General features: G+C 41.5%; 25 protein-coding genes, 2 long non-coding RNA genes and 1 other non-coding gene across 63 annotated transcripts; 16 read left to right on the forward strand and 12 right to left on the reverse strand.

Annotated features, from left to right (window-relative positions):
• The first annotated feature begins 5704 nt into the window (after positions 1-5704).
• Positions 5705-28048, forward strand: LOC124179596 (ecdysone 20-monooxygenase). 6 transcript variants are annotated; one of them, XM_046564155.1, is made up of 11 exons: positions 5705-5837; positions 17636-17773; positions 17884-18024; positions 18146-18344; positions 18472-18665; positions 19828-20023; positions 22999-23161; positions 23281-23447; positions 24619-24697; positions 25538-25735; positions 25940-28048. In XM_046564155.1, the coding sequence occupies exons 2-11, from the start codon at positions 17656-17658 to the stop codon at positions 26054-26056; spliced, it is 1572 nt and encodes a 523-aa protein (XP_046420111.1). In that variant the 5' UTR covers positions 5705-5837; positions 17636-17655; the 3' UTR covers positions 26057-28048. The 6 variants fall into 6 exon arrangements, with proteins under 6 accessions (XP_046420111.1, XP_046420109.1, XP_046420112.1 ...); XM_046564153.1 differs by lacking the exon at positions 5705-5837 and adding an exon at positions 6758-6985; XM_046564156.1 differs by lacking the exon at positions 5705-5837 and adding an exon at positions 6758-6939.
• On the reverse strand, positions 27274-31056 carry LOC124179598 (PRKC apoptosis WT1 regulator protein-like). 6 transcript variants are annotated; one of them, XM_046564164.1, is made up of 8 exons: positions 31038-31056; positions 30394-30542; positions 29798-29939; positions 29346-29442; positions 29127-29234; positions 28890-28930; positions 28644-28794; positions 27274-28572 (listed from the first exon to the last, which is right to left on the reverse strand). In XM_046564164.1, exons 2-8 carry the CDS (start codon positions 30527-30529, stop codon positions 28375-28377), a joined length of 873 nt encoding a protein of 290 aa, XP_046420120.1. In that variant the 5' UTR covers positions 30530-30542; positions 31038-31056; the 3' UTR covers positions 27274-28374. The 6 variants fall into 6 exon arrangements, with proteins under 6 accessions (XP_046420120.1, XP_046420119.1, XP_046420118.1 ...); XM_046564163.1 differs by lacking the exon at positions 31038-31056 and adding an exon at positions 30938-31031; XM_046564162.1 differs by lacking the exon at positions 31038-31056 and adding an exon at positions 30830-31031.
• Positions 31057-31839: 783 nt separating this feature from the next.
• Positions 31840-63214, forward strand: LOC124179327. The gene is made up of 4 exons (XR_006870012.1): positions 31840-32078; positions 46534-46641; positions 62200-62372; positions 62488-63214. It is a non-coding gene; the product is annotated as an uncharacterized LOC124179327 (long non-coding RNA).
• Positions 32633-32706, reverse strand: Trnan-guu. The gene has a single exon. It is a non-coding gene; the product is annotated as a tRNA-Asn (tRNA).
• An 8108-nt stretch (positions 63215-71322) lies between the features above and the next one.
• On the forward strand, positions 71323-87140 carry LOC124179326 (uncharacterized transmembrane protein DDB_G0289901-like). Its single transcript, XM_046563537.1, has 10 exons — positions 71323-71461; positions 72799-74510; positions 82483-83206; positions 83327-83638; positions 83739-83935; positions 84104-84748; positions 85046-85200; positions 85662-85942; positions 86037-86290; positions 86409-87140. Exons 2-10 carry the CDS (start codon positions 72810-72812, stop codon positions 86568-86570), a joined length of 4431 nt encoding a protein of 1476 aa, XP_046419493.1. The 5' UTR covers positions 71323-71461; positions 72799-72809; the 3' UTR covers positions 86571-87140.
• Positions 87141-87593: 453 nt separating this feature from the next.
• On the forward strand, positions 87594-90458 carry LOC124180022 (probable GDP-L-fucose synthase). 2 transcript variants are annotated; one of them, XM_046564999.1, is made up of 7 exons: positions 87594-87734; positions 88017-88153; positions 88476-88590; positions 88671-88799; positions 89057-89270; positions 89367-89504; positions 89672-90458. In XM_046564999.1, the coding sequence occupies exons 2-7, from the start codon at positions 88017-88019 to the stop codon at positions 89905-89907; spliced, it is 969 nt and encodes a 322-aa protein (XP_046420955.1). In that variant the 5' UTR covers positions 87594-87734; the 3' UTR covers positions 89908-90458. The 2 variants fall into 2 exon arrangements, with proteins under 2 accessions (XP_046420955.1, XP_046420956.1); XM_046565000.1 differs by lacking the exon at positions 87594-87734 and adding an exon at positions 87741-87902.
• A 2750-nt stretch (positions 90459-93208) lies between these two features.
• On the forward strand, positions 93209-144838 carry LOC124180940 (diacylglycerol lipase-alpha). Of its 13 annotated transcripts, none has more exons than XM_046566902.1 (17): positions 93209-94001; positions 95211-95953; positions 126587-126798; positions 130577-130678; positions 130892-131081; positions 131255-131339; positions 131457-131785; positions 132180-132375; positions 132493-132681; positions 132895-133185; positions 133354-133583; positions 133946-133969; positions 135238-135370; positions 138379-138608; positions 142247-142588; positions 143249-143411; positions 143954-144838. In XM_046566902.1, exons 2-17 carry the CDS (start codon positions 95859-95861, stop codon positions 144230-144232), a joined length of 3090 nt encoding a protein of 1029 aa, XP_046422858.1. In that variant the 5' UTR covers positions 93209-94001; positions 95211-95858; the 3' UTR covers positions 144233-144838. The 13 variants fall into 13 exon arrangements, with proteins under 13 accessions (XP_046422858.1, XP_046422859.1, XP_046422851.1 ...); XM_046566903.1 differs by having other exon boundaries at positions 138415-138608; XM_046566895.1 differs by lacking the exon at positions 138379-138608 and adding an exon at positions 141599-141933.
• A 154-nt stretch (positions 144839-144992) lies between these two features.
• Positions 144993-149759, forward strand: LOC124180942. Of its 2 annotated transcripts, none has more exons than XM_046566909.1 (6): positions 144993-145672; positions 146281-146515; positions 146602-146753; positions 146814-147128; positions 147292-147483; positions 147559-149759. In XM_046566909.1, exons 1-6 carry the CDS (start codon positions 145615-145617, stop codon positions 149139-149141), a joined length of 2535 nt encoding a protein of 844 aa, XP_046422865.1. In that variant the 5' UTR covers positions 144993-145614; the 3' UTR covers positions 149142-149759. The 2 variants fall into 2 exon arrangements, with proteins under 2 accessions (XP_046422865.1, XP_046422866.1); XM_046566910.1 differs by having other exon boundaries at positions 146817-147128.
• An 8313-nt stretch (positions 149760-158072) lies between these two features.
• LOC124180945 (biotinidase-like) lies at positions 158073-172763 on the reverse strand. The gene is made up of 9 exons (XM_046566921.1): positions 172554-172763; positions 169272-169398; positions 169036-169158; positions 161423-161560; positions 161211-161344; positions 160590-160801; positions 158840-158941; positions 158589-158742; positions 158073-158260 (listed from the first exon to the last, which is right to left on the reverse strand). Exons 2-9 carry the CDS (start codon positions 169335-169337, stop codon positions 158218-158220), a joined length of 972 nt encoding a protein of 323 aa, XP_046422877.1. The 5' UTR covers positions 169338-169398; positions 172554-172763; the 3' UTR covers positions 158073-158217.
• LOC124180943 (synaptotagmin-7) lies at positions 163628-369698 on the forward strand. 10 transcript variants are annotated; one of them, XM_046566914.1, is made up of 11 exons: positions 163628-163737; positions 206045-206178; positions 258371-258615; positions 340671-340682; positions 350030-350183; positions 350956-351096; positions 358574-358721; positions 359260-359369; positions 360477-360645; positions 361008-361220; positions 361682-369698. In XM_046566914.1, exons 3-11 carry the CDS (start codon positions 258377-258379, stop codon positions 361780-361782), a joined length of 1287 nt encoding a protein of 428 aa, XP_046422870.1. In that variant the 5' UTR covers positions 163628-163737; positions 206045-206178; positions 258371-258376; the 3' UTR covers positions 361783-369698. The 10 variants fall into 10 exon arrangements, with proteins under 10 accessions (XP_046422870.1, XP_046422869.1, XP_046422868.1 ...); XM_046566913.1 differs by lacking the exon at positions 163628-163737 and adding an exon at positions 191437-191633; XM_046566912.1 differs by lacking the exon at positions 163628-163737 and adding an exon at positions 191799-192269.
• A 754-nt stretch (positions 369699-370452) lies between these two features.
• LOC124179902 lies at positions 370453-372771 on the forward strand. Its single transcript, XM_046564770.1, has 3 exons — positions 370453-370603; positions 370672-370746; positions 370833-372771. Exons 2-3 carry the CDS (start codon positions 370681-370683, stop codon positions 372117-372119), a joined length of 1353 nt encoding a protein of 450 aa, XP_046420726.1. The 5' UTR covers positions 370453-370603; positions 370672-370680; the 3' UTR covers positions 372120-372771.
• A 239-nt stretch (positions 372772-373010) lies between these two features.
• Positions 373011-373322, reverse strand: LOC124179907 (histone H4). The gene has a single exon (XM_046564776.1). It carries the CDS (start codon positions 373320-373322, stop codon positions 373011-373013), a length of 312 nt encoding a protein of 103 aa, XP_046420732.1.
• Positions 373323-374758: 1436 nt separating this feature from the next.
• LOC124179903 (late histone H1-like) lies at positions 374759-376275 on the reverse strand. Its single transcript, XM_046564771.1, has one exon. The coding sequence runs from the start codon at positions 375967-375969 to the stop codon at positions 375250-375252; it is 720 nt and encodes a 239-aa protein (XP_046420727.1). The 5' UTR covers positions 375970-376275; the 3' UTR covers positions 374759-375249.
• Positions 376057-377500, forward strand: LOC124179904. Its single transcript, XM_046564772.1, has 2 exons — positions 376057-376584; positions 377157-377500. Exons 1-2 carry the CDS (start codon positions 376057-376059, stop codon positions 377172-377174), a joined length of 546 nt encoding a protein of 181 aa, XP_046420728.1. The 3' UTR covers positions 377175-377500.
• A 118-nt stretch (positions 377501-377618) lies between these two features.
• On the reverse strand, positions 377619-379126 carry LOC124179906 (histone H2B.3). Its single transcript, XM_046564774.1, has one exon. The coding sequence runs from the start codon at positions 379012-379014 to the stop codon at positions 378643-378645; it is 372 nt and encodes a 123-aa protein (XP_046420730.1). The 5' UTR covers positions 379015-379126; the 3' UTR covers positions 377619-378642.
• A 100-nt stretch (positions 379127-379226) lies between these two features.
• LOC124179905 (histone H2A) lies at positions 379227-379715 on the forward strand. Its single transcript, XM_046564773.1, has one exon. The coding sequence runs from the start codon at positions 379301-379303 to the stop codon at positions 379673-379675; it is 375 nt and encodes a 124-aa protein (XP_046420729.1). The 5' UTR covers positions 379227-379300; the 3' UTR covers positions 379676-379715.
• Positions 379716-380907: 1192 nt separating this feature from the next.
• LOC124179908 (histone H4) lies at positions 380908-381530 on the reverse strand. Its single transcript, XM_046564777.1, has one exon. It carries the CDS (start codon positions 381463-381465, stop codon positions 381154-381156), a length of 312 nt encoding a protein of 103 aa, XP_046420733.1. The 5' UTR covers positions 381466-381530; the 3' UTR covers positions 380908-381153.
• Positions 381531-382870: 1340 nt separating this feature from the next.
• On the forward strand, positions 382871-387299 carry LOC124181414. Of its 2 annotated transcripts, none has more exons than XM_046567980.1 (5): positions 382871-383117; positions 383952-384090; positions 385619-386560; positions 386733-386924; positions 387057-387299. In XM_046567980.1, the coding sequence occupies exons 1-5, from the start codon at positions 382998-383000 to the stop codon at positions 387164-387166; spliced, it is 1503 nt and encodes a 500-aa protein (XP_046423936.1). In that variant the 5' UTR covers positions 382871-382997; the 3' UTR covers positions 387167-387299. The 2 variants fall into 2 exon arrangements, with proteins under 2 accessions (XP_046423936.1, XP_046423937.1); XM_046567981.1 differs by having other exon boundaries at positions 382982-383117; positions 383936-384090.
• A 241-nt stretch (positions 387300-387540) lies between these two features.
• Positions 387541-392212, reverse strand: LOC124181411 (SCY1-like protein 2). Of its 2 annotated transcripts, XR_006870455.1 has the most exons (7): positions 390975-392210; positions 390430-390768; positions 390048-390350; positions 389576-389957; positions 389114-389480; positions 388337-388956; positions 387541-388242 (listed from the first exon to the last, which is right to left on the reverse strand). XR_006870455.1 is itself a non-coding variant. In XM_046567977.1 (6 exons), exons 1-6 carry the CDS (start codon positions 391647-391649, stop codon positions 388410-388412), a joined length of 2613 nt encoding a protein of 870 aa, XP_046423933.1. In that variant the 5' UTR covers positions 391650-392212; the 3' UTR covers positions 387541-388409. The 2 variants fall into 2 exon arrangements, 1 of the variants encoding a protein (XP_046423933.1); XM_046567977.1 differs by having other exon boundaries at positions 387541-388956; positions 390975-392212.
• A 14083-nt stretch (positions 392213-406295) lies between these two features.
• On the reverse strand, positions 406296-407791 carry LOC124181416. The gene is made up of 2 exons (XM_046567982.1): positions 407277-407791; positions 406296-406327 (listed from the first exon to the last, which is right to left on the reverse strand). The coding sequence occupies exons 1-2, from the start codon at positions 407659-407661 to the stop codon at positions 406302-406304; spliced, it is 411 nt and encodes a 136-aa protein (XP_046423938.1). The 5' UTR covers positions 407662-407791; the 3' UTR covers positions 406296-406301.
• A 3336-nt stretch (positions 407792-411127) lies between these two features.
• On the forward strand, positions 411128-412375 carry LOC124181417. The gene is made up of 3 exons (XM_046567983.1): positions 411128-411483; positions 411853-412013; positions 412185-412375. Exons 1-3 carry the CDS (start codon positions 411435-411437, stop codon positions 412236-412238), a joined length of 264 nt encoding a protein of 87 aa, XP_046423939.1. The 5' UTR covers positions 411128-411434; the 3' UTR covers positions 412239-412375.
• Positions 411855-416499, reverse strand: LOC124181412 (exocyst complex component 1). Its single transcript, XM_046567978.1, has 11 exons — positions 416052-416499; positions 415820-415974; positions 415507-415734; positions 415184-415420; positions 414860-415100; positions 414556-414773; positions 414245-414435; positions 413719-414086; positions 413413-413558; positions 413125-413319; positions 411855-413040 (listed from the first exon to the last, which is right to left on the reverse strand). The coding sequence occupies exons 1-11, from the start codon at positions 416497-416499 to the stop codon at positions 412888-412890; spliced, it is 2580 nt and encodes an 859-aa protein (XP_046423934.1). The 3' UTR covers positions 411855-412887.
• Positions 416500-417617: 1118 nt separating this feature from the next.
• Positions 417618-426287, forward strand: LOC124181413 (solute carrier family 22 member 5-like). The gene is made up of 11 exons (XM_046567979.1): positions 417618-417932; positions 418023-418277; positions 418429-418645; positions 418776-418882; positions 418947-419101; positions 419221-419410; positions 419527-419659; positions 419751-420060; positions 420344-420525; positions 420748-421454; positions 426187-426287. Exons 2-10 carry the CDS (start codon positions 418090-418092, stop codon positions 420922-420924), a joined length of 1659 nt encoding a protein of 552 aa, XP_046423935.1. The 5' UTR covers positions 417618-417932; positions 418023-418089; the 3' UTR covers positions 420925-421454; positions 426187-426287.
• On the reverse strand, positions 420398-422000 carry LOC124181418. Its single transcript, XR_006870456.1, has 3 exons — positions 421522-422000; positions 420701-420920; positions 420398-420600 (listed from the first exon to the last, which is right to left on the reverse strand). It is a non-coding gene; the product is annotated as an uncharacterized LOC124181418 (long non-coding RNA).
• On the forward strand, positions 422811-435978 carry LOC124180713. The gene is made up of 19 exons (XM_046566458.1): positions 422811-423146; positions 423520-423638; positions 424405-424561; positions 424782-424998; positions 425170-425276; positions 425347-425501; positions 425798-425987; positions 426155-426287; positions 426356-426686; positions 426778-426959; positions 427239-427397; positions 430837-431075; positions 431972-432236; positions 432761-432867; positions 433474-433628; positions 433833-434128; positions 434211-434530; positions 434650-434778; positions 435004-435978. The coding sequence occupies exons 2-19, from the start codon at positions 423548-423550 to the stop codon at positions 435212-435214; spliced, it is 3444 nt and encodes a 1147-aa protein (XP_046422414.1). The 5' UTR covers positions 422811-423146; positions 423520-423547; the 3' UTR covers positions 435215-435978.
• A 5555-nt stretch (positions 435979-441533) lies between these two features.
• Positions 441534-449844, reverse strand: LOC124179544 (venom peptide isomerase heavy chain-like). Its single transcript, XM_046564062.1, has 5 exons — positions 449800-449844; positions 449413-449692; positions 442265-442592; positions 441849-442164; positions 441534-441701 (listed from the first exon to the last, which is right to left on the reverse strand). The coding sequence occupies exons 2-5, from the start codon at positions 449435-449437 to the stop codon at positions 441534-441536; spliced, it is 837 nt and encodes a 278-aa protein (XP_046420018.1). The 5' UTR covers positions 449438-449692; positions 449800-449844.
• A 52903-nt stretch (positions 449845-502747) lies between these two features.
• Positions 502748-503700, forward strand: LOC124180107. Its single transcript, XM_046565190.1, has 2 exons — positions 502748-502962; positions 503311-503700. Exons 1-2 carry the CDS (start codon positions 502837-502839, stop codon positions 503557-503559), a joined length of 375 nt encoding a protein of 124 aa, XP_046421146.1. The 5' UTR covers positions 502748-502836; the 3' UTR covers positions 503560-503700.
• Positions 503701-544915: 41215 nt separating this feature from the next.
• Positions 544916-555902, forward strand: LOC124179814 (toll-like receptor 6). Its single transcript, XM_046564577.1, has 3 exons — positions 544916-549447; positions 555063-555130; positions 555257-555902. Exon 1 carries the CDS (start codon positions 545791-545793, stop codon positions 549427-549429), a length of 3639 nt encoding a protein of 1212 aa, XP_046420533.1. The 5' UTR covers positions 544916-545790; the 3' UTR covers positions 549430-549447; positions 555063-555130; positions 555257-555902.
• The last annotated feature ends 20814 nt before the right edge of the window (positions 555903-576716 follow it).

Consider the following 576716-nt stretch of genomic DNA (forward strand, 5'->3'; position numbering starts at 1 on the left):
ATTTCTAGCACTCGCCAATTATCAAACTCTATTTCACGCCAAATAAAATTACAGCAAAACATAGGCGCCGACTTATGTCAAACCCAGGGCGTTGCTTCATAGTACTTGGTTGCGACAGGGTTGGGGGGAGGGAAACTATGATCCATCTTGAAAATAGAAATCTTAATTCGAGAAGCTCATGACTGATGACAAAAATGTATGACGTTGGCTCACCTATCAACGTTTATTTGCATCAGTTTCTTATAATTATTCGTTACTAAACGTAAACGAAAAAACAACATTCTTATAATAGGATAGTTTTGAAAGGGGCTGAGCAGCCTCTGAAGATGGTCAGGGGTTGTTCGAGCACGTGAGCAACTTTGGAGTAAGCACGTATGCAACAAGAATAACTTAATTACCATTTCACCTTTGACCATGTACTAAGATTCGAGAATTCAGTCTACGAAAATTACTTGTACATAACCGTATATTGATGCATTTATCTTAGTTGGGTTCCATTGTACCGTGACTATATGTCCCCTTATTTACGATTACAGTTTATTTGAATGCACTCTGTAAGCATGTTGGGATGTTTCAAATTATTCGCTGTGTCGCGTTAAAAGTTGGCTAATCGCAATCTTGGCTTCGTTCGGTCATAGATTATTTGAAAAGACCGGAGTAGTAGAGATGCTTATTACAATTGTCAGGAGTAAACGTATTGGTGAATGGTATTGGTACTCTTGAGAAAGCCTAGAGCGTATCGGCATATTTACAGATTGTCGTTGGTCCGGTATGACCGGTTATATATATTCTACAGCGATGCCTGAAACTCTGACTCCATTCGCAAAGGGCATTGACCTTTGAAATCTCTATGTTACTGAGATGAAAAAAGTCTAATGATAAAACAATCTATTATAACACCGTTTGCTTCACATGTTCATGAAAAAATTCAGTCTGGTGAACGACGTTCTATCTAAATTTCTTACGGTCCATGATCCCCGTCATAAAATTTGGACGACGTTTGTTCTATTATCGAGACGTGTAAGTCAGTTTCGTAGATAAATTTTGTGATATACGGAAATATTCTATGGAATTGGGACCCGAATTAAGATATACACATATATATATATATATATATATATATGATATCTCATGTTTTGTAGGTTCACAGAATTCACATCAGTCGTTCAACAAAGGTAGATAATTGGTCGTTTAGACAAATATCGAAAAACGATGAATCTAAATTTCTTTACCCACTACACGATCGATTCGCTTCACTGGTTTGATATTGAATGATCTTCGAAGTTGCACACTTGTAGATTAGTACCGACTACGAAAGTTTATACGCACTTATAATTAGACGTATCAGTACACGTGTGTTTGGTTGCGTAGGAGAACGATCCAGACAAGCAATATGTTGTTTTTGTTTGCGAACTACAAGATAGATAGCTTGGTTACATAAGAGATAGGATAAAAAAATACAATGTACGCCCTCGCAACCAGACAATGAAAAAAGTACAACGTTTCACCGTGAGTTTCCGATAAAAATAAATCGACGACCGGTTGGCTCGCAATGTTTTACATCTCATATCGTGAGCTGATTGTAGATCGAGTTTTTAGAACGGAGGACTTGTCCGCGGGCCAATTTTCAGTTTCATCACACAATCTTCGATCGTATTATTATTTTCGTTTTCTCCAGAGGATGGTTTATTATTGATATGTTTGAGAAATGATGAAAAACTGCGAAACAGAAATCCTTATCAGTAATTCACACATGCGTATGCCTTCGTCGCGACGAATTGCACATCTTCGAAATAACAAAATAGGCAGATATCGAGGGTATGTAATTCGACGCGATTGCATGGTACGATGATCCAAATTTTTTTAGATAGTGGCACTAATGACCACTAAAACCTCGCAGTTGCAGAATTTTTCGAACATTTTTACTCTTACAATAAAATGCAAAGTGAAAATGTGTCCGAAACACGTGTATTTTAAATGGGGAAATTCACCCTGTTGTCGGCACGGGTTAGAGTTGAGATAAGAATCTGAAACAATTAGGCAACTGTTTTTGAATTATTTGAAAAAAATTTGGGGGGGTATGCATTAAAAAATACGTCAACGCCTTAAATATGGGACACCTTAATCTACGTGCATTATGAGATACCTGAAGGAGTTTGGACTCGCAAGGAGTTTTTTAAAATATAACGAACGTCTGATTGCGTATGATCCATAATTGATACAGCCTGAAAAAAATACAGAAATAGTTTCGACATTTTTGGTTTCGGATGCGAAAATTATTCTCGTCCCTGCCATGCTACCGCAAACTCTTGGATTTTCGATATCGGGTATGACAAGTCTCTTCACGTACCACTGGACAGAGTTACGGCGAACTGCGGTCGTCACGTTACTTCCTGAGTCGCGGCAACTTCCACCAAATATGTCCGCGAATTCTGACCGAGGGCAGGGCGGTTGCCCCTGCAGCCGATATACTCAATGCATAAAAGTTACACACGTACATGCACTCAAACGTACCGCGTACTGTAAAGCGTTCTGACAAGCAACATTCCGGTTACGTCGAAGCCTCTGGGGAACTGGACAGGACGATATGCAACGCTCAAACGTTACCGACGCCCACAGTAATATTTCTGGTCTCCAGTTTCCGCGTACATAATATTTCCTGCTATATACGTAATCGATTGTACAGTTAACAGATACGATGATAAAAATAAAAGGCAATGGTTCAGTTTTAATTACCGGAAGCGAGAGATAAAATTTGACAAAGATTGAGGATTTGTAGATGATGCTCGTTTCATGTATTTCAGTATCGTCTGATAGTTGAAATGTTTTCAGGAATAGAAGAATAAAAATACTGAAACGCAGTTCAACCTAATCTGCGTCCGGTTGAAAATTATAACAACGTTAATGCATTGAATGCTTATTATTTTATAATCTGTAGAGCTGCAGACGATTCGGCGTAAATTTCGTTATACGAAGAATCAGTATCATCCGACAGCAAGTAATCATCACTAATATGACCGTCAGCGATAACGATTATCTGGAATGCACGCTTCACTCTAACTACCCAATTTTTCTCTCTCTCTCTCTCTTTCTCTCTTTCTTCACACAAGATCGCTACACGCGGGGGATAGCTCCGAGCATTGCAGAACGTATCTTAAAACCTCTCTTTGCATGCAAGAACCGCGAGCTGTCTTTGAAATCTATACAGCATCGCAGGCGTGCGTCCGACAGAAATACGTGAGAATGTACGATCGTACGTGTTACACGTATAGGCTTGCACGTACGACGTACATACATCGCGAAGAAGGTTGTGGGGCATGGAAATATGACTATGCCGCAAGTCCGATTGCACGTACTCGCCTCAACGGCGCTGATATCTATAAAGGAGAGAAGAGAGGAGGATCGGAGATGAAAGAAAACCTATCGAAGGAAGAAGGGATGCCGTATTGCGCCGGCGAACCAGCCGTGGTTACGCAAGAAGTCCGAGGAGTAGTCCGTAGTTTATTAACGAGAGGGACTAATTATAGGCACAACTTATCAGGGAAGAGTCAGGAGGAGTTCAGGTTAGACCAGCTCGCACGTAACCGGGATGTGAATCACGGATTCGCGAGCAGGCGTTCGGAAGAATCTACCTAATTACCCACCTACCTACTATAGTATAGCTAGACCTTGCAGACCAGTCGAGACGAGACTCTGGGAAGCTTCTATAAACCATCGTTATACAGGTACTTCGGAAGTCTTGAACTTTCACTGGCGAACCTCGCAATGCGTGGACCCTAGCGTCATCCACCCATCGATATGATATACATACGTACGTCATCTGCTTGTCGACGTCCGTTTGGTACTTCGTTTGAGATCGCCCACCGCTAATTAGCGTCGTTCGTTTAGTTAATTAGTCATTCGGAGCGGGGATTCTGGTATGGGTGTGACTCGTGAGGTTATATCGCGGTATGAGGCTTATCGAATATCAATTTCAAATTAGGTAATAATCATATATATACGCTGATCTAGGATGATCTTTTCGTTTGTTCCTTTCGCAACGCGATTATTTCGGCGGCGTGTTTTTTCAGTCTCGCGATCAGTCCGTCCGTCGAGCGGTATCCAGACTCCGGCCCTTTCGAGACCCTGCGTTACGTCATCTACGGACGAATTCTTGGCCCGGTGTATAACGGTTTTGTTACAGCACGAATCGATCGGTTATACCTACCACACGTGTATCTTTTTTCGTGGAAATTTTTTTCTGCCCATGAAATCAATTTTCATATACCGATGTATGATAATTGTCGCTTAACCCTGAGAAATTCTGATGATCTACGAGATTCCGTTACTGACGTCATCTGTTTTGGTGTGATATTGAAAGACTCATCGATATATATGTACCTGTAAAATATATATGAAGTAATTCTCGAACAACAAAATACAATTGAACCATTCTGGAAACATAGAGACAGTAATAAAAACAGTTACGATAGCTCAGAAAAAATCGTTGACAACGTTTAATATACGGGTCGAACAGATTCTCCTGGTCAAACCAGTCGTCGTAGCAGTAGTCGAAGGTGGAGTCAAACTACAGGCAGGCAGGTAGGCAAGTATTTACGTACATATGACTTGTGAATGGGGATCATTGAAAAAGTTGATCAAGCTTCTTATGTCGAGCCGATTAAAAATTTCAGATTAAAATATGCGTTCAACAATAACGCATCTTCCCTTCAACCGTTTCAGTTCGTCCGCGACGCGTGTCGAATCGTTTCCTGTGTGGATTTTCGCTTTCGATCTGAATAAATAAATAAATAAACAAATCGAAAGAAACTGTACGTTGACTTTGCAACCAATCCGTTAAACGATACTTGTTTTCAAATGCGTACCGAAGTGTGACGGGGTGAGACCCCTTGCCCTCTCGAATGACCTTCGTCGGACCAACATTGTCTTGTTGTGTGATTAAACTCCGTCGTCGTTACCCGGTCTGATCTACAGTCTGGCACAAAGGTGCCGGGGATGAGGCCTTAGGTCTACTCTAATCCAGATCCTTCGCTATTGAAGAGGGTTGCTAGTGGCCGAAGCACGAGAGGACAATACTCTAGATTTAGGACAACGGGGCGAGGAGGGAATGAGAAACGGGAAATGGGAACGAGAACGAGAACGAGAACGAGAGAGGAACGAAAACAAACGACCGTCTAGACTTGGCGCTTATACCGCTCACATAATGCAGACTTAATCGCTCTACGACCTTCGGAGTGGTCAGCTTCCTCTTACAATTGGTAAGACCATTGAGACGTCTACGGAGGTAGAATCGCGCCGGTTCTTGCACACCCGATTCTCAGGCAGCTCTTCCTTCTCGTTGATATAACAGAGTAGAGAATCCCTGCACCGTGTGCAGATACTTGCTGCCGATGTCCGCATATAACGGTTCACCGTTCGTTCGGTACCTGTACTCTCTGCATGGATGAAATTTCAACAACTTTTAGCAGCGAAAATTCCACGTTTTATTATCCGACACCCGTTCACCGTTGATTATACATCGCGAACTTGAGACGCGACCGGCTCGTTTTATCCCGCCTTCTCTGTATCGTAGGCAGTCGCAGTACGTTCAATCCAAGTGCGACAGTTGAAACCAGAGTGCGTGGCGGCAAAGCTCCGCGGAACTGCTGCAGATCTGTATTCCTTCTTTTCGGTTCATTCTCAAGCCCCGGGGGGCGATCTCCCCGTGGTGTGATCGTTTCTCCTTTCGAGTATTTTCTTGTGTCTGGATCGCACCTGGAGTAAAAAATTTTCGAGACCAATTAGTAAGCTTCGAGACGCGATGCCAGGGGCGTCATAGGCTGCCGATGTGATAAAAGGTAAGACCTCCGTGATTACCTATACCCACTTGTTCCGCGCAAAGTTGAAGGTCAAGGAGGTTGAACGTTAATCGTTTTGCCGATTCAAGAATCTTTAAGCGACGTGATGATTATGGGGTAGTTTACCGTAGCCGTTACCAGATTTATTACTTTAAATTGTACAGTTTAGACCACCTCGGTATAATCATTATCGAAAATGATATTGAATAAAAAATCTAAACACGCATTGACAGACCGTACTTGACTATCGCACGAATGGATAAAAAAAAAATATATAAAAAGTAAATAAAACACACACACTTTTATGGCAAAGGTGGATCGATTCTCCGGTTTCGCAACGTCGTCGGGTACTGCTAAAAAGTTCGACACGATGCAATGCAATCGTCAAGCTTGAGGAGATGTATATGAATATTCAACAAAGTACGGCACCGTGCACGTGGTCGCAGATAAATCGGGAATGATCCGTTTCGTAAGTGATGTTTTTGTGGATTATAAAAAATCGTTTATCACGTACGCGTGACATTGAAACCGCGCATGGTGTGGCGTTGTGTCACCTTATAGGTATAACACTTCATCGCTTAATGTAATCATATTAATCACGTCTATTTTTAAATTCGCTAAAAAAAAAAGGCTATCGAATGATAATACGCGGTCCGAGCGAACGCGTTTATCCTAATTCTCATACGTGTAAAGTCAAGCGAACTCCGAGTTTTCGGCACGTTTGTTGCAGATTGGTATAGTGGGAGGGAGAGATAAAGAATCTCCGGGATTTCAGGATATGTTTAATGGCGCACAAGGGCAACACGCGCGGTGTAATAACGTCGTAATTCCACCTAACAACAAGTTCCACCCCCTCTCGTTACATCCTACTTGTCTCATGTCCCCGTTTCTCTTCCCTTCCGTCGCTGGCACTTTCCGCGTATTCTTACCCCCGCATATAGTCGTCCCTGGGTCGCGACCCGATCACCACCTTCGCCTTCACGCCGACGTAACCGTCACTCCGTCATTCCATCGCGACGCTCGCACCTTCGGTTATATGGAGATCGTGGACCGTTAAATACGAGGATAGATCCGCACTTCGGTGTAAGAGATAGCGGCCAAAGTGAGAGATTTTTTCAAACATCGTACGTGCTCGTGTAACCGTCAAGGTATGTGAAGACATTTGATGCCAGTACTGTTACAGTCTTGTAGTTATTTGTTTCGTTCTTCGTATTAATCAATTATCAAATGTTCGAAAAAAATAATACATGATTGTGAATTTGTCATCGCGATTGAATTGTTTAAACATCGTAACAACTTCTTGCGAAATTGTAGATATCTTGTGATAGAGTTTGACATTTTTTTTTATCGTAATTATAAGTTCAAAGTTTTTCGGAGTGCGGTTGATTGCGATATCGGTTCAAAAGTTAGAAGTCCTGTCGAAGAACTTACAACTGCGTTAAGCGTGCTGCCAACATTTTCTACTGTCTTGAACCCCACATTTCTTACATATCCGAGAAATTAAACGGTACGTACCTACGTGCAAGTTTTACTTCTATCGGGCAAATTTCGTTTGTTGGCTGTAAGCTGTTTCGGAGTCGAGTACATTCTATGTCTGATTCATCGCGTAGATGATCTTTCATTCAAAAAACGTGAAAACTAATGAATCGTTGATTACGGAAATGTCAGTTTGTCTGACGGTTCATCTTGTACAATTAACAATCATGGGCGCGAAAAGCAGGTGTCCATATCGCACGACTTGACAACCTTGCGCAACATATAAATAATCCTGTTTACGTCGAAGACGCGAAACATAAATTACTTCTATAGAATATCGTTAGGTCTTCGAAAAAGAAAAAAAGTAAACAAGAGGACTTCTCGAAACCTTGGAATACAAATATTATTCTCGTGAACGGTTATTCGATGTTAAAAGTTGAAATATTTTTCGCTTTATCGTTTATGAAAACACACATCTACTCCGATATTTTCATTCACCTGATTAGAATGATATGAAAATAGAAAATTCAATCTTGGTATTCTAAAAGTTGGTTGAAATTTACTAGAGGTCTCCGTAATCGACTTGGGTTTATAATAATATAAAAATATGACTTCAGTTTTTGTTGCCTATTTTTTGTACTCGGTAAAAATCAACATGTTTTAAATGCCTTCACATTCCTGACGTGACGGCGTGTCATGTATATATATATATGTATAATATTATATACACACACACGTGTATGTATACATATATATATATTATATATTATATACAGATATGATTACATAACTTGAATATTTTTCATAGGAGAAAGGCTGCAGTCAGTTAACTGTTTTTTCGTATACCTATAACGAAGCGTTTCTTTTATCGACCTGCACGCCGAACGGATCTCGGGTCTTGAGTTTATTTGGTACATATACGCTTATCGCGTGTATCGAGAGATGAAAGTGTACAAAATTTGTCTTTGCACGATCCTCTTTCTCAATCATCAGATATTTTTAAGCCCGATCGCCTGCGACTCTAACGCTACAATCGTTTTTAAGGTTATACTTTGAGTTTTTGTCTATCTAGTTGTAAGCCACTTGCGACTAACATTGAATAGACTTTCCAATAAGACTATACGATGACGACAACGGAGCACGTAGTTTTGATATCACGTTTTCGACTTAAATATTTGTGAACCGCCGATAAAATAACAGTGAATGAAAAAAGGAGAAGCCCAGTGTTATCATCGATGTTTCCGGTACGTAAAAACGAGTTATCTCGAGTACACATAAGCATATGTCTATGCGTCGAATCTACGGTAATCAAAGAAGCTGCGAGATGGTAACAAGTTGCAGCTTAATGTCGGCACCGAGAGAGTAAGTAGCGGAAATTGGCTCTCCCGGTTATCACGATCACGCTCATCGTCGTCATCATCATCTTCATCATCATCATCATCATCATCATCACGATCATCGTCGTCGTCGTCGTCGTCGTGGAGAAAGAGAGCCCCTCCCAAGTTCATCGCTGTGTATCGATCACTGCTGCCCGCCACATCGTGCGTCGAGGAAGCGGTATTTCACTCTATCATAGAAGTCTTGTCACTGTTTTGCTTGGTCCGATTGTCGGTGGTCCCTCGGGAGGCCGAGTAGTCGGGTAGAGCCTATGCTGCTTCGCGTCTTGAGTACGTAGTGAGACGCCCAGGAGACGAGTAGACGCAGCCAGGAAAGCGGGGAAACAGTTAGCCAGCCGTCGCAGATCCTCGTTCCTCTTCTGCACACCGGTACACCTTCTTCTTCTTTTTCTTCTTCTTCTTCTTCCTCATTTTCTTTTTCTTCTCGTTCTTCTTTTTTTTTTTCTTCATCCTCATCTTCCTCCACTTCACCTTCTCCTTCTTCTTCTTCTGCTTATTCATTCGCATGTACATACGTCGCGATCCCGGATGCGTCCGCGGTTATCACCGCGTCCCGGTAGCACGGGGACAACAACCGGTACACGTGGGCAATACGCCTCTCCCTTCATATATCTATACATACCATACACGCTATTCTGCAGTATGCCATGACGTAACGTTTAATTGCCTTGAACCCTGTAATACGCGAGACCGGCGGGTGGTGCACACACTGCTTTTTTACTCTGTACAACATACATGTATAATATAAGTTGTAACACCGTCGCGTTCGCATTCGAGTCTTGGATTTCGTTATCAAAGTCGTGCCCCGCGTCTATAATTCCTCAACCAATTGTATAATGCGATAATTAACGGAGTCAATCGGTTCGTTTCCTGAAAGACTAAAACCTCCCAGCTTATTCGGCGAATTTAACATATTGCAGCAATTTTTTTCGTCCCCTGCTCAGTGTTGGCTCGAGGTCTCCCGTCAGATCGTTTTTTTGTTTTTTTTTTTCTTCACACACGTAGCTACGTGAAAACTACAAACACACACGCAAACGCAAACAAACCGCGCGCGCGAGGAGGAACGGAAAAAAAAAAAAAAAAAAACAACAGGGGGGAGAGAAAAGAAACTGCAGGGATTTGCGAGGACGCCGGTTGTTATCAGCGCGCACGCCGTACGTCTGCCGATAGGTTCTGTAACAATAACGTGTGCCCCGTTCTACGTTATACGGCGTCGAGGAGAGGACGAGGAGAACGTCGATTAGGTTGTGACGACGCGTCAAGTCCCGCCTGAGTCGAGCCACGCGAGCCAACCGAGTTACTTCTTGATGGTCCGGTGAAATTTTTCAAAAGTTAGCATTGTGTTTGCGTACACATTTAGGTATACGTATGTGCCTACATACGTATATATGTGTATGTATCCATGCGTACGGTACGCACATATATACCCGTGGGTCCGCTCATCTAAGTTAATACACCACGCGACGCTCAGGACGCCGATGCCTGGGACACCCGCGACGCCTTCCCCAACTCTACCGGATATCGCAAATGTCACGAAACAACTAACTCCCGCTGGAAGACTCGCGGTTTCGGGACGTTCAGGATTTATACACCCCCCGGAAGATACGGGGCATGGAATCCTTCGCCTAGTGGTTCCCTCGCTACCCGGTTTCATGCTTATCCTTAATCTTTTCGCCTGGATTGCGGCTTGGTTTTTACCCAAGAACTTTTGCATCCTTTGCCGCGGTGAGTATGATCATACGCACGGATATATGGTAGAAATTGAGACAAAAACAAACAAAAAAAAAAAACAAAAAAAAAAAAACGAAAAACTATATCGTTTATTTACACCGTCTTCCGCAAGTGAGATCCTTACTGTTGAAAAATGTGTTTTTATCTCTTCCTACGTTGTTGGATCGAGTTCCTTTGATCAGTTTCTTTTTCATTCGTCAACGGGTAGCGTCGCTTTCTCGCGTATCTCCGGTTTAAGGACCTTGAGGGAAGTCCAGGGCTGATCTTGCCGGATGGTCAAGGACGTCCGGAGCGTTTCGCGTCAAGGGTGCGCCGCTCTCGAGGCGTTTAAAAGCGTCCTAGCGTCGGGCCGATCGTACGGGTTGACAAATGGGTCGGGGGTCGAGATATAAACCAATTATATATAATACATTCCTTTTTATTGACGGACGACGCCGGGCTTCGTCTACGTGTGTACACATTTTATGCACAACACACGCACGTTCACAATGTGTATAATTTATGTGAATGAGAAAAATCGGTGTTTGTTGGACTCGGATGACAGATACGAAACGATCGTCGAGGCCTTATCGAACTTCTCTATTATACAAACAATTTATAATATCCCACATTGCAGACTCGGCTCGTTACTTGGTTACACATTGGTGCACTATTTACATTAACAAACATGAGAAACCTGCGGTGTCACATGCGTCGTGGTGCATGGTTCAAAATCCATGATGTCATTTATGCTGTACGTACATATATGTATATGTACGCACACTCACACGTGTATAATGTAATGACCGGCGCCTCTTTAACGACCCGGGCAAATGATCGTTGCACACGGTGCGTATATTCGTATTATATATTTACGCATGACCGAAATTAACGCGTTGCTGTGATTCAATCCCGTTTATTATTCAAACACTTTCTTTCTTGGGATTAGTGTAATACCGTTCTCCGCTATCTCCACTCGTCCGGATTTGTTCCTTAAAGGACGTTTCATGCTTGGCGAGTTGACGTACCACGTAAGCTCGGTGTACAAACACGCACCTTATAACCACACAGGGTTACCTGAGTTACGCCTTTCCATACTGCGTGACCCATATTTACTTGGTATGGAATTCATTTCTATACTTGTGTATATTTTTTCTTTCGCTCGGCGTATTTATGGTACAATTCGCTTTGTACCTGACAATTACAATACCGCTTGGTGGTTACATGCGCAAAATTGCTCAACAGAGCTTCACCATGACAATGAACCGCCTTCGCTGATGCGCTTTGTAACTTACACCTTATTGCAGCTAGTTTCAGGTTTTATGAAATATCGATAACAGACACACCTTACTTATATGCATAAAACGATTCATCTTCATCCGTAGTTGGAAATCGGGAGAGCTTATCAATCCCGCTCATTCTGGATGGTCGCGTTTCTCTATACGTGGAGGATGGTTAATCATGTTTTACTCCGCAGACGCACTGCGTACTTTTGCCCCGTGTAATCCATATTTCCAACGACTTCTCATATTGTGGTGATTGATGAGCCTCGTGTTATTTTATAGACACCGTTTGAAAAATCATTCTAGTTACTAGCTGTTGTACATTGGGATAAAACTGACAAAAAAAGAAAAAACTTGAAATCACGAAGGCTGATAATCAGGCAGAGTACAACGAATGCCCAAATTGAAACCAGAAGTCACTTGTAGTAAAGAAAATAATACAATTAGCGCAACATCGAATCTATTATTCTAACCTACATCATACCTGTATGGATTTTAAATGATTTGAATGATCTGATCAGTCTGTTCGAAGAATGGTTTTTGCCCGTTTTTGTCTGTAGAAACTTGTACTATCGTCGAACATGAACGTGTAGTTTTACCTGAAAGCTTTGCGAAACATTATATTACATTTTCAGACACGGAAAAATGTTTTCTTTTTATTCCAAGGTTACCATTCTTTCGGGGATAAAATTAAAGACCACTTCTTTAGGTACTTAAGGTCGGGTTTGACTTGGATATTTGGAAGAGTAACTTTTGACATCACTTCAAAGTATTTATGTGTAAATTATATAAAACCGTTCCGCACGTGTAAGACCTCGGTTTTTTTTTTTTTAAAGCGGTCGATGTTCGGTCGAATCGGTTTTTGCATCGGTGTGTGTGGCAATTAAGTGTGTTTCAATATGCTGTAATCATTCGTACAGATAACATAAACTCAGGAGAACCATTTATCCTTGACTAATAATGATTAATATGGATGGAATATACAATAGTAGTAGAAGAAAAAAAGAAATTTACAAGCTGCGTATGTTTATTGATTTACAATCACGTACTGATATATGTACGTACTTATTGTGTACATTTTAATCACAATTGATACAGCATCCTCATTGTATGATAGCAAGTATTGAACTGTTATACTACAATGTAGTATTTCACATTCTTATTTGTACATGCACAATTGTATATTATTGTAGCTTATAATCAAAAGGCAACTTGATTCAGTAATTTACGTTGATTAAAGTTTTTATATTCATCCACCATAATTCTCATAAACATTTATATCGAGGAGACGTGTACTCTGAATTAAATTCTGTAGAAATTGAAAGGTTAGACATACTTGTCTAAAGCCCGTCCATTAATCATCGTATTGAGTTTCTCTAGTGCTCGAATTGCCTGGAAGGCATGTTCAAGCGTAGCTGCCCTTAAATGAATTTAACGAATCAAACTTATTGTTAAGGATAAATACAGGTGGGCCTAGAGATGTACCGAATGTACGACAATTCACGTATCCTAGTTAAAATCTTACGTTAATTGAAAAAGAAAAATGATAATCGATGATATAAACGGTGAAAATATTGTGAAAAATTTGTCCACGTCTTCGCGGATAACTTGTATGAGATATTTGCAGAAAATGAATTGTGAGAATTGATCTGGCGTGGAACTCGAACCGAGTAGTTTCTCATAAAATTTCATCATGTGGCGTAATTTATGCATGGGAAAGATTCAGAGAGCCGGACGCATTGTCTTGATGCGGAGCCGAGGAGCGAGAAGTCGTCGAAGTGTCAATTATTCTTGACCACAAACTCAATGCCCAATCAAGTAGGTACAGAAGCAAACGACGCGTTGATACATTAAAACGTCGACGTTCATCGTCAGCCCCGCGCTCCGACGATTTGATTCACTGTAACGCACATGGCAGTCCCAGTCTTTATACTGGACGCTCGCTTTAATGCTCTCTATTTTCTCTTCTCACTCATCTCTCCGCTCTCTTTACTCTGATCTTCTCGTGTCACTCTTAGCTCGACGTATTTTACGCTTATATAATCTTGAGTGCATCATGCGCATGGTGCGGTGTAAGGACGAGATTCACGCACCCTTCGTACAGCGCTAACAGCCCTCTTTCGTTTATGTTATTAGTTCGTACGGTATGAGTGAAAATTCGTTACGTTATAGTCGGTAAGGAAAATTTGGTACGCCTCCAGAATAAATGTCAGTCATATCTTATCTTCGGCTGTGACGTTGTAGAAATATTACAAAATTTCGCAAGATTTTCACGAAAGAATTAAAGCTGCGGAGAGGGATTATTTTCACTCGAGATAACATTGTGTGTTAAACCATATATTTCTCACCTTTTATTACGTATAAACAGGTATACCTACACTGTTACACCTGTCGCGTATATATTAATTTAACGTTGAATTATACATCCGCAATTTTTATTCATCGAATCTGTGTTCTCGGTTTTTACGCATATCTTGACTTGTACTTTTTTTTTTCTTCTGGAAGATCCACTGATTTATTTATTTCCCGGAAGAAAGTGTACACAATAAGCAATCGCGTCACTTAAACCTAACTTGCGTGTTAGTACGTATGCTGTCACATGTTGATCTACATGAATTGTAACTTGTAATTTTTTTTAAACGCTTCTTAGAATCATATTTTTTTTACCTGAGTATAGTCTGCTCTCGGCGGTCTGATCACATATGACGTATCACTTCCGCATATAATATAGCCGTTTGTAGGTTACACGTGCGTCTGCTTCGACATGTTACACACCTAATTTGCATATGTAATATGTGGAAAGTATTAAAGAACTGATTGAAAAAGTTGATATCATGCAATCGCAGCGTGGGAAAATCTCAATTTCACCTTATTCTATAGGCAGGGACAACGTACAATCATTAATATATCTCAATATTCATGTTTCCTGTAATTATGGAAAATTTTTTCCAGTCGAATAATGGCAATTTTTTCAAAACGATTATCAAAGGTATTGAAAATTACAGCCCCTGAGGTAATTTTATGGCCGTTAGATATTTATAAATATACAGTGTCACACGTTCGATACGTAACAACCGTGCTACGCTATGCTAATAAAGGGACGTCGATATCATCATGATCATTAATAGTGGGTCATAACTATGTGTGATCGAGACCTAAATACGAGTTCTTGCAGCTGTTTCGAAGTCGGAAGTCAGGTCGTGTAGCGAATGTATTCAATTATGAGTCTAAGATATGCAGCTGCGGAGTAGAACTAAATTAATAAGGCCATGAATAGGTATGTTTCCTTTTCACCTAACGTCAGTTCAATATAAGATAAAAGGATCAAGCGTTAATGAAGTATGTGATCGAGTACATGGACAATAGTTATACTCTCCATTTCTGACTTCGAGCTGGAGTTATCGATGAGATCATTAAATTGAATAGTGTTCTATAAGAACGGTTAATCGGGGCGAAAGTGATCTGTGCGATTCAAATTCTATGCAATCAACCACTTTACGATGTACGATCTTTCGACTTTGGTTATTAAGAAGTTAAGCACAGTGACCCGGAAAAGTTCTGTACAGTCAGATAAGTCGAGGCTTTCGTTCGCGTTGCTATTCGGATACCGAAGCTTCGATGGAAATAGAAAGCTCCACATTCTGCAAGAACTTTTTCGTGTAACTGTACATTCGCCTAGCCTGCGATATCGGGATGTAAAAAGCTGTGCATATAGCCCGCTGTTGCACGATCTAACGAGCGAACCTTTTTCCGACTATCATTACATACTTTCACTATGTTATTTCTGTAGTACCAGATAGTACAACAAGCATCGGGTTTAACGCATGCGATGTTAACATACGTCTGGAATTGCAAGGGTCAGCACAATAGTAGGGTAATCACCATGTTTTGCAGTGGCTTTCAAAGCTTACAGTCCGCGGATTTCGTGAATTTTGCCGCAGTATGTTTATTCATACAGCAGCACGCTGAATCCCCAAATTCCGAATTTACCCCACTTTTCACTAACAAGTTCTGTGCTCCGCTCACTTTAATCAAAGACGAAAATTATCCGATCCGTGAAAGAGATTCGGACACGTTAATTGAATTTGTCGGTGTTCGGTCCGTACAGATTAAAAGCTGATGAAACATTTGTTCGCGATGCGAAAATCTTGAGCTTTTCCGTAACAATCGAGCCTCTGCGCGCGCCACGCGGTTTGAAATCCACTGCGACGTTGGTAGCAGACATAAATCTTATCGCCCGCCAAGCTTACACCACATTATATACATATGTGCACATAACGAAATTAAAATGAAACGCTACGAACTGTTTCATGCACGTCTCATTTATGCATCAGTTGAGGCGTCTTGAGGCTCTTAATAATGGCTATAACTTCGTTCGGAAAGCTGGCAGATGTTACGATTCACACTGTGCCTGCATAACCGCGAAAACAGCAACAATGTGCGTTTTACTTGAATACTTTGTTACGTTTAGATTCGTAATTTCGCGATAAAAGTTCGGCACGGATTCATAAAATACACCGCGGTATAAATTGCAGGAAAATATCGCCAACAAAAATTGGAGATCCGGGCGCAGGTTGAGTCGTGTAGTTTAATATTTTATACCGTATTGTCGAAAACAGATATCCGAATACCATAAATTTAAGTTTTTCACAACCGCACATCTTGGCCTGGTGCTGCGAAATGCAGTCTGTGGAGTTTATCTCCTCTAAAGCATGTCCAAAGTAGCAAGATCTTGGCCGTAATTCTCGCATACAGTGTGTAGCGCCGATTCTACGCATGTTTCAACGTTTATTTTTTTAAACGATCAGAACAATGCGGAGAATCGCGCGAATATTGTTTCATCGATTGTGTAATGGAATTGATGTAATTGAAATGCCGCCGCTCTGTAGTGACGATAACTGATTGTGAGGGAGAAGTTTGAACAAAGTAATATGAAATTCGTCGAAGAGGTTATGTTTTGCAAAGTGTTTCAGTATACTTCGTGATTATTTTGTTATCCATTGTGTGCATGTTTTCATATTGGATATCGAGTGAAGTTTATGAAAAAATATTTCTGTATTTCGATTTTACTTGTAGAATATTAATTACTACATCTTCTTTTAATTTGAAAATCGATTACTCAAAATCATCTATCGTTTGACTGTAGTAGAAAATAATTATAGACTACAACTTTCCACTATTTGCTTTACAGTACTTTATTCATAGTGTGAAGCAAGGTTCGTGCAATAGATTGTTTGAGACGTTTCGGTCGACCTATTGAAATACGGTTTTAACAATATGAACAAAAATGTAAGAAATTGTGCAAGCACGATTTGATTCTCAAAGTTTTCAACAAAATTTAACGGAACTTGTACCAGTCTGCCGTCTGGTTTCCGTCGAATCCACGAAACACGTAACTCACCGGTTTCAAATTTAAATTCCCAACTAGCTGACGTCCATCTTGAACCGGATAGAGTTGTTTTTTGATCTAGAATATGTGGGCAAACACATTTATTATTATTAATTACCATGTATAACTTGCAGTTGTATATAATTGAGGGGAATAACAAAAATTACCGATGGGAAGAAAATGTTGAGAGCTATTACAATAATATTGCGAGTGTTTGCCTCATAACTGCGTATATTTCTGGGGTCCGTGTCGCTATACGTTTATACGCACATGTATTATATACTATACGTACACACCTACATGGTAGAGAATTCGATTTATATGTGCAGTCAGAGACCAAACATATCTGTTAGTATTTACAAGGCTCTATCGCTTAACAAAAAAGAAAAACGTGCACTGGTACGCGTCTCACAGTATGTTATATACTGCCTGAAGCTGCAGTCTCCGTCTCATACGCGCTATGTTGATAGATTCGTTTCTATATAATGTGGTAAAAGACGGAACGCTGGGCATTATCGCGGTATAATAACCCGAGTGTTTTAGGTCTCGTGTCCCAATTCGGCATGGTACTGTCTGGAGCTTGGTTCGAGGTTGTCGCATTTTTTGCCGTTCTATTACTCGCCACGAGATGCAGACCCACGTGGTGGTTTTCCACAGGAAGTTCAATGCCAACGAGTCCCGGTAAGAATACCAGAGATTACGATCGGCGTCATAGAGAGGCTTGCCCGTATAACTCGTTAATTATTAACAACCATGTGTTTCAATCGCAACGCCAACATTTCTTGTTGCAGTTTCGTCGCCGGAAGGGCTGAAACGACGCAAGACTCTGCGAGATGTACCAGGACCAATCGGCCTCCCTGTTCTCGGCACGAGATGGATATACACGTTTCTCGGTAGTTATCGCATGAGCAAAATACACGACGCGTACAAAGGTAAGGTTTTCGATCGCTGCTTCATTCGCGAAAATGCCCGTTTCATTTTGTAAATCAACTTGCTAACGAACGCTCGACCAACGACGGAAAGTCAAATGAAGAATGTTTCATTCAAGAACAGACCTGCATCGCCGTTACGGAAGCGTATGCAAGGAGGAGGCGCTATGGAATTGGCCTGTGGTTTCGGTATTCGCGAAAAAGGACATCGAGGCGATTCTAAGACGAAGTTCTCGTTATCCCCTCCGACCTCCGTCCGAAGTTATTTCGTACTATCGCCAATCTAGACCGGATCGGTACACGAATCTTGGACTCGTAAACGAGTGAGTACATATCGAAATGAAACTCGCGAATCTCGCAAGTATTATTGGCGACGGATTTGATGGCGAAAATCTCAACGATGACTCTGAATATTTATTATACGTTGAATTTTTCCAACGCTACGAACAGGCAGGGGGAAGTTTGGCACAAATTACGGAGCGCTCTCACTCCGGAGTTAATGAGTGCAACAACGGTCCTTGGCTTCCTTCCGGCGTTGAATCAAGTCACCGATGAATTCGTTAATCTTATACGTCAGCAGAGGGATACGAAGCACAACTGTGTCACGGGATTTGAAGAACTCGCCTACAGGTTGGGTCTCGAAAGTGAGTTTTTTAATTTTTTTTTTTTTTTGCAGCTTGAAATATTTATAATTTTTTTACACCCCGTAACATAGCTTTACCCGCACCGAAAACAAGAAGCCAGCAGCATCTCTGGTCACGGTTGACAATGACATTGCGCTTGCAGTGTTCCGTTTTACTATGGAGCTTGACTTTTCTTATTTTCTATTTTGTTTTTCTTTTTCCTTTCCTTTTCACCCAACGTACATGGTTTCATGTTATATTTTCTTTTGGTAAATATTGTTGCGAATCGTACGATTTGATCCGGAGCCTTTGAAAGTATTTTACCCTAAACACGTATCTCGTAAATTACAAGTAAATATACACTCTTTTGTCGCTTGGTAATGATAATATTTGCAATATTGCGGGAAGAAAAAAAATTCACTACGAAATATTTTCGAGTGTAATCGAAAATATTACTTATTTATTTTTGGAGGTATAATTCAATCTACCGGAATTCGGTAAACATGCATGTGGAAATTCTCTGAAATTTAACAGGTTCGGGAAACGATTGTTTTATCATGACACTCTCGTGTTTTACACGTTGTAAACAACAATGAAATCGGTGGTTCATTTTACCCGGGAATAATAATGGCACTGTGCGCGGATAATTTTCACTTGACGCGAGCCAATTTTATCCGCTGTCGCCAAGAAGGATATCAGTATGCGTTAATACAGAGATATAATCACTGGGAACAGGTTGATTCCTGTATGATAATATCATCGATGGCATCGTCATCGTGGGACGAATGTTCGTAAACATCGCGGTAGTCCTTTATTTTGCTTGAAAATTTTTACCTGATGTTATACTTATTATTATTAGTATTTTTAAACCCATACTCTATCTCGTATGTATAAAAATACCTCCTGCCAACCTGTCGCGAATATCAGACTTGACGGGCACAATAGAGACCGCCGCGGTGAAAATAAGCAAAAAAATATAAAAGACCCAAAAAAAGAAACGAAATACACGAGAGAAAATGGCGAGCGAAGGAAAGGGAAATATGTGAGAAACAAGGATCGGTTATAGTCGGGTTTGTTCGATGGTACGAAACTCCGGCTAAAGCCTGATATTTTATATTATTTGCATAGTCTTGGTTCGAAAAGAGAAAAACATCGGGACGACGTATCCCCTCGTTTTTTGCAGGTACGTGTACCCTGATTCTGGGACGACGTCTGGGATTTCTTGAGCCAGATACCGGAGCCTTGACAGCTAGGCTGGCTGACGCAGTTCGCATTCACTTCCGGGCATCGCGGGATGCTTTTTACGGCCTCCCTTTGTGGAAGCTAGTCGCTACCAAAGCATATGACGAGTTGGTTAGCAGCGAGGATGCCATTTACGAGTAAGTAGAATCATTCTTCAGGCATTTTTCCTCCTTGTTTGCAGGAAAACTTTTATTTTATACACCTACCGCATCGAAGCTTTATCGAAGGAAGAATTTCTATCCGGCTGTTGCTGTCTGCGACTGTTCTAGCTAATTGTGCACACTTGGCAACAAATACATATATATGTATATATATGTATATATGTATGCATATTCGGTGACAATGCCGAAAGAATATAGCTTTTGATCTACAAATATTATTATTGTACGTGTGTCATAAGATTAACAAGCGTGTTTAGCGCAAATGGCTTATCGTGCATATTTTTATCTTCCTATGAACCGTGACGAGCAAGTATATAATTTGTTTCCACAGCATTTTATTACAATATGTGATATTTCGTTCTTTACGGCGATAGGAGAGCGGTGAGGGTCTTGCGGAAACTAAGCGTTAGTCAATTAGTCAATTAAATAATGCCTGAGATTTGTTGTTATACACATGCATGTACGTACGTATACGCATGTGCATTGTGTATATATTTATACACCACTCGCGCTGTAGTGGCTCTTCAGTTTATTGCAACGCAAACATACTTACATATATAGGATATAAGGTACATACTAGGATATGAATAACCGCGGTGTACGGGCAGCGTTTTACGTAACAGTGACTTACTTGATAACAGATCTTATGCACGTTTACGATGTAGCAAAATTTGCTTATGGTTTAATTATATGCGTGTGAGGATCGCGTTCGCATATGCATACCTATGGATATATATATACGCACACATATACATCCATATGTCCGTATATGACATCGAGCATAATCGACGTGTCGAAGCTCATATGTAGAAACATATATACACACTACATAAGCGGACCGAGAGCTCCTCGAGAGTTACGTGAATTAGCGTTTTTCGAGGTACAACAACCTCTCACCGGGCAACAACCTCCCATCTCCTCACAATTGCAATCTGCATGCGTATGTATGGGTGGGTGTTCAAGTAGGTGGTGTGCCCATACCTTTATATTCACGTACAACTCGGATTGTATTCAAGCACAATCAATACCCAGGCAATTCTTCCGCAAATTTTTCCTCCTCTCACCGTCGTTATTCTTTTCTTTTTTTTTTTTTCGCCAATCCTTCGGAGCATGTTCTTGTTTTATGAGTCCGTTATACCTCCTACGTATTAAATTGTCTGTGAGCCTGTCATGCTTACAAACTTACTCGTCATGGCACAAATAACATATATTATACCCTAGGTACGCTTCGAAAAGTAGCGAAAAATGCAGAAAAATATTGAAAAACGTTCGTTTGAATATCGAGGAAAATGTTTTCACACGTTGGACAGAATCGGTAAAGTTTAAGTATATATACATGAAATATGCATTCATGTACCTCGTAGACTTGAAGAACATTTGCGTAAAAGAAAGAAATATTGAATAAAATTAAAATTCTCGTAGTTCAGATTTTGGCTCGTAAGGCTAAAGCAGTTTATATATAATACAGTGAAATACATTTGAGCATGCGTTTTGTTGGTGGGCAAGGAAAGTTTTATCTCATCCGACCGGAAGATCTACCTAACCGAAAAGTAAACATCTTATAGCGAAGAAAGAAATATACACATGTTTCAATTAACAGTTCGACAGTGAACAATTAATTATTAAGAAATGGTGGTGGAATTCCTCCAAGAAATTACGTTAAGCGTGATGTCATTTTTTTTTCCTTTTAATCCATGAAGGTTATTTTGAAACTTTGACTCTTGGAAAATATTATTTATTGTACCGATCCTAATATATTTTTTTGGTGCGCTAATACTTATTTATATCATCCGCATGTAGCACCTATAACACAGGGCAACGGAAAAAAAATTTTCACTAAGATGCCATGTACTTTATCGTTATTAACTTCCAGCTGGTGTAAAATTGCTGGCACCTCGGGGTCGTTGAAGACCCCATTCACAAATTGCTTGCTGCAACGAAGCAATTTAATAGTTTGACTTGAATTTTTTTTGGGAACTCACCTTGATATTCAATAAAGTGTCTTACAAGACAAAAAAGGCGGCAAAAATAATTTTTAATTATCGACATTAAGAGCTAAAAAACCAGCTGGATACAGTCGAGATGTAGTACTCGTAACAAAAATTTAGGTTCATTCTGTCAGCCGAAAAAAACGTATTTATTTTGAAAAATGAAACCAAAACTTGGAGATGAAAGAAAAATTTGAAACACTCGATGCTGACTTTGTCTGCTAATAAATCTGGAAAAACAGTTAAAATAATTCTGATCAAAACACACTTCTCTTGGGGTCGCTGATGACCCCCGTCTGCTTTGCAACACTGCTACAGCAAGACTGACGTACTTAGACTTACCTGAATGACGCTCGAGGGAAGCGGTGCATGTCATCTCTCAACAAATGGCGCTATAAGTCACGTTTTCAAACTTTCAAGTTAGGAAAATCTCAATTAAAACCCATCCCCAGGTCACGAAAGACCCCAAGACGCCAACTAAAGGTTAACGTTATCAGGGGCAGTAAAATGAGGGTAGATCAATTTTGGGGTTTGACACGAGAAAGTTCATACAAAAATAGAATAGTACGACAAATATTCATCTTTAAACTTTTTTTTATCACTTCTTTCACATTCGTAGTTTAAAGTTGAAACTGAAGTTTGTTTAGTTGTTGTTTACAATAAATGTTTGAAAAAACAGGTTATTCTTCATAAAATCCGAAACATCGTTCTGGTTTGTACAAAAACCAACTTTATCTGATAAAATTATTATTTCATTTATTAGTAACGTGGACTAAATTAAAATTTGACATCTAGAACCCAGATTCAAAATCCGTGTTGACCGGTGTAATATTCCTTGCATACTCTGCCTATTATGGTCTTTAATATGTAACTGCATTATTTTGATACCTTAATGCTTATGCCGATTTGCTAATTACAAGGTACCTTGCAAAACGTGATATTTATTCTGTGATTAACGCGTAGCACGATATCGGAACTACTGGATAACACATCGTCGGATCAGCTAGATGACGCGAACGACGATTCGGTCGAAGCTGTTTTCAAATCCATACTGCGTGACAAGAATTTGGACATGCGGGATAAGAAAGCTGCGATTGTAGATTTTATTGCCGCTGGTATTCACACCGTAAGTTGACCACCGTTTACTATATCTACGTAATATACGTATAAGCATGTACACATAAGGAATAATAATTCCGGCCGCCGGTTAATATGCGTAATTCGATTTTCTTCTGTGTCATTCAGCTTGGTAACACCCTCGTCTTTCTTATCGATCTAATCGGACGCCACAAAGAAGTACAGAGGTGTCTTCACGAGGAAGTATCCGCCCTTGCACCACCCGGATGTAGTCTTGCCGCGGAAGATTTGCGCGACGCCAAGTATCTGCGTGCTTGCATTTTCGAGGCGTACAGGTAATTCTAAAATCTACATTATGCAAACATTTATTGTATTGTATCATCTACCGAGATTACATTATTATGCCCGGATGTTATCTGATTGCGAGGAATTACGACGAGAAAGCAGAAACGACAGTTTTTGAAGTATTTAAAAATAGCTGACTGACGCACGCATATATGTATATCTTATAATCCTCGATTTCTCAGGAATTTTTATGATATTCTTATCGCCTCGAATCTTTTATATAAGAGGGGAAAAAAGTGAGAAAAAAAAAAAAAAATAAACAAAGTAAATAAATAACCCGTTTAATGTCATGAGTGAACAAGATCTTTTGCTCGGGGGTATAGGTACAATATATAAGTCGAAAAAATGTTAGAATTGTGTGGTTGGAAAAATTTTCAAAATTTTTTTCAGAACGCTCGGACTTATTGACACATTTTATACTTGTATCATTTTTTGAAAAGAATGAAAGCTCTTGAAGATAGAGCCAGTTGAAAAAAGTCTGTTTCGAAAAAGTTGAAAAATCGGAAAATTCATAAAATCGACACAGGTGGCCTAATCGAAAAATGGCCGAACACGTGTTATTTTTTTTCGATAGACGAATTGGGAAAAAAATTTTACACCAGGATCGGCGTCGGTGACCTTCACCGATTAGGTGAAATGGTGTGGAATACCTCATATATTCTAATACCAATCGGCAATAAATTGCCAGAACTATCAAGAATGAACTTGAACGCTTAAAATTCGTGCGAAGGCCGTATACGTATATACATCATAACAATGTATATTCGCGTATCTCGTTATGCACGATTCTAATTGTATACATATATTATTAGTACATATATGTATGTATACTGCACGTTCATCACTTTTGATAATTAACTCCATCGCATGTGTGCGAGGATTGGTAATTCTGCAATGAGATTTCCCTCGACGTCTGCAGACATCATACGTGTGCTGCTGTCGCGGTTTACATTGATTACGCTGATTTATTTATATTACATTATCTAACTTGAATCGATTTTTTTCTCTTCGTCAATGTCATCCGAATTCAGGAGGAAAAATAAAACAACTTGAAAATAATTTGCTGTTCCGAAACGTAACCGTATATTTTTAAGACATGTAACAGGTATAATAACATTATTTGTATCCGGTGACACCACAGCTGGTTTTTTATTGTCATAGAGTTCTACCAACAACACCGTGCATAGCCCGCATACTTGAAGAGCCTATGGAATTGGGAGGATATGATATCAAATCTGGCGTAAGACTATACGTGATATAATTATAATTACATGTTACTTAAAATGATTTCAATTTTTAATCTAAATATATGTACCTCGTAAATATAACGAGTGTATGTCGACTTTTAAATTCTTTTTTTTTTGTTTGATAACTGACGGATATGCATTATATAACAAGCTGCTTATAAAATCATTGTCATATAGTTGATTCACAGGGTGTTCTATGAAAATCTGCCAAGATAGTCGCGTCATTGTTTGCTGCAGAGACTCTGGTCTTACGATAGAAGCGTTGAAACGGTTCGAAATATTCAACGTTAGAATATACCCAGAAAATTTTCAGTTGCAATACTGTATTTGTTTTCTTTTATTTGTACTAATTAATACTAAATTGGAAAAAAGTCCACTTATCTCTTGTCTGTAAAGATATTTTCATATTCTGCTCACTCAAAATTCGACGACATGACTATCGAGAAGATTGTTGGAATCGTTACGGTTTTTTAACAAAAGTGGTAATGAAAATTTAATAAAGTCGGTAAGCCATGTATTTTTGCGAAAAAATACATGGCTTACCGACAATCACACAGACGTGAATGTTATAGTAAATTCTTGCGACAGTTGCTTTTCTTTTTTATCAAGTATTAGTTATTCGTACAGGAAGAACAACAGTAACTAACCGCGAAACCTGATAAAAGACCCGATCAGAAAAAATTTCACTTCAGTCACAAAAGTGATAGGAACAATCGGAGTGTAGAAAAACTTATTTTTATGTGAACCCTGACGAATAACGTTCGTAGAACACCGTGCATATTGTTTTTATCGAGATTCCTTCATCGAAAGGTTTAATCCTTTTCTCCCGTTAGACCGTAGTTCTGTGTCAGACGTGGATCGCGGGTCTGGAAGAAGAGAATTTCCGAGATGCCGACAAATTTATGCCAGAACGATGGCTCAAAACTGTTGTTCCTCATTCGCCCCTTCTCGTTGCCCCGTTTGGATCCGGTCGACGAATATGTCCTGGAAAGCGTTTCGTGGATCAGGCTCTTCAATTGATACTAGCTCAGGTATAGATATTAATTCATACTCATTCTCGGTACGATCGATTATTTGTGTACGAAAGTGCCCATGGCTTGGAATTATTGAACTCGGAATAGGAAGAATAAGAATTTGATCGTGACATAATTACAGGGAATTTTTGCAACAACAAATATAGATGTAAAAATGTTTTGTGATTTTTAATTCCGTAATTTTGATGATTCATGTTTCAGATGGTTCGAGAATTTAACATTAGCGTTACCGAAGATCTAGAATTGCAGTTTGAATTTATAATTGCACCGAAACCACCGGTGAAAATTTGTTTTGAGGATCGTTTGATTGCGAATTGAATTATTACTGATGTAATAATTGAATAAAGTTATTTATCTGTATTACTCGTGGTTACAGAAGGCAGGAGGATCATGCAGAGGATAACTAATTGTACATATGCGATATGTGTATTTTAGATTAATATTTTTTCAATTTTTATCGAACATTCGGTTTTCTGTTCGTGCTGTAGATTCGTGTTACATACGTATTCATAAATATTTTGTGCGTTCAAATTACTGATAGCGATATAGGTATGATACAGGTATAATTTAAATTCAACTCGATTGAATTATATAGATCGATATGATAATGTATTTTTTAAGGAATCGCGATACCGAGATTTGTATTTCTGTATAATTTATACACAAAGGTGAGACCCGGCATGTTTTGTTGCAAACGAATACAAGATCATATGTTTAATTATTGCAGCATATTACATACTCACACAATCTGCGATTGATAATATTCAAAGTATGCTATATATGACTGTAGTTTCCGACTCATCGAGTGTATTTTTGAACAAACTATTTCACGATATATGTATACATTAAAATAATGTTTTGTGGTATTAGCGTACTATCGGTTGTAAATTTTGTTATTTATTTAACGTTGTTTGTGTAATTCACTGACGATAATGTGTAGCAACTATAGTTATTGTTCTCAATCGTTCGCGAATAACCGTATGATTTAGCATGTGAAGAAATTAGCTAGTCGTACCTTGTTAAGTATACATGATGGTCAGGAGTATTTTATGTCTGTTTTATTTTCGTTCATCAATAAATGAAAACGAATTAAGTTTGATCCTCATACTTACGATCTGTTTCTATCAATATTACCAATTTACAAGCTTCAAAAATTCGATTTATAAATACACCTCAACTAGAGTTGCGCTTGTAATTAAAGCGTTATTATTTTCATTGAGCCCTTTAATCCACCAAACCAAACTACCAAAACCCCCAAACATCTTTATAAATTATCATCGATACGTTTTGAAAAAAGTTCATCCCGTTAGTGTCGTTTAATGCATAAGCAATAAATAGAAAAAATTATTATATATAAGTTAGGTAGTCAGTTTGATACACAGAAGACCCTGTCCACTAAAAAAATTTTACATAGGCATCAGGTATTGTGGTTAAGACCATGTAAAAATAACTTAGGACATCACAGCATATCGAAAATATTTTTCGATCGTCGGACCAATGTTTCTGGTATAAATATTGGTTTCTAAATAAGGATGTTAAGGTTGTGCCATATTTTATTGGAAAAATAATAAGAATGTATGGTATATTTATATTTATACGTCGTTAGTTGATCTAACATTGCAGTCGATTGTATAAAAAACATAGGTATAATGTGTCTGCGATAACTCTGTTTATACATGATTTGGTAAAGACAAAAAAACCAGAAAAGAACGAAGAAGAATAAAACACTTCCGTTTAGAAATTCGAGCTTCGTATTATGAAATGACATCAGTACCTAATAATAAAACCTGAGGGTATAATAAGAATGGGCTCATGTAACAGCACTTGCTGTTAATCAAGAAATAAGTATTTCTTTCGGTTCTAACGCAGTGCAGTTTATTTTATTATGCAATATTGTTACTCAAAACTATATCTAATATTATGCATATTAATGATATTTGAAAGTTGCCTCATGTATAATGTGAAAATCACTTGAACGTATAATCAATTATAATATTGCACTTTTCAATGTATCGTCAGACGTTTTTTGGCACGATTTTAAACGAATATATTTTAATATTTTTGTGTCAATTTATAAGCTGCCTATACAAGCTGCAGAGAATAACAATTTTATCGAAAAATCCACCCGCATGGGCAACATTTTACACGGTTAAAAATAACAGTTTCAGGAAAGTACACCAACATAAATTTCTTAGTAAATATTGGGTACCCTATGTGACTTGCAGGAGACACAATTTATCAAGTTACAGTTTTTTTCTTTTCACACGATAACTAATGAATAAAGCATGCGTATCGAAGCAAGCTGACAGTTCGAATCCGAAAAAAGTGATAACATTAACGGATATAAATTTCGACTATGCTAAAATAGCAAAAATAGGCGAATCTTTGATAAAATTTAGTGTGAAAATGCATGTCTAACAGATTATTGTAAGCTTTGCTATTGCGTCCGCGCCTAATACTCTTATATGTATAATAGAATATGTTTACAAGTGTGCTGTACATCACTTTTTCTATAGGAATCATTTATCAGAGAATACATTTTTAGGAATTAAGTGGGTAGTCCAGAATCGATATTTTAACTCTTGTTATCGTTGTTTCTGGCATGGATGTAAGAAAGTTTGATTAACGAAGAGTAACTAGTTACTAGCGAGAGTAGCCATTGCTCTTATCAATGCAGTATTCTCTTCTCTGAGACGTTGCCTTTCTAGTGCCATTTCGTTTTGTTGATGTGTCAAGCGAGCTTCAAGAGCCGTGATTTTACGGTCTCTCTCCTCCAGGAGAGACAAGAGTCGTCTGTTCTCTTTCTGAGCAAGCTCAACCAGCTGTAAGAAACCCTATTTGTTACTAGTTTTATTAAAAATCCGATTTACATCGACATTATGTACGATCTTCAATTATTTTTTACCAATTTGTCCCCGGTTGAAGTAGGCGTTTTGGGTTTGCTCGTTGTCGGTGAGGTTTGCACCTCGTTCTGATTACCTTGATCTGATTGGTTTACGCTGTCTGATTGGTTTAGGGAATCGAATTCTTCGTCATCAGCTTCGAGATCAGAGTGGCTAAACAAATGAATTTAACGAAAAGCAAGGATATCAGTAAGCATCAAAGTGAATCTAGATGCAACCTTTTTTGAATTACATTCGTTATTCCTCACCTTTTATCTCGTCTCTGCGTGTAAGTCTTAACTGCCTTTTCCTGAAAATGGTAAAAATAAAAAAAAATTAGAGTACAGTTTCCAAGTTTTGACTTTACTGAACTCGGACTGTGACAATCTTTGTAGTTTTATTATGAGAATTAAATCACACATAATTTCAGTTACATCTTCTATACTAAAAACATTCTAGTTCATTTTTACGCTGGTAAACAAAAGTCGATCACCCCTGATACTTACCTCTACAAGTTCTTGATCGAGAAATTCATTGTGATGGGTATTTTGCTTGGTTTCGGGACAAGTTCCACCGATCTCTTCCTCATCTTCACCAGTGCTTCCACCTGTACTCTGAAAAATACAGATTTCACTTTCTAAAACCATATATTAAGTCAGGAAAATGTCGACATCACACGATGTGATTATTGAAATACTTGATCACCAATTACTGTAACATCCTACCTCGGTCGATGGCAAATGTACAACTCCAGTACTGCGTCGTTTTTCTCTTAACTTTCTTCTGTCTCGTTGTTGTTTACCTTTGTTTATGTGTGTTGGTCTAGATAGTAAACGAAATATGACAATATGATAATTATAAGTAAGACGCTCGTGTGAAATTTAAGGTTTTTACACACTTTCATTTTCAGCAGTTTTTATTCACACTTTTAAGTCTGTAAGATGACAATTTGTGTAATTGTGCGCTCGGCTACCTACTATGCTCATTTATCTTTCATGTAAAGGGGTAATCCGTAAATAAATAAAATAAAATAATACCGTGCATTATCTATTATTTAACAGTAACTTGAAAACTAAAATGTGAAGTAAAAAGAACCTTCGCTTAATATCAATGCTTTTGGCTATCTTTCTTTTTTCAAATTCTTAACAATTATGAAACTGTAGTGATATTAACCTACCGATTGGTCAGGCGTTTATCTTGTTTTCTCATAATTGGTTTATTTTGTTGATTGTCATGTTCCGGTAAAATAACACAATTGGAGCCTAAGTCGCATATCTCCTCGACGTCTCCTGCAGCCTCTGAAACCGGTAATGTTGTAACTGTAAAATAAGCGCTGCTGGGAACAATTTCGTTTGGAGATTGTAGTTAGTGATTGATGAGAAATTAACGTCTCTAATTACATGTGATAAGAGAGTCTGTACTCTTGATAGTGATATTCACTAGGTTGTACTTTGGTGACCGGCGTTGATAATATTTTTTTTATGTATGAAAGTTCTGAGTAACGGAATGTTTCAATTTTGGTTGCATAAAAAAATTTAGGACATTCAAGGCCTCGCTGGGAACTATTTTAAATTGATAGAAGTTTCTGAAGGTTTGCAAAACTTCAGGCAAACAGTTTGACAGATTTGATCACGATGACGTTTTTACTAGCTGATTTGGTACTCGAATGTTGGTATAGCTGTGGGTGACGCATGACTCATTCACGATTACAGATCGATAAGTGAAATCGTATTAGACTAATAGGAAATGATATGGAAAAAAGTGAATACTGACTTTGATAATTGCTCAAGGCAGCGTCGCCAGTTCTGGGTGGAACGACACGGGCTCGAGCCGTTCTGATTCTGGATCGCCGGGATGTAAGTTCAAAGTCGTTCTCGAAGTCTTCCTGGCTAACAGAACTGGATGCCATACCAGCGATGTCGCTGCAAAGAAAACAACACAGGTTTTGTGGTTGACTGAAATAATGGTATAGACATGTACGAATAGCTCGTTATCGTTACCAGGTTATGAAAATAAAATTTCTTACAAAAAATGCCTGGACATCTCTCTGATACCCTAGTCCGGTTAGTAATTAAACAACGGTGCGAGAAGCTGTGTGAATGATTTATTATATCAACAGTAAAAAATGGTGCAGTTAAAATAGCCGACAACTTAGCAAATTCATTAACTATTAGTTTAGACGTGTAAAACTTTCGGAGAACGAACACACCCCGTTTTATTCCCGTTTCTTTTCTTCCTATTTAGACCGGTGTTACCCTACCAAGTCGGCATACCGCATACCGATTCAAACCAACCAAATGCCAAATAATGGCTTTACCTCACAACAAATAACTTTCGAGTGTGCAATACTTATGAGTCATGTATGTCACTGTTAAGTTATTCGAATGACAGCTGTCACCAGCCAACCATTCGCTCACCTTTACTACAGCCATAGACCTACAAACGAGTATGATATCCAACAACAAGGTTAAAATGACGTGTATTGATTTGCTTTCCATGGTTCATCCCTGAACCACAGAGGGAGCACGTGCTGCCGATATCCATTTATTTACAGTGTCGTGCCAAGCAAGTAGAGGGGCAACGAAGAGAGCACTCCAAGATTATCTATCAGAATGCAATCATAGAGAAGGGTGAAAAAATTACGTGACTTTGCTCGCCCGACGACTCACTTTATAGGACACTTATGATAATATATCACTTAGCGGTCTAATTTCAAGCCTTTTAAGAACTTTGAAAAATGCGGCTGTCACGAGCATTACGAGGCGAGTATGTATATTCATTGTCAGTATATATTTCAGTAATAGAATACATGGATGAGACGGCTGGATCACGTTTAAGTTGGCGGTAGAATCCATTCTAGATATTCCGTTCGCGTTAAACATTCCACGGAGAGTTTATCGAAAACAATTAAGTCTATATTCTCATCCGTTGAATTTATTTGTGCAGCCACTTTATCCAGATTCACAAACTAATCACTCAGAGATAAAAGAAATTGAAAAATGGTCCTGTGAAATTCAAGTTTTTGTTTAACGTGGCGAGGGATGGAAATTCTAAATAAGTGCTTAGGAATTTAGATCTCGAGGGCTGCGCAGTCTTGATACAACCGTTTACATTGACTCTGACCTCTTCGATGTCCCTAGTAATTTTTGCGATTCACGGCGCTCGTTCGATACCGTGGGTGGCAAGCTTACTAGGGATATGTAAGGGATCAGAATCAATTTAACAAGTGACTGTGCATTGCAGTTGTTTTTGTCGGAATCTTAAAGTAGGATAATATTTTCTCTGTTTGATGTGAATTTTCCGTAATTTTGAAAACGTATTAAGGTGCGACGTGCATTTGAAAGGAACCGAAATAAATTTAATATACTGTGTTGAGTAAAAATTGTTGATCATATCTATTTCCAGAGCGTGGAGCAGATACAATACTGGAAATGAACCCCTATTCACACGACGCATTGGTGAGTCGCATGTGCATATTTACTGGTTTTCGTTTTTTGAATTCATCATAACGATGACTGTACAATTACAATTGAAAAAATCTGTGTGCTTTTGAAGTAAGTAATTAGAACTCCGCGAAAGAACTCTTCTCTAAACAACCGTGATGAATATTACTGAACAAACTTGTATGCGAAAAATGATTTAATAGATGCATAAATGAACCGAACTTGACCAAATCAATACAAAATTGCGGAGAATGATAAAATTAATTCGTATTTTCCGCTATAGTCAATTTAATAATTTATGGGAGTACAATATATCTTCAGATCGATAAACGAGAGACGAGAAGCTCTTATGGTATTCTTTTACACCGTTACCGAACGTAGAGTAAGGCATTCAGCGGCTTTCCTTAAATGTTCTAACCATACTCATGTACGGTTCAACCGTGGCGCAAGTGAAGGGTTCAAGAGGGTCGACAATACTTAATTGGAAATGAATTCCAAGAAAGAAATATTAATTGATCAGTACCGTTCACTTTTCGGCAAATATCATATCCAAATTAGTAAAAAAGTAACGCCCCCGGGTGGGCTCGAACCACCAACCTTTCGGTTAACAGCCGAACGCGCTAGCCAATTGCGCCACGGAGGCCGTTGTGATACAGGGCATAAAATAGGCTATATAAATCTGTCTTGTTGAAACGCAGACCGCTCTTCATCCAGTTATTAGCAACGCAACAGTATTCGATCTTTGGATAAGAAATTGTGGTACTGCTACCATTTTTACTGTTTATAGCCATATATACCGTGGCATGAAATCTCTAACTGAATGTACCCGACGGTTTAAAGATTTAACTGTAAAACTTATTTCATTATTGCTGATTACAATATATTACGAACTATGCGGCTTGAATTCAGCCACCGTTGATTATGAGAAATGATGGAGCTGTCGAACTTGAAATTTACGCCTAACGATGTTAGGAGTGGCAATCCAACTTACATTAGCTTATTCCGTGCCGTTGACGGAAGAATATAACGTCCGTGCTCAAGAGGAATCGTTTCAGAGAATCTAATCCCCGGATAATATTGTGTTGTATGACCTTTTCGTAACTTCAAATTCCATCATACGTTTTGCATATTTCAATAATGAAAATTTTACACTTCAATCAATGCTTGCGTTCGCGAAGTTTCGGTGTTTTAAACTCGTGTGATAATCCTTTTTATCGGTACGCTGGAAATACGTGCGGATAAATAATTTTTCTCTCATAGATGTCTCCACATGATACTATTCAGACGCGGAAGATTTTTTTGGTCCGGTGATATTTGAATTTTCAATAAATAATACAAGTTTTTTTTTTTTGTATTGAGTTTTGATCATTTCTACCAGAATTAATTGCACAGATAGAGAAGTATAATTTTGTGAACGTCCGGTTATTAAAAATTGCTTTAAGATTAAACATGTTCCTGTTGTGACTTAAAATGTTTAAATTTGCTGTGCTACAAGTGTCAACAGAAGATCGCTTTATTCATGCCCCGTGTCTACATTACCTTCTGTGGGAGTCTTTGACTGAGCACGGCTACATTAATATTTATACAGCGAAGGTTTACCATGAAATTGATTACTGCTATTACGACTACAGGTTTTATTGTTTGTGCAGTCTGATGCGAACTTATAATTTATACATGGTAACGGCAAACAATGGAGTTGATCTTGACTCACTCGTGTGTAGCTTGAATTAAAAGCATTCTATTCTAGTAGGCGGCGTGATAATTAGTTTTCGATTTTGTTTGTAGACTAATTTTAAAATTCCATACACCATAGCAAGGAAGTGATTCAATGAATCATCGCATTTCAAGGTGATAAAAGACTTGAACACAGTTCCAGTAGAGCTACATGCCTGTGCACGATTAGCATGGAAACGTGGTCAGTAACCACTGCTAAATTAGCGCAGAAGTCTGGAAATTTTCGTTTCGAAATTCACGTAAAATTGCCAATACTTCGAGGTCGTTTAGAGTGAGCCTGCTCTCATATGAAACATGCATTTTATGAGTTGTGTATCATCGAAAAAATTGTTTACTTTATTTTTCGACGAATTAAGGTCTCATGAATTTTCATTAGCCATCATTTGAGGTCAGTCAGGCTCGTATAGGTTTCAAATTCATATGGGATACCGATGTAATCGTATTAATCGCACCTCATGCTTCGACAGGTGCAGCCAATATCAGAAAAGCAGCTGCTCCGCATTCACAGACAGTCCATACGAGGTAATGAAAACCTCATACGTTTGTTAACGGTGAGACACGTACTTTTGCAAACATCTTGACACTCCAAAGACGTTTTCGAACATCACATTTCGATCCTAAAGCCCCCGATAGCCGTAAACTTTTTTCGTGCAATTAGACTGTATTGACTCCTAGTTCTGAAGTTATTTGTAGTACATCTTTAACGATTACTCCTATTACCAATAATCTTCCCGGCGTATGATAGTGCCTGAGAATGTACTTACGGACAAATTTAGCTCTTTGCTTAACGGTTTCCACCTATCATTTTTATTCCAGCGACGATGCGGTCCGGTAAGTTTCACCGTCCATACGGTATCTACTACTACGAGTATTTGTAGTACAAGTGAGTTTTATGATTTTTGGTAAAAACCCGAGCCCGACGTACCCAGGTATCCGCGTTTGAACATAAAACGTGAAGACGTACAACATTTTCATACTTATCTATACGTGTTATTGGAGCCGTGCCTAACGATGATACATGTAAGTTCTGTGATGCTGATGTAAGGTGCGTGACCAGCGATATGTTTTTAATTATCCGAAAACTGCGATAATGAGGAGATGGTGAAAAAATGTACGATATAAACTAATATGGGCATCGATCTTACTAACGGCGATGATGAAATCTCGATGTTCCGTAACTGCAGCTTACTTCCTCATCTCCGAATCGTAACATGATGCACAATATAGGTATATGATGTGATATAAGAAGAAAAAGAGGAATAACAACAATGTAATTATAACGGTCAATCGTACAGACAGTCTATTAGAGATGACTTTTGCTACTTTATTTCTGATGTATGACGGACACCCGATGAGAGCCTCCTAGCGAGTGCAGACAAGGCTCTTTTAATCACAGTAATTAATAACTTGGCACTTTCTTCCTGGGATACATTACACATATACCTACACAGGTTACGTAAAAGATATTACAACCGAGGGGTGTCATATAAAAAAAATGACGACCGGTTTATGCCCTCTCTTCAAGCCGATTCGAGGTATACCGACATCCGTGCAGCCCGTGCCGTCGTGTAAAGTCGTATAATACCTGCACTCATGCGGTACGGTGGGGAAAACGACGAGGGTTAAGACATACGACGATGTTTTTTCGTCGTGAAATTCCACGCGCCACGCTCTGGTCCCACCACTTACTCGAGTACATATTAATATGTGCGTACAACTATGAGAAGGACGTGTATCGGACTTAGAAATCGAAAATAGCGATTTACGGTGCAGTAGCTGTTTTTACTGTCTTTATACACGCCTAAGTCAAGAGTAGATCAAACAGTTTCGGACGAGGTGTTTATGCCACTGAAAATTCAATCAATGTCTCGTCAAACGGAATAAATATTAATAATAAATTTGCAGACCCGTATTTCGGCACCTGAAACGCATTTCCCTGTGTCGTTTTACGCGCTGTCGGAATTCGAATTTAGCGTATCGCGCGCTGTATATTCGAGGGAATTATAAGACGCGTACGTTCATACTTACCGCAGTTGATGCGACGCGATGCGCTTCGCGAGAATGGATTATGATTTCACGCGGCTTATATCGCCGATGTGTATACGGTAATTATATCTGCGCGTTGAATGATGATTATACTCGATAGAAATATATGTGGCGACCGGGGTCCGCCTGAGCGGAATAATTCATGAAATATTGCGGCGTTTCAAGTAGAATTCCAGAATCTTGGCGTGAGCGAAGGTTGCACGATCGTTGTGCGTTGGATTTCGTTGAAATTCCTGAAATGATCCGATGACGTCAACTACGTCGATTATCGTCTTTGAATAAGAAGACGTGCGCCGTGTGCCCGGTGATTTTGTGGGTTTCGCATTTACGAGGAGCCCGCACTCAATTCTATACAACTCCGCAGGGAACCTTGGCCCGGAATTCATCGATATTTTAATTGATCGCGTATGTGAAATAATTAAAAATTAAATCCGGAGGGTAGGTGGTGAGTGAATACAAAAAATTACGATTTTTCTACCGCGTAAACAAGTCTTTATATATAAATATACGCCTATAAATGCGCGCGTGCGTATAATGTATAGCGGACGATCAATGTTCTCGCAGATATCATCGATGCTCGCGGTGGCCTTAAACGATTATTCAAAATTTCAGAATATATGTCTCGTAAACAAAGTTACTCCCCCGATCGATGACCTATATTTACAGGTAAGGAGATGAAAAAGAATTAAAAAGTTTAAAAAAAAAAGAAAAAAAAAGAAACAAATCAGCAAAATAAATAAGTTTCCCCACTCTCGTGATCTTTAACATAAACAGAAACCGGCGGTATAATAATTTTGCAAAATTTGGCCAGGATTGCGAATATTCATGGCAATTAGTTACGCATGGATTCCCCCGTTTTACAGGCGATGCTTCGGTTAGGTTGGGTTAATAATATGCGCGGAATGCGCTTTCGTAATTCGAATCATAGATCCGATCACTTCGGAAGAAAGTGTCGTCTGCCGCACACTCAAGGGGGCGAGCGGTGGTCTTCGGGGGGACCAAAGCTCTCTGCGAGACTCTCGAAGACCTCCTCTTCTCGTCCCGAAGGCGGCAGCCGGACGCCGTCGTAGAAGCTCGTTGCGCAATTTCGCGTGGGCGATGCTGTAACTCCGGTGGCTGCATGTAACCACCGACGAGACGCGACGCGACGAGACGAGACGAGACGAGACGAGACGAGACGAGACGCATCCGCCACCTTCGCAGCTCTCCAATACCATCCCAGTATTATAAGCAATAGCTGATAATATCCAATCCCCAGGCTCTTGCTGCTCGCTTCATGGAGGGAAAGGAATTCATGAACCAACAAAATAGATTTTCGTGGCGTCTGTTTAGTATCCGGCGATCTAGTATCCCTTATTTGTTCCAAACACGGTGACTTCAATTCAACGATTTCGATTTCGTTAGTTTGTCAAAATAATTCGGTTAAGCGAATTACTTGATTCCACAAAAGCCTTTCTTAGCTTTCGCGATCGAGCGAAGTGTTGATTCGAGCGAACCTTTTGATGCGTTTCCGAATTTGAGTCAACTAAATATCACGTCATTTTAAGCTTATTTACTATTCCTTCAAGTCGCGTGTTTCTTGACAGAAACAATTAGGTACTTCAAATATATGAATAAGTATATCAATCGAGCCAACAAAAAATTGACATGAATTGAATGCCATACTTTGTTGATCTAATCGGAGCTTGTTTGGTGTAACTGGTTGAATCAGTTGCACTGATTTGTTTACGAGGTAAAAGAAACATCACATGCTTTGAAACAAATAGAAAAAGTTTTCATCGTTAAACATCGGTATACTAGTACTATAAACGGCCACTAGGGATAACGTGAAATAAGATAGTCATCGGATCTATTATTAACGAAGAAAGCATAATACCAAGTTTCGAGTGATCGAAATTGATATTGACTATAAATAAACAAAAACTGTTGACACATGTTCAGTTCATAGTTCTAGGTGTACAACAATAAGTTTTCGGGCTTTTTCCATCCAATATCGAGTAAAACCCATAAAATTTTGAGTTAACAGAATTATAAATGATATCATTCGAAAAACACGTTATGTGTAGTATAACAATAACTCTAATGTTCTGTGTTCAACCAATGCAAAAGGTTATTGTAACACTAAATTTCTTTGCCTGCTTTAGTCATGGAACTCTTGTCTCAACAAAACATGAAACAGAACTAGTTTTATTTTGTTTTATTACAACAATTTCATACTAAAAAAAAAAAAAAAAATCCATTGAGGTGCGTTCAATCAAAAATGTAGTCATTTCAATCACCCGTTTTCTTGATACAAAACTCACATTATCGCCAGGAACTCGCGCCGTGTGATCTTGAATAAATTGATAGTGAGCATCATCGTTAAAAGGCTTCATTTAATTCTGTATGTTGTTGTCACGAGTACATCGTCCAAAAAAAGTATTTTGTTGAATTGAGTAAGTGTTGTGTTCGCCACGTCTGATTATAGCATTTAGTTGAATCAAACGAATATCGCATGACTCAAATAATTCTTTCCCTCCGTGCAGCTGTTCAGAAACATTACTTTGGACCTTTTTGCACGCATTTTCATGACTGCGTCGCGAACGGTGCGATTCAAGCTTCCTGATCTTACAACGTGACATCACGTCGCGTCTCATGTCAGTTCGAACGTTCCAACTCCCCAAAATTTTTCGGGTGAATCGTATTTGTCCATCGGGACCATTTTTTGGAACCGATTAACGAAAGACATTCGGAATTTTTACTCCTAGGATCGATAAAATTTAACGATATTATCCCTTTATAGCAGCTATATTCTATTCGAGAATGTGACAAGATTATCACTATATTTTAATCACGATTCGCGTATGGTAATCCACAGCTCCGAACCACCTTCGGATTTATCTGTAGACATGCGCTTTTACAATCGTCACGTATATCGGTAGGATGAGGAGTTTTAAAAGAATTCAAGTATTACACCGATGAACTTTTTTTATTCCATTAATGTATAGGATATTCATATTTTTAAGGGATCTAGATCGACAATGACCGCTGATCAATTATACACGCAAAACACAGATTCTGTAGTGATTGGTTGTAAACCATTTTTTTTTTTTTTTTTGCTTCGGAAAGTTAAATCTATTGGTCAATATAGTACAATGACAAGAAATGAGTGATATCGGTGCAAAGTCCCGAGTATTCTGAGAATTAATCTATGATCTTATTTTTTGTCGGTATAAAAAATATAGAGAAAAATAAAACCGGTACTGACAATTCGTCTATATTTGACAATTTTTCAAAAATTAATCCATATAATCTCTAGTATATATATCGAATCCTCCCAGTTCCTTAAAGCGTATAGTATATACATAGTTTTTCAAATTTACATATTCGTGCAAATTACCTGTATCCGCAAACAAATGGGCTACTGTGATTATATCTTGTCCAAAATAATTAGCTCTTATTCCTTGCTGCATTCTATCAAGTGTAAACCTACTACGAAATTTACTGGCCGACACCTGTAACCTGAAGTGTGTAACACTAACTTCATTAGACATCTGCGCAGCAGTACCGTGTCTGCAATTGTACGAAATTATGTGCACGTGTGCCTTGGGGTTTCATATTGACCTCCCAAAAAGTGCGGTGAGTTTAACGAATGGTCATCGCTGTAAGGAGCTTGTACGTGTAAGAAAAAGGAGCAATAATTGCGCGGATTAAATTGAGGATAGTATTAATCTTCACTACCCAAAGGTGATGAAGAATCGCCGTAGACGATGACCCCAACCTTATAACGTCGTGGTGCGGAGTCCTTGCGAGTATCCGGTAGCCAATTATTTACATTATAAATTGTCCAATTAGTGAAATAATCATTAGCGATAGAAAAATTGAAATGAAACCTCGCGGTGCAGGTCAATGAATTTTTACGAAATATGGAAATTTGTGTCGGACTCTCAGCTGCTCGCTGCAGCACCGTTCATCTTTCGAGATAACTTGTTTACGAGAATATCTGTCGATCCGACGCGCGACAGCCACGTGTCATAATTATTGAGCAACTCGTAATCAACTAGTTATCACTTTATTGTGTCAATTAGTCTCGAATATTGCCCCGTCTGCAAACAGGTATGATTTAATTAACGATTGCGCAGAGTCCGTCCGAATGATGGAGGATTTAGCACTCACTCACACACGCAACGCACGCATACAATATATACACACACATATATGTATATATAAAAACGGCGTTGGGCGAGCCTAGCTTTTACATTTTTTCAAATTAACTGATTAATTAATTGATTACTTTTCTCCTGTTTGATTCTTTTTCTGAAACTACGATACGACTATATATACGCGTATTTCGAACTCACATTCGATCGTCGTTAATTAACATACAGCAGATTCTCAATATTTGAACGGTCGATGTTTATATATTATGCAAGTTGTAATTTTTACGAAAATTAGTATTATGCGTGGGTAATATTTCATCTTAATTAAAAAAAAGTTCCATTGATTTCGACGTTAGTAATATCAGACAAATTTAAAGTAGAGGAAAACATCCTTGTGACTTATGTCATTCTGCATTATAGCTGCAATCATGTTTATCGGTGTACAAATAAAGGCTAAATATTTGTGGAATCGTCAGATGAACACGCAATTGTGTTTAAGAGACGCATGAAATTCTACTCTCTCCCTCCTGCCAATTGCTCATGCCAGTAAATGGATCAAAATTACAAGTTGCTTGTATACTCTTTTACTGTTTTATTTCTCTCTAATTTCAATCATTTTTTATTTCTATTCATTTCTATTATTTCTCTTTCGACTGCCTGTACGGATGAAATCTATTTTTGCCTAGCCTTGTTATTTAAAAATGATTCCTTCAATTAAGTCTCACACATCTGAACGAGGCAGGTATATATCATCTTGCCAACTACTTCCTTGCATCCTCAGTTGTACAAAAAAAAAGAATGTGTTATACGCCTGGAGATTTTATTCAAAGGTCGGATCGTTTTTTTTCCACTCACTCTTCATTGAACGTTCTTTTGATCTATTTACAGAAAGTCCACTTGTGTTATATTTACCCATATGGTCGCTGCAGGCAAGTCAAGTCAGAGTAAAGTAACAACTTATAACTTCGCGTCAGTATACTCAAGGATTTACGGATAAAATGACGATTAAAAAGATTGCATAAATTTGTATAAAATTCAACATTTTATTCGTGGTAGTTTGATTTTTTTTAAATAATGGTGGTTCGTGAAGATAAAACTTTTTTTCATTTACTCACCTTGAAATATTCTGCTCAAAATCATCTCGACCTGTAATGATCTGCTTATTCGAAAAGACGGTAATAAATAAGTGTAAATTTATTGACGTATGAGAAATATCAGATGAGTGCAGTAATGCCTACTGCTTAACAACATGTTATTCCAGATCATTATTATAATTACGAATTTGCGGAAAGACCATCTTCACAATGTAAATACCAACGACGAATGGATGACCTTAAGAGACGCGGCATTTATGGAGAATAATTAATCAAGCTGTTAATTAAGAAAACTAGATGCATAATCTGTGGGCAACCGAAAAATTATGAATGCAGATACAAGAAATTAAAACGTAAAAAATAAAAGAACCTTAAATGGGTTACCATGAATGCAAAATCGATTCACGTGGTCGTCAAATGCTGCGAACGTCTTTTGCCCATTGTCTAAACCGTGTCTTATCGATGTCAAGTATGTTTAATTAGTAAATAAATATTTCTCGGCTTGAAGTCGCAACAAAATTGAGAGAGATTCCGTCTTGCGCAATTGGCATTGGCACTCCGGGATAAACGTCAATTTTAATGTAAAAATCGAGTACTATATAATATGCATGCAATGTAAGTATATATAATGAGATGAAAAAAGGTCTGCACAGTAGCGCAATCGCGTTTTGCCGGTGTTAAAAAGCCCCGGCATTATAAAATAGGCGGTTAAGGCGATACTTTACATCGCCTTCTGCATAAATCAGACATCTGAACTTTAAAATTGTTGGTCTATGAAAATTCCGTTGTGTCAGAAATTCACACAAATCCGAGTGGCTGTGTTATGTCGTCCGGTTCGGCCGTCGTATATTACCTGGATTCTCAGCCATATACGTATGTACATTGTATAACATAGTTTGTTAGTGTCGCCTGTATACGGTACATATATATCTATTTTTACGTAAGTGCGAGTGAGCCCCGTGTAGGTTTCTTAAAAATTTATCGCGGAATTTTATGCGTTCGATATTCAAATCTGACAAGAGTTCATCTCTCTCCTCACCATATACTGGGACCGAAGGTCTTTTTTTTCTTCGTAAATATACCTTGCCGTTGCATAATACGAGTCACATGTTTAGGACTTTGTGACTCGGTTAAGTGGACTGCCTTGCTCGGTTGTGTTACTACCAATAATAATGATAATAGTAATAAAATAAAAAAATAAAAAAATGTTGCTACATTCGTCTTTGATGTGTATCCGTTGTGGAGGGAGAGAATCAAGACTGAATAAGAGGATGAAAAATGAGATAACATTAGTGCCGCAAGCTTCGCTAATACGTAATAAATGTTATAAAATGCAGAACAGATGAATTTACGACCACGACGAAATGTCATTCCGTACTATTTCCATCGCAAATGGATGACAGAGAACTGCAATAATTACTAACTCCTGTACGTGTTCAAGTTAGTTGTAGTTTCACTGTATCGTATAATTATTGATTTAAATCACCGAATTCCTGGCGTATAATATAACTGGTTGGTAAATAAGTTCGTTTGGTTTTTCCTCGTATACGGCCGACTGAAGCAAAAATCAAACGAACTTATTTGCCAACCCAATATTTCAACATACGCGATCCGTTTCAGAAATTGTGCCAAATATTTCATACACGTGTATAAATGTGTGCTGATAATTCGGTAGATCGACGAAACGCGGGGGCTTCTCGAAAATCATTTATAAAATCAACGACGTGCGATACTTTCGACTAATTACACTCTCACGCAGTTCTCGCAAGATCAATCGGTCAAGTGGTTATCTGCAAATCTAATCGTAGATTAAAATAGCAAAGTAAAGAACAGAGTGTCGGGTCACGCGATGTAGAAGCAAATTGCAAGAACTGAGACGACTAACCTCACATGACAATATCATTGAACTTATTTTTATTCCCTGAGATGCGCTTGATCGTCGTTTCATTTTCATCCTGCTCCGTGTACAGCTTGCACGAGTCTACCTGCATGATACGTATAGTATAAAAGTCCTGAGGAACCTCGACGCGCATTCCGGTTTGGCCCAACTACTGCATGCCGCACGATTCGGTTTATATTTAGACGCGGATGAAACAATACCGATTCCGCAAGATGGGGGCGAGGCTCGCAGAGCCGATCGCGCGCCTCCGCTTCTTATTATTATTTTCGCCTCCCGTTTCACTTTAACATTCTTATTTTCCACCTTCGGATCCCCGCCCTCGCGTGTCTCCTTGGAGTCTCCCGTACGTCCGGGTTTATGCCTTCGGGAATTTAATCGACGCGCCTTTTTTCTCTCGCCTTTAACACATACTTTATAGTTATTCAGGATTTCTGAAACGAACAAGCTGAATTTTTTCCGTCTCGTGCAGGTTGAAGTCAAGCACACGTTGCGCCGTGCATCGTGGTTGCTTGTTTCGATGACCTTGTCCCATTGCATCGAGGTATTTACGACTTGTACAGGACGTATAACAATAATATGGCGAAGAAAATAAATTGTCCGTGTAAAAGAGGTGAGAAAGAAGAAAAAGTAAGTGATTTACGAATCAAATTTCATTTTATAAATGTCTGTATAGTATTCCTTATAAATATTATCGACTGCTTAAAACGCATCGAACGTTTTTGTCGATCTCCGGGAAGTTTATTTGATTTTCTCGATTCTGATAAAACATACGATGGCATATATCCATTGGTACGGCGGTCAGCCGTTGAAGTCACCCTTGACTACGGATATAATTCCATCTAAAGCGAGCTTTTTACGCCCGCGTTCAAATCTCCGCGATGCCTGTACGCAGCCTCGAACATCAGACCGATTCCCAAGGTGGAGAGACTCGCTGACAGCTTCCCACATTCAAAATACTTTTATGCCTCGTCGCGACGTCTTCTCGGACGATTTTTACCTACCTGCGCTTTATCCTGCATCCACCTCCTCGATCCTTGCAAATTGCTGCGAGACGAGGTGCGAATGGAATCCTAAAGTACACATCGGCGAACCTCGTGGGCACACGAGTATGGTCTGTATAACTGTAAATTACACGGTGAAAGACGACCCACACGTGTTTGCGTTTCGACCCTTCGTTAGCGTACACCTGCGGCGAGATGCTTCTTTTATGGAAGGACGCACGTTTCGATTGCAGACTGACGCGTTGCGGGAATTGAGGCTGTCGAGTAGAGGTGGACCGTAAGTGTCGGACGGAAAAGCCGCGAAGAGATGCAAACATATCGCAGAGCCGTTGGACACGGCAAATGTCCGTGAAATCGATACGTTATATTAACTGGAATTCAGGTGTTATAAAAGTATTGATTTTTTTTAAATCAATAGATTTCAGCATGTTGCACTGATTCAATTCCGGGGAATTTTCGAGTTGCTTATTGCAAATCTGCAGTGCCAATGTCTCAAATTGTAAATATTCGATCCAATAGTGGTGGGACGAGGAGTAAAAGGAAATGGTATAAGATTCTATTGGGTTCGAATCTGGAAAATAGTTGTATAATCACCTGAAATTTTTATACGTCGTCACAGGTGTCTTCCATTCTAAGTACAATACGAACGTGAATAAAAATTGTACGGAAAAATTTAACTTCCGGTCAGAAAAAAAATTTAAAAATTCGTAACTACTACTCGGGCGAATTACACCTGATGCTAATATAGTACAAAATGTCTTTTGTAAGCCTCCTAGAAACGGTTTTCATAAAAACTTGATCGAACTTAAATAAACTGCGAGCAATTTCTGATAAATTAAGATACCTACGAAGGTTTCGTATGGCTAAAATATTTCAAGAATGCTGCTGGAAGACGTAAGCCGTTAGCAAACTACTAATTTGGTAAAAACTAGAAAAACGCGCTTACGTCATTGCTGTTTATTATATATCTGTAAAAAGTATTAGTTTTACTCGAATTGCCAAAAAAAATTATGAATAAAAATTGTCCAGTTTTAAAGATGTGCGTAGTTCTTAGATTCTAAAACACATTTCATTCCACCTGTTTCCTTTTTCATATTTCTTTTTTTTTTGTTAACATCTGGTGTTTAATCGTTTCCGCGTGTATATCGCGGCTATTAAGTACATGCATACCTATCAGGCGTAGCGACGGCGAGATACAGCCACCGCCTCGAATCATGGTTGAATAAATCTTCTCTAGGCTCAATTTATAATTCCTCTTATCTCTCGAGTGATCCGCCGGTGATTTAGTGCCACCAGATCTGACAGAATCCCACCTCTTGTCACCGGCAAATCTGCAAGGTATATTGCTGAGATGAGGAACTCGTGTCTATGAGCTATTTAGAAATACACGATAGAGCGAGTGTCACGTAGCGTGCGTGTCCGAACCACGCGAAGTCGACACAGGTAGGCGGATATATCCACTAAAGGTGTCACGATCCTCTATCATCCGCTTGCAAGTAGTTTGCGATGCGCGTGTTATACCTGTAATCGTGTAACGTACTGTACTCGTTGCATGCGGAATATCTCGCAGTTACGTACGTTGTGTACAATAAATTTGCGTAGGAACGAGCGTGTGCGCGCAATAATATGCAACGAAAATACGTACGATCATGCAAAGTGAAAAAAGTTATTTTCAGTCGATTGAAACGTGAGACATGCATCCTGCTGCTTGTAAGGCGGGATTCACGATGATATATCTGAACGTCTTTTGAGTAAACAATCGCTCGATTTGCACATGTTGATCATACACCTAACATCACGCAGCGATCGTTAAGCTGGAGGCGATCGGTCTGTCGGACTGAATTTTATAGAGGCGGGATTTCCCGACCCAGAGGACTCTGCCGTGATGACATCACCGAAAGCTGGGACCCGAGGATGGCGAAGAAACTGGACCCAAACCGGATGCTGAGATTCTCTCCGAGTCTACTTGATCGTCAGTGATTCTCAACCGAGTCGCGTTTCGATGCGCACGCTTAGCCGCTTGATAACAGAATCGCATTATAATAACGTCCAAGCATTGATAATTGATGAATAAGATTTCCAATGACTTGAAATTCGATATTCGTGCAGCAAAGTTTATTTAGCCTTTTACGCCTTTTGTTCAGACACGCTGATGTACGGAAATGCGATCATTGACGGTAGCTGCGCTAAAAGTACTCGGATAGTGCCTTTCACTTCAAGATGAACGTCGACGGTAGCGGTTGTTATTTAAATTTGAAAATACACAACTATGCGCCAACACATTTGGTAGGTATACCTGCGTGGGACACGTCAGGACAACGCGATTTCCTTTTCCTTTTCCTACCGGAATTTCGTAAAATCTTTTCATTGTGCCAGTTCCGACAGGTATCTGCGACTGCTATAATGATTGGGAGATAACGTGGGAAAGTTCGACGAATAGACCTACTTATAAGAAGCGAATGAATATTGGTATTCAGTTACGTAGAGAAGAAAAAAAACCTTTTCAAGTTAACAACAGCGGTATAAACGCAATAATAATGTTATTTTTTCTTTCAGGAGGAGTTCAACTGCCCGCGGCTAGAAAATATTTGGAGACTCAATAGACGTGATTAACGACGTACAAACAACAAACATATTCACGTATTTTCGACCTCGCAGTCTGTAGTGAGTATGGACATTTATTTCACAACCATCACGTTTCATAGATCTGCCCTTGATTGTCGATATAATATCTACAATATATCTGCTCGTATTTTACCGCGTTCCAAAAAATCGAAGATATCTTCTCTCTCGTGAGTCTGATAAGTTTGGCCAAACTCAGGCTGACAGAATAGCCAGTATTTCTGCTCGTAGAACATGAAAATTCGTGCGAATTGGCTAGTCGGACAAAATTGAGCAAATAGTGCAACGTCGAATCGAACGCCCACGAAATGAATCTGACAGGCCTGCATACGAGGTGAAGCGACGTCTTTGGTGGGCGCGTCGCGTCGCGACGGCAGCTCTAACGCGGGATTAAGGTTAGAAGACGACCTTGGCCCAGTGACCAGAAGCATACCGGGCGTACAGACGTATTCGTATACGCATTATACACTGGTCAATATAATGTATCTGGCTGGCGCGGCGACGTGATGAAGAATTAAGTTTCGATCATTTTCACGAAATTCTAATCGAACATCGCCGGGTAATTCACTCTGAGCCTTTTAGCTGCAGTGCTGCAGTGCAGGAGTTGCACCAGCCTAGTGTGCCCTAGCTATATTCTTCTACCAATGATCTGTGTTTTAGATGTCATGCAAATTAGAAAAATGTGACGCGTCTATATATCGTCACGCTCCTAGTTTTCCATTCGTCGATGGTGAAATGTCAGACTGTACAAGCGATGGCTGAATAATAAAATCATGTTATTATAACACGAATCTAATCGCGATGAGGTTGAATAATTATGGTAGAGTAGTTTTAAAATTCCGAATTTAAAAGGTGTTCGATAGCTTTGCGGTCTGGCGAGTCATGGGAATAGAGAAAAATTAATTGTCGAGGTCAAGTCGAGTTCAGTATATCCGGAATAGAAACCGGGGTTGATTTTGACACAACCGCATGCTCGTGACTTAGTAAAAGACGCGACATATATTATCGAAATTCAACACCGTTCCACATGTTCTAAATTGTAACAGTTTGAATAAGCCGCCAAAGCAGTGACTACGGGACTCAGTAATGGGTAGGTCCGTAGGGGGGGGGGGGGGGGCTTCACCTAAGCGGTTATATGATATATGTATGATCAATCGATCGAGAAGTGTAAGCTGTAGACGACGAATGAGCGGTCGATCGTTATCAGAGTGCGCTCTGAAAAAAGAAATCATAACGAACGAATTGATCAAATTGACAAAATGAAATAAAACGCGTACGGATAACATTTGAGATAACGAAGGAAAATTAGCAGCGACCGATCTTTTTACGGATTCCCGATAAAGGAAAACCACCTGGATATGACGGACGAGGGGAGTCCAATTTGCCGGGCAGGGAATTAGCGAGTGTAACTGAGAAAATGGAAACTGGAATTTGAAGCAAGTCCCAAAAAGAAACACTTATGATAAGTTTTTATATTCTGACCTGTTCTATTTTTTTTTTTGTAATTTTACGAGTATACCGTTTATGGAATTGTTATTGTCATAGATGTCCGCCGTGCCCATTTTATTTATACAATTTATTTATCATTTTCTTTCACATGTATACGCTTCTTTTATTCGGTTTTAGTTTATAGATGCATGTCATTAGGTCATACCGAACATCCGAAATTCCGTTTTAGATTAAAAAAAAAAAAAAAACAATAAAAAAATAAATTGATAGCGGATGATTTTTGTTAATTGCGAGAGGCTCCTCAGTTGGAGTTGAATCCTGGTCGGAGCAAACCGCGATAACGAAAAAGACCGTTACAAAACGAAAGGTCGAATCTGCGTGACAATATCGCGTAGATATTGCTTTACCTACCGCAATAATGTGACATTTGAAAACTACCTTCAGTTTCGCTTACTGTTCGAAAATGCATGCATACAGCGTAAAATTATGATTCAAACGAATAGCTTCTATTGCGTAATACGCGTCAGATGTTTTCTTCTTATAATTATGCATGTAAAAATACCTCTGGTCTCACTTGGCGCCAGTTAAACGAATTCGGTGGCCATGCATCGATCACCAATCTGAAAAGTATGCAATACGTGATCTTTTCGACAGTCGAATACGATAATCGGTAATCAATTATATCGTAAAAATAACCTATCGCAATTCATCGAAAGGTTTCTCGGCGAGCTATATGATACACGGTATAAGCCTCTACCAATGGTTACCAGTAATGATCGCCATGTGCACCAAGGTTCGCCGAGGAATGCTTGACGAGCCGTGACATTCGACGTTCTCAAATTGCACAGTCCTAATTACTATGATCTACAAGTTCGAAGTCGCGCCGATACCAGTGTCCTGCAAATGCTCCCGTTCAACCTTCAAGTCACGCGGTCACTTCGGTGGTAATAAAATCAAACAGTGTCAGCCGATGACCCCGAGAATCTTTCCTCCGCGACGTTAATTGTTATTTACTGGACAAATTGCATTTGGAACGGAATTAGGAATCAGGCCAAATTAAAACGTGCCGATGGAAGTCGTAATAAAGCAGCCGCAGGAAGAAAAGCAACTCGGGCTTGTCTCTTTTTGTGCCAAACAAACACTCGGGAGTGCGGGGATCGCATTCGGTAGCAGAACTACCGTACAAAGAACAACGTTTCAACATCTCGCGAGGCTCCGTTACGTATACGTGGCGATGCGCTTGTGTGAATAATTGGTGCAATATACATACACGTTTATTATACAGTCGCGATGAATTATTGCCGGAGAATACTCGGGCAGCTCATCGAGATCCTGGAGTGTGGGCGGAGAAGAGGACGTCGATTATACGCCTCTTCGCTCTCCTCTTCATGTAGGCTGTAAATCCTAACTCAAGCACCTCGTGCACCACGAAGAGTCGGTAGGTAGGTACCTATATGCCCGTATATTCGAACCTCGCGTGTTATCCGGGTAAGTTCGATTCGCCTGCAGGTAGTTAGTTACAGGTTATATACACTCGCGGTATCAGATTTACGATTTTCTCGTCGCCTCCACAAGCCTAGCATTCTATAATTGCCTATTTCAAAGCGTAAAGTACGACGCCGATTAGAGCTAATGATTTACAATTAGTCGAACAATCGATCGCGGATTAATTTCACTAGCAACGAGGCAGATAATTAGCATGTGTGTGTATAATGTACGATCATTCAATTTAACGCACTGTACCTCAGATATTCATCAAAAAAGGTGCGAAATATTTACCGTCTATACTTTATACATTATAGTAGAAAGTGTTCATCTTTTAATTTTGTTTTGTTTCAAAAATCAGTTGCGTTAACGAATATTTATGTACTGCTGTCTGACATTAAGCTTGTCTTTTTTTCTTTTTCTTTTTTTTTTTTAAATTTGTTCTCATTTATTTTCAACGAAAGTGGTATTAGTGCCGATCAAAATTCCTGTACAACGTACGTTAAAGCGGCTTGCCAGAAAAAAAAACTGAGCGTTCGTGGTCTGGAAATAATCAACTTCAAGACATAATTTTCGATTGTCAAGTCGAAATTATACTGCTGCACGGTATAAGTTTGTACCGAACTGTCATAACGATCCAGCATTAATAATATCTTCGTAGTCTTTTCGTTTGCGAGATCTCGAAGCCTTTTGATTCAGGCGTATACACATAGGTGTATACACATGTGCATAATATATAAATGAGAAAAAAGACAAGCAAGTTCCGTTTGACTTTCTTGCTCTCGAAAGAGAAGGCGAACCCCATTAAATGGATCCGCCGTAACGAAACCCGTATAGAATGCGTATAAATGTATATGACAGAGCTGCTGAGTAACCGACATCCCAGGCATCGGAATTTATCGGCACAGTGTGTTGCAGATAAGCGATACATGGCCAGACAATTACAACCATGCAGTTAGAAAATCGGACCAGGTTGGTCCATGGTGGCCAGCTACAATAAGCCATAACAGGGGTTTCGAACTACGCAAAGTACCTCGTGGTTGTCGTCGCTAGAAATTCTTTCTCCGTATGATCGCTGTTGTTCGATCGTTGGCTTTCTAGCCCGGCGGTGAGAGGTGTGAGGTAGAAGGTGGTTGATTCGTTGGTTGGTTGGTTATATCCCAAGTGTATTGAACATAGAGACGTATAGCCTGAGAGGCGCGTACTAGATGCTGGATCACGATCACCACCGCACGCCATTTTCATTCTGTACTATTTTTCTTTCTTATTTTCTTTTTTTTTTTTTCTTCTTCTTCTATATTCATATATAACACAGTTGCCAGGCATATATACTCGCAATAGCAAGGCTGTCAAGTTCACTGAGCCCGGGGGGCAAGCGTGCGGAGAAATTCTGCTCGCCTTGAGATGAAGCGATGCCGAGAAAGAAAGAAAGAAAGAAATAAAATAACGAAAAAGAAAACACAAAAAAACAAAATGGTGCGGAAAGAGAAAAAAGATACGCGAGTGGTGCTACGGATTTCATGAAAACCAGTTACGCTTCAAATTGAACCTATCAACTCTCGTCGGTCTATGAATGGCCATTGTATAATTTAAATCACTATATCATTCGGACTTGGCAGATCGGCCCGTGATCTTTTCTATTCCAGCTTGAAGATCGCGTTGCCACGTATGTGTTAATAGTCGAAGTAGACCGAAGTAGACGAAGAAAAGAAGACGAAGAATATGAAGAGGGACTCAATAAATAAAAAAAAAGAAGAAAATACATTCAATTATACATCCTTGTGGGACAAACATCACCAGCGACAAAAACAACCAGTCTTGCTAATCCTGTTCTCGCAATTATATTATCCTGCATGTTTGCCATCGTTTTCGAACCGGAGGTACGCGCCGCGAGCTGCAGCAGCTCTCGTATAGTAAGCGATCGTAAGAATGATAGTAAATCATTGTTGAAGAGCCATACGCAGGTACGCGCGATGTTTCATTACGGTGAATTTACGCTTACGGACATATACACGTAAATATATGGATACGTGTGGATATGCATATGCGGGGTTATCCCACTGTTAAAAGGTGTCCGGTTATTTGCCGGTTAATGTAACGTTTTTTTCCAATCAATTGAACGGGTCATCGTAGCTTTTTATCCTTTTTTTGTTACCGCTAGTCAAATTGACGATCCGGAATCAAGACCAAGCCCTCATGATCGTTTACCGTTTGGAGGAGCGATCACTAGCCGATTCAAATTCAATCGCGGTTTAGTGATAAAAAAAAAAAAAAAAATAGAAACAAAAATCTTGTGAGCATCCATTTTCCCCATTAGCCGTATCATTAACATCCTATTAAAAGAATTCAGGTGGGCCAAAACGGGCTTAATTTAAACTAATGAGCGAATTCCGATATAGCCGTAATCTACTCTGGCTATAATTTTTCGACGACGCGGCGACGTCACGGCCAAGTTTGCCTGATAAGGCTGCAGAAACAGATGAAACCAATGGATTAACGGACTGTGCGAAATGTCAGAGCTGCGCGACGAAAAAAGGTTGGCAATAAAATTTGTAAATCGCAAATTGAGCGACGAGGCTGTTACAGGTGTTTAATTCTACATACAGTCAGGAAGATATACGAAAAATGACCAGCTCATTGATATTCGTCGAATCTCGAATGCAACAAAAGACTAGGAAGTGCGAGGAGGAAGGTTTGATTGACTGGAAATCTTGGAGGGGAACGGACACACTTCAGTCAAGGAATCGTGCGAGAGGAAACGTAATGAGAAGAATATAGCAATTATGTATATTATGTGAAGCGAATGGCGACGGGACGTAGGTGTCACTGACGTCATGAGAAATTAGCGAAACAAATGAATGAAGTGAGATCCCATATCGGCAAAATCTTTCGTTTTTCCCCCCATTATTATTACCATTCTTTTTTTCTCATCCATTGAAATCAATACTCGGTGAATAGCGATACGAATCATCGGGACGGCTATTATTTGCATATTACGATTCCACTTTACTCGTCAAAGCGTAACCAACCGCTGGCTCGTTATATCAGTCGAGAGCTAGTCGACATTAATTGGGATTGGCCGGTGTGAACGAGGCGTGAGGAAAATAAAAGAAACATTGTTGAAAGAGAGTCTTTGAATTTTTTTTTTTCTATTCACAAATCGCTAAACTATCGAATCGAGCAAACAAAAAAGAAAACAACAACCTTTTCAGGCCATAAAAACGTTCCTCGCGTGTTCAATGCGATTATTAAACCACCTTTTACAAATTTCCTAAAAATTCGCTTGTAGCGTGAGGATGTAACACGGTGGTTAACATTTTGTTAAACACACGAAAGACATCCACGATCCTTACAGCAAAATGTTTCGCAGGCGCGCCGGCTGAATAAAAATTGAATTTCGTTGAAACTGTTTGTGAAAATAACGAAGAATCGTACGGACTTTTGCGTTCATGTGTGAACATACCAAAGTTACATAAATAGACGCTCATACGTCGCTGCGTACGGACACTGGGTGTGGGAAGCGTAACTTCCTGCAACAACAATCGTTAATTACTGTCGTACACTGGATGGTGTTCGTCATGTTTGCCCGAGGTGGTATTCGCGTTACCGAGAGATTTCAGTGTCAAGATTGGGCAAGATGGCATTTGGTCTTGCACACGCGTCATTAAGTTTCACGAGCTGCTCGGCTGGCGGGTCTCTCGCTCGATTCCTTCCCGAAGGTTCCGCCCGAAGATCGTAGCCTTCTTTGCATCGGATAGGTGGCGAAACCTTTCCGATTAAACACAGCTTACGCATCCCGACAAGGACCAAGTCATACATACCAAGCTGCGTCCTGGGAATTGATTGAACCGCCTGATTACCCCATTAAAGAATCCCGTTCCGCCAACTCGGCTGCCAGCTTCTTCGGCCTTTCGTGATCGTCTCGAAATTTTTCGGCATCCGCGATCCGTCCAAGGTCGGAACCATTTATCTACGTGGGAATGCGTTAGCATTTTGGCATATAATACCGCGGAATTGGATAAAATTAAATCATTCGAAGCCCGGAGGGTAAATTTATATCCGAGCACAACGACCCGCGGATATACGATTACTATACCACGGTTTTTTTCGTTAATAAAAATTTCTTATTAACGATCACGATCACGACGAATGACAGTTAGTGCGATTAGTCAACTCGCCTCGCTAATTAATGTGACATCGAATCTTGTTCAATCGGTGAATATTCCACACACAAATCTTGTCTGTATGCCAAGGAAATGGAAAAAAAGTCGATCTCCACACAGGATGCTCAGTCTTTTGATTCCAGTACAAGGTTGAGGCGAGTCTTCCTCGTTATCTCGGACCGCTTTAAATCCGTGCACACCAGGTTTACCTTGCGCGTCAAACTATTTCACGTCACATTTCATTCTAAATACCCCCAGGTGATTCATCAGCTTCCGTGTCTTCTCTTGGACCGCCCAGAACGTGTATACGTGTAGGCTGTTGGTCAGAGAGTGGACAAATTATAAGGTACCTAAAAAGTAAAACTGCGCGCATCGTACAAGGTCATCCCGATTATTCTACGCGATCAACATTTATTGGCGGGGTCTACGGGGTTGCCGCAAGATTTACTCTGCGTTCTGGTCTCGTTAATTCGACAATTTCGGATCACCTAATGTTTGAAATCATGCATTTCTTCCTCTTCAAACTGTATTTGGAAAAGAGACAGTTGATCTTCAATTACACAATGATCTGCAACCGAATGCTGAGGAGGAACCTCGGTATCCGTACAGCCTCGCTACCGAAGAATGCGTGTCTTGATCGCGCCCACGATCGCTCGAGAAATAGTGTCTCTTTCGCATTGTTTGCAGATTTCGTAATCGATGTTACGGGAGAGGAGGTGATGATAAATTTTAAAGTCAGGCGCCGTAGTTTTTTTCTTCTCTTCGGTCTTTTTGCACCTATTTGTTATTTACTTTCATCTCTTACAGTTTGGTATAATACGCATGCTTTTTTTAAAAATTATCTCAGCCGCCCCCGCGTATCTTCGCATCGTCCGACATCCATATATCGCTGAATGCTGTTCGTCTTCACCTCGGACGTAGCTACGTGCTTGATATACATATATTTTGCCGACACGCGAGATATCATCGCACACCGCATACCGCCAGAATGCGGATGAGATTTTTGTGCGGCACGAATTAATTATAGAGGGGATACCTTATTGCGACCGTTTACGGAGAAGAACGCACGTTTTAATCGATTGGAATCTTCTATTGCCTTGAGCTAAGGATTTCAGCAACATCTTTATCTCATTTTTTTTCTCCTTCTTATTATTATCACATTTTTTTCCCTCGACTCATTATACGTGTCCCAGAGCCAAGTGCTATCTCAGGCGGCACAGCTAGAGGTGTGCCTTTTGAACAATGACTAGGTTATTTCGTCGAGCTGTTTACCATAACAGGAGCGGGTATTTTTTTCAATATTTCCGCATTAGTTTTGTATACGCTCAAACCTAACGCGCACACGCGCATATTCTGGTCATTCGCGCTAACGAATCTAGCTATAAACGAGGATCAGGGTGCGTATACGATTGAGAAATTTTCAGATTGATAATAATTGTGCTCTCGTCGAAGAATAACAGATGAAAGATGAGCCAGTTTTGTATCATAGTTAGAAAATTCAAGGAATAAATATCTGCGTGGCTCAAATTCCCATCGTGAACAAGAGGATATGACCAAGCCCATTACATACTCGACGTTCCCGCGATACTCTGTGGATTTTTCTTCTCGTTTTGCCGTTCGTAAATAGATGTACGGTCAGAGTGTGAAAAATTACAGGAAATACGATAGTAATTTAATGCTCAGTTTTCAGGAATCGTATCGTTATATGCACGCAGTTTGAACACTTTTGTCTAAAACTGTCGGTTCCAACTCTCCGAAAACCACTGGCATTTAATTTATTTGCTACTTTTTGGTTTGGTTCGTAACTTCGCGAAACCGAATCGCGATGTCGATGAGCCAGCTGTAACGGGGATATTGTTCATTACATAGTTGCCGATAGCTGCAGCTATGGGTTTCCCATGATTCATTATGAGCGTACGTTTTATTTTTAAATTCGATTAACCCATCAATGTGAATAACCTTCGAAAACTATTTTTTCCTACTTTTAATGCAATTCAGAAGATTAAGGCCGTCAAACCACTCGTTCTTCCTTATACCGGAAATCCGTAATGCGGGTAGAGCGATTGTTTTCCTATTCGAAGCGCAACGCGGGAAAGATCCACCATTAGTTTATAATTTTGACATTCCCGGTATAAGCTGGATTTCACTTTTCATCTACCTAATACTTTTTACAACCACATGACGAATGACGATTGAATTTGGGTTAATTCGTCGTTTCATTCTTCATATCTTCGAACGTCTAAAATTGATCTTATATAGCAGGTATACTACACAAGTAGCGAGCGAAAGTTTATAACTTACGTATGGGTCCACATAATAATGTAGAAGGTAAATGAGCGACGAAGAGTCGATTCGCTTTGATAGACGCGATTGGATTTAGAGGCGTGAAATAAAATGAGGAATGTGGTATGTTTAAAAAATTTATTCTCTGTTTTCGAGATCTGACGCGAGTAATAAAGACCTACAAGTTTTGCAATTTTACAGCCTTTAATTTACGGAAGATCACTTCTTACAGCTAGAGACTTTCATATACGCGGCGTATAACGTATAGTATTATGTAGTTTATGACGTAGGAAAAAATGAAACGAAGAAAACATAAAGAGCTAAAAAATAGCATACGAAGATTTAACACTTCGTCGAACCGGAAGCTTTTATACTCGTGCCTTTTTTGCATCAAAACATGGAGTAATTTTCTCTCTTTCTTTCTCCTCTTTCTCTTTCCTTCGCCTATAGTTAATCGATATATGATTATAATTATCCGGAGATTTATACGACAAGAAATTTGTACACCGTGAAACTGCGCTGCGAACGGAGTTGGTTCGAGTTGTGAGCAGGCGGCTCCGTAAGGGATCCGAGTGAAAGAGCTGATTGTGAGCGGATTGGTAGGGACTCGGCGGACACGAGTAAAAGTTTGGTTCAAAGGTGGCTGCCAGCTCAGCGAAGAATTTGGTGGCTGTTATATGTTATGTTGCAACTAAACGAACCCGAGACTCATATTTCATTCTATATAACCGCGGAGCGCTCGATCCTTGCCGAACTTGCTCGATCCTCGTCCAACTTCGCTGCATGATCTTTCCCGGACTTTCCTAAAGGCGGACAAGAATTTCGCGGCCTTTATAATACGCTGTGTGGCAACTGACAGCCAAAGCCGGGGATCAAGTCTCATATTTCATTCCGCAGGAGGAGAGACGACCCTGGCTGGCATCAGGGGCTCAGTCCCCAAATTGTTCCTCGTGAACTTTTGTCAACTCGAAAAATTTCGATGTAGCTGTAAATGCCGGCGTTTTCTGCAATTTCTCTCGCATATCTTCAACCGCGCTCAGTTTAGCCGGATGTTTCGTACGTCGGACGTGAGTAAGTTGGTTGAACTTGACCAGTACCTTGGCACATATATTAGCGATTGGATTTTGATTTATTGTCCGAGTTACCTAGCGGAGAAAATTTTTTAATTGGTTACTTACAGTTGCGTACGTACGCAAGTATAATATTTCGTTTCCTATGTCAGGTCACGGATTGACACTGGCCAAACTATTTCCAGTCACTCAAAATTACCCAGTTTATACCTACAAGTCTGTATTTTCCTCACTTATTCTCCTTCGTCATTCGGACCTGATGCATCTGCGTAAAATAGAATAAGAAAAAAAAAAGAAAAATCAGTGGAACCATAACCATGAATTCCATCAGCTTGAATCGTCGGAACCCTTTGAAAAATCGTCTCCCGCGAAGGAAAGATCATTAATTCTCGGCTCGAAATATCTTTCTGTCGAAATTAAGCAAGAGTCGTCGGTTGGTCAGTTGATCACTGGATTCGTTGATTGTGATACCAATAAGAGGTCCTCTGCAAATGCAAATGGAAATTTACAAATTCGCCGACATCAGTGGAGTTTTCGGACTTTGAAATTCAAGGTGCCTGATGGACGGGTATCGACTCAATGTTTTAAAACAACTATTTTGAGTGATGCCGTTCTCCGCCCACTTCTCGATTTACACCCGGCTGATTTTTACAAAGATACTTTGGCTTTCATCTAAGCTAATGGTGAGCGTTCGGCACCGCCTGATACCATTTCGAACTGAAAGTAAAATCTCAAGTGACATGACCAATTTGAAAAGGCGATATGTTACGAACAGCTATAATTTAGCGTGGCGTGATTTATCGATTGACCCACATCCCGAGGTACGAAACTTGCCGAAGCATCCCATATGAAGTATACATCGTATTGTTTGGGAGTGAGTCAGTATTCGGTGAATTTCCGAAGAATTCTGAGTTCTTCGCTTTTTGCTATGCTACTTTTTATTCACGACGCGGCACACAAATGGCATCGACGCCATGTCGTACATGTAGCTCAAATTGAGGCAGGTACGACCGTAGGTGTAAGAATCCCATCCCACCTATTCAATCGGGTGAGGGTCAAAATCCCGAAAGACTAAAAAGTCGACTGGTCGAAAACCCGAAACGTTCGAGACACGAATTTTAAAATAACGAACGATCAGAGTACCGAAATTGGGATTTTCCACAAATCACCCAGTAGAATAATTCTTTTCTCGAAAGGTCATTCAACTGAACGGTCTTTTATCCCCAAATTTTCAGAACAGTCTGCATTCTGAATGAACAAAGCACAGAATATGAAGATATAGAAAGATGAGAGTTACGAAATTAAAAATTGCGAGCGGCTAATACTTCGAACAGCTAAAAAAACAAAAAAATTATTTGTCGACAATGAAAGTTCTGAAGGAGCAAAATTTCGATTCGCTGAATGCAAAAGGACCAGAATCCCTGAAGGTCGAAATACCGAATCTCGTTAATATTCTGTCTTGGTGGGTTTTGGGATTTGCACCTTTCGAGTCTTTGGTTAGTCGTTATCGATAAATTCGGATACGTAAATTTCTCGAAAAAGGCACGAGTCTGACATTCGAAAAGTCAACTTTTTGACTGTTTTGAATTTTCGCAACTCAATATTTTTCCCATCGTAATCTTGCCCATTCTCGAAACAAGTGTCGGTTTAAATTTATTTATACATTCTGGCGTTCTCATTTTTTATTTTTCTCCGCGACGACTTTTCGTATTTATGGTTTTCCTAGTTTTTTACGTGTCGGTAATTTGACTTTCGGTATTTCGTCAAGTTTTTGGCCTTGCGCATTTTTGTACCCCGCCCATTCACTCCTACCTCTCGCGATGCTTCAGATGCCGAAGATGCGCCCGGAGGCAAGGCTGTTCGAGGTTGCGCACCGCACCGTTCCGTTCCGTTCCGTTCCATCCCGTTCCGTTATCGCATCGCCTGTATATTATCATGTGAAACACGAATCTACGTGCATAATTTAACAGGCGTACAGGTATATTGCGATCACACATGTGCATGCGTCTCGTGCAAAATAAGATAATATATAGGCAGATGAAATTTATTTATTCCCCGGAGCTGCGTCGGGTAATGTAAATACTAATGAAATGCTTTTATTTTTTGTTCCACCACAGGGAGAAAGAGAGAGAGATAAAGAGAAAAAACGTAGCAATTAATTCCCCGCTAAGAAGTCCAGTACTCGGGCAAGCAGCTACCAGCACACCGCGCTGAAACGGAATGCAAAAAGATGGGTAGAAATGGGCGCTCGGTAGTTGCTATGAGGAATTTTTAATTCGGCTTTGCAAGGGACGAACGAATAATTTTATAGCGCAGGGTAATGAATTTTTTTATACTATCCAGTTAATGAGAAACCTGGGGGCTTGTAGCTTTTAATATTATGATCTCATATCCGCCTAAACCTGTTCTTCGCGTGCAAATATAATCGGAACACGTCCTGCGACATTTTCCATCCATTGGAGGCTCGGTGAAAATGAAATCGCTCAGTTTTAGTCGTCAGAAATTTTCGATCGGCTGCAAAAACTAATTAATCAAGTATTTCTAATTAATTCATGTCTTCTCAAGTAGTCGAACAAATTAGGTAACATAATCAATTATTCGGACGATTTCCTTTTCAGAATTGTCTTTTGGGATTTCATTAATTCACTCCAAGGCACAACTTCATGCAGAGTGAAAATATTTCATAAAAAAATAAAAATATAAGATTGCCGACCTTGAATGTCACCGACTACCTACTCAAGTTTTAGAAATTCGGTGCAAGATTTGCGTTGATTTGTATTCATATCGATTAAAGCTTACCGCTACGTGTCGACCTTACGTAGAGATTTGTACCGACTCAAATGAATTATTCAAACTCTGTTAGCCTATCATGTTGTTAAATGGTCAACACCGTTTTATTTCCAAGTGCAGCTACTTGTTTCCAGCTACCCGATCATTCAATCGAGTATCATTGAAATTGCAAGCTCGTATCATCGTACCGCAATGTTTCCGACCTTGAATCACTCCAAACGGTGAGCTTTGCCGAGAGTAACGACATTAGCAAGTTTCTCGTCTGGGTTCATACTGAAGTAACGACTAATATAACTAACGGCGGAGATAAAGAGATTAGAGTGGCGTAGAGAAATGAGAACGGAGTGACGTGGATAGTTTGGCTTTAAGGTTTTCCCAAGATGAATCGCCCTGTAAGTGCACATTAACTGTAGGTGCTCTCACCTGTTACGTATTGTGTAGGAGGCGTAAGTTAATCCGGGTATTACTATAGCACCCGTTACGATCATGCCTATAATAATGTGACAACGAAGAAGAGATAGCCGCCCGCGGAGAAAGCGGTCACGAGATGGTCAACTTGCTGTGTTCTCCGAACAAAACGCGTCCATAGTAGATTTTGACTCGAACGCGATTTCGCGATATCATTTCAGTCGGGCTGGGAAGAGCCGAGCGATCGTGATACCTAATACCACAAAATTTGTCCGAGGATTATAATGGGCAAAAGTGTCGGGTGGAATTGATTATCTGACATTTGAACTGCATATCGCCGCGTTTCGTTGCCTCGCCATTCCTCGTCTAATACGTTTAAGAACGCCTCTCGTACCTTATTACACGTATATACGGCAGATATACCTAGGTACGTTATACACCTCTTCTCGTGGGAGTGACGCATTCGTAAAAGCGAATATATTTCAACCATCATTTTCTCGGGTCAAAGTTTAATATCATAATTTCTCCTTAGCCAGTCATCATTCTCTGTCAATCGTTGGCTAATGATTCCATTATCAGTCGTTGATTCGACACGAAGAAAGCCGATGACTGACACGCCGGCCAAACCGAGGGGGTCCTTAAGCCTGTTTCACACTCTCCAATTCCGATCTCTGACTGTCTATATGGTGTTGGCGTTTTTTTTCATCCTTTTCCGATTCCTGTATTCGGTCTTAATTGATTCCGACGTATTTTAAGTACAATTAGTCAACTGACAAAGCGCGCAGCGGCGCATTACGTTAGCCTCATGCCAATTGTGCAGGACTTTGAAAAACACAAGTAACACTTGGCGGTATCAGGTTTCGATTGAGCAAAGACGTTTCGATGGTGCAAGAAACAATGAATTGCTGCCTACCTCTATATATCTCTGTGTAACGAGCTTCAGAGGAGCTTGAAATTTGAATGCCGGCGTAGGTATGCATAGATGGGTGTGTGGGTATAATGCACACGGGGGGATATTATAATAGGCGCAGACCGTAATAAGTGAACAATTTTATCTCCGAATGTATCTCCGAATGTAATTTCACGCTTGAGTTTCATGTACAATAAATCTGGCTGCCATCTGATGGCTAATGATCGTGTCATTCTATCGCCTGTCGATCTGAGAATACCTAATTCGTCTTTGGTGAAATTGCGCTGTGAGTGAGCTCACTTGCTGGTTTAGATCGGAGATTTTATCGAAATTAGAGAAATTAGAGCTCGTTGAATAATTTGCAATCGCGCCACCGGGTATATCTGACACGTTGAGTGCTTTGTGAGGAATTTTTCAATGACGCGGTAGCCGCGCAATTTCAAGCTATTACATTTCAATTCGGACATTATGCTATTGAGTATTGTGTCGTAAATGAAACTGCATCGTATTACTTCGATGTAACCTATTACCCATTCACTGCTGTATCATCCCGTCACCGTAAAGAGCATAAATGTGGATTGCCCAACGCTGCTGTTTTTCTATACACTGAATCACTTTATGTTTGTTTACCAAAATCGCCCTCAAGAATGCGATGAAATTAAAAGTTGAATACCCTGGAGCGATTTCATCAAGCGTATAGTTAAAAAAAAAAATATGATATATGATATACTAATTTGAAATTAGTCGATGCGATTAATGAGGAATCGAACGAAGCCAGGGATATACGAAGGTGTGCCCGCGCCGTCAAACCGCCTTGCGCAATCGTACAATTTTCGGTTGTTCCAATCAATTTACACTCCTTCGGCATACGCACTACGCTACTATGCTCCATCCACGTGAAATAACAGTCATCACAGTCACGCGTGCGCTTCGTCACGACGTATATTCACGTATTTGCTTAGGTACACCGGTGTAAATGGTTCCTTGACGTTCATGGATTGCACAACTCTAGCCGAAATCATAAAGATACGAAATGTTGCAGAGGTCAAGAATCACCAACCCTCTACCCTCTAACGGCAGGTTCCAATCCTCTGTTTCCAGTTGTTCTGCAGGAAGGCATGATGCAACCAGCATTCAAGCTGACATGGAATTGATTCTTCCGTTAATCCGTGGAGACCCAACGTTCGTGAATGCTGACAACAATCTGGATTCAAGGTATGAAACTATTGCAGATATTGCGTCTGCGATGAGTCGTCCGACTGCCACAGACACCGCGATTGCAGTCGCAATGAAATCCAGATTATTATGAATGAGTCGGATGTTTATTAAGAATTGAAGAAATATCCCGCCGGAGGTTGTGAGCGAGCGCGAGCGAGGGACAAAGGCAATTTATAATGTGGTTAAGGTGAATGCTCGTAACTGGTTCAGGAGTACCGTCGTATCCTGATGCTGCGTCATGGAGTAAAAGTGTACGGACGCCAACCTACGAGTAAACTCATCGAGGGTATTGGTTCTCACTGGTATAATGCCACGCGGGTTGCGACATCTATAAAACTGATGAATTCGACCCCAGTAACCGTTACCTGAAGGTCGTATCCGAATCTTGCCAGGTCTAAATCCCTGTCGCACGTATACCTGTAGTGTCGTCGTACAAGTCGTTAGCGCTTGCACTTTCTACACTGAAAGCAAAAGTGTATTTTGGTGTCCAATTAACCGGTCTACCATCGAGAAAATGATTCTTCTCTTTTGACGAAACGAGCTATTCGCATCTTAATTCGTGGAATTCCAGAAGGTTTTGAAAATAAATTCGTTGACTAAAACTTTCTTGAACATATCCAATTCGTGCAAGCGGTGTCGGAAGATTCGTTCTTTGTCTCAAACTACTGCAGCAGTCGAGGAATGGCGGTCAACCTGTAACTGAGTCAAGCGTGCTTAAAATTACTCATCAAAAGTCCTTGCAGCAAATTTCTTGCCAGAGGCATCATTGAATTCGTGTCACCAAGGACTTTTGTCACACATTTCGATGGAACGATCATTAGCGATAGATTTCTGTAAAGTCTTGGAGATGCATGACTAAGGCTAGTGCTTAGAAAATCGTTGTTATACGTATACGTAATGAAAATTGCAGCTTGGCGTAGAGTGGGTTATAATCTGGCTATTAAAGCCGATTGCCAAACTCCGCATCAGAAATGTCGGCTCACGCATACCGCATACCGCATACCGCATACCGCATTTGTGTAGAGAAAATCATTTCTCTTTCAGGTTTGAGAAATTTTAGCTTCGCTAGAGTTACTCGAATTTCAGTGCGTGGTGCAAGATATTATTTCCTATAAAGACCTGGACCATTGGTTTACCGGAATCATGTTGGGAAAGGTCAAAGTCCCGAATGCCGCGGGCAGCCGGAGCTGGGTGCAGCAGAAGAAAGAAAGAAGACGTCTTCCTTTTATGCGCAGACGTGATATCGTCGCATCGGTGAACATCATTTCATTTCCCCAGGTATACGTTTTGATCGCCGTAAATTGTTAAATCCCCCATAAAACCCAGAGATTAAACCAAAATTTACACGAATCTCAACCGTTCCAACGGCATTATATGGCGACCATTCATTATCACTTGCCGACAACGAGTTGAAAAAAACCTGCACTCTTTTGCGTCGGGAAGCGGAATCCGGTATCAGCAGGAATCGTATAAATCTGGATGAGTTCTCCGTGGGGACAAAGAGAAATTGAAAGAACCAAATGAATAAGTAAAAAATGTAAAATAACGAAAGAAAAAATTCGCTAACGAATCGCTGCACTTATTATTTGCATACAGTATTCGAGATTGCGATTCGTGCAGTCGGTGTCTGGAATACGGTAAGACGAGCGTTGTTTGAACGTACGAGTAAAGAGAATTGGGACGAAACGAAGAGGAGAAAAAAGGAAACAAGCCTCCTGCAAGAGCAACGACAAGCTGAGTCTGCATAGGTATGCGGCACGTCCTCCGCTGTTGTTACCGGATCCTCTTCGGCGACGGAATATGTTGTTGTGACATTGTCATTAGGCATTCAACGGTCAACTCCGATCGCTCATCGAGACGAGGTTCGTTTCAATATGCATGCATGTATATTCACATTCTAAATACTCCCCGCACCCTCCGGCTCTTGGCTATGACATCACGTGACGTCATCAATCGTGATTCAGAGAACGAAGCAGGGACTCCGGATGGCGAGTTACGCCTGTACGTGGGTCTCCCCGAAGGTTCCTGCGATCGACGCTACCATTCCGTTCATGGTCCAGGTACCATTATTCCGTCCCACGCAAAACGACAGCGAGTCGCCAGCATCGTCGGCGGAGCTGCGTTTGATCCCACATCGGCTAATATAAAGGGAACAAAAACTCGTACCTGAGCTATGACGGTAATAAGAAGCAAACACGGAGCGTCGTTAATTGAGTTCACTTTGACAAACACTCACGCAGAGAAAATATATATTTGGTTCTTTTTTTCAGTCGAACGTTGTATTGGAATTACGATACACCATAATTGGTTAAATTGTTTCTCGACACATGCCAATACTTCAACAGTAATCAAGTCATAAAATATTTCGTTTCTGTTTGGGCGATACCTATCGATTTGTTTTCGGAAGCTGTACGGGGACTCTAATCTGTAGAACCAGAGCAATGATCAACTTGGCCATAAATGCAACCAAATCATTTTTCTGAAATATTGTCATATTTTGTCCATTCATTCGTGAGTAAAACCAGTTTTGGAAGTCTTGAATTACCTCATCAGTATCACAGTGGTTTTTAGTTCCTTTAAAAGAAGCAACATTTTGCATAAAATAATTACAACGTGACTGAATGATTCTATCCGTCAAAGTCAGCTAATAACGGTTCTTTTAAATTAGATAATTATACAGGAAAGCAGAATCGGCTCGGACCGATGATCCTTTTTCGTTTCCTGCTTCTTCATATTCTTTTTCTGCTTATTGTTTGCGGTACTCTGCGAGTGTGCTTAAAAATATGATCGGTGACTCGGCTACGGTGACAGAACCGCGTTGGTTTTTCCACGATGGGCTCGAAATATGTTTAAAACGCATCGCTTATTCATAAACCAAATAACTACTCTGAAGACAAACGTTGCGTGTCGAAGGCGGGATCTTATTTCGTCCCGGACGGAGGTGTATTCGGAGTGTCAAGGTAGTGACGTGGGCTCCTATTGTTTCTGACGATGACCCTGACCTCCCGGCGCCTTCCAACGCTACAAAATTCACTCGATATGCGTGTTCTACAATTGTTTCGTTCCAGGTCGTTTCAATTGCGTAAAATATTAAGGTTCGCCGGCACCTCCGTCCAGCTTTTATTCCACCGAAGGACGACGTACGCACTTCGGTAATTTGTAGTTCGCGGGTGAAAATTTCAGTCAATTATTGGATCTAAGGATCATGTATATGTACAGATGGTTCAGAAAAACCGATTGTTTTTCTTCTTCAAAGTCACACCTTCGATAGTTGTAGGAAGGGGAAATAAAATGTCTGTTAAAATTTAAGCCCTTATTGTTAATATTTAGATTTTTTTGAACTACCCTAATATATATATATATGTATATGCATGATCCTTAGATCCAATAATTGACTGATATTATTCATACCTATGTACTTTAGCGAGTAGCAATTGACCCAGACGCTTTTGGAGGCAAAAATCTTGCAGTGCGAAATCTGGTCCTGATATTGAACAACAGGTTTTATGAAGATTTAAAAAAACATGTCACAGAAGTTTATTCTTCTTCTTGTATTTTTTACAATTTGACATAAAACCGGGAGGGTTTGGAGGAACCGTAGAGATCTCTCCAACGTACAAAAGCGAATATTTTTTTTTACACGTGACAACCGTATAATATCAAAGCCGCCAAATTTAATGCCGAAAAATATTCATACATTTATTAAAAATACTTTGGACGGGATTAACAATGATTTACACAAAAGTGAGCAGAAAGAATGTTTTATTTCTTTCTTATTTGTAATCTTCACACGGATCGTAAGAAAAATGCCTTCTCTTTTTTCTCTTTCGTTTCATATCTTGATTGTAACAAAGAAAGCAGGGACGATTTCGGCTTACGATGTGAAGCGTCTATGTAGTGTCCGGTATTTATAGAAGATCATTAAACAGGTATCACTGTTTCAAAACTGTCAAATATCATTTTACCGCATCCTGCATTTTCTTGTAACGGTTCATTAACGTTGGCCAAACAAAATAGTACTTTTCCTGATGCAGGTGATGACTAAGCCCACGAAATGAATGTTATGCCGCACAAACCGTGTTCATTGTTCAAGAAAAGGCATCTGATCAGAATTTCAAATATTATCACGATGAAATAAATCGATCTAGAATGAAAATTGTCAATTTTCGATAAACCGTCTGAGCGATAAAATAGTTCATGCAGAACGTTTAATGTGAGTGGTAATACTCAGGGTGAGTATACAGTATACAGTATACAGTATACAGTATATACATACTGTATGAATTTTATTTGGTGCATGGCCATATTGAAGGAAAGAAAGTTATGGGCATCGCGAGAAGAGGATGCGGGAGTGCAATAAAAAAATAAATAAACAAAAAAAATAAAAATAAAAATAATAAAAACTGCACAGCGCATGGGTGAATTGCTCGACCTTCGGGCAGCTTCACCGAGCTAATTAAAAGGACGATTGGAACCGTCATTTGACATTTAAGACCGATCAAAAGTCAGTCGGTAGTGCCTTTGGATTTTAATGCAGTCATGCTTATATGGCATACGTCAGGCGCGACTCGACTAGGAGGTGGTCCCTCGGTCGTAACGAATCTCTATCTTACAGGTTTACGAACACGCAATTGTGCAACTTATGCTTTGAGGGTTGGGCAGGGCAATTTAATTGCGAGCAACTTCTTCCTTAACGTTTTATTATCGTAGGGCTATCCGCAATCTTATTCGACACGCAGGGAGTTTTTCGTTGCGTGAGATATGTTGTTATTTTTACAACAAGATTATCAATCACTCTGTCAAAATTATTATTCTGTTTGTAAGCGTGTGCTACTGACTTTTTCGCACTCAAGAATTATTTCATTTACACTATTTTTGGTGGTACGATGAGTGTGCCATTTCGGTCTCTCGTGTCATCGCAAGTAATTACGTAGTTCACTCTGCGAGCATGTCCTAAGATCTATGCCGTATGAGAGACGCTAATCGTTAGTAGGCGGACTTTGGTATTATCGGCTTTTTTACGATACAAAATACGATCAATTCCTTGGACAAAATAATGCTATAATGGTGATTCACTATGTTGATAAAAAATCAGCAGAGTCAAGTACGGTGGGCGGTAACTGACATTTCAATATTTAGTGAACAAAATAAAACATAATTGTGAATTCTCACCTTATGGAGGAGGAGTCAGACTGTGATTGAGAATATCCTCGTAATGAGATATATCGAATACTCTTTCACTGCACAACTTTACCTCACACATATACATGGTCTTCGAGTTGAGCAATTAATTCCATTGGTGTACGGAATATTGGTGTTTAAAATTGACTGCATGTAGAGTGCATGCAATTTAGGCTCCGTTGCCCGCAGCGTTGATCTGCAGCATATAATTTCGAGCACCTCATGTGTAACGCAGGCGGTTGTACCCATAGTTCATTATACGTCAGAAGATTGGGTTTCCCATGGATCTGTCAGTAGCTTTTGGATTTATGGGAAGTGACCGTGACGCTGTCGTGAGAAAGTCATTTCACGACGACGTCGACATCAGCGGAGGACTTGTGGCATTCCGACCGTATGGTTTTCGACGAATGTCGTTCGACACAAAATAAAGATGGCTGTCATCGCTGCGTCGTTTAACCTCTTGACACCCGACACGTCGGATCAGCTTATAATTTAATTTGTCATCCAGGGTGTTGAAACTATTTCGTAACGACTTTGCGCAGATGACAATTTCGAATTCACATGCAGTATTCAACACATGCAGAGGTGTATAAACGCGTACCCGAAACGTCGCGGAGGTAGGGATTACGTGCACACGAATGTACGTATAATCTACATCTTCCATTATACGAGGGTACGTCGTGACTCTCATTTTGACAGATGTAATTTATTGGTAGATTCGGAGATACTGCAGCAGGAGTGCGCCGAAGCTCTTCGCCACGAAACTTGCGCCCATCGGACGAGTCGCGATTGATGTATACCTCTAAGAAGAGTTTGGACCGTCGATGAAAATAACGATTGACAGCTGCTCGACGCGGCCTGTCTCATTGTCAGATTTACGTAGTAGATGCGCTTAAAAATCTGATTGGTAAAATGTAAAAGTACCTTTATGCAACGCTGGGAAATACGGGTTTTTATTTCTTTGCCTATGGTTTTTGTCTTGTTATACGTTCAATTCGTTTTAATTCACCTTTGCAGGATATTATATCAGGAAATATCTGGTGCCGCGTGCAGGTTAATGCCAGGGTATACAAGCGAGATTCGTCGAACGCCTCTGAAGTTACCTTGCAGTCCTGTCGTGTTTTGAAATATTACGAATGCAATCAGCCGTCTATCTAGATACGCCGAAGCCGCTTATCCGACGATCATCTTTGTTTCTTTCGAAATTGACCAGTGATCAGCTCACGCTAAACTAATAGAGATGCCAATTACAGGTTTAGCATTGAAATTGGGATGGCTCGGTTTCGGTATACGGTAATTTATTTGAATGCTGAATTTGCCATTATAAGTATATTATACCTACGGTAGGCAGCGCGCGAGAGCTAATCTGACATTTTATGATTCGACGAGAGTGACTTGTTACCCCGTGTGAAAATTAACACGACGTTTTATTGGCTATCCCTCGTTCAGATAGGTCAGTGGGAAGGAGATTATTTCACAACCCGGTATACCGCGATGGTTTGCGAAATTGGCACGGTTTGTATTTGTTTCGGCACTTCATGTTCTTAAGGCCGAAAAAGCTTCTTGGTACTCGGCTGCAGATTACCGCTGCAGAGAATATCTCTCAATTATAAACGAGCAAAGACTCGATCGGGCCCGGTGGCGCACCCTCCGGTATTATAAAACCACTTAACCTCGGTTAGAGAAGTAGCCAATAACTCAATATCTATTTAATTCCATCAGAGAGAAATTTGTTTGTTCGAAATAACCACGTGGGCGTTGTCCCTGCACGTTATTGGCCGAGATCCGTGATCCGGTAACCTCCCATCTTCGAAGAACAGAAAATAGTAATATGGATCTAATTTGCATGAAAACTTGGCCGAAGACTGCAATGCCTTAGCCTAGCTTCGGAGCGTCGTGATCGCACTGCGAATTGTCACCGTTCATCATCGCAATACCATTGTAATGCATCGCTGCAGCGACAAAGACTTCGTCACTCGGACAATTCTCGGAGAGAGATAAACGCTTATTAACACACCAAAGAATAATTCCAGGGTGACGATCTCGCAGCAGCACCGTTATTAGACCAGACCTCGGATTAATTGAACTGTTCGATCGCGGAAAGACGCTGATTGGTGTCAGGTGTTCTTGCGTCACGGTTAGATCATTTCTCGATAGTAGAAAATGTAATTCATTCGAAGATCGGCAAGTTATAGCAGAACCTGCGAGTCTGCTGGACGGAATTCTATAAAAGTATAACCACATTTTTTACCTTTCAACGCATCTCGATAGACGTCACGGGAGTCCTAGCTATTACAAGGCTTCACGGGGTTCCGGCTCGATAATGGCAGCCATCGTTAGATACAGGTTTAACCAGAATTTAAAATCGATCCATAGATTTATGGACCATATTCAGAAGCGCTTAAACTATAAAATAAAGATCATATACATGGGCAGCAGGTATATTCGGAGTTACCGTCCACTAGTATAGTGGGTCCACAGGTATCGAGAGTATGACAAATTCGTCAAGTATTAGCTATGATAAACATGCGAGCTATATATTTAGAAGAGCACTTTGGCCGGTGATCGCATTTCAAGGACTTGAGGAGCTTCCAATTAACGAAGTTTCCTTTTCAAATAAACGCTTTGTCCGCGTGCGAAATGATTACTAACTATTACATCGAATCAGTGACCAATTTAACGAGCTGGCTTTAACAAGACGTTCACATCCGCTTTCTGCGATGAGATTTTCGAACGGCGAATCCGTAATCTGTTGATAATACACTTACTCATGACTCGCCGGCAAATTTGTAGCCTCTGTATATTTGACCCTTACCATCGTATGGCAGCTATTAAATTTGCTAATTTATTTCCCTGATGGGGAATTTTTGTTGGACTTTACCGCGGTAACGGTATTGATACAGCCTCATTAGATCTCGCTGATCCGCGAACAACTGCCGAGTAAAGTAAAACGCCAGCCTTTTTCTTTGCGGAAAAAAAATTCTAGAACGAATATTCCGTCGGCGAATAATTGAATCTTCGATTAAACCTACGGCCGATTGCGTGCTCTGCGGCGTTGCATCCGCTAAATTATTCTTCTGAATTCCGTTTACGCAATAATTGATGTACCAAGGACGTTCGACGGTGTGAGCTGTTCGGTAACCGCACGATCCGACTCATACATCGTGTTCTCGATAAACTAAATGCTCTATGAATACCCGTAAAAAACGGACTTTCTTACGATTATCCATCAATACTAGATACGAATGCAACGCGTAGCATGTTTGTAATTGTGGTTTTCTCGCACCGCAACACTCAGGCACATAATGGATTATTTCGAATTCTTCGTCATTCAAGTTCCATAGGAGCACATCTGCTTATTCCACGACTCCCCATCGCCTTAGAAATTGTTCGAATTATACAGCCCTTTGTTACTTTTTTCCCCACTAATAAAAACTGTCGGTGCTACCACGTTTTATTTTAGGTCGATGCCGATCAAGTTCCCGAGTAAGATCCGTGAGATGCGAAGGAAAATTTTCGTTGAAAATACGGCTGGTTAATTCGTAAAACTTTCAGAGATGAGGCTATACGATGAATATCGTTTCGGTATAAAGGACATAGTGGCCCAAGCATCAAGGTTCATCAAAGCCCAGAAATTTGAGTCGCGCGAGTAGCCCCCCCGATCTAAAGTTTCGGCGGTGGAAATCGTGGCGGATTCGATGAACGATGTCTGACCGGTCGGTCCGGGAATAGCTTGGACCGCTGCAAACCTGTGATAGCGACTATGACAGGATATCGCATGCGACGATGGTGGGGAAAGAGGTTCGTGGATGGTATAAGAGTGGGCCAGCATGTGGAGGCGTCGGCAGTCACACTGACTTACCTTTGAGTGAAACCCGCGACTATATTCAAGGGACGTGTGTTAGGTGAGTAGAATAACAGGTCATCCCGATTTCTGTGCCGTATTTTGCCCTTCGGAAGTCCTTGCGAAGGGCTAGCGTATGACATTGCTAATCGGGGGCGCGATCCAGTGATCCCTTCAAGTTTCTTCGAGTCACAAATATTCGGCGACGATTTGGTAGGGATTTTTAAAAATTGCAAGCAACCGCGCAGTGAATGAGAGAAAAACGCGGTAACGAAAGGAATGGAACGGGGTAACGAATTAAAGACTCAAAAATAGAGTTGCATGATGTTAGATTATCGGTAAATGTAAAATCGACGTGATTTCAGCTGTTACATCACTATTCAAACCGAATGAAAACGACGTGACAGTGAAACTACGAATTGGGTGATTAAACTAACGATAAGCGAGACCGAAGGAGGCAACAGTGCGATCTGTCAGTGGATGTGTTTCGGGTTCTTTGCCACGACCAAACAATCTGAGGATTTTCCAAATAGATATTCACTGTTATATCGATCGAAGCCTGATGTATCCGATTGCAGCACTTTGCTTCAAGTGTAACGACAAAATTTTGTGTAGCGTGTAACGAAAGAAAAATCGTATACATGCAAAAAGTAGTAATAATTTTTTTCAATACGAACTATTTAATGCTATCACAAATTCTATTCGATTTGGCCATCCGAATATTCGAACCATGTGGGTTTCTAATCGCGCGTTACGGCTTAAGTGGTTCAATGTTTTCTTTTTAATCATGGAATAAGACATGTAAGTTCTCAAACGTCGCGGCATTGGATCGGTTTTTTTCACAAAGGAATCTTGCCGCTTCACTTCCTGTAGCTTGGTAGCGCGATCATCAGGTTGGATTTAATCGTAGCAAAGTAACTCCTTAGCATCCTACATGCGACCACGTATCAAATCGATAAAGATCCGGTTCTGGAGGTGTTATTTCAAGTTTTTCCTCCTCCTTAGCGGGTTATTTCACATCTGCATGCCCGTCTTACGTGTTTACTCGCGCATTGGTGCTAGAATATTTGTATTGATATCTGCCACTCATGTTATTACGCATATACGCATTCACACATCTTTGAGGAAAGCAGCTGGGGTCTCTGCACTTGAAGCAACTGCCTAGTTACTGAACGACGAACGTTAAACAGGGTCATGACTTAAACGGAAGAAACTTTCGAGTCTTTAATTAAAGCAAGTAGACAGAGAGATTAATCATTAATTAGACCACGCCTCACGTAACACCGGGCGCGTTACGTCAAAGGATCCAATAAAGTGAAAACGATTTAACCGCACTCGAATTTCGAGACTGCGATTGTCAATTAATCAACATTCTTATTCTCGTTCTCGAATTTTCAGAGTCCCTCAAGATGAAAGGGGCCACGATATTGCTGCTGGGTGCAGTGGCGTTGGTCGCATACGCGTCTGCTCACCCCTACTCAAAAATACCAGACGTGGCTCACCACCCCGATGGATACCACTTCAAGAAATCGTCTTCGAACTCGAATTCGAACAGCTACAGCCAGTCGAACCACGATGAAGCTGATATCGGTGGCGTTTTCGGGGGTCAAGTTTTTTCCGGAAGTAGAGCGTCGGGCTACAACACCAACGGTGGAAGCAGCAGCCACGGTTCCAGCTACTCTTCCGCCTCATTCGACGGGAATATCCCCTTCGGCATTATCGCCGGCAGTGGCATTCCTGATGCATCCCAGAACCCGATCAGCTACAACCAGCTCAATTTGGCCGGTATTAACCCTGGCACCGCGGGCTTAGGACTTGGCGACAACGGGGCTGGTTCCTTGTCCAGCTTCGGAAGCTCTGGTAACCAGGTGACCGAAGGGACATTAGCTGGTTTCGGTTCATCCGGTGCTTACGGTGGTGCTGGCGGGATCGGGTCAAGTTCTGGCTTTGCTGCTGGCAGCTCTAGCTTCAACTCCGGAAGTCAAAACTCTGCTGGCGGAGTGACTTTCGGCCAGGCGGTTACGCCGACACCCGATTCGCTCGCATCGTCCGGCGTCATTCCCTACGATCAAGTCAGTTCCAGACCCGGCGAGGTTCAGTATTGGTGGAACGGAGTTGGCAACCCCTTCGGTTTGTCCGGAAAGCCATCGGGCGGATGCTCTTCAAACGGCTGCACATTGTCCGGAACCTTTGATCTCAGTCAGGGCGCCGGTGGCGCTGAGGCCTCGAACCAGGGCGGCCAGACAAGCCTGAACATCAATGGAGGAAATCGAAATCCGTTCTTTAGTGGAGGCGCACCCAATCCCGGATCTGGATTTATCACGGCCGGTGCCTCCTTCGGTCAGACAAACATCGATTCCGGCTCATTCGGTTCTGGTTCGGACAGTATTTCCATCGACAGGTCAAAGAATCCGTTCTTCAGCGGCAGCTACACTCCGAGTCCCGCCGGATTTGTTGGATCCGCTGGATCTTTCGCCTCTTCCAATACTAACGCCGGATCTTCTGGGTTTGAATCAGCTGCTGCAGGTGGCACCTTCAGCGGAAATCCCTTCCTAAAGCCCGGCTCTGTTATCGTTCAGAAGCCCCAGGTTATCAAAGAGTCATCTACCGCTTCACCCGAGTACGTGAACGTCGGCTCTGGCAATCCTTTCTTCAGGCCGGGATCTGGCTCCGTTGTTGTAACACCGCCGGTCGCAGTGTTCGCCGATCAGTTCAACAAAGAGGTATCACAGACCCCGACACCGCTGCCAGACTTCAGCCCAACGCCAACACCCCAACTATCCTCGGGTGGAAATTTCTTCTTCTCCACGACCCCGACACCCGGATTTTCTACTCTCGGCCCTGCCGGGTTCGACGGAGCTGGAAACTTCGAAGGTCAGAACAACCAAGTCCCGATCTCATTCGGAAGCCAGTCTACAATCGGTTTCGTAAGTTCAACCCCCGCACACCCAACTCCGTCGATATTCAGCCCTGAAGAAGAACCTTCGGACAATCAGGATGGTTTGACAGTCGATTGCAGCGGCGAGGGGAGAATTTGCGTCCTCACGAGCCAATGCGTGAACGGCAGAGTTTTCACCAGCCAACAAGGATTGACGCAAATCAGGAGTGGGGTGAGTTTGAATTTTATTACTACCGATGCAGATTCTTTCAGCTATTCGCCAGGGCGGCGCAAATACAACCACTTTACCCACTTTTTCTATTCACTGATCACTACAGTCAGCCTGTAAGGCGGTACGCATCGGGTCGGGTCTTGTTTGCATAGTAAATAGAAATAACGACCGTGGACGGTACGTGCCAATATTATGTCATCGACTAACATAAACAATCGAATGGATTAGGTATGACTCCAGAGTACTAAGGAGTACCTAGTCATGCTCGTTATCCCGTATGGGTGTAAGGTGAAGCTCGTAAGCTGCACGGCGTGTTGCGTATGATCGACGGACCGTCATTGTAGCGTTTTGGAATTTTACAGCGTTACTTGCTGTAGTCGTTGCATCTCAAGAATCAATAGCCATAGGCGCATGTGCATACGTGTACACAGGCATGCACTCACCGTCAGCGCATATACATGAGGTAGAAAGTGTGTTTGGTATTTACTCGCGTCTAAATGGTATCCAAATTCATTTCGTTTACCTGGGCTTATTGAAATCAAGGCCGTACTTTCTCGTACCGATTGGCGTAAGGTTTCATTCGGCCAATGACAAATTTGTTTCTTTTAGTTGTGGGCACTTGAAATCCGATAACCACCGATTGGACAGTCGTCGAAAAGAAAATAAATAATTTTCAAGACAGAAAATGATATTATCAGCATGGCTCGGGGACGGTGTTCATTTCTATTTCTGATACGTGAAATCATGTCGAAACTTTAAAAATATCCCCTCATACCCACTGTCAAGTAATGATATGCTAAGTAGTTGTTTTCGAATACGCATCTGCGCGTTATTAGTTACTAATAAAAAGATGTTTAAAAAAAAACGCTATATTTTAATTAGCAATTTGTGGCCCTTCCGGCCTCTCCGGTCACGTTGCCAAAAACGCCCTCTACTTTTCTCGAGTAAATATTGATCCCGCTCAAAGTCACGAAAAATTCTGACACATCATTAATGTAAAAACGGTTGGCATTGATTTAATCAAAAAGTATATGCGAATTTCCTGCAACCATAACTGTAAATTATATTTTTTATAAGATCGAGAAAAAAAGGAAAAATTCCGCGGGCATCCTTGTACAGCACTCCGCTGATATTTCAACGTCGTGATTCACTTGGTTAAATTGGTTAACCTTCGAGGCTTTTTTTCTTCCAACGCATTAAAACGCACGCGACATTACCAGGAGACAAGTCCGGTCTCCGGGTCAGATGATGAGGAATTTATAAAGCAAACACGGTGGCGGTGTTTGTGGGTTTTACCTGGCATTCCTTGCCCATCGGTCGCGTAACGCTGTAACTTACGAGACGTACCTCGATCGGTTATTCGTTGGATCAGATCGTCCACCACGTCATTAGTTACCTACATGCAAAAATGCCGTTCCACAGCTGCCGTACTTTCGGGCAATAATTGCCCGGGCAGAGCCTTGTTAAATTCATAGTTTCCCAATTTTGAAAGTGACTTTTTTCTACTCCATAATCACTACGCCATGATTGGGAATCTCAGATCCGCGATCTAACGCGAGAGATTTGCATATATTAAATACTCGGCCTCCGAATCGCTCGATGAACTTAGCCGTGTCTAATACCGAATCCAAGTGGGCCGCGGTCGGGCGAATCTCGTGGAATTTTAAAATTCGCGAAATGTCATTTTCATTATACGGTGATTAAAGATACATGGTTCAGCGTCATCAAGCCACCGGTTATAATCCTTCGCATACTCGCGTAGGCATGCGTGATTTTTTACAACGTTTTTTTTCTATCTCTCGCTCCTTCCTAACTTTAATTTCTTCTTTTTTCTTTCGCACCGATTCGCTCGAGGCACCTTGGAAACTTAATAACACCGCTGCTGGATGTCTTCCGTTTATAATTGTTGCGACCACAACGCGCCCGTTTTATGTATCGTCTGCTGGTTGCGTGGCGGGAACGGGTTTCTGATAATCTAATCCCGCCTCGTTTCAAGTCTTAACGGATCTCATTGCTGCTCGTTCGATGCGTGGCAACAGTCATCGAGCATCGAATTGTCAAGGCATAATAATCGTTAATTGCGAAGTAACGACGCGCATTTCTGACGGGCATGGGCGATTGCTATTTATTGTTAGATCCCGGCCGACGAATGCATTACCGATAAGAATTTCGTTTAGTTGGAATTTACGTATTGTGAAACGGCGGGAGAATTAAACGTCAATGCGTGCAATGGAACGTCGTTTCATTTCACATCGTATTCCGTTCGGCTCTGCACACTCGCTTGGTTGAGTGAAATAGAAGTGGGCGATGTCGGAGGCCAAGGGATTCAAATCACAAGATCATTACATTACATGTCGTCCGGTGCTCCAGGGTCATAGGTCCGTTGACTGTACGTTTCATCTTTATTTATGCGAGGTCTGTGATAGATCGGCGAAAGCGGTCTTACGTCACGGTTTATCAATCCGCGAATGATCGGGAAGGATTTCTCCCCACCCGTTCAACCTCGTCCCATCCCCTGCTTTTCATCTCCCTCTTCCACACACCCCGGCGAAACGGTCATTTCGGCGGACATACATATGTAACGTATTCGTAATACGCGTGATTTGTAATACGACATTACGACGCCGGGTCGGGACGCTAATCGTTTGACTTACCAATGCGGTAGCGTGGAGAACGCTCGTCTTTGGCATCTTCGGACGGTATTATGAAACAATCTTGAATTCCTGACTGGCGCCTCTTACGCTGGCTCCCTATCTCTTATACATAGGCAGGTAGGTAGTTAGGTATCTGTGCACACTTTTACCTCGCATTCCGAAATTCTTTTTCTTAACAACTTTTCGTGGCGTAATTTCGGCGGCGATACGCTCTTACGGACCTTGAACGGTACCGCAGGTCCGCTCTGTTTCGACTCGGAGCTTTCGGAAACGGCGCGTCGCGAACCTGACGCCTCCGGCTTTATCCCGCGGCATTGAGAGGCCCGCGCCCACGTCTCGCACATCCGATCATTCCGTATAAGCATCGCTGCGAGAGGATGCAGGATCGCCGCGCAGGATACGTGTGGGAACCGTATCTTTCTTCGATCTCGCGTGCAATTCGCAGGTGTCGCTACGCGCGTCGATGTCTGCACGCAGCGAATATCGAAAACGCGTATTTATGTAATACGCGCGCGCGTTTCTGCACGTCACGAATGACCCGCTGCAAGCAGCTGGTTCTGCCTTCTCAAGACTCGCCTAACGCCCGTCGGTCCGACATCTGCCGCACTGCGGGTGACGCGTGACGCGTCGATGATGCGGTAATAGCTCAACGTGAAGCACGCCGTTGTTACAGCTCGCCGACTCTTCCTCCAGGACGTGAGAGTGACACGACCTGAATCGAGTCGGGAGTTAATTTGCCGTAATTACCCGGGGTATCGATGGCCGATTGGCGATCGTCGATAAGATCGACGCGATGCGTCATGTATCGGGAATGAGAAATGCGCCCGGTGCTTGTACGTATAGATTGGGGATATGCAGGGTATACGAGTATAAGGTTATACCTACTATACGTGTGTAGTCGATTGGCAAGAGCCGTTGTATTACGCGTGTCTCAATCCGTTTGTGTCAAATGACACAAAGGAAACCCATCAGCGGCATGTTGTTTTAGCAACGCCTATATAGAAGAAACGACTGAATAATTCATAGAACGAAGATGGCTTTGCTGGATAGCCGGTGGTCAATTGGAGGTTGGCATATAGTTGGTAAGGTATAATGCGCGTGGCGGGCGTTGCATAATATGGGGGAATCTTGCACGCGGTAAAAGAGACTGATTGACGGAGAAATAGCCGCGATGCGCGATGCCAGCCTCAAATTTCAACGCGACGGTATTAACGCCGCTCTCGGAGCTGGGAATTGCACAACTATTGATAGCTCCTTGGCATAATTCGTATAAACTCTTGAGCGTCGCACGGGCAACTATCAATTCCTATCGCATATCGCGAAACCGCATCGGAGATTTACGAGAGGAAATTTTACCTTGGAAAGGCCAAGGAAGTATTACGAGATGTGTTATCGACTCCTGGTCTGCACGCGTTGATATATCGGACCCTCTCCTATCGTTGTCGGAGCGTCTAACGAACATTAACCTGAATAGCGTTGAGAGCGATGAAATTTCCGCGCTGCTAGACAGGTTGGAAGAAATGCTTGGTAACTTTTTATTTTATTTTTATTTGATTTTTTATCTAATTTTTCCGATTAAGCGAATCTTCACAGGCGAGCGATGAATGATTCTTGCTGAATTATCTGGTTTTGGGGTAACGAAACGCCTTTCAAATCCGTGACAATGGAGACTGCTATGCGTGCTTCTCGCAATTAGAGATCTAATTGATCGTCAAACAGATGTACACACGTTAATATATATATATATATATATATGTATATATATATACATATATTGAACATGTGTATTGACACTGATGAAAGAGAAATATGAAAGGAGTTTTCGCGGTTAGGTGCGAATTGATATATTCCGGAGAAAATCTCGCTCAATTCGTAGCCCGGCGTAAAGAGAAATGCCGATAAATTTCTCTTGCACGCAGTTGCTGCATAGATAGGCGTCTCTCTGTTTTATTATGTACGTATCATCCAATTATTACGCGATATTCGTATCTCGCTGCAGCGGTTGTGAACGTATTACGCAACCGCAGAGACGATTTGTGTATTATGTACATGTGTTTGACGCTTTCGCGCATTTATTAACTCGCAAGTTTATCAGAATACGTCGCTGTTATACGTATGTATATTCAATATTCATCGAACGCCTTGTGTGTAGGTTCATCGCACTTAAGGTCGCTCAACAGCCTTCGATAATTTATTTATTTATTTCTGCCCGCGTGATGTGTGTGCAGCTTTACTTACGAAACCAGCCATCTTCTTGCTCAAGGTATCAGACTCCCAGAATTTCTCGTCTCGACTTGAGACATTTATTCGGTCAGCTGGATACTTACATACATGAATATTCAAGTAATACGTATTCGGTATGATTTTTTTTCTCAATCCTCTTTTCTGAAGGAACGTAATTCTTGTCACTTATGATTCAACGAAATGCTCGGCCTGCAATAATTGTCGAAATAAAAATTTTTGCGTAAACTTTCACCCACAGCTCACTCTCCCTCCGAACTGTTTATGTTATTATATGTAATTCGTTGCTAATTGCGCGTGATGTACGTCGCCGCCAATTACAGGCGTGGATCGATATGTATCCCATATCTCAATGTTCGATCGACAATTGTGATTGGGCCGGTATCCAAAGTCAGACAACTGCCAATGTTAGAAACAAGTTACCACTGGCATAGCTACCTGATTTCCGACTGACAATGAACCCATGCGTCGTGTACACAACAATTACTAGATTCGAGATACTAATCACTGTGAAACCGGTGCCACTCAATTCATCCTGCGAAGCGTGGTATTATATCAACGTTGAATTTCAGTCACGCGTTTCGCTCGATTACATTTGATCTGTCCATTTATTTGCTTATTACCGCCACGGCGCTAATTGTTTCTTCACCGAGAAAGGCCTGCTGCGTCTCAACCGCAACTAAGTACACAATATCGTACGTTTGGCTTGGGCAAAAGGCGGCTCGCGACGATTTATCCTCAAAGTCATTTTTCTGCTCACTACATCTCCCTTTCACGTATAATGGTACACACGTTTCAATATCGGCATGCGAGTCAGAAAAAAAATCATGGTATTTTCATTACGCGCATATTTTCTGACATTATACCGAGGCAACCGCACCTTGTGCTAATATTATTTACGCGAATTTGCGGAATGCCGCCGCAATTACTTACAAGAAAGGATACAAAGAAGCGACAGACCGAAGGCCAAAGGGGTGTGTATCTGCAGTATGTGGAACGAATTGTATGCTTTTTAAAGAGATGTATGAATTTTTTCAGTGTTATTGGCGGTATAGGCTGGGGATTTTTTTCGAATAATTTGTCTAAATATATAATAAATTCGTATGATAAAAGGATAATGGTCGATGGGCTATAAACCTGGATCTGTGAATCGAAATGCCAATGTCGCACGCGTGACCAAACGAGTAGACCAGACTACTTAGCGCGATATCGGAGTGGGCTAAAGTGATTTAATCTGTTATTTATAACTCGAGTCTCCCGTATCCCTCGCGTCGCGTATATGAGTTCAACTTGAAAGATATATTATAAGTATATTATACGCAGCTTTGACTTTTTTTTCGCCGCTGCTGACTTGTGAATACGTAGGTGTAGCTTTTATGATTGAATAAAAATTTCGCCAATCACGCGACCGATGACACTTTAAATCTGTGAATACATCATAATGTGCTCTATTGAACTAGGAGCGTACGTAACGTGCATGAGTGGTTGACAAAAGTCTCTTACGGATGTAAGTATGATGTCCGACGTCGAACGTACCGTACGAGTGATTTGTGTGGAGACAAAGAAACGATGGTATCAAGAAGAGAATGACAAACAAATAAATAAGACCGTCGAAAGAGAGCGTGTATTAATTACGCATGTCGATCGATAATGTCGACTACCGGTCGTTGTTCTTTGCCAGCTATCACATAATAACGAAGAAAAAAAGGAAAGAGCAGCGCGGCGGTATTAGTTCCGATTTCTTATTAGCTACATGTATACTCGCACACTGTTTCCATCGACATTCTTGAGTCTCTTATTAATTAAACGATAATTTTTTACATCGAATTATTAGTACTCGTGCATCTCTCTCCTCCTAGCTTCCGAAAGCGTGATTTGCATATCCACTTTCCAATATCACTTCATATGAAGTTTTTAAAAATGATTTGTTCATTGGTTTGATATACGAGACTGTAACAAATTTCTTTCTTCATTTTTCATTTGCCAAGAACACTAAGAATAGAAAGATATGAAGAGAAAGAGGAACAGATGGTTCTTAACGATCTGTGCTCTAAATCTCAGTAGATTCTTTTCACCGCACCTTAATCACCGCCCAATAGTGAAATCAACGCGATATTCTCTATATAACTCGTACAGGTCTTAATTTAGAATGGTAAGACATTTTTCAGCCGACAAGTGAATCTAGACGCTAATCTTCGTGTTTCTTAGCACGTTCGTCACTGTTGAAGATACATATTTATTTAGATTGGTAGAAAATAGCGTACAGCGTTTTAGTTGATAATCCAGTTCAAATCGTTCACTAGCCGTTAGATACATTTCAAAGCCAAGGATTATTCGCATACAGATTGTACCTGCCGTACGCGAATTACTCGTCGCACGGATTTACGCAATCTGTGATCTGTTGGTAATTGAGCTTTTAATAGCTGTAAAATCGTGACCAAGAGGCAGTCGGCATATTTAATGCTCTCAACTTTGTATTATTAAATGCAATTAGCATCTTGGTAACGATCATCAGCGCGATACATACGCGTATAATTGCCTACCGAATTCGGGGAAAAAATAGGTACGCGTAACGAGCTCAGTTATGATTTGTATTCTTCGCTTTTTAGAAACTCTCATGATGACGTTTTAGAAACTCTATTATCACAGCGCAGATTCGTTATTACACGTACCGACACTCGTAAATACGGCCGCTTTAGGTGGAAGTCGCGGACGTATAGATCATGGTGCAAATCGTCGGATGACTCATTTCAAGTCCGCCGGTTTACGTGGGTTGAAAAGATGCTCGGATAACAAATACGAATTCAGACTTGAGTGTTTTTCGTTGATCAATTCATACGGTTCACTTCACCAGCCAGCCCCACACAAATCGACTTCTCCGACCTTATTGGGATGCTTAATACCGCGGGCGTCCCCGTGGGCGCCACTATAAACTACTCTTACCGTGAAAAATAATAACAATCTCATGAATATGGGATACATTAATGGTGCTAATTGTTGCTGTTTGCATGTATACGATAAAACTGACGCATCGGCTCTATCGACAACACTTAATTATTGAAAATTTGACCTTTCAGCCTCAGCAGTGCAAGGTGAACCGCGAAGTCTGCTGCACTCTAACCGGATATTCTGGAGTATCGACACCGGGAATCGGTCAAGGTAGCTCTTTCACTTCCGCCGGCTCATCTTCGACTGCAAACTTTGGATCTAGTACAGGAAACTACGGTGGCTCTTCCAGTAGCTCCTTTAAACCAGTCAACTCTGGTTCTACAGTAAGCTTTGGACAGTCTGGACAACCTACTGAATCTCCATTAGGTTCCAGTTTGTTTGGGAAACCCAGTTCCTCGAGTTCTTATGATAAATTAGGACAGTCTGGATCTTCATCAAGTTTCGGCCAGCTTGGACAAACAGTTTCTTCTGCCTCTATTGCTCAAGTCGGGCAATCCGGATCCTCGGGTATTTCCAACCAATTCGAACAGACGTCAAGTTCCTTTGGTGCAGGTAACAAGTTGGGACAAAGTGGATCCTCTGGCGTACGTGACCAAGTCTTCACTCAATCCCGACCTTTCGGAATCTCTGGTCAAAGTGGACAATATGATTCAAGCAACTCGTACGGCCAAAACCAGCAGAAGGAATCCACCAATTTTGGCTTCGTATCCAGTGAACAAACCTCAGCAAGTAACAGCGCAAACTCAGGAAGCCAAGGAGGAAGTGGATTCACGCAAGGGATCCCCTTAGGGTCTACTTCGGGAGCCCTAGGAACTGGCTTCTATAAACCAACCGGCATCAACTACAACGGAGGTAAGAAATAGGGCTATTTAGGAACTAGTTTATTTAACCCACGGGAGAGTGAAACACAATTGCGTCAACTTCGCTGCATAATATTCATACTATGACCAAATCCAACGTTTTCCTTATTAGCCAATTCCGGTTCGGGATCGGCTAGCGCCAATGCTAATGCTGGCACCTTCACCTACACGACACCATCTTTGCCCAACAAGGGAAGCTTCTCAGGCCTTAACAAGCCAAGCACAGTGGACACCGGTCTCTTCGGATCATCCGATAATTCTGGAGAAGATTTGAGCGCTGGTGAGCCTAGTTTCACGGGGTCTTCAGTCGGTAACCAAGAGGCTTTTGCATCGAACGGATATTTACCTCCATTTGGAAGTGAACCCAGCAGCAACGTGCCAGCATTCGCCAAGCCACCACTGTCACCAAAGGAAGGAGAGCAAGGTGGGTGTTCTTTATTCTGGTCCAAGATTGTTGATTATTATCGTAATATCCGAAGTCTGACTTTAGTTGTACGATGAAATCTGGTATGTTCGAATTTCAGTTGGACCCACTAATGTAGTCCCCAGCGTCAAAGTTCCCATTCCAAGGCCCTCGGCATTCGCGCCAATCACGGTACAAGTCGGATGTGCTGCCGCACTTATTTGCGTGGAAGAACAATATTGTACCCTAGAGGGAGTGATTAGCCCACAACCGGTAGCGTTGACCAGACAGCAAATCGAAAGACGAGCTCCTCTTAGCGTGAGTTTTGTACAGTGTTTTTGTATAGCTATATTATACTTGAGAAAACGTATTCACTGTCTTAGCTTCAAACTTCTTGTCTTGGTTCATGATTCACGGCTCTCTGTATGAAACGGTTTAAGTACTGATTATGCGTTAATAATATTCCACGCATATTGCGTTTTGCAGTCGTGCAGAAATCCGGACAATGGCGTTATCGGGAAATGTTGTCGTGATCCGAATTACGTTGATCCTTGGCCAACGGGTAACCTTCCCGCAAATTACTCTGGAGGTTTTGACGAACAAGGTTTCCCAACGTATTTGAACATCGCTAAGACTCGTCCTCCTAAGAAGCAGCCGACTCCAACCAAGGGTGGTGCCTTTCAGCCCACCAAAACTGTTGGTGTAACTCCAACGAAGGGTAGCTTCTTGCAACCTACCAAAACAGTTGGACTGACTCCGACTAAGGGTAGTTTTGTTCAGCCCACCCAAACTATCGCTGTAACTCCTTCTCCCTACCAAAAAGACGTCAGTGGATCGCCACCACTCAAACAGTTTGGAAATTTCTCATTTGGACAATTTTTTGAAAGGCCAGTGGAAAGTTTTCAAAACGTCGTCAGCCAATTTATCACCCCGCTGACTTCCACCGCAGCTCCTGATACACCTCAATCCGACAATGAGATTACCGAAAAACCTGTCAGTAGTTCACCCGCTCCTATATTTGGCATCTTTCCAAACCCGTTTGGAAAAAATTATGTTGCATCTGATACCATCAATAGCCCTGCAATAATTGCTCCACACACCCCGGGAACTCAGTGCGGCTTAAGAAATAGAGTAAGTGTTTTCAAATGCAATTAGAAGATTATAATTGTATAAGTTGACTTTATTCTGAGTTATTTTCACTGGATTAAGGTCTCTGCAAAAAACTTTCCACATCGCGGAATACCATTTACTTAATTCAGTCGATATCTGTTCAGATTTTAACAGATTTTGGATGTTTTTGGAATAAATTTCTATCAAGTAAAGTGAATCGTCAAACTGATTTCATATCAAAGTCTCTTCCACTTTCAATAATAATTGGGAGCTCTCTTTCGTCAACCTTAACCAATGCTATTTTCAAATTTAAAAAAGGTTCAGCGCCCAAGCTATTTGGACAGAGATGACGTCGCCTTTGGTGAGATACCATGGCAAGCAATGATTCTGTCGACCACGGATCGTAAGCTTCTGTGTTCTGGCGTGATCGTATCTCCCAACGCAGTCTTGACAGCCGCTCACTGCGTCGATGGGTGAGCATAATTTTCATCTAACAGTCTTCGTAACAACGAATATTTTCACCACCTTGTTTCTTAATAGTGAAATTGACAATTTTTATTAAATTTATGAGGCTGCTGTCAGCTGAATCGTTTTGTTGGCACTGAATAACGATTTTTAAAAATTACCATATGAATTTTTGAATGTGTGAATTGATCCCGATGAATTCGCAATATCAATAAATTGACGAAGCATCGTTAGTAACGTAATTGACATGGGAATCTAACATGGCCGATAATTCATGCGTGTGCCATGTTGAAATAACTTTGATATCGTAGCAAATGTAGAAGGATTATCCTGATTTCAAAGTTTCTCAAAAGTTGTTTTGTGGCACATGTGAAACTTTAAACATATACCGCTGAATGAACAAACCAAATATCAAATTAGACCACGGTTTGAAACGGTTTCTGATGGTACTGACATTTTATTGCGACAGATTGAGGCCTGAAGAAGTCTCGATCAAGGCTGGCGAATGGAAATTAGGGTCCGAAATCCAACAGGAGGAGCCTATCCCCTTCGAGATCGTTAAAGTTCTCAATATCCTACCGCATCCAGGTTATAACTCAGGTTCTTCAAGTTACGACCTTGCCATCCTCTTACTTGAGCACCCCGTGCGTCTAGATCAGCACGTTGATACTATTTGCCTGGGTAACATTCCCCAGCCTACAATTGGAAGAAAATGCATCTCTACGGGATGGGGAAAGGTCGTTCTTCAAGGTATATCAAAAATTGCCTATAATCACCTTCACCGTTTATTCGTCGCACTTTTGTTATGGACGTTATGGGTACAATCGATCGGTTCATTTTTTAGTACATGCGGCTGGTTCCTTGATGCACGGCATTGACGTTGACATAGTACCTCAGGATGAGTGCAAGCGACGTGTTCAGGGCGCTGAATCCCCGGTAGCAATCGACAACACCTTGACATGCGTGAAGGCTCAGAAGGAGAGGAACAACATGTGCCAAGTTGACGTTGGCGGCCCATTGGCTTGCGATCGTGGAGACGGTATCTACGAGCTTTCCGGAATTTACAGCTACGACACCGGATGTTTGCCCACCAATCAGGTGAGATTTTCAATTCTGAATAACCTTTCGAGTTCCATTAGCTTCTACTTTTTATGGTTCGGTTAGGACTTTGACTGGAATTTCTGATTGGTTCTTATTGTTTCGATATTGTTTACAGGTCGCAACTTATGCTCTAATTGACACGAACTGGGTGAAGCAGACGTTGTCTTCCCCACCGTTACCAAACTTTGAACGCCAAGTCCAGAAGCCAGCACCAGTCTGCGATTGCCAGAAGAGCTATCTCCCACCATCACTCAACCAGTACCTTCCGCCAGTATAAACAGTGACCAAGTGATAAGTTCTTGTTGCAATGATGATAATACCTTTCTACCAACGTATGTCGTCAGAGCGGTATGAAAATTATACTGCTGCCGAACGAGTAACATGTAAGAATGCCATATATTTCCAAAAAGATATGGAAAAACGTTTTTTACGTACCCAAATTTTTGGAAAACGAAAATGTAATTCAACGAAATTTATAACAAAAAAACGTGGTAGAACACCCTTGTTTATTTAACCATTCCAATTGAGCTATATTGTATCGCAAGAGAACATCTCTAACACATTTTTGAAACCCTAAGGTCTGATTTTAATTTATATCGTAACTAAGGATTAAATCTAAACATAGACTTAAATAAAATAGAGGTACTTAAGATATACCATGGGGCTCCAAATCTTTTGATAATCAAATTCATGTGTACTGTTCCAAAAGATTTGGATGCCAAAACGATCCTTGGCATATCAAAATCTTGAGACAATATTGAAATTTTGATGAAGCCGATGCACCTATTTTTCTAAGGAACTTAATTAAGCTAAGAATAAAATAAAGTTTGATATTTTATTAAAAATACAAATACTTGCATAATTTGTTTTATCATTGTGTGCGGAAAGGGAAAGAAAAGCAAAAAAAGAATATACATTTCGTAACTGTGATACAAAAAAAGGTGTTATTTCCAATATACGTTAAAAAAAAATTGCGCAAATCCTTTTCAGATAATATTGGAGTAAGTTTTTTTACATGTCTAATGTTGCTTAATCTCTCGCTCTAATCTGCGAATAACTATTATTTGCCCAGCTGGTCCAAGCTGAATTCGTTGCCATATGGATACCAGACACGTAAATACGTATTCACGTTACGGAGAGATTGGAATTCGCGTTTTGCAAATGATTGTGATTCCAACTCTACGTTCGGATACTAAAAGCGTTTCAGCATGTTTGCCAGGTAAGCAATTATACATTAAATTCGTAGGAGATTTACTAACTATATTAATAATCGTTGGGTAGAAACGCCTGCTAGTGTGCGAATATGCAACACGTTGTACATGGTGCTCAGCTGTGTTGACAGCTGGCAGGCGACGAGAGCACGCGCCGTGGCGATGTCACGTGGCAAGAAGATACAAATCTTTCGGTCGGCACCTGTCAAAGCGAACTACGTACGTGGAAGGTAAATAAAATATGTGCTGACGTGAATAATTGTTCAGATAAGACTCTTCAATCTGTTTCGGTATCGTAACAAGTACCGTATTACTGAAGAGGCAGCCGAACCACTTCACCTACTAGTACAGGATTAAACCCGACATCGCAACCTTGTAGTCTGTCTTTAGAAATAGAGGTTATGTTTAAAATATTGTTAAGAGTAAATTCAGTGTTCAGTGGACACGATTGTGCTCTCTTTTAATGTTACAATCAATTGATCAAGAGTAAACGTAACAAAATTTCTTGCCAGATGTCTGGAGGTCAGAAAATTATTCTAGTCACAGGGGGAACTGGACTTGTCGGTAATGCCATTCGAGATGTTGTGGATGAAGATTTGAGACCTGATGAGAAGTGGATTTTTATCGGTTCTAAGGACGCAGATCTATGGTGAGTTTATGTCGCGTTCCAGATTGTGAATTAAAGGAAATCTGGAGACGATGAGAGTAATTTATTAGTTTGTGTACATCTTGGCGCTTCCAGAATTTGTCCATATTCCATTATTTTGATGAAATTGGTCTAACTGGTTGCAATAATGTTTTCCCATATTTTTAGGAACATTAGAACATTAGAACATGCTTAACCTTTCATTTATTTTCTTGGATATTGAAATACTCGTTGAAAGACTTATGAGCAAAATATCAAAAGAAAACGAAAGCAATGTAATGAACTGAGTCGGTACCTGTCATCTAAATTTTTAAATATTTTCCAGTAACAAGCAAAGTACAGAGGCTTTATTTGAAAAGTATAAACCAACTCATGTAATACATCTAGCAGCTATGGTTGGAGGCTTATTCCACAATATGTCTCACAATTTGGATTTTTTGGTAAATATTATAAAACCGACAAAGTTTTTTGCGGAATTTCTTTCGAGATATCAAGACGAAAGCTATTTTTATTGTTCCAGAGAAAAAATCTACACATGAACGACAATGTGTTACAAACTGCACATGAGAATAACGTTAGCAAAGTTGTATCTTGTCTTTCGACATGTATATTTCCAGATAAGACAACTTATCCCATTGACGAAACTATGGTGAGTAAAAATTGTAACGTTTTTACTCAAACGTTATTCATTGAATTGTGGAAAATAAAGGTGATGTAAAATTGAGTTCAATCAGTAGTAACAGATTGAAATCATCATCAGTTACTTGATATCGCTTAGAGATTGGTAATTGCTGGTTGACCAGTGTCCATGAGTAAATAATATCTTGGATATTCAAGCCTCGACCACAGATATCAAATCAATTTAATCCGAAAGAAGTGTCAATTGAATGTAATGATAATTTTCAGATTCATAACGGTCCTCCCCATCCGTCTAACTATGGTTATAGCTATGCAAAGCGACTAATTGATGTAGCAAATAGGGGTTACGCTCAACAACATGGTAGACTTTACACCAGTGTGATTCCCTGCAATGTTTTCGGACCTCACGATAATTTTCATCCAAGTGCTAGTCATGTGGTTCCTGGATTGATGAGGAAACTTCATGATATAATTGCGGATGGTGACGATAATAATATTGACGAAAAATACTAGGATTTCCTGTATTTCTAGTCTTGTTTTAAAGTGGTTCGAACTAATTATTGCTTCTTTGTTTCAGGTAACACTGAGGATAAGGTCTTCACAGTCTTGGGGTCTGGTAAGCCATTGCGACAATTCATTTACAGCAGAGATTTGGCGAAGCTTTTCATTTGGGTCCTTAGGGAGTACGACTCAGTGGAGCCAATCATATTGTCAGGTAAGTGCCAAATATTGACGTTGTAATTTACACTTTTAACTTATTTGATTTGAAAAATTGTGCTGCACAAATTGGTGTTTATCAAAACTGGGTTCATCTTGCGGTGCAACGTATAGTAGCAGTTCGAGATAAATGAACTCTGTAAGCTAACTTTTTCGAAATTTCAGTGGACGAATCGCAAGAAGTAACAATTTCCGAAGTAGCAGAAGCTTTGGTAAAGGCATTTGACTTTAAAGGAAAAATCGTGTACGATACTTCAGCTGCAGACGGACAATATAAAAAGACAGCGAGTAACGCGAAGTTGAGAACTTATTTACCTGATTTTAAATTCACTCCCTTTGATCAGGCTATTAAAAAGACCGTTGAATGGTATCAAGATAATTATGACCAGGCCAGAAATTAGGAAATTTGTGTCTGATCTACTGTCATCACGATAATTGCGTAAAAAATGGTGCCGCGAACCAGCAGTTCCGAAAATCGATTTCATTTCGTAAAGCTTTGAAACCCTACTAATGTCTTCTATATGACAATAATCTTTCTAGTAAAAGTAAAACATAAAAATATGAATAGCTAGATGATTTTAGCAACTACATCGTGTTATGTTGATACATTATAATTTGTTGCAATCATAGAATCTATTTATTACAGCAGTCGTTATCATGTTAGATTTTATTTTCAACCCACTACTTGAAACCTAATTAACGGTGACATGAAAGGGCTTCAACGAATTTGCGCTGCACCTGATTCGCGTTACTGGAGACTGTAAAAACGTGATTAACCGTAACCATACAAGATTTCGTTTGATTATTCGGGACTCTAAGACCAGGGATAGACTGACATTTCTAATATTTTTTGACTTACTGAAACTGAAAAAAATGTATAAATAATTGTATTATAATATGGTATCTGTATTTTTGGGATGAAAATAAAGTTCAAATAATGCTCAGCGTGAAATTACTTGAATATAACGTAAAACATACTGTTAACGTTATAGTTTGTTATCTGTAATGCAGTTTGTATTGAGAAAATTTTACGGGACATGTATTTCAAATCGTCGACCAGCCAGTAATGTTTTGGATTTTTTCTTACGGTACACGAAACCGCATTAATAGCTGCCAATAAGTAAATCATGAGTCTGTCAGCTTTCGAATACTTGTTGCGAACTCCGAAGTGCGCTATCAACTTGAAGTCTATTTTATAGTGCTTTCGGCTACGCTAAAAGTAGAAAACTTCATCAGGTTAAAATGTAAAACTTGTATTATTAGCAATCCTACCCAGGTTTCCATACGCGTTTCCCAAATGTATAAAAAGAGGGCTCACTCCTATTCCCGCAGCGAAATACGAAGGACGTTTAATTAAATTTCGCATGCGACAGTGAAACGTTTTTTCTTAGGGATTGGGAGGTGGCTGAAAATTATAGTTCACTTTCTATATCCTTGCGCGTAAGTGTCGCTATTCTTACGACTCGTGGAATCGAATCAATTGATGCATTTGAACGACGTTTATGATCAACCGCAGAGCTTCGCCAGTTGATAAAATTTTTCGTTCCATCGTCCTCCCTTTTTCTCTATACTCACAATTATATTTTTTCAGCACTGCGCTAAAAGAATTTTCTATTGGGTAAAGAAAACAAAACCTTTGCCAAGTTACCAGCAAAAATGCGTACTACCTAATGAAACGATATAATTCCAAAAAATGTATGCTGTTTTTTGCTAAAGACGATGAGAAACATCAACGTGATTTACGATATATTGCAGCCTCGTTAGTGTGGAACGTTTGTTAGTACCGTGTGTAATATAATTAGTCGCACTACACTCTCTTGATGCTCGAGAACTCACAGAATGGTCCAACCTTTAACCGGCACTTTAAATTAATCAAGCCGTTCTCAGCTAATTTAATTTATTAGCCCAATTAATTTCTCATTATCAATTGTTCAGTCGTTGGTTTTGAATGCATTTCGTGTAGGATTAACGGTTGTAATCAAGCATTCGAGCATTTATATCGTTATCGACAAATTACTGAGAAAATTTGCGTTACTGAAGAAGTACAGGAATAGATGCTTATATCGTATACATAACAATTTATCTTGTTGAAAAAAGTATAGAATTCTTTTACAACGTAGTCGGCTATTTTCAAGAACTGAGCACTACCGTTTTAGATGTAATACACATATTCATATTTCTTGTTCCGGAAAATTGTTTTTACCCTTATTTACATATACACTGATAAATTATTGTTTCATTGTTTGACAGATATGTAATAAACAGTCGAGCCGAAATTGCACGAACTTCATAGAATTTTCCGTTTAACATTAAATGTGTACCGGTTGTAAAGAGAATTCCAAGTGTTTTGAAACTTGTTGCAGTTTATCGATCTCCATCAATCGATGACAGTTTTAACAAATATTAAAGATTACCACTTGGCATCCGGTTCAATGCTGGTCTGATTTCAATTGCCAGGATTTCAATTTCTTCGACAAAGAAATTTCAATCATGCGAGCAAAAGAAATACACGTGGAAATCTTTTAGCAGATCATGTTCTGCATTCTGTCGAATCGTCAAGAAATTCTCAAAAACTCGCGTCCTTTGTGGAATTATTCATCAAAGAAAAAAATGAGAGAAGAATGTAACGTCTTTAGAAACCATAACGATTGTAATCGGTATATTAATTAGTTTGAAAACTCGTGATAGCTTATCAATTCGTTTGGTACAATCCATTTTCTTCATCAGTCTATAAAACCAAGGGCTTTGACAGTAAATCACGCGACTTGTGAATCCTAATGCTCCCCGTTTATGCTCCGATAAAGTATACCTATATGATATAGCTGTATCTACATCAGCTCTGATTTGGTGAATGAAAAGTCTCTCGTTTTATAACATTCATGCGTATACGCAGTATAATGTATACTACATTCTGTTGTTATTGAGGTAATCGCTGCCTTTTCTCACCCTCCGGTACTTGAGGTATTCATTTACCTCTAATACCTCATCTCCTAAATATTGACATAAGACGTAGGGTGAGACCGGGCGAATTCCTCGGGGCACGTCGCAGGCATTTTGAATGTTTCTCAATTCGCATTTCACACCGAGCGGTAGCGATGCCGATTAGCCCAGTCGCAATGTACGAATAAAAAAAAAAAAAAAAACACGTGAACATCCAATTACCTATTACATACCAGCATTTTCATTTTTCACTCGTTGGGGAAGGTCATTGGTAGTCTGAATCAAGAATTTCATCCAGATTCTGCGCTAGCTTCGGTCGGCATCTCGAATTTATGGGGGAATTTGTTTTTGTCTCAAACCGAGTTAGGTCATTTTCCACTATTGACTAAAAATTCTAATAACTAAATTCGTAGGAAATTTAATTCTCCACAACTTTGATCTCAGAAATATTTTGTCTGCGATCGATATTTTCCCGACTTAAACGATAAATTCGAAATGGCGGTCGAAGCTACCGCAGAATCTGTTCGAAATTTTGGATTTAGATTGCAAATGACCTCCCTCTCTCCCACCTCAATGATTACAAAAAGAAAATTGTAGCATCTAAAAATTGTAATTCCTAACGTTCGTTTCTACCGGACTATATGGCTCGGCTCCGTGAAGGGCTGCGGGTCGAAGGGCGGGGGAGGCGTTGCGAAGGGGGTTCCGCAGTTTGCGGCGCTCGGCGCCGGGTGATTCGACGCAAGCGCCGGGACGCCGAGGGTTGTGCAGTGTGCGCGAGGAAGCTGCCCTCGACGGACGTCAATCCGTCGGACCCGACGGAGATGGCCGTGGCACGTGGTGCACCGAGAGATTTAAACCTCTGACAAATTTCTTGAGCTTGCGGCGGTTAGGCGGATGACAGTGCGAGGCTGCAGTGACCGTGACGAGACGGGGGGATGATAACTTTCAACTATTACTTGCGTCGTGTAAACTTGATTACATTCAATTTTTACCATTTTTAAAATCTAATCGCCAAATTTTATTACACACTGTAACGTCGGTCGTAATGTTTGGAATAATTATTCAATAACGACGTGGCGATACGCCGCATGCACACTGTTATTTGTACGTACTTGTCTAATAATTACGCCGGCTTAGCCTTGTAATGTATTTCGATATATGACGTGCTATTGCTGATTCCGCAAGTGCATTGCAGGTTGACGCGACGATTTGTTCAAACTGTACCTTAAACCCATCGAGAAATGAACAGCTCGCGCTATAACTCGCAATCAATCCTTTTCCAATTTATTACGGTACACTGAGATCGACATTATATTGTACGTGACAAGTGTGCCTTCGGTATTCCGTTGCAGATTTACAATAATCCAAAATTGAGTGCCGTGTGTGTGCGTGATGTAATAAGTGGTGTCGAAATTTCTCTCCAGTTGTCATTGTAGCGTATAGATTAACAATTACTTGTGTATTTAACCAGTAATAGAAATCATCGAAAATATTTTTAAATGTCGACAAGTAGTTTGACTTTCGGAGCAAGAATTTCCCGGCCAAACCGGATCTCGTTTGTATTTCTGTTTACGATTATACACTCCTCGGAGGATGAGTAAAATTCTACCTGAGGCATGCCTGTCGAAGGCAGCCAGCTCGGTTCGAAGCTTTGCATTGGCAGCATTGCCGAGAAAATCCGGGAAGTGGGTAGCCAAGATAAAAAAGTAAAAAAGTGACCCTCTACCCGACGGTGGGCCGCCACACTTAGCATTGCGTTAAAGTAAAAATAAGCTTACGCCCGGTTTTTACAGCCAAACTAAACTCGGCTATTCTCATAGCTGTGTATATCTACGATCATTATCGAGTCATCCTTCGCGGAATCAAATCGATTCATAATATACCTGCCCGCATCCATGATCGCCAGTATTTCGCTGTGGTTCGTAGAGTAAATAAATTGCTCGGTTGAATCATAGCGTCGAAAAGTTTCTTCAATTGTATATCGAAGAGTTTCGTACACGTGTGGATTCAAAATCGCGATAATACAGTAATTCGTAATTAGCAAAGTCCTCTCGATTGGTTTCCTTTCCCCCTGCAGTACGCATAGTGTCGGGTATATTATACGTGTCTTGAATCTATTAAGTGTAATCTTTCTACAAAATATTTCAACCCAATTTCTGAACATCGCGATGCGTCTAACAAAGTTAAGCTTATATAGCTAGACATTGAGAAACCTTATTCGCGAGACACTTTAATTATCTAATGAACTTTCATGACTGTTTCGAATTGTAAATGTCGCTTCCTGTTGCGTTGAATTAGATACGTAGACTTTCAACCACACTGATAGACCTTCTGTTTCGGGTTCACGTATTTCTTCCACCGTATTCATATACCCTGATGCTCATTCGATTTCTTTTTAACTAAATTATCTGGTGCTGGTAGTAATTTCCAATTTACATATAATTATACTGGCAGTATAATCTGCATAGTTAATTCGGTGTTACATTAGCGGGTGGATAAAGTTTTGTCATTGAAAATTTTTGTCGTCTCCAAGTGAAAGATATAATTTATACTCGTTCTATAGTTACTCACCATTTGCATTACTAAATAATGAAAGTTTCGGCGGGTACAACAGATTATCTTACACCTGTGATAAATAAAGCAACAATTGTTAAAATGCTGCCGATTTGATGCACGTTCCTTACGGTGGCGGAGTCGAAGTAAACGAATTTCAACCGATTAATGAAGATCAACAAACGCTTTATTCGATACGTTTATTCCTCAGCAATTCTTTCCGGATTTCTTGTCAAAGGTTTTGTGGTTTGAAATAACGCTGACCGGTAGGTAGAGGCTTTCGGTCGTCACTGCGCGATGTGTAAAATGATCTCACTCCAACAACCGCGACGATATCGCGTACCGGGTTTTTCGCATAGGTCAGTAGTTTCCTGTTTAAACCATTACACGGACTCAATTTGCGCCGAATGAACGCTCAATAGTACACACAAATAAGTGAGCTGAATTTATTCGTGGTACACGCTGGACTCTTGATTCTCGAGGATCTCGTGAAAAAAAGCTAATACGAATATTTATACTTACACTCATATGTACGAAGTAAAGAGAGAAAAGTGCCGTGCAAACACAGCTGTGTTGTGAATTACGTAAGAGTGAAATTATAAAGTAACAATATAATACGCACAAGCGAAGATAGATGGAAACTGTGAAACGAGTTTAATAAAAGTCGAGTGGATCGAGGAAAGCTGCTGCAAAGACACAGATGAGAGACATGGAAGTAGCGACGCGGCTCAAAGGGCTGCGGAATAGCTCGGCAAGATTAATAATTGGCTCAAGATTTGTGCATATTTTGGCAGACTTTAACGAGCTGTTAATAATGAAGTGCGTCGTTAGAACATAGTATTGGAGATCGGTTGGGATCATGCCAGGTATCGTGGTGTTCCGGCGCCGATGGAGCGTCGGCAGTGACGACCTGGTCGTTCCCGGCGTCTTCCTCTTCGTTCTGCATCTCATATGGTAAGTTCGATTGTGCTCGATACAGGTACGTGTGACACCCTTTACACTCCTCGGCTAGCTCGATTCCCGCGTAAAAACGACTTTCATTTTGACACTCGTTTTAATCGTAGTAACTAGAAAAAACCAGTAAAACAAGTATCGTTAAACAAACTGTTTGAATATTGCTCGAATTACGAGAAACGAGGTACGCGTAACCATTTTGCACTATTGTGGATCCTTTTTTGGTAATTGCAACGCAAAATCAGTTTGTGAGGTTTACTCTACTTGTTTTAGCTAAACAAGGCTTTAATATCAATTTATCGTTGCACAGGCATTAAATTTTCGTAACAGTTACAAGAAAATATAATAACAGTGATCGTAACGATAAAGAATTGTAACGGATACTAGACTTTCCGGTAACAGCTGGAAAACTAATTTTCATTTTGTACCTACAAGTATATTTGTCGATTGTGGTAAAAAATGAAAATAGTTAAGCACTGAGCGGTAACCGGAACTAAAAATTTCTCTCAGCGCATGCATCGGTATGTTGTACTCAAGTTCTTATGACTACGTGATACAAGGGTCACATCCTCTTTTTCCAAGCCTTTCACGTGCTCCTGTCGGAATCTGTAATAATTATTTAATTGTGTACGTGCACGGTTGCACTCGATTATTCAATTGGAATTTCCGTTGAGTTGTTATTCTTATTTGATAATTATTTTTAACGTTCGTCATCTCCATTCTGTCCGACGAAGAGTCAGACAGTACCTCGCAGGATAGAGTTTCAACCCACTTTCGCATCAGTCGCGGTTTTGTGAAGGCGCACACACTCCACTGCACTTTATCCCGACTCAAATGAATGTTTTCCCTTTTTCCTTTACCCGCTTTTCACTCAGCCAAAGCTTTGCGGCCGTCCTGCCGTTATAGTGCTCTTACTTTCTGCCAAATCTAAAAGAAATGCAGCGTTCGTTTAAAGCGGGCGAGATTTCGTAGCGTGCGCCGAATCTTTGCAATATCTGCATTCGAATAACATCGTGCGCATTATCGAATATTATGCACTCGTACAAAATACTGTGAGAAATTATCGTATTTTCACTATTCTTCGCGATCATCCAACTTTCGCACATCCGTCACGCCTTTCGTGTATCGCGTCGACGGAAAATGGGACGAATATATTTTATTTTACAGATATGAAAATTCCGGTAAACACAATAAAGGCATGCTGTTATTTATGACACGAAAATTGGTTACTGGTCAAGTTTAACGATAGCCCGATAGAATTTATTGCGTTGCCGAAGAGCAGCCTTCATAGCGACAACAAAAAACGACATATTGCAATTATCAACACGAAATGAATAATTTGAATTTAAACCTGAGTAAACCCATGGGGAAAAAATTGGAGCTGCTTATACCAATTGGTCTTGAGTAATTGGAATTGACTGACAAAACGAAGGTCATTTCATTATCGAAAGAAGAAAATGTTATTCCGTATTCGGAAAATCTTCCCGACCAAGTCATGTCGCCCTGCAGTTTTGTTAAGGTCTCATTCCGTGCCGCTAGTATTTTTACCCTCCACAGATCGATGCCAGCGGTGTGCGATCAACGCTTATCAATACACGTACACATCTTCATCCGTGACACGATATACCCAACCGAGGCGCACCTGCTTGATAAGCGCCTATGGTACGTAATATTCTGCCGTCTCTTGATGTGTCGAATAGAAGGCTTGATCATGAGGTTTGGCAGATTCGCAGATTGGAGAAAAGTATAAGAAAAATCTCAGATTTGACTGTAACTCAAACGCGTTTGTAACCAGATTTTTGGAGCTCGCCGAGGTGTTTGAAAATAACACACACGGCGGTAGAACAGCTGGCGACACTCCTGAGTAAGCAGAGGATGTTTGTGCAGGTAGCATCGACAAGTAAATACCGTTCGGGCTACGTAAAACTACCGTGTAAACATATAAAATTGGTGCAGTACACGAGAATAGTCGTTAAACGTCCGGCCATTTTACGAATCACTGTGTTTATACATCGCCGGTCGGAGGTTGAGCCAGTCGTTCGATTATCGGATGCACTCTCAGGATCATTTGCCGATCCTTTTCTCACGTCTCGATTCTCCATCTCGCGATAGATTTTTCTGCTCGTTGTCAGTTTCATCACGACGCGTCCGAAGGAACACCATCGTCGAAACTTCCCAAGCTGGAAGCTGTGCAGTTCGACTCCCTCGATATCAGAAGTTCTTCGGCCAAGCCAGAACCCGGGTTTTATTTAAAACAAGACTCGACGTACATACGTACCGACCTCTCAGCACGCTCCAGCACATGCCGTTTTCGGAGTGGAAGGTCAGTGCCACCAGATTAACGGCTCGCCCGACCTCCTCCATGATCTGTAGTTTCATGCACGTCTCGAGCCTTCTTAGAGCCCCTTTCAAGCATCAAATTTTCCAGACGTCCCGGGATCCGGCATTTCTTCAAATTCGTATCTGCAGCGCTTCGTCATCCGCGCGGTGAGTATCCCTCGTTGTTGACAATGAGAGCAGCTGATGCTGCTCATCGGCATGGAAAAATTCAGCTCGAAATCGCTCGTTAGCAGATGTATCTTTTTCCGGTATGCGTAAGCACTTCGCTGCTCCGCTGCAGCATAATTCGTGAGTGTGGGGAGGAGGCGTCTGTATCTCGCTTCGGTCGTTCGTATTGGAGGTCTTTATCGCAGCAGTCGTCACTCGAACGAAAGTTTCACAGTAGACGGGGTCCGACCGCGTGGTACTTCAGTCTTGTTGTCATCGGCGAGTTGATACTCTTTGCTACCGGAGCTCTGACTTTTGGCTAATTAAATCAATTCGTCGAGTAAACTAATCACATTTTCACATATACGAAATGCCCAGTTTAATCGCTTTCGGAAGGAGATGGAGAATCGGTAGCGACGATCTCTGGATTCCTGGATTTAATCTGGCCGGTATTCATCTTCTCATGTGAGTGATAAATTGATACCCTGTAACGATGCATCGTTCTGTCCGAATCGATTCCACTTATACGTTTATCCGTACACTTCATTTGCTCCCGCGCGGATTTCAGCTTGTCATTTAAATTTTGTGTACAGATTTACCTACCGGTATGATTGCTTCCGGAGATGATTTCATTCGAGAATTACTCGAAGATTGAATCGATTTACGGGAAATTTGTAAACGGGAGACTTTTTTCAAATACGCGTTACGTGTGTGGAGTTTCACCGTTGGAATTAGATTGTCTTAAATGCGAGCCTGCAGGCACATTTGTCTTATAATGTTACATAGAATCACAATCAGTTACGTTTATGTTACGTCTTTGTTCGCCGTTATATATCAAAATCATTCAGCATGATGCATAATTCATACATTATACCCGTCTAGTCAAACAGCTCCGATATCGTGTATGAAATAACTTTCCGGCCATTAATATTTATAGGATTGAAGTCGTCTCTGTTTTTGGGCAAAATCTTTCCCAAAGGTTCACTTTCAGAAGTTTCTTTTTTTTGCGGATGTTTAGAAAAACGTCCACGTTTCTCTTATCCTTGCGAATACGTCAGATTTTTAGTTATAACGTTTCGTGAGAATGAAACGCGAGGTTTAACTTTTTCCCAAAAACTGACACTCCCGAAAGATCCGTGTATTCGACGAATTACTCAACCCGAAATCCACCGCATTTGGACATAAAATCGAGCGAAGTGGTCGGACATTGTATCCAACCGAGGCAGAGGAATAAATGTGGGAATTAGAAGAGATATATACGCGCGTATGCGTGTTGCCCGTCCATCTCGTCCAGAATACATCTTGGTACACTAAACAGTGTTATGGATTTTCCGATTAACGAATGTAGGGTCAGAAGATTTAGTAGCAGCCAGTTTCGTTCATCTCTTCAATTTCCCTTGAACGTCCGGTTGATAAAGCATCAAATAGTCCATGCTATCGACTCAATTAACTTCGAACATATACGGTGGCTCAACCGTCCCGCGATGTTTGCTCGCCTTGAATCTTTGTCGACCTTGAAACTAATTTGTAGAATTCCTGTGAGCCGCTAGAAAGTTTCAGCAAACAACGATTACTGTTGCTGTATACATTTTTACCGGCGCAAATTCGTACAATATTCATGCACTCACGACAGATGTTAAAGGTGAAAAATTTTTCGCGGTATATCGAACACACGTAAAATGTCCTTATATACACTAATTCTGTAGTAATTATACAGTGATCTAGGCGTTTGTAGGTACGGTAATCTCGTAATCGTAAAATTGATTCTGTTCGAGTTAACGGGGGAATAGACTTACGACTACGTTTTGTTTTTTTTTTAGCGATCTTCATGAATTTTATTTAACAAGAAAGGAATGTGTATAATTTATTGAAACTTTGAGAAAATTTTGCATACATTATATATTAAAATAAATATCGTAATTTTTTTGAAGTATTTCTTCGGAAAATATGGAAGATATCAGCTGCCACCCATCGAAACTCACATTGTCTGTGCACATTTTCAAGGCCACAGTTTTCCTCTGAAAACAATAGGGTTTCAAATTTACTTTAAGGACATAACTTTCTTCAATATGAATCGACCCTCCGTCAAAAAAATTGTAAATTGCATTTCTGAGAGACATTTAAGCAAAAGAGCATAATTTTATGCAATTTTCTTAAAACCTTTTTCGCGATAAAAAAATTCTTTAAACAACGATATTACTCCGGATTTATGTTCATATGGAAGAAAGTCACGTGTCCTTGAAACCCTATTGATTTCAGATGAAAACTGTGGCCTCCAGAACGTACACAGTCTGATGTTGAGCTCCGATGGGTGGTAGCTGATATCTTCCATATTTTCCGAGGAAACACTTCAAACAAATGACGATATTTATTTTAATACATGTATAAAATCTTCTCAAAGTTTCAATAAATTACATACATTTCTTTCTCGCCAAATAAATTTCATGAAAATCACTAAAAAAAAAAAAAAAAAAACGTATTCCTAACCCTATTTCCCCCTTTAAATACACACGGGCTGTATACGGAATATCCAGTTTTCGCTGGTTCTTTTGAATATTCAATATCGCATTGTTCAGTTGGATTGTTGAAGCATATGGAAGTAGAGCTTGCGGAATGGAGGAGGTTATACCCTCGCTTGGTAAGATAATGCTAGGGCTAAGACTTGGATAGGCCACATTGTATTTTACAGGCTGAGCCATTTCATCGCTACACACTCACTCGCTTGGGTATATTACCATGTGCCCCATGAAAGCACACGCGAGTAAATCGCACGCTCGAATGACCTTTGAAAATACATAGATACGGTGCAGGTAGAAGACGCGGAGTGAATGGAAAAATGACACAACAAAATCGTGCGACACGAATATAACCCGCGACCTTTTTCCCGTCGTTGCGTGTTGCTTTTTTGGATCCCTGATGTATTATATGACTAATTAGAACTATAATTCCTCGTGTGATCGAGCTTCGAGAATTTTTTCATTTTACACAGTCCGTGATAGACTCGAAAGAAACGGCGAACTTGAGGATCGGAAGAAAAATGATTTAATTGTATCGAAGCTGTTTTGCCAAATTATTGTTATTCACTTGCGTTTTAAATGTACCAGCGATTCCATAATCTTAGGCAAGTTCGAGTGATTCTGTAATTTTTCATACAATTTTCCGTTGATACGATGAATTTTTTAATCAGCGCAGAGTGTAAGATGAACGAAGAAGTAGAATCGAAAGTGAGGTTTATCGTGTCGAGCGAAAGTATCTCACCTGACAAATTTTGTGTTAAATTATACAAGAGGGTGTCCGCACCTGCGGCTTTGATACATCCTCTTGAAACATTGCGCAGCCGGTGCAGTATACGTATAATGTGGCATGTCGTCAGGCGTGAAACAGCCAGAGAATTTCCCTCGGAGTGTCTGAAGGTTTTGTTTCGTTACCTACTGGGTTAGGAATCGCAACGCCAGAGGTGTTTGACATGCAGCCCCTGAATTCTGTAGTTTGCGGTACGTTACGCTTACCCACTTGTCCAATTCCCACGTCAACGTTACGACTAGAAGCTTTCCTTATCTAGAAACGGACTCACGTGCGCGTGTCTGCCAAAAGTTCCGAGACAGTTGGTCATGACTCTTGTCTGATTAACCGACACGTAATTGGACGTAGTTGCAGAGTCGCGATGACTCGAGAGAAGTCAGGTTACACACCAGCGTATCGGTCGCGCGGATGGTTTGTAAAACATGTTTCGTTTCGCACCTCGTTTCGAGCCCCTTAACGAAGGTGCATCCGTAATTAGAACTTGAAGATGCATACGCATCTTCTATGACTCACTGGCTCTCTGAATTTAATCAAGGTTTTCAAGTGCCAGAAGGAAATATGTATCTGAAGTAGCTAATCTCCGTAAGCGCCGTTCCGATTAAATCACTGTACGTAATTATCTCGCATAGATGTGAGATCTATAAATATCTGTACCGTGTACAGTGAGCTTACGCTAGTTGACTAACGGTATGCGACCGATCGCTCTGTTCATTATCATTTTTTATATTTGCATACTTGATGCGGATACTTATTGTTTGACTGTTCGCAATTCGTTTCTCATGCAATTATGATAAGATCTCCCTTCCCTTTTCTTTCGGCTGTTATCGCCTTTCACTCAAATCTTTTATCGATCGGCGCGAGTGAGTATAACGTGTACCTGCTGTTATTTTCCAAAATGATTCACCAAGTCTTGCCGTTGGACTTGCAAATTACTGATTAGGCTTTCGTGACATTTGGCTGCCTCACCTTTTCCAACATGATATATTCGTATGAGACAGTATACATATATTGTTTCACTCTTCTGCGAAACGTCACGTATGCGATATTTTAGACTTTTGCTGGCAGAATTGTTTGCACGATTTCAAAGTTCAGCCAGCAGCTGCGACGTAGCAAATAATGAAATTAAAGTTAAACGAAAAGCTCTGACAAACTTTTACTTACCCGCTGATGCGGTTTGAGACTTGAAGAAAAGCTTTCTCTGAGGATTAACTTGCGAAAGACGAGAAGTAGAGTTAGTTACGTAGACTGCGGTCAGAAGCTCGAAGTGTAATCGTCTATGTGGCGGACATCCACCAGCAAGCCGGCGAAAAATCTTTCGCAATATTTCCTTTTCTCCATTTATGTCTATTTGCAACTATTGTCCTTTACAGTTAACTTTCGAGTGTCCAGGCCTCGCCTCGCTAGCCGAGAGCCAAGGGCTTGACCGCGCCGGGAATTTCCCTACTTTTTACTCATCTGTGACCAGTCTTCGCCGTGCTCTTTGCGCATACGCATCTACTAACTAGCTTCGCCTTTTTCCCTGCCTTTGCATTTCTATTATACCATCCAATTCTTATAACTCGATTTCTCTCATAATAAACAGTTTGTCATACCATATCACTATCAACCGCAATCTTTGGCGTCATCCGTTTACTAACCTCCCGACAACACCACAGTCTAAAGAGTCGACAAACCGCGTACTTTCTATCAAGGTTACTAAACCACTACCGTATATAATAAAAATGGGTATTGTTGAGCAAGAACGGTTAAACGAAAACGAAAGGAATTTAATTAGATTGTAAATACGATGTGAAGGATAGTATAAATTTTGGTCGCAGTGGATCGTTTGTAATGGTAGATCGGAAGAATCACAAATGGAAAAAAAAAAAAAATAAATAAAAATCATATTGCACAAGAGGTGAGATAAAAAGAAACGCGTTTCATTCGCAAGGCGGTCTCTATACGTGTTCCGGAGCAATGAGAAAAGGCAGAGTACGAGGAAGAATGAGGAGTCCCAGATTGCTTCCTCCAGATCCCTGCACACCAGTTTACAGGGAGGACTGCCTGCGGTTCCTGCAGCAGTCGCAGATTAGATTACTTACGAAGCTCTCGGATCTGCGGCAGAGAGAAAAATTTAAGTTGAATTAGGTTAATTTGGGAAAATTTAAAGACAAACGTTACTTAAGTACAGCAGGCGATGATTCGTACGGTATAATCCAAAATAATGAACCCGACGTTGCTGAAAAGAAAATAAATCACCTCGTAGCGTTCGGACGACAAGAGAAATACATAAATTCCCCCGGGTATTCAAAGGATAGAAAATTATAGAAATATCAATTTGTTCAACGAGTTTTTCTCACGGAACGCTAATTGTAGGTGGGAAGAAAAGTTGAGATCAAACAACGCGGAAAATTTTAATTATGACACGATTTCCTTACCGCGCGGCTTGAGATAAATGGCACGACAGGTTTTCTGCGTCGGTGAAACTAAGTAAAAAAAAACAAAAGCAAGGAAAAGCTCTGTACGTATATGCGTATGTACAACCGTATGGTCGATCGAGCAAAGGAACAAAATATTATTCGCGCATAAATAAAAGTCAGTCAATCTGTCACGCGCATGGTACGCAGATACGTGCGAAATGAAACCAATTGGCTTTTCGGTCGCAAACGATAATCACAAAGCAGCGTCTGCTCTCCTAGATGTATATTTCACTTTTCGAATGGTATATTTTTTACCTCGACTGTTTATAACAGAAAAAATTCGAGCAATGTAATAATTTGTATACGCTTTACCTCAACCGATGCGGTCGTTATTTCGATACATCTTTCTTAGCCGCTCACTGCTTTATTATTCAAGTCCTCAAGTTTGTCGTAGAAGTTTATTCGACATCCTCAGTACTCCAGATTGTAGTAATCAGTAGATACAAAGTTATCGTCTTCGGAAGAACAGCCCCGATTTCAATAAACGTCAAATCATTGTTGTACGCCACTTCTGAATGCAACAAAGTTGAAGTGCTGTACGCGTCAATTCGAGACGGCTGGATAACGGATTGCAGCAAGATGCGTAAATTAATTTAGACAGACTGAGAATTCCAGTTTCATTTTCCAAATTCCCAGACTTTTCCCTGGGTTTTCTCTGCTGCAAGAAATTCCCTGAGATTTCCCGGTTTCCCAGGTTTTCCTTGTGCGCGAAAAAACCCTGTCCAAGGTAAAGAAAAGAAGATGACAATGCAATATCGATAACGCTAAAAGCGGAACGAAGTAATAATTATTAATTTCCACAAGGAGATAAAATCAGCTCAACGATCGTTCAATTAACCGTCTCGGTGGCAAGTTGATCAGCGCTTTCAGCTCTCAACAGCGTTAGAGATAATGAATTAATGCTGATGAATTTTGCTTCATGTTTGGAGTAATAACATGTTATACTCTGCGCAACTCTGTGCTGTTACATTTGCCTGTATTGTATACAGGTATGTATATGAAAGGGAGACTTGAAGCGCCTCATAAATTATAATAGTGGGCGTCTAGAGTACGTTTGAAAATAAACTATGCAAACGCGCGCGGGCGAATAGACTGGTAGTGGTATCTCATTTTCACCATTATAATATTATGCCAACTCGCTTTAGGTGTAGGTACGTGTATTTTGCCTCGCGTGTAAGAGAAGCCCGGGTCGTAAATACCCGCGGAAACATCTTGGCAGCTTCGCAGATTCCCGCAAACTTTGAACGCATTATAACATCATATACAAATTTCTTCATTCTTTCCTCGTATATTTTTTTGTTTTTCTTTCTAATTTGAACTTTTTCTCTTCACCTCTTCGTAAAAACAACACCACGCAGAGCACGAGCCTTTCTCTCTTGATACGCGCAGCGTGGATACGTAACATAACGTGCCCATCTCGATGTGACTGTGAGCTCATAGCTAAACATAATGCGTAATATACGGCACTTGCGCAATTAACCTTTGCAAAACAGCTTCTCGTAGTTTGTCATTTATTGTTCCGACCGCTGCAGCTCAAGCGAAATGTTGAATTATACGTTTCTGGTACCCGCGTCATTCACCTCGATTGATTACTAGGGGAAAAAAATACACCTACACAGCTTGCGGTGTGGTGGTAACATTGCTATTGCACAGACTTACTCCAATCCGGATTATTGGTGGTCAGTCGATTCGTAGCCTCACTGTACAAAATTACGTTATTATGGCGTATAATTCTTCAAAACACTCCAAGAAGTAAGAGTGTACAATATCAGTGGAGCGTTAAAATATTCAATTGCATGCGATGACCTCGTATCGGCTTATGTCATCGCAATCAAGTTGATTGATAAATCACACTCTTGTACATTCTCTCTTCAGCTTTATCAAATGTAAACAAACTAGATTTCATCAATTTTCATATCTTTCAATTAATTACTTTCAAGTATATAATATACTATTGAATATTCACGAAAATCAAACACTCGACAATTATGTAAAATTGACGCTGAAAGACGTTCAAAAAATCCATCTTACTATACGAATCGCTAAGAGTGCTTATTGCAACTTCTCTTCTCGTGTGTTCAAAATCCAATCCGCAGTGCTTTACGTGTACGATGTACCCAATGCAAGAGAAACAGAATTCTTGTGTGAAAAAGAAAGAACAATCACATGGTGCTTAGAGATCTGAGGGTGCATGTAATTATACGACATATAATTAATCATTTACACAACGCTCGTGTGTGCAAAAGGGAGCAAATAATATGCAAGCTCACGTTTTGCAATGCGCCATTGTTGGAGCTCGGGCAAATACGGGCGTGAGGATAAGCAAATTAAACTCGTAGCAAACCTCGCTTTAATCAACTGTCGTTTAAAGTTTAACGCATAAACGTACGTTTATTCGTGCATTAAAGTTATTCATGCTGTATCGATGAATAATTGTTACCTCGAATTCGCAGTAATTAACAACCGAGCATAACAGGTTCTGGAATATCTGCATCTGAATTCATAATATACGTTGTTGCCGAATGCATGATCACGCAACGTTCGTAAATGAATAATCGAACGATGCTTTATACATATTTCAGTTGAGAATTATACAACTGCATTTCACTTCTTCAATGATTTTTCGGCCCAGCACCTGAAATACAGCGCGTAAAACTTCACCGTCGTTTCTTCGCCATCATCATCGTCATCTTTGTCATCGTCATCGTCGTCATCTCCGGGGTTCGGGTACATTATATTATACTTGGGGTTCCTCGCAGCGAGCTTTTTATCAGCGGGGGAGCGAAACGTGCTTAATCGTGTAAAATATATCAGTCGTTAAATTGTAATTTATTGGTCTCAGTAAATCTTGTCAAAGTTTGAAAGCTCCCTGGCGGTACTACAGAATACCAACATTTAAGGTCGTTAAGAGCTTGAGGTTGTACAGTGCAGTTACGACCCTATAACAACACGCCTTTTCCTATGCGGAATTCCACGCATTAAACCGATACTCGTCGTTTCCTCCCCGTAGGCACATGTGCGTCAATGCCGAGAGCGGGATGATCCGTCAGAAGGAATCACCTTCAACTGGACGGTCGTATATAATTCAAAGAATCGTACGACGGCGATGGCTTACGAACCGATGAAACATCGTCTTTGGTCTCTGAAGCCGGCAGAGGCTTTGCGCGTTAATACAACCGGGTACGCATAACTTTCTTGTCCACGCGTCGTCACGAGGATCATCAGTGTTTCATCGCGTCAATTTCAAAAGCTGTTGACTCACGTTTTGGAGCAGGAAAAATCCCTGCCGTTTCTACTCCGCCTTACTTTTCCTCAGTTCAATTATAGGCACTAGCGGCGACCTTTACACGTACAATCCGTCTCTCGGATGGTCCGTTTTTTACGACGCGATCTTTAACGCGCTCGTTTTACGCTCGGATCGTTCGACGGCTGCCCGGTTACGAGAGCCGATGGAATTTGAGCTTTCACGTGCCCGTATTGACCTGGTGGATAATGCACGCGTCGCAGAGTGTCCGTTGTCTCCGTGGCGTCGAGTCTCCCCCGATTTCGGGTGTTTACAGTGCCGATGAGAAGCTCCGCGCGCGATTAACGGATAACCGCTTTCAGCCTCGGTTATAACGCTCCCCCGTTTACTCGGCGACGACGAGAGCCTCCAAGATATTCTTCTCCTGATCTCCAAAGTGACTTGACGGGGATTTCGTACAGCCGAGGGTGCGGAAAGCGGTCGTGCGGGCTCGTCGTGTAATCAGGCAAATAAATAATCCAACGGCCCAGAATTACTCGCACCCCCGGGGTACTTCGGTGGGGAAGGTGCAGGATATATACGTATAGCTATATATTTATACGTCCGGCGGATACTCCGCCAGGACGACGAAATTCAGGGGCATGTACTCGGGGTGATTACGATCGTCAATCTTGCGGGTCCCCCGCGAAGAATTGAGGCGCACGGAGGAGACAAACTTGGAGCTGGATATAATCAGCCGGGTAGAATCAATTCGGCCCTCGCTAATTTTTTACTCCCAATTCTTCTCTCTCTCTCCGGCTTCGCTCTGCGTGCCTACAGCGGACGATCATTTGGTGCGCGGGGTATTGTTCGGACCGAAAACTCGAGCCGACCCCGCGAGCTTTCGGCGCTTTTGGACCGGGGGCTGCATCGCGACAAAGCCGCCACCCCTGCAGGCACTGGATACGTCATCAACAGTTGAACGTTCAAGTGCCCCTCGCACCCTCGGAGCGGCTCGATGCAAATGGTTACCCAGATTACCCCCGCCTCGTTTTGCCGTTTCACCCACTCGCTAGGCTTCTATTTTCGTGAACTTGGGGGAGGCTGCAGTGCAAAAGCTAGGGTGCCGCCATGCCGCAGCCAGCCCTTCGTTATATGGTAAACGAGCCTTTGTCTAAAAGGGAGATTTTGCGCGATGGTTTCACCCCATGGGTTTTACCGTACGCGTAGTCTTCACTTGGTAATATTCTTCGGGAATACTTTTGCCGTACCTAAGTAGGTATGTACGTAGATGTATAACAGGCCTCGCCCATAGTGCCGGTGATGTTATGAAGAATATGTAGGCTTTTAGCGACAAACTGACATGGAACGTCATTACGCACGAGAGATACGATCAGGTTCCCCAGACAAACGGTAAATTCAATATTTTCTCGCCTAGCGTGCAGCCACGTCGCGTTAGGCTTGCCAATGCTGTCGTTAAGGGCACGCCTGATTGAATATAATTTTTTTTTTTACAACAAACATGAAGCTTCGACTAACGATAATATCTACCAATTCGTTGCGTTCAATACATTCCTATAAATATTACTCCGAGTATGAAACCCGATGAACTCTTTTTTGCAAAATTTATTCCCTCACAATTTTGCCTCATCATTACACTAAACTTAAGTTTCTAACGCGTTAAGGGGAATTCGTTGTAGTAAACTTGAGGATTAGCAATATTCTTGAAAACTTGGCTCGACCCTGCATCCCTTCAGAGTTGAATTTTGGAAGGTTGCAGCCAGCAGCTCCGGCGATCGTGGCGAACGCGGAAAACTTTCATTCATGCCCGAAACGCAGGCGCAATTAAGCGGGCCGCTGTTCAACCTACAAAATGGGTTTTCCGTTGACGAGAACACCGGGCGTCCTGCACCTTCATTCACGAGAGAGAGACCCGGCTGCGTGACATCATTGATACCGCACCCTCCGCTCCGGGCCACACATTCAGCATTCTCTTCATAAACTGCCCTTTTCGCTTCTACCTCTCTTTTTCCCTGCGTTGATGTAGGCACATTCATCCCGCCTCGAGGCTTCCCGAACCCCGAAAGCGTCGATCGAGCGCTCATTCAGGATATCTACTCAGACTTCCAGACGAGGTCTGACGACGGGTTACGTTTCACCCCGATAGGCCTCTCCTCCTGTCACAGCGCCTTATTCACCGCAGGGACGATGTCACTCATTGTCAGCTCATTCGGGGTCAACCCGCCTGCACCACCAGACGCTCACCTTTTAACATTCGAGTGTCATTGACTCTCTCCGTTGTCACGTCGTGAAGTCTTTCTTTCACTTCGGCATTGTGTCTGGGCGCCGTGTTCACCTCACGGTTTGTACCCACACTGGATTTCCCCGAGACTCGTCTATTCACTGCGAAACGTCCCTTATACTTTGTTGCCGCGATGTCGGGACACTCGAATGTCCTTCAAAACTTGTTCACCATAGTTGTTCGAATCTCTCGAGTTTTCTCGAGTTTCTTCCCGGCTATAGGCGAGCTTCTACTTCAGCCCTTACGTCGCAAATTCAGCTATCGTAATCTGTCGCAAATTTTTTACCGCTCTCATTACAAGAGGAAACAAAGGCGTCCGCACAGCTGGCTGTGGCGGACACCCGCCACTGGCGAGAAAAACCGTTGAAATATTTTCATGTCCGACTAGCCTTCGAGTGCCCAGGCCTCGCCTCGCTAGCCGAGGGCTAAGGGTTTGACCGCGCCGGAAATTTCCCTACATGTGGCATTTATGGCGCGCCGCGACCCTTGGCCTCGACTCGGGGGCGAGCCTGCACTTTTTCTTCACCCTAGTCTTCGTTGCGCTCCCGTAACATACACATCAAGTAGCTAGCTTCACTCTTTTGCTTTCCGTACTTTCGTCAATCAATCGTGTAAACCCAGTACCTCGTTTATTCTCTGTTTTAATAAAGCACCTATTAATTTCTTGTTATCGTTAACCATAATTGTCGGCATTAATCATTTCGCTAATCACTCCACAACTCCAAAATCCTACAAATTGGTGACCCCGACGTGATCTGGCGCGATCCGTACTCTTTCTCGTGTCAGGCTGTATTAAATTTTTATTGTGAGTGCTAGTGTTAGTGAACTCATATTTTAGCTGTGAAATTTGAGTGGTATTGGTAACCGTATATAGACCCCAGATCGTGTAAGATGCCGGCAGACGCTGTAACCGACGTACGAGCTGCGCTAGACCGAGTCGCTGTGCGTATTCCGCCGTTTTGGCCCGCAGACCCGGAGATGTGGTTCACACAAGTCGAGAGTCAGTTCACCTTAGCGGGGGTGGTCGCAGACGAAACAAAATTTAGCTACGTCGCAGGCAATTTAGACGCGAAATACGCTGCGGAAGTGCGGGACATTCTTACGCGGCCGCCCGCGAGCGGCAAGTATGAGAAATTAAAAATGGAACTAATCCGTCGTCTCAGCGCGTCGCAGGAACAGAAGACGCGGCGATTACTCGAGCACGAGGAGATGGGTGACCGCAAGCCCTCGCAATTTCTGCGGCATCTTCAGGCGCTAGCAGGCGTCGTTGTACCGGAGAGCCTCGTGCGCTCGCTGTGGCTCGGCAGGCTACCCTCGTCGATGCAGGCTATCCTTGCTACGCAAACGACCGCGAACCTGGATACGGTTGCCGAGTTAGCCGACGCCATCGCCGACGCAACTCCGCGCCACCAGGTCGCCGAGTACGCGGGGAGTGCGAGTAGGCTCGAAGCCTTGGTCGAGCAACTAACGGCAAGCCTGGCTACCGTCGTGGCCATGCAGGAACAGCACCAGCGGGACATCGCGGCAATCCAGCGGAAGGTGGACGACCAGCCGAGCCGATCACGCACACGTTCGCGGCAGCGTTCGCAGACCAGGGATCGTCAGCGGGACCGAAGCCGCAACGGTGAGTGTTGGTACCACGCGCGATTCGGAGCCAACGCTACAAAGTGCACAACACCGTGCACCTACCGGTCGGGAAACGCGACGGGGGGGCGTTAGAAGCGGTAAACGACCCCTGCCCAAAATCGCGCCGCTTATACGTATTGGATCGGGCAACGAAGACGCGATTTCTTGTAGATACCGGGGCCGATTTGTGCGTGTTTCCGCGAACTCAGGTACGCGGCCCGCGCGCCAAAACGTCCTACGAACTTTACGCGGCAAACGATACAACGATCGCAACATACGGATTCGTCACGCTCAATCTGAACTTCGGACTCCGTCGGGAGCTCACTTGGCGTTTTGTCGTCGCTGACGTCACGAAGCCGATTATCGGCGCGGATTTTCTCAGCCATTTCGGGCTACTCGTCGACATCCGCAATCAACGGCTCGTAGACGGGGTCACTTCTTTTAAGACACCCGGCAAGATCGCGGAGGACGGCCCTAGTATTAAAGTCATTTCCGGAGAATCGCAATACCATGCACTCCTCGCTACGTTTCCGGAGATTACGCGGCCAGCGGGGGCACACGTTGAGCCTAAGCACTCAACCTGCCACCACATCCGCACGACGCCCGGACCTCCAGTGACCAGTAGACCACGCCGTTTGGCACCCGAAAAACTACAGCTCGCGAAGAGAGAATTTAGAAATCTCCTGCAACTGGGAGTCGCTCGCCCTTCGGAGAGCAGTTGGGCATCACCGTTGCACATGGTACCCAAGAAAGGAGACGAGTGGCGACCTTGCGGAGATTACCGTGCTCTCAACGATCGGACCGTTCCGGATCGCTACCCGGTCCCGCACATCGAGGATTTCTCCCAGAGCCTCCAGGGGAACAACATATTCTCCACAATAGATCTGGTGAGAGCGTATAACCAAATCCCCGTAGCACAAGAAGATGTCCCGAAAACGGCTATCACGACTCCATTTGGCCTGTACGAATTCCCATTCATGTCTTTCGGCCTACGCAACGCAGCACAGACGTTTCAACGTTTCATGGACGAGGTACTCCGCGGCTTGGAATTTTGCTACGTGTACATCGACGATATCCTCGTAGCCTCGCGGACAGAAGAGGAGCATCTGCAACATCTGGGGGAACTCTTCAGGCGGTTGAAAAGCTACGGAGTGCTGGTAAATCCAGCAAAATGCATTTTCGGGGCAGTAAAAGTAAGATTCCTGGGCTATAGCGTGTCCTGCGAGGGCACTCGGCCGCTGGCAGAAAAGGTTGAAACCATCCGCACCTACCCAAAGCCCGTAACTACAAAACAGCTACGACAATTCTTGGGTATGGTAAACTTCTATCGTCGTTTCATACCCAAGGCCGCATACCTGCAGGCACCCCTGAACGACCTTCTCCAGGGAAACGCTAAGGGACGAACCCCGGTAAAGTGGACCATGGAGGCTGAACAGGCTTTTGAAGCGTCAAAGGAAAGCCTAGCGCGAGCCACGTTGTTAGCTCATCCCGTAAGCGACGCCGAACTTGCAATCGTCTGCGACGCTTCAGATTTCACCGTGGGAGCAGCACTACAGCAACGCGTCGAGGGAGATTGGCAACCATTGGGTTTCTTTTCGAAGAAGCTCAGCACAGCCGAGCAGAAGTACGGAGCGTACGACCGAGAGTTATTAGCCATCTATTTAGCTGTGAAGAACTTCCGGCATATGGTCGAAGGCAGAGAATTTGTGATTTTCACCGACCATAAGCCGATTACATTCGCGTTCCGACAAAAGTCCGACAAGTGCTCACCACGCCAATTCAGACACCTGGATTTCATTGGGCAGTTTACCACGGACATCCGACATATTTCGGGGCAGGACAACGTTGTAGCCGACGCCTTGTCGAGGATCGACGAAGTAACAACACCGATCGACTATAACGCGTTAGCGCGATCGCAGGAAGGAGACGACGAACTGCGGACGTACCTACGGGGAGAGTCTGCCTTGCAGCTCAGGCAGGTGCAGATTCCGGGAACAGACGTAGCCGTCTACTGTGACGTTTCCACTCAAACGGCGCGTCCATTTGTGACAACGCCCTTCCGAAGAGCAGCGTTCAACGCCGTACATCACCTCTCGCACCCTGGAATCAAAGCGACGGTCAAGCTCGTGACGCAACGCTACGTCTGGCCGTCGATTAAGGCGGATTGCCGGCACTGGGCACGCGGCTGCGTAGAATGCCAACGAGCAAAGGTTTCGCGACACACGTCCGCTCCGATCGGGAAATTTTCTCCACCATCTACGAGATTCGAGCATATCCACATCGATCTGGTAGGTCCTCTGCCGGTGTCGCAAGGGTTCAGGTACTGTCTCACCTGCGTGGACCGTTTTACGCGCTGGCCCGAGGTATTTCCGGTCGAAGACATCGATGCTGCCACCGTCGCTCGGACCCTTTTCGCGGGTTGGATCGCGCGGTTTGGCACCCCGCTGAGGGTGACGACTGATCAGGGACGGCAATTCGAGTCGCGGCTGTTCAAACAACTAGCAGTTTTGGCAGGCGCGACCCACCTGAGGACAACCGCGTATCATCCAGCAGCCAATGGACTCGTGGAACGTTTCCACCGCCAGCTGAAAGCAGCAATTCGATGCCACACGACAGAGCGATGGACGGAGATCTTGCCTACGATCTTGTTAGGAATCAGGTCTGCATGGCGCGAGGACCTTGGGGCAACCGCAGCGGAATTAGTGTATGGCGAACCATTGCGTTTACCCGGTGAATTCCTCGTATCACGTCGTTCTTCGAGTTGCGAGGACGCTGCCGAGTACATCAAGGAGCTCAGGCAACACTTCGCGGAGCTGCGCCCCATACCGGGAACACGGCATGGCGAGAGGCGAACCTTCGTTTCGAAGGACCTAGCGACGGCCAGCCATGTGTTCGTACGAGTGGACACGCAAAAAGGTTCCCTGCAGCAACCGTACGAGGGGCCTTTCCGAGTGGTCAGCAGGGGCGCCGGACACAAGACCTGCGTGGTTGAAGTCCGGGGGAAGCACGTCACGGTTTCAATCGACCGGGTAAAACCGGCGTACGTGATCTCCCCGGAGGAGAGGCCAACAGAGGGAACAGCCGAGGACGATGACATCGACCTGGCTCGGGACGAGCCAGCCAGAGACAACCCCAACCCACGGAACACCACGCGATCGGGCAGACGCGTCCGATTTCCCGATCGCCTGCAAGGCGGCTTTGCGTGACTCCATCACTGGCAGGGGGGTGATGTGGCGGACACCCGCCACTGGCGAGAAAAACCGTTGAAATATTTTCATGTCCGACTAGCCTTCGAGTGCCCAGGCCTCGCCTCGCTAGCCGAGGGCTAAGGGTTTGACCGCGCCGGAAATTTCCCTACATGTGGCATTTATGGCGCGCCGCGACCCTTGGCCTCGACTCGGGGGCGAGCCTGCACTTTTTCTTCACCCTAGTCTTCGTTGCGCTCCCGTAACATACACATCAAGTAGCTAGCTTCACTCTTTTGCTTTCCGTACTTTCGTCAATCAATCGTGTAAACCCAGTACCTCGTTTATTCTCTGTTTTAATAAAGCACCTATTAATTTCTTGTTATCGTTAACCATAATTGTCGGCATTAATCATTTCGCTAATCACTCCACAACTCCAAAATCCTACACTGGCTAAGTTCCTCAAGTGTGGCCGTCAGCGTTTACATGTGGTGTTGCGGCTTTTTTTTAATATTGCGTCAACGTGTTCTGGAAGTGAAAATAAATCTGCAATTTTATATGGAATTTCCGTGCTTTTTCTTACGGTTTTTGTTGTCTGAACAGCTGCGTGAAAACATTTGAAGTTAATGATGTCAGTCGCGCAAATGAGATTAATTAAAACATTAACTGTGATATATGTGTAATACCTATAAACGTTTTTATTCATTGTGTATAATCGAAAAAGTCAGAGACGTATAGCTCGGCGTAGATTTATAAAAATTTCAGTATAGCGGGTACCAGAATAAATACGTAAATCCAACTAATTTTCAGGAAAATTGAACTGTATATTATAGCGATACGTATGGCCGTAACTGCATAATTATGCCGGTCCCGAAGCTCGCGTCTTTGGCTCTGTTACAAAGAGTACCAAGTTTTCTCCCTCGAAGATTTTGCCTCGGCAGCGAGGCCGAAGACAACTCGGCAACGACTTTTCACCTTGAAATCCAAACGTTTCTACATGCAATTCACCCTAATATTCACCCTAGCTCAGAGTAAGACTTGTTGTTCGTATTCGTCGGCGTCTCATGAGAGTTTCATGGAGTATTCTTCCTGAATAAGTCAAGCATCTTTTGCTCACGTGATTCTATTCCCATATCCAGGCGAATTCGGGGATAGGGAGGTTGCGTTATATGTATACCTGTGATACAGCTCATGAATACTGGAGTGAATGATTTTGGTTCGGGAGGTTTCGAGAGATCCATACCTACACCCGCACCCTGCGACTTTCGCTCCCCTTTCGGGAATACGAATCCATAAATTTTTGGTCCTCCGGCTCGGAGCAGGAGCCATTTCTCTTGCAGCGGTCTGATTGATGGTCTATGAGGATCGGGGCAATCGGTTGAGAGAGGAATATTTTATAATTTATGCGGCACTGCGAAACCTCAGTAATAACCGCATTGCGTAATCGATAATGAATTTCTGCTGCAACAAGCGAATACGTAAAAATTTCCTCGCAATACAGAATTTGCCTAACGATTAATTACTCTACAATTTGTTACATCGTCACTGTTGGGTAACGGGATTGTTGGTCATTCGTAACCATAATTTGTACGCGTGTTAGTGCACCGCTCGCGTTTTATCCAGAGGATCGAGCGATTGGCGTGAAAAGTGATGTGGAAGTCACTAACTCGAAGTGATCGATAACAGCAACGTTTGTCTCCATTCAGCCGTGTAAAATCTAAGGCCGGATGTGTGTGCAGAATATTGGAAAAATTACGGAGTTGGCAAATTGATGTTAAATTCTGTAAACTCATCGTTTAGCAAGGACGCGCTGTTTCGAAATTTGAATAGGTACACGAATGACAAGCGATCGCAGCTCGAGATCCAGCCGATCGTAATCAGAGGTTGCGGATCTTGCACGTGCGGAATGTTTAATTAAATTACGCCCCGCACGGACGGAAAATAATTACTTACACAACGTCGGAGCTACTGCAGCACATTTCTAGGGCTGCTCGGAATAAGCCAGCCAGATTCAAGCTGATAGTCGATTCAAAAACAGCCCCATTCGAAACTATAACGTGGACTCGGTGACGAAGCTCGATCCTTCCTCAATGAATGAAAAAAATACGTTTTTACGTATGATTTAATCTATTCCGAGCACGCGCTCATCGGCTCATAAATACGCGCTACGTCTCGCCGCTGCAATGGATACAGATTACACGGCATCGTGTCTCTTCCGAAATTCCCCCGTTTACATGATTGTACTGATCACGAGGGACCAGGCCTGACGTTGATGTAGAGGAATGCAGACGCAACGGGTGTGCGGCTGATACCGGTGTAGAAGAAAGGGCCCGTTATCCGAGCCATTTGTTACCCTGTCGATACGAGGCAATTGGGGCTCAAGGGCTGGTCTTTTTCTTGTCATTCTCAACGAGCGCTGTAGCTTGATTAAAATATGGCAACGATAGCCTTGAACCATGTGAACTCGCGTTGGAAGAAACGTTAAAAATGAAAAGTGAAATTTCGACCGTGCGAATATTGGAGAAACAGCAAACTGAATGAAAATTTGCATAATCTCACGATCTACGGATGATACGTGCAGCTGTTGTACGATTTGGAGGTTTCAAATGTTCAGACTCTGATAAACGAGATTAAATTTTCTCCTTGTAATACATTTTTCGCATACACTGTGACGTGAATTTTCAATGAAAAGCTTCTCCCCGGAGAAGGAGGGATATATGTATATTTGAGAGAAGAAAGAGCAGGCGGGGAAGAGGATGACGAAAGAGTATTGAGAATACAGGGAATTACTCACACGGAAAGACGTATCCTCGTCGTTCTTAAAATTTCAATATTCCGTGAAACTTCATCTCCGAAATTCGCCTCTTTCGAACTCAGATCCGCCGCCGACCTTCCGATTGTGACCTTTGGGACTTTCATCTTCCCCGTACGGATGTATTTTTTCATTAGGGTCTCGCGAGGGAAAGGTTCGCTCGAGAAGTGGATAGGGTAGGTATGGACGGAAGACGAATGCTTGCAATTCCCGCCAGCCAGCGTCGTAACAAATAAAACTAAAACTTGATTATCGTTCAGGGATCTTGTGGCTCTCTCAAGTTCTCTTAACTTCTCTTGGGTCACGCTGAAGGAACGATTTCGTAGATAATATGGGGCAATACTGACCGGCAGGTTTTATCCTTGACTTGACTTATTACGTACATAATATATTTTTTTCCTTCTTAGCCAGAGGCCAAAGGGAATCACCACCGGTCGATCTTCAAGCCCACACGACTGTCCTAGAAAGATGTCCTACTTGATTTCACCCGCTCGACTCTTTTATGTTCGCCATTTCGTGGATTGCCTATTAAGTGATAACCGCGTATTCATGTATACGAGTATGTATAATATATCTGCCTTATACTCGTAACTCGGAACGTTTAAGGTTACCTCTCAAAATCAGATCTTTTATGCACAGAAAAACAAGATTCAGACTCTTTCGTTGTTGTGTTTATTAATAGCTCCTTTCGAAGCGAATTAAGTCGATTAAATTGTGCAGCATGAATCCTCGCAGTTCGAACCATGACGAAAAATCTGCGGCAGCTTCAGCGCGAAGGTATTTAGCCGAAATGCCTTGGACCAGTTAAATTTAGGGATGACGGCGAGCGCATTCCTGGAAAACAAGAACGCGAACGGAATCAGGTATCGCATGCCGTTCGCCCTCCCTTCAAAATCGATTCAGATCCGAGTGCCTTCGGAGCTTATGACGAGCTTTTTCGGTATTTAAGGTGTGCGGGCGTATATCGTAAAATCAGATCTTGGCCTCCATAAATTTCTCACAGGGAGTTGAGCAATCTTGCAGCTCCCTCGGTCGCCACCCCAAGTCCGCACCATGTATTTACCGGGCTTCACGATACCCGGTGTGAAAGTAGCCGATAGCCAATAACCAGAAATGGATATGCTCTAACCCTTCGTCAGCTTTCCTCCCCCTCTTCTTTTCTCCATCCGAACCCCGTATTATTCTCAAGCCGAGGATAGAGTGAAGTCATTTACTCGACCCAGAGATTTCGGGACGCGGAGGACAAATCTCTCCGATGATGAAACCGGGTTCTCTTATCCTGCACCCAACTCCGAGACAGAACTTCGATTAACGTTCCGCCAGACTTTACATTATACCTATATATTGCATTCCTTGCCAGTTTGCGGAAATTGTGCTCCTTGGCGGCGTCACTTGCGTGTAAAATCGTCGTGGTAATCTTGCGAAAGTGTAAGTTGCGACGATTGGATTCAGGCTACGATCCTTTGTCTTTCACGAAATGTATACTTCAACCATTCGGTGAAAATTTATAGTTCGCCGTTTTTCTCAAACGCATGCACAAAGCGTTCCCGCCCTTTTCACCTTTGTCCAGTTTCGGCATCTCGCACACACCGCCTGAAGGATAAGAAAGCCTCGTCCTTAAACCTTCGCAAAGGTCAGAGGTTACGAAATTTAATACTTCCCTGTCCTCGCGGTTCTCTGCCTTTCTAATTCTTTGTTCAATGCCATTTGTCACTCGCACGTCGACGGTTTTCATTCTCGTTTCGATACGAAATCTCTGTGAAAATTCATTTATCTTTCACTCTCACTTTTCACTCGTTCTTGCATAATAGATTTATTCTCCTTTCGTTCGTATATCTGTACGACTTATAAATGCGATTCAGCTTCTTTTTTTTTTGTCTAGATTGTAAGCTGTACGATTTTATTTTATAAATTGTTCATTTCTATGATCGATAGAAAGGGTACCTCAGATGATCGGAGGGTGTTAATACAGCGAGACAAATAAATTTGTTTATCAGACGCGTTCGGGTGTCGTTGCATAACGGGAATGAAAGCAAAATACACAAAACATATTCATCTGCATAGATATTACACAACTCATCCTGAATTCTAAATCTAGCCATAGTCGATACTTTTACTCTTTGCGCAGGAGTTTAAATAGTTCGTTTAGGAGATCCCAATGATTTATTATCAGTACCGTCCATCAGTCGATGAGGATTACGGAGACACCAGCTCGCCTTGGGTCGTCCCTCAAATGACGATAATTAGCTTCCGTCGAGAGAGATTTTTTTCGATGACTTACATTCTCCTTTTTTGGGGGCACGCTTGCAGTAGTGTACGAAAATTCAGCCGTTCTGCACAATTTTGCAATTGGGCTTGATCAGGTGACGTTGTTTTTGAATTTCCCAGGTGAAGGATCCCAACCGACTGAGTAAGTCGTCGCTAACTTAACTATATCTAGCTAATCCTTTTGTTGCTTTGTTTACCTCTCTCTCTTTCTCTACAGAGCTCTAGGTGTAATCTGCTCATTGCTTGTACTCGAAACGAGACACGATTTTTTCGCGCGACCTGAATCCACCCTAAAAAAAATCGTCAACTTAATCTACTTCTTCATCCCCTGTAACTTCTTCACGGAAATTCTCTCTCATCCCATGACCTCTTATTTTCAACCGAGTTGCGTAAGATGGCTTCTCCGTCTTCCCCCTCCGAGTCGACCTCTTCCGACGTCCAAAAGTTCTCATAATTATATTTCCTCCACTGCCTATTCTCTCTCTCTCTCTCTCTATCTCTTTCCCATTAGAGAGAGCTTTCTAAGAAAGATTCCTCGATGTAGTAAAATCTTGGCAAGTATCTGCACACTCTCAACTCGTATTATACATATAACAGTCAGAAAAACCGCAGAGTATCGACATTTACCGAATCACGTAAACGAGAAAAGGATCATTACGTGACTTGATTTCAATTTAATTTCCAAATTCCTCGATTACTTGCAATCTTTCTCTCGCAATCGTATTCAACTCAATCGGTTCATCGGCAAACATATTCAATCAAGCGGTTTCCCTTCGCTCCTTCGCAACGGTATTGCGGCGCATTTTCCGCGCAGGGGTCGCTATAGTCACGATTAGCCGGGAAAGGAGGAAAAGGAGGCGAGAGTAGGCACAGTCAGGCAGGCCGCATGGAAGGACGTCAGGCGTCGGGCGTCGCGACGCCTGGGTGGGTTGTCGCACCGTGACTATACCGCCGCCGTTACCCCGGTGTAAGGCAAATCGATAGCCGCTACGCAACCCCAGCCTTCGCATCGCATCCCTTCGCGTTTCCGTCTCTCTCGACGACTCGTCGGCTCCCCGGTTTCCCCGCTTCCCCCCGCTACCCCCGCATCACCGCCTCTGCTTCCTATTCCTCCGATCCGACCCCGTAGTGCAATCCACTCCGCTCCAAGCCACCCCTCGCACGCAATCCCCACCTGGTTTCAGGGCAACATCCGTGAGACCGCGTGAACGGCATGCTTCCGATTTTCCTCGAACACCTGTGGACCTGTTTGCCTCGCACTGTCTCTCTACGGGCTTGTTATACCGCACCGTACTTTGCTGCACGCATTGCGAAGCATCTGATGCACGGCTCGATTCTTTAATAGTCGTATGATTGGAGGAAATTGTTGAACAGTGCATTTTATTGGATTCGATGTATTGTATTCGTTCGTTTAGGTGTTCATTTATATTCATTCGATTAAACCCAATGGCGAGTAACAGCTCATCGGTGATAGGATCGTTTGGCTTAGGTGATACATGGAGAACATAAAATTAGTTAGACGCTAACGTGGCACAAAAAGAGAGACAAACGAAAAAGGGAAACAACAAAATAGCAGCTTGCGAAGTAATGTATACTCGACCATTGCAGACCTTTTTTTATTTCGTCTTTGTCCGAAAGCGTACGGTTTCAGTTGCTGAAATATGATCGTCTGTGGCGTATATAGCGAATGCTTGTGAGATTGCGCTCAGAGAAATAGTCGTAAATTAGGCTGCGTCACTTATTTTTGGTTTCTCGATTTTGCCGAAAAACCACGAGATTTGCGCTACTGACATAATTATTTTATTACGCACAGCAATTTTGTCAATATCATGAATAATGTCACAGGTGTGTGATTATTTTAATAATGCAGGGTATTTGATGTCTTTGAAAACACGGCGTATATCTCAGGTACAATGGTATGGTTATTGTCAAATCGAAGAAATTATTTAATTATTACTTATCGTACTGTAAAAGAAGCTATCCAATTTCCGTTTGTTTTATCTTAAAAATTAATTTTCACATACTACTGGCACAAGTATGTATATTATCAACCGTCTACCTATTTCTCTTAAATGGTAGATACCTGCGAAATGAAGCAATTAAAATTAGAATAAGAAGATAATTAAGTGTAAAAAATTGTGATTGCATCAAACAGCACTTAGCATGAAGCTTCCACGTGCTTTTAATGGCACTTTTATGGGTACAACAGCATTTAGACAAATATACGTACAATTCTTTTATACAGTGATCGATTCGTACGCCTCGTGTGAAGCCCGACGTGTACAAGCTTGTACGTGCATAGCTAGAGCTTTCGCCTTTAGTTTCCATTATCAACCTTTCAGGCTTTTCGCAACTCTAGAGATTTAAACTTTTACCAAGTTATACAACTGTATTCTCCCTTATTCTTAAGTACGACAATGTTTTTGTTTAATTTTTTTCGTGACTTTTCATACTCATGGCTACATCTACTCGCTGCCCGAGTTTTCGATCCACTTACATCTTCTTATTCAAAGTAAGTAATCTTGTAATTGGTTTTGCGACCTCTTTATCGACGTCGATGACGATTGATAAGTCTAACTCTGCAACTCTTGGTATAACGAGAAGCAGAGCTCTCTTCTTATCGCTTTTCTATTTCTCTTTCCTTAATTGTTCTTCCCCGCACACTCTGGTCTATCCCAAGCACTTTGCTGTTCCGCAGATTCTGCAAAGTTTGATATACATAAACGATCCGTCAAATACATCGCACAGTGTCGATTTGTTTTATACTGCACTGCGGGAACAGCGAATTAAATATCCGGAGCCACTCGCGTCGATAGTTTATCTCGCAGTAACAAATTGTCGGAACAAAAATCATACGAATCTGAGAATGGAAACACATATAAATTTACACCTTCAATTCGATAGGTAACACTGCTGTGGAATTATTTTCGGTATATCGCGTGTCGAATGTTTTGACGAGGGTCAGAAATTTTGTGTTTCATTTCTATTCACATTCCTTTATCCTATTTTTCGAACATAAAAATTCTAAGGTAAACGGAAAACGTGCCTCTGCACGTATGAATATCAAGCAGATGTAGACTAGTATCGTTAGAAAAATCACAGGTCCAGGTTATTGGAAAGAAGTCGTATTCTGCATGTACAGAATGGTGAAAAATACGCGGTTTCAAACCTTGTCTTCAAAGCTTTTTGCGAAAAGCACATTACGACGAATTACAACGTATAAAGCGACGTAGAAAAAATTTATTTCATGCTGATCAGACAAACTTTTTCCGAGTGCAGGTAATAAAACGTGCATTTTGGCGATGCTTGCAAAGTTTGAAAAATTTGAATCTGTTTCGTCGTCCTATATTACAGTATAATGCAGAATTGAGTAGAAGTGTTCCTCGGAGCTTACAAGGATTCATCACCAAAGTATCTTCCAAGGCCGAAGCTCCCGGCTCATAAATTTACTTTTGGTCTACCGCACCGCCATTTCGGGTAGTACATGGGTCTTCCCCGAAGGATAGAATTCGGAGTGAGTACCGGGATGAGTGCGGCGGTTCTTCCAGGAAGGGGGGGCAGGCTTCGGCAAATTGATTTTAACGAGTTGGAACTTGGGAGTTGCGAGGCATTTTCCGCAATAATTTCGCTCACCTTTACGGTTAGTTTAGCTCAATTTATCAAACGCGAGCTGTCAAACGAACGAGCCTTTGCTCGTGGTCGCGTTATAGTCACCTTTATATTCCGGGGACAAAACGACTATGACGAACGGACAATGGGCTTGCAGGGATGAAACGGAGGGACAGGGGGCGAATTCTGTCCCATATAAAACCGCACTTTTGCCAGAGACACGTTCTTCGATACACCGCGGGTACGTGACAAGATGGTAGTTTTGTCAACTAGGCGAATGCGGTGCGAAATTATATCGCCTGGAACGTTCCTGCGTTCCATTTTCCTTCGGTTTGCAGGAAGCGCTATAACATGATGTAGGTATAATATTATAGGTATATATAGGTGAATGTTCCAGTCACATACACACGACGGTCGTGGAATCGTGCATCGCGGAACGGTCTCCGCAAATGGCGAAATGTTGCGAGGGTTCTGTGCGCGGCCCCGATTTGTCAAAATACGCAATGTGTTGAGTGGTAATTTGACAAGCTGCGAGCTAGCGGCGCGTGTACGGCATTCAACGGTCCGTTGTCAACGCAGGTATATAATTTAGCGGGAGAGCGGAGAGTTGGGCAAACACGTCGGCTGGGAAATTTTTTTACTCACAATCAGAGTCGGTTGAATCGAAATCTAATTTGGTAAAAGGGAGAGAAAAAAAATCGGCCAAGCGTAGAGTAGAACTCGCGCTCTAAGGGTTCTGCACGAACTTAATTACTTTTTTTTTGCATGATATAACTACGAATTGACTATTTTTGGACTTTTTCTTTTACTAGTGCTGTGAGACCTTGCCTCTCTCCAAATTTCATGATTATGGGTCAATGGGGAGTACCTTATAGGTTTTGATGAGTGATTTTTCGATTATCGAAATATTTGATATTAATGGCCGTATCTTTTGATTGAGTTAACTTAGAAGCTTGAATTTTTTACACCTCCAAGGGATCGTAGACCTTAGCATCTGATATTAATTTCAACTCGATATTTTTACTCGTTCCTGGGAAAAAGGGTCCTGACAGGTAGACAGACAGACAGACAGACGGACGGACGGATCTACAACAAAGTGATCCTATAAGGGATCCGTTTTTTCTTTTTGAGGTACGGAACCTTAAATTAGTAGAAGAATTTCGCGAGGAAGTGGGATTTCAAAAATAAACTGCTCCATTATCTTCAGCCCTTAAGGTTCAAGTGAATCCTTGGCTAACTAAGAATGGTTCAACAAAAATTTAAGAGCCTGCTGGGAAAATGGTCGGGAACTAAATAGCTCTTGAAGTAAAGAGCCCGACTGTACTGCGGGGGAACGAAAGTTCGTGAAGGCAATTTGTGACCACTTGTATATAAGGTATTTTTGGTCTCAGCAGAATTGGTTTACCTACCCACTTGTGATACATATTTGTCATTGTTAAACAGTCGGAACTGTTGAGTAGATGAAAATAAACTGCTTATTCAGTTTTCCGAAGAGGGAACTTTACGAGGGGCCGCACCGTCAATTTTTTATTTTCCCGCTGCGACTTTATAGTTATATAATATTTACGTAAACATAACTCTCAAATAAAATCCAAACATGCCGATTATTCAAAGTTTCTGCTACCTTGTTGACCTTTAATGTTTCAAAACCCGTTCACCACGATTTCTAGTTTCAAACTTTGCATCATGGACTTCTATTTAATCGCCCTCACTCAAACTCGTTATTTGCTCGTTGTATATGATACGAAAATTGCTTGATTTTTCGTTTACCTTCGACCAGGTGCCGACATTTGCAGGGTAAAAATTTGCAGCTGGTTGAAAACTCGACCTTGTGGAACGACGCGAAGTCGATCTTTTTTGCTTCTTTTATTTAAGCAAAGCTGCATCAATTACGAAACGAATAATGCAGGGTTTGGATTGTTTCAAATTCACCTATGACGTACAAGGAACGTATATGCTTGTACAAGTTATCGGGAGAAGATCTACTTTAAGCGAATTCAGTGCTGCTACACGGCTGGCCTCACAACGGGAATGTCGTAAATGTCGCTGTCGGAGGTCTCACGCACGATCGAGCAGAACTCGCGACAAAATTTGTAGAACATGCCCTACTGGATATTCGATAAGCCGTAGACTCCGAGACCTTGTGTGTCGGAAGCTAGTCGACTAGATTGATTCCGCCAGCGTGCCTCGGTACGAGACAACGAAGAAAAGCTCGATAATTCTTGCTGCGACAAAATGTAAATTTCAAATAAGAAATGGAGGCTGATTCTTGTTTGGAAATTTTTTGCTTCAGGAATTAAATGCCGAACCGATCGATATTTTATTTATAGAATTTTGTATAAAATATTGTGTTCTACTTCTGATCATCACCAATTTTGCTTATTTACTCCCCTGTAAACAAAAGTGTTGGGCAACTCCGCCAACGCGATTTGATTTTCTTTTCAAGACACGCCGATCACGCTTGATTGTTCGAATAAAAGTTTATCGTTCGCAGACAATCAACGTAAACAATCTTTGTGGCATACGCGTCCTGTACAATTTTATTAATTTCTTGTTAATAAATTTTTCCCCGGATTAATCCGATTAACCGCCACTGTAGCTGAAGAAAATGTGTCTGTAAGAAACCAATTTCATCCCGGGATTCATTTGATAATCATCCGAGCGATTCTCTTATTCTATTCGGCCAAAGTGTTTTCCGCAATTTCATCATACTTCTGATACGACACTAAATTCTGCAGTCGTTTTTCCTCTTGAGAAGGAAATTCCGTATTTCAAGGGGTGCGGCAGCTGCGCGTTCTATCCGCGCATCAGAGTTACCGATACCATATTACTTTATACCAGGACATTCTGAAAGGTGTGTGTGTGTGTGTGTGTGTGTGTGTGTGTGTGTGTGTGTGTGTGTGTGTGTGTGTGTATATATATATACAGGAGGACGGAGGATATATATATATATATATAGACAATCGGTCGTGACGAACGTTGAAACGTTGGCATCGAATTTGCCAGCATCCGTGAACACGGAGTGTGGTCAGACTCTACATGCTCTGCGGTATAATTTGTGGTCTACACTCTGCATGCAGGCGTATTAACGAGTGTCCGGACCTTGACAACCCTCTAGAACTCACTCTAATGGTTGAGTGACTTGGGTGAATTTGATGTAGCATCGTTCTTTCTTCATACAGGAACACGCGGAATTGGATTATTTTTCCGGTCTTCTTCTTCCTTTTCTTCTTCTGACAAATGGACCGATAAAATTGCAAGTTTTTTTGAGGAAACAAAACTTTTTTTACTCGATTGAACATTGCCGTTGTAAAAAAAAGAAGCAAGATCAACTCTTATCCCCTTTTGCCTTCCTGCAGGGTCATCGTGCTGAGCGTCCTCCTGGGGGTCCTGGAATGGGACCGCAACGTGAGCTGCGTACGGCTCCTGTGGGAATACGTCCTCGGATATATGGTGATCCTCGTCATCTCGATCGTCGTGGAGCTGTCAATCTCCGTCCTCGCGATGAGAGGGAGCATCTTGGACACCGCCCCGAGAGCGCCGATGCAGTACTATCTCTACTTTCGCCTGTGTAAGTCTCGCTCTTCGTGGTTCGTCGTGTAAGGACACGCGACGTAATTTAGTTGAAAGAAATGCCTTCGAGGAGCTTTTCATCCGTTTCTCGTCCTCCGCGAGTCCGTGCCCTTTGTTGCGCACAATCGCTCCGTGAACCTTGGGTAACGCAGTTATTATGCCCACCTGCACCTCCCCCGCAAATCGGATTATCCATTAAACCCTAAATGACAAAGTGACATTAGCTGACATTTCGCGGATCGATCGGCTCCTTATGTGTCGGAGCTGAAGCGAGTAATCCGCCCTTAATTAATCGTACTACACTGCCGTTCCATTTTCAACGAACCACTGCCGTTTTCATTTAGAGTGTTTCAAAAAACGGTAGCGGATGAAAGATCAGTTTCACAGATCAAAGTTACCGAATATAACGAGTTAGTCTTTGAGGTTTTCTCTTTTCACGATGCGGAGCACGGTGAAACACGACAAGACAAATAACCGTTTAATTTGATTTCCCGTTGTCCGGGCTGCTCGAATCGATCAGCGTATAGTGCTTCTAAATATTCGCTTCGTTTGTTCATTCCAGACTATCGGATTTGCTCTTGGCCAAGGGCCAGCACTGTAAAAACCGTCGTGGTAGGTAGATGCGATCTTACAGCACAGCTATGGCATATCGACCATGTAACTTGGAAAATTGATCGATTCGAAATTTCGAAAGCACAGAAGCTTGGAAACGGCGCGAATGCTTCAATCGTCACTGTACACATATAGCTACGCCAGCTGTATCGCCACGTTACAGGTGATTTTCAGATCGATCGTTAATAACGCACACGAGGGTGATTATAACTAAATGAAGAGAGTTTCAAAATTGGAATCCGGCCGCTGTCTTACACCGGTGATCCTTGGGATTTCGTTTGTCTTACACCCCCGAAAAGTTAACGAAGAGCTTAGGGTTAAGTCCGTCCCCTTCCCCCGACAGTTTTCCCGATTTTCCGGAAGCGAGGGACGAATATTAATAAGAGAGTCTGTCCGCGCTGACTTCTTGGGAGATCTCGACCCCTTCGCCCTCCGACCCTTGTCAGCCGTTGCTGCTCCTTGGCAGGCCCGCCGAGTCCTTGCAAATCCTTAGCTCCCTAACCGTCCCATTCCAAACAAGGCTCGTCGCCGGGCACCGAGCGTCCGAAATCATCGCTCCTTCTCGACACGATTCGGTTCAACGCACATCTCCGTTTTTCGCGAACGAAATTTCACCGTGTCGGCAGCGATGTGAAGCAATTAAGAGCTTGGCTGATTTTCGTAATGAAATATTACGCTTTTTACTATACACAGGGATTGTATAAATTGTGTAACATCGTTTTTACGAGGGAGATCGTGTGCGTCGAGGCTGCATGTTGAACGTGAAATCGATATTTTTATAAAAAAGCTTTACTGTGTCACGCGAATAAATTCTCTCGCAAAAATTCATCCCCCTAGTTACTCACTGGATCGCGAAGAAGAAGGTTTTTTTACGACGCGTTTCACGATGGGGTGTAAAAAACGGTAGATATTATTTCGCTACGAAAAAATACGGATCGAGCACCATGCCAGGCTGGATAGATCTGATCAGCAAGTTTTTATTAGTTCTACTTTACTGTTGAACCGATCCTCACTCTGCAAAGACGCAATTCTGATTCTTTCCACATATTTTTTTCACAGTTTTTCTTTTTCATTTTCTCACCGAAATTCCCATGCATTTTACCTCATATCTTCATACACCCAATTTTTTGTCCTTACTTCACCCCAATGCTTGAAATCCAACGTTGAAAGATAATGTATTCTGGAGACCGAAGCAGGCTCGCTCTCTGCGTGATGTAGATTGAAACTCTGATTGTATAATATGAATAACGTGCGGGAAAAAAATGTTTTGCTTCCGGGAAGTTTCTGTGAAACGATTTTGGGAAGCAATATGCGTCCCAAGAATACCCGTAACTTGGATTCGGAAACCACGTTATTGTCATTTGGTCTACACTGAAAGTGCAGCAGTAAAGTTTACCACCTCGCTTAAATTTTCAGGCCTGATACGTTACCCGGTCGTTACGGCCTTTCAGGTCAGGAGGTCGAACCTTCGTGATCCATAAATCTATCATCGATTCAATCATTGCAATATTTTTCGAATTCGAAGGTGCGAATGCAGTTGTCTGAACGACGACGTGCAGAGTGCCAATTTAAATCAGGGCAGAGTAAATGCCGAGCAAAGAATGGACGAGCGAATCGCATCCAGGAAAAAAATTTAGAGAGGGGTATGTATCGTGTATAGGGATGGGAAAGAGCAGCAACAGCAACAGCAGCAGAATACAGAGAGAGAGAGAGAGAGAGAGAGACAAGAACTTAGGGCTTCCACCGGAAAACGGTGTATGAAATTTTCCGAATTTTCATGTGTTTGCTATTCGGGTCTCCATGAAATGTTCCTCTCTCTTTCATTCATTCATATCGCCGATATTTCCCTGGCATCCGCATACCTTGGGGACCTTATCTCGATTTGGCACGGATTTTTTTCTTCTTCTTATTTTTCACCGCGCCATTCGAGTCCGTTTGTGAGCTAATATTCGGTTCGTCGAGCGCAGTAAATGTCTGATGCAATTGCGGAAAATTGTCGCATCGCCGGCTACGTCGCACTACGTCGATCTCTCAATAACGTAATAGCATTATGAATGTTTTACGGATGAAAGTTCGGCCTCGACTGATCCGCGAACGAAAGGTCGTTGGGTCTGGAAACTCGCTCACTAGTCGCAAGGTCGTTCAAAATACTATGGAAGCTTTGAAATTCACCCTGAGGTTCGAGTGAGAGAAAGAGGGAGAAAGAGAGGGAGATAGAGAGAGAGAGAGAGAGAGGGATTGTCACGGGGCCTGCAGTGAACCGTGACAGATCTGTACGGTCGGAAAGGCGTCGAAATCGATTTATCGAGTCGGGTTTTGGCCCCAGCCTGCAGTTCCTCACACACGCGGCGATATTCGCTTTCTTCGTCAACGGCTCTCTTATATAACGACTTTTTTTGCGTTCGGCATTTTCCCCTTGCCGGAGCTTTGCAGTGCTAATTCACGCGATGCTCGAATCGTGTTGTTATCTTTCCGATCACGCGTTTCGATTGCTCTCCCCATTCTCAGCTCCATCCATTCTCCGGTGGTTTACTCCCGTTGCAAAAGTCTGGGGATCCGACCCCTCGAGCCCTCCAACACACCGAAGTTGTGCCAGACTTTTTTGCTATCCATTCGTCCACCGACAGTTAGCCCTTTGCTTTCGCCGCAAAAACGGACCGCTCGAGACGCGGTGAGCTCGTTCCTTCTTGATTAAAAGGTTCCTAGACCCGTTATACGACCGAAACAATGGAACGGCGAAAGATAATCTGCATCTAGATATATATTTATATGTATATATATATATATACACCGGTGCGATTAAATCTGAGCGAGGTCTGTTGTTCCCTAACTGACAACACGCGTTCATTCGCCTTCTCGTGTATACTCTGCAGATCGCGGTAAATACAGAATCAGAGGTTTACGGCACAGGAACAATGCCACCCTGCATACCCGAAGCCTATCGTGATTACAATATCATGGAAAGGGTGGCTCGCCTTTAGGTATCGTTTATCAATTGTCTTCGGTGCGGGGTTTTCCGTTCGTTTTATAAAGCTTCGAAGATCGTGCCGATTAAATTGAACGAGGTAGTTAATATTAAAGCGTAATTCGTGTACAGTTTCTAGAATCGTTCAGCTTCCTCTTACATTACCCACATATACGTATTAATGTTTCATAATTTACAGTGGTGATGATCGTCGAGATGGGATGGCTCTGCGCCGGTATCGCGTGGCTGGTTAAACACTACAGTACCTGCCCGATTGACCAGGCGAAGGGTTTTATTTTGGGTGAGTTAATATAATTGAAACGCCGCGGGCCTTCAAAATCTCGTTAAAGAGAAAAAAAGGAAAGAATCAAAAAAAAAAATCATCAAAAAAAAGAAAAAAACGGAAAATTTTCAGCGGCTTTCAATGTCGGGTCAATTATTGAAAACTTTCTCCGCGGCTAACTACCCTCGATTGAAATCAACTGCTAATCGAATTGTGATTGAATGCGATCAGGACTCGTGATTTCGAACTGGTGCGTGTTGGCCTCTGTGCTGGTCACGGTGTGGTGCACGTTTGACGCTGCCGGCCGATCCTGGGTCAAAATGAAGAAATACCAGCGGAGTATGCGGGAAGCGGAAACGCGGGGTGGTGGCAGGCTACACTACAAGCGCAGCGGAAGTAGAAACAGGAATTGGAGACAGCGGTAATAACGCGGCTATACGGCATATTCGGATTTACAGATCCGCATTACCGTGCAGCTTTTCAAATCTGTCTTGATTAGAAATACCGTGACTTAATTTAATTAATTTCCCGTTCTCTCTGTTCTTTTCTCTTTTTTTTTCGTTCTTTTCTTTTCTTTTCTTTTGATAAGTGCAGAAAGGTGATACGAGCTTATCAGGATAGTTGGGACAACAGATGCAGGCTACTTTTCTGCTGCATGGGAAACTCGGACAGGAACAGGGTGAGTTGCGGGCCGGGTTTACTGTGCTTTTGAGATTGTTTCAGAACGTATTTGGACGTTCGCTTTTGAGGCCTATAAAACGTGATGCATCTATAAACGTATATTTCTCATGCGCAGAATTCGTTCGCGGACATCGCCCGACTGTTGAGTGATTTCTTCAGGGACCTGGACGTTGTACCGTCGGATGTTGTCGCTGGATTAGTACTGCTGAGGAAGTTTCAGAAGATCGAGAGGGAGCTGATAGTCAAGCAGAGGAAAAACGACACGTACGAATTTCTTTCCGGAGTACCAGTCACCCCGAGGACCAAATTCTTATCCTTGACCGAAGACGGTGATCTTGATCACTTTCAGGCCGCCATTCATTACATGCATTTCGCTCTTGCGGCCTACGGCTGGCCAATTTTCCTCATAACTCATTCCACTGGGTTGTGTCAACTCTGCACCAGGTAAGACGAAGCGTAATTTTTATTGCGTGTCAATTCATACAGCACACGAATCTTTCCGAATAACCGTGTGGTTTTGTATGGGTGAAAAATAGAAATTAAACTGGAACGAAACGTGAAAAATAGCGACCTTGATATTTGTTTGATTTTCTGCCGACAGTTAGAATTATCGTGACAACTCGATCGTGAAATTTGTTCGAAGATGTTTCGAGGCTCTGTAACAATTGTAAGAAAAACTCAGCAATTTCAAGTACATGTGAAATAGAAAGAATTGTGAAATTTTACACCTAAAGCATTTTGCACGCTGGCCTCGTGTCTGCAAGGTGTTCAACCCTGAGGCGGAACTTGAGGATTAGAAAAAGAAAGCCTCGTGAGTGTGGTTATTCTCATTTCCCAGATTGAGGTGCGGCTGTTTCCCGTGCAGAAGAAACGATGACGAGGCGACAGTCGTCGACGACAATTGCTGCCAGTGTAATTATGCGGCACTTAGACGAATGGTGGAAGTTGGCGAGGTGGAAGTCGTCTATGCGACTTACCACGTCGACGTTGGAGAAACGCCGTTCTTCGTCGCTCTGGATTACACGAGGAAAAAGGTACGAAGACACCGGAATGCGAAACGTGTTCCGTTTTAGTATCGTTCCGCCATTGGAACAGACATTGTTCGTATTACCTGGAAAAACTCGTTCTGACAATGGCCGATCCATATCCAGGTGGTGGTTAGTATACGTGGTACTCTCAGCATGAAGGACGTGATAACCGACTTGAACGCCGAGGCGGAAGTACTGCCGTTATCACCGCCCAGGGAAGACTGGCTGGGACACAAAGGGATGGTGCAAGCGGCCGAGTATATCCGAAAGAAGCTGCGGGAGCAAGGAATCATCGCCAGAGCGTTGGCCAAAGTCAGTTATTTTCACAAACCGTTCAACGATCTTACTTTCCATCACATGCTTCTCATTCCGACATACCCAGGCTGTAAAAGTGTAGACACGTTGGAAGTAACGCCTGCAGAACCGGTGGAATTAGCGGGCTTTAATTATCGCGACGTAAAAGGACTGATGAAATTTCTCCGCGTCTTCCAGGTGATAAAGTTCATAATTTTCTCACTCCCGCAGGATCCGACAAGAGGTACGCATCAGTTCGGGTTGACGTTAGTCGGGCATTCGTTGGGTGCTGGCACCGCAGCGATTCTCGCAATTTTATTGAGGCAGGAATATCAGGATCTCTTATGTTTCTCTTTCGCTCCGCCCGGCGGTCTTCTGAGCATGCCTGCCCAGCAGTATACCCAGGAATTTATCACGTCCGTCGTTGTCGGTAAGGACGTCGTTCCAAGAATAGGACTCAGACAAATGGAAAGCCTTCGTGCGGACCTCATTAACGCCATCAAAAGGAGCGTTGACCCGAAGGTAGAGACCCGCAATTAAACAGCCCTCCGACCCTTTGTCTTTGCCAAAATTTCTACCGTACGGCAGACGTGAGAGAGAATCTCGCGTCTTCCCAACTTTTCGACGTCGCAGTTCCTGCGGCTTTCATGTACCGTGAATTCGCGTTCACTTCTGTCGTTCTTCTCTCAGTGGAAAACGATCGCATGCTCGGTGATGTGCTGCGGATGCGGTTCGACTCCGACTTCAGCTGCGAACCTTGAGGCTGGCGGCTGCATCAGCGAGTACCAAAGAGACAAGGACCAGGCAAGATCTCAGACGGTAGTTCCGAGCGACTCGAGGATCGCGCTGACGCTTCACAGACCGCTGTATCCTCCAGGAAGGATAATTCACGTGGTGCGACATCATACTAACAAGAACGAGTGAGTCTGCAGCTTCTACTTCGCGCGACGAATTGTATCGTATACAGGAGAAAGAAAAATTTATACTTGCCGGGAAAAATTTTCGTGCTGGAGGCGGCTTGTTCTTTACTTGACTTGGAAAAGTTTTGGATTGAAAGTGTGTTTCCGTTGTTCGCGGAGAAAAGTTGATTGCTTGACAAACTTTAGATGAGAATTGGCTCCCCCTGGAATTCTGCAAATTTCTTTCGAATGCTGAATTCACGCTTTCGATGCAAACTTACTCTTCTCATGTTTGGATAAAAATGCATAGAAATAATAAGAAACAAAGACACGCTAGCATGTTGATACTAACGCCAATTAACCTGACACGTTTTTATTTATAGGCAAAAGTATGAGTCCCGTTGGAGGTATGTTTATCACGATTAAGTATACTACATTATCATACTGTTCCAGGAAATATCATATTCTAGGTATTATGCATCTTGGGGAGACTCGCAGCATGCAACCATGGGTCTTATTACTGTTAGTTATATTTATTCACGCGTGTCGTACCTATGTACTGCAACGTTTTCCTCTATAATATTTTCAACTTACGTCCCCCATCCGTGTTTGCCTTCAACCCCATCTATACGAAGTATTGTCCTAGTCCTCAAAGGCCTTTATACGATGAGTTACGTGGAAGACTAGGAACCCTTGAAACTTTCAAGTTTTCAATTTCAATCACCTCCGTCTTTCAAATACCCTATTGTTAATATCGTTTGGCGTCGGTATCAAAGCGAAGAATTTCAACAGTTGAATAACCGCTAACTTATGCGGTCTTCATATCGCATCGTTGGAGTATTGCTCACACGATCCGTACGTTAAGATCTGAGATGATCCAAATGCCTTTTGAACTGGCTTCTGCAAGTAGCACACGCACATTTTCTGGAACCGTTTGCTCGAAGAGCGTACGGAATTCAACACGAGTCCAATAACTAGATTCGTGTATGGAAATCGTCAGAATAATCTCAGGTGATTCTAATTTTTTTTCCTTTCTTACTACTGTTATTAGCATAATTTATTTGAAGAAAAATTCTTTTTCCTCTGACTTGAAGTTCTTCACCGATTTCCATAAACGGTCGTATATCACAACTGCAGTAACCATGAAAACCTAACAATTTGCATAGAGAATAACCGTAGAACTTTTTTTTTAAAAAGGCTAACGAATCCGAAGTTAAAATGTATGCGAAGCTTGTTAAAAATTCAGCAACGTCGTTAATTTTTCATACACACGTGTACACAAATGTAGATTTACTCACGGTCGGAGTATTAACATTACTGAAATGCAGCGTACATAAAACATCTCCAAGGATTCCTGGTCCCCCGTAAATAGCGATTTATTTATTATTCCCAACACTGCATGATGGAGTAATGAGTCCGTATAGGTTGGTATAATTGACAATGTATCGTGTGTCCGTTTTAAATCTGTAATCTTGATTGAATCTTACCTACACCACCTTTGCATAGCTTCTTACAGTGACATAGCGAGGAAGTCTCTCTATTCTAATTCCGTCGTCCGATTATCACGCCTCCTTCTATCCATCCCAACACCGTGTTGTCCGATAAACCTTTCACCCGAACCCGCGACGATAATTCTTTCGTACCGATGATCATGCTCTCCGTTTTAAAATTACAGGCAAGTCCTGAGGAAGCGTGAGCCCGTCTATCAGGCCCTCTGGGCTGGGCCCTGCGACTTTGACGAGGTCCTGATCAGTCCGGTTATGATCCAGGACCACATGCCGGACACGATGTTGAACGCCTTGAACAAGGTAAGCCTAGAGAGAAACGGTTCTTCCGTCGTCGTTACCGGTCAGCCGAGCAGAAGGTCGGTCAGTAGAAGTCCATCGGTGAAGCCAGGGTTCTACGAGCCCCTCGAGAATAGCATTGACGCTCCGGATCTCGCCGGGAAAGTTATTCATAAAGACGCGGATCCGTCGCCTTCCAATATCTCAGGGGATAGCCCGACATTTGGCGAACCGGAATATCCCCGGAGTTCCGTAGATCTCATTAACGTTTCCGAAGACGTTCCGCGTTCCAATCGCATAGCGATCATTGCCGATGTTGAGATAGTTTGATCATGTCATAGTTTCTGACAAATTCGAGGTTCCCTCGTCTTCGGTATATTCGTTTTTTCTTCTCCCTTACAGTTAGAAACGTTCATTTTTATTTTTAGACAACATTGTTTCAACATTTGCATATGTATCATCGCTACATCAACGGAACAGAATTAATTTAACGCGTAATTTGTAAATTATCACAGAATATTATATCAATATACGATTGTAGCGAATGATCGATAAATTTACCTTTACGATTTACCGATCTGCTGAAGTGCTGCATCGTTTAAGATGCGCGGAAGTAGTTCCTGGCTGTTGTGTGTAGTTAGTTTTTTTTTTTGAGGGGGGGGGGGGGCATTACACGTACAAAGGATATGTATTACACATGTTACACCGAGCTCCGAGTATTAAAGATGATCCACTACAAAAGTATTCGAATTACACGCGAGTGCTTTGAGTACATATACTGGCCGCATAATTACCTATACTCTGCACAGTATAATTACACAATATGATCCAAGGATTTGTTAGGTGAATTTTATTTCCAATTTTGACTCTGACTCGTACTGTGATTGTTCTACTATAATTATTACTATAATTTTGGTTTTCTTAAACTCTTACCGTCTTATGTTTATTGCCTTCTTTGTTATTGCTAAAATAAACTACTATTGCTTCGCCGGTATTAATGTACAATAGATATTAATAATTAGATAGATTTTTGACCACTTTTACGATAGTTCGTTCAGTTCATTTTACTGTTAACATTATTATATAGTACTAGTTTTATTGTCATTATTATTTGAATATTTATACTATTATCGTTATTTTTATTATTATTTCACTTCTGGTTCGAATACAATGTCATGTAACGTACTAAACTCAGATAGTACCGGTTGCCACATACCTATACCAATATGCATGACATCAGCGGAAAGTGAAACACTGCATGACGAGTAAATTTTACTATATTGTATACTATACTTTAAGATTGGATTATAGGCTCAAGTTTTTATTTATTACGAAATGTACCCATCAATGGAGAAAACTGTAGGTTCTTGTGGGTTTTAAAAGTTGTAGTATCCAGTTAATTGCATTTATCATCGAGATATACATGATATACAGATCGCAGACTGATATAACATGTCGTATGCATTTGAATTTACACCTAACCGTGATATTTATGAAATTAATACTTGAAGCAAGAAACAAATAAATTTCATCGGTATGTATTGCTCGTTAATACGTTATATATACTTATGTAACTATAATTTGTGTTATTGTACATGTTGTTTTTGTTTAATTTATCAATTTAAGAAAAAAAGCAAGAAGACCACTTTTAATTTGATCAACTGTACTGTGTGCCTCTAAAATTACATGATACTTTTGGCAGGTTTTTGTAAAAATTTTGTTTCTCCTAACCCATTGTTTTTTTATTTATCACATATCTTATCACCTCGGTGGGGAATATTTTCCTTCAAAATCCGTGAAAATACCGTCGATGAATTTGAATAGTACAATTTTGTCATTTTGTTTTGAGTTGTTTAATTTTATCAAGAGTTTGTCCATCGCGCTGGCACTGTAAAAAATGACCTTATAATTTTTTTTCTTTAACTGTCATAACAAAATTTTCCCGATCAATTTTCAGCATGCCTATCAGAGAAAACGCGCTCAGTAGCTAACAGTAAGCATCGGTTCAGTGTCGTCTAGACCCTACATGACCTTACACGCTTGATCTGTGTACACAACTGGGAAATAAATTGATCGGCAATATAGCTTCAGGTTATAGTTTAGCAAAAAAATGATTGATTTTCAGGTAAGATTTTTACAAAAAAATTTCAGGCTTGTCTCATACCCCAGAAACATGCGTGAGAGTGCGGGTTTTGAAAATAATTTCTAAAATAAGAAACAACGTCTGAAATAAAAGTTTTAGTATTAGAGTTGCGAGTTTGATATTTGTTCTGCTCACCGACGATACAGTTTTCTCTTTCGGTTGTCGTTTATAATACGGTCTATAAAAATGAAGGAGACGATCAATATCGTCCCGTTGAAAAGACTCGTGCGGTCTTTCACGCAAATAGTTTATACCCGGACCAACACCAGCTGTCCGGAACAACTGTGCGAAGTTTATCGCGGTTCTGAGGCTTCAAAACTCCGAACTTCCTTTCTTCTAATTTGGTCGAGCGATGGGGTTCAGACCCCGATGTGTTATAGATCGAAATTATGCTTGGATGTGCGTAGACATATTTTTGCCTAGTGATTTACCGTCTTGTTTATACCATGGTTATACGTAATCGCGACGTTGACAAGGAGAGGTCCCGCGATAAGACGAACCAATTAAACCAGTAATTTTTCAACGAACTCTTGTGTCGAAACCTAGAGACCCGTGTTTCAACGCTTTACTGAACGGGCATCCGTTAGCGAGTAGAGAAAGAAATATGCATACATCGGAAACATGCTGTTGCGTTATTTTCCGAAAGCAATTTGACTACGAAACTGAAATTACCTACAATTTCGTAGCCCTTGGGTCAATTGGCTGTATATGTATTAAGTCTCGAACGGTCGTTCGGTTAAGGGTGTGTAAATTTGTTTTTTTTTAATTCAAATCGATCCGTCCCATCGCGCGACCTCACTTTGCGAGCATGGAAACGCGCCTCTCGATCTTGCTCGCAAAATTACTCAGCCTGTTTATGTCCGTAAATAACGTACACGATGAACAAAAGGGAAATGTGGCTGAGGGTGTGTGGTGTGTGGATCAGGTGTCGGCGTGCAGAGATCGGAGTGCCGAGATGATGGCTGCGAGGTCGTCGCCCCGTTTGCTCTGTACCGACAACACCCTGGGCGGCATCCAGCTCGAAACACGACAGCGTCCCGACGCCCGCAACGGAGACCGCGACGCCGGCAAAGGTGCCTCCGCCACTGCCACCACACCCTCCCTTCGCCACGATACAAGGTATTAATGAAATATTGGGTGGGCATGCTTCGTTAAGGTCAGTAGGGAGAAGGTTGTCACTAATAAATCTCGATCGCCGTATCATCGTCATTACCGATCCACGGATCGATTCACCCTCTCCACCTTTTCTGCATTACGTATAACGTACCTATGTGTGTATGCTGTAACGCGTGCCCAACGAATCAGCCTGACGAGTAATTGGCTGTGAAGAAGCGACGACGGGCCGTTTGATACCACGAGAAAAAGTTCTTCGGCGGACCTGCTTGTCTTCCTAAGATCAGAAGATCGTCGTATATTCGACTGGATCCGCCTTTCCAGTCAGCCTGGAGTCAATCAGTTCGTAATTATTTAAATTTATGAACTTGTATCACCCCTTGTGTGCGGGGCTTTTTATTCACTCGTCCTTTGTATCTGTAATATCAAAGCTTTCGCAGCTCTCATTTGCCACAGCTAAACTTCGCCACTTTTACCCTCATTCCTGTGCAAATTGTTGAGATTTGAGCGCAGAACGTTCGTGGTAATCTATAATCTTAAGTACGGTGATTATAACCGGTTGTGTGTAATCTAAAGCTCAATTATCGCATCACCCACGTCACGTATACAGTTCGCTAATCACTGCAAGTTTAATTTCCACAGATTTATTGTACGAAATCATTTAAATTATCATTTTTCAATTCATCATCAGCGCACCGCAGGCTTGTTACGTAATCATTCGTTACATTGCGTCACATACATATAGTTGCTTGGAGATGTTGGTTTCTTATTGACTAAATTATGCCGCGATCAGACCGGTCTCTTGATTATTCCTTGATTAAAATGATGCCGGAGATTTTTCAGCAGGCCATCGCAAGCGATTTTCTAGTCTTCAATTTTGTTTTTTAAACCATCTGAATTTTCCCAACCTGTAGCTAATAAATCCATTTCGTTTTATCTTGCTGCAGTTTTATATAACAGCAGCGTTTCGTCGGTCTGCAGGTCAGTTCGCCTATTTTTGAGAAAAAATATTTTTTGATCGGCAAGGCCTTTCTGCCAAAATGTGCGACAACCTTGTCTCTACGTTGTTTTACTGGCGACTACGGAATATCGATTTTTATGCAGCTGGTTTTTCCCACTGCATTTTGTCTTGTGATCGTAACCCAAGGTTTCTTAATTAATTGTATACAACATTGTACGCGGAATGAATTACCGTTGACAACAAATATTTTTATTTCTATCACGATTTGTTTATCAGTATTAGTCAATTGTGAGGCATGTAAAATACCGAATTTTATGAATTGCGTCAGGCGTGTTAGGTATCACAGTTTGGAATTGATATTCAGTTACTTGTTGGGCCTTTGCACGTGAAGATACCAATTATTGTACAGTAAACGGACAGAAATATGCACAAGAGTAACATGTTACACTGGAGAAAAAGTAACGAGTAGATACGTAAAGTTGTTCGCTGTCGATCAGGCATGGGAACGAGCATTGCGCCGTAGGAATTGAATGTTTATTATATTTAGTTTCTCTAATTTTTCGTTTCTCTTTTTTTGGTATTATTACCATGTCGCTGGTATCGTAGTAGCGGTAAATTCATATTTGTTATACACGGCTTGTTGGCTTTATCGCTTTACATTACTTGGCACACTTATATTTTCGCTGCATGCAAAAATTCACCTACATATCATTCAGGCAGTCGACACTCACTGCAATTCATCGATCCTAATGTTTAATGACGAATGTTATTCCCTTTGACAAATACACTTTAATGTGTAGTCGTGTATCTGCCGTTATATTTCAAAAGTAGCATTACTCATCTATATCTAATCGTTCGGTATAACGTATCGACACCGGTTGTGAAAAAATAAGTAACGATCGTTGCAGTCAGGATTATAAACGTATACGCATACGTACTGCTGATTGGTTATAATTCAAATTGGCGTTCTTGTTCATGTTTTCAAATTACAAGCAGTGTAAGTTCCTCTTTGAGATAAAAATTTTGGAGGTAAATAATTTTTATCTCATTAGGGTTATCGTAAACCCTTTCTAAATGAAATGCAAACGGCCTTTTGTTATCTGGAGAAGTTTAATACAGAGAACTGCTGAACTTTGTAGGGAAAGTTAGAGTTCGCAAAATGTGGGGAAATTAGTTTGCGATGTTCGAAAAATATTTAGGGAATTCCGGCTTGAGTTTAAAAACTTTTTTTTTATTGTCAACTTATCATAGTCACTTCAATAGCAATCCTTGCATTGCACCATTCCAAAATTTAAGACTTGACAAATTACTTTCTACATTGTCAATACTCTTACCGTTAGTTTCAGAGCGTATAAGAGTGCACGTTTGAGAAATTTTCATTCCTCATACGATCAGCAGTTTTAAAGAACCTCGCAAACAGCCGCAACTGCATCGATTCTGTAAAATTGCTTAAATCCTGCCAATTTCAAACTTTCTACTATACGGATCAATATAAAAGATGCACTCTCTGCTATAACTTCAAAGTCAGCAACAACTTGCAAGGATTTTTCAGATCACACGGGCCTTTTGCGTGGAAGATATCGATTTGCGCTATGTTTGGCGTATGGTATACCATTCCATTCGTTGTCAGTAAGAAAGCGGGTACTAGTTTCAATTGACACATTTCACTTTATACCGAAAGAAATGAATCGATGTAATTAAACGATTACGATAATTGGCATTCAATATAGTCGCGTAACGTACCCTGGGAGACAGCAAACATTCAAATCCAAGAGAATGGTATCTGATAGGAAGACTATTACAGTTTGGAAAAGAATTTTTTAGTTTGTACCAAGTATAACGTGAATTAAGTAATGAAAACATTAAAACCGTAAAAATTTGCACGATCACTTCTGCGCGACGATATTCGACATCACGTCCCCCGTGTGAGGTACAAAAATTGATAAAATTCGTAGAAAAGAACCTCGTCGCTCCGGCGCGTCCCGACCAGGCGAAAAGGGACGTCCCCCAAGAAACTCTAATGAAATTATCCCAGGTTATAACGACGCTGGGTCCAGCAAAGCCACAGAGGACCGGAACGTCGGCGCATACGTCTTCGGCGGAGGCCTCGGAGGTCCGGGAGGCCGTCGAGGTCCAGGAGGTCGAGATCGAGCCGGAGATGAGAGCTTTGCTGTCCCCGCCGAGTCCCGCCAAGCTTAAAACAGCCGCAGGAACGCCCCCGCACAGATTGTGCCTCGAAACGAGCTTCACGTCCCTCCACAGACCCCCAGAGTTTCACCGGGACGCGGGGCGCCTGCAACCCAGCCAAGTCTCGAGAGGGCTGCGCTGGGAATACGTCGGTGCTGTTCCGAGATCGAACGATGGAAAATTGTAAGAACCGGAAGCTCCGTTATACCCGAAATCTCGAGGCGGCAGGCACCGAGGCGGTCCCGCATCCCCGTATAAACTACAAACTGCGCACGTACTTACGATTAGGATCTAGAATCATTCTTCGTACACGCGGTTCAACGCGCCTTTGGCGAATGATCTTTTTCACTTTTCCTTCTTTATTTTTCTGTCGAATCACCATCGGGCGTAATGAGACGAGATTTCTTAGCAACCTTCTTACCGTTCTCGCTGCAACCCTGAGTAACCTACTCGTATCTCGCGTGCTCTTCGACCGAATTAACACCCCTTTCTACAGATCCCGAAACTTGGGAGAGTGGGACAACATTCGAGCTTTGGCACCCTTGGCCACGCCGGAAACTCTGTCCGAAGCCTCGAGCGATCCTCCGTCCCCGGTTCCTCCCCCGCGGCCGATGAGGCGGACGCCGAAGATTCCTGGCAATTTATCTACCGCCGCTGATGACCTCAAGAATAATCTACACTTTGCGATGTTGTCCGCTAAGAATTACTTCCTCAAGGAGGAAACTAACGGCAGTCATAGCAGCGGAAACAGCGAGGCGAGCTATGAGAGCGCCAAAAGTCTCGGCGCCGGAATTCCTCCTCCGGTACCGAGGAGAAGAGATTCGGTCATTGTCAGGAGGTATAGTTAGACATTCCCGTTATTTGTTTCTTTTTGTTGGTACCGCACTGATAGCGTGATTTGCGTGCTGTAAGTGAAATAAAATTGGAATATATAGGATTTTCTGGACAGATCTTATACAGCTGCAGGTATATAGTTTCGTGCGCAAAAGTATACAGAAATCAGCGAGTATAATAACTCGACGCAAGAAATGGTGGTTAGATGTAGCTTACCGCAAAAAGGTTCGATCTGCAAATTATATGGCTTTGTACTAAGTCATTAAATAGTCGTTAACGTTTATTCGGAGAGTACTAGATCAATTGTTTCGTGTTTGAACATGTTAAATTTTAGGCACTAAGAAATACCGGGTTCCAGATGATCTAGAATTATGTAATTGAAACGTCAGGTTCTCTGAGCACGCGCAATATATTAAAACGTACACGTATACGAGCAATTATATAAATAGGTATACTTTCTTCGAGTTGGTCGGGAAGCGTTCGGTTAAAACGCACGTGTTGTATAATATTATCTCGAAAAGCTTGAAACAGACTGATTCAAGTATACAAATGTATGCAACTTTCAATCACGTTACAAAATTCGGTACATACTTATTATACATACGAATGTTGTATCTTAATGTTGCAACGGAGCAGAAAAAAGAAAACATTTCTATTTTGCCAGAGAACATAGAATTTGTACTGCAGCCTGCTGCAGGGATGACATTTCTGAAAACTCGTCCTCGCCATCCTCGAGAATATCTCACACTTCGCATAGGGTCCAAGATGACTTCGCCAAGGAGGAACACGACACAAACGGATCGAGTTTGGACTTTTACGAAGCACAGGTAAGACCCCAAACATCGTGTATCGTATTATTACATCACGGTAGGGTGACAAAAACGTTAAACTTGTCAGTTCTCGGCTGTAACTATAGTTTCTACGTCACTGAGAAAAATTTCATTTGTTCTAGTAACTAGAAAAATTCAGTAAAACAGGTATCGTTAAAAACCCTGTTTAAATATTATTGTCATTACGAAAAACGAGGTAAGCGTAGCCATTTTGCGCTATTGTCGATTCTTTTTTCGTAATTGCAAGGCAAAATCAGTTTGTTCGGTTTACTCTACTTTTTCAGTCAAATAAGGCTTTAACATCAATTTATCGTTGCACAAGCGTTAAGTTTTCGCAACAGTTACAAGAGAATATAGTAACAGTGATCGTAATGAGAAAGAATAGCAACGGATAATAGAATTTCCGGTAACAGCTAGAAAACTAATTTTCATTTTCTACCTAGAACTATATTTTTCGATTGTGGTAAAAAAAGAAAATAGTTAAGGACTGAGCGGTAACTGGAACTAAAAATTTCCCTCAGTGTACGATACAATTGTAGGATTCGTTCGGCCAACGGGAAAGCAGCAACGAAGTCTTTCTGAGCGTCCGGAGTTCCCCGGAGTGCAAGGGTCTGATGACGCCGGCGGTCGACCTGGGGGTCGAATGGAAACGGAAATTTGATCCTCCGAGACTCGGCGGAGACGCCTCCCTGCCCCTTCTTCACGGCCTGTCGCCGACGCCTCCTCACGCGCAGCACAATTCGCCTTTCTTCAACGCGAAACGAAAGAAGTACGTTTACCCGATCACGATGGTCGGCAGGGGTGAAAGTAGTGTATAGTGTATCGCCGTTAGAAAATGGGACCATTTGTAATTTAGTATAATCAGAGCGCAATAGACGATAAAACTGAACATGGCAGTTATGAAATAAAGAAAATGAAGATAAATAAAAAATTAACGATGCCGATAATGATGTATTTAAATGAGAAGCATTAACGATTATATGTATAACAGATTATATATAATAATACAAAGTGTGAAAGAATGAGTGACAAACATTTTATAGAAACTACAACAGTTTTTTTTTAATAACATAAAATTTTTATGGTTACCATTCGTTTGATTCTAATTATCGAACGGAATAGTGCTTCCGGATCTCGTAGATTCTTTACTTTCTCGTAAACATGTGTAATACGTTGATGTAGTGAAATAATAGATTACGGTTGTGATGGCATTTATTCGATTTCAAATTCAATTGTGTGGTAAATTATTCTTTTGTCACTCGGTTAAAGTAGTGTAGAATTTGAAAAAAAACGTTTAATGATTGGTTTTGATTATTAAAGAAAAATTACTAAACGATTAAATCTGTTAAGAACACAAAAAAAAAAAAATATTAAAAGAAACATGTTTACTTCGCATATTGTGATGAAAATGTCATAATTCAAATGATATGCGAGAGACGAATGATATGAGTATGACACTCAAGTAGAGATAAAATGTACCTAATTATATTAAATAATTAATACATAAATTTTAAAGCCATTGTACCTATATAAAGAAAGAGAGGGAGAGAGGTTGAGAAAGAGAGGGAAAAAAAAATAATAAACAAAGCAAACCTATACCACGTAGTAACGCATTTATAAGTTTTAGCTGAAGAAAAAAACGTCTCAAAACCATCATAAGATATTGCAAATAATAAATGAGATTAGTTTAGAGACAAATAGAGTGCTGTTACGTGTTATCATGAGTATTGGGCGAAGAATAAATTTTTATGAAATAAAAACCCGAATCGAATCGGTAGAATTCAGAATTTGAAAACGAAATTCGAATAATACGCTGTTTCCCTCTCTGGCCGAGGAGCATTCTGGGAGTTCATTTGCGATTAACTGCTGCTGCCGTCGCGGGCAGCAAACGAACGTAAAACCTAACCTCAAATCGATGTACTCAAATATAGCGGTTAGAATTACATTTTAGTGTCGTGTCGGAGTTGATTTTTATTCGAAAGAGACTTGTTAGACGAATTTTTGTATCTAAAAGTTGATTCATTTTGTGAAAATCTACAAGTCAGTTCCGCTCTGCATCGTTGAAACGTTCATTCAACACTTCAAAACATTCGACAAGCCTTTCGATAAACATTGTCCCGACAATTGTGCATTGTTTCTTCAACAAAAATGAACTCACTGCCCTTGTAATTGCGCAATGCTGATGTTATGATGCACCAGAATGCAGTATATCACTGCATTCGTACTGATCCTTTTGTGGACGGTGAAAAAGCTACAATGTGAGTAAAATTACATTTCAAATTAACGCGAAATAAGTCCCCGACGTTTTAAAGTTAACAACATAAAGACTTATCCCATGATAATAATATTCTAGCTTTTGACACATGTTTCATTTTACTAAATTCTTTTATCTCCTGACGATGCAGTTCATCTAACATCACTGCAATAACAAAATTCGAAAACACTTCTAGTCGTTTGCTCATGATTTGCAATGATTCATTAGCTTGCATCAACTGGGATTATTTTTCTGTAAACAACACTTTTAGACTTACGATCCCCATGCCCCGATTTGGGTCATGAACAGTGCTAATACGTTTGAGATAATTTTTAATAACGGATCAGATGGCACACGCTGTCTCGCCTTTCTCAAATTTTATTTATTTATTTTTTTTGGGAACATTGGATTTTCACATTTATTTTACTAAAGTATATTTTTTTAAACTATGTTTTATCAATAAATCTCATGGAGTGTGGAAAATGACTGGTGCTTGGAATCTTTATTTTGGAACATTCTCAACCTTGCCAAAGTTTTGATCCGATTTTAAACTTGCAAAATTCGTAAAAAATATATTATGTAAGAAGATATGTATTTTTGTTCTATCATTAGGTTCAGACCGGATGAACAATACAGCGGGACACATAGTGAAGCTGGTTGTATCGCCGAAACCAATCGAAGGTGTGGGAATCAGGCCGATTATTCTTAAGAAAGAATCTCAATCTTTGAATTTGACGTGTCAAATTGTTTATCAAAAAACGGAGAGAAATGACATTCCATTACCGTATGAAGATCCACTGCCAACTTACATCGTTGACTGGAAAGCTTTGAATTCCAATGATAATCGGTTAGGGAATTTTGCTGATAATATTTATTAGTTAACAATTCTCTTTCGCGATTCTCTCATCTTTACACAATTCACACTGCAATTAGGTTCAAACGTGGTCAGAATGAGAACAGCGCTTGGCTCTGGTTTGAGAAGCTCGCGGAAGCAGATGCTGGAGATTACAGCTGCCATGCCATTTCGTTGAACGCGTCTAGACAGCCTAAGGTGTCTGCCGAGATTCATTTGTCTGTCAAAAACCGTAAGTGTGGCTTTGGTTTCGGACAAATGTAGAAAATTTATTACCCTGATATTTTTTCAGAAGTTGGAACATGCGGATCAAACTGGTTCAGATGCTACTCATCCCGCTGCATCAACCGGCGATATCTGTGCGATGGCATGGCCGACTGCGGGGATGGAGAGGACGAAACAGCCGTTGCTGGCTGTGGGCCGGATCCATGTGCCGGAAAGATACCTTGCGGGGAACGTTGTTTACCTCGTGCTTGGTGCTGCGATCTTGGTAACTGTAATGCAAGCTTGCCAATTGTTCGTCCCGATCCACCTGGAATTATTTCTACCGACCAGCAGCGGTTCAATGATATGGGATTTCTGCAAACTACTATCTACACTGTCATTGGTGAGATCAACTTCTTTCTCTACTTTGTGCTGTTCTTAGTGTAATTTTATAGTACCTATTTTGGTATAAAATTTCACGTTAAAAGTGATTTCAGTCTTTATTAACATTTGTCATCTGATGTCAAACGATTGTTACTTGTAATGAATTGATATTTACATTTCAGGTTGCGCAATGGCATTCATGTTCATCGTTACAATACTAGTTATAATGATATGTAGAGTTCATATGAAACGTGCCATGAATTCGAGATGTCCGCAACAAGTGAGAAATCCAGGGTCGCGACCACGCCATAGCGTCCCATTGTATGATCTTGATGTGTACTTAAATAGAACTGCGGATATTAATAACCAAGGAGGTAAGCAAGATTCAACTCCGGAAAGTATCTATTTATTACCTAATACATCCTACCAAATGCTATACGTTTTTCTAGGGGTCACAGTAACTTATAACATCAATAATGGAGTTCAATTTGTTGGAAGGCCTGTAGAGCCACCACCATATTCTGAAATTGCACCCGTTCCCCCGAGGGAAGGCCCTCCACCCCCATATGTGTCCCGCGAAAATCTGCTTGACTCTCCGATCGTGTCAAACTTGAATTCCAATGAAGTCCAGCAAGCGAACAGTCATAGTTTAACTACGGAATTTATTAACAACGAAGGTACGGGATCTCGGATTGCTTGTAATTATCAGAACAATCTTAACTCGGCAAGTGTTAATTGTTTTTCGAGTGGTCAGATACCAGGGCCCCAAACTACACCGGGTTTCAATCGTTTCAACATGAGTTTAATATGTGATAATACGTCGAACACGACATTAAATACTTCTACTAGTACAGCTCTTAATACTAGCAGCAATTCGGACTCTAGTAGTAATGATTCTGTCGGGAATTTTGCCATCTGCAGAAACATAACGTCACATTCGCAAAATTTCGAGCCGGAGTATACAGAAACAGATTCACTCTTGACAGAAAATCGTCGCGATGTTCAGACCCAGTGTGCAGATCGTATTGTCCGAAGTTCTGATTACCCTTGTACAGTTTTGAACGGCCAAATAACTAATGGAATTCAAGATACGGTTGGAGTTTTAAAGAACACCACGAGTGCAGAGGTTCCTGCATTGTTATCCGATAATCACAGTGGTCAAACTCCTAAAGAAACACTGAACGATGTCAGTAATAACTTTGATTCGAAAATGAGTACAAATTTTCCTGTCAACAAACGGTATGAATCACAAATATTGAAAAACTTGGAAGCAGAATCTTCTTTCTTAGACTCGGAATTCAAAATCTCATGTTCTGGTGAAACTAGGATAAATAAGAATGATAATTCGGTTCAGAAGTCAATTCCAGTTGGGATAAATTCGTTGAGCAATCAAGACATGGATTCTACCTTGCAGAGACTTAGCTCCAAAACAGTTTTGGACCTGAGCTTACTAGGTGAGTCGTCGAAAAATAATTTGTCAAGAAATAATAGCGAAACTGCGAGATCCTTGCCATTTCATTTAAATTTCAACAACCCGGTGCGCGGTTATGTAGAATCTGACAGAGATTTAGGCGGATATAACTCGAGTCTAGTAATTGCAAATGGAGATCCAATCAAAACACACCGTATATTAGAAACGAATAATCTTTCGTCTACAAATGACTCTGTGAAGTCCTCCTCCAGAATGAGTACAATTAGGAAAGATTTAAGCGATCGTGTATCAAACGTGTCTTTGAGTCGGGAAAACCTCGCTACATGCACAGAGGACTCACCGACTAATGCTGATGAAAGTATGGAACGTTTTCCTGGATATTTGAATATAAAAGACGACCAAATGCTGAGGGTGCCTTTAGTAGCTACTGAAGATAGCTTGGTGAATTACAATAATTTCACTGCCAGTCTGACCACGAGTGATATACTGGAAGATGGCAAACAGACTATTCAATCTGAAGGCAGTATGCCGATAAGAGAAACTGAACCGTTGGTAATGCCTTTGCGTGAGTCGTTTATTGGCGTTCGAAAAGAAGAATGAAAATATTTTTAATAACAACTATACGAAAACGATTTTACAAGGCCTCGATGAGGTGAAATTTTAGTGCACAGCACATTTGAATTCAAGAAAGTGTTCTTATATCGATGACGCGACAGTGACCCGTGTTTTTTTGGTTTGTCGAATACATTTCTACTGTTGATTGTAAAAATAAGATGGCAGCAGCTAATCAAAGTTGATGTAGAAAATAGACTCATGTACAAGCTTAAACGCAGGCGGTTTTTCATTTACTAGAAGACTAAGGTGATAATCTATTACACTTGGCAGCATAGAATACATATTGCACTTGTAATCAGTAAAGCTCTTATACCTCGGCTCACTGTTGCAAGAGTATTAGTGCAGTAGTGACGGCAGTTAACTCAGCTTTAAGGAGAAACAAAAAATTAACTCAATTAAAAAACGAAGTCAGTCTTCCCAATTCAAGTTTCGCCAATCCTAAACTATTATCAATTATTCGTTTCTTTAATTTTTTTTCCCCGCCCACATTTTATGCGAATATTTTTACGAAGTATGAAGAGTATTTACGAAGTATTATAGGACAGGATCATTTCATACGAAATTGTGCAATCGATTCACGCTCATATCTCCGAAGTGGCTAATGTTTTTTGGACATTGGAATCGGGTTCTTCAAGCAATTTCACATAAGAAATGTTACTTACAATTATTCTTACGCTCACGGAAAGAGTAGACACATTTTTTTACGACTTATACGTCGTAATTGTCGCTGAAACCGTTTAAAATTCGTACAGCATGAAATGGCTGCACCATTTGATGTAGAATGACCGAATATATCCTTGATTATTCAACTTCACTAATAATAGGTAATGAATTTTATTTAATTTCTCATATTTTTTAACAGAACAGTTTTGTTCTCGAATTTTCGAATAAATATAGTAATTATATAATCGTAACTTACAATTAGTTATACGAAATGAAATTCACTCAACTACCAAGGATATAGAAAAAAAAGTTACGATATCTTGCAATAATCATTGTAATGCCTCTATTAAAGCTGATAGATTTTAAATCAAATATTAGATAGTGTCAATCTATATTTAAACTAGACATACGTATTGAGAATCAATTGACTTAATAATAATGGTTAAAGTACAGTAGACAATAAGGGATTAACGCATGCATTATGCAGAATGCCAATTGTAGATATATTCAAAAGCTGTGTGTGAATATTTTATGCATTGTGTTCAAGAAAAGACTAGAAAATATTTTTGATTGCATCGACATCGGCGGTTATTCATATCAATGTTATAAAGGAAGACATGTAATAAAACTAAAAAACAAAGAGAATGTAAGGAAATCGGATATGAAAGGAATCGTCTATAATGCGTTACATATCGAGTGAATGATGTTGGAATATAACATCTTACTGCATTGTGATTATTTACATAGGTATACATGTATGTATGTACAAAGATATAGTTGTACATTTTTTTAGGATCCTGCTTAGAGTTGTTTTTGCGTTCCGTTTTTATTGCGCACACGTTTTCAGAGGCTCAACTACAGTATACTACATGAATACGTGCGTTTCGAATTGATGCACATCGATAATATAATATACGTAAATTTACGGGTCGGAAGGCCCCCTCCCGAATATCCTAAAAAATGTTATACGTCAGTGAAAACTGCAAGAATCAGATCTCCTGTTAAATTATAAAATTGTTGAATCGATTGACCCTCGGGTTACCATGCCTACTGTAAACTTAAGAATTGAATATTCTAATAGTATCTATACACAATTTTTCCCGCCATTTCTCATAATAATATTGTTTACTATTATACCATGATGTTGAAAATATATTGCCATTTTCAATTACTGTTATATTCCTATTTACATATTTACTTCACAGTAGTTATACCTATAACTACTCTTCACCTACTCAGAAACTTCCTCATTTTTCCAGATCCGACACCAGCCTGGACGGCATTGTGTAAAAGTGTACTAATCCCATGTAGACTCCAAATGCCACCGCCTAACTCCATCTCATTCCCACTTGTAAATGAGCGCATTGCAATGTAACGTACGTACATATCACAAACACAATTTGCGCAAATGTACTTATCACGAGTAGATATACTTATCGTTGTCAAAAATGTCTCCCGAGGAGAGATGAAAAAGTTTCGTCTGATTCAATAGTGTATCTGTTTTTAAATCCGTCATGGTTGCGCCGATATAATTTTTTTTTATATATATATATATAATAAGATAATTTTTTTTTATGAACAGAAATAAAAATGTTCATCATTATTTGCACAATGATGTAAAAGGAGAAGTTCCAAAAGAGAAGGTCATTCGCATTCGCTGTCGGTGGATATGAACAAGTAAGTTTCAACAAAAAGAACAAAGATATATCGTTCTCGTTATGTACGTGCTTCCAAAGCATTCATATGACAATTTAATTGGTCGTATTTTGCAGTGAATACTACGCGTGTGATCTGTACAAATCAAAAACGGAGAAATTGAAAATGGCGGTTTGAAAAGTGTCAGGCAGGCATGAATTTTGCACATGCTCATCGATAATATCGATTGAACCGACACCTTCATCTCGCTCAAAGTTTCTTCTCCAGAGTCCAAAAGTCACAACGTTTTCTGTCTCCAGAGATGTGATCGCCTGAACATGTCGCCTTGCCATGTGCTGATCAAATGCCCAACTCTCGAGTGGGAACAAGTCCATTACCACAGTATTTGGTATCATTGTGGTATTGTTGTTGTCAACGCAAGTCGACTTGACCTGAACGAAGTTGAATATCCCTGACGAATTCCGACTGGCCCCACATGATTCGATCGTCTATCATTGGCGCACTGATGGATCGCGCAATTCATGATGCCTACTCTCACTGTTTTCCCCGCGGACGAATGCCGTCGAAAGCCATCAATCGATACATCGTCGGTGGATTCAGGTTCGTAAGATTCACTTTGAATTCACATTCGATTCCTTCGTGGTGCAACGTTTGCTCGATATAACCATTCTCTGCAATTAGTTTCATCGTACAAGTCTCCAATGTTTCGTACAACATGATTAAACGTTGCGATTCCTGTTTACGACGGAACCCGTTGCGGATTTTGTATCTTTTGTCACTCTGTAGAGTCGCATTTGCTACTGTATTTTGCATCTTCTTCGGTACGTCCGCTATCACCATTTCCTCGTGATAATCGAATGCCATTATGGCACCAGCGATGTCTTGACGTCCTGAAATATCGGTGTCAAATCGATTAGTGGAGCGGTTGCACACATAAATGTGTAAATACATTTTATAAATTAATTTCAACAATGTTTTGATTTTTCGCGGCTACGTAGCTTAAAATCTGGACGACATAAGACAAAAGTTCGTTCACAAACATTTTAGGTTTTCTTGTGAACTTCTCGAGAGTATTTTTTTCGGAATTTTCATAACCCGTTTCAGTGTAGTTTTGATACGAAATGCGCGCAAATTATTCGCAACTGAATAGTGCCCTGACCGAATGGGCTACTTCTTCAATGCGAAAGGTTGTCTGAAAACTTAATAGCAGGAGGTGCGGTAGTTCAGAAGATATATCAATAAATATTCACACAGTGGCGAAAATTCGGTTCAAACTTCGCGGCGCGGTAAGGTATTTGCTTACCCTGCGCGTAACACTACTGCGCACTCGAGCGCGATCTTCAATTGTTGCGCGTGTTGTTTATAACCTCAGTTGACGACGTTTTCTCGAGGTGTATACTTTAGTCTATCATTTATTACGATTCCTGCCACGACATGTGAGTTCCGTACTGCCGCGGACAATATTTTTGAAGCGTATTCATCCAAGGTAAGAATTCAACGATGTGTCGCGTATCGTAATACCGACTGTATAACTTTCATCATTCATACCGCCACATTACGAGTATAGTACGTATGGGTGAAAAATTTCACAGTTCCATGTAAATTGATACTTGTAACTTTTGAACTACTTTTCCGCCCACTACGAAACTTGCAGACAGACAATCTTTGGCATTGCAAAAGACATGGTGTGTGAAAAATTCAGCAAATTCTATTAGGGCACTATTTTGTTATAGAAGATTTTCGAAGATTTTTCGTCAAAACTATACTTTAACGGGGCACGAAAAATCGCACAAAATTAGTTTTATTTCGTACAAAGGTCTTTGCATCTATGCGAAAATTCTGTATAGGAACTTTTTCCATATATCATCTGTATTTCGATCTCTGCATGTTGACTTGAAAAAATGAGAAATCGTCAAAAGCTGATTTTTCGACTAGCTGTTATAAGAAATTGATTGGTCAGGAAGATCTGAAAACATTCAGATTTGATGCTTTCAACACGAACTTCAAGTGATTAAAAGGGCGAAAACATCAAAAGTGGTCAGGGAAAAAATCTGTTTTTTTCGTTCGATTTGACGTTCGATCTTCCAAAGATACGATTTGTAAAATCCAGCTTGATTCTCATGGAAAACGACTTGAAAAAGTTCACCGGTTTAATTTTGTTTCAGAAAATAAAAATATTTTTGTTACGCTATCTATATTAATACGCTATCTATAGATAGAGATTTGAGTTTAAAGTAATTAATTATATGGGAGATGTGCAAGAGTCAGTCAAAAGTTTTTTGGATTAGCCACTGGAGTCGGGCGCTACAATCGCGCAGAAACGAAACGCGCTGGGTTACAGATTTTTCAGTCGAGCTCTAGACATAGTGACGATCAGAAGTGCTCGAGACAGATAAGTAGATTTCGGTTTCGAAGCAACAGCGACACGAGGGGGGAGTCCGTCAGTTTTGAAGTTGAATATGAGTATACGCGGATGCATATCAGAGGCGCCTGGATCTTTGCGGCGTGGACACCGGGTGTTCATGTGGCCGCGTAGGGATCCCGGCATCTGATTATAAGTAAGTAAAGGAATATCGGTATTCCCGTCTCAATTTATTTTGAGCTAGAATAAACTGGAAGGAAAATGTAAAATTGTCACGATTCAATATTTTCAGCCCTGAAATAAGAAATTTTACCCACTCAAAGCTTTCATATACAAGGTGGCGAGGCTGAATGTTACGCATATTATTACTTTCAAGTGTAATCTCAAAATTCCGAGGATATTCAGTCAACTTTTCCTTGAGACGTGGTCAAAGTAGTAAAAGAATGGCGAAAATGTGCAAAAATCGCAATTTTCGACGTTGCACCGCCGCTCACAAAAATCTGAAATAATTCACAGGGGTACTATACACCTAAAGCAATGAAATGAAGATAAAAAAGTTTTGTTACATGGACTCGATTTCGAAGTATAACGATGTTTAACTCGAATTAATTTTTTTCGGTACCTTGGGAGTGGTCCTTCGCGACTAATTAATTCACGTAAAGGGTCTTTTGGTAATGGATATTCATAATTTTTTTCATAAGGATCCGTCACTCGAGTCTTGAGATAAAAAATGAAATGCATTTAATGGCATGCTTTTATGTATTTTCTGGTTACTTCCCTAGTTATGGTTCGATTGAAAAAGTGACCTAAGTGGCGCTCCGAACCAGTAACTATTACTTTAACTGGTCGGTTACAGCTAACTGAATTATACAACGACCCCAAAAACTAGAGGGTGGAAAGGAACGCATTTATTAAGCAAGTTTTCCGGATATAATAAAATGACAATAACAAGTGATCATTCCACTTTGCCAACTTCTCTCGCTGTGTTTACGAACATAATTGATGTACATTGTTCCGAACGCGGTCAATATAAAACTTTCATCGTGCTTACCAGGGCAACAACGACCATAGCTGTTTTCAGTAGAAAAGTTTCCAAAGATTGTCCGCCTTTAAGGGTTATTAATTAATATTTTCTAGAATTTTGGGAAATGATTTCGATAATTTGTATTTTTCGGGAAATATTCTTGTGCAATTTGGAGTCGTTTTGACCTGTGAATTAAAATACTCGAAACACATATTCGATATACGCTTAAAAATTCAAACGAAACTCCGCCAATAGATCTATTTTTTCTTTATTCATATAGTATAAAGTTCCCAGCAAAAGTACAAATATAAAATATTCTTCAACTCATTTGAAAATTTATTTACAATGAATGAATCTTAGTAGCTAATCATACACATGAATAAATGAAAATCACTGATTCCAAAAACTGAATAAAAACATAATTACAAATACATGATTTCGGCGTCCTTAAAAGGATGCCAAATATAGTCAGTCTTCGCGTACTTAGTAAAATGTTAATGTTTTTCATTATCATCAAAGCTTACACAGGACTGATGTGAAAATACCGCAGTCACCGCAATTCTACATGCAATTCCGAACAAAAATACGCAAAAGCTTTTGTGGTCTATATGAAAAGAAGACTAGGAAATATATTCCTGTAGTAACTGTTAATTCAACTACAAGAATATATTTTCTTGTCATTATTGTTGCGTAAATCAAAATTTCTTTGCGCCTACTGCAACATTCTCACATCGCGATCGGTAAGGTGTGATGAATTTTAGTTTATTGATTATAAGTTAAATATAAAAGAAAGAGAAATAAATAGACAATTACGAGAAATAGTTGTTCACGATAAAAGAGAAAATTCTGCATTTATTTGGGTCATTTTGGTTTAAAAAGTCAACTATAATTTAATAGTACAGAATACCCAATTTATAGTCTCTGCACGTCGCAACCCAACAAACTTGGTTTGATAGTTTAAAAAACTAGGGGCTTCGCCCCTGGGCGCTTCGCGCGCCAACCCCATCTCGGCGCTACGCGCCCCGGGCACTCGGCGCTGCGCGCCTCACTATTTCCTTACGCATTGTCTAGTTTAAAAAATATAAGTGGAACGCACAGGTGCATAAGTTAAAAGATATAAGAGACAATAGTCGAGTAAGAATAAAACAAAATAGTGACAATAACATAAAACGAACGGTAAAGGTGTATATAGCTAAAATCGAGCGGAACAATTATTCGAAGAATTTGAAGGGAGGGCGTTTGATGTGTCGTATTTATGATTTTTTAGTTTATGATTTCCTGACACTTCCATACACAACTCTCTCCTTCTAAAATCGTAGGCCTACTAATTTGCCGATCTGCTGATCCGCTGATACGTCCGAACTTCGGTTCTTACTTTCGTCTATCAAAATATATACATCGTCACAAAGCGTTGACGGATTCATCCTGTTAACAGGCTCGATTCGTTCATATTTTTATATCAACTTATGCTAGATAATATTAAAGGGCTTTTTCCATGGTTTATCGTGTCTGAAATAGTAATAGTAGCACTCATACTTTCAACCACTCAGACACACCATTGAACAAATACAATTTAATCACGTAAACTCACACTCGAACGGTCCATCGTTGAAGCATTAGGTGTTGAATGTACGTGTGCAGAAGTAAGACTTGTTAAAGGTCGTTTTATCTGCATACTGTACGGTAATTATTTGTGTGCGTGTGTAGGCATGTTTGCTTGTGTGTGGAACGTGTGTGTCAAGTTATACGCATTGTTGATGACCGAACGAGACAAAAGTGGATTAGCGAAAGTAACAGCGAACGACGCAGAAAAGGTATGAGTTCGAAAGGAAAGAGAGTACGTACGTGTGACCGGACGCGAATATTCCGAGCAGTTGTGTAATTATTCTGTTGTAGTATAATGAACTATTTATTCATTACAAACTACGGTCCTTTATAATATAATTGGTTTTAAATATCTCATAATATACTTTTGATGCATGTTACCGGCACTCCAACGTCTATTTTCTGTTTAAATCTACCTCTTCTTCTCCCGTTAATTATTTACAATTTAAGCCTTGTTATCACATTTATCATTTGAATAATTCCAGCTGTGATAATAAGTATAAGATATTTCAAGTAAAAAAAACGACACTTTTCAACGATAAACGATATTAACAAAGATTGTTTATCCATACCATGACGCTGATGGGAATACACGATTTAAGTTTACAATTTTTACTATATACATACACCTATTGTCAATAATTTATGTACAGAATGGGTGAATGAATGACTGCAGGGATGAATGCATATTTGACATGCTGTTAGCTATTAGTATAAACGAGATAATAAAAATAAGATAGAAAAATGATCATAATTTTCAGATCAGATAGATAAAAATAGTAGATAGATAAAAATAGACACACCCATCTGGTCTACCGTGATGGTATTCGAATCCCAACCAACAACTAACTTTTTTAAAAACTCGCAGAATAAGTTCTTAACAAAATTCCCAGGCTATGACTCGAAGCGAACAGTGACATTAGAATTATATCGTAAGACGGCGGGTACAGAATGTCGCCCCGGGGATTATCAACTTGTTACCAAAGCAAGGGCAGTTTTTCAGCTGTTTACCTTTCGTAACACCCACATGTAGCGCGTCTATACATACGGTCTACTTTCGCGCGTGACGTCGAGGGCGAATAATTTAAACTGTCACAAAGACGGGAAAAACAAACAAGGAAACAAGTGATTTATTGAAGTGGCCAAAACGCTCTGATATAGCAATTTTCTCATCGTTACTCGTTTCCAAGTCCAAGCAAAAATGTCACTTTTTTCAATTTTTTCATCCTAAAGACTGCGAGCAAACTGTATCAAAGCTCAGAAAACTCGTATACCGGTCTGTTTTGGTAACCCCATCCTCACCGGACCACGTTTGTTATCACTTAGCGCTAAAAGTAGTGAGATGGAATGAAAGTAATCCACGGATAACGCGGACCCAGTCAAACTCAGAGATTCTAGAGCGAGAAGTTCGGATAGTTAAATTTAATCGGTGATTCTCGACTATATTTGTCTTCGGTGCTTGATCCTACGATAGACCAGTGCAACGACAATGGATAATATAGATATCACAGCCAGACATATGAGTATTACATCACGTGTTAAATTAGATTTACGATCGAGGACAAGCGATGGATCGTTGTAAAGCTTATCACTCGTATTAGCTGGGAGCTTCACGCACTTATCGGCCGTGTCGTTGGACTTTTCACTATATCCAAGAAAGAATTTCCTCACAATTCCAAAAACCACCAATCCCTGCGCTTCCGAGCTCAGAACCATCGTCTGTACCATCTTCCCCGTGGAATTCATTGAAATCATTGTAGACGGGATCTCATAATACCCGTGCTGCAAGGTATTCTGAAAAACCAGTTCGTGCTTTGTTTGGTTGTACGTAGCCTTTATTTTTATGCTACTGAAAGTGACTCCGGACGTTCCGACCAGGCCGCATTTATCGAGCGAATTACTGCCACACCTAACGATTGCACAAACACTGGTGGCGAACGAAGAGCACTTTTCGCCAAGGACGTCATCCATTCCAGTGTAGGCAAAGAATTGGAATGATTCTGTTTTTCTTGCCGATAAATCGGCGGTAACTTCGAACTCGCATTTGATGCCCTCACCCTCCCATGTCCATTGACTAGTATCATTATCGATTTTATTTGGGACCCATCTAATGTTTGCATACTTAAGTTTGATGTCCTTGTTACGAACGACACAATCATTTCCTATCGGTTCGGTGACACTTTGACTTATTTCATCGATCGATGCACTCCCCTTTCTGGGCACAATACCGACAGTGGCAGAGTTGAGCCTAGCAGCTTTAGGGTCGTAGCCTGCACCTGCAATACCGTTTGAAATACCGATTAATTTTCATCCAGCGAAAATCTTTACCGCAGTAACTTACCCGCCGATATCCGCCATTCGAAGTATACTTACTCATAAATATACCACCTACGACATATTCACGGCCTGGGTAATATGGGGCAGATATCACGGTTACATCGTTAGTCTTGGACCACGCCCGCTGCATCTGATAACCTTAAAGTTCAACCAACATGTCAATTATTTGAGGACTCGAGATATCTGATGAAAATCACTTATCCGCTATTTGCCTCAATTTGGAAAGTCGAAAAATGGAGAAATCAATTATAGAAACGATTCCACCTGTCACTTCCAAACAGTTTACTAGTATATTGTGTACCAAGGGCGTAAAACGGGATTTTTTAAAGGGAGAACTGCAACCACACGAGGTTCAAAAACCTGCTTCGCCCTTGGTGCACACCATATTTTTTGTAACGCATGTATGGATCTTTCTCATTTTTTTGGGATATTAAGCGGGGCTGATGTGATCGTTTCCTGACACGGCAACCACGTACTTATTAGATTATGTGAAAAAATTTCGCTTATTAGAAAGAAAATGAGTGGGAAGATATTTGTTAATTAGTTTTGTTAGGAAAATAAACATATTTTGTCACAATTATTGATAATTTTCTTAAAAATATTGAAAAATGTTGAAAAATTTTTTGCCGCATAAGCGGACAAAAAAGAAATTTAAAAAAATGCCAGCTGCTCGGTGTAGCGGTCGTTTTAATTATTTCTTTGCCTGCCAGTTTGAAAACTGTTACTTTAGTCTCGCTTAATGCGTTAAAATAACGCGAAAATCGTGCACGTGTTACGACAAAATATTTCATCCGTAACCATTCAGCTGCTCTAAATATCAGTGTAAGGTGTGACTTTGATCGAGAACGCGCGAAATTTTTCAGTCACTGGCTTGGACCGTATTATTTACTATTTTGTGAAACTTTACGCATATCGTAAAACTCTATTTGGAAAATTCATGAAACGAAGTCAGCGAAGCTTGACGGTCAAACTTTCTTACACAGCCTTGATTCCAGTGGGATAAAACTCCCACAGACTTGTAACCTGGTATTTTCCTATCCATTTGCTTGCGAATTATAAACTCATACATACGTAGATAAGCATATAATACGTAGCAATTGCAACACAAGATACATATGTATAAAGCATCAGGCATCTTTGCCAGGTTAAAGTTTTCAGTTTTCGTGGAATGAAGTTTGACAATTTCAAATCGACGCGTATACGGGCCAGACTGGAGTAACAAAGCTCTTACACTACCCTCGGAACTATAGAACGTCTATTTTTACACCTTTAACAATGAAGTTTTTTCTAGTTGTCTTCATTATTTTTCAATTACCATAAAAATGACGAAATAGAAAATTCATAAAATGAGATAAAAAATTGCAGTTGACTGAATAAATCCAAAAATCGGATACCCCAAGTTATTGTATAATGTATGAATTAATATGAGAGAATTATAAGATGCATGTCAGACAGTCGAACTTCAAATTATTAGATCGAATAAAAATTTTTTGTTTTTATATTTTCGAAATAATAAAAACTGCGGTCATTACGGTCATTCGTAATGCTCAGGGTAACCGTATCGTACAAATACTTCATGACCATTTCAGACGAATTTCATACTATTTCGTTACTATTGCGCAATCATTTGGAACCATCCGATACGTATTCCATAATATTGCATGTCATTTCAAAAGTATTTCATACCATTTTATACCCTTTTATACCATTTCGTAGACGACTGTCTGAACTATGTTATAAGTGGATACCCCCTCTAGTTTCATAACGTAATTAAACGGTAACTCACTTGTCGAAAACGGCAGTACGGTCACCCATGCTAAAGGATAAACGAACTGTCTTACGTTCTTTTCTATTAATGTCCGAGCTGGTTCTTCGTAGAGAATATCGGCGCCAATCAGCACGCCAAACGTTCCGAACGGGGTACTAAAAGCCGTGGCATTTAGTTCATTCGGTCGATTGAATTCGCCGAATTCGTTGTAACGATAATATTTCCGGTACCTACGGAAAAGTAAAATAAAATGTAACAGAGGGCGGCAGTGAAGCCTTGAATTCTGAAAATCCTCGAAATCTCAAGGATTTCATTAAAGCTGGGAATGTCGGATAAGCGCGGAATTTTTGCCACAATTGCCAGAGAATGTCTTTAAAGTAGTAACGTAGAAAATAAAACTAAACTCTGGTATTAAAATCGTTTGTTAATCAAACATTGAAATTATCTAATACACTTGCAGGGCTGTGTTTGCAAACAAAGGCTCATTCGCTAACTTGGCTATCACTTTCGTGCAGCTTATTGGGTACGATTAAAGTCTATGAATGAGTATAGTGTAAAAGTAACCATAACTATTAGGACAATGTTATAGCTATCATCGGGAGGATTTACATATTACTAAACGGGAAGTAATTTTTTCACCTTGCGACTATTCTCCCTTCCGAACTGAATACCACGTTAGAGGAGTATAGACAGTTGTCGTCTGTCTTTTCAACCAGGTTGATCACGACGTAAAGTTTACGCCTTTCTGCCGCACACGAAATTTTACGGAGAACCTGAAACCGTTGGAATCTTTAATATTTTAATATTGAAAAGGCCCGCAGATTGGGGAAAAGTGTTATTTGATGACTCACCTCATGAATACCGGATTCATTACATGGCAGGGATTTTTTCTCAGGATCCGGGACTTCGATAGACCAATTGCTCAAAGCTGATCTATTCGGTAAATGTATCGAAGTCAGCCCCAATTCAGGAAATACTATGATTTTTGCCTGCAAAGAAAACAACTTTAAATAAATTTCCGTTTTAAGATTTGTGATCTCAAAATCATATGATGTATAGGTAGAACGATAAAGTTCGCAAGCGTTCGTCCCGTAATTTGTCTCGTTTATTCAGTAAATTGTGTCTCTTTCGTCTAGAAAGTTTATCTCGTTTGTTCGGAAAGTTATTAAAATTTCTGGATTAGATTTTCATGACTTCGATCGACGTTTTTATTAGTTTCATGATTTCTATTGTTTTTAGTGCACTTATAATTTTGGTTATCAGCATTATCAACATCATCATCATTATTATCGTTATCGTTGTTGTTGTCGTTTATACCTCGCTATATCCAGTTACAGCTTGACTAATCGTAAGTTACATTTTACGAATAACAAAAACTGGTTTGATAACGGTTTAAATTTTATACTATAGCATTGTAAACAGATATATTTCCGGTGTTGAGTAACTATCAAGTGGGGGGGATACTTTCAATTAATTTTATCAACAACTTTTATTAACTCCGTCGTTAAAATTATTGCAACATAAAAAAACGTTGTGTACATCATTTATTGTTTTAACGAGTGCAAAAGCAGTCACGGATTTGGAATTTCGTGTAATAAATACATCCATCAAACTTTCTACATCTAAACTGTCGGCTTCGGTTGAATAAATATTTAACAGAGCCACGTGACTAAGCCGGTTTTGCGACATTTTTACGGATGTCAAGTTCCCTAAATCCTATACACGCATGCACGTAGATAATTTTGGGTACCAAGTGGTAAATTTACCAAGCGGGTGTTCTTTCTCTTTCGACTTAGCCATCTGGATAAATTCATGATGCTCGTGACGAAAAATTTGCTGTAGACCAATGAAGTTATTGATAAAATTACTAACCGCTATGTTTCCTATCCTGTGAGCACTGTAACCGTTAGTTTTTATGTTTAAATTAAATCATTTAATTAAATGATACGATTTAAAATTTTTTTTTTTGATATCTTAATAACACACGGACAATAAAGTTTTTCACTTTCACTTGGAACAGTCGTGTTAAACTACGAGAAGGGACGTCAATTGTACAATTGAGGAGCTGAAGAAGAATTTTAATCTAACTTTTTTCGAAAAAAAAAATATAATATAAAATGTTACATGATGCTAATTGAAGTGCGAATTTATTTACCACTTTCAACTGAACTGCATTTGGTATCAAAATGTGTGCAGATTTGGGAGTCCCGATTCCGAAGTTGCCGTGCCTATTTTTTTCTATAATTGTGATCGCCTATGCTACAGACCAGAGTGTTTTAGACCGTGGCTGTTCACTAGATTCAGAATTGTGGACCAACAGTTTCAGACACGGGCGTATGCCGATGTTGTATCAGTTCGACGATTCTCCAAAACTGTACCCTAATTTAAAATCCGATTGATTGGGTCTCGTTAATCAAATAAGCAATCAAGCAAGCAAAAAAATCTCATTTAACAATATTTAATTTTTGCTGCACGAATGTTTACAATCAAAAATCGTAAGATGCCTAGTGGCCGCAAGGTTTACGATCAAAGGAAGAAAATCTAATGCAAATTATAAAGTAAAATATAAGGAAGAATAATACAAATGAAAAGTATAAAATCAAACTGAATCCACGCTTTATGGCAATACACCTATTTTTCTTAGCCTTCGTGATCGGAATCAAATAAAATTTTCATACGGAACGCAATAGTATTGCAATTTACCCTATTGCCTCGGTTTCGACAGAGTAAATTTTTCCAAGCAACAAAGTTGTTTCAACACAATACCTCGAATTCGTTAAATAAGATACTCTTTTACGAAGTGAATCTATCGACGTGAAAATTTCCAAGTTTTGATATTCTGCTATAATTTATGGTGGTCACCTGCCACTTTGGCCAGGTACCTGAGCTATGAAGTACGCGTTTAGTCAGCTGTGCGCTTTGCATCAGATCTGCTACCGAGCTGCCGAACGTCACCCGATTTCGTTCGGTCAAGTTGTCGGTCGTTGTCGGTAGAAGTAAGGCGTATCTCCCTCTCGAATCGTCGTCAGTCTGTCCAGTGTCGTTAGTGTGGGAAGATCGGAAGATCCGTGAGCGTAAACCTGGCGGCTGTGGGTGTGTGCCCGACACCGGGTGACCGGTCTGTATGTACGGTAGAATCAGCTGTTCGTTACAATACACGTGGAAGGTAATTTTACAAATTCGCTGATATTTTCAATTTATCCCAAAATTTACTTCATAAATACATCCGCTCAAAGAATAGTGAAATTACAAATCCACGGGTAAATATTTTTCTGTGATCTGGGTGGATGTTGCACTATTCATTTCGTAAGTTTACCCTCCAAATTTTATATAGTGTAGTATTTACAAGATAAGATTCTTTTTTTCACAAATAAACTTTACGTCTATTTTATAAGGTACGAAGAAAATAGCACGATTTCTTTTATTCTCGTGTCAAAATATATATACAACACTAGCCGTCCTTAAGTTTAAGATTCATTCGTTCATCCATTCCATCATTCATTCATTCCGTGTGTCAATTCTTTAAAAGGGTGTATATTGTTGAAATTGTAAATAATTGTCTTCTCATCGATGCACTTGACTCTTGGATTTCACTTGAGTGATTTTGATTCTTCCTTTTAAACAGTCTCTCTTTAATTTTGATATTGTTTTTGGAGTTTTTACTTTTTGGGTTTGAAATGTCTGTCTTGATGGTAACTTTGCTTTTTATAACACGTTAGTCGCTCTTTCGTAGCTGATGTTCTATTACCGAGACTAGAACCTCCGTACCTTGTTCCTCCAGGAGAGTCATTGACCAAAAGACCGGCTTCTTATGAACGTAGTTGAAACTCGTGAAGAAACACACCGCCTGTCCCAATTCCATCGGTCAAACTCTCATCAGCTCTAGTTGTGACCATTTAGCGGGCTTACTCGAATCGTTAGAGTAGTTATCGCTAACTAAGAGGAAGTTCCTGTCGATTTTGACAAAAAATGAATATATCTTCGACACGATGCTAATACGTAGCAGATTGTTCCTTTCGGACTCGATGGTTTATAAGTAGGTATTAGGATCTAACGAAGTTACGAAAATCATCGAAATGTAGAAAAAATTACTTTCGTATGTACGTGTCACTTATTTTAACTATTTTCCAAACCGATTCAGGTCATGATAGCCCCGTTCTATATTCAATGCCGACACCCAAAAATAATTGAGTTTCACGCAAAAATCTCAACGCAAAAGAAGAACCTATGATTTGTGGTACTTGACGGACGATGTTATACAATTGAACACACGCATAGGTCTACGAATTTACTTTTGGTATTTATTGGAATTCGGGCCATTTTTTTATTTCCGTTTTAATGGAAAATGTGGCGGAGTGTTGTTGTACAGAATTACGTATAGAACGGGGCTGTTGATCCCTTTTCCGCGTTTGAGATACGCGTACTTCGATATTTGGATATGTATGTATGTAATATACGTCAACGTCGAAATCGACCAGGGCATCCTCTTAACGGAAGACCAAGAAATTGATATCGTTCGGTTGATATTGCTTCAACATGTTGAGTTACATCAAAAAGAACATCACATAAAATCTAGAGCCTTGCGACGGAAATAATCTACTACCTTACAATAAGCTTTTCATAATATTATATGGTAGAGGGGATGGCTTGCCAAAGAATGAAGACATAAAACTATAATAATTCCTCTAATGGGTTTGTTGAACCCGTTTATTAGGACACGTTAAAGTTTGCTTCCAATTTCGACATTGTATTATGTATAATTTTCGTTACAAAGCCCAGTACACTGTTGACTCTCGTGAAATATAAATTAATAATAAGAGAAATACCTTGAATACTGCACTTGCATCAGCGCTCACTGACTTATACTCTAGTTTTCGTACATCCCTTTTCGAGCATCGATGTGGTGTCCAGAAGTAGTAGTTAAATCTCCCTCGTTAATTCGTTGGATTCATATCAACTGGAACTTGAAGGGTAGTCCGCGAAATTGGTCTGCACGACGTCCAACGGCGAGTTGCGCGTCGCAATGCGTTACATTTGTAAAAACAGAATCATCACCATTAGATTACCAACGTCACTGCCACGACTTAAAACTACCGTACTGAAGATTTCTCAGCGTTTCGTAAAGTTTTTTCACCGACGACTTGTACCGCCTTCGCTACACAATTCCACTCCGATTCTGCAGCTTTGCAGAAGCAGGTTGTCAGATTGCGGTCCGAAAAAAATTCGATAAGAGTTACTAATGTGCAGATGATAAATGTAGAATGCGGTTCCGAATTCGAAGTGTCAATTTAACGTTTATACGCCTAAATTATGCGTGGGTAGAAAAGTAGCTGTACCTATGCGATCGAAATACCTGGCGTATATACTACCTGGATGTAATGTATCTACGACTCGTACTGTACATATGTACATACATATAAAGTCGAGAACTTGTAGTGGCGGTTGATCGAATTACCGTTTGCCATGCTACAGTCGAACTCCTCCCTTCCTCTCTCTCTCTCTCTCTCTATCTCTTTCTATCTATCTAAGCCTCTCAGAGCTGAGACAGATAATCGCGTTAGACGTTTCAACACAAACCATCAGAGACTCTTGGAGGTATTTGGGTGTCTTCAACACCGCGAACGCCTTGTCCGTGCAGAAGAATTTCTGTGAGTCGGTATGTAAGAGGAATTGCACAGTGAATGAAGGTGGAGGTGCGGTCTGAGATTTCGTTTGACTTTGGCAAGCCGTTCAAATTTCACCCTCATTTTACAATCTGCAATCGACTTTCTACGCAATCACAAGACCTTCGGGCTGATATATTGAGTAAAAGCTAATTTATCAAGGCTCCAATTAATTATTAGCCGGGCTCAAGGGAGGAATATAGATATGGGGAAGGATCGTTGAGGTATAAATCGATCTCAGAAGTTTCACCAATAGTTGCCGCTAAGGTAAACTGATACTTCGATTTTTCCCACTTCTCAAAGCGGACTGTAGAAGGCAAGGAATTGCCACCGATAACGCGCGTCAAAACCGGCCAATGTATTCGACGTAATCTCAAATGCAGGCCACAACCGTACCGGAATTTTGTATATTAGATACTTCCGCGTCATTTAACCTTGCGGAAAAATTTTCCATCGGTGCAAAGCAACCTCTGTTTATACCTCAAAATCTTTATTGATCACTGACCGAGTGATGGAGGGAATGGTGAAATCTCTATAACCGAGAAATACGCTATGTTGCAAATCTAGTGGAAAGAACAAATGTTGCCTGTCCGTGACTCTTGCGGGTATGTGAAAGATATTAGAGGCCGTTCGATCGAGTGATTCGTCATCGGTGTGAGGAGAACGGAAAATTGAATTTACATTTTTTTCACCTGATTGCAATCAGCAGGGATTTATCCAGGTAGAATGATGAACGAAAAAATGATTAATCGAAAATTTAGTTTTAGAATTCGACGATTTTCAAAATACCCCGTAGAACGGAGCACCTGTATAAACGACCGCATTTTTATAATCAATCATGTATTCTGAGCGGGAATTAAAATATCTGGCGCCATCGGTATATATTTCCAATTTCGTATTGATCGTTTACTTTGTTCAACTTTGTTGTACGATTGTGTATGTTTCATAGCAAAAATTCTCTTAAAATATAACTTCAACGAGTGCGAGAAACTGCCAGTCAAACGATTTCGAAACATTCGTCAATATCGGATAACGACACGCGATGGTAAACGGGCCAATGAATGTACAATATGTACAACACGTCTTGCGAAGTTTGAAGACAAATATCTACACTCTGCATTATTTATACACGTCTGATGCACGGCGTATGTACAGTAAAATATGTTGTACATACATACTTATAATTTGTGCACGAGGTTGATAGCCAGAAAATAGAACGTCTGTCGCGTGTTCTTCAAGCACTAACAATAATTAATTATTAGTGCACTTGTAACTCGTCAAAAGAATCATATCGCAAAGTATTTCGATATGAAAATAAGAATGTCGGCGAGATTTCGCATTAATGATTAAATTAACTGCACACAACAGACTTTGCCTCATTATTCGTCCGGAACTGTACTTCCCGTGTTATCTGCAAAGCTTGTGTAAGTTACAGCCGTTACCTTATATCTACGAAACAGCTTTATGATTATGCTAGTTGATACAGCGTCGGAAGTAGAGATTTGACCTCAGTTCTACAGGAACACTCCAACAGAAGCACAGTGTATTGTGAGTAAATTGAAAATAAAGACAAATTTATTGTCGTTGCTGCATCAAGTCATTTTGATGAACAACATTTGTTGCAGACAACGAGCGATAAAAATGATAATTTTTAAACTTGTCGTTAATTCCGTGTCAATCAGAGTGAAATAAATATTCCTTCACTCTATACTACTCGACAGTTACCAAGCCGAGCGAATTGAGGTGTTTTATACAACGCAAGCATGTTTTACGCGTTTTTCCATGCGTGTTTTCCGTTCGCAAAGTACCCGTTTCTATGACGGCTGAGTGAGTCTACGAATGCGCATGCGCGGAGTACTGAACAGATGACTTTTAAGTTCTGGGAGCTGAGAGTGGTCTTTTCAGTACTGCGCACATGCGCCGTCGCGAACAAATCTGGCAATGTGAGATCCTATCCTCGATTCCGAGCTTCGTGAAAAAACGCCCAACATACTCTTGTCGTGTAAAGAATTGTGCGAAACAAGGAAGCTACGACCTATTTTCAATATTCGTCATTGACTGGCACAAGGATACTCGCCTTTGGCTAGTGTACTCGTAGTGTCGCGTGAACGATTAAAGTGTTTACATACGCGGAAGACCATTTGATTCTTTCCTAAATCGTCGAATCGATTTTAAACTTTTTGTGATACGATCGTTTTGATATTAGGACGTAAACTCTGGCCGGCTAAGGCTGATAAATTATCATATTAATTAATAATCCAATCATTTTCAAAATATGATATCGAAGCCTGTCACGCGGCTTTATATATACATGAAAAATCTGTACGATATTTGTTCAGCTCTAGCTCTCCAAAGGGCACTTTTCAATCAATAGCATGATCATTTTACGAGAAATTCTCAATCTATTCAAAGTTCTACGAAAGAATGAGTAGTCTCGTTAAATCTCTCAAATGGAATCCGTGACACCACGTTCAAGGCACCTTAAGTGATGCATTGACGTCGGCAATATGTAGAGTACAGAACTAACTACGACACAGTTTGTGTATAAACTGTAGGAGGGTAGTTAGGTAAAAACATTCTTGTCGATTTTACATATAGAAATCGTACGTCGTGTCATGCTATTTTTTGGAAATAATCGAGTGTAATGAAGAAATCATTGTTGATCTTATACATCCGTTTACAAGATTAATGAAAACCGTAACTTATGTATAACTTGAATATGTCGGTCAAGAAGAGTCATATCGTCATGATCAATTATCGATCTTTGTCGCCAGTTTTTTGTCTCTAGACACACAACTTACATGTTCTTTGGAGACAGTTTCTATCTGCTTCTCAAATTCTTTAGCATTTAGTCTCATAGTTTCCAAAGGATCGTCCGGGATGTATTCGGGTTTGTATTCGAAAGTAGCGGCTTTGTACGAATCCTGAACAACGAGAAAACTGATTTAGTTACATTATCCGTTTTCGTAAAATAGTAGCCGTGGATATTTGAATGTATTTGAGGAAAATAAGTTAATGTATGGAATGATATTCGTACCTGAGCTGACTGCATCTGGGCGATTAGCAGTATCAAAAGTAGAGGACGTATCAAAAACTCCATCATGACGGCTTTAACCCGTTGTATGGCGACAATCTGATTTCGTCTCAAAAAAGCTGGCCAACTTCTGCAATAATTGGTAACCATCATTAAAGTGAATGAAACGAGTTAATTTAGTTTATGTGTCAGTGTTCGTTGTTATTTTTTCACTTGGTCTTTTGAGCGCTACAGTGCTATAACATTTGATCGGAAGACAATAACCCTCAACGATAAAGTTCATATCAAGTTTGTTTCACTAAAAAAAAACATAAACAATCGAAAATATTCAAAGAGAGATGCATGGATACACCGAGTAGTCTCAACCTGGTAGTACAATCATCACAAGGAATAATATGAAGGGGTAAGGAATTTATTTCATATCGCGCATTACTCCAATAGACAACAATAGATGACATTAACAGTGTTATTATGCATGTACAAGGTCTTAAATGTCCAGAGATTAATATGGGGATCAGTAATTGATCACAAGTGAGTAATTGCATAGCTGTAATTTTACTCTGCCGAAATCATTGTAACATGTTCTAGTTATTGTCAACGATACGTTATGAATAAAAGCAGTATTATTCGTAAAACCGCAAAAACCAATGTACAGTAACAGCAGATAAACGTTCTAATGTTCATTCGAATAAGGCAGTGCAGTCCGAAACTAAAAATATTTTGAAATAGCACGAACCCCCAATTTTTTACAGAATTGTGCGGATAAAACTGAACTGCATTTTTCTGTTTCCAAAAAAATTTAACACGTTTGGTTGCTAACTCTGGCTGCTGACTTCAGCGTCATTTCGTATAGAATCCAAATCGTATTTTGTTTCGGAGCGAAAAAAAGTTAGCCGGAAGGGAAAGGCATTAATGAACATTACTGTACCTCAATAGATTTTAGAGATTTGAAAAATTATTTTGAAACAAATTTGAAATCTCATCTATATATAGCGCGTACGAAAATAAGTTCCAAACAAAGTTCACTGGCTCCCGGACTGCATACTGAGTCACGACATTGTCTCTCCTTCTACGATAATTGACTCGTAGACTTACGCCCATCAAAGTAGTCGAGTTAGCTTTTCTTCTTCAATAATATTAGCAACTCGTATGCGCAGTTAAAACTTCTTATAAATCTTCTGAAATCAAATATTTTTCCGTCTTTTTCTTCTTCTTTTTTTGTAACTTTTTTGCGCTTACCGAGTTTGAAAGCGGATTTCATCGCAAACAAAAGACCCGGGATCTGCTGTGTCGTCAGTAAATCGAATAGCCGATGTTAAAGTAGCATTTCCGTTAATGAGATTCTTACAAGTCTCGAGCAAAAGATATTAGTTACAGTACAACTTTCCAAAATTTATTACTTAAAATTTCACAACAGCTTAGGCGTGGATAAGAACAACTTTTGGTAATTTTAATTTTAATTTTAGCAAACTTTAATAATTTCTCATACTTTATGACCGCAGTATCCGATATGAAACGCTGTAAATAATCGATATGACTCATTGAAAGTAACTACCAGCACCATTCTAGCGAAGTTTGCTTGTCGGGGAATGAGACAAAATAAGTCGATAGTCGCGTACACATATATACCGTTTGTCAATGATTCCGTTTGACTCCCAACCCCGCGTGATAAGCAAGCAATAGCCTCAATTTGTAAATGTTGAGAAATTTAGCAACCCCACGGTCTTATATGCAAGCCTTGCAGCTTCGCCGAATTTTGCCGATGGCGGTGTTTCAACTTTTGAGGCACCGTTGTTGTTAACTTACGTTACAGAGAGTCAACAATTTGTTTCTATCTCTGTTCCATAGTCTACATTTATGACTTATCCAATCGCAGCGATCCTAGTGTTCACAAGACGAAAAAAACAGTGTCCAAAAAGTTGAAGAAACGACGCAAACCATTTACGAGAATTCTTATTCATCAATTTACGTAGCTAGCCAATTTTTCCTCCAGCGTGATAATTCTGGGAATTCCCACATCATGTGGCTTTGTGAGTGCGGTAAGTGTTCCGGGCACGTACACCGGGGAACGTATAAATATACTGTATACGAACATAACAACTCGGGCGTATCCCGAGAATAATTAATTAAACGCATTAAGGACATGCCATGGGATCGATTTCGACATGACGTATTTACTTCCAAGTATCGAATTCCACGTATCTCAAACGTGAAAACGGCTTTAACAGCATCATTCTATACACAATTCTGAACAAAAATACTCCAGAACATTTTCATTTGACGCAGAAATAAAGAAATGGCATGCAGTCTACGAATTTATTATATCGATTTTGTAGAATCTGTCCCATTTCTTAATTTTGCGTCAAATGAAAATCTATCGGAGTGTTTAGTTTATCATTGTGTACAGAATGAGGCTGTCGCGTCTTTTTCCGCGTTTGAGATACGTGGACTTCGATATTCACCGAGATCGAGCAAGGCACGCCCTCAAGGAGGTTCGATACTAAAACGAAAAAAGTTACAGGAACTTTATTCTTTTTTTTTTTTTTTTTTTTTTTTTTTTTTTAATTAATAGTATTCGATGAAAAAATAATTATGTGAACTTTGATGTGATGTGAAAAAAAGTTACACGCACAGGATGAACGTTGATATAGATTGATTCGATTTTCTAAAATTCCTGCATCAAAGAAAAGTAGACATTCACCGATGCGTTCCTTAAATAAACGATTCTAAATAAAGTAAAACATGTATTCTCTTAATGCGACGCAACTCAAGGCAACACTGCAACCATCGACACCACATGTAGATTATTCAAATATAGATATACAAGAGCGCAATGTTGCCGCATCTTGCGTATAATTTTTATACACGTTCAAATCAATTATTTTCACAGAAATTAATAAAGAAATCACTTGCTTCACTGTTTATTCGCAGAATAATCATTTATTCTCGACCTCTCAGAAACTTGTTGACTTTTCATCAAAAATATAAAATACATATAACTCTGTACGTATATTATTTAATACGACTTGTAACCGGTTAGAAAAAATTTCTAGGAGAAATTTGTACATCGTTTTAAAAAATTTAAAATACGCACAAAACAAACCTCAAGTCCAAAGTCATAACAGTTGACTACTCGGTCGTTGAATTCGAAAGGAGCATACGCACAACGCCTTTCTTCGGGTCATTCTTTATTCTACTGCGTCTCACAACACTGAATCGGTTATTGTAACTTTTTTTTCCATAGTTGGTGCACCTGTCTTTATTCACTAATAGTTTAATGCTTACCAAATTGTATTCCAAGGCACCATCATTTCCTTCCCGCCGTATTTCTCGCAGTATCTTTTCTTACCGGCGTAGCTTTTCGCCGATGAAACCTGGCGTTGCCGTTAGTGTCGGCTTACTGGAACTGCCAGATATTCTGCGGCCGGTTGGTCGACGAAGTGAGAGTTTCTCGACGCGATGCGCAACTGCGCACGAAAACGGATGTGGGCGGGAGTTCGAAATACATGCCGTGAATTGAGAAAGAGAACATAAGGCTTGAACGATTTGTCGAAATATGTCGTAGCGAACGGGCGTGATGATTTTAATTCGATATACAATTCCAGATTGCAGCTAGTATGTTGCTCGTCTATCCATTGCTGCCTAATAAACTTCAATTCGTCGCTCCAATCGCCGTTTGAAACACCGAAATAACTGTGGAATTATTTATACGTTAAAAATTAATTTCACTCCACGCGTATGTTTCGATGTTTCGTGAAAAGGCCGAATCAATGCCTGCTCGTTTCAGCAGTATCCCGCAGGGGCCTGTTGGGACCCTCTTATACGGTCCCCGGCGTTTCTATTTATAGACTTCTTGGAGAATTTCACAGAGCACAGGCGTACGATTAGTCAGTGACGATGAGTAAAATGTCGAGCCTTCAGGGAATCAGAGATATTTATAGTATGTTGGAGATTCATAATTTTCCGAATGTAATCGTAAGATTTTTCGGCCCGTTGTAATATCTTGTGCAAAAGATGTTTGCAATTACATGCAAACATTCCACCTATAGTATTACCTCGAATTCTCCTTCTCAAGATCAGTAGACGCGTTAACAGCTGTTCTGGCGTAGCAATGAAGGGATCTTCAATTCTTAAAATACGCACAAGTATCATTATTAAACACAGACGTTGATCGAGACAACAAGTTTTTATTGGGCTAAAAAGAAGTGTATTTTTCAAATTATCGATCAAATTATTATTTTTCAACTAGACAATATCCTTTGAAAGATTAAACAGTTCTCCATGAAAACATACGTGACAGTAAGTGTAGTGTGAATATATTTTTTCATTTGAAATCAGATACTCTCATCCGCTGTAAGCGTGTGGAAATTGATTCGGCGGTAGGTTATTTTTCTCCCTAGTCGATTACGTTGGCAACGGAGTAAAATTAGCTTTCGCAGAATCAATTTCGGCGTGCGAACAACCCGTCAGTCGTACTGATTCATAAGAACTGATAATCTACGTACTGTGGTAGATTGGTTGCCTTGTCGTTAGTTGCGACCAGTCCCCTGACACTCACCACTGCTCGTATATTAAAAAATTGTACGCGTCTTGTCCCCGTTTTTTAGTTTCTCTACGTGGCGCTAGTAGACTTCTGACGAGCTCGCTGCCCTCGCTGACCGCGCGCAAGCTCGTCAGGTAACTACTAGCGCCACTAGTGGTGGAAATTGGCGGCATAATCGAAGGACATTTTGCGAATCACTTTTAGCAGCGTGTGTCAGGGGGCTGGTTGCGACCGCAAGACTCATTGCTTATGGACTTTTCTGATTGGCTAGAGGCCAACGCAGGCGAGGCGCCCGGCCCGGGCTTTTCGAATGTGCTGAACTTTTGAATTATTTTCAAATAATCAGAAGAAATTTTATTCTATAGTTTCGATCATCTCACGATCTCAGTTATATAACGTGGCATCCAAAAACAATTAAAGAGGAGAATTAAAAAAAGGGGGTAAGTGTAAGTTGGAAAAAAAAATCGAGAGAATATTGGCCCTGACACATACATACTTGGTACAAAATCTTTTTTCTTAACCAATAGCATTTAAATCCGTTTCCAACTCTCTCCAATTCTTGTCGCAAATTATATTCATTTTTTATAGTCATTTACCATGTTCAGCTTTCCATACGATCTCAAAAGAGTGCACTAATTCGTTGTCAATTATTAGTTAAACACATGACTATTGGTTAACGGTGGACAAACAAACAACTGTAAATATCCAGATAGAAAAGCCGTTTGATTCTTGTGCACGCTGAAAAATACTTATCACGAATATTTTTATTCGGCATTTCTTTGCTTCAGTAAAACTCTCTTTTGAGTGCGTCACGTGACACTAAATAATAGACGAACATCTTGTAATTAATTAGCCCAAAATTATTTATGGAGGAAATTAAGATCATCTTTCTTTGTTTTTTAACGAATGATCAGAGAATTCATTACTTCAAGCTGTAATTAGTCAGTCCGGAAACCGTGCCGCTGGAAACGATGCAAATTCTTATACGCATTTATAAGTTAAACGAACATTAGTGCCATTTTCCGTACCGATTCCACCGCGAATCCCTGTGGGTGTTTTCAACAGTGAGAAACACTTTGGAAACTTCATTCACAAGCTTCATTTCGATTACTGATGTACGTATATTTCCAAGAAGACTTGGGTGTTGCGAAATTACATTTTGTCATTCAGACCGAGCGAAATTTTCCTCAAGTTTGGAAGAAAGTAACTTCATCATCGAGAATGTTCGAAAATGGATCACAGATCTCAGAGCTTTTGAGATGCGAGTTAGTACAAGCTCAAGACTCCGCAGATACCTTCAGGTTTATGTAAGATACTCTTCACGGCGTACTGCGATCTTGTTTTGACAAATGACATCTGTCTCACGTATATTTGTACGGGTTTTGCATGATTACATAAAGCATTAGGTAGATATTCCAATTACCTACAGTTTTACGAAGACCCATTTACCGAGCCTTTCATTTTGCAAGATTATAAACGATCCATGATAAATTGTACGATATTTCAATAGCTGCGGAGTTCCTAACGATTCGAAGAGTGCATCCAAGAAAAGTCATTACTTGTAATATTAAATTAATCTACCAACCGTTGAGCATTGTGGTATATTTCTGAATTGATTAATTATCCAAATTGGCATTTGAGATCAATTATCTCGAGCTGAGGGAAATTGAAAATTAATGTTTGTCTAATTAATATGTAACATTTTGAAACGACAAGAGTTCTCCGTTACTCTTTGTCTCTTCCTCTCTCAGTCTGTCCTTACACCATTTTTCCATTGTCCCTTTCTTCATTCTCTCCCAGCTGTCTATCGATCGGCTCACTTTAGTCTGCAGCTCTCAACTTTGTATAAAATAAACGGCTGGTTGAGCACCGCTTTTGTATCAATCAATGAGCACAAAAGATGATAATTCGCACATTTTTACCCGTCGAGAGAAGTAATGAGCCTGATAAACCGTATGGTAAATAGTTATCCATTATGTGAAGTAAACTAGGCGACTAAAAATTAACAAATTTAAGTTATGCAGGAGAATTTAATTCGTTATTAACAGTAATAAAAATGGATCTATGATTAATTACGCAAAGATATTTCCTGCACGTACGTAAAAATATGGGCAATAATCTTGATTCTTAATATCAAACCTTGTCTTCTGCATTTTCGACGTAATTATGTAACAGCCGTTTTGGAATTTCAATTCAGCGATGTTGTATCAATGAATACGATCAATTTTTATATCAGTATAAATTGCCCAAAATAGCAACAAAAAAAAAAAAAAACTCGCAACAACGTGCATTTTTCAAACGGATCGATGACGAGGTGTAAAAATTGGGGAGCTCTAGATAGACTGGTTGCAGATAAAGTAGGTACTGCGAAAATATGGACAATGTGAAATATTTACTGACTGATTGGCAGCACCCTTCGAGAGTGTGACGGAGGTTCAAATCAGACCCTATGATTAGTTTAAAAGTTTGCGACACTTTTCAAACTTAAGATTTTGCTTTGTTCGTTTTACAAACGATGCTGACAGCGTTCAGACTTTTGAAAAAATTATTAAACGCGGCACCGAAAAACGTTGTGCTTACTGTTGTCAATGCTCGGGAGGTAAAGATATTGGGTTCGAGGCGGATGAAAGTCTTACGAAGGCAGCAACCTGAGGACATAGAAAAAATGAAACGAATTCATAACTACAGTCTGACATTTATGGAGATATTTTAAACCATATCGAACATGAATTCGGTTGAATCAAATGAAGTCACGGTTATTTTTCCGGTCTCTAATTTTCATCGTAAGAAAAGAAACAAGCTGCCAAATTAAATTTTTCGCGGTAAAATTCATTACCTCATTCCAACTTACCGAAATGCTTTAGAGCTAGGACAGCGGCGTAAAAACTTACGGTTGAAACCAGTGATGGCGTAGGGTCGAGACTGCTGAATTTGGCATGGAACGTCTCATATTGTACACGTGTGTATATACTTTTCTCTATTCATAGACAAACTATCCGTACAGGAAAACCTTACGACGATGTTATTCACGATCAGCGAGAATATTCAGCACACCTAGGAACTGATGACGCTTATCGTTACTAGATATAATGAAATTTGCGTATTATTAAATTTTATTAATGGAGCTTCTTCTTGGATCGTAGATGAATCAGCGTTGAGTTAATTTGCTCGTCTTCATGTCTGTCTTGTGTAGCTCTTACTAACCTCTCCGTTTTTCAAACTTGGCGGCTTACTTGTAATAAAAAGTTCTGAACGCAGGATAAATATATCCGTTAAACTGTACGTTAACAAACGTATATTTGGATATGAAGAAATAAAGTTTTGATATTATTATCAAATTTTAATTAAGCCAAACAATGTTTTGGTATTATTATCAAATTTTGATTAAGCCAAATGATGATCGATAGAATCATGTTAATAGTTAACAAATCATATTTGGCTCAATCAAAATTTGATAATAATATCAAAACATTTATTTCTCCATATCCAAATATACGTTTGTTAACAGTAAGTAAAATCTTTTCTCAGTATGGCATCTAGTTTGCGGACGTAATTAATTTTGGAAAGCTAACTAAGCTAACAACCTTGCAGCAACACAGCAAACTCAGCTGCCCTGTGCAGCTTAAATTAGGCACCCCTAATGTGAAGATTGCTTATAAGACGCAAATGGAAATCATGTCACAACAAACTCAGTTGGGAATGCAACGTCAGCCATGAGCGTTAAATTGGAATCCCTAAGGTTGTTACATAACTATAAAATCGTTCGTGCTACCAAACGAATCGCACATTGATTAAAGCTCAATTACAAGTACGAATTAGCAGTTGGCTAATACGAGAGCAAAGAAGACTAAAAGAGGCTGGAGAATCACCTACGATTGTGGAATTTTTTACGTAAAATTCCACCAATGCAATGTGCTCAAATATTCCGACACGAGATCTCAACCGCACCAATATCGTAAGTTGGACTTTGCTTAGGATGGCTGAGCTTAGGATCCAGGCTCTGGATCTGGGACCAGAATTATTTAAATCGCAGGAATGATGGAGTGATTAATTATACGGAGTGCAAGCAATAGTTTTTTAACATTCTTCGTTGAGCGGTGATTAGTAATCGAGTTATGAGAAGACTACGACCGCTTCGACCCCAGATTATATCAGAGTATAGTTGACTCCGTCTCAACGTGATCGTTAAAACCAGTCACGATGAAATCGCACGTTTGATAAAACTGCAGATTATTTCAGCACTCGAAGAGGAAGTGAAATCAGTGGCGACCGTTACCATTAAAAGTCGTAAAAATGACGTGTCAAGATAAGGAGTGATGACTCTCGAGCAAAAGGTCTGAGCAAGAAAAGGAACTTAACTCAGGGTCGCCCGGAGTCCCATTCAGAGTGAATTGGTTTCGTACCTATACCTCCGGGAACTTGAGGGTTCGCAAAGAAAGGCGTAGATATTTACGTACATTCGGGTTCGCGTCTTCCGTCAAGGGTCCTCCATCTACGTATTCGTCTTGGGAAGAAAGGCGCGGGGACATTATTCATATTTTTCATAACATATAGCAGGAGCTTTAGGGAAGACAGATCAGGGATCGTTTTGGGTCTCAGGCGTGCGTGAGATGCGTTTGCGTTCTTCGACGCAAGATCCCGATTCTGCAGAAAATCTAGACCGAGAGAGCTTAGAGCAATTTGGTTAAGATCTCCTTGAATTTTTCCAAATACACGGCCTAATGGCAAGAGTGGCCGATGATCGTTCAAATCAGGATGAAATATGTGTAACAGGGCTTCGTGAACCTTACTTAAATTCACTCCAACCGCCCTGAGTAAAAGAAAATATGGAAAAGAACACAACGGTGTTGGTCAGGGTACTCGAACGTGTACTTTGTAATCTTTCATTTCTGTGACGAATAAATAATATATATATATAGACCAACCTATAGATACATTCTTAACTCATTTGTAATGCGAACTTTTTGTTCTCGCCAATCACCGTAAACAATGGGTGGAAAGATAATACGGCTATAATTATATTACAATCGCAGTACGCAATACCAGACCGGAATTTAGCGAGATACATGCCTCACATATGTATACAACTTGTGTATATCACTGTTGGTTGGATGAGTCGATCAGCGTCACATCGATCACACAGATGGCATTTCTCTTTGATCCTCGTGACATTATACAGGGATGTCCTACAAAAGTTGTATGGTTCAGAGAGGGACACGTGAAGAATTTTTTTCATGCGGTTCAAGCATCATAATTGGTGCTGCTGTGGAGGATGGACCAGTTTTTTTTTAAATGGAATCATATATTTTTGTTTCAACTCAAATACTCTTTATTCGAAAATGTACAACTTTCTCAGGTAATTTTTTTTATAAAGTGAATAGTTCGTGAGATACAACAAAAAATTAAATTTAGCAAGACGTGGGGAGGTTGAGTCTTCCGCGTCCCAAATGCACGATTCCATCTAAAAAAACTGGTTGATCCTCCACAGCATCACCAGTTACGATGCTGGACCGCGTGAAAAAAATTCTTCATGCGTCCCCCTCTGAACCATAAAACTTTTGTGGGACACATTTTCCAATTGAACGATTAGGTCGGCTGAAAATGTAATGCGTCTTTTAAATTGGGACACCTTGTATGTTTCCGAAGTTTTGGCTGATAGTGGGAGTCGAGGAAATTTCACTTCGAGCAAATACTGCGGTATCCATTTTGCGTTTTGAAACAATGCGTGTTAAATTACATTTTTAATCGTATACCTCCTGCGCATATTCTGACTTGTACTGTACAAAGAGATAAACATACATTCATGAATCAGACTGGACCGAGTTACTCACGATTATGGGACCAAAGAATTTGAGTACTTTTTTTTTCGTAGAGTGGTCTATTCCGATGAATTGAAGCTTACGCTTGTTCAATAAATTAAATAGCTTTCTAAAAATCTAAATCCACGTAAACACAGGTGACCTATCATAGAATGACGAGAAAAATTGATTCTGAGAATCTGTTTGTGAATATTACGCGAAGCACGTAACGTCAAGCGGCCCATACTGTACAGACTCATCGCGAATTTGTACGCTGCATAACAGTTGGCTTTGATGAGACAACTGTATCAACTACACTAACGCTCCGCGCGAATATAGTTGTCTCTTTTCTCATCTGCTTTCCATCACGTTCCGACTGATCGTTCTGTCTCTTCATCCGTATCTACAGATTTCGCGGACAACTGTAACCCGGCGCAGCTGCTCCCCTGGGCCTAGGATAACTCGAAGTTGAGCTTGCAGACCAATCGCTCATCCGCGCATCTACAGCAAGCAAATCAACCCCTTTCTCTCCACCGCGTATCTATACCTGTGTAGTTTCTCACGTCGAACGTGATTGCTCGTGTCGTTACACACTCTCGCAGGGTTACGTATGTACAGAGAACGCAAGCAGCTACGTATTCGTACAGAGAATCAAACACGCGTATTATCGAGTGTGTTCGGCCAGGGTGTTGCCTATGCTTTGATATTTCTACCGTGTGGAATTCGATATAATTCGCGTCGTTTGCACCACGGGAAGAGACATTTTTTTTCTTATTTTTAATGGTAAGTTATATTTTCATCCTCATCTTCTCTGCAGTCGATATGTCCCACATTTCTGGAGCAGTTATGACTAGGCTACTTTAAATCGGTTTGATGAACAGCGGAGCTCTCGATGAGGCTAGACGCAATGTTAGCTGCGTAGTCTAGCGAAGCCTAAATTTATTTGACAATCAGATTTAAATCTTTTTTGACAAAGGATAAGAACACATTTCTAACGTACTTAGCGGAAGGTTTTTGACCCAGAGGTGCTTTTTGGGGGGATTTCTTATTCAAGCTTTTTTATCTTAAAAATGGACTTTGTTCTGAAGTCCACGGCCACGGTTCGTCGGTAGTCGCAGTCCAAGCAATGCCAAACAGTTTTTCGGACAACACATCTACCGTCTAAGAGATGCCGAGAAGATGTCGACAAAATGGTGAATGCAACATTTTCCGTGCTTTTTATAGCGATCGAAGAAAGGACATTTTGAAACATCTTTTGTTGGGTGACCTCGGGACCTCTCTAAGATATCGTCGGATTGATGTTTTGAAGACAATTATTTTCCATCACATCAATTTCCTAAAACCAGATAAAAACAATGTAATATTATGTCTAGAGTTCATTAAACGCAAGTTTACACGTAGAACACAGAATTTGTTCGTGTCGATCTAGGTTAGAAAAGTGTAATATGAAAACAGCTAATTTGCAATTGATATAAGTGAAGTGCGGCAGTGTGCGGAACACCTATTGGTATTCATTGACTGAGGATACTGAACTACTCGACGAAAGAGATACTTCTGAATCACACTTGCTAATTTTCTCATTAAATGGTTCGTCGGTCACAGTGGAACAAGTGGAAAAATGTTGACAGCAAATGGCAGGATAAGACGGCTCTGCCAGGCTCCTGTGTTGGCACCGCTTATTACACCGTCTATTTTATTCGAGATGAGGATCCATTTGACGGTGAAAAGGTGATTAAAATAAGATGGCTTTGACACTTTTTTAAAACATCTTTTCGACGTATAAAATTCAGTGTCTTGAAATTGGCAAGGACGTCAGCTTTACGACGTCTTTTCACTTTGCCTAAAAGACGTCTTTGTGAAGTCGCGTAACAGATGACTTTGAGGAATGTGTGTTACCTGAGTATCACATGGAAACAGCGTGATGTATATAAGATTAATGACGAAAGATTTCAATTACAAACGCCACATTCTTTGAAACTGTTCGTTATTTTCATCGAACGTTCCTTCAGTCTGCAGAATGGACATTGTCTCCTTCATTCCAAGAAATTCCTTTAAGCTAACAAACTTTTAGTGTATAAAATCAATAAGGCTTCATTGATTTTACTGTCGGTTCAGGTTCGAGAAACGTTAATAATTTTTCGTCCACATTAATCCCGATATTCTCTGGATAGCTTGTGTAAAATTTTACATTGTAATATCTGTCCTCTCGCTTTGTTCACAGTGTAGAATGTAGATGTAGATGCAGATATGAGGCAATCTGAACCTGATCCTTGGTAAAAGGATCATAGCTGTATCCAAGGATCCACGATCAGTACACCTTGGAGACCGTGAAGGCTCATAGAATTATTCAAAGAGATCAAAGGATTTCGCGTAGACTAGGTAGACCGAAATTCGTCTCGCCTGATCGCGAACTTGAGAAGCGTACCGCATCGTCGAGACGAACGAGCGATGGTGTACCTGATTTGTCGGAAGTTCTCACTGCTGAAACAGAAAAAGTTGCTAGGGCAGAAAAAAAAAACAAAGTGCATTATGAACTTGGAGCTGAAAAACTTATTAGCAATTGAGGAAGCCATGTTGCCGGACAAAAAAATGCAGACAGCTTATACCCAAGTCTTTGAACTTTTCGCAAATTTGTATAGAGCTTGAATAAGGGGACAGCGAATCTGTCTAAGCCACGTCGTTTATGTCGGAATTCGAAATCGCGGGTCGCAAGAATCTCAGACGCAGAGGCTGTAAAGTTTGTTCTTTGACATCTCGCCAGTGAACGGGCAGCTATTTATTGTGTTTCGATGCTACGTTAGTCAGACTTGGTAATCGTCTAGACTTCAAGTGAAATCTCAGCATTGACCGGCGCGTTATGTTTTCCCATTGGGACTTGGTTATTCGAATTGGCAGCTCCACACATGCGTAACAACGCGACTCCATGAATAATACGAGGCTTTTGTGCTCAGCTACGCAAGCTCCAAATCTTGACTGGCTGGTCTCCGTCCCTCCCTTTTTTTTTTTTTTTTTTTTTTGAAAGGCTTTACATACATGCAACGTATTCAGGGAACTTGAAATGCCGGATTGATGTATCCCCTAAGGTCCGCCGAGCGAAGCAGTCCTCTCAAAATGCAGGTCCATGTAATAAACTGCGAGTGTTCAGTTTCGCCTGAGCTCCGTATACGTACAAGACATCCAAGTCTATTTCTATGTATCGTACTGGAGCTTAAGTCTCGAGGAGGAATCGTTTGTTCTCATGTCGTAAGCTTTGCATATTATATCCACTCGGTATATCTTTGCAGAAATTTTGCAATGCAAATCAAGATTTCGCCATCTACGATTGCCTTCCTTTAGCGCTGCTCGATATTCAACAGTCGCTTTTGTATTTCTTCATTAACTACATTTTTACGGACGAAGCCATATTCTTTATCTCTAAATACCAGTCACTCACGTTTATCATACATACAGTGTACAAATTGTTTATGTCATACCTGTATTAATGTGACCAAGAAGTTTGTGTCTACACGCAGAAATTTTTTGCGGATATAATACTTTGCCACGTGCGGATAAACAGTCACAAATCACCGGTAGGTATTTCTGTATTTATATTTTTAAGAGATTGTTGTCGAACCGCGTGTAAAATGCAATTTAACAAGCTACTTCGAAAGTTAATCTCATTTGGAAATTTCACTCCGTCAAATTTAACGGATGCTCTTAACCCTCCGGATATATATCCTGCCGGAGAAGGTTCACCCCATTCTCGCCGCATTTATCACTTAATCACATGTAGGACGTAAATCGCGTCGCTACGGTGGGAAAGTCGGGATATTTCTAGCGCGTTGTAATGGCGTCCTATTTCCAGTTTTCACAGATGCCCTGCTTTTATGTATGACATCATGCGGTCATATTTTGCAACCATTCACACTGTCACCTCGTAAGGTATGTTAAATATTAAAAATTTATTCAGGGTTGTGAGAATGTTTTTATTTTCTTTATCCATTTTCATTTTCCACATCGAAAGCCGAAACCTTATAATTAATGCCGGACTTTTATATACATTTTACGTAAATCCTTGAAATTCTGCAACTCTTTCGTCGCTGGTTGAATGAACACGAATTGGTATTTGGCTGAAATCATTCCCGGTGACCAGCGAGCCTATCTGAAAATATTATCCTCTGTAGAAATTGATGTGTATAGGTCAATAGTGCGCATTAATCAGCTTTGCTCTACAATTCGCGGGGGTTTATTCAATAAATCAAATAGCTTGATAAACGGGATAAAAAGGTCAAATCTGATATACGCGCGCGATAATTTATCATCTACCAAAAAAAGGTAAAGGGCGCAACGACGGGAGGAACAAGAAGAATAAAAAATTATCCTGTATTATGTGATAAAACTTTTGCGACATATCGTGGTGACTAAAACTTGACAAATAAATGAAGATATCGATGAAGTGTCTAAAGTTTTTTCTTAGGAAGACGTAAAAAGTGGCACAAAAAATACGAATAGATTAGAAGGGGCGTAATCAAAATGAATATCATGCATGAACAATCCAAGATCCTCGTTTTCTCGGTTCTTTGGGATATCGAGATTGCCTCAGGCACTTGGACATCAATTTTTATCGCATATTTGGCAACCGTACATTTCTCACGTCCGCCATCTCGACATAAATTTTATATCACCGAAATATTTCCTTAGACGAAGATTAATACACGAAAGAATACCAGATATTCTGCGGTTTTGCTGCAGTATTTCGGGCGCTGTAGTCGCATTTATATTTATCGGAGCGTTGAATTTCGCCTTCACGAGTTACGACGTAATCGTGACTCGAAGGATACTTGTCTTTCATTGTCTTTTACCACTACCCGTGTCTGAGCTCCGAAACACAGCATTGCCAGCGTCAAGGGTGCCAAACTGTACTTAGACATGTTTATGCGTCGATAAGCCCTTTTTGCGCTTCCTCATTTTCATCTTCAAGTTATGATCAGCCCGCGTTCACGCTCCTCGTAGATAATACGAAACAAACGGCTCTTCATGAAGGCGTGGTGACGAGTAATCGCGACTTTATGTCTTAGCGTCGAGGGTCGCGTGGGTTAGAGCCAAGTGATAGCTCTTCGAAGGTGCTGCTTGGCGCAGGGTACCTATAAAGCTCTAGAAACGGGCGGAATCGGGTTTAAAAGCTTCGTTAGTATAGGCCTGGGGCGGGAACATTGAGTGCCTCACTTTCGGCCTGCCTTTTTTGTTCCCCTGTATCGCCGTTTCTTTTCTTCTTATTCGCCGTATATCTTGGCGTAACTTTACACTTTCCTCTTTACTTAAACGATATCATCAATCCGGAACAACCTTCGGTATCCACCCCTAAACGCGATCACGATTTACTTGATAGAAATTGGCTCTGTCCAGAATTTCGTGCAGGGTTCTCTCGCCTCGATACATCGTTGATGTCTCCCCTTCCTCACGCCATTTGTACCATTCTCAATGAAATCCGAATCTTGGCTTGTTTTGACAGAATTAATCTTCTTATGTAATCTTAATCTTGAATTAGAAGATTCGATTGAAAATTTTACACCTTTCGAACAAATACAAATTTCAATAGCTCGATGATCGCGTATCCCAATTGCTGCATTGGCCTGCAGCTGCCGTTCGTTGGTTGATATTCCTGCCGATGAGACGCCCAGAGGCTAAGATTTAATTTGCTGCTCACCACTCCAGGGTCAGATCGAAGGAATTGAGTCCTCGGGCAGTATTACGTCAAATGATGTTGAGCCAACACCCTAATTTAATGCGACAGTTTCGGCAGCTGATTACCTCGAGGCTATGCTGGCACGAGCTGGTTGCTCCGCGTTTGCGTGATAAGTTTTGTCATTCCGGTTGCTAACTTGACGGTGTTTTAAATCAGGAACAGCTTGAATTGACTCGAGACGGTAAGATCTGAAGTTACTTTGTTCAATCAACATTGCGGTTGGTAATAAAAGGGCAGCCTGGAATGGAGTCTTCGCTTTAAACAACTCGCGAACGGTGTAAAAATACGAACTAAATCCCTGATAAGCCTGCGAAAGGGCTCGGCCGAGTATTTCTACCGTGGAATATATTTTTCTTCTCCTCTCTTCTCTCTTTTATGTGACCTTTACGTAATTTTTCACGGCTGACGAATTCACCGGCTGATGTTCGCTCTTCCGTATAATTTGAATAATTGATCGCGTGAGGACATATTTTCAGAACTGTCATTTCGGATGAGGTCTGTTATTTTTGTACGCGAATAACCCATTAATAATATCGACTTTTTCACCACCGGTGGGCGTCTTCTATACTGAAAAAGTACATGTGGTTCTCTTTGTATCACCACGGAATTTCTAACTTTGCAAACAACTCTCTACTTTCAAGATTTAGTATCTTTTCGTCGTGATATCTTTAAGCGAAATTTCTTACTTAGCGCACTGAACTTGACGAATTCTCGAAAAGACGAAAGCTCGGACTTTTTTCGTTTTCTTTACTTTTAAATCCTTAGATCAGACGACTTAATTCAGAAGTGCTTTCGGGTTCATAAATTGTTACCACATAATTACACAATATGTGTTTATGCTTCGAGGTAGAAATTGAATGGTTCCCAATTCAGTTACTGAGTGAGTTTTCATTTGAAACATTTAGGAATTGAGAAAAAAGTCATTTCATGAAGTATTCCTTGTGCCTAATGGCGGAGAAGAGAAATCGATGTAATAAAGTCTAGAGTTCCGGTACCGGAACACCTTTTTTTACTTTAATTAAATTTCCGTCTGCTCGTGAGTGCGAAGGAAAAAATTAAATGAAGAGAGCTCAATTTCAACTTAAAGACTGGAAACTTATGGTTGATATTTTTCAACAGCGGAAAACAAGATATTTATAATTCGAACTTGAGCCTCACCGAGTTCGACGGATTGTCAGGACCCACGTGTGATCGATTCTTCGGGGTTTGGCCGTGACTGATAATTGGAGGAAAGCCTCCCCTTCATAAAAATGCCGCTCCAAGTATCGCGGAAGTAATGTTATTCCTTCAAAGTGAATTTGATAATTCTAAGAAACAATTTGCGTCCACGAAGTCTGTGTACTACTTTATCGAGGGTGAAATTTGTTTTTGAGAATTGCCTCTATACAGGAAAATATTTTTTCAATCAAGTATTACATTACAGGATATTTTCTCTGCCGGAGACGGGTAAAAATATGCGACGAATGTATACGTTTTTCGAATTCACAGGTGACAAATGAACCGTTCAATTCCCTGGATTAATCGCATAAACTTTGATGCGGGAAATTCTTTATCAGTATACGGCTTGAAACTGGGTAGGATTCGCAATTTCTTTCATTACTGAAAAAGTTCTCTGATATACTCACGTGGTTCTATCGTGTGCCAAATTGAAATTCCAACTTTAAGAAATGGCTCTCTCTGAGGTAACAGCTGGAAGCGGAACACTGCCGGTTGTTTCTAAAACGTACCCACCTTTACTCTAAGAAAGTTTTAATGCAATTTACTGACCCTCTATCACTGGACACCCGCAGCCTCCGGTATAAGAAGTTTGAAAACTTACTCTGTGTAAAAACGTGATCTACTTACCCGAGCCCGCAATTCGCGCCCTTGTTTCTATTGGGGCGAAATGATGAATATTTCCAAAGCGCCAAGAGTATTGAAGTACAATATCTTTGTATAATGTCTCTGTGCAAAAGACGCAAACGTAAGTTACACGTTGCAACTTCATTCAGAACACGATAAACTCACCTTCATTTATGCAACTCGGGATACATCTTACCGAAATCCGCCTGCATTTTGGCAATTAAGTGTGCTCTCTGAATAGCACGAATGCACAGATGTGAAAAACGGCTTGCCTTTAATTAGGCGACCATGTAGTAATATTTCCAGGGAAAATATTGTACAAAGAAAAGATTCAGTTACGTAGGCATGTGGCAGAAATGGCTGGTGGTTTTTTATATCTGATTGCGGTTGTTTCTTTCCTTTTTTTTCAAGATAAGATAAAATAAAGAATAATATGATTAAGGTTATGAAAGATATTATAATTAGCGATGAGATATTCTCGAGGTGTAATAATTGTAAATTTAGCCGAGCCAAGAACAATAAAATAAATTTTTTTTCCGCCTTGGTAACCTCGATTTTTTTTACTTTATCAGTGCATAAAGCAGATTTTACATTGAATAAAGTTTGTGATCGCATGTGATTTAGAAAAGAACAATTTTGAAGTACATCTGGACTGACCGTAGTTGAAAAATCACGAATATCTTACTTTTTCATTTGTTATACAGTTTGCGAGAAAAAAAAATTTATTGCCGTTTCGGAAGTTCAAATTATTTCAATGCTATCCAGAGAATAGTATATTTGTGTTAAAACCGCGGAAAATGGGTGATTTTCGGCCAGTGTAAAGTTTGCAGCATGAGCCAAGGTGAGCGTTGTAAACACACGAGTCAGATATTGCCCATTCGCGCATGTGACACGCAATACGCTATTTTTTCCAAATCTGGGTAGAAGCGTGTGATTTGAGAAGCAAACGAATGTGATATAATAATTTGAAAGAAATAGATCGGAGTAATCAAGAGGTCCTTGAAACCTGACCTAAACGCGCAAACTTCGGATCGAACCTAGCCCAATGACGTCGCTGGCAGTACGTAGGGAAAAAAAGTTCATTCGCAAAGTTGTAATAGTAAAATTTAGTATTGGAAATTTTATAGTGTAAAAAAATCCATTAAATTGAATAATATATATTCATCATGAACCTAACGATATCTTATTTGTCAGAGATAGTTAAATTTATGAATACAGTGTTTCTTTACATTCAATTTTTCTCAATAGACTCAAATAATAAATTCATTTGCGTGAACTAAGAAATTTTTTCCGAATTGTAGAAATACTTGTTCACTTTAGGGGGATAAATATTCGATGAACATTTAAACGTGATATTTTATCACGATATTTTTACCATGTACATTGTACATATAATTAAACTTTCTTTGGCGTGAATAACAATGTTCATGCGGATCTTCTCAAATCCATAATTTATACATACATATATACATAATATTTATACATAATATTCCCACTGCGCGAAAATGACGTCAATCCAATTAGTTAACCAATTAGCGTGTATAAGCTTGCGGGCAATGATCGTCGTGGAAAAACCAGATCTGAGCGACTCTTGAACGGCTAAAACAATGATAAAAATAATAAGATCGAGTGAGGCTGATTTAATCACGTAATTGTGTACAGAGGTAAAAATTGTGACGGGATGGATTTTGGGGCGAAATAAGTAGCCCGCGAATATACTCGTTCCATGTGGAAGCCTGGAAGACTTTGTGGTAGGGGCCTGTTTCAACCATCCTTCCCTAATTTCCCCTTTCCGATGTCCTTGCGCCACCGGATCGCGAAAGAAAAACTTTTTAATTAATCCCGAAGCGCTTCTAGAGGATTGCGTCGGGCTTGGGACGCTTAAGAGAGTACATAAGTACTTTTTCCACACCAATATGGCTATCCAACCGTGCCGCGAGGAAAAAAACGGTGAAAAAGTGCATCTTATATATCCCGCAATTCGTGCTGACGTGCAATTAAGTTGATTGGAACTTTTTGAAACATACGTCATGCGATGTTGGCACAGAGCAGCGGTTTGTCTACTTTCCGAAAGCGTTGAACAGGTCCGAAATAAAGAGATCTTGAGAAGCAGGATAACCGTTCTGAGATGCATTTTACGAGTTTCGCGTAATCATGTGTCACTGCTCTCTCAAATCCAAGATTCTTCAATCAGTAGACTGCTGCATACCTCAGCTTGATCTTACGAGACTTTTTCTTTGCTCGTAGGTACGTGCACGTTTAAATAGCAGGAAATGATATGTGAAAAAAATCGATTCTCCAGCTTTTTGTCTCTGGAAGGAACGAACCTATTCAGAAATCGTCGCACGTAGATCAGATGTATCGACTAGTTCTTTAGTGATTAATCGATGAAGTGAAAGCTTTGCAGGCTTACTCCGGATGAAAACGTACTGGAATTTTTTCACTCGAGTTAATTAAGCAGAGTTCGCTTAACATCATCCCTTGAGAGAATGACAAATCGGACTGTTGAAGAAAAATCGACGGGAATCTCCCAGGCAATAGGAATACTTCGTCTGATCGAACTACTTTCTGGTAACGGTCGGAAAGTATCTATTTGTCCAATAGAATTAAAGTGTAATTAAACTTTTCAAATTTATTATCAAAACAAGGCAGGTTTAAGCGTTATTTGGTAGTGGTGAGAATTGGGCAGCATATGAATATGAGAGGAGTGAGAATTTTCGTCACAAAGTCAACTTTAATGTCTGTATTATTTCAGTAATATGCCATCGCAACCTCGTTTACGGATACGGGTGTAGACTAGACTGTTCCAAAGAAATGAACTGTTTTTTTCTCTCAAAGTCACATGTTTAACAATTGTAGGATGAGGAAACAGGACGCCCGTTTTAATTTGAGCCCTTAGTATTAATGTTCATAGGCTCCTGAACGTCATTTTCCATTTTCCATTTGATTAACATTGGAAAATAATTTGAGTTATTTCGGAATTTTGGCGCTCAGTAACGAGGCAATGTACATAAATGTTAAATACATATATTTATAGGGAATTGAGTGATCTATGGAAAAGGTCTTTTATAATTTTTCGATAACAACACTTCTTCTAGTTATTTAAGGTTAATGTTGAAATCCTGTAAAAAATTCACTTTCCTTCTAGGTTAACAGTGAAAATACTAAACTTATCACCAGATATTGTGGTTTTTTTCTTGTCGATCTAGTCAACCGCTATAAAATAATGTCATTCAATTAATTTTAAACTTGAGCATATAAAGATACTTTTAAAGTAGAATGGCATATAATACATATTATTACTTGTAATAATTACAAAATAAATTTTGTTTGTAAGCTATTGAACATATGATTTTGAAAAAAAAATAGTCGATTTTTTTTTTAGACCATTCTAGCGTTGACATGACGTCTCCTTATTTTATCTTCCAGGCGAAATATTTCGTTTTATTTTCCGCCGATATGGCAGGCTCGTGTTGTCGCCTGGTGTGCTTTCACGCGGTGAGTGATATTGAAAATATTACGAAGCTAAAATTCAGATGCGATAACCGCGCTCGCGTGACGAAGGAGAGAGAAAAGAAAAGAGCCCGGACCGTGGTGAATTATGTAATAACGTCTGAAGAATAACACTCGTGGTTTTCTGTTGAAAAACGTGCGAAAGCGAAGATGGTCCAACTGCGAACCCGCCGTGTAACGATCGTCGGATCAAACGAATTAGAGCGAGGCTCCGCCTTGAGGTCTCCAGAATTCACCGACTCGCGGAAGCAGCCAGTCCCGTTTCAAGGGCCCTCGAAAGGCTTCTGTAACGATTATTGCGAACCACCCACTTTCGCGTTTCATCGTTTCTTCGAATTCCGTGTAAATAATTGAAAAAGAAACGTATTCGAAGATAATACGCTGGTACTTCCGTCAATTCATTGAATTAGAGAACCATCGATACTTTGATATTTAAACAAATTGTACCTCCCGACAGATTTTACGACAAGTTGTGTAATCTTCCCTCGAATTGACACAGAATCTAAAATCTGATTACCCTGCATAGAAATTAATCCATTATACGTCTGTATTGAGGATGCAAAAAGTGTAACGAGGTATTGCCAAATTGCGCTAGGCAACGGTATAATTTCGTTTTAACAAGTTTCGTTCCAGTACCAAACGAGCGCTGACACCGAAATCCGCTTTTCGCAATGACAAAAAATGCCTCTTCATCTTACCTCAGAGATCCGATAATCTCATTGTACAAAACTTGAAAATATTTTTCAGAAATTCGATACACCGAGCGCAATGAAAGTGTCGTTGAGGATACGTGCTGGAAGAGTGAATTTTTGGAGAATTGGGGCAAGAATCGAAGTCCAGTTGCTCCCAGTGTCCGCCCTCGATAACCAACACTCGCTGTAAGAAAGTTGAGCGAGCCGGAGGTATCGATATCTGTACGGGCCGCCGTACACAAACAATGGCAGGTAGGCACTATACGCGGATAAATAGCTTTCGACTTTTCGCTTCGTGCCATGGGGGTGTGTCGACCCGTTTGCGAGAGTGAAGGGAGGGGGAAGAGGGTGGTGGTTACTGGCACTGGTGGGGGTTGGTATCCTCGCAGCAGCAGTGCGACGCGGCGCGAGCTTACACGCGGTTGTCTACAAACCTTTCTCACTACCGAATCTTCCTGTAGTGATAGAAACTCTTGATTATCGGCTTGATCTTGTCTTCGACCTTCAATACCGAGCGAACTTTGTGAGTTTCTTGCTCTTCACTCGCGTGTTTTCACTCTTATTTTTTTGTTGTACCTCTCTGTCACCGCTATCGGATCTTTCGAAGAGTTTCGTCGGCCAGTGGAAAGATATTTTAATAAGTCAACGGTGTTTCAAATTTCTTTGGAATGATTTTCTCATATTATTAACACCTTTTCCCTCTGCTGCTGCAATTTTGCATTCACATTCGGTGACACGTTCAGAGATTACGGTTTGTGAGTCAGTGTCCCTAATTGCAGTGAACCAGTGAATATCAGATACATATTTTGGAAACCGCATCGTTCGCGAAAGATTTGGCGGCTAGCGGTGACCGAAACCAGCTGGTGTCTTCTCTGTTCAAGGATTTACGTAAGTGTTTCAGACCTCGGAAGGAGGAATGTTTGAATTATTCGGTATTCGGTGCTGTCGCCTAAGGATAATTGGGATGGAAACAAAGGCACTAGAGGTTGAAAGGGAATGGCGAAAGCTCTTTGTCCAAATCTGTAATACCATGCTGGGTATTCAACGCGCCGTACAGTGTGTGTGTATGTGTGTGTGTGTGTGTGTGTGTGTGTGTGTGTGTGTGTGTGTGTGTGTGTGTGTGTGTGTGTGTGTGTGTGTGTGTGTGTGTGTGTGTGTGTGTGTGTGTGTGGGGGGGGGGGGGGGGGTGGATGTAAACAAGTTTATGTCATATGTAAACGAGGCGAGGTTCAAAAGAGTCAACGTGATCGTTTAACGAGGCGACCTTTAACCACAGATTGTACCGATCGTTGAACACATCAAGCTTACGCAAGTCAGAACGAAGAAACTCGGTTCGGGTTTTTAATCCCTAGAAAAGTTTTTAACACCCTCGAGGCTTTCATTGATCCAGTAGCCTGGCAGGTTTAGAAAAGGAAGTAATGATTCACCGGGCATTCATTCATTCATTCGTTTCTTCATTCATACATTGTTTGCGTTCGTTATAATTTTGTTAGATTTCGCCCTCCTTCGCTTTCCTTCGACGCTTTCTTCATTCACGGTAAAAAGTCTTGTAGCTTTAAGATCCGCAAGGCAGGAAAAGCTAAACGAGCTTGAGTAAACAGCTTTTGGGGTAAGAAATACAAAAGTGCGTGCCTTCTGAGCAGTCGGCTTTCATGTCGAAGATGTGTTGTATTGCTGGGGAAAAAAAACCGCCTTTCCTTTTGCGTCACGTAGCCATTTGCGATGATCTGATACTCTGCACTCAGCACTAAAACCCACTCGATCCACTGCAATTGGTTTTTTCTTTACGGTACGAGAGAATCTACGCCTCTCTGTACAGAAATTTTACCGAAAACTGACGTGAAATCTGGGTTTGCTTTTCGGATGATTGGATTCAGTGTTATTACACGAATGCAGGTATTGCGCGAGATCAGAATCTGACGATGGATCGATGAAAGGATAGATGGAAGATAGATGCGATAGAAAATCGAGAAGAATTCCTAACTGGGAGGTAATAATTTTCGGAGGAAAACTCAATTGTTCATCCCACATCGCCTTCGGCAATTACTGTTATTACGTTGCTTCGCTGTAATTTCATTACAATCAATCGCGCCAGACGCGATTCAGTCTTCTACAAGCCCTGCGAGACTCGAGTGTTATCGTCGAGAAAAGTGTTTTCTCAAATGGTGAAAATATTTGAATCCCTTTCTGTAATCCGAGTTTCAGGCCGATGAAGCTATTGAGAAAGAACGAGGATTTCATCGCAAAATGCTTGCGACCTGACTCCGCAAAAACCTTGCTTAGAATGCAATCCCATTGAAAGTCTGTAAGAGCGATTCCAGTTCGCGGTTGTTGGACGAAAGTTTCCATTTGTAATGGCCTTTCACGCTCTCCAGGACTTCATCCGCACAATGCGCTGGCCCATCGCTGATACCGTATATAATCGAACGACTTTCCTGATAAGGTCGATGAAATAGTTCAGCCCCGACTGTTCTGTGCTAGCACGGGTTTTTCTGTTGGCTGCTCGTAATTCACGCTAAACCGATACAAATGGAAACAACGTCCGTTATACCTATAAATCCCGCCTGAGGTTTATGCAAAGCTGAGTTTGAGCCGGTTTTCTATTTGAATTTATGCATGAATAAAAAATTTTTGAATTTTCAATCCTAAGAAAAAAAGTTCAAAACAGAAGTGATGTAACGTGGATAGATAAAAAATAGAGGAAACCAACCGTTGTGGATGTGAAAAAGCAGTTCTTCTTTTTTTCCAATATGCTTTGAAACGTTGCGCAATTCTCTGTAGTTGGAATAGGTTTCCGATGTTATTCAAACGCGTAATCCTCTTAACTCTTGCATCCGAATTTCCAGCCTGATCATGTATTTATATATGTATATATGTATATATGTATATACATTAAAGTGGTCCTTATTCAGGGTGTCGACGAATTTTTGCCAGACCATCCCCCAAATCAACTTCAAATAATTCGAAAACAATCGCCAATTTTTTCAGATTTTTATATCGAATCTAAGATCGTCCGCATTGTGATCGAAGTTTCTTATGGAAATTAACATGGGTAAAACTTTTTTTCGCAGTATATATTTTATGGCAAGAGTAACAATGTTCCAAATAATCTGTAACCGCGAGGTTTTGGTGAGAATCAGTGCTACTATCTGGGAAAAAATACACATCATCGTACGAGGCAATCTAGACGAATTGCACAACCTCGAAACCTGACTTTCTTTTTTATTTAGAGGAAGTGCAATTCGTCTAGATTGCCTCGTACGATGATGTTTTTTTTTTTTTCATATAGTATCACTAATGCCGACTAAAACCTCGCAGTTACAGATTTTTTGGAACATTATTACTTTCGCGATAAAATATGTAGTGCGAAAAAAAGTTTTTCTTATGTCACTTCCATAAGAAACTTCGATCACAATGCGGGCTATCGCAGACTTGCTGTAAGAATCTGAAAAAAATTGGCGATTCTTTTTAAATGATTTGAAATTGATTTCAGTGATGGGGCGGTAAAAATTCGTCAAAACCCTAAACAAGGACCACCCTAATATACATGAAACCTGGTCAAATTCTTTAAGCAAATATTAGCTACTACTCTTGAAAACATTTGACATTTATTTCGACTGTAGAATTTCTTAAAGTGGTATGTGGGCATCATTATATGCCTAATTTTATCCTTAAACACAGTTTTTACCCTATATCGCGGTTACCGTTGAAAACTCGGCCACCCGAGAATCTTGAGGATTATTGTTACAAACATTATTAAAAGTTGTACCACAAAAAAAAAAAATAAATAAATAAAATAGAAAAGTTTCGCAAGTCTGAAAGTCGTGAGGAGTTATCCAGTAAGGAAAAAACTTCTCCCCGCCGAATCCGCTTAAAGCAACATGGAAAGTATTTGCTTTCTATTAAATTTTGTTGTAAGTACTTGGCGCGGACAGAATTATACGCGATTATCTTAACCCTGTAGGAAAAAAACTATGGTAAATATTTCGTAGGACTTGCAGCTGTACTGAGTAATCCCCATCGTGAATGTGGTGTGGTATGTTCAATTTTCACGTAACAAAGACGCTGGAATAGAAGGGAAGAAAATCTCCGACGAAATTGTTATACGTGATGAGTCAACACAAGTCTAATTAATTTTCGCCGCTGTAAAAATAACAGACGTCACGTTTAATCGGGATCTTATTATCGTCGAGTGGTTTCATTTTGGGGCGTGTAATCCTCAGAGCAAATTTCGACTTTGCGTATTCAATTTTTGGTTTTGCATATTATTTCGAAAAGAGCTCTCACCGGATCACGGATAAATTGACAGGGCATCGCATCAATTACGGTAACGTGTATTCCTATCGATTGCAGATTATTTTTATTATAGCGATCAGCGGTAGGATCCAATCGAACTCGCAAAACTTATGACAGGGACGCGATTTTTCAAGCTATATGAAATCTACGCGCTATCAGTGGCGCACAGATATAAGCTCGCGTTTATCTCACGCTATTGATTGACGTATCCCACCAAGCTTTTTACCGAAATAGGTACAATCTAAACGCAGATAAACGAGTAAACCAGTATGCGATAAAATTTCGAGCGATAAGGAATGCTTCGAGCGTCTGTATGGGTACGAGCAAAGAAATAATGAAACGCTTCGTGTGCAGTTCCGAGTCTGGGAAGAAAATCCTTCGACAAAATTGTATCTCAAACAGGATATCACAAAATGGAATAACACACAGCTAGGTTTATTTACATTTGCTATTACTTTCTATGCCACTTTTTACTCTGAATGAATATTTTTCCACCGCCATTTCGTGTTCGGTTCAAGTTTTTTCATTCAGATTTTCACACCAATTGTTCTGCAAGTGAAAGTTCAGCACGCTAACAATAGGACATCAACGTCGTGTGATCGAAAAAAGAACGAAAGAAAGACAAGTAAAAGATATAGATGGAAACGATTTTTTTTTCGTTCAATCCGACCATGCACAATATCTAGAAGATCGACAAATTCGGAATGCTTGGTGAAAAAAGTGGTCCGAGTATTAAAGCTTTTGCGATGTGTCTTAAAGGATAGATTAATCGAATTCAAGTCTGCTCGTGGCAGCTTTTCAATCTCTTAACTCCGAAGATTGATAGTGTTCTGAAATTTTGCTAAATTGCGTTACATTGTGATTTCGAAAGCGTATCACTGAAATTCATATTACCAAGATAATTGTTTTAATGAACGTTGAGATGCGGTAATAATAATTAACGGCTTTCTGTTTGGCCGCTGCTGTTTTCTACACCTAATCGTCAAGTCACGAAATAAAGTTTTGTCGTGTTTCATTATACATGACGATACCTGACGAGTCAAAGTCCGTAGAATAACAGGTCGAAACCGGATGTGAGATAAGTGTTTCCGTGGCGTAAAGTAGGGTAAGGTGATACAGGCTGCACATTGAAAAATTGAAACCGTTGCTCTTGGCCGACGAATGCTTGCGCGTATCAGTGCGTGTCGTGGTTATTCAGCACCCTCAGGAGTCTGCCTAGCCCGTCGGGAATATCTCTGGGAAATGATCGCCTGCACTCAAGCAATCGGTCCGAGATTATTTTTCACATTTGACCTGAGTCATTTTATCTCGACTATTTTGAAAATTAGCGGTGAAACCGTTTCATCGGAAGCTCAAATTCCCGTCAACACTTACGGGCAACATTTGCTGTAAACGGTAACGAGTATGAGAAGAAAGAGGGAGGATCGTGTCGAAAAATGTTGACATTCGACGCGGAGAATATTGTCGTCCCCTGCAGCCAAAACAGGATTTCACGTTTATCCCATAAAAATACCATCAAACAACGATCGGACAAGCAAGGCAGCAATCTTAGGTCTGCAGGTAATCGACTTAGTTCGTAGGTAGACTGCATTATCTGAACTGAACGAGCAATCGCGGGAATTTAATCGAGGTGATTTTTATCATGAGATTCTTCGGCGTGGGTTTAACGTGTCCATTGTACAGCGATTCTTCGGAAAGAGCTTGTCTCTAGATCGATGAATTCACGTGTATGTATGTATATCTTGTATGTATATGTACACACACGCGCACAATACGTATGAATCCTGTCTTTTGGTTTTATGTCGTTGAATTTATTCTCTCGATCGCGTATCATTCTCCTGTTAAATCTCTTCTCTGGGTTCTTCATAAGTCCTTCGTTTTTATGGTCTGTGACTATCTGTGTCCCAGAGAGATCGGCGGCTGGATCTGAAGAAAAATGGTAGGGAGAAGAGAGAGGTAAAATGTCGAATTGAAACAATATTTTTCGTTTCACCTGGTCCGAAGGGGAACCAAAGTCAGTCGCAATCTCCCTTGTTCGAACCTTGTAATTTTGCAACGAAAATATACGGTAAATTACTCTTGTGGCAGTCAGGCGGTTGAACCCCCTTGGCACCGATGCGTCCGCCCTGACTTATGAATAATGGACGTATCGCGAGAATCCATATGAGTTTCCGCGGATGCTGGATCAGCTATTTCGTTCGGCAAAACAATGCGATTGTTGTAAAAACATCACACGTTCTCGGTAAAAAATAATTTGCGGTTTGTTCAGCCCTTTCGAAAGACGACCAAAAAAAAAAAAAAAGAAAGAATCAAAAACTTATGCGTTGGACATGGTGGAGGTTGATTGAACGTTGAGCGAAATTTGCACTAATAAAAGTGAAAAAGCCAGACTTGTCTTACTAATGACGGGACTAAAAAGGACTCCCAGCCCTTGGATGGTGATTACAACGAAATATAAATTATCTGTAACGGTTGTAATCGAATTGCAATGTGGACGAGTAATTATCTACGACGAAAGTTAGCGCAATTATTAATTACACTAATGACAGGGCGCGAGTTGATTGGGTTATCAATTTTTCTTTTTCTCTCTCTTCTATACCTAACCATTTGAATGACGGTCTGTTAACGCAATATCGAAACATGTATCGAGTTTTTAAATTATCATAGAAACGCCAGCGATGAACTCGATGCTCCTGTTACCGAATGCGGTGAATTTTTATTTCTAATAGCCGTTCATCAACTGCCGATCATTCCGCCACTGAAAAATCAGGCCCAGTCGATGACATCTGCCGTCAACTCTTTCCTCTATCTGCTCCGCTTCTACTCGGGTTGAGCAGACCTGCAGGTATGCGGTAGGACGAATTTGCGGACTTGAGAGATTGCGAATGGCAAACAAATTGGCAAACTCTGGAGGACGACGCGCAGCGTCGTTGCGTTCCAAGCTGACCGACTCTCCTAGCTTTTAACATCCCGCGGGATGCGGAGATCTCGACGTCTGTCGAGAAAGACCGTTGACGATTTCTCTCCGTCGGGCCGGCTTCTTCAGCCTTCCTTCGCAGTCGCGTTCTCTACCCTTTCATACCAGATCACGTTATTCCTCGATTCCGCCTATTTCGTCTCCTCCAATTTCATTCTGACCCATTGCTTACCTGCTTATGCTAATCCTCGGATGAATGGGGCTTTGCCGTCGAGGAAAATCCGGATTGATTCCGAATAATCACGGATTTATATTCTTCGCGTATAGGACATTAGGACTGTTTCATCAACTCGTCCTGACCGACACGGTATTACTTATATAGTATATAAAAATCGAAAGTTTCTCCTACTAATAAAAATACGGTGCCGATCACGTCAACCTTGTTTCTCTTCTCTTCAATCCCTTGTTTAGACCGAAGCCGCGGAGTGTGATTAGATTTTAACGGATGAGCATGAAAAACGGTAGCACGTAACCACGGCACATAATATTTGCATATTTCAGTCCGTAGTCGACGCTCCCAACCGCAGTCGAGTGGCGAGACAAAATTGAGCAATATCGCAGGTACCGGCAACGTTTCGTGTCGAGAGAGCGTATCCGAGATAGACAGAGAGCCGCGTGTAGTTGGGATGACACAGTGTAACTGCAGAGATGAATCGATAGAGGAACGGGGCCGGCACTTGTCGCGCAGGGCGTAGCGATACGGGACCGGTATCATAGTACGTATGATTAAAGAAAATAATGGCATTTCATTCCTGATTGGTTTCGCAATTTACCCAACCTCCAGCTGAGCCTGAAATTAGTTCGCCATACCGGCGGTGGCGTGCTGGGAGAACATTTTTATAATAGCCGGTACATTGACATTGGCTGCGTCTACCTATATATACACATTACACATACATGTATATGGTATATACTTACGTACATGTACGGAATACGTACACGTGCATCAGACGCTCACTCGATATTCTGTGTACTTTTATGCTTACACAGAATGGGTATATCTACTATTCAGCAGGACTATGTGTACCCGCCAATGTGGTTGGTTTACGTGCCCTAAGACCCCGAGATTTGCCGCCGCGAGGGTGAAGGTACGTCCGTCGTTATTCTCGGCCTCGTTTATTTCTTCTTAAAAATTTTTTGTCGCGAACACTGGAAACGTTTTGAGCCATAACTTCGTTGACGTAGGTTACGTATATACTGATCTTAAGAAGGGTGGCTAGTGATCCTGCTTTCAGGACCTTGAGTTTTTGTACCTCTCGCCCCGACGATCAACTCCGTTCTTACAACGCACGCGGATATTGCTAAAATGACCCTTCTTATCTTGCGGTTTTGCTTCTGATGGCCAGCCCATGACCATTGAATATATAGTATTTAATGTAAATTCGATAGAGCTTTTTCAGTGACGGGTGATTCGCTTTTTGGGGTTCAAAATGAGAGTTCTGGTTCATTGTAACGCTTGAAGATAGGTACAAAGATTAGGTATCAGAGTGGCGAAAACTTGATATGAAAAGTGACAGGTACGTAATTGAGAGAATTTTTGTCATTCGACATTTCGTCGTTCATCGACGTTTTAACCTGTAACTTCTGCGTCGAGAAAAATCAACCAATTTACTCTAATTTTGAAATTCCAATTATTTGCTTATCTGAAAGCCAATTGACGCGAGCGTGCAACGTTGTAGGCAGTAACGTGCCCTGAATGCGGATCACGATCATCGTCAGCTTCATGTGGCACAGTTTCTTTCGACAAACATATGGTAGGCACTAAATCGTAACAACGTATTGAAAATAACTAGAATGTTCCATATTTGAAAAGTAGCGGTACGTGCCCGAAACTTGTTTCACGGAGCAGCACTCGAAAAGTTTTCTACCCCACGAAATTGAGCTTCACGTAGCTATTGAAAATACGAAAAGCTGATTAATTCGCACACGGTTCTCTACAGTGATTTCCGACAATTTTCCTCGTCTAACCTGCACCAGCCAACAAAATCATTATTCCCAGTCCATTGAATATCTTACTCCTAATCTGTACATCGTTAAAGTGTAATTGCGCAGTCTTTTCAAAGTCAAAGTTGTACCTGGTGCAATAATTGAAGTGGTAATTCAACGATGCTGCACGGTTAATTAGCGAGTGCTTCATTGCCCTTCGTCGAAACAAAGAGGCTGCTTCAGAAATTAAAGCTCTGGTGAAGTAGGAAGGATTTCAGTGCAGATAGTCCTTATCCGAGTAACCGGGGAGTGATTATCCGGCAGCATCACTGCTCGGGGTGCACAGAGTGGTGCTTGCGAACGATACCGAGTGATGGGATTAGGTCGGGTTATTCGAATGATGCGTGACGATAAGGAGGACCTGGAATTTCGGGGTCAAGCTGCGGGATCAAATTCGGATTCGGAATTCCTATAAAAAGAGAGAGGTGGCGAGATCGGAAAGAGAAAGCTCGTGACACGAGAGCGTCCCTGATCCTGCGGTTATAGTGCGCAAGGTGCGAGTCGGTGGTTAAACCTTATCGTGGATGGGGGTTATAATTATTGCAGAGCGATATAAACTGATCCGGAACACTCGCTGACTTGAACGAGGTGTATAATGACCAGTGTGAAATCTAAACGAAACGCGGGAAGCAAACAAACGAGATGTTGGAACGCCGTGCGAATGAAGGGAAGGATTGGTGTGAAGAATGATCTCTAATTCCAGAGCAATCCGATGCAGGCGGCTGCTGCTATCGTCGATACAAGCAGGATATAATTATCTCGCGTTACGTGAGACTTCTTAAACAGGAATCGTGCGGTCGGTTAATTATCGCGGGATTCGATTCGTCCCGAGGCTTGATCGACGATGTTATCGACTTGGTATAAAAATCTGCGAAACGATTCGATCAGGGTTGCGCCAATTATAATAGCTCAAGATTGGATTATAACGAAACAAAATGAATATTGCCTCGGCGTATCTCATGAATAATGATTGCGGGCTTCAGCCCGGGTGAATCGTAAAATCCATTCCCTTCAAATTGGGATTTACCAGAGTGACTGGGACGTGCGGCGGGGAAGGGGAACAGATAAACTTTCCCATTATCGCTTGGGAATGAATAAACATCTACGAAGTAAAGGTATACACTGTATAATTATGATAGGCTCGCAGCTTCGCATGGGGCGAAGATAAAAGGAAAGCACCTTAAATAACGTAAAACTTTGTGGAAGTTACGAAACAGATGGACGATATAATTAATGCCGATTCTTCTTCAAACAACCTCGCTTCGCTCTGTTATTATACACGTTTCATCTTGCAGCATGCGGAAAGTATGATAAATACTTTCTTTCACACGACTTATACGGTTCCCAGACACAAATTGCTCCGACTTACCGAATAGCCAAGTTCCGGCCTTGCAGAATATCACGTGAAATGAAAGAGCAAGACGTTATTACCCCGCAGTTCGAGACTAAATAAACATGGCGTAATACTTCCGGCTGAATTCAAACATTGGCATCGTTCCATTCGAGGACTCGTCGAAGGGAAACTATCCAGCTAGGTCGTCTTATTTCAATTCACACCCCTCTCGCATTGACGCGACGGTATAAAAGTGTCCCGAGGGATTCTGTGCTCTGCAGGAGTGTCGATACGGGTGGAGTGGAAGGATGCGCACGTACACAGAGCCATGCAGCCCATGTAGGAGGAGTTCGAGTACGAAAGTAGTACCGGAAAATAGAGCGCTGAATCCCTCCTATTGTCCCACGCCAATCTTATAGCCCTTACGGTGTTGGAGGATAATTACGGCCCAAGCTTCCGGAATGCCTCGAAGGACCCTCGCGCGGAATCCAGTCGCGATTTCATCCCCGATGCAGCGCGGTTGGCTATCGCATTCCAAAGCGTTGTGTTGTGCACGATCTGATCCGCCATAGACACGAGATTGCGCCGACCAACGCCGACGAGTAGAAAGAACGAGGAAAGTCTAAAGTTACCGGAGAACGACCCAGAGGATTCCAGGTCTCTCCTGCATTGTCAACTCCAAAGATCCGAATTTCTCCGCGTGTTTATCCTGCTACCATTCGAGCCTCACTGTTGTGCATCAGCGTGCCTGGTATGCGTCGACCTGGTTACCGTCCTGTTGGAGCTCCATTCGGCTGCTTTAAGTAGTTCGAGTCAAATACACGTTAGCCAGCTTCGGAACAACACTGTGGAGAGTTCAGCGGCGCGTTAGGCGGTGAAGATCTGCGAGAGCATTGAATTTTTCTGTTTATCGATGCGTTTGAGTTTCTAGATGTATTGACCGGTAGCTTGAGTCACGAAGCATTCACCACGCGCCATTGTGTACTACACATAGTAATTGGATCTAGTTCAACTTCTCGGTCAGAAATGGCTGCCGTGAAAATTGCAACCGCGTCCGGAAGTTTCTGCAACAACACGCACGTCCCCCGATAATGGGGTCAGTACATGGAGCGCTTAATATCCATTTGACCACGGTTGCGAAGCAAGATGTTAGTTAAGCACGAGAAACTTTCAAAGGCATGTATGAGTAAGGGATATTCTTTTTTCGACCGTTCGCCGCGGCGTTTGATCGATAGATACCGAAGCGCAATTACGCGTGTTGAAAGATCAAAACGAGCTTCGAACTAACGAGCTCGACGAAACCGTTTCGACTGCAGAAGACCAACCAATCATCCGTCATCCTACGGCTGTCGTCAGAAATGTAACGAGATCAAAGCCGACTGGGTGACACTTGAAGGGGTATTCAGAGTCGACCGCAGGACCACTCGGCGGATAAACTAATTACCGAGTGCCTGCCGTGCTCTCGAAATCAGCGAAATTTGGCGTCAACGTCGTTCCAAAACCGTCTGGAAAAGTATCACTGGGTCTCCAATTGATAGGTGCTATTCAGAACGGGTACCGACTATCGGATACCCGGCCACAAGAGTAATTACTCGTCGCTGGATGCACCTCACGAATCGTCGCCCCAACTTCGTTGGGGAAAGCATTATCCTCGTTTCCACCTGCAGCTGCAAGCTCTTCCGGAATCGGAATAGAAGCAATGATTCGGACTTGATCATTAGTTCACTCGGTGATTACTTTGGACAACGATGACCAACCGACGTCTATTTACGTGAAATGGTCGGTTAATGGGTTCAGCGTTTCAGAGTAAATTTATTACACCTCCGTAAGGCGAGGGTTCCGCGAATCAATCTCCGTTGGCCACGGGTATAAGCTCAGACAGCTAATACAACTTTGATACAGCTCAGGGTGCGGTATGATCATCGGCTTTGGTTTAGCGGTTGAAGTCGAAGTTCGAGAAGCAGTTACGAGAGATACTGTTTCTTATTTCTATGACCTTGTATTATTATTCTTTTTTCTTTTTTTTTTTTCAAGAAAAACATTTGGTCGTTGGCTATGCTTTTGGTGATGTTTTCTAATCCATTTTCCAACCACTCGTAGAGTATCTATTACAATTCTCTACCTCTATACTTGGCCAGGTCAGTGATTATTAATGGTACATCCCACACAGCATCATTCTTAGTGGTTATTCAGCTGCCATGTTTCATTAAACATATTTGCTGTGGGATTTCTGCTACGTCAGCTTCAAGCAGTCACGAGTTGCGAATTCATGAATTTTCCGTTCACACACCTGCCGCAACGTCCGATGAATTACTTGCGGACTCAAAACTCCTGCTCCTTTTCGTATTTGTTTCTCTTCAGTTATTAAGGATTAGCGCACCGCCCCATTATTTTCTAAGTTGTCACTGCCAGCTGCGGCTGGGTGGACAGGGTTGCCCTGGTCTGGGATGAATTGCAGATACTGCAAGCCGTTTCTCGCATTACAAACTTGGGACGACTCTTACAGTCGTATTATTACGGAAAGTGTGACTGGAGTTCGCATTTAACGTTTGTGCAAATATGCATAGTTCAAGTTTAGTAACGTTGCATTTTTAGTTGTGTTTGAAATTTTGTAATTATTATTTCCATTTATTATTATTATTATGTATTCCGATGTACTATATTATTAATATCATTATGTCTTTTATTTCAACGTGAAAGTCCGACTCACGCATACCTACCTATACGTATACTACGTTTAAAACAGTTTTCATAACTGCAAAATTTCTTATTCAACTGGTTTACGCTATGTTACCAAAATGCTATTTCCGTCCTAACAATAAGTCTTAAAGTTTATTTCCTCCGGCACTTAGATCCACTTAAGTTGTCGCAACAGCGAGCCGCTCGCGCGTCATGTCATAGTTAGAAGGTTCAGTAAGTAGTTTGTTGTGTGTCGAGCGATTTACATGTTTGTGATGTTTGCGAGGAAGCCGCAAAGAAAGTTTCTAACTGACGGTATCTTGAAATAACCTCGGGGCAAGAATTGTGGTCCGACACCTAGATATCGCTATATCAGTGTTTTCTAAAAAAATTTGTCTGGACCAAGCATTTGGGACTGAGTTTAATTTAGGGTATTTATTCAGGCCCACAATATTTAGCGATAAGTCTTGCCAACCATCACTTGTTCTTTTTTTTTTTTGCCACAAACTTACTAATAAAATCTCGGCAAGGTGCGAATCTTTCGACCGGTCTGCAAGCTTGTCCGTAGCTTTGACGGAATCCGGAAGGATAGAAAAGTCCGCAGCTCGTCTTTCCGCCCGCCGGACGCGGCGTTCAATTTGCAATTCAAATCGGCGAAGGTACGATTGGACGTTGGTACGCTCTACCGTAGAGCAGTTAATCGCATCCGCACGTGTTAGGCGTAGGCGGACTCGTGTTGGAAACGTTGTTGAGCTTATACTGCCTGATCGGGGATCCCGTGTCCTGATAAGTTGGTATCATTGCTGATTCCTGCAGGATTTGCACCCGTGACAATGATTCTCGTAACTCGATGGATCTCCGGCACGAATTAATTGCAGGAAACCGAAATTCCGCAAGGCCGAATTTTTTGCTACTTCGAGTTTCGAGTCACGAAATTTCGGCTCATGGTCAGTAATGGCGGCGTCTGTCCGACTCGTGATCGCTTGTATGTATGTATGTACCTACGTACCAAATTTCCCCGGGTCCTATCTCTCTGATTTAGTGGTAATTGACCAAACAGAGATACTCTGGCTTGCCTGGAGCGATGAAATCGTTACGTCGCGTCGTCGGCAGCAAAGAGGACGCGATAATCAAATTCGTTTGTCGGATTGTTCGTCCTTTGTTGTACATTCTATACCGTCGTGTAATAAACGTCGGATCGAGTGGATATAAGATCTGAAATAATACCTCACGCTAAGTGATCGTTAATCGTGCTGAAATATCACCTACCTTACACGTTATACCTAAACGATTGCTCGTTTGAACCGAAAATTTATATTCATTTTAACGGATGTATTTTGTGGGCTGGATTATTCATGGTAATGTGGAAATTGTTGTTCGTTTTGTCAACAGGTGATGTTTTCGATAACCCTTCAGCCACTCAGTAGGCAGTTTTCACCAGAGCAGATGACAGCCGTTCTAACTACTTCGCCGCATCACCAGATGCGGGCTTGAATTATTATTTCAACATCGCTTGAAAAATCTAGGTGAGTTGCAATACCAAGTATAACAGTAGGGATTGGAAAGCTACGCACGATCCGAGAGAATCGATTTTCTCGTCAAGTTCGCTCGGGAGGAAGAAAAACAAAGCAAAACAAAGTTTAAAATTAAAATAATATAGGTGAAAAGTTTACGAGAGAAAAACAGGCCGACCTAGATTTTCCAGCCTTTCGAACTATTTGCATTTCCATGTGCTCAGTAACAGCATGTCTTTGAAACATATTTACTACCTAACGTTATACGGCTCTATTACGGACCTACGCTTGGATATCGTTAAATTACACAAGTCCGTTCGCTGATTATTAATTGCAAACGACATTGAGCTCGAAAAGTACGCACTTAAATGGTTTAGTTAAAAGGTATGTATATGAATCGGAGATTTGGTCTGCATATCTAATTATTGCAACGCGGCGAGCACTGAAAGTTAAGGCGAACGAATTGCCTTGAAATTGCGTCGAGAGTTTGTAAAGATAAAACAGCAGCCTATTGCATCAAGTTTATTTTTTCTCATACCTATTGAGTAAAATTAACGGAACGCGAACTTCTCCACGTTTGGTGGAAGTATTCATTGTTACGGGCTGGGTTGGCTGATAACCAAACTACTCCATAAATATAACGCTTAGTTGAGACTAATTTTCCCGGATATGAATTATCGGAATTTTTACACCGTTTTCCTTCTTAATTGAACTGGGTTTGATATAAAAATGATCACCTACCTTTTGTTGTTAACCGTTGATTGGGGCTCTGTTGGGCGGCTCTGCGTGCTCGGCGAGGACTGGATACGGTATTAACTGAGATATAAGTTTTGAAACACTACTATTCGTTTATTCAATTTAGGTTTATGAAGATGGTCAAAATGGTTTTAGTTATATATAATGGTAGAAAAAAGTTTATATGAAAGTAAAAGAACACGGAATTTACTCAGCGCTTGATGTGATTGGATTATCTAATTGTAAGACCGAGAGAATGATTTCTTGTTAAAGACTGAATGACGACTCTTTGACGATTCTAATCTGACTCTAACGATCTGTTGAAAAATGAATTGACGATTCTCCTTAAAGATTTGCGTGCTGTTGTCTAAACTACCTCCTGACTGGTTCCCAGTATCCTTACGGGATGCTGGGCCAATAAGGAGGTCCCGATAAAATTTTGAGTCTTTTGATTTGTCTAGCATGAGAATTTATCATGAACTATCCCGCCTTTTCCACACGTGCGGGTAGGATTTTCCGTGCTGTGTTTGTATATACGAGTCTGTTTGGGTAAGGATTGTCCCGAAAATATTATCTTAGCAGTAAGTTTATTGATAGCTTACGGTTTTAATTTCCCGCAGTAGTAAAAAGGTAAAAAGAGAGCCGTATGCATGGAATGCATGCGGAGACTCGAAATAAAAAATAGAAAATATAAATGTATTTAATGATAAATTGAAAGTTAATCAAAAATAACTAGTGGATAACAAAATAACATCGAGGGTGTGACATCGTACACAAGTTTTCCTGAATCTGCAGCTTCTGTACTCACATATTATATATTAAAAAAAATTTAAATAACTGGAAAATCACTGAGTGCCATCTTCCACGCAACGTAAAGCGCTCGTCTTTCGACAGAATCTTTCTTTCAACCTGAACAAAAATTTTTAGAGGGTGCCGTAATGGAAAATAGCAAATTATTTTTTTCTGAAACTCCCTAATATATAAATTAGCTCTTGTTTTTATCCGTGCAATATTGTCTGCGAAGGTTGTGAAAGAGGTAAAATAAGTATGTCCGGTTCACAGTGGTGATAATAAGTTCTACAACTCCTCTTTCTCGAAAAAAATTTGTTATAGTTGCGTGAAACAAACCATGCGGCCATTCTTTATTCGATTTTGCCAGGCGCCAAATTGTTTCTATGCATTTTACGTGTCAGCCGCCTGCATTGAAGAAAAAATTATAACTTATATTTATATTCGGCGTTGTATATTACTCCAACTTTAAACACTGTCACTCTTCCATTCGAGTTGGCGCTCTGGAAATATTATTTTCAGGAGTATCATAAATCGATCAATCGTTTTCGCCACGTCATCACACATCTACATTTCAACCTCGATTTCAACGACATGTTAAACCTAGGCTCACAATCAGACCTCCGCTTCCGTAATCGGAATAACCGAAGGACGGGAAATCATATAAAACTGAATGCTAGAATTTTTAAATCGATCAGTTAGCTTACGATTCTTTTTCAACATTCGTCCGAATTTAAATTTTCACCGACGAAGTTTCGTTCATTTGAACTAGTTTGACATCTTTTTTTATTCCTCGATAATTCTTATACATTCCGGTTCGGCAATATTGTAAAAGGTTATGTAAAATGAAAAGAAGGAAAAAACCGTAAGCTTTTGTTATCCCTTCCCACGAGTTTTGGAGCATGAGAAAGCCCTTAAACGGCAAACTTTCAGAGATATCCGTGAGAAATTTTTCATGAGGGGAGGTTTCGGCATTGTCTTCTACATCGTTGGAGAAATTCCAGGCTTCCAGACCTAATCACAAACAAAACACCCTCCAGGGTGCGATGGGGCGAGGAGTGTCGAAGTTTTTCGAACCCATAGAGTTGGACGTCGTCGTCGTCGTCCCTCGGTCCCCGAGGTGTCGTCACGCCCTTGCCTAAGTCCAACTGAATCGCAAACTCCGGATACTGCAGATTCATCGGTTTTGCCGCGGCACCTTTTACCCCGAGTATTTTTTCACCGCCGGGAACTTGACTGGAAATAACGAAATTGGCGTAATTTATTTTTTCTTCGTGTCAGAAATATTTTCAACGCCTTCTATCAATTGCTGTGTAGAAAATCTAAATGTAAGCTGCACTTCCATAGCGATACGCGGATACCTCTGAATTTTGGTGCGATCCGCCGGAAGCTCGAGTGCAAGCTGCACGAACGTCCTTGTACCTAGATCCCAGTTTAATTCCTGGCATAGCAATTTCTCAGATGCGCACACGTCGTGAAATAGCTTCAGGGTGAAAAGAAGTTCCCCGTCGGTGGATATCCCTCCTCATAGTTCTCCGCCGAGAATAAACCCCCAACTACCGCCAAAGGAATGAAGGAACTTGAGGTGAACTGTATATAAGCGATTCGCTGTAACTGCTTAGCGAACTAGCACAAGTGCAGTGGTGGCGAAATTGTTATTTCTGCAGTCTCACAATTCCGCATCGCGTTCATTAAACCCGCAATAGAATTATATCACTGTTAACTTTACAGTTTTTCTTGAAAACGTTGTGATTCGCCGTTGCAAGCTGGCAATTTTTTTTTTTTTGTCTTACAAATTTTCGCCTCTAAACAAGTTACCGTTCCAACGGCAGAATTATATGAAATGCTCGAGTAATTCCGCAGCCGTCTTTTGATCGATCTGTTTGGCGTGTATACTGTGATGTACATTCTTGTCTGGAAAATTTCTATGCGAGCGTCGTGTTCGCGTCGCGTAATTCTTTAAAAGATATCACGAATTCTCAGCAGAGTTGAATTAATCACATTTTTTCATTTCAAAGCCGTCCGCGCCGCTTGTGTAAGATTTTGAAAATTGCGAACAGGCGCAAAAACGATTCGCAATCCTCTCACGTTCTCTCGTCGCATGAAGTCTCGAGAAACTTTTAACAGGAACACGTTTTTCATGCGCCGACGTCGCGGAACGGCGTTCAAAATTGGAAAAGGTCAAAGTTCGGATCATGGACCCTTCGCACCGAATCTTGTAAAATAATTGAAAAAAATGTCAACAATCATTTGACCAGATTAGCTAATTATTGACGAACGTTTGAGGAGTTTACTCAATTTTGCGAATTACTTTTACCGTTGCGCATAAATGTAAACCCTAGGTACAAGGTATAACGCTGCAGCCGATTTCGCATAGATTGCAGGCGAAACCATGGGCCCATTATCCCCACGGTATAACACGGGGTTAGACGGTGTTCCCGGGTTATTTTGCAGCGGTCTTATCGTGGATCTACTCGGTCACTTCTCCAGGTAATTATTGGACCAGCAAAGCTTGTTCGTGTGCGTGCGCTGAACCAAAACATCCCCGAGGCCAGCAGGCGACGGAGAAATTATTGAAATATTTTGTTGCGGAACAAGAGGACGAGTGCAAGCGATGCACCGATAAGGAAAATTTTTTACAACTTGAGTATACAAAAATTGTTATACGAGGAGTGAAAGACATGTCAAAGTTCAATGCATGTGAACTCTGTATAAACCATTCTTATTATCGAATTGTTAAATGCTATGCGGACGGAAGAAAAGCTTCGCCATCTAGCAGCTGCAGGCAATTATTATTCACCTGCTGCAAGTGATCCGCACCCAACATTTGCATCGAGTTCCGTTGAAATTGAAGTTAAATTTTAAGGTCTCCCATCACTGGAATACGTAATCGTTATAATGCCGAGCGAGAATTTGCACGTGCACCACGGCTTAATTGCCATACCTACAACGATTCGCCAATCTATGATCCCCCTTTTTTCTTTGGTGCAGTGCATCTGGCGCAGTTCTGTTTATCGATTTCAAAAGCAAAAGCTGCATGTTTACCGAGCGATTTTTGCATCGCTCAAGGTCCGTAGGTAGACGACTGGGCGAGGGAAGGTCTTCGCGTGAGGTTTTTTTCGGTAGAAACACAAATGGCGATTGCATTGTCAGACTCTAGTGTAAAACCTGCACACTATGCGCAAGTTGGAACAAAAATTGCGACCATTTGAAGGACCTTCCTTCGCCGAGTCGTCCATCTACGGACCTTGGTATCACTCTTCCTTAAAGACTTACGATACACGTCGCTCGATAAGAGTTGCATTCGTAACACTCGCCAACTGTTCCCGTAATTTTAACGAATATTCGCAACGGCACCTTCGGATCGCGTGACGCGCCATTCGCCGCGAGTCAAATTTGCGAAACGAGATGCGACTTGCCATCTCCTCTTAAAAATCGGGAGCGCATCCCAGCCTACCCGAACGGCGTATAGGTGCCTACCCAAAATGTAATATATTGCAGACATGAGGTATAAGCGGGTTCCTCGAGGGTTCTTCTACCGAAAAATATACCCGCGGTTAAATTTAACGGGATGTTTAAGTTACAGACGAGGCACCGCCTGCCTGCAGGATTACACGCGAAATCCGGAAGAATTTTCACCTTCTTTAAAATATGGGGTGATTTGTTTGTTTTTTGTCTGTTTTTTTTTTTTTTTTTTTTTATTCTTACCCGCGAGGCTGAACGCAGCTGCGTATATTATTGTAATAACAACAATCCCGCCTGTTGAAGGAATGAAAAATTCTTTGCACGAGACCCGCGATGTGTCGAGCTTTCGACACGCGATCGCCTGGTATATGCTCGAGTTAAACGAAATATCGCTTAACTTCGACATAATTTATGGCGAGACTTTTGGTGATAAAGGAATCACTACGAGTCTCGGAATATGTATATTCGTATGGGAACCAAGTTTAGTGGAGATTCATAGTGTGAGTCATCGAAAACTTTTTAAATCAAATATCTGTGGTAATTGAAATCGTTTTATTTCATTGCGAAGACGAACCACACTCTCGTGCCTTTGCCTTGTACTGTCGTTTACGAAATGTTTCGTCTAAGGTAATCGATAAATGTGCATATCGATCCCCGCGCGAAGTGCTACGTCGTTATCAGCGGGTAAATAGATAACGAGCCATACGCAAAAGAAGACTTGTCGCCCGTTTTAGAGGTCTTTTGATGGGTGGCGGCAGATGCATCGGGTCTACAGCTAGGCTAGCGCAAAAGTTAGAATAACTATTGAACCAAATTTTGAAATCAAGATTCAAAAAGATGAATTGAAAACGATGGGATACATAGAATTTTATTTAATGAATTTCCACCTAATGAAAAATAACATTTAAAAACCGCAGAGCGAAATGATGCAACGGTCAGAATGTGTTGAAAAAAAAAGAATAAAATACACAGTATCAGTTTTGTAGATAACAATTTATTGTCGCATAATAAATTGCCCTGTAACACGATCAGCGATATGTTTTTCGTATTATAAAAATAATTTACTAATGTAATTGCTCTAGCATTGCCAATTATAATCGGACTCGTTGAGTTTCGATTCATTATCGGATTTCAAATGTATTTTCCATGCCAGGAAACAATAGTAATTTCACTAGATTTAACATGTTCTCCCACTTTGTTTCCTTACTATTTTATCACAATTATTTTTTTGTTTGACACTCTTCAATTCAAATTGTACACCGAATAGATCCACAAAGTTAAGGGTACATTACCCGCAAGTTTTCCACCTGGTCGCGAAAATATAAGCACGAATAAACGAAACAGAAATCGAGGTATCATTGTCTGGTACAAATGTGGTAGGTAAAAGCCTGATGAGCTTAAAAACCGCTGATGAAGGTTGAGCCTTGAAATATTATACGGGATAAGTACGTTGCTGAGGTATTTTTGTGTGGTGCACGGACTGAAAGGCTCAAGAGCTGAAGGGCTGAGAAGCTGAAATTTTGGGACAGAAATATTATTTCTGACCGCGCACGTTCAGTCTCAACAGCCTTGAAAAATCCCTAGAGACATGACCCCGCTTCAAAATATGGAAAGAGAAAGGCCCAAGCATAATTTAAAAAGTAGAAAAACATAAAAGCACAATTAAATTGTTTGAACTCACAAAAAAAAAAGACGGAAAAAATAAACCATTATCCTGCAGCCGAGTTTTTCACGCTCCGTGGTTTGCGTCGTAATAATATTATAAACCGCATGGAAAATGGGCCAGGCATTCATCGCCTCTCGTTTGTCATCACTCATGCTTGCCTTTACTTGGTGTTACATTAATTATAGTATGCACGTGCATTGGGGTAACCCTTAACACAGTCATTATTAAATTCTGTTGGTTGTATGGATCGAAATACCTCGAAATGAATGAGAAAAAATATAGCCAAATCGCAATTCTAAGTTCTGCGACACATCCTTCGAATTCCTCCCGTTTAAATAATACGTATACGATTTTTAGCACTTCGCTAAAACTTCCATCAAATATTTGTAATTATGGGTATGAAGTATGCCGTGCCTTGGTTGATTCATCCTCCGAACATGTCAATAAGGGCAAAAAAAAAAAATCAACCGCGGTAATTACTGCAAAAAATATTAAAGACTCATTGAGACTTGGAAAATTTAAAGGCCTCGAGATGTAAGATGAAGAATTGAGATCGGTGTCTGAGATTTCGTCTACATTCTTTGTTGTTCTCTTCGAGATACTTCACCCGGTGAGTGGGACAAAATTCGATAATGACCTTTAAGGATGACCCTAATATGCTCGCATAATAACGGCGGGCAACGCCGCAAATCGAGTCAGCCATCCCTCGGAGAAAAGGGCAAACGATCACATGGGCGTGCGGGCTTAATATACACGAATGAACGATCATCGAGGGTGCAGCTAATCATGCAGAAAAACGCGGTCCGCTAAGGAAATATTATTAATAGAAAACCAGCTCGGCCAAGGGCCTTGCGGGTTGTTTATCGGTTTAAATATTCCACGTATTAGCCGGTCTACTTGAGGCCGCTTGACCTTCGCAAGATTAAATTGATGCATGATCACGTGCGCGCTGAAACAAGGATGCGAGTTTCTTGTGCAGTTACCCTTCGGTTATCGGCCAGCGTCACAGTCCGGATTTGTCAAGGTTCGTTCTGCATCCACGGCTCTACTCCAGCTGTCCTTTTCCGCCGAATCCGATCAGCTTAATTCGCCAATTTTGCCTCGCGGGGCTTTCAGGACTTCCGGCAATTCCGCCTTCTATCCGTCCCGCAGTAACCTATTTAACCAGGGTAGCGCGTATACTCACGTTTAGTTTGTCGTGTATTGTGGTTCGCGTAATTAGTGGTCGACAATTTTGCGACCGATTTATTTGATCGTTGCAGTTGAAAAAATATTGCTCACAAATCCGGTTGAGCGTTAAATGGAAGGGGTTGTGACGCGATGAAATTTGCATATCGAATTAGCAATTCGACACCGATTGATGAGTTTAGGAATTAAATCTGTCTGTCAAACATTTTCCAGAGTTTATCTGACGACACGATTGTCATTTCTTACGAATTCTATTACTCTTGAATTTTTTTCACACTCATCCATTGGGTTCAAGAAACTCATTCACTTTGGAATATTTGGCGTTCACGATATTTGATATTCACAATCTCAACATGGGTTTTAGTTTCCAGGAGGAGAAGGGCTAGAAATTTATGAAATATTACTCAGTTTGCGAAACTTTTGCCAAAATGGAGTAATGTGATCTTTGGTCAAAGTGCGCACATACTGTACACATATACACATATGAGGCTTTGCATAACAAACCGACTTACGTCTGACCCTCACTATCGGAGATTTTTTTCACCTTTAAGTAAGGCATAGAGTGTACCAAGAAACATCTTTCACCGAGTTGTAGATTTTTGATCCACGGATTTGATGTTAACTGCTCCCAAAAACACGGAAACTCAATTTTTTGGTTTAGAAGCTGCAGGCGAAACAAATTACTAATCCGGAGGCGAGAAACATCGAATAATGTATAACTTTAAAATATGAAAATTAATATTTTACTTAATTTTTTTTAATTTTCGGGCCTTTGGTCTAGAACCTACAAATACATGAAAAGCGAAAAAAATGATTGGGGCTATTCATTTGAAAATTGAGTTTTCGTGTTTCCGGGAGCAGTGAAAAATCAAACGTGTGGTCCAAAAAAACTGGAACTCGGTAAAAGATCATTTCTTTTTTTTTGTACGCTTTACGCCATGCATAAAAATTGAAAAAACGGCCGATGGTGAGGCTCAGACGTAGGTCGGTTTGAGGTGGAACGCCTCATATGTATACATAGGTATAGATATAGATATATCGAGCCTAACGGTTAGGGGAAAAGTATTTTCGAGTATGGATTTGTCCGCGTATTCGACATGCCTTCAGGGGTTGGCTTTATCTGTCGTTTACTATCCCGACGGCAATTTCATACCCCGGAACTTCGATGGTAAAAGAAAAATAATGAAAAAGAGAAAAAAAACGAGCATTGCGTAAAGGGATGTTATTTATTGATAAAACTTTTACTGAGCATATGAAAATGTGTTTTCGAAATTGATCAAAGGAAAAAAAAATGAATAACTAAAAACGTCACAGTGAAATGTTCCAGCTAAACAGATGAATCTAATTATTTTATCACGTTCATCTTTTAACCCGTAATCATTGTTCGAAACAATACAACAGTCCAGCCAGAGAATGAAATTAATCTCCGAGAAAATATTTATTAGTTTTCGTGAAAATTCTTATCGCGCCATTTTCACCGTAAAAAATGTTCGCACGTGATCTAAAATTATCTGACTTCGAAGTCGCCAATAAATAACGAGAGGGACGTGCCTGATTTCTTATCCATGATATGCACATATAAATATATTATAAAACGAGATTTGAAATTCACGCTGTCGGAGTTGTAAAATGTATTATTCGGTGAAGCTAACAATGAGAAATAATGCCAAGTCATGAAAATGACTCGCTTTTGGTACTTTAATCATACTCTTAATGAGACGTGACTTGGTGTATTCGCTATTTTCTTACCAAGGGTAAAAAATGAAATTCTGATTCGTTCGTGGGTCGGCGAATAATTCAAAGCTGCAACGGCGTCGGTGTTATCGTCGTATATTTGCCCCTTTTCAGCATGACTCACCTTCTTTTCATTGTGTGACTAAAAATTTCTAGACTGTCAGCATTTGCAGCATGACAGGCTCACGTGAGTTTTATTTTATTCATCACTTTAATTGCTTATTATTTATTCCATCCGTCGAATGCCGATCAGTTTCCCCAATTTTTTAACTTTCCGATTCGGTGTATTCATGACATGACAATCACCCCAAAATTAAAAAGTTTCGAGTTCCCGTGATCTTGACGTTATCTCGAAACCGAATAAATCGATTCTTAGAATTTTGATTTCAGTCGATAACGTGCTTTACAACTTATATTCTTAAAATTGTTGGATTTCGAAAACATTCGGTCGAGTCATCCATAAGTCAAAAGCGAAAATGATAATCTATTTATCCAAGAGATACTCTCTAAGATTCTTTAAAACAAAGGGAACAGCGACCAGTCAATTTTCCCTGTTTCGTTCAAATTTTATTCTTCTGTTTATCTGCCTCGTGTGTACTGTGAATAATTTATTAGTCTCATAGGACGTTGCGTGTCGTTAACGATACAACTTTCGTAGAGAACACCAGGAACTTCTATACCCGCAGCATATTTTACAAACCGACGGAGGTATCGACTGCCGAATATACCTAACAGTTGATGAATCAACTTTCCTTGTTCGTGACAGTATTAGTGTACATGGGACAATATTGTGGGTGAGTTTGGCAAAAAAATGGAAGGGGCGCTGGTGAAGGTATAAACGGATTTCTAAGAGCTCGGTTTAAAGCCCTTCGGGCAATTGAATGAGAGGCGCAATTTCCTGGTCTCGTCGTTTCATTCCGAACATATCAATCCTTACGTGAGATATAATCGAATCGCGGGATCGCCATTCCCCGCAGAAATAGATAGGAGGTCAAGGGAGATGAAATGCGGCGATCATCCCAAAGGACGCGAGTGTCGAATGCTCTTTTTTCCAACCACTTTACGGACAATTTTTTACGGACAACAATCCGAACTCAAAGCGCCTTTTGTAATCTTCCAAACTCGCCCTGCCATGCAGATTCCGTTGCGTTAATGACGTTCGATGGGCGGACAAAGCCGCGGGTAAAATCGAAGTAGAAATATCGTCGTAGCTACTGGCTGTGTCGGATTGGAAAAGCGGGGAAAATTTGATCGGAACAGAGAAGATTCACGGGTCACCTCTATATATATATCTGTTCTCTCTCTCTCTCTCTCTTTCTCTATGTATGTGTGTATGTGTGCATATAAGGTATAATATATAAAAGAGAGCGGCTGCACCGAGATTTTCCTGATCGAAATTCAGACGATCTCGAAAGCCAACCCTGACCCACATATTTTTCACGATCACTTGACTTACGTAGGTACCTATATAAATATATGTTATACATATATCGATGCCTCTCACGAAAACTACCATGTTCTGATTTTTCCCGCGAAAACTAGCATGATTCGGATTTCACCGTGAAAACTAATATGTTCGTCGCACTGAAACGAATAATATTTCTGTTTTGCAAAGTTTTACCATTCTTTGACTGTGTACTGTAAAATATACAAATGACGTATTAAAGGCATTTCGATTACACAATACCGCACAAATCTTCAGAAAATCCTTATTGCACTAATCAAAACATGACAGTTTTCGGGGATAGCCGAAACATGCTAGTTTTCGTAAGAAATTTGAAACATGCTACTTTTCGTAAGAGATGCCGATATATGCTCCAAACTTGTTTCCTGCACTAGACGCTTCTCACAGTTTGAATATCGTACCGCATGCTACACGCGTTTCTCACGCACCGTGAAAAAGCATCGCTACTTGGGGAAGTGGCAGCATAGATTAATCTTTGCCAACACTCATCATTGAATAAGGCCGGGACGTTTTGTATCTTTCCTAGTACACGCATCGCTTCTTACAAAGCTACGCGGTATTTTCCCGATCAATGAATGCACTCACACATGTTGAACCTCACGCGCGCCAATGTTTGGGGAAATTTTTTTTCACAGAGTCCGCGATCCACCTACAGTTTTTTTTATTTGTTCCTATATTCCTTGCTTCACATTCATTTATCTTATCATACCATGCTCATGTGTAACCGATGAATAGAACGAGGCAAATTTAATTACACGTGTGTATTTAACGGATCTAAAACGCTTTCGAAGCTCGTTTATTCGAGCGAAATTAATCTCCTTTTCACCCCGAGCTTCTAGAACCGGGTGTAGAATTTTAATCAGTAACACCTCGCTAATTATTGTGTTTAGGAGCGATAGGTCAAGACTTTGGGAATTATAAGGAATCGTAGCAGGCCGAACCTTTCGACTTGGCAATAAAGCAGCTGAAACAATAAAAATTGTTTACACGAATTGTTCAGAGTAGAAGGAATCGAAGCGTTAAAAGATAACGAGTTCTCATTTTTTGACAAACAGAATCTTTGCCACAACGAATGAGAAACGTCAAGCGTCTGTTGGATACAAAGATATTCCTTTGAAGTTGAAGAGTAATCTTGAGGTTGGTTAAGATTGCACATTAACCGAGTATCATCGATATCGGAAAAGTTGTGTGTGCATGGTTCCCGTCATTGTGTTAGTTTATAAAATTGTACTTCAAGATCAGATCAAGCTCAAGTAGGCGTTGAGATTCCAAGCTCGACGTTACACCGTTGACATTCCGGCCCTCGACATTGATCCAACATCATCGATATTTACGGTAGAACGAGTTTCCCCGCGAATCTCCTCGTAGACTCTCTCGCGAAAAGTTGAATGGGGTTCAATGGGTATATTTAAACAGCAGGATCTTGTTTGCATCTGTTACTCGAACAGGGTTTCTTCGCCGCGACGTCGTCGCCCATTTTCACCGTGACTTTTGCAACTCTCGCGCTAACCCGACGAGACAGTTTGAAAGCTTTTCCTGAACGTGACCCAGATCCCGACGTCAGAGCCGAACTAATTTGAGTACGCCTCTGGTATTGAATATTTTAACGAGAGTCAAAGTTTAGCCAGTCAATAATTCGATGGAGCCATAGGAATTATTAAGCCGAGTCACCGGTGCAGGCAAGGGAAAAACTTTGGTAATATTAGTACTTTAAACTGTATCGACAATATAGAATACAATTTACGAAATAGTTATCCTCGGCCTGCAGTTATACATATACTTACATGCAACTAAACGAACGCAAATGTCAATCCGAATTTTCGCATTTCAGCCACGTTTGGCACCCGAACAAAACGAACCTCATGATTATCGGCATGATGCACTGCGGCAGGTGATTCGATCGCAAATTCCCCGTTCGTTTCGTACCTGACAGTTTAACCGTATGCCAGTTTGATAAGGCGTCAATGCTGGGTGATTACCAGTTCGGTGCCCCAGGATACCAAGGTTACATTGAATGACTGTTACTTGCACGTATTTTCTATAAATACGTATCTGGCTGCTGGCCAATTGCCATTGTCAAGTTTTCGTTCGAGACTCACCCGTTGAATTTGAACGGATTGGACTTGTCGAAAATAGCGACGTCGAATCGCGAGCTCATCTCGTCTACGTGGAGTCGGATTGAGATAAAAAAGAGCTTGCGGAGAAGGAGATCTTTGTGCCAGTTTGATAACACAATGCCCGTCTAGCGTAAACACAAACAGTTCGATACTTCGGAGCTAGAGAATGAGCAACGCTTCGCCGAAGATATAAAGTTGATCTGACGTGCAATATGACCATGAAAATCGCGACTTTGAACGAGAACTGGAAGGTTTCTCCCTGAATAATGACTCGACGAACGACAATACACGCCGTACAATTTCGTCTTATATGCTGTGCGGAATGACCGTGATTACCGCACAAAGAGGCGAGGGCAATCGGTTGGAGTGCGGCATAACGGCCAAGCATTTTTTCCGACGCCGTTTTCCTCCCCCATGCTCGCAGGTAATTTACTCCAATTTCTCCGGATAATATTTTTAGCATCGCGAAGCTTTTTCTCTTCGCCATTTGTGAGCTGCCCGTCGAAGCGACGGATCGGTATTTCACCCCTTTTCTTACCCCCTTCCTTGAGTTCGGGACTCGGACGAGGCGGGGCCGGCGCTTCTTTGTATTCAAGAGGGTCACCCGGTCACACGACTGGACGTCGCCTTTTTCGCCACCCTGCAGCCCCTGAAAACCAATTGACGAGACTTCGCTACCCAGCGGAATCCCGATCCCAAAAGTTTCGAGCAAGTTTATCTCCCGGCTCTGAAGAAAGGTTCGCGAATTTCAACTCGCGATAAATTCATTTAGCAGCGATAGCGAATCCGATCGGAGTGCCGATTTCCGCAATTGGGGAATCAGGATGTCCAGGTTGAAAATCTATTACACATATTATGGATTAGAAATTCAGAGCTGAAAAAGTGATATTCGGATTTATTGAATTAAATTTGACTGGTCAAATCAATCGTATTATAATATAGGTATGCACAAGCAATTTTTGAGGATCAGAACGCGTAGATTGATCCAATATAAGTTCGGTGAAATGATTTCTCGGAGACGTAAATATAACTTTTCAACGGGGTAATATGAATTCACCCATTTTAACCTATAATCATTCATCAGTCGATGGTTTTGTCATTGAGTATCTTGAAGTATAAGGAAATCTTTATTTTTACCAATAAAATAAACGATGATCCAAAAAAACTAAACCTGCAGCGGCAAAGTTTTTACATTTAAATATATAACACTAATTTTGTAAAATTGTTGCGTCATGGAAAACGATAACTTTGTGGTTACATTTCGTAGCAAAACATTACGCAATTCGCGTGGCGCGGTATTGACCAGGAAAGTTCTCCCTCCACGGAAGCTCCGTCCTTCGGTCAAGTTCAAGGAACATTCAGCCATTATTCACAGCGGTTTCAAACGTTGCGGTTGAACCGTGGACCAGATGGGACCAAACTAGTATTGCAGTATGTCGAACGATGGAATTAACGGCTTTAATAAAGCACGGTGACTCTGTGCCATCCGCGCTCAAATTCCGCCTGCAATTCTATCCATGCGAGGGAGGAGCTGTGTTTATACGACGGGAAGAAAATACATCCTCTTCGCATTTTTCCTCCTCGAATGGGGATTTATTATACCTGTATTTTGGGCGGGGGTAGAAGAATTTTCGATCGAAGGAAGCAGCGATATCATAGCCGAAACAATACATCACTCTTCGCCGGTAATTCGAGCAGGCCATAGAATTCGCTGCAGGTGTAGTAAAGAGCCGCGGTCGTGGCAATAATCGGCAGTTTCCGGTCGGGAGTTGCAGCCACAACGAATCGATACTCGCAAACTTCTCTTATCGCGAACTCGCACGATTGAATAGATGCAATTGGTAAATTCGCAACTCGCTCCAGGCTCTGCAGAGCCGGGGGCTCGGCTCTAGATAATAGTTGGCATTAACTACCGCAGAACTTGGTAAACTGGTTGAACCAGCTCATTCTACCGGGGCAACCGCAGCGCCGGAAGTGGCCGTCTGCAGGCTAACGGCTGCCTCTGTCTATCAATGCAGCCTTCGGGGGTAGTGTTGAATTATAGGTGGGTAGATGGCCTGGGATATAGGGCACGAATTTCATCAGCTAATTGCCACCCCGCGTCACGTTTCTCGAAATATTCGGTGGTTTGGACACCGGTCACGTTCCGCATCGCTCCTTGTACGAGTCGACGTCCCTTTGTCGTACGGACTGATGTGAAAACTGATGGGAAAGGTGGGAGGGAAGCGAACGGAAGAGATCGGCTTTTGGCGATAAAAAAGGGTCGAGGACTGCGTTATGAATGGGGTTAAGCTAGCCGTTGCGTTTTCCGCGGGTGGGGGCTGCCAGTTTCCCTGTGATATTGTGGCTGTAAAAAATCTGAAATACGTTTCCACCGTCCGACAGAGAATCGGCGGGGCTTCGGACCGTGTACTTTATAATGAGCGTACGTATCGTTGCCGCGCGAAACACCGTTTCAATGCTTTTACGATTCGTCAAAGGTGAACTCGCCGTTTGCCCTGATAAATATGGCAGTTGTTTCGGCGTTCGGGAAATTTGGTTCTGCACCGTGAGCACAAAAGGCGATTGGAGTAATCAAACCGCGGAACTTATCATTCTCGACGCTCAGACGACTTAAAACTCAGGTAATTGGTGCGATGAAACAGTCGTACGTATACAGCGAGTCGATCAATCCCCTTTTCAGCAGATACAAAGCGTTTATCCATTAATCATCGCGAATGAAATCTCGATGAACTGTTTTCTTTCTTCCCCTTTTCCGAATTCTAGTTTCACGCTAGATCGACGTAGGTTCCTGTAACTTGCAATTATACTCACCTCTGTTCTCATTAAGATTGCGAAAATGTTTCTCGACGAAATTACATTGCGACGTAATTGCAGTGAAGGGAAACGTCTTTGTATACCTTTGTCAATGCAATCGGTTTCCGACGTTGTTCTGCCTCGCGCCTCTGGTTCTTTCGGCATTCGTTTCGTTCTTTTCATTTTCCTTACTCTCGCAGCTGTCCTTTACGATCCGAAGTGCTTGCACCCGTAACCGTCGCAATTTTACCCTCGCTCATACGGCATAAGGCACAGCTTTTGCCGACCCTTTGTACGCCTCTGACTCTCCTTTTTACGGCTCTGCCTTGTCGTTGTAAACTCTTCTCATAACTCGACGTGTGGATTTCGCCGGGTGCTAACCTTCCGGCAAACCATGCGGCGCGTAAGCAGCTTAACGGCTCCGTTTAACGGCCTTGTGTTGAGAAAGAGAGGCTTTTTTGAACCAACCAGATCATTATTTGACGCGAAAAGACGACGCCCGTCGTCAAGCACGTTCCAATTTTTTCTCCAAGAAGAATTTTTATTTCCTCTTTCACCGGTTTTCTTCTCACCGCTCCCCCACGGGACCGGGAATCACGGTTTGCAGGCAAATAACACGCGATCCCCCCGTTTCCACTTCTCAGAATTATCAGGACTTCTTGATATCGTGATAAAGAATTATATTCGGAAACTGGAATGGGAAATTTCATGTTGGGTACAACTTGCTCTGCCGACTTTCCGGGCCTTCGACTCCAGTTCAAAGTTTGGAAGGGTATTTTTGCCGCAACTGTATATAGCTGGGCTTGAAGAATGGAAATTAAGGACGTTGACATATCTGTTGTTGTTCGCATTTGTATTTCTTACGTTTTTAACGGTGAGACTGATAAGTTAGCCCAGTAAGGGGAACAAAATTTCTACTTCAATCCTGGCTTCAAAGGAATGTAAAGAAGAAGCTCTGCGATGCTAAAATTCATTCCAAACATACAAATCGCAGGACATTGAATGGATGAAAATTTTATACGAAAAGAAACCTTCAAGCCAGCTGGGCTTTCATTTTTTTCGAAACAACACGAAATCTCAATACCTTGATAAGATGGGAGGGTCGTATTCGGAGTGTCTCATTAGTTGTTACCCAACATTTCGTGGAAGTTGAAAGGGAGAAAAAAATAAGTCTGAACAAATTCAAGCCCAGCTCCTGAACAAACAATGGTGAATTGCTACGGTTTTCCCAGCAGTCGTCACGAAGCAAGGGTCTCAAGTTTATCAACTCGACGAACCCGTGCGAATCGGCGTAGGTATAGTAGCAAATTAAAACTGCCGTTGAGGGCGAATCTTGAATAAATGCCAGCTCAATTCCAAGACTCCGGCAGCTCCACAGAGGGAACGAAAATTACGTCAACTCCTTAATTTGCTCGACTCGCTCGGATAATTTCTTAATGAAATTTTCATATACCTACTGAGGCTCGTAACACTTTGACTATAGATTAGAATCCTCCTGCTATTACTACTAGTCGGCTAGTTTGCGGCTACTGAGATTCAATAATTAGGTATCGATTTCGTTCCAAGAGCTTCACGGTTATCCTGCCTGCAATGAAAATGAGTACAAGACCCTTTACAGTTTCGTCTCGCACGCGTTATGGCATAGAGGTAATTGCTTCCAGAAATTCGAAAATTGTCCAAATTTTTGGCCGCATTTTTCCCTCCCACATCATTCGTTGAAAGTTCAGACAGATCTTCGGCTTGAGTTGATGTCGAAATCTTGCGAGCGGTGATCTTCGCGAAGCAACGTGGCAGGATCGCTATGCGTGACGTGACGAGGGTTTCATATTTTTGAAGCGTTTGTCTGGAGAGTTTTTTTTCTACGTAACCGAGATGTGTGATCTCATCAGACAACGCGTACGTTCTTGAAAAAGATAGACGAAGTTTTGAGTTAACGGTGAAGCAACATGCCAGGAATGGCGAACATAATTAAGGGGCGGAAAAAATTTACTGGTTCTACTAAAAAGTTTGACGACTTTACAGTTACATGTATTTAGACTGACATACGTTTTTACAAGAAAGTTGTTATTAACTCTCTCTCATTCTCGAGAAAAAAGTTTCACTGTTCGTCAAGGCAAGGTTCTCATGCTTACAAATTTTTCTACAGTGTTCGAGTTTGATACATTCATCTCTATTAACTTTCTCCATTATCGTAAAACTTTCTTGTAAGAACGTATGTTAATTTGAATATATGTGACTCGCCAAGACGAACTGTGAAATTGTTCTCCCGAGGCGTATGACTTATGAACAGTTGTCAGGTTTTATTCCCACTTGCGGCATGTGCGTGTTTTATTTTTGCAATTTCTTTTTCCTCGATTCTATTAGAAGAAAACGAGAGGTGAAAAAGACGGTGAAAAAATCGACAAACATTTCTAACGTCAATTGGGGAATCAAGTTTCATTAAAAAGGATCTCCATCACCTTCAGGCTTCTCGATGACAAAAATTAAGATCCTCTATAAGTGGGAAAGCTTCGAGCATTTTCCAAATATGTTCGTTACATGGCTCGTGTTCCGTAAGTGGGTTTCGAGTGTCTCTGCGTCGGCTTCAATCCACGAATATCATCCAGTTTAACGCGTAACACAACTGCACGAGAATTACATGATGAAAATTCGATTTTCAAGTCGTGTCGATAGCGAGAAGAGTAAAGTATAGTCCAGATAATGCACATATATTCACGCAATCATGATTATTTCGAGTATCATCAAGTTCAAACAAATTGCGCAATTTTCCAGTTACGTGATAAACTTTCCGCATAGAAATATGCGATTGCAATTACCCGTGCATTCGAGCGCAGTTAGCATTGTCAGCTGGGCTTTGCAGGGACTCGCAGCTATCGGAGAGAAAAGCTTCGTGGGAATATGTAGAGTTCACTGATTCGGGTTAATTCCATGTTGGATCGGATTAAAAATTAATACGGCCAATGCGAACAGTGAATATCAAACAACTTTTATGCCTTGGTTGACAACCCGGCACAAGGAGCAACGACTCACAACACAATAAACGGTTGAATATTTAGCAAATCAATAAATATTGAACGGTATTCCCTGGAAACTAAACTGCGTTCTGCTTTCACATTTCGGCGGCAGACTTGGGGCTTAAAATATGTAGTCAAAGTTGCTCCAAGGGCGGAGCTACGAGCCAATATTCATTGCACGGTTGTGTTTTACGCGTACTCTTAAATCGCTTTACATGATCGATGTGTTGAAGTTCTACTAAACCAAAAATTCAAATGGCCCCGAAAGCTCTCACGTCATGGTAACCAACAAGGCAACATTTCTGCATACAAATTTTACATAAATTAATGCTAATCTTTCGGTGTGGGTAAAGCGAGTTCAAGACACCAGTTTCACAGTTATTCCGCTCGAGTTACTCCAGAGGTGTAAGAGGTGCAGGAAAAAGAGAGGGAGAAAATGCTACGATAACAAAGTTATAACGGAATTTTTTCCCACCAAGCTGAAACAGTCGTTGTGAAACTTCGTTGTCTTTTTTACCTTCGTTTTTCTCTCGAGAATTCGAGCCAGGGGTAAACAAGTATAATTACCTTGCTCGAAATACTACCTGTCATAATTTTCCATAAATTTTAAATATGCACAGTCGGCACTGCAATTGAAAGAATCCTCGATTGTTTGTAGGCTAAGTACACACACACACACACACACACACACACACAAATTCTGCTGTATTTATTGTCCAAGATACGGGTTTGCATTTTTTACAAAGCAAAGACGTCTGCGGGTGTTTGCAATTTTCCGATCTATGTTGCCGTCTCATTTTATACATTCGGCTTCCGGAACGCCCGCGCCGGAATGAATACGATTCATTTATAAATAAAAATCCATCAGCGGTCGAGCCGATATATTTTCATTATACATTTATAGGATCAATTTATATTTCGATGGGAACAACAATAATACTCCGGAAATTATGAAAGGATATGAAAAGCAGGAAAAGCCAATACGATGCTGTTCGACGTCAGTTTATATGCGAAGAAACTCACACACGCAATGAAAAAAGAGACATTCGAAATGCTTGCCTCGTTTTTCAAGAGTACCTTGAAGGTGAAATGTTCATCAAATGTGAATTCCGATATTTCAGCAGTTTTGAAAGAAATACTCGTAAAAGTAACATCCGTTTGGTTTGAAAAGCCAGAAAGCATTAATCCGGAATTCCGTCTTTACGTATGCGAGAACGACCAAAATCTGAAGAAGAAAAGTCATTTCCTAAACTCACCACCTGAAGCCAAGTAGTGGAAATAAGCGGATGGTCCGGCGCACGACGCTCATCGTCAGTAGTTGAGGTACGGATGGGGTCAGCCCTGCGGGTCCCTTTGAAATATTCAGCAGTAGTGATTATACGTGTGCCATATTAAAGGAGACCGGCCTACTTGCGAGGTGTTTTTGCAGTGAAAATATGCGGGCCTCGAGACCGGGTTAGCTAATTCCGGCCAACAAAGGGAGCCAGAAATTTCCCCCCCACACGCACGTCTACGTACGTGTGCACATGTAATGGCCTGCGTGGAGAGCGCGAAAGAGGATTCTAGGTATTAAATTTATACACACACGCGAACGCCGCTCCGCATATTTGACGATTTTAGGATCGGTAATTGCCCCTACCTTGGGAATTAACCCGGGACGCGGTTATATAAATAATGAACGAGTTATCGAACGGAAATTTGAAGGTCTGTGCAGGGTAAGGAGAGGAAAATTTATTAATAAAACCCTCGTCTTTAATTTGGTAAACGAATGTGTTATGGATTTTTCTCAAGATAGCATCGCTCTTAACGTCTTCTAATGATCATTACTTTTCACAAATACATGCGAGCTGACAGCGTGTTTTGAGCGTTGGAGAAATTAGTTTATATATTGTGGTGGAAGCTTGTGATGGATGGCTCGGGTATGGATGAATAATCTATTACGTGTCGCAACGCGAACAGCGAAACTCCACATGCACCTGTAGGAACAACCACAAGCTGAGAAAAAATTAAGGAAATTTATGAATTTCTGAGGGCACAGTAAACTCCTAGGATCCCCAGGGAACAAACAACTCCACTTGCAATTAAGGCATAAGAGATAAAAAGTACGAGATAGCGTATAACGTGAAAGCACAAGTGGGTAATTACGAAGTGAACTGCAGGAAGAGGAAATGAAATATATAAGGCAGAATTGAGTTACGAGCTATTTTACCCGTTTCCACAATAGTCCGCTAAAGTTAAGGTGGAAGACTTGAAGCGAGACGGATTATAATTATTATTTAGCAATCGTGGCGCCGCTGGCTGCTCAGCTCTACAATATTATTCTCGATTATACTTTTCGGCTTTACAAACCGCGAGTGGCTACCGGTTCCGATATTTGCCTGCGGTTGAATACGCTGCGTGAAGACATAATGTAAATCGTGAAAGCTCTCTAGAAGATTAGACAAAATGGCCGCACGCGGGATTATCACAGGCGATAGTCGCGTGGAAGTTTTACTACAGATTTCATTCTCAACAACCCTGAAATCATCGTGTGCGCTTTCTTGGGAACATTATAAAAGTTGCACTAATCCGTCAAACTTTTACCGTCTGTCATTCGGATGTTTTTTTAAATTAAACCGATCGAAATCTGCATCTGACAGGAATTTGAATGATGGTTATTACAGACTACTCGAGTGTTGCGCAAAGTGAGGGGGGTAACAAAAATTGCAGTTCGCGTACGTGAGATCGGGGCTGCGTCTACAATGAGCGATGAGTCCACGGAGAGAATGGGATCTGTAAGTATTATAGATTCGCGAGGCAAAGTACGAGAGTATCGGGCTTCATTCGTCTATCGGATAACCGTTAGTGGCTATTTTATCGGGATTCGAGTTGTTTGCGGAGCTGGGAATACGGCTGCTAGCACTCCATACGTATAATCCTGGTATGTTGCGTATCAGGTTACGCGAGTATGTTAAGGATAAATGAGGCCCACAGTACAAATCAAGAGTCAGGGAGAGAGAAAAAACGTTGAAAAATACCTACGGTAATGTTATTTGGGCTGACGATGGTGAACACGACTGAAATAACATCCCTTCTATGTTTAAAACGATTAAACCTCGGTTGTTTTTATCCGAGTTTCAGGTTTCCGGTGTATTTTGTTTGACATAGTGACCTCTCGAGATTGACTGGAACAAATTTTACAAACAAATATCGTCGGAGTGGATTGTGCAAGTACGGAACAAAAGATGTTTTTCGATAGTTGCATTAATTGTGCGTTATAAGTTTATACCTGTACTGTGATGTAAGATTTTCACGAAATTCATGACGGTCTGGTCAGTGATTGAAACGAGCCTAAAGTATTAGAATCATATCAAAAACATCAGAATTTATCCGTCTCCTTTGTTGCCTAATTATAAAACTTTTTTCTTAAATTATTCATATCTTAACTTACGTTATTCGAATTTGTTCAGAATTACTTTCATTACACAACATGTACTTTATTTCATTCGCGTTCACCATCATTCACGCATATCATGTTATCGAAAATTTTTCAAATGTTTCTTCATAATTTTTCCTATCTTTTGATTCGGACTGTGGGTCTCATTCATCCTCAAGTGATCTTCTTTCGACACCGCGTTATCGAGGCTCGCGCTTACTGCAGGCGTCTTCGTTGTTTGCGCAATGTTTGTTAAGAGACGGTTTCAGCGGCTATATCGCGAAGCTTTGTCAACGAACAATGGATAGCAACCCGCAGCACGCATATCTCGTGGGAAGAGGACGATTTTTCCCGTTTAATTATATACGTAAAGTCCTTTGTTTCTCAAGGACAATCGGAACACGCCTCGGCTTCTTCCGGCACAATGGAGACAGGCTTTTGTACCTACCTTGTACTCTCTCAGCTTCGAACTCGGTTTATGTTGCTACATTTTCACCTTAATCATTCGGATCAATTATTCATGCTGGAGTCACGCGTCAAAAATCGAGTGCACTGATATCGATCAACGTCGTGGTTGCAAATCGACAATCAATATTCAGAATTCATCTCATATTCTCATCTTACATACACATATGTGTGCCCTGGTATAAAGCCGTGGCGAAATATCGAAAGTGAGCTTGGACCATAATTGAGATTGTGCGGACATCAGAAATGCTTTGTTTAAATTGAAAATCAACCACGATCTTTAATTTTTGGGTACACCATTAAATATTTGCCGTTTAACGCGTAAACTTCACAATAATTATTACGCATTGTGGATTTAATTAACAACGCGGGCGAGCAGTCTCTTCAATCTTCATGAGGGCTGATTAAATTCTGTAAAAATTGTGTCAGCTATATCACATGTATATATCTCTCCTGGAAATAATAACGAAAAACGTAAGGTCGACAATTCTTGTGTCAAACGAGACATTAAGGCATGGTTCGCACGAGCGCGATGTTACATTGTTATCATCGAAAGCTCGGGATGAAAAAAGAAAACCTTATGCGATTCCCGTAGACTTGGCAAGAGCGTTGCCAAAATAACCGAATCCTAAATTTACGAGGATCAACTTCTAACCGCAACCCTCGCATGAAATCGCATGTAATCGTAAGAGGGCCGTCGCAGTCGTGTGCCTCTCGTAGTATTTTGATTAATTTTTTTTACGTCCATTTTTATGCCCCATTATAGTCCTTGGCCGCGGCTGTTGAAACCCGTTAAACTTCGACGAATTCCCCGGAGTCTCGTTACGGCGGCGGGTAAGTTTCCTTGGAATTGGTCTACGTGGATTTTTCACCCTCACCGCTGTCGCCAGCTATTCGTCATTGCGGAATATTTCGCTTTACGATCATTTGAACCTCTCGCCTCTGTTTCGCCAACATTGATTGTCCGTTAATCATTCGCCAGACTCGTCAAATATTGACAGTTGTTATTAGCTTTCCGACTCGACAATCGATTCTCGCTGCACGTCGGTTAATCGAGCCGAAGTTTTCGAGAAGAACCCCAACGCGTTTGTCGCATGGAGCTTTTACGAGGTATACATAGATGTATGCTAAGATTGCTTTACACTCTCTCTCTCTCTCTCTCTACCTCTCTCTTTCACATACACGCGAAGTTGCTGCAGTCGTGGGAACGGATCGATACACTCGAGCACGCCACCACCCATGCCTTATTAAGGCACTAAAGAATGTATTTTGTTACAAGTTGCACAATGTATGGTAATGAATTGTGCGTACCTCGACTTCACCAGTTCGTCCCGTCTGTATTATTCATGTTCTATGCTGTATACTCGCATTTCAATTTACGCAAGACACGTACCTACACCAAGAATATGGGTATATGAGTTTCAGAACTAACTTCGTAACTGACTTACCTTGTTTCCTTATCTTGTACGTGTGTATAATACATTAAAGACACTGTAGTATCGATGCATCCCCCGGCGATGCTGAGCAGGGCTCGAAATCCTCAAGAAAGATGTACCGTGTACATATATTCTCCCTCTTCACGTCAGGTTCAAAGTTGAGACCTAAGGTGGGAAGTGGTTTTTTTATAAGATGCGGGGGCCGTGACGGCTCGACGTTTGAATACTTCAACGCGAGCTTTACGCAGTACTTGGAATATCTTTTAAAAAAATAAATTCTAAATATGTACTTTTAAACAAACGCCAACACCTTAGGTTTACCGGAATTACAAATATAATAATTAAAACTCATCGGCTGTGTTGCGGTGATGTTTACATTTTATCCTCTATTAACTTTTTCTGTCTAAGGAATTCCGGCTAAAGCTTACATAATAGCACAGGTACATAAGTCAACGATAAGAATTGTCCATGAACTGAACGTTGAATTACCAAGCAGGCAAATTAATCGTGAGAAAACCAAACAACGATGTAACGCGATTAAGGAAACGAAGTGTACCTACACGTAGCGTAAGGAACGCGGGGATCCGGGGATTAACAAGCATCCGCATTACACCGCAATTATTTAGCGACAAGGATCCTGCGCTATGATAATTATAGTAGCAATTAACCTGAATAATTATTCGGCTCTCTCACTTAGACACGAGTGTAATCGTACGAGGTTTGCAATATAGACGAAACTTGAGACAGCCCGCAGGACGAATTTAGCCGATGATCGATTAAAATCGCGTTCTGTGGAAAAATCTGACTTTAACTGCAAGCTTGACAAACGACCGTCTGGATACTGCCAACGAGTCGAGTCCCAGCAGCCAAGATATTTCGATGCCTAATCTACTGCAGACACGAATCGGCCATGTTTATAAATGCCAATTTGCTCGAGTGCGATTATTCAAAAGTCGCGAAAATAATGCCAGCGATTGGACGGCTGCCCGGCTGTAAAATCCGCAGCGCAATTATTTTCGAGAGTAATTAATTGGTTCCGCGTTACGGAACGAGAGTCCAGCTGTAGAAAATCGATCGAATGCACGGTCAGTATCATGGACAATGCCGCTATGCCGCAGCGGCAGAGCTGACACACGATCAGTTGATTGTCTTTGATGGGCAAAGTTCATGGGTTAGCCTTTTTTCTGCAGAATAATTTCGCCGTGAGTTACAGATATAATAATATACAAAGACCATAATAACGGGCTGTAATTGTGTGAATGGAAAGAATAAATTAAATTAACGAATTCCCTGTGCCTCTAATTTAGGAGAGTGTAATTATTAGGCACCCTGCAAGAAGTAAAAAGCGATTTGTGTAAAAGGTTGCGAGCACACGCGCGCGACGCGATTAAAATAAATTCGTAATACCGTTGAAAAATTTAACTTGTTTTTATCCGTATCCTTTGCTCCCATTCGACTTGATCGATTTTGTGAAGTTATCACCTCTCTACCGGCTTCATGAATGTTGTATTTACGTGCTTGTAGAAACATGACGCTATGCCCGGCGCAACGGACAGTTTTAGGAATAATTCAAACCGTCATCTAATATGCAATCGATTTGTTTGTATAGCATTGGCAAACAACAACCTAATGAATCGAGTGCTGTTGATAAGCGTGATCGATCTGTTGAATTCCAGAAACAGTTAGAAAGTTAGCTACTATATTTCCAGAAGCACCTACAAGATAAACATGTAATAACTTCTCGCGGAAGTGTAATAAAAGTAGGATAACAGTTCCTTTCGACTTTCGTTACATTATCACGACCATGTACGAAAGTTCGGAGCAGAAGAAGCTACGAAAATAAAAATTTCTCCGAAGCCTGCTACTACACACGGGTATATCCAAAAGTATAAGCTGAAACTTTTTTACGCCCGGACTTTGACTGAACTTTATCAGAACCGACGTCGATTGTTTTTTCAATTCTTCGTGACATTGCAGTTGCGATGTTTCAAAGTCGTTCGTTTTTCTAATTCCGACACATGACGTGGCGAGATAAAAAGAAACAAAGAACACCAAGCCCCGATAAGGATACATCTGTCCAGGATACCGAGCAGGATAATCGAAGCGACAACTACAGCGTGAATCAGGCTTTAATCAATTACGTCATGATAAATTAGTACAAAAGCGGAGTAAATTTCGAATCCTCGACTCGGGGAGGATTCTGTATACCCAGAATTTTCAGAGTCGTTAGCTAGTTGTAATTTTCGAGGCTACCTACGTTTCGCGACAGCTTTCTCCTCGACGCGGATGAGATCGACCCTCTCGACTACCACGGGTTAAACTACCCGGACCCGAACTCACCCTCAAACAGGGTTTTCTACTCGCGCGTTCGTTGAGCTTCATTTAGAGTCACTCTGACAAGGGGAAACATTTTGTCGTCACCAAGTATGCGTAGTCCCATCTCCTCTTATTACAGAGGAGCGAGCAGAGCGCGCGTGTACGAGGCGACATGCACGACCTGGCACTTGAAATTTTTCGCCTCTGGTACTCGCCCTGGAATAACTAGAGGGAGATAATAATGATCAGAATTTCGAATCATCTCTCGCCGAGGGATTTTTTAGCTATTTTAACACGGTTTGTTTGAAAAATCCACCACGGGGCGAAATGACGACGTTTGATGTGATCCTGGAGGGTTTTTGCACGGAAGCTACGCTGCTGCTTCTGAATTATTCACCCTAGTTTTATTATACAGTATTACAGTGCGAAAGAATGTCTTCCCTTTTTCACATAATTCCTACCTCCGTTTTTACGTAAGATATTTCCTTTCTGTTTTTCCCTGCACGACGATTCTCTCACGAGATAAAAAATTCATCGACCGTTCGAGCGTTGTGCCATACTGTAAATATATGTATACTTATTTTTCTCCCTTCTTTATCACCTTTGTTTTGCTACTTTATTTCTATCACTTTTCTCCCCCCCCCCCGAGGCTTTTCACACCTTTCAACCATTTTGAATTTTACAATATATTTCTCGCCCAAGGTTTGCCTCGCTCAAAAATTTGCTCAATTTATGCAGGCAATTCGCGTTCGTCGCGTCTCGTATTAAGTGTGTCAATATGGCAGGAAAGCGGAAGAACAGAGGGGGAAATACTTAGAACAGTCGGAAGCGGGCCGATGTCTGAATCATTTTGGAAGGGTGGCAGGATGTCGAACCGTTGGAATTGTGGGCAATGATTGCCGAAAGGAGACGGAGGCGCAGGGAAACTTGAATTGCAGAAATAGCCCTTTGGCGCTCTGGCGTTTCCGCATATAATCGAATTTTCATTCATTGTGACCGTTGTCAATTTATTTGTAGATATCTACCTACTACATACATGACGTACATTAACGTCAAGAAGCATTTCGAAGCCCATTCTCTAATGCAAGTTTATATCGAGTATCACGCACGGAAAGGTATTCTGGTATTTCAATTATAGATAACGAATTCCTTCCCTTTTTGACGCCTCAGCTATGACGTCTCCCTGACCGTTTATTACATGCAATAAAAGTAAATCACTCGTCTTTCATCCTCATTCTGTCCACTGTTCCGTGTTAACGTCTGCTAGACGAGGATATATCGTTGAAATAAACGACATGTATCAAAGTAACAGCGAAGCTGAGAGAGATAAAGAGAAAGGGAGTACGTGGTAATTCCAAGATCAAAAAAAAAGCTCGTCCGTTCTTAAAAGCATATTCGCTACTCGTTGGCCGCTGCGGTAGCTCGCATCGTACACCACATACTCATTGTTTTCAACCGTGAAGCACCGCTGCATGAATTGCATGAAAGAAACGAAAATAATGATAGTAATAATAATAATAATAATAATAATCGTTCCGAGTACTTTCTTTAAAGCTAAATTTTTTTTCTTTTCGTCGTTGCATACATTTCCTCTCCATCCTTTTAAACTCTCTGCATAACCAATGACATTTTTTACCGACATACACAAAGTACGAAGATCTGCTGCTTCATTTGTGAAAAAACTGCAGATATACCCCGCATGAAAATTTACTTCGTATACATACCGGAGCATAAATTTGCTCGATTTTTAGTGATCGTAATTCTGTTAATTCGAAATACAGTATTTGTGTACCTACCTGCATAATTCTTCACGGACTCGTGCAACAATGTAACGTGTACGAGCTGACGGTTATCCGAACCGTGACAAACCCGCGTGTTTCTTCCATATCTAACCTCACCCTCAACTGTCGCAGGATATATGATATTTGGTAAACTCATTAGCGATCCTGTGATTCTCTTTGCCAAAATTTTGTCGAGCTAGATGTGTAACTGACAGGATAAACTGAGTAAGGCTCCGGACGCCTACCTGCTTGTAATTCTAGCTCTGGAATGTACGGAAATTGTAACGGCTTCTTTAAGCTGGTGGCTTTTGGAAGGGTTGCGGGTTTTGGAAACTTCGGTTACAAACTGCCTTAGTTATGTTAGAAAATGTTGAACAAGATGTAAGATACACCCGTGCAAAAGGATTTCCGCATGAAATAATGGAAGGCTAACATGTGAGAAAGGTGTTCTCGTTTTGTGTCCGTTGGGCTTGGCTGACAGACGACTCGTCATATTAGGAAAATTGACCAGATGTGCCTTTCCTTTTCGTTCGTGTCAGAGTGCGTGCAGAACATGACAAAAACCCTGCTGCCGGGTCAGCTGTAAGGTGGAAGCGTCCCGGTAAATGTGGCACGGTAATGACCGATTAACCACCGTTTTACGATTAAACAAGGGTGCGTCTCGTGGAAATCGGTGTTTCACACGCGTTTTCAAATTTACGATACCCGCAGTGATTGACAAAGCCCAACTTTACGCTTTTCGAATCACGAATCTGCAGTTTGAAAATGACCGCTCGACTCTTCCAGCTAATTTATACATCCCCGTTTCATATGATAAATTGTTAGCTCGAAATGGCCACGTCTACCCGACCAATTATTCACTCGTGTCACTCCCGCGTGTCATGTACTAATTTCAAAGGGTGAAAGCATACGTAAATTACACCCCATAGAGCTATATGCGCAAGGCGTAGGTATACATGCATAGTATTATAGGATACGGGCGAGTTTCCCGGTAAACGCGGGAAACGTGTCAGACTATTCGTCTTGCTTAGGTCTGTTCTTCACGTCATTCTTCGGCGAACCTTTGCCGCGCATCGCTTCATTTCGAACTATAGAAAATATTCCCCTCGCGGTATCGTTTCACGAAACTGGTATAGCGCTATCCGTATCCATCAGACTTAGGCTCATGGCATACCGAGTCCCTAGGCACTGAAGGAACCACAACACAGCAACGCTCAAAAACGTTCATTCAAAGACGTCGAGGGGACAGTTTCGTCACGCGAGGTAGATATCGATTTTCCTATTTTCTTTCCCATACCTCTCTAAATACCAATCATTGAATAGAAGTCGTAAAAAGTAAGGTGTCCGAGTATTTTCCAACTCCTTACAGCCATAAAAACTCTGCCCAACTCGTTTGTATTCAGCCTTGCACTTCTCCCTGTTATTTTCAAGTCGTATATTTTTCCACAATTTTCATGCTTGCGCACGGTTTTGTGGTAGGTTCGCTTCTGCCGCTGTCATTTTGCTTCGCGTGTTTTACTAGCTTCTGATTTGTTTCTTGTTTGCATACATACCTTTGCGTACGTGTACCGGAGCGCCTTGCAGGACGTCACATTTGATATACGGAAAAAGCTCCGAGCGCGTCGTAAATTTATTTGCTCAAGATGGGAAGTAAATTTCGTTACCAACCTATAAATCGTACGGCCGGTTGCGAGGTGTGAACGCCAACTTAATCTAGGTACAGATATACGGACCAAGTTTTAATGCAAACGTCTTTGAAAGCGTAAGACGTACGTCTTTATTCATTGTTATTATTACCGTTTCGTCTTTTTTCAAGGGTCTCATGACTGGGGGCGCCTTTTTTTTCCCACGAAAAACCGGGGTCACGATTCAGTACAGCAATTTCTTGGAGGGTTTTTTGGAGTAGCAAAGTTGAGAAGGGTTGGAATTATGTCGCATGGGCAAACGCCCAGAAGCGTTGAATTATTCGGGAAGCTTTGCCCGGCCCGGAACGGTAGTCAGGTCTGAATTCTTAATCAAGAGATTCTTTCTCATCTTTATGGATCATCGAGGCTTATTACTTCCGATAAACATATATAACGACAGAAGAACGCGCTGACAATCAGTGCCGACAGTCGATACGGATGCGGAACAATTAATTAGAAAGGGAGAGAGAGAGGGAGAGAAATTAATAGACTGGAACGAGGGTGGGAAAGTAAAGCAAGGCAAGATTAGAAAGGATGAAAGCTCACAATGACTTAATATTATCCAATCACTGGTCGGAACGCGAGACATTAATTCTGGCTCTTCGACGCTCGAGCGCAATTTCCCATAACAAACGCCATCAATCCTTCGACAAATTAATTCCAGAGTTGTAGAACTGATGCGTATATAATCGTATTCCTATTGAATACAATCCAGTTGAACGCGAACCAACTTCGTGAAACTATGCTAAGAAACGTGAACGAGAATTTAGATTCTGAATTTCCTACAACTTCGAGTCAATTGAATTTCAAAGATATTGCAATGTATGCTTCCGATTCTTCGTTCCAGTCCTTTTCAAGTATAGATGGGTAAAGCTGGATTGCAAAATCAAGTGATCGGAAAATCTTCGAGATGTTCAAACTGTGATTACATCGATACTTCGAAGCGTGCTGCAATTCTAATTCTTCACTCAAGTGCATGCACGTTTTTTGCGATTATTTTTCGCGACGATTTGCGGTGATAAAAATCGCTATACATACACTCGGATGCGTGCTGCGATTAATCACACCCCGAGTTAGTTAATTAATTCCGGAGTTTCGACCAATTAGCGAAATGCACGATTCTATTCATCGACAAATATTTCGCTACGCTGAAATAAACGGAAAATCTCGTATTCGTATTAATGAAAGTTCGCGTTTTATGTTTCTGCTTGCATTTGGGATTTTCTCCATCGCTGGTCAGATCTGGCGATATCATAAGTTTGGATACGAATCCACCCTTCGTCACAGAATTATTTAACTCCCGTGCACCGACTCTGAAAACCCAAGAACTTCACGCATGAATTTTTCAAACAATATGCTCGAGGGATAATGTTATATTTAGTCGGGGTTCCGTTGTGCGTGACGTGTTTGTACAAGCGAAAATAAAAGTTCCGGCTACTAAATATCGTGTGCAGGGTAGTGGGCTACCAGTTGGCTGAAAGGAAAGTCCGAAATAAGCAGAACAAAGATAAAGATAGAAATTGTTCGAATGCCTAAAATATAGTATTACTTGTAATAAAATTCTCGAATGAATTCCTCTGCTTGTAATGGGTATTGATAGATTTTTATACTTTTATGAAGTTATTGAAAATAATGTCGAACATTTACCGACAACGTTTCACAATCGTTATTGTAGGAAATAAAGAAATCAGAAAGTATTCGCTGCGGGAAGTAAACATCTTCCCTTTATTGGGGAAAACAGATGATCGTATAAAGCGGTAGTTCGTCCAATCCCATTACAATTTTACGGTGTTTTCTTTTTATAGAGATCGACCTGGACAAACTTAAAAGAAAAATAATAACTCAATTCTTCCGTGGGCTCAATGATAATTAATGTTTCACATAAAAACAACGCATTGTTCAGACGAAGAAAGATGAAATAACCCAGATAAATTTCTTTGAACATTATAAATTCTTTCCAGTTACGAGCACATCCGATAACATAGGTATATTCAGACTATTCTACCGATTGTGCCGGGTTGGGACATTTATTATTCTATTTTCGTACTGGTTGTAAGTGGGATCGAAAAAAAATTTGTCGGTATTGGATGAAAACAAGGGTCAAAATGAAGGTAAAAATAGGAATACGATGAAAGCGATCCTTTCCATGACAGGTTCAATTTGATTCGAACCCCCGAGGAAGAACTGTTTTGATCCGAACAATTTATGGGTGGGGGGGATTTATTTTTTAACACAACGTATATATACATGCATAAACTCAGGTGGATTTTATGTGCTGCTATGCACGGGGCGGGGAAATAAATACGGGGGGGCCGGATATTCGCCGTTCGTTCGGTGCCAGCGTCCAATAAAAGTTAACCATGCATCCATCTGTCTATTCCATCGACTATCGCTCACCTGGCCAACGAGATGAACTGCCAATTTAGGTAAAATCCTCATTTTCTGACCCTCATTTTGCGGAGAAGGACACTGGGTGCTTTGTCAGCGTGCAGGCAGACCTGTGTCGTGAAAAATAGCGTAAATAAAACTGCGGACTTCTAAATCACTCCCCTGCGAATCCGCTGTGACACGGTTGAACTACATTTTTTTGCACCTAGATATTTTCCTAGTGCCAGGAATAAAATAATTTCTGTGTACAAAAATTGCATTAGTCACATGTCGTTCACTTCCCACGTGATAACTGTGTCGTTAACGGTCATGTGATATCCTTCTATAAAAAGAACAGCTCTGCCAAACATACAAAATATCACGTACTAGTTGAATCAGAGGGTGTTCATTTACTAAATTTAATTAAATAATATTTTTTTCACGGTATTATCAAAATATTGCAGCTCTGTCTCTGGTAGATTTAACTGAATTTCTTCATACACTTCACTAAATCCGTTCGGTGGTTGAAGATTAGTTAAGTTTATAAAATCACGAGAGCTACTAATTGAATACCGTAATCAAATATATATATTTTTTTATCGTTGTTTGATGTGGCACTTATTTCATGTAGCTTAAATTACAATCAAACGATAATTTTTTCAGTAACAACAATTAAACAATCATTTTGCAAAATGATTTCACTGGGTAGATCTGATTTTACAATCACAAAAGTTTCTATGGGATTGTGGTGTCAAACCTTTTCTTAGACAGGATTAAAATATTTTTATTCCATGTGCAAACAGTTAGTTTAATTTTCTGGATGCTCCAACGCAACGTTTGACTTTAAAATTTATTCAGAGTGAAAAAATTTTAGCTGTCATAAGTAAACATTTTTCTGAGTGTGTGAAATATCTCGGAAGTTGCCGCGATAACGAATTAAATCACCATCTCCTTAACAGCTTTTTTTGCGAATCCGATTACCGCCATTACCTTGATAAAGATGTAAATAACACAATCAGCCTAAGACATTTTGAAGTTCGTTTCGTGTTTACTCGGAAAGTTCGTTGCTGATATATTTCTTTACGTTGTTATGCGTTTTTACTAACTACATAATGCAGATTCACTGGTGTTTGAATATTCTTCATTCTCGTATATTTCTCACTTTCAATGCGTGCGCTGCAGCTTTAGCGCGGATTTTTTACCTGTAAAAAATTTATCGTGGCCTCATCATCAATCTTGAGCCTTGCAAACTAAACTTCGTGCCTAATACAAGCTGGAGTCGACCCACCGTCAGTAGTTTTTTTTTTTCTTTGCTCCCTTCGCGTTGCTAAAACGATCGTGAAACATTTATCACTCTGATTTGTATTCGTAGCTCTCTTGAACTGTACTTATACACGTGCCAACCTATGCACGAATTCTAGACTAAGTTCTTACAGGCACAATTCCGGTGATTTATCAACGAATAACAGAAAAATTTAATCACATTTGGTGATTGAAAAAGACTTCACGTACTCAACGTAAGACTGTGCAATAATTACGTTAACGATTCGTAGATTTGATTCGAGAATTAGAAAATAAAACTGTGATAAACGGACCATCGTTTAAATTACCGTTTAATGCCACTCGTTAAAAACTTAAATTAACTCCGATTTTCCCCACATACTTCACCTGCCATGCTAAATTGAAGTTTTATTACTGGTTGACTTGGGTCAAGGTTTTCGAAGTTAACCCAGGACAGTTTGACCACCATTAACGTCAAGAACCGAACCTCAGGTTAACCAAGAGATGTGATAAACGTTCATCAAATACAGCAGAGGTCGGGACCTTAACCTAGCTCTACACGAGAGACCGTAAAGTTATTGTGTTTATGATCAACATATTATTCGAATACCGCAAATCGATAGTTTTTCTAACGAATTGAATTTTACTTAATTTACTACAGAGAATTATAAACAAAAAATATGACTATTGGAAATTATCGTTTCAAAAGTATTTACTGTATGAAAAACGTAGACATCTTGCATTGTCACAACAGGTAATTTTACAAATTTCTGGTTGTATTTTTTTTTACTTCGGGGCCGTAATCAGACTAAACAGGCAGCCCTAAATTGATTCCGGAACAAAAGGTTTTAGCACCCTAAAAATCTTTTGATTCTTACCAAAATTTTTACCGACTTTGAGAAATCCTAGAATCATTTCATTTAACTTAGGTTCTTTTTTTTCGCAATTTTAGATGAAATATTTTACTCACTTGTTATTTGAAACATTGTCTCCTATCAAAGCATTGTCTATGAAAATGTCTATCTCCTTTTTGAAAGAAAAAAACGTTTGATACATGTCTGGACTCGTGGAGAGACGTAACCACGCGATCACTGAATCATTGTTAACCAATGAAAGCGCCAACGGATAGATTTAATGCATAATTAGAGGTTCAGTCGTAATGTTCAATTAATATACAGCAGCTAGACCACGAACAAGTGAAACAGGGGCGAGGAACGATCCGCTTCGATTACGCTCGATGGCTGACAGCGAATTTTCATACGCGAGCCGATAACGAGATAACGCAACAACAAGCTTTCGGAATAATCCGTCGAATTAAGCAATCGATTAAAGTTGCAACAATTCATCATGCGGTCCGATTACCGTCAATTGAATATTTTTATTCTTACTCGCGTGCGAAAACCGCTTCCGTTACGGCCGTCGGTATTAAGGTGACCGCTTTTACTCGCATGCGGTGAAAAAGCGCCCCCTTTGCGGAAAGCTCTCCAGACTTACCGAGCGAGGCGAGCTTTCAACCCCCGAGTAAAGCAAACTTCGAGGTTTCGTCGCGCGGCATTTACGCGGCGCTACCGCGTTGCAGAATCTGCAGAGTTCTAAAATCGTTAAAATCTTGCGTGGCGAGCTTGCACTGCCGAATAATAAATATAGATAAAACTTTTATCGTCCAAGGGCGCAGCTGACGACATTATATCTATAAGCTCTTATATTTTTCTTCGTTAAAAAAAACAGCGTCTTATACATGCTTAGAAAACACAACTTTTTCTAAAGCTCTAGGAAAAATGATACTTGGTAAGCGATGTACTCGTGAACGGTGTACATATTTCAGTTTCGAACCCGTTTAATTTTATCCCGTTTTCCTCATATTTTTTTAACGTGTATATATGTATAATATGTGTATGTTACGTAGTCACAGCTTCGCAACCCGCTGGGGATTTGGGGAAGTTAGCCAATTTGACGGTGCAGGTATCGTACACTGCCGGGAGATTGTTAATGTAAAGTTTAAACCACCGTCGGGTAACTGAAGACACGAAAATTAAATGTAGGCTGGGTGTGTACACAAACGCGATTGCGTATTTACAACTAGCGAAAAGTTTTCTCGACGTAATTATAACGGGTTAATTTCAGAGCTCCGAAAATCTAACGTTCATAATACGCTACACCGGATCCCATTTATTATTTCTCACCTGTAAATATACATCGACTTTCGTTAGGTATATAATGGTAACAATTCGAGAGAAAACAGCATCCCGGGCAAGTCAGTAGCGAAACTCAACGTCCGGTCAGACGCTACGATTCCCGGGGCTTTCTGCAGTCCGTTTTCTGTCCCTCGTCTTACCTCTCCCTCTATTCTTCCAGCTCTATCCCCCTTAGGATTGCCCGATCCGCAGCTTCTTTACCTTCGGAGAAGGAAGGTCAAGGACGCAATCACATGTGCTGCAAATTCCCTGCAGTATTGTGAGGATAATTTAAACCTATTGCAATCAATAATTAATATGCCGGGCACGAACCGCCGCTGAGTTAGCGAAATTTCTTTTCTCCTTGATGCAGGTGTAATGAATGAGAAATTACTTATTGCCGTAATTTCGTAACTCGATTTTCTGCGTGAAAGCTTGCCGAATACCGACACAATTTCACCCAGGTTAATCAGTATCTGAGACACGATTTCAGCAGCTTCTATGTACACGCGAACGATACTCGCCCAAAGTGGCAAGTCCTATTTCTCGTTAGACGTTGCATATTGTAAACGATCTGTGTTTGTTTATTCTTATGAAATGCATTCTCCTCGCGACACGGCGAGAGTGCGATGACGGCATGTACAGGGTGGACCAAAAAAACCGGACCGATTTAAAACGTGAAGAAAATCCGAATCCGTCGATCGATTTTCATAAACCTTTTTTCGCTCGAAACTAAAAGAATAAACCCTTTGTTTTGTTTTTTGAAAATCTGCAAAAATGTTCATTCCTCGCTGAAATACACACATTTCAAAAGTGGGGTATTAAAAAGTCGCTGGGAGGGCGAAAAAAATTAGTATCAAAGAATGTTTAGCTTAATTTCCATCTTAAATTGTGATTCAAGTTTTTATTCTGGCATATTAGCAATTCTCATAGATTCTTTAAAACCCATTTTTCAAGAGCTTTTTCGGTTTTCGGGCGCAGAACATAAGGTTTTTATTCTAATTCAGATTGAAATTAAAAGTTTTTTAAAATCGGGACACGCGTTTGAATTTTATTCACGTTTTAAGTTGGTCCGGTCTTTTTTGACCCACCCTGTATATGGGTATATCTGTATAGGTTTTTCATTCTCGTATATTTTTGCAAGTGCTCTCAACGTTGCCCTGCATAAATTACTTTGTGAGAAGATGCGCCGGTATAAGAAGAGAAGGCGAAATAGATGCTGCGGGACATAAGTGCAGGGTTATTTAGATGTCAAAGTAAAATTGGGACTGAGTCAAGCTTGATGGCCGTTATCGTGAAGTGGTGTTACCTACGATTTTTAATAAACTCTCGTTGAAGAAATGTTCTCATTGTGCGCTTCGATGAATCGGATCGAAATAGGGAATTCGATGATTCACAGTTTACGAACCAGCATAAATCTTGAACATTGCAGTTCGTTGAATGTTGAAGTGAATTCCCTCTTCACCTCCTCTCCGCCATCGTCGTTACAATTAATAATTTAACGGCACTTGCACCAGCTGGCATTCATCTACATAGCACCGTTGAAACTTGGAATATAAATCAAAATTTACGTTGCTGGCGTGCTCTTCTCCCTCAAGTTTCGGGTAATACTCTGCAAGTCTGCACCTTGACATTTGTATTCTAATATCAATGTGTCGTTGTTTTACTTCTTGTTGGATATCGCGAGCAGCGGGGTGAAAAAAAAAATTGATTAAAATTCCTGTGAAGTTTCACTATTAGGTATAGAATCTTGTGAGAAATTTACTCCCTGTATTCCAATTAGAACCTAAACCTAGGACACTTGACAGTAACGAGGGTGAGACGAATCTTCGCGGTACTTTGAATACGAGATGAAGCTATCTTGTGCTTTCTATACGATGATATGATATTTCACAGCGCTGCACGCGTGGCGAAGAGTATAAATTGACCGACGATTTTTTATTCGTTGGCGGAAAAATAACGAATAGCCCGGCAAGTGCATACAACAACGCCCTATTATCTGCAACGCATGAATAATTCAATACAACAACTTGCCCATCCGCGTACCGATGTCGCAAAGCAAAATGAGCGCGGGCTTGTTGAGAAAATTTAGCTAAATTATTGGCTCGAGTATAATAGATGGCCAAGAGTTTATCGAGAAATCAATAACGCCGATGACAATGCTTTCATTCTTACTTATACGGACATGCAGTGACCAGTGCGTGGGAGTGACGACGTGAAAATTGGAGGCATCAGTTCATCCGCCGGAAGTAAGCGCGGTGAGCTTGAAATTGAACGGAAGATCTGAAAAACAATTTCTGCCACGATATTGTGCGAACCCGTTCACTTTGAAGTGAAAATATTCACTTATTATCTCTTCATTTGAGTAAAGAAACACTTTTCCGACGATTTTGAGATATTTTGCACATGTTTTGAAAATTGATTTTTTTTATCCATATTTGCGTTTTTTTCGCAACGTGAGAATAATTATGCAAAATAAATAGCGGCAATTGATTTATCATAAAATTTTACCCTCATTTCATATACTTGACAATTATTTAATGTGCAGTAGACCTCGAGAAAATTGTAAAAAACGCAAATTAAAATTGTACATTATAGTGTACAAAAAAGCGAACGGGATAACTCACCTTGATTGCAGGTGAATCGAAGTGTGGTGGCCATTTTAAACCATTATTATATGTGTGAAAAAAAAGTGTATACCACACAAGTAAATTTTCGTAATCTGTGTTAAAATGTTTTTCATCGCTCTTTTATAACGCGGCGTATCCAGCATAATGGGATCAAATTGCGAAAAGTTCAGCCATAATTTCGTTAATGCGATCTAACAATCTCTCACATCCGTCCGGTTATCGATCGACCCTGTTTTTTCGCCTTTTCCGTCGCTGTGTACAAGTGATTGCTATTGTCAGTTTTTTGTATTTGTAAAACCGTTGTTCAGATGTGTGACTAATTGGAAAACTGTGATGAGAGGAGCATTTCGTAATACAGATTTTACCTCGGCCGTTTCCTTTGTGAGAATGTTACAGGATCTTGTTAAGTTTTGTTCTCGAAACTTTAAAAGACATGTAGAAATTCGCGAGTATTCCGCCATTTTTATAAAACATTAATTCATCGCGATAGCGAGTCATAAACCTTTCGGCGAAATCTTCGTTTAAATATTACATCGTGAAGCGAATCACACGGGTAAAATATTGTGTAACGCGGTTCCTGCGACAGCCCAGCATGGAATTTTTCGAGGCAAGTGTGAGAAATGTGTGCATGAATTTAACAGTTTGGTCTTGCTCCAGAAAAACAAGGCTGTTAGGTATCTTTCTTGGGTGAGGAGTTTAAATTCATCGTTCGATTGTGAGTTACGTTAGATACACCGGAAAGCTTAACGCGATTCTGGAAAACTTTGGCCTGGCTACTCGCAATATTCGTTTATTTTCTTTTTTATATTTATTCGGATATATTTTTCAACTGAAATTATTCTTCGGGTCACAAGACTCGCGTCTGCATCCTTTGCAAATAAAAAGCGATGGAAGATACTTCTGTAACTTCACAATCCGATACCTACAATCTTTTTCTTTTTAAGAAGTAAAAAAACCACCGTAAGTATTTCGGCCGGCCACCTTTAATCAATCCACGTGAAAGACAAGCTTCTTGTTGTTGTTTTCTCTTTGATAAGCTTTCCTCTTTGACGTCACCGTTCAATCTTCATTTCTGCCCCATCTCTCTCCTTTTTTATCTCCAAGACACCCTCGTCTGGTGAAGAAAATTTCAAAGCAAGCTTCGACTGTAGAATGCGTGTGTAGCGGGTTTCCCTTCCACTCGGAGAAAATAAAAATAGATATTTTGAGAATTTATTACCACCCACGAAGCTATTGAACTAATTTTTTCAACGGTTTCATCTTGTACCGCTGAGTCTAAATAATTGACTTGAAAAGCAAGAAAAATTTCCAGCTCATATCGCTGCGATTATTCCGATCGATTGTTCTTCGGCTTTCGCCAGAAATTTAACAGTATTATTATCAACGTAGCCTCGATAGCAAGCGAAGCTATTGAACATAGTCGAGGGAAAGTTTGCCGATAAACGTAAACAGCTTTCTCCAAATATCGCTGCGAGTTGACAAAAGCTCTTGGAATGTACTTAATTGTACTTAAGTACGTTATATCTAAGATTTTATGTCAACAAAATTTGTTGCAAACGTTGAACGATGTGCTTCGCGGAATAACATTTGCAACTTATTCTCCGTTTGTTTAACACAACTGACGCAGACTTACTCGGCATAAAATTCGTTTCGCTTTATGAATAGACCGTGAGATTTTATAAGGCTGTAAAAAACCACTTCGGCGTACGGTGCTTGCAAACAGTCAAATTCAGCACGCTGATCGATTCCGAATAAATGTGTAATGTGTTTCCGAGAACACTGTACATGTATTGCTTCAATTTCGGTTTTCCAAATATTTGTCATGTAAATTCATCGATCCTAAATTGTTAATTAAAGTGATTTTTTTTCGGCCAAAACCGTCATTCTGGTGTAAATTTTCTTCTGAAAATCTATTTGTGACAGAGTGAAATCGAAATCTTCGAATTTACTTTACACAGTAGTAAAAATTTTCCAATACATATGATGTTCGATGAGGTATTTAGAACTAAATCAACTTCAGATATATTATTTCCACGAATACTCATTTTACATTTTTTCTCCTTAATTCTGCTGGTATGTTGTTTCAACACGATGCTTGCAAGTTATTGTGCGAAACGTTCAGCCTGCAAATATAATAAATTCCAGCGTGGAATTGAGTGGCCGTGTTTTCTGTCGGCCAATAACGGAAGACCCTGACCGCGGGATGTAAACCGATATCGGAAATAACGGAGAGTGTGGACGGACGGATAATCTAAGCGATTGAAACAAATGATGCCTGTGCAGTTAAAGGCTGGAGGGTCACACGATAGTAAATAAACAAAGAAAAGCTCCGCGTTACGCGGGTCATGGCATGGCGGTTTATACATGGTGCATGCAACCAACACACGCCGATAGCCGAACCTTTCCGAGTTCACTCGAAGTTCCCAGAGTCGTGCGGATTTCTGCCAACATTCCCCGAGAGCAAGTTGATCCTGCCGGCAGTGGGGCATCGTGCGGAAAACCCTTATAACTAACTGAGGTTTGAAAGGTGATTTCTTCTTTCATCGCATACGACGAAAGTCGAATGCCTGCTTTACGGTAACCGTGAATTCGACTGCGTCACGTGGTTGCCAAATTTTTGTTCAACGAGAAAAGTCCTTGTCGATCTTTTCCGTAAGACGACTCGTTGTTCTCTCGTGGCGTGAATGTTTTATTTTCGTTTCTTCTTTTTCATCTCGGTCGCACGACTTTATTTCCGGCGAGACAAGTCTCCGTATCCTCGGATAACAAGTGCAATTAACACCGCGGGTCGCTTCGTGATTGGAATTTTTTCTCCTCGGTAAGATCCGCTCCGCAAGCTCATTATTTCCAGTTAATAACACGCGTGAGGGCGTTAAGTGTTGAATTGACTAGCTCAATCTCCGAGAGTGGAAATTCATTTCGACGATCGTTACGTGGCTTAATTTTATTCTCTTCATTCCCTCGCGTTTTTCGTCTGCTAACCTCGGTTTAACAAATTGTAAATATTTGCGAGAACGCATCGAAGTTTCCCTTCATCGGCGTTCGTTAATTGATCAACGATTGCATATTCATACGATCGAAGTGCTTCCTGCCTTGCTGCCGTGGGGAATGGATTAATGCAATTTCGGTAAAATTGTTACGCATTGTTCTTTTGAGGCGATCGTGTTTCTTTGGAATGAAAACGTGCCGTTCAGTGAATTCACGGAATACGAAAGTCGTATCAAAATTCTCGGTGAAACGAAAACTACGTGGTTTTTCGTAAAAATTATCTTACTGTTGTATTTTTTTAGTGATTCTGAAACCCTTGACCAAATTTAAAAATAAATATAAAGTGACAGAAGATCCCGGCCAGTTGTAATATAAGGAATCCGGCAATATGGTTCACATGGGACTTGTGGGCCAGTACTTTTCGGAACTGGACCCAAACTCTGTGGGCCCACCACGAGCAGTGGACCCAGCCGTTCGAGCCCGAAAATTTGTAAGTACTACTCGACAACAATTAGTTCACGGACTTGTCGCATGTTTAATTATTTCTTTCGTACTTCGAGAAGTTGGTACTTCATTTTTCCTGCAAAACCGATCCGAAACATTTTGGCGGAATGTGACGAATCCTTTTCTTTACCGCAGTTTAAAGCAGATGATATTAAAGGATTCAAAAGCCAATATAGCGAGTACATCCCATTTTGCGGTTCGTTCATAACTCGCCTCATTTCGCCGGTACAATTTTTCCACGAGTTACCGACCGCCGTATTTTTGTTAAAATATCTACCAAACTCGTTATTCTATCGCTGGATTAATATTTTTATTTTGTTGTTACGTTACTATATGTTGCGTTACTGAACGCTTCCTCGCAAATATACGTGAGTTGGAGGCAAAGCGTTCTGCTTTTTAAGTAGAAATAATCCTTTACCTCTTATCAAAAATGTGCAGAAGCTGTAATTCTTAATACAGCTTATACATCAAAAACTGTCGATAAAAAATGAATAATTCAAGAAGGGTATGAGGCAGTTTATGTACGACGTATCAATCAGGACGTGGACGCGTTGAAATATTTCTTTCGACTTATCGATTTGGAATTGAAATCTACATCGGGATAAATGGGAATGAATAGATGAAATCCAGTTTCGAAGGTCCAGGTCCGGCTATAACGGCGATTTTCACTACTTATATTCCGGTGCACTTTTGCTGGATTATTACTGCGCGTCTTGTCGCATCTCCGCTAATCTGCAACCACGAAACGTTGTTCTCTCGAATTTTCACCCTCGCATTACTCACGCATGTCTTTAAATTTCGTTTCGTGTAAACCTTTTCTTGAAATTTATAACCTGCGTGAGAGCTGCAGCTTTTTCCATTCGGCGAGCAAACGTTGTCCCGCACGTGCGTAACTTTGAATCATGTACTCGCCATTCAAGTTACCGAGTCAAGGTAGATAAAATCTTAGAAAGTAAAATAGAAAAAAACAGACGGACAAGCACCTTGACATTCTGCAAAAAGTGTGAAAAAATTTTAAGCATTTAATGAAGATTTTCAAATCTCACACGTAATTTCTTCCATTAATGGCGTATCATTTGATACTTTGTTTGCGTATATTGGTTGCGGAACATGAAAAATATCCACGTATACCAGAGAACGTAAAAATTGTGAACGAGTAATTTATATGCTGAAAAACGCTCGAAGGCACCCGGCTCGGTTGATTTCTGTGGTTATATACCGGCGGAAGTAGCGAGCAGCAACGTTAACATGAATAATTAACCTCAAGATTTTCACCCACTCGTTTTTGAATCTCCCTGAACACCCAGGGACCAGGTTCCGAACAAACAGAACCGGCCAAGCGGGATTCCAACTGCCCACTCGTTAATGCATTAATATTCCAATCTACAACGCAAACGGATATATTATTCGGTAGGGCGAGCGGATTTATTAACAAACATCCTACGAGTTTCAACGGCGTGATAATTAGTGACTAATTTTATTCGCTTCGTCGACTTCAGGATACCGTTTAAATTGGCATAGTATACGCAAGGACACGAGGAAGAATCCTACAGATGTCAGCTTTGTGCGAAAAAAAAGCTGCTGTGTATTCAATATAGGTGACTCGGTACCTTTCAGAGTTACGTGAAACATTTCAATATTGATAGATCCTCGAGGCATCTTTTCGCTAGTCAGAATATTCAAACGTTTATACTTCTCGGAGAGAATTGCTCTCTGTATTCTTATTTTATTCCATTCTTTCATCGTTTATTTATGCAGAATAATGAATTAATTTGATATTGGATATTTGTCGCACTCTGAATATTATTTATCGTTTATTTAATTGATCACTCTGCGCATATCTGCAGCCAGACGCTTCGCGCCATGTCATACCGATAGAAATGTGGCAAAATATAATATGTACAAAAAAAAAGTCGGGATGAATTAATCGTTGAGATATATGTATACGAAATCGGTTTATTTTTTTCGCCACAAATTCTAAAGAGCTCCAGTACGTACAATATTTTCCTCGTAGGGAAATAGCTAGATCGCATCATACATACATATATATGGTACGTCAAGTAACAGGTGCCTTGAATTTTGTTCGTTGAACAGCGGTGGCCTGTTTCCTTGTAGGTACCTAAAACTCGGGGGAAAAAATTTCCGTCGAGATTCTTCTGCGGTGAACGAAAAACGAGGGAGGGAAAAACGCGAATTTCAAAGGGATTCCTCGGTCAAGTTACTCCGCGGCTTCGTTACGTCGCTCGCATTCCGGGAACACGTAACGTAAATACTTTTTACGCGTAAAGAGAATGGTCAGAGGAGGGGAAGTAATTTCTTCCCTTGAAATTGCCGGCGCAATAATTGCATGGCGAAAGCATATGACGACCTCTCCGGCTTTGAGCCCTCCAACATGCATCGTAGACAGCTATTTCTGCAGGGTAACCTCGCTATTGCACCGTTTCTACCTCCGGCAATACCTCCAGGCATAATAGGTACAAGGTGTACGTGTTGTACGCAGGTAGATGTGTATGCGGCAAATCTAACACCTATGTACAGCCAAGTTCACCTGCGGTATCGACCGTCCATAGAGTTACTGTCTGCGCTCCGTGTGGGTACTCGAAACTTCATAATTTGGTCTGCCATCGCTTTGCCCTGTTTGTTAGGTGGTTCCCGTTTAGTCGAGGTTGTTGATCGTCATTTTCGAGTTAAATTAAAGGCTTTGAAATTTGAGAAGGAAAAATTCGGTAAACGAAAGAGTTGCCGATAAGGGCGTGGGAAAGTTATTTCCGAAAAACGTTAGCTCAAGCTCTCGGATAAGATTTGAACTTAGAGTCGACCTGCTTCACAACACCGAGTATGAAATTAATAATTAATGATAAGTCGGAACATTGTCACCCGCGTTATTCGTTTTGACCGAAAGTTATAGATTAAAAGGAAAATAAAATATTATATGCAAACGTATCGCGTGGGTTATACTGAAAATGTATTTAACCGATCGTGAAGAATTCGTGACTCTACGTTCTCAGTCTGTGTTTTGTTTTTGTACGTTGCATTGCTGTTATGTCAAGAATACGCAGATATTAATTGCCTCTTGTCCCAGTCCCGAACACCACAAATTCAGGGCTTGTTCAATGCCGTATTCAATTATATGACTTCCAATTATGCTAATCGAGCTATAATTTAACTCGTTCTACCGCCACCTGAAGGCTGATGAAAATCGGAGTGTTCGTCGAGAGTGGAAGAGAGAATATATAGAGTAAAAGTGTCTTTCAGGGCGAGTTTGAGCTTCCAATGGAAACTTTCAACTTTACAGGAAAGTTGTATATAGCTTGACTATTTTGCCAAATTTAAGTGGGAGGAGAAGAATAAGATGAGAGAGAAAATTTGAAGGGAAAAAGATAACGAAGTAAATTTATCGTCGAGTCCTGCATAGAAGTTATACGATAAGGGAATTGACTCGGGTAACGTAATTCGTATAAACACGAAACGATTGAATCATACGATGCTGGGTAGAAATTTTCTTTTGCTGAAAATTTTGTCGCATTCGATGTACGCGCAACGTGAAACGTATAGACGGCTAACAATCAAAGTTTTGTTTCTCGAACAATCTCCATAATTCACTGATCCGAAACTCGAAAGGCTCAGTTGTTTGCTTCCCCTCTGTTTGTATCACGGTCAGGGACCAAATTATGCGGGTCGAAATAACTATCCGTGAGATAGATTAATTTCCAACGGCGAAAGTCCAAGAGCCATATTTTTGCCAAGAAATTTTCCGCGATTCTTTGTTTTATCGCCAAAAGCAGCTGAAAGAATGAAACAAGCGAACTAATCTTGCTTTTGGCTAATCGACAAAGTTTTCATTTCCCATCAGAAATTAGAAATTCCGGAGTACCAGAAAAAAATTGTATTTCGTGTCACGGTCGAGTAATTTTTTCCCACCAAAAGCGTCAACGGTGTCAGAAGAAAAAAAAACCCGTGAGTTGCCGTGATGAACCAAAGGCGAGCAAGCTATATGCTCACACATCCACATGGACGCATCGAGCAAACACGGACGAAAATCAATATCCACTGTTTCCATACCGTATCAGGGTACATACTTTTTACCTGTTCAAAATCGTGACTAGATGATCGTACACGATAATAAAAGTAATATATTGTCGAGACTTGAATTTTTTGCAACAACTTTTTTACCGCCAGCCGTACGGGGTGTAGTAAAAAATTTGTTCACCTGAAACTTTTATTCCCATTTTGTAGGAAATAGTATTTTGAATAAAATGAACCATGATACTGTGAAATTTAACGAATCTACTATGGATTTTTAACCATTTTAAAGTGATTTGAAACAAAGTATCGTTATCTACGCCGTTGCTTACAATTTCAATATTTCTTGTTTTTGTATTTTCAAAGAGATCTTCGCAGCTTAAGAGTATAGAAATTTGATAAATTACATTCTCAGTGTCGATATTTAGCCAACCAAATCTCCTCAACCGGAGATTTATAGTATCAGCTTTTCGTCGACGACCAATCGCTGACGTGATAAACGGCCTTACTTTCACATCTCGTGGAGGGTTAGTTTCCGATTATTTCTTCGGTTTCGTATTACCTACGACTCACACATTTCACCACAAAGTGTGGCCACGCTGATATCCAGGCATTACAGAATACATATACACATCCTGGCGCGGATCAATGGATGATCGGGATATCAGACGGAGAAGACTAACGCGCAACGGGTGGATATGACGGGGTTGAAAACGAACCTCTGTAGTGTGTATAGACGTCACTCTTACTCGTCGAGAAATTGAAACGAGGTGTCAAAACGCTGCGCGTGTTACGCCGAGCCGAGATTCAATAAAATTAGCAGCTGTGCCCCCGAATGTCAAGATCAAACGAATCACTTCACGATACCGGCGCTTCGCGACATTCCGACTCCGGTATTTTCGTAGATTTTCCGATTTCGTCTGTCGTACGGAAAGCTTCGAGTCGCTCTCGGTAATACGATGTGATAGATCCTCTCGAAATATTTTTACCGACAACGTGACGTGAGATTCGCCTAAGATACCTGTGGCTCAGAGTTTATCCTTCGAATAGGAATAACGCTGTTTCATGCCAAAATTTCATCATCTGCAGGATGTCCAATACACCGGATATACCTACACATACTGCTCGGTATAAAAAAAAAAAAAAAAAAAAAATCAGCTCGGGATACTTTTGGATTACGATTAACGATATGATGGAGGTTCGAAAATTGTGTGTTTCGGTTTTTCAAATCCATCAATCAAATGGCACGCTGTAGTAAAAGTCCGTTCAACGAAACAAGGGCGTTGGATTTATTTAGTGGAGACAAAGTGGGGTCAGAGTGGCTGTATAAGATGTAGGACAGCGGTGCCATGGGTTTTTCATACAGATCCGTTGATCCCCGCTGAATTTTAAGGACGCAGTTTGCGTTATCTCACATCTACGGCACATCTCTTCGAACCTCTGGTGACTTTCGAGGTTTGCCCCTTAAATTCAGAAATATTATACATTTTTCCCCTGCCGATCAAAAAGTCTTCCACACAGATTCCATCCAAATAAAATCGCGTTGAAAAGCAGAGCGGACAGATGGAGGATTGTTTATACTTCAAGTGTACTCGTACTCGTATACAACTTTGTTATGCAGAATTTCTAGCGTCATCGGTGAACGGGAGGTAAAGTTTCCAGTTTCACGAGATGACATGTAGGTTGAATCGTTTCAACAATACTGCAGAAGACAATCGTCTACTCGACATGCGCTCTGATTGAGATCGAATTGTTTCGTCGCAAAATTAGGTATAGAATTACAGATTGAATTTCTGCGAAATTAGTTTCTCCGGCGAATGATCCACCAACGGGGATTTTCAGATGCGGTACAAGGGAGAAAAATATTGTTGGATAACCTTGTTTCTTTCTTTTTATACTTTTCTCATTTCCGTTCAAGTCTATCGTATACTATATACCTATGTACCGGGTATCGCCGAGGCAGTTTTTATTCCATTGAAACGACCGACACAGTTCCGATTCATTTCGTTGGGCTCAATCCCGTGTCTTCTACTTCTACTTCACCTGATTATGTTTCGCCGGTCAGTATCCACGGTACTATACCTATACATACGCTGCACTTCAGGCCTGTCTCTCAGGTTGATACTACCGTACAGTAAATATCATTTCCCGCTACGCCTCCGCGTTTAATGACTCAACTTAATGCACGCCTCGTCGAGGGGGGTTAATCAGAATTGCAACACGGTGGAGAATTTTATTTTCCATCTGGGGCGGGCATTTTCACGCCTCACACGCTCGAGTTATTTGAATTTTCTTCTGGCTCGTGGCTGAAGTCCCTCATTTCCAACCCCCAGATTTATAAAATGTTATTTTCTTCTTCCGCCAGTTAATTTTTCCTCCAATTAAACAACCAGCGTCATCCAAAAAAAGAACATCCTGTCAAACACAAAATATTGGTGGTAACTGATCTATGCAACATTCGGTTTGAAATTGGATGACCATGATTTGAACACAGAAGTTGACGTGTCAATAAGAAAAATTGTTAATTTCATGTTGTTTTTTTTTTTTATCTTTTTACTCTTGAACACGAACATCGTCGTCACGTCAACATCGATTCAATTGGCAAGAGTCTTGCGTTATCATTTTGTTTAGTGAACGCGCAAGCGTCACCAATCTACTCTGGAATTTAATGGTTGGATAATCGCGGTGATTACTTGTCGAATACATTGTTTTTACTGCATACCACTGAATAAACGTTGAAAACAGCTGCGTGACGCTTGAAACGTTTGACTAACCGTGGTAATTACGCATGAATATATTCTTGTTCAGTGTTGTAAGCTCCAAATAGACATAAGAAAATACTGCATTATCCATTAGCGTGAAAAGTCTAGACGGGTGGCTTCGAAGTTTGATCTAACTTTGACAAAACCATAAAAAAAGCACGGTATAAAAGTTAGAAAAATATTTCGTCACCTTACAGTGTTTTGCGTCTAGCGATTCACTGGCCATCGTCAAGGAAAAAATATTGCCGTCGATAAATTGAAAAACATGTATTTTTCGCAGTCCTTCGCGGCATGCAATTTTTAAGTTTGACTATACTTGTATTTTTCTGCATCAGACAATCTTAAAATGTCCGTTCCGTCATTTTTCCTTCGTTGGAATATACACTCTCATCCGGCTCTTTCTCGAGCAATGAAAGTGGACAGTGTGACCGACAACGAACGGTGTTCAGCTGCAGATTATCTTCAAAGTCGTCGCAACGAACGCCCGTCAAGGAAATTACGTGTCAAAACCGACCACGTAGGTTTCCTCGAGGTTTTGTGCTCACGATTGATTTCTATAAACGAACAAGCTGCAACGCTGCAGAGTTTTGCTGAAAATACATATACAGCTCTGTGCAGCCGTCTGAAGATGAAAGTGCGGAACGGCTCAAATCGTTCCCAGTTATTTTCTATCAAATCCTAGAAAGCGGGACATCGCAGACACGTTTGGTAAAGTAAACACGTCTGATCGCCCTCGTTTACTACAATATACGACCTGCTAATCGGCGACTGCGCCACTATTACGATTAACTCACGTATCTGGTGCTCATCGCATCCGTTATACGAAAGGCTATTGGAAGATGCTCGAGATACAGGCGGATACTCCATTTCACAAGATGGCTGTATACCTGTTTGAACTATCTCGAATGTCTAATTCGATCATCCGCTTTCCGTTGAGCATCGGTGAATTGAACATCATTACTTTATCTTTGGATATCCTTAGGAGGGTTAAAACACCCTGAAATGCCCGGAGCAAACGTCCGGGTTGTGACACGTGACGGGAAAATGTCGACGCTATTTTCCCAACGGCAAATTTTATCAGAGCAGATCGCGAAAGGAAGATAAAGAGACTTATGTTAAGTAGAAACCGTGAGCGTTTGCTGGTGATTTTGTCAATTTTCGCGAACTTCTCTAATCCCTACGTAGGATACATTTAACCGTAAACCTACGCTGCCCGCGCGTCACTGGTCTCTGCTGTGGTGAAAAGCTTTTAGCAAACGAGATGCTTTGATCAGTCGATACAAGATCTGAGTGAGGATCAACCCTTGAAGAAACGGGGAACGAGCATGTGAAATTTCATTTGTTTTTAGTTACACGCGCGCCTAATTCTGATAAACACTCTGTTACTATTATTCTTATCTATGATATTTGAGGTAAAAGTACGTTTGATAACTCTCGGGAACGTCCAAAAGTTTGCTCGTTGCTGAACTGATGTCCAAGGGCAAGTCTGCCGGTGGCGATGACACGGGTAAATAACTTGACAGCTCGGCCAGCGGAGTTCAGAGCACCGTTAAGCTCACAGAGAAACACTAATCTGAGGTGCTTTTGGTCAGCGAGGGGATTTGATGTCTACCGTCTGGTTCATGCCTGTGACTTTCACATTCGCATAAGCTTTGCAGTTTGTGTTTTCGGGAATTTTCATTATTTCGGGATACCAAATTTCAAAAAATTACCAAGCGTTGAATGTTACAAATCAGCTCTGCCGCAGGGCCAAGTAAAATTAGCTGAGTGAAAAATAACATAATTATATATTAATAAAATCAAGGTGTAAAAGCGAAACCGAAGTTTCTGAGTATTACTTCTTCTTTTTCTTTTATGAGGCAGTTAAATGTTGAAGGGTCGTTTATGATCGAATAGTCCGACTTCACCGGCATCACTCATATTCGCTGGGCTGGAATAAATATTATCAGACCGCATACAGCCGTAAAGTATTATAAGACAGGCTATAATTCGATGACGAACGCAGCCAGCGTCTTCTTGGCGCGTCTTATAGCACATCCATGTATCGAAAGACGCAAAATCTTATAGATAGCCAGAGTAAAGAAGAATGAATCAAGGGATAAAATAAGGTTCTTATAATTAAACATTGTTGCCTTATACATTTTCATTCATTTTCCTAATCGACGCAGTTTATGCCCTGTTTTCATGGCTGTGGCATTGAGCTTTTTCTTTGCCTCATCCTGATGTTAAATATGGATATTCAACTCCTCCACGCAATTTTGCGCATGCTGCACGACACTATATATCATCGTTCCTCGGTTTAAACATCTCAAAACATGTTGAAACATTTTTCATGCGGTCATTTTTATTTGTTCTGGAGATGTAAAAGTTTCGCCGAATTGCCTTGATTTGGAAATAAAATATTGATAGTACGGTAGACTGTGGAATGGTGAAAAAAAAATTTCATCAAATTCTACAGAAACGAGGTGCTCGTGATTTTTGTAACGATGGATTTCGACAAGTCCATGCTTAATTAAACTCACGAGCGATCGCTGCATACTTGAAGACCAATTATCGAAACACTCGTTGGAACATTTCATCGTGTACCTTTGACGAGATTTTAATTATCTCGTTACCGACGTTTTTAAAACACATGAGAAAAAAGTATAAGAGCTTGACACGAACGTAGGTCAAAAGTGTGACCATGTTGAACCCTAGACTATAAAAAAAAAAATAACATTCGCGACGAATTAACCTCCTCCTTTTGTGAAGCCAGTCGAAATAAGTGTGCTAGGAGTTGGTTTGAGTTCGTGAATTTATTTTTAAAAAACCCCCATTAATTCCTTGGTAGCCATTGACAGAAAGCTTTGGGGACGAAACTTAACTCGGCGATGAAAATTCTGGGAACCCTTAATTATCATGCCTAAACACTTGTAAATCCCGTTGTTCCGCGAACTGTGAGGAATTGAATTAAAAATATCGTGATGTAACACAGGGTTTCGTGCACATCAGATATATACCTGCTACTAAAAACAACGCGCCCCAATTGCGAGGGAGTATAAATTTTTATTCAAACTCATTCTTATCGTCATTTGAGGCTCCGGGCGATCGCGATAGGCCAGTTAAGTGCTCAGAGCTTTCTCGGCACGTTTAACGTTGATTAATAAGTTAAAATAAAGATAGAGAGAGAGACAGAGAGAGTGAGAGAGAGAGAGAGAGAAAGGAAAAAAATGGTGGTGCAAAATTACCAAGCTAGCTAAGCGAGAAAAGCCGGCCTCGTTACCGTTAATTACGACAGAGCGTTAATTTCTTTCACAGTTTATCTAGACTTTCGACGGTGAAATTCGCGGGTAAAAATCCGTCAGCGGTGTCTTGATCTAGCAAATGAATCCCTCTTGCTCTTCTTCACATTTCGAATGATACTTTCAGGTGGGAATGGAGCAAAGGGACGTTATCCTCACGGCTGTATTCGGCACCGTCGGTGCCGTCGCTGTCCTCGTTGGATTCGGTCTTGCCGCGTGGCTTTATCTCAGAGCCCGAAGATCCAAGCAACGGGATGGCGACCTCGAAGAGCAGCCCGAAAACGGAGCTGGGGGAAGCCAAACTCAGCCTCCTGCGAAGAAAAACGGCCTCCTGAATCTCAAGACGCCACTGATCAGCACCAAGGCCTTGGGGTGAGTCTCGTCTTTCCATGTACATGTCCCTTACCGTTTTCTTTTCGTTCAACAGGCGCTTTCCAACACCTCGCGCTTTTACGCGCAGCGTTAAAAACCATCGATTACAGGTTTTCCACACGGATGAATAACATCCGGTTTTACCTCTTTAGCCGATTGATATGCCCAACGATAAGCGCGGAATGGTTTTTCCACCTTCCATCCGAATTGCCAAATGGCATCCGAGTCTTCCTCACCGATAAATCAAATTTGAATCCTCTTTAGACTGGGATTTCGTATTCATACCACATTTAGTTGCGACGACGCCAGCCACCCTGGCCTATCTCATATAGGTATCTGCCAGATGACGCTGACCAGTTAGAGACGAATCTGACCCCTGAATGACGGCATTAATGGAAATTGTTCCATGCGGCTTTGTGCCTCGTGCATTTAGTGCGTTGTAATCCCTTTTCGATTACGTCCCTGATGTGCTAAATTTACAGTTGTCATGTCTTTTCAATCCTGCGAAAATATACTCCTACCATTTTTCAACGTTTGACAGATTTGAGACATTTATTTTATACATTGCAGGTCTGCTACGAAATTTGTATTGTAGCAATTTTGTGAAAACGGTAGGAAATGAAATATTGTTACATCGTACGTCTCTGAGATGAAACAATCGAAAGATTTAACCAAGCGTTCCAGAAGCTCTGCTGGAACAGAATATTTCGTGTTTGTCCTTTTTCTCACTAAAATTTGAGATTGGATTCGCAACAACAATTTAACGTCCGAATGAACAGTGGGTATTTTTGGTTCAGTCACGTGATTCCAATCCTAGCTTTTCTAATTATATCGACAATTTTCCGGTTGACGCAATTATGTTCGGAATATGACACTGTGATCCCAAAGTTCAATATCGCGGTACAAACGAATTTACTATTCGATTGATTCAATTATAGAAATATCAATTGTAAGATTTATTGAATCATCATCACATACATATACATCATCAAATTGTGAAATCAATAGTGTGACAGTTTGTTGAAGATACATTTTCAGTTCCAGTGTCTTATTGTCATTAACAATACATCTGTTACAAGCTCAAAGTGAAATTTATATTAGAGATGAAATATTCGAAGTCAGGTAACAGGTAACAATTGGAAATTCAATCTTTTCTCTGGAATATCAATTGTTTCAATGCTTTGCTTGTAAAGCAAAGCGGAAAAATGATAATCAATCCGCAGAAATATTCCATCTGAAAAGCATGTCAGTATGCCGGATCCTTGGATATCGGCCTCAAAAGCCTTAAAGAGCTTGCAAGCAACCCACCAATTCCGATAAAGACATTTTTACCGACAGTCGAGTGCTTTTTAGGACATCGCTGTCGGTAACAACGACGGTGATAGTATTTTTGTTGGAGCTTGCAGGAACAAGAGCTTCCTTTTAGCATACGTAGCTTACTGTTTTCACTCTTTACCGACGGATGAAAAGCTCGAGTGACAAAATATTTTCAATTCAACATCGCCGGTTTATCTGCCATCGAACTGTTACCTTCGTTACTGCAAGCTGCCGAGAAAATCATTTCCACGGTATAATTAATGACGCAAGTGACAAATTTCATAGATTGTGTGAAATCTCAGCAGGGATGACGTCAGATTTGCTGTAGCAACTTTACATTTATCCGCGTTAATAGCTTTTTTGAGCTCGAAAAATTTATCAAAACTTATACTTATGTTAGGCTAAAGTCTTAATCCTTGATTCCAATGTAAATAAAGGCAAGGAATGCGTTGTTTTTGCAAAGTTTCTCTACATATGGTAAAAACAGACGAAATAATACCCTGCACATGGCGTGAAGAAGGAACGTCATTAATTACGTTTGGAAAAAAATTCAAGAACGTCTACATTTCCAGCTTACATATACATGTATATGTGTATACGCGCGTATGCGTAACGTGAAGGAGAATTCATCGTTCTTGTTGAGAAAAAACCTTAAACCCAAAGTTATTTGAGTGCCCTTCGCGAAGCAAACCTAGTCGATCGTCAGCCGTGAAATATTCAAGGGTTGTGGTTTTTTTTTTCCGGCGTCTAATGAATTAGTGATGATCATCGAAGCGATTGACGGGGAAAGGCCGTGGATACCGGAACAAGCTCAGGCTCTTGAAGCTATCAATCTTAGAATTTGGAATTTCGCTGAGGGAAACTGCGTCAGCGAACGAATTAAAAGAAGGCATCAAACAACTATCCATCAGGATCTGGCGATCCGGTGTACGAGATGTCGAAAGTGGTAGCAAAAAATACACGAAAAGTGTGTTATAAATTTTAGCACGAGGATGACGAACTGCTTAAAACGAAAACTATCTTTTTCTTGTCCAAGTAATAGTATCGCGAGCGTGCAGAGAATAGAAGGCATATGTGTACTACTTTTGACTATTGGATTTCCATATAGGGTTTTCAAAATGCATATAAAAATATCATATACGTACTGACTTTTATGATAATACGATGATGAAAATCGCGAGAAGGATCGAACGAAATTCGAAATCGATATGGATGAGGGCACCGTGTTTGAATAATTCAGAACGCCCAAACTCTCTTCACGGATATTTGACGTTCATGATTCGTATGGGGGTTGAATCAGCATATCTAGGCAATCAGGGAAATTGTCTCTTGGTAACTTCGTCTAAGGAACGGAAACGCGCCGTGCAAAAGATCTTCATATTATTGTTAGTTGCGAAACTTTGTACTACACATAAGTACGTCACTTGTTAGGTATATTCAACAACTCGAAGAACTCGCAGTATGTCATACATGGGCAGATGGAACGCTCACACAATCCTACACATAACTTAGTCGCGGAATGTTTCGCGGTTGCGAAACAGGCGTTGTGACAATGGAGGCGGGAATAGGATACGTGATATCGTGCAAATTCGAAACACTGGCAGGAAACTCGTGCACATTCACACACGTCTTCCAACAATGATGATCCCGCTATGCGAGGAAACAGCTAATATTGTCGCTGCCATAAATTTGTGGCAGCTGAATGTTGAATTTTTGCATTCACGGTAGTTTGTCGGATCAAAAAAAAACTCAGCATCTTCCAATATCCTCTTTTTTCTGAACGCTTAGAAATATAAGGTAGTTGAAAAAAAAATAATTCTTTAATTGGATCACACACGTGGATTTTCCCAGTCAACCTAGTGGAGATTTTTGATCAATATAATCAATTCAAGATCAATGTCTATAGAAATATGGCATGACAACTGCGGAGAATGAAAAATACTGTTAGGTCCAACGAGCAGAATAAAAGGTAGCTGTACTAATTGTCAGAAAATTCAGAAATATATTTCTATGCAGTTGAGTAACTTTTGAAAATACTTTAATGTACATTTTTTTTATGAAGGAGAAAGTTCTTTGACTCTGGTACAGAGGATTTCCAGTTCAATCTACACGCGTTACCTCCGAGCCTTCTGCCGTACTGACAATGAGACTCATGAAAATTTGTACGATATGAAATTTTTGGTATTCACATTATTCCCATCAGATGGTGCTGATGATTATTCCATGTGTCTGAGAAAATTGCGTTTCACCCAAGGGATGAAACAGGTACTCTGCGTACCTGATTCAGAAAGAAAAAAGAGGAAAAGCTATTCTATCTCGCCTAAACACTCATCGACTTCAGAATTAAGCCGAAATTGCGGTCAAGGGTAAACTAGACGAGCTTATATTGCTTCGCAGCGTAATTTCAACTCGAATATAAGGCACGTGCAGGCCACACGTCCGGTTATTGGTGATGAAACGGGACTTAAAGACCCTCTGCACTCGCCTGAGCTACGGCATGATTAAACAATTGGGAAGCAAACGGCTCGCTGCCTCAGCAATTGACCCGAGTTTGCGTTATTGAATCTTAACGTTGCGGTTTTAGCCGGATCGACGGTGTTTATCACGTTATCGGGAAAATTAAGTCTCGACCTTTCGACCGTCGGATATCTTTGTCATCATTCCTTCGCCTCTGTGGCGATGATAGTCTGGTCTAGTCTGGCCTTCTATACTCTCTATTCTAGCTTGACATCAATATATAATTATCGGCCCCATTGTCACGTCGCCGCGTGTAAAAAAAAACAGCTTCGTACCTTCATGCATTAACTGCACATTATCGTGGGGTGATGAATTTTTACCGTATATTTTAGGATAGGCAGTGAAATTTTTACAGTGATCGTGCATTAAATCAACCTCAATAAATATCGTTACCGTTACCGTACATTTATAACCCGCTATTGTCGATAACTATTTCAATTCGGCATTGTACGGCGTCCATTGTTGCTATTATTAGAGAACTTTTACTTGTTATTATACACAAACGACGGCCGTAATAATTATCGCACTTATATTACGAAAGAATAATAGACGGCTGCACAGCGAAGTTCAATCGCGAACGTTTATAATTGTTGTACGGGCGCATAATGAATACCCAATTTATGATAATTATGGATATACAAGTATAATATACGAAAGTTGAAAGCCTTCCGCATTTTTTCTTCAAGGATGCAGCACCAGCTGAAAAGTGACATTCCATTTCTGAATGTCAGATGCGTTGGATGTATGGGATTCACTTTTTCTCGTCAAAATAATGAAAATCTCACGCTCATCCCGTGCCTAGTTCCCTCTTTTCGTCAACTTATCAAAAGAAAATGAAATAACAAAATAAAAAAGTGAATCCCATATATCTAACACACCTACGCTGCGGGGAAAACCAAAACGCAAAAGATCCTTCTCCGAAAAAACATACAGGGGCGGAAAACGCGTCTGCAGCAAGCGCAGAACGTGTCGCGCGTATCATTATTGCATTATATACGAGTTCAGTTTATATTTTTATAAAAGCGTGTGGTTCCGCAGCGCAAGCTGTTTGCGAAATCCGTAGTTTACGAGGAAACTGCAAACGGAGCCGCCTCGCCATCGCCACCAGTTGTTATCGGTCCAGGACGCGATAGGTGGGTTCGATATTTACGAGAATCCGCGGATATTCGGTAGCAAACAGATTGTGCATACGCAGGAACTGCCGCCTCCTGGATGGCTGATGCTGATACGTATTGCAGGGTGCGGGAAGAAATTATTAACTTTAGTAGGTTAAACGTGATATTTGGCTTCAAAAATGAGTTCTAAAAATCTAAATATAGCAACTAGGTATTGTTTTAAGATCGCAGAAAAAGATTTCTCAGTTTTCCTAACCGAAATTAATTGTTTGAATATTAGTAAAACATCGGCGGAGTTGAAGAAAGCTTCAAAAATGTCGAAAAAAGGTCTTCATTCCGCATGAAGAAATGCGCCACGAAGCCCATTTCCACGACTAATGGACTCTATGAGAAGTTTGAAAAATGTTTAGGGTGAAGTTCACCACAATTTGCCTATTAGGGTTAATTGTGAGTAGTAAGTAATACAAATTCTTGTGACCACATCTTACCGACACTCTCAAGACACAAACGTTTTTTCAGAACGTTCAAGAAGAAAGGTTTGTCTCTTGGGAGTGTCGGTAAAATATCGATACAGTAATCTGTATCCAGAAGCGGCCTCGTATTGCTCGTTTATTACGTATTAGACACACTTTGGCAGTTAACCGATTCGATTCCCGGTAGTGCACAAATTTATCAACGACAAAAGTATAAGGTATCGGTTTTTATGTAACGCCGAGTTGCTTTGCTATCGGGTAAATTTGTCTCTCTCGGTCACTGCGCCGCCGAATCTGTCGACCTGAGTTTATACACATACGTTATCCTTACTTACGTACATCATATGTATACCGTACGGAAACCCGGGCTTGTAGATATGTACCCATGCACGTGATACCCATAGATTCGTGGAGCGAGTTTCTATCCGATCCCTGGCTGCGCTATACAGTGCCGACTTTAGCCTACTTTGAGCGTGAACTCGACATGTAGACAAGAGTGTAAAGTGCTTAATTTACTATACCTGCAGTGAATTGGACAGATTTTGCACATGCAGATTCATTGCGTGTCTCGGATTTCGGGTATGAGGAATATTCCGCAAGAGTCCGGTATTATAAGAGCGTCTGAACATCGTTATGGTTACGGTTTGGAAATGAGGAGAATTTTGTTAGCCGTGTGACTGTAAAAGCGGAAAGTTTGTCGCCGCGGGGCATGACGGGCCATAGTTAAGCAAGAGGCCGAGGGAGAGAGAAGGATGTGCCTAAAGTGAGATGGATAAACTGAAATAACGCGTTGAATTGCGGGGCGGGACAAAAGCTCGCAAGGGAAGGCGAGCTGTCGCATTGAGAAACAAAAGAACGTTGAAAGATTATTGTCAGGATAGTGAAAAGATGATGATTATTATATTTTTCATGATAATGAAAGAGATGACGGCTGTCGCCTCTCCAGGAATATAATAAAGAGATGAAAAATTGTCCGGGTTTAATGGAGCTTTTTGTTATGAATTATAATTAATTGAGAAAGATGATGAGAAAAAAATGACCCGCACATTTTTAATTCTCATAAACTTTGATCATGAATCACAGATCCCGAACCCCCGTCTACTTTACGGGTAAAATTTATTTGAGTGATATTAGCTGGTTTGCCGCAACGCCAAGTGAATTGAGCTATTTTACAAGTCGATACGTCGTTCATACGTTACTTTCCTCCCTCATACAATCCGAAAGCCTCGTTATTCCGCCGCCGGAATCCTCGCCGACAGTTCACGTTGAACGGGAAAACTTTTTTCATCCAGAAGCTACGAACGCGTTGATGGTTAAAACGAAAAGTTTTCGCATCGCGATACATAAACATCATGCAAAAGAGCCAAAATACAAACTCGCGATACATGCCGGGGTGCGATAATTGTCACGTGACACTTACGTGGATCATATATTTTCGTCTTAGAACATACGCAAGCACATATATCTGGTGTATTTGCACGTCGGCTAAGTGCTTCCGTAAAGCTTTTTACGCGAGCGCCTGTAACGTTGGCCAAAGTTTAGACGGCTATTTTCCGCTCCCGCCGCTTCCGTGGCACAACCTTTCAAACTCCGACTCCGAAAGGTCTTAACACTACCCCAGCGTCACGGCGATCCTTGTTTAGAGTTGAAACTTGGCGGGTTACACGGCCTATGCCTTGTTACTTCTGTACACAGGTTTAGCCTTGGCTCAAAACTACTTCGAAAACTCGCCGAATAAACGGCACACTTGCAATTCAAACACCGCGGTTTGTTATCTTCGGATTCTTTCAGGCCACATTCCGCTCTGCCCTCCATCTTCAGAATTATGCTCACGAGAGTCCTTCGATTCAGAATGGTACAACACGAACGCACGACATTGTCTAAAAATACGTCACCTTCAACAGCACTTGTGCCAACTCCGTCGACGCAATATATTGCAAATTCGTCCGTGTAACATAAATCTTCGAAATCATCCGCACGAAGATCCCGATGCGCAGAATTTCGGCACCCGTTCTTTTTTCCTTACCGCACAGTCATTATCAGGAGTAGGTATTATTTACCGGCGTGTCGTTATTCCTGGGATTGTTTTTTGCGAATACAGAGAGTGACGGGAAGCGAGAAAAATTAGGTGGGTATAAGCCTACAAAGTATTGGTATACAACGCGTGCAACGGTAGGTCAGCGAGCACTGAGCACCTCCATTGTTTCGCCCAAATTTTCACGGTATAGAAACTCGCCGTAAATTCAGTGACTCGACAAAATCCTTGGTTCATCAAATTACCGAAAAGAAACTGCAGGCCCAGCTTCCGTCGCGATCGGGCGTTACTCAACCGAATTGAAGGCGAGGCTGGCGGTTGACAGTTCTTGTCGCTAATGAATTACCTCGTTTGTAGAGCTTCGATGAACTCTCGCTTATTTGTAGGGGGAATTAATCGCAACGGTACACCATTAAACAGTGTTACTGTTCTTTACTCCCACGACAAGTATTTGCCAGGCGTCGACCTTCGCTGCTGATACCTTCGCTCGCACTCATTACGCGTTTCTACTTCTCTATCCGATGCCAAAATTCTGGGACAACCATGCGACGTACGATTAATTGGAAAGGCATGGGGTAATCATGCTTTCTCATCGTTCCCGTTAGCCTCGTTTGATGTATCGCGTGCCGAAGCCCTGCGACGGTGACGCATCATCCCCCCACGTACGTACGTATGTACGCAGTTTGGTAATGATTTCGTCCTTCTTCTCCGTGTCAGCCGACTCTCTCCAACTCGCATATTGATCGTCGTGCATGGTATGTAGAATGTGCGAGCTGCACTGGCGAGTAGACGAGGACACGGATCGGTGGCAGCTTGGATATAATGCCTGCACTGTTCAAGCCAAGCTCGGCGAAGCTACCGAGTTCGATTTCAAGTTTTCCTGCAACTTTCCGCCCGACGAAACTGCCTGTCGTATGTCTTATCGGCCGGTGTTCCCGTGTAGTTTGCACACAATGAAAACAACTCAACGTAGGCTTTTCCGCCGCGCTTCGAGGATCGCAAGTCCGTTACATTTAGCGCTCTGATCAGCCCGAAATCAGCCGATTTTACGGCAGTCGCCCTTTTGGAGAAAATTGAGCTCTGGACGTAATCTGGCCTCGAGGAATATTCGCTCCCTCGTTTTATATCTTTCGGTGTTTTTGTTGGATACCCTCTTCGCAGTCGTATCGTCTGCCGCTACGGCCAAATGGACAGAGCAAGTACATATACGAGATACTCATTTTCTCGGCATAGAGTTCCTCGAGAAAGATTTTCTGCTAAAGTAAAGGGTTCCGCCGTTTCACTGGAAGCTCTGCATCTATGGGCCGTTTGGGGATACATATTCCAAAGCTTCGTTTGTCTTCGGGTACTCTCACCCTACTCTGTTTCTTTACATCGTGAATTTCTTTCTTCCATTTTCTCACTCGCGTTGCAGACCATTCCGCAAATTTCTTTTTCTCGATTGTTTGCACCCGCCTGGAAACTTTGCCCTGCTCCGTGCTTTTTACCTAGAGTATTCCGGGTGGTAGCTGATATTGTAACTTGTATATTTTTCTTCTCGTCATCCGTGAATTCTCCGACTCGTTTCTGTATTTTTCTTCTTGCCGAAATAACGCTGGCTCAAATATTCCAGCTTCACACATATTTACCTCAGATATGTACCACTTCCAATAACCCAAAATCTAGGCGAAACTAATCTGGATCTGGACAGCGAGTGAAAGCTTTGATGTTATTATTACACCAAGGGTGAGGATCAGCTACGCGAATCTAAATCAGGTGCTCGGTATCCGTTTCATTCAATTCGTACGCGTGTACACCGACAATTAAGGGGATTGTTCTAGCCTCGTTGGTAAAATCGCGTACCGTGTGTAGCCTGGAATGAGTATAGTGTTCATTGCCCGGTAAAACAAACCTTCCGAAGTTACCTTTAACCCTGCTGTGTTCGTTTCATCTTGGTTATTTGTTCGGCATCCCAATGTCCCTGTGCTGAAAAGTGATTCTGCCGACGGTATCTAAGAATGGGGCAGAAGAGGGTTGGAATTCGACTCTCTAGCGCAGCGCGTTATTTAATGGGTGACTGAAATTTTTATTCGACAGTCTCCAGTGCGATTGAACCCAATTTGAACAACCTGATTAAAATACTTTGTAATGCGGTCCCAGAAACTCCGATATACGCGGTTACTATTCCTCCTTCTCGAATTTACGGTTCGACGATAATTTGAGAGGAACCTGTAATTAGGCCAACACGGGTCGATCCGCACGTCGCCGAATCCCCTAACTCGTCTACTCGTTCCCCAAAAGTCCCGAGCAATTCAATTGTACGCAATTTCAGGCACTCCGATACCATCCAACGAGGCAAATGTGCTTCTACGACAAATTGATGCAAACGAAATCTGTCTCACGTACTCGTGTTCCGCGTAATTGCCTTTTTTATGATCTGGGTCAAGCGAGGGGTTGATAAGGTCACAACACGTACGTCGGAGTAAAGAGAAATGGAGTTTTCGTAAACTTGCGAACGAGTTGTAGGACCGTTACAATTGCACTCGAGTATCGGTACGTTTGTGTAGGCAGGGAACTTCGTGTTTTCAGGGACGAAAGGGTCTCGAACACCGCGTCGGTTTCACCGTTATACTCAAGGAAGTTTGATGAGCCGTTAAAATCAACGACGCGCGCCACTTTCAATTTCAACCGATTCCCGAACTAATTTAAACCCGACTCCTCAGTCCGCGGTACGACTGTTGATTGTGTTTAATGAAGCAGCTAGTCGTTATTCGTGGTATTCTTACGTGGTTCATTTATTCGACGTACTTTGCATTTCGCACGTTTAATTTTCCAGCGACAACAGCTCTTGCCAGCTGCAATCTGCAGAGGATTCCGTTGCCTGGTGCAGATTATAGCTTCCGATCCGAATCCGATCTTTCACAGATCGTATTAAGCACCAGTGAGAGCGTTTATTGAGGCTAGAGATATAGGCGGAAAGGGTGGAAAAATTGTTTGGCCGAGCAATGCGGTTCGCGATAACCGGCCCGGTTCCAAGTCGTAAATGTCGAATGCGAGGACCGGGAAGAGTCCGAGGTATCGAACCATTCGGTCGCGGCTCGCCCCCCTTCGCACCCTCGCCCCGCCGACACCGATACGCCGGGGGTGGCAGACACTAAATCATAAATGATAGGAAAACGCATTACTGCAGGATCGCGCGGGAAGCGGAAAGCGTAAACCGTGCACCGTCAAACTTACATTGCTGGTATATGCTACCTGCATGCATGTCTTCTCCGCAGGGTGTTTTATCCGTTGCTCCGCCGATCCGGATCGGATTAAACTTCAACCCTGTTCATCCTTGGTTACAACCTTCGTGGACCGGATTGTGCGCAACTCTTGTTCTTCGCTTTGTTGTCGTTGTCGGAAACTGAGATTCGGAATCGAGTTCTTGACCTCTCGGACTTTGGGGATTTTGCAACTCTTGAGAGTAGTTCTGAAAGTTTCGTGAATCAAATACGCGACATTTTAGAGTGCTGAATTTATCAGTATTTTCTTGGTTTTTTTTTTTCTTCTTAAAAAAAGTGCCGCAAAACTACGAAAACAAAAGTAATCCAGTTCTTCAGTAATTTTCGAATGAATTTTAGGTACCCGAATTTCTAATCACTCATAGACCGGCGCAGACAGTTTTCAATTATCCATTACAACTTTCATAGTCAGTTGCATACACGGAAAGATGTTTACAAAAATTTTGCTTCGACTGATCAGATATTGGGACATCTGATATATCATCGATCTTGAAATTCGCATCAAATTTCATCGTCTCGAATTCGTTACAAGAATGATTCTCTCGAAATTTGAAAGGAATTGTATTCGTGTTTTGTTACACCTTCGAGAATACGAGTTTCCTGTGTTTATAACCCATCAGGGCTGTTTCAACATTTCGAACTTTTTGTTCGTTTAATCCTTGACCTTTTTGTGCAAATATTCAACATTTCGAGAAAAGGTAAGATCACCCTGGAGTCTAGTAAGAGGTATGTTATATATATACTCAAGGAAAATATGTACCCACAGCCTGTTTGCCCACCCATTTCGTTTTTCAGTCAAGTTTATTGATCGTTGTTCGAGAAAATGTTTCAGACAAAATACTTGATAGGAATATACTATCGAGCTACACATACAACGTTACGAAAAGACCGAAAAAATTTTTCACATTTTTCACGAGGCATCAAACTCGCCTCTCAAACTCTGCCGCTTAAGCAAAATCCCGAAGCCTCTTCACTCCCACGGATATTCACCTAAGAAGAAAAATAATACGTTCTTACAACAGCTTCTGAATAATTTTAAACATCGGTGTAAGAAAAGTAACTTAACGTTTACATTTTCGGAATTTCTAACGGAACCGTTACGTGTACTGATGCATTCAATGTGGTCCGTCACCGAATGTAAGTTATAATTTGAGTGACACGTGTACTTTCGACGAAATGTTCTCTCTTTATTCTCCAATTTTTTGGACCGATAAAATACCTTACACGCCGTATTTTGAAAACCACGATTCTTCACATAAGTCTGCAGTTGGAATACCGACAACATCTTATGATTTATATCTTTTTTTACACAGATATATTCCCAACCGCGGTCAGAAATCCGCTCTGAATATATACAGCCGCTTAAGTGTACATAAAACCGGCGTTGACCCAGACGGGCATGGATATAATAATTCGGATGCCATTTGAATAAGCTGTAGCCGCGCCGAGTTCCTCACTAATCTGCAAACGTTATGAGCGTATACACCGCGGTTTGCGCCACGGGTATCTCGGTGCTTAAATATCGCGTGTTTCGGTTGGCATCCCTTTGCCAAGGGACGAGAATGACTGTAACTCATAGCTGGCTTGTCAGAGCCAGCAATGTGTGTCGCGTTACGGGTAGTGACCGTTCGTGATTTATCCGTCTACACACACACACACACACACACGCTAAGGTGTGTTACACACGGCTGTGTATCGTCAGCCCTTGAATTTCTATCGACGCGATTCCTGCCCACGGGACAATTAGCTTCAAACAATGGGCGGCAAGTGGATCAGGAATATCACGAAGCGGGGAACGTGCATATTTTCCTCTGCGATACGAGCTGGTTGAAAGAAAAAATATATATATGTTTACTTGAGCGTTTTTTTAACAGGCCGCATGGAACGACGTACGCTGGAAAAAAAATCGTCATAATCCAACACAGGTGAACAATGCTTGCCGGTCATGAATTAGATGTTTTTTTTTTTTTTTTTGACTCTTGCCAATAAAATTGTTTTGATGTTTTGATGACTGATCGTGACGGGAAACAATCGATTGAAGGGTATAAATTTGTTTACTGGTACTTCATTAGAGTATAAATTCTAACTTCGTAACAAAATTGTACGTCGCTAGGCGAAATTTTTTTCACACTGACAGGGGATTGAAGATACGCGCCAAAAAGTCATTCGACAAAATTCAGCTGGTGCTATTATTCCATCTCAAATTTTTCAATTCCAGTTTTTTTTAGTCATTTTAGTACTGTGATTAGTATTTGCCAACTTGGGTTGAGAATGTCGTTGAACGTGTTGTTTCAGAGGGTCGAAATATAAAACGTAAACGTAACTTTCAAAGCGATTTTACTTTAACGTATATGTACGGAAAACTTGACGATTTACTTTGACAAATCATTTTCAAACAACGTAGGTAAATTTATGATAAATCGACATGCATTAAAATAACCAAAACTTTGTGTAAAATTTTTATTGTAAAATAGTAATAATAAGCATAATAATGATGATAGTTTATTAACGCCTGCGGCAGTATGCATACTTGTTAAAAATCATTTACATTTCGATACATGTAGTTTGAAATATAGCTTCCGCGCGTGTGTGTGTTTGTGTTTGCGTAAAAGAGAGAGTGTACGGGTGTGATGTATTTTCCGGGGTTTCATCCCTGCGTTTTCACACCCTGCTGCATCAGCCAACCCTTCTGACTGACCGAAAAATCCAATTTTTAATACCCAACGAAACCACGATGCTGCTGCAGCTGGAGTCGGCTGGAATATAGCCCTTGGAAAATTCTCGTTGCCAAGGTGAAATTCAATTAAAAGTGAGCCGGACTTTTCTACCTGGTCTGCAATGTATAAGGTAAATATAATTTAAATTCATTAAAACAGCCCCGACAACTATGCGCGTATGCAGATTGAGTCGAACGGTTCTTTTAATCCCATTACGCGATTACCCGTTTTGATCCTTATACCTGCTTACGGTGGAAACTCTAATTCCGAGGATCCTATAATACACTGGCAGTGTGAGTTTGGCGTGAACTAGTTTTAGAAATAATTGACCAGAGAGTTTTAAACGAATTTTCTTCGTCAGATCATCCCGCTCGCAGTCTGCAAAGTTACGGGTAGGTACCGGTGCACAAAGTCACCCCTTAGTGGATATTTACGACCTCGCGTAATTATTTGTAAATTAAACTGAAATTCCAATTTCGTGTTAAAAATTCATTACCACGCACCTACCCTGTCTTCACTGTTTACGGGTCGTTCGTCAAAAAGATTCCGTTACAATACAATACAGCGCTGAATCGAATACAACAATTTTATTCATTCGAAATCGTTGCGTACCTGAATCAAGTGAAATTAATGACGGTCAAAAATTGCATTGATTTACCGGCACGCCATTCTTTGTAAGACTCGAGTGTTGGGTAAATTTTTCCGTCGGAAAGTGGCCATTGCCGAGTAAAAATAATCTGGGCTTTAAAACTTGAACCTCTCTGTCATAGACGAGTGGCTAATAAAATATTAGCGGACCCGACCAGCTCTGCTGAGTAAAATCCTGAAAGCCACTCACCGCTCCTCTGTACTCTGTGCTTTTCCGGCCACTATTCATTCACATATTTTCTTTCTCCTTTCGCTTTTCAACTCTACACACACATTCTTATGCGGATCTTATGATGCGACGCGCTAAGAGGTTGGCGAACTGAATTTCGTTTCACCTACGTTTCACTGAGTTTGACCAGGGATTCCTAAAGTAGGTAATAAGATTCCTCTAAACACCTTCCACCCCGTGCTTGGAACGACCGAAATTTCTGTCAATATACGCGACTTGTTATATTAGATATTATATTGCTAACATCAAACCTCGGCCTTTTATTGCTCCCGTTAAAATCAAAAGCTGTGAGAGGCGGCGGTTCGTAAATTGAAAATGGTGCACATGTATCAGCCTTTGAAGAGACACACGCGTCTATGCGTGATATAAACAAGAATAATATATACATATTGCAACGCGGTAATGAAATCGGTGACCCATGCTCGGTGTCTACACCTCTATTTGCACTTCAGCCCCGCCCGGGTCACGCGGATAAATATTTGACGGAGTATTTTCAAACTGAAATTACTGCAATAACTACTGAATGTTTCACAGCGAATATGTAGATTAGGGTGAACCTTAATAGGGTCGTTTTTTAGTTTTTATGCTTCCAGGGACTTAAACGCTTTCAAATTAATACAGAAAATTCACTGACAAAATTCAGCTCTCCACATAAACTCTAACATAGTCCGCTTTGTGATCGAAGTATCTTATGGTAATGACATTTATGTATCAGAGCTCTTTTACAGAGCGTTCAGTTATCTAGAAAAATATGTATTTTCCATTATTTTCGGTACATTCATCAACGACTTATAAAATTTTTAAATGCAAAAAAAGTTTGTCCCATGTTATTTCCATAAGATACTTCGATCACAAAGCGGACTATCTTAGAGTTTATTTAAAGAGATCAAATTTTTCGAGAATTTTTTTAATTAATTTGAAAGCGCTTAATCCTCTGGGAGGGTTAAAAATTCAAAAACAACCCTATCAAGAACCAGCCTAATGTAGATGTACAATCACCGCACAAGCAGCTTACGCAAAATTCCTTGTGGCGTAGTGTACCTTCCATGAGATGCAGTTTCAGTGAACAACCTTCCAATATAACTCTACGTCTGCTACTTCTCGTCCCTGTGATCGTCTTGGTCGTGTCGCAAATAGATGAACGTAAAGCTTGCACGGTTAAGTCACTTTGCCCAGTTGAGATGCGAGCTTGGATTACGCGTATACGGTGTAAAGGATTTATTCTGACGTCCTAAGTACACAGGACTGTAATTAATTGCTATGTACCACCACCCACGAAGATACAACCAACGGCTGAAACGAAAACGAAAGCTGGTTATACGAGCAAATAACTGTCTCCTAGAATTTTTCTTTTCAATATCATGGCTTTTATGAGCTAGATTTGACCCTTCATTAACTTGCTATTCAATAAAACTAAACCATCGCAATCCAAGCACTGCATCCTCAACCTGGATTTCTCTCAAAAAATGAATAAAAAAATACCAAATAAAAACGAGCATGCCAAAACAAAAACACTTGCATCAAATATCAAATATCGAAGAGGCGAAGAGAACCGATACCTTGCTCAACGATATTGAACAATGCAGCGGCTCCGCTTAATATCCAGAAACTTATTCGATCGGAGCTATAACACTGTGACAGAATTATGTTCAACGAAGCTATGAGTTTCTACTAGGTCAATTGTAATGCTCGCTATGTCATTTTCCGATATTATCCAACCCAATTAATCCTCTCTACGCTTCTTCTTCATCTATTTCAATCCGCAAAATTGGAAATTTGAAATGGATGGTCATCCTAAAATCTTTCAAATGGATGTCAAGCAGCAAAAAAAATGTTGAGACACGGTGCTTCCCCCCCTTCTCCCATACCCGATGAATATTAACCGTGAAGCAAGAATTGTAATTGAGTAGCCAGTTATAGATGGCCGGTTGAATCCATCTCATCACTACCTAAATATCAATTGCGGAAGACCTCGGAGATTACAGAACACAAAGCCTTCAATCGAATTTTCCCAATTTGTCTGAAGTTGATTGCTCAATGCACCGCCTGGCTGATTGCTTTTAAAAAAATTCAATTGGTGATTCTGCATAAAAAAGAATAACGGAAACGTATACATACACCCATACGTACCACCTACCTGCGAATGAAGAAAAGTCAAATTCGTAGGCTTCAATGCGTATCGTGATACAGCATTTATATTATTTTTTCGCGCTATCCTTTTCCCATCAGTTGTATGTGAGTATCCTTACTTCTAAAACGGATTTATATACGAGATGGGCATTTATAGAAGAAACGCGATACGTAAGATGAAAATCATTCGCGATCTGATAGAGGTACAGGTGCTCGATAGCACACTTGACGTGATAAATCAGAAGCTTAAGGCCGCTCGGTCAAATAACGCCTCAACGCCACAATATTGCACGATGATTCATAGACGATTTCTTCTCCTCTTACGCGTTTTCCCTTTTTTCATTGTACATCAGTGCACCCTTACGGAAGGCTTCGTGTAAGCCAGTTGATTTTTAATCACCTAAAATCCGAGCGAGAAAGAAAAAAAATCAATCATTTCTGCAGTTACGAGACCGTAGGGAAAAAAAATTGTGAAAACATACACTTTCCGAAATTTTGAGCTTCAAGTTTTAGTCCCTGCGACACATGAATCATTGTACATATTTCAAAGTGAAGCTCATTCCCGGCCAACATCTGTACGCTGATTACACCTTGTTACACAGGTTACGCGAGTTACAGAGTTACACATTGTTACCCATCCGCCCGCGTCAAAATGGATTACGGAATTTAAAAAATTTTATATCAAGTATACGTTACTCGCCATGCCGAAAAGGCAAAGCCCCCGTCGCACCAGCCCGCAGCTTTGATCAGAATAATTTTTTGAACATGCGTCGAAGCCAGAAAGAAAGTTTATGAAACGTTATGAATCGCCAAAATTCAAAACACATTGCCAAATAAAAAAAAAATAAAAAACAAATTAAACGAAAATTGCAGTGACAGGTCACGCCAGACTTTTAACGAGATTCGTATTGTGCAATATCATCATTGATATCAAATCGTTTAAGATCATGCAGTGGCAAGAAAATTATTTTTCTTTCCTCCTGGTGTGAAATTGTATACAACAAAGAAACAAACGCTTCTACCAAATCAAGTCTTCCAAGGGAGCCGGAATTTCCCTTGTGAGCTTAAAAGCTGTGTCCCAGATACGATCTGCTCTCACAATGTACAGCCAGAGACTAGTCGAAAATGATTATATCTCCGCAACGCCCGACCAAAGCGAAAGTTTCAATATGAAGATTTTCAACCGAGTCGGAGCTGATCCATATCAAAAGAAAACAGCCGCGGTTATTCGCTACAGGCGGGAAAAGTAAACTTACATGATTGATAAAAAAACATTCGGGTGGATTGCTGCGTCAGAAATCTCTATTTTTCTTAAATCATCGGTCCACAAGGCGGACGGATATCTTCCTCAAATTGTAGAAAAGCACGACGAACCGAAGTGAGATAGAAAAGCTTGCTCCAATTTCTGATCACAGTACAGACGTGTCAAATACACGATTAACGTCAAGGTATAAATAAGAGCTTTAAAATGTCTTCTGTTTTTATGTCTGTTCCATAAATATGGTACGAAAAGTATCAAAGATGTGATAATTTTAGTCATAAATCAATATACCAACTATGTACACAACTCGAAGCTTCGTACAAACTGTCTGCACAGCTTTAATTTCGTTCACTGTGACGGTAGTACATCCTTTTTAAAATATATACGCGAGCATAAATGTTACGCGGTTGAACCTATAAAACGTTGAACTCTAGCCACATGACCGATGCATTTAGATAGCGAGTGCAATGCACCGCGTGGAGGATGCATCGGTCTCTGCCACGCGAGAAACATGATGCCCTGCTAATGGTTTTCTCGGCATTGTCATCGGTCATTAGTAAAAGAGGCTTGTCATTGTAATTAAATACAATCCTCCGCAGTGCAAGAGCTGCTGAGCGTGGCTGGTAACGCAATAACGTTGTGATCCAGAAGCAAGTGCACAACGCAAATGCGCGATGGCTTATGTCGCGGGTGTTAACCGCGGTCCATAACGCCGAGTGCGCCGATTTAAAGCAAGATCAGTTCGCTGAGAGTCCAAGCTGTGCCCGGTACAGAAGAGCGCAAATCTCTCCTCAATTTCTAGTGAGACAATTTTGCGCAGTCAAACTACCTCGAACATTTTACGATTTGGGCACAGGGTCAAAGTATGAACTACGTTGCAATGCTCGTTGTAAAAACTTCACGATTCATGGTGTGGCGGTAATTTGACATGTATTATATGCACGTGGAGCGGCGAAAATTTAATTTTAAATAAACTCATTTATTGTCTCTAAAACTTATTAACTATGCTCAGTAGTTTTATACCGCTGAAATGTCTATAAAGTTGTATACACATACGGAGATTATTTGGAACTTTATGTTGAAACGCGTGAACCTGAACGCCTTTCTATAGTCTGCAATTTCGTAGTTCCAGTTCTATTTCGTGCTCTATTGAATTCTCTCTCTCTCTCTCTCTGGCTTTTCCTCTACTCTGCAGCTAATTAGTTTAAACTCTCTTTAATCTTTCGTGCATCTCTGCGGGGCAATTAAGCGATCTCGTTTACCCCTCTCCCGTCTCCGAGTTGAATTACACGAGCATGCACTTTTAGTTTGTCGCGAAAAATTCACCCTCGTCCGTCCAACGGCAGTCTAGCAGCGTCACAGATTTGCAACAGCAACGTTTGGCACCTGCAGCTGTAGAACTTTTCCACTGATTCCCCTACAAATGTAATTACCTCGGCTATCGTCGCTTGGAATACTCAAATATCCGGCACTACTCGAATTCGAATCGTGATAGGCGTTTCGCGTGTTGTGAAAAGCCAGTTAGCATGTGTCCAACCGAGGTATGTATTCATGTGTCGCTTTAGCAGACAGGAATCTGCTGTAAGAATGACATTCCTGTGATTTCAACTCGTCAGAGCTTTACCGGAGATTATCGCTAACGATATTAAAATTTTACGCAAAGTCTACCTCGGGTGTACATTTCGCTGATATTAGACTCTGTCAGCGCTTCGAGCCTGCCGAGGTACATAAAGCCGTTGCAAATAATACAATGTACACACTCGAGTGTACAATGAAACCTTCTATTGTCTCAGTCCCAACGTCGAAGAGCAACAGATGTATAGTTGCTGGATCAACAATCAGCAGATCGCGGAGCCGATAGACTTGCTCCACTTGTGTGCCCGTGTGTATCCTGAAGGAAGCAAGCCCGTCGTTTTTTATAGGGATAAGACAATACGTCGAAGAGTTAAACGATCGAAATCCACCCCGATCATCTCTCTTCAATTTTTCCAATCTAATGCAGCGTCCGTATTTAACTCGGCGGACGCCTTCAATATAAATACTGAAATTTCTCTAGGAAATATGTCTTCATCCTAATTACCGCGTTATAGTCGTCGCATGTAGTTAATTTTATATGACATAAAATTACGCACCGAATTTTCACCCTCACGCTCCGACGATGCATACATTAAGATTTCAGCGGAGGAACTGTTGAGTCAACGTGATTCAAGTTGGTCCTTTGTGTTGACACAATTTTCCGATAAGACATAGAGCTTTTTTCTGATAAAATTTTGCTCTTTAAAATTATGCTTTCACTTCGTCTAGCGTGCGTGGAATTTTGCGACTGTGACGACTCAACTATTGTTTAACGTTATTACATACAAATTTTCGAGTCATCATTGAACGCTCGAGCTATTTCAACAAGAAATGCACGTTAAGCATAATATCATTTAAATTAGCTCGGTACTTTTGAAAGTATGTTACCATTTTATCGATTCAACTCGTACAACTTCCTTACACAGCTCTTAGATAGAGTTAAACAGGCGGACGACTTTTATTTTTCCCTGCTGAACTTTCCGCGGACACTTTTTACCGGAATAAATATACATAAGGCAAGTTGGGTAACTAACATTTGGTCGTGAAGTGCCGCGCAAAAAAGAAAAATGAAATATCGCCTAATTTCGTCATCCTGCGACGGTTCTTGCATACGCATTTCCGAGCTTAATAATTCTCCAATATTTATAACGCGACATGCACTGTCGGAAACTCATGCGCTAAAACTCCTGCAATTTTCTCTTGCACATATACGAGTAGCTAATAGCCAACATCTGGCCATTTGAGGGATTTAAGGTCAAAGTATAACAGAGCAGTAAAGTTACACCGGTTCGTAGAGAAATGCTCACGGTTTGTAACGGAGCACGACTGATACGCGTTGGCTAAAGGCGTACGATAATAAGCTCGAGGAAACTCCGGAGCGAAACTTACACACATCAAGTGTCAAGAATGGAAATTCATTTAACGAGACAGCATCCTGCAGGGTTGAAATTGCGCTTAACCAGAATTAGCTTCCGCCAAGAATCTTCTTAGACTTCCTCGTGGAAAAATATATGAAGTGTGAAGATCCGAACACGTCTCGGCATTAAATTTACGCGAGTATAACTAATGGAGTTGTTACAACGGAGTAACCCGGGAACAAAGGCCGACATCGTCTGCGTCGTGCCAACTTCCCAACCCTTGGAAGCTCGAGCTCCTCCCTGAGGTCCTTTTCGCGGCACGAGGGTTGTATGGAAGCAAGACTGCCATCGTCCGACCGCTATGTGCGTTTTTGGCACCAACCATCAAGGGACCGAAAGGTCTTTTGCCCACGACGCTTCGTTATTTGGTTCTTCTTTTCCGCCTGAAACCCCCTCGTTCATTTTGAACTTCGTTATACGCTGGATTTCGCGCAGCTGTTGGAGGAGAGTAATTTTCCTTCTTCGGAGAACTGTATTATACGGGATACAGATACCGAAACATGATTCGCGTCTGCAGTGAATTCCCGCAAGGCTTCTAACGAAACTAGGAAATAGGAGAAGGTTCCGAGTTTCCCGTTTATCCGAAACTACGTTGCCGGTATATATTTCTGCAACCCAAACTTGTATTTCTCGGTCAAGAAGGCCACGGCCAATTCCCCACTCCGTTATTCTGGACGGGAAAATTTGATGTAACACAAAGCGATGAGCATGAAATGAGAATCCAGTGTCCTGTATAACTTCTGGTTCATTCGCCGTTTTCTAACTCTCCACTCTTCATCCGCTTTTTTCGGTCTTACATAGAACTTACGAAAAATTTTTACGCTCCCAAAGTCATGAGTGCAATTGCTTTTGAAGCTTGTTAATTAACGAAAATCGAGGGTGGATCGCAATCGGAAACAAATGGTTTTCGAAGTCATTCTTTTCTCCATTTCGCTGAAGACTCCCCATTCTTACTCGGGACGATTCGTGTTCTATAGAAGGTGGATCAATACCCATTGTGAAACGCTTTAGAGTACTTTTGCTGTGCACTTCACCGGACAATTTTGAGCTTGAAAAAAGCTCAATGCATGACGGTTTTTCTTCATAGGTAAATAATAACAGTAAAAATTCATCGGCACTGTGAAATTACCGTGACAAAGTCAAAACTGTAGGAACGCTGATGATTGCTGAGTTCGAAAATCTCTTTGTGTAGTTATACAATCTGCACCAGGCATAACGCGCTTTATGAAAATTTCAATGTTCCGTCCACAGTGGGTCGGCATTGTCGCGATAAAGAGCGAATTAAATAGAATTCGCACAGTTTGAATAGGAAGGTATTTGCATGCATATGAGAACGGTGAACGTTCTTGAAAGAAAAAAAGAAGGGAGAAGAAGAATATAGAAGAAATAAAAGGCGAGAAGTGGGAACGAGCGGAAGAAAGAAGACTATCAGCCATTCTTCGCCACCGATATCAGGGGTCGACAGCAACAGATGGCAGATCTAATAGCGAGAAGGATCGCTAACTGACTTTCGTGTAGTTGAATTTCGTTGAATTTGTCGCGGTGCCAATTGGCACAGATCCAACGTCCCAAGTGTGCTATGAAAGGTTTAGGGCGATTATCGTGCAACAGATACGGACACTTACCACTTGTTACGTTATCACGTTCGGACAGAATATTTGTCTCGTCTCATCAACATTATTCAAAAGCAGGACAACTTCCCAAACCCGCCGACGATTCTGTGCCTGGCCAGATACCGGGACAGATCGGAGTGAAATATTACACGAACGAACTTGTGGCATATTGGAATACACCAAAGTTGGGATTGGTTTCCCCAGCATACACAATGTGTAACAGTGTATGCAGGGACGTACAATAAGGGCTCATATTAATTTGAGAATCACCGCGGGACGGTAAGCAACCAAAGGCTGTCTATTCTTGCTGATCTATGCACGTGCCTCGGGCATTCATACACTGCGACACAAGGGAAGTTCTCCCCTCTCTCTCTCTCTTGCTCCCTCTGATATCTCCGGAGTTAATCCATCCACATAAATACAATACACGTTCATTCACATACGTGGCTCTGTTTTGCGGCATAATCACACCTAGCAGGTATTCGAGCAGAAATGCGGATTGATGCACAAAAGTTATTCAAGAGCTCGAATTATACGCAGGCAGAGAAGTTTTATTCCGTAATTGAAATTGAAAAAATTTACGGCTTGAAAACATCAGCATGGACTGAAATTGTGAGTTTGCAAGTTGGCTTTAAACTGAAATTGGATGATTGGAGTGGTCATTGAGGTGGGAAAAAAAGCCAATCGGATTTCGAGGTTTGTTACACGAACGTGTAATCTCATTAGAATCTCGTTACTATAAAAAACACGTGGAGAGAAAAAGACTAACTCGGTTCCGCATCGACGTTTCATGTGACATATATTTCCGATAGATAAAGATAGATAAATCAATTTTTGTACACAGCTAGTGTTAAATCGGTAAACAAATTGCCCCGATTCTAGTTAGATAGTACGTGATAGTATCTGGGTAAAACGATACATCCCGACATCGTTATCGATGATTTATCTTTTGGGCAATTCACCGCAGGTATAGGTACAAATACTTCATGGAATTTGTGGATTCGACGGGGGGTCGCCGTCGTCATGGGATAAAATATCCAACGGTCACCGAAATATTTTGGGTAAACCAGCCTCGAATTCCATGGACCTTATCCCACCCTCACCCAGCTCACGTACGCTTTGGCTTTACTCCAGCCTCCTGCCTCTCGCTCCGGTTGCCCGTCTGTCTTCAGATTCCAAGAGAGCTGACTCGCTTCTTGACTGCGTGGTCACCAAGGTGAGAATACACGAAGGTTGGCCAACGATGCACGGCGATGCTGACAGCTCAAGAGATGAGAAATACCTTTGAGGGCAGATCCAACGGAAAGAACAACAACCTTTTGATACATTGCAAAATTTGAAGTAACCGCGCTGAATTATCTACAACTCTATATCCCATTGCAATGTATTCGGGCGTACTGCGAGTGATGATGATTCCTATCAAGGGCTTCCAACTTTGAGCAATGCTCGTGATAACTTCTCATCGCGCTTTAACGGGTCCGAACTGTCTGTAGTCCAGAGTTGGAAACTCATGCACACACCTTCAATTTGGTTGCTTTCATCCGGTAGGACGGTGTAACAAGGGGAGTATTTCGCGAAACTCGGTAGGGACCGCATATTTCCATCTGGATAAGGTCAGAGTTTAGACGGTGCGAGACATCTGGCTGGTGTAATGACTTCTCGTCGCACCCAGTGAGACCAGAGTCCTGGAGGAACGGAGCTGGACTATTCGAGGTACCTACCCTGAAGGCCCGCGTTATTAAGGACGGTCTATAAATTACTTTCCCTACTTAAGCCAGCTCAGGCGTGGCGCCTCGTAAACCGCGGACTCGTACTACTGGAGGAAATCTCGTACCTACCAACGCGTATTGATTAATCTGACAGAAACATTCCTTATGCATCGGCATTCGACATGGTCCGCGATCCACGCCAGACACACGCGCGGCATGCTTTGATTTGACTTGCGCACGGCACAATTATAATATAAGCGCACCCGCACATCTGGCGATGCTTGTGATCGCGAAAATGAATTCGAATGTATGCCAAGCGAATTACAAGAGAGAATTCTTTCGCTCGCCAACGTAAAGTTCAGGTCAGTTTTCAATAGAGTAAGGGGTCCTTGGCGTCTAAAACCGGCCAAATTTTTTACTCCGAGCACCTAAGATGGAACATTCTAATCTCGCGGGCCAGGAAGATAAGTTTTTTTCTAAGAAGCGAAGCAGGGAAACATCGGGTTGCCCTGGGATTTTACTGTAACGAGATCGAATCGCCTTTATAATCCCTGAGCACTGTCAATGCGACGTTTTGTAAATTGTATTACTCTTTCTTCTATGGATACCGTTTGATGGATGTGTAATAAAAAGTCGTTGAGCTACGTTATGGGGAGTTAAAAGGAGGAATTTTGCGTGATAGCGCGCATTAAACGAGCTCGAAGTATAACAGAGACGAGCTATGAAAAATATAATTTATATTCAAGTCTGGTCGTAAATTATTTCACAGTTTTCCAATAACGGGACGTGGTGTCAATTATTACCGATCAAATTTCTTGCCATTTGATTCGCTTTCAATCTGTATGCCGTAAAATTGCAGAACAGCTTTACCGTATTCAGGTCGCCATTTTGTCATCAATAACATCAACGACTTCCTTTTTTATTCGCAGACTAAGAAAATCACTCCCTGTAGAATTACACGTCGTTATTTACTCACTAATCTTCCGACATAAAGAATCGTTAGTTGTTCGCCTGACTTTTCGACGACTTTTTCCGCTCGTAACAGTCAACTACTTACCACGTAATGGCTCGACGTGGGGTGAATTCCCCGAACCCATTAGGGACGCATTTCTTGTCGAGCAATTTTATTGACACTCCAATAAATACTGTGGAACACTGGCATTCGGAGGCTCTCCAGAAATTAATTTGTATCACTGCCAGGGACAAATTTCCGGTAAGCGATTGTAATTTCAGAGATCAAAAGTTAAACCTGATCCTTTGATAAACTGTTCGAGAGGTTTACATTGGAAGCAACAACGTCATGTTCCACAAGTTATATCTTATTGTCAGAATTGGTTGAGTAATAAGTAAAGTTAATAATTCAGGTTTCTCCATTTCCCGCTTGTTGCAGTATATTCGGCCATGCTTGGATCGATTCTTAAATACCTGTATAAAAGTTCTCTGTACGTTAAACTTTCCTTGAAATTATCACTTGGGGTAAAGTTTTATACATGTAATTCGTCTTGTGCCTGCTACCTATTTTCCGCTGTAGTACAGCGCACCGGAAAAATTTGAATTCTTAAATGGCGTTTTCTCTCTCCAAAGTGAAACGGATCAGAATGAGTAAGGTAAAGTTTGGAATAACCACGAATGGCTAAGAAGGCCGGCGTCTCAGAGGAATGTAACGCGCAAAGTATCGCCGTTAAGAAGACTTAAGCTCGTCTTGTTGGAACGCTGATTGGTTCGTTAGACTAATTTCCTCTCCGCAGCCTCCATCTTGAAAAGATTAGCCGAGAAAATGCTCGCTGCGATAGCAACTCGCCAATGCTCTGAATAGTGAAAATCATAAGGAACGTACATAACTCGACAATCGCATTTCTTTTTTCGCCATTTTAATATCATCGAGACGCCTCCGGCAGTGGAGTCCAGAGGGCGAGGCGTATATTTCATCGTCAAACGGAAGCTTCGGCGTCGGCAAAAACGGTCGGAAGCGCATCGAAGAGGTTTGGAAAAGTTGAAAGTTTTCTTATCTCTTTTTTGCCCCGACATCTACGCCGGGTTTACACCAGCAACGAAGCGATACGCCGGAAAGGAGGAAAAAAGCACCTACGTACACAAGGAAAAGCTCTCCGAGGGAGCTTTTCTTTGGACCACTCGATGGAAATGTGTGCCGCTAGGTACGCGTGAAGGCGATTAAGTGGATTAACGCCGCGCCGGTGTCATTCAGAAACGTGATGCTCATCTTGCAGTGCTTCGGTTGAGTGACAACCCTTTCTCGGTAACACGTTCGCGGATATGAGCCTCGAGTAAATTTAACGTTCCTCATCGAAAATCACCGTTTCTGAGTGGGTCGTCATGCCGAGAGGCGACATCAGCGATAATATCATCTCCTAAGTGGAGGGATTCGCGGGAATATCGAACACAGCTTGTATTGTGATCCGGTTTTATACTTTTGAGAAAAGAGGCCCACGAGTCTTCGGGATCGATAAATATGGTAGTATCGACTCGAGCTTATCGATAATCATATCAATTATTTATACTGTCTACGGTAAGGGCAAACAAATAATTATAATTCATTATTATTGCGGCACCGATTTGCAATTCAGTACCGTGGAATTTTGTTTACGACTATTTCATATTTTCAATTTGACGTCAGGGTGACTTAGTGGAATGTTCGGAGGGACTAAACCACATATGTCGAAGTCGTTGTTAGATGAAAACACAGCGTATCGTTATTCCGTGTATAATCAAATGCAATGGCTTATATGATCGCGGAGGATATTAAATTACACAGGGATTTCATGGCAGTCGATAGCCGTTGAATATATATGTATTCAAAATCGATGTACACCTGACAAATTTTACAAGTTATCAAAAATAGTGTCAATAAATCTTCGCTAAGTTCACGTCACGAGGATCGTTCGACGTGACTTTAAAAACGTGTCGGGATATTTACAAGTTACTTTTTTCCCATGAATATTTATACCAACGGTTATTCATCAAGCGCCACGATCAATATTTCAATACGTACACTGTATATTCACCGTGTATAAATACGCGGAATTTTACAATAAATAGCTATGTGATTCAACGCGTGAGTTATGCTTTTTCACGATATAAAAATATCACGCTATATTACAGGTACCGATTTTGACACTGTATCGTAAACCTGTACCAGAGGCTGAAAGTTTTCTCATGTACATGATTTTCCACTCAAGGCAGGCGCCTTTTGTTATTACCATTCGTATTGCTAATTTGCTCCGAAATTTTCAACTTTCATTATGTTTCAAGACTTTCGAAAAGTTTTCCAATTCACCTCGAGTCACAGAGCCTTCCGTACTTAGTGTTCATCGCCACAAGATGCTCGACAAGTTAAAACTTAACCCTGGGTCACCGAGCACAAACGAGTTATCAGAAATCTTGTCAGACAGCAGAAATGATTCGTTGTCAAGCACGTTAAGCATGCGTGCATCGAAAATAACAACGTTGCTTATGCAAATCTTGTCAACAGCGGGGTTCGCGTTAAATCCGTAAGTCACATCCGATTATAACAATTACGATATTCCATACATAATAAACTATCCGATCTACGACAGGCTTTTGATATCTTTCCGAAAATAATTATATCACATATATTTAAACTGACCATTTTCAGGGCAACGAGTGAAAAATTTGTTTAATTAGCACAGTTGAGATTTACTCGAGATAAATGAATCACTTTATTTTGTCCGCATATTATCATTTACATTTATGAATATTTGAAGCCGAATTAATTAACGCAATCCATTGTTTTTCTTTTCATTACCGTTGTGCTGTATGCATAATTCATTCCGGTGAAAAATTATTGTCCACATCAATAACTCATTACGTCATGTACATATTTGTATATGTATCGTTCACGATTTTATTTCGTATCTACTTATAACATATGCAGGTCGTACGTATATGCAATCCGAATTACGTATTATCTCCGGCTGAATGACCTGAATCAAATACGTATTGCATCGATACACGTGGAATTTACAATAGATCTGTACGTATTTTCTCGAAAGGTACTCGCAGTTTTCGATAAAAATAAAAATAAGACGGGCGTAGGTGTTTGGGATATTCGCGTAGATAGCTGCTCACGTCGTAAAGTACATAGCAGCATGGTTATGCTTTTTTTTTCCCCATTGCCATTTTCTCTTTCCTTCAATTTTCACCTATCTTTTTCCTTGCCGAGTCCTCCATCCGCAAATAATCAGGCTGAAAGCAATCTCTCGAACAACAAGCACCCCTTGCACGCTTTATACAGAAAGTGGAAAATAATTATGTTGAAGTGAAATTAAATTTGAATCGTATTTCATGACATTTTCTTCGAACGGAGGCACTGATCGATGGTCGATGTTGCAGCAAATTAGGGCGTCGTTAAGCACAACCTCGTAATGTGACGTCGCAGGATCCCGGTGGGTATTAAATCCCGTGGCGAAGTTCTGGCGGAGAGAAAAATGGTAAAAAAAAAATTCAACCAGAATTAATTTCATAATTTATATCAGAATATTAATGACGCGTTCAATTTTCTCGTGGCTGTAAAAATTTGCATTCTTCCTCCGTTGACCGAACTAGGTATTAATCTTTCCTGTAAATCTTGAGAAGTAAATTTCACGAGCCTTGAAACATTGACAAAAATTTTATCAACAATTAATTATCACTTTGCAATTTATGATGTGAACAGCTCCGATTGAGAATGAAATTTCATTGTTCGTATGTATACGGTTCATTTAAAGGCTTTTCCGTCGCGAAAACAACACGTCTAATATTCGAGCTAGCGAGTCTCTGGCAAAGAAACTTTTTCCTGCATGTTTGCATCACAAAGGATAAAACTTAAACACAAAGGATCACCACGTTCTAAGGGAATGCTCGTCCAATATTCTAACAGATCAAACCCTTCTTCGAAGATTATTTTTTTTCTTAACAAACGAACGAGCTTCCACAAAAATTCGTGCGTGAAGCTCAACGAATTCAAATCACAGGTTTAGCCGAGCTTTTGTAATTTGTTTATTTTCACCGATAGAAAGTATAAATTAGACCGTGCTTTCCAAATACATAAGAAGCGGTAGCAGGGAAAATAAATAAATCGCTGTATGGCTGGGAACTGTGAGCGTAGCTATTTGCATATAATAATAGATTGGTCAGTTGGGTTTTATTCGTGTCAGAACCTACTGAGACGCATTCAACGAGCTTTAGACAAAATTGAAACGCTTTTATATGGACCAAGGAACCAAGGAAATCACGGCGCTCTGATACACAATATACGGATTTGCTTGAACGCGGAATTTAGTTATTACATTATACGCGCCATGTATATCGTACATATAGGTAGCGAATGGCCGCTCCTTCCTTCAGAAATTCTCCGCCAGTAAAATCGACTTCACCTGTCCATGCTCATGCTCTCGAATAAATTGCAAAATTATCAAAGGAAGCTGTAATGTATCGCTTTATTTCTTGATTCTGCACAAAACTTAACTGACCTACAAAATTTCTTAAATATTCCTACATATGTAATCTCTATACATGCACCTAATAAATATTCTCAACAGGCGTCACACGAAAAAACCATCAGCCGTAAACACATAATCCGGCAAACACATATAAGTTGGTAAAACATATCTTGGGTGGGCTTGTAAAATGGATTTTGTCAATCTTCCTCCGTTAATCAAGAATCTGGAATACGGAAGTGAATATTGGAGTGAAAACGACTGTCTCCGTTCCGTGATTAAGGATAACCAACCATATCATACTTGAGTCGCGCTACAAGGAAGCTTTTCGAATGTTTGAAATGCAGGAGACGCCGGCAGCCGGCCTGCAGACACATTCTTGTCGCTAGTGGCATCCGGCCTCTTCACCGTCTGTGGCTATTATCGGATTACGAGAAAAAGTAATTTAGAGCTTGGAGATTGAAAGCGGTTCAGAACACTCAGAACTCCTCGTAAGCTTCGTTCCAGATCCTGAAACGATTTTCCGCTTTCGTACTTTGCAAAGCTATATATTCGCGGTAGTCTCATTATTCTATTTACTTCCAACTGGTAACTTTTTTTTTCCAAGTTCCCCGTTTTTTTCTTTTCTTTTTTGTCCTATTTTTCGCCCCCTTTCTACACTATCCGCGAAAATGCTTTATTTCCATCACCTCTCTGCTGTTCGCAGGCTTGGAGCCCCTGCATTTCGCTGCATGTGGAGACTATAACCGTCGTTCAAATCAGCGTTAACTTAGTTTTTCGAGGTGCTATTAATCGTGTAACGAAAAATTGGCCAAAGTTTTTCATCTCTCGTATTATTGATCGATTTAGACAGCGCTTTAGCCTATACGAGTCAGGTAACCGTAGCCGAAGTTTTGAATTCCAGTGGGGTATCGAAATTCATGTAACATCACCAAATATTGAAACCACATCACTCGCAGATGTGTTTTTCTATCTAGCTTCAATTTTCTTTCCGCTCACGCCGAAATACGGGCTATGAATTGTTCGTCGTAAATTTCCTAATCGAAGCGGGATATACGAGTATACGATGTACGCGTCGCTAGAAATAAGGAGGACTAGATTCTTCCGGAGTTGAGCGATACCACCAGATACCAAAGAAACTGATACCCCTGTCAGATGTGTATAATACATCTAACTGTGAAATACCCACTTCACTTCCGAGGATCTTTCAGAGGAAACGATACGTATTATTATAATAATAACGGAAATTAGTCAAGTACCGTGGTATTTCGGCCGTTAAAAGTCTTTTCATTGTTACATATCACTAGACGGGAAGAGAAGTGGCGACAAATTGTGTGCTCGACGTCGTACTTCATCGTTTGTATCAAGTATGACTCATTTCTGGGCTTCTTCTTGACGCAGTCATTTTCTGAACATTATCTAACGACGGTCACGCGTTAACGAGACTTCACCAAACCACGTGCATTCCAATCGATTCGAATTCTGGATCGAGGATCAGCGGTGGAAAGTCGGTGCAGTTGATCACCACAATTCTTGATATCGAGTAGCATAACGATACTCCGAGACTTAAACGCTGTCTCTCACGCGGTTCCCTTCAAGCCTGACTGATGCGACGGGTGGTATTAAACTTTAGCCATTCCTCTTGGTACTAACTTCGTTTTGCGACAGGACGGTTACGCTTTATGAGCGGAAAATAGGGCGGCTGCTTCGCCTTGTGATAGACGAAAAGATTCTCGGATCACTTAACGACTTAGAGTAGAGTGGAAGTACACCTGGGGAGTGAAACGCGCATTGCCATGACCGTAACAGGCGGGGGTCAAGGGGGAAGGCGGAAATTTGCTCTCACTGATAATATCGTCCGACAGAACTTTTACCACGGTGGAGGAAAAAAGCTCCGGCGCACTTTCGCCGAGACCTTGGACTCTCCTTAACTTCGGCATCATCAAGACATTTCAGCTTGGTCTACGTGATCGGAAAGAGAGCTTTTCATGTAGGCTACGATGCCCTTTTTTCTACTCAGCTACGGTTTCTTGGATTTAACCCTGGTAAACAGATGTTGTTGCTCTATTTTTGTAGAAATACAAAATTCCTTCCCGATATTCAAATGTCTAAATCCAACCTGACAACGAGGATTTCATCGTATTCAGGAATGAGATATTCATCATTCTGAATTTTACGGTGTGAGCTATAGAATTTTCAGTCTTTTAATTATAAGTTGGATATTTATATATTTTTTTTTCTTGCTTCAACTTCAACTTTGCTTGAAGTATTGAGATTTTTTTTCGCGAAACATGCTCCGTAAATCGAAGCAAAAATTCATCATTTTACAAGCGAATTACATGGAAGGCAGAGTAGTCAAAGGTTCTTTGATACTTTTCACATCCATCAAATATCACCCAAAATCGATCTGACGCTTCGGGAAGTACGAAGAAACGAGCTGCTGTTGACGCGGAAATTTTTATACATGAAACTCGGCTTTCGATCATATGCGGGATACCACGTAGATACCTGACATAAAATAAAAGTGAACAGAAACGAATTCGCGGTAAGAAATAAATAAAGGCGTGTGAATAGAAAACCTGCTTTGATCAAGTCGACACGCTTTGAGCTCAAAGCTCCGTCGAATTCGCACGTGCAATGTGTCTCTGCCGGGCATTTATTCGTTGGAAGAGGCGAAATTTCGCGTCCAGAGCTACGTACTACTCGTCAAGATAACGACTACAAAATATGACCGCTAAGCTCAAGGAGGCATAAAGGTTTCTTGCAGGATGCTGCTAGGCGGCATTGAACCCTGCATTATTGTACGGCAGGGGCCAAGAGCTCTGCGGTCAAATGTCGTCATGCATAGAAATTTCTTTATTTAAGAGGGTTGACTGCTGGAACGCGAGGCGTCGCGACGCTGACTCAAATTCCGGGGATTGTGGAAACGATGGCATCCAGAGGCGGAGCTTTTCCGGCGAATTCGATGACTCCCGTTGAAAGAGGACAACGAGTCCCGGGGATGGAGTTTTCATCGCAACCCATTTTGCGATTCGTCGATAGGCGCAGCCCGAATTTATTGCTATTCGTGAAAAAAATACTTGTACGATCCTTATCCACATCAATCAGACCGGTGCAGGGATCGTTTCTGTCTGCAGAATCAAGCTGCAAGCACAGGATTAAAGCTTGAGGAAAAAACCTTGCAATAAAGCGGTGCTTTCGTTCGGACAAATGGGGTGAATATATGCGTTGGAGAAACTTTTACAAGTCTGCGACAGTGCGTGCCTCTTTTTCTGTAAATTTTTTTCGTTGGGACTTGTTTATTGCATTCCTTGAGAGATTTTCTCTCACTGGCTATTAAATTTCTTCAACTGCAGTCATGTCTCCGATGTCAAGACCTCAGTATTTAGAGCACGACAGAGAGACTCTATAGAAGCAATTCTAAAAAGAATGTCGCTTCCAGAGATAGAACAACGCCGGAGAAAAATCTGGACGGACAGAGATGCTTGCGCAAGAAAGGCGGGATAAGACGGGATGATCCTAGATTGATGCAACTCAGGTGACGCGCTCCTCCTCGTGTTCTAATCTCCAAGATTCATCTCTCTTCATTTCCCCCGTCGCGTCTTCACGCCTAAAAGAGTCAAAGAAAGCTTTCGGATTTGTAATTCCGCGATATGCACCTAAGATATTCTACGACCCAGATGTCGAAAATCATATTGCACTGTTCGGTGTGGAAGATTTTCTCTTTTTCCTTCATTCCTCTCCCGTTTTTTTTTTTTGACCAAACGTAACTGTCGCACACTAGAATCATCCGAGCTTTCATAATCACGATTAATTCATTAACGTCTATCTACCGGCTGCATAAGCAGCGACTTATACTACAGTGAACTCGTACTCCGGTAGTTTGAAAGTCGTTTCGAGCTGTCTTCGAAGTTGGCAGAACTATGCGCGACGGCACAGTTTACTCGTCGTCACTTTGAGAATTTGAAATATGACCGTGAATAACGGTCGGATGGTGCCGACGTATCTTGCGAAGGATGCTTCAGTGAATCAGATCGACGTTGACACGATCTCGTGATCGAGTTTACACGCATAGAGACACGCCTTGGCGCGTTACTCATCATCCACTCAAACCAAAATGGAATTTGCTAGTTCACCAGTCATAACGGCGTCCCACCTTCTCATGCATCCTCATCGTCATCATCATCCCTGCACGGCTTGTCGTAAGTGTAGAGAACCGCGTGTCAGCTTTCTTTGAGTCGGTGCGAACCGTATTCCTGGTGACGGTTCCGAACGTCACGGGATATTAGGAGTAGTGCCAATATGGACGGTGCAGATTTCATCTCCTAAAATGTTTGCCTTCTCGTGTAAGCAAACGCTGCAGCCAGTTACCCACAGCCGGATACCGTAGATATACTCAAATATCAGATCCGGTTGCCGAGTTTGCCGATCAATAGCGCCCGGATGATCCTCAACTCATGACACGCGATGGCGTGTGCTAATTTTTTCCATCCCCTCTCAGACCAGCCATGAGTAGCAGCTTGGCCGAAAATGTCTCAGTCTTCTGGCCGAATTGCCGTATCTACGTCCTACACAATGCGAAATGGAACGGAACGGAACGAGAGCCTTGCTTCAGACGCAATTCTACGCGTCACTGGCTACCTAAGTGATCGTCGTCACCTTGAAACGCGGGTGATCCCTGTTCTCTCGTTTATGGGGGGGCGTATTGTAGTAGATAATTGATATTTATAGCTGTGTTGTAAGACGAGCCGTCTAGCGTCTTCACGATGCGGTTTGAAGTTACAGATCGGTAATAGGCGCGCTGTTACGGTACACCACGTGGGGCGAGACCCCAGAGCCGTGTCGCCGTCGGGAAGAATGATTAAGAAGGGTGGTTTCACCCTTTGCCGCTTGATTACTAAGTTAAATTTGGATAGTCGCTGTTGATACCCGGGTAAAATTACGTGAAGTGAAAAAATAGCATGTCCAGGTTCAATACACTTTTAGTTATCGTCGGAATTGAAAAATCTAACATCGTCACGGTACTTTCAGTTTTCAGTGCCTGTTTCGTAATTTCAGCAAATCTTAACGCGTCTTCAATTCATAAGTCACATAGCATAGTTCAGACGCGAATCATTCTAGTTCCTGCGCGAACTAAGGGTCATAATAGAACGTGTATCAAATTTTATCGCAATCGCAGGCACAGTTTTAAAGTCACCGTGTAAAAAGAGCCGAAACACGTCGTTTTGAGTAAAATAAGTACCTACAAAGTTGAACAACTTAAGACAATTTTTCGCTCAAAATAAGGACAAAAGTATAGTACTCTTCTATAGTACTATAGTACTATAGTTAACTTAAAAGTCAAAGTCGAAATGGTGATCAGACCCTTCTTAATTGATAGAAGGGTGCGAGGTGAAAGTTAGCGATTAGATCCTGTAAAGGAGACTACTCGTGGCCAGAATCCAAGATGCCTACATAATCCTCAAACCTCTACTCGGTTCTGGAATAACAACACCGAGTTCTACCCCGCGTCGGTAAATCTGGTAAAATATTTTCCAGAACTAGGCACAGCCGTATACTCTCATCCTGCCTCCTTTTTCCGCTCATTTCTTTCCCCATTTTCTTCGTGATTGTTTCAGTGTTATTCCGGGCCGTCAACCGCCGCTCACGGTTCCCCGACTCGGTACATTTTCCCGCCCTCGACTATCCGAGATTTAAATAAGCCTGTCAACGACACCCAACCGTCTTACACTTACATTCGCGACGAGCCTAAGTCGCCTGATTATTTTATTCTAAATACCATAAGCCTTGCCCCGCATACCGGTATAGTCGAGGAGCTAATCCTGCAAGTTAGGAGATAAAATCTTTCCCGTAATCAACGCCGCTAATTCGTTCCTTCGTCTTCGTTCGATCCACCCCGCCGTTGAGCGCAATCTTAACCAACCTTTGATTTCGGCCTTTCGAAAAGAAATCGTACAGCTATAACAAACGGATTTTGGCAGGATTCTATCGGGGCAGCAGGGATTTGGGTCTCTGGATCAAGAGGCATTCGAGTATAAACCGGTCTCGATGGGTATTAAAAATACACCGGCCCTTTTATCCCTGGTTTTGAGAACTTACAGCTGTATCTCGAAGGTCAGTGGGGTCGTAAATTCCGGCTCTCGTTACTACTCGCCGCAAATATAGGAGAACACTTCAACAAAACTATAAACTTTGTGATAAAAATTTCCAAATTTTGGGTGTTGATAAGAATTGTAAAACTGAGGATCTTCAACTCAGTTTTAATTTACCATATTCGATGTTATATTACCCTAGATTCCGGTCGTATGAAAAGATAAACGTCAAAAACTAAAATGACCATGCAACGGAAGGGTCAAGACATGAAATTTTCAAACAACCGGAAACTCGATCCATAGAATTTCAAAGTATACTTACAAAGATAATTTTCATCGTATAAGATTAATTTTTTCTTTTTCCAGACCATCCAAAAAACCACTTACAGATTACAAATTATACAACGTGTTTTCGAATTCGTCACCTTTACATTTGTAAAACCGTTCTTGCAGTCATTTTTGACAGAGTTTCATGCCTATCCCCCAGTTGAAGGCATGCCAAGAGTTTGGGGTCGTAGTGGCGAACGAAGCGCGTCCGCGGAGTTGAACGAGGGGTGGGGGGTTCGGGAAAACGGCTAGGGGTTGGAGCAGCTGAGAGCGGAGCGACTAGGTCAGACCGTCAACGACAGCGGCAGTCAGTGTTCGGTGGAGGGCGTGTCTGCCCAACGTGCCATTTGCTACTTGTCACACAGCACATATATTTTTGTATATTAACAACTTCCACCCGATCTTCACGCCGCTTTAAAGCTCCTTTCGATCGCTGCAACGATCGCAATTGTATATCGGGAGTCTCGTCAGCGGTGGAAAGAACCGATGCGACGGACTTGTTGTTGCTCTTCGCTTTGACGGTCCGCATTCTTGATGGTAGGATAACGGGCAAGAGGGGGAGGAAGAAACGGAAGAAAGAAAAGGAAAAGAAGGGAAAAGCCCATGTGATCAGGATCGTTGCGTCAGTGCTCTCTATCTGTCTAATCTCTGTCAACCACGCTACGCGTGCTTTTAGAGGATCCCTTTAGTCGTCGGGGTTTCTTGGATGATATGCCACCATGAAGTCGAACCGAGAGTAAATTTCATGCGCTTCTTTACCATGGTAACATTCATTCGAATTTTTCGATCATAAAACGGTATATGGTAATATTGAAGATTCGTTTAAATAAGCTGTATTTGTGATGTTAATAATCCTGTGCCAAGTGTCTTAATACATATTAAGTGAATATTGAAATGTTTAATAATCGGTGTATGATAATCCCACCAAGCTCTATGTCGCCCCGTTAGTATTTTTTCTTCTGCCTTCCCGTTGTCGCGTGTTATTCAACTTAGATCGATCGCTAACAATACCGATAGTTGTATACGCAGGCTGTTGATGTTGTCGTTGTTGTTGCTGTTATTGTTATTGCTATTTTTAACACAGTCTATAATATTGTCGTTGAAAAATAATCGTCATTATATTGTGATCCCGTTAAAAGCAAAGTTTCCAAAGGCCTAATAATACCTATACATATACTCGTATAATATTACAAGATGCATACACGTAGCAGTACCTGTGACAGTATTGCATCGTATTTTTAATCAACCGAGCATAAACCGTATGTCCTTAATTGTCAGATGCTTTAATTGTGAATCTATTGTGCGGACTCTGATGTTTGGTAACTCAGCGAAGCTTTCGCAAGACCAAGTAAATCGTTGTTTGCAATATTTTTGGTGAAAAAGTTTTCGAGAGTGGACTCTAGAGGAAGAAAAAAACTCCCACGAGTGGCACGAGAACATACAAGTGTCATTCGAAGTGCAAATAAAATTGTAGGTGGTTGAAGAATTGACAGCCAATTAATTTGCTGGTTCGAGAGGCTCTCGAGGTGGCTTCGAGTGTAACTCGGTTAAAGTGGTGCTTCGGAAAGGTACGGCGCTAAGAAAATAAGGTACAAGATCTCTTGAAAGAAAACGAGATAGCCGAGTTTGCGGATTGTGAGTAACTCGAGGGAACAGTAATCCAAAATTTAATACGAACAGGGGGTTGCGTTGACTCCGTTCGTCGCCATCAGGCGAAAACTAAAATGTAGTCTCAGTACGGATAATGAAAAGTCTTCTAACGTGCGGCCGACATGGTCATTCTAACCAGTGATTATAAAAAAGAATATTCGGGCCAATCGAACGTCACGGGATAAAATTGGAAACGGGGAAGCTGAGAGTGGACTCTGAATAGACAATAGTTTAAAGCGGTTTCCTTTCAAAATGGAGGTTGCAGCGTCAGCGGTGCTGGATGGGCTGAAAAACAATCGAATCGGCAAATTGGCGCTATCGCGATTTCTCTCCCAAAGTCTGTAAGTAAAACCCAGCAATGATTCATCGTTTTCAAATCACTCAACTCTACCCACAATTATTCGAACAATTTAAGATTCACCTTATCGATCCAAGTTGGACGACACAGAAAGTAAGATGTAATTCGCGGTTCTCCGAATAGATTCGAAGTTCGCGTAAGGTCAAATATTCACTTTACGGAATAAGATAATCAAATCAATGAAATTTCAAGAGCACGTGGTACGACCTTGCATTATACGCGTAGGCGGGAGAAACTTGTAGGATTCGTAAAACGTCCAGAATTGATTGTCTGCAATTTCTGGAAATGGCAGTATATGGTTTGTCGTCGTATTCTCCCTTGAATAAGTATAGAGAGCGTCGAGCAGGGTGGAATCGCGCAATTAGGGAGAAATATCAGGACTCTCAGACGGCGCCGAAATTCCGTTATAGATCCACCGGTTTGCGTACTTGATAAAGAAAATGATACACGACCGACATTCGTCATTTTTCTATCCAGTGTCCGGTCGTCGATTCGCCAAATTTTTTGCGAAAGATCCTGCAGAGGACCCGGCTTTTCGTCAAATCTGAAAAACAAATTCCGGCTGAAAGGAACAAAGGTATCCACAAATCAGAAAAATGTATGGTCAAAGGATTTGAAACGTCGAGTAGAAGTACTGAGTCTTTGGAAAGTTCTCTCTTCAATGCTCTCCACCGTACCCTGCATCAGCCTCTTGCCTCGTGCAAAGGATTGTACCGTTGATAAGTTTCGCCGAACCACCGGTCGTAAATAAGGAAAGCACTGGTGTACATAGGCATGCTCATAGCCACGGCGTATCGCTGCCAACTTCAAGTATAATACTACATGCTAATAAAAGATAATATGGAAATTCGGGCGACTTAATTCGCGCTTGAGTCACAAGACATTTCAGTATGCGAGTTTCAAACCGAGTCTTTTTTTTATATTAAGGCATATAAAGCTTTTATCTTATTGAACTTTACGCTTGCTGATATATTTCTCTCATAATTTTATTTGAGAGCCAATTTGTATCTGTATATTTCTTTCTTAGGTGAAATTACGTTTGGTGTATTCTTCTTTGTTACGGTCTTTTGAAATTTCTTTTTTTCTCCCGTTTCGCTCATTCCATCCATCCGGCGAATCTCTTTCATCATTTTTGGCCGCACGCACCCCCATTTCGTAATGTCATTTCGCAATGTGGTTAACGCACTGTTACAACATTGTCACCATTGGGTCTACTTGTCGTTTCTCCTGATTATTCGACGCTCATTTTACCACACAATCAGCTTCAATTCTCACTACCGTTATTCTTCTTTCGTACGTCTACTGGTTTCTTACTTTCCGGAATTATCTGCTGTCTCCGATTTTGCTATATGTATGTATGTGGTTCAAAAAGCGAAGGTGAAAAATTTCCCCGTCTCCACACGATTTTAACGACTTTTTTGTTTGCACACTTCGCTCATGCCTGTATTCCATGCCTATTTATACGCCTAGATACAGTAATGTTTCAAATTAATGCCGTGGGCTTCCGGCTAACTTGTTTTCGTTTCGAAACAAAAATGCGAGTTTGATTCTGTACAAAGTATGTAACAATGACGCCCAATTTCTCACGTCGGCTGTATCGCCAGTCATTGTCACCTAATCCGTATAGAATAGAACTCGCATTTTGTTTCAAACAAAAAACAAGTTAACCAGATGTCCAAGGCATTACAGAACATTACTGTACATATACAACCATTGTTATATTACATCTTTTACATATTCGATTTGCAGCCGAGGCAAGCCTGTAAAATTTATTTACCTACAGCGAATCAACAGTTTTCTAACACACTTTGCATTTTCTAGAACAATCGGATTGCATAAGCACTGAGTTTTCATAACTAAAATAACTGCGAAGTTAGTATAAATGAGGAGTGTGAATATGCCCAACTCTGACTCTACCGCGATTTTCAAGTGGCAATATCATCGCTGTGTTGTTGCCGAAACTTTTCTATCCTATGATACTCATGTGAGCGCCTAAAGTGTTTCAGACTACCATTTGACCATCAAAACTTTGCAAAATGAAAGTTATCATCATGGAATTTTAGCGTATTAATTATCTCAACTATACGACCAGGAATAGCTCGTCTTGTTGATCCTTTTTTTTTTAAGACACTCATGAAACATGCAATTTTATTTCATCGAGGCAAAGTTGAAGCCGTATCGGTTGGATCTCATACTTCAAAAAACAAAAAACCTCATTTTTCTGATCAGTTGTTTATTTGAAGAGTGCGAAACGCCTGTTTTGTTGAAAATTGAAATAATAAAAAATAAATTTTCCTGGTGAATAAATGAAAACACCTGTAAGACAAGAAAATAATTCATTACGTCATATCAATATACCCACGGGCATAAAAATATTTTTATTTGAAAATATCAGTTTATTTGGTTATGTATATTTATACCTGTGAATACGTTATCTCCCAAAAGACACATTACGACACGTCTCTCTTCGGAGAGAAGAAAAAAGAGAATATGGATTCGGTTGTAAATACATTTTCTGGTCTACCACCTGTGGAAAATGTCTTTCTTCCACCAGAAAATACGAACAATGTATTTATAAATTCTCCAAAGATCATACAATGCCACGATTGCGGTGGTTTTGCCACAGTCTGCATGCTCGGATATATAAAAATAGCCTTGAGAGGGATGGATATTCGAAAAGTGGTTGGATTGAAAATTATGTGTTCAATTGGAAAGTGGCTGGCTGGGATATAATCCACTCACCGTGTACTGCCAACCAATGGCGAAGTGCTCTCCGGGTCTAATATCGAGGGATCAGGACTCTAACGCAGGGAGCCGTGATATCAGTTACGTAAATCTTGACGGCGTGAAACATCGCGATATAATAACCCCGAGGCCTCAATAAGCGGCCGCACCCTACCGAATAACCTTTTCCCGAACCACCGCGGCGTGGTTTCTGTGGGACTTTTTCGAGCCCTAATCTTTGGGGTTGCTCACCCCCGCATGTTTATATAAAGCTGTACACGTGTACGCAGGATACCGCGTGAAACACAATTTTCAAAGATGATCTTAATGTCCCCTGATTTTGTACGAAAAGCTCTTGGGTGAATTGAGTTTTCATATAAAACTTACGGAGCCTCGGTGAACGCATTCTGCTTCCCCCGGGAAAACTTATCTTCATCGACGTGAATACAGAGAAGGATAGATTTTTTTCTAGGGATAAGATCAATCCCAGCGATAAAGCTCTTTCAATAGTCGATCTTTTTTCCGAACTGTGCAAATGTATACTTTTCCGTTATTCTTTCTGCTTTTTTCCCCTCCTTATGATACGGCTATCGGGTTGCAACAAATTCGTCTATATTTTTGTCTCTAACTCAGCCCCCGTTTTGCTCCAATCGGACAATTTGATATAGCTAGTCGGCTATCGCTAACAGCTTTAACGTTCTGCACATTGCATGGGTCATATAAATCTTCTAGAACCTAAAGTTGGCACGTCCTGAGCACCTTACGATCGGAGCTTGTCGGGCTTTGAGGGTACCGAAATTACGTTGATCAGAAGTATGCTCGCGAAGTTTTAAACGCAGCTGCGAGTCCATGTGTGAATTGTAGTCGCTACGAGCAACCAACTAAATTTTCAAGAACTTAAATACGCTGCATGGCCCTAATACATATAATATAATAAAGCTTCACACTAATGCTCACAGATTAAGTTATTAAATGTGTGAAATTTTGTGTACAATAATTTTTTCAATTATATACCACTGTGAAACGTTCCATCCGCATCGAAGATATATAAGAATGAAAAATTTCAAGTACTATATTCACGTTTAAACAACGTGAAAAGCACTTCGAAAATTTGGAGCGAAACGTTGATGTTTCTTCGTTGCCCGCAAACGGCGGTCTTCTCTTCTTTGTCAAAACAATTTTCCTAATTGCTCTTTCCGTCCATTGTATAAAAATACTCGAGAAAATAACAAATTCGAGGGCTGAAGTCAGTCGCGTACTTAGGGTTACGTATACATAGGTACACGTACATACAACGTGGATAAGTGATCGTCATTGTGTTATCGACAGGGAAACACCATTGCACATACGTTAACTGCGAGGATTGAGTGCCACGTGGGTGTCCACAAAGAGTCACAAGTTAACGTTAGTTAATATTTCGTCGCTATCTTCATTGCGACATTTCATTCGCCGGTTTAATATTCGTCAGTGACATTTTCGTAACGTATCTATAAATGACGTTACCTGTGATAACGCGCCGCGACACGAAAAATTACGCAAACTTAAACTGCAGAGAATGTTTAATCTTCAATGAGTGATACTGGCGGTGAGTTCTTCTAGCAACACAAAGTTCGGTTATCCTTGTTGGGTAACAAGCTCGCTGTAATATTCGTACTTCTTGCAAGTCTCAGTTTTATTTATTTTTCAACCCGTTAACAATTTTGTCCTAAACTGATAGCCAAGGCAGCGTTGGGATTAAATAACTTGGAACTTTCGATTGAACTACAAACTCCTGGCGGTTTTAAAACTTGCCCGGGAGCACGAAATCTTCCGAGTTCTGTTCTCGCTTTTTCTTTTTTCCTCCTGCAGCGTGAAGGAAACGGAGCTTGTATCTCTGCGAACATTCTAAAAAAAAAGCAAACAAAAAAAAAAAAAGGAAAGTATCTTCCCAGTTTAAGCGGTGGGCCACCTCTTGAGTACAATATCTATCTTACCAATGGGGTGGGGGACAATATCTGTACCATATTTTTGCCGTATATACGTTAACGACACACGCTACAGTGATACATTCAACATCTATTTTCAAAGGGTGTATAATACCTCGTGCGAAGAAATACTGGGTGAGACGGTGTAAAGCTCAAATATAATATAATAAATAACCTGTCAAGTCACACCTTGCTGACGCTCATCACATTCACTGATAGAACTGGAAAGATGATATTTGATTTCGTGAAGAGAAGACGAGTAACTCGAATCATCATGCATTGTATTGAAGTTCGAAAACAAATTTTGGACGTTCGGATGTTCGGAAAGTGACGTCACCCAAATTTTTTTTCTATTGACGTCATCGATCTATATAGACGAAAATCAGCTAGCCGAATTCCTCAGTCCGGAAACAACCGCGCAGTAGCGCGGACGTATGAGAATCGCGCTTCGCAGATTTCGAGTACCGGGTTCTCTACCTCCTGGATCCTGCGTTCCGGGTCCGCTTCCGGTGCAACCCGAGTTCCAGGACAAGCGCTCCGTAGTTTCTGCGCTCCAGGTCCGCTGCCTGCTGAAACTCGACTTCCAGGACAAGCGCTTCGTAGTCCTGGCTGTCCAGGTCCTTGACCTGGTGACTTTTGACCAAGCTTTATCATTGTTGAATTTCTTTAAATGATTTTCCTCTCTCAATTCAAGGGCATACCGACTGAGGTGTGCTGTGATATATAGAATTCATTGCACGTTTATAGGTTCTTACGTATATTCAGACATTGTATCGTCCGAATATTCAAAAACTTGATCAAAACGCGTACCCAATTGAGTTAACGATTCTAGCAAGAGCCCAGCATAACGCTAATGATGATCTCGTACACATATTGTAACAATGTATTTTCTCACGTTATTAACTGGACGTTAAGATTTACGATGTAAATTATTGTGTATGTATATTACGATACATACGAGCAGAATTATCAGGTAATGTGTTAATTTTTAACATTCTACGAATGTACGCTAAGCTACTGACAGTAAGGCTTTATCCAAACGAGCACAAAAACCAGCGACACTAAGCATCCGACCCCGAGCGAGGATTTTAAAGCTAGTTTTCCATGGAAAATCAAGACACGCGGTCGGATTTAGAGAGAATGAATGTCAATTTTTCAAATTCACTTGTAATGAACGCGTCGTAAAATTCTTCACAACTAAATGCAGAAGCATCGAATTTATTCAACGCAGACAAAGTGGGACATGAGTGGTCGTGTATATCCCAGCAGCTAGAATCATGAATACTGTACAAACGACGAAAATATAATTAGTCAAACACTCGATGGTCTTTTTATCCCAGTGAGATCGGATTTTGAGTGTTGTACCGTTGCAGGGTGAGACAAAAGGCATCAATATTGTATTTTCGCAGAATCGCTGTGACATAATTTCACATATCAATCTTTAAACGGAAACTTGTGCGGAAGGGAAGAAATATAAATTTTCTGCACCGTTCCTCGAAATCCATTCATTCTCTTCCACCGAATAATATCCAGGCTTATTTACTCTGTACCCTGATTAAGAATCACCAGTGCGTTAATAGAGGTTTGCACGTCTTTTGCAGATTTACCTGTCTCGCTCCGTAAACTAATCGCTTTAAGCGGTAATAATACTTTGTGTACACGAAATCAAGGGTTATTTTCTTCAATTTATTTAAGAAAAATTAGTCAACATTTTTTGATATTGTTTTTCATACATGCTAATGTAAGTCGTGAAGTACAATTTTTGTTAAATGAAGGGGGGGTACAACTTGGATGGTCTAAAATTATACCTATGTTGAGGATTTTTTAAAAAAGAAAATGTAAACACTCAGCGCAATTTGAGTTTGAGGCCTTTATCATTTATAGTTTCAAGATCATTTTAGAATTTTTTCATTGAAATTAATGACAAAATGGCGGTATGATGCATATAAGTAGCGGACGACCACTAGATTTTTCAATTTCGATCCCAACATTTTTTTATACACGTTTTTTAAACAATTTTATTGCCGAAAATGAAATTTTTTGTTCATAATCGTATATATTTGAAAAAAAATTTTTCTCAACTTTTGAACTACGAGTTCGGACCCGAAAAAGTGTTTTTACTGAAAACAATTTTTCCAGCTGTTACAAGTTAATTTGAAGGAAAAAGTTTTATTTTTATGAATAAATCGATCACAAATTCGTCGTAAAATCGTTAAATTTCATTCAATCGAAAAAACCCTACGCACTTCACTATAAAATATCATTATAAAGCTACAGTTAAAATTGGGAGTTGATCGGTTGAAAATTGAAGGCGCAAGCTGGTCGCCCACCTTGAGAACCATAGATTTGAGAAAAAACATATTCAGAGTTTCAAGTATTAACATAACCAAAAAAAAGTTATATTAACATATATGAAAAACAGAATTAAATCATATTGATTAATTTTTCGTAAATAAATTAGAGAAAATAATCCTTGATTTCGTGTACGTGGAGAAATATTACCCCTTAATAAACCGCAAGCCATACGAACCTGTAAATACCGTGAAAATATATATACCGTATACATACACACCCCATAAATTTTTCGAGTATGATAGTCGCGGTATTAATTTCGTTCCGCATCGCTTATACAAGTGTACAAGTTTTAATTCCGCTAATTTGTACGCTCTCTGCCTAGTTTTCGCGTGGAATCACGCGTCGTCTTCGATTCTCCGAAGCTACATGTATCTGTATAATATCGCGCGCCAAGCCCTTGACTCGACTAATTAAAGCGCGAGCAATTTATCCGGAGGTTTTCGAAGCACGAGCCTTGACTCGGAAGAAAATAGAATAAAAGGTGAAACGATTCGTTATATATAATAGCTGCTGATCCGATCGACGGTTAAACAAACGTTAAATCCACGAATGGCAAATTCTGTGTGCTCAGCAACCTTCGCAGCTATATGTTAGCATTTTATGTCACGTCAAACCGACGCGTGTTTCATTAATATTGAACAGAGAAAACTTAATCCACGGTTTCGCCGCGTTAATTACATACCGCAAAAGCAGCTCGTTATTCTGAAATTTATTTCCGACACGTGCCTAGACAACCGCCCACGGAATTTTCGGATGTATCATTCATGAGTTCGACTCATCGTCAGTTAGCGCTGGTCTACCGCGTTCGTCCATTTATGCCCGGCGAAATTGTCATGTCATCGGCAAATGCTCGCGGTTTGTCTGAAACAACAAACTGGTCCGGGGGCAAGAAAGTTGGATCATTAGGTCGCGTGCTTTGAACCCTCCCGATATTTCCGTGCATATCGAGAAACGATGGAATTCCCCGATGCATATTTCCCGACCGACAAGAAGCTCGAGCACCCGACGACTTTATACCCATCAATTTCCTCCGTGGGAAAATATATAAAGTCGACCCACCGGAATCGAGCTGGAATCGATGTCAGAAATTCAATCGAGCGCAATGTCGGGTCGTTTATATATTCTGAAATTCTGAAAAGAAATGTTATTGGGCGAGGCGACGCGTCGCACCAATTGACTTCTGACAACTTGCGCTATCGCCATTTGCATATTTGCTGTTATGCTTTCGAGTTGCTCCCGTTGGCGCATCCCCGGGCATGAATCGTTTATGCGACGGGTCACCCTTTGGTACATGAAATGTCAATTTACGGTGTCGCTTCTGATTTGTTACGGTCGGCGTAATTAACGGAGTGCAAATGGTAGACTGGTCGTTACCCAGTTTTCAGTTCGCACTCCATGTGCTTTGCTCTTATCACGGTTATCGCTTCATTCAACGTAAACACTCGAACTGAAACGCCCGACGCACAATTCGCTATTAATGATCCTCAAATCGTACGCGATAGCCATTTAGTGTATATTTTAGGTTATAAAATAGGCCGTGAAATTCGAAAATGTATCGACAAACAGATCGAAGAATTGTCTTCTAAAACTCTTCAACTGTCTGTACAATTCATTTCAGTGGAGCGTGAAAGAAATTCAGAGTATTTTTTTCGATCTTCAAAACTTCTCGGGAATATGAATTCTGTATTTGTATTTGCGACGAGTGAACAGTTCTACTCAATTTTAATGACAAGACACGTTCAGACTTTCGAAACACTCGACTATAAATGTTGGTTTGATCGATGATAAAAAAAAAATTATCAGAAAACATCGCCAACTTGATGAAACTTCGCCTGAAACTAGTTGTTATAAAGATCAGTCAAGAAGCCGATTAACTCGAGAAAATTGGACATTCTTGCAATTGTTATGTACAAATAATTGGAGCAACGCTAGATCAATTTTCTAAAGCATTGATCAACCTTTGTTTCTTGTATAATTTATTTTAAGCCCTGTAAAAATGATGACAAATTATAGGTAATTCAACTTTGATCGAGAGTAAATATTTATCAGGGCACTAGCCTGAGTTTAAAAATAAACCATGAACTTTATGTATAATTAACTAGGATAAATGAGTAAAAATGCGAATGAGGGAAATAGCCAATTATCGAGTCTCATCAAGTGAAATATCCTGAAGTTTTTATTTCTACATGTGCAGTTTTAATTCACAAACCTGATTTTGAAATGCAAGTGACATACATTTAATTTCGTCTCGCCATCTCGAATTGGAACGTGTAGCCGCTATGCACTTTATAAAATTATAATATGTTCCGGCAATTTTATTGCGCATAAATCGTCAACATTCTTCAGGATAACTTCGGAATGAACTCCTGCAGCGCGAGTGATGGTCCTCGTGTGGAAAGTTGGAAGAACCAGAAAGAACGGACATCTTTCTTTCTCTCCCTCTCTCTCTCTTTCTCTTTTTCACCCTTTGTTCTACTTCTCGGGGAATGAGCGAAAAACAACCACGCGCCAAATCGCGAGGGAATACTATGCACTGTTGAAAATGTTTCTGATTGTACTACACTTTTGCTGAAAGTGGAATTTCGGTGTAGCAAAGTGAAATAATCGTACATTATTTTGTAAATTTCGTAACAAAATTAAAATTCTTAAAATCGTTGTTGCAAAAATACACAACTTTTTTTCAACTTTACTAACATTGTAGTGTAAATCAAAATATTCTTTCGGTTAGTGCTCAATTTTCACCCATCATTTGTACTGAAGTCTTTATTTAATTTACAAATTTTCTGGTACAAATCGCTAATCTAAACCCTATTCAAGTTGTGAAATATGGAAGAGACGAGAGAAAACAAAATTCTCAGCAATTAATTTCAAAGTCATAATTCCACTCTCCAAATTGCCTTAGTAATCGTGTCTTCAGTGCTAGATGTTGTACAATTTTAAATTGGATGAAAATGAGAATTTATACCAAACCGACATAATTTATGAAAAATTGGTTCACTTTTCATTCGAGTGTTTAGCGCAACTGATAGATTTCGGCCTTTCTTAATTAAAATGCATTTCAATCAACAGCATCGGCAGTTCATTACAATTGATCTGGACAAAAAAGTGGCTATTAAAAGTCTGTTATGAATAGAAAAACAACCACATAGTACTTTACTGATCCTTAATTTTTTTAAATTTCTAAGCATGTAAGGAAAATTCAGTTTACCATGTTCACTAAAATTAATATGCAAATGTATAGTAATGTTTCTACACGGTACACTGAATTTGAAAATTTTCTACGTAGTATGACTAAGCTTCATAACGCGTCGTGAATTTTCTATACAATATACCATACGAAAAGCTTCCTATACATGTTCGGTAAATTTATCAAGAAACATTTTCAACTGTGATGGGTATCCAGCGAGTCGGCGGCGACCGCAAACAGTTCCAGGCGTTATCATGTTCGGTCAGACGCAAAAGTAGTATAACTCAGCGTTACCTCGAACCTCGGCTGTCGACCACGTGCAGATAAGCTCTGGTAAAGTCTTGGTGAATTACATTCTATTAACGTTTATTGCCGGCCGTTATACGAGCCTGATATGAACCGGGGCAGCGACTCGGTATCCATTTCCACTGTTTCAATAACCCGCTGCGCTGGAAATTAAGAACCGCTCTGGCCCTGCTCCGGAAATTTACAGCCCTGCAAAGCCTGCACATTCGGGGTTTTCGGTCTGTTCATGCATTTGTCAGGGAGACTCGAAACTGCACCGGATTGCATTAGCATCGTACGTCGTTACGTCGGCTCTCACTGTATGTTGCAGAGGTCGTTCGACTGCGTTCGGGTCTAACGGCAACCACGATTCGCATGAAGAGATATGTCCTCCCCAAAATTAAACGCGATCACGCAGCCGACTGAAAGTCGCATGTGTCAACTCTTTCAACCCCGAATGATCTTACGCAGCGTGCATGCCTGTCGTTCACAGCCGCTGTTACACCGTTGTTTTGATGGATGGTCGATGTTTAAACGTTGTCTGAAGAGGTCGTTACGTGTAATTAGTCACCGGCTGAGCGAGGCGTTTCGCATCCCAATAGCCTAATTCTCTCCACTGGCACGTTCACACGCACAAAAAAACCCCAACCGTCTTGTCTGGACCCCGAGCACGATTTTTCCCTCAAAATTTCGTCAGTCGTGACGTGAACGCGTTTAATTTCTTCTCTAATTTGTTCAAATTAGCCGAGCGTGAAATCATGTCGCAGACACGCTCCTTCGTTCGAATCGTTTATACGTCTGCGCGGGGGTTGGAAGGGGTGGTTAAACGCTCCGTCGGCAAGGCAGGATGGTGCTGGTAAGAGTAACTGCTGCCTCCCGGGTAAATCTTGCTGCGAACGATTACCCTTGTTCGGGGTTGGTAGGAATGATCGTATATAACAGTGGCCGGTATGAAGCAACGACGACGCTTCTCTGGTGCAGGTACCAATTTATTATTCCGAGCTATTAACGGTAAACGTTGCAAACGCGTGTACCTTCCGTAAAAACTTTTCAAATAAACCTGGCTTATCATTTGATACAACTGCTTGCAGTTGGGCAGATAAATCGTAGTTATGATGAAAAATTATTCCACTTTCTAGGGAGCAGAATTTATTTATTTATTTTCTTCTACCGAGCAGCTTAGTGGGGAAAATGTTGTGATAACGCACATCCAGAGTTGGAAACATTTTCAATGTTATACCTGTATTTTTCGCCGTCTTTGCCCGCACGAAAATTATAAGAAAACGAATTTTACGTGACCTGTAAAGCCCCGAAAAGATATGCTGTAAAAGTTCGTCGTCGTTGATATTTCAACACCCTTTTGAGCCGAGCCTCCAGGAAAGCCCTTTTCCGCAAGGCATAATGGATTATTAACACCCCGCCAGAGTTTCGCTTGTCATCTCGACACATATACGAGAACCAGGTTTATGCGGTGAAATCGTGAAATCACTCGCGGTTGAATACCAACAAACGTTTAGACGCGGACATTTTACTCAGTAATCGTTCATTCATTCATCATTGCAAATGACGTGCTCGCAATGTATAAATGATACGAGAACAGCAATCCGTGTTTATGAAACGGCTCCGTTGTGTATTCAGATTTCCGTCAAATTACCCAACGATGAGATATTCCGTAACAGCAAGAAAAAAAAAAAAAAAAGAAGTGGAAATAAAAAATGTTAATATCCGCGTCTTGCGCAAGGGCTCAGCTTTAAATTGAACATCAATCTGAACTCTCATTTTCCCTTATTTTCTCGCTTCTTTCTCAACTTCTAATAACCGCTAGATTAGAATTAAACTCGGAAATCAAACGGACAGAATCACGATGGATGAGTTTATCGAATAGATTATGTATAACACGCGTTGCAATGAAATTTCTACGAAAGTGGAGCAAGCCGAGATATCTACGCTTTATAAGCAGATTCAATATCTTTTCGATCGCGAGGACAGGAAATTAAGGGAAATATGAATTATGAAGAAACACACGATTCAATAACTATCGCAGGGTAACCCCATTAAAAACGACTTCACTCGCCTACCGAATACGTCGCGGCCATTACTCTCGATTGAGGAATCTCATTTGATTAAAGATTTTGTTGAACAAGATCAATACGTTGTCACTGTCGACACGCTGTCGGCCCATATCAGTTTGACGACGGGTATCTCGCGTTTGCGCGTCGCCAGGGCATTGGATTGAAAAAAAATTCTATACATTATTTATTTTCTCGGACGATTTACGACTGGTGTTTATAGAACATGGAAGATCAGAAAAAAGTGAGAATTTCTATGGATTTGTAATATATCTTACTTGAAAAATTATAACATTGTAGCGAAGCGAACGAGAGATTGATGAAATATATTGTTATTGGTGAAATATAAAGGGTGAAAAATTTCAAACCTGAAAATTATTCCTACAAAAATATTGTATCAGCGTTTTTGATAGCATCGAAATTACAGTGAAAATGGAAGTCTCGAATGACGTGGTAATATCACGCAGCATGTAAGAGGCAAGACCAAAAATATAAATATCAAAAGATGAAGAAGAACGTAAAAAGAGGAAACAATTCTAGGGTGGTAGACTTTCCATTACTCGTAACCCAGATTTCTTAGCGCACTTAATAATTGAGCCGCCTAGCCGGGCTATAACGTGAATAGGAAAAAAAAAAAATTTCGTGGTAAACGGAGAGAAGAAAATCGACGAATCAATACACTGCATGAATAGTATTTTTCATAATTTCGAACAGCAGCTTCCCTCCTCTCGCACAGCACGTCTAGTCGCCGAGTCCCTTTGTGCCCACGGTTCAGTCGGCGATTAAATTCAATTAGTTGGTTAACTCACGTTTATACAAGCGCGTGTCCGTGACGAAGGAAGCTTCTAACCGTGAGCAACATCTGGAGCGTATATCAGCTGCTGGAAGGAAAGTAAAGCCGCACAATTGTTAAACGGTAATCGGGATTTGGCGGGGAGGGCAAAGAGAAATGTTCAAATTACAGCCCCATCGCATTCTTCACTAACATATATGGAAATGGGACACTTTTCCGCTCAACGCAACCTTGGGGCGCAACAAAATTTATAAATTAAAAAATTTTAAAACCGTTTCGCTGCCTCCGTATTTTCATATTGAGTCAGAAACCTGTAGCGCCGCTCATATCGTGGGATGAAAACCGCCCCAGACCCATCTCGATATTCGCTCCCGCTGGATTCCTGGGCTTCTTCCCCTGGGGTCGAACTTCTGTCACTTTAGAGTCTCGACACTCACGGCGCAAAATACTTGGGACGGTGGTTCTTTTGCATTTATACCTGGTTTGCCAAGTGCGAAAAATAAACGGGTGATCTATTCACCAGCTGCTCTCTTACCCTCCCTAATTTATCGCGCGAATGACGCAGGCGTTCGTTTAATCAATCGACGAACTAATCGAGGAAATTTTTTGCCGCCGTTGATCAATATTTTTTCTGCTAAAATCCAATCCGGTCACTTTGAAGCTGATCGAAACATTGCACCGATGTCACGTATTCGACTGACTACCTGTAGTAACATAGCTGAACCAGCTAAACTAGGTTCACCACTTGCTGTGCCTGAAACGAAATGACGCTCAGTGCCACATGAATATGCAGAAGGCTTTCACGTGGCGTCGGTTCTTGTTAAAAAGTTAAAGGTTTTATCTAGCCGAGTCTCTTCTTTATACCCGCAATAATCCTCGTAGGCTTTGGAGGCGCTTCGTTAAGCCTACCTGTCGTGTTTGAGTGGCACCGACAAGCGCCATTTTCATTCGATTAGAAAAATTCAACAATTTTTTTCAATCAACCGTTATATTGGGCCAAGATTTACACTCCTGAGGCTCACGGCTGGAGTCGAAATTGAGAGAGGTGACAGGTATACAGTCCGGTTCAAAACTTACCTAGGCTCCGGGCTGATCAAATAAACTAAGATTATTATTAAAAGAAGTCAATCTCGTGAAGTAATCAGTTGAAAAAATGTTACGCCAATATTTAAATGTAAGAAAAATTAAAAACAAAATACAAAGTATAAGCTAAGAGAGTTATGTGAACTTGGCGCCCGATTTGCTCCGATCTAAAATTTTGTTCATGATTTCGGAAGATTTGGGTATGTAGTTGATTGTAGTAAACTCGATTTCGATTGTAGTAGCGCCAATAAAAAAAATATATCCACACAAAAAAACGCTCATCCCTCGAGGTTAATGGATCAGGTAATTCTGATAATGTTACCTGCCATATTTTTACTTCTACACTTTTTCGACCGGACGGCACGTCCCGATACGTTGTCAAGCTTTATACATTTCGCGAAGAAAATGTATGCGAAACATTTTTAGATCTGACCTATGAGGTGTTTTGACGAAAATCAATTCAAACCTTGGAGTTTAAGGAGCTGTCGATACCTATAATTCACACAACTGAGTCGAGCATCTAGTAAAACTTGTTTTTCGCGAGTGGCTCTGATACTTCCGGGGTGGTAAATGCGACTTTACAATCCCTTCTGCACGCACTTGTATTGTGTTTTCCTAAAAATGTGTAGGTTCGTATGCGTATACGAGCGTACTTGTCAGGCGTCACGTGGCATGAATTAAAACGCTCCACGTAATCCATTCCACATACGGAAACCCATACAAATATAGAAACTTTACAACCTCTTCTGAAATAATGATGCATGCATTAACAACTTGGCAAAGAAAACCAATCGAAGTAGAAGGAAAATTACCATCGATCTGAAGTTAATTGACTTCTGTGATATAATTTCCAGGCTGTTATCGAATGTACCGAACATTACGTATTACAAAAGAAGAATCGTTCTAACACGTTTTGTATCAGTCTTATACCGGTGAAACATAATTAAACTCGAAGAAATCAACGATTTCCTGAAAGGAGAAAACTTGGCGATTTCTTTCTCCGGTTTTTACTCTCACGTCCTTCTTAATCACCTCCGCCTTTTCCGTAACTATTTTTTATTCTCCTTTTCTTCTTTAATGTATTTTTATTTTTTATTTCACCCATACTTTCACCTTGCGCTCTTCCTCCTGCTTCGTCTTTTGAAGGAGAAAGCACATCTAATTGAAACGTTCCAGTTCACCAACATCAACGTCGGGTTCTCTCGCGCGGCAGTTATAATACGCAAATACTAGACCCACTACAACGATATAGAAAATGAGGACGACGTCTGTAATAAAGCCCTCTTTCTCATTTTGACTTCCCTTTGAATGAATGATACGAAAAGGCGAGTCCCACCCCGACTTTGGCAGTGAAAGCAGAAGCACTTCTGCACTCGACGCGTTTTGGGGAAATGAGAAATGAACGTACAAATGTAAATACTAATGGGTATGAGATGGTTGTTGATGGAAAGAAATTATTAGATTAGATAATATTTATTATTATTCACAATTGAACCAAACATTACATTAACAACGATATAGGACATGTAAATAAAAATAAACAATACGCAGTATACATAATAATTATTTATCATCTTTTAAGAAGATATCAGCGCAATAGGTATACATATATAAATCATTAGATAAACTATAAGAGAGAGAGAGAGATTTGTGATTTGTGTATTTTATGCCATAGTAAAACTTTGGGGCAACAAAAAGCATTTTAGCGAAACACATAATATATATAACAAGAAATAACAGAGAAAGTATAACAATCAAGATCGCAGTAGAAAAACATTGAAGCACAATTGAGTGAAAAATCGACAACTAACAAAGTATGTATGAAACATCGTAATTTCAACAGCTACTCGATTGCGCTTATAGTAATTAAAGTATCAAAATTAAAGTATTAAAATTGATCGATAATATAAATATAAATACATAATCATAAAAATCTACGCTTATACAAGTCTTTTTCTAAGCACTAACCTAGGGCAGAAATTTCAATTTGAAACAAATATGTAAACAGCATAGTTTTTCAAAGTTCAATTGAGGAGGCAGACACCACCGCGACCGGAAGAGAGTGCCAGAAGTAGACAACCGATAGATGGAATGAGTTTCGATAAGTAGAAGTTCTGTGGGATGGGATGTGGAACGTGAGTGGGATTAAACGTAATGATTTATAAAGAAATATATCAGGGCGCACGAAGATTTCCTTTATACACGATGGCGCATTTCCTTGTAGCATTTGGAAAGTATTTATCCGCAGAAAATTATTAATTTACTTATTTATTATATAAATTACGTCTGCTTCTGCCGATAGCCACCTCAGCTGGTGCCTGTATGGGGTGATGTGTTCGTCCCTCGTTAAATGAAATATAAACCTAATGCCACAGTTTATCAGTCTTTGTAACTTGGTATTGAGCTCAAGCGTTAAATCGTAATAAACAAGACAACAATAATCTAGAATGGGAAAAATGAGAGTTGATATTAGTTTAGTTTTGAGCTCAAGTGAAAGTGCATTTCGGTGATACTTGAGCTTATGAAGTGTGAAATGCATACTCCGCGAAATGGCTGAAACATGACTCGCCCAAGATAGATTTGCACACATTACAACCCCCAAATTACGCGCTATGCTCACATAAGGCAGAGCTGTGTCATTCAGTGCTATACGAGCGAGTGTTGTATGGCCGAGTGAATTTACATTTCCACTGCTGCCCAATATGAGGATCTTCGATTTTCCTAGATTTAGTGTCAGTTGGTTGACTTTAGCGTACTCTGCTATGGCGACAACGTCTTGTTCAATCTTTTGTAAGCCTAGATGGATCTTGGACGGTTCACAGCTGAAATAAATTTGAGTATCATCCGCAAATATCATGTGATTGGAATGTTTAAGTGAATTACTGATATCGTTAATGAATAAGGAGAAAAGTAAATGTCCTAGGACTGATCCTTGAGGTACCCCCGATGCAGTCGATCTCCATTCAGACCTAGCACCAACGTCATCTACCACAGCCTGAGTACGTCCTGAGAGATAAGCAAAGATCCAGCTAAGAGCTGAATCACTAAAACCATAACATCTAAGCTTACGCATTAAGAGAAAGTGAGAACCTTGTCGAACTCTTTGCTAAAATCGAAAAGGACAAGTAATGTGACCTGCCCCTTATCAATAGCTCGACTCACATTATCACAAACCCGTAGTAATGGGAGAGAGAGAGAGAGAGAGAGAGAGAGAGAGAGAGAGAGAGAGAGAGAGAGAGAGAGAGAGAGAGAGAGAGAGAGAGAGAGAGAGAGAGAGAGAGAGAGAGAGAGAGAGAGAGAGAGAGAGAGAGAGAGAGAGAGAGTAACGGGGAATGTGCGCTGACATGTGACACGAGCTGTCGACTTTTACCTTGTCACAAAATCGTTGACCTCTTCGCGTGTCACCAAACCCCACGTAGTTATTATACCTTATAACACGACATGGCTAGTGATACCGACTACCATTGTAAAAATACTCACGCAACGTGAAAAGTTTCAAGTACCGCTGACCGGCAGGGAGTCACCAACATAGCAGATATCGCTCTCTTGCACCTTTTCACGCGTCAAGATAAATGGCGAAGGGAAAAAGAATGACAGAGGATACGAGAGACGCGATATGGGATGTATACGGGGATGATACGCATTTGAAGCTGAAAACTTGCTCGTACGCAGCATCGTGAAAAGTATTCGTTCAAAACGATTTACGATCTTATCTTGTCACGCGTATCTACCGACTCCACAATGTATATCTATTTCAATCTTCGTTCGCCGGGAGCTTTCAAATTTCCTGCAAAATGTAAACTTTCACACGTGGTAGGCTTCGTTTTTTCATTTTTTCCTTCATTCTTCTTCTCTATTCTCTCGGTATATGTATCGAAGCCTGTATCACATTACACGCAACCCTCCGTCCTTGGAGCCACCTTCGTGCCTTTACACCTCGCTTTTTCTTCCTCCTCGTCCTAACCGCATGAATTTTCCCTCATTCGGAAACTCTTTTTTGGGGTGAAAACAGGGGATCGCCTTTCTCCGGTAACGCGGATGCTGGGAAAACGGAGGAAAAACTGCTGCCCAGCTTTCACGCCTCAATTTATTCCTTCCCGTACCGTGTATCGCACACATTCACTTCTATCAAATTCGAGCAGACCTAGAGTTTGGCTGTCCAATATGTAACACTTTCAATTCATTTCAAACAGTGGTTGAACGGGACTTCTTGTCAGGTTTGAAATTGTATACCAATTGAAAGGCACAGTGGATGATGCGCGAGTGTATCACGTTTGAATATCTAACGTCAACGGGTGAGACAAAGAAGAAGAAAGGAAGGGAACCAGTTTGGCGAATTCATAGACCGCATTCTTCTGTAAGATGTCAAAACCGACAGTCCTTTATCACTATTATTGTTTTTTACGTAACACACCTTACTACTTTTTACTTTTGCAGTCAGATGCAACCTTCATCCCTGTTAAAGATTCATCACATTCTTAAACGTCACGAACACAATGTCAAGATGCTTTTTGACGTCAGAGAAGTTGAACTCGTAAATAATTTTTTTTTCATACCATTATATCAATGTGCAAGAATAAGCCTGAATGTTGTATGTTCTTAGAATCCGTGCGGCGATATTGATTTGGAAAAAGGAAACAGTTTCTTTTTTCAATGTTCAACGTATTTTGAAGCAACGTGTTATACGACAGCGTATCGTGTAACTTGCGGGTAAGTTTCATAAAATATCGCCCCCACCGAGGCAAGCAGTTTGGGTTAGTTCGCCGCTGCTTGTGGGGGTTCAATTAATTAGCCGACTCACGATGAGTGGTAAATAAGAAGGAAACCGGCAGCTCTACGCAAGGAGGAACGTTGCTCGGGCTTTAATCAAAGATTCATCACTTTGAGATATTTCCGAAAGTGTCCAATTCAGAAATAGAACGAGATTAACGCGCAAGATGATATCAGCTGAGGAGAACGTGTGTTCCTGCTTCTGAGCGTTATGTACCCAGCGACTTTATGGGGTGTGTGAAAAGTTTGCGTAGAAAATGTTGAATTTACGTGCTGAAACATGGAGAGATGACATCGGCTGAAATAACAAACACTATTTATCCAGCTCCTCGGTGCGTGTCACGCTGGTATAATTTACAACTTGGATAAATGTCTCGACAAACAAGCTATATATGAAGCTACACATCGAAGCATGAAATCTTTACTCTCCTGTTTTTCTTCGGTGATACCGCATTTATTCACGCGACGTTGAATCTTGGACTTTTATTTTTGGCAAATACGAAAAACAAAGGCCGCCTGGGTAAGCCAAACCTCGAGAACCGTTTCCATGACGAAATTTATCATTTGATACAAATGCCTATACCACATGACGCTACCGTCTAAAGAATAATAGCAATTTACTTCCACCTACTTGATCTCTCTCGGTCTTATAGGTACTTTCGACAGTTGATATTATATCGTCTAACACATGTACGCTCACTTACATAGATATAAAAGTGTAATTAAGGAGTGCTGCGCGTGTGCAGAACCGTAACAAATCGCCAATGGACTGAGTTTTTCGAGGTGTACAAAAAATGTATACCTCGTACACAAACAAAGCTGCGGGAGTTCGGAAACTTATTTTAGTTTATTGATCATCGTCAATAAGCGAAATTCATCATGCCCTAGAAATTAATATTTCTCACTAATAAGCGATTGCGTATAGTAAGGTTTGAAGTTAGCATTCGGCTGACTTTAACTGCAAAGTTTAACTTTCTTAATCTTAACTTTCTGTGAAAGCTAAATTCACGAGCGAAAGTTAACTGAAAGGATCAAAGTAATTATCAAAATTAAACAATTCTGGGCTGTCAGAAATATCTGAGGATATCCAAAGTGAGTTCGAAGTGTCTGACGGGTCCTTACCGCTAAATTGAAATATTATTGTCGCGTCATTTCAATTCTGCACAATTGGCGCAAAAATGTTTGCGTGGACGCAATTTTTAACTGTAAAAAATACGCTTATTGGCCAATAAAAATCTTTACGACCCTACAAGCACCTTAGCAGCTTCACACCGTGAATGATTCATTCGAAACACCGCATCCCTGCAGATGGTCTTTAACGAGTTCTAGCGACGCGTGCGGTCTTGAAAGATAAAACGCCTGAGCGCATAAGCGCGACATTGCACGGGCACGTAGTCTCAATTTGAATATGGTTCCGTATTACGTATCATAGATGAATGCACCCCTACTCTTTACCACTTCACAACACTTTTCAATTCCGCATCCCTCCGTTCCTCGCTCATCTGTTTCCACCAAGATCCAAGATGGCGCCATAGCGTCCAAGGCTCGAGGGTTGGATCCAAACGCGCGCGGCGCGAACGCGACGCTTCGAAAGCTCAGTCAGTGGTGCGACTCCGTTTGAGTCAGACCGGTGTTCCGTGATCGAGGCGCAGAGTACACTTACCCTACGCATTTTAGCATGGGAGGCAGGACGTAGTGTCTGACTCGACAGTGATACTTTATACTGTGATAAATCTAGCCGGTTGAAGTCAAAGACGCAGGCTGCTTTTTACACTTATCCAATCCGTATAAATAATGAAGTTCAGATAAAAATTGATCTAATCGTCAATAATTCTACTTTCTCTTAAAGGCAGTACATCGCCTGTTTCTCGTCGTGAAATATCGCCGTAAAGTATTTCAAATTATATTTCTTTCCTATATGTCGTTTTTATACCTAACTGAAGTTCCAGAGAAGTTTTGGTAAAAATTGTGTCGGCAACCGCATCACATGTATTTGGTAAGATGAGAGCGAGATTTTAAGATTCCATGGTGTCACAACAATCGAAAGTGAACCGGTAAAAAGTAATGTATATACATATATTTTTCTGAAAAAGTGAAAAGTCAAATGAGCGCCATCTTAGACTTAACGTACAACGCTCATCTTTCGAGAGAATATTCCTTTCAACCCAAACAAACTTCTGACAACCCGGTTGAATGATTAGAAATCATAAGTCGAGCGACCTTCTGTCATTTTTAACCATAGGATAAGCTTGTACCATGTGCCAAATATAGCGATATGAACAACCGTACTTATCGCTGATTCTATATCTATATAACGTTAGGATGTTTCAGAAAAAAATAATTTGCAAATTTCTACCGTGATGTTAGCGTTGTACGTTAAGTTTAAGATGGCGCTTATTCTCGATTCTGCACGTTTTCTAAAAAACTGAAAAGTCAAACGAGCGCCATCTTAGACGTCACTTAGAACACGCGTCTTTGGAGAGAATCTTTCTTTCAATCCGAAACTTTTCAGAGGGTGCCAGGATGGAAATTTGTAAATTATTTTGTCGGGCAACACCCTAATGTATATACATATATATATATATATATATATATATATATATATATATATATATATATATATATATATATATCTGATAATTAGTCGTAATAGTTTTACTTCTATAGTTTTTAGTAACGGAGGGTATTACTAGAAATTATGTAAGTAAAACTACTACGTCTAATTCTCAGACCGTAATCACCGAATGCGTTAGTAAAAGAGTTAGCCAAGTTTCCTCCAAGCTGTGCGCTAGAAGGTAAGAAAAAAATAGTATTTCTCTACTTTAGGCGGTAGCGTGAATGTTGCTCAAACACTGGAAGCCGATATGACAATGGCCCGAATCGGCTGGACCCATAATTCACACCGCGGTAATGTTATTTTGGGGATGGAATCCGAAGCACATAGGGTTCCTGGTAGGAATTATCAAGTGGGCTCGTCGCTTCGCGTCTCGGCTCGCTTCAATTTACCACTTTCAACCCGCCTCGCCGTCGAGCCGTTCATTTCGGATGCGTATACCAAACGCCTCCCACCTCCCGGAAACCCGCGGACCGCTCCAATGTATAATCGTGCACGAATGTGAGGAAGTTCGGGTTGCATCCAAGTAGGGATGATTTCTATCTTGACCCCCCGCCTGGATCAGTTTGAATAGATACGGACTGATTGCGGGGCTAACGAAGCTTAGAGGGTGAAGGAGTAATTATACCCTCTCTCTTGCCGATCTCCGCCGACCGTGCAAATCGAGCCCGAAGCCACTTGTCCCGGGGCGAATTTTTCCGATAAAAAAGGGGAAGCCGCGGAGGGACGGGGAACGGAAAGATAACGTCTTGAATTCAAATATCCTCACTTTCAATCTGAATACAGGGAATACGCCACGGGGTGCCAGACACTACCCTTCCATGCATATTACTTTCTCGTACCAATATACCACGCATTTCTGAAACGGCAGCTAGCCCCGCACGGCAGCCATTTTCTTTTCCGCAAGCCAAGCGTCGCGGACAGAATTGCGCGGTTATCTAGCTCCGTTTACGATGCTGATGGATGAGGTTTTTGTCATCTTTTTCCTCAACGTCGAACGCTGCAGGCTGAGGTTCGGGGATTGGTCAATGATCTTGTTCCTTTTCGTCAAAGCCAAGAAATTGCGGGCAGAGATTTGCGGACAAAGGCTGCCTTGGGTCCTTAATACCTTGAGATCGATTAGCGATACAAAAGCCGATACTAAGGTGTACGGGAAATATACACGTCGAGGTGAGATTTTCGCCGGATTATCAGTCAAGTCCTGCGGGGTATTGGGAGATTAGAGAAGGCTCGAGACCATTTGGTAATTGAAAAAGCTTTCGAGTGAACGGGGCTGAGACCGTTTGATTGTGTACATCTGCAAAGGAGACGCCGCGTCCTTGGTGCATTCAATTTTTTCGCTTCACGTGCTCGACGCCTTGTGCTGCACAGGCGGACGTGAAATGAAGTTGGAGAAGGTGTTGACAGTTCAGTAATGAAAGACGAGTACTGGGTTGGGAGGAGGGGCTGTGCACCGCATGACCCACTGGCGAAATCCTTCCTCTTTCACGTCAACTTACTCAAGCCTCGATTCACCTCCTCGAGCTTTGCCGAGAAATTTTTCATTCTCGTGTGAAATCGAATTCCGCGTAAAATTAGTAAAACGTTGCGATTACATGTAAGCTTGTTATATATCTTTCTATATTCATACTAATATATAAGAGGTTTTATTTCTTTGTCTATTTGTCAACGTTAAACTGAACAACCAATGAACCGATTTACCTGAAACTTGTATCGATATCTTCACTGTGACTGCGGAAGTAATATAGGCAGCTACATACATCACGCGGTTATGAACAATCACTCATTTTACCCGTATGCGAATCGATCGTCGAGGTAACTCTGCCTTTCGCACCATCGTCGTTTATTTTCCCCCACACAATGCGTATGCGTATTACGCATGGTATTTCTACCCCGAGTATACCGGGAATGAATGAATTATTCGGCACCGCGGCAGGTAACTTGTGGTGGATTGCGTACCTGCTCGGATATGCGTCTGCAAATACGCAATACTTTGATGATGGTTGTTGTTCGAAAAGTGAAATGTTCATTTTTCCAAGTCCGCACTTGCCTGATGAACAGTTTTTGCCATTTTTTTCACCCACGCTGTAATGTTTTAATATATGCACCCCGCAATATTAATTCCATCCAAAATAGTGTTTAAGGGTGGGGGTAAGGGTTTCAGCGTAAAAAAAGAAACACTTTTCTTGTGAATTTTTTTTTAAAAGTATGGATTAAGCAAATTTATTCAAATCTTTTGTACATTATTGAGTATACTTTTAACAATATTCTGTAATTTTTTCATGCGGAAATATTGAAAAACAAGCCGATGACAGAGCTTGCCCCAGAACGTCTTAGAAAAAAAACAATTGCGGTGTTCACTATATCACGGTCGGAAATTATCTGAAATCAAAAACCATTAAAATTTAGTCAAAGTATCATCAAATCCTCCCCCAACGTTCTATCACTATTTTTTTTTTTCATTTAAAGATTTTCGGTGGCCATCTAAAGTGTAAACTGCTATTTTCCACGAAAAATTCCGCCATTTTGTGAGTGGAAAACCCCCTTAATGTAAAAAAAAAATTTGAACTAAACGTTGGGGGGAGGTATTTTATATGTAGAAAATGTGTACCAAGTTTGAAATGAATCGGTCAAGTAGTTTTTAAATGGCAGTGAACACGGACTTTGAAAAAATGATTTTGAGAAAAAATCACAAGCGCACGATCGAACGTACAACGACAAACTGACGCTCGTCTCTCGTTTTAAAATATTGTACAGTGTATAGTATACATACAAATATAAAATATGTCTTTATGGCTTTACTTACCGGTCTTTACTAAATAAAATATTCTCGAAACAGGATAATGGACCAGAACGATAGAAGTGAAAAGCTGTATACCTGCTGTCAGAGCTATAGTGTGAAAGGGCAAGAGACTAACTAGACAATAACTTCAAGAGTTTTGCTCAGATCGACTTAAAATTTTGGGAATATATTCTTGAAATGTTTAACAATAAGATAAGACAAAAAAAAGTTCGATTTTTCGAAAGTGCAAACCCTTACCCCCCCCTCCCCAAGCGTCTTGCAACCATGTGCAAGCTTGAGAGTATTAATTTTGATACTATTAGAAAACATAAACCGTTGCTGAATCGTTGAAATTTTATTTACGGGGAAAACTAATATAGTGAATATGAATCATGATTTAAAAAAAAAAAAAAAAATAGGTGTTACTATCTGAACCGGGCAGCAGTATCGCTCTACAACGAAATGAAACGAATAGAGTCGAAAATAATTTTACGTAAAATTGACGCAACTTAAATTTCTGATCGATGAATCCTCCAATTTCGCGTAATATATCGTCTCGTACATGTGCCGAACTATTATCCCGAATTTACGGCTGGGTCAGAAGTGATCCGACTTTACTCTCCGCGTTTCCATTTACGAACTAATATCAAAGCTTGGCTAGTAGAGCGTACATATAGAAAGCCCATCTGATCCACTCCGGCGTTCTGCAAGCTTTACCATTAACCTGGTATAAAACGAAGTTGGGATCCATCGGTGCTCACTTTCAATTTCGGTAGAACCGCGTTCCGCTGTATATGTATATCCCAGTAGAAGCTTGGAAAGTTTAATAATCTGTTGTACAGCGAGTTTTTCCAGCGAAAAAGAAAGATAACTCGGTCTGCAGTTTATGGCACACGGTTGAAAATCATGGTCGTTTTTCCTCTTTTGGCTTTCTGTTTTCTCATACAATGAATAAATCATATGTGAGAGAAATGACAGATGAAATGCCATTGACCATTCGCCAGTTCGACTGTTTGAATAATTGATGACCACCCTACCGGATTCGGTTATGAAAAAAGCTATTGCCGTTTTATTTTTCTGTATTTTTATTTCCAACCGGATTCAGTTCACACGTTTTCTGGGCAGTGTTAATATCGATTATATAGATTTACTGGCTGAACAAACTTCAGGGTCACCTCCGTTGTGTACATAGAGTATATTGAGCAGATACCTATATACCTGTATACCTACATACCTACATACATACGTATATCGATAGAAGAAAGGCATCGGCAATATCAATCCAACTATTATTGTTACCAAATTGTGTCTCCGCAATGCGCCCTGCAGCCCGAGAATCGTTTATATCTGTGCTTTTCAGCCGCAGCAGGTTCAATCAGCCTGCACAGCTCTTCTTCCCCACAACCGCCGTTTCTTGGCTTTCATCCTCTCTCGGGTTCCTTTTTTTATCGTCTTCTTTCCCTCCCTCTCTCCTTTTCTCTCTCTCTTTCCATTCAATCTTCCCTAGGTTCTAGGCTCATTATACTTTCTAATGTCGAGCGAATAAATTCAATATAATCTTCAAATTGAAGTTGAAGTGGCCTATTGTCCACAGAGAGGAAAGGCTCGTCGCCCTGTTTGTTCCGTATTCCCTCGATCGGCCTCCTCTATCTCTCTCACACACATGTTTCTACCCGCATCATAAATGGCCAGTCAAAATTATACGTGCGGAATTTTTTTTACTTCGCTTTTGAAGCGAATTTAGGTCGTCAAATATTATCAAAAGTCACGAGTTATCAACGTTGTATGAATATGTTATGCTTTCATTACTCGTGAGTAATTTTGAACACAGCTCTTCCCTTTTGCCGCGGCTCTAACTTTGTCAATAAGAGATTAAACCTGTCGGAAAATTTAAGGGTGGAAATTGCAAAATTGTAAAATACACAGTGGCGTTGAATAATTATTGATGAGCACGAAGGTATACGTGGAGATGAATGGAAAATCCTCGACTTACCAAGTCAAAAATCATTTCCCGAATTTCGTACTTCGTCGTAATTTAACGTTAAAAATTCATTTCCAACTACACCTCTAAAAAACAAATACTTAAATACGTCAAGAATTTATGCTACCTGCGTCAATATTGGATGCCAGTATAAACGGCCGTCCCCGTATATTAAAAATTAAGAAAAAATATTTTCCTGAAGCTTGGTAATAAATTACAAGCCAACTGTTTTAAATTTCCGGAATTGCAGAACAGCAATAATATTGCTTATGTTGACCGTAACCTCGGATGATTACGCTTTTCTGTCACTTTCTGTCTACTTATTATCTTCACAGTAATCTCGATATTTTTCTCGGTGATCTATGAATGGTCTGTTTTTTTAACGCCGTAAGGCAGAGTATACCATCGTTAAATTGAAACCTCGCGCGGTAGAAAATTTGGCGAAAATTACTCCCTCGGACACAAGATAATAAATATTTCATTTTGTTCAAAGTACTTCACGGTCTCGGCAGAACTATTTCATCAAATTATGTCTACATATAACTGAAAAACAAGAAGTCAATCATGCCCTCATTCATGATCAATTTATCCTATCTATATTGCTCCGAGTTGCAGCTCTGCAACATTAATCCTAGGAAAAATGTTGAGGAATTTCTTCAAAATCATCTATCATATGCCAAACACTGGCAAGTGCGCGAGTAGATACGAATTTTGACGCGTTCGTCATCTTCGGTCCGACAAACTTCGTCCTCAAAAGTCCGTCACATAGAAGACCAAGTTAACGCGATTCTGCTGCTAGAAATAGCTTACACGGACAACCTGTTGAGCCCATTTATCGAGAAGAGGTCGATACGCGACTACGTTCCACTCGTACACGAGTCGAGGATCAATCGATAGACACGACCAACCGCCGAGTGGTAAACATCGCGCGATTTTCGGGCCAGGTTATTCACGCATATTGTTAATCCGCACACGGCATCGTCGAGGGTCGTTGTCATTCACAATTTACCCGGTCCCTCGGTTTGGTCGAGCGCGATAAGACCCATTATTAATCGCTTCATCAAGTCCCACCGACGCCCATGGGTTCTCCATCAGCATTAGGCGATATAGCCGTGCATCCGGCCTCTTCCGAGGATCCCCGGATCCCGAAGTCCTAAAACTCAGCAGGTTCGCCCATCAAATCAGCGTGATAACTCGTACGCGCGATCCTGCACCGCACAGAAGCGCATCCAGCCTCGTTGATTAATGAATCCGTTATCATCTCCCGCAGAGAGCGAGCTGTGTATTAACATTCGCCGCAATTAGCACCGCGGACTCCGATGTTGCACTCTTTGGTCCAACGAGCTGCATCCCGCATATTTCATAATCAAAGTCGGCGCGTATTCTGCTGCGGAGAGCTTTCACCGCGGGTATTTCGCTAGTCTCCTCACACTCTGAGACAATGTACGACCTGAATCTAGCGCTCGTATTGATCAAGAGAAAGGATTTGTAGACACGGTTTTCGGTTCTTCTTTTGTTTTCTATTACTATTTTCCGGAATGTTTTACTACTCTTCGTGTAACGTAACTAGTCGGTACCCATTGCATCCGACGCTGTTCGTCGTTTAACGACGCGTTACGCAGTAAAGTGTCTGTATATATGTATATATAACTGTTTTGTGGTGCATTAAATTGTCTCAGGTTCGTGCTTTTCTGGATCGAAGGGACCGTAAAATTGAAAGCTTTAATGCAACGCCTGCCGCGTGTACCTTTTCGCTATCGCCTGCATACACTCGCCCTTATGTCGCTTCCACCCTCCGGTGGCGGTGAGAAGAACCTTCGGTTTCAACCCTCTAGACTCCGAAGAGCTTGCGCAGGGAATCGTAAAAGGCGGTAGCCTGAGTACATACTTACTATTGAACAGCGGTTCTCAAGAGTTTCTCGTAAAGAAAATAAGAAAATTTTCTTCCTACGGACATTTGATTACTGAGGGAGGGGGGTAGTGACGTGAGTGTGTTTGCCTTTTGTGGGCTCAGGCATTTTCGAAAAAAAAATAACGGGAAGAAAGAAGCGAAAGGACTAAAAAATTTACGCGGCTATTCACTTAGCCTGCAATCTAATATACCGTTAAGTATTTCACGAAATCATCACAAAAACGATTTTCACCAGACACCGGTGCGTCTATTAACCGCGTTATACGGACTCTCGTTATCTCACTCATCGACATTACGACCCTGAAACTCCGTCCGTGATCTCTGCGAATTACAAATTATCCTAAGCCAACAGCTTAGTCAGTGGAAAACGATCCGGATTCAAGCTTTACGCCAAAATTATGCAAATTCAATGCTTAAGTTTAGTTGCGGGTAAAATAAAAAATCTTGCCATCACACCTCAAATCACTGCTGCTGCAGGAATTGGCCTCATCCGTGTGTGAGTAAAAAAATGTAAGCACGGTTGAATTCGTATTGGTGTACGTATTTTTGTTCGTCTTTTTATTTCTGATCGAATTTTTACTACATATTCGTGATATCAAATATATCCGTGTGAAATGGTTCGAGGGATACTGAAAACCCGACTACTTTTCTATCCGTCCAACACGGCAAAAGTTAAATATGAAGGAAACGTAGGATTTTAGTGGCATCTTTGGGTTGGCATGAAAAAAATTTGGTGCCACGACGGGAAGTTATACGTGCCAAAATCCTGATCCAAGGATTCTTAAGGCAGAACGAGGGTAAACTAACGTTGGAGTCTCGAATTACGATGCACGACGTCGTAAAGTATCCAAAATTATCCGTTTTTTTTTACACTGTCTGAAAATATGGGCTATTACTTTTTCCAAGTTTCAAGCCCTGCATCGCCGTCCTTCATGAATAACTTCCTACTTTTCATCCGTAGGTAGATAATTCGTTGGAATTTAAAGCTTTCGTCTTATTAATATTTCAAGCACCTCCACACCCTGCGCAGCTAACCCCCGTGAAATAATTTTCACCGTTAAAGTTGGGAGAGCACCGGAATCTACAGCCGTGAATACATTGTGCCACGTGCCTCAGAGGCACTCAAAGACACGGTGGAGTGACAAAGACGCTGTTGAGATTCTTCGGTATTCCTAAATCGTATGAACGACCGCTCAAATTCATTTACGCCAAGACTCACGTCGAATTGCAATTGCCTCAATCGTCTAAAGGCTCGATTGCGGCCTTACCCGCAACTTGGTTCACAATCGTATCTCGCTAAATTAAAAAACTCCGCAAAAAGTAAAAAAAACAAAAGAAAACACATCCCGTACATAATGCAAAAGATTCATTCAGCGAGTGTGACCTCAACGTCAATTTGACCCACAGATGCCACACTTCGTTTATCAACTGCGTGGAAAAAAGAATCTTCTAAAATCGAAGACGTCCGCGAGACGCAATTTATAACAATTTATCTTAATAATCGTCCCTTACGGTCGGACGATTTCGTTACGCCACGTTGAACAGCCCCTAAAACGTAGGAAACAATTCAGGTGTAAAGTGTTCGAACGGCTTCGATTTATGGAATTTTTTTGGTTTTCTTTTTTTTTTTTTTGACGCGACGCGTGCAGAGCTGAATTCAAGTCCCCTGTATTTAATTCTACTGGGTGTGTCGAGCAACCCGACATGCCTGGTGATTGAATCACGCTTGTTAATCAATTCCTTTCCCTGTACTCGTCGGCGGTAGCCCGAGGCGATTGTGACTGCATAAATTTTCACCTGCAGATGTACGCTCAACTTGTTCACACTAATGTGCCGAGAATTCAATGCACTCGCGTTTCGTACACAAACTGACGTTTTAACGACACATTTCGGTTAATGGGTTTGTTCGGTAGATACCGCTGATGAGTTTTGTTTCAGACGTGGGAGAGGAAGGGCTGAATTTTGCAAGCGGTTGCAGAGCGGGGCCAAAGATATATTTTCGAGGGTAGATAGCTTCCAGTGAAATACTACGGCAGCTCGCCGAGCGGCGTTTACTTCTCTTATAACCGCCAAGTTCAAGTCCCCGAGAATTTTGTCTTCCCTCATTTTGGTACGAGGTTCCCTTAATTGGTAAACTCGCTTTATTCATTTACGTATTTATTTATTTACTTTCGTGCCAACCCTCATTCCTTACTTCAATTAACTGCCGCAGAGCAGCGCACTTTTGGCCAAGTGAGTAATTAGGTTTCATGAAAATCTAAACTCCCTAATTCGAGGTATCGAATGATGGATATTTTTCTTGTAAGGGTGAAAAAACCCGATGGCTTGTTTTACGTATTATAGTCACATTCAAGTAGAACCGTATGACAAGGATTGATGCAATCTCTGCGAGTATTTAATCGTCGCTTATCACTCTTACTTTCATTGGGTCGCTCGTATACACTGACATCCAGACGTGCTTGGCTGCCGGAATTGCTACTCCATGCACGGATGTATGAGCCATAAAACTGGCTGTCCATTGGCTTATTCGACCTTTCGATGTAACTCAGGGATTAGCTTTAGCGCTACATTAACCTTTAACCCTTTGAGGCTCGTTCTCCGTTCGCGTTATAAATTATTCGAGTGATTGAGTTGCGGTTTTGTGCCAACATCGAGCCCAGAGATACGTTTACGCTCTGGTTATTCGTGCGAGCTGAAAGAACAGCCTCCCTTTTCAGTTTACCGTTACCAAAAGCCGCCGCGGATAAAGTGTCGTAACGCGTTGACAGAAAGTGTCTAACGAGCAGTGTGAAATGAAGAATGATAATAGTAAAATCGATACAAAGATTCCGGAGCTCTGACTGGAGTTAATGAAATCGAATTTAATTAAAACAATATTGTCTTCGCCAAGGTGAAAATTTAAGAGATCAAAATTTCAATAAGCGCACTATTATCCAGTTTTGATGTTAGGTTCAATATCTTATTTTTGCGTAATTGAATTTTCTACAAATCGCTTGACATAAAATTCTACCGTAGGCCATTGGGTATTTACAGGAAAGCGTCGAGATAAAACAGCTAAAATTTCTTAGTTTGACTTAGTTTGTTTTTTCCTTACTGCCCTTAAACAAGAGAAGAATTGTGATAAAAATTCTGTCGTGTATAGAATTATTCGATGCAGTATAAGAAATCCATTCGCATGAGAAACGAATGGCCGTCGGCGGCTGGTCGTATTCTGAAAGAGAGTGGAGGCAAGGAAAAAAAAAAGAAGATAATAAAAACAGCTTGATCCTTCTAACAATGTAAGATGCCAAGTTTTGTGTTGCCTTCCGTTGAGTGATACGGGTAGAATTGGTGTGGATCTAAAAGGAAAAGTAAGAACCGGATGAAAGGTTTATGGGATCTTTCAACAAAAGTATCAACGCGAACAAAACCGTCGTACATACCCGGGTCGATTTTCGCGGGGTTCTTCGTGTCTCGATGGCACGCGTCGAACTGTTGACTAACAGTGAGACCGGCATTATACACGCGGGGCAATTTACAGGATTTCAGTGAAAAGATCCACACGGACCGGCGTTGCCGGGATGAGTTGGATAATCTCGGAAGGTCGTACCCAAGGGCACTTTTATTCAGGACGAATCGCGAGCTGGTCTTGCTTTAATACATATTCCATCAGCGTAGGAGTGTGCCAAGCTCGCATCCCCTTCCTCAGGGAGGGTTAAGGTCAACACAGTGGACGCGTGGCGCTCAGCCAAGGGGGTTTGAACTTTCGTAACGGCGAAATCTCGCAGGCTGACACTGCGCGGCTAGGTAGCTGCAAACCTGTTGCTCAACGGAGCCACTGGTGACCCGTTAAAACGTGTAACTGAACTTACCGAGCTCTCTTTCCTCCTTTTTCGCATCCCGGAGACGCGAGCTGCAATAAACGAACCGTAGAATCGAATCGTTAAACTCGAGCCACAACGAGAGAAATGAAAGGCAATATACCGGCAATATCCGCGAGGAGGTGAATTCTTCGAACGATATTCTCTCTCTAACCACCCTTTCCTCCGTTTCTCATCCTTAACGGCGACTCGGGAAATCGGACGGGGAGTTATTGACTTTGGGGTAAAGATTCATTAGTTTTCTTCGAGGGGTCAGCCGGGGGCGTTTAGGAGGTCAACCCTCGGCCCGCGTCTTCGTATCTTCGCGTCGTCTGCTACCCTGACACCGTCTCTTCTTCCGTGTCCTAGCGATCGGCCCAGAGTGTCAACTTTGCCCGTACCGACCCGGACGGGTGGCCTGGTCGTGGTAGTTTGGTCGCATCGATCCGTCGGCACCGTGCCGCCTCGACGTCGACCTGGTGCCCGGACCGCCGACGAACAGGAGCGAAGTCCTTTCGTACCATCTCGAACCTCGGCGGGAAAGTTGGTGCCTTTCCAGAATCTGGAAAGCACACCGTGTGTAGTCAGTATTTTCGGAAGACGTTGATCTTGGATGTCCAGTACACCTGCCCCCGACAGTTTTACCCCTCTGGCACTCACTTTTCTCGCATATTTCATTACTATACTGGTCCGCATCTCGGAGAGCTTTTATTTTCCGTTGCTTCCTTTGTTCTTTACGGCAAAGAGCTCTGGAAATCTTTTACCTCAGCGTAATTTCGTGTTTGAAGTGGAGAATACTTCGTCGAGACCAGTGATGAGATATGACTCATTAGACCACAGAGTATACTTACCGAACGACTCTGTCACTTTTTGATTATTTTTTCAAAAACCTTTTTCTTAAATTCCAACCGGCAATAGGTATGCGTTATTTACTACGAAGACGTTTTAGTCTTCGGTCATTTAGATTATCAACAATTTGTGATCGTTGTGTTGAAACTATCAAGTTACAAATTTTTGAGCAACGGTTCCTCAGTTGTATCGTAAGTTTTCAAACTGATCGTCCGTGTGATTCCAAATTTCAGAAATTGTAACGATCCTTCAGAAAAAAAATTTTAACCTGTGCAAATAGAGAAAACGTTACTATCAATTTATTACTTCATTCGTAAAAAAAAAAATACGGTCTTCTCAATGTTCAAATTTCTGCACAAATTAAAAAAAAATAAAAAATCACGAAATACCGATGATGAATAAACTCGATCGAGTTTCAGAAAACCAGCCGAATGTTCACTAGTAATTGCAAAAGATGTGAGTTCTTTTCAGAAAATCTATAATTCCTACAACCTGCCCGAATCTTTGTTCTCCTTGATAAAACTGTTGTACGCATGAATTGGTATAGGAAACAATTTTGCGGCCTTTATTTTCCATCGTATCTACGACAGATAGGTACTGTGAGATCAACAATCCTGTCGGTAAAATCGATCAGCTTGTACACAATCCTTTATTCCGTCAGATATCAAAGCTTTTATCCTGGATCCTGTATACGGTATTATCGGTGCAAGTATCGCACGGGAAGCTGGCAGACGGATGAAAGGCGGCTCATTGCGTAAGAGAAATTCCCTGTCTTCGATCTCTCATCTCTTATTTTACCACATATTCATAGGCTGCATACGGGTATTAACGCCAGGCGTGTTTTAATAAATATTCAGTAGGTAAATTTCGACAGAGTATTAAATTTTCTAATGGCGTTATATACTTCGGAAAAAAATCATGCAGCACCTCCGTACAACGCAGCCCCATTACCGGTAGACCATGTCGTAACTATATTTCCTTGTTACGGTATCCGGGCATAGGATGAAAAGCAGAACTCGATCAGAGCGCTAAATTCGCGGAGCTTTAAAAGGTGTTGAAGCAAAAAAAGAAAAGAAAAACGAAATTGGAACACTTTGGCTCACCGCGCGCTCGATATTTCCTCGACGGTTGTACAGCATTGTTTGCAGAACCTGTGAATGAACGTGCAAGAGTCGAAAAGGATTCGCGCGTGTAGTATAACTAGAGGGAAAAATTCCCGACTCCTGAAGCGAAATTCTCGCAGTGTGAACTGAAACATGATACTCCTCCCCGGAAAATTATGACATATCCCAACGCCTCCGGAGCAATCGTAGCTCAGGCAGATTCACCGGCAAAAACAGCCCCCTCTCCGTCTTCACTCCCTCGCTTTTTTATCGATTCGAAGCCGTTCCCACATCCTTGAAGATATACCATCTGATCCAATATCAGTCGAGTCCTTTCGTTCCATCTGCTTTATCCTCCATATAATGACGTCATTATTGGTTACGTGCACGGTTCCCGAAGCCTACGGGGCATGCGATTCTTTCCAATTCTGATTAAACGTCTTCCTGATTTCTTCGATCTTGCCAGATCTGAGGAACACCATCGAATAGAAATAACCGAGCCCATAAGCTTCGTGAATCACGAAGAACTCCTGCACGCTCTGCAGGGAAAATTCTTCCCAGATCTTGTAACTGTAACAAATGCGCCTTATCCGAATATTCTGGCACGGTAAAATTGAATCACTGATATATCTTGGAAACGTGATGAAAATGAAAAGCTAACCAAAACTTTGGGGTAATCCCCACCTCAATAAGGGTTGTGATCCTCCGAAGAGAGTGGAAAGATACGCATGCTCTGAAAATTCGTGAAGATTGAATCGTAATCATAGGGGAAGTCTTTGAAAGAGAGTTTACGGGCAGAGCGAGCTGCTCGTTTCGGTGATAATACCAATTATTCAAATTGTCCGACACCGTGAAAACTGGGGAAATTCTTGCTTAGTCGACGCGAAAATCCCTCGCCGCGTCGTCGGTTTGTAACTCGGGTGCGAGATCATTGTCAGTTCATATCACGGAACGATTCAAGCTGAGATAAATTTGTCGCCTTGTAAATGATTAGGGAAATTCGTATCAAGCATCCGGTAATTTGCACGTAGGCAAACGTCGTCCTGCAGCTACGCTGCTGAATTCTTGTTTGTCGAACGGTTATTAGCTCTGTTATATCCGGGAAATCAGTCGCCGCGCCATCTCAGGTCGATACTCATGTAAACGAGTATAGCTCATGGGATGTTGGGTTTGCTCCCCCCGTAACGCTGATCAATATTCACGCCCGAATGCCATGCAATCTGATTCAGCAATAATTGAACATCCTAAATACCCGCTATCGGTTGAATTTGATTTTTATTTTATTTTTTTTCACATCTCAACTTAATCAACTTTTTGTTCATCTATTCTTCCATTCAGCGTTCCCGACTCACAATTCTCTCCTCGGTTTGAATTTCTCATTTTCGAAAACTCATCACGCATCCCCGCCTTACCTTGCAATTAGCGCGCGGAATTAATCATCGCTTTCTAAGACAAGCTCACTGTGTTTTAAAACTGGTGCCGGTACACGTCGTTCGAAACCGGAATGCGGCGGCGCGGAGAAGAAAACTAGGCGTGAAGAACAGCCCGACTTCTGTCTATTTCGTCGAGTCACGCGAACTTTGGCGCGAAATATTCCCCCGAGGTTGGGCGGGAATATAATATTTAATTAAAACCAACCCCGCCTTCCTGCACTTTCACTTGGCCCTCTCCTCCCCCTTCCCTCTTATTCCCGTAGTTACAGACCGCCGAGCGGGCTTACCCAGGCATGTATCGTAAAGGTAAACGACAGCGGCGATTGGTTGGGCGGCATGGGGGTAGACGGCGAAGATCCCTCTCAGCGTTACGATCAAGCTCCATAAGAGTTTCACGAAAGGTCAGATAAATTTGTCTGTGCGCGCGTGATAAAACCGTCGGGTGTTTCATTGGATGTATAATTAGCGACGCTACCACGCGCCGATTCGTTAAATTAGATTAATGAACCTGTGCAATATACATAGATGATACAATGTTCGGAAAATAAATAACGGCGCAATTTGATAATTCCAGTACCGTATTACACTTGGAATTATATCCATTTTAAATCACTTCAAACCTCTAATGCGTTTGAATGTCGTCAGCTCTAGGCGTGACTCGTAAGTGTGAAGAATTCCCTGATAACCATGAACTATATGTAATGAAAAATTTGGCCATTTGTTATCGCTTAAAACTTGCGCTATAGCGTGCCGCGTGCTTCTTAATTCACCCTCCTATCCGAAAAGGAACGGTTGTGTGGGACGAACATTTTTTTTAATCATAATCTTTAACCCTTCACTCTCCGAATTAGAGACTGCAACACGAATGTTTTGGTGATCATTTGTCTGTATCGTTTACTTGAAAATTTAATTGCAACTCTACGTGCGTGGTATTGTGACTTTTCCCCGTACGTGACAAGCTCCCTAGATTTCCAACGTAATCAATGCCTTCGTGGGATATTTGAGCGAGGTACCGACTAAGCCTACGACAGGCTTTGTAATTCGACGCTGCAGAACAGGCGTTGAGTAAATATCTTGTTTTCGTACACCTTGTGTCTCGCGGTACAAAGTTCTTGTTGCACCACATACCGCGTGCGTCTTTCTAACTGCCCATTCCATGCGGTGAGCACCTTGCTACCACACGTACGTCTTACACGTTTAAACCTGGGCACCGTGTGCGGGAAACTTGTCAAAGGACTCAGCGGTGGTGTGGAAAAGTTTCTCCCACATCAGAGGCTTTCGAGGCAATGGGAGACTGCTATGAAAACGGGTAATTAAATTAGAACCCACGCCGAAATTAACTACACACGCGAGTCGGTATTATGCTAAGTAGAATCTCGGATACCACTGAGCTGAATTATCGCTGTCACGACAATAGCGTTTCACCGAGACCAGACCGACGTCCCGAAACCCTAATCCTGCATGACCTCAACTCACCTTGCTCCGTACCCACCCAACGACATCCACCTCCCCCCTCGTCGTATTGGAGCGCAATTTCCAACCCCTGGCAAGGCTCGCCAGTGCTTAACGGAGTTCTCGAGTTCGGGCGAGAAATGAGAACTTGGAATAAACGGCGGATCCAGCGCGAGGTTGACTAAGTAGGGATTAAAAATCGGGGCGGGGGAGATTTTTATTCGAAAACAGGATTATCGGAAGATGAAAATAGATCGTGCTGGCTTGTCACTGTGATCCAGAGGGGTGGTGTAATTTAATCTCCTAAAGTTTCCTATCCGAAGACAAAAAAAATTGATGCAAGAATTACAACGAATCTTTTCTTCAAGTCTTTCGGTAATCTTGATGTATCGGTTGGTAAACTTTTATAAATTAGCCCGGCAGGATTCCGGAATTTTTTCACCGATTTAATCCAAGCATTGGGTACAACTGTCTCTCTGCCATAAAATATACAGACGACTGGATTCATTCGGAAAGGATTTACCGAGCACCTGTATTTTCTCCCTGACAAAGTATTGCAAATTCTTTGATTGATTCGGTATTTTCGCACATAGAACAATCTCCGCACCGCTGTTGGGAAATACCTGTTCAGAATTCGCTTTGGTGAATTCGTCTTTTTCAAAAAATAAGTAAGCTTCTATTGGAATGAAGATAAAATATTCGATTGAGCACTCCTATATATATATATATATATTTATGTATTGCGGTCTGCGAAAAAGAGGACTTGCGCAGTACCGAATATCACTCCCGATACGTATGACACGTGTGACACCATGGAACCAGAAATTTTCGTTCAAACTTCAAAGCTATCATTTTCAGCAGTGTTATCCACTCGCTGGAACGTTACAGTACGAATTACACCGCCATACCTCCACTTAATTCAAGTATTATGCCGTACAATACGCTCAACCTTGCAGTTTGAACAAACAAATCAATTTTATATTTTATATAATTTCACGAGCAGCGTAACTTTGCCTTCGGTTGTAAGACCTCGGTTAACTCCTTCGACGTTTGACTCCTGATCCCAGTCCAAGGCCTCATGTCAATTAGAAACGTTAAATCAACACCATACGCTTGTGATGTGGTCTGATAAACTTATATAAAAGCAAAAGTAAACTTTGTACAATAGAATGAACCATGTGGGCTGCTCTCACGAGGTCACTGGAAATCATGGTCGCATTTTTCGAATACTACACGGCAAGGTAAGCTATACAGTGTAAATTATGTCTAGTAGGAAGAACAGAATTCCAATTTCCCATAACAATGTATGTACGTACTAGCCCTAAGTTCGGAATTCCGGCAGTTCGGGCCGGGCCTCGTTCATTACACAACAGCGCGAGGCCAAAAACCATCAAGCATAGAGAAACGGGTCGGACGACCTAAACTCAAGTCACAAATCATCCAACTAAACGTCCGCAAGCAACGCGCGAAATCTGTTTGGAAAATGTGACGGTTGTATCATCGCCGTGCAGAACGTACAGCGATAAGTTATCTCTCCGCTATTCTGATCAATAGCCACTCGTGTCATGTGACCGATGTTCCAGCTTACAGGGTCACGCGCCGGGCTGAACAAACAGGCATCAGTCCAGCGGACGAGTAGGCATTGGATAAAGACACACCGGACCAAGGACTGCGTGTGGTATAGATGCAGCGGATGCGGTATTCCAGTACAACGCTCAAGCAATTCAGATGCGGTTATTGGATATGGGATTGACACACGTTCCCCTGACGCAGTCGGTCTGTTCCGATCGTGGGGTCTGGAGGGTGTGGAGAGAGATAGGAAACCGGGTGGCGGATGGCGGAACGACGGTACCGGGACTTTTGCGAACTGAATATCCACCCTCGGTCTGCTCGATTTTCCCTCTCACGGAGAAACTTCGCTTCGGTGTCAATTCAAACGCGTTTCATTCAGTCTCCCCGTCTCTCTCTCTCTCTCTCTCTCTCTCTCTCTCAACTTCCGCTCGACTCAAAATGAACCACCTCCACCAAGTCCTCCCTTTTTCGTCAGTATTCGAATCAGATCAAAGCTCATTCTTCTACTTTCTTCGCCGAGTCCTTTGTCTTCAGTTCTAACGCTTACTCTCCGTAAGTTGGTATTCTTCTCTTTCAAAGCGGGTACTCTACTACTTTACGTACTTGCGGGATATACGACTCTCGGTTGTACACATCCTACAACGAAATTTACATCTCTACCGAATACTCTTCACGGCTTGTAGTCATTTACACTTTCTGTACAAGAAAATTCAACTAGAACTAGATACGGCTGCTACTGCGTTTTGCAGATAATTTCGTATCACGTTCAAAAGGAGGACTTGGACTTCTTTCACGATGTCTAGTCAAAACTGAAGAGCTATTTCAAGCTCAAAGGACGGTAGTCGGTGATTTCACTTTCAGTGGCAAATAACCCTTCTTTCTTTGTACTTATCAAAGCTCATCGTGATTTCTAAAAGCATTTCTTCATCAGCCGTAGCGCTGCTGCTTCGTACACTCTCTGTTAATGGTTTCAGATTAATCTAGCTCTTGGATCTTTCCTAGTAAGTAAAGTTGACCTTGCATTTTATTTCCTCTAACATCATATCTTTATACCTTGATGAAACTTGAGTTTTGAAAAGGTTATTCGTTGAATATCGGTATTTGTCTCTTTCAACATTTCTGTAGGTTATTTCTCACCCTCCGTTGAATCTCAAACACCTGTATTGCTCTAATCGGCATCCACGATCTTGGAAATTCCCAGCCAACCGATGCAAGGTTATTGACTACTGGGTTCAGTGGAAGTTTCTTCATCTTGTTATGCAGGAATTCTGCGAATGCAATATAGTTCCAAAATGCTTGTAACTAATTAGCGAAGAATCTCAAAAGAATCAACTATCGGAGAATATGAAACTACAACCCTAATGCACTCGAAGCGGAGATTTTCGCTTCGGAATGCTGGTTCGAAATTGCTTGGAAGATAATCTACAAATTCCACGATGGTTGTGTCAAAGCAAAGAGGATTTACAAGAAAAATCCACGACAAAGAATCCATAATAATGAGTTTAAGCTGGTAGTAGAGACCGTTGAAAATCTCTAAAAGTCAAGTGGAACAGTGGAAGAAAAGGTAACTCGAATAAGATGTAGGAGCTACTACCTCTCTTATTTCAGTAAAACCTACCATTGCAGGATAGAACGTGAGCGAGAAGTTATATCCGCACCGAGCAGCTTGCAGGAATGTTTAATCCGATTTAACCCCGTAAATTAAGATAAGGCTGTACGGGAAAAGTTTAAACTAAAAAATATGTTTCACATCAGGTCTTTTCCTGCCGAAATTGCGTTGGAACAACTCTAGAAAGTTAATTTTTCGTTTCATTTACTCGGTCTTATTTTTCTGTTTACTTTTTGTTGCGAAAAGTTATGTACTTGTATTGTGTATTTCGTTCCTCGCGGTTTTTAGAGACGCCTGTAAAGAGGACATGAAAATCCTTGTAATTAGCCGTAAATCTTGCTTCGTAATTTGCGCGCGTCTTTTATCGTCGTTCAAACCAATCTAAATTTTGTACATTATTATTAACGGGCGTCGATAACTCTTTGCATCTACTGAGGTGTTGTGAAATTACGGAAAATTAGTCCAGGGAACGTTTTTTGTTTCTGTTTGGTTTAAAAATAAACTGGATGTTATAAAGCTTGTTTGATTTCTTTATTCTTTTTTGCTGGAAAGTAAAATTCTGTGACTATACGGGTTACAGATCAGCACATTGTTGCTGAACAATTTCAATTCGTCACGCTTACAATTTCCTTAACTGATTCGTTTTTGCATTGTTTTCAAGTCAATCGAACAATAAGAGTATTGTCCCCATTGGGCTTTGGTATCATTGAGGAATGAAAAGTCTTGGGTAAGAAGTAGAAACAAAGGAGAACCGGGGTGGCAAAGTAAATAAAATCAATCGATGGAAGAAAGTGATAGCCGAATTTCCTGCAGCCTCTGAAGCAACGTTTACCAACCGATCGCAATATTCCCGCGAGACCAAAGGAACGACAGAAAAATCAGATAACTCAGCAGGAATTCGAAAAAGGATATGGGAACGTCATGTCTCGTCAAATTTCTCAATTACTATCTGGGAAGCCTATGTCTGATGTTACAAGAAAGGAAAGCTCCTCGTTCCGAATCGTGAAAATACATTCAATTCAGACTCTCTTCTCCTCCTAAGATGGCGGCAATCGAGAACTGGATTTGAATGTTTGCCGAGGCGGAAAGAAGATCAAAGTAAAGGGCACACGATACTTTCATTCCGAAACTTGTTACACCTGAATTGTCGCCAAAGGTGTTGTGGAACTTTAAAGCCGAAATTGTACAGTGCAGAGAGAAATTCGCAGCAGTAGAAATTCTACTTTCAACACAGTCAACCGACTGTCAAACTCACACTGTAAATCTTTCAAAATCCATAGGTACATGGAAACATTATTCCAGTCAACTCAGCAGCGCTTGTTATCCTGCAGGGACAATGCTGACGTTGGTACAATTGGTTCCTCTCTATCAGTTTATTCCTCTACGTGAAGTGGAATATTTCTCGCTGCCTGCCGTGTCTTGCCTGTCACTCGACGTAAAAGCAGCCAACCGCAGCGTAAGTGCGTCTCGGTAAGCCGTTTGACAAACAAATTGTAACGACGGAGTAGCAAAAAAAAACAACAAAAAATGGAGAACTAATCTCTGCCGAGTCAATCGTGCGCCAAAATCTTTCTTTCTTCATTGAGAGTCGTTCGGCGACTATCGAAAAACAAGGAAGGACTGCTTCCGTTGATTGTCTCGAGGCGAAGACCAGCTTACGTCGGATGCCAATATAAATCATCGTGAACAACGTTTCTATGACATAAATTTTCAAGTCACAATATTAACAGAGAGAAGCATGTATCACGGAAAAGCATCGAGACAGTCTTATTAAAGCTGCAGTCTATGGCTCGCAATGACAGCCTTGTGTAAGACAAGAAGGCACGTCCTTAAAGCGCCCCAGAGCTTGGATGGGAAATTCGATTTCCCTCTGCGTTGAATCAACGGCTTTCAGAACCCGCCGTCCTGCGAATCGATGGACGATACACAGCTGCTTCCCGGAGAATCCCACCCTTTAAACAGTTCAAACAACTTCAGTCTATGTACTCGCGAAGTCGAGCTGCTGCTGTTGTTGCTGCGGTGAGACCACTTGTAACCGAGGAAAATACAACCAATCGATCCTAGTGAAACATTTCGTTCATTGGTCTCCTTGACATGTGAAAAATGATCTCTTTTTCAGCGGTTTGGAACACCGCAGAGTGCATCGGTGTGAAATATCGTACCCCGATTCTTGCCGTTCCCCGGTGGAATGGGAGAGTCTCAATTAATTAATGACAGCCTAATTGGCGGTAAAAATCCATTATTCAACTCCGAAGCCAATTCTGGAACCGATTGTTCGAACGAGTCGCGGTTTCTCTGCGAGGGATAGAGATGAATTGATTCCAGCTATCAGGTTATAAATAATTGCTTGGTTCTATTCACGCAGAAATTCAATCCCATCCATTTTCTTGACTTTGTTCCGAGCAGATGCCGATTGCGGGCTTGCTGAAGAGGTTAAATAACAACAGACTTGCCGCTCGGCTACTCAACTTCTCGTTTCCATTGTATTCTTGACAGTCGCAGAAGACTTCGGCGTTCCTCTCAGGCAGTGTGTGAAATCAGTTCTGCCTTCTCCATACTTCAATACACGTCAATGGTCGTTACGTAGGTGTACCCACTGCTGCGATGATGGGTAGCGAAATATAGCGAAATATAATAGCGAAAGATTAATTGTTCGAAATCTTTATTTTTACATGTAATGAGATTCAAATTGATGCGAACCGTATTAAACGCTTTTACACGGCACGATTACGCTTCGCGCCTGCTAATTGTGTTTTTGATGTAAGCCTATTCATTTATCGCATAACGTACAGCCTGTTATTTTCATTTTTACTCCCACGGAAATTGGTTTGAAATAAAAAGTTGACACCTTGGTCACGGTTTGTTTCCTAATTATCATTCGTGAGATAATTACGCAAATATAACTACCGTAATGGGTTGCGTGTACGATATATTTTATTTATTACTCGTTGCATATTCAACGCCTGCTACGGCATCAACTGTGATTGATAACGGTTAAATAGGCATCGACCGTTTGTTGCATGAGGTGATATTTCGAAAGAGAATAAAAAATGACGACTGAGCAGCGAAGAGAGATTGGGATATAAAAATTGTACAAAGAAATAACGCGAAATGCCACGTCTAACAAAGCTGCTGGTGCAGAGAAACTGCCACGGCCTCGATGCAAAGCGGCGTCGAAATGAACCTGCGAAATTTATGAGGAGAAGCAAACTAATAACGCATATTTATAATCAACCGTTTGACGTTGTTTGCAAATGCGTCTTTTGAAATTCATGAATATACTCGTACCTTTCAGCCATCACGAGTACATGCAGATTATACTTATGTACTCAGGATTGTATATAAAAGTGTATCGCATAATGTGATCATACGTGTACGTCACGCGGTGTGTGCTACGGTATAAAAATGTACGAGAAAAAGGTAGTTCTTAATACAATGCTTTCGAAGCACGCTATACGATTTTATTTTCACATTGCGCGGAGCCGTAACGACTCCACCCTCTTGTAACGTTTCGTATTCCTACCGCTATTAACAAGCGTCTACTTATAGAGTACAATGTGCTTGCACGTGATACACACAGTTGATACGTATACAGATAGAGATGATTAGAGGATATCGAATGGCGCGTTGCGGCCGTAACATGCAATATAGTAATCCCTGTTTAGCTAAGTATCTGTGTGTATATTCGGAATATTAAACTAATTCAATTATGTTTTGCATTTATGTTTCATGTGCCATTTCATCCTGGTCTTATTCGCGGTTGGACACTCGTGCAGAGCTCAGTTGGAGTAAGTATAACACCAATATTTGTACATTCAGTTACGTACGATGTTCTTTAGAGGGAAATATTTAAAGAAGAGACGATTCAGCGAGATGAAAGAAAATTAATCACCTTCCCTGGCTCGGTTTTATCCAAAATTAAACAAATTTTGAATCTAAGCAATTATCGATTAAGTCCACGTTCATTTTTACGATACACGTTGTACCTATCGAAGAAAAATAACAAAATTGGCTCAATCCACTTGTCAAAAATCGTAAAAGTTCTCTAACAGTTCTTCTTTCTGTGTCCAAGGATGCAGAGTTGGCAGAACTATTCTTTCATTTGCAACCTTTTTTTTGGTCATATTTCCTAAAAGCGAATGGTGAAAGTTTCGATCTTGAGATAAAAGTTTTTTTTTCTTCTTCTTCTTTCTGTTTTATTTAAATTTCTTATGATCGTATGAACATCGTTAAGAATTTTACTTCTACTTGAACTCGATATTTGGCTAGTTTTGCTTATCTGCCTTCCGGGGATCATTGCGGTTAGCAGATTTCACGGCGTGAAAAACAGCGTTGAATTCAGCTTTCCGAAAACTGTGGCGAATTGAGACGACGTGGCCGCGGAAAACGGGCATCCTCACGAAATACGAATTATTACGGCATTATAATACGGTGTTGCGGCGTGAATCTGCAACGGAAGCGGGAAACTGGGAAATGTACATATATATATAGAGAGTTTAGGAGTGACGCAGGGACGGGAGTAATTCCAGATTCAGATTACCGGAATGGTTCGGCACAATGTGTACTTCGTACCCCGTAGGAGTTTCAAGACTCCACTTTCTCTAATCGGGAACTCCGGCGTAATAACGAGGCTCCGGAAGTCGCGTTTGTCCTTCATATTCTTCCTCATTCTATAACCCAAGTTATAAAAGCGTTCAAACCCGTTCACGGCAGTTATACTAGCTGAAGAGATTGAAAATATTCGCGTGTTTTCTTTTCTGTCGTAGCATTTGTTATACCTATGAATATTATAGGTATAACAGTCCGCATTCAGAACGCGGTTCGCACATAAAATGCTAAGACGCAAGTTACTCCAGGTGTCTGAAATCATTAATCTCTCGTCCTTGCATTGGCAATAAAATTTCTGATACGGACAATGACAAATAAAAATAATGCTGGTTGCATTTCTTCGGAAAATCAGTTACCGGCTGCAACCTTCTAGAACACATACCTTCGTTGAATTGTGTGTAAATGAGTAAATTTATAATGAACGCTGAATTGAAGTCCAGTGTCGGTCTCACGCAACCGGATATCTAGCTTTGGTGTGCCTACATACTTTCATCAGACGTGAACAAGCGTAACCAATTTCCGTAAGAAGGTACGTGCTTAGAGATGGAAGCGATCCTCGAGTAGCTGCTTTTATCTAAATTACAGCAGCCGAGACGAGCGTGTTATATCTATAATCCGTGTAACTCTAACAATAAGTTAGCAAGACATTGGGGGGAAGATTAAACGTAGAATTCTCCGAGACTTACTGTTCTCAGAAATGATACGCAAGTGAAATGCGACGCGATTTGTTTGATCGTTTTACCTCGCAAAACTATACACCCAACTGTATAGAAGCGAATCCGAAATTTGAATAATTTTAAACTTCCTTAAACCACCCGCGATACTCGACGCCAATATTAGGTTACAAAGTTGATTGAGTTCTGCTGCAACAAAGACAACGGTGGAAATTGAATATGGGTACATCAAACTTTTTTTACAAAGTTCAGGAAGCGTCCGCCTTTTAATCATCCATCGAGGTTTTACTTTGTAAAAAATGCTCCAACAATGCGCAAGCTTCTTTTACAGTGGCGCCTTTTTGTTGTACGCAAGCTCAAACTATTTTTTTTTGCCATATTTTGTGGCTAAATATAGATGAATCGAAAATAAAATTTTACCATACATACTTTTACGCCACGAATGCATCAGGTTTTCGAGTAATTACCGCAAACATGCGCGCCTCGTGTTCCAGATTCCATAACGTGCATGCACAGGTTAATATCGAGTTTCACAACGCTGTTATCAAATTTATCGACGAATTGAAATCCATCATTTCCCGATTCCCAGAGAATAATATTAATAATGAGAAGCATATAACCAAGCAAGTATCTCATACTCGTGCGATGATTACATAGATAGGCGTGCATGTTGTTCGAGGTTTAATTGAGAAGGGTAAAACATAACTATGTATCAATCCAACGCTGTTATAATAGTATGCAGCTTTACCCGTTGGCCATTGCCATCCACCCAATGCACAAAATTATAATTTCACCTCGGGTAACGATGAGAGGATAATATTTGATCTCTTGTTGAGATTGATAAAAAATTTGTGCATGCCATTCAGCGAGTGATCATTCGTGAATTCATCGAATATTTCAGAAGCAAGTGTCGCGAGCCGTTCGTCGATGCTCGCGGGTTGTTGAAAATCTCCCGACACGTAGTTCGGTAGCTTGAAAGTTGAACCATGAATCCGTATGGAGCGCTGTTTTATTCGCTTCGTACTTTTGGCTTATCACTTTATTACGCATTCGCGTTTCTGAACTCGGTATATGTGTATAACCATGAATAATGCAAGGCTGCCTCGTGTGCTCCGTGTTGCTCTTATATACCCGCCGCGCGATTTCTTTCTCACAGGTATATCCAGGATCAAAACTTTTTTGCGAAACCGACACTTTCAACCTCAACACCGTTATTAACCCCAACGAGTGACGATATTTTTTCACACTCTCTTTGCATACTAATTAGAAATAACGCGACTCAAGCGCTAACAAAATTTTAAAACATTCGGATGAAATCATGGGAGGTTTGATCAAAAACACCCAAGCACAACTTTCTTCGATCCATTCGAGGTTTGAAGTTATCTTTTGTCCATTTTTCAACCCTTATCGGGCTAAAAATGCTGGGAAGATTCGATATCGGATCTGCGTTCAGGTACGCGTAGACATTTAGGAAGGGGAATGTACGCTTAGCGTCGGAAATTACCGAGTATATACCCTATCGGGCCGGGTGACGGAGAAAAATCGTTAAAATGCCGCGTACCGAGCCTCGGCTGACTTTCCAACGGTGAATATAAGATGGAAGCTCCTTAATCTATTCCTGCCTAGCTGTATCCTCCAAGTTTTCTTGTTATCCATCGAGAGAAGGGGCGAAGAAGAGCGGCTTTAAGGGTTCCTCGTATAAACTCGACTCGACTGATTGAGACGACACGTCGCGACGGCAGTCTCCCGTTATTCTCAATCCGATGTGATTCGAAAAGTTCCTGACTGATATTAACAAATCTTGACATTCTTGCGATGCCTACAATGACAAAGGAACTCCCGTGTAAGAAAGTTATTAATGCTGCTCCTAAGGAGGCGGAGGGTTTGTTGTTCAGGGGTACGAGGGATGATGGTGGGGAAACTCGAACAATACCGAACTTGCCCACCTAGTCCAATTTGGAAGGGTCGTACAAAGCCAACAGAGCGGTTAACCACAGGTATAATAATATAAAGCCTTATAGGCGATCAGGCAGAGATATACCACCTTTGTTTACACGGTAAAAACGATAAGGAAGAGCCGTCTGACCTCTTAAGGATCGTTGTAATTTTGAATAACCCGACAGGTTTACGTAACGTGTAATATTATACGTATAATACGCTGTACAATCCCCAAATTGAAGCATTAATTCGTTCCGTTCTCTCGACTCCCATTCACTCCCCACTTCTCGCCTCCTCGCTTTGAGAAAGTGAGAATAACGCGACAGTCAGGATGGGGTCCACCAAACCCGTTGTTCCTGGAGGAAAAGGAAAGGGACGTTGGGGTATATATGGCAGAAAATAGGTGCGTGGGATGAAGGGCGAAGGGCGTGAGGGGCGAAAAGAGGGAAGAACGAGGTAGAAGAGGGAATTCTGTAAGGACTCTTGGCAGGGAATTGACGAGGGTGCTCCAGCCAAACCGCTATATGGAATCAACCGCCCTTCTTCGTGCAACTGGTATATCAGCCGTCAACTAGCTCGATTTATTACCCTCGCCAACTTCGAGGACGATATATTATTATCACCATTGAATTTTCAAAACACGGAGGCGGACCGTTGCTAATTTTCTTCAGCCTGGTCCAACGGCGCTAAAATCGTGAAATATTGCGACTTTAATATAATCTCTTTGAAAAAAAGAACCTTGTGAACGGGATTCACCTAAATTTGACTCATAAAATTTCACCGGTGTACAATCGATGCTTGTAGGGTGAAATGAATTTTGATCAATTTATTTATGGAGCTTGCTTATTTGCGCCGGTATCAAATTTGCAATAATTTTACCGGAACGGGCGGGAAACTCTCAAATTATATTTGAAAGTTAAATACCCGAGGGACAAGAAAAATAGGAACTCCGGAAAAAGAAATACACACGCACAAAATCTAAGTCATGTGGAAAAATTCATTGATGGTCTTATCTGCTCGCGGAGCAGAGGATTGTCATATTCGAAACGAGAAGTGTTAGATTCTGGAGATAATAGAATGGAAAAGGTACGCGTTCTTAACGCATTTCCTGCATAAAAAACGTTATGCTCATGAAGCGCTTATCGCGGACGCGTACAGAGCTGAAACTTTAAAGCTGATTCCCAGATAATTTTAAAGCTAGCTTTGTCTTTGAAGTGAAATGCATTCTTCTCTATGTTTGAAAATAATTTTGAAACTAATCAAACATTTGCAATTATGACTAACGTAAACAGTCACTTTTTAACAGTGACCGTGTTAGAAAGAATTATAAACCAATGGTCTTATGCGACATTACAAGAGGATCGTTCCATCAAGATAACAAAATATTTTATAACGACGATAATATCGAAATTGTCATGCCCGATTCGGAAAAAAATATGTTTGCCATTGGTTGATTCTATACGATCATTGTACTTATAATTAAATAACAGTATTCCTGCCAGTAATAAAAATTTCGGTGATCAATATGATGCAAAGTCAATGAGCTTAACCATAAATAAAGACTTAAATCATAACATTTAATCAATTGGAAGAAGTAGGTTGAATAATATAGTATTCGTGGCTCAACCAGAGCCTGAAAAATAAGTTAAAATACTTACAGTAAGGCACATCTAAACTAGGCCAGGATCGCAATCGTTTTAATTCTCCAAGATGTATTATGAAGTAGCAGCTATTTTTTCTATTTCAACGAATGGAGGAATTGTAGAATCATACGTCACTATTCGAAATAAGAATATTATAATGTCAGAAAACATAAATTTGATAGATGAAAACGTAGAGCCGTAGATTTATCCATATTTGCATTCATACGGAACGATAGTTTGGCTTCCTAATTTACTTTATGTTCATAGAAAGGTAACTAATTCTAAACCCTGGAGCAGATCTGCGTGTATAAAATACAGATTGGCTATTCATGAAAATGAATTCAATATACTCGTATATTTATCAGGGCGCTGATTATTTCAACAGTGGCTTGTAGATAATTGTGTAAAAGTGGAACAAGATTGATTAGGATTTTGTATCGACGATTAAAGAACATTTCGTTTACGAACATATCAAGGTTTAAGAGAATATTCAAAAAGTATTGCACACGATAAATAATAAAAAAATTAATATTTACAGAGACGAAGACAATTTTTATGATAAAAAATAATAAACAATCAGGAAAACGCGCAAAGCGCGCTGATGCGCTTGTACTGTAAAAAGCTGACCGTTGATCGATCAAGTCAGACCACGATACGAAATTTCGGGCTTCATTGCAAACCCGTTGAGAAAATCAACTCTGAATTATTCTAGTGCAAGAAAAGCCCCGTCGCGTTGTTTCCGGTATGAAATTCGTAATAATAGACGTAGCTCTCGCAGGGCGGTTGAGAATAATACCCCATCATTTTCGTCTTATTTCATCACTCAGAGTACCTCTAATAAGCTCTTTTCTTTGTGGAACGATGACTTCATTCGAGTTCTTCTGACAGCTCGTGAAAGACGTGTAATTTTTACGCGTCTCGGCTATTTGAGTTCCCTTAATATCCCTAATAAGACGAAACCCCGTTTCAGCTTGGATGAACGTAATAGCTGTCAAATTTACACACGAGAACGACTTTGTCCGGGTGAGACAAGAACGTGTCGTCAGGCCCGAAGCGAAGCTCCTGCTCTCGAATATACGTTCACCTGTTGAATAAAGAAACTACTCGTGTTGTGTGTGACATCCACTTCGCAAAAAGTAGAGGCTTTATACGGAACTATATGTATACTGTCGTCGGGGTAAGGTTGGAACAGTTTTTTTACGGAAAAGTTTTCGGAGATAATCAATAACGTGGAGAAAATTCCAGGCTTTCTCAAAACTTGTTTTACTTTATTGATCACATCGGTAGTGGTAATAAACTGATGAAAAATTTCTTGACGATCCGACTTGACCGTAGTAAAATTTCAAATTTAACTCTTCGAGAAACAAAGTCTCAATCGTATAATCGATCAATTTGTTTACGGATTGATTGGGTCCTTACGATAGAGGATTCGAATTGGATTATTAATCATTATTTTTGCGTTCCCATCGCCGTGGCAGTTGCCAATAATCAATGGACTGAGATGAATATACAAAGTAGCTTAAAGCCCGTGAGGGTCGTAAGCCCGAAAAATGGAATTTCTCATACAGATAAAATTACAAGGTGACTGAATTTCAGAGATAGGTATACGTATATAGATACAATATTTTCTCCATTTGTCAAAGTAAAGCAGCGCTGGTCGCATTGATCAAGAGTCTGATTTATGTCTGTCGGATAAATTACAGAGGAGCCGTGACAAGACGAATGTTTCATTAACCCAGTTAGGAGACAGTTGTCTTGGCGACAGAGTACAGCAAATAGAGATGTACGGATATACGGACATCTGCGAACAACGAACCGCGTGTAATATCGCGACGCGGCGACGTCCGCAGCAAAAGTTTCTTCATCACTGCAAAACTAGCAGGAGAGTCTCTTTTCACCGAATACATGTAAACTCACTCGTGAGCTTTGATATGGTTATAATTATACACGCGGTTCTCACTCGCGTGAAACCATTTTCCCGTAATTGGGTCAACCAAATTATGTCCCGTCGATTATACAACCTCGGTTTTGTTTTCAATTATACTTCGCCACGTGCAAACAAATTGCTTACTTTCGAATAAATCTTCCAAGCAACGCGTTTCGTTGAACACATAATGGTGTGTTCATTAATTTATTATTACTGCGCAAACGGAACAGATTTCACTGGCTTTTTCATCCGTCACTCGATAAATCGTTACAGAAAACTCAGATACTGCCAACGGAGAAAGAAAACGGAGTCGAGTCCGTTCGAAGCACGGACAGTGAATAGCAAAAATACTCCTGGAATAACAATCAACGGAGCACACGAGTGCTCGATGATGCGAAATTGCATGGTTGAGGAAGTATTTTGATTAACCGAGACGAGGTGAATTACTTCGGCTATATCCGTTGCAGAAGCGGATATTAAAAATCGCAATACGTAGCAGCTGTTTCTCATCCTGAGGACAGAGTATAGGTGTTGTATCGCAATCTAATAAAATCAGCTCTTCGTTATCACGCTTCAATCCTGCTCATTGTGGCTGGTTCGAATGAAATTATATAATATAAACGAGTAAAAATATAAGTTTAATTAACAAATTACGTACAGCCATGGTGGACGCTGTACAAGTGTATCAAAATATTTATGCCAGAGTAAGTTGAATCAACAGCCCTTCACGACCGGAAGTGGCAGGTTGAAGTGTATAAATAAAATACCTTCTTACGCTCTTCACCCCACGGTAACGTCGTTCGATCCAGGCAGTAACTCTGCAAACTGTATAAGCTGTACCTAGGCGTACTTTACTCATTTCACCTCTCGTATATAATATACGACATGAAAGAAAACCACGGTCGATACGATCCCGTCCGAATGACTCTCAGCACGCTTCTACGAGTATATAGAAGGGGCGTGTTTAAAGGGGCTTGATGTACAAGTCGACCTGTCTATAACGTACGTGCGGAGAATTTTCGTTACTCGAAAGTTTTCTCGTCGTTTTATCGGGATTCGTATATATACTTGCTTTTAGTGAAATGCGTTCGAGCTTAAGTTATTCTCCTAGATTGTGCCCGCATGTTTATATGGTAAGAGAAATATTGTTTTCCGCGCTTCTCTCGAAATATTGCATCCAAAATAAATTTTTCCAATCTGCGATTTGAGAATAAACTGAAATCAGGAAACGTCAGGGTATCCAGGTGAAGTTGCTTGAAAGGATTCGGACAAGTCCGAGGCGATTGAAACCGTGACGAAAGGTTCGAGTACGAATTTTTAATACCGGCTTTTCCAACTGCCAAATAACAATTCGTAGTGTAGATCAAACTTAATCTACTTTAATTATCATACATCTCAATAAACGATTTTTGCGAAATTACTTCGATGATGCAGAACTGATATTGAATTCCGCGTATAAGATTTGCATGATCGTTAAGAGAAGTGAAGAAGTTGGTTTTTTGTCTTACAAAAAAGTAAGTAAATCGAATTTTGGAGTTTAACAGCTACAACGCGTGAAGTATTCACCAATCGTAGCAGAATTACGAGCCTTTGGGGGGGTTAAACACACGAACACAGTGTACCAAGTTTCATATTTTTAATAAAATTCGCTGACTTCAAGCTCTGCTGCATACGTCGCATATCAATGTTTCACGGTGTCACGTAATGCCCAGGCCGTGATATTAGCGTTGCGGTAAGCCCGTGCAGGCCAGTGATCCCCCGGCTTGGTGTATCAACGTGTAATTGCGTTGCTGGCTGCAGGTAGTTCGTGCAGGCTGTTGGTTTTATCTCTACGAGGAAATCGTCACGTCGATAAGGGGTCCAAGTAGGAAAAAGGAAATGAGAAAAAAACCGCAATGGTCGATATTGCCCCCGCGAAAAAATAACCCTGGATAACGCGAGGTATTATACGGAGTAGACTGTACGGATTTTTGATCGCCTACGCAGCATCGTACCTCTTATACCCACTTTCGAATAATAATCTTCACATTATGGAAATTACGATCGAAGCCGGATCCCCTTGGTCAGAGACTGGCAAAATGGCGCCGCGTGTTATATATATACTATACACCTATAAGTACACCTACACAACGTTGAGTTGTTTTTTATCCACGCGCTTGAATTATAACGGTGTTGTAAGTTAACGGGGGGCGGTATCACCGGCTGATTACGAGGGCGGGGGACGCAATTTCCACAACGCCGCTAGGATAAGAGAAAACTTTGCACCGTAGACGAGGTTGTGATACGAGGTTGATGCGAGGCTCGAGCTACAGGTGATGCTAAATTACACGTTGGTTTATTTACAGAACGACAGGGAATCCCGGGAGCAAATCACCGGCTGGAGGCAGCGGCGGTCCGGGGGCGGGTGGCGCCCCTGGTGCCGGGGGTGCGGAACCTCGAACACCGACTGCGGGGCCCCAGAACAAGCAGCTCCAAAACGTCAAAGGGGACCATCCCTCCGTTAGTATAAATTTCCCCAAAATTTGACCCTTTTTTTTGTCCGTTCGGGTTTTCCGCCGTCTCGCGTTTCTCTTTACAGGTACGTAAGTGAGATCGCATATTTTCGAACTTTGATTTATGGGAAAGGTGTGTTTCCTCGGGTTTTTCGTGATTTTCGAAGCCACGTAGAGGATATGCGGTCTTATCGCTGCAGCGATGGGAGTTGGAAACCCATTCATGACTATATCCGTGCTTTCTGATCACGGAGATTTTCCTAATTACCAATTATATGCCATGTCGAAAATCCGCTTCAAATTGGTTTTATTATACGGCACCGTGTAACGGCGTCTGGGGTATCTGTGGCTACATTAGACATTCTACCCCTCGCATCTGAGGTAACTTTCCCAATTTCTCAAGTCTTTAATTGCCAAGTTAAGGGCGGGAGAAGAACGGTATTCCTTTGTCCCATCTCTTCCGGATCGGCCGACTCTTGTATACCGGGGGGAAACTTTTCTCACTTATATTCTTTTTTCACCCCCGCGCTAGCTTTTGAAAATCGATTCTATTTCAACTCTCGACTCAGCCTCTCTTTGCCGTCCGCGAATTTACACTTTTCGGATTATTTCCCGATAAAACTTCGAGCCCCGAAAGTATTTCCGGATCAACGCTCGCTCGATGGCGAATTCCCGAATTCGCGTTGTGAACATATAAAATATTTCATTCCCAAACTGAACATTTCGTAAGGCTGTTTTCGCTACAAATAATGCCTGTGTAATTTCATTTCCTCTTCCAGATGGCGTTCCTCCAAAGCAGATCGGTATCCTTGGTCGACATGTACATCGACAATACGGAACCGAGCGAAAACGTTGGACAGATACAGTTCAGCCTTGAATATGACTTCCAGAACTCTACGCTCATGCTGCGCATCATACAGGTCAGCCATTTTCGCCACGCGTATCAGTCTATATTGTTATTATCTGGAAGTAATTAACATCACAGCACGTTCTGCTCCGTCCGAGCGGTAAGCCGATGCAGCCTTCGACCTTCGATAATAATTCTGCAAATACCTAACTGAATTTCCCTTGCACTGTACCTAGGTACATACCTACGCCTATCTATACGTATGGCGCGCTGTTATTGCTCGAACCCCGGTTCCGTTAACCTATCGAGGCGAAGGTCCTCGTTTTATATTTAGCCTCGAACCCTGCCGGGGGGTGTTTGTTTCCACCCAGCTATTGACCTTCTCGCTCTTGAATAACAACGATGAAAATACGAAATTAAAAACACCCCTGTTTGCACTTGCGCGCTATACTTAAGCGACCAGGGGTTGGTCGGCATTGGAGATTTGTCATTGTCGGACCTTGGCGTGTATCAAGTTTGGACGCACAGCGCCTCAGTAAGAAAATGAGTGTTATTCTTCTCCTTCTTTTTCGGCATGCGACAAATCGAAAAGCTGAGTCGAATTTAAAGGCGTTACGGTTAAGAGGACCTTGCTGCGTGACCGCAAATTATATACACCAATGGGTATATCTGTGTATATACCCTACACAACACGGAGGTTGGAATTAAAGGAGGTCAACAAATCTCAAGGGGGTAAGGGAACTCGTTCCGAAAGTATAAACTTGAGCGAGCGTAAAAAGACGGCGCGGGTGTTCAAGTTTCAGGGTGGGTGGAAAGAGAAAAGTGAAAGGGGGCGAGTGGACAAAAAAACTTCTCTACATCCTTTCACCGCTGACTTATTCAACTCCCCTGTACAGACCGACATTATCTCAGGCATAAATTAATCTGAATAAATATACCGGGGATCGTATAACAGAAGCGAAATGTCCGTCGCTACGGCTGACGAATACCTTGAAACTCGATTGCCAAGTCGTAAAAACGGAACTACTCGCTAAGAACGATCTCTGCTTATCCTTGAATTTAGCAAAGGATTATACAGAGAATAATTTAAAGTAATGAAAAGAAAAATCGAAACGAGAAAGCGCTGAAGAATTTCCTAGAACGAAATACGACCCGCGATTAAACCTTGATTTCCCAAATCGATTCCGTAAAACTAATTTCCTGATTGCCGTCCGTAGGCGAGAAAACGTGGGCCTAAAAATCATTCGGCAAGTTGAAATTCGCCACGCGGAGAAGTTCGACTAAACTCACAGGTTGAGAACCATTCGTCAACTGTATACGAGGCGGAGTAGTGAGTCGGGGTGGTTTTCATACCCTGTCCGTAAGTTTGACATGATCAAGGTATATGATACCCCTCAGGTCCTCAATTTCAGCACCGAAGGCCGTGTCTATTACTACAACTCACCCTTTATCCGCGGTGTGAAACTCGCGGGTGAGAGATGAACAGTCGTCAAAGATGCGAGAGATCGAAATTTTCCAGCGAAATACGTATATGTATGTATAATGTACCTATATAATCCATATATTACGACAAGTCTGACACACTCCGCATTACGACTGATCGGGGTGCGAAAATTGCCGAATCATCCCTACTGGCGGGGTGAGATTCGAAATTTTGAGGGAAGCCAGTGAGAAATTGTGATTGTCAAGCGGCTTTGATAAATCGTCAATTTCCCCGGTTTTCTAGTCATTTACGGGCTGCAGTTTCCTTAGACCCGTTTTCACCTCACCGTGCAACACGAGCGTCATATCCTCGTTAGCGATTTCATCCGCCCTTACGATCAGACTAACTATTTCCGGCGAGCTTTTTGTTCATTCTCAAGTTCCCCCAGGCGCTGTTTCTTGGCGTTTGACGTAATCGGCGGACGCGATTATTGTCAGCTTGAAATCGGTAATCCCCCAGGTCCTCGAGAGGGTCAAGTTTCGGCAATTAGAATGTGACGCAGTCTTTACAAAGAAAGAGAAGTGCGCGACCGTGGTCTATCCGTGGGTATTAAGCGAGGGGGAAGACGGAAAAAAATTAAGCAGGACAGACCTAGCTCAAAATTGAAAAAAATATCTCATTCTAATGTCCCCCGGGAATCCGTATAACCTACCGCCGATATCTGTTCGTGCCTCCGGCTGATTTCCCGATTTATTTCGCATCCCATTGTGGTACGTACACGTATGTTTGCCCTCGTGCTGAGTCGCTGCCAATCTTCAACTCGCCCAGATCCATTCTCTTGATACTCCCGACCGTTTCGGTGATTGACGATTGCAATTTAAGGGCGGAACTCGCCTATAGATCGGCATGGAGACAATTTCCCGTGTATCGCCAACTCGGCTCGACTAAAATAAGTGGGGAAAAAATCCTATCATTTTTAGCGTTGTTCCAAGGCCATTGTTCACATGTCAATGGTTCCTTCCATTGTAAGGTTGAATAAAGGATCGCATTCCCAGTGATACTTCGCGCCTTTAATCACCGCTATCAACTCGTGCAAATAATTCGTATGGTTTTAAGTCACATTCTGTTTCTTACGTCTTGCTAGACGGTGTCACATTGGACAGAATCCGACGCTTAGTCTTGCCTTGGGTAATGACTGCCAAATGAAAAGTTATAGATTTCTATCGCGTGCCTCGACCTGAGGACAAAATCCAATTTAAGAGTCAGTTTAAAAGAGACCGGGCCAAACATTTACCGTGGTTTGAATCTGAATACAGATGCAAGAATTCTCTGATAGGATGGTAGCTGCTCGTCACTGAAAACTTTCTTAATTTAGCAAAAAAAAAAAAAACGTGAAAGCTCGTTAAACGACCGTTTCGTTTCTCCGAGGTCAGAGTAAGTCACAGAAGTGCCTAATTAACTAAACGAGCCGTACGGAGCTCACGAATTCGGCTGATTGTTTAAAAGCGTAACGATACCATGGCACTCGGATTTATTCTACTCAGCCATCTCCCCCCGCTCAGTCGTCGTGACTCATTTTGGCACGTTATAAATTACGCGAATTATTCACGATCTCTCCCTCGTCGTTCATCATCTCAATCGATTTTTTACTATAAATTATATGACGTTGGAACGAGGCGCAAATCTTAGGATTTTGAAATCCAAATGCTGGAGAGAACCTGGTTCAGTTTTAATACGACCGCATGATTATCTACGTCGAATCATGTACCCCGTTCAAGTATAAAACTTTCGTTCCATTAACTGAGTCTCGTAAGTCTGGCTTATACGAAGCAGCAACTCCCTCGATAAACTGCAGCGATTTCACTTTGTTGGTGGTTTAGGGCGCCAGGGTGCGGTTTTTATTCGTGCCCTTGACAAAACTGTAAAATCGCGACAGCCGTATTATAACGCCGAGATTGATCGACGGCGCTGAGTGAACGGTAAGCCGATAATTCTATCCTTGAGCATTCCGTAACTAAAATCCCACAAATTCCTCACGATTTCACGATTCCTTCGTGAGGTTGCGGAAGATTTCGCGATAGTCAACCGGCAGGGGCGAAGAGGATGGCGGGGGATTTTCGATACAAATTCAAGTACGAGGGAATAAAAGAATTGAGAGGACTCGATACAAAAGGGACGAGAGGTTCGTCGAGTATCCGACGTTACTTTCTACCGCTTGACTGTCAGGACGAACTTAGCTGACGACAGACGAGACGAGAGGAAATATCTTTGACGAGGAGGGTTGATATACCCTACTTAAGATTTGATTTTTCGCAAAGGGGATGAAAAAATGAGAAAAATGCCAGCGCTGTGCGTGAGGACAACAAAGACGCCGCAAGCTCTCTGTAACGTTGTACGAATTTAAACAAGCGAAGGGGCGGGCGTGCAATTAAAGCGATTAGACGAGATCGCCTCTCACTTTCATTTCACCCAACTTGATCCCGCTTTCAAAGGGTTGTGACACTATCATCAACGAGCATATTTTATTACGTGACCAGCATACTTTATATGGCTCGATCCGCCAACTTTTAGCTAGCTTTTTAGGGTAAAACTTTCCATCTAGCTGCAATTTGGATGTATTAAAATGTACGTAACATAAAGATACAAATATCTTGTAATTCTTAGGCCTTTAGGATTTACCGTTTGTGGGAAATTCGTTACTTAATTTCGACACATTTTCGAAGTGAACCTTTGTCTTTGAATTTTCAGAGATCCCCGGAATATTTATACCAATTACGTATGATCCCATTTTAATCCCACTCTCAAAATTCTAGGATACGTTTCAAAATATCTTATCTTTTCGCACGGTAAAATAAAAAAAAAATTATGTTTTAGACCTTTAAGGTACTTTCTGAGGATCCACGTTGAAGTGGAATTCATGTTTGGAAAAGTCGGACTTCTTTTATGCAAAAAATACATTAGTTCATGATTGATTTCTGACGACAGGGAGTGTTAAAAATTTTAAGACTGAAGGTTCAATTCGATATCGTGATGAAATTTATCAACGTGTCACTCGTAAACAGTAACGCCTCGGGGCTTTAAAATTCTGAGACTCTCATATCTCAGCGTACATAAACTTTCTGACGATTTCCAAATTTTCACGCTATAAAGCTGACGGAAGATCGGTGGATCGGCCTATTTTGTTCAGTGATTCGGTCAGCTTTAATCGTCACTCTTCGATTTTATTTAATCTAGAAGCTTTTGTCTTATTTAACAAAATGCACGTGCAGTCGAGGCGGGACTCGTATAAAAAAAAAAAAAAAAGAAATCTCGGTGGGATTTGAAGGTTCCTATTCAAAATGGAAGAACCGTGAAGCTTGCACGCGTTTTGAGAAACACTGGGAAACCCGATCGACCGCTTGGCGCAAAATGGGACCTAGGATTCTAGTACCTTCTGTGTAATAATTATGTAGTGAATAGGTATGTACGTTGCATAACACGATAAACATACAGGATCTATCTAAACTGAGTTACTAAAATTATCACAACAATGGTAATTGCCTTACCGTTGTAAGTACCACGGATTATACGGTGTTATAGGGATTGTAAATGGAGCAGACTGCGAGTGGTTCTCCACTCGCACTTCGCACGTTTTGTTCAAGTCAACAGATCAATAATATGCCTGCAGTGTGAAATACTCTCACAACTTATACGTTTTTCTGCTATCAATCTCTAGCGGGATCGCGTTGATTAGACCAGCGGAATCTTTCGCGACTCTATATTGACTTATTCTCCAACCTTTTTCCCCTGATCCTGACTGTTACACTAGTGACGATAAGTCATGTAGGTATAATATTTATCAAGTTGGCCAGTTCATCTCTAACATTGACGGACTGGGGCGTGGAGATTGGACATGCGGATATACGAGGTGCACAAGGGGACGAATTCGGGGTGAATTTATCATTATTATCTGCCAGAACCCAGAATGTAGGGAGGGAGAGAGAACTCGTTGACATCTTAAGCCGTATATCGCGAGCCACGCAGCTGTGGTCGGTCGTTTGTCATTTTTCAAAACTATGTCACGTGGGCCGAAACTCGTGAGCATCATTCGGGGTATAACGACGGTTTCCGTTATAAGTGTATAATTTTTTTTCGCTACGCGTGTCATCGTGTCTCACAGGACGAAGTTTCGCAAGACTTGGTAATTTTTCTTTCTCTTGTTCTTTTTATGCAAATTTCCAAGAAAGTTTTGCGGGAAGATCGCAATCCTCGAGGACTAAGATCGAGAGGTGTTGTATCCGTATGGCGTGAGAAAATACAGTACGGTACAACGTACCCTTCGTGATGAGTTCTACAGATGATGGCAATCAGACAACGTCAGGAGAACAAGCCGGTGCCTTTTCAGAATGGCAAAGAAACTTTTTCCCACTTCCTGTTTCGAAGAAATCCCGGATTGCAAGCCCGAAGGAAAACAGAATACTGGCGCCGTATCCATCAGGAATAGAAACTCGTTCCTACAGCGTTCCTTAACTTCTCCAAGGAAGTAAGCATGTACATATGTGTACAACTATCCACCGTTACAAAAGTTAGAACTGCTTTATATAGAAGTTACCTATGTACATACCCAGCAGCAGCAGCAGCAGCATCAGCAGCATCAAGATGAACTTGTTTGCTAGGGTATAGAGAGGAATCACAAAGAAGAGCAATTAATCCTGAATGAAATCCTTCGTCGTGAAGGTACGTCAACGGGTTTTCTTTCCGTTCCACACGACCGTAGTACCGCGAGTCTTTGAAACGGACGCGTTAAAAATGCAAAACCAACCTATCCCAATACTGGAGTGCAAGTATATATGTATATACGTTACTGCGGTACAAGGGAAAAGAGCTATGCGATAGGATGAGAAAAATGTTTAAAGAAAATGAAACAAATAACCTGTGACTTACCGTTAGAGCAGGAAGAATAGCGGTATAACCGTTCGAACGAAAGAAGCGTAAATACAAATTTCTGGCAAAATTCAACGACGTTCACAATGGCGTTCGCCTTTTTACGTAACACCTTTCGTCGATTTAACTAAGCAACATCAAACTGTTCGATTTTTCGCCAAAGTTGCCTACACAAATATTGGAAAATTGCTTCCACGCCCGACACGATTACCATGTTGATCAGCATAAAGCTAAAAGATACCTAAAAATTTTTCTTCTCGTAAAATTTTTTTCACCTTGAATTTCGCTTTAATTCAAGAAAAGTTGTTCCGTACCTGAAAGGATGAATTTATGACAGAAAAAAATTTCATCCGTTAAATTATGCTATGTATCATATCAGTGAAACGTTATTTATGAAAGGATATAAACGAATGCTATTTTACTCAGACCTTTTGCTCACGGGAAAGGCTTCCGATTGAATCCAATACCAGCTACTTCAAAGCATTCGTTGATTTTTATTGGTACCCCGTATAAGGCTGGTGCCTATAGACCATAAACTTCAAACGGGAGAAATTTCCGCATCAGAAATTCACGACCACGAATCTAATGTAATGATTGGCTCTGTAACGAGTAACGCAGATCGGTTCGGTAATACATCGGTTCATTTTTCTAAACCAAATATTGAATATCCCGCTTTCTCTTCCGCAGGAGTGGTTTGAGGGCATGATCAATTCAAATGAGATATGTTCAGCATCAAACTTGGGCGAATGTTTCCAGTCCATGAAATTCAAGTGACCAGCATAAGCTATAACTTGTAGTTGTATAAGACTTTGAATTCGAAACTACGTATACCTAAAAATAAACCATATACCTATAGGGAATAATATCAAATTATCTCCGAGTTCGTGACAAGAACGAGCAAGTGAATACGGTACGGTGACGTGCTATTAAATTTCGCGAACTCGGTGATTCTGCTTACCACAGCAAGTTCTTATCCGCCTTGAGTCAACGCGCAGAATGTATCAAGGGTACAATATGCACGTGCACGTGTAACCGTTTCGCGAGAGGAAATTGATTAGTTCAGTACCGGAAAGTTCTTCGGTAGTACTTTTCTTTTTCACCTTCTATATCTCCGACTCAACCACTGCTCCGTGCTTTTCGACAGATATTTCTTGAAATCCACTTGATGCAGAGAGCTTAAATTTGATTCACTCACGGGTTTCAGGGTAAAGATTTACCGGCTAAGGACCTGTCGGGGACGTCGGATCCCTACGTTAGGGTCACGCTATTGCCGGACAAGAAACACCGTCTGGATACAAAGATCAAAAGAAGAACCCTAAACCCAAAGTGGAACGAAACCTTCTACTTTGAAGGCAAGTATTGGTAATCAATTTTGAATTGACTCGACAAGCGATATCTGTGATGCAACACGCCCGTTCGCAGGTGAAAATCATTCGACCATTTTTCGTACAATTTTCTTCCGAACTTAGGATCAGCCGGGCTTGTTTATCCGCGAATTACATTACCGAGGTCGCGTCCCGTGTGAAACCGTATATGACTTCAATTACTGGTCAATACCAGGGGAGAAGCTCCATAGTAACGAGACGACGGGACATTCGAAACTCGTGATTTCGCAAACGCGTTCTGCGGTCTCAGATTCTCCCGATGCGTATATTCGATACGCAGAGCCAGAGAAACGATGAAAAGAACGAAGATTCGACTACCAGTTTTTCAATGTTTATTTTTTGCCTGGTGTTATATTTCAGTGCCGTAAAAGAATCTCGTCACGTGCTAATAAATTTCGTTTGTCAATTTCCCACGTGATTTCCGGGGAGAAAATTGTACAAACTCGCAATTTTGTCACATTATTCGATACACGTTTTGACACGTGCCTCGTTATTTTCTCCGCAGGTTTTCCTATACAAAAGCTCCAGAGCAGAGTTCTTCATCTTCACGTGTTCGACTACGACCGATTTTCGAGGGATGATTCAATCGGGGAAATGTTTCTTCCCCTCTGCCAGGTAATTTAACGTTATTATTGGTCGTTTTTTCTGGACGTTGAAAAAGATGCCGGGAAAATTATGTTACATTTTTTTTTCTACCCTCGTTTAATAAATGCTCCGGGAGGCGGGTTAATATACCACCGCACACTCTCGAACAGCGAACACCTATTTACAAACACTTTTGCCCGCTAATCTAGACAAAACATCTATATACGCGTTTCAACGGGCAAATCGAGAGTAAAAATTAACAAGCCGCAATAACCGCTCGCTAATTTCAGCGGCATATCCACTTGCGCATCGACCTTCGCTGCTGGTCTGCGTATACAAAACTTGCAACCAAGCCCCAGACTGCTTTATTGACTAGATAATGTTAAAGGGACACGTCCGTGAAATTCTGAATTTTTTTGACGGACATGAAGTTTAAAGTACATCGTTATATTTTCACTAAACAAATAGTTCCTTGTCTGTTTTAAGTGATTTTAATCAGTGGGTATATTTCAAAAAGCGCTTTGCGTCGCAATTTTCTCTCGGAACAATTTGAAAAAGTTTCACAGATTTCCTGTATGTAACGTGGGGGATTAAAAGTTGGCATTAAATTTACAAGCTACATGTAACGAACATGTTGAAATTTGGTATCAAAATTATTTCTGGAATTAAAATTTTCTATACCACAAAACTTTTTCTTGTTGAAATTTAACCGAATACTTTCGATCGCAATTGAGTGGCGAAATTTGACGGCCACCAGGAAAGCTGTGAAATCATTTAAAATTTTTATGAGATTTTCGTACCATGCCGGAAAGAGCCTTTTGAAAAGCACCAATGTTCGTCATGGTTTAAACCAATATCTAAAAACCTACCGATTACAATCAGTTTAAACAGACAGACGTGTACTTCGTTTAAGAAAACTTTATTGACAGTTAAAAATGCAGGTCAATCGAAGTAGTTTGGAGTTTCACTAACATGTCCCATAAATTCGTTGCATAAATTTGCAGTAATCTATTACATTATCCTGGAACTATATACCTGTTCAATTTTCCTCGACATTTCACTGACTGTTCCGTAAAATTGAAATCTGACTATTTGCAAACGGTGATGCGGTGAAACTGTGAAATTTTTTCTGGGTAGGTGGATCTCTCCGAAAAACCATCGTTTTGGAAGGCACTTAAACCACCGGCGAAGGACAAGTGCGGAGAGCTTTTGTGCTCGTTGTGCTATCATCCTAGCAATTCGATCCTGACGCTTGGTTTGCTCAAGGCAAGAAACCTGAAAGCGAAAGACATCAATGGAAAATCTGGTGAGCTTATGCGAACATTAATTTTTCTCTAACTTTCATTTTTCACCAGGTAAGCTGTTCTGTATGCAGGTTGAATATCGTAACACATGATTGATGAACCCCAGGGTTATCCTTGACGTTTCGAAATCTTAATCACGCATGTGATATATCGTTACCAGCTTGAGATAAGAAATTTTCTTTGCGATAGTAATTCACCGGAGCTTTCGACGGTACAGAATGGAAGAACACCTGTTCTTACGTGTAGAAGGCTCACACGTACATGATGCATCGGCTGGATGCACGTTTCAAGATGATTGATGACGCGTACTCAGCTGTTGTGCGTAGAATTTATTGAACCGTTGGGTTACTACTTATGTTTTCAGATCCGTACGTGAAAGTGTGGCTTCAGTTCGGCGACAAACGAATGGAAAAGCGCAAGACGCCTATATTCAAGTGCACCTTGAATCCCGTGTTCAACGAGGCTTTCTCCTTCAACGTACCCTGGGAGAAAATACGCGAATGTTCGTTGGTCGTGATGGTCATGGACTTTGACAATATCGGGAGGAACGAACTAATAGGTCGTATTCAGCTAGCGGGTAGGTCTCCATGGGCTTTATCCTAGAATAATCATATCCCCTCGACCGTGCATCGCTACGTGAATTCTTTTGCACAGAATCCGCAGCTTCTCTTCTTGGAATTTTTATCCCCTCATTCGAAACCAATTTTCTATGTACACCGTAGTTCGTGGTCACCACCCATTTATGCATCGGAAATTTGGTACGATAATTTTCTTAAGATAAAAGCTGCTTTTAATTGCGGCTTATAAAATTGAAGCTATGAGCTGATCGAATATTCATATAGATGGAATATTTCAATGGAATCTGGCACTTAACTCAGAGTGTTTGGTATCGCCGATTATGAATTTAATCTCAACCAATCGGGGTTATACAGACAGATTTGTGACGAACAATATCGCGAGTGTTTCAATCAAGCACCTATCCGAGATCGGCGAAGTATCAATTGAGGCACCGTAATTACCGCAGCCATTTTATTTCAGGGAAAACCGGAAGTGGGGCTACAGAGACAAAGCATTGGCAAGACATGATCACTAAGCCAAGGCAAACGATCGTTCAGTGGCACCGTCTGAAACCCGAGTAAGAGAAATTGAAAGTGAAAACAAAGCTTATTTTCCTGTGACCTTCCGCAGCTCGCTGCAAGTCTAGCGACGACCTGCCGCACGCTCCGGGTTCCCCGTCTAGTGACGTAAGTACGCTGCGGACATGCAGAAAAGTTCGAAAACCGGCCGACATCCGGCTTAGGGTTAAGGGTCACGAAAAAGACGAGGATGAGGAGACGGAGGCGGAGGAGGAGAGGTAGAGAAACGGGGATGAAACTCATCGAGGCATCGTCGAGGTCTTCAACGAACTGCGAAGCTACTTTAAGTTTTACTTTCAGCGCGTCCCGCTTTCCGGTTGTCCGCACGTCCTCTTCAAATATCACGTAATATGATTGACATTTATATGTATATCCAATGGGTACCTTATATACCTGGAGAAAAAACGCGCGTTTGACGCTGCATGACGCCTCAAGCGTTTTCTGAGCAAAATTTTACATACAATACAGATTGAAATCTATGATCTACTACTATTATACGTACATACGTATATTACTTGCATTTCCACAACGAGAAGGATTGAAATCTGTCGCACCTGCGAGCGCATACCTGCGGTAAATGGTACACAGGTGTAACTGTTACAAAATTTGGTGAGGAGAATTGGCGTTTCGTGAAAAAGATAAGGTAATTTAAACACATATAAATATACATATATTGTGATATATATATATATATATATATATTATATGCATTTTGGTGTGTATAGGCTTGTATTTCAGGAATGCGCTTGTGTAGCGCAATGTTTCTAGCTGACCCCTGTTTGATTTTCATACAACGTCAGGTGTCAATTGACTGGCTGATTAAAAGTTAGCCTGATTCTGTATTTGTGTGTCCGACGAGTTTTCACCAAATTAATGTAACAATATTTTGGTACAGATCTATATGAAATTGATCGATGAAGTGCATGTACTGTAAAAACATGTTCAATTTTAATAGGGTACACGTAACGCGCGCGTTACTTTTTCGACCTGGACTAGAGACCCGTTTTGAATGTAATAACATTTTTGAAGATTTTTATTTTTACTTCATAGTAATACAGTCTAGTAAAAATCCGAGGAGAAAGAAGGAAATAATAGTAATAATATTAATAATAACAATAATAACAATAATAATAATAATAATGAGAATAATTATTATATTAATAATAATAATAATAATACTAACAACAATAATAATAATAATACTAACAATAATAACAATACATTAATGATACAAAGAAATAAGCTATAGAATATTACATACGATAGAGAGAAACTGTACTTCTCGTATATAATATACGTGAAAATTATAGCTGATTGTTGAATTGTTAAGTGAAAAAACTGATACCTACGTATTTTCGGTGCTTGCGTGATAGGCAAGATTTCGAAGGAAATTATCTATGTGCCAAGCCAGTGTGGTGATTATTTTTTATTATTTTATTCTTATTTCGCTCAGACGATGAATTTGCCCATCTAAGTCTAACATCGTACAGTAACACCCGTATATTTATAATCGATTCCCTTTTTATTCTGTAGGACTGAAAGATTTATCACATCTTAACCGTTTCAATCTTTCAGAACTTACGCGAACTATATTACATGTATGAGCACGACGCTGTAGGAATGCGATACGTATACAATATACAATATACATGTATACCTACATTTCAGTACCTACTTATTAAATTACACGTACAGTATAAGTTTGTAATGATAACTTGATATTCCGTTGGCGTGTTATCTTTTTTGTCACGCTATGACGCCTGTCGGGAAATCTATAACCGGAGAAAGTAAGAAATAGTGAAATTCACTAGGTATATGTTGTGAAATTTAGAGCCGATGTATAATTTTTGTTTTACTGAAGCGTATATTGAATCGTTTAATTCGAAATTGATATATATGTGCACAATACCTATGTGCAGATTTAAAAATAGCAGGAAAATATAATTGTCAGTGATTAAACTTTTTTCTCAATTCAGTATTCTTATCCATAAATTGGAAGATATTCGAGTTATTTAAAAATAATTTCTGATAAATACGTAGCTGTAAATTTGATGTGATGTAGTGTTGAATTATCACAGCGCACGTTTAACCATTTGAGGCGCACATTTTTCTACTGAAGAAATTTAGAAAATCATAGGTGAGCTCTAGGTTTTCATGGTCGCTGATTGCGATTCTAAAGTCAAAATAACGAATTACAAAATGGCAGAATAAAATGTGCAAAAATGTATTACAAATATGAAAATAACCAAGAGTAAACAAAAAAGGTGGGACGTATACATCCCACTGCCCCTCAAAGGGTTAATGCACAACTTTTGTAGTACACGATCGTCTTACGTAACCAGACATTTTGCCATTTTTCATGGAATAATTTCACAAATATCTCCACCCCCCTAGATTTCTCAACTTTACTCTTATTTTTTCATTTTATATCATTCTCTTCAAACTAGACAATCCTATTAGAAAAATTAATTTCAGTTGTTCCAGTGTTCATAACAGCCAGTTCGAGACCATTTTGCGCGCTGTCACCCCTGATTATTTTTATACATATCACTTCAACTAAACTGCATCGCGATTTAATCAATTTTACGTACAATCATAACCTGGAAATTTTTTTCTTTTTTAGTAAATCGAGGTAACATTTTCAAAAATTTAACTCTCTCTTTCAAAATCGTATGTAAATTTTTTCTACGATCAAATAATTGTGTGTAAAGTGCGGAAGTTTTGACGATAAGATGAAACATTTTCCGTGGATTTAGTTTCAAAAACAACGATTCAGTATAAATCATCCGACTGTGTGCAAGTATAATTCCATACTCTGCAGCTATGAAAGAAATTTACGAATAGGTTTTCCAACCAGAGTACTAAGAGTCGGGCTAAAAAATGGGATCCAGAACACGCTGTAACACCGTTTCTTAACTATCGCGTAAGATCCGCGGAAGCTGATTATTGGTAAAAATATAAGTAGACAAAGCTTGCTAATTGTAAGTAATTCCTTACGGGTTCGCAGAATTTCACAATGTGAAATATTTCTATTGGATCGAACAAAAACAATGGGAGATTATCAAACGACAGAGGAGGAGAAAATTCGTTGGCACTTCAACCAAAAATATTTTTTTCTCCGTCGGATACTCGCGGTGCAAAAGGAAGAGGCTGCGGGAAAAAAGTGGAACTGTAATATAGGTGTAAGCACAAACTGCAACTCTTCGTATAAAGGGATTCGAGGATGTAATTCGTTCTATTTGTGAAGGATACTCAAGGGCTTTGTGTGACGCTTATAATGCAAATGCGCGAGCAGAAAGATGCTCGATCCGTATCAATAACAGAAGCCTCTGAACAAGCGATATCTGAACAAAGATTCAGCAGACGATGTCTGTGAGAAGTAAAAGAAATTCTTTGGAGGAAGGGTCGCGTCAAAAATTATGCGATATAAGATACGTATTGTGAAGTGTGTATGAGTGAAATTGCTTAATGATCCGCGTACTCTTGTCGTACAAGGCTTGATTTTTTCATTCAACATCGAACTGGTAATTATAGTCGCAGACCACCGGGACTGAGGATCCTGAAATTAATAATAGCAATCTACAAAGGAAAGATATTTTTGACGGAAATTTTTTATTGAGAAGCAAGATATATTTCGGTGAATTTCAAGTAATAAATTGTGATTGGTGTACCTTATTGAATACACTGACAATATTGTTATAACGGTGTATTTGATGTATAGTCTGCTGTGGTTGACTGTCTATATAATGTTTATGTATATATATATGCATATATACATATATATACATAAAAATGTCTCGATTTATGATGGATAAAATTGTATCGTCAGGCAATTTTGCTTACACGTCACTGACACTTCGAGCAACACCGATCCGTATACTCTACTCATGCAAATCTGATTCAAACATACTTCTTACGAATTATCAATCGACAATACCGACATAAAAATATCTTTTGGAGCGTTAGTAAATGCGAGTAGCGTTCACTATTATGTCCCAACTTTTGAATGGATCGCTTAAACTATGACAGAACAACCGACTGTATGGTTAAAGTATACACGAAAGAATATCTATATATACATAGATACATATGTATATGTACATGTATATGTATATAGTATATGGTAGAGATTAGTATCTACGTATATAAAATGGATGAATAATCTACAATATGATATAATATGAAATTATATGAATATGTATGTACATATACAAATTGCATACATATATGCTCGTATATGCGCATTATATATTTCTATATTATTGAATAAGTAAATATAAATTACGTAGCACAAAGTTAAATAATATTTGTATGTTGTAGCCTGTATATACACACGAGACATATGTATGTCGCCCAGTTTAAAGAAAGAGTAATTAGAAAAAAAAAATGAATAGTTATAACAAATATATTAGAAAAAAACGAGCTATAGATTTTTTTTATATGAGCCAGTTGTCTGCGAATGTTTGTATACATATATAATGTATGTATGTATATGCATTACATTACAGCTCGGAATACATCGACAGTTTCTGCATATTCTCATTTTATAGTGCTGTAAATGTCGGAGAGAATAAAGAAATGTTTATGGTCAAATATCGCGATTGGAGCGTAAGTTTGAAATCGTAATTGATGAGAGATTAATTTTTTTTTTTCAATACATGTGTTCGAAGCTTGTACAGTTTTATTATTAAATGGAAATGCAGAAGCTGTGATAAAGCATATAAGTTACAAATAAAAGGGCGAGCCACCTGCAGCCTGTAGCAATTATTATATAATTACATAATATTATACGTTTAATGATAATCATTGTTTTTTCTTCGTGTACGATTATATGCTCTCGTGTTTTGCCGAAGAAACTGGGCAAAAGTCAAACATTGCTTGAGTACCTATAGAATTTGGAAAAAGAAGTGAAAACAAAAAAAAAAAAGAAGAAGAAGAGGATAAGGTAAAAAGAATACCACGCGATACATAATTACGTTACGAATCATTACTTTATGTAACGTTACGGTAAGAAATGTTCGATGTTAAACTTGTTGCGCTTTTTCCATTGCGCAGTATAAGAATATACATATAGTGTGCATACATATACTTATTATACACGTGAAACAGCTAGTTTTTTAAAGCGACATTTTTAATTGGAAAGAACTTGACGTCACAACGAAATACCTGCTTCTGTCACTTTATTTTTCAAGCGCCAGATCCTTATCCCAGAGTTATATAAAGGAACTTAAAGAAAAGTCACTGCTGTTATAGTAATTATACAGTATCCTGCTGTAAACGCACGATAATTTCAATGGACTGTTTTAAAACGGTTTATATTTCAATAAAAGAAATATACAATAATTCTCGTACACATACATACATAGTGAATATATTTTTGCTGCGCAATGAACAATCTAGTGAGATGTAGCCATTGTCTGTTTCCGACTTGCTGTGAATAAGTTTACAAATCTTATATACAAAACATTTAGGGCATAGGCACAGTAGTATTCTTGCATATACATATACATATATATATACATAGAACTATAAATTTTTACAATTTATATATTGTGCCTGTGTCTTATTATCCTCCATCTCTTGACACAACTTTCATCAAATAACAAATCTTTATGCCCCAAGAGGAAACGTTCAAAATTCTCAGAAAAATATGTATTTTTTTACTTTGAGTAACGATAATTTTTTTATTCTCTCTCCGGTAACACACCCTACACGCTACTTATACGTGATAAAGGAAGAGAGCTTCGTTGTCTTGCATCCCATGAATAATTAAAGGTATTCCAGTCAGAAAGTTGAATAATGAACTGCGAAAAAGCTTGCACGATTCAACCGTTTATTATCTAATAATGAAAAAATACCGAATAAATTAGAACCGTATAACTTTAACATTCATGGTGAACAGTTTTCATATACCAACACAAAACACGTGAATCACATTGAATATCCAAATGGAAGTTATCTGTTAACTTTTAATAAACGACATTCGGACTACTGATTCTACTTAAACGTCACAATCGATCGCTTTATATTATGTTATTCGAGGTTATTATTTATGATACACATAAGTCAACTACACTGGTTTATCCTTGATTATTAAACACAAATATATAGTCGCAATTTCGTAAAAAAATTTTCTCTCGGTGTAAAATATGTAAAATGTTGTACATGTCTTATATTGCAACGGTGAACTTATTGTTAGTTTGGAAGTCGTATTTGTTGGTAAGATTTGGAGTATGAGGTAGCCACTGCACAATAATTACTGTTAAAAGTATAATCAGAAATTCAGTAAACATTGAAATATACTCGCGGTGAATTCCTTTCGGAGCATAAAGCCTAGACATGTTTCGAAACATCTCAACATTGTCATACAATGCAAGTGTAACCTGCAACAGCATAATCTGATCGTTGTCTAGTAAATTAACTAACAGAATAGAGCTGTCGAGTCGAGTTGTCTAGTTTTCGTTAGAACAATTTAGTATTTTGTTAGACAAAAGGCTCAAGTAGCTAAAATGACCTAGATTTACGTACAGAGTTATAATTCAGGCGAGTGTCTCACCTCATAAATGCATATCCCTATTCATCAGTTCATCTGATCGCCTGCATTTTGAAAAGAACAAATTAAAACTACAGAGGTCGGAAGCTTTCATAATTTCATGGATGATGAACAATGTTTGATTGTCATTTGTAGTATGTAGAATAATTAATTCTATTAATTTTCATATCTCTAGTGTACTTACGCTAAATTCAAATAATGTTAGAAGCACAATTCTGCAGAACATAATTGCAAACGAAAGGGTAATGTGTCTTTCACCGTTCAAAAATAATTCTCCTTTCTGCTTTTGAATTGTTCTTTTGAAATGTATGTTGCAATCACATCATTATCAGGCATAGCTATAAGAAATTGTTAATCTTATATCAAGCCAAGTGTCATTGTATAATTGTATATCACGTACTAGTGTGTTACCTTGTAACAGCCTGCGCCTCCAACTTAACTGAAATTGATTGTAATCACTATTTAACCCTATAACAACCCGGTCCAAGTGTTTTCCTGACCACAATTCAAGTATTCAACTATGGTTTTCTACTAGGATTGCAAACGATGAATAAAAACTCGAACACACTTGAGGTAACGAATCAGTGTTTTCACCGTTTACGATCTCTCTACGCGAGGCATAGGCTGAATCTAAAATTACTGTAGTGCCTGAGAAGTATAATATATTATCTGTATCCGTATTTGAAAGTTACGTGTAACATTGTTGAAAAGAAACATGAACAATTATATCATCAACAGCAATTGGACCGCAACAGAAGGGCAGGGAACAGCATTTATTATTGGAAGCGCAAAGATTTATCGATATCACTGGAAATTTGGGGGATCTAAAATCACACAAATCGGTTTCGAAGGTACTGTAGGTTCAAATAGTGAAATAGCACTCAGCTCCGTGTGCGGAACGCAAACATCTGATTATAAAACTTTGTTTCGATGTTAAAGAAAATCAACTACTCCCTGAGGCAGAAAAAACATAACCATTGTCCAATCAGCTGCGTGTGAGAATCAGGTGAATAACAACCTTTTATACGAATAAAATCGTCTTTGAGTAGATATACTCGTCGATACTTGCGTATACTCGTTCATTTAACACAAGAATTGGATTTTTGAAGTTAAAAATTCACGTGAATGTATAAAACAACGGCACTCTCACAATCAGTTATCGAATGAATGGATTACATACTTCGGATCTTATTCCAACAGCTCGAAATGTGATTCAATTGATTCTCGGTCCCTCAATTGTAAATAGAAATTAGATCTGGCCCATTGCATTCCCGTCTCCGTTACACAGACCCATGTACTGTAAATGTAGTTTAACATTAGTACGAATTAAAAATTGAGAAAAAAATAAATTATTGTATGAAATGTTTGCGGAAAGTGTATTCATTGTGCAAGATTTTAAAAAGGTTCAATATAACAGGCTTGCAGATGTTGCCAAAAAAATTTCGCGAGGCGGGCAACGCGTGTACTTGACCGCTTTATGACGGTCACTCGCAATTGGAGGAAATTAATCCTCGACCCTTTGAGAATACTCGGAATACGAGGGACAAGAGATACTTGGAATCCAGGTACTATAAAGCTTACCCCAGATATTATCGTTCTGGAAAAACAAACTCTTCATGTAAACGCGAATTACGTGTTTCAGTAAAATTACCGCTAGGAAATGAGATTTTCAGGTCACATTATGAAAAGATTAATAACCATCGATGAATGCATGGACAGCTGAGATCAATAAAACCTTATCTCAGAATTTGGTTGAACAGTATTGTTCCTGAGAATTCTGTTCAACAATATCGTCGTATGTCTTTGGAGATCACTTTGCATATACGATGTTGTTGAACCATATTCTGACATGAGGTTTCGTTGATATCGGCCGTCAGCATCCGTTTCCTCGTTTTCGGCCTAAAATTTCTTCTCTAAAATCCGAGTTTGTATGTATTTCTCTTCAGTTTTTCTTTTTGGATGTGATCTTAACGCACGCACCGATTTGCGCAACAAGTATCACAGTTTTCGAATCTCGCGGTTGAACCTCGCCGGCGAGTCGCGCCAATCAGAGAGCGGCAGAGATGGCGCGGTAAGCCGATTGGGCCGCACCGTACACGCAGAAGACTATAAACTTTTACGCAGCCGCCAAACACGGCAGAGTTACGAGCGCTACGTTCAGTGAGAGAACGAAACGACTTAGCGATAGAATTCGTCCGGTTTGGTCAAAAGCCACCTATTGCGCTGTCGACTTACCACTTAAACCCAACGGTCTATTTCAAACATTCGAGCGTTAGTGATTATATAATACGGTTTAGCGTCGAGTCTTTTATTCTTTTCTAATTTATATTAATGTTCAGATCGGAGCAATGGCAGAAAACATGGACGTGCAAGGCCGCTCACTATCTCCGCCAAATACAAATAAGAGAGGGCAGGTAACTAAGGAACGATGGCCGGAAGAGGTTAACTTTACTGTTATTGTACCTTCTTTTAACGCGTTTTTTGTTTTAATTTATTACAGGTTGTTCACAAACGAGAACGTATTGTGATTGTTAATCTGTATAAAGATCTCAAGGTAGAGAATCCTAGGATTACGAAAAGAGAGGCACATGCTATATTATCCAGAAGGACTGGGTTTGGTATATTCAGTATAAAGAATACATTGCTACAGTACGAGAACACTGGCAGGGTTACATCGCCAAATCAAAAGAAGCGCCGTATGTCCCGCAACCACTTGGTCGACGAATTAGACCGAAATACAATTCGTAAAAAAGTTCATGAATTTTATTTGAAGAAAGAATTCCCTACACTAAAAGAAGTTCTGCATGCTGTAAACGAAGACGAAGACTTACCAAATTTTAAACGCACGACGTTTTGGAAATTGTTAAGCGAGCTCAACTTCACCTACGTTTCCCGTCGACATAATAGTATTCTGATAGAAAGGGATGACATCATTCTCTGGAGGCGAAACTACCTGAAAGCAATTCGCAAATTTCGTAAAGAAGGACGGCCTATATATTACTTGGACGAAACGTGGGTCAACGTCGGTGACGTTTCTTCGAAAGTCAAAAATACTTCCCTTCGAGGGCTGTCAATATCGTCTGATCCTTCTGGGAAGGGGAAGCGATTAATTGTTCTGAATGTTGGAAGTTCAATTGGATTTGTACCGAATGGATTGTCATGTTTCGAATCCAAGAAATGTACTGCTGTTTATCACGACGAGATGAACGGCGACACATTCCTGGAATGGTTTGAAAGGGTTCTACCATCGCTCGCGGACAATGCAGTTATTGTCATGGATGACGCTCCATGTCATTCAGTGAAGTTAGAGAAATCGCCCGACTCTTCATGGAAAAAAATTGAAATAATTGAATGGTTGAAGAGCAAAGGTCAAGTCGCTGATATGTCAATGTTGAAGCCTGAGCTATTGCAGATTGTCTCTCTTATAAAAGATAATTCCAATAAATACGTAACTGATGAGAAGGCTAAAGAGCACAACAAAACTGTGCTCAGATTGCCTCCATATCATTGTGAGCTGAACCCTATAGGAATGGCATGGTCGATGGTGAAAGATCATGTGAAAAGCCATAAGACAGAATTTGAAATTGACGACGTGAAACGATTACTTAAAGAAGGAGTTGAGCGCGTTACAACGGAACATTGGGGCAATTTCGTCAGGCACGTGATAGAAGCAGAAACAAAATTATGGGAATCCGATCAAATAGCAGATAGAATGATTGACGATATGCAACCATTATTTATCGACGTTAACGCCGATATTGATTCAGATGACGAATCGAGCGATTAAAAATGTATAAGACATACCCGGTCAGTATTGAATACCGCAGAAGATAGAGAAAAAAATGCAAATCGCTCACTCAACGCTCGACTTATACCATGGGCTCTTTTCAGAGCCATCAATTCGTTTCATGCTTAGGCTTGAGAAAGATATCGATTACAAAAATACCGCGAAAATATATGCTCACTCGTGGAAATCTGACTCGCAGTTAATTTATCAGGGTATCATGAATACTTTGACTCGAATATTATCACAGATTTCCACTGTAGGAATTGTTCATTGTTGGGTCACTACCTTGAAACCGGAATTGCCCAGGTTCGTTGCAGGTACTTACATAAATGGTAATTGGGCCCGGCATACAACCATTGGCATGAGAGAATTTCATTTTTATCTGAATTGCATCTGAATGTGCGTGACGAATAAATTATACTTGGCTCAGACCTTTTGTATGAAGTAGACGTCCATCGTCATCCGGTTACGATTAACTATGCAGGAACTTGTTATCCGGCAAACATGAGCGTTATTTGAACAGGAATTCAATTATAGACACTATTTGCAATTTATTTTGAAAGTAAATTCCAACATTCCAAAAATAGTCTCCTTCCAGTCGAATATACTAAATCCCATTATCTAGTTCGCAACTTGCTAACCCATCACTAAAAAACTAGTTTGAATATAATTTCTGCATCATTCTGAAAGGAAATGAGAACCTATAGCTCAATTATTCTGAAATCCTGAACTTGCCGTACATATGAAAGGCAGAAATATTGTTGCCACGAAACCTTTCTACAATTGTCACTATAGTATGTGAAAATTTCGATCCTTTTGCATTGGACTATATTGTTGGCCCTAAAAAGGGCCGATTTGTCATTGTCGTAGACATGTATGTGGCGCTGCGGTTTAACCGCCGAAACCGTAGAGGGTGCGTCCCTGGCGTTTCAAGGCATAGACGACGTCCATAGCGGTGACAGTCTTCCTCTTCGCGTGCTCCGTGTAGGTCACAGCGTCACGAATCACGTTCTCAAGGAAGACCTTGAGGACACCGCGAGTCTCCTCGTAAATGAGACCTGAGATTCGCTTCACGCCTCCACGTCGAGCCAACCGACGAATGGCCGGCTTGGTGATGCCTTGGATGTTGTCGCGAAGCACCTTCCTGTGACGCTTTGCGCCTCCTTTGCCCAATCCCTTACCTCCCTTTCCACGACCAGTCATTTTGTTGCTTGTCCAGGGACTCGGATAATCGCTAGTGTACTTCTTACGACCGTGACACGACCACCTCGAGGATGCAACTGTGCCCTGTCGTACGCCGCGCGCAGGTTTTATCCGCTCAAGCGCCACGATCCCTACCACTGCTCCGTCAACCAATCAGCGCAACGCACGATGCACAGCCCGAGAGTTGATCGTGGGCCCTTGCCCTTTCAAATGTTGTTCCTGCCGGTGAATAACAGTTAAGATTCGGAATATTATCGGATATACCAATTTGACTCATTGTCAGTCTGCGATGGAACGTTGAAGAAATAGGATAAACTTCTTCCACCGTAAGATTACAATCATCTGGAGGATCAAAATCAAAGACGTCTTAAATTATCGTAATATAGAATAGCGTATAATTATATTTGTGAGCAATTGTACAGCCTCGCTATACGAAGTAAATTGTAAATTTCCTCCGGCTATCTAACTGTCAGAGTACCTGGTGTTAAAAATTTTACGAACAAGCATCTTATTTAAATATTATTGCTCTTTCGAACGACTCCCGGCATCCAAGTTATAACTGGATTCAAAAACTCGTATGTCGATGGTCGTTAGGAGGCGAGTGACGCTTAAATTTCGTCGGCATTTTGAAATTTTGGAATCGGCGCTTTTTATGTATACTCTGCCGGGATCGTATCTCCGAGACCGTAAATGACTCTTGAAGGGCCAGCGAATGCAGATTACGTGATAAATTGTCTTCGTCTAACATTTGAACAAATTCATATTTTGGTTAAAATAATTCTTCAACTGTATAATAATGGCGAAATCGCGCAACCTTAACGTACTTGGGTATATCGTATTCCGTGTCGATACATTTTGAAGATTTCACATGTATCATCTGTACCTACCGTGTATAGATCACGGAGAAGGAATCGATTTCCTTTCCGTTTTTAGTAAAAAAATTAATTAAAACGATTACTCTCTGCTGCCTCAAACTTCCACACCACCTAAAATATGCTCCAATACTAATATTCAAGTTGCTATTGGTACTTTTCAACTGGCATCCTATTATTCAATCCGATTCTGCATCCAGAAGGCTGAAAAAAACTGGGTAAATCGATGTACAACGCGCATTTTCTTTTTCACGGAGTACAGGCGATATTAGCGACCTCCGGTATCCTGAGGTTCGTCGCATTGTCAACTGAGTGAAGTAATCAGTGTTACAATTGTGAAATTTGGCTGTAATCAAAGTAATACAAGATTCGTAAAATTGACCCGCTGAGAAATACATACATATAACAGTCGAGGCAAATTCCGAGAGAATCGATAAACCGTGGAATCTGAGTCCTTGCATGTTAGCAATACTGAAAGGTGCCCACGCCCGACAGAGGGAAACGTTTAGAAACGATCATTGTAAGACGAACATGGTAACTTGATTTTATTTATTTCGAGTGTTTTTTTCTAGTAAAACGCATTAAATCAGATTGGGTCTGTACTCGGTAACAAAATTTGTTATAATACCGAATATTAAGTATGAACCGTTTATGCAATTAATATCCTGATTAAAATTCAAATTTTGGTAACATTGTACTTCGCTTTTGTAAGAAATGTGGGATCACAAATTCTGTTGATCATTTCGTCAATCTATAAAAACCAGTCAATATGTCAAACTTGAATCTTCATTTAAAATACAACCAAAAAATTAAAACAATTCTCGGCATGCAAGTACTAGATTAAAAAAATTATACAAACAAGAGTGAGTAAATACATTGTCATTGGGAACAATTTATTACTCCCTTAAAATGACTAAGCCCAAAGTCAGTATAAAATTTTATTCAGCTGCAGTTCGGAACCAGTTCATTTGCAAAAGAATAATTTGTGGCCCTTACAAGGGCCGTTTGCGTTTTTCTGTTTCAGCTGCCAATGCAGGTGATATTGTTGTGCGCGCTCACTTTTTTTTCGAAGCAGCTGGTTTTTTGGCAGCAGGTTTAACGGTTTTTGGTGCAGCTGCTGCAGTAGCGGCTTTCTTTGGTTTTGGTGCCTTTGGCTTGCTCGTCGGCGCTTTAGCAGCCTTTTTCGCCTTGGATGGGCTCTTCGGTTTGGCTGCCTTGATAGCCGGACTCTTTGGTGTCTTTGCGGGTTTTTCCGTTGCAGCTCCACCAGTTTTCTTTGCAGTTGGAACCTTCTTTGGTGCTCGTGGTTTTGTAGCTGGGGCAACAGCCGAGGCGCCTACCGCCGGCTTCTTTTTCGGTGCAGCAGATTTTGGAGCTGCAGTTTTCGGTTTCGCCTTCGCTTTCACCTTCGGGGCTTCGGATTTCGCTGCGGCCATTTTAAACGAACCCGAGGCACCCTTCCCTTTAGTCTGGGTCAGAATTCCCGTAGTCACAGCAGATTTCAAATACCTCTTTATAAAAGGTGCCTGCTTCTCGGCATCTACCATATACGTTGCGACAATATATTTCTTTATCGCTTGGAGCGAGGAGCCGCCTCGTTCCTTCAGATTCGTAATCGCTGCGTTCACCATATCTGAAGTGCGTGGATGTGCCGGCTTAGCACGAGGCTTCGCCTTCGATGCTGCGGCAGCTTTTTTGGCCGGCGCAGCCTGAGCCTCGGAATTATTTCCTCCAGAGCTTGCGGGTGCTGCTGGCGAAGCTACTTTATCTGCCATGGCTGATTGTGGCAATATGTTTGATAATTAGAAATTACTAGGGTTTCCTTGATTCAGTATTCTCGGTCCGCGATCCAAAATTCTACAATGAACGATGCAAAGCACACTGTACAGCACGTGTTGTATAAATGGCGCAGCGGACAGCAACGGCTCGATACGATCGCAGAGCGCGGACCATGGAGAGAGACCCCGCAGCATTTCACTCGAGCTCTTCAATCAACCCTCGAGCTCGTGGCACCAGGTGATCACTCGACCACCAGGTCTCTCACTGATAGCGGTGAAAATCAATCGATGTTACTTAATCACCAGAAATTACATACTTTGAGCAAGCAGCTCATTAAACTTTGCAGTAATCCGGATTCTCTGAGTCTGCGAAATTTACGACTGTCTTCGAGCGTGCGTCTTAGCGGCTACCGCACCAAGACTGACGGTAATGCGATTATCGACCTGGAGGATGACCATGCATCGTCGCCAAATAGACGACTAGTTAGAGGAAGCCCTAGTCTATATTCTCGAGAAAAATCCAGACCTACAGTTATTCGAGGAAAATCAGCGGCTCGTTCTCAAATCGGCATGGTTGCGAGCAGTCAACTAAGGACGACGAAAGCTCGAGATGTGAGTCAGATGGTTAAACGTATAAAATTAAAAAGTTGTTGTAATTTCAATGAATACTTTAACGGTCTCATTCATCGGTACCAATGATAGTGACTTGTGTAAAAGTTAAAAACTTATTTCAAATACCTGAAGTCATGCATAGAACCTTATATTTCTACATATATGCACTTTATACAAATATAAACTCGCGATTGGATGTATCCATCTACGATGTAAATTTTAAGTTCATAAGTTTTGTGTTTCGAAACTTGCGCACGTCTAATGATATAAAAATATATGGATCACATTGAATACATATACATATTCTAGTAAAATTTTTCTGCAAAAGTTTAGTGTTATATCATGGCATTAGTTTTGCACAATGCGCTATAAATGATCCGAATTTAACACTGCGCCCTAAGCACCCCATCGACGATGACGTAATGCATAGAAAGGACAAATCTGTCAAATGTTTCGTTACTCAACATCATTTGGAGCACTTACATTATGAACGGACTACTATGATATTCTTAACCAGCATTTCTGAACGATATATTCATGTGGCGTTCTAACATGAACTCTGTGTCTAGGAGCAAATCCAGGTTTCATAATCGGGTTCTTGATACGGAAAGTAATTCAATCGTGAGAAGAGCCGCATCACTATGGAGCCGAATGTAATCTATAGGATCTTGTACCGTATTGATTCTCGGAGAGGATGATGAACTGAACACACCTTTAATGAAAACCTTTTCATGGCTGCAGTTCAAGGTACTTAAACATCGTTTGGTAAGCGTATTCAATATTCCAAATAAATGTGAAAATATGTAAGTAGTTTGTTTCAACTTGGAAAAGCTATGTTTTTTACTTGGATTGTATAAAAACGATAATGAACAGCGATAACTTCGGAGCTATCTCTGAACGCCCTCTCCCACACTCCGTATCGTTGACGTCTGACATCTCCTGAAAACTTGCATTGAAAAATCAAAATCTGGCATTTGGGTTGTATTATTGAAGATAGTATAATAAAAATTTTCACATAACCTTTTGCCGCCGGACTTACGAAATGTTGAGCGACTTTTGCAAGCAACAGTGCCATAAATTGTATATCAGAAGTAAAGGGGTATAAAAACTGAACAATATTAATTTCCCCGTTCGACGACGTTCCCTGAATATTGTCAATATTCCCGATCTCTTGCCACCATATACATATACATGGACTGATAAATCTGGCGTTACGTGATATTCATTACCTATACGAGATAATTGACCTAGCCTGACAGAGTAGACCATTGTTGTGTGCTTTCACGTATGTGATGAATCTCAGCAGGCAGGAGTTTCCTAAAACTTAATTTTATTTCCTTCATAACTGTTGCGTGTATTCTTCTTTAATACAAGTTGACGTTAATGAAAGTCTTCTCATCCTTATTTGTATTAAACTATATTAATACAGTATATTAAGAAAATATTTAATTGCCACCATCTAAGAAAGTATATTTGGTGTATTGAAATGTTTCTTTTACTGTATTATTTATGAGTTTTTCTAATCTTGTTATGAAGATAGTAAATTTTAAACTCTCAGTAACAGATTGTGTGGCATTCGTAGTTGGATATTTCAATGCAATTCCATACTATCACGTCAGAAATATCTTCTGACTTTCGTTTTCATCTATTTGTATAATATTGGATATTCAATTTAATGTAATTCGATTTATCACGAGTAAAATATTAAATAATTAGCTAATGAGTTTCCTATCCGTACATGTTTAATTGATAATGAGAATTCACATATAAGATAACCTACAGTTAAAAATTGTTAAATATTCTCAGTATACTTTTGAGTGAAGACTGAATTCGGAAACTCTTAATATTGTTCAGTTTTTGATGACATTCGAAATTATGCATATATGTTCATAATTGATAACGAATACACGAGACAACATATTCTATCTACAACTATCGTGGGATGGAAAATATGGGTTCATGGGGAATGATATCCAGCAAGTGTCGATTTCGTTTTCTGTCGTTTCAAAATAAGTGGTGGCTCTTAAAAGAGCCGATGTGTATGCAGGGAGCAGCTGCTCACTTGGAGCTAGTGTATTTGGTCACTGCTTTGGTTCCTTCACTGACAGCGTGCTTGGCGAGTTCACCAGGTAACAAAAGTCGAACAGCAGTTTGAATTTCCCGAGATGTAATGGTGGAGCGTTTGTTATAATGAGCAAGACGGGACGCTTCCGCAGCAATGCGTTCAAAGATGTCGTTGACGAAGCTGTTCATGATGCTCATCGCTTTGCTCGATATTCCAGTATCAGGATGGACCTGCTTCAGGACCTTGTATATGTAGATAGCGTAACTCTCCTTCCTCTTACGTTTCTTCTTTTTGTCTCCCTTGGAAATGTTCTTTTGGGCCTTTCCAGCCTTTTTAGCAGCTTTACCACTAGCCTTGGGTGGCATCTTCGGTTACGGTCACGATCCTACTTGATACGGTCAGGATTCGAAGTCCAGAGTGAACTGTGTTGGACTTTCGACGCCGCAGTCTATTTATCCAGCGCTGGTTCTCGTTGACCGGGCCAATCGGAACGCGCCGGAGGCGACGCGGCAAGCTGATTGGCCCACAGGGGGTGAGTCGAAGGTATAAAGTCCTACGCGGCCACCCAACTGGGCACAGACACAGTTCGACGTCGCGAGCGTTCCGTCCGTCATACTTTATTAAGTCTCTTTCAACCTTACATTAAACGTCATGTCCGGTCGTGGCAAAGGCGGCAAAGTCAAGGGAAAGGCAAAGTCCCGCTCCAGTCGTGCTGGACTCCAATTCCCTGTGGGACGTATACATCGATTGCTTCGCAAGGGCAATTACGCTGAGCGCGTCGGCGCCGGGGCGCCTGTGTATTTGGCTGCGGTGATGGAGTATCTGGCCGCTGAAGTTCTTGAATTGGCTGGTAACGCTGCTCGTGATAACAAAAAGACCAGAATTATTCCGCGACATCTGCAACTGGCAATCCGCAATGACGAAGAGTTGAACAAGCTTCTTTCGGGAGTTACTATTGCTCAAGGTGGGGTTCTGCCGAACATTCAGGCTGTTCTTCTGCCAAAGAAGACGGAGAAAAAGGCGTAATGCGTCAATTGGTTACACCTTATAAACCACCGGCCCTTTTCAGGGCCACCAAATTATTGAAAGCGAAAGAATTTTTCATACCAAACACGGGGCTAATAACCGATTTCTGAAATTCCCTGAATTTACCAGGTAATCCAGCCTGAAAATAGGATTTTTTCAGTAACCTTTCATGAAAAATGCCGATTAATGACAATTTTTTCATACCTTCAATACTACCTAGTAACTAACTTAGTGTGTTATCAATTTACAAACAACACCCTGCGATTTTCTGTAAGAAAAAAATTAAGAAAGGTTTGGTATTGAGTAATATACATAGAATGTACGAAGTAGTGCGACGAAACAAAATTTCAAGTAATTTTTTTTGTACTTCAGATCGATAGTACTTTGTATAAGAACGGATTCATTCCTTCGACGGAATCAAAATTTCAGTCTGATTTTTAAAATTGCCTAAGCTTTCCGGGCTTACCCTGTACGTACGAACCCTGTTTTAGCTGCTCAAACTTGACTGATGGCGGCTAGGTGTGATGTAGTCAGCCCCTTGTGTCCTGAAAATGTTGGATTTTGAACTGCTTCCCACGTGAAGCTAATTGAATGTTTATTACTAACAAGTTGCAGCTTCCTAAATTACTCGGCAGCAATAACGAGAATCGAATTCACAGCAATTCAAATTGACTCACCTCTAATTTTTACCTCACAGTAAAAAAACCATTGATCCGAAATGCTACTATGCAGTGCGCATGCTTGCTCCGGAAATAGTCAATACTTGCAAGAATTGGAGTTTTTTGGTTGTATGTTCCGTACATATTCTCTGTAATTCATTATGGGCTTCTTTCTAAGGACAGGATCGCGCTAGGCTGGGAAAATTGTTGCAATATAAGTGCATCTTTAACCATCCGAGATATGACGGAACACGTATTTCACCAAAGTGGAGTGAATAGCGTACATTATACGTGAATCTGCAGTATTATTAGTTTACCACTTCGTTCGTTCAACTTGATCGGAAAAAGTACTAGTTTTTGACAATTTTAGCCGAAAATTTCTTCAGATTCACAACTTTTCTTTCAGATGAAGTATTGTATAATTGGTTGCTTGCACTGAAGAAAGTCGTGGAAGTGAAAAATGCAAGCTGCGCTTGTCATCATTCCGAAATAATTGTACGAATGGAACATTAAATTAGATTATTTCTTTGAATAATTCGTATGATGGTAATTATCATAAAAACGAATCACCTTTCACACGACCGCCATAAATTACAGATGCAAATATACGCACTCCATCAAGTGAAGAGTAATATTTCTGTTTCAGTTCTACGATTAAGATAGGCCAAAGAGAATAAAAGTGTTACGTGTCATATAATCTATGAATCAATTGTACGGCTGTTGGTGATGTAAAATTCGGTTCTTTGCATTGGACTAATATTGTTGGCCCTAAAAAGGGCCGATTTGTCTTAGTCGCAGACATGTATGTGGCGTTGCGGTTTAACCGCCGAAACCGTAGAGAGTGCGTCCCTGGCGTTTCAAGGCATAGACGACGTCCATAGCGGTGACAGTCTTCCTCTTCGCGTGCTCCGTGTAGGTCACAGCGTCACGAATCACGTTCTCAAGGAAGACCTTGAGGACACCGCGAGTCTCCTCGTAAATGAGACCTGAGATTCGCTTCACGCCTCCACGTCGAGCCAACCGACGAATGGCCGGCTTGGTGATGCCTTGGATGTTGTCGCGAAGCACCTTCCTGTGACGCTTTGCGCCTCCTTTGCCCAATCCCTTACCTCCCTTTCCACGGCCAGTCATCTTGTTGCTTGTCCGGGGACTTGGATGATCGCGAGTGTACTTCCTACGACCGTGACACGACCACCTCGAGGATGCAACTGTGCCTTGTCGTACGTCGCGCGCAGGTTTTATCCGCTCAAACGCCACGATCCCTACCACTGCTCCGTCAACCAATCAGCGCCACGCACGATGCACAGCCCGAGAGCTGATCGTGGGCCCTTGTCCCTTGAAATGTTGTTCCTGACGGTGAATAACAGTTAAGATTCGGAATATTATCGGATATACCGATTTGACTCATTATCAGTCTGCGATGGAACGTCGAAGAAATAGGATAAAATTCTTCCACCGTAAGATTACAATCATCTGGAGGATCAAAATAAAAGACGTCTTAAATTATCGTAATATAGAATAGCGTATAATTATATTTGTGAGCAATTGTACAGCCTCGCTAAACATAGTAAATTGTAGAATTCCTCCGGCTATCTAACTGTCAGAGTACCTGGTGTTAAAAATTTTACGAACAAGCATCTTATTTAAATATTATTGCCCTTTCGAACGACCCCCGGCATCCAAGTTACAACTGGATTCAAAAACTCGTGTATCGATGGGCGTTAGGAAGCGAGTGATGCTGAAATTTCGTTGGCATTTTGAAATTTGGGGATCGGCGCTTTTTATGCATTCTCTGCCGGGATCGTATCTCCGAGACCGAAAATGACTCTTGAAGGACCACCGAATGCAGATTATATGACAGATTGTCTTCGTCTAAGATTTGAAAAAATAAATTATATTTTGGTAAAAAGAATTCTTCAATTGTATAATAATGGCGATAATCGCGCAACCTTATCGTACTTGGGTAATCCGTGTCAATACATTTTGAAGATTTCACCGCAGGAATTATCTGTATCTACCATGCATAGAACACCGAGAATTAAACGACTTACTTTACTTATTAATTAAAAAAAATGAATGATAATTTGTCAAAGATTACAGTACTGATTATAAGTGTATCCAACGCTCACAACACAGCTAGCAAAAATGTGCAGCATTTAATTTTTTTGTCCTTGAATGCAAGAGGTAAAAAATGTTATGACAGCTGTCATAACAGAAAAACGCACGAGATAAACGTGATTTGCGGTTTCAGAATACAGCGTTCAAATGAACACAGACTGAGATCTTCTATGATTTTGGAAATCTTGAACTTGATATTTTCACACAATCAAGTTCAGCGACATTCTTGAACTGCCTACGCGATTAAAACAAACATCTAGAGAAATCAAACGCTTAGGTGACTACCCGATACGTGAGAGCGACATATACGTTGTAATAACCATGCAGGCAAGTCGCCATTGATCCCCTTGCCCCGCTGTGCCACCTGTACCAATGTTATCACAAACCTCCAAGATTAGATACGGTCTGCCACCTCATTTAGTCGGACTCACCGATGGCTGGGTTAATTATCCGCGGTCGCTCGGAGTGCTGCTATTTCTGGGTTTTGTTGTTCTCGTGTAGACGCAGAGATTTTTTGGGGGGTGGTTGAATGGTGAGGGGTGACAATGCCCCGTACTCAACGTCTTCGTTTGGACAACGTGGTCACGTCGATGGCGGAATTGGGCCCCACAATTCCCGATGGCGGTTATTCCTGGCTCGTGTTTCTCGGTATTATCATGATTCAGGTAAGCGTCTCGCCCGTATTGTACGTCAAATCCCAAACCTTTTCAGATGACAAGATAAAAAAATAAAATGAATAAGAATGATTGTACGGATTTCTTGCTGCACGTTATACGTAGCATAGTATAGTAGGTTCGATCACCTCTTAATCCAGCCGAGAAATCTAGATTAAATTCATAGAGTAGCATAATAATGAAAATACATTAATTGCAATGTAAGTCACCGTTAGCCTAAGTGTTAAAAAAAAAATGCTACTGTCAATAATCAAATCTGTGAGATGGATACTCGGATTAAGTCATTATAATGGACTATCCACTATCTCATAATGTACGTTGCACCAAAATGAATTGATTATCGTGTTACAATCTCCTGACTTTTCGTGAAATTAGTGCCACGTATATCATTCATTAAAAATTTGTAAATTTGTCAATTTGAGAATCCGAGAGTTGCTGACACTTATAAGTAAGATTGATGATTCGCAAGTTTATCCAATTTATTGCGATGTTAGCCTCATTACCTACGAATTCCACATCTATTTAACGCCGGTACAGATAATACGCAGTTTATAACTTTTCGTGAATTTGCTCAAATAACAAAAAATTATCTAGATAATTTCCAGTATAATATTTTCAACCTAAATAAAACCATACGTTGTAAAATGAGTGCTTTTACCTGGGTTCCATGTGATCAAAATTGCATTTGAAATAATCACTACGTCATCATTATATTCTACACTATGATAAATCGCAATTATTTATGGTATTATCTAACATGCACAAACGTGTGTTGCACTCAATACCTATTTAATAAATCCATGTTTAAGGTTCGCACATTTGCAGATCACGGTTCCTAGTGTCCTGTCGATGTATGGCGTCGTCTTGAGTTATTTGCACAGCGATTCGGAACCAGATATCTATCTTTGGAAGGGGAGCGTCACCCTCACGCCGATACTGTTTATCGCTTTCTGGAGTTTAGCCGGTAATTGGAACACTCTTTAATAAGACACTGCAATTTATTCAAATACAGTAGCTAAATAAATTATTAAAATTTTACGATACACGTAGGCTTTCGATAGTTTTCGGATGAACTATTTTTTCATTAGTTCAGCGTTTTGTAGAATTCGGCCATTTCATAGGAAAAATTTTTCTTTCTTTATTGGAAAAGTGAACTCCGAAAAAATCGTTGTGTTTTGACCGTTGTTGTAATATTCTACCGTGCTTTATTTTTCGTAATCTGAAAATAACAAGCTAATATACAATTAAACCTTAAAAAAGGAAGAAAATTCTTTATAATGAAATTGAAAAAGCAAGCAAAGCGAATTGCCGTATCCTTTCACGACGTGCCTTACTTTTGAATTAGCGTTATTATAACGACCGAATGGGTGGAAAAATGTGCAGCTGTCTAAACACACTCCTTACTTTGAACCTGGAAATATATGAGGACTATTAGTTATGCTCCAATTGCTGAATCCATATTTAACCACCAGTATAAAACGTGGTGTTAAAGTATAATAAAAGTTAACCGACTATTATTCATATTTTCCTAATTCGTGATGAGCAAAAGCAGTCTATGATACTTATGCCAAATATATAAGTTGTCCAATATTATTTTGTCATTAAAATATTAAGTCATATGATGTTCTTCAGTAATAAGTGCCGTTTCTAGGGTAGTGTGCGAGTCAGGCTTGTCGCCCGGGAAAAATATGATCCCAGCTACAAAGTTTCAGGAATACTCGTATACATTTGAATTATTTTATTGGTAGTTATACCAAGTACATTTAGTAGATTAAAATCAAAATTAAGATAAAATAAAACAAAACAAATACGATCAACAAAGAAAACAGAACAATATTGTAAATGATGGAAGAAAGACGTATAAGTGAACTTGTTTCTTATCTGGTTGGTATTTTGGAGCAAAAAAATGTTTACCAAGGTATCCACAAAGTGACGATGGAGGATGCTGGATCACTATTCTGGCCGGTCAAAACCACGAATAATAACATCCGTGAAAAAGTTGTGGGCACTGCATGAGAATTCTAGTTATATTTGAATAATCATCATCATTATGATGGAATGAGAAATATTCTGCAGTGTATATTGTCATTCATTTATGGAAGCTTTGAACCCCTATAAGATGAACGTAAAACTGTATACCTTGCACGAAACGTAGAAGAGCTCCCTTTTAAAATTAATTAATTTAATGTAAAAATAATGGCTCCCTTTCTTGCGATTTTGGAGTCAGAAACTTTTTGTCCCAGAATCGATTCTAATAACGATTTCTAGACTAATTGAACCCCAAGGTACCCAAAATGGCATCCCAAACCTCGTAGGACCAACAGCTGCTGATATACGAAACAAACTTGTCGCCTAACTGAAATAGTGATTTATTGCACAAAAAAATATCCAGTCTCAAAATATTGTGTAACACTTTGTGTAATACTATACTAGTTTATCGTAGAATTCTTTAGGTCTTCCATTATTACTATTAATTTTGAATTTATCGTTAGATCCATGGAGCCGTACGATTGTAAACCTTGCCACAGTACCACGCTTCGTAGGGCTGACAGGAGTAGCTCTGCTTGCGATCGGCATCCTAGCATCGGGATACCTCGAGACAGGAGGAGTCGGAGCTTATCTTGCGCGGTTGAGTGCCGGCGCTGTTATGGGGATAGGCGCAAGCACGGTGCTGTTGCAGAGCGAGAATCTTCTACGAAGACATTTTCGGACGAGATTAGTTCTAGTATTGACGTTGAAGCGAATATCGTTTTCTCTTGGCATCGCGATGATGCCTGGATACGCCTACATGCTGTTGCAAAACACCGGGCTTCAAACGGGCCTCCTGCTTCTCTCCACGGCACTTTTACCCGGCATCCTTGGTGCTTGTGCCTTCGACGCCCCCGTACTCCAGAGAACAACGCCGTACCGTCTGCTCATCTCCGAAGAGGACAACGAATTGAGCATTCGAGAAACCCCCGAAGAGACACTGAGCTTTCCGAATCTGGAGGAAGAATTCAGAAATGAAACAGAAGAGAATGATGGGACAACCACCGGAGAACCAATCCCAACACCTCTTTTCAGTGAAGGGAGTAATTCGTACTCTTACGACGAGCCGGAGGATGATATAAATCTATTCGTCACCCCTAGTGGTTCTTCCACGACCACCTGGCTCGAAGAATTTCGAACACTGCGACTCATCAAGTTCTGGAGTGCCGTTGTTACTTGGTTTTCCATCAAGGGCTGCGCGTTTTCCCTCCTCGTGCTTTCTCCGTCTATGGCCATGACCCAAGGCCAGGGGTTCACCACCCTCGGTCAGTCCGTCACGTTGACTACCGTCATCGGTCTAGGGACGTTTCTACCTGGTGCAGCTTCTATTTGGAGTCCCAAGACTGCGCGATGGCGAAGCGTTTATTTTGGAACCATGTGCTGGCTTGGAAGCGCTGCGCTCTGGGGTTAGCAGTACCCAATTAATTATATTTAAAGCAACCATAAGTAAATAGAGGAACCGTGTCGGTGCAATTTCTATGGTATTGAAAATATTCTCTGTCACTCTATAAACATGCACATTCTTGATCAGAGATTATTCCTGACCTACTTATATAAAATGTTCATTTTGTACAATAGGAATCGTTTCCAGCAGTAAGCATGTATGGTTTTTACTTTGGGCTTTCGTTGGAGGAGTGAGTATAGGCGGTTGTTCTGTTGCGGAGGAAAGTGCACTCCGTGATCTACTCGGAGCAAAAGGTGCCAATAGAGCACTCAGAGGACTCAGTATGATTGTGGGACTGGCTTTGCTGTTTCTAATATTTATCGAGGGTAAGAAACACGTAGATGTACTGTATCGGTTTCTTTAATAAATTACGGTGTACGCTTGACAATTTGGAAGAAGTTTTCGCTGCCGTTATAATCGCGAATAATGTAAAATTCGAAATTCAATTCTTCTTCCAGATTTCTCAACCTGCCTACGAATTGTGTCGATAGCTGAACTCGTGGGAGGTGGGTACTGGATTCTTACGCCATGCTTTGGTGCGTTGCGGGCACGATGGCCAAAGCGGTGATATCGATTTAAAAATAAGCTAATTGTATGTGTGGACATAAATTTGTATACCCATTAGTTTTTAAGAATCAGTCTAATTGTAAGTCGAACTATGTGTAATTTTTAATTTGAATAGTTTATATTTTTCAATACAAGACATTTATTTTTCTATATACATTTAGATTATTGATAATTTTCACTGATAAAATGGGATGCTTTCAGACTGATGATTATCAGTTGCGTAACTCTGACTGACATAAGTAATTGAAAGTATAGTTACGTTGTCGAAAAATAATTAAATATGACCGTATTCGGATGGATCAGAGGTTGAAGGACCACCTACAATTTATATTCGGTAAGAGTGGATGATTATAATAAGAATGATGGATCCAGAAAAAAATCGAATTCTATTCTTTATTGAATCTGGTTATATAGTTAGATTGGATATCTTTTATGTTATCTCAGTTATGTAATTGTATAGGGATAGTTAATTGAAAAATAATTTACTTCACTATACATATTACATAAGTACTCATTTCAGCTAGATTTATGTTAGAAAAGCATAACACTCTGTTAGTTTACTGATATGAACATACTTTGTGTATTTAGAAAAACTCAATCTATATTCTATATGAAATGCACCAATGCATATAGATATTTTAGGGTATAAAGTATGAGTTACTGTGAACGTGAGTGAAATTCTTGGATAAATTCCAATTAAATACGTGATTTTTGATTAAACTAAATTTATAAATACACTGTAAACAGTACTTTATAGATTATGTTCGTAAATTTTAATGTAGGTGTATTTATAACGTAATTTTCTACAAAACGGGTAAAATTCGTGATTACATTATAAAAATGTAAACTGTCACAAATTTTAAATCTGATGCTTATAGTTAACCAGTTTATTCGAATTTGTATCATAATAACAATTGTCGAAAAAAAAGATGAATCCAAGTTGATAACAGTTACCAAACAGTCATTTCTAGCATGTACAACGGAAATAGTCACTAATAACGAGGTGCATGTATTCTTGTAGAAATCTTCCAAACTTTGTCGCGATTTTACAAGTACGAGTCCCGAATTCCGTGGTTCCTGCAAAAGGAAAGAAGCAAAACATCCTTTCATTTCAATTTTACAATAACATGAGCAGAACTAGTACAGAAAAATCTATCTGCAATATATTCACCTGTAATGCTTGAGTATCACTTTGTAACAGTTAAGTCGAATATTAAACTATTCTCTAATGCAGTCAGTTTGTATTAGCTAAGTAAGTCCATAATGTCTTGTGTGGATAGATTCGGAGTAGTTTGTGGTTGGGATACAAGAGGTTGAGACATCCCCTGTGCCCCTCCTTCCGGTCTCCATTGTGGCCTTATTCCAGAATTTACAGATGATCCCCAATTCTGACCTATATTTTGATTGACTCTAGTCTGATTCCAGTTTGGTGCAGATTGCTGAGATCCCCCCCAATTCATAGTTGGATTCATTGCGTTTGAACTCCAACCTGACATTGGGTTTTGAACAGTTTGTGGTCCAGCTGTGATTGCTAGACCACCCCACTGAGTTTGACTGTTTGTCATACCGTTAGTCATTCCAGTCTTTCCCCAGGACGGAGACTGCAAGGCGGCATAATTTGATTCAGAACTTGAAGACTTAGTTAAAGGTTTGTTCAGCTGATTTAGATTATTTTGTAAAAGCGTGTCAGTTAGATCTTTGGGCTTGGATTTCACAGGTTGAACAATTGGCTTTGGAGCCATTGGCGCTTGGGCTTGCAGTCTCTGATGTGCTTCTTGTTGCTGGACAAGTCTGAAATAAAAAAGTTGATTCAATGAGATGATTTATTCAGGAATTACCAATGTGTAAAGAAAACTTCTGGAAACTATGAAAAGGCTTCATCACAATGCACATAACTTATTGGAAAATTATTAATGATAAAAAACTCTTGTACATGGCTACTACTCACTTTTGCTTCTCTTGTAGGCTGAGTACTTTTGTATCGCACGTTTTTGCCGCAGCAGTAGGCGGTGGTGCTAGTTCAATTCCAGCGAACGTGTCACTCAAACTACTAGATGTAGGATTGCCAGCTTGGGAAAGAGCCTGATCAAATTGTTGAGCTTCCTTTCGGACAGCATCCAGTTGACGGAGAGCTTCACGATGCTCAGAGGTAACTCGTGTCACCATATCTCCCACAAGCGAAGCTAGTGTTTCAAATTGTGTGGGACTAAGTCCTGGTTCAACACAGAATGGAAGCAGAAATGGCAAAATTCGAGTTGCCAACATCTCCTTACTCATGCCCAGCTTGCTGTGGGTCAGTACCAGCTTGTAAATACCTGTAAGTCGCAAGGTTATCGTTAGTCTATGATTAGACGAATTTATGGCATTAGCTATGGGATATAACTTGCCTGAATTACAACTAGCTCCTTACCTATAATGGCCATTAAAACGGCAGGTTCGCCAGAATGTGGGACTTCTTGGAGAAATGGAAGAATTTGATCTAGAATCAACCACTTGTCCAAGTGGTCTAGCATTTTAGCAAGGCACAGAAGACAGTTCACCCTCACCCCCAAGTTGGTACTACCTTTACTTGCTAGACATAATTTTTTAATTCTAGGTAAAATCGCATTTTTCATTGATGGTCCATCGATCAAGTTGGCTATAGAAGGGAGTGCAGCAAGGCAGAGCTCTTGCAGCTGCTCCCAATCGGAATCTAGTGCTCGTGTAAGAAGTGGCAGGACATCGTTTCTGATCGCATCAGCCGGGCACAGTTTCAAAAGTAGATCGACACGTTGTAGTAAAACTAAGCTGACCTATAAAAAAGGAAGAGTTACAAATTAAATTATATGATAGTTTTAAACAATCTGTAGAGTGGTAAGTAATCGATATAAACGAAATCAAACCTGTGGTGGGTCTTCCAGTGCCAACACAGGTTTTAGGTTGGGTAAAATGTGTTCCTTGAATTCTTCTGCAGTGCCATTTTCCGATACTTGTAGTACACTTGGGAGTACAAAAGGCACCATTGGAGCATTAACAAATTCTTTGTAGAGGGCTGGTAATACTCTGTGTAGGGCAACTCTGTGCGGAAGTTGCTTTATTACTTTTGGCAGACCTTTGTAAAACTGGGACTTTTGTAGATTGTCCCATTGAAAGAGTTTGTCCAAATAGTTCAATGTCCGCACTCCAATATCGGTAAAGTAATCAATCTGTAAATACTCATTATTTATACAGTCAACTTCAAATTTTCCTACAATTTTCGTAGGTATAGAAGCAACACCCTTGTACCTTAATAAATTGATGCGCATCTGGTCTCAGTTCAGGATTATTACTTAGCATGAGTTTTGTAGTATCTCTTAGTGGTTCAGGAATGTGACTAAGTTTAGATGAGGAAAGAGAGTTCTTTAGATCTCCCAAAAAGCGTCGGCATTTTGATGGATCTCCATGACATTCGTTCAGTGGACGGCCCCCTGGTGAATGTAAGACATACACGAGCATGCCCAGTGAAAAAATATCACTAGGTGGACTGCAGCTGCCTGCAATTGCACACTCAGGTGCTAAATAATCTAAAGATGGCTGTGCTATACTCGGTATTGTTGGATCATAATCTGCATATGACCACGATGGCTGGAAAAATTGAACAGTGAATAGAAAATATTCGGTACGTGGTAAAGATAGTAATATTTGGTCACTTGCAATGCTTTACAAATGTGAAGTTCAGTAACTTTGGAATTAACTTTGGATGCATCTAATCTTAAATAGAAAACATTCCAAGTCACAGAGTTTCGGACGTATTCGAATGAGTTATAACTTCGATTAGTGTTTATTAATACCTGTTTATCGTTCGGGCTCTGATTAACAGCACAGAAATCAAATCCAAAAATTTTCCAGGCTCCATGTCCATTGATCATAATGGCTTCTGGGCACAAATTTCTGTGCAACAGTTTGACATCAGTATGGAGAAAGGCTAAACCTTCGCCTAGCTGCATGAGACCGTAGCGAATTTCGACATCAAGTAGTTTATAATCTCTTAAAGCAGCTGGCGTTGGTTGAGGTACATTATCAAGCCGGCCTAGTACGTTAGCAAGGCTTGCAAATACTGGTTCGGTAGCAAAGGCTAAACTGTCCCGCGACTCCTCCAGCGGATGCTGAACTATCAGAACCTGAGGATGGCGGAGTTTTGTGATTTGAGTAACCCCACGTCTGAGAGAATCAAGAACAGCTTCACGCTCAACTTTTCCAGACCATCGGTCTAGCTGGCGTTTCTCAAAGACAAATATAGCTGCTTCCTGTTTGGTTGATTTTTTATAACCACTGTAAACCTTCCATAGCAGGCCTGGACCAGCGCTGCCGACATGTGCAGTTGCTTCAAATTCTCTGGTTACTGGATTTCCAGGCAGAACACTTGACAGTTGGGAGAGACCATAAGCTGTACTGTTAACAGTGTTGCTTATAGTATTGCTTATGGTGTTGCTCACTGTGTTTCGGAGCTTGTTCAAGACGTCCATATTTGTAACTCTTGATTAATATCAGTTTCACTGAATGGATGGAGAATGTTGTTCTATACCGTTGACCAGACCTTCACAGCTCAGCTTTATCAACGCTGTAATTGTACATATTTACAATTAAACCGATATGTCGAATGTCACTTTATTTGACACATCGCCCACCTACGGCTGATGACTAATGCAGCCACATGCCTGCATGTGGGGTACGTTCTTTTATTCTCTCTGCGCAGGTATGCATGAATACCTATATTTGTCTCCGTCGTACTTGGATATTTAGTAAGAAATGGAGATACAATCTACGCGCAACGGACGAATGAAAGAGCGCACCCTGTGGTTTACTCAACGAAAGCTGGAGTCGAGGCCATTCATAAGTTGTTTCTACTACTTTGTGGTTGTTTCTTAACAAAAGTAAGTACGTTATGACTTTCGGTTTTGTTTCAGTGAAAAAAACATACATCTATGCGTACGGTAAGTAATATCGTTGATTGAAGTTTGCTGAAAGCAGTTAGCCATGGGTATCATTTTCAAACAACTAAGAAGGCGCGTCGTGCACGGCACGTAACGGCAGTACTGCTGACGGTGACGTCACGCAGTCAACTGCGAACTGCGTTCCGTTTTTACTTCGAGTTGCCAGTCGCAGTAAAATCGGAACGCTACACCGAAGACGTGGCTTTCTCAAGTACTGCAACTGCCTCACGTCCCAGACCGCAGTACTCACAGTCAACATCATCACAAATTTCATGACGGCACTGACTGGCAGCAGTAAGCTGTCGCGCGATTTCGGAGCGCGATTGCCAGTATTTGTAGCAGAGAGACTTGCAGTACTGCGAGTATATTTCGGAATACACCCAAAGTTTGCTAACCGGATACGTTGACTCAAGAATATAAAGACGGATGCCCCTGGGTAAATTTTGGTCACCAGTTTTCGTTGGGCCAGTGGGCCCAGGTGGGCCTGGGAGCGTAGGAGGGTTCTGCTCTATCGACTCTACCTAATAAATTTCTTCCAAAATTCGTAGCAAAACTGTGATTTCATTGAAGTATAGGTACCCAAGAGAAGAATGTATACATAGATCATAAATATTAAGAGATCAGATGTAATAATGATGCAGAGGCTATAAAGTATATATGTATATGCGGTTCATGTACGATATTAATATATATGATCAATTTACGATTAATACGTGATGCATACTATAAATTTTATAGTTTTCCAAAAGACGAACTGGATCATCTACAATAATACGTCTATCATATGGAAATAGAAGAATTATTCATTTCGAAATGACATTCTATTCGATACGCGCTCGATGTATTCCATAACATTGATATTCATAATTATTCGAACAATTTTTCATTTGCTCACTCGATCTTGAATTTTCGTAGGCATAGAATCGAAACGCTGTTTTAGCTAGTCGCAAGTGAAGTACCTACTTTGGGTAGAGAAGCAGAATTGTTTTCGAAGAGTGTTCGTATGGAAAAAAATTCAGAGTAACTGTAACACATTACGGATGCGCTAATTTTGATCGAAATGAAACGGATGCTCCGTATGTGAGATAGTATTTAACACAGTGTCCTGCTTTAAAGACTTGAAAACGTGATTGTCGGTATTTTTTTTTTTTTTGAAAGGGAGTAAAAGAACGAAGCTTCTTAAAACTTCGAGTGTATTTTATCAAACATTTGAAAGGTACGAGCAAAAATGTTGAGCATCCAACTGTCGCAGAACGGCCGGGTTATTAGCTGACTCGTTAACTGAAGAATATATCTTCAGTCAAAGGCTGACCATCGAAGAGCCTAGCCGCTTCAGTCGGGAATAGGCAGGAGAGATGAAGTGTGTATTTCTTGTATGAAACGTGAAAACTAAAAGCATTATACATCATATCATATCATCATACATCGTACACCATACATCGTACACCATACATCATACGTCATACATCATACATCATACATCATCATACATAGTATCAAAGTTCGAAACCATAGTTTGGATGTCGGACGTTCAGAAAGTGACGTCACCAATTCAAAATCAGCTAGCCGAATTCCTCAGTCTGGAAACAACCGCGCAGTAGAGCGGACGGATGAGAGTCGCGCTCCGCAAATTTCGAGTACCGGATTCTCAACCTCCCGGATCCCGCGCTTCGGGTCCGCTACGCGGTGAAACTCGACTTCAGAACAAGCGCTCCGTGGTTTCTGCACTTCCGGTCCGCTACCTGGTGAAACTTGACTTCCAGGATAGGCGCTCCGTGGTTCTTGTGCTCCAGGTCCGCTACCTGGTGGAAGTCGACTTCATAACAAGCGCTCCGTAGTTTCTGCGCTCCAGGTCCGCCACCTGGTGAAACTTGACTTCCAGGACAAGCGCACCGTAGTTTCTGCGCTCAAGGTCGACTACCTAGTGAAACTTGACATCCAGGACAAGCGCTCCGTGGTTCCTGCACTCCGGGTACGCTACCTGGTGAAACTCGACTTCCAGGACAAGCGCTGCGTGGTTCCTACGCTCCAGGTCCGCTACCTGGTGAATCCTGACTCTCAGAGGACAAGAAAGACGAGGAGAACAAGGTGGACGAGGAGGACGAGGATTTCTACACAGTGAGTATAGATAACATTCGTGTAATATTTAGTGGAAATTGTAAATATATTTCATCTAAGCTTTTTCAAACTTGTCATGTACACAGTAAATTATTTCAATTCATTTTTCGCGCAAGCACGAGTTTCGTAGCTACAAATGCACTGATAAAATTTATTATATCATGAATTATTTAATTAATTATATTAATCCTTACACAATATTTTTGCTGTGTTCTTACACTGAATATATTTATTTCTATTCAAGGTATAACTCGAGGTGGTTATCAGTGGTTGTTGGAGGTGGTTGACGGTGGTTGGAGGTGGACGAGGAGGAAGACCAGGAAGACGAGGAGAACAAGGTGGACTCAGTCCATCGTGAGTGCATTACTAATTACATTGCATGCATGATTCAATTGTGATAGGTGCGCAATTTTTTTTGTCATACGATGGCGTCAACAAAACTTAGCGAGCCGATGTCATCACTAATAATTAATTTCAGCCGAGACCAAGTTTTATGAATTCGATCAGTTGCTTTTCCTTAATGTTGGTACGATTATCTTACAGCGAGGATAGGGAAATTGCCCAGGGTTGTTTCAGGTAAATTATTTTCATTCTTTTCCCCACTCTTCCATGATGGTCAAATTACGAGCGTATTGCTGTTACGTTACTTTGCTATATTGGATCCAAGCATTCTCATCCGTCACTGACAATTCATTGCGCTAATATGACTGCAATTTTTAAGTAAAAATTTTCCCAATAGTACGGCGTTGTGGTTTTTCAAGGGATAATACGGTCTTGTAAATTTAATTGATAGACATTTTTCTGTAACATTCTTATAAATAATATACGATATTTAGACCAGGTATATTATGTTTTAAATGAATATCTATCACCAATAAGGCTGCAGATGTGACTTCCAATCTTTTGTCGTGGATTTGAAAACGACATTTGTATTCACACGTGCAGATTGCGGCTTCTCCAAGTTATCAAAATTTATAGAAAAGTCATGCAAATTGTGCTGAAACGTGTTAACTACCTCGCAGAAATTGTAAATCGCGTCCTACGTGACTATCGAATGAATCTCAAGTTATCATTCGCAAAATTTAGGTAGGTTGTTTTCTTCGGGAATCACTGTAACAGTTTATGGGATTTTGACAGATATGTGGAGAGGATGTTCGCTCAACTTGAGGAGTTCCGTGCGTTCGAATTGCTCAGATCAGGGCTGTACCGTTCAAAGTATTTACTCGTGAAAGAAGCGAAGGTAATCGCAATGACTTGTACGCACGCAGCGCTCAAGCGACGGGAACTTGTCGACATGGGATTTAAATACGACAACATCCTTATGGAAGAGTCCGCCCAGATATTGGAAATCAAGACCTTCATACCACTGCTGCTTCAAAACCCCCAAGATGGTTACAATCGTTTGAAGCGTTGGATTATGATCGGCGACCACCACCAGTTGCCCCCTAAGCATTACGAAAGGTAGCCTAAAACTTTGGTTAACTTTAATCCAATTTCGGTGAATTTTGAAATATGCTAGAATATATTTATTCAGAAGCCGTATTAAGGTAATTTTGCTCTTGAAGTGAATTGTGCGTTATCTCTGGTCATTGCAAATGACGGCTCAAAATTGACATCGGAAAGACGAAAACACTTTTTGCATTTTGTCAAATTTTCACTCATGTTGGTCCTGTCTTGTCCCAGATGCTTTTGTGTTCTTGGAATCCATCTTGTAGGAAAGTGGACCCGCGGAGTGATTGTGAGACACGAGGAGAATATCTTAAAATATGGCGAAAGTAGCAACTCCATTCGAATGAATTTTGAATCAAGGGGTTCGAATAGAATACAAAAATATTATGACCAACAAAATATTAGTTGATTAAATGTCTACTGAATCTCATCCATAAGACTTTAGATGTGCATCGAATTTATGACCCTTTCTATCAGGTCCCTTCTGCATGCCACTCCGAAATTCCTGCTAAATCATGTGTGAGTAATGAAGTAATGGGAAAACCTCGGTGAAAACCATGACTAACATTTGACATGCGCCTAATTGAAGGCAGTCGTTATAACACGTCATGATTAAATAATACGCATGAGTCGCACGCTCTATCCATCAAGTGTTGGGGCATGCAACTTGATGCGTTGCCCTGAAACGAATGAAACGGATCAAAAAGAGCGTAGTACCGACGGAAGACAAAAATTATGACAATAAACTTTCGTTTTCGGGCTGTGACTTTTGATGCGATGATCACAGCGTATTGGGACTGCGCCCAATCGATTTCTCTCGCAAAATTACGTCGGAATAGTGCATGGAAGAATTTATTCCAGCACTTTTCAAAATCTCGAAAATTTTTGCCAAAAATACAAAGGGGTTAGCCTTACTTTTTCTTCATTTTTGGAGCCGAAAATTTTTGGTCTCAGATTCGATCCAAATGACCCTGTCCTGACTAATTGGTCCCCCAGGAACTCAGAGAACGCAGCGAAAAGAGCGTGGGATCAACAGGAGGGAAATGACGAAGGAAAAAGCACCTGCTGAAAAATGTCGAAAACTCAGGTTCTGGTTTTTTGGCTGTAACTTTTTATCTGCTGCTCGCAGCGTATCGGGACTGCGCTTAATCGATTTGTCTCGCAAAATTGCGTCCGAACAGTACCAGAAAAAATTTATTCCAGCACTTTTAAAATATTAATCCTCACGCAATATTTTTGATGTGTTCTGATACTGAAAATATTTATTGCTATTCCAGGTACAACCCGAGGTGGTTATCGGTGGTTGTTCGAGATGGTTGGCGATTGTTGGAGGTGGTCGGAGGTGGACGAGGAGGAGGACGAACTGAACTGAGTCTCAAAGCCCTGTTGACATAAAAGCAGCTATCCGAAAGAAATTATAGTTTATAGTTTACACAGCCCTTTGCATGATATTTCATTACAAATACATATGTTTCAATGTATTTAGGAATAGTTTATCAAATATACAGAGGTCATGTGCAAATAATAAATGAATTCGACCGCAGTTTGATGTATTTATTAGAGCTTTAACAATAAATTTGAGCTTTGTTACATCTTTTATTTTATTATGGATAATCAAAAATATTTCCGACTGATCGTGCTGTGGAAGCATGGGGATTGAACCAAAGGTAGCAAAAGATTAGAAACTGTGTATGCAGAGTACGGGTATTTTTCTAATAATGCAAATAGAATAGAATACCACGCCTTGCGAATTAGCTTTCCAGTCAGAGATGAATGATGAATTTTGAGGACTGCATTATCGTTGTTGAATACTCTACTCCTCATGGGAAACGAAAATCTGTAACGATAAAATTGATGCACCGGATCATCGTCGACTTTGACTTTTAAAATGTCCTACCATTTCCGAACACCTCCAACCATCCTATTTACCTATATTACCAGATTAGCTATGATATGAAAAGAGAAGAATTATTCATTTCGAAATGGGATTCTATTCGACGCGCGCTCGATGTATTCCATAACATTAGTATTCATAATTATTCCAACAACTTTTCATTTGCTCTCTCGATCTTGAATTTTCATAGGCATAGAATCGAAACGTTGTTTTAGCTGGTCGCAAGTGAAGTATCTGCGTTGGGTGGAGGAGCAGAATTGTTTTTCGAAAAGTATTCGGATGGAAAAAAATTCAGAGTAACTGTAATACATCACGTATGCGTTAATTTTGAACGAGATGAAACGGATGCTTCGTATATGAGACAGTATTTAACGCTGCGTAGTGATTTAAAGACCTAGAAAGGTAATAGGGAAAGAAAGAACGACGCTTCTTGACATTTCGAGTTTATTTTAACACACATTTGAAAGATACGAGCGAAATTTTTCATCATCCAACTGTCGCAGAACGGCAGCGTTATTAGCCGACCCGTTCACTGAAGAATATATCTTCAGTCAACGGCTGACCATCGAAGGGCCTGGCCGCTTGAGTCTGGAATCGGCAGGAGAGATAAAGTGCGTATTTCTTGGATGAAATGTGAAAGCTAAAATCATTATACATCATATCATATCATCATACCTCATACATCATACATCATACATCATACATCATACATCATACATCATCATACCTAGTATTACAGTTCGAAACCAAAGTTTGAATTTTCGGATGTTCGGAAAGTGACGTCACCAATCTAAAATCGGCTAGCCGAGTTCCTCAGTCTGGTAACAACCGCGCAGTAGAGCGGACGGTTGAGAGTCGCGCTCCGCAAATTTCGAGTACCGGGTTCTCAACCTCCCGGATCCCGCGCTTCGGGTCCGCTACGTATTTCGAGTACCGGGTTCTCAACCTCTCGGATCCCGCGCTTCGGGTCCGCTACGCGCTGAAACTCGACTTCCAGGATAAGCGCTCCGTGGCTCCTCGTTCATGTTTACAATAAATTATTTCAATTCGTTTTTCGCGCAACCCCAAATTCGGTAGCTGTCAGTCCGCTAATAAAATTTCTCGACTTCCAGGATAAGCGCTCCGTGGCTCCTCGTTCATGTTTACAATAAATTATTTTAATTCGTTTTTCGCGCAAGCTCGAATTCAGTAGCTGTCAGTCCGCTAATAAAATATCTCGACTTCCAGGATAAGCGCTCCGTGGCTCCTCGTTCATGTTTACAATAAATTATTTCAATTCGTTTTTCGCGCAACCCCAAAATCGGTAGCTGTCAGTCCGCTAATAAAATTTCTCGACTTCCAGGATAAGCGCTCCGTGGCTCCTCGTTCATGTTTACAATAAATTATTTTAATTCGTTTTTCGCGCAAGCTCGAATTCAGTAGCTATCAGTCCGCTAATAAAATATCTCGACTTCCAGGATAAGCGCTCCGTGGCTCCTCGTTCATGTTTACAATAAATTATTTCAATTCGTTTTTCGCGCAACCCCAAAATCGGTAGCTGTCAGTCCGCTAATAAAATTTCTCGACTTCCAGGATAAGCGCTCCGTGGTTCCTGGTTCATGTTTACAATAAATTATTTCAATTCGTTTTTCGCGCAACCCGAAATTCGGTAGCTGTCAGTCCGCTAATAAAATTTCTCGACTTCCAGGATGAGCTCTCCGTGGTTCCTGGTTCATGTTTACAATAAATTATTTCAATTCGTTTTCCGCGCAACCCCAAATTCGGTACCTGTCAGTCCGCTAATAAAATATCTCGACTTCCAGGATAAGTGCTCCGTGGCTCCTCGTTCATGCTTACAATAAATTATTTCAATTCGTTTTTCGCGCAACCCCAAATTCGGTAGCTGTCAGTCCGCTAATAAAATTTCTCGACTTCCAGGATAAGCGCTCCGTGGTTTCTCGTTCACGTTTACAATAAATTATTTCAATTCGTTTTTCGCGCAACCCCAAATTCGGTAGCTGTCAGTCCGCTAATAAAATTTCTCGACTTCCAGGATAAGCGCTCCGTGGTTTCTCGTTCACGTTTACAATAAATTATTTCAATTCGTTTTTCGCGCAACCCCAAATTCGGTAGCTGTCAGTCCGCTAATAAAATTTCTCGACTTCCAGGATAAGCGCTCCGTGGTTCCTGGTTCATGTTGACAATAAATTATTTCAATTCCTTTTTCGCGCAACCCCAAATTCGGTAGCTGTCAGTTCGCTAATAAAATTTCTCGACTTCCAGGATGAGCTCTCCGTGGTTCCTGGTTCATGTTTACAATAAATTATTTCAATTCGTTTTTCGCGCAACCCCAAAATCGGTAGCTGTCAGTCCGCTAATAAAATTTCTCGACTTCCAGGATAAGCGCTCCGTGGCTCCTCGTTCATGTTTACAATAAATTATTTCAATTCGTTTTTCGCGCAAGCTCGAATTCAGTAACTGTCAGTCCGCTAATAAAATATCTCGACTTCCAGGATAAGCGCTCCGTGGCTCCTGGTTCATGTCTACAATAAATTATTTCAATTCGTTTTTCGCGCAACCAATTTCGCAAATTCGGTAGCTGTCAGTCCGATAATAAAATTTCCATAACTTTATAATCTTCTCATAATCTTTTTGGTAGATTATATCGATAAAAAAATTATATCAAACCTTACACAATATTTTCGATGTGTTCTTATACTGAAAATATTTATTACTATTCAAGGTATAACCTGAGGTGGTTGAAGGTGGTCGGAGGTGGACGAGGAGGCGGACGAGGAGAACGAGGATTTGTGCTGGGTGAGTAAAACACTTTTATAATATTTGATGGCAATTGTAATTATATTTCATCTGAAATATTACAAAATTGTCACGTTTACAATAAATTATTTCAATTCATTTTTCGTGCAAGCACATATTCATTAGCTATGAATAAGCTTATACAATTTATTATATTATTAATTATTTAAATAATATTCTTATAATATTTAATGGCAATTGTAATTATATTTCATCTGAAATATTACAAACTTGTCACGTTTACAATAAATTATTTCAATTCATTCTTCGTGCAAGCACATATTCAGTAGCTATGAATAATCTTATACAATTCATTATATAATTAATTAATCACATTAATCCTTACACAATATTTTTGATGTGTTCTTATACTAAAAATATACATTACTATTCCAGACATTACTCGAGGTGGTCGGAGGTGGACGAGGAGGAGGACAAGCTGGACGAGGAGGAGGACCAGGTGGACGAGGAGGAGGACGAGGTGGACGAGGAGGAGGCGGGGTGGGTTGTGGGAGAGGACCTCTCCTCTCCTCAGAGGAGGGGAGGGGGAGGGGCAGGGAAGGGGGAGAGGTGGGCGGGGAGGGGGAAGGGACGGGAAGGGAAGGGAAGGGAAGGGGAGGGGAGGGGCGGGGAGGGGAGGGGCGGGAGGGAGGACGGGAGGGCGGGGGGGGAGGGAGGGAGGGAGGGAGGGAGGGCGGGAGGGTGGGGGGGGCGGGCGGGCGCGGGAGAAGGGTGGGGGGGGGGGGTGTACTGCTCTATTAACTCTAACGGGCTCGCATCGACATCCGTCCTCCATTCTCTCCCCCCCCCCGCCCTCCCTCCCTCCCGCCCTCCCTCCCTCCCTCCCTCCCTCCCTCCCTCCCTCCCTCCCTCCCTCCCTCCCGCCCGCCCATCCTCCCTCCCTTCCTCCCGCCCCTCCCCTCCCCGCCCCGCCCCTCCCCTTCCCTTCCCTTCCCTTCCCTTCCCCCTCCCCGCCCACCTCTCCCCCTCCCCTGCCCCTCCCCCTCCCCTCCTCAGAGGAGAGGAGAGGTCCTCTCCCACAACCCACCCCGCCTCCTCCTCGTCCACCTCGTCCTCCTCCTCGTCCACCTGGTCCTCCTCCTCGTCCAGCTTGTCCTCCTCCTCGTCCACCTCCGACCACCTCGAGTAATGTCTGGAATAGTAATGGATATTTTTAGTATAAGAACACATCAAAAATATTGTGTAAGGATTAATGTGATCAATTAATTATATAATGAATTGTATAAGATTATTCATAGCTACTGAATATGTGCTTGCACGAAGAATGAATTGAAATAATTTATTGTAAACGTGACAAGTTTGTAATATTTCAGATGAAATATAATTACAATTGCCATTAAATACTATAAGAATATTATTTAAATAATTAATAATATAATAAATTGTATAAGCTTATTCATAGCTAATGAATATGTGCTTGCACGAAAAATGAATTGAAATAATTTATTGTAAACGTGACAAGTTTGTAATATTTCAGATGAAATATAATTACAATTGCCATCAAATATTATAAAAGTGTTTTACTCACCCAGCACAAATCCTCGTCCTCCTCGTCCTCCTCCTCGTCCACCTCCGACCACCTTCAACCACCTCAGGTTATACCTTGAATAGTAATGAATATTTTCAGTATAAGAACACATCGAAAATATTGTGTAAGGTTTGATATAATTTTTTTATCGATATAATCTACCAGAAAGATTATGAGAAGATTATAAAGTTATAGAAATTTTATTAGCGGACTGACAGCTACCGATTTTGGGGTTGCGCGAAAAACGAATTGAAATAATTTATTGTAAACGTGAACGAGAAACCACGGAGCGCTTATCCTGGAAGTCGAGAAATTTTATTAGCGAACTGACAGCTACCGAATTTGGGGTTGCGCGAAAAAGGAATTGAAATAATTTATTGTCAACATGAACCAGGAACCACGGAGCGCTTATCCTGGAAGTCGAGAAATTTTATTAGCGGACTGACAGCTACCGAATTTGGGGTTGCGCGAAAAACGAATTGAAATAATTTATTGTAAACGTGAACGAGAAACCACGGAGCGCTTATCCTGGAAGTCGAGAAATTTTATTAGCGGACTGACAGCTACCGAATTTGGGGTTGCGCGAAAAACGAATTGAAATAATTTATTGTAAACGTGAACCAGGAACCACGGAGCGCTTATCCTGGAAGTCGAGAAATTTTATTAGCGAACTGACAGCTACCGAATTTGGGGTTGCGCGAAAAAGGAATTGAAATAATTTATTGTCAACATGAACCAGGAACCACGGAGCGCTTATCCTGGAAGTCGAGAAATTTTATTAGCGGACTGACAGCTACCGAATTTGGGGTTGCGCGAAAAACGAATTGAAATAATTTATTGTAAACGTGAACGAGAAACCACGGAGCGCTTATCCTGGAAGTCGAGAAATTTTATTAGCGGACTGACAGCTACCGAATTTGGGGTTGCGCGAAAAACGAATTGAAATAATTTATTGTAAACGTGAACGAGAAACCACGGAGCGCTTATCCTGGAAGTCGAGAAATTTTATTAGCGGACTGACAGCTACCGAATTTGGGGTTGCGCGAAAAACGAATTGAAATAGTTTATTGTAAACGTGAACGAGAAACCACGGAGCGCTTATCCTGGAAGTCGAGAAATTTTATTAGCGGACTGACAGCTACCGAATTTGGGGTTGCGCGAAAAAGGAATTGAAATAATTTATTGTAAACGTGAACGAGAAACCACGGAGCGCTTATCCTGGAAGTCGAGAAATTTTATTAGCGGACTGACAGCTACCGAATTTGGGGTTGCGCGAAAAAGGAATTGAAATAATTTATTGTAAACGTGAACCAGGAACCACGGAGCGCTTATCCTGGAAGTCGAGAAATTTTATTAGCGAACTGACAGCTACAGAATTTGGGGTTGCGCGAAAAAGGAATTGAAATAATTTATTGTCAACATGAACCAGGAACCACGGAGCGCTTATCCTGGAAGTCGAGAAATTTTATTAGCGGACTGACAGCTACCGAATTTGGGGTTGCGCGAAAAACGAATTGAAATAATTTATTGTAAACGTGAACGAGAAACCACGGAGCGCTTATCCTGGAAGTCGAGAAATTTTATTAGCGGACTGACAGCTACCGAATTTGGGGTTGCGCGAAAAACGAATTGAAATAGTTTATTGTAAACGTGAACGAGAAACCACGGAGCGCTTATCCTGGAAGTCGAGAAATTTTATTAGCGGACTGACAGCTACCGAATTTGGGGTTGCGCGAAAAAGGAATTGAAATAATTTATTGTAAACGTGAACGAGAAACCACGGAGCGCTTATCCTGGAAGTCGAGAAATTTTATTAGCGGACTGACAGCTACCGAATTTGGGGTTGCGCGAAAAAGGAATTGAAATAATTTATTGTAAACGTGAACCAGGAACCACGGAGCGCTTATCCTGGAAGTCGAGAAATTTTATTAGCGAACTGACAGCTACCGAATTTGGGGTTGCGCGAAAAAGGAATTGAAATAATTTATTGTAAACGTGAACCAGGAACCACGGAGCGCTTATCCTGGAAGTCGAGAAATTTTATTAGCGAACTGATAGCTACCGAATTTGGGGTTGCGCGAAAAAGGAATTGAAATAATTTATTGTCAACATGAACCAGGAACCACGGAGCGCTTATCCTGGAAGTCGAGAAATTTTATTAGCGGACTGACAGCTACCGAATTTGGGGTTGCGCGAAAAACGAATTGAAATAGTTTATTGTAAACGTGAACGAGAAACCACGGAGCGCTTATCCTGGAAGTCGAGAAATTTTATTAGCGGACTGACAGCTACCGAATTTGGGGTTGCGCGAAAAAGGAATTGAAATAATTTATTGTAAACGTGAACGAGAAACCACGGAGCGCTTATCCTGGAAGTCGAGAAATTTTATTAGCGGACTGACAGCTACCGAATTTGGGGTTGCGCGAAAAAGGAATTGAAATAATTTATTGTAAACGTGAACCAGGAACCACGGAGCGCTTATCCTGGAAGTCGAGAAATTTTATTAGCGAACTGACAGCTACCGAATTTGGGGTTGCGCGAAAAAGGAATTGAAATAATTTATTGTAAACGTGAACCAGGAACCACGGAGCGCTTATCCTGGAAGTCGAGAAATTTTATTAGCGAACTGACAGCTACCGAATTTGGGGTTGCGCGAAAAAGGAATTGAAATAATTTATTGTCAACATGAACCAGGAACCACGGAGCGCTTATCCTGGAAGTCGAGAAATTTTATTAGCGGACTGACAGCTACCGAATTTGGGGTTGCGCGAAAAACGAATTGAAATAATTTATTGTAAACGTGAACGAGAAACCACGGAGCGCTTATCCGGGAAGTTGAGTTTCACCGCGTAGCGGACCCGAAGCGCGGGATCCGGGAGGTTGAGAACCCGGTACTCGAAATTTGCGGAGCGCGATCCTCCTACGTCCGCTCTACTGCGCGGTTGTTTCCAGACTGAGAAATTCGGCTAGCTGATTTTGAATTGGTGACGTCACTTTCTGAACATCCGACATCCAAACTTTGGTTTCGACCTTTAATACTATGTGTGACGATGTATGATGTACGATGTATGAAGTACGATGTATGATGTACGATGTATGATGTATGATGTACGATGATATGACATGATGTATAATGATTTTAGCTTTCACATTTCATCCAAGAAATACGCACTTTATCTCTCCTGCCGATTCCAGACTCAAGCGGCCAGGCCCTTCGATGGTCAGCCGTTGACTCAAGATATATTCTTCAGTGAACGGGTCGGCTAATAACGCTGCCGTTCTGCGACAGTTGGATGATGAAAAATTTCGCTCGTATCTTTCAAATGTGTGTTAAAATACACTCGAAGTGTTAAGAAGCGTCGTTCTTTCTCTCCCTATCACATTTCTAGGTCTTTAAACCACTACGCAGCGTTAAATACTGTCTCATATACGAAGCATCCATTTCATCTCGTTCAAAATTAACGCATCCGTGATGTATTACAGTTACTCTGAATTTTTTTCCATCCGAATACTTTTCGAAAAACAATTCTGCTCCTCCACCCAACGCAGATACTTCACTTGCGACCAGCTAAAACAACGTTTCGATTCTATGCCTATGAAAATTCAAGATCGAGAGAGCAAATGAAAAGTTGTTGGAATAATTATGAATACTAATGTTATGGAATACATCGAGCGCGCGTCGAATAGAATCCCATTTCGAAATGAATAATTCTTCTCTTTTCATATCATAGCTAATCTGGTAATATAGCTAAATAGGATGGTTGGAGGTGTTCGAAAATGGTAGGACATTTCAAAAGTTAAAGTCGACGATGATCCGGTGCATCAATTTTATCGTTCCAGATTTTCGTTTCCGATGAGGCGTAGAGTATTCAACAACGATAATGCAGTCCTTAAAATTCATCATTCATCTCTGACTGGAAAGCTAATTCGCAAGGCGTGGTATTCTATTCTATTTGCATTATGAGAAAAATACCCGTACTCTACATACACTGTTTCTAATCTTTTGCTACCTTTGGTTTAATCCCCATGCTTCCACAGCACGATTAGTCGCAAATGTTTTTGATTATCCACAATAAAATAAAAGAAGTAACAAAGCTTAAATTTATTGTTAAAGCTCTAATAAATACATCAAACTGCGGTCGAATCAATTCATTTATTGTTTGCACATGACCTCTGTATATTTGATAAATTATTCGTAAATACATTGAAACATATGTATTTATAATGAAATGTCATGCAATGGGCTGTCTAAACTATAAACTATAATTTCTATCGGATAGCTGCTTTTATGTCAACAGGGCTTTGAGACTCAGTTCAGTTCGTCCTCCTCCTCCTCCACCTCCGACCACCTCCAACAATCGCCAACCATCTCGATCAACTACCGATAACCACCTCGGGTTGTACCTGGAATAGCAATAAATATTTTCAGTATAAGAACACATCAAAAACATTACGTAAGGATTCATATAATCACAGGTTTTGTTTTTTGGCTGTAACTTTTGATTCGCTGCTCGCAGCGTATCGGGACTGCGCTTAATCGATTTGTCTCGCAAAATTACGTCTGATTAGTGCCAGAAAGAATTCATTCCAGCACTTTTCAGAATCGCGAAAATTTTCGCCAAAAATGGAAAGGGGTCAGCCTTACTTTTTTCTTCATTTTTGGAGCCAAAAATTTGTGGTCTCAGATTCGACTTGTATGACCCTTTCCTGACTAATTGGATCCCCAGGAACTCAGAGAACGCAGCGAAAAGAGCGTGGGATCAACAGGAAAAAAGTTACGAAGGAAAAAGCACCTGCTGAAGAATATCGAAAACACAGGTTCTGGTTTTTTGACTGTAATGTCTGATTTGCTGCTCGCAGCGTATTGGGACTGCGCTTAAATGATTTGTCTCGCAAAATTACGTCGGAATAATTCCAGAACGAATTTATTCCAGCTTTTTCTAAAATCGCGAAAAATGTCGCCAAAAATGCAAATCACCCCACTACCTCATGACCCCATCACCCCACTACGCCATCACCCCATCACCTCACTATGCGACTACCTTCCATCACCTCCGACTACCTCCAACCACCGCCAACCACCTCCAACAACCACCCATAACCACCTCAAGTTATACCTTGAATAGTTATTAATAATTTCAGCATAAGAACACATCAAAAATATTGTGTAAGGATTGGTATAATCAATTAATCAATTAATAATATAACAAATTTTATCAGCGCATTTATAGCTACTGAATTTGTGCTTGCGCGAAAAATGAATTGAAATAATTTATTGTAAACAGGACAAGTTTGAAAAATTTTAGATGAAATATAATTACAATTGCCATTGAATAATATAAAAATGTTTAACTCATTGAGCACAAATCCTCGTCCTCCTCGTTCTCTCCTTGAAGTCGAGTTTCGCTAGGTAGCGGACCTGGAGTGCAGGAACGATGGAGCGCTTGTCCCGGAAGTCTAGTTTCTCCAGGTAGTGAACCTTGAGCGCAGAAACTACGCAGCGCTTGTACTGAAAGTCGAGTTTCACCAGGTAGTGGACCTGGAGCGTAGAAACTACGGAGCGCTTGGTCAAAAGTCACCAGGTCAAAAACCTGGACAGCCATAACTACGGAGCGCTTGTCCTGGAACTCGAGTTTCACGAGGTAGTGGACCTGGAGCGCAGGAACTCCGGAGCGCTTGTCCCCGAAGTCAAGTTTTACCGGGTAGAGAACCTGGAGCGCAGGAACCACGGAACGCATGTCCTGGAAGTCGAATTTTATCAGGTAGCGGACCTGGAGCTCAGAAACTACGTAGTGCTTCTTCCTGAAGTCGAGTTTCACCAGGTACCGACCTGTAGCGTAGAAACTACAGAGCGCTTGTCCTGGAACTCGAGTTTCACCGCGTAGCGGACCCGAAGCGCGGGATCCGGGAGGTTGAGAACCCGGTACTCGAAATACGTAGCGGACCTGAAGCGCGGGATCCGGGAGGTTGAGAACCCGGTACTCGAAATTTGCGGAGCGCGACTCTCATGCGTCCGCTCTACTGCGCGGTTGTTTCCAGACTGAGGAATTCGGTTAGCTGATTTCCGTCTATATAGATCGATGGCGTTAGGAGAAAAAAAGTGTTGGGTGACGTCACTTTCTGAACATCCGAACATTCAAACTTTGGTTTCGAATTTTCATACTATGTACAATGTATGATCTATGCTGTATGATATGATGTATAATGATTTTAGTTTTTACATTTCAGACACGAAATACGCACTTTATCTTTCCTGCCTGATTTTAGACTCAAGCGTCTAGGCCCTTCGATGGTCAGCCATTGACTAAAGAAATATCCTTCCGTTAACGGGTCAGCTAATAACGCTGCCGTTCTGCAACAGTTGGATGATAAAAATTTTTGGTCCCACCTTTCAAATATGTGTTAAAATACACTCGAAGTGTTAAGAAGCTTCGTTCTATCTCTCCCTATCAAAAAAAATAAATAAAAATCACCGGTAATCACCTGTTTAGGTCTTCAAATCAGGACACTGCGTTAAATACTGTTTCATATACGGAGCATCCATTTCGTTTCGATCAAAATTAGCGCATTCGTGATGTATTACAGTTACTCTGAATTTTGTTCCATACGAACACTTCTCGAAAAACAACTTTGCTTCTCTACCCAACGTAGAGTGTTCACTTGCGACTAGCTAAAATAGCATTTCGGTTCTATGCCTACGAAAATTCGAGATCGAGAGAGCAAATGAAAAGTTGTTGGAATAATTATGAATATTAATGTTATGGAATACATCTAGCGCGTGTCAAATAGAATTCCATTTCGAAATGAATAATTCTTCTGTTTTCGTATTATAGCCGATTATTGTAGATAATCTAGTTTGTCTTCTGGAAAATTATGTAATTTATAGTATGCATCATGTATTAATCGTAAATGGATCATATATATTAATATCGTACCAGGACAGCATATACATGTGTACTGTTTGGTCTCTGCATCATTATTACATCTGATATAAATATGTATACATTCTTCTCTCGGGTACCTATGCTTTAATTAAATGACTGTTTTGCTCCGAATTTTGGAAGAAATTTATTCTCGTTATTAATTTCTTGTATCGCCGACAAGTCGATAAGTACAGACGGCCAAGTACTGGCTCAGGCTTACCATTGCGAAGACTGTGTTACTCGGAAAGTGAATGCAGCCAGCATCATGCCGAAATCGGTAACTCTGATGTTCTGCAATAAGTTCTCAACTCTACCGTTGGAACATCTCAGAAGGCGCAAGCGCAAGAGGATTTTCGGTTGTCACACCACAGCCCATAAGGGACAACTGTCTTTATATTCTTCAGTCAACGAATGTACTAAATTATTTTGGACTACGTAAATAGTTGAGGTTTTGTATACTGCGATTTCACTGACTACTGAGTCACCAGAAATATTGAATTGTTGAACTCAGCACACTTCACTCCCAAGGGTACTTCTTCACTCTAACTACAACTGCTAATTCATATCATGCTCCTTTGCTGCGCTAGCGCTATTCTGGTGGGTTGTTGAACTGTTACTTGCAGCTTACAACTGGACACTTTTTCAACTTGTCCCCAATACGTTCACTGACGTATATCCTCAGTTAATGTTTCGTGGCCACACGGCTCATTACGGATACCTCTGGCGGCAGTTGATTCAAACACCGAACTCAAAAGTTTGCTTCAACGGCTACAATAGCAAAACACCAAATGCAAACTAATTATGCGGGGATTCTCCGCTGTATAGTAAAAATATCTGAAACTACTTCTGAATGAAAATGGCCCAAACGCGGGCAAGCAAAAAGGATAAAAACAAACACATCCAAGTCTTCGTTCGTGTCAGGTACTTGTTCGAATAAAGTACAAATAATCCAAGCCTTAATTGAGTTTGTCGTCATCCAAAAAGCATGGCAATCACAAATCATTACAAACCCTCACTTTCCATTATTCATAAAGTACGTGTATGTAATATATTTCGATCAACCCCGTTCACCAAAGTATTTAATGAATCATTCGATATTTCATTGTGGTTTCATCTTCTGTCAAATACCACTGTCAAGCATTGATGCTTCTGTGTAAACAAGTTCACTAATCCTACATTGTTGCTGCTCAAAAAAACCCGACGAAAGGTCTAATCTGAGTGGTGCTATAAATTCTACTCACAAAGCAAGTTTTCACATAATGCAGTAAATCGAAAGAACACTTCACTCTGAGCTATTTTAAATGTCAAGAATAGTATTTTTCGCAACAAGTGCGTGTATAACAGAGTTTGATCGTCGCACACGTGGGTTGACCAGGCCGGCCCAAGTGTCTCGCGATTATAGTATACAAGAGTGTACAATTCTACATAGCAGTTACCAAGAGCATTTTCTGATGCATGGTGCGTGAAATTCATAAAAAATCTCAGTGGTGGGCTAAGAATAACAGAAATAATAATCAGACATACATTGTTGCAATGTATCAGAGGTGACCAGTGGTCGGAAGCGGGTCGAAGGATGCAGGGGTGAATCCTCACCCTGGGAACCCTCCCCCCCCCTCCCATACCTAAGAATATTCTCTTAAAAATAAAATCGATTCATGGAAATATGACTAAAATAATTATCTTGCATATATTCTATATTACAGCAACATCACTCATTCACATGATAAATAATCAATATTCACTTTTTTTTTTATTCACAGCTGCCATTCAAATTCCAAAAATAAATGATCATTCATATTAGCAACCTTAATAACTTAAATGGTAAATGATGAATGTTTACCATTAGGGCAACTCTCATTATATTTCTCAGTCAACGCTAGGTTTTTCCGACGTCTACGAACGTCAGAATATTGATTTGCTTGGTCTGATAGGAAATTACTATACCACAGTTCCGCGTTACGTGTCTCACCAGTTTTCGATATCGCTGTGGTGTCTACTGGTGTCTACTACGTGATCAAGTGCAACAACCTTGTAAAACCAACTAGTGACCGATTTATTTTTTGGAATATCAACGCAGCTACTGAAACGAGAAGATAAATGCCATTTATCTGGAGTATAAACTTTTCGATTGAAGTCAAAGATCTTTATTCCTACCTCTGACGGGTATGCGCGTTGAAGTAGTTCATACGAAATAACATACGAAATTTGTCTAGGAATATTTATAGCTGCAGTGTGGCAAAAGTTTACTTCACTCTACTCTAGTACACTAGTTACAGAGTTACCCTGCACCTAAGGTCCACGTACACTTTTCGGTTGATACGTTTAATATAATCAAGGATAAAATAATTTTATTTCAGAATCACGTCAGCTAAGTTATGTTCGTAAAATCAATACACATTTGCATCACCGAATAGCCTGAATTTGTCTTTTAAAAATCAGAGCCTGCTCTCCAGATTGACAGTTACGTTACTGCACTGATAGATTTGTACGGGAATCCTGGGAGCGGAAGTAAGGCGTCTGCTGCAGCGGTCAATTACTCGGGTATCTGCGTTTTCCTCGCGACAGGCAGACAAGATTACGTTATAACAATGTTGGGCCAAATTCTGCGACCAGTAGGAAGAAACGTTTTTCGCAGCGGTAAGTTTTGTCTCAATTGAGACTTGATATAGTACAATTGTGATCAGCTGAAGTCAAAATGGTAGTTTAACGTACTTCGCTTCGCTACCTTCGATTTACTCTATATTCTTCAACATATTATAGATCATACCGATGGTATTACGTAATATTCTTAGCTTAAATGCAATTAGAATATCTGAATCAAGACCCAGAAGTTTATTTTTCTAGTTAAACATTGACCCTCGATGTATTCAAGTTAGGCGTTTCAATTTTACACAATTTTATCCGTACTTTCGTAGCAGTGCAATCTAACTTAACCTAGCTCAAACTAAATCGAGCCATTGTCATCTTATATTCCAATTTATCCTTACGTCTTATATTTACTGCCAGGATCTCGTTCGTACCATCCGCCAGCTGAATTCAAGCAAACAACACTTAATGACCTGCCAGTACCACAAGGCGCGTGGCAGACCCATCATGACGCCATGCAGAAAAAATATAATTTGCATCTTCTAATAGGTGTTGGTTTCACGATTGGAACCATTTCATTTGTAAGTATTTCACTGTAGCATTTCAAAGTTTCTACTCATGTTAATTATAATACATTTCTTTTAAATTTTAATTTAACGAGGATGGATACAGAAGATTGACTACTCTTAAGTAACTTATATAAAATGATTTGAATGCTCAACATTTATTTCTAATCAGTGTTTTATTTGCAGGCCAAGTTTTCTGGTCTTATCTACCTGAACGCCTATCCTCCAATCCCCAAATAGTGAAACAATTGTGTTGCTTGTAATTAGTAGACTGTGAACTGTAAAGTAATGTATTACTTCAAATATACTGTTGTAAATTTGCGAGAATCACTATAACATTCTGTATTCTTGAATAAAAGGAAAACTTGAAATAGGTATTTGTCTCGATTATTCGGAGTTATTTTTACTACCTACTTTTCATAGGGTTTTTTAATAGATATAACAAACTCTTAATGTAAGACTGCAGACTGGGATAAATACCAATATGCATGTAGAAAAAGCCAATTATTCGTCTAAGGCTAGAAAATTACTATGTATTTTAAAATCCTTAAGAATTGGTGCGTTCAAGGTCAGGTAACAGCAGAAAAAAATTGACAATCATTCTGTAAAGAAAATTCATAAACGTGAAGCCAAATCTTAAACTGTGGTTCTTTTACCTAGCTACTACACACATTTAATGAAATAATTGATATATTTAAATACGTTAGTTTATAGGCTTATCTGGATAGTTTTAAATATCTACAATATGTATACATAATTATTTACATTATTCTGCAACTCTAAGTGAAAAATTTATATAGTATTCATAATTTTCATATCATAATTATTATGTATCAACTTGTTCCACACTTTTCCACGTGTCGATAACATAACTCGACTATGCGTGCCTTTAGTGAGACCTTGCTATCTCTGAAAAGAATTCTAATATTTCTTGAATACTGAATTCCAGGGTGACCATGCTGTCGGGGTAACATCGTTGGATCAACTCTTCGATATTTTTGTACTGAGCAATAAATTCACGTTGCATTTCGCTCCAAACAACCTACGTATGTGATTTTTTTAGTGCGCATATTATTATGCAAACTGTGAATGAATTTTTGTGGATGCAATGAGAGGTTTTTTTTACCTGGAGTAAATTTTCTGTTTCACAAAGATGCTTTTCAACCTTTCGATATAGATTTTCCAATCCTTTTTTTACCTCTCTAGCTGGGTACTCTTTAACAACTCTGCGCAGTTCCTGTTTGCTGTATGCCATTTGGTAGCTGATTTCGGATTCTTTTACACCTGACCCTACCTTTGCTTGTACACCTTCAAAAAAGAGCTGTGAAGCAAATAAAATCAAAATTATCAATATTGTTAATGAATTTGCAAGATGTAAAAAATAATAAAAATATAGGTGGAGTGTGGATCTTACATTCAATTTCTCAAGTGGGCGTCCAAAGTACTGAATCACATAAGCTCGGAGAGCATCATGGTATTTTTGCTTAGCTTCTTTTCTCTCATGATCTAATACGGAAATTTTCAACTGGGACAAAAGGTCGTAGAGATGATGAAAATTTTCTGCAAAAATAATATATTCTCTTTTGGGTGTAGGAACGGTATATACATAACACACATATACAAACTATATCAGCATGGTGAAAATTGGTCAGATAAGTATTAAATCACAATATTGATTAAAACAATCACAGGGGATGACCGAATAATGAAAGTAACTCACCCATTTTTATGACCTCCGGTGGTGTTTTATGGTGTTCACCACTGTGTATTACAATTGCTTCGAACATTGCCTCAATGAGTTTGGTGTACCACTTCTCTAGATCGACTTTTCTATCAGAATTTTTGAATATCCGTTCTGCAGTTCGGGCAAAGGGTTGAAGATTTTCAACGTAAGGTAATATTCCACATTTGGTTCGACGGTTGACTTTGGTGTCACGCAAGATAGACTGTAGTTGCGCCTGCATAAATTTATCAAACGATCTCTTCACCTGTACAAGTGCAGATGCAAAAGTCATTGAAAGAAAAGATCCTGTATCCTGCGCTGACATTACGTGCTGTGAAAGCCGCACTAGTACATATAAACACCAACTGGAAAAAAAATATTTCACTTGCTGTTATTGTTATTAAAGTTGTTGGACAGTAATATTTTTCTTACTACAAACGTAACTGATAATGAATTGTCGGGTAAATTATATTCATTTGACAGAAATATTAATGCTAAGGATAACGGAAATCTAATAACTTACAAGCTGTCTATTTTATCCAAATATGATATAAAATTGTTCAATTCAGGCTCAAGGGATGGAAATATTGCAGCCATTGTAGCTCTAACTTCTTCGTTAACTTGTCTTTCCAACTTTTTACTGGCAGTAGAATTTGCTGATCCGGGACTTGTTGCTCCATTGCTAATACTATCAGTCTCGTCCGCTTCAGTTCCCTTTTAACAATTAATCACCTCACGCATTATATACTGATCAATTGCTATATTATAACTAATAGAAGCAACTAACGATATACCTTTGATTCAACGAAATGTAAGTAAAGAAATATTTTGTACCTTCACGGGCGACAGAACCGAGTCAAGCTGGAAAAACGAAACGCAAAAAGCTTGTTCAGCGAGACAGACAGGCTGCAATTGAGAAAGAGCTCTATCTAGAACAGAATCTAAGAGGGCTCCCTCTCCTTGAGGAGCCCAAACCTCCCCACCCAAGAGACAAAGAGGCGCTGGACTAACCAAGTCATCCCCTTTTTGTCCACTAGATTTCGATGTATTGGCTGTAAATATATGTAAGATGCACAACAAAATGTTTACTTTTGCGTATATACTATGGCTGAATTTATGTGAGGTTATATATACCCACCATTAAGTTTTTTGCTAGTAACGCGAGTTTTTGCTTCCTCAAAAAATAGCTTTAGGTCTCTCTGGTATAATTTGCTCATGGTGCCAGTGTACACTTTTGTTAATTGAGTGAATGCTTTGTTATCCAAAGCTCTGAGTAATCTCATCAATTCGGTGTATGGTTCTAGTTCACGATGTACAGCTTGATGCGTAGGCAGCGTAAGATCTGTTGTCGAGGTTGAGGCTTCGCCTGTGTCATTGCCCTGAAAATCAAGTCAAGTAAGATAATGGTTACAGACTATTGCCTAAAGCAATATACGGCAAGAAAGAGAAAATAGAGACAAACCAAGTGTATGAATAGATTGTTCAGATGCCTGGCTACAATCAGAGAGAATTTAGCTCTAAGTTTGTCCAGACGCCGACGTTGTTCCGAAGCAGCTCCTAATTTATCAAGACCAGGAGGTAAAGGAACAGATGTAGCTTTCAATAAAGCTACTCCTGCTCGTCCGAGCTCTTCTCTACCTCCTGGAAGTTCTGCTTCGCTCAATGTGCGTTGGTGTTCTGCTGGTATATCCAGTTGTGTCTAGTTGAGTAAAAATTCGAAAGGTGAGTGGGAAAATCTGTAGATTGTAGAATACTCAGGCAGAATCCTTGTAGTTACACACTTACAATTACAGCGTCAAGCTGTTCGAGGAGAAGTCTAGCGTTGTGATTAGCCGTATGAATGGCTTGGTTTTTTTGACCAACTCTAGCCATTGCATCTCTGATTCTACCAAGTGCCTCGTCATAGACAGCAAGACGTGATTCTACTAAGGATGCTTCGGTAATAGCAGCCTCGATACCATTCATTAATTGAATTACTTGAGGCTCGGAAACTAGGACCGATTGTACATTTTGCTATTGAAGTAAGAAATATGCACATTTATTAACATGTTTTATCTTTACTGATTATTTGGTGCCTTAAAAATTGAGAATATCTTACCCCATCTAATATCGATAGATCTTTAGAGAGTGTTTCCATAAAACGTTCTGCATCTGAGACTGCATAGTCACAACTTGCCATCAACGATGCTAGATACGTAGCCTCCTTGTCAGTAATTGGTTGATAATCTGCAGATACAGGTTGAGACAACAAATCTGAAAAAATTCAATATACATAATGATACATGTATCTTTCTGAACAACAGCATCAAGGTTGTTTGAAAATTATTTACCCGGTGTGAAAATAATGCTGTCGCTTTCTTTAAGAGATGCAGGATCGATCATCCAATCACTGGGTATATTTTTAAACTCAGGTCTTTGCGGCATGCTACAAGAATATGTGTATAAATTCCGTATGAACGTTGTTCTTTCTTGAGCGTAGGTGGCTGTCCATTTATAGACCTTATCGATGTATATTTCCAGGTCCAGCGAGTCAATATTGACACCATCAACCATTTGTATATCAGTCAGAGGCCAGGACTGTTTTTTCTTATAGACATTCTTGTCATTTTTTTTAACTTGGCAAAGCAATAGTGAGCCTGGGGTGTCAGTTGTTCTAACGATACATAAAAAGCTAGTCTTTTTTTTTTTAAAAGCCTTACAAACATGACAGAGACTAAGCAATTGCTGATCGGCTGGCGCAAACAGTTCTCGTTTTAGCGCATGTTTTATCACAGCCATTGCATCAACAAATTTTATTTAATTATTCAGGTTTTCTTTATTATTCAAGCATCAGTGATGACTGGCTTTTGTGGTCGGTCTAGCAGCTCTTCCGTCTGAAATGTGAGGAATAATTTAATATATCGAATCACTGACAAGGTTAGAGTGCTTTAAATTAAATTGCTTGTTGTGGCTCATGTTCTTATAGAAGAGAAACTATGACTCGTGTGAGTGGTTTTTTAAAGTTTGGTTAGAATCACCAGATTCACAGACTTGTAGGTCAAAGAACTGACCACAATCATTGTGCTATTATTGAGTCTTATGCAACACTGTGCGCTGCTTGGAGTTGGATAAGAAACCTTGGGAAAATAGTGATTGGTGGTCTGAAAAGAGTGCCAGCGATTCCATAGATGAAACTTGTCTTTCGGATATGCGTACGTACTCGGTGTATTTTCTGAAAATCATCATTCCAACCTCGAAATTAACATTTTATTACCTAAGAATTAAGATAGTGTTACCAGGCTCCTGAAACACTGCCAGTTATTTCACAACGCTTCGTATATCATCACACAATTGATTGCAACCAATTTTTTTTGTTCTTTGAGGCTGCAACTGTCATTTGACAGCCCACATCGAGGCTTTGAGGGCGTAAACAGGAATCTAGCTATATTCTGGAGCGCAGGCGTGAGCTTAGAATCTTTTTATTTCGTGTAGCTCTACATTTGTCAGATGCGTTATGTGTTGCAGCTATTAGGCGCAAAGTCATTGCATTTCTTAAGTAAAAATGAAACAGAAATTTGATATTATGTACTGAGTTATCGTTGCTACCTACATAGGTTGAAAATGTATTTGGCATGGTTGAAATTTTATAATCCGAATAATACATTATTTACTAAATGTATTTTCAGTTCTAGAAAAGAATTAAATACTCAAAAGTTCAATGCCCTATATTCACAGAATTCCAAATTCACCAATTATATCTTACTTCGAATATATGCCTGATTTTCGAATGAGAATAGTACAGTTGAAATTTTGAGTCGTATTAACAAAATTATACTTGTAGCGTGTCAGAGCATCCAAAGCGCCTACAGATATGCAACTCAACTTTCTTTCGTGGAAGAAACGCTATTGTTGCCATCGGATAGGCTCATTGGATTTTTAGTATCTGTATTATATAATATCGATACAGTTTCCCATGCCGTACTTTCACGAAATCATCCGTTGTATGCATAGTAGCGATTGCATAATAATGAATACTACGTATTTCTGACCGAGTATAGATTGATTACGGTATCATGTAGATTAGGTCTGTTGCGTGATAAGCTCGAACAAATTTACAGTACACTTCTTCGAAGAGACGCTTTTGCTGTATATCTATCAGCATTCTATTACTTGAAGTGTACTCGAGTAGTGAATATAGTTTATAGTTTTATAGATCAGTAGACTTGTAATTTGTACGCTCCTACATCTATTTCACATCTACTTCGAGTCTATCGACGCTGAATACACAATTTCATCCGGAATATGAGTTTGATTTGTTTTAGGCGTATCGTAGATTCCATTCCAGACGCTTGAAACAAGCGATTCTTCCGAGAGTTCTTTGTATATAAAATGAAGAACTCTAAATATAGTCTTGGTTCTCAAAATGAAAATGAGGATGAAACATCAGATGAATTTCCGGAGGTCGACCATATTGGTCTTTACACATTGGGTATGTATTTCATTTTGAGCACGCCACTGATACTATCTGCTGCCCGAGGATTAGGCTACGTTTTTACAACCGCACCAGTCAGTTACAGGTTCGTGCTGATAATTTTTTGCTCTTTATTACGACTTTATAGCTCACTAAATTGTACTACAATGAATATAAATGATACGCGTTCTGCACATATAATTGTAATGCTCTAACAACTGTCGATTTTACAGCGAAATTTTCTTGTTTTTTTGTAGGTGTTTGGCAAAAGAGTGCGAAAATCCCGGGGATACTACTTTGCATCCGTTATGGTTACCAAACGCAGTTCCTTACACCGATGGGAAACCGGCGACATGTAGCCGGTTTACTGTACAGAATGTTACGGACTCATGCTTAACGACTGTTTTCACCAACGATACCGAACCTTGTGATGCCTGGGTGTATGACCCTGAAGAGATAACTATTCTTAACGAAGTAAGTGCATGTGTTGTACCATCTAACCGACGTGACTATGAGACGCAAAGGTAAAGATTTTAAAGACATGTTTAATCTCGACTTTATTTCTTAGAGCAGAAATCGACTCATTTTGATTTTTCATTCGCAGTGGGATCTCACTTGTGATAATAACTTGTGGAAATTGACGTTGCCAGGAACGATAAATAATTTTGGCCAGTTTCTTGGTTTGACACTTTGCGGTCATCTTTCGGATAAGTAGGCTTTACTAGCTGTATTGGAGATTGTTAATTCGAAATGGTAACACAAATTTTTATCGCAGATACGGCAGACGGAACCTTTTGGTAGTTGCTACACTAATGAGCTCGATTTTCGGATTGATACGGTCCTTTTCGCTTAACTACTGGATGTTCATTACTTTCGAGTTCCTAGATGCATTCTCGGGCTCGGCCGTGTACAGTGCTGCGTTCGTGCTAGGTCATTAAATAAGTACAATTATACCGTTACTATCGTTTCAGTCACACGTTTAGTCAAAAATGTGTGAAACTTTAGTCTACTGGATACAATTTATATCCGATTAAAAATTTTCTTTGTAGGGATGGAGCTTGTTGGACCAAAAAAAAGAGCACTGGCAAGCATTCTGACTTGCACCATGTATATCGTGTTTGTGGTTTTCTTGGGGTTGTTCGCCATGTGGTTTCGATCTTGGCGGATTCTGCTCCGGATCTTTTACACAGCAGGATTGTTTGCACTATTCTTACCTTTCATAGTGCCCGACTCTGTAAGGTATAATAGTAAAACAGTCTTTCTAAAGTCTTTGTCACGTAAGTCTTGTATAGTAGCGTTGTACTTTCCAATATGAGGTCGTTGATTAATTTATTTTCTGAATTTGTGTCTGAAAGATGGCTGCTGAGCAAAGAAAGAATTGAAGAGGCTGAAGCTGTTTTACGAAAAATCGCAGCTGGAAATAAAATAGAAATCTCCGAAAAGTCAATACTATTGATAAGGAATTGGAAGAACAAAAATCACGACAAGGTACATTTGTTGCTATCGCACAAACAGTTCGTACACTACATTGATTGACGTATTTTATAAAAATTTATGCTGTAACAATAATTAATTGCAGGTCGACACAACTAACCCTCCAGACGTTTCTGCGGTGCGACAAGTTATTGGCAACAGGACCGTTTTGATTCGATTGATCATTTGCACTTATTGCTGGGTGGCTAACGTATTCGTTTACTACGGATTGTCATTGGGTTCGATCTATGTGCCCGGAGACAAGTACATCAATTTTATTTTGGTGAGCCTGGTTGAAATTCCGGCTCTATTTGTTGCGTGGATCCTCGTAGATTACCTTGGACGCAAACCGACGCTCAGCCTAACTTTTTTTTTGAGCGGAATATTCTGCATCATCACAATCTTCATTCCTGCAGGTTGGCCTAATTGACATAGAACCAATTACGTGACCCAATTTAGTGCAAAAACATCAAAATTCGTAAGCTACACTATTTTGAAATTACAATATTAAAAAACATGAGTTTCAAAGTTTAGTTTATCGATTTGAACTCCATTGATTGATTGATTGAATCATTTCTAGTCCCATCCTGTTACAATAATTTTTCCGCTCTTTGGCTCAATGAGAAATATCAGCTATGAGATTACGGATTATAAGATTACGGATGATGCGTGCAATGTAATTATTGAAATATTTTTCAGATTGGGGGTATCTTCCACTAATTGTCTTCTTGTGTGGTAAGTTCTGCATCACGACTGCTTACCACTTGATATACATGTACACAACGGAGATGTTTCCTACGTCACTTCGTCACTCACTTCTCGGCCTGTGCAGTATGGTTGGTCGTATCGGGTCTATGTCAGCTCCGCAAACGCCATTGCTAGTGAGTACTGGTATTGTCGGCTGTAACAACCTCCTGAAGTTTATATTTCCAAGCCTATGATTAGTTGGCAAATAACTGGAAGTTTCAATATTATGGTTGTAATTATATAAGGACTGCTAATTTTTTGTAAAATTGTTCTGCTTATAATTATTGTCTGTGCATTCTTTCGGCTCACATTCGTTTCGAAACGAAATTTACCCCGATTGTTTGTTTTTCTTACAGGCCCACTATATGAAGTCGCTACCTTTCATATTATACGGGGTGATGGGCATCTCAGCGAGTTTTTTGTCCCTGAGCTTTCCGGAAACATTGGGGATAAAGCTTCCGGACACCGTCTGTGAAGCTGCGAAAATCGGTGAAGCAAGGAAGAAAGAGCGATCAGACAGCCGCGTTATCTGAAATAATATAAATCTATGAAACGTAGTATCTTTACTCTTGATGATCTTATACAAAATATCGATAATCTGTTAGTTGTAGGACAGTTGGAGATAATATAATTAATGCTATCTTAAATCATATTGCAAGACAACAAATGATGGGAATCATTGTACAGTAATTCTAGACCGCGTTACCATGCTGTAAAAATCTTTGTTTCCATTAGTGAACAAATGCTTAATTAGATATAAAATGTAACCTACTTTGCATTGTGGATGTTTTCTCAAGAATTAGCTTGCTGAGACGTCTGGTTAATAAGTTTTTACAATCTGTTTGATATCCTTATCAACTTACATTTGGACATAGTATCATCCAGTATCAGCCACTTATGATTATTTGATTAACGTAATAACTTTTCGTATCAACTGGTTTTAGATAATTAGAATTTAAAATTATTTAATCACACGATTAGAACTCACATTGTCTATGCGAAAACCCATTTAACATGGGAAAAAGATCTGATCATATTTAATGTATCTAATAAATATTGAGAAGTTGACAATAAACTTATCGTTATTGTATGTGATTTATCATCACTTGCTACCATTATTTCCCACTCACTTGTATCAGAATCCTTGTATTGCCGATTTCATGGTGGTAGGGGGGTAAAGCTGATGAAGTATATTTGCATCACATATATGGGCCAAGAGTAAAATTTAGCGGTCAGCTATCTCTCGATTTATACAACTGGCATTTAGCCGTGACATGTTTGAATAAATTTGCCGTTCTCTTCAGTTGACGGCTAACGGTTACAGGGAAGAGATTATTAAATGTTACTCTATTCACCTCTTCTGTCAAGATCTTTCAGTGAAGAGTTTACCTTACGTTTCTTACCTTAATATTTCCAGAAAAAACTACACTGTGTACTTGGTTATCAATGAGTGTATGTAAATATATCTTGCTTTATTGCCCCAGGCGTAACAAATATTGCCAATAAACCGGTTACCATTGAAGAAACATGTATTTTAATTTACTCAGTCTGCAAAACTTGAAATCAGTTACTACTTCTGGAGTTCTTTGACTGTACGATCATACATTTACTTAAAGGTACAATATAATTGATTGGAAATCATTACTCATTCGCATATTTACTAATAGGGTAAGAAAGTGCAAATTAATATTAGTAGACTGGTTCGCAATATTTCATTTAATAGATTTTCTCATGGTTCCAAGCGTTCAGAGTTTAAAATGTAACGTTATTCCTTCGATGAACTAAACAAGTGTTTAATACATCCACTGAACACGTGTACTGAAGTTGTAAAACTGTTCAACCTCTAATACGGTATTATGAATACATCATTCGTTTTCAAATAATATTGTTATCTACCAATGATATTTATACATTGTCGCGGTACATAACCAAGGCGGTATATGTGGGCTATGTAAGGTACTTGTGTTGGCACAGGTACTACTGATTATTCTCTAACACTCGACGGTACATAATAATCTCACTTTTTATCAATTAAAAAAATTCACCGTCCTGAAGCAGTGTAGCTGTTTTCGGAGGTTTTCAGTTTCGTCGTGTGCGGCAGGTTTATTCACAGTTTGCTGGCTATTCGGAAGGTAACTATGCACACTCACTGTTTTAAATAGCTGGCTGAGTAACTTAATTTCAATGAGCTCTTTTAAATTCTGTTTTACCCAATGTTAAACTTTAGTAGACATTTCATGCCAGCACGCGTCACATTGCTTTGTAAGGAACGCATATTGTCTCATGTATGTTTTCATTTATGATCTCTAGCAGAAGGTTCTTATTTTAGCTATTATTGTCACTATAATGGTTACGTTATGTTTATTTTTTTTTAATCTACAATGAGATACCGATGGCCTGAGCAATTGGATATTGAAGAGTCTGCATGCTCGCGTTCATTCGTGAGGATGATCTCACAAGTGAATAACTTGAAATTTTTCCCTGGAAGCTCGACGTCGGACTTTTACAATTAATGTAATCTGAGATAGATCTCGCTTTCTTCATTCGATTTGGACAAGTTCTGATAACGAGTGATAATAGTGGCCGACATTCACTAATCAACTCTTTTGCTAACTCCTTGTGGTTGGCTACCTCCATTAGTGTATTCTTCTCGCCCTCACCGGTAAGCAAATTCGAAATCTCCATCTCAAATCACGGAGCTTCAGAAGAAGCCAATAAAGTGCCCGTATAAAGTGGCTGGATTCAATATATCTAGGTAAATTATTCATTATTTTTCTGCATTCTTTTGAAGTGAGTGAAGTGTTTCTTATACATGACACACGAGAAAATTATGTTGCCACATTACTTCTCAGATCGTCCATGACTGTAATTTACCTGACAGACATTATACCATTGTTACATTAGGCGATTATGGTTCGTTATTTTCATTGGTCAACCGGATCTTTAAGAAGGAATAGTAAAGCTGATTAATAATTATACTGGAATAACGTAATGTACGATTTAATGGGACTAGTGTATAAGATTCAAAAAAAAATTGAATGTCAGAATTGTTACATAAGATTGCGTCATTTCTTTCAAATATATTTCTATTCCGTCGTTCATTTGAACCGGTTTATTTTTTTTTTCAGATTTAGTGATCGCGTCGATATCGGCATCATGCAACTGTTTTGCTGCCAGCAATATCCATCCGAGTCCAATGGAATATCATCATCGACACCGAAAGAAGCGGAGCAAAATAATTATGACGGTATCGCACTGACAGTTTGATCGAATATTTTCATATAAACTTATTTCAAGGATGGCACGGCAAAACGGTGTAAGTGCTATCATTATGATTTTTCAGAAGAGTAAAAAAACTTTCTCAAAATTTGATTAATCAATTTTAAAAGAAAATCAAAAAGTGTATTTGAGAGTTTTTCAAGCTCTTTCAAATGGCCTAAGCCTTGATTCAATACAGCAATTTGCCTTTGAGAAAATGATACTTACTAGCAAGAAAAAAATCGATTCTCGCGAGTCATTTTCTCGAAGACAGATTGCTATGTTAAATCGAGGTTTGGACGATTTGAAAAAGATCGAAAAACTATTGGAAGGTTTTTTTTTATTTTTGTTTTAAATTAGTCAATCAAATTTTGGCACATTTTTTTACTCTTCTAAAGACTCACAATGATGGCAATTACACCGTTTTACCGTGCCGACTTTTTTAACTTTCACGATTAAATTTTCGTCAGCCATATCGTTTTGCAAGGACATGTGCAATGATTTTTCAGAAATTTTCAATAAAAAATGTATCTTTGATATTTTGGAACTTACTCAGTTTTGCCGTGCCGCCCTTAATTTATTTATCGACGATGCGGGTCTAGTTGACAAGTGATAACTAGATAACAGCTCTTGATGTATCCAGCGTCGCAAAAAATACTTGCAACTGTTAAAGTATAATTAAAAAGTTCAATTAGTTTACGATAATTGCACGATAATTTTCCACTTGGATTTGACACACGGTTCTGTTTTTACAGCCAACTGTGGGGATGATGAGATACCAAACGATTTTCCGGAGATCGACCACATTAGTCTGTACACCTTGCGCATTTATGCTATTTTAGGAATCCCAATGCTACTTTCCGCTTGTTTTACAATGAGTTACGTTTTCACCGCTGGGACTGTCAGTTACAGGTTAGTGTTTGTAGTTCATACCATTTATTCGCAGATCATGTTTGTATTAGAAATTTATTGACGTTATAATAAACATGTAGAACGAACGAGATTTTATCATGCGTTTTTAAACAAGGTCACTAATACTTCCAATAAGGTGATAACCTGCATTGATATTGATTACAGCTTGATAATATGAGAAGATAAATTGTTATGAATTGCTGTACATTTTTTTCACCAGGTGTCTACTAACAGAATGCGAAGATCCTGTAAACACGACACTGTATCCCACCTGGTTGACAACAGCGGTTCCCTACGCTGACGGTGTATCGGAAACCTGTACGCGATATACTGTACAAAATATCACAGATTCGTGTTCAACGACTGTGTTTACAAATGAAACCGAAAGCTGTGATGCCTGGATCTATGAAAGCGAGAAGCTCACCATTCTCAACGAAGTAAACTATAAAAAGGGTCTTATATTTAAAACATTATTTTCTACGGCGTTTATACTTACTTTTCAAAATTAGAACGCTTCACAATAACAGATCATCGTTATTTATGAATATGCAAATTTGCAATGAAAAAGTTGTATGTTTGTGGTGTTGCAATGTATTTTTTAATCACAGTGGGACCTCACCTGTGATGCAAATCTATGGAAGTTATCGTTGCCGGGAACAATCAACAATGTTGGACAATTCTCCGGATTGATATATTCCGGTTATGTATCAGACAGGTAAAATATTCAGCTGAATTTGAAGTGGATTCTCGTTCACACTTATTCGTAAAAATTTTAATGACTACAGGTTTGGCAGACGTAATCTCTTGGTACTTGCCACTACGATGTCCACGATACTGGGATTAATTCGGTCCTTTTCCCTCAATTACGGGATGTTCATCATCTTTGAGTTTCTTGACGCGATGGCTGGCGCAGGCCTGTACAGCTCTGCATTTATTTTAGGTAATCGAATAAGTGTAGTATAGAGCGTAGAATAGCAATGACTATGATCTGCTCATTGTCAGGCTTCTAAATCAACCGACTGTGCTGGATTTGAGTGTTCATCGTATGGAAATATGGGGATCTCTTTCGGCGATTACTGCTTTAAACTGCTTGAATTTTGAAACACTTATAGTACAGCACAAAAACACTAACACTATAACTATGCATAGAGTCACGGCGCTATTCGCACTTGTTGTAACAAAGTTCAGGAGCCCGAGTAGATTAACGTTCCTTTTACCAACCAATGTTCTTTGCAGGAATGGAGTTTGTTGGACCGAAGAAAAGAGTTTTCGTCAGCATTGTCATGTGCTGTATGTACCCGCTCGGAGAAGTCTTCATGGCGTTGTGTGCTATGTGGATTCGATCTTGGCGTCATCTCATTTGGGCACTCTATATACCGGGATTCATCGCAGTATCCATACCATTCATAGTTCCAGAATCTGTGAGGTGACAATCGCGTACCGAGTATGACGTACTTGTCGAGTCTGTAGCATATAAAGTTGATTAAAACATAACCAGATTCCGGCATGTTCTGTCTTATCACGACGAATTATAAAACAACTTTCATTACTTCGCCCAGAGAAGTGAAATACATTGATATTTCCATTCCTCAGATGGCTACTGAGCAAGGGTAGAGGAGATGAAGCGGAGAGCGTGTTACGAACAATCGCAGTCAAGAATGGCGTCGAAGTTACACAAGAATCAATCGATTTAATCAAGAATACGGCGAAAAAAAATCAGATAGAGGTACGCCGATCTCGATTATGTGCGAAGAGTTGGTATGAGTAGTATGCAACCAAAATGTTACCGTTAAGAACGTTGTCTTACAGAAAAAAGGAGCAGAATCAAAACCGTCAGGCATTTCGGCGCTGAGACAAGTTCTTCGCGAAAGGGTATTGTTGCTTCGTTTGATGGCCTGTGCTTTCGGCTGGATCACCAACACCTTGGTGTATTACGGCCTTTCGCTACAGTCGGTAACGGTAGCAGGGGACCAATACCTGAACTTCATTTTGGTGGCTTTGGTGGAGATTCCGGGTAACTTGGCTTGTTGGGCCCTGGTAGACTACATGGGGCGAAAGCCAATCCTTAGCGGTTCGTTTTTCCTGAGCGGTGTCTTCTGCATCTTGGCAATTTTCGTTCCTGAAGGTTGGTACAACGCCACGGTGGCTGATTCTCGAGAAGGCTGAATTAACGCCCACGCATCGTTCCGAATTAACGAATGTTTTTCGTTTCCTAGACTGGTGGTATCTAACGCTAATCGTTTTCCTGGGAGGCAAGTTCAGCATCACGATAGCCTTCAGCACGATTTACGTTTATACCACAGAGATGTTCCCCACACCGTTCCGACACTCTTTACTTGGATTTTGCAGCATGATCGCTCGTATTGGATCAATGATAGCACCGCAAATGCCCTTGCTGGTAAGTACAAGTAGTTTAATTAACGTAAATCGAAGAATGTTCATTTTCCAAGTAGCCCAATGTGTCTTAAAGATAATCCTGAAACTCTGATTGGCAAAGTTTTAAAACGATTGTCTCTCAGGCCGAATAATTATATGCGCCACGGAGCCGGCAATTTAATTCTTAAAATTAGCTCCTGTCGCAGCTACTGTTACAGGGTGTAACATTGCGAACGAAATTCATTCGACTCCATCTTTAATTGTAATTTGACCGGTGTTCTAATCGATATTACGTTTACAGGCAACATATATGGCGTCGCTACCGATGCTGGTTTTCGGAGCCGTCGCCTTGGTAGCCAGCATTTTGTCTTTGAGTTTTCCGGAAACCGCTGGGATCAAGCTTCCGGACACGATAGAGGAGGCAGTTGTAATCGGCAAGCTGAAAAAGAAACCTAAATCAATTATTCCTTAAATTTTGTATACTTGTACAAAGTAGGCTTGGAAACGTTTATTGCATTGTCACGGTAATCGATTTTGGTTATCGTGGAAAAAAGAATTCCCTGTCTTGGTACTGATCGGAGTATCGTAAGTTTGAAGAAAAATTGTTGTTAATACTTCGTCGATATCAGACGACACCAAGTATATAAGATTCAGTGTTATCTATGAGAGATATCTATTAACCATATAGACCTACTATTCATATTTCGCCACAGATTGCACTGTTTAATTGTCAGTCTGTTCGCCGTATCACTGTATTGTTTATAACTTATTTAATCAAGATTACAGAGCAGTAAGATTAAATTTAGTGCTTGAATCCCATATATTGTGCGATTTCACATACCTATCAGCGGTTCAAATTTAGTCAGCAGTTTTTTATTTTGATGCAATTTAATATTATTTGATTCAACGAAATACGGGGTGGATTGCCGAAGCTCAACTAGGTTAAAGTCTAGCTTGCGACGTAATTCGGCCATTTTACGTTATGAGTCGTCGTCTTCCGTCATTAAACTCTAATAATCCTTTACTAGCTGGAGTGCGATACAAAGTTGAATAGTATATCCAACCCGCCGGTATAAAACGCAGAACGAAAATCTATATTTATCGTCACGTTGGCACTGAACTGTCTTAGAGCAATGTACCCGGTATCTTTTTATAGTTTCAGCATGTTTTCTATGTTGATGACCTGCGCGGTTTCGGCGATCACTCGTGATTTACGAAATTCACTTTCGGAACATTTTCTTTTCAATAACTTATTCACAATACAGAACTTCTTCGGTAGCAATTACACAACCACCCATATTCTCCTCCTCGTTGAACTGCAATTGAATTTTTGAGGTGTTGAGATGCTTGTGGAGTTTCGCACGTGTTCCACCTTCGAAGTCATTTGCCAGTGTGCGTCCGCGGGTTCAATGGCTCGTGAAAATTGTTCAATAAATTCGTGTGTACGAGGTGTGTAACCAGCCTTGTCCAACAAGTAGTGGTCATGGTGCACATCGAGGTAAAAAGTAAGCAGGTAAGTACAAAACTGGCTTAAAGGCTCTTGAAAGGCACGGTGAGGTGAATGAGGGATTGAAATTCGCGTTCGCGTTTTTAGGGATTTCATTGATCGACAGAATTTTATTATCCAAAAATAACACTGCTCGAATATTTCTTCGTTCTAACGGTGGATCTTACAGCCATAGGGTTGAGTGTGTAGCTCGTTTTTCGAAGGTGAACTAACGAGTTACTGGGTGCGACAAATAAGCCGGAGGATATTTATGCAAATAAGGAAAATGCAGAGCTGAAAGGAAGGCGGGTAGCGACACTGTTTCCGTTTAATCAGATTCTCTCGAACCTGCAGGAACCCACTGTGTGAACTAGGATTCGGTAACGTAATCATTCCCACAAAGGCGTGGCCTTGATTAACATGACAAAGACGTACCTACATACCCTTCCTACGTGGTTTTCGCCAAAGACTTCTTGTCTTGGCTTCGCTTTCTCTGTTCTCGGAGAAAACTACGTCGCTTCTATTTACTCCCTAGCACTCATTGTTACCGATTGACTCCCGTATGGTGAGACACGTGTTCGCCGGTATTTCCACTTCCGTTGTCAATGCTGGATTGAAATTTAGGAATAAGTGATAAGACGTAGAAGCAAGGTTTTATTTGGATGGCGTATTTTTGAAAAATTCGCGACTTGGATAATATTTCAATAGCAGAACTTTAACATAGCAGATACAATGTGATGAAATCGCGTAATCAACATACTACAACTTGAAGTATGAATCCTCAAAGTGTAATCGTGATATAAAATGCATTGCGTGTTCCGGTGCTGTGGATCAAAAAACAGATCAAGCAATATGAATTTTTGGATTGGTTTCAATAGCCATTATTACAAAATATTTCTATTCAGTTGCGAGTTTTACTTTGAATATAAATAACTGTGACGATAAACAGCGAGGCCCGTGATGGCTTACGACTCTTAAATCTTAGCTGGTTGAATTGCGTTTCATGAAAGAATTTCGTGGATATATGCATCGGTATTTATAAAATACACTTGTGATGTAATAAAGGTAGCACAGAATGACTGAACTTTCCAAATGAGCATTAATTCAGAGGTTATGCGATATGACATATTGCTAACTGTGGTAACAGGATCAAACGTACACTGTAATTTCAAGTAATGAATAATTCGTGTAAACTACAGTGCAATGTACCGCATAGTTAGTAGATAATTACAACTAATGACATTGCTAATTATTATGCGAAACCATATGCTTATTGCCTCTTCCCGTATACGGGTTATTTACTGGTCGTGGTCATAGATGCGTGATAAACGGGAAAATTACAAAGGAATTCCGATTCATTGTCAGGAAATTAATTGGCACTTGTAATTTAAATGTAACTGCTGCGTTTGTCGACAAACTTCTCTGATTCCACGTGGTTTATATTCCTGCAGTCAATGCTACATAGTTTTCTAGGAAAACGGTATTCAGACAAATTTTTCACACGTGACGTACGATCCACTACTACACATTAACCACTATCGGGATTGTAACAGTCCGACTTCTAAACCGACCAGGCAAGCTGTACGATCTATAGTATCCGGCTTAGAAATAGCACAGTGACTATAAACCTGACCATTTACTGTAGAACAGTTTGAACGTTACTATACTCAGTTTCAATATAAACGATCAAAACTTCGGTGTGTTCGCTCTCAGTGTTAGTCACATATGCATATGTCAAGTATTCATGTGACTGATGTAGCCTTTGGTGAAATAGGAACTCCGGCAGAGGCGGAATCGCAAACGGAACAGTGATCCGCGCGTTGTACGAGCTGCTGGATGGAAGTTGAAAAATAGAAATGCGAAGCTGAAGTTTTATTAAGAATTTGTCAGTGCGTTGTCTTTATAAAAAAATATTCCAGAGGAACATCAAAATCTAAATAACTATACGTACGCGACGTCGTAAATCCTGTCACATACACTTTGGCTATTTTCAACTTTCATTTTGTCTCGATCTCGACGTTTGTAAGCACGTTTGCGGTCACACGGTATTGACATATCTTTAACTTTACGTGCTTACCGGCCATCGTTGTATAAGACCTCACAATCAGGCAAACATAGTTATTTGCTTTTTCCAACTTTTCGACAATTCGAAGTGACATTTTGTAATCTTCGTTCACTTTCCGTCGGCATTCAATGGTCGAATAGCAGTTGCCTTCTTGCAAAGTGTGCTACCGGAATGGGTTACAGCATAGTGAACGTGATATTCAGATATATTGATAATAAAGTAGATATATTTCAGATTACACTGTTATACTGCCGAGTGAGTTCTGCTGACAACGAGTATGCGGTATCGGAGTGACCCGGGTATCAGCAGTCTTTACAGGAAATTCTTCGCCGCGAAATTCTAACATAAAATCCCTCCTCCGATCGACTACGTCACGTTGTGCAGTCACGCGGTATTCGACCGGGCATCGCAAAGCATTTACAATCAGTTTCAAGCCTTGTAACGATGGATTTTGACGAGGTTTTAGAGGAGCTCGGCGAGCTGGGAAAGTTTCAGATAATCAATTACTTTTTGATTTGCTTGCCGGTGTTTTTCAGTGCTGCTAACAGCTTATCTTACGTGTTCGTTGCAGGAGTACCGGATTACAGGTGAGTTGATGATTGTGATGTTCGCTTAAGCGTCCGCTTACATTCTCACTTCTGCTCGTGCCAAGACGGTAAAAAAAAATTTACACATTCTCAAATTGTCTGACGGTCAAGCTTGCTCTTGTTGTTATACAACAACCGGTGAATACAAAGATTATCGCTAGTACATTTTTGCGATGTTTTGAACACTTTTCGTACGACACTGATGAGTCCGGCTTGTGATTTTTTGCTACCACACCTTTAACCGATTTACAGATCCATCTACATAATGAATGTCTGCGGTAATTGAAATTCTCAATTTTTCAAGTTATTGTCACACTAATTGCGTGTAATATTTATGGGTCATTAGAAAACATATATGGTAGAAGTTAATCTTTGTCGTTCGAAAGAAAGATTGGTATGTTCGGTATACATGCAAGCTGTTGGGTCAAACCAATGACCTTGATGATAAGCCTGTCTGAAGTGGAACGATGATTACAGTTATTTGCATGCATATTTCAAAAATACCTTTGACAATGCATGTACGTCGTGTCGATTCATTTTTGACAACTTGGATAAAAATTAAATTGCAATTGGAATCTGTTTTAACACGATTAAGTCTTCTATTCTATGATATTTTCGAAAGATTAGGTGAGGCAACAAATTTGAGTTTACTTTTCACTATCGAGTTTAACGCGTTCTTAAATACATGAAGCTACTCATAATAGATATACGTAGTTTAGTTCAGCATGTGCTTGATTGATTTATATAATCCAGCTTTCGATGTGTAACGAAAGAATATCACGAGATTTGAGATTTATTTGATACACCTGAGCATACTGTGAGAATATGATATACGGCCATCCAACACGAAAGTGTATCAATTCAAAACTTATCACACTTACGTTCATGGTCCTCAGGTGCTACATAGAGGGGTGCGATGACCGGAGTACACCAGACTATTCAGCAGCCTGGGTGAACCAGACCATTCCTGATCTCGAATATGAGACGGAGACAGCCAATGCCGTATACGTTCCCAGCCAATGCAGCATGTATCTTATGCAAAATTCGACAGTCGGTCAATTTGATGTCAACGATACGTGTCCGTTCAACTTTTCGACAGATACAATTGTTCAGTGCAACGAGTGGATCTTTGATCCGGAAGATTGGACCATCGTCGGCGAGGTTTGAAACAATGTTTTTTTTTCATTGTATTAAGACTACAGGACCAAACGATGTAAGGAAAACCAGTTTCTGAAACGTTGTAGGATCGAAGGTTCACATATTTTCTGTTATCGCGATTTTTTTCGAAGAATTTGTGGCCCTCCCGTGGTAGTTTTCTTCAATGGTACAGGTGCAGATAGGCTTGAAACACTTACAGTTCTGCAGGTTTACGTTTATTACAGTTTCGACGTAAATACTGTTAAGCTGCAGATGATATCATTTCGTTTAATAATTTATCGTCATGGTAATCTGGAACAGAGATTTATCAAGACCGAGTAACGTGGGTCAGTGCCCCACGGTTCTTCTTGAGTAGACAACGATTTAGACCAAACCATGGACCATTCGTAACCAGGTTAAAAAATACACGCTGAATATATAACAGATATAGCTGCTCGAACACTGCAACATTCATCATTATTAATTAACTCAGAGAATAATGGTTAATAACTGTTTCAGGATTGACAAGTTACAATTACGTGTTTTAGTGGAACCTCACCTGCCAATCGAACCTGTGGAAACTTTCTCTGATCGGCACTGTCCACTTTGCTGGAATATTTTGTGGTTCAACTATTTTCGGAATGCTTGCTGACAGGTATGGACATTCTATCGTTCATCACGAAATTTATATATTATAAGCATTAGCTAGTGAATTTCTTTCGTAAAACAGTCAATGCCAGAGTATACCGGAAACGGTTAAGATAATTCTCTCAAATGACGGAAAGTTTGTAAATATTTTCATAAAAAATTCCGCATATCGTTACGTAAAATCTTAATTTGAATTTAATAGCATACCTCAATATCTTCACGGGCGTATTTCATGTTTGTTCGTTTCCTTATGCTGCAAAAAAAGTGATCACCTTTGGTGATGCTACACAACGATTCAACTGTCGGGAAACACGATATATGATTACAGAACAAACCGGTTTTCTTTGCTAATACCTTGAGAGCTAGTTTGAAAAATCACGATCTGCTATGGATAGTGTAAGGAATATGTAATGCGATGTTGAGTTTGCTGTATTTCTTAAAATCACAAATACTGTATTTTTTAACCCATATTTTAATTGTTACTCGCGAAGAAATTTCTGGCGAATCGTATTAATAGGAGAAAACTTATTTCATAGATATGTAGTTGCAAAGCTTACAACGCGTTGAGAAATAATGAGTTCTAATTTACAAAAAACGTGATATTTTTCCACAGATTCGGTAGAAAGCTAATGTTTATTACAAGCATCATGATGATGACCATCACTGGCATTGGGCAAGTATTGTCCGGTTCTTACAACGTCTTCAATGTGTTCGTCTTTTTAAACGCTGTCGGAACTGCCGGGATATATCCCCTCGCGTTTATACTGGGTAAATATAAATTAGCTCAACATGAAAGCAAAAGGGAGTTTCCTAATTTTCTCTTCATCTTTCCATATCGTTTATCCACTTGAATAATTTCAGGCAAATTTTTGTAAAGTGATTAAGTTTTTTTCTCTTTTCATCTCTGCAAGAAATTTTCAAATGAAATCTGTTGCATTTATGTTGGTGAGAACGAGTCTGGTGGTTTTCCAGGCGTCGAATTGGTGGGAAAAAGGAAGCGAGAACTTTGTGGAATCGTCCTGAATTACTTCTATGCACTGGGCGAGGCAGCTGTCGCCCTTTTTGCCTGGTGGTTTGGCTCCTGGCGTTTGTTACAGTTGGCGGTGTCGGGACCAGCGGCTATTTTTTTGTGCTACTACTGGCTCGTACCAGAATCAGTGCGCTGGCTACTAGCGAGAAATGAAAACGACAAAGCCAAGTCCATAGTTTCGACAGCTGCCAAGACCAACAAGGTTGTTCTTTCGTCACGCATCATGGAGTCCATGGAGGTGAGACAGGGTTTAAAATGAACGAGTCTTTTGCTCGATATCCGACCCATTCGCGGTTCTCATCGATATAATACTTTCCCAGAAGATTTCGGGCGGCGCTAAAACTCCGGCGAAGGATCCTCAGCTGCTGAAGATGCTGGGTTTGGCTTTTCACTCCAGAGTGCTCGTCACGCGAATTTCAGTAATGTTTTATGTTTGGGCCGCTACTGCCTTTGTCTACTATGGTTTGTCGGTAAACAGCACTAGCCTTTCCGGGGACAAATACCTGAACTTTGCTCTGGTCTGCCTCGTTGAAATTCCTGGTTACACACTCGCCCTGTATGCCTTGCCACTATTCGGTCGACGAAGGGCTCTAATATTAAGTTTGCTGATCTGCACCGTGACGTGTGCCGCGGCAGCCTGGTGAGATGAAAATTTTATTCGGTTCAATCATTGCATGCGGAGAAATATTTTAACTGGAATCTTTTTTTGAACAAAAGAATTTAATACTGTAGACAGAGAGCGAAAAATAACCTGTTCAGGCTTTTCAGGACATCTACTTCCTTGTATTGGGTTGCAACAGTAATGTTTCTGATCGGAAAATTAGCAATCACAGCAGCGTTTGGCATTCTTTACGTTTATACTGCAGAATTGTTCCCCACTGCGGTCAGGTAAGTGTTCCACTTGTTTTTGGAGAACACCCCATTCTTTCTCTCTTCATCCAAGACTTAACGTTCCTCGACAAATTGAAATTGAACCGTGCATCGGCGACGAATGGTATCCTTGTACCGTACACTTTGTAATTCATGCGAAAATTTGGACGAATCCGAACAAATCAACCGTTTAGTTCAACTTACTCTGAAATTACGGTAGTTGAAAATATGTCCCCTCCTTAGGAGTTGTGCGGTTGGCCTCAGCTCGACGATGGCTAGGGTTGGCGCCATGGTTGCTCCCTTCGCACCGATGCTCTCTACAGTGACACCGGGACTGCCATTGATATGTTTCGCGGCTGCCCCTTTATTCGCAGCCATCCTGACTGCCCTTCTACTTCCTGAAACCAGAGGACGCCGGCTCCCCGATACCGTTCGCGAAGCTGAGGCGATATAACGTTAATTCTAATTAGTCTTCGAACAATTCTTATATTTGATTGTTTCGTACAAAAACTATACTGTACGGCGAACAATAGAAGCGAATTCTTCCGTATTATTCACGTCACGACTCAAGTATACTTATTATCGTTACTGATTGTTGCCTGATATTATTCTAGGAATAACTTATAGGAAAACAATTCAATTCAGAATTTTCCTTTCCAATTTACGATCGTGATAGCAAACGTCTTTGAATAATGTCTCGAATGACCCGGTAGTATTTTCATTAGAATTTCTTCACTGTCAGTGATCACAATGATTGATCTAGTCGGTATAAAATTTTTTAAAACGTACGGTTTGTAAGTAGGACTCATAACCACACTTCATGGACTTGAAATTACGAACTCCAGAAACTAGGTGCATCTCAGATTCTTTCCAAATCAAAATCGGAATGATGAAATTTTTCATCTGCATCTACGTTCATCTGCACATCGCACAGGCATATAATATGATCAGTAATTATCTGCACCTAGTAATTACTTGAATGGTACAAAAGATTCGATTGACAAGCGATAGTTTGTGGGCGTGTTAAGTCATTATATAATTCACTTATTCAGAATGACAAGTGAAATTTCGTACCGTACAATTAATAATATTCATGTCATGTGTAGTTGTGACCAATATTTGTAAGCCATTGGTGTAATAATGGTTGAAATGACCGTGCGATTCTATACCACTGCGATTTACAATCAGTAACGTTAACAATACATGTAATGCACCATTGTCAAGTGTTTGTGTACTTATACCGAACCCTTTCTGCAAGTTAATGACAGCTAAAGGTGATGAAGCGTTTTCACCAAGATCGTGTAATCTAGTCCATTCTGTAGAAATGGCATGGTGGAAAATGTTGCGAATGCGATAGCGCATCGTTTCCTGTTATTTTTTCCCAAGTAACGAGTAGCTAGCGAGCAATCGAGAAGCCATAGATTGCACAGATGTTTCTGACAGGCATTAACATTGCGCAAGATGAATGAGAAACAAGTGGAATTTTGAGAAAAGATGGTACAAAATTATACAGTAGAGCATTTGCAGATGCGTGGCATTACATTGCATTACAATTTCCCAATGGTTCAATACTGGAATTCTTTATCCCCTCTTTTATCAAGCGGAAAGACTGGACTCGGGAGCAGTCTGAAAATTTTCGTTTGATCAGATGTCTACCGGAAAATCAGGAACATGCATAAGAAATATAAGATCCTGGAATTCGCCAAAGTCAGTTGGCGATGTCAGCTTCGGGCGCTTCCCTGCTAACAGGCAATTTTAAAGTAGGAATATCATCGAGGGAATTTCAATTAAAACCGAACAAATTATGTTCGATTCTTCGTATAGCGAAGGATCCTTGTCCATTCCTCTGTAGTCGTAAGAGCTAACAGAAATCTCGGAAAACAATTACCGTATAAATTGTAATACTGGGAAATAAATACCCTCTCCCTCCCCCCCCCCGCCCTCGTATGACGCGTGATGAAATTCCTGGCACTTGGGAATGGGGGTCGAGAAAATGCCGAGGCAAGACTTATTGACGTTCTAGCTGGGGTCAGGAGAGTTTAGGCAGGCCAGTGGGTAAGACGACATTAAATATGAAGACGGCACTTCGGGGAATTTCCTGCTATAGGTATAACAAGGGGCGCAAGAACGAGGTTCAGAGCCCTGGAAGCTCGGAAGGAAACAGGCATCCTTCGTTCTTCGTTGCTCCGTCGTCTTGGTTGCGGCGACCGAAACTCTTCGGAGGACGATGTCGAGGACGCGAACGAGGAGGAGGGAGGATCATCAGCGGCCGGAAGAAGCATTTGGATAATTAGAGAAAGGCGACAGCCGGTGAAACGTTCTGTTTGAGAAGTCTTAATTTTCGTCATCTTTTTCTGATAACGAATATGAGCGAGCCGGTGGAAGGATGATCTTGAACCGGAGGGTAATCTGCGGATTTTCACGTCACATGTATTTCGAGCGAGAAAGGAGAAGAAAAATAATTGAAATGAAAAAATTGTAAAAATTATTCGAAAGAATGAATGGCCGACTATTTCTCCCGTTACAGAGTTTTTGTGTTGACAATAATCTCCCGAATATCGGATTCCGAAGCGGGGATTTAAAGCCGGGATTTGGATTCACGCTGATTGCATCCGTTTCCTGGATTTGAAACCACGCGTGCGGTGGAAATGCATTGCATGTTTGCAATTGACAGAAGTTGGAGCCCCGTGACGGAAACATAAGCTGACCAGCACAATGACACGATGGAACGTTATAAATTTTGCGTGAATTTTTCACCGTTTCCGCTCTTTTATCGTCGTCATTCATGCTCGTTCCTTCGTGTCTATTTCTGCATGCCTCGGCTCCAAGTCATTCGTATCTCTCGCATAAATGGGGGCGATTCGTTTCGCCCATGTGTTTTCTACTCCGATCGTTTTTCCCTGTACCCATCGAACCACAGCTCGAGTCAGCAACAATAGGCATTAATGTCTTATGATCCGTAAAAGCTACGATTCACCATCACCATGCGCCATTATGGGGTAGGTCAGTCCGGTGCATCGTTATTAATCCGTACATCGACGTGTGTTACCATAGTTTATTTTATGGGAGTAAACGATACTTCAAAGTGCGCCAATTAATACACGAGAAATAAAAATTCACAAGGGTTGTTTTTCATTTTCGAAAGCGTTAATATTCACTTGAATTCTTTCGAACGTCGAAAGTTTCCGTGCTGCTGTGACTGATACAAAAAGTCGTTTTTCCAGTCACGCGCAATTATTTGTTCTCCCCACTCAGACAACGTCTATTATTGCTTCGTTTTGTCAGTGTGACTGATGAGGTTGTTGCGGTATAGAGAACTTTCAGCCCTCGAATTCGTTAGAATTTTTAATTACAAACGAAGCCTTGATGTGCCTGCAGTAATAGGTGTCATCGAGTTAGCAAGCAGATCGCTTTGCCGTTTATTCTATTATTTTCCCCAGCTGTCTGGGAGCGCTGTAGTAAGGTTAGGATCGGCTGCGCCTAATTGCTCGCACGAATTCAATTAGCCCAAATCGGAATATCGAGTGAAACGTGATGGATGGTTCTCCCCGACTCCACCACACGTTTCAAATATCCACGAAAGGAAATATTGCAGAAGCGTTATAGACGCGGGGATAATATTGCTCCGAATTCTTGTCCAAACTAAATCCATCAACAGGTCTTGTTCGGCGCTGTAGTTTCATTTGTATCAATCACCTGGATGACAGCTTCAATTGATTAACTTCAATAAAATTCCTCCAACCAGTATTATCGATACGTGTATCAATTTGTCTCACAATTAAATATCATGTCTTTTTCTTCTTCTCATCTCGACTCCCGTTATTCGAAATTTTGTATTTGCAACATCATGTTTTTGCATACTCGCAGGTTGCGCGGTAGGATTACCAAATTGTTTCATAGTAGCAGGTGTGTATTTTGGCAGTGTGGTAAATACGAAGCGATCGATCCACAGCTGCACTTGTACATATATATGTATATGTAAACTGTCAAAGCCACCGATTGCAACTAATACTTTAAGTCCTCCGATTGGAAAATCGATAATTTATAATGGTATGTCGATTAGTGGCGCAAAGAGGGTGAATTGCTTGTGTTTGACAATGGGGTATAGGGTTCCTCTATGAGAGTGTGAGGGAGAGAAAGAGAAAACGAATAAAAAAGAAAGAGAAGAAAAAAATACAGCCCACCCTCAGAAACGTGATTCATTTTTGGATTTTAGCTTTAACGTGGGGACTGGGGGCTTTCCCGCGGGACAATAACGGCCACGGCTCATCGCCTGTCCCGCACATTTATGCACTTACAGCCTGAGTAACCGTGCAGTGATTGAGCACCGAGTATATATGTACGTGTACATATATATGTATGTGTGTGTGTGTACATGTATATATATATAATATGTACAATTTGCCAGGAGTAATCTGACCGTCTGGGAAGCGTGATGAGCAAGCTGACGGTGTCGGCGAAATTTGAGGTATATACGGCTGAGAATTGCTCCATCTTCACGGTGGAAATCGATCGCACTGGGGTGCAGGGCGAGGCATGGATGAAGGGTTCAGAACTTCCAAAGGCATTAGAGGGTTAGCGTATAAACTGTCTAGAGTTGGCGCATCAACATGATCTTGCAATCTAAAAGTTTCTTACTCCCCCCGGGATATTGCCGCGCTTTATTTTCACTCTCAATTGCATCCGAGTTTGACCATTGAGACGAGGTAAAACTTAAGCGAGGCATATATTTCGTTGAAATCTTACATCGCCCAAAAGTCTTCTGGCAACATCAGACGAGTTTATCTTCGGTCAAAAATTTTATTTCATGATTAATACCATTACTTTATAGGGGCACCGCTATAACTATACTCAATCACTACTTTAGCTCAACTGAACTTCCTGCATCACGGCCTTCACGAATAAAATGTTTTGTTAACACTCAAATTCTGTTTTGCCGTTGTAACAGTTTCGTTATTATCGCTATAAGGTTATTATTATTATTGGATTTTCATCAATTCAAAACATGGTCGGCACATTTCAGTTGGAGATGTGTATTCATCTTATACTTGACCAACAAATCTAAATGCGATGTATTTTATTTCTTTTTTTTTTTAACGTGTTGTAAATCTCGGAAAATATCACCTCGACGGATCTTTGTATCGTTAATGACGAGATTGATGAACATTTTATCGGACTTGTACAATTTCTGTTCTGACAGTAAATGAAAAACATTACTTGCAATTGTTTCGATAAATTTTTTGGTTACGAAAGTAGATGTAGAAGAATTTTTTAAATTAAAATCACAAAATTTCAGCCAAGTAATGACTGATTCCGAGTGTAGCCGACAAATAGTTTTAATATTGCGTGAAGAAAGAAAACAGGATAATGTTTTTCCGATTCCTTATGAAGTCAATTGCGCAAATCCTTATTTTCTCAAATTATATCTCGAAGCAACGTTTGATGGTTTGATGAAGAAACGGGAGAAACATCGGTATGAGCTCAGGGGCGACACAGGATGAAGAAAGGGGGATTCCCAGGTTCCGCTGCAGCCACGCGCCCAATGCGTTCCCAGTGCTAGATGGATGCCGAAAAGAGCCAGAGACTGAGCTGAACGCGACACGTCACCCGACAGCAGCTACTTAGTGGAATGGAATTTATCAGCGCCGAGGCCCGTCAAATAAGATTCAAATAAGACGAGGGTCACCCATCCTCGGCTCGCGAGTCGCTTGTCTGCAGGTTAAGGCACTTTAATGTGTTTGCATTGGAAATGGTGGCCCTGCTATAATCCTATAAACCCGCGTGTTATTAGAATACAAATGAGCGAGAGTCCGGGTGGTCGGAGGATTTTTATTAATCTACATACTCTGACGTCGCGGGGTTGTAAGTATCGCGTGGCCGGGATCAGAACTTTACCGGGACGCAAGAATTCTCCTCCAGCTCGACCTAATCCCCGAGTTCATTTTGTAAACAATATATTAAAACGGAACCCGAAAACGGGATCCAGGGGGATCGATCGTCGAACGCTTCTCCGTCATCTTGAATCAGCTGTACACACGTGTGTATTCCTTTCCGCACGACGTGCGGCTGGGTTTTATCCGCCCTTTGACCCGCGTACTCACGTTACTTCGGCTAATTTGTAATCAACTGATTAAAGCGGCGGAATTATGTCTTCCTACCTGCGGTGGTAAAGGAACCGCTATATGAACGACACGGCCTCACGTCGATACCGACCATGCTGTGTAGCCCACACGCACTGACCCACGTGAAGTTTAGTTACGGTATGATGTATCACGCGCTGCGCCGTACGTTAACCCCTTCATTAGCAGTGCTTTGAGCCACGACCCTGCCTTCCAGACAGAGCTGGCCAGCCGCTGCCACCCCCAACCGCTTACAGCTCACCCGACCGTCCCATCCCTCAACGGCTCTCTATTTAATCCCAATTAACGTCCAGCCATCGCTCGCTCTGCGATGTTGCGGAATAAAAAGTCTCCACTGACAAAGAATTGCACGGGGAGAAAATATTGCACAGCTGATGCTTCTGCAGTGTAATACTCGTTATCCTTTTTTGTTCTCGAAAGTAATTCGATACGGGAACCGAATTTTTGCCAAGTCACCAAATTAAGAAAGTCTGCGCGGTACGACTTTTACTTTTGATACTTGGAAGCCTTCGCCTTTAACTCCGTCTTGGGTTACGCGACTTATAACGAGGCTGTAACTAGTTTCGTACGTAAGAAAATAAGACTCGAAACCCCGCTCGGTAACAAAAGAGATTTTATTATTTACTGGGGTGTTTAATGGTTTAGCATGATTTTGTGAATCCATGGAACGTAAGCCGACACTCGCGTGTAGACCGAAGGCGCGTTCCGACCTCCGCAAGGAAAGAGTCCCCAGGATACGACACCCACGATCTCCGCTTGGCCGAAGGCGTTGACCACCACCAAAGGACCCCCCGAGTCTCCCTGGAAGAGGGAACAATCACCGGATTGAAAATTTGGTCCGTCGCTTGTTTAATCTGCCGCGAAAGCACGTGAAAAGCCTTTGTTTCAACCAGGCCATGCGTGCTGACACAGTTTCATTCTAAGCGTTTGTATTGGTGAAATACTAACCTTACAAGCGGACTTTGTACCGTCGAGAGGACCGGTGCAGATGTTTGTGGGATGTAAAGGGTTTCGACCCTCGTGACGCAGAGCCTTGTCCAAGGCGCGTTTGCAAATCTCGTAGTTTAGAATGGGGAGAACAGCCTCCTGCAGAGTCGTCGGTTTGTTTAGGTCTCTGCCGCGACCGATGCTGCCCCATCCCGTCAGCATCGCGTTACCCCGAGGAATGGACTCCGGATAGGGAAGGCTCACCGTTGCGACGAAGGGGTTCAGCTCGAAGGGTTTTTCCAGTTTCATAAGCGCGATGTCGTACGGCGCGACGGTGCTGAAACCGAACAACGCGGTGGAGTGACTCTTCTCAAGTTCTCACCTTGGAAGTGGGCAGGAGTTTTTCAACGCGTATGGCTCTCGTCACATCTTTTTACCCCGAGTAACCTGGATAAATGAAGCTCCTCGTGACGAGGCAGCTCTGCTCCGTTTCCTCGGTTGTTCCGAGCTTATACTTTCCGGCGAGGACAAGAAACCGTCCCGTGGGATGCCGAGGGGACAGGGTCTTGCAGTGCGCGGCTGTGAGCACCCATCCCGCCGTCAGAAGGCTGCCTCCGCACACGTGGCGCTGCTCCAACCCCCGAATCGGGTCGCCCCAGTGGATGGAGACCTGCCACGGGTGAAGACCTTTCTTCGCGTTCATCCCGCCGACTATCCTCGTCGGCCTTTCCGCCAGCAGTGAGAGCTCGAAGACCGTAGTCGACGCTGCCGGGCGAGAAATAGGAAACAAAAAAAAAATATAAAGTATAAAATGTTGATTGGAGTTACAGCTGCAAAAGTTATCAGTCTTGTCGACAGTTTGGATGAAGTTAATGGGCGCAACTTGGATTACTTGAATGTTAGTTCAGCTGTAACGACTATGTGATTTGGCATTCTAAACGATTGAAGAATTCGCCTAAATCGATTTACTCTCTGAGAGCGAGACCCGAACCGAAACGTTTAAACATTAAGACTGGCACGGGTTACCTGTGAGTTCAATTTTTAATAAGATCCTCAATGACATGGCATTCGAGCGATAAAAAGGCAATTTGTTAAATTGCTCGGCGAGTTTTCTCCCGGCGGTCCAGAGACCACATTTTCAAGAGCAACATTTACAATCCTGTAAATCTTTGACCTTCGTATAACCATAAAATTCCAACTGTGTTTTTATTGCCTATCTCGGTCTTATAGTTTCGCGGATATAATTATACTTGTACGCGTTTTATGTCGCAGAGATCACTTGACGCGAGTAAAAGTTCGCACAGATTATTTAAAACACAGCAATATTTGTGAGTGAATTATCGCCGGTAAAAATGATCAAGTTAAACACGATGAACCTACAGCGTGTATTTCATAGGATATAACCAGCTTCCGAATCACTGTTTATGCAGGGAAAATATCAAAATTGGAGCGATTGATTTACTGACAAATATTCCTACCGTTTTCTTCGGCGCACAGTCCACGAAAAATCACAAACACAAGTATGAAAATTCTGTGAGGAAACATGGCAGAGTATTAAGAAACACGACGCGCTACGCGTCAACAAACTCGGCCAAGAGGCTGTGAATGAGTTGCGTTGTTAACGCGTTCGCTCAACCGCGATCCTGAAGGAGAACGCGCCGCTTCGTTTCTATAGGGAGTATCAAGAAATGCGGATGCGGAAGTGATCCGCAGACACGTTTGTCGCTCTCTTATCTAGTCAATACGTTATAGTTCACCTTATCCAAGACCAGAACCAGATCCGTCGATTTAAACTGGTGGGACGAGCGTATAGAGCAATTGTGCAGACAGACCCCGTTAGAAAAGTAGTCTCGCAGCGGTTTCTTTCCTTTCGGTACGCTTCCGAGTGCAGAATTTGGAGTTACCAATGTCGTCTATTTAAAAGTATCTCGTTCCGGTCGAATGATGGATATATCTTCCTAATTTTTACCGAGCTTGCGAAACGAGCTGGGATCATGTTCTCATTTTGTATTTGCCATCCGCTTGTCTGTCACGAATTTCTTATTTCCAAAAGTTTGAATGAATTTATCGTCGCGGATTGCGATTAAATGGATTGGTCTGTAAGTAGTTGATTACGATAAGGAATCGGATGTTGCTATTTGAATTGCACGAAATAAATTATTTGTTAACGAGAAGGTGAAACACTTTCGTTCTTCTGTCGATTGCATTGGATTTTCTGTGTCACATCATTTCGATGTATAAGATCTGATAACTCTCGGATTCTCGGTACTAAACGTACGGCGACAAGGTTTACTGATCTACTTAAACTGAGACTATTTCATTGTAGAATTACAGGATGGACTGTCAAGCACCGTTATAACTTCCTTTCTCGACAGTAATGTTATTTAATTACACGGGAGAGCCTCCAGCGTTAATGGATGTTCTGGATTGAACGTGAACCTGACAGAACCGTTATTTGCGGCCGTTTACACGCACGAATTGATTCCTTTTCGAGTCAGCGGTTATATCGTTTAAACGGAGTATACACGTGCAGAGTTGATTTGTAGGAACGTCGGACAAACCCGAATCTCCGATTGCTTACGCAAATTGTTTTACGATTGACATGAGGGTAAACGCAGGTAGGTACGCTGTACCAGCTGTTATTTGTATGTTTTTTTTCGAATTGTAGAAACAACAGAAAAGAAGCGTTCAAATCAATCAATCGTCATGTCATGATTCAAATGTAATGTGAGAATTGAAATTTTACTAATATTTGAAAGAGTAAAATAATTATCGAACAATTTAAACAAACTAAATATTACGGCACTTGTTACAATATTCGATTGAAAAAATATTCTACAGGCAAATGATCAATTATCGATTCTACAAATGAATAACAAATAAACGCGGTCGCGATAGCAATTAAAGGTTAATTGAATTTTGTACGAAAATTATACCCAATTTACGCGGCATATGAAGCGTGCGAATCTGTCGATGACACCAAATTTTATCACGCACGTATGAATCCCGTACAGCCAGAAGGTGAAATTCGCGATTAAAAATTTAGCCAACGCCGAAAAGGTACTTATCTGAAATTCGGAAATGTAATAATTGTAGAAATTATTTTGCCTCCGTATATATTTTCTGCAGGTTAAGCTGCTCACCAACCGAAAATTATACACAATCCGTTGAAACACAGTACATTATGACACGCCAAGGTGTGGTGCTTTCAACTATTTCATGAAACGCCGCTTGTTGTTGTTACTGGCGAAACGGGGGAGGTGGTTTCTCACGTTGTTCATCGTGCCGCACGTGGCAGGTTGCAATTCCGCCTCTTGGCGTAACGTTAATTAATTTTCAACGGGCTGAGAGAGTTCGCTGTTCTCCAAGTCGTTCACTGTCGCGACATTGAATGCGGAATCGAATCAGTCCGTACCTGAATGCCCATATTCGTTCAAGCGCGAAAAAAAAGCGACGGACACTTTCTGCGAGAAAAGTGGTTTGACCACCGGTTGAAAATCAGTTCACGATTACTTTTTAACCGGAATTAACGGTCTTGGTATCCGAGAAAACACCAGAATCACTCACCTTGCGCCATTTTACAGAACGAGAATATTCCCCGAGTATTGCCCGATATTCGTTTAAATATTTATGAACTCTCGCTGAAACGGCAGAGTTTTTTTTTCTTTTTTTTCTAATTCCTGTGCCATCAAAGACTCATAGTTTTGACGATGTTCACGATATTCTGCGGATTTAGTCGATTTTCGCAGTTCTTGAACGTCCGATGTTTTCGATCCTTCTACCGGTGCAGATCTTGGACTAAAAAAGATGGCCGGAGATGAATCTGATGAAGACTTGTTACCGCTGATGCACTTTGGTTCTCATTCACTGTCGAGGTGCACGGCTAACAGCGGATTTCGTCGACATTATTTAAATGGTTCGTAGTTTTGAAACTTTTAGTATCACTCACCTGACGGGACGGCGGGCGAAGAGATGCTGGAGTATCCTTAAGCAACGCCGGCGTCTTCACATACGCCAAAGCTATAAAGACAGGCTAGAGCCGAGAGAGTGCATCTAATACTCTCTTAAATATGCATCCAAGACGCAAATGCTATTTCGTATGAATGTGAATTTGCTCCTTTTTGCCTCTACCGGCTATCCTTCCTGCTCCCCTTCTTCCTGTAGGATATTAAACAGCTACGACCTCTACAGATCTCTAGCAAACTATGTTCAGCGGAATGCCTTGATATTAGATTGGAAGCCGAAATTCGAAATGTTATTAAACATAATGAACTATCCGAGTCGTATACTGAGTCTCTTGCGGACGTGCTCGCGATTTCAAGCAGCTTTCGGTAACAAATCTAGGATTTTCTACGCAAGGGGAAGTGGTGAAAGTACCATAAATTTTCTTTACTGGTTAAGAAACAACTCATTTTCACAAATGAAATATTAAAGGGAATTTAACAGTTTACGGGTTGTTGTGAAAACCAATCGCTAATCAGGCACTCGGAATTCGGGTTGCAAATCGATTCAGAGCAATGAAACACGGGAGAGAATATTGATTTTTATCGTCATTATTACATTGATTTACTATTTCTATTTCCTCGGACTGTACGAGGATAAGCTTCCATTGGGTTTGTGTTGCTCTAAATACGTACTTATTACTGATAATACTTAACAATACCTTACGAGCAACTTATCACGAGAATTGCCTTCAAAGAATTTTGTCTAGACGAAAGGTTCGGTCTGCACCGATTTACAAAATCCATGCAATCAATCATACTAGGGTGGGTTCAGAAAGAATGAGTATAGCAGATTTAGTAATCCCCTGTATTAACGCATTCCCACGAAAATGTCTATAAACTGACTGTAAAAAATGCTAAATGAACGGCACGGAGCTTTTATCGCGTTGCAAAAACTAAGACGATGCTTAAGATAGTCAATATTTGACGGGTAGGCAAGGCCGCTGAAATATTTCATGGTAATTTTACCAAAAGGAGGGATTATCCTAGCCCGTCTACGCCGTTAAACGATTCTCAGATCGAAATTCTAGTCTAGAAAAAAATTAGAACGCTCGTGACACGGATTTGAAATCATCTAAATGAGCTTTTGAAAACTGCGTTTATTTTTGATTGCCTCGGAATGATACGTGATTGGAAAAACTGATGCACAATTTTGATCATGCGAATTGTTATTCCTACTTTGGCCACTGTCCGTACGTTAAATGGTCCATTTTATCATCAGGTATATTTATTATGTATCTGCTTACTTCAGCCCCGATTTGACGTTATGTAAACATCGATTTTCGAATTTACGTCAACGTCGTATTGCTCATACAGCAAAGCTTTGCATGATAAATCACGACTCTGCTCTTTTAGTACAGCTTCTCGCTTCTATTTTTCTAACGGACTAAAAAAATCAACAATCATGCAGCGGGTTAACCAGCATGCTTTGCGTGTATTCGTCCGCTCCACGGGATTCTAATTATTGAGTACAGTGCGCAAATGTTTCAGCAAACGACCGCGCCAATAATACCCTAGCTTTTCGGCGCGCGCATACGAGTTCACGCTCATTGAAAGGGCGCAGTTTTTCATTAAAACCGTTGGCCTGCCCTAGTTCCGCAGAGCCGCAGTCTTCCACCCGGTCTAACGCGAACAAATTACAACACGCCCCTGCATCCCAACACGCGATGGTTGTATGCATTTTTCCTTTTTCCTCCACCCGTTTCTCACCCTTCGAGCTCAGCACCGTCCGCCAATTTCATGACGAGCCACGAGAGGGTGGAAGAAGGAGAAGGAGGGCAAGGTGAATTTTCAGACAATTGACCTCGCTTCCAACAGTTAACTCTTAAAAGTGAGAAAACACGATGGGACGAATTTGCAGTAACAGACGATGTGTCGGCGTAGACGCCGTGAGTTTTTTTGCGGACTTTCGTTTATTTCATTAAATACCTACTTGAGACAGGCTGATTCATTCACTCGTTCGTTATTTGTACAGCAATTCTTATAACGTCTGAGAAGGGTAGAATAATTATTTTTTGTTTCATTTCATTTTGTTTGTAGAAATTAAAAGTTTATGAGTTGTGTTTGCTCGAAGAGTATAGAAAAAGGGTCAATCTGACACAAACTGCTATGTATGGCTTGGTGGGATGAGATTCAGTGCAGTGGATTACGACCCAGGATATATTCCGTGTACGGACGATTTATATCGGGCGGCTAAATTTCATGGCGAATGAAAATAGCGCGGGTTTCGCCGAGGGGATGACCCGCAGAGCCTGTGCAACTGCAGCTATAGTGGAACGAAACAATATCAAATATAACCCTGCCATTTGTCATTCTGAAGAAGCGGTACCAAGTTGGCAAAGCCGCACGTACGTCGCTTCGCCGCGTTTAAATAAAATCTCATAAAGGCACCCTCCCCTGCAAGAGTCTGGCCATCGCTTAATGGCATACTTTTTAAGATTGCCTCCAGGGTGATTCCCGCTTCGTGTACATCATGTAAGTCGATGCAGGGGTGCTTTAAGGGTTTGGCGACATGCGTGCGTTATATCGAGTGGAATTCGATCGCATAAGTCACTGGAGGGGGATTTTAACGCACGTCAATCGCCGTCTGGGCGTTATTGGGTGCGTCAGTGTGCCCCTCGTACGGTTGCTTTGCCTTCTTTTTTTTCTTTTTTTTTTGACTTTCTCTATATTTTCACCGGTGGGGTGAGACCGGTAGGTTGAACGGTATTTTAAATCCAATGGTGCGCGCTACTAGCCTCGCAGACTTCTCAGTCGTTGCGCTATTACTGCCGGGGAATTTTACGTCACGCATTATTCAACGCCGACTTAATATTATCAGAGGCATTGAAAAGTTAACATTTCAGGCTTTTCCGTAAACATATCCGTTACTGAACTGTAAGTGTTATTTGAGATAGCAATATACCCGTGCACGATAATGTTGCCCATTGCGAGGAAGTTTTCATACTTTTGAAAAAGAGATCCGTGTATATATTTATCATCTCAACGATGTATTTCGTACTTCCTCTACGAATTGTTGTACCGTCGAAATATCTACCATTAAGAAGACGATTTGGCAGATAGCTGAAGAAAGCAGGCTACGCGCGATGCGCGATATTTTGCGAAACTGCTCGATACCCTAGAATATGCAGGATAAATCGTTGCAGCGCTTGATCAGCAATCCTTCGAGTCTCAATACCGATGCGGTGGATGCAGGGCAACGATTAGCGTGTTCTTTACATAACCTCTGCGGTGACGTTAGTTGAGTTCAAATTAGCTGCAAATCCCTGAGTTGCACTTTGCTCGGTGCAGCATTGTACCAGGTGTCATCATCCTGACGGGTTAATTTCGTAACGAAGATTTAGGGATGCGTTTTGCCAACCGACAAGTAACAGCCGAAGTACGGTGTATAGAAAGTTTATCAGAATGTAGGAGAGAGACGCGTGTTAAGCGTTACAAGACGTATGTAATACAGCTGTAAATGATGTTTCATTTGAATTGTTCTTGGAAATGGAAAACGAAAACAGCGGTACATTACTTCCGAACAAGCAGATTCTTTTCGTTCCAACGATAATCAACAGAGCAATTGAGCTTGCTTCACTGACCTTGTGGCAATTGGTGTCCGGTCATCCCGGCTCCCAGCTCCTGGATAAAAGGGGGATTCCCTTCAGATGACGGAATCCCATTAGCACCCTCATTGTTTAGCGGGCGGGAGAAGTAACTAAGGCTTAAAGTACCGGCCTGGCTTAGATTTGCGTTAATCTCCAGCGAGCCTCCGTAGGGTAGCTCACTTCCTGTAAAGAGCCGATCGATGTTGTAGCTTCGTCGTCGTGATTCGATGCGGCCAATTGGCCACAGTCCTAAAACCCTCGTAAGACTGATTTACTTGGGGTAAAAAAATTGGGGTCAGTTTTCGCTGATTTTCCCTGCAATTGATTAATTAAGCTTATAACCTGGCAAGACCAGTGTATTTTAGCAAATTGCATGCTTACAGATTACGAAATGACATTCCTTCAATCGGACGATCTGTAACCAAGTAGTCGTGGCCATAATTCTCACCAAAGCATTTATTCTGGAGAACGATACATCAACATGATTCATCTACATAAATCACACACAATTAGTTAAAGTTACTTCGCCACGCGAATGTACACACGGGGTTAAAACGGAGGGTAAGAAGCATGGAGCGTTGATGGAAAATCTGCAAATCGAGGAGAAAATTGGAAAAGTTCAGCGATTTAGTGTATGCTACATTGGCCTCGTGAGACCCACTCATTTTTTCAGCACGACGGCTTAGTTTTATTTTTACGTTATCTAGCGCAGGGGATCGCTCACCTATGACGTGAAGATACTGGCTTCCACACGAATCCAAGTAGATACGAAAACTTTAAATCACACTCGGTTATATCTCGAATTGATTGATGAAAATGAATTCGATTATTTGTAAACGCAATGTACGACGAGTTCAAGAAAGAACGTAATAGTTGACAGACAGCAACCGCATATGAAAATTGACATCGTTCGCTGCAGGCCGTTCCGAGATAGAACAGACTGGTCAGTGTCGTCGGTATCCTTCGACTGTCCTGAGGTTTTTGTTTGTATGATGTCTTGATTCTTGATCAACTTGGTTGTAATCCCAGCTTCGTACATTCGGGATAGAAGTTTGTTGATGGATGGCAAATATGGCGAGCCGCGTGGAACGGCAAACGCTCTGTACTGCTTAAAGACGTATTCGTCAGTGATAGCGAAGGTGGGTTTGCCACTCTGCATTGTTTTTTCTATAAACACTTGCGCGGCGACTTCCTCCAAAAAGCAAGTTATGTTCTTTTTTGCTGGCTCGAGCATGAGTGTCAAGCAGTTGTCCTGGATTATGCTTCGATTTATTATTCGTTTGAATTTTTCGTCATCCCTAACACCAGTGGCGATCAGGAACGCGTAATCGTTCGCTTCAACCACAGGTATACGGCCGCTTTTATCCAGTTCAGCAAAGGTGCGAATCCTGGTCGGTTTCAAGCCGACCGTCAGCTCGTCGATGAGGCGGCTCTGAAGCATGATGGAAACGAATACAGCCAAAATCATCCAAAATGTCAAAAGCACTCGTGGTGGCCAGCGGCTCGGATAACGTGACGTACCTCCACCAACGATAATTGAGTAGAGCTGGAGCAGCGTGGGCATCTCGGATTGGAAACGAAGCACTAGTGAGGCTAGATAGACAATTCCGACGAGGGAACCGCCGATGGCCAGCGATGAAAACGAACCACGGAATTGATTAATTAATAAATCGTATTCTATCGGCACCAAAGCAAATGCACGGCCGATTGTATGGAAAACACTATACTCTGCGTAAATACTCAGATACTTGTAACGTACTATGAACATAGAATTTGCTAGTATGTCAGTTCTTCTTTCCATAAAATCCAAAGCCAGTCCATCGACGTTGCTGGCGTTGAACGGACCCCACCGTTCGTTAAAACGCGGAATCAGTCGCTGAGTAGCATTCAACTTCGACGTTAGCAATTTGATTACCTCAAAGTCAGATCCCTTCATCACTATTGGCATTCCGGTCCCGTTGTCGCGAAGAACAACAGATCTGGGTGGACGACTGACCGCCGATTGACGCAGTGGAAATCCCTGCATGTCTTCAACATGGTCAACGAAAGGCCTCGCTAAGCTGGGGTCTCGTATCTTTTCGCAAAGGCTGGTGAATGGATTGCACGCATGAAGTATCAAGCTGCATTTTTCTCCGACATCGTACGTTACAATTGAAATTCTGAAAGTTAGACTGTCCCAAAATTGTTGATAAATAAATTTCACATCGCTGCAAGCAGCCGATGTTCCTATCAAGTACATCAGGTGAACACGTTGATACCACCAGCACTGTACTTGCAATTTTTTCAGTGTGATTTTGGTTTCATCTACAGTTGGACATTTTTCTGACATATGAATGTACAGCACGAACATTTTCACTGACATTCTCATTTCAGGGGCTGTAGCACAATCATCCAGACGATCGAATGTCAGCGATTCAATCGGACCCTTTGAAGCCAGGTCGTGATACAATTCAAAGTTGGTCTCTCTGTTCATGGAATCGTGCAAAATTATCGTAGTATCCTTTGGCTCTATGGTTTTCCAAATCCGCGTGATATTTTCCGACAGACATTTTTTACTATCTGGCGGCAGTGAGATCCTTTTACAGTTTAAAAGATATATTTCGTTAGTAATGACACCGAGCAGGAACAGCGATTTAAACATTCCGAACTTGCGTTGGATATCGTATTTCTTATACACGCAGATAATTCATGTGGTTGAAAATTAAATGATGAATTATTTCTCGTTTTGAATTCAGAACCAAGTGACTAAGATATGCTTGCGTACTCAACGCCGAATACTGAACTGAAACCTGCAAGCCCGATAAACTACCGAGATAGAGAAAACAGGGCGTGTATCTTTTTAGGAACTCCATTTTCCGATCCATTTGTACATCGAAATACAAATTTTTTGTCATCAAGGTGAAGGTACACTTTTGTGCGAAAGTTCGGAGCGGATAAGCTCCTTAGGTTTCACTTTTTTCTGTAGGGGGAAAAATCTAGTCGCTTGGCGAATTGAATATCCTATCCTAAATATCATACGTCTGAAGCGCGTTAGATGGAATTGGTATTATCTGTTTTGAATTCTGATTGCTTGACGTAACAAAGTTTGGACAAGAGCTGATATAGTCATTCGGACCAATTTGGATTACTTCAGTTGGGTTGACTGAGACGAAATTGCGTGCGACGTGGCTTTGTGGATTTGCAAGCAGTAAGCCAGTTACGTCATTTCTAACACTGTCATGCAAATAGATGGATATTGCTCAGAGCAATCACACTGCGACATTTAGTACCTCGTAATTATAACATACGTAGTATTTCCCCATACGTCGACCATAGAACTTTTTGCAATGGGTGTACTGGTCGGAAAGCATCGTGTTGATAGAACGGCGATATGATAAGTCTTTTTGGTCAGGTAATAAAATCCATTAGCTTTGAATCGACGTTATGCTAGAAAGCATAATGACCCCGCATATCCCCGTCACTCGATGAACTTTCCCTATTCGCTGTTAGCGCTCTGCAAGTAGTTATTACATTCGACACCGACCTGTATAAGGTGAACGTGCAGCATGGTCACGTGGCCGTGGGTCAGGCGGTAACGTGATCATCCCTGTCACGTGTACTAGATCGTGTGGAGTGTTAACACTCACCCTGGCATCATTAGTGGCCATCACCGTTCGTCAATCGCCTCGAAATATTTCTTTCATATCAATTACATTAATTGCAATTAAAAGTATGCTTACGTAACTTCCTCGTTATTTCCATGATCGGCCATAAGCTAGGAGTAAAAAATCAGTGCAGTTTATGACACAAAACGTGACCAAGATGTAACGACGGTTGTTACAAAATTCATACCAATTGCGTGAAAAATACATGTTCAATTATGCCTTACAATTAGATTGAAAATAGTGATGCGAAGATTGTTCGGTTGACTGCAATGGCTCACTGCATCAAGCTATATCCGATTCACTGAGTAGAGATTTGATGCGGGACTGTGTGAGTCGAATTTCGGGACATTTCTCAAGCCAAAATATCCGGAGTCAGTCTTGGCATTCAATTAGTTTCCGCAGTGTGAAATATGTTGATGACTTCTCGCACCGCCTGTAAAGTAGGCACTTAAATATCCCCGTGAAGTTATAGCTTGTTATTTATAACTATATAGAAGCGGATACTGCGGAAAAGACTCTAAATCATCTCGCAGCTTCAATTTTCACACCGGTTTATTTGTGTGAAAAGCCTGCGTTTATGACCGAGTCGCTGCCTTGCTTAATCGCTTGAGCTAAGCCAAGGCCTCATTTACGGTGGACGAGTGCTAACGATAAGCCATCTTCGTGAGTGTATTACCGAGCTTAAAAATTTCAGGCCCCGAGGGTTTTTGCGAGGGAGTGACAAACGACCTCCTAATCTCCAGGCGAAGTTACTTCGCATGCTTATTAATTAAAATTCAGTCATTTATTTCTCTTGATTCAAATGATTAATCAACCTGCCCACGGATTATGTATCGAACATCGGGAATTCGTTCCGGCAAGCTCAGATACAACATATTGTTGGGAAATTTTGGGCATGCGCTTTGTGCCCGAGTATTGACATGCGTTGAAATGAATGCCTCATCGATATAAACTGAAATCCTTGTTTTACTAGCTCATTGTTCTAAGTACTGGCCAGTTGGTTGTTGATTTAAAATAATGTCGTCAGTTTACAGTCAACAAGTTTCCACTATTTACTTACGACTGGCGTATCGCGTGACGCTGTTCTTCGCTCAATCGATATCGTGCATTGACAATTCCACGTTCTCTAACAAGTTTCGGATGTGGGCTGGTGGTAATTGAGGTCTGCTCTGCCGTCACCTGGACCCGACGATAAATTAACTACGCCAGGGACAATATGCAGCATTAATTAACTACAATTCACGAATTCTAAACATTGGGCGTGGAGGTTTGATTGTGTTAGATCAGGAACATCGTGCTTCATTTTGCTCGACTCTGGATGGGTGGACTGCTATTTTAGACCGCACACTACCAGACAGATATCACGTATCTGCGGAGCAAAAGTGACTTCGAGACACCCGCGGTTAATTCGGCCTGCCAGTAGGTAGCACCCGCATTTGTAAATACCCGAAGACACGACGTGCAGATTTCCCGAAAATGAAAACATGTAATCTTCCTGCGCTTGCTGTCGATATTCTTATGCAAAGTTGACGAGTCAACTGACATTACTATGGATGAGCAACGTGTATCTCTAAGAATAAAAAATGATACAAGGTGAATCGTAATTCGTACCGGTGCTATGATTTTGAACGTTCAAAACTACATTGGTAATGCTTCGTTGTCCCACTTACGGTGCATTATTTTTACACAATCATAGATTATGTGAGTTCAGGTATATATTTATTCCATTATACTGGTATAGAAAACAAGACAATTTGAGCTTCTTCAAAGCGGCGAATTCTTATCGTAAAAGGAATGCATCAGGAACACATATAAACTCGCGATACCAACGACGGGACACAGATATCAGGATATTATGGGTTTCTACATCGGTAACTTCCACATTCATGTATATTAGTATCTTGTAAATTACAGTTATTTCAAGTCAAGGCGACTTGAGAGTCTGCGGATTAACACTCGTGCACCGATAATTACACGAATGGAAATTACTATGATGCAATTTTAACGACTGTTAGTCAATCCAGGACCTAATACAAATGTGTAGAGTTGTTCACACGCGAGATTATTAATACATGTTATGTAACGAACGATAATCATTACCCAGAGATTGTAAATACCCTGCCGGGGTTTGACCCGCATTAGAGATACCCCAGCTACTAAAATAGAAATTGAATTAATTAAAGGCACATACTCGCCTAATTATTAATTTGCGCGCAGATTGTAGGTCAGACTAGCGGTCTTTCGCCCGGAAGGGATTATACTAACAAACCTGTGCTCCGATCTGTGGAACATTTGCGTACAACCGACATTATAACTCTCCGGTCGATACGTCCCCGGAGAAGATTCATCCCTGTGAAGAGAATTCATTGTACCAAGGCAATGTTTACGAAGGGTTGTATGCCTGTAGGATATTTGATGGAATGTTTAATAAAAATAACGGAATATCTACCAAAGTTGTACAGAAAACAATTATTTCACTTTTATTCGGTACGGTTTGGGCATTGTTTAGTATCGATGCGAACAATTTCGAGTCACTCGCGGACTGTTCACGAATTTTTCCGATGGAATCCTGACTCGTGGCCGCAAAAGATTGATCTCTACCAAGTGGGAATTGGGGATCAAAATGGCGCGGAAAGAGGTCCGTTTGTCCTCCTCTTAAGCGACATCCCCAGAGCTTCGGCGTGGGGCAGTCTGCGAATTCTGCGGGCGATGATGAATCACCCCGATGGCAATCCATTACCGGACACTGCCACAACCCCCATCACCACCTTCGGCGTGATTGTCACTTTGTCCAGAGACGGTTCCGCGTCGTCTGCACCATCCCCGTCTTTCGTCAACATGCTCAAAGCTCCTTTTCCATCAATCTCCACATCAAGAAACCCGCGCGACGGACTAATACTCGATCCGTATCGAGTTATTTCTTCGTAAGTCTATTAACCGAGAAGGGTGTTTCGGCTTGGGGTTATCTTTCGAGGTGTATCGCACTTTTGGTTTCAGTCGCGTGACATTTTTTGCTCCACGTATCCTGGTCACAACTTTTTCCAGTCACTTGGTGCCTTTACAAGGAAAACGCCTCATTTTCGATCTCGCTTCTGGTTCGTGTAAGCAATTATATGTCAATGAAACTTGAAACGTAGCGAGAATAGCAAAATTGCTTGTCATTGATCTTGCAAGTATCTAGTAACCACGCAGTTTTTTTGACCGTACAACATGAGAATATAGCAATGAATTGTGATCTCAGAAATAATCAGAACACAGGCGTGGAAGCAGCGAAGAAAAACAAATTCTAGTCATTTATTTTTCTTTGTAAAAATGCTAAAGTTCCTAGAGAAAGTTTCCAGAGTTTTACAGAAAGTTTCGCTCAAGTAATTTTTGTACTCAGGCGTGCGCCGAGTATTCGATCCGAGAATAAAGTGAACTTTATTAAAGATAAGGCGCGGTCAGTATTTTATTGGTATTTTCTTAGCAAGATATTACTGCGTTTATGGGACGTAAAAACCTTGTTGTTGTGGGTGGTGTTTCTTCTTTGGAAAGGAGGTGGGTAGTGGTATACACCCGGACGCAGAGAGAGAGAGAGAGAGCGACATCAGGCAAGGCGAGCGCACGTAAGAGCGTAGAATACTGAGGCAACGAACGAATTCGACTCATCGCTATCTACCGGCTACTCCAGCCCTCCTGATCTTCTTGGGTGTTACGGACCGAAAAGTACCGTGGCTAGCGAGAGAATAGGAAGCGGGTCTTTGTCCGTCCGTATTCAATGCGACATAAAATTACGAGTTGAATTGAATATAGGATGGTAGAGATTCGCCAAATAATTTTTCGATAACCATTGTCGTGCGTTGCAGGTTTCTGCTTTCCTCACTGCGTTAAAATTTTGTGAAAACATAATTATATGCGCGCGAATCATTTCCAAAAATACTCGAAGACGCAAGGCATGCGCGATTTTTGTGAAACTGGTGCCTACTTATTTGTAGCAAATTTTTTTCGTTTCAGACAACGTTTTTTTTTGCCCAGGTCTTCGTATCAACGGTGTATCACCGAGTTACGCAATGTAATTCCGTTTTGGCACACAAAGGTTTGACTAATTAGCGTCTATTGTTCTTGTACCCCTGAGGTAGCTCTAATTCAGCGCGTCTATGCATTTCGGTAGTCGGACCAACTTCGACGTTCGGATCGTGGTGTACCTATTAAGTGAAACGTTCTTGCTCTACGAAGGTCGTTTGGGTTTCGGTTCGCAGACGTGTATATCGCCCTACCGTCCAAGCGATGAATCTGTAACTGCATTTGGCTGTAGCTTCCCAAACCAGCTACGACGATGAGATGCGAAATGTTTTATTCATGAATTTTTTACCTCACACTTTATCGCCACTGAATTCGCCCACTTTGTAATTCACATAATTGCTGCACAAGTTGAAACAATCAATAAAAATTCAATGAGCTGTGTGTACGAGTTACGACGTTGTTTTATGGGTTTAAGGAAATTTAAGACCTTGATCTCAGTGCGTTGATATTATTTTAACTGCAGAGTCTCGGTCGGTTCAGAATCACGTACCGGTTCCATTATTAAGAATAAAATTTAAAATAAATGGATTCAAGAAAGCTGGAACCCATTTTACACCCTTGTCTCTTGTTAGATTACATCAATTACGTAGTTCATGTTCCATACTGTCAGGATAAATATCATACGCCGCGGTTCTTCCGCGTAGTTTTGACGTTTCGCCTCAGGGATAATGGAGATGTATATATTATTCCGGCCGGGGATTGCGCGGAACTGCAGGACCTCCCTTTGTTTGCTGTTTGACTTTGATACCGCGTAATCGAGGACCTGGGGCAAGTGGAGCTAATTATGCGGTGAAGAAAGTTACTCGTATGTGAATTCCGCCTGTGTTTGAACAAAAGCGGGTGAACTCAGAATCCGCGTCACATTTCAGAGGTGCTTTTACGGAAACTTATGTTGTCTTTCAATCCAAAGTTCCCTGGCAGACTCGCCTGGGCGAAAACGGAACTGTGCTCCTGATCGACGACGCAAACACTTGATATCTGACCACCGAAGGGGCTGGGCTCTTTCGCGGGTTCGGTTCCTCAATCGAGTGGAAAACATGTGCTGCGTTAACGCGAGAGGATGGCTTTGACGGTGTGGAGGTGATACGACCCCACAAACACACACACGTACACGCGGTCAGTATGGCCAACCTGATTTTCGTTGTTCAGATGGGTCGGGTCCAATAGGTTTCGCGTTACAGCTAGGAACCCGACACGGCAGAAGACAGGAAGCATGCTTGTCCTGGTATCCGTCAAGATCTTCCAGCAAATCAGACTGCCGCGTTTCCGCCTCGCGGTCAATCGGCAATCAGCATCCCTTTCGTAACTGTCAACACTTATTTGACTTCACGGTTTAACTTTTGTCAGAACCGAAGGTAACACAACTCAACGAATTTTTCTTACACATCCACAACTTTTTCCTGCAGGTTACTCGCAAGGCGCTAACGTGACGAGCTGATTATCGTCTATTCATTTCGTACCGTCGCTCTTCCTTTCGTATGAATTTATTTCCTCGTCAACTTCGCGAGGAATCACAAATACTGTGATCTCGGTTAACGAGAATTCGGCCTGGGATGGTGAAACGAAAATTAAAGTACGAATCGTTAGCAGCAGTTGGGCGAGTCCAAATTTTATAAAGATTCTTAATAGCCTCGATTCGACTGAAACATTATTATTATTATTTTCTTTGTGCCAAAATGCGCGTTGGTGCGTCGAAAACATGTGAACGAATTTTCGGGAAGTCATCATTATCAAAGTTCCGCCACAGGTATCTAATTTCTTCCTTTTATTTAATCACTCAGGGTTCAGCTTTTTCACCGAAGAGGTGTCTCAATAACTCCTTTCATTCGAGCACGTTCAGAGTTATATTGTTAATAGGACTAGAGCACAATGATAGATACTATGTGAATTGCGTAACTACAAACTTGTCAGTGCCTAGATGCGTGTGTGTGTGTGTGTGTAAATAATGACAGCCCATTGAATACCCCAGACACAGATTTTAGATACAGTTGTGCATCGTGAAATGTTCAACGCCACCTATTACCCTGTTCCGTGCCACGGGGTTCATGGTGCACAATGCAGCAACGCCATAACGTACACAATGGATATAACGCCGCTCACTTCTAATATCCGTCTGTCATTATTTATAATTTACGCTCCCGAAAGTATTTATTCGTTTCGTCCCCGCGGTCCCAGTGGACTTTTTACAAGTAGCAGACGATGTAGCAGAAGACCGGGAATCTCGGAGGGAGGCATCGCCCGCCGTAATCACCGGACGTCATGACTAATTAAACGCGGTCAACGTCTGGAGACACGAATCATTGAACGCGCGATGGGTTCCCTGTAGGTGCCTACGGGTGTCGGCGTAACCATGTGTGACCACTTACCACTGCATCGGAGTAACCAAGTGGAACCGATTATAATACCTGACCCGTCAGCCGGCTATGACGAGGGTAACGGACCCAAGGCCTCATTGTACGCATGTCCGTTCCGGCCCCCCCCCGGCTCGGTAACTTAGCCTAGTTCGGCTTCCGTAGAGCCCGTCCTGCGCCGATCGGATGACAGATTCACCTCATTAACACCATCTCTCATTTCTTGCGGCTAATCGGCTGGAACCACGGCCAATTTATGGCCCGCTGCTTCACGATCAGCCAAACACGTCGGCTGTGTTATTTCCCTCGGGGTGCTTGAGGGCTCCTCAATGTCGCAAATAACCCGCTTGCAAGATTCATTTACGTCGTCGTATCAAAGACGCTACGCATCTCCTCTCAACCTGGCAGGCTTATCGATTTTTCCGTTTGCAAAAAAAAAAACGATGCGACGAATTCAGGGTTTCGTGGGTATTCATCAGGTGCTCTTAATTCAATGGATTTCAGTCAGGTTTATCAGATCGCTGTGACTCTTCTTCAGCTCCTGATTTCAATGATTAAAGGTTCAGCAGGGTTGATATCGGAGGTTTGGTGAACTGCGAAAAAGTCTTATTTAACGTCAAGTTTTGTAAAATTTCCCGACATTGAGTATTACGTGTGTATAGAGGGAGGGGTTGGGGAGGGGGATAAGATTTCAAGTTGGGATGGAAGAGGGTGAGAGTCACAATCCCTATCGTAGACTATATCTACACACTGCACTTGTCGCATTTTGCACATGCTCGCTTGACAAATGCATCCAGTGACCACTGCAGATGTGGTTTACACGAGGCAAATAAATGTAGCGTGAAATCATAATTAGGGATAAACCGACACATATGGCCTCACAGTCGTGATACCTGCAGCTCGCGTCACTTTCAGCCGATATTCCAAAGCCATAAATCATCATTCGCGTATACGGTACACAGGCGGTTGGACACTTCACGCATCTGTTTAATGTTCTCCGTTTGGGCCGACTCCAGCGAGAACTGCTGTATCATGAGGATTAAAAAATTCACTCCACCAATCACAGGTCGAAGCTAGCTCAGCAATTAGGAATACGAATCACGCTGGTCTCTATTATTCATTTGGTCGTTTAATTGGAAGGCTCGGTATGTTCCCCCCTATGAAGCCATGTGAAAGCTTACCAATGCTTTTACCGTTTTCGACTGGTTTCATATGCAGATGGTACAGAGTACAGCCACATCAAACACTCCATCCATTCTATTCAGCTCCGTGTACGTGGGTGGTATAATCGTCCTCAAACGACGTGAGCTAGCATTAGCCTACAGCGTTACGTAGGGAGACCGTTCTTTGCTATGCGCGGAGCCTTACACGGCCCACATCAAAAGGATCCGCCAAGGATACCATGCCCTATTCCATTCAAAGGTATTATATCACACTGATCTTGTCCCTGATGGCTTTGTTGTGCTGTATTTTACGGTTGGGAATATACACCGTAGCTATGGTTGACGGGCTAATCGTCCTATCAATTATAAATTATCTGCGTTTTCATTAGTGAAGAATTATTCTCCTGCTTCCACGCGGTCTGGACTGACACATGAATAACGCCGATAACATACGGTTAGACATGCTTGTAACACAACACGCTGCTGCAGTTACAGAGGGTAATGTTTTTTTTTTTTTGTATAAGAGCTGTCTAAAATTAAAATTGTGTTCTTCATTTCACATATACACAAAGTAATAAAATGCGGGATGTAAAAAAATCTCCGAGGTATGGAGAATGACATCGTAAAAATCCGCGGTAAGATTAATTAGTTCACTCTAGTGCAATGCGTCTGTGACGTAAAGAAAGTTCGTGCAATGTCATAAAACGGAGTTTAGGTATTGACTTGGAACCGACCTACGTGCAGGACGAATACACTGGACACACACGGTTTCCGTTTATACCTATTTCCTGCCGACTGTATATACGGGGATTTCGTTAATCTACTTACAAAATAGAACCTATACACTGCCCGGAGCTTGGAGCATTTGAAAGAAGCGAAGCAAATTGAAAGGAAACGAGATTAAGGCACGGTTGTATTTTCTGTCCGCGTTTTCTTCGCACGCAAGTACAATAATACGCGGGAACTGCCGGAGAGATAAAACGCAACGAAGATGGTGGCATGGAGAGAAGGAAAGATAAATTTGGAAGGGTACCTTGGTCGATGCGTCCTTGTGAATAGTCTTTATTCTCAATTTTTCGTACGCACATATAGATATATAGACATGTACGTATGTATATATCTGTATGTGCATGTATATATATATATATACACACCTGCAGCCTTCCTTGATCGTTACGCGAAGAGCGTCGTCGTGCGTCTGGCAAAAGAGCTGACGCAGAATCCTGCGGGCTCCTTCTCCGAGGTGAAGGATGGCAAATAAACCTGGCGACCGAGCACCTTTCATCTCTTGCTTTCATCATTCAATTCGGTGGATGGAACACGGCGGAATGTGAAGCGGAGTGAGTGACGGTCTCATTACGCTGAAACGGTTAACAATAAATTTCTCCTCTGCCAAGACCATGGAACGGGGGGGGGGGGTCCCCGTTGGAGGAAGAAATGCTGCGAAACAATTAGCCCTTCAGGTAATTGTCAGAAACGACAAATCTCTACCAAGTTCAAAATAAAAATATATCAAGGACCAGCTCTTCCTTGTCAACGTTTTTTCAATTCCCCCTCAATTTATCTTACTCACTTTGCTGAGATGTAAGCACTTCTGTACAACGCCGCTTTCCATTTCGCTGAATCGAATACCTTACTTTAAGATGCACGGTACACACTTCAGGCACCATGACTTCTCAAATGTAACAGAAGGAGAATTAATGATGAGCGGTATGAAATTTTTTTTGACTAATTTCGCGTGTTCACCTGTACAGTTACAACAACAACAACAATTAGGCGGTGTTTTATTCTTTGGCGTATCAGCATTGACTTTCTACATAAATCATTGAAAACTGTATCGACGATGCTGCATCGCATGCAGTTGATCATCTTGCACCGGATGACGCGTTGAAAAACGTGAAGCAAGATCGATCGATCGTTGCCACAGCTCGAGGTAATCACCATCTGCCGATGAAGTAGTGATGAATTATCGTCGAACCGTGTAACATAACGCGTGTGTTTGCGGATTGCGTTCGTGATTCAGGGATGCGAGAGCGTGCAAGCACAAAGATTTCGGTTAAACCATCGAAACGGTACGTGTGAACGGACGGTTACACTCATGGAGCTGCATTAGAGGTGCTCCGCAAACAAAACCCGGCGTATTTGTAGTTTATTGCGGAGTGTGCATTAACGTCCTGATACGCCTGTCCTGGTGGCACAGCTTGTACACGCGCTCTAACCCGTCCACAAATGTGGACCGAGCGTGACTTCTCCTAAACAAACCATATAAACGTGCTAATGCGCACGTCGAGATATGAGATAGCGACAGAGCCTACGGGGCCGTAACGTGATTCCTCTCGCAAGGTATCGAGCTGCTCTCAGCGATATCACTGATAACAAGTGTTACACATCCGTCGATGTGTAGGACTGACGGCTGGCCGAGCCTGCTTTTGAATTTTTTAATTTCCGATCTCGATAAGTAAACGTCTTAGAAATCATCACCAGAGACTCCGTCGTAATTCACATTTTTTACGTTAGCTAAAAAGGCCGACCATCCAAGTGTCGGGAACGAATCAATTACACTATAATAATGAAATCGACGTGGCAGCTTTTATACGGTCATTTAAAATCACGCGACGTTGGATTAGATCGAAATTCTAGTCGACTAGGAACTTTTTGGCACAGCACATTTTTCTTAGATGTTTCGATGCAGCTCTCGCTACTCGACAAGGACACTGTGCCTCTTTTCATTGTGCAGAGCATCGCGAAGGGCGTTGAAACCATTTCTCTTACTTACCAGTCGTCTATAAGGGGGGAATCGACAAAAAGCACGGATAAAAACTTCAATTGTAAACGACAGATACTCTGGGTGGATAGTAGGAGCGTAGTGATGGGCTGGGAAACTAATGCCAAGGGAATTTTTCTCCTTTTACTTCTCTTTCCTCACTTATACGAGTACACGATTTATGTATTTTTTTTCATTTATTCAGTACGATGCACAAACCAGAACGTCGATTCTTCGTGGCACGGGTTATTTCCGAACATTTGCAATTTGACGCAATTCGAATTTTCTCTCCCTCTCAGATCTTTCGCGCTGAGTTTCACCCGAGTCAAATCTAATGGGGCTCGTACGATTCACCGTAAATCAAAAGAACGGTGAAAAATATCGTCTTACAGATGCTTAAGAGTCAGGTTTCTAGATGGCGTTTTCTTTCTTCTCCTGCCTTTTCTTATTACTAGAGATCAAACACTTGATGCTTGTTATTTGCAGACAGTAACTTGAGCCTCGACTTTGTATTTTCTCGGAATTTTTCTTCGAATTACTACATCCAACTCCGAGTTGTTACGCGAAAAAGATTGTTCTTCCAGTGGATATACAGTGACCTCCGATATTCTTTCCGCCCACGCGGAAAAGAGGTACACGTAATACGCATCGACCTCTCATGGAACGTACCTACGTCCGCTAACCAGACGCCAGCCGTGACACTTCGTGGGCTTGCGAAACTCGAAAAGAAGAATAAAACGTAATCGCCCCGTTATTATCAAAGCTCTTTTCTTCGAAAAGCCAGAAGACACAACCAGAGGCCAAGCCTGAGAGTCGAGATGTGTCTGCCGGTGAACGAAATCCTTATTCCTTCGAGGGTGCCTCGGGTGGTGGAGCTGTAGGGTGGTTTCGCGGAATGTGAAAACTCTTTTGCCTAAATTTCCTCGCGATTCTTATTCTTCTCAATTCCCGTTTCGTTGCCCCTCAGATTCGCTTCGTGGTTTTCCCATCGAGTCAATTTGCGAAATGTTTGCAACCGCCGCGTCTTATCTTATGCTGGATTAATTTTCCTCTGAATTTACGGCCTTTTGAGATAACAACTGGGCTAGTACTAACCAGTGCTGACATATTATCGGGTAATTACAACTGTAATAATACGAAGAAATCACGGGCTACTGTGAAAAATTGTCATTTTCCCAAGATGATGATTCATAGTTTGTGAATCAGATCAAAAATCTAGAAAAAGCCTGAGTTTGAAAAAGGATCTCAAAGTGAAAGAAGTTGCCAAATACTGAGTCATTACGTACACGTATTCTTTTAACGATTGAGATAGTTTTATTACAAATTGACGGTAATATGTGACGCTGTCTATGTTTTGTTACCGTGTATAGTCGCAGTCTGGTAGGTTTCAGAAGATAGTCGGGGAGAGAATGAAAAGAGTTCTTAGTTCTTTCTTATACATTCTGCAGAAAACGGCTTAAAGGCCGTCCCTTTTCTTTTTCTCTTTTCTCGGCAACACCCGACTCTTTTCACTCGCATTTCTTTTTACGTTGCTCTACCCACCTATTCCCACTTGATTATCCTTAACTCCAGATTTTTCTCTCACCATTGAACAACTCCCAACGAGCCGCACAATTTACCGAACCTAAAACGAACCCTAAATCGTCCACCGCGAATTCGACACACACGAACCTTTTGGGACAGTAATTGATTCCAGTATCGGGCTCTCGACGAACTCTGCGATCATAAACACAAAATAATTATTAATAATAGATCAATCGCTTAACAGAAAATTTGAGATCCCTGCAGATCTATACGATACGTTACATTTGTTAAAGATTCGAGGGATGAAGACACCTCAACTAATTATTTACTCTGAAATTGTGTTCGTTAAAATTAAATACATCATACCTGGGAGGCTGACGTGTAGTAACAGATTTTCATTCATCGCGGTTAAACAGGACAGTTAATCTCGCAGGGTTGCCTATATAATTAGCAGAATGAACACTAAAAGTTGATTACGGCTAGTAAATATTTGTCTGGTTTAATAAAATTCGCGAATAACTTCGCGCTGTAATTAAGTTTAGCTTACGTACATAAAAACCGGGCAATTATAACTATGAATTTAAAATTTAATAACCCTCTGAAAAATAAATATTCAAGTAACGAGATTCAGACACCTTATACCAAGAAGCTGTTGAAAGGCAGCCTCCTTTCATTAACGATCGCAGGTAAAACAATTATTAACAAATCTGTTTTACCTCGATTCATTAGAAATTTCGTTTCAAGTTTCATTATTCCGTATCTAATATACATATCTATACAGAATTGTCTCTGTGTATAATGTACATATGTATTATATGCAATCAGTGAATACAGTAGCGCGTGATAAGTCTCCGTAGGTATCCAATTAAAATGTGTTACGATAAAAAAAACATTTACTTTATTTATTACTTGTACCATACATTGCTGGATTCGCGGTGGTAAAAACCTTTTGTACCTAAATATTTCCTGTAATACCGACACACATTATACGTATATCCTGTTTAACCCGTTCACTTTAAAATAAAAAAATTAACCCAAGATCCCTTTACTTAAGTAAAGGAACACTTTTTGGGCGATTTTGAGATGTTTTGGACATGTTTCAGGAGTTGAGGTTTTTTCTTCAAAATTTGCATTTTTCTCTCAATGTGAGAATAATTCTCCAGAAAAAATAGAGGCAATCGATTTGTCAGAAAATATTACCCCGATTTTCGTTTAAAGGGCGGCGTCACGCTCCTAGCGCGAGTAACGAAAGGTTAATATGAAGTATATCTCGAGAAACTCGTAAAAAAACGATAATCAAAATTGTACACTATAACGTATAAAAAAGCGAATCGGTTAAATAATTACCTCGAAAATGGCAAACAAAGGAGGATATGTATTGTAGGTGACAAATTTACAGCTGTCTGAAGTGACGGGCGTTGGAGGAATCTGTAAAATTACTCGCATTTCCGTGCATGCATATGAGAATTCTGTTCGGCAGGTATCAACGTAGATTGGAGGGGAAAGGGGAGGGGGATAAATTAGTAATTATTGACAGGAGGGTCGCGAGAAGTAGACAGATGAATCCCCCCTCCGGCTGACCCCTTCCCCCTATTCCGTTTGCCCCGTTGGTCGAGCAGGGGGTGGTTTAATTATGAGATGAAAGCAACCCTCTCCTCTTTGCCCCTAAGCTATCCGCCCATCCTTTATGGAATCCCCTTTGGCCCGATACATCCCAGAGGGTACACGAATGCCAGGAGCCTACGTCAACATTCCGTCGCATCAGCCTGTTTGACATCCCTGAATATTTTTAACGTGATTAACATGATATTTAACTATGTACCGAAGTGTATTTCCGGCGGTAGAGAAGATTTCCGCGATGGTGTACAAAATTTTTATCGAAGAGTTATCGCAATTTGCAAATCAAAGACGTCCATATCCGTGCGTGATCGGCAAATGAACGATGCTTCGAGGGTTTCGTTGCAATTAGTTGGTAAAAAAACGAGCCGTAGGCGAAACGGAAATCCCGCGCATAGTTTTACTTTTTATTCAATTTTCTGTCTAATGCGTCTGTGAAATTTTCACACTAGCTTTTGTTCTCTGCAGGCGGCATATCAATATCTAGCCGGTGAAAAGTGAATATTCTGAATTCCTTTCAAGAATTTTAATGTGACGTAGAAAGAATTTATTGCGACACAGAACGCGCAGTAATGGCGGAAATACGTATAAAAGTCGAGAAAGGGAAGGCATTGTCGCCGTCTAATGGGCTGCCGCGGGCGTCTCGCAATGGCGTCGACGTAGCTCCGACGGCGTACGACGAACACACGAGTTTCTCCTCACGGGAATCTCGAAGAAGTTGAATTTACGGACGCGGTATGAAGAAAAAGATGTCAAAAATGAGAGACGCCAGCCGTAGAAAACAAGGGGGCTAATTTATTCCGAGTCCTCGCCATTCGCCTGTTTTCTACCCGCGACCCCATCAACTTTCGGACTTTCTGGCCATTGTGATAGGAAAGTAACGATTGGAAACGTCTGGAGATTCTCAGTGCTGTCGCTTCTTCACCAAGGGGTAAAAAACATCGTCCTGTGATTTCGAGCCGTGCCTTCGTCTGAGTGTGGTAATAGATCAGTGCATGAACCGGGGTTCGGAGAGTAGCGAAAGGCCAGAAAACTACGGCAAAAACGAGCACTCGGAATACGGCGGGACTCATCCCGGGCGTAAGAACCTACAGACTGCGAGACCACCGACAAAAGAAGACGAAGAAAACAACATCGAGTCCAATCCGTCAACCGAACCTACGCCACTGTGTAAAATGGTTCAACCCTTTGAAGGCAGATGAGTGTGTCGGTATGCAAGGCCTGCTTGCACGCGAATTTCTGCGTAAAGTGGAAACATAGTTTTGCGAGAGAAATCGTCGCATGGTAACCATTAGGGGGGCTTTTAGGGTTGTATAAATGTGTATAAATGTCTATACATACGTATACAGGCCCTACATGGATTTAGTCCGAGTAACTGTTTATACACTGCACATTCGGTAAATTTCCACTGCCGTGTAATCACGTAAATCGCATCGATAAATCTCGAAACGCGCTTACAGATTCTGTCTGCGAATTTGGCGTTGCATCGGAAGGGTTGATATTTCAGGCCTCGCCTTCCGGCTTCCCGAAGTAGTCCCACGGTGAAATTCATATCAATTTTAGTTCAACCACGTTTCGAATCGATAAATTTCGGGCATGTTTCAATTAATTATCCAAGTTTGGTCGCAGGCTGGCAATTTGCACAGCTGGAAGTGAGACTTCGACGATTAATCAACACCTCGAGGATCGACGTAGGATCCTCTTTTCCCTTTGCCTTTCGTGTGATCGGACTTTCTTTTTAGGCTACAAACTTGAGACAGCCAACGAACAACACTCCATAGAGAGGTGGTATTTTTCTCCAAGTCCGATAACTCTCGGCATGTTCAAAGTCATCGGTGAAATCACCTCGAGGTGCTCGGAGGGCGGAGAGGGAGGAACGGCAGCTTCCGGTGTTTGTGTATTAACCCGGCAGGAGAATGTGTAAATCTGTGCCAGGACCGCCTGGGAGCTCGGCATGCAGTTAAATATTAACACTCTACTCAGTGGTCGCATTAGTAACTCAGGAGGTGGATGTAGGTACACACCAACCACGTTAAAGCCGGGCTCAAAGCTGCCTGGGATTTCCACGAGTCGAGACCACCCTGCAAGTGCAGACTAGTCAGTCAGTGATACGCGCGAATACCGGAGTTCAGCGAAGTTTGGATTAGAGCGTGCCAACTCGCCGGCCAGCTTTGGGCTGCGTTGACAGACCCCATTCTCCTAGGTGGGGGTCCCAACGCGGATGCGACTTCTCGGGTTGTATCCGACCTGTCCGTTATCTCGGGCAGAGAGGGGCTTGTAAAATTCTGCAACCAATGGTATCCCGGCCGCAATGGCAGCGGTAGCTTGGGCCGAATGGAACGAGCCGCGTTTGTTGTGCCTACCCTTAGCTTGGTCTCCGTATTGCTGTAACGGTGCATGTAAAATTCCGCAGGACTTCGAAGGCCGCTTGGGACCGCTGAGCGCGGATTCACGTTCCTCGACTCGTCGAGGGTAGGTACGACGAAAGGGGAAGTTTACATCAAGACTCTGAACGCGGGACACTTCTTCTCCTGAAACTTTTAACGCGCACACTTCCAAGGCGCCGCGATATCGCTGCGGGGTGTACTACCAAATTATAAATTATGAACGGAGTGACGTATGGGATATTACCTCGTAGGCTGACTTCGACTGAGTGAACCTCCTTTCTTTCCTGTACAACAAGAGCCGCGGTTCACCTTCCACTCACTTTCGGGCGGGCTTTCCATATTCGCACGCAAGCCGTTCAGCTGGCTGGGTTTCGCATACATTTTCCATCCCCCGGCAGGAAGTGCTTTTTTATGGTCTAGGCGCCGGTTCTGACTCCTTGTTTCGTCATTCCCGAGATGTATATTCGCTGATAATGCGTCTATCAAAATTGAATCTTATAGCCGGTGTATAAATTTTGTCAATCTTTGTGGGCGTGTTTTACTCGAGCGTCGAATCTTATCTTGGTTCTATATTTTTCAAACCTGAAAAGGGACAGATGTGATAAGAAAATCGCAATTCTCTCCATATATACGCGCAGAATCGGGGGTGGTCTCGCGATTATTTTTACGAGATATGACGGGCATAGTTTCAATCCGGTGAAACTCGAATAAGCGTTCTTTTGAATCAGTTTCTAATCCGATTGCCGGGAATTTAACGGACGATTTGCCGATTAGTTAAAGGCGATATCCCCTCATCCTGTCCGCATTTCTACGGGGAATCGTTGATATCGTACTAATAATAAATAGGTTACTCTGTTTCCGAGCCAAATCCATTTGGGTTGCACGGTCTTCCCTTGGGTGGAATAACGCGGGAGTAGATTGAGGTGGGTGGAAGGGTTTCGCGTCTTGCATGATTCGCATACCGAAAACGTCTAAAAGGATTGTGTCCGACAATTTCCATAAGGCTTATCTCCTATAGTCATGTACGGAGCCGGAGAGGAATATGTATAGAATGGATAACCGGGCATAGTGGTTCGCTGAAAAGAATTCCCTGAATGGCACGCTGTAAAAAATGTTATATTTATTCAACCGACGCAACGTGCTGCGGGTATACGCAACCCATCCATACCCCTATAGAATTAATGGAAATACGCGAGAATGGAAATCCTCCAAGTTTACTCCGTCTCAATGAGCGTGTCATCAATGCGACGTGAATTTATCTATCGATTTTATGGTTTTCTTTTTTTTCGTTTTTTTTTTCGTTGTTTTCTTTTACTCATTCATATACCGTCACGATTTATGGTAGACGCAACTTCTTTATTTCGATGAGCTTCGATTTCAGCCATCCCGAACCGAGGGTCTGAATTTGATGACTCACTGTCTGCAATTGATACAAACCTGTATTATACGATGCGAGATTATTGAGCGTATAATTTTCGTCACAATTGTGTTCACACATTTGAAAGGTTAAATCGCTCGTCTTTATCCAGAAGCTTGTCAATATCCGAGTTTTCCAAAGCAGCGGTGTCTTAACATTAAAGCCCATCTTCGCAGAGAGAATCTGTGAAACCTACTCTGGAAGATTAACGCCGTGACTGAGAATTTTTAATTACGAAGACTTACTCCATGACAGAAAGTACATCTTAATGATATAATTGAATGTCAAATTAATAACGTCCAACTTTGAAAGCTGATAAGTACTGAGAGCCCACTCAAATTGCGAGAATAATCTTCAATAAATATTCCTCGAGATGTTGGTAGATTTTCTTGCTATATCGTTGCCGTTTCATCCAAAAGCGAAAATGAGAAAAACAAACGACAGAAGAAAGGAACAAAACAAAGGATAAAACGGAGAAAAAAAAATCTGGAATTATTGAGTCTACCCTCGGACAATGTTTAGAATACCGTAAAACCAGTGAAGCCGAAGAGGAAAATTCATGAATTATTGAAGAACGGGCCAGTCTTCGATTCCTCCGGATTCATACATCCGGACGCGGAAATGTAGCAGTTGAAACCACTGCCGCCCCGAGGTTTTCCCAGCTAAGTTAAACTCAACGTTGCCTATCTCTATTCCCACCCCCCCATATCATGACTTCTTGCTCCGAAACGACTTATGTATTTTTCAAACATTGCCTCCGGAATTGCGTTAGGCGAATCTGACCCCACAAATCGTTCAGTTCACATGCTAAGCATTGTAGCAGGTTTTCTCGGTCCCTGCAGTCAAACTCTGCAACATTGGCATGCTCCAAGACCAACACGAAAAATCAGCTAAGTGGGCCTGATACGTGGGACTTATTTTACTCAAAAACGCGATCATACCGCGTCGGAGTGAAGATTACGGAGCTAACGAAGGGATATTTTCATTGATCACTGTGATTGTTTTGCCTTGCACATTACTGCAAGCTTACGTTTAATTAGGCGTGGAAAAAATACGGAACCTGCGACAAATATCGGAAGAGTTGATGCCTCGCGTTTCCTCGGAGGATTCTTTCACTCCTTTCCAACAGAATTAAATCCACGTTTCAGCAACGTGAGGATATAAAGTTTATGCACCAGAGAAGCCCGACGGCGAACACGTTTCAGTTTCCAGCGAGAATGTGTACTATTTCAGTTGCGGAAATTTATTTTAAAATGAATTGCACGAATGCATGAATCTGGGTTCAGGTTGTATAAACGTAGGTGTGTAGATTCGTGCAGAGCAAGATTGAGGGGTACAAAGAACACCGCCGTGTAGCGGAAGCTATTCGGTTTTACTCTTGTATATTTCCCAGAGGCTCCGCGATGTATCACACAGCCATGGAAAGAGGCAATAGCGCCGTCGATAAGACGAATAAATCTATCAGAGTGATACATCGCGACAACCTGCCATAAAAATATAATATCTTTTGATTTGTTTCCTTTCCTCAACGAGGGAACATGTATTCCAATGAACCTCGTCACTCCATTCATCCCTCGCGGAAGGTTCACGCCGCGCCGTCGCGATTCTACGATATATCAACCGCTCGAAACTTGTTTTTCCTTTTTTCGCAGGTCAATTCGTCTCTGCAATCGACCGTGAGTTTTTTCTATTTTTAGATTAAGTCAAAACGTGACCACTCATCACCGGAAAAAGGATTAAAGCACGATATCTGTAGGTCGTCGAAAGTTTCTTATGAATTATATACAGGGTTGGAGAAGTATAAGTGGCCGGCTGCAGGAAGGAGAAAAGGAAGAGGAAGCGGAAGGTAAGGAGGAGAGAAAGGACGCTCGGTAAAACCGTCATACCGGTTACCATTGAGTGATTCTTCAGAGGTGAGATTGAAAAACATTGTTAATTTCCCTTGCAAATTTCAGATTCTCTCTTCGCCGAAGTTTTACACGCTCACCGGTCTGCGTTGCTCACTTATTAGCTGGCTTTTGTGCACAAAATTTCATCACTTTGGAACGTTGGTTTAATTCAACCATGGACTGTCACTTGAACCACACAATGAAACACCACTTTCAGTAGGTATAACAATTCTGTACGGTTGGCCACAAGGAGAGAAACAACACAGAAAATGCTTGGTTTTGTTTCTACCAGGGATTTAATGAACCACCCTCAAAGCAATCCGCGACATCACAGCTTCGTTTATCTCGAGTTTGCTAAATTAACCAACGAAAGGAATCAGGCCAGGGTAACCGGGAACTCGTTGTTCCCTCACGACACGCGTACACATTTTCTTTTATACTTGGTGTTATTTTTTAACGTACAGTGGTATGTTGCCACGACTTTTATTTATGCACGCCGTTTAACTGTGTGCTCGGCGCTCTCGCTGCAAGCTCCACGTGTTCCGTTGGCCTTAGCTACAAATGCACCGCTAATTCGAAACTAAGGTAAACCGAATTACGTACACATTGCGAATTAACTGCCGAGCCAATTGGTAGCTGCTCTCTAAGCATGGATCTTGGAGTAAACTAACTCTGGGTTGGTGCTTTGAAGCTGCAATATCCTCGAAAGAGTACGTAACCGTTGATTACCACCAAGAAATTGAAACACACATACGAATATATCGAATTCAATATGACTTTACCAATTTGCAGTTGGAGTCGTTTGGTCAGGTAATTTTTTCGGTTACCGATTCGGCTCCCATCGAAAAAATATACATTAAAAACTGTTTCTTCTTGGAATATATTTTGAAAAAGCGTGCGCGACAGGGACGAAGTATTGAAAGATGAAATGTGATTGAGTAAAGGGATGAGTGTGTGTTCGGGGCACTAGATAGAGTTGTATAAATTAGATCGAGTATAAGCGAGCTTGCGAATAAGGGTGGACGGGCTTGAAAAAGATTTATGCAATTCGTTTTATCCATTTGATTCGGTTAGGAGCGGTGCAGCCTATAGGTCTCCGTACACTCCCTCCAATCCTTGGGACCCCAAAACGTTTTGAATATAATTTATGATTATAAGGTGTGGAGCGTTAACGTAAGAGAATATTAGCATATGTATGGCGGTACAGTGCAAGCGTTTACCGCACAATGGCGCCCGCCCGTTGTCATGCAGATTCCCCGCGCTAATATAAGGGCCATGTAGGCATTGGGGACCTTGAATGCTTTCACACCCGCTGTTAAATGCCGCGTTACCACCGATGCTAGGTTGTTGGTTGGGTCTGTTTTATCCGCACAACGCAACGTGGAGCGCACCAAGTGCCTTTCAACTTTGTTTCACAATGCACTCTCTCACCTTGTGCCTTGCTGTAAACGATTTTCGCCGCATCGACACCCCATGAGGCGATCCCGGACGAGTCCAGGGCGAACTAAAGAGGCCAATTAACACTCTCCCATGTGTGACGTCGTGCTCTCGATTCTCCCCTTGACTTCCCTGAGCTCTCACCAACATCTTTTTATTTTATTTTTTTTCTCATTCCAGCGTCTAGTAACACACGCGTTGTAATTTCGTCTCGACTGCGTATTATGATTGATTCCGAATCGCTTTTGACGAATCGTTGTAACCCCACTGTGGGAGTCTGATTCACAATATGCCGGGTGTCACTTTTATCGGCGTAAAAGCGCGGGTTCCGATTCACAGGTCGCAATACGGGGTCAAGATTGAATGTTGGGGCGATAGCGGCTTCGAACAGCGTGGACTTCGGTGACGGAGGACCGCTGATTTCTGCACAGTTAATGTTCTCCCGTTCACCGTCTTGAGTGACTTGAGCGGTGGCTTGGGTATCACTGCACGCTTGTCACTCAACACGGTGTCTCGAATACAGAGAAATCTGACATAACACGTTATACGACCACGCGGAGGGACCCTTTTAAAAACTCATGCATCACACGCATGTATGCGTGACAAGTTGTTCGGAGAATGTTCTTGAGGGGTGAAAAATTATTGTGCAGGTACCGCGGAATCATTTCTTCGTCAATCATTTTAATGGAACTGTCTAGTTTTTTGCTTGTTTCTCGTTTTTTGTCATATTCTAATAGCGGAAGCTGCCGGTTTGTTGTTTCGTCCACGCTTCAGTTCTCAACCGACAGCCAGGAGAGGGGAAATTTTTTTAAAATTTAACACAATGCGTCGCCGTGAAGTCTGCCAGAGTAAATGAAAACGAAGCGTTGCTGCACAAGCGGCGCTTCTGTTGCGTGAAGTGGAGGCGTCTAGACGCATTTCCTATTCAGGGATGTGAATGACGGAAACTTTCCGCAATGGACGTAATTTCAAACGCTACTGCGCGGTAGTAACCCTTCTGGAAAATACTGGACTGCACGTGCAGTACGCGGAGAATATACAAACCTAGCTCTTTCCTATTTTCTCAATCTCCGCAATGCGTCGGAGGCCGAGAAAAAGGGACGAGCCAGGCTTCGCCCGAGGAATCCTTTCAATCCCAGAGCCGGCAGTCTCGTTACGTTTCTTACTCTGATGATTTCGAATACCCATTTAGAGTCATGAAGTCTTGCCGTCAACGTTAAATTACCACCCGTTCAACTTCCGACCAGGTTCAAGTACATTAAATTATCTGATAATTTAAATTTACTTTATTATGAAATAGATGAAACGGCACTCGCCCTGACTTTCTGCAATTACATTAATTGTACAAACCAGCGTTTACGTATTCTGGCCGCTATCAGTTTTGAAGATTACGCAACGTTGTGTCCTATTCCGCGTATTCCGTAACAAGTATTTAGCTGCTACGACCGCAATTGAATGTACGCAAATTCTCGCAGGATATGTTGTTAGTACTAAGAACTGTAGTCCAGGCGCTACTAAGAGTTCAGGAAAGCCGGAACACTCGAAAATTTATTTTTCCCCATCTTCCGCTTCTGGTAGGCATTTCATTAATTCTCGGTGCTTTTCATCAGGTATTCTTCCATTACTGGATACCATAATCGTTTCAGCAATTATACCCTACCGGGACCGCGTATATGTTGTAACTGCGAGTGCTCGCTAATTCGAATTGTAATTTCGCTTTTGTACTTCCCATAGTAGTAATAATGAAGAGCGACGAACCGCCGCGTCGCGGTTAAGCAGCAGTTATTTCGAGGGACTTTTCGGAATTCTGGATGTTAATGAGAGCCTGGTCAAAGTTAAGCGCTTCAAGCTGAATCCACATTTTGCCTCGATAGCGATTGAGATTACGTAAAAAAAATTAAACGCTTCACAAAAATTACCAACAATACGTAACGTGTCAGAAGTCATTCAATTTAGTTGATTATAAGGAATATCATGATTAGTCGATTGGAAAACTAATCGATGTCGAGTGGTAAAACAGTGCTCTGCAATCTCTATAATGAGCCAAGGCTGTCGACGTTGAGCTTCTCTCACTTTATCGATTGATCGATTGAATAAGCGAATCAAGTCATCAGATCACCCAACACCATCATTCCAATAATTATACCACTATGTATCCTATTCCATTATCCCGTTCGTTTCCTGAATAAATCAACATTAAATTATTATCATACACAATTGTAATTCTCTTGCTTGTCTAGTCGATTTATTGTCTTTGCATTTGCAATTAAAGAAATTGCAAGTGCACGATAGGCGGAGTATCGGAATACTTATTTAAAACTCGTATTGTTACTACATAGCAAACAATGGGATTGGTAGAGCTTGTCTGAAGAATATGCCTGGAAACGCGATGGGTATGAGAAACCTTGCAGGTAAATGTTGACGAATGGGGTACAACCCTCGAAATTTTTGAAACGGACGGTTGGTTTCTGTAGAATTTCGTGCCGCTGCCGGTAGGCGTAAAGCGCCAGCTTTTAAAGGGGTAATCGATAAATTCAGTAGACAGGAAAGGCATCACAAGAGAAGATAACACCGTCTGTCTGTCTGGCATGAAACTGTCAAATGAGCGGCGGTTCCCCTGCTCCTGTATCGTGAATGGATTCGTCCACGCGAATCAAGCCACGGTACAATGCTCCGTATTGCTGTTCTCTTGCGCTGAAATGCACTGCAAAACGCGATGGTCCTCTTTGATAATCTCAGATTAGCTTCGGGACTCAGCCGACAGGCCCGTTCACAAACGATTTTCAAACTCTCGTAATTTCAGTATTACCGAGTGGAAGACGGGTACGATTTGAAAAGCGCTCAATTTTACATTCCGCAATTCCAAAGTATATCCTTGTCAGCTTCGTCATCCTGTAAAGTATAAATGCGAATGTTGAGTTAACAAGCTTTTCTAATGTATTTGAATTCCACGAGTACCTACCAGCTGGCTTCCTTGCGAAAGTTAATCTCTTTCTCGATTTCTGCCAGTGGAAAACTTCTACTTGAGGGTTGACCTCTTCAGATTTTTATTCCATTAAAAATGTGTAACCGTATACGTATAGAGATAAATGGTTATTACGGCGTCGCATGTCGCGTATACCAGTGTAGGTGATTATTTCCGCACACAGCTAATCGGTTGACCGTGTCACCTCTCCGCGGTCTTCTTAAGTGACCTCAATCCGGTTTAAGCCCGCGCCATAACCGTTGCAGTCCTACCTGAAACATACTCTGAAATGGGAATCTCATTTTCATGGGTATCTTCTGATTGGGACGTTTTATACAATCCTGTAATCTCGAGCTCGGCAACTTTGCGGTTTCACGGTTTTATGCAATTGAAACTACATTACGGACCGTAGCAGCGACACACTCGAGATGCAAGTCGGTAGATGGTAAGAGGACAAAGATGAAACAGAAGATCCAAGCTCCCTGCAGCGTAAATCCCAACTTCGCCTCGCCGCTCGCAGCTGTAATTCGAAACTCATGTCGCGAACAATGTATATAACCATACCTAACAGCAAACCACAGCCGACATACTTGGGCACGCGTAGCTGATGTATCTTTTTCGCATGAAATCCAATCATCCAACTTTGCATTGTCCGCATCCCTCTGGAGTTTTTCACTATGGCAAAAATTCGCTTCGTTTCCATTAATTAAAGCTGCTCCGACTAAAACATGTTTGGCAGATTGAACCAGAATGGTCAGAAATTCATGATGAGAGAATGGGTGAGCCTGGTGCGCAAGGAAAAAAAATTGCTTGTGAATAAAAAAAAAAAAAAAAAATAAAAACTAAAAATAATATTAAAAAAAATCTTTAAACCTGAAGTACAGAATAAACAGAAATATACAATATACAATATTTATATACATACATATATATATGTATATATATATATATATTTAGCAAATGAATAATGGATGAGGAGTGGAAAAGGGCAAGAAAGGCATAAAGAGAACCCGGGACGATATCTTATAGGTCTGTAAATACGCGCTGCAGGCACTTCCGTGTCCACCAAGGGGAAGAAACGAGATTCCTTGAACCAGGCAGGCAACAAATAAAGTAACAAACGCGATGAGATGCACCCTCCCTGGCTGCAGCCCTCGGATCGGTTGATTCCCCTTGAACCCCACCCTTCAACAGCCCCTCCGCTGCACTCGAGCCACGCGGAGCAGAACTAATGCGGTTTGCGGGAATGTAGCTAGTAGGTATCTGGCGTCGCGTCGGTAGTGACTGCGGATGACGTGTGCTGCAGGCTCCCTTTTTGTCTCCGTCTACATCTTTCTCTCCATCCCTTCATCCCCCGCCCGTCCCCTTTGCTCTATCCCTCTCATTCTTTGTTTCTCACTGTTTCTCCGTTACTGATGCAACGGCATGTATACGGTGGATCGGTATAGAGGAATAAGTAGTTTCGGTTGATTCATTCATAAAATAATAACGAGGGTCGTTGCGAAAAGTTGCTTTTCCTTCTTTTCTTCCTTTCTTTTTTTTCGCACAATGAGATTTGCGAGAGCCATCTTTGCCTTGCAGGCGGCTATATTGCGGCATTATTGTTTAGTTTTTCAACTCAATTTGCGTACATCGCGACGTGACAAGTCTAGAGCAGCTTCATTGGAAAGTTTCGTCCGAAAAGTGTACTTGCATGTATTTTTTCTATTTTCAAAAATCTGACCGATAATAAATGAATTTTTTAGAAAAAAATTCATATTCAACATCATTGTAATTATTCGTCCGGAGAGCTTTACTTTTCTAGACTAATAATTAGTAAATCACTTCACTCGGTAATAATAATTGATGTTAGGTTCTAGGCCGGTTCTTGTCTGTGAAAAGCAAACCGAGGTTAGTTTATGAAATTCCATATCACCGCAGCCTCGGGGGTTGGGATTTAACGGTCGCTTTTCCTCGAAGCATCTAACTTTTTCCTTCCTCTTTTTGTTTTCTGCTGAAGCGCTTTGTCCACATTTTGTTACGACTCTTGGGCTCGTCGTTGAGGGTTTGCGTTGAAACTGAACTGACGGACTTTGACTCGAGCCGAGGCAAAAAGGCCAGAGACGCGATGTCGGGGAGTCGCAATGGACCAATGGAATTTCAGCATTGCAGCGAGCGACAGTCCGCGGGCTACTTACCTTGAGATAAAGAGGACTTGGTGCGCGGTGACGTGAAAAAAACGGACGCTCTCCCTGCCATCCCTTCCCCGTCCTATCCGCGCCCGCAAAACACATAAACTTGGGAAACGCGAGGCAAGAAACTTAATTCACTGGAAAATACTCGACGTGTCGAGGTGTACCAACCTTGGCCCACCCGCACCACCTACAGTAAGGATCCACCTCGCTCTGAATTCATTCTGCTTGTTAGAAAGTTTACATCCTTATCGACGACTGGAAGATAAATTCTAAGACAGATAATGGCTTGCAGTCCAGGAATAGAAATTCCGTAACGTTTAGTATCGGCCGGACACATTTACGATTTGATCATTCTGATACAAATATATGTATACAGGAATAACTATTCAACATAATAACAACATATCCGGCAGGCATATCAATAATGGAAAACTATCTTATATTGAATCGATGTTTTCAATCCCGAGCAGTAACCGGTCTATTCAACTGAATTCCGTTTATATGATACAATGATCCACCTATAATGATTTTTAACGGACTGGAATCATGAAACATATGCTTTCTCGGGTGAAAATTTTTCAGGTAAAAACAGTAATTTGCTTTATTGGTGTTTAAACAGCATGGCCAAGAAATCTCTCTACCAGTCCAAAGCAATTAATGGGTGGCTTGAAATTGTCGTCCATAATTGTAGTTCATTCTCATTACCGTTCTCTTTATAACCCCGTTTCATACCACCTGCGAAAAGCTGCGCGTTCACCCGCATAAAAAGTGGTCTGCGTACTGTGGTAAAAAAGAGAACACAATTCGCTGGGTTAGAGGTGAGATCCCGAAACTGATAATTTACGCATTCGCGGCAAAAAGACTGGCCGTCCAGAGCCGCGGTGGCGGATACACAGAGAGGTCGCAAAACACTTAATTTATTGGTCGCCACTTGAGACTGTACTGTCTGGGGTTTCCGCATCCGTTTCTCTCCGTCGTTCTAATCAACACTCGAAAAGTTCTTGCGAAGTGGCTGCAGGGTTCGTACGGTAAGAAGCTCGCGTCTTCTTGCCGAAGTGGCACTTGCAAAACTTACAGTGCGCAGGTGAACGCGACAGAAGATGTCCGTTTTCTCAAACTCATGACCTCAAGGATTCTGCGTCGGGTGGCGTGTGAAAAAATTTGCTGTGCCACGAGAATCCTTCTGGTACAAGATATGACGGGCTAGCAATATTTTTTTGTAAAACCGGAGTGTACGTGATCAGATTACTTATTTTTTCCACTTCATGAGCGTCGCGGCTCAGTTCCACCAGAGACATATTCATTTGTCGACATTTCGTTAATTACGTATGCGAGATGTGATCAGTGATGAACAGTTGCTTCTATTGTCAATAAATAAGGCCATCCTGCAATAATTGGAAGAAAAAAATTCATCGGCCGCGATTCTATGATTCGACGGAATAATTTGACACTGTAAAATTATTTCGTCGGACCAAGGAATCAAGTAATTCATCATTGGTTAAAGAAATATTTTTTTCAGTTGCTAGCTAGGACTTACTTGTAAAACCTTTCAACTATTGGTTGGAGTATTTAATGTGTCTGGAAAGGTCGCCTCCAATTGCCGCATCAACGTCGATCTCTTTCGTGTCATAGTGAACTCATATGCCTTCTGAATTTCCTTCCGTACTTATTGTCGTATTTTGTGATTTTTTAAATATTTTGCCAGAGTCCAATTTCCATTCCGCCAGTGCCTGAAATCACGTGCATATAAGATGCACGAATTTTCAAGTGCCCAAATTTGCAATTCTCCGCTGTCAAACAAGATGCCACTCACCGTCGCCACTTCGCACGCTTCCCGATCGAGATCAGTCCCGTTATTGGCGAGACAATCGATGTCATTGACGACGGGCTTCGTGGAACCAGTGCACTTGAAATCAGTCCCGCAGCCCGTAAACGTGAGCTTGATTTGATGCAATTTAGTTGGCATTTTCTGAAGGGATAAAGAGACAGTGACGTAATTATTTATTATAGCTGGGCACTTTGCTTCGGAAGTCGGCAATTTTCGAGGACCGAGCTTACCTCGTCGTAACCCACGTCTGCGACGACGTGTATCTTGGTACCGTTGGGCTCTAGGGAAATGTCCGTGACACTCCACTCGTCCTTCGAGCAGCCGTCAAAAGACGATTTCTTCACGAGCTACAACAGAATGAGTTTTACGGCGGAGTTGAAAGCCTCCCTTGGAAAACTTCCCTTGCGACCGAGGTGTACGTTGCAGAAATGAAAATTCGAGATCTGAGGACTTCGCTCGCAACGTTGAACGTGCATTTTGCCGAACAACCATCACGGCCATAATGACAATGAAATAAAGAGCAATGTTTAACTCTTCGGATCGAACTTACCGGCGTTCCGTTTACAGCCAAAAATCCGCTCACTACGAGAATCCAGCAAAGAATCATTTCCAGAATGTCTCTTGCGAATTCGACGGAACAGTTTTAGGGCACTGAACTCACCAAGGCAGGCTTATCCGCTGTTACAAGCTTCTCGTTTCGCTGGCAATTCGACATTGTCGGCGTTTCAGCTCATACTGCAGTGGCCTTCCGACAAGAGAAACCGATCATCGTTGAGTAGCTGGAACGGTAGTGTTGTTCAGTAATTAGTATGAACAATAAAATCACCTTGAGCTTTGTTGTGGCGGCATTCTGACCGATCGCCGTAATGTGCTCCCTCGTTATAGATTATATCGATTGCCATGGCCCTCGTCGAATAACAAATCGACCAGAGGATCGGGACTGCGTGCGTGTGTAACGGAATTTGGCCATAGCCTCGAGTCGAGTTTGTTCCGCACGTCTCGTAAAGGTCTTTCGTTAACCCGGTGCATGCCGAGTCATAAATTTTCCTTTCCAGTTCAGCCTCACTGGTCAAAAAAATTTTTTTACAAGTAAGGTGCTTACTAATTTTGAAATACCTGTATACGCTGATTATGAAACCATATTTATTTCCATTCACTCGGATCTAGTTTTTGTGTTACAGCTACTATCGGTAAAATTAAATATTTATCGTTTTGACGTATCTTTTTTGATTCAGGGTGTTTTGTTATTCACAATGAATACCAGGTAGACGGTTACAATAGATAACAAAAACCTTGAATTAACAAAGGTAAGTCGAAACGATGGACATTTAATTTTACTGGTGGTAGCTGTAACACAAAAACGTAACCTGATCGAATCAACATACAACATGCAAGATTTTAATTTTTTAACAAAGCATTCACGAGAAAAAGTTGAGGACAATCGTTTCGGGCTATTCATTCGAAAATTGGGTTTTCGTATTTTTAAGAGTAGTAAAAATCAAAGCCATGGTCGAAAAAATCTGATACTCGGCGGATTAAAATGTTTTTTTTCCTATACACTTCGCACCATGTTTAAAAATAAAAAGAAAGCCAACGATGAGGGTCAGACGTAGGTGGGTTTGAATGGGAATGCCTCATATACAAGTCTCTTTGTCGTAGTTATCGATTCTTCATCCCGGATTTCGCGGACATCAAGCTATAACGGTACAGTGATTTATCATAGGATTCTGCTTGCAGCTCAAAATTAGCAATGCTTTAACCATTCCTTCAGCCACCCCAAATCACTTGAAATTATATGATAATGGTTCGAGTCACGTAACCACTTGGCGAAATAAATTCTTGATACCGAATGGATGGTTTTATTGAGTAGCATGCAAGTGAAGTCACATTAACCTTAATATAATAACTATAATAATTATTTTCTTCTTGATTGTAATTACTAAAACGTCGTATAGGTATATGGATTGATATTTCACTATACTGATCACCGAACCGTCTTTTCAAGTTTCTTTTCAATTCATCTCATGAATACCGGGTCAGGTATAACCAGGGCTTTTTGAAGATTCATTTACTTGCGTGTAAGCACCTCTAAGGAAATTTGAGCAACGTTGGAATTCATCCACCCCTCGGAAAAGTGCTTTTCAAGCCCTACTTGACATTTGGTTGATGGATGACGTCGGATGGTAAAATAATCTTATATCTCACGACACATTGGAGTGTTATATCGACGATATATGTACCGTACAGCGTTGGGAAATTTTATTTTCAGTTCGTAGAAATTAATATCAGCGACAACATTTGTAATTTCATAGTCAGAATTTTTCGTGATTGCAGATACGGTAAGTTTCATCAATCTTTAATGACCACTGCCAAATCGCACGTGCGTCTGTGAGTATTTGATTAGGAATACCTTTCATTGGAATCGGTTTTAACGCAGTTATAAGGTTAATTTATTTGCGAGTCAACAAGCAGCTCGCTTATTAAGTTTGTTAGTTACATCAATTAAAATAACGATTGGAAAGATGGATGTGAATCATCAAGCTAAATTACAGTGCGCGATTTCTGACGATAAGTCCTAAAATCCCGTATCGACTCCTTCCTAAAGGAAAAAATTCACTCAAAGGTTCGATGTTCGATTAGAAATCAATTCACCCTTCCAAAACTCACAATGAATTAAATCGTACAATTATATCTCCACGAGTCAAATGAGTTTTTCGTGAGACTTACAATGTCCACGGACCGAAGGTTGAATCGGCTTAAGATGGTCTTGAGATTCAGAGCGAAAGTGTCAAAGTGGAAAAGCAGGGGACGCCGCCACGTCCATCCTTCACCCTTCTCACTCGTGAAGTCTGCAATGACGTCGGTCAGAACGCGAGTTAAATGACGAGGGAGGACAAGGCGTCCCAAGTCAGCCTCTTGAACGATGACCCCGAATTGTCACCGAGAGGAATTATCGGCGTCTTCTTTGTCACCTAGCAATTCTAGAGTGCAATTCCTCGACTCGGACTCACCGCGAACAGCCGCTGCTTCGTCGTCGCCATTTCAAAATCAGTATTCCGACGGCAGGCAGTTCGGAAAGAGGTGAACACACAGGACGAGGCGAGGCACCGGACATTCCTTACATGACGAGGTGGCCGGCAAACCGTCCCTACGTGCCCAGGCTCCCTTATACCGGACGGTTAACCCCGATTTGACATCACCTTGCAGAATCGGAGCGTCCATCTTGAGAGCGTAAGCAGCCTCGGAAATTTAAAATTTTCTCGTGGAACAAGAATCCGCGATTTTTCACGACAGTGAAGAAGTAAGATCGAAAAGTTTATCAGATTCTTTTCCGGGATGCTTCTGTAGTCAGCCGTCTCGTTATGAGGAATAGGGGGAGGGGAGGAGCAGGAGGATGAGCCGTGAATTAGATCGTGAAAACGGTATGCAGCGGAAGTAGCTCCCGTATGCATTGAGATCCTTCGAGTCATAGCTGTAATATTGGAAGAAGAAAAGCAAAAAGGCAAAGACGAGAAAAACTTTCCTCGCAGGGTGGAGATTCGAAGGGGCGCGGAAGCAACGAAGAGGGACCGGATCGAACCAGGGTAGTGAAGGCATTCGCTTTGAGCGCTCTTTTAAAAGAAGTTGAAAGCGATGATACCGAAGGATATTTCAGGCACGTTTTCCCACTCTTATACTACCATGCCGACTGACACGCGCGAAAACCCATCACCGTTACAACACTTACGCGAGCATGGATATCCGACGCCTTTGAAGAGTCGATGTCTTGCCCCACCTCCTCTCACGGGAGCCCGCCGAACGTGCCTCTACTAATTTACTTCCACCGTTTTCCCCGTTCCGCCCCCGATCCGGCACTGCGTCGTCGGCATGAAATACCTACTCGGTTATTCCCTTTCTACGCGTGCACGCTGCTCCGTCCAGCTTTTCGACCGAGCGACGCTCACGATGGCGTAAATTTCAACCACCCGTCCATCCCTTGCACCCCACCATTTCCTTCCGTTCGGAGCTCCTCGTCATCCTTTCTCAGAGCTCATGAAATTCCCCTTGAACACCAAGAGGAGCAATAATTACCAGGATTTTTGCCGTGCCTGGTAATTGCGTTTAGTTTCGGGTCGGTTAAGATCGCGGCAGGAAGTACAGTGGATCGGATCGTCGGTGGTCCCTCCCGTCGGGAAGCCGCGGGAAAGACGGCAGGGTGTCCTGCAGGAACGTTTCACGTGCGACGTTCTCCCGACCCGGTGGGGTGACACACTTCCCGACCCCTCGCCGCGGGGCTAACGAGTCAAGCTGGGCTCGATCTGGAACTTGAAACCGACCGTATATAAAAATGCTTTTTTCGATTTTTTCCCCAGCGTTGATCACTCGACGTTGACGGGGAATACCTACCTATATATAGTACAATATTGCGTCGTGCGCAGGCGACGGCGACACACCGCAAGGTAGAATCTGACAGGCTCCGCGGGAACTTGAATGGAATTTATTTTTTTGTCAAGGCACGATATCATTCGAAACTAAGCCCTGTATCGCAAAGTTTTACCCTCGGAGAGATGAGAGTCAGGCAATCGGTGAGAGCTGATTACATTTGCGATTTTACATATTGTTATATGCACGCCTGCAGGGAAAACAATTTTTTGTTGGTAAATTTTCACCACGTCCAGGGTTTTCGAGTCCGTCTATGCTCGTGTATGGAAGTATAACGCGCACCTACGTAGCCGTATGCATTTGCGGGAGGATGATGACGTCGCTTGCGGCTGGAATAGAATGCATACCAAGCAACCGAGTTGGGTCTGCGAGGACCCTGGAGAATTTCTGGCTAAATGAAAGTTCTCGTACCTACCTATACCTTACCTACCTACCTACCCACCTACCACCCAAGTTTAAAAAACTTTAAATTAGCAAAGAGATGAGATCTCGTTCTGGTCCGCGTGAATACTGAATGAATAATCAAGCGACATGTATATTATACCGATTTAATAATTCACTCTCAACTTTTTCACTCGCATCATCCAATTCGGTAATTGACAATTTTTGTTACACGAATACGTCCGAATTCCACCCTTGCACACCGCAATTTGTTTCCTCTTTTAAAAAATGTCGGGAGATAAAAATTATTTCCAAATTTACCCTGAAGCGTAATCAGACTGTACTTCTCGAAATAAAAATGGAAAAAAATTATTTCGATTGATCATAGCCGAGGGGTTGAGATCCATCCGTTGTAATCACCAGAATTCACCCCTCTGTGATAGCCCCAGGCACGGTCAAGTCCTCCGTGACCACTGCTTTGATCTCGTAGTAAAGCCGCCAACTGTCGTTTGTAGTTTCGCCTAATAATTGGAGTGCCGGAAGCGCAATATCGGCCCGCTTAAATTACGCCCGCAATTGTGACCAAAATAGATAAATTCGATCGGCTCGAAAATTTCTCGTGCATTCCAGAACTCGCTCGAAGTCGACGATCGGCAGCTGAACCAGCTTCACTGTGCAGCTTAAATTTTCGGTGGCAAGTAAATTCTCGGACGGCACGACGAGCCGGGATATGAGATTTTGGTTCACTTCATAATTCACGCGGCACAGCAGTGAGAGATAAATTTCAAAACGCGTAACTTTATTTCTGGACTTCGTTGTTTGGGGCACGGACGGATATGGACGACAAGTGTGCGCCCACAACGGATTATTTCGATCACAGGGCGTCTGAGAAGTCTTAATCTAGCGTTTAGAGAATAGCGCACATATAGTCCAGACGAATAAGCTATAAAATCGACTGACTTCTATTCAGGAATAACGTAGGTTAGCCGATTTTTTTATAGGTTCATCACAGACGGACGAACATATTTTCACTTACCACCCAAAAAGTTAGGTCCGGATTTGTCCGCAACGAATTAAAAAAAATCATATTACCTGTACCATGAGTTTCAAAGCCACACGTTGTTTATTCATCAATTTATAACAAGAAATGTAAATTTTTCTTTTCCACGGCATTTTGCATTTTGCAACTAAACAAATAAAGGAAATTGATCTCACGATAGCTTGTTTTATCGAGAATGATGAGACGAACAACTTTTGTTTCAACAGTTTTCGTGTATGACCCACAACAAAGACGTTGCTTAACAAAATGTGGGGTCTCAAAAGTTTAAACAATCGTTGCGGACAAATCCGGACCTAACTTTTTGGGGGGTGAGTGAAAATATGTTCGTCCGTCTGTGATGAACCTATAAAAACATCGGCTAACCTACGTTATTCCTGAATAGAACTTTATTTTATTCTCCTGGACTAATAGAAGCTCAGGGGCGTTTGGTACCGAGAAGAAAGCTGGCGAGGGGTCCAGAGGGATAAGGATTGCACCGACTCGAGGATCCCTCGATGCGGGTGTCAGGGAACGTTCGCGGCACATGGCAATCCATCATCCGTAGAGCTCGCCATTCATCCGAAGACGAACAAGATAGATAGTCGTATAGCTCCGTGACCCCTATGATCCGGAGAGGGGGGGGAGGGGCATCTTGTACGTCGGCGTTTCCCGAATGTTTTTACACCACGTCACCACGTGTCCCTTGGAGACCTTCTCGACTAGGACTCGTGTTATGCTCGCATTATGCAGTGATCTTCGCGGGAAAATATGGGGATCCTGCAGTTGCATCGAATTATGCGTGCGGATCGGTGACTCATCGATTCCGGGCATGCTGTAATAATTATCGCAAAAAACTTTGGAGGGGACTCTGTTTGATTAACAGTTTCCTAGTTTCTCTTGTGATAATCGCAAGTTGAATTTCGAAGAGAAACTACGATTAATTGGGTATCGTTGGAATTTTTTATTTTTTTTTTTGAAGGTTTCAACTTTTGTCAAAACAATGCTCTCAGTGGACGTGGGAATAAATTAATCGTGCAACAAGTTCGTCATTCGAATTGCCATATTTGGCTAACGCAAATTGTAACTTTGAAATAAATTTTCTGTCTCATAATTACGATGCGTTTGGATTTGTCGAGAAAGAAAGAGAGCGAGAAGAGGAAAGAAGAGGTGGAAGAAGAATTCGTTTCAAAGTAAAAAAATGTCGCGTTACCCGAAATTAAGAATTTCTCTGTGCACAGTTATAATAACCGTTTAGTCACGTTATCAGAAGATGGATCTTTTCATAATGCATAGGGTGAGTTACCCCGCGGCTACTTACTAGGATTGAGTCCTTCTACAGCATCACACGGTCGGGATAATCTTTGGTAACATGTTTTTCTCATACGTGATCCTTACAGTGATGCTAACTTCCTTTTTCATAAGGTTTCAAGCATAACAGAGACTATCGAAATCTTTTTTTTTTTTTGTCGAAAAATGAGCCGAGCAGGCGAGTTCCGCAAGTGTCGAAGCGCGAATGCCGGCATAGTTTTATGAATATAATATCGCTGTTACCGGCAATCAAGCGTAACCCACGGTGTGCAGTGTACCGTTCACATTCTGTAGAGTTTGAAAGCAAGTATATAACATCGTTAGTAAGTTTCGAACGACTGTATAACCGGGTTAAAATCTCTAGAAATTCAGGTAAAACCTCCCTTTAAACTCATTGAAAGTTAATTGCATTCCCTGACAGGTTCAGCGGCGGGTGAAGGTGGAGGTGGAGGTGGGTAATGCTCGCGTGTAAATATTGGCTCGTTTATATGCACCTAGATGCGCGTATGCGCGCGTATAAACGACGGTGTGTACATGCACGTGTGCCAACGGTAATATCGATATATTCATGAATGGATGTTCACCTCGGGGTGCGTGCAGAGTTCCGCCCTCCGCCTAGCATGTTTGTCGATAAACGAAGTAGTAATTTAATTACCGATGCACGGTCTGCGACCTGGCCGACATGCGCGTCAATACAACGCTGCAACGTAACGATTCGAGGTGTGTAAGTAAAGGTTAATTCACTCGGAATCGGTACCTGGGCGATATCTTGGTGCTTCGAATGGGAAAGTTCACCGAAATTAGGCACAGCGTTTCGGAAGCAACACAGAAAGTGGATTTAGCTGACGATAAGGGCTGCGGCGTAAGGGCGTATTCGGTGTGATACGCGCCCTCGTTAAAGCCAATTACTCATTTAATCCAATCCCACCGGCGTTGTTACGGAGCATTCATTGCAACGTGGCTTGTAATGGCAGAAATTTTCATTATTCAGGGTTTTTACCCTCGCATATGTTATAGGTGAAGTCGCGGCACTGGGGACCCGGCTGTCGATCGATTTTACGTTGATATAGAGTCGATGGGAATCGGATGTAGATTTAATCAGAAGCTGTTTTATTGTAATTGATTCACTAATTACCCCGGCAGTATCATCTGCTGATGAAAAGCTGCAAAATATTATCACACTCTGGGCTATTATTTCAGTCATAAAATGACGTACCTACAATTAAACCACGCGAATATTCTCACCGAGTTATCCACACAAGCTACTACGCTCCGCTGAACGAGCTCGTGAACGATAACAGTCAAGCCCTCCGTACGAATGGTGTGAACATAATTTGAAATTACTCGAAACCGCATAATTTATTTTCATTTCTGACGCGTGATCGCGTCGAAGCGAAGAGAGACGAATACCGTTCTGATTTTTCGGTTGGATCAGTCGCTGCAGGCGCAAAAGGCTGTGCTTTTTGCATTTTTGTTTCGCAATTAGTTGGTATTATTAAACAACCAACTTTATTTCCATATTCCGTCGCCGAGCGTGTCATCAAATCGTCGTGCCGACGAGACGAGAAGAGACGGTAAGCTCACGGTCGAAACGAATTATAACAGAGTTGTGCAGGCGAATAATTTTGCATTGGATTGGCTAATTTAGGACGTCGGATAAATTGCAGATTGTCCTGCTCGTAGCAGCAGCAGCAAGTCTGCCTGTCTCTCGGCGCGATCCGTCGCGGCGTCAATTGAGTTGATTAAAAACCGAGTCTTTGTTCGTTTCGCAGACTTCGTTTCAATTTAATAGCATCCCTCTCGCATCCCGGGACATTGATTGTGCCTCATTTTTTCGTCCATTATACATGTATATCTATCGACGGATTATGTTGGGCTCGCGGAAAAACTTTTAAACTCTGGAATACGGCTTTGGAAAAATTTTCCTTTCACAAAAATTCATGCAGTCTGCGTGTATACTTGTTCGATACGAATACAATCCGGTGTTTGTTGAAAGGCCGGGAAATGATACATGCAAGTACGTTTTAACTAAAAAATACGAACAGCTAATTGCAGTGAGTGAATGAAATTAGAATTATATTTTGCACCGGGATGCCACTTGAAGTTCCCCTCAAACAGAGAAGGTCACTTTGTGTAACTTAAAATTTTAATATATATTCAAACTGATTGTGAGAGTGACTAAACTTTATTCAGGATTTCCATTTCATTCACCTCCCTTTTATTCTAAATTTCATAAAACTGTGTTGCACAAATTGTTTTTTTTTCTTCTCTACCTTCAGGATAAATATCTTGCTGTTCGGTTTAAAGTACTTTGCACAGGTTATTTGAGCTTCACCGCCCTACAACGCGTTCCGCTTCCAGTGTTTGCCGGAGATGAGTGATTGCAATTTGTAAGTAAATATTGTCAGGACTTATGACACGCATGTATACATCTGCAAGTTATATGAACTGCTCCCCCTAAGTGCATTAAGCAAAAAAAATTCTCGTCTGTCACGTTGTCGTGGCTTCGGTATTCTAGCATTGATTACAAAAAAATTACTGAACAACCAAAACTACGGAGCGCTTGTCTTAGAGCTCGAGATTTACCAGGTGGAGGACATGGACAGCCAGAACTACGGTGAATTAATCCTGAAAGTCAAAAGTCACCAGGTCAAGGACCTGGAGCACAAAAACTACGGAGCGCTTGTCCTGGAAGTTGAGTTTCACGAGGTAATGGACCTGGAGCGCAGGAACCACGGAGCGCAAGTCCTGTAGGTCGAGTTTCACCAGGTAGCGGACCTGGAGCGCAGGAACCACGAAGTGCTTGACCTGGAAGTCGAGTTTCACCAGGTAGCGGACCTGGAGCGCAGGAACCATGGAGCGCTTGTCCTGGAAGTCGGGTTTCACCAGGTCAAAGACCTGGACAGCCAGAACTACGGAGCGCTTGTCCTGGAGGTCGAGTTTCACCGGGTGGAAGGCCTGGAGCGCCAGAACTACGTAAAATTAGTCCTGAAGGTCAAAAGTCACAAGGTAGTGTACCTGAAACGCAGAAACTACGGAGCGGTTGTCCTGGAAGTTGAGTTTCACGAGGTAATGGACCTGGAGCGCAGAAACTACGGAGCGGTTGTCCTGGAAGTTGAGTTTCACGAGGTAATGGACCTGGAGCGCAGGAACCACGGAGCGCTTGTCCTGGAAGTCGAGTTTCATCACGTCAAGGACCTGGACACCCAGAACTGCGGACTGCTTGTGCTGGAGGCTGAGTTTCACCGGGTGGAAGACCTGGACCGCTAAAACTACGTAAAATTAGTCTTGAAGGTCAAAAGTCACAAGGTAGCGTACCTGGAGCGTGGAATCTACGGAGCGCTTCTTCTGGAACTCGAATTGCACCAGGAAGCGGACCCGAAGCGCAGGATCCAGGAGGTAGAGAACCCGGTACTCGAAATCTGCGGAGCGCGATTCTCATACGTCCGCTCTACTGCGTGGTTGTTTCCAGACTGAGGAATTTGGCTAGCTGATTTTCGTCTATATAGATCGATGACGTCAAGAGAAAAAAAAATTTGGGTGACGTCACTTTCCGAACATCCGAACACCGGAATATCCAAACTTTGCTTTCGACTTTAATGCTATGTATGACGATGTATGATTGTCAGGACTTATGGCAAGCATCTATACATGTGTAAGTTATATGAACTGCTCACCCTAAGTGCATTAAGCGAAAAGAATTCTCGTCTCTCACGTCGTCGTGGCTTTGGTATTCTAGCATTGACTACAAAAAAAAAAAACATAATTGTTTCAACTGTTAATATTTTAATAAACTCGACGATTAGCTGCATTAACAAAAAGGCCGTGCAGTATTTCGGTTGTTCGGTTTCGACAAATTAGAACCGTTTTAAATTGCAGGAGACGAATGTTTGTCAAAAAATTATCAAAATGCAGTTCATTGTGTGTACTTCATTTTAAAATATGATTTTAGCTGTATTCGAAGTCAGGTAATAGACCGAGAAAGTAAATATTTTACAAACTTTGATCTGACGCAAGGTAGATACATATTGAAGTTACTCATTTTCAAAGACCAAAAGACAAATCGAATTACTGATTAAATTGGGAAAGAGATCGACCTTGGAGACATATTTTAGTCAGATGAAAATTTTTCAAAGATTACAGCACATATTACATGTAATATCGAAAATTAGGAACGTGCGAGTATGCACAGGTCGTTAGATAGTTTTAGGTATAGCAATAAGGTCTTTTGTACGGAGTGTAGGAGAAAGTATGGCGTTGAGGGATGGAAGAGTGGAGTGGGAGGTGAACGGAGACGGAGGGTCAATTGACCTGAGTTCAGAGTTCAGTTCTGACTGCGTTGGAGACAAAGACGCGTCACGCCTATGTACTACACTGTAATGAACGCTTGAATTAAAACCTGAACTTATTCACTATTACATTGGAACCTGTATCCCATCCACATCTTAGGGATAAGTATACTACATTACATTAATATTCAAATAGCTCTGTAATTAATTGTTTCACTATAAGGGCTGCAATTGAGTATTTTTGTGACGAACAGCTATGAAATGATTGAAAAATAATGACCCTTAAAAATCGACGGAGTTTCACGCAACTCTAAAGCAAATCAATTAATTATTCGTCAAGTTTTTCTCCACATCGACGGTATTTTCTACATAAAAAAAAAAAAACAACTGAGAATGATGAAATCTGCGATATAATACCAACACCAGTGGAATACTTACGGACCGGCGCGATGTTATTATTCTACGCATCCGAATGAAATATTCGCAATAATAATCTCTTTTGTTCGAAAACACGGAACACGAGGCGGGGTCACGCTTGGGCAAACACCGAAGTTTAAATCGAACAGCCGTGGTGGAAGAGGGCGACACAGGCTGATATGTCGTAGTCTAAATCGTGAAAGCACAATGGAACGGCGGATAGAGAGATGGGTACCATATTCAGTCGGAACAAGTTAATCGGCGTGCTGAATAAAAGACCCGGACAGGAGGGAGGGGGTTGATTATTTAACAGCACGATCGACGGCCCTTTGTGTTGCTGCGTGCGCCCCGTCGACTCAATTGATAGGCGATTCTAGAGATTCGATGCTCTCTCACCAACGCCGATCGTTCGGGGTCGACGCTATCTGCTCGTCAACCATTCTGTGGCTCATTGTTAGTTTTTACGTTAACTGCCGAGCTTCGCTTCGGCATTTAAACCTTTTTTTTACCGCCCTATCTCTTCTACTTGTTACTCGTCGCGGTTGGAGTTGATGGGGATTCGTGATGAATGCCGGAAATACGATAGATCGGGGAACGTCTGTCAATTATACGTGTTTCAGATTTAGTTTTACCTCGGGAATGGTTACTGCTTACAGGAAAATTCACAATGGAGAAGCGGGCTGAAATTTTGGTGGACGACGATGCAGAATTGCCTGATCCGGGCTTATATTTTACAGAATTTCTAAAATGCGTACAGTTGAAGTACGGAAAAAGCTAAAATAAAGAATCGTCTGCACGAATATGAATGCAATAACCCAACGCGTAAGAATGGTCTGAATCCTAACGATTTCATGTTTTCATTTTCTACACTTAAGATTTTTACATCTTAACGTTCTAAAACAAATTCAATCGTCTCCAAAAAATTGATGTTTCACCTCTTGATTTGATGTGTGGCCGTTCTATTTCTCGTTCCCCACCCATCTCAATCATTCGCAAAGTTACAGATAAAATATTCAATCCCGAAATCAATTTCCGGTTGTTTCCACCAGATATCTTTCTGACTGTTTACTTTTCGATTCTTGCGACGTCATAAAATGGCTCTTACCTCTCTAACTGATGAGACCCACTCTGCATTCAGAATTCAGGAAGCTTGACAAGCTTCCTCGACGAGCTGATAATTAGTGGATAGAAGTGGTTGTCAACCGCACACAGCTGGTGGTACCAGATCAGCAAATGCACCTCTCTTGACCCTCTCGGAACTTCGTCTACCCATCCTATTGTGTTCCTCGCAGTTAAACGGCGATGGTAAGGCTGTATCTTTAATCACGTTCGGCTGATGTTAGATGGACAAAAACGACCGATGTAAATATGATGTAAGTAAATCATATAAATATGCAGCTTATAGAAGCTGCATTTGTTAGTTGCAAGAGTCAGCTATGCAGAGAAAACCTCAATATAAATGTATTATCTAGGTGTTGATATTGCTGCTTCTATATAATGTGTTCGGGATAGAAGTTAAGGAATGTTTTAACATGTTACGAACGCATAACTGAACAACTTTTTTTCAATGCATTTCGTTCAGAAGAGCTTAAACTATGCCATAAATCGAAAAAAAAATCGTAAATTTCAGTTGTTCGTGGCGGTTGTCAACCGACGAGAAATCGAAGACGTGGAAATACGTCAGAAAGAAATAATCACTTGACAATATTTACCGAGATTCGTTTGGTCTACAAGTACACAAAGCCAATTGCGACCGCCTACTCTTAATTAGACTTCCTAAATCACCCCATCTAGATCCTCCTTTTCTTGGTGGATCGAAAACGTGAAACTTGGTTTATATTCGACTGATTTATTCTACCAGCGAAGAAACAAGGAGGATTCGTATTCTCAATTATTCAACAGACCCTCCTGATGTTTACGAACGTCCTATGACTTAATTAACCAATTTCCTTTGTTATTGCTAAGCCCCAGAGTTCGGATCGGATCAGTTATCCGCTGCTAATTGATACATCTCGCAGTCAAATTTACAGTGTAAATACGAAAATCTTGGGGAATCAATTACTCGGTATGTATGACCAGAACGAAACCTTACGTTCAATTGTTGCGTTACCGACTGAAAAGTTTCAGCCAAGAATTACTCGCCTGAAAATTGCACCCTGAAGGCTAGTTATACAACGATTTTAGTTCAAAGATGGAGGTGGGCCGGATGAATTTATTTTCGATCCAATTCCGAAGGAACCGATAGCCTTTCTCTGCCCGCAGCATCCGTCGGCGGTTCAGGCTGGACTTTAGAGCGAGTTATCGCTGTCGGATCGAATTGCATATATCTAAAAACCACGCAACGTTGGGGGTGTTTCAGTACGAAAGGTACGTCTAACCTCACCACCCTGGCATCGTCGTTCTCCAATCAGTACTAACTCCAGTCGAGTTTTCCTAACCAAAGCCATGGACCGACCGCAGCCTTCCGCTTCGCTGATCCGAAAGGCTTCACGTTTGGATCGGCACTCCCCGCTAGCAAAACGCTCGTTCATCCCGCAAGGTACACACAAAGTTAAATGGCCTTGCCTTCCTGGATCGATTCACAATTATGCGATCGTTATTCATCAAGGCAGACGTTTATCGCACATTGTGATAAACCAGCGATACTGTGTTTCCACATTACCGTATCCGAGGTTTAGCCCTGTTGAGTTAATCTGTCGACCTCATTTTGAGAAAAGGAATCTTACAATCTTCGCTTTCAAAAGATCACGTGCGAAACTCGATTGATTATTCATTCTCTAACTGGCTTTAGAAAAATTGGCGAATTTTAAGCCGCTATATGTTTAATGCAGTTCTGAAGGATTTCTCGTCTAACCTAATTGCAAATTGCAAAAATTTTTTTTACAATCATACCGTTCGACTGTTCCGCCGTTTGCGAGTGGGGTGAAATTGGGCAGGCTCGTTCACGCATCAGGTACAAGGTAAGGCGTAGCAGTCTAGTAAGTAAATGATTACAGGAAGACAGAAGTGAAGGCGGGATTATAATTTCTGAGAGGCTCTCCGAGCTTGAGAGGGTTTTTACAGCGTTATTAAGAAGGGGGCAATTGGCAGGCGAACCAGCTACCAGCTACCAGCTACCAGCTGCCAGCATATAGCAGCCAGCAGGTAGCAGCTACCGGCTTACATGTTATACATGCATAGCGCCGCGCCTACGTGTACCTGTAGACCCAACTTGGTGAGTGCCACTTTAAAAATTAACCAAGAAAATTATGTAGTTTTTATACGCTGATGTTTTGCTCCGTCTTTACGCTCGACGCTCATGTGCTGGAAAAGTTTGCTCTGATTAACGCTAAAAATTCTGCAGCAAAACCTTATAATCCTTAACGACGACGTATTTACACCCAAGTTTATACTCGGTTGAACGTGCTCCTTTAACCGCGGGAGTTGTTCCGCACATCCGCGAAGCAAAGCGGAGAAGACGACGCTGAAGAAGAAGAAGAAGAAGAAGAAGTGTAACAGGGAGAGGAGTTTGAGAAAGAAAAAAAAAAAAAATTAGATAAACTTTTACATCGAGACTTGTTTCTTTATAATTCTTGCTGTCGTGCAATTTTTTTAGTTTCATGTAATACCCTCGTATATCTTTTGCGAAGAGAAATAAAAAAAAGGATCTCTTTCAGCCCAGCTGTGCGACCGTTAATAAGTGATTCGATTTTTCCAATATTTATATATTTTCATTTCGCCGCGCGGCCATGGATGCCCCTTCCTAAGAAAAAACAAAAAAAAAAAAAAAAAAAAACAACACCGATTGCATTTCATATTAAGAAATTTTGTCTGGATATCACGTAGGAGGCGATATTTGTCCCACAGGAACCGTCCTTTTCCCGTCGCCCTGCAGAGTCCCATTGAAATGCCTTTCGTAATTCGCATTTCGCCTAATTTAATAAAAGGATTTGGCACGGACCCTTCACAGAATCTATAGAAGCGAGGATGCACCCCTCAGAAGCAACCACGTGGCTACACGAGTGGCGCATAGAGGGTGGTGATCTGTCAGTTCTCCCTCTTATTTTACTCCACTTGTACGTACGTTGTAGAAGTGGCAAAAATAAAACGACTCCCCAGTACTGCAATGTTCGGCAATAAGTTTTCAGTATAAGTTTCGTAAGTTAAATAAGTTAAGCGTAAGTTTCGACAATACGGGTGGATGAATAATATTTTGAAACAAATTTTTTTATTCAACATTTTTTTTTACCTCCTCACGCCGGTACGAAATACAAGATCAAAGATGCGGCAAAGCGAAAGAAGCGAACGGTGTACGGGATTTTACTTATGTAGGGAGTCTAGAAGCTTTCTCCCGCAGATTTTCACGGTTTAGGCGAGGCAGGGATGCAAACGGTATAAATTTTTTAAAAGTAAAGAGGATTTCATCGCGGCTAGGTGTATGCGTAGGTGTATATCATTGGTTCATCCCACCAATCTAGATGTACGCAAACTTCAGGAAATCTTTGTAGCATTAATAAAATATCCCGCTGAGGTCTTACAGACAGTTTCGAGCAATATGCTTCATCATTAAAATTGTAGTGAGCTCAGATCAATCCCAACTATATCATCATCGTCGGAAGTTTTGGTAGACATTTGTTACGACTGCTAAAGTGAGAAAAAAAAAGAATTCTCTGTCGTAGGAGATACCGAATAATAACAGCGCTTTACAAAAGTTTGAAATTTCATATCGCGTCGCGATTTCTAAACCACTTTACACTTTCAAGACAGCAGGTTGCGCTCGAGATTGCAGCATGGTAGTCGGCGGATAAGTCTTAATCGCAAAATGTGACAAGCCTTCAGGGTGATAGAACTTGGTGGAGTATGTCACGTGGCTTTCGCGTAACACTTGAACGTTCACAGGAGCAGCAGGACGATGGACGTGGAACAGCGCGGAGAAGCACTCCAGGGATGCTTGGCAGGTTCCATTGAACTGGTCAGACGGTTTCATCGTAGCTTTACATTTTTTAGAGTTTCATGCTTTATCGAAATATATAGAGCACTGATGATTGGATTTATGAGATATTAACTTTTGGATCTGTCGTTTAATGTGCATTGCGATATTTAGGTTTGAACGCGTGACGCACTCTTCCTGAATCGCTCGTTCGAACTTTTGCATGCGATGACATCTGATTCATATGCTCAATAGGACGGCAATATTTATTGCTAAAAAATATGTTTGTTCCTTCGAGGAACAATTTGTTTTTTAATCAAACTACGATGGTGACAGGAACTTTTCCTCAGAGAGCAACTCGTATCTGGAACTTCTTCCAGTGTACGCGATTTCGAAATTGTTTGCAAAGTATGCAAATTTAATTCAAACAAATAAAATTAAATGCGGGTTGCTCTGGTCCAGCTGTCATGCTTGTTTCAAGTTTAAACTTACCACCTGCGACTCCACAAACTTGTCTACTGTTGGCTAGAACCTGGGAAATTGGCATATTAAATTCTATCTTACAGCTCGAAGTATTACATGGGAAACACTCGTAAATTTGAAAAAAAAATATCCAACTCGTGATTAATATATCGCACCGGAACGATACATGATAAGTTGACACGAAGCATGTTTCGCGGGACACTGGTAATTACTAGACAAGCGGAGCAAAGGCGAAGAAACATGATGCATGTGCACAGTCAACGTGGAAGATATAACACTTGGTGGAGATAAATCCGAAACTACATTCTGTAACAAACATTCTGCGTAGGGTGCGGTGGTGGATACGAGCCGTTAATTTCCTGTGTCAGATACTGTAGAAGATTACCCAAGCGTCAAAAGACAAAGCCTCCTTGCCTCTGGATGTGCCTTGGTACGATTCCACTCGTTGCTCCTAGGTTGATTCGATAATCAGAACACAGAGTCGACGTGTGATCGATCCTGTAGTCAGTCGCAAGTGAAGAGCAGGAAAACAATTAAGAGAAGAGGTACATCTGTAATCTCATTTCGCTGCAAGAGTGACACTCAGGTTGTGGAAATGTCTGTCGCGTGTACGAATTTCGTGCAGCAAAATAATGCTCAGTCGATTAAATTTCCCGCCCACTCGGCCGATGGATTGTCAAACAGAGATGTTAGCGTGCATCCAACCCCGCGACACCGCATCTGTTCCCATTGTGAGGTAATCAGTCCAGACTCCCACGAGTATCAAGGGCGCTCTCGCCGCCAAGCTTTTATCCATCTCGACGCGATGTAAATATGCGACAAGCGAGGAGCTTTTCTGTCGTGTCACGTGTGAAAAGCAAAAGAGGAGGAGAGGAGGAACGTGGGGAGGGAGAGATGGGCCGACGAAGATACCTGAGTGATTTAAAACGAGAGTATGAGAGGGAACCTGGACGAGGAACGACGGGGGAGATATAAACGTGACGATAAAAGAAATGCAAATTGAGTTAGCACCGTGAAAGTGGAGCTGTGCGCTTTTTCACCTGTCGTACAACTACGGCTGCATCCAGTCTGCGGGTAAACTCTAATTCTAGCCATTATACGCTCATGTGCCGTATTTTCAATCGAATGAAATATACGCCGTGCGAGCTGTACGTATATAATCATCGAGTGTTTTTACCGATGCGAAACTGGAAAATGGCGCACTCTGCACGAGATCTGACCAAGTTGGGATTCCCCGACGGAGTGTAATCACTCCGATCCGTGGCTTGGGGCTAGGGATTAATGCACGTTTCAACCAGCCGTTCGCCATCGCCGATAATTTCCTTTTTTTCTTCTTTTCTCTCCTCCTCCTCCCCCTAGCCAATTTTTTTTTTTTTATCCCGGTGTTTCGTCACGGCGAGAAAAGTTCCTACTGAAAATATGGTGTGCATGTTAAACGGGCCGCGAGTTATAGCCTCGTAAAATCTTGCATCCCCGGGCTCATAATTTCGCGGGTCATAAAACAGCTGTTAACTCTAAATCCAAAACGCAAGCAGTTCCTCGTCTGGGTGAAGGAATTCCCGAGATGTGATGTCGGAATGAAGATGGGCCGATTTTATACGTGCGGACAGTTCATCTTACGTAATATTATCACCGAGTCGAGATAAGCCCCCATTGATCCGCACAAGATTGGCTCGCTTACACCTGATTCGACTTCGGAGAACCATAGAGAGGCCCACCTTTCGCTCTGGAATCCGATTGGAAGAGATGAGTAAGCCTGTATAATGACCGCGTCGCATGAATTTTTCATAAAAAATGGCTCCGAGGGATGTAGACGAAAGCCCGATTGCTTACCATTAGCTGCCAAGACTCCGGAATACGCGTTAGTATGCATGGTCCATGGCCGGATGAACGGACGGATAACGGACGTGTGTCCCCTATGCGAGGAAAAATTGATCCATGAAAATCTCATCATCCTTTGTTTTTCGGGAATACCTATTCGATTATCGCACTGTCGCTGCAGAGAAAACTCGAACCGTTTGTAGTAGGAAAGTTTTGCCATAGTGCAAGTGCAGGCGGTTGGGATGAATTGATTCCGAACCTTGGAGGAAGTTTTTCCTCAGTGAAACCCTTTTTAGAAAGTAAATATTTGCACGGAATACATTTTCGGCGCTTTTCATTTCTCGTATACCTACAGATAATCATTTGTAAAAGTCAACAAAGCTCCTGCACGCTACCCAGGGATAAAAAGTCTTGCATTCAGTAATTCAGATGGCGAAAGCGAGTGCCGCGATGCTGGGGTGCGATCAGGGGAAGAGGGTGAAGTAGGGGAAGAGGAGGGTCGGAGATAAAGCTCGGGACATAATTTAGTAATGCGGTTATAATTGCGGCCTTTCCGGGCATTCCGCTCGTCACTCTTTCCCATCACGCCGACCCCGCTCCGGGCGGTAAAACCAGAAGAGTTACATTAATCGCACGTCGTCTATGCACGGGGTTGAAACGGTTGAAAGTATTACCGAAAAAGTGGAATCTCGTTTCGCCCGTACAGCTGGCGCGAATCAGGTACACCTCGCCTCGATCAGGCACACAATTCGAGGGAAATACGTCATGCGACGTGAGGGCGTTAGGTGAATAGCAAAGTGACACCCGAAACTCGGTTGGCAATTTGAAAAATACAATACCCGAGGGGTTGCGTCGATGGCGGCCTCGCCAACGAAGGGTGAAATCGATCTCGAATCGCACTTTGACCCGTCAGTTCTTTTGTTAACATTCCCAAAGGTCGGGTGTTCCTACTATCAGCGCGTAAAAGATGTCACGGACGACTGATATTGAAGGAGGCACTCCTTTGATGTCAACCATCCCTTCCGAGAGTTTTAAACTTCGATTGATTGATACGGACTCGGCAGGATCCCAGATTTTTCAGTATTCGGTTCTTTTGCGAATTTTTTATATCTCGTTCAGTATGTGTTTTCGTGTTACCGATCTGCTGCAACTGCAGGCACAAAAGGAACATCGCTGCGCATTCTGTGCTACGCTTTTCTTTGCTTTTTGTACGCTCCCCTGCTCTAATTCTCACGCACCTTGAACATTGTCTCCGTAATGCGTGCTATAACCACTGTACTCCCCATACCTTGCCGCTCTCTTGGATATTATTTAGAATATTTAGAATTAAAGTTAGAATTAAATTAGTATTAAATCTACTTGTTCTCTTTTTACAACATGTATTGCTTTCTCTTCATACTTAGGGGTTACCGTACTCGTATAATAAAACTATGTTCTATTCTATTCTATTCTACGTGCTATTTCCATCGTAGAAGTTTTTCCACCAGTATTTGTGCCAGGAAAACATTATTTATCCAAATTATATGCCGTTTGATTGCGGATATTTGTGAAGCAGAGGATAGTAACGTTATATTATATATCTTTGCTTTCAAACTAAACGATCGATAGAAAAATTTGCCACCTTTTTGACGCATGTGACTTGTTTAAAATAACATTTCAAAAAGCCACTTATTTTTTCAATGAGTTCATGTTGGTAGGTAATGGAAGCTAATGAATTTACTCACCCACTATCTCAAGGTTGACAGAAGAGTCTGTAATCAGAAGCGTGGTGAGGGTAAGCCGTAGGGCTTGTTCTTCTTATAGATTTTGGACAGGATCTCGGAGGATTCAATGGCTGCTCATGAGCTCGTCTTCGTCCTGGAGTCTCGTGACAAAGTGTGTGCCGTCGTTGTAGCTCGGAGATGACTGAAATATGATGAGATTTAGAAGGTTTGCTATTACAAAGAAAGGCCATTACTCTTGACACAAAAAGTGTCTCACCGAAAGAATGCAGAAAGATATGGAGTGAAGATTTTAAAATAAGACTCGTCACGAGGCAAAACAATTCTTGGTAATCGTTCTTGATAATACTTTACTTCAGCAAACCTTGGCATATTCTCTCAAAGGCAGTGCTGTACATTCTTCCAAACGAAAAATGAAAACGAAACGAAGCAATTGTTTTTGCAGTTGAGTCACTCGCTGTAACTCTATAGTAGTAAACACATGACGATTTATGAGGACAGACTTCGGATGATACGGCAAATATAGACAGCAGATATGCACCGATTAGATAAAAGAGATATGAGACCCCCCGTAGTTTGTAATAAAACTTACGCATCGCATAGTGTGATATATGAAAGCAAGATAATAACAAATGGAAACCGGAAACTAAAAGTTTAATTAAATCCAAACAACCCAGATCTCGGCATCAGCACAAAATGCAAGAACATATGTGATCGGTGAGCAGTGTCTTTATGTTTCAGAGGTGAATTTCTGATGCGAAGGTCGAAGTACCGCAAAAGCGTCGTAAATTATTCAATTCAATAAAACAGGAAAAAACGAATATTGTTTTGTACGTTACGTAATTTACTGTGGGAATTTCTCGCATTCAGAAGGTACGACAAATCGCTCAAAATAGAGCTTGTAAACAGAACAGAGATGGAAAAGAAACTCTTTAAAATTTCTCCGAAGGGTCTCAGTGAGTCAGGAATTCTCTTTTCAACGTCACATGCGATTTAATAAAGTGGACAAGATCGTAAGCCATCCAGCATGATTCAAAGTAATCGACAAATAGAACTAATACTTTCTGGATGGGGTCGGAAGCAGAACAATTTGTTCGCAGATACGTACATTACAGTCATGGTTTGTTTTCGCGTATTGTGGTCATATTTGCAATCATAAGTTGTTTACTTGGTAAAGATGAGGCGCCACTTGCGTAACGTGTTGTCTTCCTCGGAAAAATGCGAACGTATCTGGCAATGAGTCGTTTGGTCGGTCATACTGACCGAGAACGAGGAATCATCACCGGTAATCGATAAGACAAGGTACTTATACCGTGCGATTTCATGCTGGATCTTCAGTGATACCGAAGCATCGCAGCGGGCTTAGTCCGGAAGATACAGGAATTGAAGTACATTCGGCATTCAATATGCAGAGATTCGTTCTACTAGCCATCGTGGGATTCTGCCTCGCCGCCTACGCCACGGCCGATGATCTCAGGCTCGGAGAGCGTGAGGATGGAGACGTTCTCGTGGCGAGCAGACGTTTGTTCAGGGTAAGAAATGCTCATCATTACCTCTTTTAATGAGGACCTATGTCTTTCCACTGTGCGGCAAATGGCAAGCCGGTTGCACGTTGTTACACAGCACAGTTTTCCTCGGTCGTACAAATTTTTCCACTTTCGTAGCGGTCTCGTTTCTTTCCACTTTACTTTGCTTGTTTCATTTTCACACGAGAGGGAATTGGAAACACGAGAGATGCTAGGTAGCCGATGACACCTAGAATTTGGTGCTCAATTCCCTTATTCATATTTGCCAAAAATTATTGTATTTTGCCGTCCTTAAATTGATCAATACTGCAGTTTGACGTATTCCCATGTATTGGATTGCCATCATACTTTCAGTTCCCTGTTCCTGGGAAATCCATGGTTGCTAAGTCAGGGTTCAATACCGAGGGCAGAATTACCGCAGTATCAGCAGTGAACGCCCCAGGGAAGGCAGCGACGATCAACGTGGTCAAAGGAGGCGTTGGTACCAGAACTATTGTAGTCTCAGCCGTTGGTGAATTGGGTACTGGATTGGATGTACAGCTTGACGTTTACGCCGTAGAAGATAAAGCTGCGAACGCGCATAACAGAGTTATTCTTTTTTGAAGTACGAAACGGTTTTGGATGATAATTAGTTTCAGTAGAATGTTGCATGTATTCTGTAGAACTGAAAAAATGCTGCAATGATAAACTGTTCCACCTTCTTCACTCGTATTAACGACCACAATAAATCACGTTGACATTTTATTACTATTCCCCAAGCTAAAAGCAACCCTACTGGGAACCCGATCAGAACCATCTCTATACATACAGTTTCGACTTCCAATTTCGACATCGATTAACTCCCAATCATGGCTTTGTAACACTGGGGCTTGAAATTGAGCTTGCTAACTACTCGCGATAAGTAATTGCGTTCTACACTTCAAAGTACTTTGTACGGCATCACTCCGCATCTGTAGTACGTTTTCGGCCGAGTCGCAAGAAGTTGGCTTCTGAAAATCCTTTCCTCTAACTTGTCATACAAAACTTGAATTAGCTATATCGAGCCCGCGAGTTTCTCGGCGTTTTAGTGGCTTCCGGTTCCGCTTGAACTCCTCGTATATGCATAGTACACAACGTTTCCCAGATAGTCCGGATTATACCCCGTACCTTACCAGGTTCGGTAGCTAAATTAATGTACTGAAATTTAGTTCACCGAGCAAGTTCCGGTATAAAATACGTCGGGTATGTGAACGGTATAATACTTCGCAATCGGAAGCAAACATCGTGCGAAACCTTATCGTATTCAAGCACTGTAAATGAAATCTGACAATGAGGTGTTTTGTTTGAACGACTAATAGTTAGTGGTAGCCTTTACACGCGAAACGGATCTCTTTGATATCACGGTGTTTAGAGTACGAGCATGAAAGCTACTCTATTCAACGATTGTTCATCTTGTGCGCAATAGGCAGTATCAAAGGATCGCATAGTGCATCAAACTTCTGAGGTGTCATTATGACTCGATGCTATTAATGCGTATACTGAGCAGCTGACGGGTTGCAGTGGCTGAGCTGTGGTAGTTTGGCTCATTAGCGTCTTAGGATGTTTTAAAGCTTCGCGAAGGCACATCCTTCATTTCCCCCTTTTGTCTCGTTCGAAGACCCTATTGGCTCTTAGCGTAAAGTATAAGTAACCCTTGTCCTCTCTTTCTCCCGCCTATCCCTCTCCTGTTATAGATACCGCCGTGGCCATGGCGCCGTGGAGCTCGTTCTGCTCTGCTCAGGTATACATATTCATGGGCGTCATTACCTTACCATGATGCATTGCACCGCTAAACGCTGCTGCCGTCGTTCGGATGGGTCGTTACTATGTGACTGGCCCTCAAAAAGATAATGTTTCACTTATAAATCAACACGGAGCTTGAATCTAGTCAGGTACAAAGTTGGGCGCTGGTTATACACGTTGAAACGGTAATTTTACGAACATTGATGAATCCTCGGTTCATTTACCCGGGAACGCCTTGCGACGAGTTTCTCATCTACCGTCATCTCGGTTCTCGCCTTATTTCAAAACTTTCTGTATGTACAGCCTCTTTTCACTCGTTATAACTGACAATTTTTACGGTCAATTACAGATACCCGAAGCGATTGACTAATTGAACTGACTACTCGGCATTTCACTCGATGATATTGGTATAATAAAATGTCGTTAACGATCTAAGAAGACATATAATCGAACCATGCGACTTTCTCGATGTCGACTCATCATAAAATTCATACGAATAGATCCGTTGTAAATTTTGATATGGCTATCTTGGCTTAGCTTCAATTGCAGATGAAAGAGGTTATATTGTGATCTCTAGACTTTCACGTTGAAATTCGGTAATCGGAGTGCCCTAATTTGCGGAATGTGTGAGTCGGCTCGAAGATACGTAAAATTCAAATGATCCGTCGATAAATTCAAGACATGAATCCAATGATTGATGGATTGATCTTTCGTATCCGAAAAATCGTTGGAGAATTCGTCACCGTCGCGGATGAAATACGTACACTAACGATAAATCGGTTTCATCAGTCCCAGATAGTTTCACTCCCAGAGGCCGTGATTCTTTCAAGTTTAATTCGATTTGGTACTGAAATTAACAGAAAACATATAAGGCTACTGGATCAGAAGTTGTTTCCGTTCCACCCATTCAACCGTAAAATTGTTTTTCCTCTGAACGGATAAGATCTAACCGAATTTAGAATTACTTTTTAGAAATCGTAGGATATTGTTTGAGAAACATCTGTCGCAGATACATGCTTCGCAGCTGTACAGAATTTGATAACATCCTAGACACGGGTTTCGTTTCGGGGGTAAATAAAAATTGGTCGCTTCATCAAGGAAAAAAAAGGACGGAGTGAGCGAGTCTATTACATACCTGGTCGTAAGAAGAGCAAAGGCTAAGAAGCAAGTAGATGGTAGGTTTAGAAGATCCAGGCAGGTAATCTACTCTCGTGTTTCCGCTTCTCTGTCTAACGAGTTACTAAATATATAAATACGCCCGAACGCTGAAGAAGATACGGAATGAGGCGAAGATGGCGCAGCAACCTCTTATCGGTTGAATTGGTACTCCCAACTTTTACGTACTGAACCTATTCGAGTAAAACTGTTCTTACGTATGTCCTGCTACCTATGTAAAGGCGAATGACGTAAAATTTATTTACCGCAGACGGACTAATCGGATTTAAAAGTCGAACTCTGCAATTACTTGGTAAATATTTAATGCTAAGAATTCGATATGAGAGCGAGGCCGTATAATCGCGGCCTCGAGACTGCGATGGAGTCTGCGAGATGGAAAGCAAACCAGAGGCAGTAGTTACCGATGGCACGTCGCAAATTTTCACCGGCATTCGCGTAACTCGTGCGACGCCCGAACGCATACTTATATGAATATAATACGTGTTCGCAATTGCGAGCTGGCACTCTCCTCTCCCGACATTCGCCCTCGGCATCGACGTTCGTGACTCTTCTACACGGTTTATTGGTGGGTGTCCGTCATTGCTTTGGGGCACAGACATTCTGCTACCGAGGAGAGCGAAGACCGAGAGGTACAAAAACTGAGAGGGAAAATGTTGCGCGCCGTCTCGGACATTACCAACAACAAGTCAAATTATAAGAGTAAAAAAATATATAAACGATTACAATTGTTGCCGCGAGTTGTTGTTCATCGACGTATTTTCGGGATATTTATCCGCCTGACAAGTGGGCCAATAAATTTTAAACGTGCTCGCCTTTAACCTCGGTATAATATTTTCACCGCGCTGACGAAGGCGAATTATGACATATTTATATATCTACTTGAAACAAATATGAATTGCTAAATGCGTGTCGACTTTTGGGTTACAGTTCGCGGTAATATTTCACCCCCGAGATTAGCAAGAAATCCTGTTATCCTCGTTGCAATTATGCAGACTCAACTATGTACGCGCACTTTTCGTTTACTAACGGATATGATATCGCCCTTGTTGTATGCATTGTTGTTTTTATAGGTATACCTGGTAAAAAACCGAATTTATACGATTACGTTCCAGCTCGAGTGGAGTTAACTTTTTATTTCCAACTGCCGTGCCTCCGATGTTTTCGCACATGTTATACGACGGTTTGAGCTGGTGATTGCAGGGGCTGCGAAAATTGCATAAATTGTGGCAGGCGTGAAACAGGATTTGCTTAGCGAGACGAGTGCCGGTATTCTTTTTACCCTCTTTCATCTCCTCCACCTGAATTTCTGCTCCCTTTTTTTTCACGCCATCTTCTTCGTTCCTTCGTTTTCGTTTTTCTTTGTTGGCCCTCTTCAAAGGGACTCTGAGCGGTCAACGTGGCCCTGTACATCCTTTATGGCGTGATTTACGTGATTAATCCTGTGACGAACGTTTATCACCACCTTTGCCTTAAACGTCACTGCTTTTTTCTACTCCCCGAAAAGCTTGCGATGATAGATTCTTATCAAGCGGTACAAAAAGAACTAATCGCATTTCGATCCAACAGCTGCACACTCGACGAAAAGTTTTATTATAGTTATGCAGATGGGGTAGTCATATGGTTGAGAATTGATGTGAAATTTATAAATTCACGCAAGATCCGTGTTGAAATTTATAGTAAGGAAACACACAACGAATGTGACAAAAATAGCCAATCAAACTGCAAAACAAAAATGCTACCGATTGAGTATAGTTCCAAGTTGAAGAACACGATGTCTTTTTATCAGAGGCTTGTTCTTCGCGGTGGCGAGGATAAAAAAGGTGGCTTAGTGAGCAGCCTGAACTATGGTCATCATTCGCTTCTGCGTGTGTCATGCTGCCTCTGTTCAGGCGTAACTACGCCTACAGTTGAAACATTCTCACAGCAATACAAGTAGGCACCTATTCTTGGCGTACTCGTCGAGTCACTTTACGGTTGGTGTATGCGGAAAATCGAAGTATCAAATGTGATGCCGAAGGTGTAACTCGTTTCGCAGTGGCGTTATGGCCGCGAGATGGACGAGAGAATGAGAAGAGGCGAGAAGAAAAGGGAGGTGAAAAAAGTCAGATGAAGGATGGTCAGATGCGCGGACGGCCGAGCGGAGCTCCCTGTAATCAAGTGTAATCTCAGATCCCGTTTATTTACACCTCGGGAGCCAGACGCGCGAACCACCGAACGTTGAACGTGGCGCAGCGAAGACGAGGGAAGATTTTCATAAGGAGCGAAGGAACGCCTCGTCTGCAAAAATCATAAATGCTATGTACACGAACTTCTTGCACGTACCTTTCGTCGGCCGGGGAGTTTTATGATTGGCTGAAAGTACCGCGTTCCGAGAAATACGCGTGTAACTATATCCACGATCCTTGGCCCATTGCATATATGTGCGGGAACAACGACGGCCTCCAAAGAATCCGCGGATATATCGATGCATCGTTCCTTGTTATTACTGCATCTCGTTGTTTCCTTTACGTTCAAGGTGCGAAGTCCTTTCTTCCGATATATGAGAATATCATTATAAACACATCCCTTCGATTGCTTGGCGAAGGAAAATAATGTACGGTGCACTCATTTTGTCATACTCATTACCGTCGAGACTTCAAGGGTTGCGTGACTCTCTTCTCAAACCGGCATTATATGAACTCAACACGCTCGAAGAATGCGATTCAACATTCAACAAGACTTCTTGTTCGACGAGATTAACTGAAAGGCAGTGTGGTTTCGGCAGCTAATTATCTCCATCCACATCCAAGTTACGCGAAATCGATTTGCAAACTGTGGAGAAAGTAGTAAAGCTTAAAAAATTTTCAGCGATTTTGTGAGTAGGTAGCTATTATACGTATACCACCATCTATCTCCGTTCGAGTTTCTCATTTGTTGGCTATTTCTCGACGCAGTAAAAGTTTCAAGGGTACACAAGTCGATTTGCGTTGCAGGTCTTCGATAGATTATACAGCAGGAGTGGCGTTCTTCTATTTTAAAAAGAAAGTATCGCCTGCGTCGAGCATGTCTTTACAAAATTCGGGACAAGTGACGAAGTAAGCGTTCGTCGCCTGAAACGTTCGCCTCTCTCGCTCTCTTGTTCCATGCATAGAAACCTTCCCACCTCTACCTGCGAGAGAATACCAAGTCGAAGTTGATGTGCGGGGAGAAGTTAATAAGCCACTTACACAACGAAATCGTCCACATGACCGAACGACCAGGGGGAGAAGCGATGGCGTGGCGGCTGGGGCGCAGATCACAAACTCCGTTGCTCGCTAACAAGCCTTCGGACCCATCCGACGGGCCCGTTGGCCATATTCCCGGGCCTCTTCACCTCCCCGCCGTGGTGCCGTCGGCCCTCTTTTTCCCGCCGAGACACAGGTTCGCGGGACTCTTTGAGGGGCCTTAGGGCCCAACCGAGCGGCGCGGTTCAGCCAGACCTATATAGCCTTGTAGTAGGTATATGTAGAACCGGTGTTGCATTATCCGGAAAATTACAGCTCCGAACACGCCTCACCTGGCATCCGAGTAATATTGTCTAGCCTTCTCCGTCTCCTCTCCTCTCCTCCCGCTGCCCCTGCTGTGCTTAGGCGTGCTTTTAAGTGTTATGAATATTTTTTCTTTTCCTCGTCTTTTGGCACGTTGGTCGACTTTGCACCTGCCTTGAGGTATAAGGTGATGGGCCATTAGGATTCAGATTAACTTTTAGACAGGCTAGCAAGCATTTTGTCCGCTGTATCTTCCGCAAGTGGCATGCTTGTTCATATCGCTGCTGACGAAATTGAACAGAGCCTTCCCCGGCGCTTTCGTGTTTCGGTAAATCAATCGATCTGCTCGATTCACGGCGATCGGTGGTCGTATCGGTGAACGAGCTATCCATGCTCCACGTGCGTGTTACGCGAAAGTCACGTTCGCTTCGTCGATTACGTGTGTGGAGGCACACTTGGTGATACGCCTGCCTCGACGGAAATTTGGTTTCCATAAAGCAAGGGTCTTTGAACCAGCTTTAATTACATATAAATTGTAAGCCACGCGTGCGGAAAATTTACATGCTCTGCGTATCGTGCCTGTACGTACTCTCTGTACCTATATACCTAATGACGTATCGTGACCCGTGATGCCTAATTTTGCGAAGAAGTCAAGTGGAAAACGCGTTCATGACCCATTATGGTGAAAGGTTTTGACAAGAGTCGTATATTTCCTCATTTCACATGCATTAAATTCATTAATTCACACCGTCAACACTCTGGAAATATTATAGTTTTTTTTGTTACCTGAATCTGGTTCGTCAGAGAACTTTTTTTGCATAGTTGTCGCATCATTTATTATCAGGTAATGTATAACCAAGTTAGAATTAATCAGCATAAAGTGAAATGAAAAAATGTTACTCAATAGGATTCTGTTTTTAAAAATGACTGCAGCTTTGCGTAATGATTGAATGTATGCCTGTCCGTGTTAATGAACATTTATAATTCCTTTTTCGGTTCTTCCTTTACCTTTCACACAGAAGAAATGACCGTTATCGGTAACTCCTTCGGCTCTAAGAAACCGAAGGTTGTAATAATGAAGTAAGTGAACATTTAGCGCCTGTTCTAACACCTGGTAAGTATAAAGTACATACGTGTATACAGGGGAGGATATTTATCCGGAACTTTGACCTAACTGCGAGTGCGTAGAGGTTCACGACCGGGTTCACCTGTACCCCACCTTTACAACGCGGTTGGTAGGCACGTTTTACGTTTTTGGGGAGGTACCTCCGACCTTTGAACCAAATTAATGCCTGACTTTTTCATTTTGACACACTGGTTTTTCCCCATGTAAAGTTCACCTATCTCGTTGTGGGAACTTTTTGATCTCCGCCGAAAGGGTCAGCTGTTGCGCCTAAAACATCGTTGTAATACTTTTAATACCTATGCAGTGTTTTACCAACGTCGACGTGCAGTGCAGGTGGGCACGAAGCGCGTTACATAACTCAAGTAACACGATACGACACGGCGTGGTGTCAAAGTTTCGAGATGCACGCCCTGTGCAGGTATTTTTTACCCCTCGTTTAACGCATCTTCGGCCGCGCGTCGTCATTATGACACAGCTCTGTGAATCACGCGCATCAGCAAACAATATTACACCTTATACTGCTCGGCTATTTTCCTTGTGTGACGCATGATGAAGGTTGATGTTATTCGCAGCCACTTGGGACCAATTGTCTCGGACGATTTCGCGTTCGCTGCGATTTAGATAATGGGAAAATTAAGGTAAACTGGTTTTGCACCCGGAATCCGACATTCGTCGCGCTCAGGCCCTGCAGAATTTATGCGCAGGTCGTACGAAACGGGCCATTTGCACGTTTTATTCACATACTTAAGGCGCAGTATGTTTGATCACCTTCATCCGTCACTGTACGAGATATAATGACCGAACGGAGGAAGAACGGGAAAACGAATAGATCCAAAGGAACGTTCTTCACACTTTCTTCGGGTCAGATCTTACGCGGCACTCCTTAATTTTCGGATTTAAGTAGTGAGGGAATTTTGAATTTCCTAAGTGTTAACAACACCCTGATTAGAAGTCCGATTGAAAAGCAGATGTCGATTCTCCCCGTTTCATCGAGGAAAATCATATGGCAAACGATCAGGTTTTATCTACAACACGGATCTACGAAAGTTAAGGGGACGGGATGAAAATCATTAGCATCGATGTACCAGCTTCTGATATATGAACGTGAGGCGGTTCAATCAAGTGTCGAGGACTCGATCTCGGTGGGTACGGTCAGTATAATAAGTTTTTGGGATTTATGACAGATGATGGCAATTTGGCCTTGTACGATGGGCGTCGTCAACGCCCGACACGGCGTGGCCAGTCTTCACCTGGGATTTGACCAGCGGCTGTAAGTTGTTTAGAACGCGAGTGAATTAATGAGAAATTAGGCCGCGGCCATGCAGCGGAGTTTCGTCTGCAGACGCAGATCTTTGTCGAATTCGGTCGGTTCCAGATCGAGGCGACGTTTTGTTCGAAGTATTTGTTTCGGTCGGAGCCATCGTAGACCCTGAAACAACTTCAGGCCTGACCCTTAGGAAGCCTTGGCACGCTGCACAGAATCACCGAGAAGGAACGCGAGGGATTTTCTACAAGGGTTGCTACACCCATTTTAAACTGAAATGTATCCGCGTACGACGGCGATTTTTCCCTTGATCAATACGTAGGAATGCCACGATGTCAAAGAAGTTTTCTCGAATTCTTTGTTCGAGAATTTCTCCTTCTTTGACGACAATCTTGATTCAAACTAACGGCCGTCTTGTAAGGGCCTGTTTTACCTGGTGACCCGAGTCTTCAATTTTCTACGCTCTTCACGATTCTATTATACCGCGATGCATAAAATGCTCCGGAGATCTCATTTGGGGTCTCTGCCACCGAACTTAGTACCGATCATTAATTTCAATGTATACTGTCTCCCCAACTGTTACCTGCAGCCATGAGTAAGCGGAAAGATCGTAAGTTTCTTCATTTTTACTTCGGTCGACATTAAGAAGTTGATTAGAAAATTGAATATATTTTTGTGTCATCCTGCATGTGATACGTGGAATAAAACCCGACGTTACGTTGGGAAGAGACGGATATACAGAGGACTTTGTAAGTATAGATTGAAATACACAGCCGCTGTAAGCATCGGTAATAACTGTCGAGTATATTTTTTATTCCGTCCTTAAAGTGCAGTATAACGAGCAAGGTAGAGAACCACAAAGAATCGAACTGAATACGCGGCACGGTCTTGCAAATGTTACGGCTAACGCCGAGCTGTAAGGTAATTACAAAAAGCTTTTGCGCACATTTACGTAATAAATAAGAATGAGAATTTATAGCAGGCGTGTGCGCGTGTGTGTGTAATCTGTACGAAAAGGTGAGATGAGAAAGAAAGCCGACTTTATGTAGGCTGTAAATAAAAGTATTCGTTTTTGGGATCGGAGCTGCAGACACAATATGAATACGAGATGTAAAACGAGTGAATGGTTATTCCATCGGCATCGCCGAAAAGTCGAACCTCTATAGATTCCGAGATTAACTCATTAAACGAACGTTGCCGTAATGGTTTGAATAAATTAGGACTTTGACTTTTATACCCTTGTTAGTTTGAAAACGAAGCACCCGGATTTCAAACTCACAAGCCTGCGCGTCTAGCGCCGCTGCTGCAACCCCTCGGCGATCGATCGTAAATTATGGTCGGTCCACGGACCGAATTGCCATAAATTTGTCCAAAGGATGCCTAAGAATCGGTACCTCGTTAGACCTCGGTAAAAACGCGTTCCAGATACCCATCGATTTCGGTTCAGATATTTTGTCCCCTATCAGCAATCAAGGATTCCACTCGCAGCCGCAGCCTTTCATCGTTACTTCCGAGGTACAAGCCGTTAGAACGTGGATGCTTCGCTGATCAATTATAATCAACGAATTATGGGTAACATCACTTTTCAACCACACACTGGTTTTACAATCCTCGGTGTATCGTAATCTATTTTTGAAAAAAAAAGAAATTCCCTGAAATACAATCATCCGAAGGATTTTGGTAATATTTAAATATAGTAGCGGGGATTTTGTATCCCTCGTGGGCAATAAGACACCTGAAATTAACACAAAGTATACGTCGTCCGTACCGTTTTAAGTAACCCGACTAAGATTGAAAAAGTATATCCTAGCTAATTTTGAGAAAGTAAAGAAGTTCGCAGAACGGAAAATAGAAAGTGAAAAAAGTTTCTTGAGAGAAAAGTTTAGACATCAATCCTCGTCATTATAGAGAATATAACTCGGTGCGTGTCGGTCAAGATACTTTGTGCTTGTTGTTAGTTTGAAATTTTCTCTCATCTTGGACCGTGGATATTGTTTATTTCAAATCGTTTCCCGACAACAGCCTTCCGGTTTTCATCGAAGGCTCTCATAGCAAATGGCAAATGAGAATTAATCAAAACAGACTACGCCGGTCTGACAGCGAATAGGAATAGCAGTGAGGTTGGGACCGCCGGCAACCCTGCACTGAATAATTACGAGAGGAAATTAGCGTGCATTGAGCGTTAGACAAGACGTCGTAATTGTCGGTATCCAATTAATAAATTAATAGCCCAGAGACACGAGAACGAATAGGCTCAATGATGCTGACACAAGTCGAGTGTACGTATATTCAGCGCGCAGAAATTCACGCAGACAGTGTGCTTTCTGGTAGATCTATCGAATTCCCAGCGTGCTATCTCGGTCGGTTCCTTCGTCCGTCTGTCTCTTGGGGCATGCTAAGACCTCCCTCACCTTCATCTGCCTGCCCTTGTGGCTTATAACCTGTATTTATTCGGGGGTGCGGTTTATTAGGATAATGGGTCTGGATCCGTAATTAACTCGATCCCCTGCTAATTATGAATAACGCTCTGTCCCGTGGCACGTTTGTTGCCAGATGAAACGGCAGGATTTACGCCCTTGCGAACCCTGCGCTAGTAATATGCGTCAGTCCTAACGAAGAGATTGCTTACCCTGAAGATAAATTATAGCCACGTGTATAACGTAAACGAAAATGGAAAAAACAAACAGAAAGTAAGAGCATCCCAAAGATGCAGAAATGAGTCTTTAGTTCCACATGTTTGCAAGCATCGAATACGGTCAAACAACTGTGAACTTTGGCAAGCGACAGGAATTTGACATGGCCGATGGTGACAGGCTTGCAGTTTTATTTCAACCATGTAATCGTTTCCAGGACGTTTCAGCTATCTGAGTGTGGGTCATCTCGGAGAAAAAAATGGCAAGAATAGTTTCGCTATAATTCTACCTTGGATGAAAGTTCGATATATGGTAGTTCAGCATACGAAACTTACGCTGTGTCCACGTTTCAGTCTCAATCCGTATAAAATAAATCGCGAAAGCCTTCGTTCATGCTTTCGCCAAGTACAGCGCGGCTTGTTAGAAGTGTTTTCAAAGGATGTTAATTAAGCGAATTACAACCGGACTGAGGTATGACGTACGGGTAATAGGTACATCTTAACCGGTAGAGCGCTTATCTTGTTCGAGACGTCATTAGCCAGCGGAAGACTCGCGGTGGCGATATAGTATCTTACGTCACGCGTTCCTCTTGCGGAGTTGGAGGAAGAGCGGAGAGCGGGCGAAAGGACGACGCGGAATCAGAGAATGAGAGAAGAAACGGAGGCGCGGCCCTCCATTCATCAACGCCCGCGCGGCCAATTAAATACCGTCACTAATTGATCAAGCTCTCTGAAAACCGTGACCCTCGATGCACCGATGCATGCCCTTGTGTGGTTCCTTTGCCGTCCCTCGACGCTACGCACCCACTGCATATTATCCACCATATGCAGGGACCAGCGAAAGCAATAAATACATCTCTGCTTCCAGGCTGCCCACGTTCCGATGATTAAGTTGCTCGCGATCAATTTTCATTCGTATCAGCTTTTGCACGCCGCGGAATTATAGTCGACATGCAATTATCACGTGAGATTTTATGTGATGGAAAAAAAAAAAAAAAACTACCGGTATCCCCGTTGATATCACGTACGAATTTTAACGTTACAGTTAGGTGTTTATCGATTGGATGTATAATCAGACGTTGGCGGGTTATAGAATACAGCTAAAATCTGATGGACGTTTATTATATGCCGAATTATTCGAAAGACCATGGTGACATTGGTGGCCATGCATAAGGTACGTTTATGCAGCAGTATTGCAAAAGTAACGATTCGTGGAAGAGGCGGATTGAGTCATTAATTACAAAATTAACGACACCGTAATATAGCCATAACATAAGCCTGGGTTTGGCGTGTTCGAACGAACGAGTTTAAACACACTGTGGGCAGTGTGTCAACTTGTACAGTAAATTAATTATAACACGCAACACCAGCCGCCGGGACAGTAAATGAATCGAATTAATTTTTCTCCAGATATTACGATCGTTTCAGGGGGCAGGGGGAAAGATAATCCAGTCCCGAGTGCCTGTATTCCCATGCAATGTGCGTGCACGATAATTAGCCTCAAGTGGAAATTCGTTATTTTGTAGATTTCTCGACCGATTGGGGGGTATAATCATGGTGTTATTTACGAGTAGCTAATTAGGTTCTCATCTTTCTCTATCTCGCTTACCGCACCCTGTGTCAATTCCTGACGACAGGCAAGAGTGCCGAGTGGTTCAGAGAACTTACAATTAGTGATCGAAGACGGTGGCAGTAGTTGGCCCAGGACTTGTTCTTCTGTTCGCGCGTATACAGTTGGATACAATCATCTTCGCGATGCGACCTCTCACCCCTACGTAAGAAAGTTTTATTGTTATACGGAGAAACGAGAGAGTGGAAAAACGGAAAACGGAATAATAAAGACAGAGCATTTGCGACGCACCTTGTATCTGCAGCTCCAATTCGCTTTCTCTTCGAATGTCACGTCATTACGCCCGCCAGCTCAGCCATCAGCGAGAGCGGGAAAGTATTCCAAAGGAAAGAAAGGATATTAAAAAGAAAAAGAAGAAAAATGGGAAGGAACGACAGAAGGAAAATTGACGAGGGGTATGAGAGAAAATGAAGAGAAAAACTTGACGACGAACCTCCGAGGTTCCGTAAATAAAGTCTCGGATCAGCATAGGTAGGATAAGGTAAGGGCAGATATTTTTTTTCATAATAACCAGCCGCGGGGTAAAAACCGCCGGGGGCTAAGGAGGGAGGCTGAAATACTTCAGGATAATAAAGAAAATGACTGTCTAGCTGGGATCCGGTTTTCGAACTAAGCGCATATAATCCACACAGAGATATCGAAGCGCCTTTGGGGGTTCCTCGTGGAAATCCGGCGATATTAATTCTTCGGAACTACCCCAGCATCGCCGATGCTCGAGGCATCGATCGGTGTATCAATATAAATAATTGCACTTGGGTTACTTCCGGCGAACCGGGGCATATAAACTGCAGAGCCGCTACTCGCTGACTTCCGTGTGCGAGTGCTCAGCATTGATGCATTTCAGAAAGTACACGCTTTCGTTCAGATATCCCAGCGTGGCTCTCGTTCTCGAAAAAGTATCCAACTCGGACGGCGAGTGAAGTGCAGGCGTGTTAGCGGTATCGGAATATTTTTACAAAAAATCGTAAATTCGAGTGCACTTCTATGTACATTTGCATATGTGAAATGAAGATTACTCTTCGATCACGGAATTCAGCTGCAGGACTCGTCCGAATTCGTACAGCAAACTTTTATTCCTATAAACCGCGGTGAAAATCCCGTGAGTTTATCCTCATATCATATGCCCCGGGAGCAAAAAGGATACCCACACATGCGGTCCGTTGATCCCTGGTAAGTGACGCGAACTGAGAAACAGTCTTTTGTCGAGATCATTTGTCGGCATACCGCGAGATCTGAATGTGTGCAACGATATTCGCCGGTATGCGTAACCTCTTTGCAACAAGACACACGAAGTGGATGGGAACGGAGTCTAGACTCTGGATGCAGTAGAAAGCGAGTAAGAGGACCTGTGACACTGCTCTCAGTGCCAGCCTGTCGAGTAAAGAAAACGGAGCGTTCATCCCCTTGGTCCTGAATCCCCGTGACACTTGTATGCAAACCTCTGTTTCCATTTCTCGTGTGATGCATGGACTGTTCCATCTTATTCATGTACCTGCACATATGTGTCCCCATACGCGTTTGCGGGCGAGGATAAAATTGCCATCGGTCAAAGCTGCACGGTGTGTTTGATCAACCTGTCAGAATCGTGTGACGAGCCGAATTATTTATTCCGTTAATCCGGTGTGGTATTTTATAACGCGTTTGATAACCTGCTGATACTCCGCGATATAATTATTGCAATTAACGTTCGTTGCCAGTCAAATCTATCAGTTCTCACTCCGACCAGATTGGATCGAAAATCTGTGAATTTATACCCGTTAGCGACGCCATCGACAGACGAGATGAATTTTGCTGATAATTGGACGATTTAACCCTTCGACGAAACACTCGTTGCAAAATTGCTGCAAACTATAAACTAGACACAGCACGACCAGCGGTGTGAAATTGCGAACGATATTCACTTCAGAAAAGGATCGTGAGGAATTTAATTGACGCGTTCAATTGGTAAAATTATCGGCGATGATGTTAATAATTAGTGGCGGAATGTGCATGACATGCATAATTAGAATAAATATGCGATATCAAATGTGATGTATATGTGAATTGTAGAGCGGATATTACACCTACTTCTGAATTATAAATTTTATTTCATTTGTATATCGACCGAGTCTCATTAATTGTAATCACGACTAATTGTGAGAGTGGAAGTCTAAGATTGAAATTCTATCGGCATTGAATAATCATATGGCTGGATGTTTGATTAATTAATTCCAGGTTTCTTCCAGACATTGACGGACGTTTTGGCCGTGGAGGCGAACGAAATGGTATCGGAGAAAATTGAGTCTCCTGCACGTAGGTACAATAAACGTGCAGCTATAATAATCGTAAATTATCTTGTCAGAGTTAACTAGAAGAGCGAACGAGGAAATCCCCGTGTGATTATGCCCTAATTAATAATCACAGGGCTCTGGCTCCATCTTACATGATTACTATCGAGTAACAAGACTGTTAGGCACCTAACAATCTACATAGTCTGGGGCATGAGCAGTCTACGAGGACAAGGGGATGAAGTATGGGCCTATAGCTGTAAGCATCGGTATAAGGGGTGGGTTTACACGGGGCTAAGGGTTACGGCTTACCTTAACGCCTCCTCGAGTTTCCACCGTGTGCAAATATTACGAACCTAGCTCAAATCCATTTTCATGATATCACATACTACCCACTCGCCTTCCGTTTATACGCCTTCGAATCTCTGAATGCAACTCCGAGCCACGTTTGAGACAACGGCCAGATCCCTTCTTCAAGTCGCGATCGAACGGTATTCAATCATTTGCGACAATTGGCGCTTTAACGACGAAGCAAAGAAAAATTACCGACGTCAAGACTGTTACAGAAAAACATTAAGCTGGATGAAAGCACGGTGTTCGACAGATATAAACCCGCGACAATTCGTGCAAAAAAGCTTCGAGCATCGAATTTGGGATCAGCTGGCTTATGAAAGGTGACAGTTGTTGTACGGCGATCGGTAATCTGCCATTACCGAGTTGGTTAACCCTGGTTTGAAAAGACCAGGGTCGGTCGGCGGTAGTCGTCGAATAAGATTTGCTCTTTGACGAGGATTTTATTGTACCTTTATCTCTGCCTAATCCTGCGGCGTATTTCCATTCTCCTCTCCGTTAAAGGGCTTAAGGCGGAATATATTTTTTAGAGCCTTTTTTTATACGCACCTTACTTATAAAACGTAGTAGAGGCGTTAACGGGCCTGGGAGTCAGCGTATTTTATTAATAGCCACATTTATTCAGCCCTGAAGATAAAAGTAAATCTAGCGTAAGCCATTTTCTAATTTGCGCTTCATCGAGGTCAGGTTTGATTTTCTGGTGTGATCTCTCGGCCTGACGCGTTTCACTGAGAGATCATTTATTCTAACGAAAGCCTCGGCAGGGTGAAATTTTTCCCCTTCGAACTCCCAACTTCGGCAAATGTTCTCGAAGGAGTGTTACTAGGGAATTATATACGCATAGTACCTAGGCGCGTTAAACTTTCCAGTGGAAAGTTACGTCGTAACCATCAACGAAATAATACCACAAGGTAAAAATTCCCCTCTCAACCAGCACGTCGAATAATATCCGACAAAACCTAAAAAAAATTTCTTTCAACCACCGGTTTCAGAAAAAAATGAACATCTATCCGGAATATCCTTTGAGGCTATTTATTTCTTCACCATTCATATTGTTTTATTTAACACCATGACGCAGTGACTCGCACATGTGCAAAACGAATCGCTTAACGTGTATAACGGGGATGCTGGAAATGATGGGGGTGACAAGTGACAAGGGATTTGTATGTGAAATTAAAACGATGCTTCATGCAGGCGCTCACGTTGTTCGAAAATTATGAAGTTAACAAATAAACGAAATCTCTTTTGTTATAACAAATTAAAGATAGAATTTTGGTGTTACGAAATATGGAGGTGTTTATAAGCAGCAATTGACATTGTAGAATTTCCTACAGAGTACGATCACTGTCTGACAATGAGCTTTAAACCGATAACTGCGCAAATGTATAGCTATATTTTATGCAGGTAGCTGATACAGCAGGTGGTATCGTGACGGGCACGTTCGGTCTTCGTGTTATTCGACGAAGAGTGACAGATAGATAGAACGATTCCGTGATACTCACAGCACAAAGTGCTACAGGTGCACAGAAACAAACCGGAACCAAAACCAAAATATCGGATAGATCCGCAAGTCACGATGTGGAAAAAGATGAAAAAAAAAAGAAAGAAAGAGAAATTGAAATGAATAAACGAAAAAGTAAATTAAATATGAAACGGTTCAGGTTGAAGCGAGAGCAATCAATACTCGAATTTGCAAAGCCATACCTCATAACAGAATTTCTGTTTGATTTACATAGCAGTTGTTATAAATCCGCGAAATTGCTGGAGCAATATTTTACGCCTGCACGTAAATACAGCAGGTTGTCCAGATTTCATCTGGGCAAATTTTATTCACTGCCAACTGATTTTTATTCAATAACAAACGCGCCGCACTTCTTTCTCGGAACTGTGCACTGGATATTTATTCAACTAATTGGCCACCATGATAATTGCAACGGCAAAGCGTCGAGGTCAGCTGGACCGAACAGCATGCGGGCAACGTGCGGATGGTGTTTGATGGGTAAAGTTCCGCACCAATCGATTACCATTTCGGAAGAGAATATTATGAAATCAAAGTGTCGGGCAGCTGGCAAGTTTCTCCTAACCAGAGGGTCTATGCTACGAAAATAAAACGGTACAACAGAGGCAGTTTAACTTTAGTAAATTATTAACAATTAGGCAGGTGTTCACGCGCGATTTCAGTGGTATACATATATGTATGTTCAGGTTTAACAGGGCGGTGACGGGAGTGTGAAATACGGACTTGAAATAATTATAGGAACGTGGATGCTCCTCGGCCACTCTCCCGGTTCCCAAACGAGGAGATTGCGCCCGACGATTTCCGTGTGATTACCCACTTGCCATTAACTTTGTTATAGGTATACTCGAGCTGCGCCGGTCCGTAAGTCTTCCTCGGTAACATAAGTGACGCAAGAAACTGAGGATTGTGTGTTATTCCCAGGTCATTCGAATCGGGAGCGACCGGTCTTCCGTATGTGCAGCAGGAGGCAGGGAACGGGCTCATAAGCACTCGTATCCGCGTGCCAATTGGAGGAGTTTCCACTTTTTATCGCTACATCTTCGAGGTAATTTGCTCAAGCCTGAGGCACGCGGTAAAGCCTCTCGCATCTCAACATCAACCGTGTTCATCTTCTCGGGCTGAAAGTTTGAGAAGGTCCGAATTGAAATTCTGAACAGTCAAATTCCGATACGACCAATTTGTAATAGGTCGTTAATTATAGATTGTAATCTTGTCACATGTGGACAAAATTTTTAACGGTTCTTAAGCTTGATAGATCAAATTGGTTCAATATCTTAAATTTTTTTAAAGTATGATCGTGATAGCTAATGCGGATTTTTTGTATTTCATATTCGCATTGAAGATTCGATGAAATGGCAAACTTGAATAAACATTTGAATGTGGTCCGAGAATTTTTCCGAAATGTTTATACAGAACTTGGTTTATCTGGAAGGTCGAAAATCGTAACTTTGCTAATTTTGCACAGGTACACAACTGATGGACATTACATGGGTATCTTTCCCGCTTACGCGTATTTTTCGATGATATTTTCAAACTCGATATATATCGATATACGTATACGCTCAGAGTATAGATTGAACGCCGGCAGTAATCGCGCCCGGCTACTAAAAGCAAAAACTCGTTAACGCTCCGCGGGCGAAATAAAAATGAAAATTGGTTTGATAAAATATGAAAGCCCCGGGTGCCGCGGCTTTGGCAAACCAGGGGCGGAGGGATCCGGGGATTAGGACGAGGCCTGCATTATTGACGAACCTGAATCAGTGGCAATTATTAGCTCGAGTTTCGCGTAACGGAAGTACTGCCATGGGGGCAGTTGAGTTTTCCCTCAACGCGATCCGGCAGCCAATCGCGGCCGGCATCACGACGCTATTCGCTAACTAACTACAACCACTAGATGTAGGCCATCACCGCATTGCAGGAGAAAATCATCGGGCTAAAATTAAAATCCCAAGAGAGCTTTGAAGCCCCTTCGGATATTAAAGATCGAGGAAACCGCAGATGAATTTCTTATTTTGGTAATTACTTTCGTCCAGTCGCAAAGCTTCGACTTTATGTACATGTATATATATATATACATATATACTGTACGTACCTTTTTTACTTCTATTTGAATTTAATTCGCACTAACTTTTTAACCAACGAGGTTTCTCGGCTCTTCCCTGCAGTTGTAATACTTGAATCGAAAAATCTTCCAGTCCATCGTGCTACAAGTCATTACTTCCGCACTATCCATCCTGTTGATATAGTTTCTCCTGGAGGAAATGAATCAAAAGTAGATCACTGATCACGCGATTGACGGAAGACTTGTCTACGGCCAGATCATGCGTATGGTCTTTGACCAGCCTCCCCTCAAAGAATTTCAGTTCTGGTTCCTGATATTACACAGTTTCTTTCGAAGAAATAAAGCTTCTTTCATACGATCGATTAGATAATATTGCAGGAACCAAAGCGCAATATTAACTTTTCCTCATTTCTTATGGCTGGCACGTTGTCCGTAGGGATCCTTCCTTGGCCGAGGCACATCGCATCCTTTAGACGCGGCGGCGAGGAGAGGCGCTTTTTGCAAGAGCACCGGGTGTTCGCTACACGTTGCGTTTGCTGAACAAAAACCAACAAGGCTTCGATTAGTTTCTAGTATCAAACGCCCTAGCTGCGCCTCTTCCTGACAGCGAGCGAGCTTGATTAATTTCGCATCGCGCCAGACCGCCGGATGTCTGCAGGAGTCTGCATCCGTGCCAAGCGAAGTTCTCCGCTAACTTGATTTTACTGTTACTTAGGAGAGTAGAAGAATTGTCAAAAATTATAATAAGTATTTCACTGAACAAATTTTCCGCAGATGCAAGCCCGTCAACTTTTTTTACCATAAGTTATACGAGGACTTGGGAATTGGAGCACGAATTAATTAAGATTTGCTGACTCGGATCTCCGCGGCACAAAGTGCCTCGAGTACTTCGGAATTAGGGATGATGTCAAGCGGTTAAAGGCGAGTTCTTTGGCCATGGCTAACCGAACTTGAAATTTCAATCAGTCGAGGAAAATGCTGCCACACAGGATTCACACTCGACTGAACACGCGGGTGGGGGTTTCAAAGGACAGTAATACTTTTAAAATTGCCGCGTCCAATGGATCTGAACCGCGGAGATGCACCTGCGGCATTGGATCTGAGGCTTTCTTCTTCTGTTACACATTTGGCTCGATTTGACTTAATTCAATTTAATCAAAAATCTTGGGACGCACGACAGTCAGAATTATTGGACGTCGTTTCACGTGCAAGGCCATCGCATCGTTATTGCTAGTAATTGTATCGCTATTTACGCCGTTATGTCAACTGCCAAGGTAAATTGAATAGTTTTTTTCACGTCCGTAATTTCCTTTCAAATATAAATGTTTCGAAAAATACTCGTAGACGTAATGGAAAAGTGAATTTTTTATGAGAATAATTGTGACCTGTCTGCAAACGGCTATTGACATAAATGGATTTTGTCGAAAGTTGTAAAGTTTGCAGAGCTCGTTAGGATTCTGAAGACCCTTACGCAATTACATGGTAGACTTATCCTTTCGATTTCTATACACGGCGAGATTCTCGTGCGGGAGATGTATAAAGTTCAAGTAATGGAAAAAGGTGAGAGCAAAAAATCTGATCGAATATTCGTGCAAAGTGCAGAAATTTCTAAGCTACGTCGTCCGTTTATTTTGATGCCATTTTATTTTAAACCATTTTTAAGGATTCCGATATCAAAATATTTTTATGAAAAGCAAGCTTAGTCAAGTCGAACGAATGTTTACCGTTTCCTGGAATCCTGGAATCCTGGAATGTTGAGGCAGGATTCCTCACTTTTCCGTGCACGTTTTCTCGATATCCCAGTGAAGTTTTCCGCACTGCAAAGAGTTTTGAAGAACGCTTGTTAATGTAAAATCCTACGAGAAGGAATGCGAATTAGAATTTCCGTCACTCGGACAAGCAGCACGTTGTTCGTATCGTCCGTAAAGGTAAAATAACAGTTTCGTATCGGATTTATTGGAACGATGAGCTTGTCGTTATTAAATCATTCTTATAATTGTCAAAAAAACATTGAGTTTTATGGAAAAAGAAAAAGAAGAAAAGGTATAAACAAAAGAATCAAATAACGAGCTAACGAAATTCGTATCTCTTTCGTGGACCGTCTCTTACCAGATGCTGTGACAATTACGATATGAAAGGATGATCAAATTTCCCCAATTTCAAGATGTAGATTGAGTTATATTTTCTCTTTCTTTGCCAACTCTTAACACGATTTGCGCCTAATTTTATTATTTTCTCATACTTAGCCAGTCCATAATGTACACCTATACATCACACGCATACATAGATATAAAAATTTCGTGAAAAAGATTCCTAAAATTCGAATGTCACACTGGACTCGTCAATTTCACTTTTTCTCCTTCTTTACCCAGGGAACTACTGTCGTATTGAATTCTATGCATCATCCCGTTATTCTCCCTTCCGGAATTCAGTTGGTCTGCATTCAGATTCTCCCACTGTTAATTTACAATAGTGAAACAGATATCTACTCAAAGTTTGGTACAGTAACAGAGTCACTTCAACCCCCTCCGCGCAATATCCCGTGTAATGTATATATATATATACACACCTATACATGCATGTACATTACGTACGTTACGCGTGACATTTGACACTGGCGCGGTGGGGTGTCAAGGGGTAAGTTGAGTGGTAGTTATTTTCAGTCGAAATTTGATGCCATAAGTCATAGGGGTTGCGTAGGGGGATCTCCTCTCTCCATGAAACTACATCGCGAAGGCAGTATGTGGCGGTTTCTCCACTCCACTCCCTGCCCCTCTCCTCGCTTATCATTCCCCCCGATCTGCTGGCTGCTCCACTCTGCTCGCTAACCCCTCTTCTTCGTATGCCTCTCTCCTGGAGTTTACTTTTGGCCCACAGGGACTGAGACTTTGTATTATTGACGCGGAAAATGAAACCAACTCATACATTATTCATCTCACCGTGTAGCACGTGTATTAGAAGATATGAGGGTAATCATCAAACGGAAAGATAATTTCACGCCAGTGGAAAAGCTATTTATGTACGCGTTGTTATACATAACATACATGGGTCAGTGCTCCGAGAGAAAGGGAGACTCGTTATTTATCGGATATTTTTGTATTATCGTGATATGAATTTTAGCAGGGGAATTCTTTTCTTCTTTTTGGTCCCGCAGCGTCGGGTCAATTTTAGCAGATAAGTTGCTTTTTTTCATTTTACCACACGGAATAAAATTCCTTGGCGTAGACGAGCGAATTTTACACACTCTGCGTGCACAGTAGATACTCGTGTTCGCGTATATACCACCGGTTCTTTTATAACGAGGGTCGCCAAAATGTTGGTGATACGTGAAAGAGCCGCCGAGAGAAATGCAAATGTTTATACCTACCGCGGGCTGCTTAATTTTACGGCAAACGCGGTAAACTACGGTCGAAGCGGGGGCATACCTAAATGTACAAGTAAACCTGCTTTTTTACCTTTTTTTACCCATAACTGGGGGTCGTCCCGGCGAATGAGGAGGTTTGGTCACAGACAGCTGTGGAATCGTTAGCGAAAATGCCGGGGATGACGCAGTTGGATGGGATGATAGGACCCAGACGTACTTATCGTATTAAGATCAAATTGTACAAGGATGGGAAGAGCGGGGGCGGCGAGATGGGACAAGAAGCAAGACATCGACGGAGGGTTTCGGATAAAACCGGCAAAAGACAGCCCAGCATGCGGTCTTGTCGGTTACGATATAGAATCCTTTTCTTCCTTTCCCTTCCCTCAGAAATCCTTTCACATCGTCTCTCTTCTTCTTCCTCCGCAGACTTCTTCAGCTCTCTCTCTCTCTCTCTCTCTTCATCGCCTGCATCCTCAAGGGACTCGCAATTACATCCTTTTCACATTGATACTCGCAGGAGCACAAAGTAGATATCCGATAATGAATACGTAAGACCTAATTAGAAGCAATTAACCTTTTAGGCTCTACGCAGGTCGATTCACAATCATGGAAATGGCACCGCGTCCCTATCTCTTCTGGTTATACTGTTATTGTTATTAACCTAAGACACCGGCGAGCCGAAGAGGCAACTCGAGCCTTCCAACTTGGATAGTGCAAACTTCGATTAAGGCTGATCGGGGATTCGAATCTTAACCTGGTACAGAATCAACCAGCGAAGATAGGATACACTCGAGGAACCCTTTGTAATTCCGGTAATTTCCTACGGTGTTTCCGATGTACTCTTTCATGATGTTCTTTTCGTATAATTAATTAGATTCTTGATATTTTCACTGGGAGTTTGAATCTCTCTCAGTTTCAAACCGTCACCGCGACAATGTTGATAGAATTGGATTCGCGTTATATTCGGAGAACCCTGGCAACAAGTCCCCAGGGAACACGTCTCTGCGAAATAATTTGGGATCTTTCTTTCCACGAAGTGATAAGCTTTCCGCAGTTCGATGAATCTACTGTGTTGTTTTCTCTTTTGTTTCATACTCGTAAAGAATTGGCCCCTGGCACAATAATATGTAACTTTGCGAGTATTACTCTGCACGTTGATATTATGTGACAGCGAAACTCGGCTGAGAGATTGAGAAGACCGAATTCAATCGGGCTGAAGAAAACATCGTCGAAAGCACCATGGGGGTCAGGATCACACTATGACTTTCCGAGTGTGTTCGCCCGCTGCATGGTGCATTTGATCGGATAGAGACAACAATGCGTTTATGTGATTCTCCCACGGATTTGATTCTCGTTTTCGAATCCTTTTCCGCACAGGGCAGGATATCGTGAACTACGGGGTGAGCAGAGGGCGTATAAAAAAGTGTATAAAAGAAAAAATCCAGCTCTTAATATATTCTTTAAAGCCTTTAATATCCTCGTAAAGGTAACCAGATGAAATCTAATCGTGATCCGTTTAGCGATATTGTTGTGCAGGAGGCCACCGGCCTTCGGTGGAGATGTCGCAGTGTCTGGGACGGGTTTAAGCCGCTGACGCTGTCACATCGAAAGACGAGGGTCGCCTCGAGATTATCATTTCTTTCGCCGGTCGGTCGGTACGACCTGGAAGAGGTTCCGTCGCCCGGGCGCCGCGACTCAGGTAGCGTAATACCCACCCTACGCGACCTCGAGACCCACCGATTCTTACGTAACTCTTACACAAGGGTACATTTATTATCCATACACAGACACACCCCGCGGCGGCGTGCAGCGTTGGACTCGGTGGCAATCGCCCCTCGAAGCCCTGGACAAAGGATAGATGATAAAATCGCGCAACCCCTGCCGGTTCTGAAGGGTGACGCACAATGCAGCAGTGCAGGGGAATGCGGCTGCGCAAGAGGCTAGAAGGGACCGGTATCCTTGCATCAGCGTCTCGGCTGGACTGCTTCACTGGTCTCGACGCCATTATTATTTTATAAATCCTTTCTTGCCTGATGGAAGGGTGAATTTTTTACAGCTTACTTTGATATTGGCTTCTATACCTTCCTCTTTGTGCCTCTCTATTCAAGATGGACACCTTTTTAATCAACACAGCTTTCGCCGTCGATGTCCTCTCGCATCCTTTAACGGCGCCCAGCTGCATGATTCCGAGTCTCTCAGTTATTAATGTTATCGGGTAATGGCGGTTCCGGCGAGTGCGAGTGAACGCGGGTTGGGATGTAACGACTACTGTTTGGAAAGGAATAACGAGTGCAGGTGAAGGATCGTCGCATAACATACTTATTACACTATTGATGCTCTGTAGTCGTTTATCAGCGTTTCCCAGGTGGCCGACGATCGGGAGTGTGTTTGCCACCGTTGACAGATGTACGATGGGTAAAAACCGGCAAGTGCACGGGGAGCTTCCGATGGTGCGGGATGCTTTTCATCCGTCCGCGATTTGTCTTATCGCGTTGACGCTCCGTTATCTGGCATCGATCCTGGCAATTAACGATATCGGTTATCCTCGTAGGTTTCGGCCGAGTTGGGGGGGCTTGTCATTAGGTTAATTTATGTTTGGTTACCGCGTATCCTGGACTTGTACGTATACCCTCCTAGCTAACCGACCAACTACCTGCTTAAGAACGGACGAAGATCCGCTGCTTTTAAAACCGACTCCGTGTTTCCATCCTCACTGATTTCTCTCTTTCTCTCTCCTGCTCTTTCTCGTTTTCCCGTTTCACCGCCGAGCTCGACTAGGTATTTATCATCCTCGTACGGACTTTGATCTCTTACGGACAAGAATCCTAGAGACTAGTGTATACGAATCGCGGGCTTCAAACGACTACGCGGCACGGCGTTAACATTCAAAACGCATGTACCAAACGGAGGAGGTAACCTGCAACCACTCCGTGCACCGTGTACAGATTTGCTTGAGTAATCAATTATCCAAGTTTGCCAGTGCATCTGCAGTCCTTCCATCCAATGCGCTGAGAATGCTCACGGGAAGGGGAGAACGTATCGCCACTCGCTGAGCGGAGTTTCGAGTGGTCGTTGGTGATGCTTCTGACCAATTAACTGCGCTCATTAATTGCCGTACCAGATACGTACGCACACGCTCCCATGTGCAAAGGAATACTCCGGATCGTTACACCGTACGGAAAACATTGTTTCGCTGTTTGTTTGTCCCATTTCGTTTACTTAACTACAATGCAGTTTGAACCAAACTGACATTGCCGGGATATCGTTCCACATTCAAGATCGTAACCCCTGTGCGCAAAAACTAATACGCAGTAAAATTTCACCATTTTCCCCAACAGCAATCATACATATCGTCTTCTTCGCTTCTCGGCGTTTCTCAGAAATAATCTGATCAGCAAACTATAATAATTACAATCTTGGACCGATGTTGTGGCTGGTTACGCTGAACTCTTTTTTCTAAAACCGTTTTTCACTACGCTCATGGTCAAAGTGAACGGTATAAGAACGTGGTGTAATATTTTACTCTCAAAGTGGTAGTGACAATCACGTTTGCAGAGCGAGGTACGGTGTCACGGAGGTTGGATAGACCAGCTTGCATGAGCAATCAATCTTGGGTAAACATCCAGGGAAGAGGCTCGCAAGAAAATTGACGTTAACTAATTATGCGTGCGTGTGGAGGTAGCAGCGAAGGAGAGAAGCGTGTGCGTGCAGTTGTATGGTTTTGTTTTTGAAATAACCGAGGATCGGAATTGATGACAGTGGGTACCCGGTGCGCTTGCAGCAACGTCCTCGCCGTTTCCACATCGTCCGCACGAACTGCAGAGAGAGGAAATGCAGGAATTACAATACGATCACACGCCGTGAGCATGCACAGTCTGCAAGTGACGGCGCGGAGTGGAATATCCGCTGGTACAAAGACGCGGTATAACTGCAGGTGAAGAGAGAAAGAGAAAAATGAAAACTCGAAAGACATTAATTTCGAGTCTGAGACCCCCCGCGTGAATACTTTTAGCTTCTATCCTGCAGCTAGTTTCGAAAACCGTGCAATTACAGCTTGAGCAAAGAAATAAGGATCGTCAACGTATGCTTCAAATTAGCTCGACGATGTACTCGTGAACTAGCATGAAAGTGGGACTCTACCTCACCGAGTATTAACATTATTATTATTATTATGTCATCATTTTTTGAGTAGCTTCTCGGCGGTGGAGGGAGGCGAGGGGAGGATTATACGCCTAAGGTGCAACCGGCATGAGGGCACAGCGTGAGGGGGTGAGATAAAGGGAGAGGGAAATTGAGAGAACGGAGGACTGAGGGGGTGGCAGAGACGAAGGGACATGAAAGAGACGCTAATTACTGCATCACCGGGCAGCCGTCCGTAAAATATACAGCACGGTTTACACGATGAGAAGAGAGATGTAGGTATGGCAGAATGCGCGAGATGTGCTCGCTGCTCGCCGTTTCTTTTTACCACGTTCGTTTTTTCCTCTATTTTCCCCCCTTACCTCATTTAATAATATATGCTTTATAATTATGCACACTTAACCGAGACAAATCGTTCGGCTATTCTGCGTTGGGTGGATGTCATTACTATATTATACGTGCATGGGAAACTGCCGCAATATTGAGCCCAAGACACGCTATGTACAACGTATTTCAATTACATACTCTCTCCAGTCCGGCAGGCAACGCGTGTGCCTGCATGGCCACTCGCCAACTTACTGCATTGTTATTAATTAGACTACGGCACTATGTACGCAAAATATGTTATGCAATTTATCCATCCGTAGTTTAACTAGACACGGAAGAATATTTCAGCACGCCACGGTTTTCCTTGCAATCAGATTTATGTAGAAGTTCATATATTTTTCCGTATGTACTTAGACTCTTGGAACGAACTTCGCACAGTTTATTCCTGTTTAATCTTTCTTAGCTGAAGGGGTATTTGAACCCTAATGGAACTGATACATTCCAAAACGCTTTTCTTATGTATGCAGTCAAATTTTAAGCTTCTTCAGTAGTACGTCGAGAATAAGAACGTACTGCAGAAAAAACGAAAATTTGAAAGATACAAAGAAGGTTGTTTGCGAAATAAAAATATTGCACTGTAATGACTTGGGAAACAATTTTTTGTTGTCGTTTTTTTTTTGTGAATAATAATTGCCAACTTAAGATACGCTCAACAGTTTTTTTCGTGTCTATAAAGTTTTAATTTATGCTTGGTAAGTTTCATTCATACGTCGAGAGGGACCACGTTTGGTTTTAGAGACTCCAAGTCTACCGAGTAGAAAATCTTGGGAAAAATGGGAAAATTTCGAAGAAAAACTGAACGGCACGATTATGATCAAGATTCGTAGAAAGATGTGCATTGAATGACTTCAGTGTTCGGAGTATGAAAAAAATTTCTGAGGACGGTGACTCATTCAAAATGTCACAGTGTTATTTTCTGAAAAAGTAAGAAGAAATGTTATGGATCCAGAGAACGGATGGTGGAGGAAAGACGAAAGATTTGACGTTAAAAAACTGCCACCGTAGCGGTATAAAACTTTAATCCATCCGTAAATTTGATTCGCTTCTTGTACGGCCAAGCACCCAACCCCCTAGAATCCAATTTGGCTCCTATAACGTTTGAATAATCCTTGAAAAAGTCCCTCACAGTCATAAAGTCGGTAGTGGAGCGCAGAGTAGAAATTATAAAACGTTATTAAATAGATTTTGTAAAATTAATATCGCTATTATCATCATTATTACCATTATTATTTACCTGCCCTGCAAAGTTTCCAGTTAAATTAATTTGAATCAGCAAGGCGTTGTGGCGGAACATAGTTTGTACTACGAAACTTTGCCCCGACCGAAAGTTATGCACTCGCCAAGCTATCACGATAGTGTCAGCCTGCATAAACACGCGTAAGCAGTATCGACCGACTTAAAATTCTAAACCAAACCCAAGAAAAGTTTCAACGCTCCACGTGTCACAGCGGTATTCGATGAACTTTTTTCTCCGCGAGTAACGGAGCTGCAGACGATGGATGTCTGCATCGATATTGAAGTATTCATACAAAATTGCTACGCTTGATCGCCGGGGTGAAAACTAAGTAGATTTCACGTGAGACAAACTTGAACTCAGGAAGATATTGATCAATAAAGTAAAAAGGGTTGAGAATTATTTGGATTTTATTTGAGATAAAATTTGGGGGACGAGGTATAAATAGACCTATGTACAAATATAACATCGTGGCCTGTTACAAAAAAGGTAAATCGAAACAGGGGAGCGAAAAGTACAACAAAGACACGCCGACGCTGAAGTCGTATACAGAAAACCAGCATATTGCCCGGGATCAAAAGTATTCACGATACTTGCGTCGTTATTTGGGCGAGCGAAGGGGTCGACGAGAGGCCAGAAGGACCGGAGGGCCCGTTATGGCGGCATCGAGTGCATCGCTAATATTGGCGCACTGGGCTGCCCGGTGCTTGGTTGAACACAATAAACCGCACATGCAGCCCGTTCGAAACATCAAACTAAACGGAACAGGGTCAATTATGCCCCAAATTGCCACTACTCTTCCCCGCCCGCAATCCTCCCCCGCGAATTTCATTCATCCATGATAATCAGGCGGGATAGAAATTTTTCAAAATGAAAGTTTGGAAGATGGACTTTGCAATCTTCTCCCAAGTTCAGCGCATCGTGTGTAAAAAATGAGTGACAACTTTACCTGCCAATTTCAAGCGAGGCTCATCTCAAGCCTCCCAATCGAAGGAACGCTGATTTTTCAGCAACCTATACAGTGATTTCTTGCAGCATGTGACTCGTCCAAATATTTTCTACTCTCCATTTGTTGAGCGGTTCAGAAGTTCAAGTATAAGGAGCTTGAAGGTGGAGAGGCGGAGGCTCAGACAGAGCTGGGAGGATTTGAAAATAGCTCGGAGCTTGCAACGGATGCGTTGTTTCCCTCGCGATGTGGCCGAAGAATATTACCCGTCACGTCTAACGCGGCACTTATTACTCTTCTCTGGGCCGGCCGGACGTTGCATCGGTCGGCGTGACTAACGGATGAAACGGACCCTCGGGAGTTGCAGACCTGATTGACAACGGGAGTGCCTCTCTCTTACACGTCTCTTTGACTGGCTCTCCTACCGATATCGATGATGCCCGATGGGATGATCGGAAGAGCTGCGCGGCGTCGGCGGGGATTGCGTTTAATAGAGTGGTCGATGATGGATGGCGAGCACGGGCCGATATTACTTATTTGTACAAGCGGTCCGCCGAGAATTCCGTGCATTCGACTGCCGCCGATCGTCGAGGGGCTCGGATAATGTTGGCATAGCGCAACTGACGGGACTCGCCTCTGCTATCCTGGACCTTGTTTGCGATCCAACCTTACCGCGGATCTCCTATCCTTACACCCCTCGACCAATCGTATTGCCTAACTGCGTTATATTACCCACGACGGGCACGTGGATCGTAGAAATATTGATCGATCGACCATCGAAGCCTCCAAGATCTTGTCACCGAACGAGAATCACTACCGCACCGTATAATCGCCCGCCTCGGTTTGCCGTTTTGGCAGCAACCCGCTGTTCAAATCTTTCCCAGTGTGGCTAGCTGGACTATTTCATCCCAAGCTTCGGGTTCAATTAATATCGATACCCCTATTCTATTCATCTTTGTATCCATGGAAAGAGACGGAAGAAGATGAGACGAATGGTCGGTCACGTGGAGCTGAGGTTTCAACTGGACTAACGCTGCCTGTCTGCGTTTACGTCTTTTTTGAAATCGAGACATCCTTCGAGAACTGGCAAGGCTCCAACAATTGTTGCGGTATGTACAAAGTAACCCGGATAAGCTTAAGAGGTGTTTTCTGTACTGGAAATAGCGGGTGCTTTATACAGTTTTCATTTGATTTTCATACAATTGTCCGATATTTCGCGTGAAATCCACGGCTAGATGCCATTTCATAAATTCTCATTGATGCGAAACTTTTTCGAAATCCAATATCTTCTTCGGCGTTTATGTTAGGCACATCTTCTATTCCATCGTCTTGATGTATTGTATGGAAGGAATTTAAAACGTTCAGTTTTATTGTAAATTTCAACTTATTCCATATCCGTACGAATTTTCTCGGTTCTTCAGGATCGGAAATTTTTGATGGTGAAGTATCTCTGACTTTGATGTTCTTTTAGTTCTTCTCTGCTACATTGCAATTTCAGCTGCAACACAATTGCGGTTCACAAGAAACGTTTCAGTCTGAGAAGGTATACACCGTAAAAGATGAAACATATTTTCGAAGCTGCAGCCAACGGCAAGATTCAGATATAATTAATTCCACGTTAAGCGAGTTAAAAGTATGCGTTGTCGGATTGTGAGCGTTGATGATATCCGAGAAATAGCTTGTGGCACTTGGAAGACTTTGACGTCTTCATCTCGTAATTAGAAACCCCGTAACTTTGACCGGCGATAAAAAGAAGTTTCTTCCTTCAATTTTATCCTGTATTTTCTACCATTTTTTTTCTTTTTTTTTTTTTTGTTATTTTTTTACTCAACTTTGTCCTGAGTAATTTCAAGCTTTAGTTTCAACATTGAATCAAACGAAAACTCGAAAATTTCGCCAGAGTTTACCTACCTTTCCAGCAAGCGACCGCGGGTGGCTCGGGTAGTGCTTGTATCGCCTTGGGAGTTGAGCAGTGAAAACTAGTTGAGCCACCGGGCGATATATAAAGTTAGTAGAAATTACATCTGCATATTAATTAAGAGTTTCAATGCTGGAGATCATTTAACAGCTGAGTTATATAGGAAAGTTGTCGAGAAGAGTTTTACTTTATTCTATTGTAATGGTAAAACCGTGTCTAGTATAATAATAATATTACTGAATACTTCTCATTACTCGAGATCGCTGCAAGGGCCGGGCCGCCGACACTTCTGTTAATATATTCACGGTGCAATCCCATCCAGATGCTTGAATATTCCGCTCGGATAAAAGAACGGGGCTAAAAATCAAACTAAGTCGAAATTTGCCCGTCATGAAGCAGGCTCGGGTGAAAATTAACAAGTCCTTCTCATCGCCCCTCATACGCAGCTCGTACGTACAATATTTTACACACACACCTGTAACGTCGTCGGCACGTGTCGCACCTCATTCGACGAGTTCAAAAGCGAGCTCAACCATTTTCCGGAGTAAAAGATCAACGGAACAGTTCCGGAAAAGAGATGAAAAAGCAGCGCTGATCCTGCCAGGTGAGAGAGCTTAACCCTCTATTGTAACCACCTTCGGGTTACTTGGTGCGAAGACTTCAGAGGACGGAACGGTCGCTACATTCCTTTCAAATGAGTGCTCTGGTCAATTTGGACGTGGACGTATACATATATCTCCAAGTATTAAGGTCTACCTATTTTAGAAGCGAAAAAAGGCTTAAACAGCCCCATTTTATACATAATTCTGAACAAAACTACTAAAATTCGTTATCATTTAACGCAGAAATAAACAAATGACACGGATTTTACGAAATCGCAGTAGTGAAACCGTCGAATTCGCAAAAATACGAAACCGCAATGGTAGATTCGTAGAATTCATGTAATTTCTTTATTACTGCGTCAAACGAAAATGTGTCGAAGTGTTTTTCTTCAGAATTGTGTATAGAACGGTGCTGTTACGCCATTTTTCGCTCTTGAGATAAGCAGACTTTGATATTTGGAGATACATACGCCAACGTCGAAATCGACCAGGGTACCCTCTCAAATGTGTTCAACTTAGTTCTCCAATTGCCTTCAGGTTTTGAACGGTGAAACGTGTCAAGTGGACACCAAAATATTCGATGATCGTCAGAGTGGTGGATGAGGAGGAAAAAATCTGCCTTTCTAAAGTCTTGTTCGTTGCGTAACCGAGAATCATCGCACGACTTTGTTGTCGGTTGGTAACTCGATCGATCGATATATCGATGGCTATCGAAAATTTGACGAAGCAATGTGCGAACAGTGATTGCCGTGAACCGTGGGGCGGAAGACGAGGCTCGTTCGCTATCGAAACTAACTTCGAAACTAATTCCAATTCCAGTTGCGTTTCTGGATGGGAAACTGTAACGAGTTACGTGGCAAGTTTTGTGGGAGTTTATGAATGCAAATTCAGGCACAAAGTGAGTTAGAAATAACAAAAGTTCGGAGTTTCGCAAGGATCGCAACTGAGACGTTGCGCTCTGGGGTTCCGTGAATACACTTTTTATACCTTCGATATTCACGTTCTTCAAAGGCTGCATACTCCGTACTCGTACCTTACGTTAACGTTGTACGTAATACGAAGGAACTCGCGCAGCGTCGAAGCCAAACGGATGGCGTTGCGGACTGCAGCGTTTCCGATCTTCTTTACGGCGTGAAATATTTCTCGATATAAACGAAGAGGCAGGCCGAATAGCAATACTTGAACTCTGAACCCGAGGCAAAAGGGCGCCGGCAGCGAGTCGCTCGCTTCAATCAAGAGGCCGGCGCGAGCCGCGTCACTCGTTTGTATCAATTTGCTCGACGGTGGAGCCGCTATCGCCCGGCATCTACCACCACCTCACCCCCCGACTCCCCGTTTAATCTAATGCCGACGGAGAGCGAGTAATTCGTCGAACAAAGGTGTGTGATTTTTCTTCGCCCCGTACGCCTACTTTGCGCACCGAGTGCGATGAAAAATAAATAATTAAATTCTGTTCGGCGAAAATTGATGCGCGAGAAGGAGAACGGAGAGCAAGAGTGAGGAGAAAGTCCGCCTCGTGCCAAGTCGGGTGAAAGATATCGCGCCTCCAACTTCTTCGTCCGTCATATTCTTAGGCGATAGGAGAAGAAGAAAGCCCGCGTTTACAATATTTACGCCGGAAATACGCCAGTTCTGTTCGTCTGTGAATAACGGTGAAGGATTCTCATTTCCAGAGACAGAAGTTGGGTGAATTCTACTAAGTGATATTGATGTAGTTTCAGGTTTCAGTTGATCGAATGCCAGCGTAAAATTCATGTATTTTACATACGTCTCTGTGATTTTGGAATGAAATAAAACAGCAGGGTTTGCAAACTTTCGATTGTCTGATTCTGTATGCGTACTTGTACCCTAAAAGAAAAATTATAAAACGAAGTGGTTATGGCTGCATGAAGTATTAGTAACACGCGGTCCGCTTCTTTCGAAAATGTCAATGTAAAATAACGAATTACCGCCGAATCTTTCGTTGACGAATATCGACGGAACGACAGCGGAGCACCGAGTGACGATGAAACACGAATGCAGGTTGAAAGAGGCGGGCAGGAGGTGATAAAAGATTTAGCTACGTAACTTTTGAGTGACCCGTGACTAATGGACCACGCGATATTTCAACTCGACGCGGTTAGGTTGGCCCAAGGTTTATTTGGACCGCAGTTTTGAAGCTTTCATGGCGGCATCAATCTGGCCAAACGAGGGTTAAATGAACTGGATTCCTTAATACTTTCTCCCGTTTCATTCATTTGCGGGCATTATCTGCAGGCGGGAATTTAGTTTTTAACGACGGAAATAAAAGCGCGACGGGGCGGGGATTTATGTCTACTTAATTTTGCAGAACTTGAGTTCTGCAGCAGAAACTACGATCCTGGTTTTGACCCAGGTATCTCTGCAGGCTGGAATTACATCTCCCTGTAAGATGGAGCTCTGCAATCAGCTGATATATTATCAAAGGCAAGGAAATATATCAGCTAAGGTGGGTATACCACGCACCTGGCAGATCACGAATCACGCGTAATTTTCACAGGTAAGGAACAAGCGCCCCGTTTTCGTCGGTCGGATCTTTCTTCCGATTGTGAGAAACGTTCCAAATCTAATTGCCGGACGAGAATCGGCGGAAAAAAGGCCTGAGCTGTACTCTCCGTCTCTCGGTCTCTCTTGGATCGGACAATAAAAAGGATATCGCTTGCCCGCGACGCTTTGTCTTCCCCCTTTTGTTTACCGTCTCAATACACAAAATACGAGAAGGCCGAGACGGAGCAAAGACGAAGGGGCGGCGGGCGGATCAGAAGCGTTTGACAATATTTTGCCGTGCCCCCAAAGACGGAGGCTTAAAGCCCCTTGACGACGATTTTCGGGACTTTTTTACCCCTCGTCTGTGCCGCAGCGCACGCGTAATTACCGTATCGTTATACGCCCGGAAGAATAAGCCGGTGAAAACGCCGAATGGACGGTATACGGAGAGGGCGGAAGGCTGATGCTAACTCTTTACTCGGGAGTCGAGTGTGCGTGTATTCCGGTTCGCCTTCGCTCTCACCGCAAACCCTTGCATTGCCCGTTTATCCGGTACCTACAAACCCGGACGCATTCTCGCGTCAAGTGGACCAGCTGCATTTAATCATGTTGGTAATACACCGCTGCGTTCATTGCCGTATAATAGTCCGTCTAGGAGTGCCCGTTCTTGAGTCGAGTTCCGATTTGTTATTAACGATCGATTGACGTGACAAAGAAAATCTCACAATCAGTAGCGTCAAAGAGTGCCCCGAATCAAATCGTTTGTATGTCGCGCGATTTTCAACTTGGAAAGAATTACTCTTTATTCGCAGTTATAATTGAGTTTCAGAGACTGGGTTAATTTTTGGTAATTCTTGGGGGTGTTGGGAGATTATCGGAATCGAACGATTTTGTAAAATTCCGCCTCAAGATGCAGAATTTTACGGTAGTTCCATCATATTTCCGAGTTATCGCTCGATTGACGAATATTGTTTTGCTCAAAAATTGACGTGAAATTGATATTATTCACAAGCTCTTCCGTGCATGCGGGAAATATGTTGAAATATGGATGCGAGCGAAGGGTGAGTGTTTTCTTTGCCGCTGGTGTAACGATCGTCATGAGGAAAGATACGGCACATACGGCTGTAATAGAAACTTCCGTCGACAGAGTGCATGTGTAAAATTGTGAAAGCATTCGTATCAATGAAACGAAAAAGTATCAGCATCGACAAGGAAGGTTGTGAAAATGTTCACTCAACGCTTTCATCACGTTTCATTAGGTTTTATGTCTGTCCGTTTATTGCTTCGACGCATTATCCCAAAATAGCGAGACATAGAGCCACCTAGTGATTTTTCAGAAATTAAATTCTCTGCGTCACCCATGCTTCTTAACCCTTACGCTGCACACCTTCTGTTCATAAGACTGGTGTCACACTGAGGTCGCTGTAGACCCAACGTCAAAAATCATTGCGTAAAAACGGAGGTATTGACTCAAATAACTGTAAATAATTCTGGGATACTCTTTAACCACTACATATTAAGGGAAATTAATTTTCTTTAGCAAAATGAAATTTTGAATACGGAAAAAAAAAACATAAAACAAGGAAGTACAAAAAAATTAATCATTCTACTCAAAAAATCATAACTCACTCAATTTTCAGTACTTTGAGCTGAAAATTGATCGAGTAATTCGCAAGACACTGATATTTGAGAAAAAAATATGGAGAAAAAAATGGAGATACTCCGAGATGCAAAACAGGTATTTATTTACGTGAGTGAAGTTGAATTTTCGGACAAAGAATGAATTAACGATTTTTACGACATTTAATTATTTGTCTTGGATCAAATCAAATTATTTTGGGTATCTTTCATATCGAATTTACGGTGCAGATGCCGCGGGGTTATTTCGACCCCGGTGCGCAGCTTAAGGGTTAATATCCTAATGTTGGAGATTCTGTAAAGCAAGTAAATAATAACCAAAGTATAAAATTGAACACGAACCGTCTTTGGCGCGTTTGTGTATAACAGGAGAAAACGATTAATTATAAGCAAATAATTGTATTACCATAAACGAGCTCAGCGAGTTGTAATTAGTAATATTAGTTCACTTATAGTTGCGCAGCGTCTGGTGGTTCATAACCACGTTAACTGCCATCCTTCGCATTACGGTGGAGCATAATTCATTGGGATCCCGTGCAACGCGGCGCGCTTCTGGCGAATATTTTAAGCTCTAAAGTTTATAGAATGCATTAGGACGAGTGCATCGAGTACAAAATGCAATTGCACGATGTCAAGAAGTTGAACCAGCCCAGACGGTTAATGATCCTATAGCGAAAGCGGCAAGTTTTGGGAAAGAAATTGTTGGCATTATGCGATGACCCAAAGAATCGTTGAAGCCTTATAACGCTAAGTGAAGAAGAAACTAATGGAAGAGTTTACTTCGTAGATATGGAAAGAAAAAATACTTCCCCACTATTCTCGCATCGTACGGTACGATAAAAAGAAATCGCGTATACATATTTTCAACGAGCAGCGTTCGCCTATACAATGTAGATGCATACACGTACATCTTAAATTCTGAAAGGTACGTACCTACCTTTGTGCATCAAGGATCCAATTAGAGTTGCCGCGGTTAGCCACAGAAATCCACGGTTTTCCACTCACAGCAGCACGAGCACTCTTCCTCTTTCTCCTCCCCCTCTTCCTCGGCCGTCTCGACGTACTTCTTACTACCGACATATTTTTAAACAGGGAGTTGACTTTTCGACGAGAATTCGATAAATTTCGCGGGAAGGGGATGGGAATGGGAGGGGGGGGGAGGGGGAATATTAACGAACAATGACTCGACGTGCTGCCCGCAGCGCGGTAGATTGTTGCTGAAGACGGAAAGTGCGCTTGTATCATCTTTATCAGATGAAAGCTCGGACATTGCATTTGACGTTTCAATTCACCCTGATCGTCGGATCTCAACTTCCCGATAAGCTCGTTTATTGCTTTTGCATTGTCTACAACTCGGAAATACCGGGGAGAGTGAGGGATCGGGATCCCGGAATGATAGTCCCACAGCTGGCCGATCACTTTTTGCCAGGAATTGACGGTGGATCGGTAAATTCCAAGAATGGGGAAGTTCAAGTTTTCCGGTGGCAGGAATGCAAGATTTAATTACGCTAAACTGTATTTAACGAGGGTGGCGGCGGGAGAGGGAAGAGAGAGAGAGAGAGAGAGAGAGAGAGAGAGAGAGAGAGAGAGAGAGAGAGAGAGAGAGAGAGACAGAGAAAGGGACGGAGGCGAGGATGAGAAGGAAGAAGCACTAAATCCAATAATTAGAGCTCCAGCTGTCACCACGTAGGGAGTCGGCAGTTCGTTCATTCGCCGTCAGTGACGCCTTTAATGAAAGGAGTTTATTAGGAGGCAAGACGCGGAGGGTGCTACCCGGATTTGCATCCCTACCCCCTTGTAATTCCCCTCTCCGATATTGGATTAGTCGCCTAGCCTCCTCCTGCAGGATCCGGCTAGGGAACCTCGCTCGAGACTTGGTCGCAGTCTTACTTATTAATCTCACTTCTCCATCGTTCAACGCCGTTCCAAATTTGCGTTGAAAATTCAGCCAAACTTTGCCAATCGCTGGCCATGCTGCACCCTCAAAAAACCTTGAACCGCGAACCTTAGAACCGGGCCGATTCATTGGCGTAACTGTTATTATCCATTAGCGCTAATATTTCGCATCATTCCCGTAACGAATTATTGCAAACGATCACGCCTGTGTGTTTTTGACAGCCATACGGTAATTTGCATTCCACTGATTTTCGCACGGGTGAATTTCAGTAATTCGAACGGTTTTGTAGCGTGTACCAAACTATTCCATCCAATATACCTGATTGTAATCGAGTTTGGTGCGGGCCGTGTAGGGACGTCCCTGGAAGTTGATATCCAGAAATTGGCCCCGCCTTGGAGGTGATTTTCCTATTAGCAGGGCCGCCTACTTCCTGGATCGTTGTATAATACACGCTGGGCAAATAACGCGGTTAGACATTGCCGTAACAACTTCTGGACCGGGGCAAGGCAAGTACTCGGCAATCCTTCTCTATTATTGGGTCGGATTCGGATAACACCACGTGTTTTATCATCGCTTTAGCGAAATCGTGACATTTCTATCCGTAATCCGAATGTACGGTAAACGTCGGTCTCATTCATTCTCATGGTAGAGCTGGGACGTAACTGCGATGAAGTCGACAACTGTGAACAAGATAGTATTTACACCACGTAGTACGTGACGATATTACAAAAGCGGAAGTGCGACTTGAAACTTGAAAAACTAAAATATTGCCGTCCTGATATTTTCAACTTGACAAACACTCGCAGGCACAGAAATTAAACGACGAGATGTCAGCGGTGTTAGATTGAATTCTTTGTCAGTATTATCGTTGCGATAATTGTTATTGTGGGCTCTTCCCTCCCCTCAAAGCGAAATGTTACACCAGGCAAGCATTAGCGCCGCGCGGTCTCTTTGTAGTTACGTAAACGGCTAAAATTAGTATTATAATTGAAATAACAATAATTAGCGGTGGGCAAGATTTATCCTACTCGTAAAGTGTCTACAGGCATAGCGATAAAATAACAAAATTGGTAGTTTAATATTTACGCTCGGTAAGTGTGTTGCCCGTTTTCGTAAATTGAAATTCTTCCCAGCTAATTTTAAATCGATTCTTTCCGAGTTTCCTCGTCAGATATTCTCGTACCTTTGAGTAACGGAAACTGTTCGCGACGTAAGCACGTTACGTTGAAACAATCAAACGACTGTGGCACGCAACAAAAATCATCGTCGATATAGGTATTCTCATATTATCGACTAATTTTCAACTAAGCTTGCGTTTGACCCGGACAGACCTAATCGCCGAGGATCAGCCCGACGAATTTTACGGCATTACCGGCACGGCGGTCACTTGGGTATAAGAGAGAAGAACTCTACCCGAGAAATATACTAAGGCGATCATACTAAATCTGAGTCAGTAGCACTCAGGTAGCTCCATGTTGGCTATAATAAAACAAAAGCGATTTATTGCTCCGGTAACAACAAGAGTAAAGGCTATCCCTTATACTTTGAACCGTTTTACCGTTGCCCGCTGCCTCTGCCATACGACTCACGTATAGAAGGCGGAACAGCGTGGCTAGGAGACTTTGAAATCGACTCGTCGCGTCGAATATTCCTTTCTTTTTATCATTTTTTTTTTTATTTCGACAGTGGACCAGTTTAACGGTTACTTTTCACCTCTATAATTTCTCGTCTTATACCTCCCCCTGCAGGGAATATAAGTACAAGACCTCGCACTGCCACGTTTGTTTTAATTAGCACCCGAGGCAGTTAATTTATTCAGTGGATATAAAAGACTTTAAGAGGGTGGGAGGGAGGGAGGGAGGGAGGGAGGGAGGGAGGCGAAAGGCCTATTTATATCGACTGTGTATGCCCTGGTAGCTAGTACCCGAGGGCCGGGACCGAAGGTGGCTCTGTTTGACCCCTTGACGTTTCAGCCCCTCGACAATTAATCCCGCCCGCTCGATTAAGCTGCTGTTACGCGTTTAATTAAAAATTCCCTTTTTTTTTAAATGGTTTTTCCTTTATTTCTTCTCTCGCCATTCGTCAACGGGATTCAGCCCGCAGGAACTGGTATGAAAGTTTCGATTTAACGGGAACAAAATTTGCGCTCTTGTCGGCGACGCATCCACGTTGAAACGTGAAAGGGGTGCAGTGAAAATAATAACAGGCTGTTCACTTCCTTCGCGGTTTTGTCGGTCCCGCCACAGCTATGGCTGCGCTGTTCCACTTGGAAAAGTTTCCCCGTGTAGCGGAGAGTGAGTCAAGAGTGACTCGAGAGTCGGGAGCGTAAACCAAAGGCCCGTCTCGCGTCGAGCCCGTAATAAGAGGAGGTCGCGGACCTTGCACCTGCAAACCGCTGGGGAGCCATTCAACTTGAAAATGACGGCAGTTACGTTGTTACGTGGAGATACACGCGAGGGACGACACCAGTCTCCGCAATGTGGTGCCGGAATTCGTTCTGAGGTGTGCCCGGGTTCTTAGAGGCGGACCTTCCTCTACCTTCTGCGGTTTCATCTTCAGGAATTATATTATATCAGCCGTGGGTTTGAGTTCGACCTGGGGAATGAAGAAAATATTGGCCGTTTGGCTGTTGGGTTAGAGCCGTTCTCAAATTTGAGCAGCCGTTCGTGTCAAGGATCAAGACACATCGTTTGTTTACTTGCTAAAACAAAAGCAAAGATTCTGTGGTCGCAGGCGTGACACAGCGAATGCTCCAAGGATGTTAATCAATTATTGGCAAAAAGGCGAATACATAGTACATATCATTTGTGGGATTTGAATTCATAAGAGATCATGGAACTGGAAGATTTACGGAAAAGCTCGATCTCGGAGTGGAGAGCTTTCAAAATCGAGCGGGTAGGTACGTGCGCGAGGAATGAGAGTGTTTTTCTTTTCGATTTCTGACCGCCTTCACTCGTCCGACAGCAACGTGCATGTGAAACTCGACGTCTCACAAATTCCTAATTTTACGTAGTTTGGTTTCGTAAGACCGAAGTCACCTGCTGTAATTGAGTGACCATCATTATCAAGAAAGTCTTTCAATAGATTCCGGTTCTCAAAATATATCCCGTTATGTTCAGCGTGCTTTGAGCTCGAACAAAACGTGGCTGTCCGGCAACGAATAAAATGAATAAAATAGGGAAGCGTTGGACTCTTGGTAAGCGACGGGCCATCGCCGCGTCGCATCCACGAATCAAGACGTAACTGCTGTTGGTAATGTTATATGAATATGCGGGTACCCGACAACAGTGATGTGTCGAGTGAGTATATGCGGTAATGTCAATTATAGCATCTTGAACAGGAGCCTCTCGCCTTCTCAACATTCTTCTGACGCGAAATAAAATTTAAACGTAGGACGTTGATTCCGACCCAGTATATGTGCAGGGACGACGCAATTAGAAATACGCGGCACTTTTCGGATACAAAATTTGATCTTGGCATCAAGCTGTTACCTGACCGTGGGCTACGTCAAATTGCCAGCTATCAAGACTGTAAAATTACTTTATGACGGTGCGTGGTCTTCAATATTCACGTAGCCAATAGTCAGTTAAGATTGTAATGGATTATTTATGCATTAATCTACACTATTTTGTATTTGACGTTAATATTTGTAATCAGAAGTATTCGAGTTTAATTTATAGATGAACCGAAACTCCGTCTCGGGGAGAAATTTACCTCGGGTAGAGCAATTTTGAAACCTAGTAAGAGGATTTTAACCGGTTTGTGGGCTAAAGCGGGAATGAAAGGTGGTCTAGATTCATCTGGACTGTCATCAAAGTGTTTTACGAGCCGACTATCGCGTTTGCGGCGAAGGTGAAAAACTGGAATCCCCCGTTCGTGTGTTTTCGGGTAAGTTCGGGCGGTGCTGCATGCGGTTTCAACCCTTATGTGCGTGCGATGAGGGTTGGCGTTTCTATGGTGGGGGAAACAACCGACCGATCGGAGGCTGCGAGGAGTCAAAAGAGCCAGTGGAGCTCGGGACGCGGAGTCCTAGCTTCAGTCGTGCGCCAGCCACCGAGCAGAAAAGGTTGCAGCCGACCGTTTCTCGGCGTGAAATTGACCGTGCACTCTCAGTGTCATCCTCCTAACCGTGACGCGAAACTTAAACTAAGAAATTTTTACCGCGATAGATTTTTCACGATTCTCAGGCGATACATATCGGCACTCCGACGTTTGAAATTTATCTCAAGTGAGCTCTTAGCTTTCAGGGTAGAAGTGGCACGGATTATATATTTCGCGTAAATTCGATTTCAAGTTTTCCGCCGAGGTTGTCGTTCGGTAGCCGTGTTCGTAACCTGATCGATTTGATTGTGCTGCAGGCAACGCGGGTGGAAAATGGATTACCTTACGATCGTTCGAAGGCGTCGAGTAACTCAAAGTTTTGTGATATTTCAACGGTGCGGATGAGATAGTACACATCATTTTTAAAGAAAACATGTCGCACGATGATCGACGTCTGTAAAACTCTGCTTTGGCAAATTTAATCAAATAATTGAGCGTAATAAATTTCGTGCAGTGTGTGAAGAACGTGTAAACCACGGCCGTAAATCACGTTGCATCACTCGCAGTGTAAAATGTTATTAAATTTGCAACGATAAGTGCCAAGACGTGTAAGGAATCCATAAGATTTGGATTGATAATTACATCGAACGCTTCGGCGAAGAAAGAGGAAGCGAAGAACGCATCGAGAAGATCCCTTAGAACTTAAAATTGCCGTAACAAGTAGAAAAGACACATCGGCGCAATGTGCTCGGGACACTTGAAACCCGGAGCATCGATGGGTGGCGACAAGTGTGCGTCGACAAGTTGACTAATTAGAGGACCGTGTGCTGACAATGAGACCTGCAGCGAGTTTCCATAAGTTGTAAACATGGTAGCAGCCGTTGGTGCACCGAAAGTCTTTGTAATGTTTCTGCTCTCGTTGGCACGATTGTTAATTCCTGCGTGCCACGTGCTGGCCGTTACCAGCGCGCCTCCTCAGCGCTACGACGTCCCCGATCATTGTCAATGGGACGCGGATCAGGGGAGTTCGTTGACTTGCAGGTACAGCATGTTCGCCAAGGAGCGCCAGAGGTCGAATTTCTCGATGATACCGGCCGAGCAGACAACGGGTTTGAGGATTTTCTGCGATCTCGACGAGAAAACGCGCAGCGAAGTGGACGAGGAAAGTTTCGCGAACTTGTACCGCCTTCGGACCCTGCAGCTCGATGGATGCAAGTTTGATCTCTGGCCGGCGAAGGCTTTGAGCGGCCTGAGGGACCTGAGAAATTTCACGGTGAGGACCTTTGGCGAGGAAGGTGCGAGGATCGGGCTCGAGATCGCCCCGAACGCGTTTCAGGCGACGCCACACATCGAGAAGATCGATATGTCCTCGAATAACATATGGCTATTTCCTGAACACATTTTTTGCCCGTTATCCAGTTTGGTCTCGCTGAATATTTCCTGGAATATGCTTAAAGACGTTACCGAGTTGGGATTCAGCGACAATATCGACCCCGGGTCAACCCGAGTTCAGGAATCATCCCTCGCGCCGTTTCCATGCTCCCTGGACATTCAGACTCTGGACATATCCCAGAATCAGTTTTCCATTTTACCGGCCTTCGGGTTTTCCTCCCTTAAGCGACTCAACGTACTCCTGTTGTCGGGAAACGCGATTTCAATCGCTGCCGACGAGGCGCTTCATGGGCTAAGATCACTCGAGATCTTTGATCTCTCGGACAACAAGATCGTAGCCCTGCCAGCCGGGTTGTTTCGAGAAGCAACCAAGTCCATGAAGGAGTTGCACCTGCAGAACAATTCCATCAGCGTTCTGTCGCCGGGGCTTTTATCAGATCTTCAGCAGCTCGTGTCGCTCGACTTGTCCAGGAACCAGTTGACCAGCTCTTGGCTCACCTCGGGCACGTTTTCCGGCCTGATTCGACTGGTCCTTCTGGATCTATCGCACAACAAGATCGAGAAGCTCGACCCGGCATTGTTCAAAGACCTTTACACTCTCCAGATCCTCAACCTGCAATACAACGAACTGGAAACAATTCCAGCGGATACGTTTTCCCCGATGAGCAACTTGCACACTTTGGCTATCGCGCACAACCATCTAACCTATCTGGACGCCTATTCCTTGAACGGACTGTTTGCTCTTTCCCTTCTAGCCCTCGATTCGAACTTACTGGAAGGGATTCACCCCGACGCGTTCAGAAACTGCTCGAGCATGCAGGATCTCAACCTTTCCGGGAACAATCTTGAGAATATTCCGGTCGCCCTGAAGGATATGCGGATGCTGAGAACCCTCGACCTGGGAGAGAATCAGATTCGAAGCCTCGAGGAGCCTGGGTTCAGAGGTATGACCCGACTCTACGGTCTGAGATTGATCGGGAACGAAGTAGTAAACGTAACGAAAGCGGCACTCGCCGAGGTTCCCGGATTGCAGATCCTGAACCTTGCAAGGAACAGGATCGAGAACGTCGAGAGCGGTGCATTTTCCGGAAGCCCTGCCCTACAGGCTGTCCGTCTCGATGCTAATCTTTTGCAGGACATGTCCGGAATGTTCGCAAGCGCCCCGGGCCTGCTCTGGTTGAACGTGTCCGACAATGTAATCGAGCATTTTGACTACAACTTCCTTCCGGAGTCCCTGCAGTGGTTGGATTTGCACAAAAATGCGATAATGGATCTGGGGGTGGCGCCCGCCGGTCTGCGGCTCCAGACACTCGACGTTTCGTTCAACAGATTGACCAGAGTTCATACGAAGTCGATTCCCGACTCGGTTGAGCTCCTCTTCATCAACGACAATCTCATTCACACGGTAGAACCGCAAACATTCCTAGGCAAGGATAATCTGACGAGGGTCGATCTCTACGCTAATCAAATAATCGGCATGGAATTGTCCGCCCTTCAGCTGTCCCAGGTACCCGAGACCAAACCCTTGCCCGAATTTTACATTGGCGGAAATCCCTTCACCTGCGACTGCACCATGGAGTGGCTACAGAGGATAAACTCCCTAACCCTACGTCAGCATCCGAAGGTAATGGACCTGGCCTCGGTTTACTGCAGGCTTCCCTACGCCAGGCACAAATCCTTTGCCCCCCTTCTCGAGGCCAAGTCGTCCCAGTTCTTGTGCACCTACAAAGCTCACTGCTTCGCGCTTTGTCACTGCTGTGACTTTGACGCCTGCGACTGCGAGATGACTTGTCCTACTAATTGCACCTGCTACCACGATCAGTCGTGGTCGGCGAACGTGGTCGACTGTTCAACTTCAGCGTACAAGAACTTACCGGGTAGACTCCCGATGGATGCCACCGAGGTTTACCTAGACGGAAACGACTTCGGGGAGTTAAACTCGCACGCTTTTATTGGCAGAAAGAATCTCGAAGTTTTATACGCGAACGACAGCAACATCGTAGCTATCCACAACAACACCTTCAGTGGTCTCAGACGACTGACGATCCTTCACTTGGAGAATAACAAAATACGGATACTTAACGGACTGGAATTCATAGCACTGGCAAGTTTGAAGGAGCTCTACTTGCACAATAACCTGATCGCCTACATCGACAACGGAACTTTTCTGTCACTCCGTCATCTCGAGGTTCTCAGACTGGACAACAACCGGCTGACGACCTTCGCCGTATGGCAGTTGGTGCAGAATCCATACCTCGTCGACATCAGCCTGTCCACTAATCCCTGGAGCTGCGAGTGCAGCTACCTCGACCGCGTCCGGTCGTGGATATCGGAGAACAAAGAGAAGATAACGGACTGGAGGCGCGTCTCTTGCGCTCTGGGATCACCCATCGCCGGTCCCGGAAATGAATCGGCCATAAACTGTGCAGCTCTGACGGGGGCGACCCCCGCGGTGGAAACGCGTCCCCTGGAGGGTTACCTCCCCCTGCTGCTAGCCACGGCAGTTCTATTTTTCGCCATGGTCGCACTATTCTGCGGTGCCTTCAGACACAGACGCACGCTTCGCGCTTGGGCGGCCAGCAGATGCGGGCTACGTGCCTGCTACAAAACGGCCGCCTTCGAGGACAGGGAAAAGCCATTCGATGCCTACATCTCTTACTCAGCGGTCGACGAGGCCTTCGTTTCACGCGTCCTGGTTCCGGGTCTCGAGACTTCTTACAGGCTGTGTCTCCATTACCGCGACCTTGGCGCAGGGGCGAACGTGGCCGACGCCGTCGCCGAGGCTGCGGACTCGTCCCGACGCACGATTCTGGTGCTCTCGCGAAATTTCCTCCACGGAGAGTGGGCGAGGTTCGAGTTCAAGACGGCCCTGAGAGAAGCGCTCAGGGGAAAGGGTCGCTCGGTCATTTTGCTTCTCGTTGGCGGCGTCAGTCCCAAGGATCTCGACGCCGATTTGAGGCGGAGGATCTCCTCTCACACCGTCATCGTATGGGGCGACAAATTGTTTTGGCAAAAGCTCAGGTTCGCCATGCCGGACGCGCCGCCGATCCCCGTTCTGGAAAGGCCGCTTCCACTGCCTCCTCCGCCCCCGCCGCCCCAACACCACTGGGCATAGAAGAAAGCGATTCGTTAGGTAAGAGTAAAACCTTTTGGTCTCGCCATATTTTTCAGGAATATCTTTCATCGCGCCTGGAGGAGCCACAGGCTACGTCAAGACTGAAAGTATCTCCTTAGTTCACGATACAAACGCCGTCCTCCTCCTGCTAATCGACGAGTGCGTTTCAATTTTATAAATTTGGATTGTTTTTGCGGTGAAAAGTTTCACGCGCAAAGTACCTCATAAGCACCATCGTATCGGGGACGACGACACTTTCACTGCACGAGCAGAGACTTTGGTGACGAAAGTTGACATTGAGCACTCTTCCCACGTACATTGGCTGGATCATTTTTTCCGTATTTTTTTTCGAACCACACGTATAATCGGAGTATAAAACGACATAAATCAAGCATGAAAGGGGGAGTGACAGGCAGGGATCTCGTTTGTTAATTGTGGGAAAATAAGAATGGAGGGAGGTTTCGATGTACACGTGACGGTCGCACGACATAAATCACACTAAATCCAACATTATACGGGTATACCGGTGTAGAAAATTGGAAAAGTTGTCCAGCTCGCATCGAGCTGCGCAGGGCGGGTGCCGAATAAGCGGTGTCGCGGGTAAAAGACACGACGGTCCCTTCATTGAATAGCGATTTGCGTTGGCTCAGACGGGAGCCGGCGCAACAACTTCACCCGGCCGGCGATCTTACCGAAGCGGTAAACTGGCGGGATATTGTCGCTCCGAGGACAGAAGGACGAAAGCGTTTCCAACGTCGTCCGCATCCGAGGCAGAGACGGGATACGGTGGGACCACTTCCATTAACGGCTGAGCCGCCGATAAGCTGCATCGATACGCCTCCCTCTAGGGATTACGCAAAAAACACATTTACACGCACAATAGGTTCGAAAGACTTATTGTCATGCGTGGCGTCCGAGCAGTGTGTAGCGAGGAAATTGCCATTTCACACCGCCCCGCGCCCTCCGCCTCGCTAACAGCTCTTCCTGTCCTCGCATCATTGTTCTTCTCGACACTCAGCTGGGCGTCATTCCACCCACACGATTTTCCAAGTTTTTCCCTACCTTCCCAACCGTGGTCCACTCCGATTCCACGGCCTCACCGATGGCTGACGAATTCAGGAGGATTAACGCGATGACGCTTGTATTTATTTATTTCTATCCTTCTTTTTCTTTCAACGATCGATAACGCGTCGGGATTGTTTGTTGCGTGGACGATGGATCACCGCCCCCCGGCTGAAAAGGTTTAATAAACCGTTAGGCGGAGTATCATAAGTTGGTGTTATCGGGATATTATAAGTGTACGTACACAGTTCACGTGCAGAGCAACGTGCCACGGTACTTTTTTCTCTCGTATGAAAATGTTGGTATAGGTGCAGATTATATAAAGCGAAGCCTCGAGAAAAAATAAACGATGCTTTTTACGGAGTCGAATTACCCGCGCAATCATCGGAATTATGCAAAATAATTCTTAACCAGAAACTTGTACGAAGCGCGTTTGAGAAGAGAGATATGAGAGAAAAAAAAAAAAAAATTGGAAGAAAATTCATTCCGCCGGTATAATTCTATCGACAGCAGATACGAGCGCGTTGTAAGGCATGCTTTTTTTCTCCGTGTTTGAATATTTCTTCTCACGCCGTGTATGTAGTTGCGGTAATCGATGTGGTAAAATTGAATACCTCTCAAAACAGAACTGAAATCGAGTATGGTAACGTGACAATGAAAAAATGGTCCTCAAACCTTATCAGTCTCTCTTTTTTGTGTACGACACAAACAATGCGAGGTCCATTCTGGATCTGCTGCTGTACCATATAGACATTTGAAAAATTAGAGGTTTCCGGCGGCGGTGAAAGTAAGGAGAAGAGAACCCTTGAGATGTACCGATGCGACGGTTCTTTTGGCCCCGACTCAATCCCCTCTAACACCCCGCAGCGCTGAACAACAGATTCTTGCATTTCACTCCGGGCGTGGAAACGTTGGCTTTGTGTGCGTCGCAGGTGATGGAATCGGGTCGCCCCATAAGCCCGTGCTTTTCTTCTAGGAAAAATCAATTTTCCATCGCGAGTAAATACTATACGCGTGTAGAAAATTGCAACTACACGTCTACGCTCCCGGGTGAGTATGCACGGGCGCCCGTTTAGTCGCAGGGGAGCCTGTCACTGTCCATTCGTTGATAGAATCATAGGCGCGTACGTAGAAGCCGGTGGAGGGCGTGAGCCGCAACACTGCCGAAATTTGAAAATACAATCAATCTGTCAATCAGGATAGAGAAGAAATCAGGGAACGCCCCATTCGCGCCCCAGGGAGAATACTGAAATACTAAATTGATGCACGAATGGACCTTTCTCCTACAATTTCGATTTTCGCGCGGTTTTGTCACTTCGGTATAACAGCTGGCGCGATAATTTCCCTTTCAACCTATTCGTGTCTCTCGTTGTAAGACCGGGTACGAGGCTCTGCGAGGAAATAAAATTCTGGAAAATAGAACGCCACGACTGACCACTGGGAGTAATCGGTTGAACGCCAGTTGGTCCTGGCATGCTTCGGATAAGCAGGCCGGAAAAAGTGGCTAACAATTCAAGCAGTGTTAACGTAACGCGAGAGGACTGTTACTCAACGCGATAGTAATCTCGTCTGTATTGAAGGCACGTAGACAAGGAGAATACTTGAACGAGAACGTCGCTGAAAATGTGCGTGTGAAAAAGCAGTATCGTTCTTTTTTACTACTTTATTCAACGCTCGTTAGCTGTCGGGTTTAATTAATACGTTAACTGCGTATCTACAATCTCCCGTGGGATTGGGATGCCCTTCTCTATCGGGATGAAACAAGTTTCGGTAATTCGATATCGTGCACCCCTCCATTTTCTCGAGCTCGCTTAGCGTGGTCTAATCACGTTTGTTAGAGACATTCGAAGGCGTTGAAGAGTGACGAAAGTCGAAAAAAACGAGTCTACTCCGTCCGTCAGAGCTCCAATTTTTTCCCGTCCCCCTCATTACGCGGTCTTTGAAGTTGGTTTTGGGTTGTATCGTGCGGAACCAATCGAATATCAACGAAACGGATACGAAGCCAGACGGCTGAGTGGGCGGTTTCGCGTGGCAAACGGAAGACAAGGTCAAGAGCCAGTTTGCGTGGTCCAGGGACCAGGGAAAGGCTTCTTCAAAAATGTTTCCACCTACCGACCTTGAAGCTCGAATAGCTGGTACTCGAACACTGGAAGCAAGGGCTCCGCCTTGGCGTATTTCTGAGTTAACAATGACGCTAACCGAAGGGCTTTGCCGTCGAAAACATACGCGTCCGGATACAAAAGTTCACTCCTAACCACCGTTCCGTCCCTCCCATTTTCATCCCCCTGAACCGTTGCAATTCTTTGCAAGTAGGAACAAGGAACAATACACCTCCTCTCAAGTAAACCGTGTAACCTGCAGCTCTAGATCGCGTTAGGAAGATGATATCCAACAAGAAAAAGACGGCGATGAGAGGAGAGAGAGCATCCTCGGCGCTACCGTAACTCTATCGCAGCAGCAGGTAGCTGGCCAACGGAAGTGATCGCGATGTTCCACGATGAGAGCCAGATTTCTGACGGCACGTAGTCGCGCTCGAGGCCGCATGCTTCCCGAGGCCTTCGAACAATGAGAGAGCCAGCTTTGGCTGGAAGATAAGCAACTCTTTCTTTTGCCGCTCCCGCGGGTCAACTGCGTGACCATGGGGTAACCGACACAAGCGCAGATCACCTACTCCCGGAGTCTTCCTCGGCTTTCAACAGCGACAGATGTTCGCCGCTCGTAGCGCTGCTCACGCCGCTGCTCACACCTCCGTCGACGGAGTAGTCGAGGTACGAAGAAGGGGGAGGGGAGGATGATACAAGCGAATAATGGGCCGCTCCGTGAGCCCATACACTTTTCAATAAAGGCCCTCTCAAATTTAAATCGGGCAGATCGTGTTATTCTTGCGTAACATTCAACCGCCTTTGTGTGTACTTTACGGACGAGTGAACCCAGCCAGCGAGAGCAACGGCGGACCTCCTCGCACATACATCGACAATGAAGAATTTCGGGGAAGCATGTTTTTTCTTTTTTTTTTTCTCTTCTCTTTTCGTTCTTCGTCTTCTACGGCTTAAAAATCGGAGCCGGATCCGAGAGAGGCTCGGGTTTTTGGTACGGGTCAGATACGAGATGAAGTTTCCATTATACATTTTCGCCTATTTATCGCCCTCGAAGGACGGCATGACGCGTGTGTCGACCTCGAAGCTTCTTGAATTCAACTGCCACTTGAACGTCTATTCGATTTCATCCGGGCAAGCGTAAAGGTGCGGACTTTCGGGGGGCTTTCTCTACGGACCACACAAAATCGGTCCGGCCGCATCTTTACTTCAAATTTTACTCACCATTCATTCTGCTCGCTCACCGGACAAATCTCACGGATTTGTCCTCCATTGTACGGATCCCATTGAAACCCTTGTGCTGGAATTATCGCGTTTTCTCAAAACCTCACTTCTTGGGTGTTGTCACCGAAACGTGGGAGTCATTTCTCCGGAAACCCACCTGAAGATGTGAATATGCACGTTCAACAATTGATTCTATTTCAGAAAAACAATAGCTCTAAAAGTGGGTGTTTGTAAGTTTGTAGTTTTTCGAGTTACCCAATGACGCGTGAAGAATCTAAAAGGATCATCGGTATAATGTAATTTAATCGAGATGGTGACTTGCCCAACTCACTGCTGCATTAAACTTAGACAAAAAGAGATGGATTCTCGGTAGTGGGTAATTAGTTTGTTGGGACGAATTTGATTCGCGTTCGAAGAGGAACTCGCGTCCGCTTTTGCTTGCTCTAGTTTCATTCGTTGCAGGTATGCATTGAACGCACGGCGCAGGAAAAACGTATTAAACCAAATAAGAAAAGTTACAGACAATAATAGAAGAAGGAAACAGGAATGTTATCGGAGGACGATTCGCCGTTCAACTATGCAGTGCGGCGCCTACACACATTTGCATATAACGCGAGTTGCGTGCGAGCCGAGCCCCCTTTCCTGCACTCGCGTTTCCTCATCCCCCTTCTTCCGAAGCAATTGCTTCGCATGACGCCGAGGCGCCGAGCGTCCCAACCACCACCACCACCACCGCCTATTTCCACGTGAAGCGTAAAGTATTTTATTTGCTCAAGAAATAAATGTTGCGCTATAAATCGAAACAACCGACTTGTATTCAGCCCACGTTTGTGCATAATCATTTTTAGAAACTGTCGTTGTGTTGCCGTCGACGAACTGCTGCTGCTGCTGCTGCTGTTGCTGCTCTTCGCTAAAATCGGGGGTGCAGTTCGATCTTTTGCGGTAAACCGCGGCGAGTGCTTTGCGGAGAGCTTTTCAAAACCTTTCGTATAGCGTTTCGAATATCAATATCGTGTCTCGATAACGACGGATATACTTTATATATTCCTGAAACTTTTCTTTTCCACGTGGAACGTTGAATTTTATTGCAAGAAAACGATTCCCGTCAGACATCATGATTATTATTCGCCGTCCATATTATATGCTTCCACGATTCTCTGCTGAATTATTACGAAGGTCTAGAAAATGATATTTTCTACTCAGAAGTTTGGAAAGAACGAATCAATCTCATTGGTTTGTATTCTGTTACAGACGTGGCCTAACATCGCAATCGTGATCGGCCGTTCACGCCTGGATCGCTTGGAAACCACCAAAGAATGGTGAGTACCCATTTGTGTTTATAGAGATTCGTCAATTCTTCACGCACATTTCGGCTTGAATATGTTTAAAACAACGGTATTAGGTACTTCTCAGATATTTAATGTTGTCAAAAATTATATTTTCAGAATTCGACTGTGGAGAGACTGTTCTACAGAATGAAAATTATGAAAAAATCTCTTAAATGTCGTTACTATATTTACACGGATCGTGTAGGTAAAATTATTTCTATTGAATTAGCTTTGAAGTACTAAGGATAAAAAGAAAAACTAATTAGCTGGAATGAATTATTCAATATACCTATCGCGCAACGACTGCATTCTTCTATTTCAACAATTATCGATATTACGAATATTATTCACTACTTCCCATTAATTCGTTCATCTTTCAATTTGTAGTTATATTAAGCGAAGTACGTACATGTAAATACAAGTTTTGTATATTTGTAAAATAGTTAGAATATTGTATGATAATAAAATTATTTATACATACATACACATACACTCGCATAAATCTAGTATTTAAAATATTCATATTATTCGAAAACTCAAATTGCTATACGTATTACTATAAAATACTTGTACTTGTCGATATTAATTGGTCTATATTTACTCGAAAAGTGATGCACTTATAATTTTGTATGAAAAATTTTTATAACCATTCAATTAATTGTCGTTCAATAAGAAGTAAACCACAAACAAAATGACTACGTCGAATTCAAGCGTACTCAAGACGTGGAATCGAATTGTAAAATTTCAAGACTATAATTGCTGATAGATCTATTAAACGATGTCACCGATTTCACATCACTCAAACTCGAGTCTCAAGTATATTCACTAGTTATAAATTCACCCCCTGACCTGACTGAAATTCAACGAATCGCTTATTTGAGCGAAATTCCTATTAGAACACTGAAATAGCCCTGAGATACGGCGAGATGCGGCTCTTTTCAGAGAGAATTAATGCAACGGTAATTACTTGCAGTTGCGCGATTGAAGCGCCTATACTAGCTATGCATATACATACGGATGTGCAATAACGTGATTACGAGAACGGCAACAAGAAAGTTATGAATGTAATCAACCTGCTACGTTATACATTTCGCTCCACATTCTCTGCGAGCGGCAAAGTTACGGAACGTATCCAATTCAGAGGCATATCCAACGTTAAGAGGTACGTACCTATAAGTTTAACGAGAAAGGCGGCACTGCATGGTCTCACTATTCAGTTTCCAGTTACACAAGAGTTGGAGCGGTTCAAAGTGCGGAAATTCGGATTAGCGTTCTACGCAGTTATTTGCGTTGCCAGTTTCTACATTAACGAGCCGAGCGTTACTTCTTTATTCTGGAAATGAGAAGTAAACATTATCTTACATACAATTAGTGCGAGGCTGCTGCATGCGGGATGAAGACGATCCGCACCGTCTGCTCTATGTTCATAATTCACTTTTAATTACAATTGCGAGAGTACCGTATGATACGGATATTTTTTAGCGCTCTAATTTCTTTATTTCATTTTATTTTTGTTTTTTTCTTTCTCTCTTTTTTCCACTCTAAGGAAATAACCTCGGTAAAAGCTTGGCACAAATTGAGGTTACAAAAATTTTACCCATAGCTAGGTAGAGTAATTCAAATTTGCTTGATAAATGCAATGCGAACAAGTTACTGGAAAATTGAAAATGTTGGAATTTGGATTTCGAAACTCCGAAATCATATCGGATTGCCAAATTTCTTACAGGTGCGATGGAATTGCTTTATATGTCCATTGCCAATTATTCTACAATTTTTCGGCCGACAGTGGCTACAGAGTAAGACGATTAAAAATGAATTTATTCGTAGCACCGACGGCCTTCTTTATGTATATACGGTTAGACGAATACGATGAGCGGGACTTTTATTTTCATGAAAAATTTTCAATGACAAGATAATAATTATGTCCCTTGCGTCGGGAGGTTTGGACGGGTTAATGAGTACAGGAATTTTGGAATACCAATTTTGAAAGTAATTTCTGAGAGGCTTCGCGATGACCCGACTCCTTTGACACGATGACGATCAATCAAGGCGTGTTAATTAAAAGCTACCCATTATATTATGGCCAACTCGTTGTACATTACCAACTCGTTACCTTGGCGTAGCTGGCGTATATAGTGGGTTTTGTTCGAAACTTGCAGCCGTAATTCAAGACAAGATTAGTCTTTAGCTTTAAGACTCAACGCGGAAGACCATTAGCCGAGAATGTAAATTTATAGCGTAAAGTCGCGAGGTTCTTGATCTCTCCCATTAACAAGCGATAAATGCGCTCAGGTTTCTTCGACAGGATCGAGTGAGCTACCCACCCCACGTCTCTGGCTATTTAACAATTTTGCAGCGCAAAGTTCTCTCTCTCTCATTCTCTCTGTCCAGATTCTGAACCGAATTTTGACTCCCTTTGCAGCGCAGTTTCACGAGCGTTATAAATGGGGCAAAATCCGACGTCTCTTTAATGAAATTACTTGATACGGGATTCATTGTCAGTAACTCCTGCGCTTTTCTGGATTCTGTGAAAACCACCGAGAAGAGCAAAGCGCGCAATGGTTGTTGTTAAGAAGACGGCAACGGAGATAAAGAGACGGTATTATAAGGGAAAACAGGAGTTCCCGATGGTGTTTCCATGTTTGTTCTTCATTGTTAGAGGGCTGGGGTATAAAGGCTGACATAACATCCTTGAAATTGTGTCTTCTCCTTTGAGGACGTCTGAAATAACACCCGGCAGATAGACCCGAGGTGATCCTATTCCACTTCTGCATTCTATTCTTCGACTCCTTGTTTTCCCACCTTTCTTCTTCGTGGTATCTGCCGTATTTATTTACCATCACCATTCATCCATTCTCACCTTTCCACGCGTTGTATTTACCGGCTTCCCCGACCATCGGAACTCGTCTCCCTGCGTCAATATTGGACCTGAGACGGACCAGAGTCACGACCAAATGATGATAGACTGGTACGTGGCTTCTTACGTTTCTGTGAAGAGAAGAGTTTTCCGTTGATCAAAATTCATTTTTGTACACGTAATCGAGCTGGCTAGTCGTCCGAAGGGTGTTTCCAAAAGTTGCGAAGAACCCTCAACCCAGCAATGCCGTTGCACATCCTGTCCTTTGCGTCTAGTCCGAAGTGAAAGGGACTCCCTCCGACGGTTTTGATGCCTGGCGATGCTTTTTGCATTCGATTTTCATGCTCAAAAGAGGCCGAATATCAGAGTGGCCAGTGCAACGAGAGATAGGATCTCGCCACTGCAGCAGCGTTAGCTAACGATCTTTGCAATGACGATAAACATGCGAGAGTTCGAGGCCTGCCGGTGGCCGTCCCTCGGGGCCCGATTCGTCCAGGGGCTGGTGTGTGTTATGAATAAATTGTTCGGCAAATGAAGGGTCAGGTTACACGGCAGCAACAGCCGTACGGAGAGGAAGAGTTATTGTCCATTACTGGTGTCTGGCATCAAAACAGGCGGTGCTTTAGACCCAGTTACGCGTTCCGGCTAAGCTGCAGCAGCGTCGAATTTATATCGAGACGGACGGTGCATGTATAATTAAGATGGCCATCTTGCTTGCTTGATTGTTACAATTATCAGAATTTCCGAACAAGTGCTCGTGCCTTGGCGAATTGGGTCCCGATTACTTCGCATGCAGGAGCGTTGCGTTTTTCACCCTGATGTTGTATAGGTATACCATTTACGCATGGTCTGAAAATTGCATTTTAATCCTTCGCGTGTAATTAACTACCTTCTCCCCGTCGCATTAGCGCGAAGGACAGTTATTCCGCCTTCAATCTAATTTTTTCACAGCCTGTTTTTACGACCGCTTCATCCTCTGCACCGCGTGCTCTGGAATAAAACATTTTGATATAACTAACTAGCACCGCGCTAATTTACAGAATTCGTTACGCCTCTGCAACACGCGCAAAGAGCTAACTCGGGTCGTTCCACCGACTGCAGGGCAGACTCCTCGTCCATGGATAAATCATCCTGCAAATTCCCTTCGTCTCTTCCATGCCTCGGATTTTTAATGTGCTTGCAACTTGCAGTGCACACCGATGTACGCCTGTCAGTCCACATCGCGTCCTCATATCGCAAGGTTCAGCCAGCGGCGTCTGGGTTTACACAAAATAGCTCCTGGGTCTGGAGGATCGTGCGTCATGTCACACTTTGCACTGCGAAGCGTCACCAAGCCGTTGACAAGCCTGCACTCGGAGCGAGAGTGCACGCGGAAGGATATCTGCATCCACAACTCGGAGCTATGAATCGCGCATCGACACCTTGGCTTTAACTTTTCTACTCAATTGGCTAAAAGTCTTTCCGAATCGTCTAGACACTCCTGTTAGGTGCGAAGACATGACGGATTGAACTCTCTGATCCCGTAGCAATAGAACCCGGACGAAAAGTCGAGAGAAAAGGCAGCGCTGTAACTCGTCATTGTAACTCTTTGGTGAGTATTATCGTCGAATAAGCCGAGTCCTGGTACTTCCGTAAACAAACTTAAAAAGCCGTGAATTTCGTGAGCGTTTTTTTGAACCTGTGTACCGTCGGTTTTCTCATTTTTGTTTCACTTTTATGCGTTGCTGTTGCAGGATCCTAAGACGTATTAAAAATTTCATCAACTATATACCTAGGCCGAAATTTTTGGGTAATGACGAAATCGATGGATTGCAGCCGTTGTCATGTTTTCATCGCAACATTTTCTGACGGATTATTCTCTGCGAAGACTATGCTATCTACTACCATAAAAAGTTTACCGCCACCAAGTTCTGTCGTAAATCGATACCGCGATGGTGTCACAAAGACGATAAAAGCGTTACTTGTATAAGCGAAACCGTATCTCGCCGAACAAACCCACCTTCGTAATTTCTTCCAGCAATAAAATGGTGATGTAAGATATTATTTGAAAGTCGATTTGAGTTATCTACGACACACTGGCTCCAGAGGGTCAATTGAACATCACGATTGTTTTTTACCGTATGATTTCCGTTGAGTGAATCGCCTGTCACCGTTCAAGTGAGCAGAATTGTATAAGCGGCATGGCAGTTTGTTTTCTTGATTTTACTAAACCGGGAGTAAAATCTAGTGAGTCGAAACCCTCAACTATTCAATCGCTCAGTCAGGCGTAAAACTATTAGAATATTGAACAGTCCATTATCCGGCAATCGCGCGTTCTTGTACAATTTCAGCTGATGTTAGGAAATTCACGAGATAGGAGTGAGTAGTGAAATTTCAGGGATTTATGGAACTGCGAACATGATTCCCGTGCAATTAGCACCTGCGACTATGTTGGAGTTAATGGTAGACACTTCGAAATGCACAGGTTGAAAAAAGATAACAACTTGATGCGCGGTAGACCGGTAATAAAACTGGTGTAGGTTGTTGGTCATTCCATTCGCCGAAAAAAATGATGTTGTATACCGTGTGTGTTGTTTCACAGCTTGAGTAGCGTATAAACCAAAACGAAGGCAAGGCTTGCGCCATAAAATCTGTCCAGCACGAAATTAGGGAATGGAGACTGTTTTATTTTTGGTTTTTGTCCACAATAATCGTTTCATGCGGTACTATCAATTTAGTTCAGAATCAAATTGGAGAACTGGGGACAGGCTTCTAACTTCAAGCACTTCTCTTTTCGGAGAAACAACATGATAAGGGAAGTTACTGTCATTACCTCAAATGTGAAAAGTTGAGCTTTCTGTATACCTCGATGTTTTGACTTTTAAAGAATCACATTTGGGATCATTTTTGGATAGACGTCTGATTGTCGTGTGTGATCAATGTCCATCCGACAATATCTTGAGAAAGAATAAACATTGATTTGAATAATTTTAGTCTAAAATCGACGGGGCTTTTCTAAATTTAGTACTAAGTATATTTTGAACTCGATTAATTGGCCAGCAGTTTTTCAGTTATTTGGATATTAAAATAGAAAAGAGAATGAATAAACTAAAGATTTCAGTCTTTCACATTTCAGGAGCTGCAAAAGCGTCTGAGCGAGAAGTTCTTAGGCTGGTCTATTAAGGTCAGCGAAATTACGGAGATGTTTGGAGGACAAATTGACTGTTACACGGTATAGTTGACGGTATACTTTGGTCGGGAATTGCACGCTCCGAAATACGGGGTGGTAAATTGACGGGTATATCTCTGCGGAATACGTCTACAAGTCTAGTTAACCGAACGCGGAGCCTAATCAACCATCACTTTCTGATTCGTCGTAGTCTTGGCGTATAATTCCTTGGGGAGCTCGGGGGAACCGCGACTGACTATCGCAGGACGAAAACTCGAGACGCTCGTTTCCGAAGCACTTCGCCTGCAGCACGTGTCCGTTTGAGTGTGTGATCGTTTGCAATGACAAAGAAAAAAAAAAGGGCGAGGCGGTGACCTTCTTCCGTAGATCGAAGCGCCAAAACCAATAGCATTCCTGGACCGTCGAAGGGATTATCACCGAGTACCGGACCGGCACGAAGCTCTTGAAAGGGACGCGGACGTGTCGATTGTGTCTCTTTCGAGAATTGTTTTTTCGCCGTCTTTTCATTATCGCGCTGCAGGGTGTAATCCTTGGGCTATGAGAAAACACACTATTTGCACCTCTCTCTCTCTCTCTCTCTCTCTCCGATTCGGACTTCACCTGCACAGCTTCGTCTAACTGAGCTCTCGGATCGCAGATGTAGCAGGACGCACTCGGAGAGAACACTGACGTCTCTGATTGATTCGGCAAGTGATTGCGTCTCCCCTTCGCCTCGTAACAAGCGGGAAATAGACAGACTCGACGCGCATCCAGCCAGCCATTCGCGTTGATTACCAATTTTATTTCCTACCGGCGAAAGATATTCGCAGGTACTGGGTGTATGTATACCGGGTGCGCATAAATACTCTTTCGTGTTTGTTTGTTTGTTTTTTTCTTTTTTACCGCTTTCCAATACCTGCAACGCCCTGCCCTTTCAGACACTGCGAACGGCTATTGAATGTCGAGCAAAATAGAAAGGATTTTTCCCCATAGGTGCTGCAGGATCGACGCGTACGTTACCTCCGCAAAAGCGGCGAGCTCTTGCCTGAAAATATTATGTCCTGCAATTTCATGTTCGGCACAACAGCGCGGCTCTTATCGTTACCCTCGAAAAACACTTCTGGGGCATCGTATAACAAGCCCGGCTGAAGTAATCCAGTCGTGAATCCATATGGTGCAACATCGTATATAATACGCGGGCTGGGGGTGTATACTTACATAGAAAGAGGAAACTCGTAGATCGTAGTTACGGCAGTTTAGCATCAGAGCAGCGTAGAACTGCAGAGGAGCTTGCAAGCTTCCGGCTCGCGCAAGCCGGGATGCCTTTACTAGTTCCTCATTACAACGGATTGCCGCTTTGATGCTTCAATCGTATAAGTTGATATTCGCGGAAAATGTCTCAATATTACCCCCTCTCTTTTATCTTAAATGCATCCTACAACTGAACGTAACCGTGCATTTGATGCGAGAGTGTAACTCTTGATGCTGATATATCGTCAGATGCAAAAGCTAGTTTGTAACGGCATTTGTGTGCCTGAGATTCAAACTGAGCCGAGTTATTTGTCGAAAATTTTTCTTCACGATGCAGTGATGTGACAAAAATTGTACATTTGCTAGCTGTCTAAAGGCTTAATGGTCCGGGATATGTGCTTGTCATTTGATAGGTTTTGAAACTCGCAGATATTGAGGAGCGCATCGCAATGAATAGGAGGGCGCACAAAGTTACACACACACACACACACACAGGCAACGATAATTAATGGACACTCCTTCAAATATGCAAATGTCTCTTAATCAGAACTGACTGCTTAATAATACTTGCATGATCCCACGAACCACGGATTACCTATCCGTTATTAGCTGGTACATTGGAGCAGCGCCAAATTACTTGTTAACTTGTACCAACCCTTGGTTAATTTATGCATATCGGAAATCGGTAAAGAGCTGTAAGCTGTGAAATTCGAAATTCCCTACGAATTCTTTGAATAACTCGAAACATACGGGGTATTCCGTCCGTAACAACCGAGGTAGAAAACATTCTTTTTTTTTCACGATATTTTTTCGTTTCAATACTTTTTCCCCATTCTGCCTGTCATTCCTACGTCCTGGTTAAAGGCGTGTAACAGAAACTTTTATTAAAATACCAAGGCTGTGCTTAAAGCCATGATCATCTTTCCTTCTCGCACTAAATTCATCCACAGTCTGAATTTCCAGGAAAGTGGTACACGCCAGATGGTGAATAATCGAAAGCTATTTTTAATGGGGTAACACGTTGATGGTTTTTATCGTAGCTTATTTCCGTTTGTAAAAAATTAGGTAGTTCCGGCTATACGTGTTTCATTTGTCACTGTATTTTTTTTTTTTACCCCTCTCATGGGACACTTTGAAGTCAGCTCCGTCGCCTCGTTAAATTGACGCCCATTTTCCCTTTTCCCCATTCTCATTTATATCCTTTACCTCTTCACTTTCGCCCCGCTCCTGCTCCCGCGACTTTCCTTTGGTGTTTTTATACACCCCTCGCTTTCCGGCCTCAAGGAAAGGTAATTATTCCTCCAACTTGCAGCTTAATAGGGTGTAAGAACTAGGAGCAATATTAAAGTACTTCAATTTCTTACGTTGAATTCCAGACTCCGAAGGGCTGACTCTCTTCTATATCATGTAAACGCCGGACTGGCGAATTTGTCAACTTGCACTTCCGGTTACCCTACAATGTCGACACTTTTCTACCTGATTAACTCGTAAGCCACTGTAGTATAAAAGACTGTCCCCGAAAAATTCGTAAGCAATATTCAGTCAGCAATGATGAGGAAGTTTCAAAAAACGTAACTATAATAGTACGGGTAAAGACTGACTGAAAATAACCAGAAAGCTCTCACAAGCTAACAAAATTGAGAGTCATACGTGATTTATATTATAATAGACGAATTCTCCAAAGTTTGACGAGCTATATCACGTAACAACATCATTTCGTGGCTCGAGAAGTACATACATAAGATTATTATAGATTGTGATTGTATCTACGAGCATCAGTCTCAGTATTTTCTACGTATGCTTTCCAGGATTTAGGAAAGTCAGCGATAAGAGTAGGTCTCGGCCAAAGTTCACGATCCCTGCCGACCGAAAACTATCTCTTAGTAACTTTTATCAAACGTGAAGCGTAAAGATAGTACGGGTAGGCAATTTTTCCGACGTCACCTCTACAGAGGACTTGATCAGTCACTCGAAAAGAATGAGAGAAAAGCGAGAGTCGGAGAGAAAAGTGGACCGAAAAAATACTCGTCATTTACAAGTACCGAAGATTATGACACAGTCAGGACGGGTAAACCGATCGAGAATTTCGGTTATTACGCGGTGAAGTCATCGGGGCGATGGTTTATGGAAAACGGATTTATTGCCTCTAGACAAATTGTCACGGTATGATACGTCAGCGAGGGGAAATGTTCGGCTATATAAGGCAATAACCCATCCGTGGTCCAGCCAGGACGGTGTATCTAGTACGGGTATAAATGCAAGTTATGGGGCAATTAACGGAAGTAAACTGTCCGTTCTACGAGACTGTTACACGCTCGATGCAATAACGCAGGTTTAAGGGGGAAAAACGCGCCGCTCATCCGTTGGTCGCATCGAATCAAGTTTCAGATAACATTTATGTCTTATATCGTCCCACAACCGAACCTTTCTATACCGGCTCGTATGACGGCTGGAGGAAGGAGGGAGGGAGGGCTGAGGAAACGAGAAAGTCGAGTGGTTCGGCTTTCACGTATCCACCCCCGGCTTGGATACGGTTACCGCAAAAGGGTCCGCGAATGAAATGGTTATTTGTCGAGTGACTGTATACGGGGCACGCGAGCGCGCAAACCCCGTTTTAGTAAATGGTGTCTGACACGGGGTTGCGAGGGCGTTGTAAAGGGTTGCGGCATATTTGCCACCTTCGGGAAACAAAGGCGGGCCTAAAGTGGAAATTGATAATCTACTGCAGATGGTTCGTGCAGGAGGTACAGGAGGTTGTGAGGGACGAACCCCGGTGACTCGGCCTGTGCAGGCCCCTGTTTATTTTTCTATCTTTCTCCGAAGTGAACGGATTTTTTTCACACCCACCCCGTCATAAGCTATGGGGAAGAAAACTTTTCCCAAAACTTACGTATGGCATGTCGCGTTTGCTTGCGTACATCGACCAGCCGCCGACGAACCCGTAAAACTTTTTCACCCTCGAAATTGGTTCGTCTTATCTGATTATTAACCTGGAGTTAATTTCATCACAATTGCAATCGATTCGCAATTTTGATGAACAAATGTAAAGTACTTATCAATCAAGTCCAGCGTACATAACTATTTTATTACCGTGCTGACTTACCGGGTAGGAAATGCTCCGACAACTTCCACTATTAAGGAACGAACACTTGCGACAATGAGTCAGACGATTGCAGTCAGCAGCAGTTATCGGGAAAGCTGAAAGAGAGGATAATGTTTCATGAGTGTACGATGTAGAATGGGCGAGTTTGAGAGATTCCGTAAAACTCTTCGATGGCGGAGATGTGATAAATAGCGGGATGGTTGACCGGAGAGAATATGGAAGGGAATTCGTCCCCCAGCGGTCGCACAGCGAATCGTTCACGCGTAAAGCAGAGCGGCTCGAACGAATGCCTCGGCATTGTGTGGCACCTAAAGGTACGGTAAACTGAGCCACGATTTTATCGGTAAAAGAATTTGTCATGCACCAGTTATGGGTGTGTAACTAGGGAAGCTCCGATACCTGGCAACGCCGTAATTTGCGCTCGAGGGTACCGGGCGAAGGGAGAAGTGATATATGCACTAATAACCTCCTAGAATTCGGCACTGCGGTGGTGTTACGGGCCCTAAATCGACTCGCGAGCTCAGACCCTCGCCTATCGAGCCTAGACCTCGCAAGCTCGCATCGCCGGAGGTTCCCGCAGTGCCTGCATGTATCGGTCCGCAAGCTCTGCGCTCAGATTGTGTCCCGCTTCTCGGTTATTCCGGTGAATAACAACGCGATGGTCGGTATTTCCGGGAAATCTCGAGCTTTCGTTCCAGCTCGTCGAGTTTCATATTTTTCTCCGAAAATATGTGTCCTGGGATAATGCAGGTGGATTCTATATAGATTTTCCCGCGGCAAACAGACGCGTGCAAAGGATGGAAGTGTCTCTGCATGGCTATTTCCGGAAATTAATTACATGCGCAGATAACGTAGAGTTTGTAAAATAAATTGGAAGGTCGTGATCTAATTAGGATACACGGGGAGGCCCCTCACTCGCTGCAAGCTCTCTGCAGACCTCCGGCAGAGTCGCGCTCTTCGCCCACCAAACGATGCTTAGGCTTTGCGGATTACGCACTGATTTATTGCGCTCGGCTTCTCCTCTTTCTTGCCGAAGAGCCCTTCAACTTACGGTAGTATGGCACACCGGTTACGTCCGAGATACGAAACACGCGTAGTCGGGCTAACGGCTTTTTGGCCGGTACCCGTGACGCTTTGTCGGGATTCTGAGAAACAGGATGCGGCAAAAACGGCGCTAAAGAAAGTACCGGAGGAAGATTCACCCGAAACTGTAGACGGATTGAATCGCAAAAATTGGTGAATTCTTACTCGCGAGAACGATCTTTCATTTTTTCCGGTTTTGAAAAGGCTGCGAAAAGTGTACGGTGCGTCTAAGCCTTCGACTCTTTGCATCGCCTGTTTCACTCTTCCCAATTATTTTGGGAAAATTGCTGAATTGTGAGGCTGATGTTAATCCGATTGAAAGAGGCGGTCGTACCCAGCCCGTGAAGCAGGATGAACTCCTTTATTTTTCGAGAGGCAACAATGACACGCCGAACAATGAGTGGATCGTTACGGCTTTGACCTTCTTTGTTCAAAGAACCGGAGCTATAAGGACGGGGTAGAGACGCGGATCAGAAGGCTTTGCGTCTCTGTTTTAACAAGATATTACGCAGGATTTTATTCCGTTTCCACAAACACGAACTCCCGCGTCGAAAATAATTTCGTAAAATTCGAAGAGTCCGTTATTGTCGGCAGGCACACCGTCGGCCTCGTCGAGAAAGGATGCTGGGCGAATGATTCCTAGTTGGGACCACCCAGCCAATCGAGGCTTAGTTAAACCAGGCGATTTACAGACCATTCCGGAAATTGGGTATCGGATGGAATCAGTTCGAATTGAGTCGAGCAGCCTTCGATCCGCGCGTGCTTCAGGGGTGCGAATTCTTTTAGAGAATTGTCTCGGCTCTTCTCGGAACCATCTCGAAAAAAGGGGGCAAGTTATACCTCTGGCGATTCCACGGAGTTCGGCTACTTTCGCCGGTCTATTTCCTCAATCCTGTTGCTGCGACTTATAGCCATCTGATCTTATCCTTACGTACGCTCTGCCTCGAGGGTGTATGGCTGGGTTATATACTAGAAACAGAGCCGAAAGTGGTGGATTAGCTCGTCTTTCGGATAACAGATCTTTCATTGTCCTTGCGCTTTCATGTGCCTCCCGAATGTCCTGTTCATCGAACGGTAATTGGATTCGAGCTTTTATCGCAAGCCTCTGTACCTTGTTACGGATGTCCATGTCTGCAGAGCAGCCCGTTCGACGGTAACGAACCACGTGCGATTTCTTTCCTCTCGAATTTATTTCGCGATGCACGGAGTATTGATATGATGAAGTTTCCACGCACCAGTACCTCTAGAATTATGGGTAAGCTGCGTGCACGGTGCTGGGTTCAACAAATTCGTCGTCTGCACAAGAGCATATGAAGAAACGGCATACTAATTTTTTTAACACGCCAGCCCTGACATTATTGGCTTTTGTATCACGAGGAAGATTGATTTCATGAGAATGTTTCAAGGCGAATTACACTCAGACGAGTCTGAACGTGATTCAGAGTCATTGAAATTACCTAATAATCAATCCTTTTTCAGACACGAGTCGAGACTGCTGTTACTTAACTGTGAAATATTGCTTCTCTGGATCGCAATTGTGAAAAAAATCCGCATTACCAGACCTAGAGGGATTCAACGGTGCTCGGCGGGTGGCAAAGTGGATGTTGAAAAATTGAGTTTTTTCACGGTGCTTCGTATCCAGCCTGATCGATATACCGTGCATCGCGTGGGTCAGGCTACACGTCGATGCACCTATGCAGCTTGACATCAAATCAAGATCCGTGCGCCGATTAATTCGGAGGAAGCGGTACGTTCTTGCTTGCTGATCGAAAGAAGCGGTGGATGAAAAACGGGGGTGTCGGCGGAAGTGCGGAGAAGAGTGGAGGGGAGAGGAGAGAAGAGGGGCGCACGTGTCGGTAACGAGGCTAGGATGAAGCGGCCGGGCGGTTCGGCGCTGATGTATCAAATGGTGGGAAGCTAAACGCCACCCTCAATTCTCGCCACCCTCACCCTTTCTCGTTCCAGGGTCGCTCCTTCCGCCCTTTCCCCGCCCCCTAGCTGTGTCTTCCGATTTCTCTCCAGCCTTCTTGCCTGCTCCCTCTTTCTCGTTCTGTACATTTGCTAAATTGTAGGAAAGCAAGCCCCCGCTTATCCGCGCTCGATATTTGTCTCGTTCCGATTGTTACGCGATAACCAGGCGCGAAACTTGGGTTCGCTCCAGTTGTGTTTATGGCTGAACGGCAGTCTTCCGGAAGGTGCGTCATTTAGTTCCGAACGTAAAACTGATCCCGTAGAACAAGAGAGTCGAGGTACTACGGGTTACACCTTTATTTACGAATCTACTTGTGGCATGCGTGCTACACCTACTACCTACCTACATCTCTTTCTTCGCCATTCCATTTCACTCCGCTAACAGGCGATGTACAAGGTGTGTAATTTCGTTACCCAAAACCTCGGTTCATCATTCAAACATTTATTTTCTCTCTGCGGATTCTTTATGGAATCGAATAAGTGTTTGTGTCTTGTGAAGTGAACTTATTATCAGTACATAATGATATTGGGAACTTCAGTGTCCAAAAAATAACGTTTTTTCTGTGAGTCCGGAACTGCGACAGGTACTTTTGTTGAATTTAAATGTTAAATCGAGACTGGAATGCCGCATAGATCACCTAGAAGTACTGTAATTCCAATCGAGTGTTCATAGAGGCGTGCAGAAATGGCACGGTTTGATTTTAACGTCCGTTTTAAAGTGTTTCCTTGAATATATTTTCCTCCGCCGTCAATTCGTTAAATCGTCACTCAAGTTGAAAAGGTAGTTGAACGTGCTAAAAGCCCAAGTAGTACCGCTACCGTCATTCAGTGAGTATATTCTCGGGGTTGAATTCGCCTTGCACGTCTCCGGAACAACTGAAAAGTCCCGCTGCCGTTATTTCCGATTTCCGTAATTTCACCCTTTTAATTAGGGTTCGTCGAAGCAACCCTTCCTGATCAATATTTGTCACTGATTATATTAGGGGGTTGAAAAAAATTAATTTTGTCGCCACGCTCAGCTCTGACGGGATCTCAAGTGGCGCCGTATGGAACTTCACAGTCTCTTCGAGGAAAGCCAATCCTGCCAGTCCCAGAATTACATTCCATAAGCCCGTCGCCCTCGGCACGAGACCCTTCAAATTCCTTTAACTCGGCTGCGTATGCATTAACATGACCACGTGACGAATTATTCACGAGTGTAATCAACATTCTCGACAGCATCATCTTGCGCTCGAGGAATATTGTCAATATCACTTTGGTACAAGTCAGTCCGACAAAAAGTGAACGGTTGAAAACCGTTATGCAAGGATTAGAATATACGCTTTATTATAATTCATGGTTTTTTAACTGCAAATCGCTGCTCTGGCGTTACTGTCGGTATGCTTTGAAATCAGAGAACCAAGTTCCAAGGGCTCGATGAAATGAGAACCAGAGGGTGCTGAGGCCGTACAGGACTCCAACGTTTCTATATTTGTCAGGATTGAAAAAGTGTGGTTGTACCCAAATACATTTCGAGTTTCGAAAATTGAAGTAACAATATTCAATGAATGAGTTTTGAAATCCTGACCGATGCTCTGCAAGAGAACTTTGTGCGTGAAAGGGAAAAATCGTGTCGGTAGTCAGACCGAAAAACACGTGAGCTGTGAAAGTCCCTGGTATTGAATTCGACACCTCCCAAATTCAATTATAGTCCGCTCTGTTTGATGTTATATAATTGAGCCTAATTCGGTACTGATTGATCGATAATAACACTGGAGAAGGGCACGAAATATGGCGGTTGAACTGCAGCGAAACCGGTGTTTAAAACTATGTTTCTTACTGCATGGCTGCAGCGTATTTTAAGCGGCGTGCACACAACGTGGCTGGAGTCCACCAGCGGTGAATGTACATATGCATGACAAACTGCTGATGCTTGAAAGTTATTTTCCAGAAGCAATTAGTTCCACGTCTCGATTAGCCTGCAGTCGGTGCTTGAGCGAGCGAAATTTCATTCGCTCGGGGCACGAGTTTCGCTTGGAATTCAACATGGTTCAGTGTACCTGGTTATTTTCCGAGATCGGTAGTATAATCGGCAAATATATTGCGAACGACAGCTCCATACCGCGTCTGACCGCCCCAGGTGGATTGGTACCTGCCTACAGCGCATTGATTACCCGCGTTCGGATACACCTGCAGCACACTTCAGGTCGGTTCGGCAGATTCGTCGGCGAAGAACCCCCGCAGGGACTGCAGCTAACGCGGGACACGGAATTCCGGATTGGCGTATGCAAAGCGAAGTTGTTTCGTTATTACTGTTCTACCCGCTCCTGGTGAAGCTGCTTTTAGCGACACGCTGGACTCGGATACGAGTCGGCAATTGTAAAACGGGGATGGTGTCTTCTTCCAAAGCACCGAAATACCAGTTTGCCTGTGATCGTAGGATCTTCAGCTCTGTTTTACAAGTCGGACTTCCATAAAAAGCTGGTACGTCCACATATGAGACCGTAGATGGTGTCACCGTACAAAAAAACTCCAATTTCTCACACCAGCCCAAATTAGGGAGCTTAGAAGTACAAAACTCTTTTAAGATCGAGTCGGTAAAAAGCGAGTTTCCGAGTGATTTATGTTCCGAGTAAGTCAAATGGACTTTTTCGATAACCTCATATACGGTCGATTAGCTGAAACACACACTTCCGTTGTGGGGGAAATGATTGATACCGAAACAACTTGATGAGAAAGGCTCTTGAGTTTATCCTCAATTAGCCCTGCAAGTTCTCTGTGAATTTTCGTGCATCGCGAATTCCAACTCGAGTTCAGAGTTTGGGCTGTTGATCGCTTTAAAACAGACGTAATTCGGAATATACTGTACAATACCCCGAGCAGAGAGTCGCCTGAATAGCAGAAGTTGTGGAAGCTTGCTTCGAGTGCAGGGCTGCTGTTGAAGAGCTTTCGAGCTTCGGCTTTCGAACGTACAACAGTGCGTCGAATTAGTTCTTTTGCCTTGTACAGCAAACGTTATCGGGGTCACTGCAGATTTTTTCAAAGAACACGATACGCTGTAAAAGCAGATGGAGAATCTGATTGAAAAACTTTTACCAACTCGTAATTACTCTGACAGTTATTGTAACAACACAAGCCAGTTTACGTTAAAACTAATTTGAATTAACAATTTTGGAAATTTCGCGAGGTAATGAGTCAATTGTACCTGTTTCTTATTTTTCCTTAAACAATCCGTAATTCTACGTGAATAATGCATAAAGTTATATCGTAATTATTTCGACTTTGCCAAAGTTAGTTCGTAATTGTTCCTTTCAGTATAGTAGATATAATGCCGGCACGTATAAAGTAGAAGAAATTTAGTAAATCAATGCGTATGCTTGATTTAGGGTGTACTTTGTGAAACTAAAGTTGCCGTTAACTTTAGCCCCTTATAATTAAACATACATCGCGCCCCGAGTCTTCCGGAGTTTGGCATAATTCTGAACTACGGTGGCGAGACGTCTATAAATTTGAAGAAGTGAAAAAAATGATGACAAATTTGAATAAAATACCTATGGATTCACCCGGATGTACCTACCGCTTAATGCAAAAACCTCACCATGAATCGTTAAGAGGTTGGTTGCAGAAGCAGGCGTAAAACCAGATTTGCTAAAGAACGCTGTTTTGTAACTGATTCCTTTATCGTTGAAAACTTGAAAGTTAGAAAATTTTCGTAGCTCCCGGCGTTATTTATCGTTCGAGCCAGTTCTGTTGGACGTAGGAAAGACGGTACAAGGTGTTGGGTATGGGGCGACTAGCTAAGGTACCTTATCAAACTCCAGAAGACGGAATATAAGTCGAGGCAATCCTTTATGGTTGGCACTAATTAAAGGGATCCTAGCAAGTTGCCCCTGGCGTTGAAGAGGTCGAAAGGAAAGGTGCGGCACCTTCTCCAGGTCATCGGTGTGATTTATGCCCACGTGCAGGAGCCGCGCGCATTGCCCTGGTCTTCTCTAATTAATGCAAGAAACAATAAGTTTCTCCCTGCGAAAACGCCATGAGATATGCTTTCTTGGCACCGAGTGAGTGGCTTCTGCACCTCGACCGAAACGCCTGCAGGAAGTCAAATACCGTTCAGTCAATTACTGTCACAGTTGGAGTCGCTTAGTCTGGTCTGAGCTGTGGAACGTTCTGCAGAGTAACGTTTTCAGTCACGGTTTGAACAGTTTTTTCCTAATCCAAAAATTATCCTGTACGACAGTGCGAAAAGTTTCCTTTGCAAATTGACTTGTTTGAAATATTTTGAAAATAATTCAAACCCACCAGATATACGTACAGCGTTACATTCCTATTTCGGCGAAGAAGAAATTGAGCAGAACGGGCTGCTCACTCGCTTATGCCGCAGTTCATCGATTTCCGAAAGGAATCGATTTCTTGTGATTTCGATTGCGATTTTCGTAACTCCTGAATCAATGAGATTACTCGCGATTTCATGTGATTTTTCCTGACTTCTAACATTACGAATGATTCCTACATTTCAAGAATCACCGATTTCTAGATTGAAAATGAGAAATTCATAAATATAAAATATTATTTTATTCATATATATAAAAAATTCACGATAACCGTTTTATGCATAAACGTTGGACAAAGGCTTGTTTGCACGGAGAGGGGACTAGCGATTCCCAGCGATTCCGAAAATTTCGTGATTTCTTGGCGATTCCCTACGATTTCCTGTATATTTGGAAAAATTATGAGAAAATGCGGAATCGTGCGACTCGTAGGATTTCCAGCGATTCTTACCGATTGCCTATCTGATTTTTTTAAAAATAGTTCAATGATTTCCCAAGTGAGCAGCCGCTCGAGAACGGGTGCTTATACTACTCTTTGAATCATCTGGCAGGCATCTGCGGAAGTTCACACATTTGCATAACAAAACCCCTCACTTAATACAAAACAAGCTGTGGAGGTGTATTAAATTAATTTTCGCAATGAATTAGTTCATGTAAAATGTAACTCGTCCAAGCAAAAAACATAGAATGAAAGGTGTAGTAATTGAACGGGTTGCATTAACCTCGAATTCATTTTCGCTCACATGTAAAATCTACCACTGCAATTCCATTATACGATGACTTTGTCTTCGCATTCGAGAAAATCCTTGTCAGACACTGGGTCATTTTCGGGCCTCCAAGTTCGGGGGCCTCGTCGTACGAAATGAAAAGTGTAGTGCAAACTCGCGGGGGCGGCAGAGTCCCCGACGGAATATCATCACGGTTCTTTCATGCCTTTCTTCCTCGCTTCCATCTTAGGTCCTACCCCCTATTTGATACAAGGGGAAGCATAAAAAACCCCGGCAATATCGAGACAAGCCTCCGGTGAGGTGTTCCCGGGACTTTGTACGTGTCACCTGTTTCACCAGCGGTAAAGGGATAAATAAAAAATATCATGAAAAATTTTTGCCTGCATGAAAGCGCCTCCGTTATTACCTCCAGTGACGCGTCGTGGACATTTTTTTTTTCATCATTTTTATTCGGTGAGTGATTCTGAAGAAAATTCAATTGCAAATTTATTCCAGTCAATTAGCCACCCAGCATGCCAAAGCGACGTCAGTTTCGAGCCGACTGTACAACCTCCCCCGGCCACGTTGATCTTTTACAGGAGTTGAAGAATGAAACAGACTAGTAGTGAAATATGAAAATGAAGCCAGAGTTTGTGCACCAGCTAGCTTATTACTATGCGGGATGTATGGGGGTGGCTAAGGGTGAGACATGACTTGCTTCGTGCACTGCTACATTCCAGGGTACGTGCATGTACACGCGTAAAAGAACGACTCCGTCCCGGATGAAATACGGAGAGCATCCTTTCGACGTCGGGACGCGCCACTCGGCTCCTTTTAGCATTTCGTTCGCTAGCTATTTCATAATTTTGAATAAACCGTTGCAGCGACGAGCTAAGAGTGAGTTTCAAACGCTGACGGTCCGTGGCTCGGTGTCTCGGTGATAAAACTCGACAAAGTTGCAGTGCCTTTTCAGGGGGTCACCTTACATTTATTGAGTGAAAACCGGCCAATGGGTTCAGACGAGGCTTTCGGAGACTAAACGATTTTTAGTGGATCTAGCCTCGATCTAAGTTATCAGCTGCAATCAGTGAGAGTGGCGCATAAAGGAATATGAGCCGCCGTTGTGTGGATTTACTCGACCAAAATAGACGGCCCAGAATTATTAAAGAAACAGGGGAGAAAATTCGAAGGAAGAGACGCTGAAGCTCTCACGGTCCGTGATAACCGGCATAAACGGGAACGCAGGAAAAAAATTGGGAGGAGATTCGCGGTTTCTCGTAAAAAAATTTTAGACATCGTCGAACACGGGAGCGAAAATTCTGAAAAATCCGAATACGTGGGTTGAAAATAATTCAAATACGTCTTTAGGCTGTGGTTACAGGGATCGCAATGTCAGTGATCCGAAATTCAATCTGACATTTCAGGAGTGCAAAATTATTCAACCGATGTGACGAATTTTCGCAAAACATTTCAACACTTCTCCTTCAACCGAAAGAATTCGAGAAAAGTTGACACGGTTGAAATCGAATAAACGAAATATGATTCGGAACTGAAGAAATCTTGCGCTGAAAGATAATCGTCGTGACCATTATTTTTAATTTTGCAACGTTAAAATCCGCCGACTAGTAACCAGGAACTCAAACTAATTTCGCTTAGCCTGTTTCTAATTCGAGTTTTTGCCAACTTACTACGGTAGTATGTATGATTAATTACTCACTCCCTCGTATCTTGATCATGCGAAAAGGTTAGGAAAGTTGGTTGAATCCTGAGATCCAACCGCAATCAAATTTGTTCGGTTAAATTGTCTATACTTGGAATGTTTAATGACGAACCAAACCCCCCATTAAATGGAAACAAGACTCTCTTTTTCGCTAACGATAAGAAATGAAAATGTTATTGCGTCGCCGTAAAATAATACACGTTCGTTAGGTAAGAGGATCGGGATTGATTCCCGTCTGACCCAGCCACGAATTACATTCATTAAAAAGGTATTGTTATATAAGGTTGCCGTTACAAGGTCGAAGAGATTAGCGAGACGCGATTCATATCCGAGATAATAACGAGTACCCGCCCTGGTACGCATCTTCGGAAAGATGATCATTAAGTTACGGACCAATTAAAAATCTGCATGCCGTACTTTTGAGTAATTGAAACGTGATTCCGTCCAATAATCTATCGCAGCTTCAGGCGCACGCTGAAACGGAAAGCAGGCATGAGAAATAATGTGAGATACTCCACAGTTATTACAGCGTTAATTATAAGACGATTTTTGTTTCATTTTTTTTTTCTTTCTTCTTCTCATACACTACTAATCTCATCGAGAACTCGAATCCGTTGAATACTAATGAAACGTTAAGATAATCGCGGATAGAAGGTGAAATATTCAGCTCGACCGTAAAATCGCGAGTGAGTTTCCCGTTTTATTTTTCTTACCCAAAATCCGTCCTCGCCCATAAAGGCAGTCGCAATTAAGATAGCCTAATTTATCTGTCACGATATTACAAGTTCTTCCTTCTTTTTTTTCCTTTCCTTCTCGTTTTTTTCGTCTCTTGCCCGCCGTCGTTCTGTACAATTGCGGTTTTTCTTGTGCGGGAATTAGCCCAGCGTGGTTGGCAATTGGTTGTCTGACTGGCTGGCTGGCTCGAGTTCGGGGCTCGCTTTCCTCTCTCTATTCTCCCTCTCTTCCTCGTTCCTTCTCGTCGCGGAGCCCAGGGTGCTCTCGTCGACAATTGAGCGACCCTTGCTTGCTCGCCAGCCAACGAAGAACTCGTTTATTAAAATGGCAGGGCTAATACGCGGCATTAGGTAACTCGGAGTGGAGAAATTTTGTCGGAATTGTTAAAAGGAACGATTTCCGAACATCTCCCTGGGGAGGTTTTAGCCGAGAGCCACCCTTGCAATTTGCAAATTTCACCCGCTCCCTGCGAGCGGCAAGTTTCCTCGGGGTTGGCCGGCAGTAACTGATAATCACCCGGTAAGAAAACCGCATGCGACAAACCCTTATCCAGCATCCCCATTTCGCCGCCCCACTTTAGCCCCCACTTGACCATCGAGATAACGTTATTCCAATTTGCATGAATTAGCATAATTGGCAGCGCCGTTTGGGGTGTCGCCAGTTTGGACGGTTTGAGTTGTCGAAAATTCAAC

This window comes from Neodiprion fabricii, chromosome 4, assembly GCF_021155785.1.
Source record: "Neodiprion fabricii isolate iyNeoFabr1 chromosome 4, iyNeoFabr1.1, whole genome shotgun sequence".
Lineage (NCBI taxonomy): Eukaryota > Metazoa > Arthropoda > Insecta > Hymenoptera > Diprionidae > Neodiprion > Neodiprion fabricii.

Coding starts and splice junctions, on each gene's coding strand:
- LOC124179596 (XM_046564152.1), top strand. CDS start 10,099: ATGTGTATGTATCCATGCGTACGGTACGCACATATATACCCGTGGGTC. Junction 17,774..17,883: donor TTCAATGCCAACGAGTCCCG/GTAAGAATACCA, acceptor TTCTTGTTGCAG/TTTCGTCGCCGGAAGGGCTG. Junction 18,345..18,471: donor AATCTTGGACTCGTAAACGA/GTGAGTACATAT, acceptor CGCTACGAACAG/GCAGGGGGAAGTTTGGCACA.
- LOC124179598 (XM_046564158.1), bottom strand. Junction 29,443..29,797: donor GATAAACGCCTGACCAATCG/GTAGGTTAATAT, acceptor TTTACTATCTAG/ACCAACACACATAAACAAAG. Junction 28,931..29,126: donor TCGATCAAGAACTTGTAGAG/GTAAGTATCAGG, acceptor TACCATTTTCAG/GAAAAGGCAGTTAAGACTTA.
- LOC124179326 (XM_046563537.1), top strand. CDS start 72,810: ATGAAAGGGGCCACGATATTGCTGCTGGGTGCAGTGGCGTTGGTCGCA. Junction 74,511..82,482: donor TGACGCAAATCAGGAGTGGG/GTGAGTTTGAAT, acceptor TTGACCTTTCAG/CCTCAGCAGTGCAAGGTGAA. Junction 86,291..86,408: donor GATGTTTGCCCACCAATCAG/GTGAGATTTTCA, acceptor TATTGTTTACAG/GTCGCAACTTATGCTCTAAT.
- LOC124180022 (XM_046564999.1), top strand. CDS start 88,017: ATGTCTGGAGGTCAGAAAATTATTCTAGTCACAGGGGGAACTGGACTT. Junction 88,800..89,056: donor ATCCCATTGACGAAACTATG/GTGAGTAAAAAT, acceptor GATAATTTTCAG/ATTCATAACGGTCCTCCCCA. Junction 89,505..89,671: donor GGAGCCAATCATATTGTCAG/GTAAGTGCCAAA, acceptor TCGAAATTTCAG/TGGACGAATCGCAAGAAGTA.
- LOC124180940 (XM_046566895.1), top strand. CDS start 95,859: ATGCCAGGTATCGTGGTGTTCCGGCGCCGATGGAGCGTCGGCAGTGAC. Junction 131,340..131,456: donor GAAACTCGGACAGGAACAGG/GTGAGTTGCGGG, acceptor TCTCATGCGCAG/AATTCGTTCGCGGACATCGC. Junction 133,584..133,945: donor CATCATACTAACAAGAACGA/GTGAGTCTGCAG, acceptor TTTTATTTATAG/GCAAAAGTATGAGTCCCGTT.
- LOC124180942 (XM_046566909.1), top strand. CDS start 145,615: ATGCAGTATATCACTGCATTCGTACTGATCCTTTTGTGGACGGTGAAA. Junction 146,516..146,601: donor TTGAATTCCAATGATAATCG/GTTAGGGAATTT, acceptor CACTGCAATTAG/GTTCAAACGTGGTCAGAATG. Junction 146,754..146,813: donor TCATTTGTCTGTCAAAAACC/GTAAGTGTGGCT, acceptor ATATTTTTTCAG/AAGTTGGAACATGCGGATCA.
- LOC124180945 (XM_046566921.1), bottom strand. CDS start 169,337: ATGATGGAGTTTTTGATACGTCCTCTACTTTTGATACTGCTAATCGCC. Junction 158,743..158,839: donor CGTAGGTGGTATATTTATGA/GTAAGTATACTT, acceptor ACGGTATTGCAG/GTGCAGGCTACGACCCTAAA. Junction 158,261..158,588: donor AACAAGGACATCAAACTTAA/GTATGCAAACAT, acceptor CTGGTTTTTCAG/AATACCTTGCAGCACGGGTA.
- LOC124180943 (XM_046566911.1), top strand. CDS start 248,062: ATGGTTCACATGGGACTTGTGGGCCAGTACTTTTCGGAACTGGACCCA. Junction 350,184..350,955: donor TCAAAGGGGACCATCCCTCC/GTTAGTATAAAT, acceptor TTCCTCTTCCAG/ATGGCGTTCCTCCAAAGCAG. Junction 360,646..361,007: donor AGACATCAATGGAAAATCTG/GTGAGCTTATGC, acceptor TTATGTTTTCAG/ATCCGTACGTGAAAGTGTGG.
- LOC124179902 (XM_046564770.1), top strand. CDS start 370,681: ATGGCAGAAAACATGGACGTGCAAGGCCGCTCACTATCTCCGCCAAAT. Junction 370,747..370,832: donor ATACAAATAAGAGAGGGCAG/GTAACTAAGGAA, acceptor AATTTATTACAG/GTTGTTCACAAACGAGAACG.
- LOC124179907 (XM_046564776.1), bottom strand. CDS start 373,322: ATGACTGGTCGTGGAAAGGGAGGTAAGGGATTGGGCAAAGGAGGCGCA.
- LOC124179903 (XM_046564771.1), bottom strand. CDS start 375,969: ATGGCAGATAAAGTAGCTTCGCCAGCAGCACCCGCAAGCTCTGGAGGA.
- LOC124179904 (XM_046564772.1), top strand. CDS start 376,057: ATGAACGATGCAAAGCACACTGTACAGCACGTGTTGTATAAATGGCGC.
- LOC124179906 (XM_046564774.1), bottom strand. CDS start 379,014: ATGCCACCCAAGGCTAGTGGTAAAGCTGCTAAAAAGGCTGGAAAGGCC.
- LOC124179905 (XM_046564773.1), top strand. CDS start 379,301: ATGTCCGGTCGTGGCAAAGGCGGCAAAGTCAAGGGAAAGGCAAAGTCC.
- LOC124179908 (XM_046564777.1), bottom strand. CDS start 381,465: ATGACTGGCCGTGGAAAGGGAGGTAAGGGATTGGGCAAAGGAGGCGCA.
- LOC124181414 (XM_046567980.1), top strand. CDS start 382,998: ATGCCCCGTACTCAACGTCTTCGTTTGGACAACGTGGTCACGTCGATG. Junction 384,091..385,618: donor CGCTTTCTGGAGTTTAGCCG/GTAATTGGAACA, acceptor ATTTATCGTTAG/ATCCATGGAGCCGTACGATT. Junction 386,925..387,056: donor GTTTCTAATATTTATCGAGG/GTAAGAAACACG, acceptor TTCTTCTTCCAG/ATTTCTCAACCTGCCTACGA.
- LOC124181411 (XM_046567977.1), bottom strand. CDS start 391,649: ATGGACGTCTTGAACAAGCTCCGAAACACAGTGAGCAACACCATAAGC. Junction 390,769..390,974: donor AGAGCCCGAACGATAAACAG/GTATTAATAAAC, acceptor CAATTTTTCCAG/CCATCGTGGTCATATGCAGA. Junction 389,481..389,575: donor CGTTTTAATGGCCATTATAG/GTAAGGAGCTAG, acceptor TGCGACTTACAG/GTATTTACAAGCTGGTACTG.
- LOC124181416 (XM_046567982.1), bottom strand. CDS start 407,661: ATGCGTTCCGTGGTTCCTGCGCTCCAGGTTCTCTACCCGGTAAAACTT. Junction 406,328..407,276: donor CGAGGATTTGTGCTCAATGA/GTTAAACATTTT, acceptor TTGCTATTCCAG/GTACAACCCGAGGTGGTTAT.
- LOC124181417 (XM_046567983.1), top strand. CDS start 411,435: ATGTTGGGCCAAATTCTGCGACCAGTAGGAAGAAACGTTTTTCGCAGC. Junction 411,484..411,852: donor AAGAAACGTTTTTCGCAGCG/GTAAGTTTTGTC, acceptor ATTTACTGCCAG/GATCTCGTTCGTACCATCCG. Junction 412,014..412,184: donor CGATTGGAACCATTTCATTT/GTAAGTATTTCA, acceptor TTTTATTTGCAG/GCCAAGTTTTCTGGTCTTAT.
- LOC124181412 (XM_046567978.1), bottom strand. CDS start 416,499: ATGGCTGTGATAAAACATGCGCTAAAACGAGAACTGTTTGCGCCAGCC. Junction 415,421..415,506: donor AACAGCTTGACGCTGTAATT/GTAAGTGTGTAA, acceptor TTACTCAACTAG/ACACAACTGGATATACCAGC. Junction 414,436..414,555: donor CGGTTCTGTCGCCCGTGAAG/GTACAAAATATT, acceptor AATTGTTAAAAG/GGAACTGAAGCGGACGAGAC.
- LOC124181413 (XM_046567979.1), top strand. CDS start 418,090: ATGAAGAACTCTAAATATAGTCTTGGTTCTCAAAATGAAAATGAGGAT. Junction 418,646..418,775: donor AGATAACTATTCTTAACGAA/GTAAGTGCATGT, acceptor TTTCATTCGCAG/TGGGATCTCACTTGTGATAA. Junction 419,411..419,526: donor ATAGTGCCCGACTCTGTAAG/GTATAATAGTAA, acceptor TGTGTCTGAAAG/ATGGCTGCTGAGCAAAGAAA.
- LOC124180713 (XM_046566458.1), top strand. CDS start 423,548: ATGCAACTGTTTTGCTGCCAGCAATATCCATCCGAGTCCAATGGAATA. Junction 427,398..430,836: donor TGAAAAAGAAACCTAAATCA/ATTATTCCTTAA, acceptor ATTCTAACATAA/AATCCCTCCTCCGATCGACT. Junction 434,531..434,649: donor ACGTGTGCCGCGGCAGCCTG/GTGAGATGAAAA, acceptor TAACCTGTTCAG/GCTTTTCAGGACATCTACTT.
- LOC124179544 (XM_046564062.1), bottom strand. CDS start 449,437: ATGACCGGACACCAATTGCCACAAG. Junction 442,593..449,412: donor CGGACACCAATTGCCACAAG/GTCAGTGAAGCA, acceptor CTCGCCCGGCAG/CGTCGACTACGGTCTTCGAG. Junction 441,702..441,848: donor GTACAAAGTCCGCTTGTAAG/GTTAGTATTTCA, acceptor TCCCTCTTCCAG/GGAGACTCGGGGGGTCCTTT.
- LOC124180107 (XM_046565190.1), top strand. CDS start 502,837: ATGCAGAGATTCGTTCTACTAGCCATCGTGGGATTCTGCCTCGCCGCC. Junction 502,963..503,310: donor CGAGCAGACGTTTGTTCAGG/GTAAGAAATGCT, acceptor TCATACTTTCAG/TTCCCTGTTCCTGGGAAATC.
- LOC124179814 (XM_046564577.1), top strand. CDS start 545,791: ATGGTAGCAGCCGTTGGTGCACCGAAAGTCTTTGTAATGTTTCTGCTC.